At 43.8% G+C, this 576,716-nt stretch overlaps 6 protein-coding genes, 1 long non-coding RNA gene and 2 pseudogenes across 21 annotated transcripts; 5 read left to right on the top strand and 4 right to left on the bottom strand.

The window, feature by feature from the left end:
- Positions 1-189,691: 189,691 nt before the first annotated feature.
- Positions 189,692-439,691, top strand: Nxpe4 (neurexophilin and PC-esterase domain family member 4). Of its 6 annotated transcripts, none has more exons than XM_075966031.1 (10): positions 189,703-189,929; positions 419,834-419,958; positions 426,863-426,949; positions 427,555-427,657; positions 428,126-428,183; positions 428,373-428,475; positions 431,418-432,151; positions 432,587-432,648; positions 434,442-434,648; positions 436,588-439,691. In XM_075966031.1, the coding sequence occupies exons 3-10, from the start codon at positions 426,914-426,916 to the stop codon at positions 437,121-437,123; spliced, it is 1,839 nt and encodes a 612-aa protein (XP_075822146.1). In that variant the 5' UTR covers positions 189,703-189,929; positions 419,834-419,958; positions 426,863-426,913; the 3' UTR covers positions 437,124-439,691. The 6 variants fall into 6 exon arrangements, with proteins under 6 accessions (XP_075822150.1, XP_075822149.1, XP_075822146.1 ...); XM_075966032.1 differs by lacking the exon at positions 189,703-189,929 and adding an exon at positions 390,120-390,222 and having other exon boundaries at positions 426,868-426,949; XM_075966030.1 differs by lacking the exon at positions 189,703-189,929 and adding an exon at positions 390,120-390,222.
- On the bottom strand, positions 313,922-314,580 carry LOC142846766 (small ribosomal subunit protein uS5 pseudogene; annotated as a pseudogene).
- On the top strand, positions 320,635-326,093 carry LOC142847068 (uncharacterized). The gene is made up of 3 exons (XR_012910123.1): positions 320,635-321,405; positions 323,377-323,479; positions 325,711-326,093. It is a non-coding gene; the product is annotated as an uncharacterized LOC142847068 (long non-coding RNA).
- LOC142846116 (NXPE family member 2-like) lies at positions 343,062-385,414 on the bottom strand. Of its 2 annotated transcripts, none has more exons than XM_075966028.1 (8): positions 385,315-385,414; positions 384,785-384,960; positions 383,957-384,016; positions 366,131-366,239; positions 352,180-352,916; positions 348,237-348,298; positions 345,551-345,766; positions 343,062-344,933 (listed from the first exon to the last, which is right to left on the bottom strand). In XM_075966028.1, exons 2-8 carry the CDS (start codon positions 384,796-384,798, stop codon positions 344,398-344,400), a joined length of 1,734 nt encoding a protein of 577 aa, XP_075822143.1. In that variant the 5' UTR covers positions 384,799-384,960; positions 385,315-385,414; the 3' UTR covers positions 343,062-344,397. The 2 variants fall into 2 exon arrangements, with proteins under 2 accessions (XP_075822143.1, XP_075822144.1); XM_075966029.1 differs by having other exon boundaries at positions 384,785-384,863.
- Positions 439,692-446,640: 6,949 nt separating the features above from the next.
- Positions 446,641-490,187, top strand: LOC142846115 (NXPE family member 1-like). Of its 7 annotated transcripts, none has more exons than XM_075966023.1 (9): positions 446,641-446,979; positions 447,124-447,361; positions 456,080-456,238; positions 477,657-477,754; positions 478,158-478,266; positions 479,390-480,180; positions 482,118-482,179; positions 486,892-487,107; positions 487,323-490,187. In XM_075966023.1, exons 5-9 carry the CDS (start codon positions 478,168-478,170, stop codon positions 487,856-487,858), a joined length of 1,704 nt encoding a protein of 567 aa, XP_075822138.1. In that variant the 5' UTR covers positions 446,641-446,979; positions 447,124-447,361; positions 456,080-456,238; positions 477,657-477,754; positions 478,158-478,167; the 3' UTR covers positions 487,859-490,187. The 7 variants fall into 7 exon arrangements, with proteins under 7 accessions (XP_075822138.1, XP_075822137.1, XP_075822140.1 ...); XM_075966022.1 differs by having other exon boundaries at positions 456,080-456,438; XM_075966025.1 differs by lacking the exons at positions 447,124-447,361; positions 456,080-456,238 and adding an exon at positions 476,104-476,250.
- An 18,010-nt stretch (positions 490,188-508,197) lies between these two features.
- LOC142846765 (ribosomal protein eL22-like 1 pseudogene) lies at positions 508,198-511,381 on the top strand (annotated as a pseudogene).
- A 21,042-nt stretch (positions 511,382-532,423) lies between these two features.
- Rexo2 (RNA exonuclease 2) lies at positions 532,424-542,484 on the bottom strand. Its single transcript, XM_075966019.1, has 7 exons — positions 542,249-542,484; positions 541,247-541,330; positions 537,648-537,725; positions 536,885-536,996; positions 535,495-535,603; positions 533,761-533,814; positions 532,424-532,869 (listed from the first exon to the last, which is right to left on the bottom strand). Exons 1-7 carry the CDS (start codon positions 542,393-542,395, stop codon positions 532,740-532,742), a joined length of 714 nt encoding a protein of 237 aa, XP_075822134.1. The 5' UTR covers positions 542,396-542,484; the 3' UTR covers positions 532,424-532,739.
- Positions 542,485-553,446: 10,962 nt separating this feature from the next.
- Rbm7 (RNA binding motif protein 7) lies at positions 553,447-560,370 on the bottom strand. Of its 3 annotated transcripts, XM_075966015.1 has the most exons (6): positions 560,176-560,362; positions 559,081-559,197; positions 558,821-558,983; positions 557,871-557,958; positions 555,963-556,053; positions 553,447-554,712 (listed from the first exon to the last, which is right to left on the bottom strand). In XM_075966015.1, the coding sequence occupies exons 3-6, from the start codon at positions 558,879-558,881 to the stop codon at positions 554,353-554,355; spliced, it is 600 nt and encodes a 199-aa protein (XP_075822130.1). In that variant the 5' UTR covers positions 558,882-558,983; positions 559,081-559,197; positions 560,176-560,362; the 3' UTR covers positions 553,447-554,352. The 3 variants fall into 3 exon arrangements, with proteins under 3 accessions (XP_075822130.1, XP_075822129.1, XP_075822131.1); XM_075966014.1 differs by lacking the exon at positions 559,081-559,197 and having other exon boundaries at positions 560,176-560,370; XM_075966016.1 differs by lacking the exon at positions 559,081-559,197 and having other exon boundaries at positions 554,465-554,712; positions 555,959-556,053; positions 560,176-560,370.
- A 70-nt stretch (positions 560,371-560,440) lies between these two features.
- On the top strand, positions 560,441-567,450 carry C3H11orf71 (chromosome 3 C11orf71 homolog). Its single transcript, XM_075966018.1, has one exon. The coding sequence runs from the start codon at positions 560,590-560,592 to the stop codon at positions 560,935-560,937; it is 348 nt and encodes a 115-aa protein (XP_075822133.1). The 5' UTR covers positions 560,441-560,589; the 3' UTR covers positions 560,938-567,450.
- The last annotated feature ends 9,266 nt before the right edge of the window (positions 567,451-576,716 follow it).

Here is a 576,716-nt window from a genome sequence, read left to right as displayed (position 1 = left end):
AAGCTCCCAGCCTGAGGTTGGGTTGCTGATCAGTGAGCTTTATCATGTTCCCAGATGCATAGTTGTTATATGGAGCAAGTCACTGTTGCAAACAACTGAAAACGAGGCAGGGAGATGTGGGGTGTATGAGTGGGCGGACCTGTGCTTTTGGACTGGGTGATTGCAAAAGGACCCATAAGCAAGTGATCTTTGAGTTCTAGAAGTGAGAGGGAGACCCTTGAGGACTCTGGGGAAGTGGGGGGTGAAACAGGCTCCCAGGTGCCTAACCTTTCTCAGGAGACGGTGAGGGAAGTGGCAGGCAGGGACAAAGGCCAGACTGTTAGGAGGCAGGGGAAGAGCAGACACATGTTCAGCCTATGCTGGATCTCGGCTTCTACTGTGAGAGAAGCTGAGGTATTTCTGGGCAGGGCGTGTGTGGGTGCAGCTTAGAATATTAAATAGGAGGGTTCTCAGAGCAGGTTTTAGGTGTCCGTGTGTCTTTGAGCTGGGTGGCAGCCAGGAAAAAAGAGGAAGAAGCAGATCCATTCTTGGTCTACATCTAAGGAAGAGGGAAAGGGTTTCTCGAAGGATTAGGTGTAGGGCACTGCAGGAGGAGGTTAGGGTGACTGGAGTTGCCCTTATCGGATATAGGGGCTGTGCGGCGTTAAAGGAGGGAAAGATCCGCCAAGGTAACAGGGAGTTCAGTTAGAAGCTTGTTGGGTGGGGGTGGGGCTGCTAAAACACAAGCGGTGGTAGCAAGTAGCTGGTTGACTATATGAGTCTAAAGTTGAGGGAAGAGTCCTGGCCTAGACATACAACTTTTAACACACAGGTCCTTATATGTCACTGAGCGGGGCTTCTTAACCCTTTTCCATTGGCACTTCCTTTCCGCCTGAGAAATGTTTGCACAACCCTGGGTCTCTAGGTGTGTAAACTGGGCAAACAATTCAAATATTTACTTGTGCTAAACCATAAAGAAATTTATTCTAAAACTCTTTCGAATATGTATAATTTTATGATTTGTTAAAGACAAAGCAAATGTGTGGACTAATGGGAGGGACTGGCTGTTTATTTTTACATCAAGAATTTAATCTTGGCTGAACGTTCGGTCCTGCAGGATGTAGAACATCGTCAACACTTCTTAGTGTGGATCGATATTTTGATTTCATAATCATCAATGCTGAGAATGTCACTGCACATAAATACATAGTACAAAAAGGCAACTCAAACAGCAATTTTAAAAATCAAACATTCTAACACAATGTAAGCCGAAGACACGTTAATTTGATTTTTACAAAATGAAGGATGATGGCAGGAAATGTTAAAAATCTTTGTATCCCATAAGCCATTGTTTCTATAGGAACATAAAACTTTGTGTGTATGTGTGTCTGTGTGTGTGTCTGTGTGTGTTTGTGCATTCATGCATGTACATGTATACCATGGCACTTGTGAACCATGTAAGTATGTGGAGGCCAGAGGACAACCTTGAATATTGATCTTTGCCTTCTGGCTCCACCTTTTATCTTGCTGTAGAACCTGAGATTACAGATGCATGCTACCATTGCCAGCTTTATTTGGGCTCAAGGGATCTGAACTCGTGTCCTTGTGCTTGTAGGGCAAGCACTTTACTCACTGAGCTATCTCTTTGGCCCCAGAAAATTTATTAGGTGCAGTAAAAACCCAGCAACTGCTAACAAAGAATAGTCTTGAATCTGAGCTGGCCTTGCATGATTTGAAGGTGTGCACAGCAAAATGTGCATATTGTGTATTCAGAATCAAGGCTATGGTGGAATCATGTGATGTAACAGAGATAGGCCCTTCCAGAAACACGTGGTCCCCTCGGGTACTTGATTTTGAGTTTTCTCTTTGCACAATTAAAATCCTCTTACTATTGCCTTGGGGCTTTGGGACGCCCACATGCAGTCATGTGACTCACTGCAGTGACTCACAGTTTGTAAGGTGAGTTTCATAGAAATCTCCACTAATGTTCTGATTCTTCTTTCTTCCCATGGAATTTGTTGTCAGGCTTCCCTTGCCTGCTTTGATCATTTAGCCCTGACACTGACTCTTCAGCGATCCTGTTAGTTCCATCTTACAGATGAGGAAATAGAGACACGTTCCTGCTAGCCTATCTACCACTAAGCCTGCCAGAGAGGAAGTGAGGTCACAAGAAAATACATAGCCAAGAAAAAAGTGGAAACCAAATAATATAAAGACAACATATTTCGGGTCAAGTAACAACGAAGGGGTACAGTTATGCCACAATATTTGAATAAGACTTTACAGAAAAAAATAAAAATTAAAAAATAAAACTATCCCTGATCAACTCCAAAAAATCAGTTGCCTTCCTATACACTAAGGATAAGGAAGCAGAGAGGGAAATCAGAGAAGCATCACCTTTCACGATAGCCACAAATAGCATAAAATATCTTGGGGTAACTCTGACCAAGGAAGTGAAAGATCTATTTGACAAGAACTATAAGGCATTGAAGAAAGAAATTGAAGAGGGAATTGAAGAAAGCACCAGAAAATGGAAGGACCTCCCTTGCTCTTGGATTAGGAGGATCAACATAGTAAAAATGGCAATTCTACCAAAAGCAATCTATAGATTCAATGCAATCCCCATCAAAATTCTTCACAGATCTGGAGAAGACAATAATCAACTTTATATGGAAAAACAAAAAAACCCAGGATAGCCAAAACAATCTTATACAATAAAGGATTGTCTGGAGGCATTACCATCTCTGACTTCAAACTCTATTACAGAGCTACAGTATTGAAAACAGCTTGGTATTGGCAGAAAAACAGAGAGTTGACCAATGGAATTGGATAGAAGACCCTGACTTTAACCCACAAACCTATGAACACCTGATTTTCGATAAAGGAGCTAAAAGTATACAATGGAAAAAAGAGAGCATCTTTAACAAATTGTGCTGGCAAAACTGGATGTCAATCTGTAGAAGAATGAAAATAGATCCATATCTATCACCATGCACAAAACTCAAGTCCAAATGGATTAAAGACCTCAATATCAGTCCAAACACACTGAACCTGATAGAAGAGAAATTGGGAAGTACTCTACAGCACATGGGCACAGGAGACCACTTCCTACGTATAACCCCAGCAGCACAGACACTAAGGGCATCATTGAATAAATGGGACCTCCTGAGACTGAGAAGCTTCTGTAAAGCAAAGGACACCGTCACTAAGACAAAAAGGCAACCCACTTACTGGGAGAAGATCTTCACCAACCCCGCAACTGACAAAGGTCTGATCTCCAAAATATATAAAGAACTCAAGAAACTAGACCGTAAAAGGCTAATCAACCCAATTATAAAATGGGGCACTGAGCTGAACAGAGAATTCTCAACAGAAGAACTTCAAATGGCCAAAAGACACTTAAGGTCATGCTCAACTTCCTTAGCGATCAGGGAAATGCAAATCAAGACAACTTTAAGATACCATCTTACACCTGTCAGAATGGCTAAAATAAAAAACACCAATGATAGCCTTTGCTGGCGAGGTTGTGGAGAAAGGGGTACACTCACCCACTGCTGGTGGGAATGCAAACTTGTGCAACCACTCTGGAAAGCAGTGTGGCGGTTTCTCAGGAAATTTGGGATCAACCTACCCCTGAATCCAGCAATACCACTCTTGGGAATATACCCAAGAGAGGCCTTATCATACAACAAAATTATATGCTCAACTATGTTCATAGCAGCATTGTTTGTAATAGCCAGAACCTGGAAACAACCTAGATGCCCTTCAATGGAAGAATGAATGAAGTATGGAATATATACATATTAGAGTATTACTCAGCAGTAAAAAACAAGGACTTCTTGAATTTTGCATACAAATGGATGGAAATAGAAAACACTATCCTGAGTGAGGTAAGCCAGACCCAAAAAGAGGAACATGGGATGTACTCACTCATATTTGATTTTTAGCCATAAATAAAGGACATTGAGCTTATAATTCATGTTCCTAGAGAAACTAAATAAGAAGGTGAATCCAAAGACAAACACATAGGCATCCTCCTGAATATTAACCTTCATCAGGCGATGAAAGGAGACAAAGACAGAGACCCACATTGGAGCACCAGACAGAAATCTCAAGGTCCAAATCAGGAGCAGAAGGAGAGGGAGCACAAGCAAGGAACTCAGGACCGCGAGGGGTGCACCCACACACTGAGACAATGGGGATGTTCTATAGGGAACTCACCAAGGCCAGCTGGCCTGGGTCTGAAAAAGCATGGGATAAATCCGGACTAGCTGAACATAGCAGACAATGAGGACTACTGAGAACTCAAGAACAATCGCAGTGGGTTTTTGATCCTACTGCACGTACTGGCTTTGTGGGAGCCTAGGCAGTTTGGATGCTCACCTTACTAGACCTGGATAGAGGTGGGCGGTCCTTGGGCTTCCCACAGGTCAGGGAACCCTGATTGCTCTTCAAGGAGATGAGGGAGGGAGACTTGATCGGGGGAGGGGGAGGGAAATTAAAGGCGGTGGCGAGGAGGAGGCAGAAATCCTTAATAAATAAATAAATTAAAAAAATAAAAAATAAAACTATCCCTGAGCTTCTTGGCCACAGACATAGAAAGGCAAACAGCATGGACACAAGTTTGTCAGGAAACAGAGATTTTTCTTAAGTGCATAGATATTTGGTTTTTAAAATCTTTTCTCCTGGGGGCGTAAATACATTCTTGGAGGGATTATTAGGAGGCAAAATAAGCTATAGAAAAGACTGAAATTGGTTAGATTAATATCCTTCTCTCTCCCTCTTTGCTTCTCTGTTAGTAATCATTTATTAAGCAATTACATATGCGAGGCTATATATAATGGTGGTAAGAGTGTGAGAAACGCAAAGATACATGAAGCCTGGCCTTCGCCTTCAAGTATCTTATGACCTAACTTAAAGATGAAGTGCAGCCACGCACATGGAAGGCAATCCAAGCAGCAGAAAATAAATGAACTAAGGTCTGGTGCCACAGAAGGCATCTTATTTCAGACTTTATGAGAGATCTAGAGCCACACTCCCAGACTCCACTTCTAAGACTCACCCTGACAAGTGAGGTGTCCCTAAGCAGATGGCTTTAGCTCCCCATGGTCAGTTTCCTTCCCCCAAACAAATAGGGATGGCAATACCAGACTGTATTTTGAAAAATGATTGTGTGATGAAATGAATTAGTGCAACCTATGCGATCAGTCGAGAGCACAGCATGCACAGCAAATGTCACAGGCATCGTTGCCATGCTGTTTTCTAGTGCAAGGGTGCGACGGTTTGACCTCATGATGAAGCTGGCTTCCACTGTGGGAGCTGAGATTTTTAAGAGGGGACAGGGTCATTAAGAAAGAAGAGTAGTATCTTCACAGACATAAGTTAGCGGTCTCAAGAGTGAGTTGTTATAGTAGGAACTCGGTGCTAAGCTTTGTTCTACAGTTACCCATGAGCCTTTGCATTCCTATGACAACACAAAGCGTCATGAGGTCCTTGCTAGACACTGGTGCCAAGCTTTGGACTTCTCAGGCCTCTGATTTTGAGCAAAACAAATTTGTTTCCTTCAGACATTTTTTGTCCTAGAAATGCTGATAAAGCAACAGAAAACACACTAAGCTAAGACAAAGGCATCAGGAAAGCAATGGCAGAGAGAGAGAGAGAGAGAGAGAGAGAGAGAGAGAGAGAGAGAGAGAGAGAGAGAGAGAGAGAGAGAGAATGCCATTCTCTCTCAGTTGTACAGGGCCAGATTTTCATGGTAGGATTATTTGAGTGTGTTCTAAGGCCTCTGGACATGGATATGACAACCTTTTGCCCTCATAATAGGCTTGCCATCTCTAAGGTTCCCATGACTGTCACCACAGTGGCCATTTCTACTTTTCCAAGTGCATCTTTTTAGAGCAGCTTCTTGGAGTCAATAGGATATTAAAGTGAGCTTGTTATATGCCGCTAAGGGAGGTTCCTTACCAGGGTTTGAACCATTTTACAAAGATCATGGGGAGGAAAGTTGTTTACTTCTTTGAAACCTGCTCTAATCCCATCCTTCTGGGCCTGAACAATAGACAACAGAAATACATGCTGAGCCATTGTGAGATGGCCACAGTTCAAACCCCAGTGGCAGGATTCCAGACCCCGCAGTGCAGGAGGGTCCCAGGAATGCAATGCAAAGAGCTCTGACTTCTGCCTCTGGGAAGCCAAGGACCACGCATGCACACCCATCCCAAGACCGAGGCAGTCAATGTCTAAGCAGTTACTTTGCCCTAACTCAGAAAGGAATAGGCCTAAGCAAGCTCTCAAGGGGACAATGAGTGTCAGGGAGCTCAGTAGATAAGGATGAGAATAAGGCAGAGTAGTGGAGTCTGGGAGGGAAAAGGAGACGGAGGAAGAGTGAGTCTGGAAAAGCATTTTTCTGTTATGACCAAGACACTTATTATCTTTTACCATAAGATGAACCCGGAAAGCTGCACAGAGTGGCTGGGGACTGGGGTGATTGCTCAGTGCTTGCCATGTATAGTGGTTGGTTTTCTGTTACTATGATAAATTGCTGCCACCAAGGGCAGCTCAAGGAAGAGAGAGCTTATTTTGGCTTATGGCTCCAGAGGGATGAAACTTCATCATAGCGTGATGGAGGTATGGCAGCAAGTAGCAAGCTTGGAGCAGGGGCAGGAGTCTGAGATCATGTCTTTAATTGCAAGCATGAAGGCATGAAGCAGAGAGTGAACGGGAAGTTGCTGAGACTATAAGATCTCAAAGCCCACTGTGGTGGTTTGAATGTAAATGGCCCCCATAGGCCCATGGGAAGTGGGACTATTAGGGGGTGTGGTCTTGTTGGAGTAGGTGGGGCTTTGTTGGAGGAAGTGTGTCACTGGGGGTGGGCTTGATGTTTTCTGAAGCTCAAGCCAGGCCCAGTGGCTCACTCTTTTCCTGCTGCCTGTCCATCTGGATGTAGAACTCTCAGCTACCTCTTTAGTATCATGTCTGCCTGTGTGCCACAATGCTTCCTCCCATGATAATGGCCTAAGCCTCTAAACTGTAAGCCAGCCCAATGAAATGTGTTCTTATAAGAGTTGCTTGGTCATGGTGTCTCTTCACTTCAGTAGAAAACCTAAGATACCCATTCCTAGTGACTTGCTTTCTTAAGCAAGGTTACAAGTCTCTATAACCTCTACAAAGAGCACTATCAACAAATGATTAAGTATTCAAATGCCTGAGTCAATTGGGGACATCTACTGGGGACATTGGTCATTCAAACCACCACACCAGGCACGCAGAAAAACTTGAGTTCAGATCCCCAGCATATAGGTAAAGAGCTATGAGGGATGATGGGACACCTGTAATCCCAGGGCTGGGGAAGCAGAGGCAGGAGATGTCTGGGGCTTGCTGGCTAGCCATTCTAAAAAATCAGTGACCTCTGGGTCCATTGAGCATCCCTGTCTCAAAAGATAATGTGGGGAGCGATTGATGAAAGCATCAGATATCAACCTCTGGGCTCCATACACACACACACACACACACACACACACACACACACACACACACACACTCCTGCACACACTTAAGCACATACGAAGGAACATGCACACTTGTGCCCATGCACACACATGCATACACACACACAGAGACTAGAAGCGGTACCTTTGATGAAGCCCCCTGCTAGCTTACTTTGCCCCCTGCTCTGGGCACTCCCAGTATGCAGCCCTGCTGTGGTGGTAGGCTTGCCATCCAGGAAGGCCCTGCTCAGCTCTGGCCTCTGAAGCAGGAATCTTGTCTGTGGTTCATTGGAAACTGTTGCCTGCCCAGGTGGGTCCAGGCAATGGGAAATATATGGCCAGCAGCCACAGACAGACGTGTTTCCCTCAACATGGGTCCTTTTGGAGCTCATAGCTGCAGCTGCCTGCATAACGGAGGGTTAGCATGACCTTGAAAATGAGTTTGAGGGGTGTATCAGATCTCCAAACAATCAGGTCATCGTAAATGTGGAAGAATTGCAAAGGGAACCAAGAAAAAATAGGATTTTGGGTTTCTTTTCTTGGAGTAGTTTCTTTTCTTAGGGGACTCCTCTCCTACCCTTTCTTGTTTTTTAGTTGGACATCACATGCTTGAGGCTGGGGCAGGTACAGAAGGCATCAGGTCAGATGTAGCTTGGCAGGATTTGAAAGGGACAACTTTGGGAAGGTGACCCTACCCAGTTTCTCGCTTGTATGCAGCCTCCGTGTTTGATAGGTAATTGGAGCTGGATGTCAGTGGAGCAAGCAGGCTAGCATCCTCCATGGTCCCGAGTATAACAGACTGAGGTGGGAAGGGGTGCAGAGAAGAGACAAAGACCTGAAGGAGTGAGGTAAAATCAGCCCAGAGTCAAATATTAGCATAAGAGAAGAACACAGATCCAGGCCAACTCTGGAACCAAATGGACGCAACCTGGAGTGGGGTCCCTCCTCCAATAGTAATAGAGAGGGAGCAGGATTATCAGGATGTGTCTGACTTCATTTGCCCAAGCTGGACCATTGGGGCATGGTGCTGTAAAGGCATAGTAGAAATGTCCTTCTCCAGAACATCCTTAGTCATTACCCTTAGTGACCGCACATGACCCACCCAAAGCAATACCTGGCCACTAAGGATTGAGGCTGCGAAAACCTGGCCAGCTCCAGGCAGCCCGCTCCCAGCCTCTGCAATGCCGAGAGAGTCAATACGAGTTTTAATTTTATTCATGGTGCTTGTACTTGTTCAGGGCTGCAGCTCCTCAGTGAATACTAATGCAACTCCAGATTGTTTTAAGTGAAGATCTGAGCAAGACACCTCCTTTCATCTTGTCAAGAGCTGTCATTTCCAACAGAGGGGTTTGGAGTCTCCTTTCTTAAAAGACTCAATGCAAACTCCTCCCTCCAAAGAACTGTGCGTGCATTGCCGGCGCGGGGCAACTGCAAAGCAGCTTCGTGGAAAATGAAATCACCCCTGGCCACCTGCCCCCACCATGGCCACCGTCGATTGAGAATCCTCCTGTCTGAGGATGGAAGGAATGAAGGAGGAGGCAGGCAGGAGGTGGCTCAGAGGGCATCTCTTAGAAGGTACTGAGAGCTGGGACTCTCCCTTGCAAGGTTGTTTTGATCATTTGAAATGTCGTTTCCATTATTTTCATAACCATGAGGCCTTTAAGGTTTGGGAGAATAGCTTCATGGCCATTTGAACTACTTCCTTAATTCCCATTGTTCCTTGTTCCAGTCCATTTTGCATACAGCTCCTGTGATTAAAAATGTTATTCATAGCTTTAACCTACTCAGAACTCCTTAAAGGTTACAGTATCTCTCTTATTTCTTCCCTGGCTGACCCTCTGCTTCTCCTCTTTGGCTTCCATCTTTCTAATCTCTCCCATCTATCCCTTTGGCCTCCCTCCTACCTTGCCAAGCTGCCAAGCGTGAAACCACTTTCTTTTAGACTTAGCCCCATTGGGGACTCTAAACCAACGAGAGACTGATGTGAAGTTAATGGATTTGCTTTCCTACCAATGAGCACAGGCTGATCAGATTTCAATTCAGAAGCCTGGAACTATCACCCAACTACTTCCTTCCTGCCCTGCCCTCCATCATCCTTAGCCTTCTGTCCTCAAACCCTACGTGATCTGGAGAGACGTGACCCAAAGTATACAGAGGCTTCTTTGACAGACATGTCGTGTCTGGTTCAGAAACAGAACGCCTAAGAGCTAGGCTTTAGGATTTCTTTGTTATCTTGCAGTAGCTACTTAACTGGAAGTCCCTTTCACCCACTGATAAAATCAGAATAATCACAGCACCTACTCCATAAGCTTTCCTCGACTAAGAAGACGGTATGAACTAACCCCATGACACATAGATCAAGGTTAGGCAGTCAAGAGATGGAGAACCACCCACTGCTTCTCAGTTGGTGTTACTTGAACAATAAATGAGTTAGGCAAGGTTTAACATTTGGATAGCTAGATAAAGATTCACTGTGGTTAAATAATCCTTTTCCTTCCTCAGACGTACTACTTCAAGCAAATAATATTAAAAATGGTGATGATGGTGATGACTATGCGGAATCTACAGTGTTTTCTCTTCTGACCTGCCATAACACAGCAACAGCTACTGCTGGTAGAATGGCCTGCTGGCCTGCTGGAGTGATACAGCTGGTAGACTCACTCCCCTGCCTCCTCTCTCGCCTTACCCTCGGGAGTGATGCTGTAGGGGAGAGGAACATGTGCCCACGCTTTCTCCCTCTAGTTAGCCAGCTGCCCCCGTAGCCGAGCAATGGTCTGCGGCAATGAACCACAACATTACGTCTCCCCGGGGTCTCTGGCATGGGAAGGCCAGGACTGAGTGGACTGCGAATGCTCAAGGGCCCTGCTGGGTGGCTGCTGGCCAGAGTGGCCCATCTGTGAGGCTGGCCAAAAGGCAAGGCATAGGACGATGATTTCTTTGTTGAAAAAACAAAACAAAACTCTGTGTGTGTGGACTGATGTATGGGTGGCAGCGAGTGGGGTCCTCCTTTGCTGTTGGTTGTACTGTTCTGTGTTGTCAGGGGTGGTTCTGGGTGCCCTCAGAGATCTGGTCTTAGGGCTTGGGGACATAGCTCGGCCCACTAGAGTTTGTCTTGCAAACATGAAGATCTAAGTTTGATCCCCTAAATCCACATAAGGAAACTGGGTGTGGTGGTTCACACCTGTGATTCCAGCACTGGGGAGGTCAAGATAGGTGGGTCCCTGGAGCTCACTGGCCAGCCAGTCCAGTCAGTGAACCCCAAATCTCAGTGAGAAACCTCACTTCAGAAAGCAAGGTGGACAGCATCCAATCAGCCACACCCTCGGTGGTCTTCTGGCTTTCATACGTAACCCCACACTTGTGTAGGGGCACACACACACACACACACACACACACACACACACACACACACACACCACACACAGATACACACGAGTTGAGGCTGGTTCTTTTGCAGAAGTGTTGTGTCTCCACAGACCTCAGGAGTTTCATGCATCATTTAGGGAAATTTCTCTCCAGTTTTTGGGTCCCTGGTTCTGACCTTCATCTCTGCCTTTTCTGCACCACATCTAGTCTCTGCCTCCAATTCCAGATCTCTCCACTGTTAGACAAGGAACTATTTCCACTTACATCACTGCTCCCAATTGTGCGTGTGTGTGTGCGCGCGCATGCGTGCACGCGCGCGTATGCATGCTTGTACACAATTTATGAAACAATGCGTGGTTATATTTCTAGTCCAATAGAAACGGTCTAACACAATGTCTGTCGCCTGCCCTCTCACCACCCTCCACCTTTTTCTTTCCTCCAAAGCCTCCTAGTTAAGAGGTCTCTGGTGCTCACAGTTGGGTACACAGATCTATTCCACAGCCATTGAGAGCTACGTGGATGTACAAGCTTGTCTGACTTTTGTGAGCTTTGTGTCTTACTCAGTTTTTACTTCCACCAGTATGCTATTTGCATACTGTAGAGAACTCCGCTCCTTTAGGCTTACGCTGAAGTGAAACCCTCCTCCACCCACACACTCCCGCTCTCTCCATTCAGAAACAACTACTCTCAAGTCTCTTAGCTGATTCTTTTGGCAGTTTCCTATCTCCAGATGCATTTCCTTTATTATGACATTTCGGTTATAAACTACCTCACCCCCCCTCCCTGCCCCCATCTCTTGTCTCTCTTGTAACATGGGTTTTTCCATGTTCCCCAGGCTAGCATTGAACTCGGCTCAAACGATCCTGTTGCCTTCGTTTTTTGAGTATTACATGTACCCACCACCGGGTCACCGTCAGACCTATAGACTCTCCTCCCCCCAGCCACAGCACAGAAAATAAGAATTTGGCCCCTTGCACACCCACACGGGTGCTTTGCTTCCAAATATTGTGACCATTTGTAAGTCCACTCTTCCTATCTTAACGTGAAGTTAATAGTTACCTTAATTGTTTATTTTCCTATTATTAACAATAAAGCAACCTTAAGTACATTCACAACTGCGAGCAGTTTCTCTCAATTTGTTCCAGCATTTAGCTATTTAGTCTGTATGTGCTATGGACTGAATGAATGCTTGTGCCCACCTGTGAAGTGGGGGTACTGAAATCCTAAACCCCCGGAGGTTGTGCAAGGAAGAGAAGACTTTGGGATATGATTAGAGTCTAAGAACTGGACCTTCAGGAATGCAATTATTGCCCTTACTTCATGTAAGTTCTTTGAGAATCGTATAGATGCATGAATGTATTTTGATCCTATCCAGGCCTCATGTCCCGTCTCTTTCTGGGCCTCTTACCCTCACATCTCCCTCTCAAGCCAACTTAATATCTTTCCTTTATAATCCCCAAGTCTGATTAGCACCGTGTGTATGCCCCCAGATGCAGCACTGTCCAAGGAACATGGACAGTCTGTCAGGGGCCGCGCCCTTGGGGGAAACTGACTCCCTCCCCTAGCAGCTCTCAATTGCCAAAAAACTCCTCAGCTAGGAGTAGGGCCTCATGTGGCCCTACCTCATCCATGTCAGAATGCTGGGCTGGCTTGATTTGGTGCCTTTATTTAGCCCCAGAGAGCTTTCTTGCCCTGCTTCTATCCCACGGAAGACACCGGGGGAAAAAAAGCAGCCTGCAGTCTGGAAGAGGCCCCTGGCCAGGACCCAGCCATGCCCACCCTCTGAGTTTAGGCTTCCAACCTCAAAAACTGAGAACTAAAATTCTGTTGTTCAGAACCCTGCCACTCCCTCCAGGATCCTCCTGCTATTGTCTGAATGAGCTAAAAGAGGTTCATCACTTCAGTGAGTTTGGAGACGGCTCTGGGGGCAGAGGAGCTCTCTTGGCTGGCTAAGAACTTGCTTCGCAAATGTAAAAACCTGAATTTTTGAACCCATGTAAAAAAATAATCAGCGGTGCTGGTTTATAATTCCAGGTGGCTCCCTAGAGCTCACCGGCCAGCTAGCCTAGCTCAATCGCCGTGTTCCTGGCCGAATGAAAGGAGCTAGCTCCATAAACAAGGCGGACAACACTTGAGGAATGACTCCTGACTGCCACATGTACGTCCCCTCCCTGACCACTCCCATTCCACAACATCCCCTCTCACATGTCTCTCCAAGCTTATTTACCCCTCTCCCCCATATTGATCAAGCCACAAATGATTTTGAAAAACTCCAGCTGAAAGTAAATACAAGTTACTCTGATTGGTTTGGGCTTACTTTCCCTGTCATCCTGGGCGTGCCCTTTGCTTCTTTTATGTGCAACCCAATGCAGGCCCATGCTGTGTGAAGCCCCTGACTCTATGTTATTTGATTTGCTTATTGCCTGAGACCATATATACTCCAGATGTCTTTAAAGAAGGTCCACAGAGGGATGGAGAACACTTGCTGCTCCTGCAGAGGACCTGGGTTTGGTTCCCTGCACTCTTGACAGTTTAGAGCCAGCAGTAACTTCAGTTCCAAGGGATCCCAAAACCTCTTCTATCTTCTACAGGCACTGGGAATCACACGGTGTACATGCATGCATATATACATGCAGAAAAAAAGCAAGGCATATAAAATAAAAACAAATATTTTTATAAAAAAGGAAAGCTCTGTAGTATGAAGGCATTTACTAATTCATTAAAGCTCATTGAACATATACCGGGAATTCTAGGAATAAAATCTGCTGTACATGTTCGGGGTCTCTGATAGACACGCCAACCTGATATCTCTGCCTTTAAGGACCTTCTAGTCCAGCAGAGAACGTCTGATAATAAAAATAAATAAAATTAGTGAGAAAGTTACGTGGCACAATAGATAAGGAAAAATCTCATAGGAAAAAACCAAATTGATAAGGAAAAGAAGTGAGATTGCCCTGCCCCTAACTGTGGGGCTTTGGAGCAAGAGTCAGCTTGCTCCTGACAACACCCTTGACTTACTTTGTGTCTAGAACTTCCTCTGTACAGATTTAGAGCAATGTGGATAAATTCATATTGCAATGGAATTTCTTCAGCTCCCACTTGCAACCGCTGTGAATATTCAACGTTTGAATTTGTGTGGATCTTGCAACCAAAAACTGGAGTTCAAAGTGAAGTAAGGAAATGGATGCACGGTACACTAAAAGACATTATTTTCTTCTGCAAAAACTATTGCATCCATGCTCTGAGAGAGAAAGGATTTGACAAGTTAATTAATTTGACTCAAGTGTTTCTGCCGCTCAAATCCTGCCTGCACTCTCAAACAGCGTCCCTTCTTGAAGTTGGCAGGGACTCAGTCCAGAGACCTTCCAGGCATTCAGACACAGTTGCCTTACATTTCAAGGTCATGGGAAGGGAGACAGAAAGATGCATTCTCCTGGGCCAAACTGGTATCCCTGCTGAGAGAGGGCATTTACAGAGACAATGATAGGCCAGCTTATAAGGGGCAAACCCATTCAGACATTCTTCCATAGACTGTGATTGTAGAAAACCCAAGACCCCACTTAGAGGCCTCCTGTCTGGATCTTAGGAGGAAACCAGGAACACTAGGGTGGCTCATGGAAGGTGGCATGGGAGGAAAGACAAGGTGTGGGAATATTTTATATAAATGAAATGATTAGTACAAAGTCCCAAGGCACATTCATGGCTCTGCTCTAAACTGGTGATTGACAAATGACTGGACTTGGCAAGGTGAAGGTCATAGGTGTCCTTACGCAGAACAGTTTTAGAAGATCCAGGGTCTTATAGGAATATTCAGGATGAGTTAAGTGCAGGAAAACAAAGGAAGCAGACCCAAATGGCAAGATCTTTGTAACTAAAAGGAGGAAAGTGAGATGGTAACCACAGAGGCCAAACTTGCTTGCTTGCTTATTTATTTATTTGTTTATTTATTTAAGTTGACAGAGATTTAAAAAGGGTTTGAATGCTAACTAGAAAATCATACCTTGGGTTTTGAATTTTTTTCTTTAAATATTTTTTTCATGATTACTTCATGGTTTTTGTTCTCTCCTTGTGAAATTCTAGTTTAATTAGAAAGTTTTATTACTTTCCTAATTTCCTTATTTTTTCTCCTATATTTTCTATCTATTTGCTCTTTTTGCTCTGATTCCCCATTTCCCAGCATTTTTTTTTCTCCTATGGAGGCTCAATCCTTTTTCGCTGGTTTCCTTTCTTGTGGCATCCTGTTCTTGTTTCATAGGTACAACTTATTTCTCTGAGGACTTTAATGGCAACTTAAAATGGATGCTTGTTCTTTTAAAGTACTTTGGTCTCCTGAGTTTCTTTCCTTGGTATTTCTGTTTGTTTGTTTGTTTTTTATCCCTGTCACTCACAGAAAACCTTCCCTTAAGCGACAGATTGAGCTGTCTGTTCACATCTGAGATGGGGTACTTCAGACTTAAGACTAGGGCTCCTCTCGAGTTAGTGACACCTGTCTGGGCTGTCACCGTGGGCCCCTGTTGTACATTTTCTGAGCCTTTTCTTCCCTACTTTGCTTGGTAAGTGAGGGGCTGGCTGCCAGCTTCCCGGCAATTTTGGGGCTGGCGAGGACATCAGAGGTCAGCTTTCAACAGTCTGATATAAATTTTTATTTAATCTTTGGGCCTTCGCTGGGATGCTCTTACCTTCAATGTGTCTTTTTTATTCTTTCCATAGAATAATTTTCCCGTTTATAGAGAAGGGTCTGATTTACGGCCGCGGGAGTACAAAAGAGATTCTGCTTTTTGAAGACGAACTCCCGGCCGACCAGCCTCCTCCTTGAGCCATCTTCCTTTTCCTCTTCAAAACATTGCTTACGCTGCGGTTCTCCGCAGCCCCCCTTCCCCCCGGGATCTGAAGTGTAAACTGAGTTGTTTCGTGGCTTTCCCCAGGGCTGTTTATGAGTTAGAGCTCTGCCAGCTGCGCAGTCAGGTGCTATTTGTCCCCCTGCCCTCCTGCTTTTGGTGTTTTATCACAGTGTTCTCTCCAGTGCTTAGGGGTCGGAGCCATTCCTGGGCTGGGTGATAGCTCAGACGATAAGGCAGCTGCCACCCAAGCATAAAGTCTGGGGTTCAGATCCCCAACATGCATATAAGTGCTGGGTGGCAGCCCACCTGTAACCCCAGCAACCGGGGTGTGGAGACAGGGCTTTTCCCAGAGCAAGTTGACCAGCTGGGTTGGCTGACTTGACAAACTCTGGGTTCATCAAGACACTCTGCCTTAGCCAACACAGTGGGAAATGGTTAAGGGAAACTCCTGATGTCAGGGTTGGTCCTCTACACATCCCCACATACACACAGACACACCACATTCACACACACACGCACCATATATACATTCCATACACATACATACCACATACACCACACTCACTCACACACACACCATATACACATCACATACACACACCCACACTACACACACACTCATAAAAGTACACCACACACACACTCACATACACCATATACACATCACATTCACACACACACACTACACACACACACTCATAAAGGTACACCACACACACACTCACACACACCATATACACACCACACACACACTCATACACGTACACCACACACACACAAAATATACATATCACATACACATACCCACACATACTACACACACACTCACATATACACCATATACACATTACATTCACACACACACATACATACCACACACACACACACTCATACACATATACCATACACATATACCATACACTCACAATAGAGAGAGATAAAGAGTATTTTAGGGTAAAGATAAATGATAACCAAACACAGTGTCTGAATCTTGATTGGATTTGGACTGGGCTTGAAGCAAGTAGCTTTAGAGAAAATGTTTGGATCAATTAGGAATCTAACAACAGTCAGTTAAGTTAACCAGCGTGGCGACATCAATTCTAAATCCCTTGGGCACGATCATGGTGGTGTTTCATATGGAAACAATCTTATTCTCAGAAGGAAAATGATGAAAACTTAGGGATGAAGTGTCATGATATCTGCACCTTACTTGCTAATCATTAAGAAATGATAGGTGAGAAGCAGAGAGTGGATCAGAGCAAGAGAGAGAGCACAATCGATTGCAAAATGTGGCCAAATATTAGTTCTGATAAATCCAGTTCAAGTGTTAGGTACCTGATATTAGTTTGTGCTGTGATTTTTCAATAAATTTCAATTTTTCAAAATAAAAACATGGAGAGAATACAAAAATCAAGGCTGCTTACACCCTGGTAAATGCGTAAGAATCAGATTATAAATACATTTTGACATGGCTAGTATGAATAGCCTTGCAAATTCCCCTGCTATGAACAGCTGAATGGCTCACATTCACGGCAAAGAGTGATATAACTGAATGATGTTAGAAATATTATGTTTGAGCATTAAGAAAAAGTGCAGAATTTTAGCTGGGCATGGTGGTGCAAGCCTTTAATGCCAACACTCTGGAGGCTGGTGGCCATCAGTGAGTTTGAGATCAGCCTGGTTCATAGATCAGGTTTCAGCCAGAGCACATAATGAGACTTTATATCCAAATTGTGCACAATTTTAATCAAGAAAATATTGTTTCTTCATAGTTTTGATATCTTTATATCTCTGATTTCATTTTTTTAAAAAATGTTTATCATTTGGGGTTTCTCATTTAGGACTCAGGATTTGTCATGGACATTTGTCCTCCTACAGATTCCAGTTTTATTTTAGGTTTTGAAAACAGGGTAATTTGGGGAATGATTCTTCTTTCTCTCTCACTCTCTCTGTGTGTGCGCATACGTGCGAACATGCGTGAGAGTCGGGGGTCTGTGTGTGTGTGGTAGGGGGTGTGTGGTGTGTGTGGTGTATGTGGTGTATGTGTACAAGTGTATGTGTAGTGTGAGTGTGTGGTGTCTGGTGTATGTGTATGAGTGTATGTGTATGTGTGTGAGTGTGTGTGTGAATGTATGTATGGTGTGTGTGTGGAATGTGTGTTTAGTGTGTGGGTGTGTGTATGTGATGTGTGTATGGTATGTGTGTGAGTTTGTGTGTGTGTGTATGTATACCAGGGATGTCTTTTCTCAGTATCTCATTACCTGAATTTGTACCATCATTTCTTTCTGTTAGGCTTTATCTGTCTGTCTGTGTTTGTCAAGAAGCGAGGAAATGATGCTAGGGCCTCTCCTCAGTCACACCAGGAATCCCATGACAGCTTGTCGTGCCACTATGGGTGAAGCTAAACTTGAAGACTTAGACATGTAGTAGTACCCTTTAAAGGTAGCTTGTTGTCTTTTCGCCCCAGAAGTGAGCTGCAGGTGAGGGAGGTGTGACACTTTGAAGAGTGTGGATATCCTGTTCTCCAGCAATCTTCATCCCAGTGATTTTAGCATCTGCTGGTGATCCTTGCCCAAGGTAATTACCATATCCTAATTCTATCATTTTTCTGTCCCTATTAGACGACTTTCTCTAGGAATGAAGAATTTTCTTCTCTCAGTACCCCCCTCCTTTTCTCCCTCTGAGCATCAGTATGATTTTATGGATTTTTTGTTCAATATTATAGCTCATTACCTTCAGTAGTAATTTTGATGCTCAAATTGTCCAACGTTTTTCTAATTAGAGTCCTTTCAAACTGACTTCTTTGTCTTTTGGCTACATCCCTTTTCTATCTTTGAGTCGCCTTTTCTTTCCAGCAAAGAAAGTATTCTAAGCTTGCTATGTGCTTCATCGGTCTCAGATCTGGACTCGGCCATTTCTTTAGGGAGTCCTGCTTTTCTCCCGGTGAGGACAGATAATTAGAAGCTGTGCCCTGGCCATCGAGTTTGACTATGTCGCCTTTTGTGCAAGGGAGAGGAAACCACGCTTCAGAGGTGGACGTGAACCTGCTCAGTTTGCAAAAAGAAACCAGATGAGAATAAATAAGAAAGCAACGGAGATGGTTATTGATGGGTTGTGAATGGGAACGGAAAGGCGGAGTGACAGTAGACACGGAGCTTCTATGTGACACCGTTTGTTTGTGTGTCCGTGCCTATTCACCTCGGTGAGAAACCCGTTCCCCAAAGCCCCCTCTATCTGCTCATTTGCCTATTTCCTAAACACGTTTTTTTTCCCGTTTTGTGCCAACGCTCCCTCTACACTGCCAGCTAATGAAATGGAAGTGTGAGGATTCTTTGCTTTCCTTTGTTTGTAAGACTCTTCACACGCGTGCCTCATGGTGTACGATGCTGGATGTTGTGTTCGGAGGCCACTTCAAAACGTTGCTTTGTGTGGGTGCGCCTGTTACCGATTTGGTGCACTTTGGGTTCATCTGCTTTTTCTTGTGCTCAGCGTCAGCATTTTGCCTTTTCGTTTCCTGGTTGTAACTGAAGGTTTGAGTCCGTGAACGGGACAAAGCTCCGCAGTCAAAGCCATGCGGGGGCAGGAGGGGTCTCACTCTTCTCCCCACTTCTCCCGCTCCCTTGCACCCACTCTAGACGAAGACTGCTTTCCTGGTTCTCCTTTATCTTTCCACATTACTTTTTTTTTTGCAAAACCAAGCCTTTTTTCCTTAGGCAAAAATAACATTCTGCCGTCCACACACAATACGGAAGTAGAGGGTAAGAATACTGGGGATGGAAAGATTTAAGTGGCAGAAGTAGAACGATGTGGGAGAAAATAGGGGGACATGGTTAATTAAAACTGAAGGTATATGGAAAGCTTTATGAAAGTCCATGACAGTAAGTCAATTTAAAAATGAAGAAATTTGAGCCGAAGTCGCTCCAGAGAGCAGAGCTGTCGAGTCTGAGCTCACTTCCTCTTCCGCCCAGCATTCTGTTCTGTTTACTCCTCCCACCTATGTTTTAACCCATGAGGCCAAGCAGTTTCTTTATTACTTAACCAATGACCTTCCTCCATCACAGAAAGACAAACATATACTTACTTGAAAGTAGAAATTAGCTGTTAAGTAAAGGATAATCATGCTATAATCTATAGACCCAGAGAGGCTAAGTTAGAAGGGGGGCTCAAAAGGGAATGGGTGGATCTCTCTGAGAGGGGAAATAGAATAGATTCTGTGGGTGGAGAACTGTGGGGATAAAAACAAGAGGGATCAGCCAGGGGTCGGGGGAGAGATGGAGGGAAAGAGTACTTGGAGAGATGACCTGGAATGGAGGTGGTATTTGGGGGAGGGCAATGTGGAAACCTAGTGCAGTGGAAACTCCCTGGAACCTGCCAGAGTGACCCTAATGAAGACTCCTAGTAATAGGGACATGGAGCCTGAACCGGCCATCTTCTATAACTAGGCATGGCTTCCAGCAGTGGGTCTAAGACACCAACCTGGCCCCAAAATCTTCAAACTGTCCTGCCGGCAAGATTTGCTGGGATAATGATGGCTCAGAACTTGTAGAAGTAGCCAACCAAGGACTAATTCAACTTGAAGCCCATGCCACGAGAGGGAGCCAACAGTTGATGCTGCCTGAATGGCCAGGAACCAGAGACTGAACTGCCTACAAACCTAGGATATAACCAAACAAAACTGGAAGAAATTCAATGAAATGATTATTAATAATATTATGCTATACTCATAGATCAGTGCCTAGCCCAGTTGTCATCAGAGAGACTTTACCTAGCAACTGATGGGAACAGACGTGGAGATCCACAGCTGAATACTAAGCAGAGACAGAGGAACCCTGCAGAAGAAGCCAAAGAAGGATTGTAGGAGCCAGAGGGATTGAGGACACTATGAGAACAAGGCTCACAGAATCAACTAAGAAGGGCTCATAGAGAATCATAAAGATTGAAGTGGCAATCACAAACTCTCTGTGGAATGAAGCTAGGTCTTCTGCATATGTCATGGCTGTGTAGCTGGGTGTTCTTCTAGGACTCCCAACAATGGTAGTGTGGGGTGGGGTATCTCTGACTCTTTTGCCTGTACTTGGGATCCTTTTCCTCCTACTTGGTTGCCTTGTCTAGCCTTGATAAAAGGGTATGTCCCTAGTCTTATTATAACTTGCCATGCCATGTTTGGTAGATATTTTTGGAAGGCCTGATGCTTTTTTGAAGGGAAACAAAGAGGAGTGGATCTGGGGACAGGGGTGGCAGGGGGTGGGGAGCTACGAAGAGGGGAGGGAGGGAAAACTGTAGCTGAGTTGTAATATATGAGAGAATTAAAGAAAAATAGATAAAGAGTCGCAGGCTTCAGATTTTGAAGGCTCCAAGGAATCTCAAAGACAACAGAGAGCCAAATGCAAGAAGGCCAGTGGAACCTGAAGCCTAGGACAAACTACAAGCAATTAGTCATCCCCTGGATTGTCCTCATAGCTGCCCAGTAGTCACGAGTTGGTGTCATGACTTCTGCCCACAGTAAGCTGCGATCCCCTACATTACTCTGTCCTCTCCAATGTTCAGGATTGGATTTTGCCCTGACATTGATTTTTTTGATGGACCTAAGATATCTTGGTTTTGAGACTTTTTTTTTCTCACTTGTTTTCTTGTGAGAGTGAGCCCAGGCTCTATGATCTACACATGTCCAACTGGAGGTCAAGAGTTCTTTTGCATTCTGAAGCTGAATCTTAAGATGAAATCCTAGAAGAGCATTTTGTTGCGCCAAGGGTGAAATGTGTTATTTTATTCCATGTTGCTGAACCCCTCTGCTGGGTTGTACTATTTTGCACTCTTACAAGCAATGTGTGAGAATGCTGTTCTAACAGAATGTTGTCAAGCTTTTGAATTTTTGGCAGTCTGATGGTGAGAATGGTTGTCTTAATTTAGCTTTATTTTGCATTCCTCTTATTATGAGTAAAATTAGGCATTTTCTCATTTCAAAGACATTTGTAGAAATTTCCCTGTTGACTTTGTTTATACTTTTTGCTCCATTCTCCACCTTTATAAAAAAGGATTTTCTTGTTTTTCTTCACAACTGAAGATTCTATTATATACATGGATTATCCCTTTATACGTGAGATAGTTTGCATTTTTTTCTAGTTTGTCATTTGTTTACTGATTTTTCTTTTTGTTATGGCTATGCAAAAATTTCTTATGCATGTCTTTAATTTAGCTGGATTCTGAGTCATAGATAGAGATGTTTTGTTATTTGCACATTTTAAAGGAAGTCTCTCTTGTTTTCTTTCAGTGCTCAGGTAGCTTAAATTTTGATCTTCAATGCATTGAGTGTTCCACTGATTATTGTTTGTGGGATAGAGTACATTTGTGTGTGTGTGCAGATATGGATATAGATGGATACATTCATTTACAAATGATTTGTTTTGCTCGTGGATCTATGCTTTTGTTTTCTATGCTGTTGACTGAGGTTTCTGTCCCACCAGGCCCTGCAGTCATTCAATCCCAAAGAAAACACGCAGAGGTCTGCATTAATTATAAATTGATTGGCCTAGTACCTCAGGCTTCTTATTCACTCTTATAACTTATATTAGCCCATAATTCTTGAATGTGTTAGCCACATGGCTTGGCACCTTTTTTGGTGAGGCAGTCACACTTTGCTTGCTGTGTGTCTGGCTTCCTCTCTGTCTGGGTGACAACTGCAGACTGACTCCTTCTCTTCCCAGCATTCTTCTGTTCTCATTGTTCTGCCTCTACTACTGGCCAATTAGCATTTTATTAAAATACAATTGACAGGGTACAGGCCATTGCTCCACAGAACTATGCCCTTTCCACTCATGCTGTATTTCATAATATTTAGTAGTGCTTCTTTGATATGTTTCATTTTTTGATATGTCTAGTCTGCCCTCATTTTAATCACCTCTCTTTTTTTGCCCTTAGTTTATTCTTAAATTTATATATTTGGAAGACACTTCTCTAATTCAAGAAAAGAAACCAAATTATTTCATTGGAATCATATTCAATGTACACTAACCCTGGGACAAAAAAACATGTTTAAAGCATAGAGTCCTTGAATTTAAGTTAGTTTTCTGTTGCTGCTATTACAAATGACCACAGATATAGTATTTTGGGACAATCAAACTCAAGGCAGATATGGGAATGTACACCAGTAATCTCATCACTTAGGAGGTACAATCAGGAAGATGTGAGTTCAAGGACAGCCCTGGCTATATAGCAAGTTGAAACAAGCCTATTGTACCATAGGAAATCTTGTCTAATAAACCCAAAACCTGAAACTGTAAATTTCTGGCTTTTGAACTTGAAGTCATAATCTTTCACTCTTGGCACTTGGGTGTGTCAGGACAACCCATCCACATCCTTTTAGCACTAAGGGCAGAGGATCATTGACAGTGCTGAGGGTCTCATCACTTGCCCATGATTGCCATCCAAGAGACCAAAAGGGCCCCAGACGGTTGATCAGTGACATCTCCATTCAGTTTGTACATTGTTGTCATCAATTCCTCTATATTTTCCACTTAATCTTGGAAACATATTTGAAAAATTATGTCGGACTTTGTTTAATAAATCTACTATTTTTCTGGGACAATTTCCAATGATTTATGTTTTCCTTTCAACGGGCCATGTTTCCTGTTTGCTTTATGATTTGTTTTGGTTTTGCTTTTGAACCCTACATAGCTGAATCTAATAATGTGGTAATGCTGAAAATGAGATTCTTTCTCTCCCATAGGGTTTTCAGTTTCCAAAAAGTTAGCTTATTTTGTAGTTTCGATTGTTGCAATTTCTCTTTGTACCAAGAATCAGCTAAAGATGTAAATGTGCTGTCCTGTCTGGGGTTTGTGGAATCTTATTTTTCCCTGGGCAAGCATAAGCATTTGTGTGTGTGTGTGTGTGTGTGTGACTCAGGGCTGAACCTGGTACAGCACGTGCTCTGCCACTGAACTACACTCTTAGCTAACAATAACTTTAAATTTCCTTGTATGTGCACTTATTTTTTAACCTTATTGTGTCTCCCGAGAATAAAAAAGAAAAGAATAAAGAAAGGGGCAATGGGCCTGTCAACCCTTCTAGAAATCTCTTCACAAAGAGTGGAAAAGGGTTAAAGCAATGACATAGCCACTTTGTACCCCCATATTCAGAAACAGCCTTCAGCAGTGAAAGCTCAGAGCCCCAGTACCGTGAGGATACTTGTTGCCTAACATGACACCCACAAGCTCTGCATAGATTTCACTAGGGGCATGCATCTGGCTTCTTGGTGTGGTTCTGCAAGGGAGTATAGGTAGCTGCTATGGTACTAAGTGCTAAAATTGGCTGAAATTAACCCAATTTATCATCCAACTCCTCTCATGGCAGTTATGAACCCATAATGGGTCTCACAGTTCAAAAATAGTTAAAACAGGCAGATTCCACCAGTACCAACCAGATGAGGAGACAGATTCCTGGGCAGCCCATCTCCTCTCTTCCCCCTGCTTTATGCTTCATTGCTTCGATTAGGAAGTGGTTTTTCTATTACATTGATTTCTTTTCTGCGCAGCAGCGGGTCTCATTTATTTATTACTTCTACCACTTTCTATTTTACATCTCAATAATTTCTGGTTTTATCATTTTTCATTCTTTCTGAATTTTTATTAATGTATTGTTCTTCTTTGCCTTTACATTGGGAATTTCATGTATTTTCATTTCTAATTTTAAAAACATTTAACTGAAGTATGATATATAAATGTGTGTGTGTGTGTGTGTGTGTGTGTGTGTGTGTGTGTGTGTATAAAATAGACAAGTTTGTAAGACTAAAAGTGGGAAAGCCCTGGTAACAGCAAGCTCTTGCAGGCATTAAAAGTACCCTGGTACCCAATGTCCCTCTAGTTCTTCATCTACTATTGAAAGCTAGTTTTACCCACTTTTTACATAAATGGAGGGATATATACATACATATATATTATATATGTATATATCCTGCAATGTTTTCTCTTTTGGCAAAAATTATGTCTGGGAGCTGACTGCAGAGTCAGGTTCTCGGGACTCTGTCATATTCTACATTTTGAATGTATGCTATCCTTTATGTTTGAATTTATGAAAATGTATTAGTTACCTTTTCACAGTTGTGATCAGAGGACACAAGAGAACAATTTGATGGAGCAGATTTAGTTTGCTCGCATACCAGAGGGATCATATCATGGTCACTTGGACAAATCATGGCTGTGGTGGGAGAATGTGGCAGGGGAGGCTATTTGCCTTTTGACTGACCAAAAGTTAAGAATGCAGAGGGTCCTGGGCACCTCTGTGACCCCACCTCCTAAAGTTTCCTCCATCTTCCATAATAATGGCACCAGGTAGGAACCAATAACTCAATACATGAGTCTGGGGTAGGGAGACATTTCACATTCAAACTACAACAAAAGAAAAGGGCATATTTTTTTTTATCTGTCCCTCAGTTCCTGATGTCGAGGTTGCCAAAGCCTTGTGATTTCCTGATAAAGAGCATCTCTACTAGAGTCCTTAGTCTTTACAAATTTCTTGAGTAGTAGAAACATCTTTTGTTCTGAGGAGGAGATTCCTGGCTATGCCAGAATAGATTCAGGATGGGGCTGTCAGCGAGGAAACCCTCGCCATGACTGGAGCCTGAGAACTCAGCCCTACCCGCCACCCACCTCTATGGATTGGAGCAAACCTGGAGACTATTAATAATTGATTATGCCTGTGTGATAAAATCTTCGTAAAAATCCTTAAACTGCCAAGTTTGGACAGCTTTCTCGCTGAGAGCGTCCACGTGATGGAGGGTGGTTACAAACCTGCTCTTGTCCGGTTTTAACTAATACTTTGCTCCTCTTGAACACTTTGTTTTCTTAATTTTCAGCTAGCCACTCTGAAATGTATATACTGGCAGCTGCTTGCTACTCAGAATCCCTTCACATTCTTTTTTTTTCTTTTATTTAAAATAGATTTTCTCATACAATATAGTACGATGATGGTTTCCCCTTCTACTCCTTCCAGTTTCTCCCACGTCCACTCTCATCTAATCCACATTAGAAAATCTCTCATTAGAAAACACAGACATCCAAAGAACAATAAAATAAATTAAAAAATGAACAATGCAGAATATGTCAAAACAACCAAACAAGAAAAAAAGCCTAAGAAACACATATAGGCACAGAGATATGCATGTTTGCACACACAGTAATACCACAAAACTCAGAACAAGAAGCCACAATATCCATCTATTCATACATGCATATATGCATTCATACATACACATACACATGCAAAGGACCTGTAAGATTAAAAAAAATCTCTGACTTTAACATGAGACAAAAACGTTCCAAAGATGCCGTTGAGTTTGTGTTGGCCACTTACTGCCAGGCATGAGGCCGACCCTTAAGAGTGATTTGTCTCCCTGCTGAGACTCCCTTGTAGAACACTAATTTTTCATTTGTAAATGTCTATCAGTTGGAGATAGTTTATGTTTTAGGGATAGGACATGTTTCTGCTTCTTCTTTTGGCTCTAGGACACCTCCTGGTGCAGGCCCTGTACATGCCACCTCAGTCTCTGTGAGTCCGTGTGTAGCCAGCCAGCTCGGTTGTATCTAAAAGTTCTTGATTCTTTGGTGTCCTCCATCCCCTGAAGCTTATACCCTCTTTCTGCCTTCTCTTCTGCAGAGACACCTGAGTCCCATTTAAGGCTGAGTGTTCCAAGGTCTCTTATTCTCTGCATATTGTCTGACTGTGGGTCTTGTACTTGTTCACATTTGCTTCAGGGGGCATTGATCTATAAATACAGCAGAATGTCACACCTTTAATCCCAGCACTCGGGAGGCAGAGGCAGATGGATCACTATGAGTTTGAGGCCATCCTGGTCTACATGAGCTAGTTCCAGCCCAAAGCTACAGAGAAACCCTGTATTAAAAATTAAAAAAAAAAGAAAGGAAGGAAGGAAAAAGAAACTTTAGGTCTTATTCTAATATTTCTGTCTTTTTCCCTTGCAGATTATAATATTCTTTCATTGATCTGCATGTTTAGTGTTTTGATTATTGTGTGACTTGGGAAATTTCTGTTACGGTCTAATCTATTTGGTGTTCTGTATGTGACTTATATCTTGATAGGCATTTCCTTAATTTAGATTGGGAAAATTTTCTTCTATGATTTTTTTTGAAAATATTTTCTGTGGTTTTGACCTGGATTTCATCTCCTTCCTCTATTCCTATTATTTGTAGATTTGGTCTTTTCATACTGTCACAGATTTTGTGGATGCCTTTTGCCTTGATTTGTTTCTTTTCTTTTTAGATTTAACATTTCTTTGGCAGAGGCATCCATTTCTTCTATCTTGCCTTCAACGACTGAGATTCTCTCTTCTATCTCTGGTATTCTGTTGGTGAGGTTTGCCTCTGAGTTTCCTGTTTGAGTTGCTAAATTTCGCATTTCCAGTTTTCTCAGTTTGGGTTGTCTATCTTGAGTCTACTTTCCCTCCCAAGTCTAGAGTTGTTTCCTTCATTCCATTCCACTCTCATTCGTGCTATGATAGACTAAAGTATTTACTAATTTTCTCTTTAAGGCTGTTTTGAAGTCCTTGTCTTATACTTCAGCAATATTGAATTCCTCAGGCCATGCTGTCGTAGGATAGCAGGAGTCTTGAGTGGAGACATATTGTCCTGGCTGTTAATAATTGTGTTTTAAAGATGGTCTCTTATCATCTGCCTTTGGAATGATTGTAATTCTAGGTGCTGATATCTGGTCTTGTTGGGTGGGTGTTCATTACTAGATCTCTGTCTCCCTGTAGTGACATTTCAATTGTATTTTCATAAATAAAGCCTGCCTGAAGATCTGAGAGTAAAACAGTCCCGCTGCTCAGCCTTATAGACCAGGTTATGGTAACACACACCTTTAATCCCAGTAGCCACGCCAGTTGCCATAGAAATTGGGTGGTGCATGACTTTGATCCCAGCCCTAGAGAGGAATATAAGACGGGGCGAGGCAGCTCTCAGACACAGTCTCCTTTTGAGATTCCAGGAGGCAGGATCGCCCTTTCAGACTGAGATCAAGGTAAGAGCCAGCGGCTGGCTGTTTTCCTTTCTGGATCTTCAGTTTGAACCCCAGTTTCTGACCCTGAGCTTTTATTAATTGCGGTTCATCTCCCTTTCAGTTCCTTAGGAGAGTATGGTGGCTGTGGGTTGCCTGGCCAGGTGTGTCCACTGGGGTTCTGATTAGAATGTTTTTCTTGGTTTTGGAGACTTAGGGGTGGAGATGGGCTGGGAGGGACAGTTGAGAGGGTCAAAACCAAGATGTGCCATCAAGATCTGTTTAGTCCCCTGGGAATGGAGGCAGAGAGCTAGGCCAGGCCATAGCTGTTGGTCTGCTACAGAGCTGGTGATGAGACTGGGGGGGCGGGGGGTTGGATTTGGAGAAGAGGGAGAGGGAAGATCTGAGGATCACCCACCTGCTTGGGTGGTTGGTCTACTTCCTTGACTGGTATAGCAAGCAGGTTCCCAGGGAAACCTGCCTGCAGGAGTTGGAAACTGAGATAAAGGGGCAGGGTGGAGATGGGGGTACAGAGGAAGGGGAGGCCAGGACAACTAATCTGATACGGAGTTGGGGATGAGACTAGGGGATGGATTTGGAGGAGAGAAGGGAGAGTGAAGATCTGAGGATCACCCACCTGCTTCCCTGGTAGGGGGGTTCCCAGGAAACACCTGTGGGAGTTGGCAAATGAGTTAAAGGAATGGTGAATACTTTTTCTTTGTAGTTTTTGATAATAATTTTGGAGTTCAGGCAGTTTGGTTTTGTTTGTTCTAGTATTTACCTTCATATTCCTAACTTTCAGTATTCCCAGTTCTGCCTGCCCTTATATGTGCTAGTACTGATAGATCTGTAAGACTCATGTGGTACCCTTTGCTTCCTATTAGCTTATGTATGCCAAGTGATGCATTTATGCTGTTATTTGTTTCTACTTCATTAAAAACTCCATCTGGATATTTTTCTTATCAAGTTCATCTATGCCTATTAGACTGTTCACATTGCTTCACCATCTTAGACGACTTTTTCTACCACTTTTTTTTGTTTTTGTATTTCATTCTATATACTTTTTAAAAACTTGTCTTCTAACTCAGTGATTATTTTTTTCCTGACTTGGGTACAGTCTGTGGTTCATTCTGTCTCCCTTTTTGATACTATGTTTTATTTCTTTTGTCTTTGCTTGGTTCTATTTTGTAATTTCATGTTTCTAGTGTCATATTTCATCACTTCATCCATAATTTTTTGAGAAAGGTTCTCTATATTTATCCCTGGATCCAGCTATGTAGACTAGGCTGGTCTTGAACTCACAGAGATTCACTTGCCTCTACTTCTGCCTCTCAGCTGCTGGGATTAAAGGCATGTGCCACTGTGTTGGCCACTCCATAAATGTTACTTTCTTAAAAAATTTATTTATTTATTTATTTATTTATTAAAGATTTCTGCCTCCTCCCTGCCACCGCCTCCCATTTCTGTCACCCTCCCCCAATCAAGTTCCCCTCCCAAAGAGCAATCAGGGTTCCCTGCCCCGTAGGAAGTCCAAGGACCAACCACCTCCATCCAGGTCTAGTAAGGTGAGCATCCAAACTGCCTAGGCTCCCACAAAGCCAGTACATGCTGTAGGATCAAAAACCTATTGCCATTATTCTTGAGTTCTCAGTAGTCCTCATTGTCTGCTATGTTCAGCGAGTCCGGTTTTATCCCATGCTGGCCTGGGTCTGAAAAAGCATGGGATAAAACCAGACTTGTTACTTATTTTTTAAACCAGGACTTTTCTCACAAAATTTAAAAGACTGTTTGTCCTTGAGACCATCTGCACACCTGCTCCTATTGACTGTTTCCTCTCTGGACCACAAGCGTCATTTCCATTCTTTTGTGTCTGAGAGAGATTTTTCTAGAATGCAATGTAGAATTTTATTTAATTGATCTCTTAGAATATAGAATATGAAATCTGAATATGTTTTTAAATTAAAATTTAATTATATCATGTCCACCTTTCCCCCTTTCCTCCTCCGAATCCTTCTCATGCCCCCTCCCTCTTACCTTCTTGAAATCATGACCTCTTTGTCTTTAGTTGTTATTAGTATTAACACACACACACCCTTAAATGTATAAATAATAACCTGTTCAGTCCATTTACTGTTTTTTGTATGTGTATAACATCAGGGATGACTACTTGATATTATATGTGAATTTAAGATTATTTTTATTGCCTAAAAAGGAAGGACTGAAGTAAGTAATATTTGTTTCAGCAATGGGCCTCCTAGGGAAATTCTCCTTGCATTCAACCATCTTGGCACTCAAAGGTTACTAACGCCATGGTCCAAGATTTGCCCAGTCACTGCTAAAGCTAGTGGAAGACCTTGATATCTTTTGCTGAGGAGGAAATTGCTAGTTTTGAAATCTTACAGAAGTCATGAGTGGCTGGATCATGGAAGCCTCCACCCAGACTTCAAAGCAAGGCCTGAGAGCCCAGGCAAAATGTAGCAATGTAACGTTCTCTATGTAGATTCAGCCTGAGTTCTGGCCACAGCTGTGAGAACGACACCTAAGCTACAGTGGCAGCCTAAAAACTATCTGGGGTGAAGACCAAGCATTCTGTGGATTCTCCTTAGAGTTTTGATTACCATACATGGGGGTGGGGATTTCCCCTCTGTATGTGGGTTCACCAACAGTGAGAGTAGCAATAAACCTCTTCTTCCTGTTATTATTATTTCTTTGGGGTTTATTTCATTTGAGTTTTCTCTGTGCTCCCTCTCTGTTGTTTTTGAAACCCATGCTTTTGCAGACTATGTGGACAATGTTGATATCAGTTGGGCCAAGAGGGAAACTCTTGCAAAACTCTAGCTGGGAGTAGAAATCACAATTTTCTATATTTTTTGTTTCCTAGCTTTAAACATTTGTTTTCAAATATTCAAGCCAAAAAATTTCTTAGGAGACATATTAAAGTGTTTTAAATTTAGATGAAACATGGATTCCAAAATGCAGAGCGAATACATTTATTTTTTATGTAAAGTGAAAGCGATCTATAACCAATTTTAAAATCATCTCAAAGGAATAAAATGAATAGCCAATTTTAATACACATGCGTGCGTGTGCATGCGCTCAAACACACACACACACACACACACACACACACAAAACACAGAGTTGGAAGCAATAAAGATCTCAACCAATTTCTAGAAGATAGAAAACCAAAGCTATAATTGAGAAGCATTGGATAGTGGGAACTAAAGTAGAACAAACCCTACCCGAGAGGACTCTGTGAGAGGAGTGTGTCTTTGCACATTGTCCCAGAGAGTCCTTGGGGTGAGAACACGCACACAGGAGACACACTGTAGAGCTCACACATGTCCATGTGAGGGTTAGTACTGACCGCCAGTTTGACAGGATCTAGCACCACCGAGAGCCTCCAGACACACCTGTAAGGGATTATGTAGATTAGGCTAGCCTCTGGACTAGTTTGTGAAGGTTGTTCCTCATTAGGACTTATTGGGGTGGGAAGACCCACCCTAAAGGTGGGCAGCACGACTCCACGGGCTTGGACCCTAGACTGTAGAAAAAGCAGACCATGTGCCAAACACTGGTATCCTTTACTCTCTGCTTCCTGACTATGGATGCAATGTGACCAGCTGTTTCAAGCTTGTCACATCTTCACTTCCTTACCATGGCACTCTTGATCTGTCAGCCAAAATAAATCCTCCCTTCTTTGAGCTCTTATACCATGCCCTAACCTTCCATTGTTTTAAATACACCCAAAGAGAAGATGAACATACTCTTAGATGCCAGCCAAACAAGCAAGCAAACAAACAAATAAGGCCCAGGGTTCCTTTCTAAACAAACACCAGAGAGAAAGGTTATTGGTGTGTGGACCCCCTACAGCAAGATGGTTCACACTGTGGTATTTAAAGTCTCTACCGTAAGAGCCTTTGTTCAATAGTTTCTTGTTCATTCTCCTTAGAATCAAGGCTACTACCCTCATCTGCCCACCCAGAAGGCTTCCGGCTGTCACACTGCCAATATAAATGGGAAAAGGCGTTTTTCTTCTATTTCTTTCTGCTTCACAAATTATTCCAAGATGTACTTACTTCAAATAACAAGTTATGGTTATTTCCAATGGTCGTCTGACTTGCCTGGTAGGTGGTTACTTTGGTCTCACTGTGACCAAAATATCCAACAGGAACAACTTAGAGAGGGAAGAAAGGATTATTTGGGGTCAGAGTTTGAGTGTCCCAGTCTATCATGGTAGGGGAATACATGGTAGAGTTCACAGCAACAGAGCAGGAAGCAGAGGCACTGCAGGGCTCGACGGAACAGGAACTAGAGTAACCAGAATCGGGAGTGGAACGGTAACCTCCAAAGGCACAACATAGTGATTTACTTTCCTCAGTAAGGCCCCACCTCCAAAAGGTTCCACAGTCTCCCAGAGAGCACCAGCAGTTAGGGAACAAGTCTTCAGAATACAGTCCTGTGGGGGACATTTCAGACTCAAACTGACACTTGGGTGGGTCTCACAGGGGTATGAGTTGGCAGCTGGGCCTGAAGTCATCTGAAGCTCAGCTGTGCTGAGAGTCCAATAAACTCCTTGTTCAATATCTGGTGATTTACTTCTCCTGGGTCTTTCTTCCCACAGAACTCAATCTTCTTGATGAGTCTCTTGTTGCTCTGAGACTTGTTTCCAAGAGAAAGACAGCAGGCATCCTACTATTGTTTAGCTTTAACTTGGCACAGCCTAGAGCCACCTGAGAAAGGGAGTCTCAGTTGAGGGAGTGCCCAGATCTGATTGGCCCATGGCGTGACTATCTATTGAATGATGTGGGATTCCCCTCTGTATGCTGTGAATACCATTGGTTAATAAAGAAACTGTCTTGGGCCTGCGCAGAAAATAGAGGTTGGTGGGGAAAACTGAATGAATGCTGGGTGAAAGGAGGTAGAGTTAGAGAGAAACCATGTAGTCCTGTTGGAGCCAGACGGAACTTTAGCCGGTAAGCCACGGCAACATGGCGATACACAGATTAATAGAAATGGGTTAAATTAATACGTAAGGGTTAGTCAATAAGAAACTAGAGCTAATGGGCCAAGTAATGATTTAAATAATACAGTTTCTGTGTGATTATTTTGATTCTGGGCAGCCCATGCTCCCAATTTACTCAGGAGAGCTTGTCTTTTTCTACTTCCCATGTAGATTGGATCCATATATGTCTCTCTTAGAGTCCTCATTGTTGTTTAGGTTCTCTGGGATTGTGATTTGTAGGCTTGTTTTCTTTGCTTTATGTTTAAAAACACTTATGAGTGAGTACATATGATAAATGTCTTTCTAGGTCTGTGTTGCCTTGCTCAAAATGATGTTTTCTAGCTCCATCCATTTGCCTGCATATTTTAATATGTCATTATTTTTTTCTACTGTGTAGTATTCCATTGTGTAAATATACCACATTTTCCTTATCCATTCATCGGTTGAGGGGCATTTAGGTTGTTTCCAGGTTCTGGCTATGACAAACAAAGCTGCTATGAACATAGTTGAGCACATGTCCTTGTGGTACAATTGAGCATCGTTTGGGTATATATCCAAAAGTGGTCTTATTGGTTCTTGAGGAAGGTTGTTTCCTAATTTTCTGAGAAACCACCACACTGATATCCAAAGGGGCTGTACCAGTTTGCACTCCTCCCAGCAATGAAGGAGTGTTCCCTTTTCCCCATACCCTCTCTAGCATAAGTTGTCATCAGTGTTTTTGATCTTGGTCATTCTTAGAGGTATAAGATGGAATCTCAGAGTTGTTTTGATTTGCATTTCTCTGAGGCCTAAGGATGTTAAGTCTTTCATCCATTTTAGATTCCTCTGTTGAGAGTTCTCTGTTTAAGTCTGTACTCCATTTTTATTGGATTATTTTTTCTTTTGATGACCAATTTCTTGAGTTCTTTGTATATTTTGGAGATTGGCGCTCTGTCTGATGTGGAGTTAGTGAATGTCTTTTCCCATTCTGTAGGTTGTCATTTTGTCTTGTTGACCATGTCCTTTGCTTTACAGAAACTTTTCACTTTCAGGAGGTCCCAATTTATTAACTGTTTCTCTCCATGTCTGTGCCACTCGGGTTATATTTAAGAAGTGGTCTCCTGTGCCAATGTGTTCAAGTGTACTTCCCACTTTCTCTTCTATGAGTTCAGTGTGGCTGGCTTTATGTTGAGGTCTTTGATTCATTTGGACTTGAGTTTTGTGCACAGTGATAGATATGGGTCTATTTGCATTCTTCTCCTTGTCAACTTCCAGTTATGCCAGCACCATTTGCTGAAGATGCTTCCTTTTATCCACTTTATATTTTTAACTTCTTTTTAAAAAATTGGGTGTTTATAAGTGTGTGATTAATATCAGGATCTTTGATTTGATTTCAATGGTCTACCTCTCTGTTTTTATGCCAATACCAAGCTATTTTCATTACTATAACACTATAATAGAGCTTAAAGTCTGGGTTGGTGATGCCTCCAGATGTTCCTTTACTGTACAGGGTTGTTTTGGCTATTCTGGTTTTTTGTTTTGTTTTGTTTTTGTTTTTTCATGTGAAATTTAGTTTTGTGCTTTCAAGGCTGTGAAGAATTGTGCTGGGGTTTTGATGGGCATTGTGTTTAATCTATAGATTGCTTTTGTTAAGATTGTCATTCCTACCTATCCATGAGCATGTGAGATCTTTCCATTTTTTGATATCTTCTTCAATTTAATTCTTTAAAGACTTAAAGTTCTTGTCATACAGGTCTTTTACTTGTTTGGTTAGTTACCCCAAGATATTTTATGTTGTTTTTGACTATTGTGAAGAGTGATGATGCTCTGATTTCTCTCTCAGCTTGTTTATCATCTGTATATAGGAGGGCTACTGATTTTTTTTACGTTAATCTTGTATCCTGCCATATTACTGAAGGTGTTTATCAGCTGTAGGAGTTACCTGGTAGAATTTTTGGGGTCACTTATGCTATCATATCATTAGAAAATAGCAAACATTTGACTTCTTCCTTTCCAATTTGTATCTTCTTGATCTCCTTTTGTTGTCTTATTGCTCTAGCTAGGACTTTGAGTACTATACTGAATAGATATAGGAAGAGTGAACAGCCTTGTTTTGTTCCTGATTTTAGTGGAATCACTTTGCATTTCTCTCAATTTAGTTTGATGTTGGCTGCAATGATACCACAAGAACATTTACTTAACTATGTTAATAGCAACATTATTCATAATAGCTAGAACCTGGAAACAACTTAAATGTGGTATATTTACACAACGGAGTACTATTCAGCAGTAAAAAACAATGACATCTTTATACTTGCAGACAAATGGACAAAACTAGAAAATACCATCCTGAGTGAGATAACCCAGACTCAGAAAGATATAGTATGTACTTACCCATAAGTGGATACCAGACATAAAGCAAAGGATAGCCAACCCATAGTCTACCATCTTAGGGAAGCTTGAATCCTCTTCCAGAAATAGATGGAAGCAGATGCAGAGATCCACAAGTGATTACTGGGCCAAGCTCCAGGTGAAGAGAGGAACGAGTGAGAATACAAACAAAGGGGTCAAGACCATGATGTTCCCCATCCCACAGAATCAGCTAACCTGAACATCTGAAAAACCACTGACTCCAGACTGACAACCGGGGAACCTGCATAAAACTGAACTAGGCCCCCTGAATACAGGTGGCAGTGATGTGGCGTGGGCAGTATGTGGGGCCACTGGCAGTGGGACCAGAATCTAACTCTAATGCATGAACTGACTTTGTAGAGCCCATTCTCTATGGAGAGATACCTTGCTCAACCTAGGCATGGCAGGGCGGTGGAGGGACAGAGGACTTGGCCATACCTCATCATTGAGGTGATGGGACAAACTTAGTTGACTTCTCAGGGGAGGTCTTAACCTCTCTGAAGAGTGGATGGGGGAAAGGGGAAGAGGAGCAGGAAGAGAGAAGGGAGGGGGAACTGGGATTGGTATGTGCAAACAAAAAACCAAATAAAAAATATTTTTAAAAACAGAATCCTGGTCTTCGTTGCTAATTGAGGTGAGAAGAGCACCGGCTGTAAGCAGGTGGGCCTGGGGTAAGAAAGCTAGCTAGGTGCTGAGCGTGCTCCTGCTAGTGAGCGAGCGAGCAAGTGGCATTCCCCATGGTTTCTGCTTCAGTTCCTGTTTGACTTCCTGGCCACACTTCCCTCAATGATGGGAGTATAATCCAAATATTTCTTCCTGTGATGGCTTGAATGAGAACAGCCCATAGGCTCATATATTTGAATGTATGGTCCCCAGTTAGTGGAACTGTTTGGGAAGGATTGGGAAGTGAGGCCTTATTGGAGTGTGTGCAGCTTCTCTGGAGGACGTATATCACCTGGGGAAGGCTTTGATGTTTCAAAAGCATGTGCCAGGCCCAGTCTCTTTCTCTCTACCTGCAACTTGTAGATCAGATGTGAGCTCTCAGCTACTCCTCCAGCAACGTGTCTGCCTACCTACAACCATATTCACCATCCTTCATGTTTAGACTCACCCTCTGAAGCTAGTATGACCCCAATTAAATGTTCTTTTGGGTTTGTTTGTTTGCTTTGCTTTGGTTTGGTTTTTGAGACAGGGTTTCACTGTGTAGTTCTAACTGTCCTGGAACTCTCTCTGTAGACCAGGCTGGCCTTGAACTCACAGAGATCCCCCTGCTTTTGCCTCCTGGGTGCTGGAATTAAAGCTGTGTGCACCACTGTGGCCTAGCTAAATGCTTCCTTTTATAAACTGCCATGGTCATGGTGTTTCATCATAGCTATAGGACAGAAAGTAAGATGCCTCCCCAAGTGCTTTGTACTCAGAGAATTTCATCAGAGCAACAGTGAAAACTAGAACAAAAAGCCAAGCCAGAGAAGGGCTAACCCAGGAAATGGCACGTGAACACTTCTCCAGCAGACAGACTGGTTTCCCAGATTCAGAAGGACAGAGGCAGACTCCATCCACCTCCTCAGGAGAAACCAGATGACCTTGATGAAGAACGTGTGGGGTGTAAGATAATATTCTGGACACCTTTGGAGCACGTATTTAATTATTAGAAGCCCTTGAGAAAACATGTAAGACAAGAAACAGTAAGATAAGCAATTAGGAAAATAGTGTGGAGAAAATGAAGAGAATTCAAGGAGTAGAAAGCCTCTAAAAAGGAGGCAGAACAAACTAACCAAACTTCAAAATGTGTACTCCTATCTCAGAGAAATTCAAAACAATAGCGCTGCCGAATGCAGAGTGGACAGCTTCAAGAAAGGAACGATAGGAAACTAGAAAAGAACTTTTGAAATTCAAAAGAGTGAGCGGTGAGATGAAAGGCTTCATAAGGAAAGCCGGCCCCCACCCCTGCATTTGCCTGTGCGCATTGAAGAACAGTCTCCACAGAGACGAGGACGGAAGCAGCTTGCCTTATTTCTACTCGATGATTTTGTCTACTCTGGTGAGAAAGGAATAAATTTACATGTTGGCATTTATGTTAGTAGTTTAGTGTGAAACTCTTGAATTAAATGACCCTGTAGTTTCAATTTATTCTTCTTGTGTTTTAAGAATCCCTCTAGGTTGGCATTCTGGGAGGTGGGTGGCTTGGCTAGCCAAGCTCACTGCCCCCCTCCATCCCATGTGTGTGTGTGTGTGTGTGTGTGTTTCTCTTATTCTTTTACTTCCTTCCCTTTCTTTTTAAAATACATTTTCATTAATTCCTTCAGAACATCATGCAGTGTATTTTTGTATCCACTACTAACTCAATTTCTCCCTCTGGTTCTTTCCAGATCTACCCCCTCCACTCTCTCCTTCTTCCCAGTCTTGTGTCCCCTTCCTTTCCTTCAATAACCCACCAATTCTGGGGCTGGAGAGATGGCTCAGAGGTTAAGAGCATTGACTGCTCTTCCAAAGGTCCTGAGTTCAATTCCCAGCAATCACATGGTGGCTCACAACCATCTGTAATGGGGTCTAGTGCCCTCTTCTGGCCTTCAGGCATATACACAGACAGAATATTGTATACATGATAAATAAATATTTAAAAAAAAATAACCCACCAGTTCTAATTTCCAATACCCATATGCTCCTGAGTATTAGGCCATTCTTTTTAAAAAATTGTCTTTCTTTCCCCCAGAAGCCATCAACTGCCAATAGCTCTTTGGTTGTATGTGGGAGCTCAGGGGCCCTTCCTCCTCCATACTGGAATGTTGGCATTTTGTGTAGGTCCTATGCAGGTAACCACAGCTTCTGTGAATTCACGAGGGCAGCAGTCTATCATCCCTGACCTCTGGTTCTTACAGCCTTTCCATCCCATCTTTTCGAGTAGTTCATGGGCCATTCATGAATGGGAAGGAAGATATAGACATCTCATTTGTGGACGAGCGCTCCACTTATAGCTAATCTCTGCAGTTTGACCATGTTGACCACTGTCCACTGTACAAAGAAATCTTCTCTGACAGGGTCTGAGGGCTGCACTAATCTACAGGTAGAGAGATACATATTTTGAGGACAGTTTGATTACTATGTCCATTTAATGGAGTGGTAGTAGGTTTATTGCTGGGGCCTGTGGGCTCCCCAAGCATGGATTATCAACAAGATTTACTTAGTACCAGACATGTACTCCTGCAGAGAGGGCCTCAAATCTAACTGGAGAACAGTTGGTTTCCTCCATAACATTCATGTTACTACTAAAGCCATGAGCTTATCTTAACACACTAATCAATGTTATATTTCAGGGTGCCTAGCTGAGTAAGACTGTTGATGAGACACACACTCACAGAAACCTCTATAGCACCTTCTAGAACTATGAACACTAGCCAGGAGGGAGGAAGCGTAGAGGTCAATATCAACTTGATTTCTCCAAGTCCTATGACCAAAGTATAAGACATTTTCAGCAATAGAATCTTACCATCAAGTTCTGGTGGGCAGCCAAGAACAATTGCAATAGCTCGTGTTGTTGGGGGGGCATTCTTGACCACCAACTTGAAAAAAGATATTCTATATCTGGCTCTAGTATTTTATTTGTCCACCTATGTCTTCTGGGAGGAGCATTATCCCCCGTGTAAGATAGCTCTCATTAAACACACACACACACGGGGGGGGGGGGGGACAGAGAGGCAGAGAGACAGAGAAACAGAGACAGAGGCTGGTCTCAAATTTGTTATGTCGATGAACCTCGGAACAGCCCATCTCCCTCTCTCCATGGATGGATTGCAGTTGCTCATCACCATACTAGGCTTATGTAATGCTAGAGATAAAGCCTAGAGTTTCACGTGTGTTCGGCAAACAATATAACAACTGAACTACATCCCCAGCCCTTGGCTAAACTCTTATTGGAAGCTGCTTCATTCTTCTTGTTGGAAGAAGTGCCTATTGGAAGAGGAAAACCCACCCGTTAACTTCTTAGCTATTGTAGCTTTCCAATCAGGCTAAAATAAATAACAATAACACACAATTCTATATAGAGAAAAACTCCAAAATGGCAGCTGATAAACTACCTAGGCTCAAAAAATAATGGCAAGCTTAGTGGGATGGTTAACTTTAATCGCTAACTTTATACAACCAAAAATTACCTGAAAAGAGTCTCAATAAAGGATCGTCTGCAGTGGGTCAGGCTGTGGGCATGCATGCCGAGGATCATTTTGGTTAACTGGTGTGGAGAGACCCAGACGGATGTGGGCAGCCTTCCTCCCTAGGCAGGCATCCTGAAATGAGTAAGCATGGAGAATGCAAGCAGAGTACAGGTGGGCATACGTGCATTCATTTTTTCCTGCTCTTGAGTGTGAATAGGATGGACCAACTGTTTGAAGTTCCTACCTTGATTCCACGGTAATGATGGACTGTAACCTACAATTGTAAATGGAAACTAACCCCCTGCTTTTTGTCAAGGTCTTTTATCATAGCAACGTAGACCCACAGAACAAGTAGCCCAAGACTCTGACGTCAGTGGTGCCAGATCTAGCAGCTACCGGCTGATTGTGACACAGGGTTCTCAGGGAACACATGTTGGGTACATCACATTTTCGCTGTTGACACTTTCCAATCTATAATAAGTTATCACAAGATTGGTAGATTACAGCAATAGTAAATTCTATCTCAATATTCTGAAGTCCAGAAGACAAACCAAGGGCTGACTGCCTATGCTTCTCCAGCAGCCCAGAGAAGCTGCACTTGCTTTCTAGACCCCTGATGCTTGGCTTGAAGCCTTGTGTATAGCTTAAAGGCTTTTGTGTCAGAGTTCACTTTCCCATTGACTTCTGTCTCTGTCTGTCTTCTCTCTGCCTCATCCTTCCTGCTTCCTCTTAGAAGGACATTTATCATAACGTTCATAGGCATATGGCCAGCTCAGGACATCATAAGATCCTTATTTTAATTCTATTACAGAGATTCTTTTCCCAGATTAGGTAAAAATCAATCTTTTATCATATAAGGTAAGATGTACAGGTTCTGGTCATTAGGAAGTAGATGTAGTTTTGAAGTTATTATGTAACTCATTGCTTGAAGTTTGGAGTCCGAAGATTTTCCTTACCCAATTCCTGGTGATCATGTTTTGTGTGTTGCAGTGATGGTGATTATCTGGGCTTTCTGTGCTATAAAGATGAATAATTTGCTTTGGTATGGCTCTTGATTTAGTGATACAAATTTGCGGTAAATTTTGTTATACTGTATATGTATATTTATGCCCTTGATTAAGGTATTGTGTTTGTGTAGTTCATTAAAAATGTAATGTATAATTAAGAAATATAGTTAAATAGATATCAGCTATAATAGTCAAGCTTATAGTCATGTTAGTTAGATTTTCTAGATAGAGATATATTTCATTTACATAGGTACTCTTCAAATCTTTCAGAGACCTTCAGAACATGGCATTTAAAATGTTTTAAGAACTTAGGACTTTTCATGACAGTGAGACACATATGCTCCTGACAGCACCAGTCTACTTCAAGAGGTTGATGGGCATTGAAGAGGCTCCTTATAGAGTTGGTTAGCCATTTGGGTAAGAAACTGCTCTTGATGTTACGCTGTATGAACTAGACTTACAGAACCCACAGAGAAATGACTGCTGAACTTGCCTAAAGGTGAGATGATCCTTCGGGGCTCCTGCTACATGAAAGAGTCTGCCAGACACTATGCATGATACAGAAGAAAGTGACTGACAAACTGCCAAAAGGTGGAATTGTCTTTGAAATTTTCTGCTTCATGGAAAAGTCTGCCGGATACTATGGGCCTGTGGCTGAAGAGTGGATGCTCCAATGGTACAGAAGAACTTTGGGTGAATGTTCAGGCAGCAAGATGTCTCTGTCAATTCTAGAGTTTTGGAAGTTGCTTGTAATGTACTTCCTGTTTACTTATGTAATATTATATCCTTCTGGAGTCTTTGATGAAGTTGAAGAATTTATAGTGATAGTTGAGTTTTCCTTAGTTATGATAAAAGATAAAGTAGATATAAATATTGTAACAATTCTTGCTTGATACTTGGTTTGTAATATGCAATTTTATTATGTTAAAGCCTTCCTTTTTGAAGGGGAAATGGTATGGGAGGTCCTTATGTCTGTATGTTGCTTTTATTGGTTAATGAATAAAGAACTGCTTTGGACCTATAGCAAGGCAGAACTTCGGTAGGCAGGGAAAGTTGGACTGAATGCTGGGAGAAAGGGTGGAGTGGGAGACGCTATGGAGATAGACGTGCTGAAATTTTGCTGGTAGACCGATATACAGATTAGTGGAGATTGGTTAGATTAAGATATAAGAGTTAGCCAATAAGAAGCTAGAACTAATGAGCCAAGCAGTGATTAATGAATACAGTTTCTGTGTGATTATTTTGGATCTAAGCTAGCTGGGTAGCCGGGAACCCAAATGCAGCCCCTCCTTTCTACATTTCTGTACAACCTTGTGTCTATAAACTTGATCTCCTCTTCTATTCCAGAATAGCAGAGAGGGCAATCTGGTGAGGGACTAAAATGCCCAGATGAGGCCAGAAGGGCAAAGTTTCAGCATTGCCAGGTAGACAGTACTTTTCAGGGGACTGCACTCCTTCCTCATTCTGTCAGTAGAGACAGCTCAAGTTTGGCTCCCAAGGCACTCCTTAGGTGACTGAATCCGAGATGGGAAGTACTCCACTTTGCAAAGAGGATTAATGTTTCATAACAAAGGTAATTTATTCAATTGTATGCAAAAGAGGTGGTAGTCACGGCATGTACAAAGCATGCTTATTTTTGTCTATTGTGTAGTCTGTTTAATTCCTATAAAAACACCAGTAGCTCTATCAAGTACCTTTCGGAGAACTTGACCACTTACAGAATGAATTGGATTGTGTTAATTAAATACACTTGACTTTGATGAAACTGAAACCTGATAGGCTTTCAAGGAAATGAAGCTTAGCAAGCTTTAGTGAATTTTAATAGATAGTGGATAGGATTAAACGTCAGACCCAGCACTCTGGTTTTTATCAATTGGAATGGCAAGAAGAAACTAGTTACCTCTGATCATAGGACCAAGAGCTTTTATCTCTTAAAGGTTCATGACCAAGCAGGGAGTATGTTCCCATCCACCACCACCCACCTCCACTCCCCCACCCCCCCACCCCCCGCCGCATAAAGTTCTCTCTCTCTCTATTTTTTTTCCAAACCAGGAAAAGCTTGATACTCCTATGTTTAGGGAAGATAGCCAACATTGTAGATGAAAGAATTCCATTTTTAGCCATCACATCAGGGGCACAGGTCAACAGTGTGAGTCTTAGGAATTTTATTGGACTTTGAAGGTGAAGTCTCTAATTCAAAGGGCTCAACTGTCAGGCCGGGCACACTTGACTTTGCCGTGACTCATACAAAACCAGGTATTCCAAATGATCTCCACCCAAATTGTGCAAGGGTAATGGACCTACCTGAAATACTGACCTTATTTTTGTTTGTTATTTTGTTTAATTTCTGGTACTAAGATTGATTGGGCAGGCAAGCATGCTGACACTGCACTAGATATCTAGGCTGGCTTTATTTTTTATTTTGAGGCAGACTCTCACTGAATTGTCAAGAAGAACTTGAACTTTTGATTCTCCTGCTTCAGCCTCTTGAGGAGCTAGAAATGCAGGCATGATCCCCAGGCTTGGCTTGGGCTGTATTAATAGGGTAGCTTGTGCTCCGTGTGTACTCCAGCCATAGATACAACCAATGCAAATATGCCTTACTTCTTCAGTCCATATGCTTAGGAAGGGCAGCCACCACCAGAGGATACCCCCACAGAGTGGCCATCTTAGAGAAGGGCCTGGAAAACAGCTCATTAAGAGCATTTGGAAGACCTGAGCAACTGGCCTGGAAGAGCGTTGTGGCTTAGGAAGGACACAACACATATAGGGGCAGAGGAAGCCCTGGGAGGATGTAGTCCTGAGTGAATGTATACGTTGACAGGGGCACAGCCATACATACCGTGGACCTCCCAAGGCCTCGTACCCATGGGATAATTGACAAAGCCATTACCCACTTGGGCCAGGCTGAAGAGGGGTGGCAAGCTCTCCTCGGGAGTCTAAATGTGTTTATGGACGATACATCAGTGTGTGCCTAGACTAATGCCTGCAGCTTCCTTCCTGTTGTTATCTCATGAGGCAGCTCCCTACAGAGACCTCCTGCAGACACCCAGCAACCCCTCCCTCTGTGCTCTACCTAATAAATATGTCATGGTCTGGGTATCATAGCAGACCCCCACCTGGTGTCAGCTCCACTGTATGTGTCTGTCTTCATTCCCTTGCCACCCCTACTCAGGGTTCTGGGACCCAAGCCGCTCGGGACTCAGCAATAACACTTGGAACTATCTAAAGACTCACTGTGGATAATAAACTCACTGTTCTCTCTTGCTTCAGAAAGCAGATGCAAAAAAAAAAAAAATGATACCCAGACTGACTTTCTTGAGACAAAGGTGGGGACTCACTGAGAAAGTAACCAAGGAGTGACCTATTATCTGAATGTACTGATCCCCATGGACACTCACTCAATTCATCATTTCCATACCACCACCATTCTCTCCAAATTTTCAGGCTCCCATTAACCTGCACTTACGACAGTTAGGGAAAGTAATTCTTGCTCTGGCTCTCAAGTGAAGGGGAGCTCTCGTAAGGCTTGCATGCTCACCTCCTGCTTCCATTATGGTGGCAGAGGCAGTTGGCAAAGGAACTTGGATAAGCCCAAGATTCAACTCTCTGAACAGTTATTCAAAAGGATGGCTGCTACCACTGTGGCCCTTGGGTGTCTGAGAAAGGGAACACAGTCAACGGGAAGAAACAACACTGTCCACAAGGGAAGCCTTAAGAATTACGAAGGGAAGCGTTAAGAATTACCGAGGGAAGTGACAAATTCTCCCTGGCACAGAGAAATCTCTTTGTATGCTCAGTCTATGTGAGAAGAATCCATTCTAAGAGATCTCCAGGTAGCTGGTAGCCCTGTAAGTAGCCATTCATGAATCTCCAAGAGCTTAGCAAGAGAGGGTGCCACCTTGGCACAGTCCTTCTCTGTCCTATGTCTAGCCATATTGATCACTCTTTCAGCCATAAATTTTCACATCTGCGCTCTGTGCCTCTAGGGTACAATTCAGCCTCCCAGTCCGGGTAAGGTACTCAGACGGCTCTTCTTGGGAGCCTTTCAAGTGAGTCCCAACGTCTGTCCCTGCCTTATCACCTGTCAAGGGCTCCACCCCACCCTGCACATCTTCCACCTTTGTCCTCGGACCTTGGATTGGTTTCTTCACTTGCCCTGCTTTTTTAGCTTCTCTTCTCGTCGCTGTGATAAAACACCCAGCAAAAGCAACATAAGGCAATATAGGGGTTCATGGGAGTCCCCAGTTCAGGGGTACAGAACCTCGTGGCAGGGAAGGCATGGAGGCTGCAGCGTGGGGCACCTGGTCCTCTGCAGTCAGGCAGCCGAAAGAAATGGATGCAGGTGCCAGCTCATGTTCTCCTTTTTATTCTGTCCAGGACACCAGCCCATTTAGGGTGGTTCTTCTCTCCTCAATTAAACCCAATCAAGAAACTCCCTCCACGTGCCTGGATGTTTGCCTCCAAGATGATTCTAGGTCCATGCTCAGCTGGGATTCGGGGTCGGGGGAGACTCTGGAGTGCTGTTTGGGCACTCCCTCTTCTCTCAACCTTGAACCTGGACTCTGGCTGCCTCAGCCCCTCCAGACTCTAGGCTCTGTCTTCCCAACTCAGAAGCCTGCTGGGCTCTGCCTGCCCCTGCCCCTGCCCCTGCCCCTGCCCCTGCCCCTGCCCCTGCCCCTGCCCCTGCCCCATGCTATATGTTAGGGTTTCTTACACACACACACACACACACACACACACACACACACACACACACACACGGTGGCACAATCTTAAGGTTCACTGTTTTATCCCCGTGCCCATACCCCAAGAACATCATCCATTCCATTAGTTCTTTTGTTATTTTATTATACTTGGTTATTTTAAAAAAGTTTTAAATCAGGCTTGGTGGCACACGCTTGTAATTCTAGCACTCAGGAAGCTGAAGCAAGAGGTCACAAGTTCAAGAGCAGCCTTGACTGCATAATGATCCTCTCCTTCCTGATTTCCACTCGCAAACTAATTTTTTTTTTTGTCTGAAAGGGGGATAAATTCAGTACTAGCTACTCCATCTTGTAAAAATTCTGTAACTGCTGGCTAATTATTTAAAAATATTCTAGAGTCTCTGTCACTTCCAGGTTTATTAAACATCAGTGAAAGTTAAGAAAGAATTTCTCTTTTTTTTATTGCTTTTTATCACCAGTTGGCTCAAGTTATGGATCGTGGTTTCTCCAAATTGTGAAAAAAAAAAATTCTTTTCTACTAATTACTTCCCTATGTTTCCCTTATGCTTGCATCTCTCATTTTGTATGAATACATTAATAAGATTTTTTTTGAGACAGGTGTAGCCGAGGCTGCCCTTAAACTCACTTTATAGCCAAGGATGACCTTGGACTCCTCGGTGTCTGGACTTCACCTTTTCACGGGAATGCTGGGGTCACAGATTGCACCCTGGCTCCTGGGTTTACATATATGTGTCTCCTATTGAGTCATTAGGGCTGTTTTTTAAAAAAAGAACTCGAGATGGTTGTTTTCTTTAAAAAGGCTAGAGTTACACAAATAGTCTGTTTTTATCAGAATAAAAATAAAACTGTTATAGAGGCTCAAGCTGTGGGAAAATGGCCATTATCGGCTGTGAAAATTGTAATTTGTGAGGGCCAGTGTTACTTTAATGGAAAAGAAAAACAGGCTGGGGGCAGCGAGGAGTATGGAGGAGGGATGCTTTGCTTTTGGATTCTTCCTTCCTTCCCTCTCATTCTCCCTCCTATATCTTCCTCTTTTCTCCTTCTCCCCACTATTCCTCCATCCTTTTTCCCCCTCTCTCTTTTCTTTCTCCCTCCCTCTTCTCCTCTTCCTTCTTCTCTTGTTCTCTCTTCCCCTCTCTCTTTCTCTTTTCATTTCTATCTCCCTTCCTGAGCATCCATAGAGTGGGGCTAAGTGGAACTGATGTTTGAATATGCAAAGAAGTTGTATTAAAAATTGACAAATGTATTGCTAATCACTTCTCCTGCAATAAAACCGATTTCTTGTAAGGTTGTGAAACAAAATGGTTTTAAAAAAAGTGAAACTTTTAACCTCTGAATAATTTGTGCTCTACTTTGAAATAAGAGCTTGCTTTCCTGTGTAGATAAGAATCATTTGTAATTAGCACATCAATTATTTGTATGTAAATGGCTATTTCTAAAGTAACAGCAAATGCTCCATTAACTTAAACAGTCTCTTCATAAATTTGTTTTAACCTTGCTGTTACTTTTTTTTATAGACTTATAAAAGTAAATTTTAGCTAAGGCCACTGATGAATTATCATAAATCCCAAGCGAGGAAGGTCCAAATTAATGAAGCTTTACTATAAACTCATCCAAGGGCAGAGAGGGAGACTGTCCCGAGAGAGAGCAGATGCGCTGTTGACAGGAGGCCCCGAGGAATCGTATTTATCGAGGGTTTACGTGTGCCAGGCAGTCAGCTAAGTGCTCTCCATGCATGGGCTCATTTAACGCTCCCAACAACACCATGATTTAGTTGACGCTCCCCATTTCAGACACGAGCAGTGAGGCTCCAGACGGTTTGCTAATCCGGCCAAAGCTCAGTTGTAAAAGTTCCCACCTATAGACATGGACCCAGATCTGCCTCAGCTAACGTTCCTGCTCTTCGAGGAGAGGCGGCATATCTGTGACATCCAGAACCATCCCTGGCGGTCTCCACACACACCTCCATCTGCTTTTGGCTCTCCACCCTCTTGCAGGCTCTCCATCCATCTCCAGCCTCTGGGTCTTCCCGTCGTGGGACTCTTTCATGCCCGCTGCCTAAGGGAGGAACTAAATCAGTCAGGGTTATTGGCTGTTGAAGGCCACGGAAAACGACAGTTAAAACCCTAAATAACAGCAGCAGAGAATGCTGGAGACAGTTCGGGAAGGCATTTTTGTCAGCTGATTTATAACCAACTTTTGAAATGAAATTTAATAAATCTGGGAAGATATATGAACCTTCCAGAGCTTTTTATATGAATTGTTTGTAACTGGTTTGTTTTTTTTTTTAAATCTCCCCAGAGGGCCTCCCTTCAGCTTTTTCCATATGTTTCATGAATTCTTGGAAAACGAGCTCTAGGGATGCGCAATCCTTCCTAGCCTCTTCATCTCACTCGTCACTGGAAGAATGTCGATCATTTCATGTGAGGCCAGCTTCCTTTTAGGGTAGGAGAAGAGCACACTGGGACCCTGGAGACAGTAGCAGTGGTCTTCCTGTCCTGGGATGTCATTCTGGGCACATCAGATCCTTCCTAAACCTCATCACATCCCACCCATCTCCAGTCTCTGTCAGCACACATCAGGAGTGGAGGAGGTCACTTTGGCTACCCCTATCCCCTGACTGCCCACGTCTATCCTCAGCTCCTCACTCCCAGATGTTCACTGAGGGACTGCTGAGTGCCAGGCTTGCCTAGTGTTCTGGGAACAGAATCGTAAATAGGACTCTTAGATCTTCTGCTCTCCCAAAGTTTCTTCAACAGCCTGGTAAGTAGACAGATAACAGCCTAAATAAATTAGCAAGATAATTTTAGCTAGCAACAGATTGCACACGCAGAAGAGGAATGTGGATTGAGTCGATATGTGAGCAGCCACAAAACTTCCTAACCTCTTGGAAGGACCACAAGATATGGGGGATGGCTAGGGCAGAGGTCCTGAGCTAAAAACAACAACAACAACAACAACACAGCCTCTGGGTGTATTGTCCCACCATCTGAGTGTCCAGTGTGCCTCTGGGTGTGTCGTCACACCACCTGGGTGTCGAGTGTGTCTCTGGGTGTATTGTCCCACCACCAGGGTATCAGGTGTGACTCTGGGTGTGTCGTCCCACCACCTGAGGGTCAGGTGTCTAGGAGCTCTAGTTGTGCAGGATGAAGTTCTGTCTCAACAAAACAAAAGAAAAGGAAACAAAACAACCACCACCAACCAAAGGAGCCATTGTGGCTAGAGCATGATAAGCTATGGTCCATTTTATATGGAGTCACATAGGTCCTGCTTGATAGTTTTGTATTTTATTCTAAATCAGTGGTTCCCAACCTTCCTAATACAGTGATCCTTTAGTATAGTTCCTCACGTTGTGGTGAACCCTAACCATAAAATTATTTTGTTTCTACTTCATAAGTATAGTTTTGCTACTGTTATGAATCAGAACGTAAACACCTAATATGCAGGGTATCTGGTATGTGATCCCGTGGGGGTCTCGGCCCACAGGGTGAGAACCACTGTTGTAAATGCAATGGGTGTTTCAGAAGAATATACTGGCTGCTGCATGAATGAAGTTTCAAAGTAGTTGCTTCTTAACTGGGGGGAAAGTGGATGGGGTTAAAGTGTGACCAGTTGTAGGAACAACTGGACAGGGTCTGGAACTGTGTTAGAGCAACTACGGAGAGGTTTTATTGATGTATGTGGTCTGCAGAGGTAAGGAAAAGAGATGACTGGTGATTCCCACTAAAATATTCATGTGTTTGTATATGGAAGTTTCTGTGCCACCCAGTTCTGCAGCCTTTCAGTCCCAAAGAAACACACAGAGGCTTTATATTAATTATAAACGGTTTGGCCTATTAGCTCAGGCTTTTTATTAACTAGCTCTTACAACTTAAATTCACCCATAATTCTTGTCTATGTTTAGCCACATGACCTGGTACCTTTTCTCAGTGAGGCATTCTCATCTTGTTTCATCTTTGTCTAGATGGTGACTGTGTTTCTGCCTTTTCTCTTCCCAGAATTCTCCTAGTCTAGTCGCCCCGCCTATACTTCCTGCCTGACTACTGGGAATAGGAGCGACAAATCTTTACAGTGTACAAGAGCATTCTCCTACAACATGTGTAGGCAACACCAGTCAGTCAACCACAACATAACAACAGCTACAACAGACTTAGGGAAATTGTTTTCTTTCCTTTCTTAACCACATCCAGATTATGTCTTGGTTTCTTCTTCTAAGATGACTCTATCCTCACCTGTAACAGCACGTGAATCCATCCTCCTTATCCTATCACATAGTCATTGTTCTAAGGCACCTCAGCTTATCTGTATATAGAATTTATGGGTATGGGTTTGGTTCAGAGGTGGGCCAGTAAGAATAAAGCTTAGCATTCTTGTTCCAAGGTTCGCAGGTGATACTCTCTCTGTGGGTGTGATGGGTTGTGTAACTCTGATTGCTTCTGGAAGCCATCTTTGGAGCAGCCCAAGAAAGCTGCCATGTGAGGGGGGTGAAAAAGAGAACAATGGAGATTTGGAGTTGAACTTTTAAAAAAATGTTTATGAACTGTGTTGGGACAGTGTAAATTGGTATTTTATTTTTATCTACTTATATTTGAGATAGGGTTTCGTGCAACCAAATGCTGGTCACACACTATGTAGTTGAGGCTGGCCTTAAAGTCCTGATCCTCCTGTCTCTGCCTCCTGAGTTCTGAGATTACAATTATGCACCCCCACCTGGCTGTAATTTGGTCTTTTTATTGTTTTGAAATTCAGAATGTCTTGAGACGTTTGTTGCATTCACTGGAATGTAAGAATGTAATATCCTGGAAGTAAAGACAGGAGGCCACTGCAGAAGAACAAGTTTGAGTGAGAGACTTAAGTAACAATATTATGAAAGTTGTTAGCTTGACAGATTCTCAAATCATCTGAGAGAAGAACCTCTGGGCTTGCCAGCTTGGGGTTATCTTGATTGTGTTAACTGATGATGAGATCCATTTTAACTTGGCAGGATCATTCCCTACACAGGGGATCCTGACTAAATGGAGCAAAGGAGCTGAGCAACTTCATTATCCTGAGTGTGGACACCATGTGACCACTGCTTCCTGCTTCTGCTGCCATGAGTTCCCCACCATGTACTGTACCTTGAAAATGTGAATCAAAATAAAACCCGGTTTCCATTAAGATGCTTTTCTCAGTGCATTTTTTTTTTATCAGAGCAATTGAAAAGGACAAGTATGCCCCTGAAAGGAAGCATCTGAGCAAAGGGAGGATTCTAGAAATATTGAGTGTAGTAGAATCGCAATAGAAGAATCAGAACCCACCTGGGAAGCAATGAGAAGCCTAGCAGACTTGGAGGAAACGAAAACAACATGGCATTAAAGAAACTAAGGAGTCCCTTCTATAGCAGGGCCATGCTAAAGACAGTAGTGTCAATGTGGAAATAGAACAGTGATCACACACAGAGATCAAATAAATGCTTTAAAAATAGTTTAGTTTAAAAGTATTGATCATACAGTATTTAAAAACATGCCTTACAGGGCTGGAGAGATAGCTAAGCTGTTAAAAGAACTGGCTGTTCTTCCAAAAGGACCCAGGTTCAATTCCCAGTACCCACATGGAAGTTTCAACTTTCTATAATTCCAGTTCTGGGGATTTGGCATCCTCACACAGACATATGTACATGCAAAACCCCAATGTACATAACAAATAAATACAACTTTAAAAGAAAACATGTCTTACATACCTATAACATCTACAAAAGTTAGACATACTATCAGACATAATAATGATATTCTTCATTGGAAAAAAACTGCTTTAAGATGCTCCTTATTTGATTAAAATGAAACAAAAGTAAAAATTCAGGAATAGAGAATTAATTATATAAAAATATCCCATAAGCACCAAAACTATTTAAACATAATTGAAAGCTGCATCCTCTATAATTTAAATCCATGAAGAGATTTAAATTGTGATTACTTATTTTCATAACTATTCAGCATAATATACATTTATTATTTTTCCTCAGCTTTATTAAGATATAATTAAAAAAACAAGTTGGATATGTTTAAAGTGTGTCATGTGGTCTTCTCCATGTTAATCTCTTTCCCTGTCGCTGTGAGAAAACTTGAGGAACTTGAGGGAGGAATGGCTTCTTCTGGGTCCCAATCTAAGGGTACAGACCAGCTTAGCAGGAAGGTTGATGCAGCAGGAGCTTGGAACGGCTGCTCCCATCACATCCACAGTCAGATAGCCAAGAACACAGAGTGCTCAAGGCATGTGTGTGCTCAGTTCCCTTTCTCCGTTTATTTAGTCCAATATCCCACCCAGGGAGTGGTGCTGCCCATGGTGGACGGAGTGTCTCACCTCAGTTAGTGCAATGAAGACAAGCTCCCATAGACATGGCCATGTCAAGTTGACAGTTGACAGTGACCTTCACATTTGGTATATGCATATATTGTGAAGCAATGATCACAGTCATGGTAGTCTACCCATGTACCATGTTACAGGGCTTTGCCATTTTTAATTTTATCTTGAAATCACAATGCAATCTTTTGGCAAATTTTAAGTATATATTTCAGTATGATTCAGTAGGAATTACTATAGTATATTCATTAAAACCCTAGAAATTGTTGTCTTATAATTGAAAGTTTGTATCTTTAATCTACCTCTCCCATCTCTTCTACTGTCAGCCCCTGGCACCTTTCTACTGTCTGTCACTGACAAGCAGGGCTTCAGATTTGTTATGTAAGTAGGACCATAGTTTCATCCCAGCCTTTTCTGGCTCTTTTAATGACCGTGGTGCCTTCCAGATCCACTCAGGTTGTTAAGATGGAGGGCTTGCCCGCTTCTCAAAGGTTGAAAGTCTGTCATTGTGTAGCTCCTTTATCTGCATTTTTAAGTGTATTTCCTTTGTCCGTTCATTCTCCAGCTGTGTCTAGACCACTGTGAACGATGGGGCCATGAACACGAAGTGCAGGCATCACGCCAAGATATTGATTTCAGTTCTTGAATATGTACCCAGAAGCTGGGTGGGTGGACCATATGGCCATCCTAGTCTTCGTTTTTCAAAGAACGTCCAGTTTTCCATAACGGCTTCATCAGTTTCTATTCCCACCCAGAGCATCCAAGAGCTGCTCTTCTCCGTGCCTTTGCTAGCACGCAGTGATATTCATTGCGGTGTGATTTGAATTCTGTTGGTTGGTGGTATTAAGTACCTTTCTAGACTCTATTGCATCTCTTCTTTGGAAAAACATCTGTTTGACCTGTTGTGTGAAGTTTTACTCTTTTGGCTTTTGGGGGGCCCAACACCCAGCTCCCAAATACATCACACAAGGAGACCTACTCTTTGTTATGAATGCCTGGCCTTAACATGGCGTGTTTCTTGTCAGCTTCTCTTATCTTAAATTATCCCATCTACCTTTTGCCTCTGGGCTTTTTATCTTTCTCTATTTCTGTATGCCTTTCTTTACTTCTTTCTCATTGGTTGGCTGGGTGACCGGGTGGCTGGGTGGCTGGCCCCTGATGTCCTCCTCTCCTTCTTCTCTTTTTCCTCATTCTCTTCGTTCTTGGCTCTCCTTCTATTTATCCTCTCTCTGCCTGCTAGCCCACCTCTCCTTGCTTCTGCCTTGTTACTGGCCATTCATCTCTTTATTAGGACCATCAGGTGTTTTGGACAGGCAAAGAATCAAGGCTTCAAAGTTAATAAAATGAAGCATAAACAAAAGTAATACACCTGAAAATAATATTCCCCAACATAGGCCTTTTGCCTATTAAAAAGATTTGAATATTTTAGTTATATTATACAAACTATAACTTTCAGATATTGGCCCCTTATCAGAGATGTGTTTTAAAACATTTCCTTTTAGTCAGTAGGCTGTCTTCCTTAAGAAGGAGCTTTTTGCCAAGTGGTGTTTTTCTTTTGTTTTTGGTGGGTTCTTAGTAACATATTTTTTAAAAAAATATCATTCCAGAGCCAATGTTAAAGATTCTTATCATGTTTTTCCTTTAGAAATTTTGAAATATTTTGCTTTGTTTTTCTGTGAGTTATTTTCTGTAAGCAGAGCACAGCAAGGACCGTTTTCAGTTATTCTCTGAGTGGACCCAACCCTTTTAGTTATGGACAGTCAGCTTTTGAAAAGCCTATCCTTTTCTTCCTAGTTCTTAGCCAATGACAAGTGTGTGTGTGTGTGTGTGTGTGTGTGTGTGTGTGTGTGTGTGTGTGTGTGTGCATGTGTGTGTGTGTGTGTGTGTGTGTATTTACTTCTGGTCTCTCTGTTCTATTCCATTGGTCTGTGTCCCCTTTAATAATTGCTATGTTGTGTTGATTACTATAGCTTTGAAAGCAGAGTGTGATGATTCCATTTTTGTTGTTATTCAAGGTTGGTTAGCTATTTTGGGGTCTTTTGTAGTATCAAACAAATTTCAAAATTGTTATTTTTGTTTTGTTTTTGTATACACCTGGATAAGCTCATACACGGCAGGTGCATGTAGAGGCCAAATGTCAACACTGGATGTCATTCTATCCACCTTATCTTTTGGATACACTGTCTTTCATTAAACCTGAGGCTCCTCAATTGGATGGAGTGGTTAGCCAGCGAGGCCTCCAGGGTCCTAGCGTCTCCACTCCACAATTGCAGGCATTATAAGCTTTTCATGGGTACCAAGGACCTGAATTCAGATTATCACACTGCTCAACAAGCGCTTTCTCACTGAGCCATTTCCTTAGCCCAGAACTGGTTTTTGTATTTCTGGGGGAAAATGTTATTTTCATTTTCATTGGGATTGCATTGAACCCACAGATTCTTTTGTGTTGTGTAGATATTTTAACAATATTAAATCAAGCAGCCCAAGAACACAGAGCAGCTTTTCATTTTCTGCCTCTGGTTTCACGGCTTTTAGCATACATATCTTTCACATCCTTCATTACACTTATTCATAAATATTTTATTCTTTCTAATGAAATTATAAACGAGCTTGCTTTTAGAGCTCACCTTCTGATAGCTCATTGTTAGCGTACAGGGACTCAAATGATCTCTACGCTTTTACTTTTTGCCCTGCCGGTTTGCTGAACCAGTTCATCAGTGACCCTTTCTGCTTCTTTGTGTTGGGCCTTTTAGAGCAGTGGCTCTCAACCAGTGGGGCTGACCCCTTTGGGCCTCGCACATCGGATATTCTGCATATCAGATATTTACGTTGCAATTCATAACAGTAGAAAATTGCCATAATGAAGTAGCAAAGAAAACAATGTTATGGTTGTGGGGTCAGCACGACATGAGGAGCTGTATTAAAGGGCCATGGCATCAGCAAGGGTGAACACCATTGTTTTCAAGTTTTCTACATGTCATCAGCAAAGGGCACACTGTTCCTCTCCCTTCTGGACCTGGGTCTGCTTTCCTCTTTTCTTGCCAGTTGATGTGCCTAAGACTTCCAGGACCATGTTAAACAGAAGCAGGGGGAGTGTACCCCATGTTTGAGGAACACTTGCAGCTTTACAGTAAGAAACGGTGCTGGCTATGGACTTGTGTATATCGAACCTTTGCTGTATCTCAGGGGCAAACCCTTCTTGATCATGGTAAACAAGGCTCTTTTTTCTTTCTTTTTCTCCTCCTCCTCTTCCTCCTCTTCCTCTTCTTATTTTCTTTATGTTTATTGAATGTGTGTATATGTGTACACATGCCACCAAGAACATGTGAAGGTAACATGAAACTTAAGAGAACCATTTTCTTTACCCATTAGGTGTGTTCTGGAAATTGGACTCAGGCTATTGGGCTTGGCAGTGAGTGCCTTCACCTGCTGAATCCTGAATGATACTTTTTACTATTTTGTTAAATTTAGTCTGTTAGTTGGTTTTTGATTTTTTTTGTCTATGCTGGAAAATTTTGAGGCATTGTGTTAATCTCTCTTTAAATATTTGAATACTTGATAGAATTAATAAGTGGAAATATTTTGGCATAGGATTCTCTCTCTCTCTCTCTCTCTCTCTCTCTCTCTCTGTGTGTGTGTGTGTGTGTGTGTGTGTGTGTGTGTGCAAAAATTCATTTCTGTCCAACTCTCTCAGCATGGGGAATCTCATGATTGATTCCATTTTTAATTGAAATGGAATTGCATCTTTTTTCCCATCTCCCTTTCTTCCTGCTAACCCCTCCTAGGTTCCCTCCCTCCAACCCCTCCTACATCTGCCCACCTCTCAAGTTGATGACCTTATTTTCTTTGTCTATTATTGTTGTATATGTCTGACCCATTTTTGATATGTCATTTGGAAATGTCTTCTGAACACCTCAATTTATTTAAAGTTTGTAAGGCCTCCGCCAGGATTCCTACTGGAGGAAATGAAAAAGTCACTGATTTCTCTAAAACAATCAACTATGGATTTAAAAATAAAAAGAAAGATGATTATCAAATATGTGGTCATTCATAGATATTTCATTCTGAGAAGTTATGTGGGTGGCAGAAAATTGAGATGACAAAAATTTGATCCAGAAACTCAATTTCTACCCCTAAACTCTAAAGACACTGCCAACATGCAGGATGGCAGTTGTCCCTCAATAGCCTTATAAAGTGAATTAGATAGAGTTATTGATCAATTTTGATGTTCCAGGACAATTTATATAGCACAAAGATGATGTGTTTCTTCAAAGTTGAAAATATACACTGTAAAAGTCTTGTTTGAGAACCTTTATTTCTGAGAAAACAATATTTTGGTTGACTTGTTGAACAATTGAAATATATTAAACAAGTACAAAATACTCATTCTTGTCAAGCTCCAACAGAATATTCTCCAGGATAGATCACACATCAGGGCAGAAAACAAAGCTTAACAGATGCAAGTAGACTCAAATAACATCGGGCGTGTGTGTCTTCTGAACACAGGGATGTTAGACTAGAAATCAATGCAGGAAAACCGGGAAGTTCACAAGCACACTGAAATGCTACAACAGGAGCCGGTCAGTCAAAGAATCAAAACGGAAATTAAGGCTCATCTTACAAGACAAACAAAACTGGATACAATGTCCCAAAACGTATGAGCACAAAAATGGGTTTTAAAAGGGAATGTTTACATTGCGCATGCCAACTTTTGCAGAGGGAATCAGATCTCAAATCACCTAACTTTACAATCAAAGGAAGTAAAAGAAGGGTGAGCCAAACCTAGAGGCAGCAATAGAAAGAAAAGAAAACCGAAGCAGAAGGAAGTGAAATAAAGAATAGGAAAACAGTAGAAAAGGTGGAAGATGTTGATGGTTTTCCAGAGAAACCAAACTTTTGGCTGGACTGTGATGGGGAGGGGTGACTAAGACACAGCTATAAATGAGAACGAGAGCCTTGCATCCTAGGCTGCAGGGCTGTACGGGATCCCAAGAGGTCTCTAGGATCAAGTATGGACTCACAATTATATCCCAACAAATTATGGAATGAAATGAAATGGGTAAAGTCCCGGAAGGAAACGTGCTGTAGTCATGACAGCATCACAAAAAAAAAAATTCTAGTGAACCAACGATGAGTAAAGAGACTGAGTCAATAAAGATCCTTCCAATAAAGAAAATTCTAGGGACCGAGGAGATGGATCGGTTGGTAAAGAATTTGCCAGACAAGAGTAGAGACTGGCATTTAATCCACAGCTCCAGCATGAAAAGCTGGGTGTGGCCGTCATGCAAACATTGGGAAAACAGGCAGCTGGATTCTTGGGACCCACTGGCCAGCCAGCATGGCCTAAATGGTGAGTGGCAGACCAATGAGATCCCCGTCTCAGAGTCTGTGGATGATGTGCCTGAAGATGACACTTGAGGTGGCCCTCTGCCCCTCACACAGATGTGTGACTTTCTAGTTTCATTTCTGTCATTGTGATAAAATAATGTGACAAAATGTAACCTGTGGGAGAAAGGGACTTATTTCAGTTTATGGTTCCAGGTTACAGCCAATTATTGTGGGAAAGTCAAAGCCAGAACTTAAAACTGTTAGTTTTATCACTTCCTTGGTCAAGAGCAGAGAGAGATGAATACACACATGAATATACATGCTCACTTTCTTTCTTGTGCTTAGTTTGATTTCTCTACTCTTACACAGGTCAGGCCCTTCTGCATAGGGAATGGTGCACCCACAGTGGGCTGGATCTTCCTACATTAATCAACTTAGTTAAGATAATCCCCCCATTGACATGTCCACAGACCAACCCAAGATAGACAATTCCTCATGGACACTTGTATTCTAGGTGACTCTAGGTTGTGGCAAGTGGACAATTAGAGTTAAGCACAAAGATAATGTCCCATGGGGAGATACTTCACAGGAAAGAAACCACAGGAAGCCCTAAAATATTCAAGGTTTAAATTAATTGTTAATTTTCTCCCCTTTGAATTCAAACTAGTCTTTATTTCTGTCCTCCTCTCTCAACATGATGAACCTCATGATCAACACAATTTTTTTCTTCTTTTCTTAAAAAAATCAAGCAAAGTATCTTTTTTTTATTTTACATACCAATCCCAGTTCTCACTCACTCCCCTCTCCCCATTCCCTCCACCTTCCCCTCTACCCCACCCCACTCCCATCCGCTCCTCAGAGAGTGTGAGGCACATTGCTTTGGGGAAGGTACAAGGCCCTCCCTACTATATCTAGGCTGAGCAAGGTATCCATCCAAAGAGAATGGGTTCCCAAAAAGCTAGTACAAGCAGTAGAGATAAATCCTGGTACCACTGCCAGTGGCCCTGCAAATTGACACAATTTTTAAATATTTTTAATTGAAATAGAATGATGTCATTTTCTCTACTTCCCTTTCTTCTCTCCCAAGAACCCTTCCTTGACCCCCCCCATGTATCCCCAACTCCCAAGCTTATAGCCTCTTTTTTCTTGATTATTTTTCTATCCATGTGTGTATATATAGGCATGCATACACACACACACACACACACACACACACACACACACATATATATATACAAATACAGTCTGCTGAGTTTGTTGCTAGTGTGCTAGTTTCAAGACTGATCACTCTACAGTGGGCATCCCAGGAGAGGTTAATTCTCTCAACAGCTATTAGCAACCTGTTGTTCCTTATGTAGTGGTGGGACCCTATGAGATTCCCCCCTTCCACATCAACGTGTCTATTGATATTTATCATTGTTCTGGCCTTGTTAATGTAGCCATTTCTAGGAGAAGCCGTTTTACCACAGACTTTTTGGTATTCTGGCTCTTACAGACTTTCCACCCTCTCTTCTGTGATGTTGTCTGAGCTGTCCATGCAGGAGCTGTGATGTAGACATATCTGTTGTGCCGGGGGCTCCCCACAGACTGATGATGTCTGCGTTGTGTCCTGTGACAGTTTCTGTCTTTGACAAGGGGTGGGAGCTACATTTGTGCAGGAAACGTGGCTCCTGAGCATACAATTTCTTTCAACTCCGGCAAGTGCTTCTCACTGTTGCTCTGTTTAAGTACAGCATCTCAAGAGCTAATTCCAGCAGACAAGTGGGTCACAGTTGCCACAACAGGTCACCAGTGTGAAGTTAGTAGAAGAGAGAGTAGCAGGCGGGCTCCAGAGGACGACCCTGCAGTAACAGAGTGAAGCTGCTTTCTCTAGATCAAGCAACTAATTTATTTCTAGCTCATGGCCTTCTTCTGATATACTGAACTACAGTCACCAGGCTAGCCCGAATATCATGTGTTCTAGAAACTGGAAGAACTTAACGAATGGCAAAGATTATTTGCTGAAAGGTAGTCGTTTCTAACAGACCTTTAATAGCAGAACTGAGTCTTCGACTGTTTTAGGACGCTCTAATAGAGCACTCTAGACAACAGTAGACATTTCTTTGGATCTTGGTCTGGAAACTTGAAATTCTAATATTCAGGGCTCACCTATGGGGAGCACCTTCTTTCTAGCTCATATCATGAGCACGGGAGTGAGTCCCCTTTAACCAGGAACCACCTCTGCAATAATGACAAGCTATTGTTTTGTCCTTTTGTTTGTTGTTTTGGATTTTTGTTTTTGTATTTTTTCTTAAACAGGGTCTCATGTAACACAGGCTGGCTTTGAGCTGGCCATGTAGCTGAGCATGGCTTTGAACTTCGAATCCTCCTTCTTCCACTTCCTAAGTTTTCACTTCAAACTATTAAACATCTTTAATTCTCAGAAAACAAAACTAGTCATTATCTGTGTGTCCACAACTCAGATTTTAAAATGGCAAGTTTAATATATTTACTTCACTTTTTTAAACAAAAAGCATTCAAAGTTTTTTCTCTCATCTTGATTTAATCCCTTGGCTTCATTTTCAGAGAAAACATCCTTTGTGAGTTTTTTCTATGTTCTTCAAGCCCTTGTTTTTTTTATAATATATATAATACATTATAAATGTGTGTGTGTGTGGTGTAACTCAATTGTAGAGTGTTTCTTGCATGCAGAACATGCTGGGGTCAATTGCCAGCCTTATAAAAGTAGACAGACAAACAGGCAGAGAGATAGATGTTGCTTTGTGTTTTTAATATCTGTACTATTTAACATCTTTAACATTACATGTGTCTGTGTTAAATTAAGCCTTTAGCATCTGTTGACTTCAATGCATACAGATCTAACTTTTATTAGCTTTTGTTCTGTCCTCTAATGCATGTCTTTAGTCAATCTTGTATTGGTTGAACACTAGATTTTCCTTGATCTTTCACTGTCATAAGTACCCGTGGACCTGCGGCAGCATCTTCAGGGTTTATAGATAGACAATAAATTGCTTTGTTATAGAAAAGATATTTTTCAGATGCCCTAGATATTGTCACATTTCCCACACACAAAGTTGTTGTCTCAATTGGCTACCCCCAGCAGTGATCCTGCCAAGGCTCTTACTCCGCTGCCCGCCCTCAGCGGTTCACATCTCCGTTCTTGATGGGTTCTGTTGACGGAAAGCTTCTCCCACCTCATAAATTATGAGTGTACCACATTCTGTCTTGTTGCATCTTAGCTTAAAAACCTCCCTTCCAGGGAGACTTTCCAGCGAAATGATGGATTAGAAGCTTCCCTGTGTTCCCAAGTAAAAGACAAGTGAAGATTAAGAACCAATAGAATCCATTTCTTTCATGAGAAAGAACCAAAAGAAGAAAAAGAAAGCAGCCTGAGTGGGGTGGTCTCCAAGAACCACAAGGGTCTGCTGCACACACCTGATGACGCTGAGCCTGGTCAGAGCAGCAGTAGCTGCCAGGGACCTGCTCTTCCCTCTCATGTATTGACACCATGAGGATAATGAACTGCAGAGAGACAGCCTGGACTGCAGACAATGCAGCCAGCATTGCAACGGGTGCTGGAGCACAGCCGACCGTGGAGGGAGGGGCAGAGTGGTGGATTTAGGACCTGGGTCTGAGATGTTCCATGGAGGTCCTGGGTGGAGTTATCCTGAACGAAAAGGACAGAAACCTGAAAGGTGCGTTGCTGTGTGTGGCCCATGCCTGGGGATCCTAGACATAGGGGAATAGCAGCATAAAGTGGAGTTTCCACACAGAACTGCCTCTCAACAGGAAAGACATAGCAACTGGTCTGTGCTGCCATTATTGGCAGTCCCACCCCTACCCACAGGAACAGAGACTATATTATTGTTTGTTTGTTCAAGACAGGGTCTCTGTGTAGCCTCGGATGACCTAGAACTCATTACATAGACCAGGCTGATTTGGAACTCACATATCTCTGCCTGCCGCTGCCCCCAGAGTGCTAGGATTAAATGCACATACCACCATACCCAGCTTGAGACAAGATTTTGATAACTGGTCCAGTCTTGACTTTGACCTCACTCCGCCCAGCAATCTGGCTGCTTTTGCACCCTAAGTGCAAGATGCAGGCACCACCACTCCCCGCATGCTTCATACTTTTGTGCTTCCATTGTTCTCCTTCAGATCCTGTCTCACTGAGAAGGCTTTTGTGGCTCTTTGCACGTCCTCACCGATATCTTCCTGCTGTTTCTCACACCACTAAGCCATACGCTTTCCTTCTCACCCTTACTTCCACTTTTTCCAATTCTCCCTTGGTTTGCTTCTTAATTATTAATAATCTTAGCTCTAAAAGCCTATAAACTACACTTACCCCAATCAATATCTCAGTGTTTCCGTCTCCAAACCTTATCAGGGACACAAGAGAGACACACAATTGTCTTGTTAATGCAAGTTAATACTGAAACGGCTGAGAGATCATTAGGACTGCTAATGCAGGTGGCTTTCCCCTTAAACCGCAGTAGGGGACATAAATCCAAGTCTCCTAGGATTCTTATTGCCGTGATAAAAAGCACTGTGACCAAAAGCAACTTGGAGAGGAAAGGGTTTATTTCATCTCGCAGCTTATTGTCCATCATCCAGGGAATTGAGAGGAACTCAAGGAAGGAACCTGGAGGCAGGAACTGATGCAGAGACCACAGAGAAATGTTGCTTACAGGCTTACTCAGTTTGCTTTCTTCTCCACCTTAGCACTGCCCATCAGTCTTCGGGCAAAAATGCTCCAGGGTTTACCTTACACGCCAATCTTATGGAGGTGTTTTCTCAACTAAGGTTGCTCTTCTAGAATGACCCCAACCTATACCGAGTTGACAAATAGAACAGAACGATCAGGACACCAAGTGAAGACAACTCACCAGGAAGTCTGTCATAAACTAAACCAAACAACGAGAGTGGGAAAAAGAGATGTAAAAGCGAATAGACATTGCCACTGTAACAGTGTGTAAAACAGAGCTATGTGAGCCAACAAGTCCCTGTGACATCCCCACATACCAGTATTCCTCAGCACCAGAAACCAAAGACAGCAAAACAGCCAAACAGCCAACACCCTAGGGGGAAAATGACTTAAGGAATTTGCTTATAAGAAGGAATAAAGTCAGCTTGGTTTTTATGTGGGGCCCCTGGCTGATTCGATGCCTTGTTTAGCCTTAGTGCAGAGGGGAGTAGCTTGGTCCTGCCTCAACTTGATATGCCATGCTTTGTTGATTCCCAAGGGAGACCTTACCAAATGGAGATTGAGGAGTGGATGGGGGCAGGGGTGGAGTAGAAGGGAGGTGGAGGAGGGAATGGGAGGAGAGGAGGGAGGGGAAACTTGTTGGTATGTAAAATAAAATAAAGAAAAAAAACCTACTGATGTCCACGAAATGGTTAAGAATTTGAAGGAGACATTTAAAAATATGTAGTGGGGCAAATCAGACTGAAAAATAACCAGACACATGATGTAAATAAAAGAGTCAATCAATCTTTAAAAGACAAAGTAGAAAGCACTATCAAAGGACGAGACCAAGCAGAAGAATAAGTTTCAGGCTGGAGGAAGAGTCTAGGACAATAAACATTTTAAGAGACCAAATCTTAGACTGCACAGTATATCAGAAGGAACTGAGAATTAAGTCTACACCCACAACAATTATTCGAGGAAGTTATAGTGAAAGTTTTTCCAAGCCAGAGAAAGAAATGGTTGTTTACATACTAGAAGCATTTCGAATCCCAAATAGACATGGTCAGAGAGGATCGCCAGACATATCACAGTCCAAATAGAACATACAAACAAAGAAACAATGTGGAAAGCTGTAAGGTAGGAGAAGGGAGATGGCTCAGGGAGTAAAGATGCTTCTTGCCCAGCATGGCTACCTGAGATAGGTCCCAAGAACCTACACATATGGTGGAAGAGGGAAACTGCCTTCCACAAATTGTTCTCTGCTCTCCACACATGAAGTGGCATGTGTGCGTGTGCACACACACACACACACACACAAAACAAATGAGTAAATCACCTAGTTAATTAAATGCTTTTTCAAAGGCAAGCACATCATAAACATCTGTTCTCTCAGCAACTCCAACATTCAGGAAAGGAAGGCATGGAGTGATAGTTTTCAAGCCCCGAAGGTAAATGACTATCAACCGAAACTGCTATGCCCAGCAAAGTTATTTTTTAAAATAGAGAACAAAGAATTGTGTAACCCCCCCAACACAAACAATAAGACAATCCATGAGCACATAAACAACACTTCAGAAATTATTTAAAGGAACACTGTACACGGGGGATAAGAAATGTAGTCTCATTCATGAAAGCATAGAAGAGTACATTTCAAGAGAAGAATAAATGAACAAATGAGAGCCTAGAAAAAATCTATCAGATCCAACATGATAAACCATTAAGGCATGATACAAATAAAGAGGAAAGTACAGTAACTAATATAGCCAACTGACTAGAGCAACCAACAAAACCATAAAAAATAGCAAGTTTCTCTCAGTAAAAACATTAATTACAATCAGCATTCAATTCACCATTTAAAGTTCACAGGTTGGCTTTTTTTAAAAAAAGATCCAACTATCTGTGTTCTCCAAGAAATCCATCTTACTCACAAAGAAAGCCACAGATCAAGAGTCTAATTATGGAAATCAACCTACTAAGTGGATGGAGACAGCAACCAAGCAGGAGTAGCTGTTCTGACTTCTAATAAAATGAATTTAAGCTAAACTATTCAGGAGAGATAAATGAGGACACTATATATTATAAATGAGGACACTATATATTGATAAGAGAACAGTTCATCAAGGAGATATAATAATCTTTGATATTTATGCAGTAAATATTGGCATTCTCAATTACCCACAAACATACACACACATACACATGCACGCACATGCATGCACAAAGAACACAAAGTACCAGCCCAAACAGTAAGAAACCACAGTAAAAAGCATGAAAAGCCAAAGATGTCCTAATACTAGTAGTGGGAGACTTCAATATCTTGTCTTACAGTTAGAGAGTTCTTTCAACTAAAAATCAACAGAGAAGCTCTGGAACTTAATTACACCATAGATCAACTGGATTTAACAGGTAGCCATGGAACTTTCTGCTCATTGTGCTCAATATAGAATATGTATTCTTCTCAGTGGTCTTAGAAACTTCTCTGAGATTGGTCACTTTGTAAGCCTTAACAAATAACAAAGAAACCGAAATAATCCCCCATGTCTCATATTGGAATAATATGAGAAATCAACAACAAAATAAACCCCACAAATACCTGACTGAACAATGTATATTTAAAATATAAATGTGAGCCATTAACAAAATCAAGGAGTAATTTAAAAATTTCAAGAGTCAAATAAAAATGGCAAAACAACTTAGCTGATCCTCTGGCCCATGAGAAGGACAGTTCTAAGAGGCAAGTTTACAGTTGCAAAGTGCTGAATTTAAAGATTACAGAGAAGTTTGTAAAGTGACACACGTCTGTGATCCTAGCTCTTGAGAGATGGAGGCAGGAGGACTTAGAGTTCAAAACCAGCCTCAGTGACGTGTTAATATCAAAGTCAGTCATCTGAACTATCCAATACCACATCTCGAGAACAAACAAAAAACTAAAAACCATATCATACAACAGAGAGAAATCTTAAACAAATAAACTAATTTTGCATGTCAAGGTTTTAGAAAACAAAGCAAGTCAAAACCAAATGCAGTAGTTGGGAAGTAATAATAAGGGTTATGTCAGAAATGAATGAAAAAGAGACTAAAAAACAACACACAGAACTGAAGAGTAGATTCTTTGTGAAAATGAACAAGACCAACAGCTCCCTGGCCATACTAACGAAAAGAAAGTTCAGCTTAATAAAATAGAGGTGGAAAGGGAGATGATGCAACAGACTTCAGTGAAATCTGAAGGTTCATTAGAAAATAGTTTGAAAAGAAAATAGTTTGAAAAATAGTTTGAAAAATTACAGTCTAGAAAGCTAGAAAATCTAGAATAAATGGATAAATTCATAAACACATGCTATCTACCAAAATTAAACAAAGAAGATACAAGCAACTTAAACAGTAATTTAAAATATGCCTTCAAAGAAAAAGTTAGCTGAATTCTACCAAAATTTTACAGAAGTTCTAACACTGATACTTTTTAAACTGTTCTATAAAACTGAAGGGGAAGAACACTATCAACTCAATAATATGAAGCCAATATTTCCTTGACACTCAACCTGGATATGGATACAACAGCAAAATGATAGACTAATTTACTTGATGATTGTAGACACAAAGATTCTCAACAATATTTGCTAGACAAGTTCAAAAACATATTAAGATGATCATGACCAAGTTGGTTCTACATGTTCAAATCTTTAGAATATGCAATATAAATAGATTTAGTGGCAGAAATGGCATGATCATCTCAATGAAAGCAGAAAAAAAAATTGACATGGTTTAATATCCTTTTATAATAAAAAGTTTTGAAGAAATTAGAAATAGAAGGATTACTTTTCAAAAAAGAAGAGATAAACACAACAAATACACATACAACAGTTTATTAAATGGGCTTGAGAATATGTACTGAGAACAAATCCTCAAAATCTGGAGTAATAGTGTCTATTCTCTCAACTATTATTCAATATAGTGCTCAAGATCCTAGCTGTAGCAATAAGTCAAGAGAAAGGAATAAAGGACATACAATAGGAAAAGAAGAAATCAAATTATCCCTATTAGCAGTTGATATGACCCTACACTTAGAAGGCCCTATAAATTTTATAAGACAATTCATAGATATAATAAATACTTCCAGCAAAGTGACAAGATACAAAATCAGCATACAAAACAAGCAACTTTTCTATACACCAATAATAAATTTGCCAAGAAAATATTAGGAAAAATCATATTAACAACATCATCAAAAATGCCTAGGAATAGAACTAAGTAGGTGAAAGACCCATATAATAAAAACTATAAGACACTGAATAAAGAAATCGAGGAAGACATGAGAAGTTAGAAAACCTTCTATGCTCATCAATTGGTAGAGATGGCAAAAGTGCTTATATTAAAACAAGCAGTCTACCATAGATCCAATGTAATTGCCATAAAATTTCTAATGACATACTTTAGATAACCAGAAAAATAAACACTAAAATTTATATAGAAACACAAACAACTTCAAAGAATCAAAACAATACTGGAGATATCATAGTACTTGGCCTCAAATTATACTACAGAGCCATAGGGACAAAGATCGCATAGTACTGACAAAAAAGCAAATATATAGATCAATAGGATAACTCAAAAGATCTCATAAATAACCCCAAACAATAATCATCACCTAGTTTTTATGAAGTTGCCAAAAGCATACATTGGAAAAAGAAAGATGACCTGTTCAACAAATAGTGCTGGAAAAACTAGATAACCCCATGCAGAAGAGTGAAATTAAATTTATATCTCTCACCCTACACAAATCATTTCAAGATGGATCAAAGATAAGACCTGAAATCTTGAAACTTCCCAAAGGAAAACATTCAAGATATAACTAAGAACTTTCTGGAAAGGACTTCAACAGTTAATATTGTCAACACCATGAACTGAAAAATGGGATTACATGAAAATTACATGAAAAACTTTTGTGCTGCAAAGGAAATCATGAATGAAGAGGCAACATAAAGAATAGAAAACAAAGTCATGACATACGTGGAAAGATAGAAATCTCCAGAAACCATTATGTAAAGTGAAATAAGGAAGACTATGGTAGTTTAAATGTAATTGGCCCCAATAAATTCATAGGCAGTGGCACTATTAGGGTTGTGTCTTTGTTGGAATGGGTATGGCCTTGTTGGAGGAAGCGCGTCTCTGTGAGGAAGGGCTTTGAGGTTTCCTATGCTCAGGAAACCACCCGGTGTCTCAGTTGACTTCCTGTTGCCTGCAAGATGTAGAACACGTAGCTACTTCTCCAGCACCATGCCTACCTGTATGCCACCATGCTCCCCGCCATGGTGATGATGGACTGAACCTCTGAAGTAAGCCACCACCTCAATTATGTTTTCCTTTATAAAAGTTGTTGTGACCATGGTGTCTCTTCACAGCAATAGAAACCCTAACCAAGATAAAGACTAAGAAAGATATATACTGTATAGTTTCTCTCAAATACTGATTTCCTAATTTTAAGACTATCTACATAGGCATGTATGTGTACATGTGTGCCTGTGTGTATGTATGTATGAACATGGATGTGTGTGTTGGGGGTAGGTCATAAAATTAGAAATGGAGCCATGAGAAGAAAGATACAATCTTAAGAGAGGAAAAGCATAAGAAAAAAGAGAGCAATAGGATTCATCTGACAAGAAGACAGTGGATTTCATGTGAGCAGAAGAGAATACTGGAGGGAGGGAAGGGATGAGCAATGGAGCCATGTCAGAGGGACGTGGTATAGGAGTAGGGGAGGGGAACCAACGAGAACAAAGTCAGTAGGAAAATGACACAATGAGATCCATTATATTATATGCTAGCCTAAAAGTCAATTTTACAAAAAGTCTTTCGGAAGACCTTGTTGTTAAGTCCACCTGTACTTTTTAAACATTTCCTACCACAATTGCAATTCAAAAATGATTGTTTATTTGTTTAATAATCATTTTCCCAGTTAGACTCTAAACTATACAAGAGAATAACCTTTCTGCCTAATTTATATCTATATTCTCAGTATCACATGTGGTGGTTGACAGGTAGTTAGTTGTTCAAGAAATAAAAGCACACAAGCAACCTAAATCAGATCGCACCTGTCTCTCCTGGTCACCCATCAACACGGAATGTCTTTGCTGGTCAGCATACCATCAGTAGAGGGCTGTGGTTTGGAATAGGAGTTTGGGAGCCAGAAAGATTCACAAAGCTTGAGTCAAAGATTAGCAAATTTCTAAATATATCTAATACTTCCTTTAATTAGAAAACTCATTTATTGTGTGTGTGTGTGTGTGTGTGTGTGTGTGTGTGTGTAGGTCAGAGGGCAACTGTCAGGTGTTGTTTCTTTCCTTCCACAAGCATGGGCTCTGGGAACTGAACTCAGGTCATCATGCTCTGTGGAAGGCACTTTTACTGGCTGTCCTATCCACCCAGTCCCAGACTTTCTCAGTGGTAGTTTGGGCCTTAGCACAAAAGACGAGTCGACTATATTTCTCGCTTCATGGTATTGCCATGAGAATCGAATGATATGCACACAAAGCACTTAAGATGTTATCAAATAGTAAATATGAAAGAAGGGTGCTGTTTATACAGAAATGAGCAGGCAATGTAAAGAGGAAGAAGCCCTGGGGGTTAATAAGCACATGAAGAGATGTGGAAATTAATTAGAGATCAAAGAAATGCAAATCAGGCAAGCAGTGACACATTATTTTATACCTATTAGACCAGCATATTAGGAACATACCAAATCCTGGTGAGGAGTGGGGTTCACAGAGCCCTTGGGCACTGACGACAAGGCGGCCACTACAGCCATTCTGAGCTGCGTTCCACACATACGGAGGCAATCCTACAAGTAGAGCATCAGCACTGGTGCTTCCTAAATGCATCTAGGTATTTCCCCCAACAGATCCATAGATGACAAGGGGAGGTAACCATGGCAACACTGTTTGTGGTGGCAGTAGAAAGCTACCTGTGTATGTTGCAGGGAGTCGAGCAGGTACAGAGCAGTGACTCTTCTCGATGCTGTCACAGATCATCTGACAAGAGTCGTTTAATGGAGGAAGGCTTTATCCTGGCTTACACTTCAAGGGGACACACCCCATCATGGCAGAGAAAGCATGGTGGCGGAAGCTTGAGGCAGCTGGTCACATTGCATTCATGGGCAGGAAGTAATGAATAATGAATACTAGTGTTTGGCTGGCTTTCTCCTTTTTGTGCAGCCTGAGACCTAAGCCCATAGAATGATGCTAACCACATCATTTAGGAAGCACCAGTGCTAGCTTAACTTACATTTTACCTCACAGAAATACCCAAGGTTTCTCTCTTTGGGGAGTCTACATTTTCTCCAATCGATGAGATAGATAGATAGATAGATAGATAGATAGATAGATAGATAGATAGATAGATAGATAATCAAATTAACCATGGCAGGGTGGATGTGTACCAGAGAGCTACAATGTAGCATCTAAAAACAGCAAACTGGGTGTAGTAAGGAATAGCTGGCACTTCAAAACAATGCTACTTGGGGAGGGGGTAGATGATGGGATATAATGAGATGCATATAGCAAAGGCACTAAGAACAAAAAGCTGTGCAGTAAACACAATAGTCTGGTTGCCTGGGAATTTGGAACTTGATGAGAGTGAAGAATTGGAATAAAAATAGATAGATTTAAAGAAAAGATAACACAATAAAAGAGGCCTGGATGAAAAAGAGTGCAATTATGTGTCCTGGACTGAGGACCATGAGGAACTCAACCCTGTATATCTTAAGTGTTAAAAGCATTAGCAATTGTGATAGCCTAGCAGGATCACGAAATAAACATGGTCACTTGTGTCACAGAGAAGCTTCACTTCCAGTACGACACTGCCCTGGGTCCACAGGCTTACCTCCCAGCAAAGCTGGTGAGAATTATTTTGAAAATTCAATCTCTGGGGCCAGTGAAGAAACATATATTCAAGATTATCTACTCTAACTTAGTTAGACAAGCAAGTGCCTTCAGATCTGAACCAAGTCCTCTCTGCTCTCATCTAGCTGCCTGGTAAGACTGGAACCGTCCTCCAGACTTGTAGAGATGGGAAATGGGGCCTCCTTCTCCAGGAACCTACAGTTAGAGTTCCCCTCCATCCTGAAGGGCTGGTCATCAACCACTATCATCCTGTCCCCAGCAATGTATTGCCAAAGCTGAATTCTGCCTTCACAGTGCTTAAAGAACAAGAAGAACATCAGGGTCAGGACCAGTCCAGGTGCTGGAGGCAAGTGGGCAGGACAGCAGAGGCTCTGCGTTTGCGGGGGTTTACAGTCACAGATCAAGCAAGTAGATATTGAAGCAGTTCAGTATCCCACGGTGGCATATGTTCATAAAGAAAAGGAAATGTAGGGGTCAGGAAGAGGAGAAGCGGGGGAGCCGCTGCTGTAGTCAGGCTTGTCAGGGAAAGGCTCTCTGAGAAGGCCACCTCTGGGCAGCTGCCTGAATGAAGTGGGGCAGGGGGAGAGCATTTCGAACACTGGAACATACGTACCCTGTGCAGAGGCTCCCAGCAGGAGCTCTGTTAGCATGACGTGGGGACCGCCAGAAGCAGAACATACAGCTGGAACAGAGTGGGTGGTGAGTCACACAACAATAGCCTGGGGACAGAACAGTTGCAGGGCGTTTGCCATTGTCCCCACAGGTGATCACATTGACCTAGCTTGTGGCATCAATCTAAAGGAAGAGTTGACAAGATTTTCTGACAGTTGGTGGTGGGGGAAAAGGAAGGAAAGGTGGGAGTTATCAACGAAAGGCTCAAGAATAAAAAAAAAAGAAAGAAAGGAATAAAATCTGACTCCACTGGCTTTGACCTGGGAGGCTAGGGAGAGGACTGAATGAGGTGTCAGGTTGGTCCTGAAGAGAGAAGGGTGCTCAGAGTCCATGTGGATGTATCCGTCTGACGCCGGCCTGGCTCTATCCTGTTCAAGCATAGCATCTTTATGAACGTGACTTTGGCTGAGTGTGAAACGCTTATTAGCCGTTCAGCTGATGATGCAGAGACGACAGTTGGATATACAGGCCTGGAGTTCAAGGAAGAGGTCAGATCCACAAATATGCAATGCGAAGCAATCAGCATGCAGATGACAGCTAAAACCACAACACAGACAAAATTAGATGAGGTCCATGGCCTGAGTCCAGGGCTACACAGTCACTCAGGGGTCAGGGAAACAAGGAAGACCCAACAGAGATAGAGAAAAGTCAACTTATGGAGCAGAAAGAAAACCAAAACTCGTGTTGTCCTGGAAACCAAGGGTAGATATCTGAAGACAGAGGTGTGGGTCAACTCTGTCACAGCTGCTCAGAGGTCATGTGGCACAGGGGCTGAGAATTAGCCCTCAGATTTGGAAAGGCAAAGCTCAGAGTGACCTGGACCAGACAGTTTTCATAATGGAGTTGAAAGCTTGAAGAAATCATTCTCCTGTAAGGATGGAAGAGGAGGAAACGGAGACTTTGAGAAGTGGTACCTGATAGGGATGTGGGGGATAAGAGGGCTCAGGTTTCTGTTTGTTTTACTGTGAAAGAAAGTGAAGCATTTGTCTGTCATTGGAAACGATCCTTTAAAACAGGAAATGATGACGACGAAGGTGAGAGACGAGCAACCACAGGAACACAACCCTTGAGCTGGAGCGAGAGAGGTGGGCCCCAGGACTTTAGTAGTCCAGTTCATGCCCCAGCAAGAGAGGAGTGGCAGAAGGTGTGAGCACGGAGGAGGGAGGATGGTAGATGAGCTGCTAGGTGTATGTGGAGACTCTGTTTTGGTCACATCTATCTTCTCTGCAAAGTGAGTACTGAGATTCTCTGCTGAAAGTAGGAAGAAGATGTGGAGCTTTAAGGAAACCATGCAATGGTCAAGGTGTTTTTTTCATCTATGAATAGCACAGGCTCAAAACAACAGGGCCTTAGTTCAGCTAGGTGCTTGGAAATGGCCTACCGGGTGTAGATGCCGGAACCCTACTGATGAGGCTCTAGGGATGTCCTAGATTTGCTTTATATTGCCGTGATAAACACCATGGCAATGCCTAGGGAGGAAGGGGTTTAATTTCATCTTTACAGCTCATACTTCATTATGAAGAGAAGTCAGATAGGTAGACTCAAGCAGGAACATGGAGGCAGGAACAGAAAGCAGAGACCGTGTTTATTGACTTGCTCCTTCTGGCTTGCTCAGCTCGCCTTCCTATACAACCCAGGGTCATCTACCGAAGGGTGCCACTCTCCACAATAAGCTGGGCCTTCCCACACCAATCACAAACCATGAACATGAACTACTCACTGACTTGCCTACAAGCTGTTCTAATGAAAGGAATCCCTCAGTTAATGCCCTCTCTCTCCAGGTGACTGTAACTTCTGTCAAGGGACAGGAACCAACCAGCATAAAGTGTCAAGTGTTTCTCAAGCTTTCCTCTCTGTTTTTCCTAGGTCACAGACCTCACGTTCATCAGCACTCAGGAGGCAGAGGCAGGTGGATCTTTGAGTTAGAGGCCAGCCTGGTCTGTAGAGCAAGTTCCAGGACAGTCAGGACTACACAGAGAAACACTGTCTCAACAAACAAACAAACAAAAACAAAACAAGGCAAAGGTAGGGGTTTGGAGTCTGATGGAAGTCAGTACTGAAAGACTTTGTGTGTGTGTGTGTGTGTGTGTGTGTGTGTGTGTGTGTGTAAGACAGGCCATTAGTGCTACACAATATTGGCTTCCTAGGCACTGTTCCCATAGTAGTGGCAGATGTTGCACTATGAGTAGATGAAGCTCTAGGAGATTATCATATCCCTGGAGGAATTAAACAGTGGGTACATGCGTTATCTGTGTGATATGGAAACCCAGGGTGCTACAAAAAGGGTAGACAACCCAGAATAGTCCTTCAGGAGGTCATCTCAACAGATGTGTAGTTAAAACATATCACACAAAGTCAAACCTATTCCTCATTTAGATTTAGAATAGACAGATATGGCCTTAACATAAAATAATGTTTAAAAGTTTAAAAAAGCATTCTTCTTAATGTCATGAATAAGAAAAGAGTCCTCTATCATCGCCATTATCCAAATTGTTTTAGAGACAACATATGGGTTGGGGAAAAAGGCATAGAAGTAAGTAGGAAAATAACTATCTTTAGATATGAGTGTAAATCTGGAGAAACTGAAAAGCGTTTAAAAAACTATTAACTAAGAAAGAATTGAGTTTAAAAAGGTGGTTAAAAACTTCAAGAAATAAAAACCAGTAGCTACCTTTTTATTGTATAACTGGTTATACAGTAACCAGTTAGGGGATGATTTGGGAAAAACAAAAACTCTCATTTGTAGTAACAACAGATAAAATAATGCAGCCAGCGTGGCCAGAGAAGTATGCAGGGCCTCAAGAAGAAAAACTTAAAATTTTAGGGAGAATTATTGAACAATGTTTAAATAAGTAGAAAGATATATTGATCTTGAATAAGATGATTAAGCATGGTCATTTATGTCATTTAAGAAATTAATCTGGGTTCTAGTTTCATTTCTGTTGCTGTGACAAGCTGCCATGACACAAAGCAACTTAGAGGAGAAGGGTTTATTGTAGCTCATGAGAGCAGGTTATAGTGCATCATAATAGGGAAGACCAAGTAGCAGGGGCTTAAAGCAGCTGGTCACATCACATCCACAGTCATGAGCAGAGAGAAGTGTACATATGGATTCTCACTAGTTTGCTTGCTAGCTGTTGTGGTTTGAAAGAAAATGGCCTGCAAAGGGAGTGCCACTAATGGGAGGTGTGGCCTTGTAGGAGGAAGTGTGTCACTGTGGGGGTGGACTTTGAGGTCTCCTATGTTCAAGCTGCACCCAGTGAGACAGTTCACTTCCTATTGCCTGTAAGATGTAGAACTCTTAGCTACCTGTCCAGCACCAAGTCTGTCTGCATGTCACCATGTTCTGCCATGATGATAAAGGACTGAACTTCTGAACTGTAAGCCACCCAATTAAGTTTTTCTTTATTAGAGTTTCCATGGTCAAGGTGTCTCTTCACAGCAGTAGAAACCCTAACTAAGACAGTAGTTGGTGCCAAAATCTGAGGTATTGTGATAGGCTGGACCATGCTTTTGTTTGGAAGAATTTGGACTTTGGTACTTTAGGTTAGGGAAGTCACATTTTCCTTTACAAGAGTTGCTGTGGTCATAGCATCTCTGCATAGCAAGAGAAACCCTCACTAAGATACTTGCTTTCCCCACTCTTACAGGGTTCAGTTTCATGCCAAGTCTATGCTCCTCACAGTGGACTGGATCTTTCTACATTAGTTAATAATCAAAACCCTTCCCCACAGGCATGCCCACAGGTCAACCTGATCTAGATAATTTCTCATCAAGACGCTCTTCTCAGAGGAGTCTAGGTTGTCTAAAATGGACAGTTAAAACTAACTAAAGCAATCTATAAACTCACTTTGGCCCCAACCCAATTATTTGACAAAACAATGCTTGTGTTCTTCTAGAAAAAAAAATGGTGTGAAATAGCTGGGAAAGGTGAGGATGGGGACAAAATACCATGACTAGAAAGCTGGACTGCACAACACTGTCAGAAATGGGTGTATCAAGAAGCTGAAGAAATTAAATATTTAGGAGCTAGAGGAAGAACAGAAAAACAGAGTCCAAAAATAAACTCAAATGTATGGTGATATCGAATATGCTAAAAGTGGCATTTCAATGACGTCATGGTGGAATGTTTGAGAAACGAAATAGTATTGGGCTCCAGGCTAGGTGCTTTGGTGGTGGGGGGGGGGTATGGGAAAGAGAGGACACAGAACTCACCCCAGATTGGTAACCTGACTTGGCAGTGGCTTGTTTTTGCGAGCTGGCAGTAGATATGATAAATTCCCTTCTGCCTTTCAACTCTGGGAGAGTGGGCATTCACAATTGCCTTGTGTGTAGGGGCCTCAGCAAGGAGCCGCAGGAATCAAGCTATCAACCTGCAAGGTGACTGGTGCTGGGGAGAGGAAGCAGGAAGTCCAGGAGGGGCCCAGACAGGATGGAGCCTGGAGAGGAGGAGGGGGGTATGCGGAAGCAGCTCAGGGAATGAGCTGAGGAGGCAGGCGCCAGTCAGATCCATAGGGCCACAGGCCACAGCAAGGACTGTATTTTATTCTTAAGTGCATTGAGAAGGCCTTTGTGGGCAGTCAGCTGCTGCTGCTGGTGTGATTTAATCTCATTTGTATTTTTTAAAAATTATCATAAAGTGGCTAAGATGGTAATTTATGTTATTTATGTGTACTTTGCTGCAATTTTAGAAATACTGATCCGGGAGAAAAGACTGTCTGACATGAGCAAGCAGTTTGGGCCCAAGAATAATTAGCCCTTCTTGGGAACCAGTTTGCTTTGCACAACCAGCACCATGACCTTGACCCCAGAGAATCTTCTTTTCTCCTTCTCATCGTCCATCCATTGCGCTCTCCCTGGACTTTCGTATCTACACCCATTACCTTACCACAGAGTAAACCTCAGGACGCCAGCAACCCCAACGGGAACATGAAAGTTTGTTCTCACCTTGAGAGAAGCAAAGGTGATTCTAACTGTGACAAGGGCCCAGCCCCAGAAACACAGCTGTGTGGCAGAGGCTGCGGGAATCCTGCAGAGGAGCAAGAAAGGAAAAGGCAGAGAAAGTGTGGGTGGGGGGGCAGCCCGGTGACTGAGCAAGGGAGCACTGAAAACCCTGGTTGTCCTTTACTGAACTTGGACAGGGTGTCTCGCTGTGAGAAGCACTATGCACACACCACGTCGTTCATTTTTGCAAGGCTATGCTCCCAGTTAAATTTCCGTTCTGTTAAAAATAAATAAATAAGTGAACCTGAGCTCAGGGTAGTTAAGGCACTCAACTGGTAGATGCAGAAGCTGGGATTTGGTCACACGCCTCTAACTGGCTGTCTTCTCTGCTGGGGCAGACCTCTTTCCACCTGTTCTTTACCGTTCTCACCCAAAAGGAAGTGACTCTTAAAAGTTTTGCTGTGAACTCTACCGGCCTTCTGTTTCCTGCTGAACTCTGCCAAGGGGCCTTGCTGGCAGGAGGGAGAGCAAGCTGTTTACTCCCCCAGCTTCTTTCACCCTGGGTGTTTACCTGTATCTTTATGCCATTTCAAAACCCTCGCTGTTTATCTGCTCATTCTCCTCATTCATACCTTTCTTTCCCTTGTCTTTCACATCTAGTGGGCTGTGGTGGCTCACATCTTTAAGCCCAGCACTGGGGAGGCAGAGGCAGGCCAGTCTCCTGAGTTCAAGACCAGACTGGTCTACAGAGCTAGTTATAGGAGATACAGGGCTATGCAGAGAAACCCTGTCTGGGGGGGGGGGGGGGGGATCAAAAACAAACAAAGAAAACAAACAAACAAAAAAACAGACAAAAATGTCCTGGTCCCTACTGCCACTGCCTCCCCACCACCCCCATCCAGTTGGTCAATACTTCCTGTCAACTTCCAAGGCTGTCACCCTTTTATAAATAGTTTGACAACCATTTCCAAAACCCCATCCGTGGGCAGGAGCCATGGGCCTGACAATGGCAACACCTAGGTAGCAAAGACCAGGAAAGGAGCCGCTGGTAAGGGCATTTGAGGATCAGATAAAGACCCTGTTTATAGTAGGGCTGAGGAGTCCCAAGGCTTTCCTTGCTGTCAAAGAACCCAAACTAGATGACTCTGCATTGCGAGTGTGACAGGGTCCCGAGGATTACTCTGCCGTGTGTGGAATAAAGGAACCCAGCAAGGTTCATTTCGGAGTGGCAGCTCTTCTGGGGCTGAAGAGGACGGCAGGAGAAAAACTGTTTCCAATGGCTCCAGCTTGACACCGAGCCCTTTGCTTGATCCCTTTGCTTCCTGTGCATTCCCCGGACAGCTCAGCAAGCCCCCTCCCCCACCCCCCACCCCTACAGGCCCTGGCAACCTTTCCTCTCTGGCTGTAACATTCCAGAAAATCTCCGCTCAAGATTGATGGCTTCATAACCTGCCCAAAGTCCTTGTGCCGCTGTCGCCTTGTCATGAATCATAAATGCCACATCACCCGACTCCCACCAAACAGGGCCCGAAGGACACCCTTGAGCGTGGGCGGGCGATTGAATTACTCCTGCTGGCCGGACACTGGGCCTATGGCCATGAGGAGTGGCAGGCAGGGCCTTGCTGCTGTGGATGGGGACTACTTCAAGGTCTCCGTGCTCTCTGCTCTGCCTGTCTTTTCTCTGGCATTAATTTAATCGCACCAGCAACAATAACAACACTCACGATTACTGAATTTGGTGTCTAATACAACCTGTCCATGCGTGTTTCAGTTTTGTCTCTTTGGGAAGCTTGCAGACTGGCTTTTTGGCGTCGTCCGTCTCATGGTTGGGAAAAAGGAAGCCGAGTGAGCGGCGCATAGAGTAGGATGTGATTCAGATTCTGAACTCACACTGGCTGGTTGTAGTCGTGGAAGTGAACATTAGCGGAAGAGAAATCCTGTTTGTCCCGGGTTCTTTCTGTCCCTGAGGAAGGCTTTCATTGGTCCTGTGTTCCAGACACGGAATTAGTTTATTATTGGGCTGCTCTATCAGTGCACCACCAGCTGGGCTGATTAAACAGCAGAAATTGTTTGTCTTATAGTTCCAGAGTCTCAGAGTTCAAGATTAAGGGGGTGGCAGGGCCCCGCTCCCCAAAGGAACTAGGAGAGGTCAGTGTGGCCCTCTCTCCAGTGCCTGGTGGGTCCTCTGCTGCCAGAGCACCACTCCAATATTGTTGATTCAATTTCTTTCTCTCCTCTGTCTCTGTCTCTCTGTCTCTCTCTATCTCTCTCTCTGTCTCTCTGTCTCCCTCTCTGTCTCTCTCTCTTTCTCTCTCTCTCTCTCTCATGGTTAGGATTGAACATAGGACCTTGTGCACACTAGGCAAGGCCCTTAATACTGAACTGTATCCTCAACCCTCTTTTGATTTTGAATCCAGGTCTTACTAAGCTGCCTGTGCATTGAACTCACCTGTAGCCTAGGTAGGCCTTGAAAGTGTGACCTTCATGCCTCAGTTCCCGGAGGATGACAGGCCTGTGCAACCAGGCCCAGATGCAGGTCCCATTTTCGTATGGCTTTTCTCCCTGCATGCAGGCTGCTTTGTCCAGATAATGAGATGAGTCGTTGACGACTAAGGCCCCTTATGATGACTTGATCTCACTTCCAAATAAGGCCACCGTATTAGTCCCTTTCCTCACTGTTGTGACAAATAGTAGAACCAAAGAAACTTAAGGAAAGAAAGGTAGACACTTGCTCACCATTTGAGGGGTATATAGTCCTTCATAGCAGGAACAGCATCAGTCAGGAGCTTGAGCTGATTACAGGGCACCCATAGTCAGGATGCAGGCAGAGAGAAATGCCATCTTCAGCTTGCCTTCTTCTATTTCTTTCATCTGGCACCCCAGCTCATGGAATGGGATCACCCATCTTCAGGGTAGCTCTTCCCTTTTTGGTTAAGCTTTTCTGGAGACATCCTCATAGACACACCAGAGGTGGGCTTCCATGTTCATTCTAAGTCCAGTCTAGCCGGCAATGACAGCTACACCAGTAGAGTCCAATTCGCCAGTGCTGGAGTCAAGGCTTCAGTATCGCTGTGGGGAGACTCAGCTACACTTGGAATCAGCTTCCTCATAGGCTCCTCCACATATGCCTGCCCTGCCTGTAGTCTGTCTGCCATCCCTGACACCTGCCTTGCTTCCTAAGCTTGCTTCCCTGCTCACACCCCAGGCAAACGCCTACCCTGCCCTATCTGGCTTCCTTGTCTTCCTGTCCTGATGTTTAGGTGTTTTGAACTCAGTCATAGGACCTTGGGGAAGAAGGGAGGGAGTAGCCAGGAGAGGGTCTTCTTTGAGGAGTGGGGTTGGGAATGACAAAGAGGGAGGCACAACCCAAGGGCCCTTCTGCCCTTGGCTGCCCTTGAGCAGAGTCAGTATTTTAAGAGGCTCTGGGCCGCCCTGACTCCTGGCATCTCAGTTTTATGAAATGAGGTTTTGCAGGCATGAGCTCATCCAAGTGCACAGATTACTATTAGCGATAGCGCCTCACAAGCGCTCTACCTATTGTCCCGGCTCACCGAGTGCTCGACAGCCCTCCGCAGGGGAATCGGAACGCACAGCACCCAGTTCTATCAGCACGCTCTATATCTCTCTCTGCTGGAGCCAATGGCCACTCAATATCCCAGGAGATAGCGATCAATCGCAGCACCACAGAGGAAACCGATCAGTGGAGGAGGACAGTCCCTATTCAGAGATTAGCTCATCCAAGGGGAGGGAAAATTAACGGTGCTAATTCAGTCGCAATTTCAAGTCTTCTCAACAAGGAGTTTAATCTAGATCGAATGAAGTTGAATCCGTGCACCTGCCGTAACAGGACAACTTGATGAAACTCTTTCAGGAACTGGGGATCATCCTGTTTTCTTATTTTCTTCCTATCTCTCGTCCTGTAGACGACGATTGCCAAGTGGCAGAGTCTGCTGCAAAGGGCTTTGCATTTGATAACAGCACTGGATAAGATGGGAAACGTCCCTGTTTGAATTCAAATGGCAGGTTCAAGTGTACATGCCATTTGTTTATTCCCTATCCGCAATGTGCTCGGCAAACCTTTTATAAGCAACGGTTATGTGCCTGGCTTTGTGGTGGGCAGGCATGGGGTCATGGCTATGAATATGTGGCCGTTTCTCCCACTCAAGTGCTCTTAGTCGAGAAAATAGTATTGAAAACGAGAAAGCAACTGCTCGGAGCAATGAGTGCTTTGGAGACATTCGAGAGCCATGATTTTAGAAATGCAGAAGAGGGGGTAATTAATTCAGGGATTTAGATACAATATGGGTAGGGAAAGTGATGTGGGAGGTGTATTTGAAGGGCGAGCAGGATTTTCCAGAGAAACATTACTTTGGAGTGGAGGTCAGGGAGTATTCATTCCATCAGGGTTCCAAGGATCTGGGCTGCCAATGGTAGAGCCAGGCTTGAGCCCTGCCTGGACCCTGAGTGTAGAGGCAGTGCTCTCCCTGCTAACTACATTCATTTCTAGCTCTGAGATGAAGGACTCTCCATTGGGGGACAGTTAGAAGAGGTAGCACCTGGGAAAGTCTCGTCTTTAAAAAAATAAATAAATTTTAAAAAACTGCAGGGCCGGCTGTCCAGCACTGCCAAGAAAGGCTGTAAGGCTGTGACGCAGACTGCGCAGCCAGCAGCGGACTCAACCTCTGGGTGACCCTATCAGCACGTGGTGTTGAGGGACAGTCACCCTCCCAGTCCAGGCCCGGCTGTATGGCTTCCTCCAACAACTGAACTGATTAGAAGACAACTTGGACTTGATTAGAGATCATTGTCTCCATGCAGCCGTGCCTGTGAGCCTGCTCATTTTAGGGAGGAAAAGGATGCTTTGAAAATACAGCAGCAGGCATCTCATTGCCCGACTGAAAGAGAGCCTCAGCTCAGCCCCTCTCCACATCTGGTCTTTCTCTGCTTTGCTTCCAAATCAGTACTGGCCTTTCCTAGGAGGGACTGGATGGGCAGGGCAGAGTGGAGCCCCTTGCCCACATCCCTTCTACCCACAGCAGAGTACCCAAAGTGCATATACCTCAAGGGATGGCAAATGGCGGTTTCTGTTTCCTTCTGCTTTCTCAATCTGTTTCCTTGTGATTACTCCCGCCTATCTGATGAGCCTACAGACATTGCTGCAAATCTCCAGGCTCTGCTCTTCTCACATGATGGTGCAGCCATGCACTGCCATCCAGGACTGGCCTAGAGCTCAGAGAGGTAGAAGAAGCACCCGCCAGTCATGGCCGCACTTCTCTGGTCCAGCTGCCCGCCAGCCCCATGAATTCTGGCAAAGCTTTGCATCTCCAAACTCGATCTTCATTTTTCTTCCTCTTCCTGGTGGCGCTCCAGAGACAGTCAACAACTAGCTAACTAGGCCCTGAGATGGGAGTAACACAGACAGGTCTCCTGACGCTTTAATGGACTTCTAGATCTGTCACGTGACTTTCACCAACTAGCAAGCTTTGAACTTCAGTTCCCTCTTTGTGAAAATGAACAACTTCTGGTGTGCAGCAAGGATTCAGTGAGGCGATGATTAAAATGCCTAATGAAGGAGAATCTCTGGTCTCGGCTACAGCTCTTCCCCCTTCAGCTGCACTGCTCCCCCATCCACCATCTCCCCGTGGAGAAGGGCTGGCCACACTCCCAAAGCTGCTTATGAAGGTGCCCTTTTTCCCTTGTCCTCGCAAGAGACTCTGTTTTGTCCCCTCCAACCAGCTGCCTTCTCTGCCAGCCTGGCTGCCTTGCCCTGAGAGACCCCTGCTAAACAGTCCCCATGTCCAAGAGTCCAGAGCCTGGCCATGTTGGGTTTGTCCGCAACTCCTGGCAGCCAGGTCGCTGATTTATCTCCTGATGCACTCTTTGCCATCTGTTTTTATATTGCTTTCAGCACAAGATAAGTGGTTCCCATACAGCGCTGAGCTTCAGAGATTGCAAAGTTCATGAGTTTGCAGAATTTATGATAAGGCAGAGAATTGTCTTAGCACATCATTCATGGACGCAAGGTCCAGAACAAAATGCCGCTGCTTCCAGATGTTTCTTCCCTTCCTCCCATCCTCTCTCTTCAGAAGATAGGGATGATCAGCCAGTATGCCCTTCTCTTTATCCTGGACTTTGTGAAGCCTTCAGTTTCTTCTTCAGTGACACAATAGGGAGTGTCTCTTCACAGGATCAAGAAGGAACAAGGAGCTAAGCATAGAACTGTCCTCCAGGGGTAGCTGAGTGCCCATCCTGGTGCTGAGCAGAGACTGGGTGGAGTACCAGCTAACATCTTCCTTCTGGTCAAGTCTTTGTTCTAAAAATGTTCCAACATTTAGTTTGATGACCGGTATCATAAATTATAAAGGCACAATAATAGGCCCCAAATGGTTGTGTGCAGCATAGACTTCCCTATCCACTACTGTCCTTATCAGAAATGTAAAGTCGATGACATTGTATTGGATTCTCAGTCATGTCACTTGCTCAGTTTTACTGGGACATGTTGTTTAGCACATTCAAGTCACAGGCTGTTCATTTGAAAAGCAAAGTCAGTGACTACCATCTCATTAACTGAGGATTAAGTGAGACAATGTACATAATGATACATACTTCCTAGAAAGCCTTATATGTGCATGCTCATGTGTGCAATGCATGTATGTCTGTTGTATGCATGCATGCGTGTGTGTGTGTGTGTGTGTGTGTGTGTGTGTGTGTGTGTATGCCTGTGGAGCTCAGAGGTAGACATTAGGTACCTCCATCTGTTGATCTCCAACTTATTTTTTGAGTCACTTAAACTAGAGCTCACCCATTTGGCAAGACTATGTGGCCAGCTAGCAAACTCTGGGTATTCTCCTGTCTCTGTCTGCCCAGCCCTGGGATGGCAGGCAAGTGTCATTATGATTATGTGGGTGCTAGGGATTCAAACTCTAGTCCTCAGGCTTGCATGGAAAACACTTTACTGAATCATCTCCCCAGCTGTCACATAATTGGTTTTATTGTTAACTATTATTTGGTCTTGGTTTTATTTCTACATTAGATCTGTGGGGTTACAAAGTTCCAGAGCCCTGCTTTCAAGGAGTTCTGAGTAGTAGTCCTGAAGAAGCTACTTACCGCTTCTGTAGAAGAGGAGCCTACCTCGTAGGTAGAGGGTTAGGGTTTGGCTGTGGGGCTGATGGTCAGAGCAGGAATTTGTTGGATGAAGAAAGCTTGAGAATATTCTAAGAAGGAATGAAGGTGGGCACAAATTCTTAGAGACTGATAAGCCCCTGAACTCTAGAACTGCATGTGTCTTCTGAGTGTGGCAGGGGAAACGAGACCACGTGGAAGGAATGCAAAGTGAAAATTGAGTCGATGCAAAGTCGACCTGCTCAAACTTCACACATCACCATATACACAGTGAACCACTGGGCAAATTTACTTATTTATTTAACATAAGCTATCAAAAATTCACTGCCTCCTATATATGAGGTATAGAAATCAAATATACATACATTATGCTTTAATTTATATTTCACAGCCATTCTGCAAAATAGCTCTGAAGATGCTCATCATACAGATGAGGAGACCAAGACGAATCCACCCACTTGTTTAAGATGGTGCAGCAGGCAGTAGAGCTGGGATTTCTTTGCTGAGCTTTCTGATATCAAAACCTTTCACCACTATTTTGTGGTTCATCCTTGGCATGTTAATCTGCCCCTTCAAGACCATCTTAAATTGCATCTTAAAGTTAGGAGAATATGACTTGTAAGTTAGAGCAGGCCTGGAAAAGCCATGAGTTAAAAGGACTGAGATGGACCAGGCACTGGGGTGGTAAGCTTTGTCTGCTAATGTACAATGTCATGGCTTGGTAAGTAGTTGGAAGCAGCGGAAACAAGTTTGGGCTGAAGTATCAGGTGTCCAGAATATGAGTAAAGACATTTGCAGGACACTAGAGGTATTTATAGCCCTGGGGAATCAGTAGGGGTCTTTGGGGGCCAGGAACCTAAGATTCTATGAGGGTTTGACTGGAAGCCTACATCTCCCCTGAAGACCCAGCTCCTGGACTGCCTGACCCTTCTGTACCCTCCTGTCTTTCCCTTGACTCACAGCAGTGAGCTCTGCTCTTTCTCTTATAGTGCCCCCCCCTTGGAAGAATTTTCCTTGGCCCCACAGAAAATGTGTGTAACTTTTTCTCTGTTGTGACTCTGAGGTGAAATGGTCCATGAGCTCGTGTGTTTGGACATTTGCTCCACACAGACACTGCTGTTTTTAGAAAATGGTGACAATCTTTAATAGGCGCCTCAACAGAGGAAGTACGTTAGTGAGAGCAAAACTGAAGATTTTTATAGTCTGACCTCACTTCCTGTCAGTTCTGGTTCCTGGCTGCAGATTGCAAGGTGACCTAGTGCTCCTGTGACCAGGCTTTCCCTACCACGACAGACGGTATTACATCAAGCTGTAAGCCCACATGAGCCTCCATCCCCACCCCACCCAATCCCTTTAGTTTGCTTCTTGTCAGGTATTTGGTCACAGAAACAAACAAATGATAACTAATAAAGTCCCCAAGGGTCTTTGTGCATCTCCCTAGGTGTCCCCACCAGCTTGGCTTGCCCTCGGAGATACAATCAGACCAAGTCAAATGACAGACTGTGACAGAGCAACCAGAACAAGTGCAGAGAAGGAGGGAAGGATGGAGAGTGATCAGAAGAGGGGTTTGCAGACGTGGTTACGAGCAGAGTGCTGGATCTTAAATCTCAGCCCGATGATAGAAAACGTATAGAGGCATACTGGCAGCCTGGAACAGGATCTCCAGTCAGCAGGAAAGAGCGGCCTGGAGTGGGGGTGTGGCTCATAAGGGGCACAAAAGCTCTTCCATCAATGCCAAGCCCCGAAAATAACCAACTTTTGTAGAGTAAATTTACATTGTCATGAGTTTATTTTTGATTTCCTAGACTGTAGCAAATCCCTATGAGATATAACCAGGCAGGAATCCACTGTGCTGAGTTACCTTGGCCAGAGCCTTAAGAAAGCGTCCAAGTGATTCAGGCTGCATAAGGCAGGACAAAGATGGGGTCACAAGAAGGGCACAACACACCATTCAAATCCCATGCTGCCTGGCATGCTCTGCCATGCTCAGTCCTATGTAGTGCCAGGAAACAGGATTCTTGAAAGTTTCAGTCAAGGTGGCATCAACCGTAAGAGGCAGGGTCATCCCTGGGGTCAGCGGTGTCCTGTTCTGAATGTCATACTTAAATCCATGGGCTTCTGCCCAGAACCTGGTCTGAGCCACATAGCATTCTTGTGGTTATGCGAATGAAAGTGTCTCCCATAGCTCATAGGGAGCACCATTATTAGGAGGTGTGGCTTTGTTGGAGTAGGCGTGACCTTGTTGGATGAGGTTAGGGGTGGGGTTTGAGATTTCAGATGCTGAAGTGACACCCATTGTCTTTCTCTTCTTGCAGATCCAGATCCAGATGTACAGCTCTTGGCACCTTCTCCAGCACTGTCTGCCTACCCACTCCCACCGCCATGCTTTCTGCCATGGTGATAATGGACTAACCCCCTGAACCTGTGAGCCAGCACCAATGAAGCGTTTTCCTTTCTAAGAGTTGCCGTGGTCATGGCGTCTTCACCTCTTCACAGCAGTAGAAACCCCAGCTAAGACAATTCCTATTCCTAGTCGTATTTCCCTGAGGTGTTTATATTTTAATGATGAGCTCTTGAAAGGAGAAAACCCATCATAACTCAAATGGTAAAGCTTTGACTTCTTAATAGAATTTTGGGATAATGCTTTCTTCTAGAGCAGCCTAATATGTTAGCTACTGGCCACGTGTGGCTCTTGAATGCTTGAAATGTGGTTAGTCTGAACGGAGATGAGCCACAAGTCGGGAATGCAAGCCAGATTTGGAGGACTTTGCATAAAGAAATCAGGTAAAATAGCTCGTTCATAATTTTGGTAAAGACCATATGAGAAAAGACAAATAATATGGACATGATGTGTTAAGTAAGACATCTTTCTAAAATTAAATTTATCTGGTTTTCCTATATTTCTACAATGGTGGAAGAAATTTTGATTCCAAAATGTGACTCATATTTGTAGCTTCGTTTGCATTTTTAAATTTTTATTTCGTTTTGAGAATTTCATGCATGAGTACATTGTTCCTTCATCATAACTTCCCTCTAACTCTTCCATGTCCCCTCCCCATCCATGTTTCAAATTCAGATCCTCTCCTACCTACTAAGTTCAATTAGGGCTGCCCGTATGTATATAAGGCTGACCTTTAGGCATAGGAACCATCAGAGGGCTTGCTCCTGAAAAAAAAACTACCTTTCCTTTTCTTTGCAGCTATTGGCTGCCTGTACTATTCAACTAGGGGTGGGGTCTGGTGAGCCCTCCCGCTGTTCGTGCAGGTCCATTGACTGGTGTGATCTTTTGCAGGCAACCATGTTTTTGAAAACTCATGGTTGAAATATTTCTGTCTTGTCTGGAAGACACTGTTTCTCAGCAGACCCCTTGTCCTCTGGCTCTGACAATCCCTCTGTGTTTTCTGAGCCTTGGGTAGAGGAGGTGTGTCCCAAAAGTCCCATTTGGGGATGTGCACCCCACCCCCACCTATCCTCTGCAGTTCAACCGGTTGTGGGTCTCTGTAAATGGCCTTGATCTGCTGGGAAAAAAAAGGAAGGAAGGAAGGAAGGAAAAAAGGAAAGAAGGAAAGAAGGAAAGAAGGAAGGAAGGGAGGAAGGGAGGGAGGAAGGAAAGAAGGAATGAAGAGAGAAAGAAAATGGAAAGAAAAGAAAAAACCCAAACAACAGCAACAACAAAATAAATTATCTTTCTTGATGGTGAGTGAGAGCTGCACTCACCAAAAAAACCCGAGAGTGCTTGGCTTATATTATTCATAAACATATTACTCTTGACAACATTCGTATATTTCCTATTTCTTTCATTCAAAACATATTTATTAAATGTGACTACTCTTTACTAAAGATTTATTATGTTCCAGGAGCCTACATAGTTAATAGAATTGCTAATGTATCATTATACACATTTTATAGATGAATGTGAGAATCGGCCTGGTAAAACTCAATGCCCACCACCTTTGGAAAGCAAAGCACAGTGCATGAGTGCAGATATGAGCTCCAGCTTGGATTCAAATCTCACTTCTGCCATCATTGTGTAGGCTGACCTGGTGCCCATGACTTAACCTCTCCATGCCTTTATTTCCTATGACGTACCCAGATATCACAACAGAACCAGCTTAGAACACGTTAAGAGAATTTAACGATTTTCTACACATTAAATACTTTGAACAGTACCTAACGCATGAGAAGAAGTAACTGTTGGCTGTGTGCCGCCTCCCAGTGACGAGAGCCACACGCCACTCCAGCCTTCTCTGGTGCTCTCTCCACAAGTCTGGAGGCCTTGTGTCTGTCAGCTGTCCACTTTGCTTTTGCAGGTTTCAAAGCATGACTTCGAGGTAGATTTACCCTCAGATGGTGTGCAGCTCCTACAGAATGTAAGAAATTTTTGTAGAAATTACAATAAAATGGGGGTAGAGAGAGATATATCATCACCCCCAAAATGACTTCATAGGTGATGTAGAGAAAGAACTGCTCAGAAGCTAAAGGGGGTTCACCCTCAAGTACAGGCAACGAGAGGGTTGTTGGAGGAAGGGTGGTCTCTGCATGACCTTAATAGGAAGAACATTAAGCGAGGATGCACCCTAGGAGTGAAGGCTTGAGTGTGAGATGCTGAAGGCAGGCTGGGAGAGGAGTCAGGAATGTCCTGCTTGGGTGTGGATATGTGACAAGCCACATGAGAAAGGAGGTTGGTTGGTCCCAGTGGGGCTGGCTTACTGGTAGGCTAGAAATGGCAGCCTTCAGAGTTGGTCCTCCGCACGCTGCAGAATGCCGTGGATCACTAAGCAGAGAGAATCTACATAAACATGGCAGCCTGGGGAACAGATAAGGGCCGGAGCCTGAATCCATCCATCTCCCTCTCCACCAAGTTGTGTGTCTTCCACGTTAGGAAGGACACATTTTTCCTTGTCACGCCAGTTTGTCCTTTACCAGGCTCACCAACCACTGACACCACATAGCGTCCTCTGTCCCGTTCTTGGGGCTGTAGCTTCTCTCTCTAAGTTTCAGCTAAAAGGTGTCTCTCTTTAAAAAGTAAAGGGGCCAGTGAGATAACTCAGTGGATAAAGATGTTTGTTGCCAAGTCAGGTGACCTAGGTTCAACCCTTGGCACCCAATGTATTGAAAGGACAAAACCCACTCTTGCAAGTTCTTTTGGTCTCCATATGTGCTCCATGACATGAGTGTATTCACACATATACATACCTAATGCATACAAAAGGTATGAAAACTGTGAGTGAGTGAGTGAGTGAGTGAGTGAGTGAGTGAGTGAGTGAATGAATGAATGACTATTCCCTATGCAGAACTTCCTGAATAGGCATTCCCCCTGCCCTCCGATAATCATGAATGAGAGTTCTCTCCCCGGTGACACAGGCTGGCACTGCTCATGAGTCCCTGGGTGTCTCAATGTCATGGCAGTAAGAGAAGAAGGGTAATCTTCCAGGGGCCTCCATCTGAGTTTATTCTCAATGGCAATGTCTCCTGTGACCTCAGCACTCAGCTCTGCCTCCATGGAGCTGAAAGAAACATGGCGCCTCTGCTGCCACCTCCTGAGGAGCTTGGCTCTCTTAAATTGAGTTACTCACTGCTCCTAACTTTGCTGTCATCATTCCCTTCTGCAGCCTATTATAACTCTATCCCTGACTAATGTAGCTGAACATACTGCTCCCACCCTGCTCTTCTGCCAGCAGCATCTGTAAAAAAAAAAAAATCAGCTTTGTCAGGCAGCCTTCTCTCCCCCCCCCACCCTACCCCCAGCCCCGCTGGTTCCCTCTCCTCTCCTCTCAAGAGTCTATCAGTAATCATCCTCCACAAATATGCCAGAAAGCTCCCCATGCCCTTGAGCTGTCCTTAGCCCGGGATCCAGGATTCTGGCTGGCCACTTGTCTCTGGACCTGGCAGGTGGCAGGGTCCTTCTCTCAACCAGCTGCCCTCTCCATCAGCCCATATGGACAGACAATATGCTTACCATAGAAGCCCTCGTAGGTCCCACACTTCCCAGCACAGCCAATTTCCAGTCCTGCCTGCTTGTTTCTATGGGAGGCGGGAACAAATCAGACAGTCTGTTGACACGGTCAACACATGCAGTTGAGGCATGGGGTCCTGGTTGGATGTGTTTGGATGGGTGCTAAGTACGCTTTCCGTCGATAGCTTTAATTTTATGCCCTAAGTGTATAATGCACGCGCACACACACACACACACACGCATGCATGCTCACACACGCACATTTGCACACATCATGTGGCCACATCGAAACAGAGCCACTAGATTTCAAAGCGGGCAGGCAGTGGGCTTGTTCGCACGTTTGCCTCCTACACACTGCCTGTTTTCTTTGATTTCATGGAATTCTGGAGATGTTCCACCTCGATCGTGGAAGACGAGGTAAGAGGCATGTCAGGCGCAGAGGGTAGAGGGGTTTCGCAAACGCTAGCATGTAAACAGTATGAAAATATTGCTTCCTTCCTCAGAGTACTTTTTTTTTCCTTCCTTTAAAAATCCGTCTCATCTAAAGCTAGAGGCTGACTAATGTCCACAGCAGGAAATAGGAACAAGCAAATTTGTCAATTAGAATCCTGTTTGTACTTCTGAGGGTTGGGTCAATTATTTCACTAATTAGTTCATTCATTCATTCATTGATTTCTTCACTTATTTGTTCATTCAACACTGATTTATTTTTTTAAATATTTTTTTCTGGTTATAATAACAATGCCTATTTATTGCAGAATTATGGAACATTAGTTAAAATATAGAGGAGTCTATATGACTCACTTTCTTTTCTCTCCATCCAAAACTAGTGATCATCTAACATTTGGTATATCGTCTTTTATCATGAGCTCCCAGTTAAGGCTGAACCCCTTGGCCTCTGTCTTGCTATCTGCTTCTGAGCAAGAGTCTGCACTTAGTCCCCTCTGCTCCAAGCAAACCAACCTTCACCAAACAGAAGAGAAAAATGAAGATTTTACTCAAGTTTTCAGGAGGAGGTAGAGGAAAAGGAAACACACGACACACAGCAAAACTTAGTAAAATGCGTCCATTAGACATCAGGATTCACGGGCATGCCTCTAACTCCAGTAACTGCCAACTGCTTCGTGTCCTTGTCTGTAGCTTTCACTGGTCCTGACACCAGCGCCTGTGTTGTCCCCAGCTCTAGTCTCTCTCCTCATAGACACACGTGCACTCCACACGGAGAACAAGAGATCCACCTTATCATTCTTTATCCCCTTAATCCAAGAGGGGGACTTGCAAGAAATGTGGGTGTTTTCCTGGAAACAGATAATTTTGTTCTGTCTTTCAGCCCTGTATGCATGCGGGTACACATGTCTTGACACACAGGGATCAGGCGTGTATTTTATTAACATTAGGCACATTGTATTTGTCATATTTTAGAGCTAATGCTTTTTCTCCCACATATTTTCTCTGATAATTAAATGTTCTTTCAAAACACACTTTTCATAATTATTTAGTATTTCACCCGTGCAATGTTTACAACCTATTTGATTAGGACTCTGCTGTTAGAAGTCTAGCTTTTATGTGCTTCTGTGCGCTCTCTCCTTCTCTTTCTGTCTGTCTCTGACTCTCTCTATTTCTGTCTCTGGCTCTGTCTATCCCTCTGTCTCTCTCCCTTTTTCTGTCTTTGTCTCTCTCTCTCTGTGTCTATCACTCTGTCTCTCCCTCTTTCTCTCTCTCTGTCTATCACTCTGTCTCTCTCCCTCTTTCTGTCTCTGTCTGTCTCTGTCTGTCTGTCTCTCTCTCTCTCTCTCTCTCTCTCTCTCTCTCACTCACTCATCCCTACCTCACTCACCCCTGCCTATCTAGACTAGTTACATGATGGTGACAAACCCTCCACAAACCCCTAGCTATCTTTTTTTTTTTTTTTTTTTTTGGTGAGCACTTCCAGTCTTCTTTTGAGGATAAATTTCTAAACTTGGAATTTTCAACTCAAAACTCAATAAACATTTTTAAATGTGTTATAAATTGTCACCCAGAAAAGTCTTGATTTTTTATATATATACTTAAGATATAGACACAGGCAAGGACTTTCTGGAAAGGACTCCAGCGGCACAAACAAGAATCCCAGGAATCGACTAACAGGATTACATGGAATGAAAAAGCTTCCGCACTGCAGTGAAGAAACCGTGACAGGAAAAACTCTAGTTCCCAACTGCACATCAAACAGGAAGGGCGTCATCCAGAATGCACAGAGAACTGGAGAAATTAAACGACAAAAAAATTGTCTGATCAATAAATAGACCAGTGGACTGAGTAGACGAATCTCAAAAGAAGATTCACAAATAGACAATAAATGCTTGAAAAGGTGTTTGAAAACCTTAGTCATCAAGGAAATGCAAATTAAAACTACTTTCCAAGTCTACCCACATTAGGCAGAGTGGCCAGCATCAAGAAAACAAATGACAACACATGGTGACAAGAATGGGGGGATGGGAGGAATCCTTCTGTGCTGCTGGAGTGTGAACTGTGCAACCACTGTGAAAATTGGTGTGCAGATTCTTGGAAAAAAACAAAAGAATTGAAACAAGACCCTCCATAGGACCGGGCAACACCACTCCTGGGTATGCACTTAACAGCCACTAAATCAGCATGTCGCAGAGACGCTTGCACAGCCATGTTTGCTTATTCCACTCACAATAGCCAGAGAATGGAACCAGATAGAATCCCAGTAGTGGATAAAAGGATGGAGAAAATGTGGTACATGTACACAAAGAAATTTTATACAGCTGCAAAGAGGAGCGAAGAGGAGCAAAATTGTTACACTTGCAGGAAAGCAGAGGAGCTAAGCCCAACACAGGACAAGTGCTGCGTGTTTTCTCTCATCTGCCTAACCTGTATTTAAGTTTATATATAGGAGTGTGTATCTGTGTGTGCATATTTTAAGACGTTTTTAATCATTTACTCAATACCAGACATTATTAGCTAAGAATTTACAACTATTTAATATATATATATTTTTTGTTAATGGAGAACTTATTATTGAACATTTGCTTTAACTAAATTGTGGGCTCCTGCTCTACTCCCCAAATGTCTATTTGAATTTATATTTAATAATATGTTGGATGAGATACTGGCTCTGCCTCTAAATATATTTTTCAACTGCATCTATGCACATACAGAAGACCTTTCTAATTCTTGAGACAACCTCCAGCATCTCTGCTTCGTGCTAGTTTACAAAACACATAGGCATATGAAATGCTTCTATTTTTATCTTCAGTTTGTGTATTTGGAAGAAAGGGATAAGTACTTGCTTACAGATTGGAATATATATTAATTTGGTCTTAAAGGGGAAATGACCATTTTGTTCACACCCATGCTGAATCATATAGGAGATCTGCAGGACTCATCCACCTGGAGCAAGTGTTGGCTTTATCTTGGTGCTTGGGCTTTTCCGCTGCTTCTCTCTACCATCTGCTATTGTGTTCCTCTGGACACTTCTCCCACAAGATCATAAGCTAGTGCTTCTCCTGTTATTGCTTTGATTGCCGGCAAGTGTTTCTTAGCATTTGTACCGCAGTGAGACAGTGTCAGCACGGAACAAGGACCAAACATTCAAATGCTCTGATGGTCATAATAGTTTACATTGTATTTGTTTTATTTTGTAGTCTGTGGGGTCAAACCCAGGGCCTCATGCACACCAAGGAAGAGCTTTCTCACTGGCCTTTACCCCATGATTCTCTTGCATCAACCTCCCCAGTAGCTCCCCTTAAAGACCTATGCTGCCGGGTTGGCTAGATAGCTTTTGCTTTTATTTTTTACTTATTTATTTTTAGGCAGAGTCTAATGTAGTCCAGGTTGGCCTTAAATTGGCTTTGTAGTTAGGGATGATCTTGAACTCCTGATTCTTGTGTTCTAACCTTCTGAATACTGAAGATTTAAGTATGCCCCGCCATACTCAATTTTCTTCTGGGTTGGGCATTGAACCCAGGGCTGTGTGCATACTAAGCAAGCATTCTCCCACTGAGCCACACATCTGACTTCTCTGTTGCCTTTTATTTTTCTGTTTGCAGGAGCTTTGACATCTCTGACTCAATGATGCCAGCCTTGGCCATATGATAGACTCGGGTCAATGAAATGTTAATGACATTAGTTGTGTCCGAGCAGAAGCTTTAAGAGGCAGCCCTCAGCTATAAAATTTCTCTCTCTTTTTTCTTTTGCCCCTACACTAACACATCCCAGAGCTGCTATTTTACTGTGAGTCAAGGAATAAAGATGAATACAACAGTTACGCAGCTTAAGTAAGAAATAAGTTTATGGCGTGGAAGCCATTAAGGTTTTCAGCTCATCTGCTACTGCAGCGTAGTGCATCCCGAGATGACTGTCCTGTATGTACACTGAGAACAGTGTGGAGCTGCATGATATGAGTGAGGTCCCTGCTCTCTCCTTAATCCGGTTCATCCATTTACATTTGTAACACGTGACCTTACTTTCATAGTATCAGCACATTAGGTGACAATGTAATATTTGGAGGGTCAAGTAGGAGAAATGTCTTATGTCTCTTAGCCATTTTCTCTTTTTACAAACACTGAGATAGCATTTCATGATGATCATCAAAATTTTGAGCTCTAACCTCTAGTATCAACCAATTGCCAGTTAACGTCAAGAAAAAAATGCAAGAAGAAATTGTGATCTCAATTCAATTACAGAAAGAAAGAAAGAAAGAAAGAAAGAAAGAAAGAAAGAAAGAAAGAAAGAAAGAAAGAAAGAAAAATCTTAACTGTCGTGTTTCATCAGGTAATGGAGCTTTTTGCCAAGCCTGACGTCCAGAGTTTTCTTCCAAGGACCCACAGGATGGACTGAGAGACATGACTTCCCTGAGTTGTTTTCTGAGATCTATACATGGTCCTATGCTTATGTGTGTACACCAATCAATCATTCAATCAATGCAATAAAAAAAATCACATCTACCAAATCCCCTGTCTTGCAGCTGCCTGCCCTAGTTCTCTGTGGCATCATCTGCAGCTTCTTCTTTCACCCCTAGATTTTCATGCTATTTTTAACTATGTTTTTCACAGAAGAAATATCCATACTGTCATTATGCTGGTATTCTCTCTACTCGGTCTTCCCTTGAGAACAAGGGACAATATTTTGTCCAACATATAATACATATTATATCAATAAATTCATTTATTTTCCCAACCATTCATTTATTGATTCAGTGACTGTTCAGTGAGTAGCTACTATGTCAGGTAAAGTTCTCAGTCTAGGGAAGCCAATGGCAAACTAACACACATGACCTATGACCTATGACCTATGGCCTCACGGAAGAGATAGACACTAAGGGAAGCCAATGGCAAACTAACTAACACACATGACCTATGGCCTATGGCCTCACGGAAGAGATAGACACTAAGGGAAGCCAATGGCAAACTAACTAACACACATGACCTATGGCCTATGGCCTCACGGAAGAGATAGACACTAAGGGAAGCCAATGGCAAACTAACACACATGACCTATGGCCTATGGCCTCACGGAAGAGATAGACACTAAGGGAAGCCAATGGCAAACTAACTAACACACATGGCCTATGGCCTATGGCCTCACGGAAGAGATAGACACTAAGCAATCAAGAAACAGAAAAGCAAGAAAGAATTTAAATGTTACAAAGGAGAGACCCAAGCTGAAACACTCACTGATAATGGTGGATTTGTAGGTTCAGACTTAGGAAGGGTGTTAGGGAAGGACTTCTGTGAAGAGGCAAACTTTCATGCTGACTCTTAGTTTAAGAGCCAGCTTCAGGAAAAAAAAACTTCATAGCATTAAGCAAACAGAAACTAAAATTATCCAAGACCAGTAAGATTTAGATTTGTTCCTTGTTTGAGGAGCTGAAAGCCATGACATTATCATAGACAGACCCAGGGAGGAGCAGTAAAAAAGAAAGTGACTTTGGATTGCCAACAAGCAAGACTGGGACAGCAAGCATAGGGGATGGTTTAGCAACCCCGGGCTCCGCCTGGTTTGACACACACACACCGCTCTTCTAAAAGCACTTCAGCCTGTGACCCTGGCCTGCATGTGCTATGTCCCTGTCCAGATAATGCTCTTCACAACCTGTTAGGAACCTAGGACCTCACCTGCATCGAACTGCATGCACAATGGAACAGTGAACAATGGAATAGATTTCTGTTCTGCTAAACAACCTCCAGAAACATTTCCAGGATGTGTTAAGGAATGTGAAGGCCACTGATGGGACTCCCATAGGAGAACAACCAGGTCCTGTGTGTGCTTTTTATGACTGTTTTTCTTCGAGAGGATACGGATAAATTTGGAGGAGAGCAAACTGCCAGAGTCATGCACAGAAAATATGATCACAGAGCAGATGGGGGAGGTGGCAGCGACAGGGAAGGAGAGGACAGGTTTGGCTAGGTTTCAGAGCAAGCGATTCTGACATGGCTACCAGCTGAATTGGGAAAAGAGGGAAGCAAGGTGAGCTTCATGTTTCTGCCTTATGTAAATAAGCCATTTACCAATATGCAATCCACTGGGAAAGAAACAGTCTTGCAGTGGGAGGAGGCGAGAATTCTCTGTTGAATATGTTAAGGATGAAGGTTCTGGAAGATAAGAGGAAATGTTGTTGAGTGGGCAGCAAGAGACACGAGTCTGTAATGGAGAGAGGAAAAAAAAGACCTTTGGGCTTAAATTAAAAGCTAGGAGTTGTCAGCATATAGATGTTACATAAAGCCAGGGGAAAAGTGAGAAACTGTGGGGGAAGGCACCATGGAAATGAATGAGTGGATGCAAGAGAAGGCTGTGATGAAGGGAATGGATGGCTCCCTTGTGAATGCCATGATCCTGGAGCAGCTGGCTGGGCAGTGCAGACGGAGGGGAGAATGGGTGCTGCTTGGGTTTGTGAGCTGGGGACACCTGCTTCTCATCAGCCAGAGTGCCAGAAGGTGTTCTCAGATGAGAACTGAGCTGTGGGAGGATTGTAGCCCAAAAGAAGTATGTAGGGCTCTTCAGCCCCGTGGGAGGTGGAACTGTTGGGATGGATACAAAGATGGCTGGGCAGCCCACAAGGAGTGGGAGGAGAGCTGCTTGCTGACTGGGACTTGGGAGTTGAGGTGGGTGGAGGATAAGAGTCTGAGAAGGGATTAGGAAGCGATGACGGAAGATGGTTGCTATAAAGGGACAATAGAATTTGCTAGACGGAGGGAGGGATGATTTGGAAGTTCATAGACAACAAAGTCAAGGAAGCAGGAAATGAGGCTGAGGTCGTTGGCTCTGGCCAATCAAAGCTGAGTTTTCCAGGAAAAGGCTCAGACAGGCCAAAGAATACCTCCAGAAAAGTGAGAGCAGTGGGCAGAGAGGATGGTGAGGCCTCCCTGCAGGTGGGAAAGAGATAACTTGAGGAGAAAGAGGGTTGGAGAAAGATATTATGTAGACATCTTTTGACCTTGGGTGTAAAGATTATGGATAACACAATCATAGTAACTAATGTCCCCAGACCTCTGCCTAGAGAGGGAACTGACTATGTGGGAGAATACCGGGGTGTAGGACAGTTCTGGAGCAAGTGATCAAGTCACCAAATTGGTGTGAGAAGACACAGCAAAATGAGGAAACACCCAACCTGTTCTGACTAAGACACGAGGAATTCAGAGATTGAGTAAAAAGGAAGCTGGTGACCAACGAAAGGAGAGTGGGGGGGGGAGGTGTGTGGAGGGGAAGGAAGGTGTGGAGGGGAAGGAAGGTGTGGGGAGGGGTAGGTGGTGGGAAGGCTGGAAGGGCAGAGAGGCTGGGAGAGAATCCTGCTCTTTGGATGAACGTCTTCCTGGGAGAATGGGATTGTCAGTGTGCCCGGTGATGCCGCTGTCTGGCAGCTCCATTCCAGTGTAAGTTACTGTGCTTAGTGTGAATGTAGCGAAGAGGTAGATGATTATCATTGAATAACAAGGTGAGTCCCAAACTGAACGTATTCGGAAGCAACCTGGAGAAGCATTGATGCCCCTTCTACAAGTCAGGTTGGGGTGGTGGCCCAATTTCATTTGAATCTTAAAACCCCCAATGACATGAGGTTTTATGCATACTCTGTGAGACATAGTACCTTAACTAGATGTCATCTTATACACTCTTCAGGATGTCACTAACAGGTAAATGTTATATATTTGATTTGTCCCTATTTTCAGATGAGAAGTGTGAGCCTCAGAGAGGCGAGCTGACTTGTCTGATGTCACATAGCTTGTAGTAATGAAAGGGCGATTTGAACTCAGATCTCTCAGACTCCAATACTCCTTTTATTTTGCCAGTCAGATCTCACTTGTATACAGTACTCGGAGGTGGGTGATGATGGAGAGACTGAAATTATTAACGGAAGTGGGAGGAGAAGAAGTGAGAGGGGAGACAGCTCTGTCTAGAAAGTTCTTACCAGGCAAGCATGAGTTCTTCGAAAAATACCTGGGTGTGGCAGCCCACATCTAACATTCCAGCACTGGAATGTGTGGATAGAAGTAAAGCCAGGGAGCTCGCTGGCCAGCTGACCCGGATTAATCTGCTTCTTCTAGGTTCCAGGAGAAATGCTACCTCAGAAAAAATTAAAGCGGGGAGAGACTGCAGAAGACACTCAGTGTTGACCTCCGGGCTCACACGTTCACATGCCTGAACACACACTCACGCACACATACGCACATAGGCCCAGGTGTGCACATCTGAGGGAGGGAGGGAGGGAGAGGGAGGGAGGAGGGAGGGAGAGAAGAAACGGAGGAGAGGGAGGTGTTTGATGATGTGAGCTTATTTCCCTATGTCTGCCCCTCCCACTCTTTCCTTCCATCTGCTTGGGAGATTCTGAGACCAGCATGCATACTGCTGGGAGGGAGGAAGGGAGGAGAGAGAGAGAGAGAGAGAGAGAGAGAGAGAGAGATTAGCAGGTTTTCCTTCCCCTGTTTAATTTTAGATGCATAGCCCCTTTGTAGAGTAGTTACTTTCTACTTGGCCAAGCAGACACGAGCAGTGCTAATTTTATAATTGGCCTACCACCCTGGGTCCCCGATAAGCATTTTTGTGCAAAACAACATCCTTCCAACTCCAACAGCCTTCTCCTTCAAGCCACCGGTGTCGTGTGTAGGCCCTGAGGCCTGTGCATGCTTCAAATAGGCTTAAACTGTACACTTCCTGTTTCACAGAGGGAGTTGGCTATCTTAGCACTTGGTTTTCACCCAGGATCTCTGGATTATGCTCTGGCTTATTTATCCTAAGCGATGACTTCCCCAGGCCCAAATGTGAAAACAGGGCCTCGAGTCATAAGTACACAGCTCCTTGGTCCTCTCTGTAGTTGTCAGGCATCCCCACCCCCACCCCAAACCTCAGTGCAGTGTCTGAATTATTGAGTCCTCGGGGGGGGGGGCAGCACAGATTCCTGAGCAGAACTCGGGACTGTAAGTTGGAAAAACTGGCTCCTGTCGTGAGTTAAGAGCTCATGGGGACATTGGTTTTAGGTTCTCCTCTGCAGAGGGGTGGGGGCCTGAGTGAGACTGGATTGAGGAAGATGGGCACACCTCCAAAGTGAACGTCTCTATAACAGTGGCAGGGAAGGCAGGGAATTAAGAGCAAGAGGCTGGCTGGTCTCACTTCATCACAGCCAGGAAGCAGAGAGCCAGCGAGCTATCAAACCTCAAACCCTGGCCCCTAGTGAGTCACTTTCCTAAGTAAGGTTCCACTTCCTAGAGGTCTCACAACCCTCTCAAACAGCAAGACCAGCTGGGACAAGTACTCAAACACATGAGTCTCTGGGGGCAGTTCCCCTCCAAACAATACCAGCAGATATCACAAATTCACTTCCCTTCTAGAATGTTCTCAAGACAGCACTTGGCAAAATCATTGTAAATAGGTTGCATTCAGTATCATGGGATGGCTCTGCTTGGTCTGTTCAGGGAAGAAACAACCCACTTGGTGATTGGTTCAAGAAAGAGTGCTTTAAGTCTATTCCAAGATGGAGGAAGCTGTCCTGCTCTTAACTCCATACAGGATTCCATTGTGGTATTTAATGGACTTTCTGGGCATTTTACAGCCATTCCCAATGGGGAAAGTCTCTGTTAGAATGTTGGGATGCACATCTATTTCTACTTTTAGAAGGAGAGAAGAATGTTAGATTTCATACTAAAGTAAGGGAAGACCTTGGAGATCAACAATGGACTGGAGTCACTAATAGATGAGTATTGAGGCTGACTACCATTGGATATGGGTGTATTTTCTCTATTTATTTTCTAAATATTTATTTTCTCTACAATGTATTATAGATACAAAGTTTGGGTGACCAGTGACCTACGTGTGTTCAACTGTCTCACAATCCATTCTTCTGGCAAACCCTTGTGTTTCTAAGAGACTTTTCTTGGACAAACACAGAAGATAGATTACTCAGATAGGGAACCCATGGCAAGCCAAAGGAACAATTCTATTGTATTCCAACTCGGCAAACCAATAAATTTGTTGTGGTTACTTACAGGAGTGTAGGTGAGGGGTTACTTACAGGAGCAGGGATGACTCATATTCAGCTGCATCCTTGAAAAACCCACTCCAGCTTGGGTGACAGTTCATGAAAACTGCAAGCCTGGAGCTCTCTGCATGGTTTACAGGCAGCTCAATAGGTCAGAGTCTCCTCTTGGCAGCCTGCTAAAGTCTCCTGTCCTAGAGTCATTTGCTGCTTCAGTAAGCTGGGGGTAGCCCTGTGTGTCTTGTCAGTTTTAGGAACTTCTTGTGACTTGTAAGTTGTTAATTTCCTGAATATCATGAGTCTTCCCCTCATCCTTAGAAGGAATGTTTTAATTTAGAACTTACTGAGCCTTAAGGAGTCTCCCTCAAGTCTGTTTATAGCTGGCAAGAGTGAGAAGAGGCTGAGATTATGGAGGATGGAACACGACTCTCTTCTTGTATTTAAATTGCAGCTTCATCATTCACGACTTGAGGCTCGTTCTTGAATCTCAGTATGGCTTCCTTACATTTTGTATATAAAGGAAAGAATTTATATTCGTTAGAATTGAGTGTAACAATCCAAATCTCTGTAAGCTACATCAGAGGTCCAGATAATGATGTTATTACTACCGCCTTTACTGTTGCTGTCCTTATGCATTTTTTCCATACTGTCATTTTCCCAGCATACCAGTTACCACGAGGGTCCTCTGCCTATCATCCACCCCAACTTTGTCTTGTCTCCCTCATATAACCGATTCACTCAGACTTATACCTCACCAGCCTCAGAAGCTTGCTTCAAGGCCCACAGTTGGGGCAAAGCCTTTCTGTGTGTTCCCAGAGCTCTCTGCCCTCAAGTTTTCCTACAGCGTTATCATCCAATGGTCAGCTGCCACTTTATGTCATCTGAGCTGTAGGTCACCAGGGGAAGAAGACCAGCCTGGTTCCTTGTGTAAGGATACCTACAACAAAGCGCTGTGTGAGGGACGAGTGAGACATTGCTAGTGTGTCCACACTTCCTCAATACGGAGGAGTGTTCTGCTCCACCTCCACATGGAGAAGGGGTGTTCTGCTCCACCTCAATATGGAGACAGAGTGTTCGGCTTCACCTCAGTACAGAGGAGTGTTCTGCTCCATCTCAACCCGGAGGAGTGTTCTTTTCCACCTCCACATGGAGAGGGAGTGTTCTGTTTTACCTTAGTCACTCTCTCTTGAGAGCGCTCTCATCTCCTTCACTGTTCCTCCGGCCTCGATTCTAGGTCACCAACCGCCAATGAATGGCCTGCCTTTTGTCTCAGATGGAGGCTGAAGAATGGAAGTGAAGGCTTCCTTTCTTTTTCTAAGACAGTGGAGTCCTCTATAGCCTCTTGGCTTGTGAGCGCAGGCAAATCTGAAAGTTTTCCCATGATTTGTGCGCCCCTAGCCCACAGCGTGCTGGGCGTGAATGGGTTAATCACAGTGTAGAGGAAGAACCTGTTACGGGGTAGAAGAAATACAAATGGTCCTTTAAAAGGTTTTCTAATTTGCTACTAATCATTCAAAATATTAGCCTGTCCCTGCCACTCGAGCCAATCCGCTTCTCTCTTCATTAAATGTACAAGGCCAGTATCCAAATAAGAACCGGTCTTTGGTTTTACAAGGAAAAGGTGGATTCAGAGGCTGAAGGGAGCTAATCGCTTTCGATTAGTTAGTTTCAGACTTCACTGAGTTTTGTTTGGTGTAGATTATCTGAATCTTTATTAAGTGAACTGGCTTTGGCAGCAACGGCTCTAGGAACAGGTGAGGGATGCATTTACACGGCGGCAGCCCCGTGAACACCAAGACACATGTGTTCATCCATGTTCGTACTCTGTGCCCCATTGAGTCTCTGGTAGGTAGATGGGGCACGTGCCTTTGGTTTGCCCATGCGTAGGATTGACAGCAGATGGTTTTCGGAATACAAGCTCTCACAGAAGACCAACGGGCATTGCCTCAGCCTCTCCACCTCTCTCTCCTAGCCCAGCCCCTGGAAGACTCGCCTGCCTGCCGGTAATTTTATTGAATCTTGGCAATCTTCCGGGAGAGGCGTAAGTAAACAAGGATCAAGCCACTCACAACCTTAATTAGGCTACATATAAATAATGGATTGCCAGATTAGCCAAGAACATACAGGAGGGACGTGAGAGCAATAAAACCAACTCTCCTTAAGTGGTCCCTTCCTTCAAGAGGCTCCCATTTCTCCAGGCAGGTGTCTGGGTCACGTGCTGGGGAGACATCTCAGCAACTCGTCACTCATCTATTTATTCATTCGCTTATCTATTCACTGCGCAGATTCATAAGAAACCATTTAGAAATAAGATAGGATGCTAATTCGTTTCTGGAGATGGCAAAGGTGAAGACAAGAGCTCTCAGATGGTACAGTGACACGATGGGCTTTTATAGCAAAAATAAATAAATCAGCACCTTGATGAAGGTTCTCAGGAGAGAACTGTGGCAGGTTATCTTTTCTAAGGACGGCCCCAACAACAAAAGCCTCCTTCTGTACATTCCTTTTGTCCTGTCATCTTGACCCTTCTCCCACGTAGTGGCAGAGTCCATTGAACCCAGGCAGACTTTTGCGACCACACTAGTAAAGAGTGCATAGTGGAAGTGATACAGAGTGACTTATAAGGCCACGGGGAAATTCCATGTGCCTCAGTCCCTCTAAGTGCTTGTTCCTGGAAGCCAACCAGGAGCTCTATGAAGCTGAAGCCTACCTAGGCCATGTGGCTGCAGTCCCCAGCTCACCTGAGGCCCAGGCAGACAGCCAGCAACAACCACTAGCTATACCAGTGTGTATGCCTCCAGGTGATTCCCACCCCAGCCGTGGTCTCATCGAATGATCTAACCTGCTTCCTTCCTGCTGGGGCTGAGACATCACAGAGCAGAGATGAACCACCCCTGGTCTGTCTTTCTAGGTTCCTAACTCACAAACTCTCAGCCTAACATGGATGTTGGAAGTTGCTCTGTGACTATCACAGCATCTACCTGGAGAGAGAAGAGGCCCAACCACAGATGATCCCTTTAGCTAAAGGAATCCTTCACCTTTCCCGGGGTTCCCTGGGGTAGATTCTGCTCTCTGTGTTTTGTCCTTGATGCTGACTGGCTCTAGATCAACTGCCCCCTTGATCCTTTCGGCACACTCTTCAGGACACAGGTCCATTGTCCTTTAGTCTTCTCTGGGCAGCCTTCCAAATGACTGTCCACCTTTCTCGGCCCCTGGAATGGTTAGACACGTAACATTTAACTCGAGCAGCAGATCCTTCTGGGCATCTGGTTATCTCTACCATTAGACAGAAGCTGTTGGGGCAACAGTCCTAACTAACTTGGTTTTAAAGACTGTCTTTTTTAGTATAGCCATCTTCACAATATTAATTCTGCCAACCCAAAAAGCATGGAAGACCTTTCTAGCTCCTAACATCATTTTAACTTCCTTCTCCAAAGTCTTGACATTTTTATTGCTGAGGGCTTTTACCCCCCTTTGGTTAGGTATATTCTTAGATGTTTAATATTTTTTAAGCGACTGTAAATGGGATATTTGTCCTGATTTCTTTCTTTCAAAGCACATTATTGGTACATATAAAAGCTACTGGTTTTTCAAAAATCAATTTTTGTGTCTTGCGATTTTACGGTGTTTATTAGATCTAAGAGATTTTAGTAGATGCTATAGGGTCTTACAAGTATAGAATCATGTCAGCTGCGAATAGTGGCTAAAAACAGAACTATCTTCTCCATCGATGCTCCGCGCCTGACTTCCCACATGGTGCTCTGAAATGATCCAGCCTCTCTTGATAATGGTTGAAGAATATATGCGACTTCCTTTATTCCTGTTTATAAGAATACGTTCCTCTGGAGTGGTTGGCCCTAAAGCCCATCTCTATCTAAATGAGCTGGCAGAGGCTGGTGAGAAGAGGTTGCTTATTGGCTCTAGAAGTAAGTATCTCCCCACAGGACCCGCTTCAGGTGTGACCCCGGGTCCTTCTTGTTGTAGCATAAGATACTATGGAATGGTACTCAGCGAACCTCTTTTTTCATTGGGAGAGGGAGTGTGTGTCCTTCCAAAATCCCATGGGTGGGCCTTGAAGGCGGGGCCTGTGTGAGGTAGGCATGGAGAAGGTAGATTCAGGCAGGGAGGTGTCCCCAGCCATGAAAGAACTCCCTCCTGATGTCTAAAAACCATTAGGGATTCATTCATTCTTTGTCACCGATGCCTTTTTTTTTTAACCTTTCAGAGTTCTCTGTTAAAATGCAGATAGTCGTGAGGTAGGTAGGGGAAGAGACTTGAGCCTTTTGAAAACTACCACCTCAGTAAAAAGTCAATGATGGCCCGGCTGAGAGCAGTAGCCCTTAAAGAAATGGAACAAAAGCTAAGAGCAAGTCTGATGAAAAGGGAAAAAAAATATTTTTTTGCTCTGTTCACCAAATTGTATCAGCGAATCAAAAGGCGCTCTTCTTGCATTGTGTGTATCTGTGGCTGGCTGATATGCAACATAATGGGGTTAATTCCAGGCCTTAGAGCACTGGGACGGAATCGGGGTGATGGCGGGTTTATTCTCTCCTGTAATTCCTCCCTTTTTGTCTAGAAGGTAGAGGCTTCTCTCTCCCAGGACTCCAGACGTCAGAGAACGTGGAAAGCAGTGGGGAGGGGGTTTAAAAGATAACTTTTGTCTTTGAAGAAAATAAGATCTTTTTTGTAAAATTTCAACACTAGAAAATGGTATAGGAAGCGTCGGGTTTGGGGGGCAGAGAACAATGGCCGGGCAAGACGGTGAAGCTGCATGAATGGGAGGTGATTTTCCACTCCAGCTGCTCGCCCTGTTAGTTAAGAAATTGCTTTAATATCTGTGTGTTTAATTAAGAGGAGTCGCACACATAACTGGAACTCTTAGAACCAGATGGCACATTTGTAGATTGGCAGCTTTACACCCCACAGCCCCCTTCGGAGAGGGGGAGCCAGTGTCCCCTACTACTCAAGTTTGTGTAGGGACGGGCATCAGTAGACTCCCTTGTCTCCCAGCTCCAGCCCTGGGTACCACTAAGGGGATGCCAGGCTTCCTCCAGTCTTGCCATCTTAGAGTTGAGACATGGATAAGTTCTTTCCTTTCCCTGGTGTGGATGGCACGGGGAAGCAGGATGGAGACCCCTATCCCAGGAATCCTGAAGGGCTGATGTGCAGAACATAGCAGGGTCAAGTCAAGTTCCAGAAGAGCTGGAGAGTCTCAGTGACGGGGTTCACTTGATGGTGTTTTCATCTTACAGACCTACAGCAAGGAGCTGGCTACAGTAGAACTGTTTCTGGGGATGTGACAAGGCCACTTGTCCAGGCCCCTTTTAGGTCTAAGGAAACAGCAGGACCTTGGGACCACACTCCAGCCTTGTGTCAGGGGTCTCTTAGGGGACCTGGTCCACTTTGGCTTATGTTCAAGTTCTCTGCTTTATCCTCAAAGGAGTTGATTTGGGGAGCCTCCCTTCACTGATGTCTGATCCAGGGCCTGTGCCCAGTCATCTATAATTCTTTCGTTCTTTTGATGGTGGCAGCTCACCCTGACTCAGCAGCCTGTGCGGCTGTGATCGATCAGTGGTTGTCCCTGCCCTAAGGACGAGAGAACTGAACGGAATGTAGCTGTTCGCTCAAGGTCATTTTATAAACAACGAGATTGCTCTTATAAATAAATGAGAGCTCAAATCTCTCTCTCTCTCTCTCTCTCTCTCTCTCTGTGTGTGTGTGTGTGTGTGTGTGTGTGTGTGTGTGTCTACCCACTCATCTGCCCAAACTTCACGTGCTCCAAGAGCTTTTCAGAGCCGCAGTATATTTGTCGTAGGAGGCTGAGTCACAGGAGGCTGCCCCAGGACAGCAGCGACCCCATGACCACCTCACAGCTTCTTCCAGGCACACTTGGTGAACTCCTCGAGTGTCTGGCCCTCTTCATGAACAAGTGGTTAGGAATTCAACGTACTTCTGGCCATTTTTTTGGATTTGTGGGGGATGCTACAGTTCACAAAGATGTTGCCCATTCTTCCCAGTGACATCTGAGCAAGGGTTCATAGTCCTCTTAGCAACGAGAGAACTAGAACCATGGACAGGGACAGTTTCTGACACACCTTCTGAGCCCTATATTCAAGGACTCCCTTACACTATTAACAGGATGGGACATTTGATGTAACTGATGAGCCAGCTCTGACATGTCATTATCACTTAAAGCCATAGCTAATCTTAAGGCTCACTCTTGGGGTGTGCAGTCTATAGGTGTCAGCAAATGTGTGATGTGTCCACAGTTACAGTATCACATAGGATAATTTCACTCCCTGGAAGTCCTCTGTGTGGTGCTTCTACACACATGCGCACATGCGCGTGCGTGCACACACACACACACACACACCCTCACAACCACTGAGGTTTTTTTTTTACCACCTCCACAGTTTATAGGACGTCATAGAGTTGGGATCTGTAGCCTTGCCACACTGACTCTCTTTACTTAGTAATATGCCATTAGGGTTTCTCTGTGTCTGTTCATGTCTTGATAGCTCATCAACTCTCTCTCTCTCTCTCTCTCTCTCTCTCTCTCTCTCTCTCTCTCTCTCTCTGTGTGTGTGTGTGTGTGTGTGTGTGTGTGTGTGTGTGTGTGTGTGTGTGTGTGTTATGAAACCAAAGGTCAATGATGGGCGTTTTTCTCAACCAATCTCCCTCCAACTTATTTATCAAGATAAGATTTCCAATTGAACCCAGAGATCACCAATTTAGCCAGACTAGCAAGCTGAACAGGAATCTTTCTTTCTCTGTGTTCCCAAAGCTGGATTATAAGTAATAAACCATGTGGCTTCTATGTGGATCTTGGATATTCAAACTCAGTTCCTCGTGCTTGCACAGTTAGCTCTTTACTGACAGAGCCATCTGCAAAGCCCCGCTCATTGGCTTGAGTTGGTAAATAATATCTCACTCTGTAGATGTGCCACCAAAAAGTTTCCTTTTGTTTATTTGCTTTTAAAATTTTTATACTGTGAAATGGGGCTAAAGAGATTGCTAACGCATTATAAGGTTTTTGTAGAGACCAACAACTGCTACATCCCACAAACCTCAAAGCACCCAGGACCTCCATTCCCAGCCTCTCATTGTTGCTGCTCCCCCTGCTGTCTTCTTCTTCCACTCTGACTCTGGGAATCCTGGGATGTTTTCCAACATTATTCTGGAACGGACTGGGGAGTTTTCATCCTACAGTGGACAGAATGTGAGACCAGGAGCTCTGGGCTCAGGAACCGGGGATAACATCACCTGTGCAGACCTAGGTCGCATTTTTCTCTGGGTCTCTACTCAACAACCCAGAAAAGGAAAGTGTAATTGAGGTGAAGTATGAGTGTCCCCTAGAAGACCTTTGGCTGGACCGTGTCAGTCCGACATCTCTCCTGCTATTAAAACCCCACAGCCCGGTGTGCTTGCCACTGTTCCTGCTACAGGGGGGCTAATTCTGTCAATTGTCTGGTTGTCAAGTGGAAAAACATTGGTCTCGATAGGGACCTTCCAGGACAAGTGAAGTATTATTGTCTATATGTAAAATATTTATATTCAAATCTCAATTAAAAAATTGCTGGGAGAATATCAAGTTGTACAAATCCATGTCACTTGACCTCATAGGCCCGTGTGTTGAAACCTAGCAAATTGCTGGAAACCTCCGGTGGTGTGACCCAGCTGAGGGAAGTAGATCACTGGGGGAGATATTCTTCCCTGGCTTTTTCTTGTGTTCTTCCTCTGCCTCTGGGCTATCATGGCGTCAGCTTCTCTAGTCTACCACAGCTTCTCCAACATGATGGATTGAAGCCTCTGAAACAATGAGCTGAAAAGAAAGAGCTCTCCTCTCCTCAGCCTCTTCTTCCAGGCATTTGCCACAGGGATGGGAAGTCTGCCATACAGAGTCTAGGGTCTGCTGAGCAGACAGGTGATTGGCAGAGATGGCTTAATGCTTTTCTGCTTGACCTGAAGGAGTCCAAAGACTGTAAGCACTCACCCAATAGCTGAACTAAAGGGCTACAGTAATCAAGTATGAGGGTGAAACCACGGGAGTGAGTAGCATTGGATGATGGGCAGGGGGGCCTGTTTTCTCATAACTGTTCTCACACCCCACTTCCCTTCTAACGTCACTATAAGGGTCAAATGCGGAGTTTAGGGAAATGCTTTGTCACGGAAACCAAGTGAAAGTGTAATTCTCAGTACCTATTATGCATTCCTCACCATCACAGGCAAACTGCTTAGCTTTTGTAGCCTCACTTCCAGGGACACCCATGGAAGTCAGGGTGCAGGAGAGTTAATGAGATAGCCACCTTCCAAGCAGCCCCATGCTTGGTGCGTGTCTGTCATAAATGGGCATTAAATGCTCCCCGCAATTTACGGCGTCCACCTCAGGTAATGCTCTGAAGTCTGTTCCCCTCGCTCTTATGATTTTTACCATCTCCATTTTTTTAAATAAATTTCCAAATCTCAAGCTCAGGGAAATTAACAACTTGCTCCAAAATCCCTGCCTCGTTAGAGTTGTTTCCTTTCCATCTTCTAGAAAAGCCCGGCTGTAAAGCGCTACACCTCAATTGGAAAAATGCCAGGTAGCATGTCTCCCACGGAGGTCAATTTGGCTCTCTGATCCTTGGAGGTGAAGGATGGGGAGGCTGTAGTAATAATGGCAAGAAAAATGTCTCCGGTCCAGCTGATTTCACTTGGAGCTCTGCTTCTGGGCCGTGGAGAATGTATATGCATTCAGCCGAGGGCCTCCATCTATACCGAGGAGAGCAAGTCACGCTGTCTAGGAAAGGGAATGACTCAGGAGGAGCTGCCGAGACACTTGAAGTCAACCCAGTGTTGATGTATGATAACCAGGGCATGTTACTGAAAGGCATAACATAATACAGAAAGTTATTTTTCAGCCAATCTGCTGATGCAGCACCATTTTGGGTCCCTAACTGAAAATGATATATGAATTATCTCAACCCAAAGTCAGAAGTATAAATTATAGAATATATCTTTCACTGTTTTATTTGGGCTGTAAAGCGACACCTTATTATTTCTCCCTCCTGGGCTTCTTTTAATGAATCGGGATTTGAAAGTGAAATATTTATTATATTGCAGGGGAGCGATTACATCGTGCTTCAGAAACGGGGGGGAGGGGTCACATGGAAATCGGCCAGCATCTTAGAAATTGGTCTCTTTCTTGTTATGAGAAATGGCTGATGTGGGTGTTTTTCCCAAGCTCTGTGTTAGTTGCAGAAGAGAACCCCTCCAGCATGCTGAACACAGCTTGCTGAGTCAGGGACATCGTCCCACCTCCCTGTACTCACCCACACACCCTCCTCATCTGATTGGGAAAGAGAGCTACCTGGCCACGACACGTGAAAGGGGACACCATGAGCCACCTCCTCGCGTGTGACCAGGGAAAGGGAAAGAGAGGGAGGCAGAGAAAGGAACCACATCATCTCATGGGTATGTTGGGCAATAAGATTTCTTATCTGAATAACAGGGTAGTTGCCGAGACTCAGTATGGTCATGATAGACATGTTTCTTCTTATAGGTCCCAGATTAGTCCTGACAGATGACTGTAGGAGTTTAGCATGTCAGGTAACTGCTCAGGACAGGCGACCAGATTGTCTGACTGTTGACAGTAAAAGCTCTAACGATGGATACACGCGGTTCCTCATCACGCACGGAGAGAGAAGCAGGTAAGAAGCTGGACTTTTATCATCACCACCACCACCACCATCATCATCATCTATGTCCTGGCAATGCTTAAGCAAGCACAGGCAGCCCATCTATGGCAGTTCTCCAGTTGTTCCTATCCTGGGCAGTCCTAGATGCCTGTGTTATTGTCGTACACAAGGTTCCACAGTCTTCCTTTCTGCTGTCTCTCCAGTGTTGTTGGGCCTTCCTCTTTGCCTTACCCCATGCACATCATGGGACTCGCATCATGCCATAGCGTTATTACGTGGTTGAGACTGTAACTCAGACATGACAGCCTGTGTGAAAAGTGCCAAGTATTTACTCTCCATTCCTCATTTATTTCTAAATAGTATGGACGCTTATGTGAATTATGTCTCATATGCTGTAAGAAGGGACATAGGATGCATACATAGCTCTTGTGCCCAGCGAACTGTGCACCGGTGGTGAAGATAAACAAAAGGATCTGTTGTGTCAGCCATTAGGGTCTGTAAGGATGGGGTGATGGACCCCAAAGGGGGTGGCTAGCTTTTCTAGAGCAAAGCTTCAAGCCTGTGTGGGTTGATTGACAGGCAAGTGCATGTTGAATAGATTCACTTGTCATGAACAGATTCACAGAGGCAGTAGTTAACTAGGAAGGGAGAAGCATTCTAGGGCATGTTCTAGAAAGGCAAAGAGCGACAAGACAGGTGGCTATCACAGTACTGGAGGCAGAACGGTGAGTCCGGGTTCTCACAGTGGGAGGTTTGTTACAGTCCTTCACTCTGTACACACAGATCCTGCACTCTTATGAGAAATTTCTTTTGCCCTCACTGTGATCTCTTCATTATGGTTACTTTGATCTTTATATTGTACCTATGGCTCCACAATGTGTCCCTTGGTCCCAGCTCTGAATATGCACTTCAATTTATGCACTGGACTTAGTCATCAATGTGACAATGTTAAAAGGCGAAACGCTTAAGGACATTATTGTCATGAGGGCAGAGCACTTGAGAACAGACTCAGGAACCACAGAAAAAGACTTGAGAGAATGTGTTCACCCCCTTCCATCTCTTCTACTGGGGTGGGAGGGACATAGCATTTCCATTTTGGGGGCTGTTGCAACAGACACCATCTTGGGAGCAGAGGGCAATCCTGGGCAGACATTACATCTGCCACAACCTTGGTGTTGGTTTGCAGCCTCCAGAGCTACAGAAGCAAAAGTTTATTCTTTATAAATTGCCTAGTCTCAGATATTCTATTAGAGCAATACACATGATCAAATACAGTCCTCTGGCTTACACACACTGCACAGAGGTAGACAGTTTTCTCTCTAGCCCAAGAAATCCGTCCAGAAGAACAGCACCTCCTTCCCTAGCCCCGACACATTTTGGCCTTCAACATTCTGTTCCTGGCCATCTATCTACCCCTGCTGTCTGATACGGTGGCAGTCACTGATGGGAGCATATTATCTGCTTAGAGAGCCAGAGATGGGCACCTCTCTCCAAAAGCCAAAAGCCCTAAGCATTTTAGAACAAGAGGCCTGAGGCTGCTTTGTAAGCAGGAGGTGTTGGAGATGGATTTGACTGGTGCCCTGAGCCTGGGAGGCTAGAAGGGCTGAACTCCATTTGTCAGGGCAGTGTTTTTGTGTTGAATGCCATTAGACCAGGGAAGGACCACGTGGTTTGAAAGGCTGCTATACCAGCCAAGTGGCAGCAGCCTCCACCCACTGCTGAGGAGGTCAGTAGTATGGGACCCTCCAGCACAGACTCGGCAGCTCCCCTGTATTAGCAGTTCAGAAGGGGCTGGAAGCAACCTTGCGCTCTCCCCTGACAGCCAGCTCCCAGGAGCTGTGAGTTAGGCTAAGGCACCTGCCAATTGTAAAATGCCCTCCGCGTTCTGAACCACCATGGCAGCAGCATCCTGCAAGAGGAGGAAAAGGTATTGGAATGGCATAACTGGACAACTGCACCTCAGCCCCTTGCCATGGCAGTATATACATATCATGTGTGGAAACACAGAGCTGTGTGGGAACTTACACAACATCCTGTCCAAAATCTTCCTCCTGTGCCTGCACAGGGAAGTGAGATTGTCAGGGTTTGAACTCAGGATTCCCGATCACTATTATGTCCTTTGTCCTTTATTGTCACGTATCGCCATAGGAGAAACTAATTCTTGCCAACCAAATGGAGCATATTCACCAGGCTTTTAATAACTAAGCATCAACTGTTTCAAAACTAGCATACTTCTGGTTTCTGCTGCATTTTCTAAAGCGGATTCTTAGTCATGCATTCCATTTATTGGTACCAGTTACTCAGAGCAGCGTATATTTTTTCTCCCTTACCTCAGCATATATGAATTTACATTGCAGCTGGGGAGTAAAGAAAATAACAGAGGCACAGCAGCTCGGTACCAAGGCAGGCAGCAAGAGCTAGATGAACCTTGGCTGTGATTGAGCCTTAGAGGAAGCCACATGGAAGCAAAACAGGACAATGGTGTTGGCCACTAGAGGTCTCTTTCTGTCCTAGGATGAGGCCTCGAGGAGCATGAGCTCCTGCCCATCCAAGGTGGGAGTGTTAACCAACCATGGCTTACCAGGGTTACTGGGCATCAAGGGAAAGCCGAAAGTAAGCCTTGATGCTCACTTTGAAATGTCCCGTTGTGAGAGGTGTGTGTGTGGGTGCGCGTGCGTGTGCGTGCATGTGTGTATGTGTGTGTGTGTGTGTGCGCGCGCGCGCATGTGCATGTGTATGTGTGCATGTACATATGGAAGCTATAGAGTGGTGCAGAGAGGAGAGTGGATTTTCTTCCAAGCTGACTCCTCCCCTTTCCTACCAGCCTCCTTCTCCTCTTGATACCTTCTAAAGAGAATTCAGAGACCCCTCTTCTGTGCCCCACTTCCTGGGCTTAGAGGTCAACCCTGTGGTAATGAAATTGAGTGTTTCAAAGTGACCACTTCACGCCGATTGGTGGTGGTGCACACCTTTAATCCAGCACTTGGGAAGCAGAGGCAGGCAGATCTCTGTGAGTCTGAGGCCAACCTGGTCTACATGATGAGTTCCGGGACAGCCAGGACCACCCAGTGAAACCCTGTCTCGAAAACCCAAACAGAAAAAAGTGAACACTTAAGAACTTTCAAACACTAAAGGCAATGTCCTGTTTTCGATCGTTATCCTGAGAAATGTGGCACACCTTCTGTCCAATAAAGAGGTATGCCTTTGCCTGAGTGGGCCTCCAAGGTCTCCCTTACGTGCGAATCTTCACCTGTGTTACTGGCATTCACTCCTGCTTGTGCAGAACCAAGAGGAAGCTCAAAAAGGATGGTCATCAAGCAATAGCATTGGGTTGGTCACAAGCCAAGGGTGAGCCTGTAACAGTTCTAAGCCTTCGTCAGCCCATCTTTGGGACCAGAAGCATCCTTTGTCTAGTTCTGTCATTCACTGCTGCGATAAACACCTAAGGAGAGCACAGAGAAAGGAGGGTGTGGTTCTGTTGCCTCGTGTTTTCAGTTCAAGCTCAGCACCAACATGGTGGTGAGACAGAATACCATGTTGGCAAATGTGTTTAGTAGAGGATGCTCAACTTGTCACAGTCAGAAGGCATCCAGGAATGAAAGGAAGGGGCTAGGACAGGTAGACCCTTCAAAAGCAAGCCTTCAGTGCCCGCTTCATTTAGTATGCCTTCCACAGTTCAAAACCCACCAGAATGCTATTCAGATGTTGAGCCTATCACTTTCATTGGGTCGCACCCCTCAAGATCCAATTGTCTCTGGATATTCCCCCACAGACACACCCAGGTGTGTGACTTACTCCTCGATACCTCTCGGTCAATCAAGAGATCAATTGATTAACACCATACCTCGTGACGTTGACTCTTGGTGCAGTAGCTGGCATTCCCTCTTTACCATTATTCCCAATCTGTTAACAGGGACAGAGCACTAAGGGGCCTAGCTTTGACTTCCGGTTATCTATCAGATACGGGAACTTAAGGATGTCATTTGACTTCAGCAAATCTCAGCTTTCTGAGATACAGAATGTGAACAAAATATTGTTACCTTGCAGACTTGCTGTAAAAGTTAAGCAGTTGATAAAGAGCAGTGTCCAGTTCACCCAGTTCAGACAGTCGTGTCTTAATCCGAGCAGCTGCTGGTCTCGCTCTGTCTTCTCACCCCCTGGTATATCACATGCCTTGCATGACCTTTTTCTTTCCCTTTCACCAAGAAGCTACTGGGAAGAGGAAAAGAAGGAGTACAGGGTAAGGAAAGGAGTAGATATAGTCAGGCATGGCTCCACCCCACCTTAAGGACGACCCTTCACCATAATGTACCTTGCTAACCTGGAACACCCTCTGCACCATAAGATTTAGAATATTCCCTTGCCATTTTTCTCATTTTTAAGAGAGACGTTTCTTGAAGAAAGCATCCAGGACAAGAGCTGAGGCCCACACTAGAATCTGGGGGTTCAGAAGGGAATATGGCCCATTCCTTGTTATGGGGTATTTACTGTGTTCCATTCTCATTGTCTTGTTAAAGATGAGGGATAGTAGGAACTTTTGAGATGTCCTCCACTGGTCCCTGACTTCCGATACTCATATATTTGTGTAAGTGCCTCCACCTGACTGGGAGTCGGCTCTGAGGACCACTTTCTACTGAGAATATGGGAAAGTGGGTCTGGGGAGAGAGGCCACTGTACAAGCATAAGGTCCTGAGTTCAAATCCCCAGTACTGGCGTGAAGAGTCTGGCGTGGTGTTGCACATCTAATCCCAGCACCGGGGACTGTACATTAGAGACAAATGGATCTCTGGAGTTTGTTAGCCAGTTGGTATAGCCAAATCAACAAGTTCCAGGTTCGGTGAGAAACTGCTAAAAGGTGCAGAGACATGAGATTGAGGAAGACAGCCAGGGTTGACCTCTGGCTTCTCTGTTCACATGTATGTATCTGTACGCACACCTGCATGCACTTGGGCACACACATCCGCAGGAACAATTACATACATCACACATATCACACACTTACACATACTCGAACCTATGTACACATGCACGCACGCACATGACAAACTGATGGGATGTCATGGTGGATGTTAAGCTACCAGTATGACCCCGGGGGAATCCACCTGGAAGATCTTGAGCTGTACCTGCTGGTGTCTAGGGATGTGTCCAGTCAAAGGTCAGCAAGTCCCTGAAGTCCTTGGTTCAAGAGCTGGCAGTGAGTGGACTCTCGCCAATACCCACATGAGTGGACTTAGAAGAAAATCCTTCCCATGTGAAGCCTCAGTTTGAGACATCAGTTCCAGGAGACACTCCTCTGAAGTACCAATATTATCTGGGTCTAGATTCTTGAGCCATAGAGACTATAAAGTTAACAAAGCTTTCTTGATTTAACCCACTAAATTTGGGGGGCCATTTGTTACACAGCGATGGACAACTGATTCAGGACAGGTGGAGGAGGAGGAGCTGTCGCAGACATTTTATTGTGTTGTTTTCTGTGTAACACTAGGTCTCACTATGTAGGCTGGCCTCAAACTCGCAATTCTCTCTTAGCCCGCCACATATTGCTACTGCAGGCAGGAGCTACTATACCCTGCTCCACATTTTTACAGAGCACAATACTTGATCTCAAAGAGCTGTTGGGGTGTGGATTTTACCAAAACTCTCAGGCAAGCAGATGGCAGAGCCCAGGCTGATTCTTGTAAGCCCCGCTGGCCAGGCTCTCCAGGTTGGGCACTGTGTCCTTTGTCCTCACTGTCGTCCTGAGTTCTTTTCTATGTCTCCCTCCCTATGCCTGAGGTTCTCTTGCCCCACCTCAGCTCTACCAAACAACTGGAAGAAGTTCCATCAGGACCCCCCAAGGAGCCAAGTGGGTCTTACACATCAGACCCTGTGAGGTCAGGGTGCTCCTGTCTCACAGCGCATCTGTCAATACAACTCATGCGCAGTGACTCACACCCACTGGAGACAACACACCAATCTAGTGACAAAGACAGTGAGGCCTCACCAAGTTCTACTCTCGGTGTGATTTAGCCTTTTGTACCTGTAACGTGGCTGAAGCTGTAAGCTTGCCACATGCCAAGAGCCTAGACGAGGGCCCTCACTGTTCTTGTCATTCCTCACCTGGGGACAGAATTTTAAATCCAGAGTCAGCCGCTTGTGCTCTCAGAGTGTTGCCAATGTGAGGGAATCTTTCCTAGGTCGTCATCATTCCTGTAGATGGTCAAGATGGCTTCCTGCCAAGCCCTCCTAGGTTTCCCCAACCAGCCTGGAAAGGCGCAGTGATTCTCATGGTCTCGATATGCTTTGTTCCTGCAGTCTCAGTCTCTGTTCACTTATTCTTGCTTTCCCAAATCGTGCACATGCACACACACACACATACACACACACACACACATACACACACACACACACATACACGCACACACACACACACACACTTCCTCTCTCTCATTTCTCTCTGCTTCTTTCTCATCCTCTCTCCTTTCTCTCCATCTTCCCCCATCCCGATTCCTCTTGATTCTAAGTTTTCTTTTAAAACTGAGATCTATTATCCTCTCAAATAATCATCCCACCACCACCCCTCCCCAAAGTTGATTAGCATCTGTGAGAATTATTTAAAGTACTGCATGGTTCCTATTTTGAAAAGCTATTTTCCCCCTCCCTTTCATGCCCAATCCCCAATGTGGGCTCGATGCAGGGAGCAGCTCGGCATGGCTGAGAGAGGTCAGCTCTCATTAATACCGATCCCATTTATTTAAAAATAGCAATATTATGCCACTTTCAAATAGCCCGAGTGAGCTAAGCCATTAAAGGCTTGTGCGTCGCTGGCTTCGGACCTATTGTGAAGGCTTAATATTTCATAGTACAGTGACATATGGTACATAAGCCATGGAGCTGTGCTATTGGTTTGGCTGTTCTGAAACGAGGAGTAGGGAAATAATTGAAGAGAACATTTTATAGCCCAGTGCCGATCAGGGAAGGAAGCAGGAGCTTGGAAAATATTGTGAAAGCCTCCTGAAGCTAAGGGTGGGACTTGAGGTAGGGATGGGATGGCTGTGCCAATGACGTAAGTGTACATGGATATTCGGGACTAGATGGATGGATGGATCGTCCATCTCCCAGCACCTAAATTTCACGCCACAATGTGACTAGTCACTGTATATAGAAAATGGCCACACTATGTGATATTTTGGTCACATAGTGCGCTGTAAGGAAGACCTGACAATGAATTGGGGAATCCTGGGGGACTGCTGAGGACTGCTTTGAATCAACACAGAACAGTTCTTTTGTGTCTCTCTGTGTGTATGCATGTATATTCGCATGAGAATGCTTGTAGGCATACGTGTACATGTGTGTATGTGGAGGCCAGAGGTCATATTGGGTCGTCTTCCTCAATCACTCTCCATTTCATTTTTAAATTTTTATTTACGTGTCTGAATGTTTTGACTGAGCATAAGTACCTATGCATCACATGTGTTCCTGATGTCCTCGGAGATGGGTTTCCCTAGGACTGGAGTTACATAGAGTTGTGAGCCACCATGTGGGTGTTGGGTATTTCCAGGTTCGCTGGAAAAGAAGTCAGTACTCTTAAGTGTTAGGCTATTTCTCCAGCCCCTCCACCTAGTTTTTTTTTTTATGGGGCAGTGTCTGATACTGAACCTGGAGCCCCCTGATTTATCTAGACCAGCTGGCAGCAAGCTCTCAAGATCCTCCTCTCCTCCCGACATCCTAGCACTGGGATTACATGTGTGGACCACCAAGCCTCAAATTTTATGTAGGATTTTGTAGTTCAAACTCAAGTTCCCATCTTCGTGTAGCCAGCACTTTGCCTGCCAAGCCATTGCCTCGGCCCAATTCCCTAACCTCTAACAAGAGAGTAATAAGAGCTATGTCTGAGACTGTGATAAAGGGTCAATGTTAGGTGTGAGTAGACCTTGGTCTCTTTTTTCTTGCATCTTGAATTGCATGTGTTAACTCACGCCTTTCCCTAGAATCCACTATTTTCTTCTTTGTCACTAGATTGGTGTGTTGTCTCCAGTGGGTGTAAGTCACTGCACGAGAAGGTTTTGTGACTTCCAGGCTTAAGCACTGCTGTAACCAAATACCCAAGAAAAAAACAACTCAATGAGAAAAAATTCTTCTGGCGTATTAGTTCAAAGGTGGCAGTTTGTCACAGTGCAGGGCGGAGGGCATTCTGGAGCAAAGAAGTTTACATTATGGAAGCCAGAAAGAAGAGGATAGGATAAGGTGAAGTCCCTCTGGTGACTTAGTTCCTCTAGTGAGGCCCCATCTTTTCCCTGGCACCTCCTTCCAATAATGAAGGCATGGATGCGTTCATCAGGTCAGAACCCACGTGTAATGCAACATGCCTAGTCTTCTGAAGCTAACCCAGACACACTCCCGGGTGTGCTTAACTAAGGTCTTCAGCTAACCATCATATGTCATATCCCAGTCCTACCAGCTCAAACCCCAAGCCCCACACTGTTCTCTTCCGTTGGTCTTGGCCTTGGCAAGATTGTCTTATTTATAGGTGCTCATCCCACAGAGGCCAGGAAGGGACTCTCAGTAGAGATCATAATTCTGGACTCAGTGGTAGGAAGCACAGACTTCGTGGCTGGGGAAAACCTGGTTAGGTGACCGTCTAACACTTTAGGTCTCCCATGGCCTTTCCCAAGGCTCTGAGTTCCATCCACTATGGCTTCTTGCCTAGACATCTTCCTCCAGACTTCTGAAATTTTTCCTCAATGAGGGTGAGGAAACCATGAGCACACATGGACCTTGCTGACCCCTTGAGTCAGCGTGGTCCTCCTTCTTGATATTGTATGATTCTGATTTGAAAGAGAGAAGAGGTGGGTTTCTCTGTTGAGGCACACCACCCGCTGAATCAATCCACTCTCACCTTAGGAGCAGGACATCTTAAGAAGCATTTGAGACAACAAATCCTCCACCCACCCATTTCTCCCCTCTCCCACGTCGGGCACGGTACCTCGTGTCCTATGTCGGCCTTTTGTCTTCATGTTCTCCTTCTTCCTCTGACTCGCTCCCCTGCCCTCAGGTAACCACCTCCCGTTCCTTTCATTTTGTACTGATTTCTTAAAACAAAATAATAATAATAAAAAAATGTTTTCCCAAATCAAAGGTAACATGAGAGGCACTTTCTGTTTTGTTGGTCTCTTGAAGAAAATGGGCTTTGATTCTCGCCTCCTTTAACCATTGGGGGCTTCTTGGCCTTTGCCACTGCTTCTGAGCATGAGGAGTCCCCTGCCACTCCAGAGACTCTTAATTAGGCTGTGAGTGGTGGGGGTGGGCAGGGAGGGTGGGAGAGTTCATTCGCTCACCCACCTCTGCTCTAGAAGCTTCCCAGCAAGAGCTGCCTGTGGAGCTGAAGATGCAGAAGGACGCAGAATCTCCTGGGGATGTCATCCAAGTCCCAGGATCTCTCCCTATGGGGAGGGGAAAGGGACACGGGGAGACGGAATTTTCAAATATCTTAGCCCACCTCCTCCTGCTCCCTTCTGCCAGGCGGAGCGCCTGCCTCCTCCATGTCCAGGCTGAAGGATAGTTCAGAAATAAAAACATGCTTCGTGGCATTCTGGTGACCATGAGAGGTCATACAATGGCACCCCCACACTGGGGAGGGGCCGGGACAGTCCTGACATGGCTGAAGGCTGTAATGGAACAGTTTTTCTAGTACGACATTTTATTTAGCTGCTCACGTGCAGGTTTACATGGTGCCTTCATGTGTGTGGTTGTGTGTCTGTGGAGGCCAGAGGTTGATGGTAGCTGTCTTTCCCCATCACTCTTTGCTTTATCTACTGAGGTGGGAGGTCTCTGGTCCAACTCAGAACTTGCTGACTGGGTGAGGCTAGCTTGTCATCTCCCTGCAGGGACCCCTTGTTACCATCTCACAGGGCCACAACTTGCCATGCCTGCTAGACTTTTTGTGGGTGTTGGGGATCTGAATTCTGGCCTTCATTCTTGTGCGGGGAGTGCTTTGCCAGCCGAGTCACCTGCCCAGCTCCTTAGCTTCTGTCGTGAGGACCATGACTCAGGAGATTCCATGATGCTCTTTCCCCCTCATTCCTTCTTTATGAACTCCCCCCAACAAAACCAAACCAGAGCTTTAAGGTAGAGTGTGCAAAGTAGGGGGCATTTTGGAAGACACTGGACAGAAATTTTGTTCTTCTCTTCTGCCTTAAGGCCTGTCTCAGAGACCAAGCCCAGCTACGGATGACATGTGGCTCACTCGTGACTTGGCTGTGTGTTACTTGGAGACACATTGTCCCATCAAGAGTGATTGATGACTAGGCTCTGCACTTGCTTGCAGATGCCCATTTAACCTAATGGTGGCCTTGAAACATGAGTCGCCTCAAATTTCCCAGAATGCTGTGAGGAAAAAAAAAGTCCTTCTGAGCCTAGCTCCTACCATGAATTTTGGAGCCGCTCTGAAGCTGGAGTGCCCGCATCAGCTGGAAGTTCTCTGCAGTGGTGCTAGGGAAGCCGGGCCACTAGCTTTGGAATTAAAGGAGATTTTAGATGTTCTCTATCCCAGACACTCCAGAGAAAGAGTATGTGGGCAGGGAAGAGGGTGGCATTAACCTCCTATGCATTCTTGGGAGATGGTGTGGCCCAGCACTGTGTGCTGGAGAACGGTGCTACATCTTGCCTCTCCGTTTTTACTTGTTTTACAGAGTGAGTCACTGAGCGTGTCTAGGTCTCATTTTCCTAATAAATGTTGCAGACAAACACGGAGAAACACAAATAAAGCCGGTATAAGTCTGTCTTGGTTATTTTTTGTCAACTTGACACAGCTAGAGTCATTGAAGAAGAGGAAACCTCAGCTGAGCAAATTCCTCCACCAGATTGGCCTGTGTGCAAGACGGTGGGAACTCTCTTAATTGATGATGGATGTGAATGGGCCTGGTTTACTGTGGCAGGCATGGCCCTGGGCTGGGAGTTGTTTAAGAAAGCAAGCTGAGCAAGCTGTGAGGAGCAGTTCCTGCCTCCAGGTTCTGCCTTGAGTCCCTGCGCTGACTTCCTCTGATGATGAACTGTGATGTGGAAGTGTAAACCAAATAAACCCTTTTCTCCCCAAGTTGATTCTGGTCATGGTGTTTTTAATCACAGTGATGGAAACATAACTAACAGGAAAGAAAGCAAGAATTTGATGTCTCTATGATGTGTATGTGTGTGTGTGTGTGTATTACATGTTTAACATTATATATACATATATTATATAACATATATATACATATATACATATAACATTATATATACATATTATATATATTATATATACATATATATGCTCATTTATTCTTTATCATAACATGGGTAGAAGTTCTTGTGAAAACTAAAAATACTATGACTAACAAAGTAAAAAATTCAGTAGAAAACTGTAGGGTGAGGTCAGAGATACTTCTCAGGGTATAGAGAAGAAAGGAAAAAGGAGAGGGAAGAAAAGATGGAGATTGAAGAAGAAGAGAAAGAGGGCATAAGAGAAAAAGAGGAGGAGGTGGAGAAGGAAGATAAAGAAGTCACCAAAGTAGTACCCAAGAATATTTCCCAAAGTCAAAGCAAATCATGAGGCTGAAGGGGTCTGACCAGGCTCTGTCATGAAGAAGGAAGTGATCCCTCCTTGGATATAGCATGACGACCTTGGGAACCAGTGGTGATCAGGAGAGGAAAAGCAGGACACCGTGCTAACTGCTCTTTGTTTACAATGTCCATCAGACATCTTGAGTGAGCTCCCAATTTCCCCTGTTCTTTCGCCTCCCCATTCCCTCTCCTTTCTTCTCAGCTTCCCACAAATACTCTAATAGGAAGGCGGCAACAGGGGCCACTATCCTCATCTGTCCATTTGGGTCTGTGCAGAACACCTTGCTTTCATTTCCTTCTTGTACGGGGCTGTGTGAGTTCACCTCTGGCTGCTAACCAGCGGTGACTAAACTCCATCCACCCTCTCTCGGGCGCTACGAGCTTTGCCCTCTCTAAATGGCCATTCCTACCTGCTTCAAGGCTCCTTTCACCCCTCCTCCTTCTAGCTATTTCCTTGATATTCTTCACTCAATAGAACAAATGCTTTCTATGTAATAAATAATTATTGCCCTAATGATATAACAAGACATTACATTTCTCAAAAAAGTTAGTTTTAGAAAGCACTCAAGATTTACATAAAGAAATAAATGGTCCATATTTGAAGTAAATGTCTGGTCACTTTTTAAGTATAATGCTTGGCTATAGAAAAGGAAATGTTATCCAAGCCAGAGCACAAGAACGTTGTCTTCCAAGTGGTAAAGCCCTACAAGTTTTGGTTCTCTTGAAGAAACCAAGTCACTCCAACTTCCTTCTTGACTGGGGCAGGGGGGAGGAGAGAATGAATAATATTTTCATGGAAATATTTATTTAAATTACTATGTGAGTACTAATGGAGTCGATTCTAATGAGTTAGCCCCAGTTCGCATGGACTATACACTCAAGTCTACTTCTCAGTCATTCCGCCCAGCTCCAGCCGGTCTTCACAGGGCTCTCCTGTAGTTAGTCACGGTAGTCATGTAAGAGCTTGCGTGTAGAAAGCCTTGTCTCCTCTGGGCGGCACCAGTAGAGTCCTTGGCATTTTCAGCTACAGCAGCAAGAAGAGACAGATCACCCAACCTTGTGAGCTTTTCACAGGTTCAGATTGAAAATGACTCACAAGATAGCTCATATTTCACTAGCTAGCAGTGGTCATAATTCTCGCCCCACCCAACAGTGAGGACAATGACGGAGAGATGCATTTAGTGACTACCACTGCCCATTATCATTGTCTGTTGCATTTAACTTTTTACATAACTTACAAGAGGGGTTCTAGACCTGTAGCATATGCAAACTGCAAATGAGCCTGGGAGATATGACATCTATTAATATTTATATACATACATTCACTGAAAAGCCTTCAAGTTGAGCACACTGTTTTGGGAGCCCTGAAGTCTCTAGGACTCCCCTTCCTGTGACTCAGGGTCTGAGGTGACTGGGAGACACTGATAGTCTCATCCAAAACATTCATGGTTCTTGTACATAGCACAGGGAAGACCCAAAGCCACACTGTATGATGTATCTGGGTAACAAGCAGGGGAGGTGCAGTTGACAGGGTAAATGATGTAGAAAGAGAAGGAAAAGCAGGCAGGCCCATGTATTTTATGGAAATGAGATGGCCAGATAAGCTGCCTAATGTGAAGAAAACAAACAATCTCATTTACACGTGGGAGGAATTAGTCTAACTAGACGACAACGTGAAAGTGGCAAAGAAGAAAGGACATTAAGTGTGGTGCCAAGATACGTCTTTATATTTCATAGTGAATAATCAATAGATGATATCTATGGTCAATAAATCAAGAAGTGGAGGCATAAATATACTGTGCAGTGTGGGAGGAAACCACCAGAAACCCTCAAATCAGACATGGCTTAAAGTGGTTTCCTCTGGGGAATGGAATTAGAGATGGAGAGGGATGGAAGAGGCGACTGTTGATTTAATTATGAGAATGTCTGCACTGTTTGATTTTTAAAAAAGTAATATTCATGCATTGCTCTGATTAAAGCATTCTAAAATTCTTTTAAAAGAGAAATAAATAGGAATTTGCATATGGAGAGAGTCAAAATCATTTGAGAGAAGAGGATGAAGGGCAGGATGGAGTGATGGGGTGGAAATCTGGAACCAATGGGGACAGGAGGAACATGTCCTCTGTGGAGCTGTTTGGAGTCCTAAGAATGCAAATCCTCGTGGCTAGAGAGATGGCTCAGTGGTCGAGTGTACAGTTCTTACAGAAGACCTGTTTGGTTTCCAGTATCTAATGTCAAAAGACTCAATATGGCCTGTGATTCCAGCTCCCAGGGGTCTGAAACCTTTGGCCTCTTGGGACACCTGCATTCATATGTGGACACTCACACACACACACACAGCTGCACTTCCAAAGGACCTGGGTTCAATTCCCAGAACCCACATGGCAGCTCACAACGGTTTGCCACTCCAGTTCCAGGGGACCTGGCATCATCATACAGACATACATGCAGGGAAAACCCCAGTGTGCATAAAAATTAATAAATATTAAAAAATCAAATTCCTAGATTTGTGTTTTGGGGTATTAATATTAGAGCAATGTAAATTCTGTCCTTGCCCCAAACTCTGTTAAGCATTACACAGCTGGCTATATTCTTGTCTCAAACTCTGCTAACCATTATACAGTTAGCTAGATTCTGGTCCTACTTTAGAGGCAAGAGCGAGACAGACTGCAGGGCTCTGGGAAGAAGGGAATAATCAACAGCAGGATACAGGCCCTGGAAGGGTGTGGGAGACCGACCTCACAGGATCTCCGGGAAGATGTGAGGTGCCCTGGTAAATAGCAGATAGTGAGGCAGGGTCCATTTTCTAAAGCCCGAGACAGAGAGCATGTCTTTGCCTGACATTCAGGGTGCCTCTCTTGTCTAGCCTTCAAAGCAGTCTTCCAAAGTATTTCTTCATTAGTCTGAAAAGCCCCATTAAATGTTTATAGGAATCATGCTGGCATTTTTTTCCCAAGAAGATCAAATGATCATGAAGTCATATAGTGCCCAAATGTCCTCCAAATAGATGGGTCCAGTCTCTGCTCCTGCATGCAGGTCCTAGCACCGGGTCACATACGGACAGCTCTATGGAAGATCCAACGGTGCCCTGCACATCTCCTTTGAAGTTGTGATTCGAGGAGTTATCTGTTCAAGGTTAGTAGCGTGGGTTGCATGATACTTGTTTTTCAGCTGTTCAAGCAAATAAATGAAATTATCCAAAGGCCAGATCTTAGCCTAAGGTTTTTCTTCCTTTTTTTTCCATCCTCGCAGTCTGAAACCATAAATAAGCCGTGTTCTGGAGGGGATTCCAGCAACCCTGCATCGACCCAGCAAGCCAGCATCCACCCAGCAAGCCAGCATCCATCCCGTGAGCAGTGGCCACCTGCTTCTCCCCTGTCCTCCTCCCTCCTCTCTAGGCTCACTCTCACAGTTGCTCCTCCTAGCTTTCTCCTCCTCTTCCCTCTCCCCTCCCTCCCTTTCTCCCTCCAGAGGCCCCAGACTCAAACTGCTGGGAAGTCTCTTCAAACAGGATTGAAATGGCTTTAAATATTAGAGGATTAGGGGAAGACAAACAGACCGAGGAAGGTCTATGTTTGGGGATTAGGGATAGACCTCCACTGCTCTCTAAGCATAGGTGGAGGCCGTGCTGCTCACCTCCAGACACTGGCCTCTGAGCTGGGGCAGCTCCAAGTTCAATCTCCATGTAGCCCACACCCTTGAGCTGGTCCATCAGTAGCTGGGCATGTCGGACATTTTCGGGGCTGCTCTAGCCAGGCAAAAGCTGCTGCTTCTCATCCCGTGCCCTTGCTCACCAAAGAACTGCCACATTGAGCTATCCTGATGCAAACCTGATTTTCTTTCACCGACTATACCTTATCTGGTGAAGTACTCTCTGTGTACCAGCTGAGGAGACTTCTGCCAACCAGGGGAGGGTCACAGAACAAAAGAACTCCTGTAGCTGGGTCACAAGAACTAAAGACACAGCCTGAGACAAGACGAGTATGGGTATATGTGCACATGACCGTGCATAGAAACAAGATTTAATCTATTGTGACTTCCGTCATGTCTAAAGCCCCTACTGGGGGTTATAATTTCATATTAGAGGGATTTACCACTAATTAGAGTCTTGGACTCTTAAAGGCTGAGTAAACCATAGACACCCCACTGAAGTTACATCTCCCTTCTAGCATCCTTGGTGGACTGTATCAACTATGTTCTGGAAACATGCCATGCCAAGGAATAAAATTATCCAGGTTTTGTCTCTCTACTCTGAAGCATTGTAAAAATCATTGCAGTGAAAATATGCCTCTTTTCTAGCAGCAGAAGCATCCAGAAGCACCGATCCCAATCCTATAAAACAGGCTCCCTGTGTATGTGAGCACAGGCAATCTTCAATTTGAACTCAGAGTACAGGAAGAAAAATGTAATATGACAAAGTGAACCAACCACAGGTGAAAAGGCAGGTGCATGTGGTGGCATAGATATTATGATTCTCCCCGTCCGAAGACTCTGCTAAAGCATGAATATAACACATATTTTAGGGTAAGATATTTGATATACATATGTGTAACCAAGGACTTCAATTCGCCGTATGTCAGCAATTCCTCCAAGCAATGAGGCAGAAGAAAAACTGAGGGAAAAGTGATCAAGGACAGGTGACATTTTTAAACGGCCAGTGCATGTGTGAAAGGGCGTGCAACTGAAATAGTCACTAGGTGCATGCAGCGGCCAGTGCACATGTGAAAGGGCATGCAACTGAAATAGTCACTAGGTGCATGCAGCGGCCAGTGCGCATGTGAAAGGGCATGCAACTGAAATAGTCACTAGGTGCATGCAGTGGCCAGTGCGCATGTGAAAGGGCATGCAACTGAAATAGTCACTAGGTGCATGCAGCGGCCAGTGCACATGTGAAGGGGCATGCAACTGAAATAGTCACTAGGTGCATGCAGCAGCCAGTGCGCATGTGAAGGAACACACAACTCAAATAGTCACTGGGTGCATGCAGTGGCAAGTGCGCATGTGAAGGAACACACAACTCAAATAGTCACTGGGTCCATACAGCGGCCAGTGCGCATGTGAAGGAACACACAACTCAAATAGTCACTGGGTCCATACAGCGGCCAGTGCGCATGTGAAGGAACACACAACTCAAATAGTCACTGGGTGCATGCAGTGGCAAGTGCGCATGTGAAGGAACACACAACTCAAATAGTCACTGGGTGCATGCAGTGGCAAGTGCGCATGTGAAGGAACACACAACTCAAATAGTCACTGGGTCCATACAGCGGCCAGTGCGCATGTGAAGGAACACACAACTCAAATAGTCACTGGGTCCATACAGCGGCCAGTGCGCATGTGAAGGAACACACAACTCAAATAGTCACTGGGTGCATGCAGTGGCAAGTGCGCATGTGAAGGAACACACAACTCAAATAGTCACTGGGTCCATACAGCGGCCAGTGCGCATGTGAAGGAACACACAACTCAAATAGTCACTGGGTCCATACAGCGGCCAGTGCGCATGTGAAGGAACACACAACTCAAATAGTCACTGGGTCCATACAGCGGCCAGTGCGCATGTGAAGGAACACACAACTCAAATAGTCACTGGGTCCATGCAAATCAGAGCCCCGGTGAAATACCGGTCTATACCGATCACGCTGGCAGGAACCAGGACGTCTGACAGTGACAGGCATGAAAAAGATGAGTTGAGAAGTTCAGCCTCACCCTTGCTCGTCAGAATGATCGGTGTAAAAAGCGGTGTTTAGTGTCAGCCCATACGTGCAGACTCCTCTCCGGGGTGGGTGCCTAGGGTACGCAGAGGAGGCGGCTCGGAGCATCCCTGTCAGTTTAATTGCCTTGAATTGAAAACTGCTCCAATATTTACTGACATCACGTTGAATTAACAAGTTAGGGCATATTCGTACAAGGAAAAACTATACATTAATAAAAATGAGCAAACTGTAATTATGAATGAATCTTTTAAACAGCAAAGTGGTACCCACTACTCTATTTGTGGGAAATTTAAAAAACAGGCACAAATAAATCATATCATTCAGCTTACGTATTGAGATTATAGGACCGTTTATAAAATATTGCCATGGAAGACAGAGCTATGGAATTCCTGGTCCTCCCCGAGAGCAGGATGCCGAGTGTGGTATGGGAAAGACAGGGAGAGGGCAGTGTAGGAGGCACTGTTACATAACTTGACTCGGGAGATGGCTGCCTGGCTTTCTTTCTACATGTTTGGGCATAATATATGCTTGTTTTCATATTTTCTGCATGTGTGTTCTTCACAATTAAAAATGCATTTTGAATTACAACTTAACAACTACTGTGTTTCAAACTACTATGCTCACTTAAATATTCATTTTGTTTTGAGACACGGTCTCTCGATGGAGGCCAGGCTGGCCTCAGGAGGGCTGTGATTATAAACATGACCTACAACACATGGTTCAACCTTCTCTTTTCAATGCTACAAATGATTGGTTTCTTCAAAGACCCATGAGTCCCAAAGCCTGTGCTATATGGGGCGGGGGCCTTACTATTTCTATTTAGCATTCTCCCTCTTTCCCCTCTTCGCTTTCCCTCTTTCTTTCTTCTGTCATCTTCTGCTAAAACAACGGCTACTACATCGTAATGGAGCAGTTAGAAAATCAAAGGTAGACATGGACAGACCTCAAATAAGGGCAAGCACAAGTCCAATTTGTAACATTCCAATGAGGACAGATGCCATCGATAAAATAAACAAACCATTAAACAACAAACAAACCATTAGGATGAGAACAGAAGTGTCTACACATTCATAATTTCTTAATTTCGGATCCTTGATGATAATGAGTCCACTGACAGACATTAGTTGGTGTAAGCGGCAAGCAGGTGCCAGCACCGAGACAAAATCAACGGCTGGGACGCGGGCTGCAGAGAGAGCCTGCCAGGGCTGGGGGAAACGGGCCACCTCATCATCTTGCCAGATGCATCTGCTGCCTTCCTCCGAGGCTTCTACTTAGCAGCCTGGGGGGATGAGAACTGGCTCCTTGCTCAGGGGTCTGGCTCAGCCACAGGGCAGATCTCTGGTCTCAACACAAGCACTCTAGAGACTTCCCTGGCAGGCCTGCCTTAGAGACATCCAATCCCGTCCTTCCCTCCTTTCCAGGGAAATACCCCAGGGAAGGAAGAAACCTGGGGAGAAGAGAGGTCTTGCCTAGCCTCTACTGCTAATTAGCCATCGGCAGCCTCCAGTCCTCTCTGATTACCCGGTGAGAAGGAATGAAGACGCTCAGGTGAGGAGCAGCTGACAGCCCCTGGGAATGGGAGCTGGGCTGAGGCAGATTCTCCATCACCTAGCCCCACTCAGACTCTGGTGACAGACACCTGTGTCTAGTCAACCACAACATCTGTCTACCTGAAGCTTCGCTCCAGGTCCTTATTTACCATTATTACAACATCAGACCAACTAGTTTTCATGACGTAGATAGCTCACCTGGGGCCAGAAGCTCCCAGCAAGCGTGCAGTCAGATGAAGGAAAGTCTATCTGCCCTGCTCTCTAGGAGTGACCAAGTCCCTTGGCCTCTACTGTGGATCTCACCAAGTCACTGCCTCTGAGACAAACAGACCAAAGTGTCAATGGCAGGTCGGAGGATAGAATTCTGCAATGTAATGAAATGTATGGGATTTGCTCATGTTTCCTTTCAGATGAGAAGAATAAGGTGTCTCTTGGGATTAAGATGTCTTCTTTAAAAAAAAAATTAATGCTCTCTGGGAGGCTGGAGAGATGACTCAGTGGTTAAGATAATTGGCTGTTCTTCCAGAGAAGCTGGGTTCAATTTCAAGTACCCAAATAGCACAACTCTCTATAATATCTGTTTCAGGGGATCCAGCTCCCTCTTCTGGCCTCCCTGGGTACTGCATACATGTAGTGCACAAAACTGTTAGACCTGAAGTTAACCTGTAAGCCCCACCTGCCCAAGGACCAAGTAATTTCCTGGGATTTTGGGAATTGTAGTCTTTGAACGATACCATCTGCCTAAGGACCAGGTAACTTCTTAGGAGTATAGGGGTTGTATTTCCTGGGAAATAACAACAAAGCCTCATAGGAAAGAGCAGTGGCCTATTGGTTTTGGCCATAGAAGCCCTGCCAACAGCTGTCTCCATGCCACTTACCTGGAAATTTCTAGATGATGGTCCTAACCAGATTCCATCTTCAGTATTTAAAACTGTAATAAAAGCTTGCTTAAACTTGGCCAAAATGGTGTAACTGGTTTTTCTGATGAATTTCAGGAGTAACAATACATGCAGACAAACATTCAAACACATATAAAATAAAAATAAATAAAATCTCTAAAAAAATACTTTTAAAAAATCCCTTATGGTGGTCTAGTCAGCCAAAGCCTAGAGATTCAGGCCAAGGCCACTAAACATCATCAGGACCAGCCTCCTTCCTTGTGCTCTCCAACCCTTCTCCTTCCTCCTGCCATTACCCCAGTTCCTTTAAAGGACCAGGCAGATGCTACCATGGGAGGTTTCTCTGACAGTAGGTGAGTGTCTCTCAAGGTGATAGCCTGGCTTTCTGAGTCCTGAGAGTACACCAAAGGTCCTGAAATCATCATCAGGAGTAGGCCTTACTCATCCAGCCGGGTCAGGACGGGCCCAGTACCTTACGTGGGCTGTGGCTTCATCTCATTCTCTAAGCTGGTCTCATGATGATACTGTCTAATGTGTGTCAGGTTCCTTTCCATAGCGTTCTGGTGTCATAGGAGGGGAATATCTGGCAAGCTCACTTACCCTTTGTGACAAACGGGGAGCGAGTTTATAAAACACTAAGATGAACAATAACAAAATCTCATACATTTAACAGTAAGGACCTTCAAACAGTTAAAACCCAGCAAGCTCAAGGTCATTGCACGGGTAGGGCAGTAGAGGGGGGGAGCAGTCAATCTCCCGACTTCAGGCCAACCCTGTGCTCTTCAGCCTGTGACTTTCTTGGCTGCCCCCCCCCCACTTCCCTCTCATCTCCTTTTCACAGAAGGCCCCAAGCCACGCAATGAGCACCCATCAGCAGAAGGACACTCAGTTGCCTGTCCACCCACCCAGGGTTGCTGGCATCATGGCCAGGACAAATGTCTGCATTGGAGATGGGATCTGGAGACGAAGAAGAATAATAAATCGTGAGTGGAACGGGACCGAGCAGCGCACACACCTCCCCATCTGCTCTGGTACAGGCTGCTGGATTTGCCTTAGATTAGGTCTCTGTTTTCTGATCTGACAACAGATGCCGGAGCCATAAATAACTGTGTGTTTTTCCCTTGAACTTTCGCTGCCATCTCCTGATGCCTCGTGTCACATTGCATTCTGGGGAGAGGTGCAGCGGAGCATGGCGCCATCGCCTCGCCCTCCCTCCGTCCCTGTTTCTGAGTGCTGCCACCCCAAGTCCAAGGGCAAGTGCTGAGCTCTCCTGTGGAGCACACAGTCTAGGACCGGGAACCCTGGCCCCTCTCCCCAGTCACCTGGCTTGACCCCCGCTTCTCCCGGGGACTCTGAAGTTGTTGATGTGTCTGCACAGGCAGGGAGCCCCTTATGGGGAAGGCAGTTCTCTGGCCAGGCATTTAAGAGGGGAAAGGAGGGGAAAAGAAGGTTCCACAGGCTGACAGCCTAGTCCTGGAATCCCCCAGGTAATGGATGGGCATGTGGCACTGAGGTCCCCACCCCGGGAGTGACAGTAACATATTTAAGGCAGTGTCTCTTCCAGCTCTACCGGGTGTCACTAACCCACTCCATCTCTCATCCTTAATGGTGCATCATCCTGGCCCAGCCTCCTTCTCTCATTTGTTCTGACTTAGAAACCCAGAGTCACCCTTGGTACAGACCAGGACGGAACATTTTATAATCAAGAAAAGCTAAAGCCGAGTGCTCTCAGCCAGTCTTACCGACCGCCGACAAACAGAAAACAAAATAACAAGCTGTTGGCAAAATTTCAGAATGAGGACCCAATCTGCTTCCTGCAGCTCTGATTCCAGTCTTGGGCCTCCCCCTCCCCTAGCACCCTTTCCTCTCCTCCCGTACCCTCTCACTGTCCTCTCAGTACCATGACACCCCTCTCCACTGCTCTTAGAGTTTCCCTATCACTCTTGTCTCATTTTTAATTCTTTATCAGACCATCTGCCATCCCTTTAGGTGCTGTCCTAACACACTTCCTCCCTCCCACCTTCCCTCCCTCTCTCTTCATCCCTCCCCTAACCCCTGCCTCTTCTCAATGTTTCTGTCTGTAGGCACCTGCCTCTGCTTTTTCTTTTGCCTGCTGAGCTTTCAGGAGGAGGCTCCCCCTCTGGTCTTCCTCCTTGCTTTCTCTTTGGATTTTTTTTATCTGGCTCTGGACCTTCTTTTGTCTGTCTGTCTCATTGATTTCTTCCTCCCCACACTCTTTTCTTTCCTTCTATCCTGTCTTGTGATCCTCCCTCTTCCCTGGTTGCCCACATTCTATGCTTCTGCCGCCTGTATCTGTGCCTCATCCAGTCAGACAGCCAACTTTCCCCCTTGCTCCTGTGGACACCCCACTCCCCCTCTTCTGGAGTAGCAATGCTCTCTTGTCATTCGCGGCTTAGTTTTTTTCTTGCTCCTCCCCCAGCACTGCCCAACTGCTTGGAGGTTTAGCAGCTACCTTCTCTTTCGACAGCAAGCCAGAAGTGTGTTACACACCTGAGGGCTAGGTGTGACTGGTCCAGGGTAGAATAAACTCGTGAAAAACCAGAAGGAGCAATGTGAGGGGAAGCAGTGAGAAAAATATTCCTGAGAAAGATGGAGGAGTTAACAGGCCTCGAGGAGGGAAGAATGAGAGGGAACTCAATAAAGTCTGCAAATCTGAAGAGGCACCAAAAGGCACTGAAGAGGACGAGGCACACAAAGCTATTTTCCATCTTTTCCATGGAGTGTAAAACAAAGAATGAAATATTAAACTGGAGACATGAAGAAGTACCTGACTGGGAAATTCAAGAGCAATTAAAAACAGGGACCCAGGAGGCCGTGGGGCTGCTCTAAGATAGTTTTGGAGACAGGTTCACGTAGCTCACCAGAATGACTTTTTTGCTGTTATCTTTACTTGTGATAGATGATGAGGCCCCCTCCCTTTTAACTCATGGTTGTTGGTGGAGGCCACTTGTTTGTTCCCAACCACTCAAACCCAAAATAATCACACAGAAACTATATTATTTGCAATACTGTTTGGTCACTAGGTTAAGCGTATTTCTAGCTAGCTCTTATATCCCAAACTAACATATCTCCATTAATCGTTGCCTCACCACGAGGTCATGGCCTACCAGCAAAGTTTTGGCAGGCTCTGCAGAGGCATCTGTCTCCTTTGGTGGCTACATGACTTCTCACTGAGTCTGCTTTCTTTCCTCCTGTATCTGCTTGGAATTCCCGCCTTGCTCTATTCTGCTAAGCCACTGGCCAAAACAGGTTTATTCATTAACCAATAAAAGCTACACATATACAGAAGAGCTTTCCACACTGATTCCCCTTTTCTTTCTAAACGAAAGGGAAGGTTTTAACTTTAACATAGTAAAATTACATATAAAAACACAGGTATCAAGCAAGAATTACAGTTACAATATTTATATCTACTTTATCTTTTATCATAACTAAGGAAAACTATAATTAGAACTATTTATTCTTCAACTACGTCAAAGACCCCAGAAGGATATAATATTACCTAAGTTAGCAGAAAGTGCATTGTAAGGAACTTCCAAAACTCTAGAATTGACAGAGACATCTCGCTGCCTAGACAGTCACCCAAAGTTCTTCTCTAACATTCTTCTGTAACATTGGGGTACCCGTCTTCAGCCTACAGGCCCATAGTATCTGGCAGACTTTTTCACGAAGCAGGAAATTTCAAGATCTCTTATGCCTTGTACTGTACTGGCAAAAAAAAAAAATCAGTTGCTTGTTTCTGTGTACTGCAAAATGTCTGGCAGTTCTGTCATGAAACAGGAACCCCAAAGGACCATCTCACCTTTAAACAAGTTCAACAGTCATTCTTCTGTGGGTCCTGCATGTCCAGTTCATACAGCATAGCATCAAGCAGTCCATGCAAGAATAGTTTCTTGCCTGAATGGCTAACCAACTTCCTAAGGAGCTTCTTTAATGCCCATCATCCTCTTGAAGTAGACTGATGCTTCCAGGAGCATATGTGTCTCATTGTCATGAAAAGTCCTAAGTTTTTTAAAGCATTTTAAATGCCATATTCTGTAGTCTTTGAAAGGTTTGAAGAACAACTATCCATCTGAAATATATCTCAGTACATCTAGAAAACCTAACATGGCTACAAGTTTGACTATTATAAATGACTATCTATTAAGCTCTACTTTAAAATTATATATTACATTTTTAAATGAGCTGAACAAACACAATATCTTAATCAAGAGAAGAAATATACATATAACAAAATTTACATTAAATTTGTACCACTAAACCAAGATCAATACCAATGCATATCAATAGCATATCCCCCTTTAACTGTAAACAAACATTGATAAATGATCATTTAGGAAATTTGGGCGTTTTGTTTAGACTACTCACTGTTAGTCAGATCTGTCATGGGTGTCCTGTGTGATAGATCCATCTCAGCCAGCAATTCTGAAGCCCTCATGGATGTTGTACCATCTGGGCCATTGTTTCAGAGGGCCTTGTTTGATCAAACCACATTAGTCTGGAAGGAATCCACAGGTTCTCATCCTCTATGGAAACAAAAGTAGAACCTCTTTTACAAAATAACATATCCTTAGACCCAAATTTTGAAGTAAAGACACCTTTAAAATATATATGTTGGATTAGCTTAGCAGCCCGTACAATGAAATGTCTCGCTGTACTTAGCTCATTCACAATCAAAAAATTTCAAAGAAAACACAATAGTATACATAATCTAGATTCTCTGTATACATTTCATCTTTACGTGGCTTATTTTTCTGTACTCCTTTTATCTATGACTGTCTGTACTCTGTCTCTTTAAAAACTTTGTTTTATTTTTTAAAAACCATTTCTTTTCTTTTATAAATGTCTATATTCTTTTTCTTCTCTCTCTCAAGTCTTTGTACGTTTTTTAAACACAGTGTGATCCATTCAGAGGTTTATTTCTGTCTGAATCTCTCTTTATTACATATCTGTAATTATTTTTTTTTGACCAGGCATGCTTTTAAAGAAAAATGCTAAGCAGGCATGTCTAGGACCAACTCCACGGTCCTGCCTGTTGGCTCCACTCAGTCAAACATGGCAGAAGCATGTTTGCTGCCTCTGAGAACCATGCACATTGCCCCATTTTCAGTCACACCCCAGGTCTATGTTGCCATTAAGCAAGTCGTAGTACTGTATTCACAAACCCCATTAAAATGCTCATAGCCAGACCTCCCAGAAGAGTCAGAGCCATCTGTATGGGCAAAGCAGGAAACCACCATTTTTAAGGAAGCCGCACAGTTTTTAGTGCTAAAGCTGAGTCAGGATAACTCTTAGAGGAACCATGTCTCTGCTTCCTGCCAGAAAACAGAGCAAGAAGCTGCATTGAACTCTCTCTCTCTCTCTCTGTGTGTGTGTGTGTGTGTGTGTGTGTGTGTGTGTGTGTGTGTGTCTAGAATTCCTTTTCAAGCTCTCTCCGGTTTTTAACTAGATTTAGTTGACCACGTTGGCGCCAATCTGCCAGACATTCTGTAGGACACAGAAGAAAGAGAGTGGCAAACTGCTAATATAGGCAGAACTGTCTTTGAAATTTCCTGCTTCATGGAAAAGTCTATCTGATACTATGGGCTTGTAGGCTGAAGATGGATGTCCCAGTGTTACAGAAGAACTTTGGGTGACTGTCCAGGCAGCAAGATGTCTCTATCAATTCTAGAGTTTTAGAAGTTGCTTACAATGCACTTCCTGTTAACTTAGGTAATATTATATCCTTCTGGGGTCTTTGATGGTGTGTGAAGTCCATCTGTATATGTGTTCCTTTTATTGGTTAATGAATAAAGAAGCTGCTTTGGTCTGAAATAGGGCAGAATAGAGCTAGGTGGAAAAACTAAGCTGAATGCTGGGAGAAAGGAGGTGGAGTCAGTAAAAAACCATGTAGCTGCCAGAGGAAAACAATGTGAGCTGCCAACCAGAACCTTGCTGATAGGCCATGCGCCTTGTAGTAAAGTATAAAATAATAGGAATGGGCTAATTTAAGATGTAAGACATTGCTAGAAATATGCTAGAGTCATTGGCCAAGCAGTGTTTAATTAATTCAGTTTTGTGTATTATATTTCTGGTCTGAGCAGCCGGGAACGAATGAGCAGCCTCCACCAACACAGGCTCCTGACTTCCTCCTCACCACAGCAACACTCTGACTCTGCACATGGACTGCAGATGCCTCATTAGCCCCTGCAAACAGCGGTGCAGCCATGCTATGTGAGCCATTGCAGATGTGATTCATCATCCTGGCACCTGCTTGGCACAGCGACTCCCACCTCGATGCCATGTCTCCTTTCCCTTTTCTCAAGGTACTAGGTCCATCCTCAATACCACACTCCTCCCTTGCCCCCCCCCCCCCAGTGACGTGCAGGTCCTGAGGAACTTAGGATGACCAGACCTGGGTCCCACTTCCTCATTCAGGCCATCACCCCGTTTCACCTCCTTTGAAGAGTTCCTATCACCTTCTTCCTCTCTCTTCGCTCCAAGATGCACGAGCCAGCTAGTGTGATAGAAAGCAAGACTGTACAGCTGGCCAGCCAAGACCATTCTGTGCTCCCAAGTTTTGAGACAAAGTCGTCAAGGTCTGAAGACTGCCAAAGGGCATCCCATTGAGCGAGACATGCATTTTTAATAAACGATATTTGACTTCCATGATGGGCAAGTTATTAAGTCGTTTGACAGCCAATGGCATGAGGAAATGAGAGAATACCTTAGAAGTAGACATTTCTTGGCAGATAAGGGAGAAATTCAGTGAGCTGGAGGCAATAGAAAGGAAATGCAAATAGAGATGCGATGCTTTTGCCTATCTGCATACAGTGGAGAAGCCATTAATATAACAGTGAATAGTGGGATTTTTATCAGTACTTGACTTGAATGTCTTGAAAACTAGCTTAGCCTTGAAAGGATCGGTCTTTTCAGCTCCAGACCAAGCCCTGGTCCTTTGTCTCTGTGTGGAGAAGATGAATTTGTTTTCTGATGTGTTTTTCTCCTCTTTTCCACATCTTTCTGAAATGAGAACTCGGTTGGTTTTCCATCACTTTCCGGTTCAGAATTATTAAGGATAATGATAAGGAGTAAATGGGTCTTTCTTACCCAGAGGCATTTTATTGAACTGATGGATTCCCATCCAGGCTGGCAGCTCCTCTCCCACCACCACAGGTGGTCAAGTCAGTGATCTTCTTTCTAAGGGACCCCATTGAGAGGCGCTTTTCTATGGGCTTTTCTGACCAACCAAGGGTGCCACCAAACTTCCTGTTCCTCTAGAGCCTGCAAACTGCTCGTCTGTTCTGCCTGTGTGTTAGGGTTCACCGCTTTGAGAAATCATTTTCTTTGCTGCTCGAATATTTTTCAAATATTCTCCTAGGGTTTGGATGTTGTGTTTCCAATCTCTGTCTACAGACTAGCAGGAGAATAGCTAACTGCGCTCCTTTCCTTACACTTGTCGGGATGGCCACTAACTACTGTCCTTGGTACATTTAGCAAACACACTGGTGAAAGGAGAGTAGAACTCTTAGTAGCAGGGATTGAGCTATCTAGCTGGTTGGCATGACTTTGAGCAGCCAAGGGCATGCGGTTTAGAAAACATAGATCTTTGTTATTTTAGAATCTTTTCCTTTCTGCCTTGGCTCACCCAGGAATTCTGGAGAAACTAGTGTTCATAGATTATAGTATGCCATGAAGAGATTGCCTAGGCATAAGAGAGTGGATATATAATCCACAGTCATTAGTCCTTTTGTGTTGAAGATCCTGTGTGGTCATGGAGTTCCTCTGTGTCACATGCCCCTCATGGTGGACTTACCCTGAGTCCTGTGGGACTGTGATCTGTCTGTGACAGTTTCCCAGATCTTCAGCGTCATGTTACAAGAGTTCTATTGTCTTGTTGCTCTAGCTGTAACCAGCTTTTCTCTGATGGCCTGACTTCCCTCTGCAGACCACCCAAGTACTGACTCATTTCCCACCAGACTTCATGCTATGGAGTGTGCATTCCTTAGTCCCCAGTGCCACATCCAAAGTGATTCCATCTTGTCCCTAAAACTCCTCAACCCTTCAGTTCATGTGACTGTACGTCCCAGACCATTATATCATCAAATAGATGCCTGGCAGAAATCTCCTGTTCCAACATCGCTTTCAGTCGAGACCATACAGATATGGTGACCTGCGCTCCCACCCCAGACCATGGGGTTGTCAGGGCCCAGGCTGCTCCTGAGGGCCATGCCCCTCTTCACCACACTCAGGAAAGATGTCCCCACCCCTCACCACCAGGGGGGGAAAGCTGACCCTGATGATACAGGCATAGGGGAGCAGACTCGGCCCCTCACCCGGCGAGACAAGGCAGTCCCAATGGCCTGAAATGCCCAGGCCCACAGCTGGGTTTGGGGTTGACTCACCCTAACGTCTTCCCCATCTAGGACCTACTGGAGCTCATGAAAAAACCTGGCCTGTGAATAGCAACAGGGATCTCCTTGACTCAGGCAGCCACAGGATAGCCAAGAGGAATTTCAGTAAGGATCCAGTGAGGATGGTGTTCAAGAAACCAGACCAGTGACTCATTGTCATGAATATTTTTGCAAATAAAACCAATTGACCGAGAAAAGGGGTATTCGGTGCGACACACCATGTAGTCGGAGGCAGCTTGTTCGTTCCCAGCTGCCCAGACCCAAAATAATCACACAGAAACTATTTATTCAAACACTGCTTGGCCAATCACTTAGGCATATTGCTAGCTCATTCTTATATTACAAATTAGCCCATTTCTATTATTTTGTGCATCACCATGAGGCTCATCGTTTACCAGCAAGGTTCTGGCTGGCGACTCGTCTTTCTCCTACAGTGGCTACATAGCTTTTCCCTGACTCCACCTCTCTCCTCCTCTATCTGCTTGGAATTTCCACCTTGCTCTATTCTGCTAAGCCACTGGCCAAAACAGCTTCTTTATTAACCAATGGCAATAAAACGTATTCACAGCATACAAAAGAAAATCCCACATCAACACCAAGGCTCCCAATGCCACCAGGACAAATGAAGAGGTGAAGAGGCAGGAAAGATGGAGGAGCGAAGAAGACTTTTGGTGTTGTTTTGGTTTTGTTTTGTTTTTTTTGTTTACTTTTCTTTTTATTTGTTTGCTTGTTTTGTTTTGTTTTTAAATCTGGGGGCAGCCGCACGGAGGAAGGGAGGATATGAAGGAGCTTGTGGGTGAGTGGAATTGAGGTGCATGGTATAAAATCCCCCAAGATTCAATAAAGAAATTATGTTAAAAACTAAACACATTGCTTTCATTAAGTCCACAGGTCCAACCTGCTTTTCTACTGAGCCTGACTTCAGCAAATACTGCGGCCACTGACTCGGTGGCTCTCTGAGTCCCTTGCAGGTTTCCTTGACTTTTATCGTTTCTATGTCCCCATAGCCATTCATTTGAGTAAGTCCTATTGGCTTGACCATAAAGACTCTGCCTTCCCCAGTTGTTTAATTAGACCTTCCTATTGCCCTTTGCTCTAACTCTTCCTTGTGCCAGTTCTTCAGAGGCAGACGTGGGGTTCCTAAACCCCTTTATCTGTTCTTCCCAATGTGGTCATTTTAATTAATTATCCCTTTCCTGCTTTTTGCCGTTACTCATTTTTTTTTAAATCTTCAACACATGTGCCCTGGGCTGCGTTTAGAGGTCAGAGGTCAGCCTTGGGTGTCAGTCCTCACCTTCTACCTTGTGTGAGATACGGATCTTTGTTGTTCATTGATGTGGATATCAGGGAAACTGGTCCGCAAGCTTCTGGGGGGTTCTCCTATCTCTGCCTCCTACCTCACTATAGCAGTTATAGCTGCTCACCACTGTGTCTTGTACCACTGGGTCTGGTTTTCTGTGGATTCTAGGGATCTGAACTCTGGTCATTATGCTTGTGTAGTCAGTGTTTTGCCCGTGCACCATATCCTCTCCCGCATCATCTTTTGAATTGGCGATCTGGAAGAGTGGCTGAGCCCAGCCCATCCAGCTGCTGGGGCCCAGACTTCTTCACTGAGACTAGTTTCAGCAGCAATTGCAAAAACACAAACTGTTCCTTGTACCTCCTCAGCTCCAAACTCTCCAAAGACATCTCTTCCAATAAAACAAGGCCCAAAGCCCTCATGCATTCAAAGATTTTAATTGTCTCAATTCGATCACCCAGTGATCTTAGAATGCCCACAGCTTCTCTCTCACACTGCTGTGCAAGCCTACTCTCTTGCTAGGTGTTTACCAACTGTAGAAGGACTAGCTCATCTTCATCTGTGTTACCTACACTCAGGCACTTCCAGCCATGAGCTCTCCCTTCTCCTCTTACTTACTTACTTACTTTTTATCTTTTATATTCTTTCCTCTCTCAAGGTGCTCTCAAGCTCATGCCCCTCTGCCCAGCACCCTAAATATATCCTCTGTGTTCCTCTTCAGAATAAGAACTTATGACTGCCTGGCAGAATGGTATTCATGTGTTTAATTGCTCATTTTCTATCTCCCCTTCTGGACTGGATCATATTTGGGTTTTGTTGTTTGTTGGTTGGTTGGTTTTTTCACTGTTGAATTCTTAACTTCCAGACCAGGCATGCGGTTGCTTGCTGTTAAGCAAATGTTTGTTTAGTGAGGAAGGATTGAGAAATGTCATGTACAGTTCATGAAATTAGCACCAGATAGAGAAAAGGAGAGAACAAGACCCATCCAGAAGTTCCCAGAGAGGGATAGATTCAAACAGCTACTTCCCAATGAGCACAGAAAAGAGATGCAATAATAAGGGATTCAGGTTTAGATGACAAAAAAGGAAATTCCTCTTCCACTGAGCTGGACAGATCTTGGGGGAGTAAGCAAGGAAGACATTTTATAGTCAGTGCCTTGGTCTTTTGCCTCATGGATGCATGGAAGAAGTCTCAAGAGAAGGGAAATCCATACATTTTTAACCCCTGATAGAACTTCTCTGACACGACAGTGAACCTATAAATGCAATGAAGAGAGGTGTGCTCAGAACAAATAAAGCTTGTCTGGAGATCAGAGTGCAGAGCTGGCCACTAGTTAGCCATAGAGGCCAGGCAGTGGTGGCACTCAACTTTAATCCTAGCACTCTGGAGACAGAGGCAGATGGATCTCTGTGAGTTCAAGGCCACCCTGGGCTACATGAGAATGATCCAGACTAAAGGAAAACAGAGCCAGGCAGTGATGGCTCACACCTTTAATCCCAGTACTTGGGAGTTGCACGTCTTAAATCCCAGCACTGGAAAGGTAGAGACAGAAAGGGATATGGCTGGGTGGAATATGAGGCTGAAGGAGACAGGAGCTCAGGGCATTCAGTCTGAGGATTCAGCTCAGGGCATTCAGTCTGAGGATTCACAGAGACAGGATCTTGCCCTATTCAGTCAGAGAATTTGGTGGAGGTAAGAACTCTAGTGCCTGGCTGTTCTGCTTCTCTGATCTATCAGCTTTCATCCCCTAATATCTGACTCTGTATTTTTTAATATTAAGACCAATTAGAATTCACACTACAGGAGGGAACTCAGACAACCTCGGTAGTTTGCCGAACTCCTATTAATGACTAATTACTTCATGAATTTCCTTACATAGCAAATTGTCCTAATTGTCCCAGGCTTACTTATCATTTTGTACATACCTTTGACATGGGACTTTTTCCCAGAGTGAGTTTGTTTTCTGTTTACACTCCCATTCCCCTCATTTGACTGTGACAGAAACCGTCATGTTTTATTCATCTTTGCATAGTGCCTGTGGTGGTACTCAGCGAACAATGGCTCCAACAGGGCCAGCTCTCTAAAGCAAGGAGTTGTCAAACAAGGAGCTCTTGTTCCTTTCTCTCTCCTCTTCCCCAGGATGCTGAGTTGCAATGCCAAGTTTCTCCTTTGTTATCTAAAGCCCGCATTTGTGGATTCAAAGCCCATGTGCACCCTTGTCCCTTGGCTCTGGTACAGCAAAGCTTTTGCGGCAACTGAACAAACCCAGTCTTCTTGTCACCCAACTCCACCGCCTCCACTTCTGTAGTCCATCTTGTAAGCTCATCTTAGATCTTTGTCTATCCAAGATGCTTGGTCAGCAGTCAAGGTCCTTTGTTCTCTGCCCTGTCCTATTTCGGATGAGTAGCTAAGGGAACTAGAGGGGGAAAGGGGGCTGCAGGAATGATGCTAAAATAACCATTGATCCCTTAGTCACAGAAATAAGTGCTAAGCACCAGGCTCTCTAGATAGTCATATTTAATGGGGCACATAGATCAAAGAGGACAGCAAGGCAAAGCTGGCCTCTCACCTCCACTGTCTACTCTTGGTCTGTGGGAGGACTCTGCCTGGTCAGCCCCTCACAGTTGCACCTGTGAAGGGAGAAGTGAGCTGACATTTAGGCATTGTAGGAATAGACAGGATGTGTGTGGAAGGAGCTCCATGTCCCATCTTCTTGTGTTTTCCATTTCTTCTACTGTCAACTTAAAACCTATTTCTCAGAATCCATATCCTGTATGAGTCCTCATAACTCATTCACTGCTCATTGGCATGCTGACACAACACATCAAAAATGGGCCAGGTTGTGATTTATTGAAAATCTAATCATCTCCCTCTTCCCATCTCCCAAGTTTATACAATCATGAACAGAAGTTGGCTGGGGGAAAGCCCTTATACACAAATCAACTTTTCCTTCTCTCCCTTTCTGTTTGGCAAATCTCTGCAAAATGACCATGCTTGGAGGCAGCTAACTGCACCAAAGGGCTACTCTCCCTTCTCTCTACTCACACAGTCTTTCCCAGGGGAGAAGATGCAAGCGCAGAAGTCCTGCTGCTCTCTCTCTGCTGACAAAAACTTGTGATGAGCTCCTGAGGAGCTGATGGTGGTCAAGGAGTCCCTCCTCCCCTCTGGTACCTCCTCTGTGACAAGCCATCGTGTGCTGTGCCTCTTTCTTTCACCAATTTTCTCTAGTGAGGAAGCACTTAGAAGAGAAGTTGGTAGCTCTGGCTTGCCTCAGTTTGCTTTCTGATGCTATGACAGAATACCTGAGAGCAGACACTTTTTGAGGAAAAAGCTTTTCAGACCAGGAAGTTCAAGACTGGGAGATTTCCTTTCTACAAAATCGTGGAAACCAACCTCTTCATGGCTATAGTAGGAAAAGGCACCAGAGTGTAAAGATCATTAATCTGTAAGCCCAGCCTTCTGAGTTCTCAGATAAACAAGAGATGGAAGTGTGTGTGTGTGTGTGTGTGTGTGTGTGTGTGTGTGTGTGTGTGTGTTCAGGGTCCAGGATCTTCATCCACAAAGCAATGATAAGTACTTTGATGAACTCTGTGAAGTCAAAGAGGCCATCAGGCAGAAGAGAAAGCTGCAGTTCTTAATCCCTGTCTGATGGGTTAGTGGCAGTCCTCAGAAATCTGGTAAGTGGCAATACTCAGTCTCCCAGTTCACCAAAGAGAAAGCTGAGACTTCAGAGAGCTGGACACCGGTCGCAGTGAGGAGGGGTAACACAGGAGGTCATGTAGATCTTGTATCCAAGCTTAGAACGTGTGTCGTGCACACTTCAATCTTGTCTTGAACTTTTGCTTGACTGATCTGTCAAACAGAGATTGGCACCTGACTGGAGATGGCAGGTTCCTGGAGGGGCTGAGGCCACCCTGTTCTTTTCCGGTCAGTAGACAGTTGTGCTCCAACCAGGCGAGCAGAGCTCTGATCCAAAGGAGGTATGTGTTCTAGTGATTTCTGGCAGGTTAAATCAGTGGGTTGACAGTTTGTAGAGTCTTGGGCCCTGCATGAAAATTTTGATATCTTTTTGTGTGACTTTCCTGTCTTCAAGGCCTTCTTACCCGGTTACATGTGGTATTAATACTCCAGGTAAATGTTTGTGTGTAAATGTCATCAAAAACCCTCTTCCTCACTTTTCTCCTTTGTAAAATGGGAGTCACAATGCTTGTCCTGATCATTTTAATGGTCAGCGGTAAGAATTCCCTGGGGCAGCACATAGAAAGCCCTGTTAGTTTAAAGTGTATGGCAGGCCATACTTCTTGGGGTTGGTAGTATAAATCTGTTGGAATCAGAGTAGTGATTTTATAACTTGACCTCAAAAGTATCATTTTGAGTAAAACATAAGTCATGAAGTTATTTCTAGAAGGTCTCACAACACTTGTCACTTGCTTTTTCATGGTGGTGGGATAACGGGAGCCAATGTACTTGACCAGCATAACAGACTACTTACTTACCTGGCTGGTGACCAGAGTGTGTGCCATGCAAGTGTGAACTGAAGTCATATGTGGCATCCTACGATCTTTGCAGACTCAATACACCTGTGTGGATGAATAGAACAAAGAGACGCCCATTGGTATTCATTGTTCATAGCTTTGTAGCTGGACTCAGAACTCTGATGTCACCTCGCCTCCATCTCAAAACATCTCCTTGTAGTCACTTCTAGTGGTAAAGTTGAATAAAGCTTCTTCTGTCCCCTTATCTAGCTTGCTTCTGTCCCTATTTCTATCTCTGTCTCTTTGTCTCTGCCTCTCTTTCTGCCTTCTCTGTGTGTGTGTTTGTGTGTGTGTTGTGTGTGTTTTGTGTGGTGTGTGTGTGTTTTGTGTGTGTGTGTGTGTGTGTGTGTAAAGAGGTTAATACTAATTCAGCTAGACTGATTGGCCACTGGCTGGCCAGGGAGTTCCCTGGATCTGCTTGTCTCTGTTTTCCTAGTTTAGGGGCTACAGGCATACAACACCAAACTCAGCTCTTTACATGCTGGATGTGGATCCAAAGTTATGTCCCCATGGTTGTGTAGCAAGCATTTGCCTGATCAGCCATCCCTGCCCCCAGGCCCGTTTCTCACTTGTGATGACAAGGCAGGCCACTCTTTCAGAGGCTGGTCTTGCTGAAACTAAAGAAAGACTTCCTTTGCTTACAGTCTCCTTAAACAGACACAGAGTCTCTCGCTTAGAGCCGGAGAGTGCCATGGAGAAGGCTGTTGCTCCTCTCCGTGCATCTCCAGTTCTGCCACCCTTTGCATGTGTTGTTCTACATGCCCTGGGGAACTTGGGTTTTCTTTTTTTTCACTTTCTCCTCCTTCTCCAAAGAAGTCCTGCTGTCCACTTACTCCCAGCATGCAAAACTGAATTTATCTCAATGTCATTTCTTCAAGATGTGAGCTGGAACAAATCTGGAGCAGCTGCTCTGTTTCTAAGTGTCCTTTAGGGACCCCCTCGGCAGACACTTTGCAGGGTATAATGATGACATTCTAACGAGCATTAATGTACATGTTGTCATTTTTCTGTATTTACCCCTCCCACAGGAGGCATAGCTCTGAGAAGGAAACTCCGAAAGCTGGGCGATGGGGAGAAAGTTCTTCACCACCAGCACACCAGCGGGGAACATTCATGGTAAAGGAAAGAAAATCAGCAAGGGCCAGTAGGGCTGGGAAATTCTGGAAGACAAGAAGATGGAAAAGGAGAGCACGAGTGGAGAGTAGCCTCGGGGGCAGAAGAAGAAGAGGTGAGGTTAGGAATATAGGACTCAGAACAATCTTGATTGTCCTAAATACATTTTCTTCAGCATGACACTGACCACTGTATGTTGCATTAATGAATCCATTCACTCATTCATCCCTTTAACAGGAAGTGATGCAATCCTTCCTTCCCTGCAGACATTGTGCCAGGGACCGGTGGTGAAGGATAAATGGAGAGAATTTAACTGATGGTGGGTGAGTAGGGTCTCTTACCTGAAACGTCACTGAGCCACCGGCTGGCCTCCAACTGCTGAGATATATAATGGATGAAGGGCTAGGCTCGGGAAACGGGAATTTCTTGTGGGTTTCACTGTGTGCCCGGCTGTGCCAAGGCTTCCACCCAGTTCTGGCCAACGTTGGAAGATATTTTACCATCTTTCTTTGATTTGTTTGTTTGTCTGTTTTTACAGGAACATGGGAGGGAAGGAGGTAAACTAAAGTTTTGTGGTCCCAAGAACTCTGTGGGATTTTGAATATATCTTCCAAAAGCTCTCAGCCAAATATACGGAACACTAAAATCAGGATGCCCCCCTTTTCTTACTACTGCCCACTTAAGAACCTTTTCGATCCTCCCACTCACAATCCTCTCTCCTGGAAAGATTTTTTTTATGCCATTCTGATAATATAAGTTATATAAAATAGGAATATAAATCAAATATTTACTGATAATAAATCATATAAAATTATCTTAAGATACTAATTTGGGATCTGGAGAGATAACTCAATGGCTAGCAGCACTTGCTGCTCTTGCTGAGGACCGGGTTTCAGTTTCCAGCATCCACATGGATGTTCACAACTGCCTGCATCTCCAGGTTCAAAAGACCCCTCTTCTGGCCTCCATGGGCACTGCATGCATGCATGTATGTGGTACACTTATGTACATGCAGGCAAAAGTACTCACACACATAAAATAAAAATAAAGAAAATCTTTTAAAGATACTTTGCCATTTAGTAAGACTGAAAGTGCATCTGCATGCTGTTGCTGTGCCATATGTGTGCGTGGTTATTTTTACATAAAGAATAAAATCTTGGTTGATTATTTGATACCACAGAATATAGATTATCTCAGAAACTTAGAGTTGATCAATATTTTGATTTTATGATCATCAATGCTGAGAATCCCACTTTACATAAACACATAGCATAGACTTCTATGTGCAGGGTCATTTCAGAAATCATGAGAAATTCTTTACTAATTCCAGACCAACTTCATTTAATGATTTTTTTTTATGAAACTTAACTCATCAACACAAATGGTAATTTTTAAGGTCAAACATTTTAACCCAATACAACCCAGGATATACTAACTGGATATTAGTATGCTGAGTGATAATGGTAGAAAGCCTTTGTTTTCTATAATTAAGCCATTATGTTTTTGTAAGAGCACAAAACAACACATAGAGTAAAATTCGCAAGGGTTAACATAAAATAGTCTTGAATCTGATACAAGGGATTTCAGGTGCCACTGACTGACTCACTTGGGGTGACGGCATAGTGGTTCAGTGTGTGCCCTGTGTGCTTAGAACAGCAGTTCTCAGGGTCGTGATCCCTTTGCGAGGGTCTAATGACCCCTTCACAGAGCTGCATATCAGATATCCTATATATCACAAATTTACATTATGATTCATAACAGTAGTAAAATTACAGTCATGAAGTAGCAATGAAAATGATTTTATGATTGGGGGTCACCACAACGTGAAGAACTGTGTTCAAGGGTCAGCATGATGAAGGTTGATAAGCGCTGGTTCAGAACCAAGGCTGCCATGAAGTTGCATGGTGTAACACCAGTGGGTGCTGCCAGGAGCACCTCTCAGATCCAATTCATGGGTTTGGTTTTTCATTGATTTTTGATCATTGTACAGTCGGAGACCTTTCACTGTTATGGAATTTTAGAGATCTCCTTGCCACACTGAGTTAAGCAACCTCATGTGGGTTCAAGGTTTAATGCGTACGTAGCTGTGCACTTTAGACACCTACCAGCCAAGACTGGAGAAGCCTCCCTGGCTTTTCCGAGCCTCTGTTCTCCCTCCAAGTTCTGCAGACGCCTCACAGTGTCTTTCAACTAATTAATCAATCAATTCACAATTAAGTCTGCATTTATATAGTCCGTCCCCATTCTCAAAGCTTCTCTAGTCATTATCCTTGTAATAACTCCTTGAGGCGGACAAAGGAGGAGTCAGCACCCCCTGTGGCCACACCAGGGAGCAGGAGCTCAGACATTTTACTGTCCCGGAAATTATCCAGTAGGAGAATATCAAGGGCAGAACCTCGGAACTGGGACTTCCGTCTCCATTCTTCCTGAGGCCAGAAACTTCCACAGGTAGGGTCATCAGGATGTCCCTCCTCAATCTACAGAAAAGGAGGATGCTGAAGGTATTCAGTCAGTAGACAAGGACACCATCTGGCCCGTATCCATATTTTTGTCCCAAAGTGGGGCCACCTGACACGAATCTCAAATTGATCTGTATTGATGGTCTTTGTCTATAAGAGAGCAGGGCAAGGCACTCATAAAATCCTTGGAAATAATTCCAAGGTCAGACACAAGCACACAGGTAAGAGTGTGGTAGAGACCTCGGGGAAGAAAGTGACACCACAGCCAGGTCTTTGTGGGCTGAGAGCCCCTGGCCTCTAAGAGCAGCTGAGAGAGAAGGAAGGTTCCTTGAGCAAGCAGAAGGGAAGAGTCCTTACTTTTCTTTAGCCGAAGGATAAGGTCAAACTTTGTCCTCTGCTGCCCATAGATCTTATCTGGGTGGGATTGTATCAAATAAATAATGTATCAGGAGATCCGTGCCCTGTTACATCAGCCCCCTCCGCAGCCAGAGCACAGCCCGGGTGTGTGATAAGTGCTAATAAATGGCGGTGCTTGTCGGTGGAAATTTTTCTGGCAAATTTTCCGAACCAGATTAAAAAGTAAATTAGATTTCTTCTGAAGAGTTACTTTCAAGGGTTTTTATCCACTGACGTGTGTATGCAAGATTGTAGCTTTGCCAAAGGGGAAGAGAATGAAGCTGGGGAAGAATAACAAAATAAAATAAAATAAAAAAATCAGCATGCAATTATCTGTCTGAACAAGGCTATCGTTGGAAAGGCACCTAATCAGAGATGTCTCAAATTTGCTTAAAATACAGTGAGCGATATAAAATGTATTTATAATGTGCCTCTTATGCTCCAATAGAATGGTTACCAGGATCGAAAGAATAGTGGGAGGCAGGAGGTTGTAAAACAAAATGGCTAGAATCAAATCTGTTATTAATGATTGCTGAATCAAATACAGCTTTGTGGATAGGGAGGAATGTGTTGCTTTGTTGGGGTTCAGTTGCTTTGTGTGTGTGAGTGTGTGTTCACGTGCTTGTGTGAGGGGGGTGTACACATATGTACACACGTAAGGAGGCCAGAGGACAGTGGGTGTTGGTCTTCAAGCACCATGTACTTTTTTGTTTGTTTGTTTTGTTTTTTCAAAACAGGGTTTCTCTGTGTAACAGTTCTAATTGTTCTGGAACTTGCTTCATAGATGAGGCTTACCTTAAACTCACAGAGATTCGCCTGCCTCTGACTCCCGATTGCTGAGATTAAAGGTGTGTGCCATCACTGCTCGGCTCCCATCCACTTTTTAAAAAAATATTTATTGATTCATTTATTATGACATAGGAACTCTCATTGGTCTGAAACTTATCAAATAGGCAAGACTGACTGCCAGAAAGCCCCAGAAATTCACCCATCTCTGCCTCCCCAACTCTGGGACTACACCACACCTGGTTTTGTTTATGTGGGTCTTGGGGGTCAAACTCGGGTTCTCAGGCTTGCAAGGTAAGCACATGACCGACTAAGCTGTATCTCAGCCCTTAACCAGGTCCCTTAAAGGTGGCATGAGTTGAGTGCTGACAACTCTTGCCCCTTTTTGTGTTCCTTCTCTGCCCTACAGGGCTTTGCCTTCTCCTTCTTCCTCCATTCCTCCAGTCTCTTTTCAGCTCATCTGTCTACCACCTTATGGACCTTTTCCGATCTGTCTTCCCCACTAAGCTCAGAGTGACCTTCTAGTCTTCCAGCCTGGCTGCCATCTCCCAGCTTGACTGTCTTTAACTGCTCGCCATCTGTAAGACAGAGCCAAAACTCACAAGCCAGCATCATTTTGTATCCACATCACCCTGAACTCTGAGGTTTCAGGAAGACTGGCAACACCACAAATAGTTCCCAGCTTTCAACTGCTGCCCCTCACAGCCAGTGACTCTGCCAGCCATTAAGTAAAACCATGGGCAAAGAGAGGGATGCAGAAATGCGGTAGATTCGATGGGAACTTGAGCATCTCAGGACAAAGCAATCACTACAACCCTTCTCCCTCACTTGAAAAGCCATGTTTTGTGGCGTGCTTCTCGACCGGCGAGGAAGAACGACCACCACACCAAGATTCCACTCAGATCACACTTTACTGGAGTGCCCTTGATTGATGGGGAGCAGGAAATGAGGGGCAGGAAGCGGAGGGGAGAGAGAGCATGAAGCAAAGGGGGAAAAGGCACTTAGGCAGCTGCTTAAATAAGGAATTGGCACACGGGTCGCCCTGTGATTGGCTGCCACCAACAGCTGACACCAGACCGCATCGGGATAGGCTCAAGGATCCTCATCCACCGCGCATGCGGGAAGCGGGGGACACGCAGCTCTCAAAGGTATAGCCAAATATGGAGTTATTTCCAACAAGACAGGATGTCGGCGCCATCTTGTAATGGCAATCCTGTCCGGCTCACTACAATGTTTCATGGATAAACATATTCTTTTCCTTAAAACTAGTAAAGAGTCAACCATCTAGAGTCACGAAATAACAACTAAATAAGAAAACGATTAGATGAACAGAAGAGGAGAGAAGGGAAACTGTGACCAGTATGTAAAATAAATGAAAAAATTTAATAAAACAAACAAAAGAGGCAGAAGCAGGGGATTGTTGCAAACTTGAGACCACCATAGTTCTAAAAAGTAAATTTTAGGCCAGCCAGGTTACACAGTGAAGACCATGTCTACACAACAAACAAACGAATAAGTAAATGGAATTTTACTTTTTTCTCTTAATAAAAAGAAACAGATCGGTTAATTCCTTTATTTGTGAGGAGTCGTGACTCTGTCTGGATTGGGAGTTATTATAGACATTCCCTCCTCTTGTTCATATCTAGCCTTTGGTCATTTACATTCTCAGAAGCAGATGCAAGAGAGTTGAAACTCCAGCAAGCTCTTGATCTCCCCACTGAAGGAAAGACTGGGGTAGATGGTGACGCTCTCTGGTCCCCTCCCCAGTAGATCCTGTATTATATCCTGGGGACATAAATATTGTCTGTATTTGTCTTCCCAGAAGGTGGAGAACGCTGTAGAATTCTCCCTGCAGACCTGTTTTTCACCCCTCTCTACCCCAAGAGCCCTTTCAGCTAAGGTCTGGACTCCTGGCATAGCTCAGTGCAGCCACTAAGAGAGCCATCTTTGTTCTCCTACCTCAGGAATACAGATTTTCCACTCTTATCTTGGAAAACTGAAAGGAAGGAAGAGCAGCATTAGAGTCTGCTGGCGTGATCAAGGAAGTGGGGCCAAAAGCAGCATTGGAAAGGAGATTCCGGGAGCCAGAGCTAATCCACAAAAATCAAGTGGGCCTTTGGGATGACTGAACGTCCACTTCCTTTTTCCCAGCCACCAGGAGCTGTCCTTCTCTAGTGATAGTGGCTTTCAGCTCAAGGACTGTGGACCTGTGCAGTCTTTGCTGCTTTGTGCAGAGTGAGAATGATGTGAGAAAGACATAGTAGTCTCCTTCCTATGACAGCAAGAGCCCAGGGTTGTTTCTGTCCCTAGAGAGTATGAGCCGAGCAGCTAGGCATAGTGTGCCTCCGCCTGAGAATGCCTATGTGTGGATTGCCAGGCCAACACCTCTACAGAGCCTGGCTGAAACTGGGTGAGAGGTGGAGACTTTGGGAGAGTTGATGGGGTTAAATCTAGGGAAGATAGAAAACCACCAGCTGAATCCAGCTTGAGTCTGTCCGACAAAGACACTCATCAGTTTTTCCTTGCACACTCAAACATAGCTCCCTGGGGGAGGTAACAACAGGAAAGAAGGAGCAGACTGTTCCCTTGCATGGTAACAACTACCTATACGAAATAGCAGGATCTGCACTGTGGGACATGTTAAGAAGACACACATCCTCTGTCCCATAGTTTTACAGTCACCCCAACTGACAGATGCTCTGATGTGCGTAGGCACAGTGTAGGCCTAACCCTGGGGCCTTGGGAAGATCAGAAGCAGGAGGCAGCCAGCCCCTGGAGCATGGTCCTGGGTACTGAGATTCCCGGGGGGCATCTCCTGTGTTCCTCCAGTGCTCTTCACCATCAATTCCCTTCTATTCTTCTTTGCTTATCCTTACATCTTTTTCCTTTTCTTCCTTTGTTCCCTCACTCCTTTCTTCCCTCCCTCCTCATCTTCATTTCTGTCTTGTCTTCCACTTTCCTCAGTACTTGCCTCCTCCTCCCCAGCTGCCATTCTATGAACAATGGTAGGAGATGCACAGTTCAAAAGCCAGGCACACAATGAACAAGACTGAGCTCTGTTCATCACAGACAGAGAAAGGAACCCACGGCAATAAGATACTGAGACATGCCACCCAGATATGCACAGGGTCCCGGTCTAGCTGGAGAGGGCTTCAAAAACTAATCCAGTCTTGTTGACTCAACAAAGACCTCCCAAGTAGTGATAGTTGGGGATGCATGGAAGTTTTGAGACAAGAAAGCTGAAAAGCCTTCTCCCCTGAAAAACCCTAATGGCAAAGACCTAGAGGTGGAACGTTGTAGTGATGAGGCGAGCAGGCTTGCTTTTTGTCGCACCCAGCTCCCGCACAGCTAGTTTTACCCAAAATAATTACACGGAAACTGTATTCATTTTAAACACTGCCTGGCCCATTAGTTTCAGCCTCTTATTGGCTAATTCTCACATCTTGCTTTAACCCATATTTAGTAATCTGTGTAGCACCATGAGGTGATGGCTTACCGGGAAGATTCTAACCTGCGTCCATCTTGGAGAGGAGAGCTATGGCATCTGCCCCATTGCCTTCTTCCTCCCAGCATTCTGTTCTGTCTACTCCACCCACCTAAGGGCTGGCCTATCAAAAGGCCAAGGCAGTTTCTTTATTAACCAATGAAAAGTAACACATAGACAGATGACCAACCCTCTTACATCAGAATGTGAGGTATTTTGCTTGATTGTGTAGGTGTAAGGTGAGAGCTGGGACCACACTGTTTTACAGGGTTTGTGTAAGGACAGATGTTGGTTTGTCTCTTGCAGGCCATGAAGAGATGCCTCAGTGGTTAAATGTTTTTCTGTCATCCAGAGGAACTTCCCTTGAAGAAGGGGAAGGGTGTGATTCTCTTATTTGTTCCTTTCATTCAGCTAGATCACTTTCTTCCAGTGTCTTAGTCCATTCCAAGTGGCTACAACAGAACACCTGAGACTGGTAACATATAAGCAACAGGATTCTATTTGGCTCACAGTTAGAGAGCCGGGTAAGATCAGGAATGTAATGCCAGTATTTGGTGGGGTCTCCTGTTGCAATCATCTTAGTTGGGTGATGGAAGGTGAAAAGATAAGTGAGTGTGTAAGGCAGATGAGAATTGACCTCTTTCCCTTTATAATGAACCCACTCCAGAGATGGCCTTAATCTGCTTGTGAAGTTGGTACCCAATATCTAACACTCTCAGTACTGTTGCTTGGGGAATGGGGTCACTAACAGATGAGTGTCTGAGGGATGCCTTCAAGCTGAAGCACCCTAGCTTCTCTTTCTCTCTTCTCTTTCTCTCCTGGCCCTCCTCTGCTATCACTCCTGGTAGTGCCTCCCCACGCCATATTTATTCCAGCATCAGAGGAGGGAGCACATATGTGCACAGGTCTGATTTTGGGTGCAGCAGGCACAGTAGACACCTGCCTCTCTGGGCACAGTCGTCTTTCGTTTTCTGGATGCTTCTTCATGAGTCTCCCCTCCTTTATTCTCCCCAATTCCGTTGTCTGGCTCTGGAGAAACAGGAGCAGAATGAAGCAGGGCCTCTCACGATCTTTTCATGTTGAGGAACTGACCCATTTGGTGACTTTAGCCTTTAAAGCCTGAAAGACACCTTAAAGTGGTGGTTCTCAGCCTTCCTAATGCTGCGACTCTTTAATATAGTTCCTCATGTTGTGATGACCTCCAACCATAAAGTGATTTCCATTGCTACTTCATAACTGTAATTTTGCCTCTGTGATTAATCATAACGTATCAGATATGCAACCCCTTTGAAAGGGTCATTCAACCCCACTCCCAAGAGTCATGACCTACAGGTTGAAAACCACTGCCTTAATGATAACACCAATACCTGCAAGAGGCCCCCTGCTAACGTTGCTAACAATACTTCCCTAATGCCGTGCTAAGAACAAACTTTGCCTGGTGCCTTTCAGTGTTACACTCTCTCATTCGCTGCAATGCTTCATTCAAAACTCACAACTGGATCCATATGCGTAGGACACCTGTCTTTTTCTGGCAGCTATTTTGTTGGATATTTGACCTATCTGCTGACTCCTTTAATAATTACAAGAATCTCATAAAGTATGTGTTTATTATCTCTATCCCTCTACATGAGCAAACTTATGATATGGACTCAGAGGGGTTTCAGTGAGATTCAGGAAACCAGCCCCTATATACAATCCAAAGACGACACGGACACTATGGCTTTCCCCTTTCCTCATCCACTGGATGACTTCTCTCCTCCCTTTGAGCCCTTTGCCACCTCAGATTTGTGCAAGAGAGGAGATCTGGGCAGGAGAGTGGCTGTTACTGGGTAGGGTAGAGAGGAAGGACCTTTGGGTCTATCTGTCACTGTGGCATCCCTATCTCTTTCTTGATCAGTAAGCTCTCACCTCCCCCAGAGCAGCCCATTATTCTTGCCAATGCTGAGGAGATGGAGCCCAGCCTCTCCCATGCTTGAGAATGAAGACCTAGTAGAGTAGTGGTGTCCCAGTCAGCGTCCCTGGGACAGCTGGGGCAGATGGAGAGTAGCAACTGGACAGCCGTTGTTCTGAGATTGGAGCTGACTCCTCCCTGAGTAAATGCTGCAGAGAGGCAAGCTACCTAGAGAATCAATCCACAGTGTATAGACATATTAAAGGCTGAAGGTGGTGCCATGGCCAAGGAAAACCAGTACAGACCAAGTCTGGTGTTCTGAACTTTGACAACTGCCAGTGCCGGAGTGGGTTTTGGGACTGTGGCTTCAGGCTTTAGCTCCTCTTCTGGGAGATTTTGGTGATAGAAGAGAATGACAGAGATGTGGGGAGCTGTGTTTACATAGGAGCAGGAAGAATAAGAACATATTTATTTAAGAAAAACCCAGTTTCTACACAACACAGTATCAGGGCTAAAGAGATGGCTCAGCAGCCAAGAGTTTGCTACTTTGTCAAAGGATCCAAGTTCAATTCCCAGTACCCACATCTTGTGGGTTGCAACCACCCATAGCATCAGCTTCAGGGAACTCGGTGCCTTCTTCTGGCCTCCACAGAGAAATGCATACACATGTGCTTACACACAGAAACATGCACCCAGACATATAGACAAACACAAAAAAGCATTTAAAAACAAAGACATTATGACATTATAAAGAGAACATGGGGTGGGGGTTGGGAGGCTTGTGCTGCGCCCTGGTGGTGGATAAGCTGTGTGTCTTTTTTTTTTGGTCTTTGTTTTCTGTATCAGTAAAGAACAGATGCTAATGTCACCTACCTCAGAGGGATGGTGGAAGACGATGTAGGCAAAACAAACCCAGACTGTCCCTGGCTCCCTATTTTCAGCACTCTGCAAGATATAGGAAATGACTGACAGCTACATTGGTGCCGGAATCAGATGTACTTCATGTCACTGTGAATAAATGACATGCTTCTCTAGTCTCTGGGAAAGTCACTGGAAGTGGAAGAGGCCAGGCACAAAGTAGGTGCTCAATAAACAATAGCTGTCATTGGAGATCTATTGGGATAAGAGTTTGGTTGAGGTCAGCTTTGACAGAAAATGAAACACTGTTGGATTTGAGCATTCTAGACATTTCTTTTAGATTATTCTTGGCTACTGCTTTAATGAAAATGAGACATCTTACTTAAAGGCAAACGATTAGCTCTGCTAATAGAAAAGTAGAGAATCTTAATCTATGAGCCATTCATGGATCCCCATGCCCGAGGTACTGTCTGGAGTCCCACACTGCCGGAAAGATGGGTGGGTTCCCCAGAGGGCTGCTCCTCCACCTCCTCTTCACGGCTCTCAGTAGAAATCTCTGGAGCAGGGGCATGTCCCGTACCACACTCTTCAGGCAGACAACCCTCTCGTCCTGCTAGAGGGATTTGCCGATTTCAAACAGACCCCGTTATCCTCCCACCCCTCTCATTTCCTCTATACACCCCAGTCAAAGCTGTCTCTTAGAAACACAGGCCTCATCACTTCTCGCCTCTGCTTCCAAACTCTCTACCGACTTCTCAGGGCTCTTAGGATGACATCCAGACTCCTTATCAAGGCTTCCAGAGCTCTCAATGATGCCATCCTCTAAGCCTGCAGTGTCACCTCTCCTCCACCCAGCCCCCAGCCCAGGCCCTTTGTCCACCTTACTCATTACCCATCTTCCTGGAAAATCCCAGACCCCTTCCAGCTCCAGGAGTTTCTACGTCCCGCTCTCTCTGACCCAAATGCTCTCCATTTAGCTAACCCCTATTTATTCTTCAAACCTCGACTTAAATGCCCTTCCTTGAAGAAGGCTTCTCTGCTTTCCCGAACTGGCTTTTTGCTCTGATAGCATCAGTAAGTGCCAGCTCGCCCCTAATCTCTGAGAATAGAAAAGCGTGTGAGTAGCACCATACCCTTCCCTGTATCCGTGCACCGCGAAATGCAGCTGTTCCCAGCAAAAGATGGACTCATTTTGCTCACCCTTTCTTTTAGGCTAGCCGTGAGCCTGATTCTGTTCATTGACTATAGCTGCAATGATGTACCCGATCTGAACCTAGCCTTCAGGAGATACTGTCAATTTCCATTAGTTCTCCAGGAGCTCTGCCAGGTTGCCAAGGGAACAAGCACCGGCCAGTCTGCCAGGTAGGAGACAGTATTGTCTAGTCAACCCCATCTAACCGTGTTCTAGTCACACCCATCTAGCCTCCAGAAGTGCAACTTCCTAACCAACCCGCGCCTGCCTGTAGGTTCATGAATGAACCCAACCAAGACCAAAAGAGTCGTTTAGTTGAGCCCATTCCAAGTTGCATAGAAACATGAGCTAAATCCATGGTTGCAATATTTAAGCCAAAGAGATTCACATTCCAGGAGCTGATACTGGCATCTCACAGGGCAAATAGATATGTGAACATCTAGATAATCAAAGATACAGGATAAAGGGTTCTGAGTGGGCCAAGGGACACAAAGTAAAAAGAAATGAAAGTCCACTGGAGGTCTGGAATTATAGACAGTAATTAATTTATGTATGTCGTTATTTCCACTGAAGAATGGACTGTGTCTCAAAATGATTTTGTAAATTTTGCAATGCCTAGCACAGTGTAAACTAGAGCATTGAAAGGCAAGTAAGAGGGCTCTGAAGGTAAGAGCATTTGTTGTGCAAGGATAAGAACCTGTGTTCAAATCCCCAAAGCCCATGTTAAAAACCAAGCATGATCACTTACATAGCTGTAACCCCAGCACTGCGGGAAGCTGAGACAGAGGGCTTGCTGGGACTGGCTGGGTGCCAGCCTAGCTCCATGTTTAGTGAGAGATCCGGTCTTAAGGGAGTAAGATATGGAGAGCTATAGCAGGACACCCAATGTGTTCCTCTACACTTACACTGGCACATGTGTGTGTGCATGCATGCACAAGCCACACACACACACACACACACACACACACACACACACACACACTGCAAGACTCAACTTTAACAAACCCGCCAGGGAAGGAGACTCAGTTTCTTAATAGTTGGGTATGACCCCAGTAGATTGTCTATGTTCCAGGGGAATACCCCTGCCCTCATGTACATATATAGTCAGCATTGAGAATCAGTGGACACTTTTTTTAAGTTAAATTAATTAAATAAATAAAAATAAGAAGGGGGCCCAGGGTTGATGGGAAAGATGTGGAGAAGGGTCTAGGAGAGGGAGGATGGGAGTCAGAGGTGGATAAGATCAAAATACACTGCATGCATGACATTGTCAAAGAATAAACACATTTTAAAGAATATAGCTGTTGGATGATTGTTTTTAAAAGAAAGACATTCTATTGATCTTGTTCACTTTTATATTCCCAGCACCTGAATGGAATACAGAGGGATCCAGTAAATACTGGATAAACAATTGACTGGTTTTATAAAAAAAAAAAAAAGTACCCAAGTATTTCAAATTGTTTAGGCAGTGTCTGCAGATAGAACACACTAAGGAAGGCAACCAAAACCACAATGGCGTAGGGCTGATGATCTCATTGTCATCCATTCTGCCCGCGGGACCCATTCCTAAGCACTTCAGAAGCCGCGGTCACACTTGGTTCTCTTCCCACTAGTCTTCCAAGTTCTCACCGCTTTCTCTCTCTTCCCACCCCCATCTTCTCCAGCCCTTTCTTGGTTAACATCTCTGATGTACACAGTGAATCAAGTTTAAGGTGAGAACTTTGGGTTAGCAGTGGCCGCAGAGATGAGAGTGGAAGACAGAGGGACTCTGGGGAAGGTGCAGGGCATGATGGTCCTTCATCCCCACCGTCCTTTCTCTTCCTCCTCTCTGCAATGCTAAATGAGAACAAGGGCAGTGTGAGGGGTCCGTTTGACTTTGCCTGACTGTCCTTCCATAGCCACCTGGTCACCTGGCAGCTGTCTTCTGGAGGTCACAGTACTGCGTGCACCTGCACCCTCTGTGGGGGTCTTGATAAGTATATCCCCACAGGTGACTTGGATAGGTAGCTCTCCTATTTGACCCCTGGGACGCCTGGCAAATGTACACATTCTGCATTTGTCCATTCATCTTGGCTCTGTTTCAGCTCTTTCCAGGCAAGATCACTGTCTCATAGTTGGACCAGTCTCCCTGGTACCTGAGTGATGTCTTGCATTTATCCCTGCAAGCCCCAGTGCATAACCTTGCTACTCATTTGGTATTAGACATACAATAAACTACTTCTTGACAGTTCTTAGTTTTCTTTCTGCTTTCAAACAAAGAATCAGAATATAGCTCAGGTTGGCCTCAAATCCTTCTGCCTTGACCTCCTGAATGCTGGGTTTCTCTGCACGTGCCACCATGCCCAGTGAGATTTCTTGCTCTAAGTATTGCCTCCATCTGTTTCCTGCTATTGTAATGGAATATGCTGACTAGGAAGAACCAGAGTGTTTATTATGCAGCTTGCAAGCCTTGGTCAGAGTCCATCACTGAGGGCAAGCCAAGGTAGGAACTTGGAGCAGATGATCGTATCCATAGTGAAGAACACAGAGAGAATGATTACCTCCATGATGCAGCTCACTCTCTCCTGTTTATGTCATGGGTTCAGTCCAAGAGATGGTGTTGCCCACCCCATCAATGAACATAATCAGGACATCCTCCACAGACATGTCCACAGGTAGACCTAGACAATCCATCACTGAGACCCCCTTCCCAGAAGATTCTACAGGTCAACCTAGACAGTCCTTCACTGATACACCCTTACCAGGTGATTCTACAGGTCAACCTCAGATGGTCCATAATTGAGACTCCCTTCCCAGGCCGTTCTACAGGTCAACCTAGACAGTCTGTCCCTGAGACCCCTTCCCAGGCGATTCTACAGGTCAACCTAGACAGTCCTTCACTGATACACCCTTACCAGGTGATTCTACAGGTCAACCTCAGATGGTCCATAATTGAGACTCCCTTCCCAGGCCGTTCTACAGGTCAACCTAGACAGTCTGTCCCTGAGACCCCTTCCCAGGCGATTCTTTGTTGTGTCAGGTTGACAGTCAGGATGGTGCCTCATCACACCAACGAGCTCTTTGAAGGAAAGGCAGGAATTTTATTTGCATGGCTCGTAGATCCATGGACATCTGTAGACATTGAACAGGGGCTCAGACTTCATGCTCATGAGTATAGGAGTACATGGCAAACTGAGAAAGACCAGTTTGCTTTGAAGCCTTATTCCATTAAAAACTGATACTTTCCTATTTGCTAAGTTTGTTTATTTGACAGTTGAATGCACATAAATTATGTTTCCTGATTACTCAACCTACCCACTCTTATGTCCTTCCCATACATCACTAAAAGCTATTTTATAACAAGTGCTTAACTACCAGTCAGATATCGGAGTATGCACTTTAAGTGGGCTCTGAAAACTCCTTCTTCATGATGTCCCTGGAAGGTGGGCCGCGTCTCTGGTCCTGAGTTAGTAAGGTCTTAGGGGCCTAATTCCATCTAGCCAGGCTCTAGAGGAGGCGCTCACTGACCCCAGAAACTGAAGGACAACACAGACCACTCCAGCCAAGAAAGGTGCAAGGGGTGTAATTTCTCCTATATGAAAATAAATGCGGAAGGTATTATTAAATTGTTTTCCCTCATGAGAGCTCTGGGCATATCACTAAACCAGTTACTAGCTGCCTGCCATATTCTGTCTGATCCATTTCATTTTCTCAAAAGGCCCGTGACAGTTACTACATAATAATTCCAGTTGTTACCATGTGTCAGGCAGTACACTCGACACTTCACACAAACATTTCACCTAATGTGTCCAATCATGTTTAATGCCAGTGGTGTTGGTGATGGTGATGACGATGATGATGATGTTGATGGCGGCTTTTTCCCATGGGGAAATCTAAGAATCAGAGAGGTTAAGTAACTTCCCAGAACCACTAATAGGTAAAGAGTCCTAATCTCTCCTACTCAAAAAAAAAGTGTCCCATTAGCTCTAAGGTGTGAGGTTCCAAGCTTCCAAGTGCTTGGGGTTCTCGGGAGCCAGAGCCACATGAAAATCCAATTATCTAGTGGCTGTGCACGGGACTTGAGTCTTTGATCTAGTGCCGCCACACTCTGCTGATGGATAAGACTCCCTAGACCTAGAATCTACCGTCTGAGCATCCACTTAGGTGAGCCTGCTAGAGATTGCTCATAGACTGGGCGTCATGGCAACAGCTCCCTCTCCAGGTGAATGGTTTGAATCTTCTGCAGGAGACACTGGATGGTGTGTGTTTCCTCCTCTTGGCATGCAAAATGCTGGCAGCGCCCAGAGATATGTGCATGAGCTTGCCCTTTATCTTGCCATCATGGCTAGGACTTTAAACTCTCATGGCTTCTGTGTTAGGAAGTCTTTCCTTACTATTCCTGTATTGTCCTGTGTTGTGGGGGTCTCACTGAAACTCTAAAATTCTCTCTTTTTCTTAGCCCCTAAGATGTAGCCTGATTGAAATCCACAGATCTTTGCTTCTTTCTCCTTGGAACCCTTGTGGCTTATTACTGCCCTTTTCATCACTCAAGGGCCTGAAGCAAAGATGTAGACCTTCTCAACACTGACATCTTCCCTGCAAGAATCGCCCCTTGGTTGTGAGAGAGATTACTGTGGAGAATTGGCACGGAGGCATGGTAGCCCTATAATTTTCTTTTGTTCGTCACTCGCCATCTGGAAAGCACCCATAGAAAAGTTTCTTTCTTTCCAACTCAGTGAATCCAAGCAAGATTGCTGCCGCCGTCCCTGCCTGTGTGACATTGCCACAGACTTTTGGAAGTGTCCTGTTCACTCCACCACAAGCCAGCTTCTCTTATTCATACCTGTGTGTCCTCTGAGAACCAGTACAATGGGTGGTTGGTTCCCTGAGCAGGGAGGCTTCTTACAACCTGTATAATTATATGATGGCTGCCTGATGCAATGTTGAGAAGCCCTGGTTTCTTATACAGTGGAATGGGACCATGATACCTTGTTGTACAAGTTGTACAAGGCCAGGGAGAAGTCAAGCTGCCTCCAAGGGAGCCTATGTTGTTTGGATATGTGAGACCTCTGCCCTTTGTTTTTTCAGTTGTTTACAGTGCTGAAGGTTGAACTTGGGGCCTTGTGAACGCTAGACAGGATCAGGGCTCTGCCATGAAACTACATCCCCAGCCCTGTGGGAGAGCAGTCTTAATGGCAAATAATAATTCCACCCAGTGAGCAGTGCAATGGCTTTGCACGTTTTTACAGAGACAGCCAGATGTTTTGTGTACTAGAGTGGTGGTTGCGAAGTAGCTTTGGGGTGACTGGTTTAGTGTTATCTCAAGTAATTTAATTTCTTTAAAAGAGCCTTTATACCCTAAGCCCTCCTATTAGCATGCCAAAGGTGGATAACTGTGGGACCTCATTCATTGTCCCGTGATTACTGTTGTAACCATCCATCCAGATGTGTCACACCTCTGCAGACTAATAGAGGAAAACTAACACACAAAGCCGAGCTCTCAGCCTTGAGGAACCTGCAGTCTGGCGAGGGAGTCAGGAGTTCTACACACAACGTCCTGAGCTGATTTTAAACATGCACCGTGAGCGCTGAGGATCCCGATAAAGGAGAGAAGAGGCCTCAGGTCAAAGAGAAGTGAGGGAAGAAGAGAGAGGGCCACATCCTGTTTACTGGAAAGGAGTGCTCAGGGCCCAGAGGTGACTGGAGAGAAGGAGGCAGGAAGATGAAGTGAGGAGGTGATGGATTCACGCCCCCCTCATCCTCCCCCCTTGTCAGTTAAGCTTCAGAGTTGTCCGGGTTCTGCCACCTGTCAACTAAAATTTAACTGAGAGAAATCTCTCATCAAGAGGTTAATTGTGGCATCGAGTATCATTTCCGGGGCTGGGGTGACCTGGCACCTGTGCAGACTGCTTCTTCTCTGGCATCTGGAGCATACTGTCTGTTAGAAAAATGCAGATATCTTCAGTGGCATTCTTTCTGGTCTCTAGCTTCTTCTGGAACATCTTCTCTTATAGGACCACTCTCTGTATTTCGTTTCTCAGCTTTTTAGAGCTTTTCCAGATGGACCTGGAGCACCTCCATCTACCTTGGGCCCCCATCTCCCTGGCACCCCAGGCCCAAGCTGAATGTCTTCTCAAGGACAGTCTCCCCATCTTCCTGGTGGTGAAGGTAGAACTCTCAACCCAGAACCCAGAGCACAGAATGGGCACATTTCTCATCTTGTTCTCTTTGGAGTTGCAACCTCTTCCCATTTCCCTAGCTCTCCAAGGCCAGGAGCTTCCACTCCTTGTGGCCACTGTTTCAAAGGCGACTGGGGCCTTTCCTCGGCCTGCTCTCCAGCCTCTAGCTTCACTGGGCTGCTTAGTTCATCCCCGCACAGCCTCTCTTCCTCTTCCTCCTCCTCCTCCTCCTCTAAACTCTGCTTCTCTCAGCCCAACCTACCTTCAGATAATGGATGTACAGTGGGTGTCCCGTAGTCACTGAGATTCCACACAGCAAGTTGTGTAAAATAAAAAAATCTCGAAGCAGAGATGGCTTCTAAATGACTCCAAACTTAACATGGTATTTGTTTCATCTTTTTAGAGACGAGCCATGTAGATAAGTTAATGAGATCAACAGGAGCAGGTAAATCAAGGTGCGGTAAATTGTATGGAAACCTGATAGGCAGAAGCAAAGCTGGGAGTCCGCAGGTAAGATCTATTTGGTCCCTGGGGATGATGACAGACAGGTTTTGTCTTATCGCAGGTGGATCTTACCTTTGTCATTATTATGTAAGACCGAAGAGAGGTCCTCAGGAAAAGGGACACAGAATCCAAGAGAAGCCTGCCGTGGCAGCTCGAGGCAGACTGAGCAGAGACACTGGGGCTCACCTGCCGGTAGAGTAGGGACCATCTGCAGAGGCAGATGTCACTGAGTGATGAGCCTGTCAAGCCCACTCTAGGCTGCTTGTGAATTTACGGCATCCCAGAAAATCAGGGACTCTTCACCAAGACTACAGATAATGTTGACGATCTCAAACCGTGGGATCTTGTAAGTAGGGCATGCTGAGTCAGCTAAATTAAAGGGACATCTGCAGAGAAGCCTAGGCTAAAGATGAGACAGGCCAGAGCTCCACCCCAGTTCTGCATTTGCCTGCTGCACACCTCAGACTGACTACCTGACTGCTCTGAACCCACAGTCTCTTCAGATGAAGTTGGATGGTAAAGCCTGTCCCTCAGGGTTATGACTTTTCATGGGAAGACCTAGCCATGATACCTGGGAATACAGGCTTACAGGAGTACTTATCCTAGCTGTGCAGGTGTTTATGAGGCAGAGGTGTGTGTGTGAGAGAGGCAGGGGGGGGGAGGGAGAGACCAAATCTAGGCAAAACATCAGACAGGACAGGTGAAAGTATCCAGAAACTTGAAGATAACATTAATGTTATGTGATTTCAATAAATTTACTTAGTAATCATGATCATGCACTAAATGAAATTTTGGTCAACAAAATGGGTCACATGCATGAAGGCCATCTCTTTTATTTTATTATATCACCCAGGAACATCTTAATTTTATAAATCTTATGTATCTGTTATTTGTGCAAAGAGGAAGTCACACGAGGTCTCATTTTTCAGAATTAAGCAATGTGCCACTGCGCTGTGCCTTAGGCCTATACTAGTGTGGCAAACACAAACATCGGTGGTTTTATTTCCTCAGGAAATTTCAGGGCTGATGAGAGAAAGTCACAGGCAGAGTCTAGCAGCACCAGCCATTGACTCTCGTAAGAGGGATGCTCACAATATATATGGGTTTGTGGGAACTGGTGAGGGGGTAGAGAAGATAGAAAGCAACGGCGTTGGGCTGGGATTCCAAAGAATATTTGTGAGTGAGCTGTCATCTGTGGGAATGTTGAAGGACCAGGGGACAAGGCCCACAGGCCAGCGGGGAGGCTACACAGTCTACTGTCCCGGGAAGGAAAGTTAGCTCCCTAGGGCAGGCTTGCCAGCAGACAAGCCAACTCACAAGTGCTTGATGCTCACTGTTTGCTGACAGGCCATGGACAACTTCCTCATAGGAAAGGGTCAGTAGACTGAGCAATTTCTCAGCCAAAGGAGCTCTCCCAGGCTTACGCTTCCCAGTGGTTTGTGCTTCCAAATCACTTTAGCTGTGAAGACTATAGATCACCTGCAACAGAGGGGTGAATGTGCCCTGCAGGATGAGTCCAAACTAATAAGGACTGGAATGGTGAATACTGACCCAGCCCGTTCTGAGACGACAGTGGCCCTTCCTGCCTGCCCACCTTGACCATCCATAAGCCGGATGACTCAAAAGCTCTGGTAGATTGTCTGGCTTAAATGCTAATGAATCATAAGCGGTATGTCCCTTCTGTTCTAGGAAAATCCACAGGATGTTCTCCATTCTGTCATTCCTCTCCTCCTTTGGTTCTTGGTTTCTTCATCATTAGGGTAGAGACTTTGTATGACAACAATCTCTTTAGATTTGTCTGGTTCTATGTCCAGGGCTGCATGGATTTGAGTTTCTGAGCTCTGGTCCAAAAAGAACATTTCCCACAGGGAATGGCAGAGAGTAAAAAAAATGGTATGAGCCAGGATGATTTGGCCACTAGGGGAGCCACTGAGCAACACTGACTACTGCAGACACAGCCAGATGTGTCTATAGGAGTCATCTTTGGGCAAAAGATGACTGTTTAGTGGCAGCCCTTGGGAAACGGTAGCTGTCTCGCAGGAGTAGAGCGCTCCATTTGACACAGAACCTGGGACTTGATTCTTCTCTCTTGGCTCTATCTTTGGCACATAATCTTTACTCAGTAAACTCTTACAGCTGAAATGAGCAGCAGATGCTGCAGGAAGCCAGGGGGATTGACACTGAAGAAAGAGAACAATCCAGGTCCCTGTTTTATATTTCTTTATCACAAAACTAAAGGTGTCCATTATGGTTGATTCTTTCCCATTTTTCTCTCAGGGGTTAAATTTATTTCTGGTCCTCTGACCCTGCTCAACCGATTCTTCTTGGCTTGGAGTGGAGGCAATTCCTCCTCCTGGGATCATCCTCTGCCTTCTCTGGTGCAGTGGATAGGTGGGGGTGTCCACAGGGTGCTCTTATTTACTAGTTCATGCCATCTCTTTGTCGCACCAGCTCTAGTGTGGTATGGGAGAATTGTCTATATTCTGTCATCCGTGTTTAAGTAAACGCTGATTGGATAGGCAGGAAGTATAGGCGGGTCAACCAGACAGGAAGTAGAGGTGGGGTGATGAGAACAAGAGAATTCTAGGAAAGAGGAAGCCCATTCCTCGCAGTCCTGCCCAGACCACCAAAGAAACAGGATGTGACCTGCCTTGCTGAAAAAGGTACTGAGCCATGTGGCTAACATAGATAAGAATAATGGGTTAATATAAGCTACAAGAGCTAATAAGAAGCCTGAGCTAATGGGCCAATCAGTTTATAATCTTATGGAGACCTTTGTGTGATTTTCTTTGGGACTTGCCAGCTATAAGAACTGGGCAGGACAAAAACCCCGACAAACAGGCCCTCATGTTACACTAGTGGACCAGGTTCCAAAGCTGTGGGGGCTGCAGGGAGGTTGAGAAATCATTCCAAAGGTAAGACATAAGCATTTCCTAGAGGATGCTGACCTAAAGGATGGACTTTCCATTTACAGGAAGCTAGGAAATGCAGGGGTGACCTCTCCTCACAACCTCAGAAACAGAAAGCTCCCTTTTTGGTGAGTTTGGATCCAGGAGGATTTGACTGCCTCCAAGATGACAGCCTTGTCTCTTCAGCCAGGGAACTTCCATTTGGAAAATCCTGAATCTCTGTTACAATGAAGTACTTTTTGGTAAAATTTTATATAAAATATATATCAGACTATATTCTTGAAAGAAAGCCAAGTATAGTAAAAAGAAGGCTGGAATTTGAAGGCATAAATTTCATTTTTGGCTATATTGCTTCTTACCTCTGAATCTCCTTCTGTGTCAAATGGAAATATCTAACTTACAGCTATTGTGGGGATTAAAGGAGAACATATGCTTATTGATTTTAAAAATATTTGCCAAGTACCACATTTATTAATTAGGACAACACATACTACCTCCATGTGTAAACCTCTAGATCTCAGTGGTTCAACATAGAGGAAACCTGAAAATGTTGATATAAGCTAGTGGGTTCTCCTCCTGCCCACGACACAGGGATTCCGACCTCCTCAATCCCATGATAGCCCTCTTCTATCACACATCTGCCAAAGCGAGGAACGACAGAGACAGGTGAGGAACACTGTGTCTGCTGTGCCTTGGGCCAGGGGTGACACGTCGCGTCTGTCCATGTCCTAGCTGTCTAGCATTAGTCAGCTGCTTACAGTTTGGCTCCGAGGAAGGCTGGGAAATATTTCCACATCAGAATCTCAGAAGAAGACCCTCAGTAGAGAGAACAAATGGCCTCACTTCTGCCAGTGCCTTCTAGGAACTGTTCTAGATGATGAAAAACATAAGCTGAACAAGACAGGGTCACTGTGCTCAAGGACTGCACAGCACAGAAGTGACTTTCCAACTATGACAGGCTCTTAGAACAAAGGGGCTTCCCTTTTAATTCTCAAAATTTGCCCTCTCTCCTCTTGTCAGTCATTTATTTATATTCTCAACATTCTGTGTCCTTAAAACTTGATACTCTGCTTGTTGGTCTCAGGTAACTCATCCATGCCCAGGGCACTTTCTACCCACAGTCACCTGTCAGCCAGCTGTGGGATACAGTGTCCTTTTCCCATAGATAAGATAGCTGTTGAATTTGAGTTTTTTGTTTATATCTCTCTTTTTTTACATTTTTTAAAAGTTGTTCACTTAATTGCATGTGGGTAAGCATTTTGCGCGCATATATATATATATATATATATATATATATATATATATATATGCACCATATATGTGCCTACTGCCCATAGGTCAGAATGGAGTAAGGTCCCCCGGAACTGGAGTTATAAGCCCCCATGGGCGTGCTAGGAACCGAACATGTGCTCTTAACCACTGAGCCATCTCTCCAGACCAGTGTTTATTTTGTTTGTTTATTTGTTTTCTTCATTCAGTTATGCTCCTGTCTTCTCTTTGTCCGTGGCCTTGCCAATGCACCCTTCTCCTCACAGTGGACTTCTGGCTTCTCAGCCTCTTCGCTCTGGTGACACAGTGGCTCTGTGACACGGCAGGACTCGGCATTCTCCTGGGTAGAAGAGACAAGGAGACAAGCCCTTCCTTTCTTCTTTCCTCCCTGTCAGATGCCTTCTTCCAGAACTGCAGGAGCTGAGCCCCTGGAGAACTGCCTGGACTCAAGGGAGAAAGTGTCGTCCACAGAGTGGTCCAGCAGGGACACAAGAAGCTGTAAGTAAACTATCAAAGGGTGACAATAAGAAGTACAGACTGTCACTGTCGGGAGTTCTTTGACACCTCTCTGGGCGCCATTCTTCTAGGGTGGCCTCTGACGTCCCTCCTCCAACCTGCTGTCCCCTGGTCCAGGCAGGCAGCATCCAGCAGCAAGGCATACTTCACTCTCCACTCTTGATTCTCTTATCATCCCGGCAGCCAGGTCCTGCCATGTTGGAGAACAATAACAGATTCAGCCTTCCGTGTTCGTCATTACCCTGTACCTTTAATCAGGAGTGTTATCCGCAGCTCCTGCCCAGGCCTCATTTAGATTTCTTGTTTGTAGCAATAATACCCTTTTAATATGCTAAATGAGCGAGCAAATGAGCCTTCCTCCACTTGCGAGGTTTTTAAAAACATCCCTTCTTTAGTGGATGAAGGTCATTCTTTTGGCAGATTAATACTTAACTAGGAGGCACTGTTTATTGTCTGGGGTCACTTCAGAGGCTGTCACAGCATATTAAAGAGCACAGGATTGCCCCTGCCAGAACAATGCAGCGAGGTGGGGGACACAGGAGGGGTAGCCACTCACCCGGTTCCCTTCCTTGGCTCTCATTTAAACTCTGCAGCCGTTATTAATACTTTAATTTGTACTGCATTAATGAATTCTAATCCCCATTATGCGTTGAGCAAATGGGCCTTCAACAGGCTCTGTGCAACCCGAGTGGGTTCTGGCTGCAGGTTAGACAGACACGCTAATGGTATTAGTGAGGGGTGGGGCATTCTTTATAAGGGCTGGGGGTGGGCGCTGGCAGCAGAAGGAAAGTGGACAAGCAAGAAGCAATCCTGGGGGAACTGTCTGAGACCTTAGGCTATGCTAGCTCTTCCCTTGGACTTTCCAGATGCAGCAACCAATTTTACCCATTCCTGTTTTAAATTTTCCCTCAGGCAAAAAAAAGCACAATAATAATGGAGTCAACAATGTCGACTCATTGAGTGGTGTGCGTATTAAATGAAGTATTATACTTGATTTTCTTAGGGTTTGCAGAAGACAATTAAGGCTCATTGTTGCTCTCCCCCAGTTTCCCCAGCAGGATGCTGAACATAGTGGCTGCCTCTCTTGCCCATCTCCTCACTTCCTGCCTGCCTCCCTGGAGCATATCTCTGAAAGGCTTGTTTAGGAACTGACTTCTCGCCCAAAGTCAGTCCTATTAGGGCAGGAACTGTGCCAACCCCAGTCTTCTCCACTCCCAGTGTTTAACAATAGTTTCTATCCTCAAAGAAGTCGCTTTATCTAGGCTTCATAAACAGCTGAATAAATGTAGTCTGGGTGGAATCATTAGTTGTCTCATTGAGGAAGGAAGGGTTAATTTTATCTACTGCCTGAGGGCACAGCCCTTGGTGGTGGGGAAGGCATGGCAGCAGGAACATGCCACAGCTGGTCACGTTCTGGTGCTGGCAGTGAGGAAGCGGAGCAGGTGTCAACTCACTTTCTCACACAGTCAGAGACCCTAGCTCTGAAGAGAGATGCCTGTAGTTAGAGCGGATCCTCTCACTTTCATAAATCTAATCTAGGAACTCCCTCATGGACATGCGCAGAAGTTCATCTCATAGTGGCTTTAAGTCCTGTAAAGCTGACAGCTATTAGCCACCACCCTGAGCCTGGACTTGTCCCTCTGAGTTCAGTCTTTTCTCCTGTCCTCGGGACATGGACCACTGAAACAGCAAAGCCCTCTTCCTGGGGTGCCTAGATCTTCCCTTCCCTTCATGACAGCAGCAGCCCATGGTGGCCAAGGAGAACCTACAATCGATGAGAACAAGCGTTTGGGTTCTCAGCTCATGCACCTGTAACTCAGAGGTTTGGGAACATCCAAGGCCACCCAGCCACTGTGTGACGTAAGCCTCAGAGCCAAGTTCTCTTCCACCAGTCACTTCTTGGTAAGGTGTGCCAACTACTGCCCTGCTCTACTGTTAAAGGCTTCCCTGAAACCACTTGCTAAAGGTTTGGTCCCCAAACTTCCCTGTGACTAGGAATTGATAGAACTTTCTGGAGAAAGAGTCTGGTGGGAGGCAGGTAAGTCACTGGGGGTGTGCCCTTGAGGAGAATTGCAGAACCTTGGCTCAAACTCTTTATTTCCCAGAATGCCACAGGGGTGAGAAACTCCATCCGCTGCAGCGTTCTGCTTTGGCACGGGCCCAAAGCCGCAGGACCAACCAACCATGCATCAAAATCTCCGAAACTGTGAGCCTTAACAGTATTCCTTTAGCTTAGCTCAGGTATTTTACCACAGCACCCCAAAGTAACACATTCAGTCACCCAGCCAAAGCAAAGAATGGACCAGATGGGACTAGGTGCTGATGCCAGGCCCCATCTTCTGAAATGCAAGGTGAACCCCTCCTACCCTGGGACCATAAGCTGCTGAGTCAGGGCCTGGTCAGAACGGCTCTGCCCTCTGGGTTCTCAGGGGATATCTTCTGTACAACATTAATACAGTCTCAGCTCAATCTAGTAAATACCTGGAGCACTAAGGCAGAGAAAATGCTTGGTGAAAACAGAGCCCCTGATTCCAACCACATGTGGGTTCCTGAACTACGTCATGAAGAGTCAGCACAGTGTGTCCATAAGTAAACCGACCAGACTATCCTAATTCATCTATGACCGTAGGTCCCAAGGTCAAGGCTTCTCAGAGAGCCCCTTCCTTAATAAAACTGGCAGACAGTCCTATCCCTCTACCTCGTGTGTTTTTCCAAGACCCAGGATCCAGCTACTTGGAAAAGAAACAAATATTCTTGATACATTCCTTCTGCCTGATGTATCCAAACCTATCTTATGGGAAACCATGTGGAGATTTCTTTGGCTCAATGGCAGCAAAGAAATTGCTTCCATGGTCCTCTCTGTCACCCACTCCTCTCAGCACAACATATTTAATCACTTTTACTGGCAGAGATGAAAGGGATCTGAAGTTCACTGAGTCAGAAGTCAAAAGACAAAAGAGGAGACAATGATAGATTAGGGCTCCACTAAGGAAATGGGCTCTCTGGCTAAGCTGCTGCCTTGCTCTTCCAGAGGCATCCATCTGAGGTCACCTAGTCTGGCCTCCACATGCTTGAAGTGCAGTCAGACGTGATGAGCAGACTTTTCCATGAAAGAGGAAGCAGGCTCAGATTCGTGTGTGTGTATGTGTGTGTGTGAGAGAGAGAGGGGGGGGGAGGGAGGGAGAGAGAGAGGAGAGAGAGAGAGGGCACAGACAGGTGGGTACTAAAATACATGAGTTGCATTTGTAAGGGGATAGGGAATCTACATGAATGAGTCTACATAAGTAATATGTGTATTATTGAGTTCAGGTAGAAATGGTAATCATATGTGTTTGGTGTGGGGAGTTGTTGTGTAGCTTCTTCCCATAAAACATTCTAACTTAGGGAGAGGCTTACTAAGACATGAAATGTTCTTAATGGTGGTGAAACATTCCATCCTGCAACAACTCATTAGACTCAAGAGGTAAATAACTCAATAGCTTCAGGAAGTTCCTGAAACAGACCAGATTCACCAGGCTCCTCCCTCCCCTAGCCTATCTAAGGTGTAAAGACTGCTGAGAGACACTCTCAGACAAAACAAGCTTTCTAGAAGAGGCTCAGACTATGTCAACTGTCTAGAAGCTACAGAGAACAGCCAAGTGGCCTGAAAGAGAAACATTTCAATCTGCTGAGCTGCCTGCTAGTTATGGAGTGGCCTCTAGGTCCTCAGCTTTATGAGTTATCGCTCACCCTAGGGTGATGTAACTGTCTTTAAATAATTTCTGCTCCTTTTAGTAACTCCTCATTCATATACCTCTAACCTAAATAAAACTCATTAGTTCACCAAGTTGGACTTTGGTGGCATTCTTACTTTGGCCTATCATCAGTTTCCTACCTAGGAGAAGCAGACATTTGTTTAAGTTTCCCCAGAAATATAGTCACACAGCAACAGTATAGGAGTCTACGCACACTTGGACAAGTGTCTTCAGAGTGTACCTGCAACAGTTCAGAAGCCCCCGAGTGTGTCTGAACAGTGTGGATGACTTGAGATATTTTTCATGAGTGTAACTGAAGGTTGGTGTGTGTGTGTGTGTTTTCTTAAGTAGGAATTTTATGGTAATAGTTGTGGGGGTGAATAATAATGGTATAACTGGGGTATTATGCTTATATTTACAATATTGGGGTTACATGAGTTTGAAGGTATGTTTTGAACTGTATCTTTATGTTCACCTAATATAGCCATACGTGTGATACCTGTGTATGGTATGTATGGATGACTTATATCAAAAGGTGGAGAGATTTAAGTGCAAGTGAAGATGTTAGGGGAGAGAATGTTCATGAACAGGGGTTCAAGGTGAAGGTGAGGGAGCTTGGTGCAGAAAATAATCTTTGTTTAGGTGCACCTATGCTCATATATTGATAATAGTTTATATAGCATCATGTGAACCAAGTGTTAAATTTAAGAACTGTGAAAATTGGCTGTTAAACTTAGTCATATTCAGTAGACAGGATATATTTAGTTAAATAAATTATAGAACAATAAATATAATAAATCACCAAAACTCAACTCTTCCTAATTAGTTTCCAGTTTGCTCTCAGCTATTACTCCAGATAGTGTGTGTGTGTGTGTGTGTGTGTGTGTGTGTGTGTGTGTACATGTGCTATATGTGAGTATGTGCACATGAACATTGATCTCAGGGGGAGGCAGAGATCAATGTAACATGTCTCTCTCCCTCTTCATCTTACTTTTTGAGACAGGATCTCTCACTGAACCTGAGAACTTTTTGATTCCGCTAGGCTGGCTGGCTAATGAGCTCCAGGAATTTTGTCTGTCTCCCTTCTCCACCCCAGGGGTGGAGTTATAAACACAGGTAACCTAACACCCTGATTCGTTGATGTATTTTACATCCACTACATCTCCGTGGTGGAAATACGATGCTGTGTTGTACATGGCTCATCTCTTCCAGCTCTGGGCTCCATGACTTTGCACTAATAGCTTGAAAGTGGCCATGGTAGGCATCTTAACACCATGGATGCTAGCAGACTGACTCCCCCTCGCACAAAAAACTGTACAAATGACTCATAAACATTTACCAGTACATGGTTACGTGGGTACTTTTTGTGTTAGAGTGAAAGTTAGTTGGGTAGCTTTTGAAGATGGATTTAGAAACGTGTGGGTGGGTCACTGGTGAATAAGTGTTTAGAAATGTAATGAATGAAGATGCATATGCTTTATAACTATGTATTGCAGGTAAGTTAGGGCAATCATTAACCTGGGGTCCATGGGTCTCCGAGGCTCTAGAAAAAGACGAAAGAGCACCTGTGAACTTGAGCAAGTAACATTCTCTATCATGCACTGAGATATCAAGTATAAGCAACAATACACAACAGTATTAGTGGTGTCTATGAGTTTAGTGCCAATAGAAATGTCATATATTTTCATATTATTTTATAGTTCTTTCAGATATAGCAAAATATTACTTATGGTATTTACATTATTGGTCCATAAGATTCATCATTGAATATTATTTAAAGTAGGAAGCACATGTATCGCCAAACCCTAAATTTTAAAGGTATTTTGACATCAATTCATTTTCTGTCTAATCCTAGATATTTTTGTTTCTGCATTAACAACCGTTTTCAAGGGAATTCCTGGACTTTATCAGACTGCCTAAGTTGTCCAGAGCGCAAAGGAACCATTGCACAATGTTGTATGTAAATGAGACTGACAGAGCAGGGAATGGGGTTAATATGAGCATGCATATGCATGTATGTATGTCTGTATGCGTTTGAGAGCTGGGATGCAGGGATGTAAATGGCTGGCAGGCTACCGAGGGGAGTACGTGAGTGAGAATGGGGAATATTTATTGTCCAATGTTAGACAGAGCTTCCCCTTTCCACTAATAACTCCAGTGGGCCTGAATCTGCAGGGTGAGGGGGTAGGGAATTCTCCCAGCACGAGTGGGCTCTAAACTGAATTTGAAATCTCTGCCTTGCGAGGAAGGCTTGCTCTAAAGTCCTTTTTATACAATTCTTGTTAGCAGAAAATAAATTTACTTTCAGAAACCTGGCTGCCTGGCTGAGGCTGGCTGGGGAAGAGTTTCTCTCCTAACTTACACACACACTGCTCTGTCCCTGCAGATATCTTCAGACTTCTGTGGACACAGGCATTTTGGTCTCCCCATCGACCTGCTGTTTTGCTTGTCTTTCTCCGGATACTTGAAAACCCACTCTGGTAAACTGCAGCTAATCCCTCTTGGCTTAGCTAAATACTCCCTGCCTTCAGCTTGGGGCCTTGCATATGCCCTCAGGTCTTCATCCAAAGGACATCAAACCCCATTTGACTACCTCTACAGCTCTGCTTCCTGTCTGGGCACTGGCCAGTTTGGCTCAACTGAGGAACGACTTTAATGTTCTCCCAGAAAACAAGCCAAGGGGAAGAGAAGGCAAAGGTAGAAAAGAAAAGGCGGTGTGCTCTTTCAGCTTCTGGCTTTCAAGGGTTGCATGCCAGAGTGAAGACGACTGTAAGAATAATATGCTAACCTTGCCAAACAAAACAAAACAAACATCTTCATTTCTGGTACCCATTGGGATTTCTTTTCCATTGACCTCTATGGCTAAAGTAAAACTCAGGATGGATGTTTTTCCCTGGACTTGCTACACACCCTCCTCAGGGTGAGATGCTCTCCGATTCTTCCAAAGGATGATCAATGGACATCCCTGCAAGTTTCTGGCTATGATGCAGCTCTTCACCCTGTTAAAACCAGGTCTCACAGGCATTCTTCAGAAGCTGGTCTAACCCTAAATTCCCATAGCTTCAGCTTAAGCCTCCTGATCAGCTCTCAGAGGCAGGAGAAACGCTGTGTGATCTTCCAGCATCGGGAGCAGCCGTCAAGGCTCTCGGGTGCAAACCAGGACACCACGCTACCTGAGAGCAGCCGTGGGGCATGGTCTTGAAGAGGTTCTGAATGTTGAAGTGGTTTGTGCTCCTTTGGGAGTCTAAGAGGAGGAAAAGTGTTTGGCTCATAATTTGACTGCCTACTGTTGCCCCGGTGTTTGTATCCTTGGGTAAGGATGGCATACATGGCCTAAACACACAATTAAGCCTTTTGGGATTCTTGACAGCATCTTATGTAAGCCTAAGATCCAGAAATAAAACCAGAAGGAACCTCATGTGCTCTGAGGAGTATGACACCTTGCTATCTTTATTGTATCAAAACCCTGCTCACACGAGAGTTGTGTGCAAAACCCTATACATGTTTTTGAGAGAAGAACTACAGCCCTGGCTAGGAAGATGGTTCAGTCAGTAAAGTGTTTGCTATGCAAACATGAGGACCTGAGTTCAGACCCCAGCACCCATTTTAAAAAGACAGATATTGTGGTGGCTGTCCCCATCTTTAACCCCAGCACTGGAAAGACAGAGATGAGAGGATTCCTGAAGCTTGCTGACCACCGTTCTACTTCCTCCATTAGGTCCTGTTGTAAAAGTGTGAGCTTACTCACACTAATAATAATAGTGAGTAATAGTGAGAATACTTGTGGGCTATTATTTATAGAGAATTTATATTGGTATAGATTCTTGTGTGTTAATACAAATCCAAATTATATTTTTATATTAAATATGCTTTTATTTATGTGTACAATATTTGTACACCTATGCAAAGTTATTCTGTCATATTGTATACATGCATGTTTCTACCTTTGCTTAAGATATTTTGTATATTAATGCAATTTAAAATATATGTATCATATTGCACTATACATTTCTACCACTAATCAAGATACTTATATATTATTTACATTTTGAGATCATTGTCCTCATTGCTGCATATTTGCTTAAAGATTGTTTAATATTTTAATATAAAGCCTTAGTCTTTAAGCTATATAGGTATTAAGAACTGTAGGTCAAGAGTCATTTATGTTTGTCATACTTGTAGTTAGACTAATCAGGCTCTTTAAATGCATAGAGATTATACAAATTCCACATAGATAGGTTATCTTTAACCACTTCAAAGAACTATTGAATATAGCATTTAAATAACTTAGGGTTCTGTTACTATGAGACACGATTGCTCCTGGCAGCACCAATCTATTTCTAAGAGAATGTTGGGCACCAAAGATAATCCCCTTGGAACTTGTTTTCTTCATGGCAAAACTGGCCTTTGGGCAAAGAACTTCCCCTGCCTCGACCACTGACAAAATGCACATTGTCCAGACTGGACAAGCAAAATAAAAGTAAAAAGACTGCCAAGCCTTGCCAAGACAGGGTAAAATGATTTTTAAAAATTTTCCTGCCTCTGAAAATGGTCTGCCAGTTACTCTAGGCCTTAGCCAAAGTTGGTTGACCCAGTGTTGCAAATGAGACTTTGGTGATTGCCCAGGTAACCAGTTGTCTCTACCATTTCTTACACCTTTCAGAAGTTGTTTGATTGTACTTCCTGTTTACTCAAGTAATATTATTTCCCTTCTCAGGTCTTCTATGGGGTTAAAGACTAGGTAGTCATAGTTACTTTCCTCTCATGACTTAGCCAAGCCATTTCTAATATAAGACTTAGACTCCTTAGAATAAGATAACTATTGAAACATTTACCATATGCTTCTTGTTTGATATTGTTCATGCTGGTTTTAATTCTAATTTTTATTCATGATATTTGTTCTTATTGCATATAGTTTTGCATTAGGCTTAAAATTCTCTTATTTAGAAAAAAAGGGGGGGTGCTGTTGGAACTCCTCAGTCAATAGCCTTTAAGATAGTGGCTCACTTTGGGCGTGGTCTCATGTACTATAAATGCAGACATAAAGCATCTGTGGGGTTCCTTTGGATGCTGGATTTGGTCCAAGTTCCCTGCACATGCAGAGGACTGCGTATCACTGCTCTTTCTGTGAGTTTACCCCTAATAAATAAACATTTGTTATACTCCATTCTGGGCTAGTGTGGAACTCTTTGGTACGGCAACAAGTTCCTACCTCCCAAAGGTTCCATATCCTCCCAAACAGCACCCCAAGCTGGCGATCAAATGTTTAAACACATGAGGCTCTGGCAAACTTTGTGACCTCCAAATGGTAACACTTAGCTGTCACTAATAATTCCTTCATTCTCCTTAGGTACTGTTGGTTAGCGAGTCTCTGCACACCTGTGCTGGAAAAAAAAATCGATCTAATAAGCACATGAGTTCTCTGAGGAACCTGACTCAAGGCAGAACTCGTCTGACACTCGGTAGATGCTTAGAGTTCTACATCAGATAGACAGAGAAAGTAGGAAGGTTTTCAGGGAGATTAGCCTGCACAAGGCTAGCCTGGTACTCAGCCACCTGGAGTTGTGGTAGGGGAACCTGATGACTCTTTGTGTATTCTCATGACCAAGTACTTGTACATGTGTTCTCTGCGCTGGCTAAAGGAAAACACAGTCTTGAAATTTTAGTGACATTCCCCAAGCTTCCACCTATCCCTTTCCAGATCTCAGTAATCTCCCACATCTCTTAAAAAGAAGCAGCAGAGGAACTGAATCCAGATAGTTGCGGTCCTCATCTCAGAGGAGATGAAGGTCAGGCAGACACTGTGAGAACAGCATGACACCTTTCCCAACACTCATTTCTCCAGCTCCTCAAAACCTCTGTCCAGGGCTGGGATCAAGGCAGCTTCTCAGTTTCCTGCATCAAACCACAAGAGTGAATCTCTCCTCACCTCTGTGCTGCCCCTTCCTGGCTTGCATAATGGAAGCACCACTTAGTTAAGATCATAGGTCCAAGGGATTAGAGAGATGCCTCAGCAGTTAAGCATGCTTGCTGCTCTTGTAGAGGGCTCTGTTTGGTTCCCAGCACCCATATCAAGCAGCTCATAATGGTCTCTGAGTACAGTTTCAGGGGATCTTATGACATCTTCTAGCCCCAGAGGGCACCAAGTGAGCATGTGATGCATATACATATATGCAGGTATTCACACAGGCACATAAAATAAGTAAATTTAAAGAAAATAGGTCCAGAGGTTCTCAATACTGTAAGCATTACTATTTATATCACTGTGGAAAAAATCACACAAGCTTTCTAAGCTTAGCATCCTATTTTCCATAATTGGGACATTGATGAGACCTTTGTTGTACAGTTATTACAAAAATCTCAATACACCATGTGGAGCAATCTGCTCCAAGTCCAGACATCGGTACTCTTTAAGCACTGCTTGTGGTGTTATCCTTGTGTGTCTGTGCCTTAGACCTCCATCTCTTGTCCCACTGGGTTTCTACTAGGATGCTGGTGTGTCCTCCAAATGCATCTTCCTCATGTAGAAATGTATAAAAACATAAGTGGCCAGGGATAGTTCCCCAGTTGGGATTCTATATACGGAAATGCTGGCAAGCCTGGAAACCTTCATCAGCACTGGGGTTGTTTGGGAAGTTAAGCAGTGACCCTGGGCTCTGAGAATCTTCCTAAGGCTTTGATGGAGAGTTGCCAGAGCAATGGAATATGGAGTGAAGAGCCTGGGAGGCATCTGCGTAAGACAGCGTGGACAATTCATCTACAAAGATGCGGAGAACAGGCAGTTGGGGAAACTGTCTCTGGAGCAGGACCTTTGGGAGTTCCTTGAAGTCGGAGGCTGATCAGTATGCTTACAATTGTGTGGGGAATGGAAGAGCAATGACAAAGGAGAGCTGCTGGGGAGAACACATCCTACTTGAACTTGGAAACTGACAGTTTTCATTGCCCACACTCTTGCATAACCTCCCTTCAAGCATTCTTTTTTAAAGTATTTGTCTTGCTCTACCAAAGCTCCGTAATTAGGCCATCCTCTTTTGAAGCCTGTCACCGCTCTGCTTACTTTTCTCTTCTTGTAAGTGGCCCTGGGTCTCTGAGAACGACATCTCGCTGCAAACCTCTTCCAAATCTCATGAGACCATCCTGAATGCCTACAATAGGACCTGCAAAATGTCCTTGATCTTGTCAAGCACATCTTATGGTCCCACATGATATGTTTGGGGGTGAAGAAGCCCTACAGAGTTATTTCCTCTGCTGGCCTGATGGAGGTAAGGCTTAGTCCCAATTGGGGAATGGTCACAGACCCTCCCCACACACCAATGCCTTCATCTAACTCCTCCTACATAAGATATATCTATGAGATGTGTTGAGAGAGGGGCTGATTATAAGGTTTGACCCAAAGCAAAGTAGTACTCTGTCTCCATCCAATAGCTGTTGGTAAAAGAACATCTTAGAGTATTAAAAAAAAAAGGCTTGAAAACACAGAGAAATATTTCAGAATGTGAGAACTCATCACCTCCTAGAATTGAGGAGGAAAGACACCAAGGCCTCATAGCAGTGATGTTACATTAAAAGGAAGAAGTGGTATTGTACATAGCTAGAGAGGATTTTCTAGAACCTCTTGTGGGTTTGATACAAAATTCAGGGCATTTTACAAGGTCATAAAGCAGATTTGTCTTGTCATGGTTTCTGTTTTTATTTTTATTTATGTGTCTGGGTGTGTGCCTGCTTGTCTGTATGTGCACCAGGTGCATACACATGCCTTCAGAGGCCAGAAAAGGGCACTAGATCCCTTGGAACTGGAGTTGCAGGTGGTTTCTAAGCCACCCAATGTAGGTGCTGGGAACAAGAGCGGCAAGCACTTTTACCCACTGAGGCATCTCCCAGGTCTCATTTTCATAATTATGTAAGTTAGAAGCAACTGTTATTCTCATTGTGTAGATAAATCTCATCTAGATCAAGGAACATATCTAACTGAGATGTAAACTTGGGAATCAAACTTACACATCTTTCCAACTCCCAAACTTCTGGCTTTCAGACCCTTCTTCCTTGTTTTTCTATGGCCAATGAAAGTACAGTGCTTAGGTGACCTTTATAGGTTGACATCAGCTTAGAAAAACAAGACTGGTATTCATTTATTCCTGTTATCAGCATCATGTGTTCAATCCTTCTTGGGGAGTGGTAACTTCTTTAGGCACTCACGTGATTCACATGCTTAGTATGTATCCTATGCACTGCATATGACCACAGCACCGCCTTAGCTTTAGAGTCAAACCACCAGGATAGTGTCTAGCATAAGGAAATCTCAGTGTCCATGACTCATCACGGCAGTAGAAAGCGCTGGATATAAAGAAAAGACAGCCCAGGGCCCTGGGCTGGGACTTTGTTCTACTGAATTCTTTCAAATTCCATCGTTAATTTGTTTTCCAATCACTGCCTCCACCTGCTCTGGGATTCTGGTACAGTTGGCATGGCTTTTCAGAGGCTAAAGACAGCTGAATTATCTGCCCCAGTAACCTCGTGTGAACAAATAAACTCTGCCTTTTGTCTAGTGAGGAACAGGAGCAACCATGACCCTAGCCAGGCCAATAGCTCCACACTCTGGCACCCATATCCTGGCTGAACATTTCTCCAGCACCTCTCCCCCACCTTGTGAAGCCTTGTGGTTCCCCTCTGTATTGGGTCATTTGCATCAGCATCCCGCGCACACTCCAACTTCTCTCTTATTAAAGTAGCTTCCCTTGACCTCTTCCTTCCCTGCCTAACCCACTCCAGTTTGGCCTCCTCCTACCAGTGAGCCAAGCTTCTTATAGGATTACCCCGACCATACCAGTCGTTCCTCATGACTCTCACTATTTGACCTTTTAATAGCGATGTCTATACACTGGATCCCTACCCTTGTAACCATCTCCCTACCTGGCCTCTAGATGACCATATTCACTAGTTTTCCATTAAGCTTTCTGTTTTATCTAACATTGCTTTTGCTGACTCTCTCTCTCTCTCTCCTCCCCCACCCTCTCTTGGATTTTTGCTTGTTTGCTTGTTTGTTTTGTTTTGTTTTTGAGACAGGGTTTCTCTATATAACAGCTCTGGCTGTCCTGGAACTTGCTTTGTAGAACATGCTGACCTTGAACTCACAGAGATCCACCTGCCTCCTGAGTGCTGGAATAAAATGCTGTGCCACCACTGCCCAGCTGCTGATTCCTCTTTTTATACCCAGCCTCTGAACACTGGAGCCATAACAGGGTTCCGACTTTGGAGTTCTTTCTTTTTCCACCCCCACATGCATTGCCTTGAAGGACAAGCTTACCTAGTCCTGTAGCGCTAAACGCCATCCCCCTCAAGCAGTCTCCTGCCTCTGTCCCATGTCTATGTATTCATAGATACTTATGTGACATCCCACACCTGTGACAGGCATCAGGCGGCCTGTGTGTCCAAGCACAGTCCCTGACCATTCCTACCAAACCAGCCTCTCCCAGAACTCCCACCCCTCAGTTTACGGCAACTGTATTTTGTCAGTTGTTCTAACTCAGAGTCTCAGTGCTGCCCCCAACTCTGTTTTTCTCTTATTCACCATAGCTGCCTGACCTGTCAAAAATGTCCTCAAAATATACTTGCAAAATGTATTCGGCATCCAACCCCTTTCGCAGACCCCACCGCCATATTGTGGTGCCCTCCACACCTCTGGCCTTAATTCTACAACAGACTCCTGGTCATTCCCCCTAACTCTGCTCATGACCACTATGTTCTTCTGCCTTCAGCTGACCTGGCTTCCCGTTTCCACTGTGGTCTTTTCTTCTGCTGTCTACTAATTTTGCTCCAACCATGCTGTTCTCTTAAATATTTCAAGAGCATTTCTGCTCCAGGGCCTTTGCACATGCTTTTCTTTCTATGTAGAATGTTCGTCCCCAAGGAGTGCATGTGGCCAGTTCTCTCCCTGGTCATCACTCAAATGTCACTTTTGTCAGTAAGTCATTTTTCTCAGACCAGTGCCTCTAATTTTAGCCCTAACCCTTGTATCTTTCAAACTATTCCTTCTATACTTTTTTTTCAGAAATACTTTACCAGCACCCCATACTATATATTTAACTTAGTTGTCTTTTACAACACATTTATTTATCTTGTTTATGGATGTCTCTGGGCAGATAGTAAACACCAGGAGGGTAGAAATCCTTGGTGGTTCTATTGAATCCTAGGGCTTCAGCATTTGGAAGAAATATATATCACACATGCTCAAAACGCATCAGGCGAGTCTATTGAACATTGAGACAGAAGAAAAATCTAAGGCAGAGAAATTGCCTACCTAACGGCATCAGGAAAGATGTTCAAGGAACACCAAAGGATATAAAAAGCCCAAACTGTAACACTACAAAGCAACTAAGTGTTGGCTTCTGTACCTCTGAATCTTTTCCTGGAAGTGCTTAATAAAGTAAAATATTTGCTATCCTCTTCTGGGGACCAGGAGAGGAAAACTGCATGAACTGCAGAAACATCGGGTGAAGCCAATGATAAATCAACTAGGATATTGCTTACCGTGCTTCAATATCAGCAATAATAAGACACAGCGCAAGCCGTGACTCAAGCATCATCATGGGCTTTCATCAAGCTGAGGTTTTTCCGCAAGACATTTTGGGTCAGCTTCCTGGTCCATGAACACGTGCTTCGTGTGCAGATGCTAAACGCTTCTTAGCAACTTACACGGGAAGTCTGCTGAGGAGCTGCATGGTGGAGGGAAGCGAGCAACCCCGTGAGGTTGCACCCAGTGTGGGAAGTGATGTCTCTCGAGGGCGAGATTCACATCAGACATTGGGTCCACTTGTAAGGAGATCTGAGGTGTTAATTGTCAGGGCCTTACTGGGTCAGCAGCAAGGGGGATCTTCCAGCGGGAGGTAGCAGTGTAGATGGAGAGAGAAATAAACCTGAAAAAAAAAACAGGTAAATGCTTCAAGGAACAAAAGGGCCCTAACGAAAAAGGCCAGACCTTTCCTTTTAAACCATCTCCGCTCGTGCATATACCTTGTAACTGATCATCACCCCAAGCATGATGTGACTGACAGGTCCCTTGGTAGCTGTTGCTGTGCAGCTTATTTCTGGCTTCTGTCAGTATCACCTCCTGCTTTCAATCTCAACCTGTACTCGATGATCGCCCTTGTTTTCCCTGTTCCCACCTCCATACTCCTTGAGGGTCCAGGGTTAGCCTGTCTAACTTGATCTCCCAAGGTTTTTTCCCTTGATACCTTACCCTTTATATCTTCAGTTCCAGAGCCCAAATCCCCATAAGTGAGAGGAGAAGAATGGCGGGTCAGGTGAGCATCTGTTAGGATGCCTTATATGCACCTAGCCTATGGAAGCTGGGCAGCCAAAGTCACCCCATCCTACCAGCATATCCTTGTTCTTTGTCTAATTCAACAAATTCCATGGCAACACAAGGCCTGCTCAGCTTCCCTGACCCCTTCCTGACCTCCCTGTTAGCAACTCTCACTTAGCTGAATGTGTGAGAGTCTCTTTTCCCCTCTGCAGCCTTCTTTGATGTGGGCATTACATCACGGAAGTGGGATAGCCTATCCCCACTTATGGGACGATTTGGGGGAAATGAAAGAGGGAGAGGATCAAGCCTGTGACGTAGTAACAGGGTGGTCTGGAAGGTCACAGTTTCTGGAAAGCAGTGCCTGGCTGCTGAGGCTTGCATTCAACTGAGACACTGATGTCATGCATTGTTACAAGATTTAGGGCAGCTAGCACAGTGGATCAATATTTATGTCACTCACCTAACAGCTTGGTGTGAGAATACTATCTTTGTTCTTCTGATCAAGAACCCAGAGAACCTTTTAACATGTGGGTTTGCATACTTCTCTGTTGCCCAAAGTAGGTTTTCCTGAGCATAGCAAGTACACAGGATGCACCCCTGGCAAGCAGCAATCGGCCATTTCACTGGTCCACTGATGGGTCTTGATCTTTATATCCCGATCCTTTTGCTATGGCGAGGATTCTTTTTGTTGTGTTATTTTTTCTTTTATGTGTGTAGAATGATAGGCAGTTTATGAAGCATGGTCCCATACCAAGCCGTTTGACTCACAGAGTCTTATAGGGAGACAGTACAGGTATTTTCTGTGGAGTGCCCCTCTGGAGAAAGTCACACCTAGAGCCCAACGGTCATGAGGACCTTGCTTGTGCCAGGAAGTGATCCAAAGGTCTCTGGTCCCAAGTTCAACGCTTTTCCCCCAGCCCATTCTGTCTCTTTATGGTCACATCCAGAAAGGTGCAACCGGCAGAACGGGTGAGCCTGCGCCTGGGTAAGTGCCAACAGGGTGCCACGCTGTGTAGGCCATGCAATTGATGGCAAGGAGTTCTGGTGTCACCTCATCCCGACTCTTTTCTCTCAGGCCATCTTCCCTAGACAGAATCAATCTCTCAGCTTCTGTCCTCCTGCACCATGTAATCCAAACGTGTTAGGAAATCACCTGTAAGATGTAGTACAGATGGGTGAAAACGGGTGGCTGGGTTGAAACTGGACTATGACAACTGCGAGGTTAAGCAACACTACACCCCCCAGAGGCCTGCTCTGTGCTCTAGGCAGAGAAAAATCACTCTGCCTGGCGGGAAACACGCCGGGGCTCTGTTATAGGTGTGGGCACCATCCTATGATTTCCCCAGAGCCCAGGAGCTCCATGGAAAACAATCCGACGCTTTACTCTGAGTGCAGAGCTTTATTGGACACATCCAATGGACTAAAGACTGAAGTCCCCACAGAAAAGAGGCGATAATGGAAATCTGCAGAAAGACGTACCCACAAGGGAGGAACAACCCTGGCAGGGTGAGCTGGGCTCAGTCACTTGTCAGAGAAGTTCAGGACAGGGGATCCTCATTCTGAGTTGTATGGGGAAGCCCACTGCGCCTCATCACCCCCCCCTACACACACACACACACTCTCTAGAGAATCTGTGCCCCCATGCTTGAGAAAAGATGAAACAGAAGCCTGGTGTGGTATTGTGCCCCAGCCCCTCTTCTGTTAGCCCCTTGGCAGGATCTAGGCCCTAAAAGAGTGTTGTTCCTCCACCAGCTGTCCCGTGATCAGTAGTTCGGCAGGTGGAAATATTCAGGAAATTCTTAACTACACTGCTGAAGAGAGTCATCCATGTATGCACAAGAAGGATGCTGCTGAATCACTCTTCAGAGGCATCCGAGTTCCAGAGACCGATGGAGACATAGAGGCGACTCCGTGGGAGCCAACCGTCATTGGTATGGCTGTGTGTGACATACTCTAGCATTTTAGAGGCCCATATGGAGAGAGCAGAGGAAGGAAGTCTGCGACTGTCGTAGAAACAAAGAACTCCTAGAGCAGCTGAACTGAGGATTTCCAAACCGAGGTGATATTTTATGGGGTGGCCCCTCCTAAGTTCTCAGGCTCCCAAGATAGAACCAGGTCTTGTCCTCATCGTGGGGCAAGCTTAATGATGACCACAGATGTGTGTCCATGGCCTTCCTGGTCAATCTGTTTAAATTTGTCTTCTAACTTGTTGTAAAAATGTGTGTTATATAAAAATCTAATATTTTTGCTATCCCAGGAGTCAATTTCAAAAGTACAAAGTACATTCTCATGCCTATGTAACCATCCCTACCCCATCTAGCTGCAGATCTTTTTCATTTTCTCAAATTGAGACATTAACTAACTGCCTGTGTTTCTCTCTCCAGCCCCTGGAAACGACCCTTCTGCTTCTGTCTCTAGGAATTTGCCATCTCTAGGTTCGGCATCTAAGAGGAGCCAGGTAGAATTTGTTCTTTGGTGCCTGGCTTATTTGCACTGATCACAATATCCTCTAGGATCATCCCTGTTGTAGCAGGTACCAGAGCTCCCTTCTGTTTTACTGGGTGACGTGTCGTGGCATGTATGCATCGTGTTTTGTTGATCTATTCGTCTGTCAGCAAAAGGGTGGTTTGTCTAGACAAAATGTTTTGTTATTGTGAATATTGCTGTCATAATAAGGACACATAAATATCTTCCTCTATCTTGTTTCTAACGTTATTTCTCCTTCCCCCATCCCTTACCCTCTCAGTCTTCTTTAACTGTTGCCCATGTCTCTAATTTCACCTTTAAATCGATTCTTCCGGGAAGCCAACCTTGACCTACAGATCAATGTAGTTGCTTCTACTATGCACACCCAGGCCCCCACAACTCTTTGTAACATAGGCCACTTGCATTGCTTATTCATGTTTCCCGACCAGCCGTGAACTTCCTATCAAGGGACCCTTATCTTCCTAGATCATCTTTGTATTCCAAGGACCTATTAGTGCCTGAGCCATAGAAAGCCTAAAACAATTTGTGGATGTAAGAAATGTACTTGGTGGGGCTGGAGAGATGGCTCACAGGTTAAGAGCACTGGCTGCTCTTCCAGAGGTCCTGAGTTCAATTCCCAGCAACCACATGGTGGGTCAAACCATCTATGGTAAAATCTGGTGCTCTCTTCTGGTGTGCAGGCATACATGCAGGCAGAACGCTGTATACATAATAAATAAATAAATAAATACACAAATACATAAATAAATAAATAAACTTGGTAATCCAAGTGATGATGAAGTAAGTGAGTGGGTGGTGTCTACAGACATAAGCAGGAGTGAAGGTTTTTGTGATACGGTTTCTCATCTAACCATGTCCCTTCTTTTTAATTTTTCAAAACGTTTGCATGTGTTGGGGAGTATGTGTGTTTTGTGTCTGTGTGTCTGTGTGTGCATATTGAAGCCAGAGGCCAATGATAGTTGTCTTCCTCTATCAGTCCCTGTCTTTTTTGAGGCAAGATCTCTCACTGAGCCCAGAGCTCATCAATTGGCTAATCTGCCTGGCCAGGAAGGACCAGAGATTCTCCTGTCTCCATCTCACTCTACTGCCAGGGCTAGGTTTGCAGACACTTGCCATGATGCCATGCTCCAGTCCTTTCTTCGCCACATATTATTACATGTTATGCTAAAGCTCCAGGATGTGCAAAAGCTGCGCCCTGAGTTCCTGGACCATCCAGTTCAGTGCAGAAGGCGAGATCTTTAGGCATGGCATGGTGGGTGGAGGCAGAGCACACTGAAGCAGCAGTAAAAAGGGTGAGCACATGTCCCACGACAGGAGCATGCAGAGCTATGCTCGCTAGACTGAATGCCAATGATAGACCTACTACCTTAAAGCAGTTCAGGTTTCTCCTCTCTCACTTTTAGGTGTTAGTCCAAAACTATACGCATTGGTAAGTCTGTATTCCTTCTGCAGGTGTCATGGGAAAATCATGTTTCTGGCTTTATCCAGCATCTAGAAGTTTCTGCATTTGTTAGTTCAAGGTCCTTTCCTCTACCTTCAAGAACACATCATTCAATCTCAGATACTCTTGTCCCATCTCGTGTGTGCATATGTGTGTGTGCTTGTGTGTGTGCGAGTGTGTGTGTGTGTGTGTACAGGTACCCATGCCACATAAGAAGAGGTCAGCCTCCAGTACTTTCCTCTGTTACTCTTCACTTTGTTTTTATTATTTTTGATACAGGCTATCCTATTGAACTTACCTCTTACCTATTCAGTTAGACCGATTAGCCAGTGGTCCTCCGGGGATCCTCCTGTTTCATCCTCCCCAACACTAGAATGATGAGTGTATTCCACCATCCTAGATTTTATGTGGGTGCTGGGAATAGAATTCAGGTTTTCACAGATTTCACAGGAAACACGTTGCCAACTGAGCTATCTCCCCAGCCCTCTCGTCACATCTCCTCTTCACCCTGACACCTGCCATCTTCTAAGGATATTTGTGATCACATTGGACCTATCCAGGTGGCCCAAGATAATCTCCCGTTCCAGACACTTTATCTCAGCTGTGGTTCTCTTTTGTCGGGAATGCTGCCACATTCTCAGGGAATAGGATGTGGACCTTTTGGAGGGGCTGTTATTCTGACTACTACAGAGATCTGAGCCTGACTGATGAGGGCAGATGCATAGGGACAGGCTTGAGTGTCCACCTTGAACAGAATCAGGAAACTCAGTGGAAGGATGCTTCAGATGCAGAGGGCTCTGATGTAAGCCTTGGGGGGTGGGGCTAGAACATTGAGACCCCATTGGGCCAAGAGAAAAGTTTTGGTGAAGGAAATGTGGGGTGTTTGGGAGGTACTGAGTGTGCTGGTCCAGATTTCTTTGGGTTCTGACGCCAGGCAGGGCTACCAGGCAGGGCTAACTAGGTACTCTGAGAGTCATAAATATCAGCTGAGCCGTTTCTTTGGAGGAGGTCCGCACCCTCAGCCAGGTCTGCCTTGGATCACCTCCCAGCATCCCCCTTTTACATGCTTTTTAACGAGCGCTAAGATAGAAAGGGAATAAATCACACCCAATCCTTATATGAGCATTTTCATTGTCATCCCCTGCAGCTGGCAGTAACAGGGAGTACATAAAAGTGACATCTAGGAGCTGGAGGGCCTTGATTCAGAGGGGTGCTCAGCCCTGAAGTTTGGTGGCCAACGTGGGCCCTACTTCTGCAAGAAAACTGCACAGCCAGCTGCTTCTAGAGAACCCAAGAGACGACAGAAGGCGTGCTAAGTCCCCAAGGATATACCTTTTGGTTCCTGTCCCCATCAGCATGTTGGAGAACAAGACCTGGCCGGGGGCAGGGAGGGGGAGCGGAATCTTCTTTTCTCTGATTTCCTCCCCCGACCCTGTCTTACGCTGGCAGATAGGACCGGTGGGGATACAGCAGCTGTTATGAAGGTCTCAGCACTTTTTGTTGCCAGAATCCCAGGCCCTGTACCACCTGGTTTGGGGCTTTGGGGAGTATTGAAGTGGGAGCAATCTAGGCCCTGGACTAAGTCATCACTTGCCCTCTTGTGTCCCTTTCTCTCCCCCCCCCCCACTTCTCTTTAAGCAGCAGCCAGACTTCTAGGAGCTTCTCGGATCGCTGAACCCCACTTATGCTTGAGTCTGTCCACAAGGATGCCGGCATCTGATCTTTGCTGGTTAGCACCCTTGGCTCTTTCGTTGACTAGTAGTCTGAAAACAGGCGGTTAGTTAACTAATCCCAGGCCTGACCACTCCTGCCAAAGCCATTGCGTCTATCTGGTCTGGGATTAGTCTCCTAACCACACTCACTTCTCTCCCTGCCCCTTTCCAGTTAATTCTCCCATGGCACAATTAAAACACACATCAGAGCACATCTTGTCTGTGCAGACACCCAGTAGCTCGGCTTTTCCCCTAGAACAGAATCCAGCTTTCTCCGTGTAGTGGTCCAGGCTCTGCCCCACCCATCCCTTAAGTCTTACTTCCTCCTCTTCCTCCATTCCCCTTCCAAGTGTTCTTTAGCTTTCATTCGTGTTCCCACATCTGCTGGCAATAGTCTTCCCACAGATCTCAAATGGGTTCACTCCCTCCCTCCCTCAGGCCTCCTCCAGTCGGATATGTTGCCGAGGATCTCTCTAACGCCGCACCTGAAGTTCCCCTTCATTTATCTTCGGGAACCTATAGTGGTGTACCCATGTTTCTCTCTCCCGACACACACCCCATCCAGGAAGGTCAGGTCCACAGGCGTTGGTGTTCTGTTTCGTTTACCTTTATGCCCATAGTTCCTGGTCCAGGGTAGCTAGTTCATAAACTTGGTTGAATGACTAGATGAAGGGATTGTTTACATCTCAGACAATGATTAAGCCTATTATTACATGACAGGAACTGATATGTAGATAATGCTTATTCTGGGCTCCTAGAAACTCACAGCCTCCTGAACGGAGGTAAGGAAATACATATAGCTTTAGCAGACTGTGATAAGCGCTATGAATGAGGTATGCATAAAGTACCATGAGAATGCAAGTGGGAAGATGGTTTTTCCTCAAGGTCTAAGGAACTATAGAGAGACAGAGATGGATTTGAACTTGAGTTGAACTCATCAGTTGAAGGGCTCTGAGTTGCCCTTAGTGCTAATTGCTTGCTGATACATCTTCAAAATTGACTATAACCACCATGGCTAAATCTGCCTGGATTTTCAAGGATTCCCACACTTCAAAAAGCTCATGGAAAGATGTCAGAGTCTAATACTAGGTCCCAGAAACCACTGGCCTCCCCAATCCTAAACAGGACCCAAGATAGGCAGCTACTGCTCTAAAGGCCTTGTCAGAAGAAACCTCTCCAAGAGCTTCCAACTGTAGTTCCTACAAGTATTGTAGTAGCTGATGGTAACCAGGGGTTCTGGCCTCTGGATACAAAGATTTGTCCAGTTGTACCAGTATAAATGCAGAGGCTGGGATGAAGGTGCCAGAGAAGGCTCTCTTGGCTGCAACTGGCTCCATGGGACTTCTCTGGGACATCCCATGCCTCATTTGAGTTGGTTCAGTTCAAACATGTTGGTCCAAGCATGCAGGTGGTATTAGTTCTCCAGCATCAAAGACATCCCTGACAGGCAGCACTTGGACTGCTCCCTGGAAGCAGCGATGCTGCAGGGAGAGGCCTCTGCTGAGGTCCATAAGCAAAAGCCATTAGATAAAGCACCCTAGCTGCGTCTGCCTAGGAGAAAGGCTGTGCCTGTGTAGCCCTGCCTAACAGGGATGGACCCTGAAAACAGCACAAGCCCTGAACAGACGGATGCATTCACATTTACGCCTTCCATTTCCCAGGGGGTTTCACACACGTTATTTAATTTGGTTCTCACGGCGGTCCTATGAGGTGGAACAGTCATGTATTTTATTGTTTTTATTAGTATTTTTCCCATTACAGTTTATTATAGAAATTCTGGAACGCATCAGAAGGCACAATGAACACTATAAAGATCACGTGTAATCATAGCCTGTGAAGATGTATCTTTCTGCCCATCCCCCCCCAAGGCGTAAAGACATAAACAATCTATACAGCTTTCTGTCTTGGTGGTGGCAGCTAAAATTGGCTCCAATTCCTATACTATTGCCCATGTAAGTATGTCTGAAAATTTCTAGATGGGCTCATAGACTCTTTTCTATTCCATAAAGTTCCTGAGTTGCAACCCACAGAGACTCAGGCTAAAACTGAAGCTGTTGGGAAACATGGATTATCACATTGAATTGAGCAAAAGCTGCAGATACAACCTCACAAACGACAGACACCTAAGTATCATAAACCACAGACAGTAGAGAGCCTAATGTCACTTCGATTAACGAACACTTCAGGCTCCATCAATCCATTCAAGAGCCAACCCCCAGGGAGAATACCTCATCGCTCTAGAGTGTCTTACCTGTTTACAGCTTGGCCACGGATGACAGAGCACCCAACTTGACAAGGCAAGCACCGTATTCAGGGGCAGACACCATCCTTTTGGAGGTCAAATTGGATTTTAATGTATTTCCAATAATCAAGAGAACAGCAATTTGACTTCAGATTCATCTACTATCTTTTTAACCACTCAGCTGTGGGGGGAGACAACTTTTAGTAGATGTCTTTCTTTCCGTGGACTATACTAATTCTCTAAGTTCACTTGACTCGGAAAACTCCTACTGACCATTTTGCTTTCAGATCTCAGTTTTTATTTTTTTTTACTGTGAGGCATGTTCCATGGCTGCCAATCATAACAGTGCTTTCCCTCTATTTACTTAAAAAACGTCATATTTGTCTTCTTACACAAGCAGAAAATTCCCTGAGAGCTTAACTACTCTTGTTATGCAGGACCCAGCATAGGAGAGGATTTGCCTGAAGAAGGGTAAAAGGAGAACCAGAATTGGCCTCAGAGGGAAGACATATGGTGTCAGAAAACAGGGAAGGATGTAGGTACAGAAATGAGCGTGTGCCACACACCAACAAGCCCCCACCTCAGAGCCATGGGATGAAACATCGGCACACGGTACGCGTTGGCCAATATCCATACAATAGCTTCAAGCAATTATCTAAACTGCAAGCCTTTGCATTTGAGGAGGCTAGGCTATCCTGCAACCCTCAGTAAGCCTGTCCTACATCCCGTCAGAAAACAGAAGTGGAGCGTTGCCTTATATTTTCAGTCATCTGAAAAAAATCCAACAATGTGGAACGCAAAGAAGAATGCATGGACTCTGACAACCTGTGCCAAAAATAAGTGCCCCACCACGTGATGCTGTTGGATTAAATTGATTACTTTATGCCCATAGCGCTCAGGAAACTGTGTGACAGTCACCATCGGCGCGAACATGATAGGTCTTCTCAGGTAAAATGATAACAAGAGATAACATTTACAAGATGCCCCTACGTGCTAGGCACTATGTAAGCCACTTTCCATAATCAATCTCAGTTAACTTCTATGCAGCATGCTGTGGCCTGCTATGGTCAATGGCGATTGCACCCCCTCCAGGATTACTTCCTCTCCTGCAGCGGCTGGTTAAAAACTACACTTCCCAGAATGCCTTGCAGCTTATAGTCCTCGTGTGATTTTGATTCATCCATTTGGAAGTGAGAACCGGAACTCCTCACTGAGCTAAGTAGGGTGATGAGGAGTTTGAAGTGTGCTGTTCGGTTTTCTGATGCATACTCAGATGGTCTAACAGGTGGACTCTGGAGTCAGCGGTGGTAATGACAGATTCCAAATCTCTCCGTTTCCCGTGCTCTTGGATTGCTCCTGTGGTGAAGGGATCCTGCGTTCAGAAGTTTGGACAGTGGCCTCCTGTTTCCCCAGCTTTCTGACTGGCAGATGTAAGTGTCTTCCTAGTTGACTGGTAAAGTGATGGCATTTTGGAACTTCTTAATATTGGCTGAGGCTAGAGTCTGTTTTCTGTGTCTTTCAACAATTGTCTAAGTACCTGGTCCCCTCCCTATATTCAGCCCTTCTCTGCTTAAAGAACTTTACGTGTTCATGTTATCTCCAGTGAAGCCCAATGCAGCCAATTTATGGGTGGAAAAACTAAGGCAGAGAATAATTCCACGCATCCTCTAAGATTGTAGGACCAGTGTGTGTGGAAATGGGATCTGAGCGCGGGAAGTTGGCTGACTTTGCTGGGTGGTTGACACCCTTTACACTTTCATCCCTAACTTGGAATCTACACTCTCTATGTGTGATGAAATATGTTAAACTCCAGAGATGTGGAAGTTATGCACTCTTTCTTCTAGCTCTCCTGCTTTGTGATGGACCGCACGGGTAGCCACAAGTACATTTAAATTGCAGCGTGTCCTGTTACTGGTTTGCATGGGAAAGAGGCATGTAGTATTTGAAAGCGCACAATGTAAATCAAAAGCAGGTTGTAAAAGAGCTAGTGGCTAAAGGGATTCGTTTTGAAAGTTGATTGACATATGATCCAGTGGAAATATTGGTAAGAACATGGAGGGAGCTAGGAAGAAAGGAAAGAAAGAGTTAGTAAATAGGCCGACATCCTTCCCTTTCATGGACCCTCTTTGATGGGTCTCCTGGCTACCCCATAGTCCCCAGACCAGCGACTTTAAGTGACTTCGTCACATCCGTTCCCGTTTGGGACTCTAAAGAAAAAGGTAAGCCATGAGCAGGGAACTTGAAAGGAATGAGCGGCCCCACTGGAAATTCCTTTCTAGTGCTGAACAGATAGGACTTGGTGACTGGGTCACGTGAGACCTCTGATCACTGCTGACTGAGGAAGAAAGCCCTAGAGAAGCGAATGAGATTCCCAGTAGAGGTGTAATCTGTTGGCGGAAGGAAGACTCCCGAGACATGAGCTTCTGATGTAGCTACAGGAGGAGTGGGGCCAGGCCTATGCCTCAGGAAGGAATTTCAACTGCAGGTTTGTTTCAAAACTGAGAGTGACTTGAGAGAAATACCCTCAAAGTTAGGGATAAAACCGGACCCAAACAATCAATAATAATGAATAATTATGGAGACAAGCTCAAAGTTTCCTGAGGGACAAACTTTTATTTTCTTTAAAGATCCACACTTCCAGGCTACAGAAACCTCTCTTTGACGTGTAGTTATTTAATCCACAAACTAAATCTCCTTGGTACCCAGATTCACAGGCTATGTGCTTCTCCCCAAGGTGATGCAAAGGCGTTGTGCCCTAATTGCTGGCCAGGGAAAAATAAAAGCTCACATGAGCCTTGGGTTTATGAATCTGTAAATAAAACTGGTATTGACAGTACAAATTCTACAGAAAACCAACAAGAAAAATTAATAGGAAATCATTTAAAGTTTTTTATTACATTGTATATTATTTATTTTGCTTGCATGGGTATATGTGCCTTAGAAGGCGTACACATATGAAGTCAAAAGACACAACTTTTGAGAGTTGGTTCTTTTCTTCCATCACGTGGGTCCTAGGGATCAAAACTCAGGTAGTCAGGGGTTGGCAGCAGGCACCTTTACCCACTGAGCCATCCTGCTGAGCCATCTTGTCAACCTATCTAATAAGAGATCTCGAGGCAAAGGTGGTATAGTAGTCAGTGTTCCCCAGAGGAGCAGAACTAATAGAATGAATCACTTTATGAATATAAAAAGGAGATTTATTAGAGAGCCTTACAGACTGTGGTCTAGCTAGTCCAGCAGTGTCTGTCCACCAACAGAAAGACCAAGAGTCCAGTGGTTGTTCAGTCCACAAGGCGGGATGTCTCAGCTGGTCTTCAGTATATGCCATAATCTCAAAGAAATAGGCTAATGCCAGTGAAGGGATGCACTTACCAGTGAGAGGAAAAGCAAGCAGGCAAAGAGAGAGCAGGCTTCCTTCTTCCATGACCTTTATATAGGCTGCCAGCAGGAGGTGTAGCCCAGATTAAAGGTAGAAGATCCCATCTGAGAAGATCCAGATCAAAGGTGGGTACTTCCACCTAAAATGATTTAATTAAGAACAAACCCTCAAAGGTGTACTTGTACCCGGCCACTTGGGTTTAAGTTAATTCCAGAGGTAGTCAGGTTGACAACCCAGAACGGACATTACAGATGGGCTTTGAAGATGCTTAGGTGAAATACATGTCACTGGTGGTTGGCTTCATTTTGGCGGTTGGGGTGGGGGCGCTCAAGACAAGGTTTCTCTCTGTAGCCCTGGTTGTCCTGGCACTCTGTAGACCAGGCTGGCCTCAGACTCAGAGATCCTTCCACCTCTACCTCCTGAGCGCTGAGATCAACGGCAGGCGCCATCAACACCCGGCGACTCCATTTGTTTTAAGAAGCAGGGATCTGTGGTCCTCTGCTCTCTGTTCATCAGTTGACAGTTTCACACACTAGCCATGTATTAGTGAAAAGTTTCTCCTTCGATCACTCAACTCAGTCCAAACTGTAGAGACACGACGAGCCCCCGCTATCCATCCATAAGCTATGCATTCACTAATGTTCTGGGTTCTCAGGGCCACCAAGACATGCCAGTCACCTGACTGTGACAGCTAACAAAACATAAATGAAGTGCTTACAACTCTTTCTTCCCCTCTCCCGTCTGAGAGTAGAATGGCTTCTTCCTTGTCCCGCTGTAGTTAGACTCTGTGGCCGTGCGGCTGTGTGACTAGCCAGTGGAGTAGGAGAAGTCTTCCTTGTCCCGGTGTAGTTAGACTCTGTGGCCGTGCGGCTGTGTGACTAGCCAGTGGAGTAGGAGAAGTCTTCCTTGTCCCGGTGTAGTTAGACTCTGTGGCTGTGCGGCTGTGTGACTAGCCAGTGGAGTAGGAGAAGTCTTCCTTGTCCCGGTGTAGTTAGACTCTGTGGCTGTGCGGCTGTGTGACTAGCCAGTGGAGTATGAGGAGAGGTGACAGGTGTCACTTCCCTGCAGAAACTCTGAGCGCCAATTCTTGCTTTACAGCAGTCTCCCTTCCCTGTTCTATTGTGACTGGCAATGTTACAGTACCAGCTCCTTTGTCAGCCTGGTTCCTGGAGCCAGGCAATATAGAATCAGTTCCCTGAGACTTTTAGCAAGAGCGAGAAATAACCCTATGCTTCTGTCAGGAGCAATGTCTGAGGTCACTTCTTACCATGGCGTAATTGAGCCTAATCTGCCTTATACAAGGCAACCCTATAAAACTAACTTTTATTGAGGCCTAACTATATCCTGAGCATTGTGATGAGGGCTTTGTATGCATTATCTCACTGAAGTCTTGTAAAAGACCATAAGGGGTGTGTGTGTGTGTGTGTGTGTGTGTATTATTACTTCTGTTTTATAGATGTTGAACTGGGTCCCAGAGCTAAGTTCAAACCATGCTGTTATTTAATGTTAGAATGGAATTTTAGAACCTTGTTTGCCTGGATCCAGAACCTATGGACTTAACTGCTGTCTTAGTTTAGTATGTATTTCTGTAACCAAATATCTGACTCTGTGTCTAAAATTCTAGTGGCCGGACAATGTAAACCAAGTGGTGCTATGAGACCAAATGCAGTCTGGAGAGTGGTGCTAATCCCATCAGCAGGGTGGTCACGCCTAGCCATGCCTCTGTCGCCTCCTGTCCTACTCAGCTTTGACTGTCAACTTGGCAGAGCCTAGAGTCACGTGAGGTAGGGGGGTCTCCACTGAGGGACTGCCCAGATGATATTGGCCTATGGGCATGTCTGTGTGCGATTTTCTTGATTGCTAGTTGACACAGGAGGGCCTAGCCCACCGTGGGCAGCGCCATTCCTGCACCATCAGCAACCAGCGCTCCTCCATGGTTCCTGCCTCACGCCCTGCTGTGACAGGACTGTGACCTGGAAGCATAAGCCAAATGAATCCTCGCCTCTGGTAAGCTGTTTTGGCCGGAATGTTTTATCACAGCAACAGGAAGGAGATTAGACTGACTCACTCTGGGCCCTGCCTCTTAAAGGTTATCCCCACCTTGATATCGCTTCACTGGGAACCCAGCCTCTCCACACATGAATCCTTGTGCAGAAAAAAATAAAATAAAAACCATCGTTCCATATAATTTCAGGTAAAAAAAATTGAAATAGGCTGGAAGTGCTCTGAGCGTTTTAAAAGTGGAGTGTTGAGTACCCATTAGAACTTCTTGGGAAGAGATTTATGGAAAAGTGAGAATTGCAACATGGGCAGGTGGTAGAGAGGAAAAATGGAAGCTGTAATGTTCTCTGGCCTGTTTAAAATGGGAAGGGGGAGGGAAGAGGCCTCATCTGTCTGGGTGAAATAAGGCAATACAATGGCTATGCCAAACCTGGAAATTGGTTTAGTCTACCCTTAAGAGTATCACAGTCAGAAAGGGGCGATAAGGCATTTACCCAAATTACTATCATAATTCAGGCAAGCCGGAATCCTCTGTAAACGTGTTAAGATGTACCAAAGCAAGATAAAGCAGAAGCCTCTTCGCCATGGCAGAATTGGGGCATGAAGCAAGAAGCCAGCAGCAGGAGGGGGCAACACAGTGACCCAGGTGCTGGACCCCTGAGCACACAGCAGCCTCCGTCCTACTCCAGAAGGTGCTGGTAGAGAAATAACCCAGACATAACTCAACTAGATTAGTGCAAGATGGCAGGAGAAATATATCTCCTGTTGCCAACAGCAATGACCAGAAGGGCTAATGGGGTAACAAAGCCATCTCAGTACATTTTTATCTGTGACATTAGTTCCATGGGATGACGCTAAACTTCTTAGTATCCTTGGTGTGTTCAACACGTGGGACAGAGTCTCGGGATCTCTCTTATCAACTTCCCAGATTCTGTTCTTGGATGTCTGGAGTATCATCCAAAACTCTTGTTTTATTGCCCAGATCCCGTGTGCTTTCAATATTGATAATCTTTGATCCTTATTTAGAAACTGGTTCCCCAATAGCATCAAAGAAAACGTGTCTCTGGAACTTAAGGAAAGCCTGCAATAAAAGTAACAAAAGTGTAAGAAATAATGTGATGGGTTTTCTAAAATATATTCATATTCCTTTAAGAATTTAATGGTAAAAAAAACAGTAATTCCAACATGGGCAAAATAAAACTGAAGTGAGGCAGTCCGTAGACTTCTAAGATTATATGTGGACTTCTAAAACGTGTTGCTTCATTTATATCTTTGTTGGAGAAATCCAAATTTTCATTAGATTTTTCAAAGAGGTTGCAACTCAAAGTATTTAAGATCTTTGAGTGTGCTGCTGTTGGACCTTAAGGGCAGTGTGAGTGACACGAGGAGAGGGGACACCCCCAGAAGAGCGTGTGGTCCTGTGGGTTTCAGTGGGGTGCACAATACCCCCAGAGCAATGGTAGAAAACAGTGTCGGGAAAGAACAAGCTCCTACAAGGCCTTGAATGCCGCTTATTTGTAATGTAATAAGAAGCCTGTGGAGGTTTGGAGGCAGGAAAATAATGTGTGGAGTCTGTGCTTCTGGACCGTAAAACCATCAGGTGTGCAGGAGGGATGGGAGAGGAGACAGAACAGGGGAGACAGCCAGCCGCAGGCCACGATTGGTCCTAACAAGAAGGCTGAATAAGTAGAAAGCTGTAAACAGAAGCAAGGCGTGTGATACACTTGACCCTGCAGCTCTTCTGTTCCACACTCAGGCTTAACCAACCATGGACCTGGGGAAAATCGTATCAGTATTGAACAAGGGCTGGACTTAGAGTTTTCTTGTGATTATTAGGCAATCATGTATAACAACCACTTAAATAACATGTATAGTGTCTTGGGTATTTAATAAGTCATCTAGAGATTACTTATTTAAATTCCCTATCATTTTATGTGAGTGGACTAGGCATCCTTGAATTCTCACGTCCACAGGGGTTCTACACCTAACGCCTCCGTGAACAGAGGGATGACTGTAGCTGACAGTACATTGGAGTCAGGATGACAACCTGCGGTTGATTGACAGAGGGAAAGGATTTGTCATTTTCAGGAAAATTTAAGTTCGGTGTAATAGCAACTATTATTTATTGAACCAAAGCTATGATCCAGGCAGTAACAATGTGACTTCAGTGCTTTGCTCTTAAAACCTGCCCAGCATCTCTAGAAAGCAGGTAATTTTATTTTACTCTACTGTAGATGAGGAGCTAGAAACACAAAGATGCATGTCCAGGGATCACACAGCTCAGCCAGAGAGGAGTGGAGCCTGGAACTAGAGCCTATAAAAGCGTGAAAATGAGTTCAGATTTAGACTTATTTCAGTACACCATTTGAATGTCCATGGGACGATGTCTCCAGTGCATTCGGGACAGTGGAACTGGAGTTTGAAACAGTGATCAGAAAGGGGGTCAGTGGAGTATGCGTGGTGGTGAAGAGGGCCGTCGGAGTCCAGAGGTGGAGCCCAGTGACCGCTGGGGAAAGAAGGGCGGAAAGGCAAAGGCTGTGAAAATGGAGTCACAAACACAGAAGACTGCAAAATGGCACTAACATGCAAGCTAGGGAGTGGTGGACGGTAGAAGCAGAGAGGTCACCAAAGGGGAGGAGCTGAGAAGGAACCTTTGAAGTTGTCAATTAAGAAAAGTTCGGTGGAGAATAATTTGAGTTCATTATTTAACAACAGTTAGAAGGAAGATGTTCAAGGGTGACTGGGTAGTGATAAGAAAAGAGGGTGATGGCGACAGCATCTGCCATGGTTGGGAAGCAACAGCCCAGTAGGTAGTTCAAGGATGTAGCGGGATTCCAAAAGGCGATTTTCATTTGCTTTGACGTATTAGCATGTGAGAAACTGGAGCTTGTGGTAGGTTCTCGTGGCAGAGGCCGGGCAGGGGAGCTGCTGACTGTGTTAGGGGACGCGGGGAGAGGATGGCAGGAACCCAGTGAAGTGCTGGAGAATGACTAGCTGGGGGTGGGTAGCAAAATGTCCTGCTTTGTAAGAGAGAAGAGAAACTGTAGAAGCTAGAGGGACCTAGAGAGTTGGAGGGAGAGAGAAAGGAGGGCGTGGCGGTCATTGCTGACGGCCGTTCTTCCGAAGAAAAGGGAATGAATGGAGCAGAAATGAGTGGCCAGGGTTGGCAGGAACTTCGTTAAGGAGCCAGCCCTGCAGAACCTGCAAAGCTAACGCAATACACTTGGCCCTGATGCTAAGACTTCTTTGGAATTGGGAAAGAAAAGTTATATTAGCTTTGTAAAACTGTCACCATGCTGGGCATGATAACACACACCTGTAATCCCAGTACTTGGGAGGTTGAGACAGCAAGGTCAGAGGCTCAAGGTGATCCTCTGGCCACCTATAAATTGCAGGATAACCTGAACTATACTAGACCCTGTCTCAAAATTAATGAATGAATAGATAAATATAAAACTGCTATCAATATTATCATCTCTGTTAATATGTCTGTAATAATAGTCTGGAATAGTCTGCAAACAGGATTTCCATGGTTGATCCAGCCATATAACAAACACCACCACCCCACCCTCAGAAACACTCTTTCTTCTGAAAATAGATCCACGTTGTTGGGCCCTGTACTCGGGAGCATCTTTGGCTACAGAAGTCACCGAGGAGTGATTGTTGCTTCTCCTTCACAGGTGGAGGACTTGCTGGCGTCCCGAATACCTCAGAAATCTGGATGATAGAGCTGCCCCTTGGGTTTTTCACTGGGTAGCTTTACTATAAGCTTGCAGTACACGTCTTACGAAGTCTGGATGAAAAGAGGCTAATATCCCTCACTGGGGCCAATTAAATGGGGCTGGACAGATCTCCCAAAGCCGTTGTAGTCATCGGATGCTAATAGCAAAGAGGTTAAGTGACTCGTCCAAAGTCATGTAGCAGGCTGCTGAGATGGACCTTAGACCCAAATCTCCAACCAATGATTCTTTGCCTAGACCTTGAAGAGTGGCTTGTGTACAGAATGTCACTAGGAAGTTTCTTCCTACAAAGACCTTCCATGGTCCTTTCAAATAACTTACTTTGAGTTTCCCCCTGAGTGGTGTGGCATCCAGGTCCAGGTGCTGTGATGCTATGGCCCATCTTTTCTGTTGAAGTGCCCAGGTGATGGGTAAAACGCACCACTGATGTGTTTTGAAGGTTCATTTGGAAAGAATTAAGCAAGGCAGGAAGACTCATTTTGAGTACTGCTACCCACAGGGAGACAGGATGGCATCAAAGGAGGGAGAGAAGGGAGCCTGGAGCGTGTGCCATGATGTAATCTATTCAGTTCCACCACAACCCCCGCCCCCCATCATGGGTTATGACTTTAGAGTGTGTCACAGTTCTCCTCCCTCCACTTGTCCCCTTTCCTTCTAAGAACTCTTTACATTTTCATGTAGTGTGTGCGTGTGTGTGACAGTCTAAGGATAATTAGTGAGACCTGCTTCTCTCTTTGCATCATGTGGATTCTAGAGATTGGCAGCAGTGGGCAGGCTGGCATCAAGCATCTTTACTCCCTGAGCCACATCTCCAGCCTTAATTTGCCTTGCTTAGGTTTGCATTCATGGTGTAGAAAAGTCCGACCAACTCTGACAAATGTCTCTTTGATGTTTTAATCATGTAGGAGTTTCCTCTTTCAACAGGCATTAATTTCCTAGTGTTTCTACAATGTATTACCACAAATGCCGTGACTTAGAGCAGCATACATGTATTTTTCCCAGAAGGTTCCTGGTGCTGGAACTTTGAAATGACTTTCATTGAGCTTCTACCAGGGAGTCAGTAGGTCTGGCTCTCACATAGCTCAAAGAGAAGATGTGTGTCCAGTTTTCCATTGGCAGCCTTCCTAGCTACACTCCTCTCTTCCATCTTCAATGCCAGTCTCTGAGAATCTTTAAAACTTTTTTGGTCTCTGCTTCTGTCTTCTGTGTCACCCTGGCTCTCATGCTTCACTCGTGTAAGGACCCCTTTGGGTTTCAGGGAGGCCACCCCAAAGCAGCCTGGTACCATCTCATCTCTAGATCCTTCACTTAATCACATTGGCAGTGCCTGTATTGAATATGAGGATATTCTTTTCAACAGCACCGTCAAGTCCTTGAGTGAATAATGCCCCTAACTCCGAGATGTCTGCATCCTACATCCCATGGAAGAGCCATTAATCAGCCTATCACAAGAATAAGGAGCCAACAGACATCACTGTGACCATTTGTCAACAAATCGATGAGCAAGTATTTGTTGTGCATACTGTGTGTCAAGCCCTAATATGAGAAGGGTGGGAAACGTATGTCCACAGGAGACATGCTCTCTTCTCGCTCAAAAAACTCCTACTCATGAACGATTAGACTTTAAACTCTGAGGTACTTGCTTTAAGCGCCACAGGGCTGCAGAAAACATTCTCTGGAGTTGCACCGGTTGGAGCAATCTGTGAAAATTTCGTGGGGGAAAAAAAATCCATAGACTTAAAATAAATGTGTAGCATATAGATGGAGCGGGAAGGAGAGAAGCAATGAAGTGGGTTGGGTTATGAAAGCCAGAGCGCGGCCATAGGAACGGAACAAGGCTAAGAAACAGATTGCCCAGGAGCAGGGGTCACAAGCCAAATCCAGCCTTCCGTCTCTTTTTATAAATAAAAGCTTTTATTAGAACAGCCATGCTTACTTGAAATATGACTTCTTTTATGCTTTAATGACAGAGATGGACAATTCTAACTGAAATCAAATAGCCTGGAAAGTCTAAATATTTTACTGCTGGCCCTTTGTGGAAAAAAATTGGCAACCCCAGCCTACATGAAGAATGCACACCAAGGCCCTTTGTAAGAAGTACACAAGAGAAGACTTCGAGCCAAGTATACCAGTGAGGGGTGTGGTTCGCTTGAGTCCCCCTTTGTTTGGGTTAGCACAGTTTTCTGCTCTCCGTACTTCCACTGGGCACCAGAGTTTCAGACCCTTCAAAGTTTGCACTAGGTGCCTCATGTTGGGGCTACTCGTGTTGACAAAACAGCTCTCACTTCAAAGGAATAAAAGACATGCCTTATTTGGAGCCAGATACGAGTGACCATGTCTAGGAACACTGACAGGTCTCCCCAAATACCATGTTCCGGTGAGGTAGCACCAAACTTCTTATAGTGACAGAACAAAGAGCCATACATCAAGACCGTCTTTAAATACATTGATGGCGACATCAGGTAGGCTGTATGGAGAGAGCTCTGCCATAGGCCTTGGATGCCATCCGACAACACTCAGATTTTTGATTGGTGGGAAATTGGCATTTTGTTATGTTAAAACATTCCAAAAGTCCTAATCTGTTTAGCGGGATGATATTTCTGACGTGGTTGGGGGCAAGGAATGGCTATTCAGGAAACTCAAGATTGCCCAAGATCAATTATAATTTGGCTCAGAAACTTCAGTGTTCCAACCCTTCCACATAACCAGTCAGGCTTGTGGAAATAGCTTCTGTCCAGGACTACCTAATCACACTCACTAATGAAGGTGTGCTCAGGACTGTCCATTCACACTCACTAATGAAGGTGTGCTCAGGACTGCCCATTCACACTCACTAGGGAAGGTATGCTCAGGATTGCCCATTCACACTTGCTAGTGAAGGTGTGCTCAGGACTGCCCATTCACGCTCACTAGGGAAAGTATGCTCAGGATTGCCCATTCACACTTGCTAGTGAAGGTGTGCTCAGGATTGCCCATTCACACTCACTAGGGAAGGTGTGCTCAGGATTGCCCATTCACACTTGCTAGTGAAGGTGTGCTCAGGATTGCCCATTCACGCTCACTAGGGAAGGTGTGCTCAGGATTGCCCATTCACACTCGCTAGTAAAGGTGTGCTCAGTACTACCCATTCACACTTGCTAGTGAAGGTGTGCTCAGGATTGCCCATTCACACTCGTATGCTCAGGAGAAAGATCTGGGGTGGCAATGACGACATAAGCAGAGGCTTGGGTGGTTAGTTCCTGGAGCTCCTGAGCAAATCATTACCAGTTCCAAAATTCTGTCTCCTTACTCTCCTTATAGAATATACAAGGAACCATCATAGGTCTTATCTGCTAGCTGGGGCTCTTGGGAAGATCTTTATGATGACAGATGTTTTGGGTACGCTCCTTAAAGGAAGCAGCCTGTCACTGCCCTCACACACTTTCATGACCGTTTCAAGGGCACGCATGGGCTGATGTCTGCAGAGGTCACCGTGTGCTTGCTTGCCTCCTGAAAGGTTCGGACTCAGTTTTGCAGCTAGTTCACCCCATTCTGAGTTTCTGAATGAAGCTTCAGGCAGCCCCACCTTCCCCACGTCTCTTCTGTATCAAAAAGGGAGTGGTCAAGAGGAAAGGCCTGGATCGGCCACCAGAAGCTCCTAGAGCCGAGCTTGTTTTGTACATAGACGACGGAGGAAATAACAAAAACTGATCTCTGCTCTCCCAGGAGCTCAGAGCCAAGTAGAAAACCCAGCAGAGACATACGGTGTTACATAAAAAGAGATGGCAGACCCTGACGAAAGGATGGAGGAAAGAAATGGGAAGTGTGACAAGGCTTCTGGGAAGAAGGAGATGGGTGTGAGGTGCACACTCGCAGAGAAGTCTAGAGTGCCTTGGTGAACGTGGTGTTGGGTTTGGTCTTGAGAAATCAGTCTCATTTATATTGGGAGAGTGGACATGAAATACAGGTGAGGTGCAAGGGAGAGAACAGTAGAAGCTTGGCCTTGTGCTTATGAGTGTCAGTCCCGGAACTAAATGACTAGGAAATTAGAAGTCACACATCTGAAGTATGCAAAACTTCAGAGAGGCCATTACATCTGCTGTAGAGTCTCCCTATGCATGTGAGGCCAATGCATCCTATTTAAATACACACAGGATAAAAAAAAAGAGGTATGTGACAATACATGATAATTGCCAAGTGGGTCTTATAGACAGTAACGGCTGCACCTAGGTCCTTCCCAGCAGGAATGACTTCCTGCTGGAATGTTGCTTTTTTGAAGTCACTTGTATTTTGACAGGACATTACCAGATTTTGTGGGCGATCACTTCCGCTTGCTGCCATCGAAGGATGGAAGAGATGAGTGTACTACGCGTGTACTAGATCCCCAATATTTACCGCCCTGTGATCTTTCTTCCCACAGTTCTCTCTTGTCCCAACCACAGCCTCTCAGAACAGCCTCAGCTGTTCCCTTCTACTCAATTTGGGGTTTTTTACGTGGACTAGCCGCTAAGTCACTCACATGATGCAAGCCAGCGGAAAGATGAGTGCAGAGGTCTGTCCACCGTCACCCTTGACTAAGCAACACATACCCAGTGTAGAGTTGGCTTGGCAGTGCTCCAGCTTGTGGAAATGTGTGGTGGTAGACTCACTGTCTCCTGGATCCATGGCTACAGTTCTGCCATCTCAAGAGTTGGCTAAATGAACGTGTTTACTAGACCTAATGACTAGGCTCTGAGACTTAATGCTTCCCTTAGTAGAACCATCTATCTTCCCCGTGTACACCTGCTTGGTAGAGCTTAAGAATCATTATGTTTCTTCCGGCTTTCTATGGAGATTTCTAGACTTGGCCTGTCAGTACAAGCTACCTGCACCCCCGCATCCATCCTAATATTCAGCGCGCAAGCCATGGAGTTGTGAGAATTCTCTGTGGAAAAGTCAAATAGAGATATCAGGGTGAGACATATTGCTGATGCAGAGTTGAGACTGTGTCCTCGTGGGAAGCTGCCCTTCTCAGGAGTTTCCTCGGCTCTGGATTCTTTTTCGGTCTTGTGGGATACTATTTGTTTTTGCTTTTCTAGATTCTGTTTTCTGAGGATGAATGCAAGGAGGTTTGGTTACCTTAGCTCACATCCCACGCCAGTCAATACAAGGGGAATTTGTGGCACTGCCATCAAGAAATGACTAAGAGAATGCAGGGAAATTGAGGTCAGGAAAAGTCAACAGCATCTTCCTCCTCCTCTTGAAAGGCTATTTAGGGGACACTCGCACTCACATCCAAGCTGCCATGCTGTGAGGAGCCCACACCACACAGAAAGGCTACACAGAAAGGCTAGGGGTCGTGCTTGGATGGACAGCGCCCCTGTTACTGACCTCCAGGCTTGTCATTCTGCCACCTGTTGATCCCAGCCTGCAGGCAGGGCTTTCAGTTACTTCGCCCCAACAGCAGAGTCTTTCCATGAAGACCAAGTCACGTTGTACCAGACGCATGCCCGGTAGCCCTGCTCACACGCCAGCTTCACAGAACCTGTTAAAATAAAATGCTATAACATCAAGTTCAGGGTGGTTTGTCATGCAGTTAAGGGTAACTGGAACACTGGCCCAACCTTAGCTTTCAGATAAAAGCACAATCCTTCTGCCGCTTCCCTGCTCACATTAGTCTGAAGTCTCATTTCCTCTCTGTTTCCAGCACTCTCCTGGAGTAGCTTCTAGAATCGTTTTTCCTCTTTACCAGCTTTCCACTTCTGTCATGTTAGAGGTATGTGTGTATTCTTATACTCAATGTTAAGAAAGACACTAGTTAAGTGTGTGTGTGCTTGTACTTGGGCCTGGTACTCTAAGCGGCCAGAAGAGGGCACCAGATCCCCGAAGAGACCTGAAGAAGGCACGAGCTCTCCTGAAACTGGAGTTATGGACGTGAACCACCACATGGGTGCTGGGACCCACACTCAAGTCCTCTGCAAGAGCATTGAGTGATCATAACTGATGAGCCATCTCACCAGCCCCATGGTAGTCTTGTCTTAACATTCTATTTTACTCGACTTTCTCTTTTCAGTAACAACAGCTGCTAATGTTTATTGGACTCTTCATTTGTGTCTCACTCTGTACTAATGGCTTCTCATTTTCATAAGAATTTTACTACATTAGCTTCTATCACTACCCACATTTTCCAAAAGGGGAACAGAGACTATGAGACCATGCTCGACTGGCTTACAACCCTCTCAGTAGTAATTGTGATGGGGCCTCAAGTCAAGACCTGTTGACTGCAAGTCTGATAGAAAGATGTGATTGCTGATTAATCCATATTTATATTGTTATCTTTCCAAAGTCGTGTTTATATTAACATCATAATTGGGTGAGATATATGCATTAATCAAGAACTTTGCAGTCGCTTCTTGAGAAGGGATGTATTTTCGTCAACATCCACAACCCATAGACCTCATGCTAACTGCGTGGACTGGAAACACACTGCCTTAGATGGGTGGCCGGGCGGAATGTGGGAAAGAGTCTTGAATTTGCAGAATGAGTCTCTTTTCAAAACATCTTTGTTTCCATTCAGCACGTGCAAGTTGCCCTAGTATTCAGCTGAAAGGAAGGTCACAGGCGATCAGAAGGTAACTCCTTACACATGACCATAATGCAGTAAATTTTTATCGTTATTATTTAAAATTAATTCTTAAATTAATTTTGCATCCCAGAGGACATGTGGCGATGTCTGCAGATATTTGGAGTGGGGAGGACACTTGCAGCTATGGAATAGAGGCCTGGGACAGCACGCTGAGCACTCTGTAGTGCACAAAAGATGCCCTGAGCCTAGATGTCAATAATGCTGAGGTCGAAAGCCTGAACAGTGGTGCACGGTGGTTTTCAGCGGTCCCAATGCTGAATACAGGTTCCCACTGTTGCTCTCCAAGCAAACCTCAGGTCTTTAATGAGGTGTCTCATGGTCCCCAAGCTACTGGCCTCTTGGTCATCATGGTGGTTATTTAGGGTGATGGATGGTTTAATGTGAGCACTCGCTGTGTACCAGGCACTGTTCTAAGTACCGTGCACGCATCGCTCAGTCAGTGACTCTGGTGACATTTAGTAAAGTGTCATTAGCATCCTCGTTGTACAAGTGAGAAACCTGTCTAAGAAAAACCAGCAGGGGCTCCACCAAGGTGCACTCACCCTTGCCTGCATCCCGATTTCTTCCCTCTAACAGTAGGCCTGAGTGTCCACCTTGGGTATTTCCTGAGTGTCCACCTTGGGTATTTCCTGAGTGTCCACCTTGGGTATTTCCTGAGTGTCCACCTTGGGTATTTCCTGAGTGTCCACCTTGGGTATTTCCTGAGTGTCCACCTTGGGTATTTCCCGAGTGTCCACCTTGGGTATTTCCCGAGTGTCCACCTTGGGTATTTCCCGAGTGTCCACCTTGGGTATTTCCTGAGTGTCCACCTTGGGTATTTCCTGAGTGTCCACCTTGGGTATTTCCTGAGTGTCCATCTTGGGTATTTCCTGAGTGTCCACCTTGGGTATTTCCTGAGCGTCCACCTTGGGTATTTCCCGAGTGTCCACCTTGGGTATTTCCTGAGCGTCCACCTTGGGTATTTCCTGAGCGTCCACCTTGGGTATTTCCCGAGTGTCCACCTTGGGTATTTCCTGAGCGTCCACCTTGGGTATTTCCTGAACGTCCACCTTGGGTATTTCCCGAGTGTCCACCTTGGGTATTTCCTGAGCGTCCACCTTGGGTATTTCCCGAGTGTCCACCTTGGGTATTTCCCTAGAGTCCACCTTGGGTATTTCCCAAGCGTCCACCTTGGGTATTTCCTGAGTGCACAGTGAGTGGGAAAGGCTCCCATTTAACAGATGGGAACTAAAGATGTTAGTGGCAGAAGGAAGCTGGCACACTGCCCATGACCATTAAGCAGAATCACTATCGTGTAATATTCAATCTGTGGTCTTTTGTGGTTTGTAATGCTGAGTGTGGATTTGTTTCCCATTTTTGGTTGATTAACTAGTTATTGCAAACAAAGACTGCTAGGTGGATAGATGGAGAAGTCAAATGGGTGATCAAATACCAAGATGCCTTCAGGAACGGCACATTAGGGAACATATGTCTCCTTTCTGTGACTCAAACGTGACAGCAAAGCTAAGAGACAACTGAGTTGGAAGAGCCAAAGTTGAGCGAGAAGTCAGATATGTGGCTTGTCTCAGCCCCAGTACCATGGTACCTGTAGGGCCCTTATTTGTAAGCTGGAAGGGATTCATCAATTAATGTATTTATATTTTGGTTTTCTTCCTGGGCCAAGTTTTTTTGTTTGTTGTTTTGTTTTTTTTGGGGGGGGGTGTTCCTAAACTCATTATGAACATGTAGTTCTGTGTGGGGGGGGCTTTCTTATGTTCTGTAGGATATTTAACAGTCTCCTTGCCTCATGCACAATAAAAAATAGGGTATCCCACCCAATCCAAGATAATCAGCACTGTCTGAAGACACTGTCAAATGTTCCTGGAAATTCAAAACTATCCCAAGAGGATAACAACGCTTCTCTGTTGTTGTGTTGTTGTGTATCTGTCTGGCCTTGGACTCTGTGTAGTTCAGGCCTCAAACTCATAGCAATCCTCCTGCCTCTGCTTCTTGAGCATAGGACTTACAAGAGCGAGCCACAGCGCCCAGCTTTTTTTCTAGGCAGAGTCCCTGAGGTCAGAACTTGAATCTCCCCGGCGCATTGCTTATGGCAGAACTTGCAGGGGAAGGAAAGGGCATGGATGTTTATGAATTGAAGACTCACTCCTCTCTTTTGGTGAGGAAAAAATAGAATTTCAGGGAGAATCCAGGAAAGGCAAAATAGAGAAGGGGAGGGGGAGGAATGGGAAGAAGGAAGAGCAAGGAGGGGAGGAGGTTGCTCGTAGATCCCAATGACACCCACTGTGCCCACCCAGGGCTGGAGACTCAGCAGCAGGTGTGAGAAGGGCTCCCAAGCCCAGTGAGGAGCTTCAGATGACTTCACCTCTGTTTGAACCAGAAAACTCACACTGTTTCTGCATTTGTGCTCTTTAGAGGGACCAGGGTTATCTTTGTGTGCATGAATAGATGCGTGTGCGCATGTGTGTGAGTATAATTACCAATCACTGATTAATCTTCAGACTGAGTCAAGCGTTCGTTGCAAATCCTTGAAACAAACAAGTCTATTTATATTTTAATTTTTTTCTTTTGGATTTCAGGTTGATTTGTCTTTCTTCTGCATATTTATGAAGTTGTTGATCCCATGGTAACCTTTTTCTTACCTCTTGTGGATCAGAAGGAAGAGAGAGGGAGACAGAGAAACTGGCTCTGTCCCTTCTGTTCCCCAGATGCTATATCACTCCCTGTGCTTCTAGAGGACAGTGAGGACAATACAAGAACAGAGGCAGCTTTTTTCAATTAAGGTGTAATTAATTAATTGGACCCCCTGCCCATGGCTGTCATTCTTATTTAAGGTGACCTCAGCTCTCTCTGAAATTTGACTTTGGTCCTGGACTCCTTTTCCCTCCTCGTTATCACCCCCTTCAATCTTACTCTGTCATTATTAGACCCATGTTTCTCCCAAAGGCCCTAATTTCTTCTTAAGTAGTTGAGACCTTTCTATAAAATTGATCAATGCGTTTGAGTTATTGGAGAAACGTTGCAGTTTTCTTTGCTTGAGCATGTAGTTCACGGATGGGGAAAAAAAGCAAATATGAGGTCAAGGGTAACTGGTGCCAGGTTGGCAAGAAGATTTCTAGCCCCACCCCCATGTCTGTCCACTTAGCATGCATCAAAATGTGACGTGTTTAAGCTGCTGGATCCAGTAGTGTGGGTCTATGCCAGACACTGCTCAACTAATGCTTTGATCAATAGCAGATAATTTTTCCAACAAATACTGTCATCAACTGACCTCCATGCAGGAATATTCTTCCTGATCCACCAGTGTTGAATTTGGCCATGTGGCTGTTTGATTTGCCTTGGCCTTGAGGTAAAAGAAGAATGCTTTCTTGTTTCTTGCTGTGGCAAATGGGCTGTTTATCGTTGCGACGCCCATACACGCGGGATATGCCTGACCGTCACTGAGAAAAGCACATGCTTTGGGAAAGTGCTCATTGAAGATCACAAAGAGATCCTTCCTCTCTGGGCCAGACCTGCAGCCATCTCAGACAAGTCTATCCTAGATCAACAGAGTCCTAGCTGACTATCAGACCTGTAAGCAGAAGGATGAATTCTTGTGGCTTTGTGGGAGTTTATTAGGCATGTAGAATCCAAGCTTGGTGGCCTTGCTGCACTCAACTCCACCAAAAATGGCTTTATTACATGTAACTTGTTATTGGGGGCACGTAACTCTTGCATCTCCATAGCATCCGCATGCCAGCTTACCAAGGTCCTTTGCGTTATTAGGTACTGACTATTGTAACGACTGTGACCTGTTAGAGTACATCTCTATGTGGCCGAAGAACTTCAGTATGCTTTGCTTGCCTAACATGGCAAGACTATAAAGTGATATTTTCAAGCTGACTTTACGAGAAGACTGGGCCTGAGTAAGATGACAAGCCGTGGAAGGAAGCTCTTGGACCTCATTCAGATTCTGTATCACACTGAGTGATCAGAAGACAAGTAGGGCCCCAACCTTGCCCCACCCCCAGCTCTGTGGATGTGAGGCAGTTACCACACGTTTCCTCTGCTCTCTCAGTCCTTAATCCCAAATTAGGCAGCTAGGAGTGCAGCATCCTTCCATCTACCCTCCTGCCCTGCCCTGACTCCTGTCCCCCAGCATGTACTTTTCTCTCCCTCTCCATGTGTGTGTGCGTGCGCGTATGTGTGTGTGTGTGTGTGTGTGTGTGGTGTGTGTGTGTGTGTGGTGTGTGTGTGTGTGTGTAAAACCCAGTGAGTCTAGTTAATGCTGCATCTGTGTACTCTGTATGTCTGGGAGCAGGATCATAGGAAAACCACCAGTAGCTACCTCCCCCTAAAATGTGCTTCTTCCTCCCCTAGTAGCCATCCACAACCACTAGTAGCTTCCTTACAAGGTGAGGCCTTGGATGGTGGTTTGTAAGAAAATGGCCCCTAAAGGGAGTGGTACTATTGGGAGGTGTGGCTTTGTTGGGGTGTGGCCTTGTAGGAGGAAAGGAGTCACTGTGGGGGTGGGCTTTGAGGTCTCCTCTCAAGCTATGCTCAGTGTGGTAGACAGTTCACTTCCTGTTGCCTGTGGATCAAGATGTAGAACTCTCAGCCCCTTCTCCAGTAGAGTGCCTACCTGCATGTCCCCGTGTTTCCTGCCATGATTAATGAACTAAACTTCTGAAACTGTAAGCCACTCAAATTAGTTTTCCTTTACAAAAGTTGCTGTGGTCATGGTGTCTCTTCACAGCAGTTGAAACCTTAACTAAGACACCTTGTGAATATTGAGTGGTGTGGTCTGGTGCAGGAAGCTGGAGCTGTAGGAACTTCCTGGAGGCAACATTCCTGCCATATGCAGAAGACCCCAGTTTTGAGCAGCCCTCTATCCACCCCCGATCCCATGGCTCCTACAATCCTTCTACCGTCTTTTCTGAGATGTTCCAAGTCTCTACTCAGGGATCTTAGCACACACTCATCTTAGAAGATGGCAGCAGATGTTAACAGGCTTTCTCGGTGACAGGCCACCTGCTACATTTTTAGGCTTGGAGTGCCACAGCGCCTCACACACAGAGTGGTGGAGGAGCAGTTACAGACACCATGAGTGTATCAGCCAACAAAACTTTCTCCATGCAAACAGATGGTGGGTAGGGTTTAGCTGCTGGCTATAGTATGCCCACCCCTGGTTTATAGACTGATCGAGAAGAAGCTGGAACACAAATGATAGCACAATGCCTGCACCTGCTTTGTGAGGCCATGCGAAAGCTTTTCCTATCTTTGTACCCTTCTTCCCCACCCCAACCTCTTCATCCAGTCTTTCTTCCTTATTTTCTTGTCTCACTTCCTTTATAAGAAACAGATTTATTATTTTACTTATGTATATGTGTGCATGTGTCTATCATGTGTGTAGGTGCCCAGAGAAGCCAGGAGAAGGCATTGGCTCCCTTGGACCTGGAGTTACAGGCAGTAATAAGCTTTCTGATATGGGTGCTGGGATCTGAGCTAGGGTCCTCTGGAAGAGCAGCCAGCCAGTGCTCTTAACCATGGAGTCATCTCTCCAGCCCCTTACCTCCTTTAAAAAAATGAACAATTTCTTTCTTGCTCTCTTTGCAGTCTAACCAGCAAATATCAATACTTACTGAGCATCTACTTAGTGCCAGGTAGCAGGCATATGAAGGCTGGAAATCTCCTCCTCTGCCTTGAACTCCACTGGCTCCTGTTCCTTCTTTGCAAGCTCCAAGTGCCCTGGAGAAGGGGGAGGCAGTGAGGTCCTGTGGACAGAGGGTCGGGCATGCTGAGCCCCTCCACAGGAGGCAGAAAGGTATGGGCCTCCTGCACCAGAGTCTCCGTTTCGGCACTCCTTTCATCTGGAGCAAGACTCTTTAATTTGTAAACATTAATAACCATTATTATTATTAAAAAGGAAAGAAAGCGAGTAGCCCTGTAACTAATTACTTTAAGTGTTCTCAACAAGGCCCAGTTCAGCTCCTTTATAAAGCCTCCTGCTGTGAAGACCAGATTGTCATTATGATGGGCTCCTTCCTTAGACCTATTAATTTTACCCAGAATAACAGCAGAGCAGATGCAAGAAGAAGGCTAGTCTGATTAACATAATTCTTTTCAAAGACCATTTCCTCCCTAAGGGCCACCGTAGCGAGTCTTCTATCTTGTCTCAGATCTAATTACATTCAGGAGAATTCAGACACTGACGGCCGATCTCGGCAGATGTCACTTCTCCGATTTGAAGCACACTTCAGGATATGAAACCTTATCAGAAAATCAATTGAAATTAACAATCCCCCCCCTCCATCACTTCCCTCTGCGCTCTCTCTCTCTCTCTCTCTCTCTCTCTCTCTCTCTTCTTTGGCCAGATTAAAGTTGTTTCCAAACACGAACCTTTCTCAGGAAAAGAGACATTTTCTGGTATTCAGTAAACCTGTAAATTCAAATCTTTGCCTAGCTTTTGAAGTGCTTGACTGCTTCCCCCTGCCTCAGCATAATGAGAGAGAGAGAGAGAGAGAGCTTGTGTGTGTGTGTGCGCACGCGCTTGTGTGTGTGCGCGCGCTTGTGTGTGTATGTTATCAGCAGCGGTTCCTGAAGGCCTCTATAAGGTATAAAATAAGACAGAAACAGGAGAAACCAGAGTGAGGCTTCCTGCACATCGAAAGGACAGACACTGAAAAGCCCCTCTCAAGTATCTGGTCTCTGATTGAAACCAGAGCTGATTTGGATCCCTGCGTCTGATCTTTGATGGGCGAGAGCCGTGGGCTTACAATGGAGTATCTTGCTGCTTTTAATGAAGTATTTGACATTTCTCCTGCTGCTTTCAGGCGAGCTGTGGGATCTTTGGATAGCTGCTCCTGGGGGAGCAGCGAATAACTGCAGATGGGGTTTTGGTGCCCACTCCTAGGTCAAGACAGGGCAGTATGAGGGCTCCTGCCGCACCCGTGTCCTTGCTCCTTCCCCAGCCTCATCCTGGGCTCCAGTGCCCTTTGTTAGGGAGGTCTCAGAATGCAGGGAATTTGGCTTGAACTCCAGTGACCTGAAGACCTCGCACCATGGCCCTGCTGCCATGCTCAGACTCCTCTGTGATATGAAGGGTGTCATATGTGACATATGGCCTGACCATAGGGAAGTAGCCACGGGCAGGAGGATTTGAGGACAGGGCTATAGGTGGGAACCATGCACCGGACATCTATTTTACATATCCTGGGAGGACAATGAAGGAGTCCGAAAGCAGCAGCACACATGTCTGCATTATGCATTGGCTTTTTTTTGTGGCTTGCAGATGCTCTTCAGTGCCTCGCTGACACGGCGCTCAAAGCGGCCTCCGTTCCCTGAAGCGCCATTGCAACAGCTGGCCTTGGCTTGGCTGGGCCCGGCTTTGCGTCTCTGTGGTAGTGTTCCTCAGGGTGGCCAGCTGGGTGTTCTCCCCAGATAGCCTGTAGGGTTGGCAAGGCCCTCCGAGAAGCTGCCAGAGGGAGGAACACTGGAGCAGAGTTGGTCCTGGGCCCCTCTCTGCAGAAACTCTGAGAAGGCTCTGTCTGCACACCCCTGAGGCGGCGGCTAGACGGAGAAACTCCAGAATGGGGAGAAGAAGTGGAGAGAGTTATGGACTTCGGGATGTGTTTGTCATTTTCTGATTTGTATTGTACATCTTGCTTACTACCCCACTGAGAGACTGGGCGAATCTGACTTTCAAATAGTTGTCTATACTATATGACCTCCCCATGGTCTGGCCCCGAGAACCACACCAGTGTGTACATAACTAACAAGGGAGAGGCCCGGTGACTCCAAAGAGGTGGCTCTATCGCAGGCTTTACACATAGGATTTCCAAGAAGGTTTAGACTTATGCCGCAGTTAAGACAATAAAACGAGGAAACCAACCTCTGTTCTCTTCCAGAATTTTCTGAGTGAAATATCATCATTACCATTTGTTCTTGTGGGAGAGAGAGGAGGCTCATTATGGGGGAAGGCAGGCCCGTGCTGTGTCTGGGGGTCCTGAGCTGGGGGAGGTCTCCAGACCATCTGCGCTGTCACTGAGCCCTGAGGCAAACAAATACATTATGGTTGGTACCGCTGCAGTCTGGCTGAGACATTAGGTTTCTCCACTGTGCTCAGCTTGCCGTCCAGCTTCTCTGAGTGCTGCGGCTTGCATGAGGGTACCCCCCTCAAGCCCGTGTATAGAAACTTAGATACCGTGGGTTGGCATGCTGCACAGTGAGACCTGATGGAGGTTGTTAGGTGACTGGGGGCATGGGGCAGACCTTGTTGCCCACGTGAACCCTCCTGAGTTGTTAGAGAAGGAGCAAACAACCCCATGCTTGTGTGTGTGTGTGTGTGTGTGTGTGTGTGTGTGTGTGTGTGTGTGTGTGCGCGCGCGCACCTCTGTGTTCTGGATCACAATACTGTAACTGTTCGCTTCTATACAAGAGTCCAACCATGGCAGGTGGCTGCACTAGCTGTCTGCCACGGAATGAGTACCCGACCCAAACTACTCAGAAGGAGGACTTGTTTAAGCTCATGTTTCAATCTGTAGTCACTTGACTCTGGACTGAGGGAGAGCATTATGGTGAGGAATGGGTAGAGAACAATGATGCTCACATCCCGGTGGAGAGGGGGACGTAGAAGGAGCGGTTGTAGAAGAGGAGCTGCAAGAAGAAAAGGAAGAAGGGGAAAGAGAGGGAGAAGGCAAAGAAAGGAGGAAGAGAGAGAGAGAGGATGGGGGAGGCCGATTAAAGTCTCCATGTACCTTGAAAGATAAACTCCTGGATAACCTACTTCCACCAACTGGATACAGCCTCCGAAGGTTCCCAGCACACCCATACCCCCAGCACTGCCCCTGGCTGGGGATGAAGTCTTCAGCACATTAACTTCCAAGGAATATTCTAGATCCAAACTGTAATAGCATGCCTGCAGCTCACAGAGGCCAAATAACTGGGATGTGTGCTTGATCCTAAGCGTTGATTGTCTGAAAATAGGAGCTAACTAAGACTCTTTCACTTCACAAATGTACTGTGTCAGGCATTTCGCTACAATGGCAGGCAGCTGACTAACACAATGCGATGGTTTGAATGTCATTGACCCTCATAAGCTCATAGGGAGTGGTGCTATTAGGAGGCGTTGCCTTGTTGGAGGAATGTATCCCTGTGGGGGCGGGCATTGAGGGTTTGCTATGCTCACGGTACCTACCACTCAGTATGTCAGTCAACTTCCTGTTGCCTACAAGATATAGGACTCTCAGTTTCTTCACCAACACCATAGCATGCTCCCTGTCCTGATGATAATGGACTGAACCTCTGAACTGTAAGCCACCCCAATTAAATGTTTTCCTTTATAAGAGTTGCTGAGGTCATGGTGTCTTTTCCCAGCAATAGAAGCCCTAACTAAGACACATATTAAATTTAATGTGGAAAAGTGGGGTTTGTCTACCATTTCTTTGGCTAGCATAAATGGGGAAGATGTTGGTCTGTGATTATACCATCCTGAGATCTTCTGATCCGAGATTCAGAAAAAATATAATTATTGGGCATCTTTATCACATAGATGCTTTCACCTCCTCAGCGTTACCCAGCATTGACTGTGTGTAGAGCAGTGTGACAGACAGGAGGGAGAAGTGACAAGATGCATCAGAAATAGCTTACAGTGTAGGAGACACAGACACACACAGAGCTATATACACAAAACAGAAGCAGGAAACTTAATATGGAAGCCATCAGTTTCTTCAGTTTCTCCTTCCCAATACACATGTGCGCGTACACACACACACACACACAGTGGTGCTAGGGATCAAAGTCAGAGCTTCACATAAGCTAGGAAAGTACTCTACCACTGAGTGATAGCCCCAATCCCAATGTAACAGGACTTCTAAGTTATATAATGAGCAGAGGCTTCATCTTATTAATATTTTTATTTACTATTATTGTGGTTGGTGTGGGGGGATGATACACCTATGTGTGTATGATGTGCCTGTGTGTGATGTGTCCATGTGGATGCTTGTGCCACAGTGTTTTTGTGGAGGTCAGAGGATAACTTTGTGGAGCTGGTTCTCCCCCTCTACCTTTACTTGGGTGCTGGGATTCAGATTTGTATGGTAAACACCCCTACCCACTGAGCCATCTGGCCAGCCTACCTTTATTTTTAATTCACTTTTTTTTTTCTGTAAAAAGAAAATATGTTGGGGCTGGAGAGATGATTCAGCACCTAACAGTACTGACTGCATTTCCAGAGGACCTGGGTTCAATTGCCAGCACCCACATGGTAGCTCATAATTATTTCTAACTCTTGTCCCAGGGAATCTGACACCCTCTTCTGGTTTCTGTGGGCACCAGGCACACAGGTGACACACGGACATATATTCAGGAGACATATGCACATACATGCATATGCCAATATGCATAAAATAAAAATAAAAATATTTAAAGATAAAACAAAATACATACCTAGCAGTGAAAGTGTAAAAAAAGAAGTTTATCTCAATATTACCACCTCATTATTATTAGTGGCTATACTTGGGCATCTTAGCTAATTCTCAAGCATTTAAAAATTATGACTGAGCTCTAAACTTAACGTGCACATGCACACAGAGGTGTGGGGGGGAGAGGAAGATACATACATACACAAACACACAGGCTTAGGAAACACACACAGCATCCGGGATCAAACCAGCACTATCTACCATCCCCATAGCAATATCATCCATATGAATATATAAGACAGAAAGAGGGGTCATTCTGGATGATTCCCTTCCTTCTCCAGTTACAGTTATCTCAATTCCTTTTATCTAATCTAGAAAGCACAGATCCACTTAACTATGCCTGTCCTCCTTCTCGATCACATTGTAGCCCAGCCACCTTCTCACCCAGATGACTTGACAGTCATTCGACACAATTCCTGACTTCACTCTTGCCTTGTCCACCCTATTATTCATGTTATAGACTCTTAAAAAAAAAGATGAAAAACTACCAGGTGTGGTGGCCATGTCTGCAATCCCTGAACTCAGAAGGCAGAGGCCAGAGGGTCATCACAAGTTCAAGGCTAGCCTGGTCTACCTAGTAAGATGTAGGCCAGCCATAACTAAATCTGAGGGGGGGGGGGTAAATTGGATCATGTCACTCTTTTGCTTAATGATTTAGTGGCTCCCATCTGCCTTTAGAATTGACTTCTTCTCAAAATAAGGCCAGCTCAGTTGTTTGGAAAACCTTGTGCTGACAACAACTGAAAATGAGTCGTATTTTTAAATTTTTTATTTTGAAGCAGTGAATTACCAATTATATGATAAAGAACCACCAAATCAAAAGGTTAGGGAAATTAAGAATCCAAAAAGTTAAATAGTGAGTTTGACCCCTCCACCATTTCCCGAAATTGGCAAACGAATCACAGACTCATGAGGCAATGGAAACATGAACCAAATCCCCAACATGCCCTGCAGTGGGGTGCATAATGAGGTAGCCATCTCCCATAGAAAGCTGGGTTGGGGGGCAGTCAAAGGGAGGGTGTCGGATTGCCATATCAGAAGTTAGAAACATGACCTTAGCCCTATGAAGATCAGGGCATCATAAAATCGTATCTCCCCTAGAAATTGTAAGCACAAAATGGTCATTTAATTAACATATTGGATGAATTCTTTTGAACTGAAATGCCATCACTTGCTGTGTATTTGGTTGGCTGTGGCCAAGCTCTGGAAGTACACACTGGCAACTCCAAACCCAACTTGTCTTTTAGAAACTGCCTCTTGGTTTCAGGGATGTCTCAGAAGAATGTTCAAGGGAATTGAGTGAAGCACTGTGGAAAACAGCCAGGTACTAAGTGAAAATTAGCAGTAGGAATTCATTCTAAACAACAGACATCAAAAGTAGACCCACCCACTCCATGGCAATTTAACAGAAGCTTTGTGGAATGCATGCGTTTACTCAAAAGTAAGAACGATTTTAAAATATCTTCATGGGAGCTTACCAAGGAGCAACCTAAAATATTTGAGATAAATGAGATTTCTAGAAATGAAAACCAGAGTGATCATGGCTGAGCTGATGGGTTTATCAGCAGATAGGGTTAGTGAACCAGAAGCTTGCTCTGTATCTGGAACGTGCTAAAAGTGATGGAAGTATAATAGGGATTGAGAGTGCAGAAATCAAGTCTTGTCTTTGTTTGATTCAAGATCTGTATGGATAGCAGAATGAGGCCAAGACAATATATGAAGTGACAGTGACTGGGAATTTTCCAGAAATGTTTAAAGAGAGATCCAAGAGTCCTTACAATCCAAACAAAATAAGAAGAAATAAATCCACTTGGGGATGCGGCATAGTGAACTCTCAGACACCACAGATGGCAGAAATCTTAAAAGTAGAGAAAAGAAAAACACATTAGCTTCAAAGAGACACAGATACAGTGATGACTGAACTCTCAAAAATATTGCATTGAGAAGAAAAGCTTAGGTACCGGAGTAGCCCTAAAATCCTGTGTGCTCCATGTCTGGCCTGCTTTCCCCATCTTTTCCACTCGTTCCCCATCACTTGCTCTGTGTTCAGTGGGTCCTCTTCCTTTCTGTGACAGAACCTGCCCACTGCTCCATCTGCAGGTCCTCATCCATCTCCGGGCAACCCATTCCTCAGCATCTTTCAGATCTCAGCAGCTTCTTCAGGGATGCTTCCCCCAACCAACTCTTAGCATTCTTTCTCATTTCATGTGTTCCCTTTCTTCATTTGGCATTTCTTCTGCTAGGCTGTACGCTATATAAGTACGAGAACCAAGATGCTTTATGCACATCACTGCTCCTAGCATCCTGAAGAACTCATGTACAAAAACTCAGGAAATATTTGTGAAGAAAATGTTTGTTGTTCAGATGCGTCTTGTCCTTTCCTAAGTATATTACCTTATTTGGTTATACATCATTTTATGTTTTTCTTTATACAGATATAACGACATTCCATTTTCTAGGTTGTGTTTTAAATTATCCATATAGCATAAACTACTCACCATGCATATAAGCATCCTTCCATAACTTCATTTCTGATGGCTTCACGATAGTCAGTTATGAAAAATCATAATTTGTTTACCCAAACCACTATAGCTTGCTGTTTAGATTTGTCCTCTAAATCTTGGTGTAAATAAATCATCTTTCCTTGTGCCTTAGCAATTGTACCTGAGTGAAAATGCAAAGGGGAGACATATGTGTGCATGCTGAAAATATCCACCTGATATTTCTATGTCCCAGTCACTTAGCTTCCCTTCCTAAGCATAGTAATTATCTAGTTTAAGCTCTATGACCATTTGATGCACAAAAATGGCATAGATATATTCCTTCCCCAGAAAGTTTGCTCTAATAAGCCCAATATATCCATATCAGAGTTCTTGTGTGAGAGCATATATATATGTGTGTGTGTGTGTGTGTGTGTGTGTGTGTGTGTGTGTATGTGCATATGTGTAGGAGGATATAGGTGAATGTGTATATATGTGCGTGTGGAGATAAGAGTCAATGTCAGGTGTCTACTTTCCATCTTACTTTGGGAAGTACCACTGATTCAGTAGTGTGGCTGGCCAGCAAGCACCTCCCGCCCCTACCTTCCAGTACTGCTGTGTCTAGCTTCTTATGTGGGTGCTGAAGGACTGAATTCATGGTTATTGTTTGTTTCTTTTGTTGTTTTTTGTTTGTCAATTGGTTTTTAGTATTGCTTTATATCGTAACTCCATAAAGAGTAGTCACATTCTTTTAGGTGTTGTATAATATTATAAGTTAGGTTTGAATTATGACATATTTAACTAGTGCCCTGTCATTAGGAAGTTCTAAACTAAGCTCCTAGAGATGGGACAGAATTTTTACAGATAGGGTCTCATATGCCCAGACTGACCTCTAACTTACTATGTAGCCAAGGAGAACATATACCACTCCACCTGGTATTATATGTTGCTAGAAATAGAATTCAAGACTTCATATATGCACAGCTAGCACACTATTAATTGAGTTACATGCCCAGCCCTGCTGGAACTTGCATACTTAGGTTACTTCTTTTTTTTTCTTTAATTTGCAATACTGTTTGGCCAATACTTAAACATATTTTCTAGCTAGCATTTACATCCTAAACTAACCCATCTCCATTAATCTGCACATTACCATGAGGTCATAGCCTACCAGCAAAGTTTTGGGGGGCTCTGGCAGAGATGTCTGTCTCCTGCGGCTACATGGCTTCTCCCTGACTCTGCCTACTCTCTCTCTACATCACTGTTCAGATTTTCCACCTGGCTTACTCTGTTAAGCCATTGGCCAAAAGCAGCTTTATTCATCAACCAATAAAAGCAACACATATACAGAAGGACTTTCCATACCATTTCCTCTTTTCTGTTTAAATAAAAAGGAAGGTTTTAACTTTAACATAGTAAAATTACATATAACAAAACAGGTATTATCAAGCAAGAATTATAGTTACAATATTTATATCTGCTTTATCTTTTATGATAACTAAGGAAAACTTTAACTGTCTATTCTTCAACTCCATCAAAGACTCCAAAAGGATATAATATTACCTAAGTAAACAGGAAGTGTGTTGTAAGCAACTTTCAAAGCTCTAGAATTGACAGAGACATCTTGCTGCCTGGATAGTCACCAATGTTCTTCTGTAACATTGGAGCATCCATCTTCAGCATACATACCCATAGTATCCAGCAGACTTTTCCAAGAAGCAGGAAATTTCAAAGACAGTTTTTTCCTATATTGGCAGTTTGTCAGTCACTTTTTTCTGTGTCCTGCAAAATGTCTGGCTGATTCTTTCATGAAGCCTGAACCCTAAAAACTGTCTCATCTTTCTGCAATTCAGCAATCATTTTTCTGTGGGCCCTGCATGTCCAGCATAACATCAAGCAGTCCAGACAAGAGCAGTTTCTTGCCCAAATGGCTAACCAACTCCATAAGGAGCCTCTTTGATGCCCATCATCCTCTTGAAGTAATTGGTGCTGCCAGGAGCAGATGTGTCTCATGTCATGAAAAGTCTTAAGTTTTTAAAACATTTTAAATGCCATATTCTGTAGTCTTTGAAAGATCTGAAGAATATCTTTCCATCTGAAATACATCTCTGCTCTTGATCTTAAATTTGTGTCAACAAACCAAGATCTATACTAATGCAAATCTCTAGCATATCTCCCTTTAAATGTAAATAAACATTTATAAACAATATTTGGGAATTTGAGCATAGTTTTCTCCAAACTCCTTCCTGCTTTTGACTGGGTGAAGTAATTTTGGGGTTCACAGAGACCTTTCAGGGATTCTTCTTCCATCAAACCACCTTAGTCTGGAAGGAATCTACAAGTTCTCATTCTCTGTAGAAACAAAAGGAAAACCTCTTTTCCAAAGCAACATAGCCTTAGCACCAAATTTTTAAGTCAAGATATCTTTAAAGTATATATGTTGGCTTATCTTAGCAGCCCCCAGAATCAAATGTCTCTCTGCAGTCAAAAATTCAAAGAAAATACAATAATATGCATAATCCAGACTCTCTGTGTATATTCCATATTTACATAGCTGATTTCTCTTACTTCATTACTTTTTCTACAAGTTTAATATTTATTTTATTGTCTTTACTCTTTTAATCTATGACTGTCTATACTGTTTTATATTATGACTGTCTATACTCTTTTTCCCTCTCTTTCAAGCCTACAGACATTTATTCAACACTGTGACACATTTAGAGGTGTACCATGAGGGGCTGCTTGCTTGTAGGGGTTTCTGTCCTACCCAGTTCCCACAGCTGGCAAGTCCCAAGAAAATCATACAGAGAGTCTACATTAGGTTATAAACTGATTGGCCCATTAGTTCAGGCTTCTTATTAGCTCTTGTAGCTTGTATTAACCCATTATTTTTTATCTATGTTAGCCACATGGCTCAGTACCTTTTTCAGTGGGGCAGGCCACTTCCTGCTTCTTCGTTGGTCTGGACAGGACTCTGGAGAAATGGGCTTCCTTCTTCCCAGAATTCTCCTGTTCTCCTTGCACCACCTCTACTTCCTGTCTGGTTTTCCTGCCTGTACTTTCTGCCTAGCTACTGACCAATCAGCATTTATTTAAAACATAATTGACAGATATAGAATTGTTTTCTCGCACCATAGAGGTCTTTTCCATCTGAATTTGTCTTTATTGCTTGTATATCTGTAATTATTTTTTTGATCCGGAGCATTTTTTTCTTTTAAATGCTAAGTCCTAGGCATGGCTAGGACTAACTCTGTGGCTGCTTGTTCCATCCAATTCAACATGGCAGAGGCATGTTTGCTGCCTCTGAGAGTCATTCTCTCTGCCCTAGATCCAGGGTTGTAGCAAGTCTGTATCACCATTAAGCAATTTATAACATGTTGCTCATAGACCCCATTTAAGTCCTTGGCCTTTTGAAAGAGCAAGAACTGTATGTGCAACTATCATGAACCAGAAAGCCGCCATTTCTAAACCTTGCGGTTTATTTTGCTGCTACTGCTGAATCAGGAAAACCTCTCTTAAAGGAGCCATGACGCCCCTGCTCACCAGTAGGAGCCCACTGGAAAAAAAATGTTGCCGGCTACCAGGAAGCCATGACTAACTGTTCTTTTGTATCTAGAATTCCTCAGGTTTTATGTGAATGTAGTCAGCCCTACATTGGGTGCCTATCTATAGTCAGAGGCTGCTTATTTGTTTCTGACTCTCCAGACCAGAAATAATTGCACAGAAACTATATTATTTAAAACACTGCTTGACCAATCACTTATGCATATTTCTAGCTAGCTCTTATATCCTAAACTAACCCATCTCCATTACTCTGTGCATCACCACGAGGTCGTGGCCTACCGGCAAAGTTTCAGCCAATTCCAGCGGAGGCGTCTGTCTCCTGTGGTGGCTACATGGCTTCTTCCTTAGGTTACTTCTTATTGACCTTAATGTTTTAGTTACTTTTCTGGCACTCTGATAAGACACCATGACCAAGGCAACTTATGGAAGAAAGACTTTGTTTGGGCTTATAGTTCTAACTCCTGAGAGTTAGAACCCATGATGGCAGGGACAGTGTGGCAGCAGGTGGCAGGCATGGTAGCTGGAGTAGCAAGCTGAGAGCTCACACCTTGACTCCTAAGCAGAGAGGAGAGAGGGAACTGAGAGTGGCCCAAATCTTTTAACTCTGAAAGCCTGCCCCCAGTGACACTTCCTCCAGCGAGGCCACACCTTAGGTCTCTGCAAACAGTGCCACTGGGGAGCAAGTGTTCAAATGTCTTAGACTATGAGGGGGCATCATCATTTAAACAACCACACTGGGTAAATAGGAACTGCAGAAATTCTCAACATCTACATTGCATTTCTTTCATTAGCAATGGGAGCAGTGACCTTTCTGCTCCTATGAAAGCCATTTATATTTCCTTTCTTGTGGAGTGCTCTTATCCTTTCTCATTTTCTAATAGATGGCTGTTCTTGCTCTATTAATGTGTAGGCACTCTCTACATATAAGCTCTCTTTTTCCTACCCACAGTCCTCTGAAAGTTAAGAGTTTTCATAAATTCAATAGGAAACTCATGTAGTCTAGAACTTGACATGGACTAATGGGAGTTTTTAATCCATCACACTTGGTGCAGCTACTGGTCCATTTGCTGCTGCAGTAACAAAGGTTCCAGCTGTAGAATACTGCCCCAGATGCTAATATACATAATATACAATATAGTCACAGTATGCTCTTTCCAAAAACGAAATTAAAAACGCAGAGGTCTCAGATTCTTTAAAACCTGGAAAACATTGAGAAAAATTATTATTTTACTTTCTTTTTCTAAATTGCTGCTTCTCCCTGCTGTTTTCCACATATTTAGAGGCAGAATACCCAGGAAAAAGGGACAGTAAAGGTTCCTTTACTACGGTGTCCAGTCTGGAGTCTGCACCAGGGGATTACATTTATCTGGGTGTGTTTCCCTGCAGGAAGTGTTGTAAAAGACATCACGGGATCACAAAACGTCTTCCTTGCAGACACAGAGTCAGCAGATGAATCTGCTTACCGAAGTATTAGTCACAGCTCTCACCAGCTTGGGCTGTATTTCACACGATAATATTTTTGTGACTGCTTAGCACCTAATAAATCATATATTTATGGAAACAAAATTGAAGACATCTCTGGAGAAAGGCTTTCCTCGCTCTGAGATTATAACGGATTACCCCCCTGCTTTCTCACAGCGCCTTTACGGATTCCTTTGTCCTGGTTGCTTATTTGACCCACCTAGAGTTTATTTTGGTATAAGTGGTGAGATAGGGAGCCAAATGAATATTTTATCAGATGACTATCCAGTTGTCCCAGCTACATTCATTGATCATTCAGCCAAGCTTCATTAATTTGAAATGTCATCTTCATCATATACTAAATGTTTATGCTTTATGAGTTCATCTTTGGATTTTCTCACCTGTCACATTGAGTTGGTTACTTCATATTGTGACAGTATACCCTGGGGAGGTTCTGCCTCTCTATACCCCTGTGAGCAGCATATGGGTGTCTTGCCCTGGCCAGCATCCTTAGAAAGACTCTGTTCATATTTTTAAGCCCTTTTCATTTTGCAAACTAGCGTATAATTTAATAGTCATTTACCTGCATGTTTATTGCAGTCAAGCCTGACATTTGTTTCTGTAAATGTTTATCTGGTTTATTAAGCACTTTATATTTCTTCTGTTGTATGTTCGATATTGGTGTCTTTCTCCCATATGTCTAAGGGGACACTTAACTAATCCTCAATGCTAAGGCCATTTTTTAAGAATCTCTTCCAGGGGACCAGCTGATACCAGGAATATCAGAATAGGCTGGGCGGAAGGATCATCTACAGTCCTCCCTGGGAATGTGTCTACAGGCAGAGAGTCCTTCAGATGGGGAGGCAGAGGGAGACAAATAACAATACCTGGTTTGGTCTGAATATTTTTGTTTCCCCAATTTATGTGTTGAAGTTGAATACTGGAAGTAATGGTATTTGAAGTTAGGAATTTAGAAGCAATTAGGTCATGAAAAGTGAGTCTTAGAAGAAAAGACACTAACATGCTGGCTGCTTTTATCTGAACTCTCCTATATGAGAGCAAAGCACAATGAAACTACCTGTTGGCTATGAAGACTCTGTTCAACAGAACTCAGCCACTTGGGAACCTTGACCTTGGTCGTCAAGGTTCCAGAACTATGAGAAGCTTATTTTAAGACATCGTCTACCTGTAGGATTACATCACAGCAGCCCTAAATGTCTAAGACATTATCTAACGTTAGTTAATCACCCATGGGCTGGTACTTCCCATAATTCTATTCATTGTATAATCGGAATAATTTTATGAATTATCATCACTGCCTTTTCTGAGATAAGGAAACTCTAGCTTGATGGTTAAATAGTGATTTGGTACATAGATAGGACATTACAGAAACACAAGCAAAATCCAGTTCTCACTTGGGCATAATGGCACACTCCTATGACCCTAGTCTCTGGAGACTGAAGCCAGAAGATCGCAAGTTCAAGTGCAGCCTGGGCCTCATAGTGAATGCAGGGTCAGCCTGGGTACATAAAAAGGTATTGTATCTGAAACAAAATACAAATAAAATTTAAAGTCTCAAATTCCTGACACTTCGATATTCTCTTTTTGTTTGTTTGTTGTTTTTCAAGATAGGGTCTCCCTGTATCTCTTACTGTCCTAAAACTCGCTCTGTAGATCAGGCTGGCCTTGAACTCACAGAGATCCAAAGACGTGCACCACCACTGCCCAGCTAACACTTCTGTATTCTTAATGTCTCTCTGTATTGAAATTCTATTCTCCCCTGACCCCAACTAATGGAAAAGATGTATTCATACACAAAACAATGAGGCAGACAGTGTGCCTGCAACTAACCGCGTCCTTTGTCGTTCAGATGGACAGGTGTACTGTGAACTCTGCTACCTCATCAGTACCGTGCCCTGCTGTTGCCCTTGGTGATCAGAGACCTTGACCAGGGCACCCACTACTCCTGACCTCTGCTGGCACTGCCCTCAGCCCTGGACATGTCCTTGAACCTTTCCATTTTCTCTTCCTCAAAGTGTCCCTGGCCTTAGAATTAGAAGCCACCGTTTCTGCTAATTTATTCAACTAAATTGGACAGTTGTTAATAAATGCTAATAAATTATTACCTTATTCCCACAGAAGCCAGGAAGTAGACCAATGAAGGGAAAACTGAGCAGTTTTACAGCCAAGAGACAAATAATACATTTGACTTTCCAGGTCGTGTGGGGTCATCTGCCCTAGGAATCCTCCTGAGGAGAAAAGACAGCATTGGTCCTAGGCTATGCAGGAAGGGGAAGACAATGTGGGGAACTAGCTGGGCCTCAGCTGCTGTGGACACTGAGTCTCCCTAGCCCAGCTCTACAGCAGACATTGGCCTCCTCCCAGCCATAGCACACATCAAGAGCTCTGGGGACCCAGTGGTAAGGGTAGAGAAATAGGGGCAGTCCCTGGAGAAGTGGAGCTCCTTAGGGGATAGTGCTCGAAAGGCAACACAGAGTGCAGACTCAGAACCGGAGAAACTTCTCTGGTCCCTCAGAGCTTCTGCTAGCAGACCCAGGCTATGGAACGAGGGGGAGGTCTCCTTTTAGATTTGCATCACAGCTCTCAAGCCTCAAGGCAGCTCCTGCCCATGGCAGATCTAGATGTTCCTGCAGTGTTGCAATGAAAAACTCAGAAGAGACTGGAGGCAGAAGGAGGAGCACCCTTACACATCCCGTTGCAGGGAGGAGCACCCTTTACACATCCTGTTGCAGGGAGGAGCACCCTTTACACATCCCGTTGCAGAGAGGAGCACCATTACACATCCCATTGCAAGGGAGGAGCACCCTTACACATCCCATTGCAAGGGAGGAGCACCCTTACACATCCCATTGCAAGGGAGGAGCACCCTTTACACATCCCGTTGCAGGGAGGAGCACCCTTACACATCCTGTTGCAAGGAGGAGCACCCTTACACATCCTGTTGCAGGGAGGAGCACCCTTATGCATCCCGTTGCAGGTTGCAGGAACCACTCCTAGAGGCTGGAAAGATAGCTCGTCAGTTCAAAGCACAGAGTATTCTTGCAGAGAACCCAACTTTGGTTCCAGGTACCCACACTGGGCATTATAACCACTGCCAAGTCCAACCCCAGAGGAAGTGACAGCTTTTTCTGACCCTACAGACACCTGCATTCATGTGCACATACCCACACACACATCCTCAAAACGAAAAATCAAATAAATCTTAAAAGAAAGAACTCTGTTATTTTGTTGGAGGACAGGAGGGGAGCAAACAGGAGATGCTCTACAAAATTTACAATTACCATTGATAATACAATATTTCCAGAAATCATTGCTTGAGGCTACACGTTTTCTCCATTCTAGGCTTTTCCTTTGATAATGCCAGATGTGCGTGAGGAATACATGAAGCGAAGGCCTGAATCCGTCATAGCCACGGAGATACCCAGTCTGGATGGGAGGCTCTGAATGAGCCAAGCTCTGGGCCCCCTCCAGCCAAATGTTTCGTGATTGTGCCTGGCTTCATCTGGAATGATGAACTGGTCTAAGAGTGAAGAATGAGAAAGGATTCATCCCCCAACTGGATCGAATCTCTCTGAAGTGGAACCCCATCCAAGCTGCTCCTCCCTTGTTCCCCGTACTCTCCTGAGGAGTTGTGGTATTCTGAGGCCATTGGGAGGTGAAAATAATTTTGTCATGAACAAACACCTTGAGGCAGCTGAGGAAACGTAGCCTCTCTTTTCGTCATAGAGTCAGAAGCTGAGGCCTGGGGCTGCCCAGTTCTCTCTGTACCAGCGAAGCTGTTGCTAGTGTCCAAGCCGCCTGTCCCCGTAAGACTCAATCAGCTGATTACAGTGGCCTTTCCCTCTCAAGCCCCATTGGATTGGATAGATGCATTAAAAGGCTCCCCGGGAAGACAAATCCTGGCACTGACAGGTAGCTTTCCATTAATAAAGCAAAAATATAAATCCTCTTGGTGATTCTAGATCAGGGCTCGCCCCCTCCTTCCCCACCCCCACAGGAATCCACAAACACATTTTTAAATAACAAAAGAAAATTGAGTACCCCACGCAGTTAGCAGTGGCCCCATGGGGACCGAGGAGGCCAGAAAAGGAGTCTATTATTTTGCACCTGTCCTGCCCGATAGCTCATTGTGCAGCAGTATTTACTTAAAAAGCGGAGAAGGAAATCATTATTTGCTCTTAGTCCTGCGATTCCCGTGGCTATGCTCTTTGGAGGAAGTGTTTTATTTTATTTCTTATTTCTCCCCCCTCCTCTTTTCCCATGTTTGAGTTGCAAGAGGTAAAAGTGGCAGCGCCTGGTGCATACGATATGGAGAATGAGCATGGGGGCCAGAATGGAGCTTAGCAGATGTCTGCGCTGCTTCCTTTCATGTCTGGACCACGATGAAAGGAGACCAGCTCAAAAGGAGAGTTTCTCTTTCCTCTTTCTCTCTTGCCACGTACAAAAGCTGCATGTACTCTGCATATGCACACTGCCTGGGTATGCACAGCCTGAGTATACACACGTGTGTGTGCAGACAGTGTGTTACCTCTGCAGATTTCCATTGTGCTATGTAATGGAACACGCGTGACTATATTCCACCTCCCTCATCGAAATCAGAAGACTTAATGTATGCTGAGGGATGTTGGGGGGAACACACACAACCTGTCGGGAAATAAGAACAGAAAAAGGAGTCCACCCTCTTTTAAATGCTCTAAGTAGCTTCCGATTTCTAAATGCCTTTCCCTCTAAATGGCTGTGTTTGCTCCACTAGATTGGCAGCAATCAGCCTTACAAGTGTTGGGGAAAGATTTGCTTGAACAGATGAAAGAAAATTATTCCCTCCTAAAGGCTGGCGTCCACCACAGATGATGTGGCTTTCTCCTGCTTGGCAGAAGGACAGTGAATTTTGAAGAAGCTTGTTTTCTTAGAAAATATAGTCTTTGAGCCCGAAGGACAAAATCACAACCAAGCTGATAAAAATGCGACTGTTGCAAGTTATGAGGTGTTAGGAATGGTGCTTTCAAAGTGAGGGACTTTTGGTAAGCTCAAGAGCAGCTGGGCAGAGGGATATGTGGTGTTGGGGTAGAGAGTGTCGCGATGGGACTGGCTGCCTGTATTAGGCAAATGCTGTGCCCCCGAAGTCCAGGAGAACATCAGTATTGAAAGGGTCCACACCATCATCTTATCCCACTCCTGCAATCCTTACCGCAAATAGGAGAAAAAATTAGTTCATCTATATCACACTGTTGTAACAGGTGTGCTTTGACTGACCAGCCTGCCCTCCAAATGTGGGCACTTGGTATTCCATTAATAAATGCTTTTGCTGCCAATTCTGATGACCTCAGTCCAATCCCTAGGACTCACATCATGGAAGGAGAACATTGGCTCCCAAAAGTTGCCTTCTAACCTCTATAGGCACACCACACCACACACTATGTATGCCAGATAGATAGATTAGGGGGGGGGGGAATGATAGCTGTGGATGAATAGATAGATAGATAGATAGATAGATAGATAGATAGATAGATAGATAGATAGATAGTTGTAAAATTTAAAAGAAAGAATGAAAACTAGCCATTAATAGATCAGGTTTCAGTTTGCATAAGATGGCCAAGACAACAGTGGAGAGAGCTCTAAGGCCTATGAGGAAGTGAGCCATGCATCTATGTTGGCATTGCATTTCAGACAGAGGTAGCGCAAACTCAAGGGCTGCAAGGAGGGGTTATCCTTAGCATATTCGAAAAATAGCAAAGTGGCAGTGTAGGTGGAGGAGAGTGAAGAGGCGTTGGTGTCACAAAGAGAATGGAGATGGAAAGGGAACATCACATCCAGCTCAGCCTACCCCTGTCAGCCATTGTAAGATACCGTGGCTTGAAATAAGGACAGGAGAAGATGGAAGATCAGAAGTTGCCTTGTTGGGATAGGGAAGGAGAAGAATTGGGATAACAGAGAATGGACTCTATGCTGAAGAGCAAGATTGAAAAAGCATTGGAAATCACACAGAGGGTGACGGGCAGCTGGGCAGTGTGGGGAAACAGAAGGACAGATGCTGAGAGAGGAGGAGGCCCACTCCGCTGCAGCAGTGGCTCCTGAGCAATAGGAGAAGCCACCTGTTTTGTCATTCCCCAGGTCCCAAAAAGTTGCAGTTGGGTGTCATCCTGAGAAGAAATGTATTACTTAAAAGCAAGCTACCCTGGGGACCTGATAATAAGAAACAATCATGCGTCAATGGGCCTAGCATTAAACTGCCACAGACCCAGAGTGGAAAACAGCCATAAGGACCAGTCATGGAGAAGTGAGAGCCAATCGGGAACCTATCAAGAAGGTCAGGTGACAGAAGACTTGGCTTGGCCAGTGCAGACTACAGTAATGGGTCTCCCTACATTCTGAGACTAAGAAGTGAGTCCATCACCTGAGGATAATGATGGAGTCTGTTCGCACGAGGCAGAGGTCAATGAGTGGCCAGGCCTCTCATGCCTTCTACCTACTCCAAGGTTCATTGTCAATGGCATCAAGAGTTCTGAAGTCATTGGTGGTAGCTGACTTCCACAGCTTCATCCTCCAGCAGTGTTTAATGCGGAGCAGATTTTGAGAGCACAGAGACTGTCCCTCCTACCCAGACTCAGTACACACCCCAAACACACTTGGGAGATACCAGTTGTCTAGAGAACCAGCTACCCTGCCTGGTCCATGGACCACAGGGCTGAGTAAGTGTGGCCAGAAAATGCATCCGGTACTGAACGAAGGTCCTAAAAGGAAGAGAGCTGGTTGGACAATCTCATACTTGATTAGGCACAGTATCAGTCTAAACTGTAGGGAAAACAAGTAGCTCTGATGTCAGCTCACAGCCCTCCCGCATGCCTCAAAGACTCCACATTTAAAAGAGAAAGAAGCCGTTCACACTTCATCTTTTTATACTCCTGTACATTTGCTAGTATTTTTACTTTAAAACATTTTTATTACTTTTTTCATTCTTTTACTTACATTTATCTAGCTTTGATTTTTCTTTATTGTGTCACCAAGTTTCTCCATCTCTCGCTTTCCTTCTGCCCCATTCATGCCGTTCTTCGCCATTATCCCTCTTTCCCCTCCCTCTGCCTATGTACCATGTTTCTCCTTTCCATGACTCAGTCCATTATTTCACTTTGCCATGTTAAAATGTACCCTAAATAATTTTAACGTCATAATATATTCTACTTTATTTTTTTTGCCATTTCCTATTCTTGGCCACTGATGATATAGTAATAATTTTAATGCACTATAACCATAATTTCTTTTTTTTTGTTTTTGTTTTTTTTTTAACCATAATTTCTTTATCTTGTTGTCACATGCAGTGGTTTATTTTCCCCCTGAGTGATCCTGAGGATTGAGCCCTCAAAAGGAGCATTCTCACTAAGAAAATCATGAAATAAAACTACAGACAGATGACCAACTACAACATATAAACATAAGAAACATGAAAAAAAAGCATCATGGACCCCCCTCAAGACTGTATATAACCCCCCTAACTAAAGACTCCAGCAGTATTCAAATGGTTAAAACATCAGGGAAAAAAAATAAAAGTTATTCTAAATATAACCAGTGGAGCAAAGAGGAAGCAAAAAGGTGAATAAAGCAAGGGAGCCAACTCAGGACATAGTCACAAACCAATGTGGAGAAGGTCAGAAGCACAGACAAGAAGTGCAGCAAGGGGGTGGGAGGTGGGAGAACAAGTGTTGAGAACGAAAACCTGCATCAAACAAAAGTACAATCATAAGTATCACCACTAAGGGACTGGAGAGATGGCTCAGTAGTTAATAAAGCAAAACACCCAGACGACCAGAGTCTGCTTCCCAGCACCAGCAAAGGGCGGTTCTCAACTCCCTGTAACTCCAGCTCCGGATCTGATGCCCTCTTCTGGCCTCCATGAGCACCTGCGCTCACGTACACAGACATAGTTTAAAAGTAAAATCTTTAAAACCACCAATGAGCCTACAATCAGCCGCAAAAGAAAGTGGCAGTGATAGAAGAAAAGGCTAGGGAAATAGTCCAGCCAGACATCAATGAAGAAAAACAAAAAGCATGACCGTAGACTGAACAAATTACGATGTCTGCTCAAGAGACCAAACCTAGGAATCCATGGGGTAGAAGAAGGAACTGAGACAAGAAACTAACGACATAGAAAAATCAATGAAATTATAGGGCAATTTACAAAATCCAGGGGAAGAAATGCATATCCAAGAACAAAAGATGTTTAGAACCCCAAATAGACATGACCAGAGAATAACCCTGTCACAACACACTGTAGTCAAAATTCTAAGAGTATAAAACAAAGAAACAGCGTTAAAAAACTCAAGAGAGAGTGCCAACTCCTTTACAAAGGCAAACTCATCACAAGAACATTAGACATCTCGGCAGAAACCCTTACAGCTAAGAAAGCAAAGAATGATGTATTTCAAGCCTTGGAAGTAAGTAACTGCCAACGAGAATTACTGTATTCAGAAAAGTTATCTTTTTAAAACAAAATAGAAATAAAGACATTTCAAGCAATTCATGCCCACCAAGTCAGTGTTACATCCAATTCTTCACAGAATCCTACACACAAAGGAGGAAAAAGGCAATCTGAGTCGTGAGTGCAGAGAGAGGAATGAATGAACAAAGGAGAACTGAGAAACAACCCATTGTTTCCCACTCAGTAAACCTGTAAACACCTAATGGAAATGTGGGGATAAGAGAAAAGAGCCCGCAGGGGTGACAAGATGGCTTAGCTGGTAAAAGCACTTGCCATGCAAGCCTCACAACCCAAGTTTGATCCCCAGAACCTAGGACCCCTGTTTGAGGGAGAAAACCCCCGGAAAGTTTTGTCTGACCTCCACATCCGCACACTTGCCATGACACACATGTATCCACACTCAAACACAGATGTCACAAAACAGTATTAATAAATAAATCTATGTAAGCCAGGGGAGCAAGTAATAGTTGAACCAACAAGGTAAACAATAAATAATAGGAATCGGTGTACCCTTCCCAAATTTACAAAACAGACATTATAGGACATAAAGGAATATATAGGCACAGGTATAATAACATAGGTCACTTTGATACCCAATTCTCAGCAGTAGCTAGATCATTCATACAAAAATACAACAGACTTCAGAATTAATCTCTACTTTCAATCAAATAGGCTTACCAGGGTATTTCACCTGACACCTTAGAACTGTACATTCTTAGAAGCCAATGAAACATTCCCCAAAATAGATCACATTTTAGGACTCAAAGCAAGTCCTAACTAGCAGAAAAGAATCAAGATGACTTTTTATATTTGATCATACTGTAGTGGAACAAAACTGAAAATCAATAACAAGAGAAACTGCATAACTGTATAGATGCTGAATAAAACACTCTTGAATAAGCATTGGGTTGCTCATGGAAGGAATCGGGGAGGATGCCAATGTATCCCTACAGTCCAGTGAAGAGGAAAGCACAATTTACCAGAACCTTTGGGGTACAGCAAAGGTGGGCTGAAGAGGAAAGTTTACAACCAGGAGAGCTCACAGGAAATGGAGTCCAAAAGAACAATACATAGAAACCTTCAAACAAATACTTAGAACAGACAACCCCCTAACCCAGCTAACCAAAAGAAGGAGAAGACCCAAACTGACAAAATTGGAGATGGAAAGGTATCAGTAACCATAGATCCCTATGAAATACAGAGGATCAGCAGGGCATACTTTGAAATTTTATATTCAAAAAAGAAAACAAATTAGAAAGTCTAGAAGAAATGACTAGATTCCTAAATATATACAACCTAACCAGACTAAATTGAGAAGATACGAAGAACTTAAATAGATCCATAACAAGTGATAAAATTGGAGCAGCAATAAAGTCTCCCACAGAGCAAAACACAGAACCAGACAGGTTGATGGATACATTCTAACTTTAACCAAATGTTACCACCAATGCTCCTCAAGTACCCGAAAGAGAGAGAACTATTGAACTAACCTGTGAAGCCTGCATTGCTTTGATACTTACTCCATTAAGGACACAGCAACCATCATGAGTTTTCCTGTCAAACATCTCAATAAAATCTGTGCAAGCTGAATTCAGGATCACAAGTTAGTTTCATTTCAAGGAGGCAGGGACTGTCTGACACATGAATCTCAATAAATTAAAATACAGCATAGCAATAAGTACACTCGAGCAGAAATCGCAAGGTCATCTCAACAGACACAGGAAAAGCCTTTCCCAAAGTTCACATCCTTTCATGGGAAAGCTCTGAAGAACTGAGGATACAGAGAGAATAGCCCTTCTGAAGCTGCCGGGTTTTACATTAGATTTTACACTTATAGGATCTAATATATTTTTATGCACTTACTCATCACCCCAAAGCAGAAACTCCACGACAGAGTTGGAACTAGAAGAACAATTAGTTTCACGTCCTCATGCATGACTCAAATGTCATTCCCAGCACCCGGGCCTTCTCACCCCTACATCTCCCTTTATATAGTCTCTGCTTCTTACACTACAGAAATTCGTTGAGATATGTAGACTTTGGGTCTGGTTAAGTCTTGCATGTGATATTTTTCATGTGTGAGTTCTTCATAATTAAGTTTTAATGGAGAAAAGAACTGCGGTTAGGAGGATCAGGGATACCATGCAGCACAATAAAGGCTAGCTATGATATTACACTCTAATGAGGACAAACTGAAAGCATCCTCTTGACAAGCAGGAACAGCACAGGGCATTCAAAGTCTCCACTCTCCTTTAATATAGCTTGAAGTTTTAGAGCTATAAGGCAAGAGAATGAAATAAAAAGGCTACACATAGAAAACAAAAAGTAAAGTTATCCCCATTTGCACCAGAAAATGCTTAGATGTTAATCTGCTATTCAGTATACTAACATAAATAAATAAGTAAACAAACAAATAAATAGAACTAATAAGACAAGCAACGGATTTTTCTCTGCGGTGAGAGCCTGATGAGGGCTTTGACGCAGAGGTTGGCATCTGGTTTACATTTTAGTCAAACATTGCTTATGATTGTGTGGAGAATAGGCCAAAGAGGCATTATTAAATTAAAGGCAAAAGCCCGGGGGCGGGGCAGAGGGGCGGTTATGACAATAATCTACATGTGGGATGCCACTGGTTTGAACCCGGAATCTGGTAGGGAATCTGCTGAGAAACTACACTACGATCAAGGAGTAAAAATGTGAGATACGCATATGAGGCTGTGTTGACTTAATAAATTAATAGATTATTTAATCAGTTATCATATCAAAGCCAAAGGATTGTGTTTAGGGGAGGGGAAATAGCCAGCCGGTGGTGTCAAATAGACTAAATTTTCTGTTTTCTAAAACACCAAAGTCTACACAGGGGCAGTTGCAAGTGTCATATACAAATCAGCATACACAAACAGAGGTTAAGACTGGAGCGTTATCCTCTCTAAAAGCTAGCTGTTGTCGCAGTAGCCTCCTCCCATTTCTCCCTCACCTCACCATCTAAGAGCGTTTCCACGAGTCTCCTCAACGTGGGCAATTACATCAAGGGGCTCCACCAGTCTCTAAGACGCTGAGCCCTTGTCTGCGTCCTCTTACACTGCTGCTTCCTTCAAAGGTTTGAAGTCCTTTCTGGTTGTTTCCCCAGTTCCGAAACTGCAGCTGGTTAGTGCACCCTGCAGGATACTGGCGAGTGCTGATGGCTTCCATCACTGCCTCTCCAACTAACCAGACGCTCCACGTTCTTCTTCACATTCACCGGTTCTCCGCCGACTTGCTTTCTGAATCACAGACTCTGTGGGTCCTTCGGGTTCTGTGGAAGAGCATGAAGTCCCACTTCCCAATTTCCCTTTCCACTCTGTCCCCAGCACTCTCATGTGCTGTTTCCTTAGGCACCTGTGGGCACACCATACTCTTCCTTCCTCTCTGCTCTCTCAAGGACTTTTCCCTCCGCCAACTAAGACCAGCCATCCAACCGGGCACTATGACGTCCTCTCATGCCATAGACCTCCTTTGCTGCATCTGTACAATGCAAAACAATTTCAGTCACCACATGGAACTCTGGGGAGGCTGAAACATATTGAGTGCCACATGCTGGAATGGTAAATGTTTGTATTTATTAAGTAACATTTAGCATTAAAATAAATGAATTGATTTCATTAGCCCTTTTAAAAATGTAGCTACAAGAGCTGATGAGGTGGTTCGCTTGGTAGAGGTGCTTGCACACAGGCCTGGCAACCTGAGTTCGATCCCCAGATTGCACATGGTATCAGGAAAGAGTCTGAGCGATGTTTTCTGATGTACACAGGCATACACGTGTGCACACACACAAACACATCTCTGCTTCCACAGAACTGGGACTACAATTTTTTTTTAAAGTGGATTCTGAGGCTCGGACTTAGGTCCTCGTGTGAAACAAGCAAGCACTTTAACTGAATAAGCTTTTTCTCAGCCCAAACTACTAGGTTTTCCGTTGTCCTTGTGACTCAGGCATTGTATTTCCAGGCAACATTGCATATGGTACCTTTCATAATCATATCTAATTCTTCAAGTACATGTCCGTCTCCTGCAGTATAGAATGCCTTTCCCCTCTGGTCCCTACCAGGCTGGACAGTACCCCCTGAACTGTGAGCCAAAAATCCTTCCTGCCTTAAGTCGGTTCTCTTGTGTTTGGTGGCAGTGATGAGAAAATTAATCAGTGTATTAGAGAATTTGAAGCATTCAGATTTACCCATAGTTCAGGTCCTTGAAAAGGAAGCTGAGAAGGCCTTTGATGGACCATCCGTGAGGACTTGCCCACTGCCGACATGAAGAGTCTTCTGTGAGCAAAAACCATGGAAGATTGAGCAGGAAGCAGCTGCCATCCCCGTGAATAACACAGTGGTCACAAACAGCAGTGACTTGTAGAATTCCAAGCCACCATGCTGCCGCACTGTCTGCCATCTTGTACTGTTTACAGCTATGCTTCTGTTTTCTTCATCCAAATGCCCGGTGGGGGAGCGGGGTATAGCCCCGATTTTGGAATCCACAGAGCAATCCCTGCTGTTTTTTTTCATTTTCCATCTCAAATACCGAATCTCAAACCTTTCAAAACGGGGGACAGAAAACCCAACTCTTCTGAGGATCTTCCCAGTTTACTTTGCTTTTTGTCCCGGAGAGGTGATTGGACAAATTCTAGAGAATGGGGCTGAGGCCTTGCAGAGTTCTCCCAAACTGTGGCCTGAGAGCTTTCGTCTCTTTGAACACAGCGCTTTGGAAACAAGCAAGGAGTTGGCCACAGCACCCAGCTCCAGGCTTTGATCTGAGGCTCCTGGGCCCTTTGATGAGTGTGGACCCAGAGCCAGTCCTGCGGAATAATTAAGTCTCTTTTTTACATAATAAGGTCCCTTTGGCTCCTTAATTACACTTTATAGAAAAATGAACCACCTAGGCTGATGGATCAAAACTCGCATAAGACGTGCTGGGAAGAGGGAAAGAGCAGGCCTTCAATTGTGCTCTTCCGCTTTATCAGCAGATGAAAGCAGGGGACACAACAACTCAAAACCAAGTCTTTTTGAAGCCCTGTGGAGCCTCCAACACCAGGATGAGTCTGCGCTGGGAGGTATTTCAGATAGCTAGATCCCGTACTGTTATTCGGTATGCAGAAGCCTCAGAGCCAAAGGCAGGTGGCTTTCCTAGGACTTGCTTTTCACTGTATGGGGTATTAAGTGTCCCCAGACTCTTGGTAGAATTATGACATAACGGTAGTTTTTTTCCTTGCTTATCATTTGATTCCGTCATTCATTCATTCATTCATTCATTCATTCATTCATTTATTCATGCATGCATTCATCAGGGAGATTGAGAGTTCGGGACTAGATTTGGCATAAGGTCATCTTCTCAATCTCTAGAGTCTCACCGCCAGGTCTTAGCTGCCTTCTCATGGGGCCATTAGCTTTTAGACATAAGCTGAACATGATCTGGTTTGAGCTGGAGGAAAAATGTCTTCTGTGGTAATGCAGGACCATTTCAAGAAATAGGAAGGATGCCTGGGGAAAGGGTTCAATGTGGAATGTGTTGTTGAGGGAAAAGAACAATAAAACAACTTGGAGGATTCGTAGTTTAGCCACCAGGGAAATCCTAACCGTGTGAACTGTAAACGAGGTAAAGAGCCCAAGTCTCCAAGAGTCACTGGGGGAGAAACGTCTCACAATGTGTTACGTGCATCTGGAGTCACGGAGAACAAGGGTCTGAGTCCAGCCGAGCCTTGCCTGTGGAGCATATGACATTGCAGGGAGGCGGGGACAGCCAGAAGATGACTTGGGGTGGCATGTCAGTAAGCTTTTCATCTTGGTGATGAATCACCTGACCGGGGCTACATAGGAATTTGGAGAGGCTTAGTTAGCTCAGTTTGGGAGATTCAAGAGCACGACACTTGCATTGTCTCAGTTCTCAGCTGTGTCACCTCCTGGTAGATGGCCATGGTGGGACCATCTTTAAGCCCCTGATTCCTTCTTGAACCAGCAGCAAAGAAAGGGAAAGACTTAAGTGTCTGAAGTCCCCTGCATGTCCCAATGACCTAAGAACCTCCTGTAAGCTAAATTCCCCCAAACCATCACCCCGAGGACCAAGGGACCCATCACAGTAGAGTCAAGCCAAAACGGGTTCTGGGATTCATCGCTTCATGCCATAAAGGACAACTGGAATCTGTGGAGAAAGACTTGTTGTGCTCAAGCCTCTGCTTTGTAACAGGCCAAGTCATTCATTATCAGGTCAGCAACCTCATCTGTAGAAGCCATAGCAGGGGCTTCCTTCCAACTCTATCACCCATGGTGCCTGTGGTGTCCAGGCACACAACCATGCAAGGATGTTGCAAGCATATCCCTGACACTCCTAGATGGCTATGACTCTTGGCTGGTGGTAAGGGGGTAGCCCCCAGGAAGCCGCATGACTTAGTACCTTTTGCTTTTATGGGCTCCGTGCACACCTGTGCAAAGTGTGCTGTCGGGCAAAGACTCCCCTGCCACTCTGAGACCAGGAAACAGCCACTCCCCGGCCTGTACTTCTCAGTATAGCTCTGCCCTCTGCCACGGGTTTTATTACTCAGTGAGTGATGTTTGCCTGGAAACACTTTCTTTATGACTTATTAATAAAAAGCGAGAAGGGAGAAATGGAAGAAACACAAGGTAAGAGAGCGGGATTGTGTCTAAGTAAAACACTTTTCAAAGTGTCAAAAGGTCTTTGGGGAAATAGGAAAAATAAATGAGTCAAAGTGTGAAGTGAGTGAGAGGCAGGGAACTGGCTCCAGGAAATAAGTCCTCGGCCGCGCGATGTGGGCTAAAGCAAAACAGAACAAAATAAAACCTGACAAAACGAAAACTAATAATAATCATCGCCGTCTTCCTCGTTGGCGTCACCCTCACCACAGTGCCCTGTGTTGACATATTATTTGGAGACTGGGTTGATCTGAAAAATGACCAAGTCGTAAGAGGGAATAAAACAAGGTCGGCGAAAATGGCAGGTGGATCCAGGAGAAACAGAGAACAGGCCTAGCCCCCCCCCCATTCCAGTGTCTTTGCAAACGAAGGCTTTGAGTCTCAGGGGGCTGGAAGACATCCCCAGATGGAGCGGGCAGTACGTTGGATTGGACTTCACTTCAGAATATAAGGTTTCACACCTCCTCTGGTAGTATCTGCTTACCGAAGGGGAGGAAGTAGCTACCGAGACAGCAAATCCGTGGGTAAGTGCAGCAAGAGGAACGAGGCTCCTACCGGTGAAACACTGAGGACCTTCTTGAGTGGCAAAGCCCTGGGGAGTGCCTCCCAGCGACCCTGTAAAGGTCACCCCCTACACTGGTGACTTCCAGGGCAGGGCAAGGGGAGGAGAGAGTTCATGTGTGTGGGTGTGAGTGGCAGCCAGGGGTTGATACCTGGTGCTTTCCTCAGGTTTCTCCACCTTATTTTTCCAGTCAGGGTCTCTCACTGAACTTGTAGCTTCCTGATTCAGTTAAACTGACTGTCCAGCAAGCCCAGGCCCCCACCTCCGAGGTACTGAAATTATAGGTATGTAAAGAAGCGGTGTCTGGATTTTCCGTGGCTTCTGGGGATTGAACTCGGGTTCAGTGCTTGCAAGAGCAGGTGCTTTGCTGGTGAGTCATCTCCCTAGCCCCCTAAAGCTTCTGAGGGGACTTTTGTGAACTGAGAAAAGGAAAAGACACTGCCTTTACCCTTATTTCTTGAAGTGTCAAATTCTGGCTGTTTCCCCATCCAATCTCATTGGCTACTGCCCCCGACATCAAGGACACAAGCCAGTCTTTAGGGAACTTCTGTTTCACTTCGTCCTGCGATGGCCATTCTCATGGCTCTCCCCACCTTGATTCTTCTGCTATGACTCTCAGCCCCACCTTGATCCTAAATCCCATCCCCTTGAGATCTCACCCATCTCTAAGAAGCACAGCCTGTCCCTTCCAAATGGGAGCCGTTTCTCTTACTTTGCACTGCCTTTTACTGGGCACACCACGGTCATGCATAGTTTATGAATATTTATACACATTCAGGATGCATCTTTCCTGCTGGAGCAAAAACTCCCTATGAGATGGGACCTTGCCTTATTTATCTGAATGATGTTGGGTATACGAAGCCTTTGATTGCCTTGCAGGTAGGCTTATAGCTTAGCCCAGAACTCAGTGGCTTAAACCTTAATCCTCCTCTAAGGCCCATGACAAATGCCACCTTTTTTTAAAATGATTTATTTTTATTATTTTATGCGTGTGATGTTTTGCCTGTATGTATGTCTGTGTACCACATGCTTTTAGTGGCTACTCAGGGACTGGCGCTACCGTCAGACGTGAGCTGGGAATTGAACCTGGATCCTCTGGAAGAGAAGTAAGTGCTGCACTGTTAGCTACTGAGCCATCTCTCTAGCCCCTGTCACCTCGTTCTTAAAGCCTTCCTTCACACTTTTATTTGGAAGCATGCTCCCTTCCATGATTTCCTATGGAGAGCTGGTCTGCAGACATCTCCAGCTCTCCTCTGGACAAAAGGCCAGAGTGTATTTCCCCACCCCCTTGGTAGTTTATCAGGGTCATGTGACTTGCTTTGGGCATTAAAATTAAAACAGAGATGACTTGTGTCACTTCACAGTGGACACGCTAAGAGCAAGTACAGGGCCCTCGTTCTCCCGCCCTTACGATGGTGGAAGCCCAGAGAGGGAGCCTCCCTCAGGCTGCAATTCCTTTACAAGGTAGTTGTAGAGTGGATTATTTCTGCAGTCCCCTGAGAGCCGTGTGGCAGGCGTGAGAAACAAACCTTTGTGTTTTATAAGCTGCTGACTGGGACTTGGGAGCTGATCGTTACTGCAGCGTAATACAGCCTATGCAGTCTGATATGCACACCATAACACTTCCCAATATTGTATTATTTGTGCAAGTGCCATCTCCCTAATAAGTTGAGCGATTCTCCATCTGTCCGTTCATTTATGCAGTCTTCTACTTCCCCAGCATTTATAGAGCACCACCATATGTTAGGTGTTCCGTGCAACTGCGCTGGCTGCCTGAGACGGCATAATAAGCAAAGGGAGGTATCTGTCCTTCGTGGGCCTTCAGCTGGGGCGAGAGAGTGGTCAGGTGACCAGTTAGTGTCAGCGAAGCTACTGGGGAGAGTGCAGAATGTTACAGAGGCACATGGGGTAAGAACCTAACTTTTAGAAGTCTGAGGTGGGGGGCGTTGGGGAAGAATTGCTGGGGACATGTCTATCTAAGCAGAGACTTGCAACAAACGGGAAATTTTCAGCAAACAGAAGAAGGGAAGAGGACAGAAACATGGCCAGAAAAGGGGAGTGGGGTAGAGAGAGATGCATTTGTGCATCCACCCGGGCTATGCGTGTGGAGGCCAGGGACTGATGTTGGGATGTCTTCCTCAACATTTCTCTCCCTTGCTTTTAGAAATAGAATCTCTCACTGACCTTGGAGCTCACTTGAGAAGACCTGGCCAGCCCAAGCGCCTCTGGGATCCACCTGTGTTTGCTTTCAGTGCCGAGATTACAAAGTCACACATACCAGGGTTTTTACATGGATACTGGGGATCTAGCCTGGGGTCTTCACGTATGGGCAGCAAGCACTGTAGCCAGAGTCACCTCTCTAGCCCTGAGAACAGCATCTGTGAGAGGAAAATGAATAGGAAAAGATAGGAAAGACCAAAAGCACTGTGGTTCATGCAGCATTGGGGGGCGGGGACTGGAGTCTGAGATGGAGTGGAAACCTAGAGATGGAGCTGGCCAGGGAAGCTGGATTCGTGCGTGGGAGAGCCCTGCATATCAAATCAAAGACTGGATTTAAATATAAAGGTGCTAGAGAGCCATTGAAGTAGAAGTGAGAGACGAGACATCACTGTGTATGTCTTGGATCTCTGACATCCTTTGGCTTGCGGTAGGAGTCAGGGGACTGAAGTTCGGCAGCCCTGGGAGCCCTTGAGGGAGGAATCTGGGTCCAGTTTGCTCTGCTGTCTCTCCTCCTTCCCGCACACCAAGCCCCTAGAACCGCCTCAGCATTTCGGAAACAGTAACTGGGTAGAAAGACAGCAGCGGGCGTGCAAGTCCTCAGCCCTGTCAGCAACACCTCGGGGCTTGGAGCAGTCACTCCCAAACGTCAGCAGCAGGGAGTGCAGAGGCGGAGTGGTTTGAGATGCCCACGCTCTGACGGGAACAAACCTAATCAGGCCCCAGTAATGCTTCCACAATAGCAAGCCTGTGCTGGACGGTAGGAAGTGCCTCTTCCTCAAGGGAACAGGCAACATCTAGGCCTGGAACTGGAACCTTCCAAAAGGAAACTGGCCACCACACAGCTGATGGTTGTTGGAGATGGGTGCTAAATTAAGGCACTGGTCTTTGACACAGCCATTCCAATCCGGCTGCTGGTACTATCAGCTCTGTGCTCTCACAGGGTCTGCAAACTGCGGAGGCAGGTGGGACAAATGGAGGCTCAACCTTTCCCAGACTGCGGTGGAGTGGAGAGACCCAAAAGCGCCACCCTGTTCTTTCAGGCAGCAGAGTTGTGCTTTTTTTTCCCCTTCCTGGGAGCTGGGCTATAGGCCCAGCCAGGTGTTTCAGAGCAGGAGGGCTGCTCACGCTCCAAGAGCCGGACCGGCAACTCCAGAAGGCAAAACTTCAGTGTATTCCAATTTTCCAAAATAGAAAGAATAAAACAAATCAGAGCAGATGTTCCAACATGTAATTATCAACTAATCAGTTCGGACTTTTTTTTTTTTTTTTTGCAAAAAGGGAAATTTCAAAATAGCTCCCAGATTTCATCAAGGCCGTTCGTTCTGTTGGGAAGCTGGTGGGATTGGGAGGAAGTGACTGCGTCACAGGGCTGCAGGTGCCCAGGTGGCAGAGAGTGGGAGGGGCAGACACTTTGTGGGGGGGGGGGACTGGATGCTGCTGCTCCTGCTGCTGAGCTTGCTGAGTGCAGCATTGGGGAGCTGCTCCAGGTTGCAGGTGCCAGGTTGAGGCAGCTGGGCCTCAAGGCAAGCAGTTTCCCTCATAGGGATGCTTGAGCTGGGATGAGTCAGCTTTGCTTCATCTTGCCCTAGATCCTATCTCTGGCAGACACGGGGATGGCTCGCACACGTGGAATGACTCACATAGCCAAATACGAGTTGACCATTTATTCTAAATCCCAGTACCTCAGGGAGTGGGTATGGCCCCTATCTACTCTTCCCCACCCCATGACCTGCTCTGGTCTTTGAATTCAGTGAGGTACAGGGGAAACAAAACATCAAGTTTGTGGGTGATGGGAATCCTGAGTCTGTCGGTTCAGTTCTACACTTGGTTTTGAAATCTCCAGTTGCTAAATTTTTTCTTTGAATGCTACTGAGGAGCTAGCAAACTGGCTCAGGGAATAAAGGTACTTGCCAACAAGACTGTGAATCTGAGTTCACAGGTCTAGAACCTACATGGTAGAAGAAGCAACTTCTGCAAATTGTCCCTGACCTTCCTCCTTGCAAGCACTCCTGCATGCACGCACACACACACACACACACACACACACACACACACACACAAATAAATAAATAAACATGATAAAAATAATGAAGTCAAGGCTGCTGGGACCTTTAGTGGCTTCCCAGGAGCTGACAATGAGAGAAAGCAACAGAGAACAAAGAGGGAAGAGAGGAAGAGGGGAGGAAGAAAAGGAGTGGCTGAGAGGAGGGGGAAACCTCGGAAGGAGAAGAGCAGACTTCATAGATATTAATGGAGTGCTGAGGTTGGGGACATTGCTTTGGAATGAGCACAGTCTTGGTGCTGATTGGTGTGTCTGTATGTGTCGCTGGAGCATCACAGAAGCTCGGCACCTTAAGCACTTTGGACTAATGGAACAAGCGTTCTTCTTAAGTCCCTGGAAACTTTCAGGGACCGAGTGTTAATGCACACTGACAGATTTCACGGCTTCCAGCCTAGGTGCTGGACCCTGGTTTTTCTAACCTAGTGGGCAGCCTGTGCCCCTTCCTTAACACAGTGTTTACTTCCTACCCCTCTCCTAGGAGAGGAATAGACTAAGCAGTCCCCCTAAGCCGGTTTCCATAGACCGCTCAGCAGGCAAAAAGGCACAGTTGTCCCTAGTGGGATGACTTCATTGTCAGGCATCCCGGGGTCAAGCCCCAGTGGCATTCCTTACCGCCTGTGTGTCTTTGATAAGCTGTTTAACCTTAGTGACTTCTATCTCATCTGCCAAATAGGGAAAACGATTATGCTTCTTGCATAAGGTGGTCATGCGGCTCACAGGAAGTGTGCAGATGGAAGCTTCTGTGTTCCTGTAGTAGAGTGTCAGCCCCCTAAGCCCGCCACCAATGGCCTGCTGAGGAGAACCGAAACTGAGTGATGGCTGAACTAGGAGAAAATGGAGATAAACAGTCTTTAGTCCTGTATATCTGGGAGGGATTCCCTGTCCATTTTTCCTTTCTTCTTTTTCATTCTGGGAACGCCGTTTTCTGTCCCCATTTCCGCATAGCCAAAGTATATTGACTCCTTAAGGCCCAGCTCCACGCTCACCCGAACCTCAAGTCCTCGTAGGGGTTCCACCCAGAGCTGTGTCCTGCCTTGACATTCTTTCAGTACATTTCTTGGGGCCCATGTCTTTATGGACTGGTCTGAGTCTTCTGTGAACTCTCCAAAACAGAGTTCTTGCTGTCTCACCTTGATGAGCATCCTGTGCCGAGGTCAGGGTCTGCCTGCTGCATCGTGGATGATAATCTGTGGTCGTCAGTGCGAGCATGCAGGTAACTAACTCTTGACAAAGGCTGATTTGCCAGCAGTACAATGGGGAAGCCACACTGGGACCATCCCCTTAATGTCCAGTTAGTAAGAGCCTGTGATTTAAGCTAAGACAAGTGAGGTCTCAGAGGAGCCATGAGATGGTCTCTTTGCTTTTACAGTTCAGGGATTTGATGTACTAGAAAGAGAATGTCATGTTTCACCTTTTGATAGGAATAATTGCATAGACTTTGTTCATTCTCTTATTAATTTATTATTGAGAAGCAGCTTAGCAAGAGTGGTTAAAAATAAGCACTAGAGGGGTTGGAGAGATGGCTCAGAGGTTAAGAGCACTTACCACATTGCGGAGGAGCCAGGTTCCATTACTTGTGCTCACATGGTGGCTCACCACAGTCTGTAAGTCCAGTTCCAGGGATCCGGCGTTCCTTCTGACCTCCAAGGGCTCCTGCATGCACGTGGTGCAGACATACACTTTGCAAACTCACATAAAATAGATATATTTTTAAGAAAAGCACTAGAGGCCAACATGGTGGTTCTTAGGAGACAGAGATGGGGGATCAACTATTGGAGACCAACATTAACTACACAAGGAGTTCATGTCCATCCTGGACTATATTGCAAAACTCTGCCTCAAACACAAGCAAGCAACCAAAACCAAACGTCTTGGATCAGATTGCCATACATCTGCTGTGCAAATATGTAGAAAATTTTGTGTAAAAATAGTAGTATCTACCTCTTGATGTTATCATAAGGATTACCTGCAGAAGTTTGCAAAGGTACTAGGTGCCACTAAGCAAGTAACCAAACCCAGGAATCTATCTTGCAAGACATCAGGGCTAAGAAAAGAAAGCCAAGAAAGTCAGCTTCAAATGCTAGTCCTTACCTTCAAGTTCCGCAGTTGTAGTACAGGTTCTCAGCTGCCCTGAGCACCGTGCCTTGGGTTTTACATCTGTGAAATAGCCGTTGAATTTGTTGATTTCTCAAAGCTGTCTTGAAGCTCCATTTTAACGAATTTATGAGAATTTGGAAGAAGAGTCACAAACAAGTGTTAGACATGTTCCAATGGTGACCTTGCACACACACACACTTCTTTCTCTTGTTCTTAATATCCTCTGTCTTCTTCAGCCTTCCTCATATAAACTCTGATCTGTAATCTTTCTCATGTAATCTTTCTTATGTATGCTTATGAACATGTAAATACACACACAGAGGGGGCGGGACTGGTTTTTGTTTTTGTAATTTTTTGTTGCTTCTAAATCTGTTTCTTCTCTCTTGGGCACTGCCTGGGCATAGCCCTGCATTTCTCCTGAGAGTTCAGGATTATTGGGGCCCAGGCAGGATGGAGGTGGGAAGGGCCTCGCCCACTGCTCTCTGGGTTACCTGAAAAGCCGAGGCGCCTGCAGGGGATTAGCCTTTATTAGATAGATCTGTGCCCTGGCTTTCCTTGGGCTGAGCTGGCCCCGAAACATCCAGAACTCTGTGGGCTTGACAGGTAGTCAGGGCACCGGAGGAAAAATGAAAAAGGATTTTGTTTTTACTTTTTTAATAAATGATAAAGAAGGAAGAGAGAATGAATGTAGTTCAGATTCCCTCCCTCGCTCCTCGCCTGCCACGGCCTGTGCACCTCTTTGGAGGGGACGCCCTGTCCCCTGTGGGAGGCTGCTGTGTGGTTTCTGCTATCTCAGGGCTGGTTTCTGACTCACCAGCTGGGGATGGTTTTGGGAATCACTCTTCTGTCTTGGATGGCTCCCTCTTTCTGTCTCTCTATCTCACTCCATCTCTCCCGTTCTTTGGTGCTAATCTCTCTCTCTCTCTCTCTCTCTCTCTCTCTCTCTCTCTCTCTCTCTCTCTCTCTCGTCCCCACCCCAACCTAAACAGAGCTGGCTCCAGTTAAAACAGAAATGAAAGTTTGACCCCCCGTTGCTGCAGAAGTTTTCACAGTTGACAGAGATCCTTGGCTTTCCTGCCTCATGTGCTATGGAGAAGAAAAAAAGGGGAGATTTTCCTCACACCCCTTCTCATCTTCCCTTTCCTCCCCTATCCCAGCCTTCCATATTACCCTGGCTCTTCCCCAATCTAAGGCCAAATGATATCCAGACAGGTATCCCCTACCATACCCCGCTGCTGAGATGCAAGCATCACCCATGTCCCATGCAACACTTCAGTTAGTCTGAAGGAAGCCACAGAGGCGCCTGGCCTGATCTCTCACGAGTCCCATTGACCTGGCTTTGTTTTGCCACCACGGTTTCTTGAAGTGATACTCAAAGACTAACTCCTCCGAGGTGGGAGACTTACCCGGGATTTTACCTTCAAAAGAAGAAAAATAGCGGGAAACACATGTTTATGGAGCCAAAATTTCCACAAAGCCATTCTGATCCGGCTATTTATTTTTGCTGTGGACATTTCAGAAATGTAAAGCTTGCGGCTTGCACTATTAATAAGCAAGACGGGTGAAGAGGTCCAAACCTTATTTCCGAGTCCCATTCCAGCCCATACTCTATCCACGCCTAGCCTACAGCAGAATCAGTGTGTGTTTGTGACGTGCCCTCTTTCTGAGCTTCAGTCCGTGGACTGCCTCTGCCTCTAGTGCCAGTTGTTCTGGTTCCTGCAAACCCTGAGCTATCTGTATAAGATGAAGGGGAGCTTAAGCAAGACCTGAGCCATGGCTACCCATCCCGCACTTCCCCGAGCATTCCTTTTCATGACTTTAGAAAGAGGGAAAGTATCCTGGGAAACTAGCCTAGTTTTCCTGTGTTTGACTCAACTTCCTGGAAGAAAAAACCATACAGGCTTTGGGGCAGAAATCCATGCCCATCCAGTCTAGCCTTTATTAACAATATCAAACTTGGCTAAATCATTTCATTTTCATTTACTCATCCATGGAATGCAATATCTAGCCTGGCACGGGATAGACGCTTGGTTGTGGCTTCCTTAGCAGATTAATGTTGCCCTCAGATTCCTTTCCCTCCGTCTCTGTAGCTGTTCGGACAGGGCGGATCCCAGGGCTAGCTCAGTGCTGTAGTCACAGTCGGTGCCTGCCACACCTGATCGCCGCTCATCAGTAACTTCTCCATTTCCAAATCCGAACCAGCCAGTCTACACGCATTTATCATACGCCTTTCATGAGGCAAGATAGCTATTAGCATAAATTGTCAGACAAGATCCAGTGACACACGGGAGCAAAGAGAATCCAAGGCTGGGATCGCAGCGTGGCAACAGATGGGGAAGAGGATGGTGAGTCTGGGGTGTGGTGGAAGGCGGTCAAGATGGGTGCAGCGGTACAGTCGGAAGGGAGGGAGACAGAGGAAGACTTTGACTCCAATCCAAAAGCCACAGGAAGCTGCTGCAGGTTCATAGAGTAGATGGAAACTAGGTAAAAATCCTAGACGCAGTGGCAAGAGAGACGTCCTGGGATCTGAGGCAAGGACCAGTGACACTGGAGAGGATGGATGGCAAAGTGAGAGAGCGAGAATGAGGTAAAGGCATTCCAGGGTTTATAGCCTCAGGTTGCTTCTCAGGTAACAGTGACTTACAACTAATCTTCCCTACCCATAGGAGGGCGACAGTTTTATGTAGGAAGAACAGGTGGTAGGGTAGGGCATATGTTGTCAAGGAACTCACCCTTGGGCACACTGGAGTAAGGACTGAGGAGCCTTGAGGGGCTGTCGCGGGTAGTTGGAAGCCAAGCTGTAGCTGGCAGCTGGGTTGGTTGAAACAGAGCCGTAGGGAACAATGGGAAAGTGACTGCTTAGCCTGGTGTTGCCCCTCTGAAAGAGGGAGAGATGCTAGGGCTTCAAGGGGAGGTAGGCAAAGTAGGGCTCCTCAGCTCTAGCCTTGCTGGGTAGTGATCACAAGATGTAATCATTAGTGTACAATAATGGAAAACACCACACCACAAAGTCCACCATTTCCCAGGAGTGGCCAAGTTTGATATTGTTAATAAAGGCTAGACTGGATGGGCATGGATTTCTGCCCCAATGCCTGTATGGTATTTTTTTTCCAGGAAGTTGAGTCAAACACAGGAAAACTAGGCTAGTTTCCCAGGATACCTTCCCTCTTTCTAAAGTCATGAAAAGGAATGCTCGGAAAGTGGGGGATGGGTAGCCATGGCTCAGGTCTCGCTTAAGCTCCTCTTCATCTTATACAGATAGCTCAGGGTTTGCAGGAACCAGAACAACTGGCACTAGAGGCAGAGGCAGTCCGCGGACTGAAGCTCAGAAAGAGGGCATGTCACAAACACACACTGATTCTGCTGTAGGCTAGGCGTGGATAGAGTATGGGCTGGAATGGGACTCGGAAATAAGGTTTGGACCTCTTCACCCGTCTTGCTTATTAATAGTGCAAGCCGCAAGCTTTACATTTCTGAAATGTCCACAGCAAAAATAAATAGCCGGATCAGAATGGCTTTGTGGAAATTTTGGCCCCATAAACATGTGTTTCCCGCTATTTTTCTTCTTTTGAAGGTAAAATCCCGGGTAAGTCTCCCACCTCGGAGGAGTTAGTCTTTGAGTATCACTTCAAGAAACCGTGGTGGCAAAACAAAGCCATATTCTAAGACAAACCTTGTTTATTGAAACTTGCAGATCATTTGACAGATAGTCAGGCGTCCTCCCTGCGAGATACGCTGTGCCACAGCCCGCACGTGCTCCTCATCACAGATGCGCCCACGCAGGTGAGGAAGCCTCTAAGGCTGTGCGAAGAGGCCCGTGGAGGGGAGCCTTGGCTTGAGCTTCAGCTCACAGATGCCGTCAGAGGATTGGCCTGTATCCAAGGAGGCCAGCGTTTGGGAGGGTCCCAAGCTTCTGTTTGCAAACCCAGTCGGGCCCAGTCCCTCCTCCACCCCCTGGGAATACAGGGAAAAGATGAACTGCCTGATTTACTGGAGGAATCTTGAAGCAGCTACTGGGCAGGCACCCTAGAAAAACAACCCCTTGAGCGAGGGCAATGCCAGAGGGCCGTCTCCAGGCAACTCCGGACAGAACCTGTGATTACACATTTTTATTCTAACCACTGGATGGTTGTGACAGCCTGGTCTAGTGGAGTGCTGTTTTTATGGCAGGATCTCCTGTGATGAGCACAGCAATTACGGTGGATGGGGGCATAAATTCAAGATGTTCTGCTGCCCTGGGAGCTGGCATTAATAAGAAGGGGGGAGGGAGGGAGGGAGGGAGGGAGGGAGGGAGGGAGGGAGGGAGGGAGGGAGGGAGGGAGGGAGGGAGGGAGGGAGAGGGTAGTCCTGACTCCCGGGCCTCCAACAGGCACCTCTCCCAGTCCCTCTCACCAGGGCACGGCTATAGGGCCTGGAGTTTGGCTATTTATAGTCAGGCTCCGCTATCTTACGTGATTACCTTTCAGATCTCAAGTGTGCAATCTGTTTTATGAAAATAGACAGTCCAGGCTAATTGCGGATATACCATGTTGCACCTATTTTTCCCATTTCCTCTTCTCTCGTCACCTCCCACCCTGCTCCCGGTGCCGCCACTGCAGCTGGAGGGCCGCCATCTCTATTAACCCCGAGGAAAGACAATTCTCTCAAGGCACCGGAGCCTACCCAACTGGGTTCCCTTCCTGAGACGCCATTGGAGACTTCGTTTTATGTTCAGAAGCTAGCTGAATCCCAATGAAGCATGATACCTTGCCATTTCCACCTTCGAGAACACCTTGCAGGTCAGCCAGTCCATCTCCCCACGAAGGGCTTCTCTTGCCGTAGCTCTGGCCCCACCCTGTGCGAGGTCACTTCTAGAAAAGGCAGCGTACCCTTTCTGATGCCAGCCGTTCTGTGTTTAAAGTAATCCTCATTGTTAGAAAGTCCTTATTTTGAAGTGGAATCTGTCTCTTTAGGAAGAGGCTTCACAGATAAGATCGAAAACAGTCGTCCTCTCCCCCCCCCCCCCCCCGCCCACGTGTGATCCTGTAACCCATTCGTGCTCCCGGCCTCTGCAGCCCTTCATCCCCAGCTGGGGCTACTTGCTCCTTCTCCTCTGGACTCGCTTCGGCTCAGGGTGCTAGGACTAATCTCGGCCTGAAGCAAGAAGGATTGAAGGAGCTCAAAACCAACTGTATGGGATTAGAAATCAATTTCCCTTCAATGCTAATCTCACTGATACGGGGTTTTTTTTTTTTTTCGCGGTTAGGTTTTTTCTCTGATTAAACCGGCTGCGACTGTTTTTATGATCACAGCCTATCATGTTTTGAGTATCTGCTCTGTCCCAGACACCGCGCCGAGCATGTTACAGCTTAATTCTGTCTGCAGTTTTCTAAAATGGACATCACTCTCTCGGTTAACAGAAGAAGAAGCTGCAGCCCAGGGAGGTCAAGTGACTTTCTCAAGATTATGACAGTCATAAATGGAGTCAAGGATGCTGGTCCCCGTGGCTTAATGCTGCCCTCTGGACTGGCTCTATTGGTTACGTTTCTGGTCGCTACAACTTTCTGCCTGGCAGAAGCAACTCAAGGAGGCAAAAAGGTTTATTTGGACCACCGTTCAAGGATGCAGTCCATTGTGGAGGTGATGCGCAGCGGCAGGAGCATGGAACTCATGGCAGCACTCATCGGGAACCAGGGGATAGTGAACACTTAGGCTCGGCAGTAAACATTTCAGCCCTATAAAAGTGCTCAGTCAAAACTTTTTCCTAATGGCCTCCACTTTCCCATTAGGCTTCTACTCGGTTTTGTGAGCAGCACATTCAATGATGTTATCTCCATGTTGCTTTTTGCTCTTCAACTTGGAAACCTCACCTAAGGGGACTCTCTCCATTCTGTCCAAGAGTCATTGAGATCTCCAGCTGCCCCAAAGGGTCTTTCCCAGTCAATTTCAGTGATATTTTCCGTCCATCCATCCATCCATCCATCCACCGCTTACTATTTATTCTATTATTGTGACTTGCTATAAACTTAATAAACTCACTCATTCAAAAACTATGGCCATCACAGTTCACTCTCCATATAATCCAAAGCACCGGTAGCAACACTGCAGTGGTACTTATCTTTTATCCCAGAGCTAGGACCCTGCCACCTGTGTAGACACTTCCCCATCAGTGCCTGTCTATTCGTTACTTCTACCCATCCTGCATACCTGGAATTGTTTTCCAGCATTCTGTCCCACAGCCTGGTTCTAGCATTTGACATTGCATTCTTCCCTCCCCTCTTTCTCCAACCCCCCAGAGTCCCCTAAAGCCACCCAGGGTTATGTGTTATCCTGCAGGAGAGTCCTGTGAAAGTCACATTGGGTCATCACCTCGATTATCTCACACTTACAGAGACAGCTATGGAGCAAGCTCTGGTTGTGCCTGGTTCGACTTAGCGCTGTAAGAAAGATCTGTTGCTTGAGCCCCCCAGCCACACATGCTCCAGAGAAGGAAGTGGAAGCATATACTAAAAAGGCCACACTTTTTAAGGATTTCTTAGAGGACCCTGCACTTTTCAGACTTAACCAAGCATCCAGAGATCTGATCCGTTGGATCTGGGGATGAGTGTAGAGTAAGGAGATTGCCCAGCCGTGGTTCTGCCTAAGCCCTCATCTGGGTTTTCCTCTTCCACCCAGATCCCCAGGTCTGGTACATTTTCTTACAAGGACACACACTATCACACTCTTTATGCCTGAAAGAAGAGCAGCACAGAAACTCTGCCATCACCTTGTTGACCTCATTCTGAGCAGGTTCCTATTCTTCATTGTTTTTCTACTATATAGGCAATTGCTTTGTTTTTCTTATTTTAAATTTTATTGATTTTTATTGCACTCTATATTTTTCTCTGCTCCCCTCCCTGCCTCTTCCCTCCTCTCCCAAGGTCCCTATGCTCCCAATTTACTCAGGACATCTTGTCTTTTTCTACTTCCCACGTAGATTAGATCTATGTATGTCTCTCTTAGGGTCCTCATTGTTGTCTAGGTTCTCTGGGATTGTGATTTGTAGGCTGTTTTTCTTAGCTTTATGTTTAAAAACCACTTATGAGTGAGTACATATTGATGTGGGAGACCCCTCTGTGTGCTGTGATTACCATTAATGAATAAAGAAACTGCTTTGAACCTATAGCAAGGCAGAACTTAGGTAGGCAGGGAAAGCTAGGCTGAATGCTGGGAAAAAAGGGCGGAGCCAGAGAGATGCCATGGAGCCGCCCAGAGATAGACATGCTGAAACTTTGCTGGTAGGTCACAACCTTGTGGTGATATACAGATTAATAGAAATTGGTTAAATTAAGATTAAGAGTTAGCCAATAAGAAGCTAGAGCTAATGCACCAAGCAGTGTTTTAATTAATACAGTTTCAGTGTGATTATTTCAGTTCAGGGCAGCTGGGACAAACAAGTGACCTGCGCAACAACACGTGATAATTGTCTCTCTGGGTCTGGGTTACCTCACTCAAAATGATATTTTGTCGCTCCATCTATTTGCCTGCAAAATTCAAGATGTCGTTATTTTTTTTCTGCTGTGTAGTACTCCATTGTGTAAATGGATCACATTTTCCTTATCCATTTTTCAGTCAAGGGGCATTTAGGTTGTTTCCCGGTTCTGACTATGACAAACAATGCTGCTATGAACATAGTTGAGCACATGTCCTTGTGGCACAATTGAAGATCCTTTGGATATATACCCAAAAGTAGTCTTACTGGGTCTTGAGGAAGATTGTTTCCTAATTTTCTAAGAAATTGCCACACTGACATCCAAAGGGGCTATACCAGCTTGCATTCCCACTATCAATGCAGGAGTGTTCCCTTTACCCCACAACCTCTCCAGCATAAGTTGTCATCAGTGTTTTTGATCTTGGTCATTTTTACAGGTATAAGAAGGAATCTCAGAGTTGTTTTGATTTGCATTTCTCTGATGACTAAGGATGGTGAGCATGTCCTTAAGTATCTTTTAGCCATTTTAGATTCCTCTCTTGAGAGTTCTCTGTTTAGGTCTGTACTCCATTTTTTATTGGATTATTTGTTCTTTTGATGACCAATTTCTTGAGTTCTTTGTATATTTTAGAGATCAGACCTCTGTCTGATGTGGAGTTGGTGAAGATCTTTCCCCATTCTGTAGGCTGCCGTTTTGTCTTGCTGACCATGTTCTTTGCTTTACAGAAGCTTTTCAGTTTCAGGAGGTCCCATTTATTAATTGTTTCTCTCAGTGTCTGTGCTACTGGGGTTATATTTAGGAAGTGGTTTCCTGTGCCAATGAATTCAAGTGTACTTCCCACTTTCTCTTCTATGAGCTTCAGTGTGGCTGGCTTTAGGTTGAGGTCTTTGATCCATTTGGACTTGAGTTTTGTGCATGGTGATAGATATGGATCTATTTTCATTGTTCTACATGTTGACATCCAGTTAGGCCAGCACCATTTGTTAAATATGCTTTCTTTTTTCCATTTGATATTTTTTCTTCTTTGTCAAAAATCAGGTGTTCAAAGGTGTATGGATTAATATCCGGGTCTTCAATTCAGTTCCATTAGTCCTCTTGTCTGTTCTTATGTCAATACCAGGCTGTTTTCAGTACTGTAGCTCTGTTGTAAAGTTTGAAGTCAGGGATTGTGATGCCTCCAGAAATTCTTTTATTGTACAGGATTGTTTTGGCTGTCCTAGGTTTTTTGCTTTTCTATATAAAGTTGAATAGTGTTCTTTCAAGGTCTTTGAAGAATTTTGCTGGGATTTTGATGGCATTGTATTGAATCTGTAGATTGCTTTTGGTATGATTGCCATTTTTACTATGTTAATTCTACCTACCCAAGAGCATGGTGTCTTCTCCAGTTTCTTTCTTCAAAGATTTAAAGTTCTTGTCATACAAGTCTTCCACTTGTTTGGTGAGAGTTACTCTGAGATATTTTATGCTGTTTGTGGCTATTGTGAAGGGTGTTGCTTCTCTGATTTCTTTCTCAGCCCATTTATCATCTGTGTACAGGAGGGCTGCTGATTTTTTGAGTTAATCTTGTATCCCACTACATTACTGAAAGTGTTGAGTTGTAGAGGTTCCTTGGTAGAAGTTTTGGGGTCACTTATGTATACTATCATATCATCAGCAAACAGTGAGAGTTTGACTTCTTCTTTTCCAATTTGTATCCCCTTGATCTCCTTTTGTTGTCTCATTGCTCTAGCTAGAACCTCAAAAACTACATTAATAAATATGGATAGAGTGGACAACCTTGTCTTGTTCCTGATTTCAGTGGAATCGCTATGAGTTTCTCTCCATTAAGTTTGATATTGGCTGTTGGCTTGCTGTATATTGCCTTTATTATGTTTAGATATATTCCTTGTATCCCTGCTCTCTCCAAGACCTTTATCATGAAGGGATGTTGTTTTTTAGACAATTGCTTTTTAAGACAAAATATTTTAAGGGGTAAATAAAAAGTGACAGTGTAAACATGCTATCAAAAAGGAAGAAAGAAGGAAGGAAGAGTTCCTTAGAACATTTCAAACTCAAGTGGAGAAAAGACTGCCTTTTCTCTTGCATTGTTCACATGGAATTCAGAGCTGCCTGTTGTTATGTTTCCTTCAAATGGAAAAAAATTATAAAGAACACAGATAAAATATAGGTTGGGTTAAAAGGTTGATGGGGAGAGAGTGAACAGGAACCCAGGAGAAAGACGGACCTAGCGCCAATGGCACTGCAGGCCTCGAGTCCTATTGTGCCTGAGGTCAGCCTCGTTCCTTCCCAAACTGGGTTGTTTATTGGCCTAATGAATTTCCTTTTATTAGATTGTCTTCTTTTAATTGACTTCTAAATCTTGACATCCCCAAAGTTCAGACTCAAACCATTTTCTTGTCTTTATCTCTTCCCTGTCTTGGTGATCTCATCTTGTCCCACAGCTTTAAATACCATTTGTGCTGGATGTGTCGTAAATTTAGAGCTCTAGCCCTGACTTCTAAACCATATATCTGGCTGCCTGTTCAGCCGTGCCTCATAGTTGCCTGGCAGACATTCTGATCAGACATGTGCCACACAGTGCCTGCCCCTTACGTTAGCTGTCTCAAAGGGAACAAAACCAATAAGATGAATATACATGTATATCTGGGTTTATTAGACCGGAGACTGGATGGTTCAACAATGGCCATCTGCATGCTTGAGAGCCAGAAAAGTAACCTGGTAGCTCTTGGGTCTAAAAGACCGGAAGTCATGGAACAGGGACCAGGGCTGTGACTCCAGCCTGTAGCTGAGGGGTGGCCAGTGTGAGTGTGTGCTGAAAGACTGAAGATGCTGGAGTCTGGCATCCCGGGATGAGGACAAGCATCAGGGACACACTTGTCAGGAAGAACAGATGTACACGCACTGGTTGCTCTCGTCTTTTTCTGCTTTGGTTCCACTGGGGGCGCAGCCTATTGGACAGTACTGCCACGTTCAGGGAGATCCTGTCCCCATCGGTTACTGTCGTCCATGTTGATCATCTCTGGAGACACAGATATATTCAGGAGTGTCCTTTACTAACCTCTTATCTTAAAGTCCCATAGAGTAGACAGCTGAGACTCACCATCATCCCCTCCCTCACCTGGTTGACCCCAACATTCACATTGTCTGTTCAATCTCAGTTTTAGAAAATGGCACCAATTTCTTTCTTTTCTTTTCTTTTTCTTTTTTTTTTTTAAGATAGCATCTCACTATGTAACTGTGGCTGGGCTGGGCTGGCCTGGAGCTTACAGAGGGCAGCCTGCCTCTGCTTCCTGAGCACTGGGAATAAAGGTGCATGCCACCATACCTGGCACACTTTTATTTACCAGAAACCAAAGACTAACCCAGGAGCCTTGTAATGTTGCAGACTGGACATCCCATCCATCCCCAAATCCTGCTTCTTCCGCCCCTATTAATAGGCCTGTTCTCTCCATCTCCTCTTCCTCCGCCTGATCGATCACAACAGCCTCCTAACTGCTTTCCCACTAATATTTCTAAACCCCTAAAGTGTATTCCCCATCTTTGCATGGCACATTTTTAGAACCGGAGTGAGACAATATCACTCTTGTGCTTAATTTCTCACAATTGCCTCTCCAATAATTAATCAAATCCAGACTTTCTCATCATGCTCCATGAGACTTCAAGATCTGGCTCCCGTCCACCTTGCCAGCTCGTCTTCCTTGATTAAGTCTTCTTTCCTCAGAACTGTCAGGCTCGCTCTCTGCCTCAGGCCTCCACATCCGCTCGTCTGCCCAGAGAGCTTGCATGGCTGTTTTCTTTTCATCATCTGAGCGCCTCGGAAAAGCCTGCTCTGTCCCACAAATCCAAGTTCTCTCTGACTCCTTAGTAACATTCTCTACAGTGTGTTGTTTAATTTCTTATCACAGTCTGGTGTTTTCTTTTTTTATCATCCTTTATCTTTCTGTCTCTCTGTATAAGAATGTAGTACCCTAAACTCGGCACCAGGCCCTATCAGTATCATAACCTCAGTGCACAGACAGACAGACACAGAGAAACACACGCATACACACAATTTCTGACAAAGAGAAACCCTCGATATGTGTTTGCTAACTGAATAAAAGCTCTTTAGTTGGGTTCCTCTCACTTGCCAGAAAAGGAGATCCCAAGAGATTATTCCTCATAATTCTACATAAGGATCAATGATGATAAGTTTGATACTTGGATAAGTGACTAAGTTTCAGAGTTGTATCAAATGCCTCCATAAAATGGCAGCCACAGTTGTAGCGATGTTTCTTATGGTATGTTGAGTATTTGTTATAGCCTAGACAGTGGATTTTACATTAACCAAATTTAATCTTCACAGAAACTCTATATGGTGGGTGTCCTATTCTTTTTTAAAACAGTATTAGAAACTCAGGCCCTGGAAGTTTGTATAACTTGTCCAAGAGTACACAGCAAGTAAAATCAATGGGCCTTGGACTTGAAAGTTCTGATCTGTATGTCAGCGTTTACTCATGAGATCATACTATTTCTACACAAGGAACATAATTTTTTAAAGTACAAAAGGTAATGATTTAACAAAGGCAACTTTATACCAGGCATGAGGTTTTTAAAAAAGATATTTTACTAGATAGAAACTTCACTACTGTAAACAACAGTGTAAAATATGGCAAGGAAAGCCCTTTATGGGGAGACCTAAGGAAATAAGGTTGGCAAATGGTTTGAATAATGAGAGGCTGTCATGATGCTAAGGTTTATTATGAAGTCACATTTTAATATGGTGCAGCTTTACCAGAGATAAAGTATCCACCCAGGCATTTCATTGTGATATTGAAACTTTATGAAAGTTTTGAGTGAAGAAATATTGCATTATGGTCTTGTGAGGGCTATCATTTTTTCTTTTAGATTGCTTGATGCTTTATTCCAAAGGGCAAACATTAGATCATGCAAGAAGACCATGACCTTTTGGGGTAAAGATGCTCTCTGCTCTGTACTGCAAAGAGACGGCCATGGCTCCTCTTTGTAGTCTACAAACACCAAGAAATGTGTTGGCTTTAAGGCAGAGTTAAGAATACTGCTGTCTTTGTTTCTTGAGAGAATGAGAGAGTGGGTTTGGATGGAAGGAAGAACAAAACAAAGGTGGAAGCGAGATGGAAGCTGTCGGCTTTGTTTGCAGTGGGCCAGCACCCCAGATCCTCTGTCTTTGCCACATGCATAGACGCTCCCTCTAGCACCGATCCCCCTGCTCTAGGTCTGAAACTTGGTGCTGGCCTCAAGCTCCCTTACTTGGACTCAGCCTGCACAATTCTCCTCTACCTTGGGTCTGGAAGAATGGTTAGAAACAGTCACAATTCATCACTGGCTAACTTCCCTCCCACCCACTGAGCCCATTATGGGACATGGCTTCGTCAGGACTTCATATGTCTGCTTTCTCCTTGGCTCCCCCACCCTTCAAAGTATCCATCAGTTTATATATGTGTTGTGTGTCATCATCTTGTTCATCCGTGAGCCTGCCTCCTCAAGATCATATCCTCTGATGTCTTTGATGAAGTCCTTATTGTTTTTTAACATTTCTCCAAATTATTACTCAGCCAGTCTTCTTGCCAGCTGTATATTTTCCCAACAGTCTTTACTGATGCAGCCATGTTTCCCACTCCATGCCGTCTCATCTTCTCCATCACTAGGACAGATGTTTCCTTCTTATTAATTTATCACAAATACGCAAGTAAAACCTAAATACAGAGTGACTTATTTCATCTTCTCCATCAGTGGGAAGGAAAATACGCCTATCTATTCCTTCCTGTTACTAAGAAAATCCCTGGGAAGAAAAATAGAAATAAAAAAACACCGAAATTACCCCTTTATTTAATTACAAGGTACTTGCTTTCATAAGCCACATTTTCACTGCTGAGAAGATTCTGATTTGGCAACAAAAGGCAAAAGCTATTTCTACTGAGAGCGGTAAGGAGTCCGCATTAGCAACCCACTGGTGTGGAGAAGCCATGCCGGGTATCTTTCATGCCTATCCACCTTGGAGGGAGGGGCAGCCAGGAGGTGGGGACACACATAGAAGGTACAGCTATACAGAGATGAATAAAGGAAAGGCAGGAAGATCAAGGGATGGAACAAAATGTTTTGAAAGGACAGAGCAACACAAAGAAACATGCAGAGTAGAGACAGGCTGGAGGGCCAAGTAACAGATGTAGAGAGTAAACTATGGCAAGCCGTGAGGGACTGAAAAAGCAAGATGGTCAGAAGCTGGTGCTTGGAATTAGGTCATCATCACCTGACAGTAATAGTCATCTAGAGTTTTCTAAGGTGCCGTCTATCACTGAGGCTCACAGAGATCAGGCTCTTGATGAGTATGTTTGTAATGAGATTAAATCTTATTAAAATGGGAATGTATATCAGAACAGCATTCTCAGAATAAAAACAAGAGGAATAATACAAACAGCCACAAGAAGTAAAGAGGAAGCTCTGCACAGTTGCCCCCATGCCGATTTTACTTCCGCTTCAGCCGTGCCTCAGTTTAACCGCGGTTTCTGTGTCACCAGATGAAGCACTGACTTTTCAATCATTTAAGAGTAGATCTAGCAATCACCTGAAGTGACACATCAGAACTTGCGATGATAATCTGGTTGTCTGAGTATGGAAGCCTTGAAGCAGTATTATCCATAATAAGGCTCAAAGACACGAGCAGATCAGGTTGCCGGAGGAGATTTCTTCCCCTGTCTCATGCTCACTGGAAAGCTCATCATCCGCACATGACTCCTCCTGACAACCAGAGCTCATCTCCCAAACAAATGCTTCTGCACAGATAGTGTCTCCCAGAGCATGTCTGCCTAGACAGGTGTGCTGAGAGAATGTGCGAGCTTAGGAAAAGTGGTACCCAGGCTGGTGAGCCCCGTGCACCGTGAACACGGGAGGCAGCGATGAAACCACACCTGCTGGGAACCAACAGGAGATGCTTTCCCAACCCTTCTTCCAGCATCTTCTTGAGAAGCCTGCGAGGGCTTTTCTATCCTGAGGACCGAGAAGGAGTGAGGATCGAGGTGTGCTCCCAGCTGTAAGAGGCAGAGACAGACACGTCCCGGCTTCCACTAAACTCTTATTTCACCTTCCCAATTTCATGCCAGTTTATCCCATGAGCCATGGCAGAAGGTAGAGAAGAAGGGGCAATAAGTTTTGTTCATTTCCACTGACACTAATATAGTACCTACTATACGCCAGGCACTTGGGATACGGTGATTAATAGGACGTTCCCCAGCTCGCATGGAGCTCGCAGCCTAGTGAGTGGGCAGGGAGATCAGTCAAATCAAGAGTTATGCTAATACCCGGTGACTCATACAGTGGTGAATGCCAGTCTCCTACATAAAACCTTTCTGTGACCCACTGCTTCCTGCCTAAAGGTCTTCATGTGACACGGAGCCATTAACATATTCTATTCACCTCTCCAACTTCCCGTCACACTCTGGGCTTAGTCTGCACTAGTTCGTTTTCAATTTCTCAGACTAATTATCTTCCAATCCCCTCCGTGTTCTCTCTAGACTATTCCGTCGGCTTGGACCACTCTGCATCTTCCTCCCTGCCCCTGTCCTTGCTGATGCTTAAGAGAGACTTCCCCTCGCCCCCTCGCCCCCTCGCAAGTCTTATCTAACCTGGCTGGTCTGGACTAAGCAGTCTGATGGGTCCTGTATCACATGACCCATTGCTCATCTGAGCACTTGGGCCACGAGGTCACAATTGATAGGCCACATATTTCATACCATTTATACATGTTTCACCCGATGGATCATTTCTGACCGTGAGGCCAGAAATATGTGTTCTCCACGTGCTTAGCAAGCAGAAGAAAATCTGGCACAAATTAGGTTCTTACGCGTTATCCGCTATACAAATAAACCAACAGAAGTTATATACAAACGGGTGGTTCACTATGGCTTTGGTTTACTCTTGCTCTGTAAACAAGCCAACAGAAGCTCTGGGTAAGTGGGTGGGTGGTTCACGGTGGCTTTGGTTTAATGTTGTTAGATATGGAACCAGAAGGGATTCTTAAGGGACATTTGTTTTACTCTCAGAGGAAAAGGTTAACCACGTCTTCATGCCAGGAGCTTCTGAATTTTCCCAAGACTATCGCTTTAGATCTCTCTCCCATGCTTGTTTTCTGATTCTGCGCCACAAGGTGTTAGCTTATATGCATAAAATTTTACCCCTCCTTTGAGAATATGAAATGAATACTTGGTTCTGGAAGGTAAAAGTCTCCCAGGACTGAATTAATGAAGACCAACAAAAATGAGCATGTGAACATAGCTTTGGGGTTTTCGAAAAGCCTTTCATGTTATTTTTAATTGACAATATCTGTGCTTCTTCATGGGTCACGGTATTATAATTCAACACGTATATAGGAGATGTAATGATCAAATCTGGGTAATCAGCATTTCCATATCGTCAGATATTATCATTCGTATTTGTTCAGAACCCGCAGACTCACCTCCTCTAGTTATTTGAAATGCGTAATTAACTCTTGTAGACTCTAGATACCTTCTGATTACAGAACATTACAACTACTTCCCCTTTGGTTTCTACAAGAAATCAAGGCCTAGAAAGTCTGCCAGTCTGCCCAAGGTCACAAAAATAAAAAAAAAAAAAAAAAGAAGGAGCCAAGAATTAAAGATGTGGATCTTCTGAATCCAAATCCTAAATTCTGTATTTTTCATTCCTGTAGCTCCCTATGACTGGTGGAGGCCAGGCAGAACACGGGAGTATAAGAAAACCATCTTAAAACTGAAAACGTTCCTAATCACACCATGGGAACCACTTTCTCTTCTACCTGCCATGAAGCTGTTGCAGCAGAGATAATGGCAACAAACCCTCTTGATCCTCATTGGTGAGGACCTGGGCTTGGTCCTCAGCTTGCTGAGTGGGTTCTGGGGCTCTTACTTACTAGCATACTCTAAGCTGAGTCAAAGACATGCAAGGGTACAAGGTAGCAAGAGAGTAAACAGCTTACATGTCAAGGTACCAACCTAATTCAATAAGACTGGTTTTACTGAAGGACTGTGTTGAATGCCAATGTATAGTAGGTGAACGCACATCCGGGAGGATGGAGATGTGCCTAGGCATTGTGGTCCTGCAAAAGCTGAGACAAAGCTGCAGAGGTAGAAAGATATGGACATAAAGAATTAAGAGGAAGTAGGAAGCCAGCTATCCTCAGAATCTAGGACACATACAGAGGCCAGAACCAGTAAATTACAAGGCACTAAAGATTACATATGGAGCTGGGCAGTGGTCGCACATGCTTTTAATCCCAGCACCTGGGAGGCAGAGGCAAGTGGATCTCTGTGAGTTTAAGGCCAGCCTGGTCTACAAGAGCTAGTTTCAGGACAGCTAAAGCTGTAACACAGAGAAACCCTGTCTCAAAAAAACAAACAAAAAAGAAAAAAGAAAAGAAAAAAGAATTTCATATGAAAAGCAAATGAAGTTACATGGGATTGATTCCCCCAGGGCTTGAACTCTTAGAGAAAATATATGCTCCATAACCCCAATTGGGGAACTAGCTGAAGACTTGGGAGGCTGGGTCCAGCGCGAGAATAGCCGTCTCCACTGGCAAACAAGATCCTCCTCTACAGTCCTAGAATCTTCCCTATACTTCCCACAAAGCCTCAACCCAGCCTTCTCCCACTACCCATTTGCAAACAAGGAAGGCTTTCTGTTCATGCCTTCAACGACGCACTGAAGCTCGCTATTTTATCTGTCACTCAGCCTCCCGCTACCTCCAGGCAAAATTGTCATTGATTACAGTCTTACCAAATTAAAGCTTCAGGACACTTAAGTGAGCAATTATTATCAGCTACCGAATTCCGGAAATCGTTGTTAGATATCATCTTGCTCTATCTTCTGCCAGCCTCCCACGGTACTTTCCCTCGCTGCTCCGAACCAGGAGGGTGGTTCGCTCCTGTGCACTCAGATTTACTTCCGGGATTTTCGGGGTTCACGGCTGAGGAGTTGCTCTTTGGAATTCCTAGTGGTCAATTCATACAGCCCCTCCCTCAAGGAAGAATTAAATTACATCCATTAAGTCCCCAGAGGACACGGGGAAAAATAAATGATAGAGATTTCAGAATTTAAGGTTTCTCCCTAAGTGAGATTTCTGTATGTAGTTGTGGGAACACTTGAAGTCCAGCTCCGTCCTGCAGTGGTGAAATACAGAGGGAACAGATTTTGTCTATTACCTGGCCTCTTTCTGTAGTTCTCAGAGTCGAATATCTGCATCTCATTTGATTCCTACCTACTTTTCAAGCCTTTTCCCCAGCTTGGATTCGCGAAGTCCTTGATAGCTTTCCTATAGATATAAGGTCACTCCATTCCTTTCTATTGCTTCTTGACCAATGTGGTAGGTGCGTATCCATACAGGGTATGTATGGCATGCTCATGAAATGGCCCAAGATTATCTGGAAGGAGAAGGTCACCTAATTCAGCTTAGGTAGACCAAGACAGTGTCCCCAGAGACCACATCAAGCTTCTTCTTAAAGGATCTTATTGCTAGAAAAAGCACTGGGGACCAGGTACTCCATGTAGAATGAGCGCCAAACACAAGGGGTGGGAGACTATGATATAACCAAACAACTTCATGCTCACAGAGGGCATGGCTGGAAAGGAGGACATGGGGGTTCTCTTTTGCAGACGATGTGGAGCAAGTGGGAGAGAGGCTGAACAGAAAGAGCTAATTACTTGTGCTGCTATGTCTGGCAGGAGCACGGGATGAAACTAAGACAGGAGGTAGGCAGGGATCTGAGAGCATGGATCCAGGCAGGGAAGGAACAGGCTCTCCGTAGAATCTCGGCGATTGAAAGTGGGATTCAGGCAAAATAAAGAAAGGGGCTAGAATTGAAATCGACAGGAACAGAAAAGCCAGCTGGAAGTAAGTTGGAATGGTGATAGAAATTAGCATAGGTGCCCTGCAGAGAAATCCTGGGCCTGCAAAAGTGAGATATAGGTAAGGCTGGACTATAGGAAATGCCTTTAAAATAACCTCTGTCTCTCTCCCTGATTCCAGGATCACACACATGAATCCTGCAACTCTATAGTCAAGATTCCTCTGCCTCCACCCTCATCCCCATCTTTCCCTCTTCCCTCCTCCTCATGGGCCAGGTCACTGTGCACAGCCAAGCCGCTCTTTGCTTTCTGCACACACCTGTGATTTATCCCTGCAGTTTGCCATCCAGATCCCTCAGTTCTGCTGTTCCCAGGGCTTCCCACCGCCAAAGCCCAGGTTAAGCTATGAGCCTTCCCAAAGCCTCCCCTGATGGCTCCTGACAACCTTACTCCTTTTAACTGGATTTTCTATCATATCTACAGTAAGCTCCATCCAATAAACAGGGCCCTGAATGTATTACCTTGCAGTTTCTCATCTGAGAAAAATGAGTAATTTTCCCTTGTGGGCAAGGACCTTGTCTTATAAGTCTTTTGATTAGCTAATGAAGTTTATCATGAAAGTGAATAAAACTATAGGAATCCATAAAGCACAATATAATAATATGAATTTACGGTACCATTTTGAGGCCCTGGTGCCTTATAATGGCAGGCACACTGTAGTGATCAGGTATTGTCAAAAGCAGCCATATAAAGAAAAGTTGAGGTTGGGGATAATTTGCAAATTTTAAGAGCACACTAAATTGTAAACCAGCACAGTGGATAAAAATGAGGAGAGTGATGTCATTTCAGCCTCATGGGCTGCTTTCTTGAAGCCAGAACTCCAAAGGTAAATGAGATGATTTCCTAGTGATGGCCGACATCTCTGTAGAAGCTTGAAGGCCTGTGTAAGGAGAACAGTGTGGAGCTGGGGTGAAGAGGGTGGGCTTTCTTTCCTAAACCGTAAAGTGAAGGCAACAATATGTACCTCACAGAACTGGGTATCAGGAGCAAATGAGATGTCACCGGTGAAGTGTGTAGCAGGATGAATTGATGGTAAGTGTCTTATTTTGCAATCATTGATATAACTGGATTTGCATACTGAATGGGACAAGCATCAAATTCAGTAATCTTATTTATTTATTTATTTATTTATTCATTCAGTAATCTTGACAGCTCTCCTAAACCCAAATGTCTGTGAGGTTAAGGTAAGTACTTCCTGGTGAACTTGGACTTATAGAGATGGACTATCATTTAGAGAAGGCAGGTACCACATAGCTGCTGTTTCTCCTGTGAAGAACAGTGGTTCTTTTGGACCATTGAGGAAGTAAGAAAAGCATAACAAGACTGACCCTGGATCCAAAAGTGCTAGTTTAAAGGCTGTGGTGGCCCACACCTTCAATCCCAGCACTCTGGAGGAGGCAGAGGCAGGCGGATCTCTGTGAGTTGGAGGCCAGCCTGGTCTACAGAGCAAGCTCCAGGACAGCCAAGGCTACACAGAGAAACCCAATCTCAGAGAAGAGGATGAGGAGAAGGAAAGGGAAGAGGAGGAGAACTAATTTGTTGCCTAAAAATTATTAGAAGACTTATACAGGAAGGAAATTCAAAAATATAAATACCAAGTCAAAAACTCAAAGACAGGAGTAGATAAGGGAGCAGAATCTAAGCTGGCAAGAAACGTATTAGAGAGCCTCTTAGAAATGCCAATGTGCAGGAAGCCGGGTGTTAAAAGCCAGCCAATAGTGACAGCAGTGACCTTTAGGATACAAATTTCAGTGTGAGGTCGGGTTACTTCTGCAGGGATCTGGTGAAATGAGGTTCCCGTGCCTCTCTTTAAACACACTGAGGAGTTTCAAAGGGTCATTGCACCCCAGTGCTCAGCCTGCATGTGGAGTTGCTGAGCAGGGCACATCTTAGTCCCCCCACCCTTTCTCCTTCCTTCTGAGTTCACATCCATGTGATCTCTCCCCCACCAGCCTTTCTCCACATCATCCTGCGCGTCACACTGGTCTCGGCTCAGCTTTCATGCAACCGTATCCATTCTCTGACTCACACCAGTTGTGATAGATGTGGCGACCCCTCCTCAGTGCCTGAATTCGAACCTTTCCACTCCCGTTTCAGCCCTGCATCTTGAGGGGCCATAGCCTGCCATTCCGCCTACCTGCCTGCCTGCCAGCTGAAGTGGTGGTGGGCTGCAGGGAGCTAGAGAGGTACGGTGCCAGCTCAGGAGTCAGAGGCGAGCTGGAGGGGAGGGCACCACATCCTTGCACTTTTTGGCATTCCACAGTTTTGGAGTGGCCCAATTGGCTCAAGGAATTTTCCCCTGAGGAGTCTTTTTTTTCTGCTGGAAAAGTAAATTGGGCATTCGTGTTCGCTGACCATGGACCTTTCTCTCTGCACAGCTTCAAAGAGCAAAATATTTGGGCGACTACATAAGAATATATAGGAACCTGTCTTCACTCAGTGAAATGGGAACCCTGTTAATAGCCCAACGTTTAATTCCTGGCTTCTTTCACCCTTCTTAGAACTGAAATCATTCTGTTGTCAACTCTGGGGAGGGTTAGCTGTGTTTGACTGAAGTGGTAATTTGACAAGATGTGTCTTCGCTGTCATTCAAAGTGTAGAATAGAGCTCTTAGCATATTCAGGTTTCTTCTCTCTGCCACCTCCATCTCCTCCTTGTGAAACTCTGCCTTCCCTTTGGAGATAAGCCTCCTTAAAGATCAGAGAGAGAGAAAAAAAACATGCAGTGCGTGGGGTCAGGAGGGCATGCGCTAAACTCCAGTGAGTCGGAGTAGGTTCTCTAGATTCAGTGGGGGCCCTTCCAGGGCAGGAGGGGGACAAACGCCAAGGTTTAGGGCTCCTTTGGCAAGAGGTTCCTGATTATCCCCATAAATCAACCCCAATCAGTTAATTCCTCATAGAGAATGATGAATGAGAGACTCTGAGAACTGCCTGGCATGAGGTTTGGTTGGTGAGGGGCCAACATGCCTGATTTGTCCCAGTGCTTGCAGAGCAGGGTACCAAACATGGAGAAGACTCCCATGTGTACTTCTGGTCCTGATGCTGCGTGGGGCCACCAGAGACTCCAGATTCCCTTCCAGATACTCTAGGGAACTAAGGCCACCATCTGGATTTTATACTGCTGATATTTAGTGATTAAGAGGTTTGATTTTCTTTTTTCTTTTTTTTAAGGCTGGAGAGAGATGGTTCAGTTGTTAAGAGCACACCCTGCTCTTGCAGAGAACCTAGGTGCAGTTGCCAGCACTAGCGTGGTGGCTCACGACTACTCGCACCTGCCTTCACATGCACACATCCCACACTGACACACAAACACACACATAATTAAAAATAAATCTGTAGAGATAAAAGGGGATGAATTTTAGTGTAAGAGACACACGGAATTTCAACTTCTCGCCTTGGATAAAGGATGACGGATATGACTTCCCCGTCTGTAAAGGAGGTGTTAATACCTACTGGAATGCCCAGCAAATGGCAGCTGTTAGTAAGTACAGTGTGCATCTTCCTGAGGGGGTCTGTGTAGTCTGGAACAACATCAGGGTCTGCTGACCAAAAGGAACCCAGGAAACGGAAAAGAGACTGACCAGGACTTGTTATTGTAATCATTTTTAGATAATGCCCTCCTTCCTCTTTGGCCCAGTCCTTTAGGGTCCTCTGCTCCTGAGTCATGCTGAGTGCATAAGCCCCCTGGTGAGGGCTGCAGAGCCTGTGTCCACCAGAATGGGAGGAATCTTTTGAGTTGCCCTTGGAGTTCTTTGCATAGTTGTCTCTCAGAGCTTCCATCAACAAACATTTGAGCACAACCTCATACCAGGTGTCAATCGGGACAGGGGGATACAATGTGATGGTGTGCCCTCTGCCCTTGAGAAACCTATGGAGAATAATGAAGGGGAACAGACCAGTAAATAGTTAACAAGGTTGCAGCATGAAGAGGGCTATAATGGAGGAAAGAAAAGATGGGGGGGGGGGGGAGCAGAGGAAAAGGAGAAGGACACCTGAGCACAGACACCTTCTTCAGCCAACCAGGGCTCTTCTCCCATTCCACCACACCACCCATCCTTTAATGTTTTATTTTGTTTCTCTCATGTTTGTCTTGTTCTTCTGAGTGAGAAGTAAATGAAGATGAAATTGAAGGAGATGAGGCATAGTGGGTGTTCACTGGGTGCTGGATCCCTTTTATTCCTTTCCTCTCAAGTGGTAGTCACAGAGTGAGTCAAACCATATGGAACTGCCATTTCTGCAGCCCCTTCCAAAACTGCCATTTCCGTAATTGTAAACAGTTGATTATCAATGATTTCTTATGGTTTGTGCCAATATTACATATATGTGTGCTTTATGTTTTAGTCGATAAAACTATATATTTTTGACAAAATGCATGTTGTTTTGATATAGGCATAGATTTTGTGGAATGACTAACTCCAACTAATTAGGATGTGTATAGCACCACTTTTTAAAAGAAGACTTCAAATCTAAAGTATTAGCAATCTTTAAGTTCATGATTTATTGTCCTGAACGGAAGACGTGATGATGTACAATAAGATTGTTTGAATTATTCCTCCTGTTGAGTTAATATTTTGTTCATTGACCTAACATCGATTGACAGATTAATTGATTTAGCTTAGAAGGAAATAGTGTTTACTGGCAACGGCTGAGGGAAGGTGTAAGGCTTTGTACTGCATATCCAATATGTTTAGAACACCAATTGCTTGAAGCATGAACCAAAAACAGAAGGTCCCTACTTGCAAGAGTTGAAAAACCAAGGAAGACAAGAGAATTTCTGATTCATTGTCATGATTAGTGGAGCAGGTGGCCACACACTATGCAGGGACACAGGAGGAAGGGGCAATGAGTATGGTCCAAAGACAACAAGGCCACACTTGACATAGAGGTGACCTTGAGAATGAACCAGAAAGTGACAGAGACACCATGTCTTCTGAACAAATGGAACAACAGACTCAGAAAGACACGTGAGCAACACAGAATGGCTTTCAGAAACCCTCGAACCACTGTCTTCAGAACAAAGGGGAATTTGTGATTCACGAACAGCAGTAATGCCACTGATCACTGGGGATCTGTTCTCGTAATTGCACCGCTAGGAGCTTTGTCCTGTGAGAAAGCATAGAGTGTGCTTCCTCAAACCAAGATGGCTGCATGACCACTACATGACAGATACATTCTGATGAGACCACTATTATGTATGCAGTGTGTCATTAACTGAAATGTCACCATGTGGTGTGTGACTATATTCTTATAGACTCTATGAAATCCTCTATATAGAGAATTTCACAAGAACTCGGGGCTTCTAATGGGGGCATGCTGGTGGTCCTTCCTACTAGGAAAGTGAGCAAGAGTTTTTCTGTGGGGGCCTTCTCTCCAGAGCTTTCTACACAGGGTCCTAGGGTCAGGGTATCCATGGTACTTCAGCATACTCTGGGCTTTGGTTTACGGTAGTGGCCCTGCCCTTCAGTGGGCTTTGGTTTACGGTAGTGGCCCTGCCTTTTAGTGGCTGGTGTTTTTCAGGCTTCTGTAGGACAGTTCCCCCCCCCTCCTCTCCCACAAGCCCTGCTCTGACAGAAAGAGGCTGTTCTTTGTCCTTCTCGTGGCAACGCTGCAAGGCCCAAGTGGGGGCAGCTGTTTTATTGATGTTATTGATGCTTCTATGGGCAGGGGAGGCAGGGGGTTGATGTTGCTGTGTCAGACATGTGTGCTGGCTGAAGCGCTCAATATTGTTCTCAGCTTCTGTCCTCTCTTTGTCTCACCCCCGCCTCCAAGTCCCTGACTGTCCTATGAAAGTCTGGCTTCTCACTCTGAATATCTTGTGGTCAAGACGCTTCCTGAGCCGGGATTGAAGAGCCCCTAGGCAGTGCCAGGAAAGCTGGCGATGGTGACTCCATGGAGAGTGGGAAAGAGTGGGAGGGAGTGCCAAGGAGAAGGGTACCAAGCAACTGCTGAAGAACAGTGAATAACAACATGGAATCACTGAGTGAGGGGCGAGCTCTGAGTTAGGAGTCAGAATGTAACTCTTGGAATTTTTTTATTTTACTCATTTTTATCTTTTTTTAAATTTTTATTCAGTCAGTAACTTACTATGTGGGTCTAACTAACCTCAAACTCATAATCCCTCTACCTTCGCCTCCTGAATGTTGGGATTATAGTCATGTGCCACCATGCCTGGTCAGTTCTGGAATTATAGAAAGCACAGGATTAAAATAGATAGATAATAGACAATAGATGACAGAAGTGGGTGGGTAGATGATAGATAGATAGATAGATAGATAGATAGATAGATAGATAGATAGATTATAGATATACGATAGGTATGTAGGTAGATAGATAGATAATAACAAGATAGACAATAGGTGATAGATATGTGGCTAGATGATATAGATAGAGAGATGATAGATAGATAGATAGATAGATAGATAGATAGATAGATAGATAGATAGATAGATAGATAGATGATAGATAGATAGATAGATAATAAATAGATAGATAGATGATAGATGATAGATAGATAGATAGATAGATAGATAGATAGATAGATAGATAGATAGATAGATAGATAAATTATACCTATGTAATAGCATGGTAGCTATATTTCCCTAAACTTACTTTGTCAGAGGAGTTTTATAAAAACCCTGGGCAGCCCAGTGTGTCCAGCCCTTCCTCTCCCCTCCTTCCTTTCCCAGATTAATATTTCAGCAGGGTGCCTGTACTCTCAGTGAATATACCAGGATCAGTTGTTTGCTCAAATCCGTCTTAGTCAGTAATATTTTAAAGTTGATTGGATCTTAAAACTGTAAAAGGTCTCGGGTGTCGTGACTTTGCTGGCATTATCAGCTCAGCCATTTTCTTACCAAGCAACCTCCTACTGGACAAGCATGAGGCTCCCCATCCTGGAGCAAGCAGGAGGGAGCTGCTACCTGTGCCCACAGGGGACGCTCACTTACGAATCAAAGATGGTGAAGAATGAGGATGCCTCTCCAAGCTTGCCCACATGACCTTGGGAGTGTGCTAATGTGTCCTTGAAGCGGCATGGAAGGCTCCCCAGCCTTCTCTCCCTGCTCTCCCTTTTCCTTTTTTTTCTTCTTCTTTTTTTAATATGCCCACTGACAGTGCCATCTCTCAACTTGATAAACTTGTCAGAGAGTGCTCTGGGAAAGTGTGACACTGAGTTCGGAGTGATTGCTGAGTGTGCAGGGAGAAGAGGCCGGGGAGTTGTGGGAGGCACCAAGACATTAGCCTGGGGGCAGGCAGATGTTCTGGGGTGTTTGTGACTCAGGGGCAACACGCATCACCTCCACAGGGCGGGCTTCCAAGGGTTGTGGGCAGCCGTGTGATGAGCGTTATGGGAGATGTGGCTGAGGCGGTGAGGGGAATAGGCAGGGCTGGAGGTGTGCGTGAGCATTATGTAACCTGGGAAATGACGTCGCGGGCTGCTCCTCCGGCAGGCCACGTGCAGCTGGGTGGGCAGAGGACTGGACATGAAGGGTAGAGGGTTGGTGGGGCTCATGAAATAAAAAAGCATGCTAGAGAATGTGACCTAGACAGGCAGTGGTGGCGCACGACTTTAATCCCAGCACTCGGGGAGGTGGTGGCAGGTGGATCTCTGTGTGTTCAAGGCCAGCCTGGTCTACAAGAGCTAGTTCCAGGATAGCTAGGGATGTTCCACAGAGAAACACTGTCCCAAAACACAAAACCAAACCGAACAGAAAAGAAAAGAAAAAACTGTGATTTGAGCATCTCTGTCTGAATTCTTCTCTGATTTTACTTAGTTGCTTAGAATGGTGGGAATCTAGATTAACCATTCTTCTTGGAGATGGGCATGGTCATATATACCTGGAATCCCAGCACTTGGGGGTAGAAACAGGAAGACCACAACTTCAAAGTCAATCTTGGCTACACAGCATATTTGAGGCCACCATGGACTCATAAGAAAAGTAGATCTGGGATATGGCTCAGTTGGAAATCCCTGCCATTCAAGTACAAGGATCTGAATTTAATCCCCGGGATTCAAATAAAAAGGCAGGGCACCTCAGTGAGCCCCTGTAATCCCAACCCTGGGGAGGTGGAAATGGGCGGATCCCGGGGCTTGCTAACTGCCTAGCCTTGCTGAACTGATGCATTCTAGATTCAATGAGAGACCCTGGCTGAAAAACTGAGGTATAGAGCCATCGAAGAAAAGATGTGGCATTGACTTCTGGCGTCTCTGCACAAATGCATGCACACGTGCACACTTCCACACACCCGGACACAAATGCCTAAACCACACGCACATATAAGTAAATGCATTGGGGGGAGCAGACAAAAACATCTCCTTGAGCACGCATCATTTTAGCACACTGGCTGGGTGACTCAGGCATTGCTGTACCCTGAGACAGGATATGGTACTTTATGCTTCCTTACCGGTCTATTGCTACTGAGAAATCAAATGTTTCCTCAGTGAATGAACCCAGAACCCATTTTCATCTAACCTGATTTGCTGAGGCAGTGCGGGAAGTCTGCATTAAGTGGACAGGCATGTGGGGAGTCGGGACAGGAGTGGGGGGTCGGGAGGGAGGGAGATAGGAGAATCTGAATCTGACTGTTTCAACTCCTCTATCTTTTCTTTTCCTCCGTTTCCTCATCTCATTAATGGGAAGCCTGAAATGTCCTGCAGACGACCTTGTTCAGTGTTTTAGCTTCTAGAGAGAAATACGAAATGCTGTCTCAGGGATAAGACGTTTGGAAATGGCAAAGCACAACACAGACTCAGGACTGCCCTGATCTCCTAGAGGGGGACACATCCCCTTAGTAAGGATTCTCCAGCTCATGTACGTCCCCTCTCCTACGCTCGCAACCAGCCCCATCCAGCTAGAGGGAAGGGCTTTGGCAGTCTGCCAGCGGAACAGGTGTCCTCCCTCTCCCTCGTCCATCTAATAGTCTAATAATCTTCTGCCCCAGTGTCTCCGAGTGATTAGGGCACATCTCATGTCCTAGCTTCTCATCCAGAGGCGAGGCCAAGAAATCCACCTCACCTGGGAAGTGCAATAATTGCTTAATGGTGTCCTGCCTAGAGTGTGATATTTATATTATAAGATGGGATTTAAGTCTAAAAATAAAGGAAGTTGTCAGAGCTCGGGATTATTGATAGCAAGTGTAAATGACAGTCCTGACAGCTAACATGATGAGCTCTGGTTGTGTCCAGGCTTCTAAACTGGGAGGGAGGTCAAATGAATAATTAGGTCACTGACAATCCCCAGTCAAGGAGGGAGGAAACGATCCGCCTAGCTCACCGCTCACCCTTTTGGCCTTCACATAAATAGAGCTGCACGTAACTACAGATACACTAAACAGGGAGGGGTGGAACTCCTGATAGAATTAACATCTTATAAAGCCACCACCAGCTCAGTGCAATCAAATAATATGGGGAATAAAAGTAACTTGATAGCCAGGTGTGGTGGTGCACTCCTTTGACTCAGCACTTGGGAGGCAGGAGAATCTCTGTGAGTCCAAGGCCAGCCTGCTATATGGAGTGAATTCCAGGCTACATGGTGAGACCATGTCTCCAAAAGAAAAAAAAAAAGCAACTTGTTTTCCAGAGACTCTCCATGCTGAATTAGACAATAGAAACGTGGTACCCATGGCACTCTAGAGAACAGATGTGCAGATCTAGAGGGTTTGGGGTTGGGAGTCTTTTTCTCAATTCTCTATACCATCCTCGTGACTTCTGGGGCTCAGTTTCCTCATCTGCAAAAGCACGGGGTTGGACAAAAAGACTTCTGAGGTCGCCTCCAGTTTTGACGTGCTGAGGTTCGATGTGTAGTGCAGTGTCACTGGTCCCTGTTAATGTAGAAGCGGCATCTGGCCCCTGGAGTGCCCAGGTCACCATTTTGACCATCAGTGGCCTTCGTCCGGAAGAGAGGTCCTGATTAATCGAGCACAGCACAACAGACATTTCCCGGGAGCACTTTCCTCACCCCCAGCTCTTCTCTCCTTGGTGAGTTAAGTAAGACTGGTCAGTTTTGCTTGCTTTCTTTTTTATTTTTCCTTTTCTGCTTTTTATCTCCACCTCCAGCAGAGATTCAGGTTTTTTCATTTACTCCCTCTGCAGGTTTCAATCTTCCCCACCCCCAAAACAATATCCTCTACCCCACTGCACAAAATAAAAGAAAACCTACAAATTGGCTCTGCCTCCTTAAGCTTTTGGGAAACTGTTTTTGCCGTGCCTGTCTGTAGAAATCTAAATTTGGGGCCTGTGCTATTTGGTGATGTCTCTTTACCTCAGAGGAATCTTCTAGCTTTTCTCCATTTCAAAGCCCTTGGGTCCACACAAAAATGCTCTCGAAGAGAGAGCTTCCCCACACCCTTAACAAAAATTCAGGCCTGCCACCAGGAAAGGAGAGGGTTTTCTGTGGAAATCGTCCTTGTGCTGCTTATCAAAGGCACTCACATCGCAGTGTGAACTCTGCTAACACGCTCCGTTGTCTTTGTGAGTGAGAAGCGAAATCCACACAAAGGTATAAAGAGTTGATCCATATAAAGATTGCTCTCCGGATTCCACTGGGCCTCAGCTTTCTGATGACCGAATCTTTGCTGCAGACAGCTGTGCAATTGAGACCACAGCAGGGCTCCAGATGTGCTGGGGCTTGCCAGGCAACAGACTTAGAAGTTTGGCCAAATCAGCCCCAGATAATCACCAGAGAAGAAGCGTGCAGGGGGTTGGAGGGGGCATAGTTGGTCCAGAAGCTTTGTGTAACTCAGGAACCGGACTAAGCAAAGGAAGGAAGTTGGAATGGAAGGTCTTCCGGTCTTCTCACTTAGCATGAGTGTCCTTTCCTTGGCTCTAAGAACAAGGATTGAGAGTGATGACCTAGGAGGTAATATCAACTAATGGCCAGTTGTCTGGGCCCATGAACACAGTGGGAATCCCTGCCTCTAACTAGCTGTGTGACCTTGAAGACACTCTGTAAGACTTCGGCTCACAAAGCCCTGAGAACACGCTTGACACGCATCCTTGCAGCAGCTGCTTCTTTTACCAGGAGGAATTAAACAAGCAGCTAAGATACTAACCAGATGAAGATCAAACAGCTAGGAGCTAGTAGTGATTAGTGCCAACACCAGCCCACACTTCCTTCCTCTATACTCAGTGTATCTCATTATAACAATCATTTGGTTGAACGGCTCTTGAACAGAGCCTAGAATCCAAATATTAATAAAATGTCCCGGGTGACATGGGACATGGTGACTCATTCTTGTAATTCCACACTTAGGAGGCTTACTGAGAATTTGAGGTAAGCCTGGGCTACAGAGTAAGACCCTGTCTCAAACAAAAATACATAGGTACATACATACATATGTACATACATACATAAACAAATAAATAAATAAACATTTATTTATTCAGGTGAATATTAAGATGGAAAAGCTGCATTTGAGAAAAGATGCCTGTGTATTGCAGAACCTAGGATGAATTCACCCAGAGCTGGGTTCTCGCTCCTCATATATTTCTTCCGTATATACAAAATGAAAACTGTGAACCATCAAGTTTAGGACAAGATAAGAACCCCAGAGAGAGCTATCTAAAAGAAACTAATGTGTTTTTTAATATATGTGTCTATATGTGATGTGTGTTTATATGTGTGTATGATGGATGCATATGGTGTATATGGATGTATGTGGTATATATGTATGTGCATATGGTGTGTGTGATTTATATGTGTGTATATTTCAGTTTGTAAGTATAGGCATGTGTCTCGGTGCATGTGTAGAAGTCTGAAGACAGCCTTGGAGTCAGTCCTTGCCTTCCACCCTGTTTGGGAAAGGGCATCTTTGCCTTTTTGCCACTGCATACACTACAGAGCAGCTGGCTAGAGAGCTTCCGGGCATTTTCCTGTCTCTGCCCCTCTTCTCCTGGTAGGAGCACAAAGAATGCTGGCATATGCTTTACATGTTCCAGGACTCAAACTCGGGTCCTCAATTGTGTAGCAAGGGCTTTGCCCACTGAGCAACCTTGCCAGCTCCCAGTTTGATTGAACAGATTCACCAACTTTTCACAAAACTTTCGACACGGAAACCGAATCTCCACACGCTATGTCTAATAGTGATGGTTGAGAAGACCCAAAGTGTTCCTCTCCAGGGCAGGTTTTAGCAAGATCTGTCTGCTGGGGGTGGTATGGTTCGTTCTTCCTTAACCATTGTTAGAAATCAGGGAGCTATTTGAGGCTGGTACAATCTAGGGGAATCTGGAAAAAGGACCCCTTAGGTGGGAGCAGAAGAGGAGCCAATGATTAAAAATTGTTCTTGGTGTCCCTCGAACATGATTGCGCAGGAAACTTGGTTTTCACTTTGGTTTTTTTATGGTTACTTTGGGTAGCCACAAAGGATGGCACAACTGTGGCCACAGCTACGCTGGGAGAGAGAAGTGTGTGCCCTAAAGCATTTAGGTACAAAGGCAGGTGGCTTCAGATCGACTGCAGGTTACAAAATGGAAAAGCCCATTGTCGTTTTGGACTTCACAGGGAGCCAAGAGTAAATAATACTTCTCATATAGCTTTAGCCTAGTGCTATCTTAATTGCAATCTCTGGTGAGATTTGGAGTTATGCGTTTTTAACAAGCAAACCATAAAATAAGGTTTAATCTCCCCAGAGCCCTAGAGTTAATTTATCTGTCCACGGGCTAAGATCTTTTTAAAGGTTAAGAATGCTTGGGTTTTCTTTCTAGGTCTCTGGATTGGCTAGAACACCTGCAGGTGTCTCCTATGGCTGGCGGCTGGAATCTGGCTTTCATCAGTGCTAAAGACCCAACCTCAGGAAGCCCTGCAAAAAGAATCAGGTGTTGGAGCCTAGCAGTCATGAACCCTATTTTGTTCAGATGGTGAGGAACTGGTATGACCGAGGGCGGCATCTGTAGCAGCTGACGTGTCCAATTTAGCCTCAAAAGGAAAAGGATTGTCTTTCCTCTCCTGTTGGGAGGTGCAAGGGTTCGGGGAAGGAGTGCCGACCTCTCTTGCATTTCACCATCTGTAAAATGAGGTTGAAAGATTTACCTTGGGCCAGTGAGATGGCTCAGTGAGTAAGAGCACTTGGAGCTAAGCCTGAAGACCCAAGTTCCATCCCTAAGAACTGACTCGTGCAGATTGTTCTCTGACCTCCAGCTGTGCATCGTGATGCTCACATGTCCTCTAGCTAAATAAATAAGTAGACAAATATCTGTAGTAGCAAATGTAATCTATCCTGGAGACTTCATCGCCCTTCATCGTTCCGGAATCTCAATATTCTCTGAACATCAGATGCTCCATGGCTGGCTCTTGTTTTAATAGCAAAACGCAGCACAGTTATTAAGCTGACTTTCTTATCTAGGTGCTCACCCAAGTGAAATTTGCCTCATCAGAGCGCAAGGACATTCTCAGGTATTCAGAACACGTCTAAAACTCAATCTTAATGCTTGTAACTGACCGTCATAGGTTCATTGCCAAAGCGCAGAGAGTGCAGGCTATCACACAGGCCTTGCCTGCAGAAGAGCTGTGCCCGTGTGACCTCTATCATTTTGGTGGGGTCACTTCCTTTGCTGAAGCACCTTTCCTGCCTCTGTCAAGTTCAGAAGCTACTGACTAGACAGGGGGATCTCATTTTCATCCTGTGTAACTAATATCCCGAGGAAGAAGAATCAGAGGAGCCCACATACACTATAGGTAGAGAAGATGGAGGAGAAACCCCTGATTTAGATACCACACTCCAATCTTCCTTCACTGAAATTTGTAGCCCTATTGGCTAGGCCCTAATCTTCAAGTTCTACTAGAGTCTGCTTGCTTCTGCCTTCTCCCCAACATACTATATCCCTTCCCCTTGCTGGACTTGATGTCTTGGGCCTTGATGATTCTTCCTGTACTTCCTGCCAAGTCATTTTACCACCATCAATGAAATTATGACCACAAGACCACCTCGTTAGAAAACCATCCCTGAGTAACCTTGTGTTTTGCTAGCATTGCCCATGCCTTTCCAACAGTCCCCCCATCCCACTATCGGTACATTTGATCAGGTTATAATAACCCCTAGTCTCAGACAAAACCACGAGGGACAAGATGATCCTTGACTCATTCCATTCCTTGAGAATTAAAATTCTGTGCCCCGTGCTTTGTTCTCTGAGAGATTTGCAGAAATTACTCTGAGCAGCTGCAAACAAGCAAAGGCCAGCCAGGTTCAGCCGAAATGGGAAGTAGGCTCACAGTGTTGAGGCTCAAGATTCCTCCTAAGCTGCACATTGAAGTGTGTTTAAACGTTCCTTGCTTTGGGGGGGATTGTGGGTCATGTGGCACGAATAAAGGATGAGGAAGTATATGTCAAAAGGAACAGAATTGTTCCTCTAAAATACAGTTCACACCTCATAAGTCTTCCTTGGCTCCCCATGACACAAGAGAGAAAATCCATACTCAGCCAGGGAAACAAGTGCCTGTACAATAATGACCACCCATACCCTCCCCCCCACTCTCTCTCTTATGACTTACCACTACTTCCCAGTGGCAGTCAGGTGCGCCAGGCTCTACTGCTCATCAGCACCTCTCATCTCTTGTTCCTCTGCCTAGAACATTCTTCTTTTCTCTTCCCTCTCCCATGTAATCTAAGCCATGAAAAACATATCATAAAAAAAAGGAAAGCATATCATCTTCCGGGCTTTTATTGACCCTAGTCAGGATCAAGTCTGTCTACCCTATGCTCCTAGGACAGTGGTTCTGGTTCTGAACCTTCCTCATGCTGCAAGCCAGTTTCTCATGCTGTGCTGACCCACAACCGCAAAATTATTTTCTTTGCTACTATGATGAATTGTAATGTAAATATTTGATACGGAGATGGTCTTAGGTGGCCCTTGTGAAAGGGTTGTTTGATCCCCGCCTGAGGGGAGTGCAGCCCACAGGTTGAGAACCTGCTATTTTAGAAAGTAGGCTTGCTTCTTGTCCTTTCATTCGCAGGACACAGTTACCTCCAGGGCCTGTGTTCCTCTTCTCCTCCTTTTCCTTTCCTTCCTTCCTAGTTGCCTGTCTGCTGTCCAGCCCTAGTGCCGTGCAGTCAGGAGTCCTTACAGGGCCATTACGGAGTCGAAATGAAGTGACTGAATTTAGCCTCCAGGGCTTCTCCTCCTCAACTCTACCACCTTTCTTGCCCTTCTCCCCCAGTTTGTCTCCCATTTCCTCTAAGACAGGTAGCAGTCTCGCTGTCAGGGTTTCCAGGAAAGTAGGAAGCCTTGGGCGGGGGGCTATGCCTGCCCTGCCTCTCTTACCTGAGGCTGTTGGTCTTAAGCTGTTGAGGAGACAGCGAGAGAGAAAGGGTGGCGTCCCCTCCTACCACCTCTTCCACCTCCGGTGCTTCCTGGACAGTTTACTCTCTCCCAGCCTTCATCGTGAGACAGGTGGAAAGGCAGCAATAATCCAATTAAAGTGTCTGACACGATGACCAGGTGGTGCCATGGTGAAAAGGAGGTGGCCACGTGGGGGCTGTTACAGGTGGCGATTCACTGGCTGTTCATACCTACAGGGAGAACGCTTGCCATAAGATTCACACATAAAAACCAGTGGCCTCTGCTTTCTCTCCAGAGTGTTTTTATAAGAAATTGGTTTGGGCCAGGAGGAGACAAGATCCTTTCTCTTTCTTTTCCCACCTTGATGGCATTTAGAAGAGGTAGGAAGACGAACTATTCGGGGAGGGGAGAATAAATCAGAGGAGCTGATAATGTCAGAAAAGCCAAGCATGTCTCCAGCCGACCAAGTCTGCTCAGGTGAGGGGTGGCCACTCTCCCGTCCTGGACTTGCCCTCTGCCACCCTTGATACATGTCCTCACTTTCTGTCTCTTCTCATTAGATCATTGCCATTGTCCCAGCTCTGAGACTCCCAGGATGGCTTGTGAGTCCGCACAAAGGCCAGGGACCGTCCCTGGGAAGTTAGAAAGAAGGAAGGACAACTATCCTCACTCCAACTTCCGCTGAGTCTATCTACTCACAGCAAAAAGCCAGCCCATGGAGATGAGCCCTTACAGATGTGGGTGCTGCTGCACCCCCAGTCCTCCTACACAAGTATCCCAGCACCCTGGCTACCCCCAGTTCCAGCTCACTCGACCACCTTCCCATCCACAGAAGCCCTTCCACCCCTACCTGAGCAGCTGCCCCAGCCTTCCACATTGCTTATGACTGGCCCAGCAGGCTTCCCCACACTGCTCCTGGCTGACTGGACTGGACCAGACCAAGTTCTTCCCTTCGTTATCCATTAAAAGAGTGTTTGATTCGGACTGAAGTGAACAATATGAAGAAGCACTAGAGAGTCCTGGCGGAGGATGAGAAGTTCCTTCTATCCACAGAGTGGCACTTCAAAGTGGCCAGTGGAAAGGTTCCACTTTAATTAGGGGGAAGAAATTGCCATGTACTTTAATTAATATCAAATTAACTCCCCCCACCACCAAACACAAGACAGAAAGATGGAGAGAGGGCGGGGCTACTGACACAGTCTGTCTGGCTCGGTTATGGACAACACAGTGAGAGATTTGTTTTCTAGATGAGTCCTTGGGTCAGGACTGAACCCGAATGCCACAGGGTGATCTATGCCACAGCACAGGTGCACAAACATGTGTGTGTGTGTTTGCATGTGTGTGTGGTATGTGTGTATGGTGTATGCGTATGTGTGGTCTGTGTGTGTGTGGTGCATGTGTGTAGTGAGTGTGTGGTGTCTGTGTGGTGCGTGTATGGTGTCTGTATATGGGTGGTGTGTGTATGATGTGTGTGTATAGCGTGTGTGTGGCATGTATCTGTGTGGTGTATGTGCATGGTGCATGTGTGTGGTATGTGTATGTGGGGTGTGTGTATAGTGTGTGGTATGTGTATGGTGTGTGTGGTGTATGTCTGGTGTGTGTGTGTGGTATGTGTATGTGTGTGGTGTGTGAGTTGTGTGTGTGATAAGTGTGTATAGAGGGTGTATATGTATGTATGTATGTTCTTTTTCATGCTCCATGTATACATGTCACATGTGCGTAGGTGCATTTGTTGACTAAAGAACAGTTCCAGGGAGCTGTCTGTATTATTTGACCTTGTTTGTGTTTTGGTGGTTTAGGGTTTTTTTTTTGTTGTTGTTGTCAATTGTAGTTACGTTGGCCAGGTTTTTCCTTTGGTTTGGGGTTTCGCTTTTTGAGACTTGGTCTCTCTGGATCCAGGGCTCATCAATTCAGCTAGGTCACCTGACTAGCGAGCCTTGGAATCTGCTGCCTCTGTCCCCACCCCCACCCCCTCGCCCCAGCGCTAGAACTGTAAGTATACATCATTACACCCAGCGTTCTTTTTTAAAACATGTGCTGTTGAGATTAAAGCCAAGCACTCTACACACTGAGCTCCCTCTCCTGTGACCTACCTACTTTACTGGAAATATCTGCTACTTCCTCCTGCACAGTACTCCAGCAGACTTCTGGGAATCTGTCCGGATTCTCCTTCTCTCTCCATAATAAGTGCATCCCAGACGTTCTAGCTCTCAGTTCTCAAACCTGTCCTCTTCGGCCTTGTCCTCGCCCAGCTTACAAGGAGGTGCCTACCTGGCTCCTTGTTTTCTTCACTTGGACTTAGGAGCCCAGTTTCCATCTGGCTGCCAGGATGGTTCTTTGTTTGTTTGTTTTGTTGTTGTTGTTTAGACAGTCTCACTATAAATACTGGCAGGCCTTGAACTCACAGAGATCCTCCTGTCCCCACTGCCAAGGGCCGAAATTAAAGGTGTGTGCCACCAGCCCAGGTGCTGTGATCCCTTTTAAATGAAGGAAATCAAGTCCTTCCTCTGCTCAAAAGTCGTCTGGGGCTTCCCACCATGCTTGAACATTATCGGCATTTCCTGCCTGAGTGCCACCAAGACCCTGGATGATCTGGCCCCTGTCTGACTCTCCCTCCCTCCCTCCCTCCTCTCTGTTCTTGGCACTAACCAAACTATTGGAATCTTCCTCACAAGATTTCTTCTTTGGGGACACTCTGCTAGGTCTTGGCTTCTGTCACTTTTACTCATCCTTAGCGGTCTGATTTAAATATTTCTGCTCTGGTAATAATTCTAAGGTACCCAGCATGAAAATCCAGCTACATACATACATACATATATTTTTCTCTGAAACACACACCAAAATAGAACCGGGTAAGTGTTTGGCCAAATACCTGCTTAATGTGGATCTCTTCCCCTGAACTACAAGCCAGGTAGAAGCAGAGCCTGTGACGGTTTCATCATACCTGTTTGTAGGATGGTTTACTCAGAGTCACGACAAACAGTCTGCTCCCTGTACAGCGGGATTCCAACCTCACCACAAGCCATCATTTTACTAAACTCACTTTACAGAGGCGGAATCCGAAGCCAGACACTGTCCGAGGTCACACAGTGGGTAGGTGGAGACTTGGCTTAGTCTCACCGTTCCAAGTGTACAAAGGATGCACAGTACCCCGTTGCTGGGGAAGGAAGGATCCTGTGTTAATGGAGGTGGATAGTTGGAGTAGAAAGGTCCAGAGGGTACCAAACAGGATTTTCCAGCCCTTTTTTTCTATGGTTGATATGATAAGAAGCAGTACTACCAAAAATCAGTGTGAACTAGAAGGCAAAGAGACGGTGTCCAACATTAGAGAAGCTATGCAGTGCCCAACACATACACAGCCCATTGGTAAGTATGATTACTCAGGAAAGACATACAAATACTTTCTCTTTCAGTTCATGTATTTGAATGGCCTCGAACTTGTTAGCAACAGTGGTCTTTACAGAGTTGTTTGCACAGAGCTACTGTGTAAGCATGCCTGTGTGTGGTGTATGCACTTGTCCTTATTTGTGCACAGGCGTGTCCGTGTGCATTTGTGTGGCGGTCAGTGTGGGTATAGGGTGCCATCCTCCTTTGATCTCCACCTTATTTTCTTGACACAAGGTCTGTCTGTCAACTTGGAGTTCTGCTTAGCTACACACGGGCCAGCAAGCCCCAGGGTCACCCTATCTGCACTTCCACAGTGCTGGGATAAAAGGTATGCACCACCATACCAGGCTTTTAGGTGGGTTCTGGGGGATTCAACTGACGCCCCCATTCTTTTCCAGACATATAAGTTTTCTCAATTTATCTACAGAGCCATCTCTCAAGTCTCCAGACCCAGAAACATTAAAAAATGAAAAAAAAAGAGAGAGAGGGAGAGAGAGAGAAAGAAATTAAGACAGGAAGGAAGGGAGAAAGAGAGGGAGGGAGGGTGGGAGGAAGGGGAAAGGAAGGAAAGGAAGGAAGGGAAGGAGAGGGGAGGGGAGGGGAGGGGAGAGGAGAGGAGAGGAGAGGAGAGGAGAGGAGAGGAGAGGAGAGGAGAGGAGAGGAGAGGAGATGAGAGGAGACGAGAGGAGACGAGAGGAGACGAGAGGAGAGGAGAGGAAAAAGAATGTGCATCTCTCAGGGTGCCAGGCTCCCACACAGCAGCTTGTCCCCAGCTTGTGTGCACTTGCAGGGCTGACAGAAGCAGGAACACTGAGCCCCAGGCTTTGAAGGACAGGTTTGTAATTGACAGTATCTGCTGCCCTCCTAGTGCAGTGCCTCAAGCCCGAGGTCTCTCCAAAACAGCAAAGCAAAGCCTCTTAGCTCCCCGATTCGTACAAGGTCGTGTGTTATCAGCACCAGATGTGATCCTCGAAGCCACCCACTCCTGAGCGCACCGTGGAAATGGGCTTGGCAGGTGGACAAAACGCACAAGATGACAAGCGCCATCGAGTTCGCAGCCTCTGGAGAGGGCTGCGAGGCAAGAGGTCTTAGGATGCCAGCCCTGTTGGTGACACTGCTGTCAGGTGCCTCACCCTCCCAAGGCCTCTGCCGAAGCAAACTTGCGGGCCCTCTCCTAAGCCGCTTCTTGTCCTCCCATAGAGATGGGGTTCATTGCAGAGGCGTGGCTTTGTTCCACTCACTGTTTCCTTCGTGTGGGCGGGGTCAGCTGCAGGCCAGACACAGCTTTCTCACCAGGAGCAAAACTGTCCCAAACTGAGCTGGGGATGTGCAGACGGCCCTGCTCACCCCAACAGTATAAGTGAAATAAGGGGTGTGCTCACCGGCCCTCTGGAGGCCTAGGGAGCTTTGTGGTGTACAGGTCAATCCGTGTTAATTCTGTCTTCCAGAAATCATGTCACCTAGTACATTCTCTGGCTCATCCTTCCACCCCTCTTTCTCTCCTCACCCCATCTTGAGGCCTCTGAGGCTGTCTAGTAGATGGGGGCCTGTGCTATCTGAGAATCGGCGGCAGCCTGGATCTGTGCCCTGCTCGGGGTACATCCCGGGGGGAGGGGAGGGACAGGCGCCAGATGTAGGCAGTTCTCTCCCTGCACCCCTTGCCTTGGGAAGGCTTACAGCTTGGCAGCCTCCTGGAGTAGACCTTCCCAGCAGCGTGCCTTGAGCTTCTCTCAGCCAAGCTACAGACGTCTGCCACATCCTCATCCCCCAGCTGTAGGACTTACAATAATTTCATACAGTTCTGTAGGCAGATATTGAAAAGGCATCTGGGAAAATTGATAGCGTATCAAGGCAAAGATTTCATAAAAGTCATTTTTTTTAAATGTCCAGCCTTTGGTACCCACTCACAAACCTCTCGGATGCACACTCGTTTCCCCAAGGTCCTTTTTCCTGATCTTAGAGCGCCCCCTGTGGAGCTGAGTCTCCTACTGCTGCTGGGAGTGCCTGCTTCTCTCTGAGCCTGGGAGGATGAGGGCCGAGAATGGGAAAGGAAAAAAAAAGGAAGAGGAGACAACATCTTCCCATGTGAGGAGAACCACCCTTGCACCTGACATTACACCAAGTCCTCACAAATAAACCTCGGGCTCCAGTTTATTAAAAACCCAAGAAGTCAAGGAACCGCAGGCTCCACTACCAATCCACTGTTCTCTCTGGTAACTGATGCACGAAGTCTGGTTTTTTGTTTGTTTCTTTGTTGTATTTTGTATTTTTTTTCTCATCATGCTCTGCCAAATTTTCCCAATTCTCTACTGAAATCATGAGGAGGAGCCACTGTGCCCAGCAAGATTCCAGGGCTCTGGCTGGGAAAGAATGGATGCTTGTCATAATACCAAGGGACTTTGAACAGTCCTCCCTCCCTGCATTTCGGCTGGGCTTTGCTTCCTTCTTGTTTTGGTGACCATGAATGGATGTCAGGACAAGAAGAGAGCCCAACTTGCAACCAGAAACACAGTCTGACACAGCAAGAGCTTGTTGGCCTCGGCAGGATCTGACCCAGGAGGGGAGAAACTGCTGGGCTTCTGGGTTTGATGGGGACAGTTTTAAAAGCAGGGGAGGTAGGGGTTTGGTGTAATAGGGTATTCCAGAGATGCGAGACCAGTAAGGAACATTTTCTCATAAGGACTCAGCTCACACAATTTTGAAGGTTGAATGTCCCCGTGGTCTGAGTTCTGAGCTGGAGACTCAGGGAAGCTGGTATTGTATTTCGGCCTCAATCCCACATTCTAAGAACCACAGAGCTAAGACTGTAAGCCTCAGGCCTAAGTAGGAGAGAAATCAAAGCTATCCTGGTTCAAGGGCTCAAGCGGGGGAAACAGTTTTTTCTCCCCTCTAACTGTTGCTTCATGCAGACTCCCATCCAATTAGACGACACCTTGGTGAGGACAGCTTATTCAGATGCTAATCTCATCCACAAACCTGGCCACAGACTTGCACCACAGCCTTGTTCAGTTGAATATCTGGGGATCCGATGTTCCAGGCGAACAGACCTATACAAAGAAGACCTATACGGTGACTGCACAGAGTGGGGATCTTAGCCTAAAGTGCAGAGGAAAATCTAGGGTCCTCTGGAAAGAGCCTTATGGGGAGGGAGAACGGGGTCAAGTATTAGCAGAGGGAATTAGGACCACTCTTTCCAAGGACCCCTGAAGGACATCTGCGTTGAGTCAAGAGCAAAGAGGAGGTCTTGACTGGGCGTATCTTAAAGGCACAGCTGTACGGGTGGGTCTGGGGCTCCTGAGACCCAGCAGAATCCTGGGGTGCTTGGGATAGACCGGCGTATGCTGAGTGTGAGCTTGACCAGGGCTCCAAGCCACTCTACAGGGAAATCTCTTATAAGAGTAGGAGACAAAGAATCAAAGGATTCTCAGGAAATATTCCCCTGGGGCAAGGGGAAATGTGTTGAGTAGAAGAAGTCTGGCTCCCTTTTTTCTCTGGAATTAGTAAATGGAGGCTGCCTCTCCACTTCCTCTGCCTCCCCACCCCATTTCCTGCTAACCTCACATCGTTCCAATGGTGTATTTTTCTATGGAAGGTCTAGGAGAATGTCTCCATGCATAGCTTCCCAAATAAGACCTTACAGTGTTGAGAAAAGGGGGATTAAAGCAAGGTCTGACTCAGTACAGCTCCAAGGAAGGGATGGGATTGTACTGAGTTCATTCTCTGGAGTGTGTTGAAGCCATACACAGTCTTCTCAAAGGGAAAAGCCCTGTGTCCAATGGCTGATGTGAAGCCAACCGCACCAACGGGCCAAGACAGGGCAGGCAAAGTGACCACCTATGGGAACGGGGTTTGTAGGAGTCTACAGCTCTCCTCTGCTCCCAGCTTGCACTGATGGGCTGACCTGGCCAGAGTACTGTCCTGATAACTAATAGCGCTATGTTCACAATTTGAACTCTATATGGGCAGAGTAAGCCTTCAGAAATGGGAGAATTCTTCCCATAGCCCAGATACCCAGCCTCTCTCCTATCAAATGTGAGACAGTGGGCTTAAAAAAAAAAAACACTGCTAAAAGCGTTGTCTTCACCAGATGCCTCTGACGTAAGCACCGCTGGAGAAATTCAGAACTTAGGGCCCAGAATTTTCTGCCATATCTTAAGAGTAGAGGACATTTTAAAAAAAAGTGAATTTGGCCCCTTTAAAATGATTACAGCTATGGTAACATGCTTTATTGCTCTTTTTGCCTTAACTACTAGGAAGCTCCAGTAAGATTTTATGTTAATTTGAGTAAATGTTTTCAACACTATTTTGAATTAATGTATCTGTTACTATCTTTTTGGCTCAAGTTCCGTTTTCCTTTTTATTACTACTCATGCACATCCTTTGTCTAATCCCTTTAAGCCACCTTTGGAAAAAGACATTTCTAGAAGGAGACAACAGACTACTTACTGTACATTCGTGGTCACAGCTGGAAAAGCCACATGAAGGGTCCATTTTCCTGGCAGGAGCCCACATGACATCAACACTGCTTTCAGAGATAAAGGGCAGTCTTCTGTGTTTCTCCCCTGCCTCTTCCCCAAGCCACCACCCTCACAAGGACAAAGCGTCGGGGGCATTCTTTAATCTCCTCTATTTTAATTGGTGAGAGAAAGTGGTGCCACTCATCGGTGCTCTAAGTTGGATGGATTTAATTAGATCTAATGACCAGATAAATGGAGAATTCCGAATAAGGACCTTTGGGGACTGAGTGGTGTGAAGAGGATTATGTTGTTATATTTCCCTGTGTTTGTCACTGTGCTGGGAAGCGAGGCAGAGCCAGATACGGATGCTGGTGCGTGGAAGGGGTAGAAGAGAAGACCTAGGCTCATTCTGGGGGCCACAGCAGAGAAGGTACTCAGAGAAAAACTGAGGGAGTTCTCACTTGTGAGTGTCCAGAGTTTGGAGTCTACTGACTGAGTCACTGCTACTTCTGCTTAACCTTCCTTCCCAGGTCATCTGTCTCGTGGGCATTTATCCCCCCATGACCCTGGTATCTTTGTCACATTTGTGGAAAGCCACAGGCTAGTCCTAGAATGGGTAAGGCGGTTGGTTCACTTGTCAAGCTTCCCTGGAGCTGATACTGAAGACAATCTGTCCCCCTTTGACAAGTCGCCTTCATCTAGTATGAGCAAGATCATTTTGAATATCCTTGGGCTGTCACTTAGGGCCAGGAGTGTCACAGACTTCTCTCCCCTCAAAGATCATCTGTCAGAGTTAGTAGGGTATTCTAGTCCCAAAAGCCCCGAGGGAAGAGTGCAGGGGGTGCGGGGGCAGAGAGGAATCCAGGCAATAGAGTCAATCAGCAAGTTCTCCAGCTCCAGCTCATTCCTAAAGTGGGGGACAGGCAGAGTTGACCCTGGAGAAAGGTCAGCCAAAGCTGTAAGTCCTGAGAGGAGAGAGAACCTTTATTGGGCATCCACCACGTGTCTAGCATTTGGTCAAAACCGCAATATTGCTTAATTCTTATGCTCTTAGATTTTTGGTACATAATGGGTCTTCAGTATGCATTTTTTAAAAAGATGAATAATTAATTATTCTGCGAGTTATCACAGTCTTCATTGTACAGAGAAGAAACCAAGATTTAGAGGAAATAAAGTGTGCCAAAAAGAGCTAGGATTTGAACGTATATCTTTTCCAGTTTGACCCGAGGGCCTCCCAGTCTCTTTCCCAGATAGGCTGGTATTGCTCTCAGTGCATCTCAGTTTGTTCGCCTGTTGAATGGACCGACTCGAGGAACACCGCATGACGAGGGAAGCAGCTGCTGGTTTCCCCTCCACATTTCTGTGGTAATATGGCCCATCTTTCGCCTGCATCCCATCCCTGCAGGGGGGTGCATTGGAACATTTATGAAATAAATGGTAATTCTGTGTCTCTATCTACTCCCAGAGATGGATTTACAAATGAGCTGAGAATGTATCAGCGGTTCTACCTGTGATGTGCTGTTTCCCATCTCTGGATGCCGAATAGCAGCTCAGGCCGTTAAGACAGTAACACACAACACATGCATACACACATGCATGCATGTACACACACTTCAACCCCTCTGACAGCACAATACAGCAGGAGGGAGGCAGGGGGGCACAAAGGTCCTACTTCACTAATATACGTGGTCACCAACCATTTGTTCCAAACTTTGTGAGGTTCTTCTAGGTCCCGCTCATTCCCAGCTGACTTGAACTGTCTGTCTCCTCTGCTTCAGTTCACCAAAGAAAGACTTTGACAGGCTGAAATCAGGCACCTGGCTAGTCTGCGACCCCACGGTGACAGCCCATGCGATTCCTAAGCACGTCACTCCTCCTGAGAACAACAGTTATTAACTTTCCACTGACAAATGATGATGCCACCGTGTTATACACGGACAGCCTCCCATAAGTGACTCTACTCTGAATGGTTACTATGGTTACACCCATTTTACAGAGAGAACGATGAAGCTTAGGAGTTCGGTAACCTATTCAGATCTACCCAGGCAGCTGATAAATTAGCAATAAGGAAGGAGATGGAAACCTAAGCCTTCCTGAGCTGTGACACCTAGACTGGGCCATAGATGACAATGTCACGTGTGTTTCTAAGGATACGGGGCTGTTAAGAAAGTAGGAGGTGGGATAATGGATGTTTAAGAGAAAGGGACTTGACAAGTTTTCTTACATTGTCCCACTCACCATGCTGAGTAGAGTCTGCCTCAAGTCTCTTTTCTCTAAGATGAGGACAGATCAAACCCCAGTCCTCCCGATTCATTCATTCGTGACTTAAGTTAGACATATCCAGGGCTGTTCACTGAAAATACAAGACCTGGTTTCTACTCTCAGTACGCTCACCATCTGATGGGGGAGGACTTATAAATGAATTATTACCTATCCATATAATAAGTGCTCCCGGGTAGATGGAAATACCGCAAGTCGAGGGGAAGAGCATCTCAAAAGAATGAACCTGAAGAGACAGAAAGAGCTCCGAGCCAACTTTAAAAGACAACAAAAGAATCGTCTGTGATTCTTATCTCTGTAACCTTGAACCAGTTGAACTGCTTTGAGCTGTTCCGTTTTGTACAGGAAAACAGTATCAGCTGGGTAAAAGAACTGCACAGGAGATTAAATGGGTTAACGTAAGCGAAAACAGCATTGTTCATCAGCAAAATGGCGAAGCTGGAAAACACCGGCAAACCCGGTGTGCAGAGGCAGAAAGGCGAGGCAAAGATTTCTATAATGTGGGATCATGTAGCAGTGTAATAATTTAGATGTGGCTGCTACAGGAAATGGGCTGTCTTGGGACTTGGAGATCATCATGCATGCTTCAAGGGAACAAATCTCTCCATATGGTTTTGAGGAGAACGAAAAAAAATACTTTCAATCCACTTTCAGATATAATTCCTCCTTGGGTAGGAGGGGAAAAAAGATAACTGAAACTTTCTATCAGATCTCAGAAAAATCGATCGACTCCCGCGTGTCTGCCGATCCAGCCATGTGCCCATCGCTATGGTTGTTTCTATGCAGAACTCCGCACGAGGTAGCCGGAAAAGAAAGAGCCATGTACACCGAATAATTCACAGCTAAATGGTTTGTGACTCACTGGTCTTGGTGAGCTGAGGAAGCCTGAGCAAGAGAGATGCGAGATGCGTCCATGGAGGAAGTGGCAAGACCTTAAAGGAAGGCTAAGATCAAGAGGAGAGCGTGAAGATGGTGAATGAAGGGGAGAGGAGGAGCAGAGGGAGGGGTGACAAAGATGAGCAAGAAAGGTGAGGAGTGAGAATAGGAACCACACATAGATTTAATGTTGCAGGGAGAAGGACCCAAGGGGGTCTGAGCCTAGAAGGGCTGCTAGGATGCTAAACATCTGGACGCAGCCAAATTGTGGTCTAAGCTGAGGAATATGGGTCTGGTGCTTGTGTGAGTTGACCAGTGACATGGCATTGCCACAAAAGAAGGAATGCAATCTGCTCCACAGTTGGAGGGAACGATGAGCAGGAAATCGTTCCCATCAGACTACACCATCGAAATAAGCTAAAGAAGGTGTGTGGGGTAAGAATAAGGGACTCATCACTGGGAGCATTCTAAGACTTGGATATCAGAAGAGAAGATGGAGAGCAGAAAGGGAAAAGTCGAAGACTCCCACAAGGCTCGATTGGGCTAGGAACCTAGACATAAAAGGAGGCCTCTATGGTGGAAAAAATTAAATATCGGAGAAGAGGTTAGAATATGTATTCCTTGGAGGCAGTGGCAATCCCCTCAAATGGGACTGTTATAGGAACGGTTGGGATGAAACTAAATAGCAGAGGCAAGATTGAGGCTGGAGAAGTCCGTGCGAGAGCTGTGTTAGAGATCCCAGGTAAAGTGGCTAGAGGGATGGGGGAGGCAAATGCAGAGAAGTCCCTCGAGGGGTCTCACAGGTAAAATGGCAGGAGAGAACTGATACGCTGAAGGAGAAACAGCAGTCTTGGGGGACAGTAAGAGAACCCCAACAATTAGGCATATCGGAGTCAGAGATAAAATGAGGGATGGGGGGAGCATGGTCCTCAGCGTCTAGCTGCAGGGAGGAGGACCAAGAGACGAGGAACTAAGATGGCTACTCCAGAAGACGTGTCAGTATAATTGGGGAGCAAATGTCAGTTTGTGTGGAAGCTGAGATTGGCAGGTCAGGAAACGGGGAGAATCGTCAGCAAGAAAAAAGGCAAGGAGCGGGAACTTAGCAGGTTTAACAGAATCAAACAGAGGATCTTTCTGAGACAGAGAAAGTAAAATACATGGAGAGAAGAGGGCCAGCAACATAGAGGAGGAGGAACTAGACACGCATTGTGGGAACAAAATCCCAGAGGAGATAGGGGTCCAGAGTTCACGCGAAGCAGTTATCTTTAAATAAGAGGAAAGAAGCCTCTTCCTTTGAAAATAAAGGGGGGATTCCACTTCATAGACATGGCACCTTAAGAGGTGAGGACGAGGGTACTTGAGATGCTCACAAAGATGGCTTTTATCTCCTACTGATCTGAAATGGACACATAGCACAAGTGGAGAGAAGCCTTTGATGGTTTAAGTTCCTGGGATTTTCAGATTGTCACTGCAGCATAACCTAGCCCATCCTGATTGAATACAAAGAGAAAGCCACCTCCTGGTATTTGGGCATCAGGGATGAATCAAGGTTTAAGGAAAGAAAAGGAATGAAATAATAAAATGATAGCATCCAAGTGGTTCAAAAAGAGGCTTCGTCTTAAGGCATGTTTTTGAAAAGTTTGAAAGCTGCAGAAATGTTGGAAGCCAGGCTAATGACCACCCAGAGATCCTTCACCCAGATTCACCCATTGCTGGCATCTTGCGGCATCTGACCACATTATCTCTCTGTAATGTCGGGACACACACACACACACTCACTCCTGCAGCACACCTTGTTTATTTCCCTGATTTTCTTCTTTTATTCAAAAGTACCCGAAAGCAAGTTGTAGAAAGCATTCACTTCATAAATGTAAAGAATTTCTCTTACAGAATTATGATCTTATTACTATAGACAGAAAAATTAATAGTTCGGGTTGTTTAAGACTGTGCAGATCTAAAGTGTACAACACTGATATTCTTACACATAGTGAGGTCACCACTACAGCCAATCAAATTAACATGGCTGTCATCTCACGTTTCTTTATGTGGTTAAAAAAATACTGAAAATTTACGCAGTACATTCCCGGTATACAATATGATATTCTTGACTATAGTTCTCATACTGTACATTAGATCTCTAGGCATATTCATCCTACAATAATGTAAACTTCATACCCAAGCTTAATATTAATGCTACACTCTTATCTAGCATAGTCTACATGATTCAACTTTTTCTAGGCATTTTTAAATCTCCTTCATACTGTTCCCCCACCTCTGCCTGTGAGACCATTAAGAATTGAATACTGAGCTTTGGAGAGAGGGAGAAAGAAAGGAAAAGAGGAGGGTATAGAGAAAGGAGAGAGGATGGTATTAATTGATTAACTGGGAAGAATCTGGTTTTCTTATTCTTTAACAAGGCAGATTTGCATTGTGGAGAAAAAGGATAATCAAATGTATGGTGATGACCTGGCTGGAGATCATAGTCCTTTACCTGAGATGAATGATTAGCATAATCAGAAGGGGAGGAGGAGGAAAGGGGATGCATGGTATAGAATAACAAAGGAAAATGGCAATGTTCAGATAACTAATGGGCCAAAAAGAAAAGGAGAAATTGGAAATATAATTTGGCAATGTAAAAATTAATACTAATTAGACTCTTTATACCCTCCCCAAATGTTTAATTACCATGCATTAAACAATCAATCATTAAATCTATGTGAAATTAATTTGTTCTGAGATCTTTACACATATATGCTCAATTTGCAAGTGGCATGGTGAACTCCTCCCAACTTTAATTAATTAGAGCTGGCATTGGAGATGGCATATTTATTTATGGGCCAGGTGCAATTAAAGGAGAAGGTTCTGCTCCTTCTGGAGAACGACAAGCGGACTGTGGGGTGTGAGTGTTGGAGAACCCTAGTCTCTCAAAGCAGGGGTCACCTCAAGGGTCACTCCCTTCCGACTATCGCAGGGAATCTAGGAGAGCTGAGAGGAGCTCTGTGCTTTTCTCCGTATTTCCAAACCGCTAACAGAGACACTAGATTTCGTCTTGATAAGGTTGCACTGGCTAGATAAACTACCGGAGCGTTGTTTTGCCTTTGGCTGGGATTATATTCATCCTTTATGACAATGTTGGTTATCTTCTCGTGACCAGATGCCCCAATTATCAGTCCATTCTGTCTTTTCATGAAAAGAAGGAAATGATTTTATTTTAATCATCGAGTTTATTTGGTTCAAGAGATTTCTCAGAAACAAAGGGAAAGGGCGGGGTGCTGAGGGAATTGACAGTGAAAATCCTCAGATTGGAAACGAGGGGGAAAAGCACCATTCTTGTCCCAAACCGAACAAAGAGGAGATTGCCCAAGTGATACAGCCAAGTTCACGCCGTGACTTATTAAAAGCAATTAACAGAAGCCTTTCTGGTTCATCAAAGGTTACTTGAGGAATAAATTTTATGAGTTAAAAGTGGAAGATCCCTGGAGACACTAAGTCTCAAGCAAGAAAGTCATTCAGGAGGCTGGTGTGTGCCATCCAGAAGGGATGTGGCAGCTGGTGTCTATCGGGGTGGATGGAGAGATCCGCGTGCACACACCATCATGAAGTCTCAGAGGTCAGGGGGCACTGGCTTGCTCACCCACCCCACATGGTAGAGGCAGGATCAGAAATGACCTTCAGGTTTTTCAAGAGACAGTTGAGAGGTGCGGTTTGGTGAAGGAGACAACCGAAGAGAAATAGTGCCGTCATAGATATTAGGACATCGTCTCTCAGGAGACCAGGAATGACTGAGATTCTAAGAGTTACTTCTTCTGCCCCAAGGGTCTCTCCGGTTTCTGTAATGCCAAGGACAGAGAAGGACAAAGGAGCGCTCAAAGGAGCGCTCCCATCCCAGCCCCAGGCTTTGAGCCTGCAGTCGGAGGTCTCTGCCCAAGGCAGACGCCAGGGGTCAGTGCAGGCCCACCTTCCCCAGCTGGAGCGTCGCCGAGGTCTCCCGCCTTCAGCTAGTGTTCATTACGGAAAGAATTTAAGAGAACTCTAAACGGCAGATTCGTTTATGATAGCAGCATTTACAGGCAGTTGTAATTATAGTGTATGGAAAACAATTATTCCCTCCTAAAATTGCTCTTTTAATTTTCTCTTATTTGTCCCACAGTGAATGTTAAATAAGCCTCATTGCCTTGCAGACAGCCTCCGATAAGCGTACAGAGAGAAGCTCCTAAGCACACGCCACACTGTAACTTGCACACGCGCGCGCGCACTTGTTCCTAGTACACGCGACAGACAAGTTCTAAAAAGCATATGAGTCTAGCCAATGGCTTCCCACCACAGCCCCATCCCAAGTAAAGCTCAGGGATGCCGTGTGGGAAGCTCCTCCTGGTCCAACAGATCTCTCGCTGGGAGGTCCTCAGGAGTCACACTACTCAGTGAACCCTTTCCTCTCCCTCCAGAGTCCCCAGACAAGTCTTGCAGCTCCAAACCGTATTGCACCTTGTTCCTGGGCCAGACATCTTCACTTGACAAAGTTTCATCTACTCCTTTGTTTACAGACCTCTCTTTACATGTAAAATCCTCAGGCTCAAAGTGCTTGCCCTTTTAGCACCAGTGAGAAAGCTTTCTCCTGGTCCCGCTCTCTGGCTATAGGTCAGGATAGTGTTCTTCTGACGAAGGTCATGAGTTGAATCCTTTCCTAAAATGTTAGTTTGCAAAGAGCTGTGTTTCCATATTCCAGCTTCTACCGAGGAGTCTAAAAAATAAAACCACCGTCCAGAACTGAATGTGTCTTTGTGGAGACTTCAGCCACATTCTAGAACCTTGACGGAAACGTGTGGCGTTTCAAAGTGTCTTGACCTTTAGTGAGGTTTCAAAGACTTGGGGTGCAGCAGAGGTCTCTAATTATCCTTGATGAGAGAATAGATGTCTTTAGACTCAGACTGTGGGACAGATGGGTAGAAATGGAAAACAAAACACATCTTCACAGTCAAGGATCAATGACCTTTAATAAAGGGATTAGGCAGTGACATTCTATAGGTTCTCAGACCACCTTGGAGTGACTGCTGTTGGTAGATAGAGGCCAAGCTCTCTTAGGGAGGGCTGTGGAAGTCTGTCCCTTTGATTAAAAAGTTTTCATTGGAGGGGGAGATGTTTGTAATTCGGGGAAAGTGTTCTTGTTAATTGCTTGTCTTGGCCTTGATTGTTAAGTAGCTCTCTCTTTCCACAGTAGGAGAGAGAGCAGGAGGAAGGGATTTCATGTGAAGGGCAGAAAAGAACGAAAAGGATGCTGATGCCAAGTGAGCCGTCTGGTGGGTGTTTGATGCTGGCAGGCTGGACTCCTCTATTCATCCGTGTTCTCTCTGTCTTGGCTCGGATGCTTACGGGACTTCTGAATCTCTTTGTTTCCTGTTTTTACCGCAAAGGCATAAAATAGTTCTGAGGATTCCTGCCACCGCTTCATACTAAGTCTTTTTGCTCTTTCTTTCATTTTTTTTTCCTTCTTGTTTGTGCTGCTATAACAAAGTGCTATAGACTGGCTAGCTTAAGCACAATAAAAAGTTTATTTCTCACCGTTCTGGCTGCTGATAAATTTGAGATCAACTACCACACGAATTATCTTGCTCCTTAGAGACAGTGCTTTTGACTCATTCTCGCAGGGCAGAGAGAGCAGCAAGCTTCCTGGCACCTCTTTTAGAAGGATGCTGTCGACTTTCAGCCTATGCAGATCTGTCTGTGAGACCTGGGACTTGAGGACCTTACAGAATGGGGTGGATTAAGGCCTAATGCTGCAGACAGCTTCACTTCCATTTCAGTGTGCTTTTATATATGAATGTAACAAGGAAAGCAGTGATGCAAGAAAGGTCGTTTGAGCTTAGAAAAACATGTAAATACATGCCAGGAAGCACATGCTAAATATTAACAGAGCAGCCTTTTCCCAGAACTTTCTCAGGACAGGCCATTTGCCTGGGACATACTAGAGGTTATTTCTGGGAAAGCCCAAAAGCAAGGCAGAAGGCCATGTCCACACTCAGAGGACACTGAGGCCAGCACTCGGCATACCCTTTCACCAGACTGGCTTCTATAACTATGTTCCTGCAGGTACTAATCCCATTCACAGGGGTCTTCCCCTCATGACACAATCATCTTCAAATACTGTCAAATTGGTGATTAGGTTTCAATACAGGAATATGGTGGACCTGGAGCTGAGAAATTCCCAGTGTAGTAACTAATGCTCGTGGGGTTGTGTAGAAGAGGCCTGAGTTTTCCTTCCCCATCTGTCTTTAATGTCCCATGAAGAAAACCAAAGGCTAGAAGGTAGACATGACATCTTGTTAAACATTCTAGAACTTCTGTAAGCAGTGTTTCTTAGAAAAACATGTTTGTCCATTGAATTTGAGAATTGAAAAAGAACTAAAATGAATAGAAAGATAGAAAATCTAGTCCTGTATATTCTTAAATTACTTGTAAACAAATATATAAATTATGTAAATGTATTATATGCATTTACATTTTATTAAATTACTTAATAATTATTTAGGACTTCTCCCATGGCTTTGGAATGAAATACTCAAGGAAGGGTCCTGACCTGAGTTCTGTCCTCTAAGGGTAGCTTAGATCCATTTGGCCTCCTATTTCTGTTGCTAAAGGACAGACAGGGGGACATTTGGATGAAAGCTGAGGCTGTGACCCCTTCTTCAAGTAGGAAACTGGACCAGGTGATCCCACCTCACCTTCCAAAACTGTCTTTCCATTATGACTTCTTGGTAGGGTTTGAATATGGCTCGTTCTCTCCAAAGCTCATGGTGAGATTCAGTTGTCATTCTGGCAAACTTGGGACGTGGTCGTTTAATAGCTGAGGTCTAGGAGAGGGATTCATGACAGTCTCATGGGAGTGAGTTCATTATCACAAGAACAGGTTGCCATAAAGCAAGTCTGCTCTCATAATTTCCTTTTACTGTGTCATGACACAGCACGGAACCCTCATGGGAAACCAAGTAGATCATGGGACCAAGCTCTTGTACTTCCTGCTCTCCCAAACTGTGAGCCAAACATCCTTTCTGCCTTAAACATTACCCCATCTAGAACAGAAAGAGATTTAGACACTCACTTCTTTCTCTAGAGGCAAAAATTTTTGCCCAGAATGGGATTTATTTATCTAACTTCCAGTCACCTGCGAGTTCTGCCCAGGTCAGATTCCTGGAACAAGTATCTATCATTTCCTAAAATGGTAGTGCAGAAACAGGCAGGGCAAGGTCAGCAAAAGAGCACCTCTTACACGTGCAGCTGGGGAAAGCACCGAGGCAGAGCCCTGGGAGCTTAGTCCACAGAGCTGTTCTCCCTAAGGGCTGTAGTAAAGGCAGAAGTAAATGATGACCATGTTGTCTCCCATGATTTAACAATTCCCATGTACCTGGGTTTTTGCTGAGCACTTGGCACGAAGTACTGCATTGAATTCCCCCAATTTATCCTGGAAGTAAGGGCCTAACCATTGTGCTCCTGGGAGACGGTGCTGCCATAGTGGAAGCCACCTAGGAAGCAGGAGAGAGATGTAGAATAACTAAGGCTGCCTCCGAATAATTCCAAAAACACCTGGAGTCTGCCCATAACTGGTTTCCTTCTTTCAGAGATGAAAGGGACTTTCTGCCCCAATGCGGAAGGAAGATTTTGCTATTTGAGACCCTGCCCTTTATCCCAGGTTGGTCTCTAACTTGCACAGCTCAGGCTGACCTTGAACTTGTGATCCTCCTGCCTCAGCTTCCTGGAGGAGAAAACTTTTTAATAACCACCATTGTTTACCACCCAGGACAATCAAACAAAACTGCCCTCTGAGAATTCTACCATCATCATTGCTAGTAATTTTTAATCAAGAAAAGGCATCCTCATATCTTTCCCCAGCGAGTCCTGGCCTCCATCCACCCACATTAATCACTTCAAAATAGCCTGAGAATTCATTTAATGTCACTGCTTAATCACTTTATTAAATGCCACTGCTTCTTCCATGTGAGTGTTTGTTTTTAGCTCATCTCTGACATCCATCGGTGTCTAAGAACTCCAACCTCTTTTCAAAAAGACGGTGAGTTTCATGTTGTGCCTGCTTCAGGGATCCTTTGCCAGGAAGACCAATGGCCTTGAAATACCCCCATAGAAAGCCATTCTTATAGATAAGGGTAGCTCTCTCCTAGTTCCTCTCCACAAGGCTATTTGATTCTGTAAACTTTTATTTTTAATATTATTCTCAAGAGAAAATTGTGTAAACATTGTAGAAATTTCAGGAGTGGAGGGAGAGGTAACTGGGGGGGGGGAGTTAACTGTCTGAGATAAACTTTCTATTGTCAACAGGAATGATACCAAAATGGGTTTTGTCCCATTGACTAAAATCAAGACTTTTAGCAGGGGAGGGTGGTGTGTACCCATTATTTCAACACTCAGGATGTGAGGTAAAGGAATCATGAGGTTAAAGTCAACCTAAGTTGCATAGCAAGACCTATCAAAAGAAGGAAGGGGGAAAAAGTAGCAAAAAATTGACTAAGATATTGTTGACACTACTGAGGTAAGAGTTGTCTTGCCCAATCTCACTGGGTAAAGATGTGGTTGTGGGAGGATGGTAAAGGAACAACTGATACAGGAAGAACCTTCTCTGGAGGGAGATGCTTTGCACTTGAGTTGATAGCATCTTGGACAATAAAAATAAATCTGAGTTATAAATAAGTTCTCTAGGTCTTTTCAATTATTTTTTTTTTTTACCATTTTTAAGTGTGTGTGTGTAATTCCATGGAGGCTGGAGGCATTAGGTGTCCCGGTACTGGAGTTAACACACAACTGCAAACATCCCCTGTGCTGGTCCTCTGTAAGAGCAGCATGTACTCTTGACTGCTGAGCCATCTCTCCAGCCCCCCAAAAGAAAATTTTTTACCCTATTACAAAATTAAGTTGTATTTGCACACAATCACCAATTGACTTATAATGGCTAGCTGCAATATGGGCTTAAAAATGACGCTGAAGCCTTACCAGCTGGAAGGCAAGCCGTGAGGTATTCAGGATGTCTGGTGTGGACAGAGACGGGATGTGCTTTGCTGTTATACCAGTCTCTGCCCTACTGCTGTGAAGGTACACTATGACCAAGGCAACTCTTACAAGAGAAAGTATTTAATCCGAGGCTTGCTTACAGTTTCAAGGATTTAGTCCATTATCATTATGGCAGGGAGTATGGCAACAGGCAGGAAGACAGGATCTGGAGCAGTAACTGAGAGCTATATCCTGATCTATGGGCAGGTGGGCAGAGAGAGAGACTGGGGCTCACTTGGGCTTTACCCCCAATGACACACCTTCCCCAACTAGGCCACACCTCCTATCCTTCTCAAATAGTACCACTCCCTGATGACTAAGCATTCAAATATATGAGTCTATGGGGGTCATTCTTATCCAAACCACCACAACTGCCCAACCTACTAACCCCATACTAACATGCTGGTTAATCTGCCCAAGGCTGCTATTGAGCACTGAAGAACAAGGTCCTTTTCCATGTCATTTAAGCCTTCAACATTTCTTACTTGCAGGAATTTGGGACTGATGCTATTGGTTACATGTATTTAAAGTGATCTTTATGCTTCCCAAACCCCATTCTGTGCTTTGCAAAGGAGCAAAGTAAAAATAACAGGGGCCATTGACATCTCCTCCATTTAAGGTCTAGAGTTCCAATGCTACATTCCTGCAAATAGAGTTATTTCACTGCCTGTTGTAGGACATGTATCTGGGAAGATCACCAACAAGTACACAGGTTGTTACACCTTCCTATGACATTCATTCCATTGGTAAAGGCAGCATTCCATTTGGATAGAAGTACTGGCTACTGAACAACCATCCCCGTACATCAGTAGATAGAAATATGGTATGTATGGGGGTCACATTTCAGAAAGCCAAAGCTATGATGCTCAGAATGAGGGAGAAACCTTTGACTATGGGATGTGAATGAGAGCCTTTAAAGACCAAGAATATCAGTTTTCCTCTTCATTTGACTGATTTGATTTCCCATAACCACACTACTGAGGTGAGCATGAGTTTGCCCCCATTGTAGAGGAATCATGCCTCATGGAAGGAGTCATCTGTCAGGCTGGGGTCTGTATCCAGGCCAGCATGGCAGAAGTTGGGAGTCTTTTCAGAAAAACAGACAGGCTCCTAAGTAGAGGTGCAGGTAAACAGACATGGGTAAGTAGATATAGATAGGTGAAAGACAGACGACAGACACACCAAAGACAGATAAATACCAGAGCCATGCGTGGTGGTGCACGCCTTTAATCCCAGCACTTAGGAGGCAGAGGCAGGTGGATCTCTGGGAGTTTTGAGGGCAGCCTTGTCTACAGAGTGAGTTCCAGAACAGTCAAGTCTGTTACTCAGAGAAATCGTGTCTTGAAAAACCCAAAACAATAGATAGGTAGATGGATGGATGGATGGATGGATGGATGGATGGATGGATGGGTAGGTGGGTGGATGGATGGATAGATGATAGATAGATAGATAGATAGATAGATAGATAGATAGATAGATAGATAGACAAATAGATAAATAGATCTGCAAAAGCAGTGTTGTTATAGAATGGCATTTGATTTCCAGGCCATGACTTAAGATACTGAAATGTGGTTCTTCTGGCAGAGAAAGAAGCACACATCCAGGATGTGCAGACTACATGGGTACTTATTGATTTATCAAGCTGAGTTTATACTAAAAATAGAGGAAGAAGAAGAGATATCCAGAAATGAATCAAGACAGCATCTATGGCAAGAGAAGAAAAACAATGTTGTAAGGAATGTCTAGGAGATTACAGAGAGCAGTGGGAGAAAATCTGGAAATACACACAGCCTTAAACAGTCCCAACACAAGTTCCTGCTAAGGGGCAGAAACAGATTCTTATCCACATGCAAAAAACGCTGCTGTTTCTCCTATATTAAGAAAATACTCTTAATGTGGAGTATAATCCCCTATCTCCATCCTCATTTGATATCGTAGTCCATCTGTTGATCAAAACCACTTAAGAAAGTCACCAGTTCCATTCAGGCAGGCTCACAGCACCCTCAGCTTGCCAGAACACCAACAACCTCCTTGTCACGAAAGACTCTTAAGTCGGATCTCAATGTACTTAGCGTGGAGCAAACATCCAGACACATGAAATGCTACAGCCCTGCTGCTTGTTTAAAACTTAAACTGTTCATAGATGGCCACATTTCTGAATCGCCTGAGAGACCTCTCCAAACACAGCTGATGTGGGATTCCCTCTGTATGCTGTGAATACCACTGGTGAGTACAGAAACTGCCTTGGCCTGTTGATAGGGCAGAGTAGAACTAGACGGAGAAAACTATACTGAATGCTGGGAGAAAGAAGGCGGAGTCAGGAGAAGCCATGTAGCCCTGCAGGAGATAGATGCAAGAACTTTACCCAGTAAGCCACAGCCTCATGGCGATACACAGATTAATAGAGATGAGTTAAATTAAGATATAAGAGTTAGCCAGAAATATGCTTAAGATATTGGCCAAACAGTCTTGCAAATAATATGGCTTCTGAGTGGTTATTTTAGGGCTGAGCAGTTAGGAACAAACAGCCCCCTACTACACATAGCCATTTTCTGAAGTCTGTTTCCCACCTTCATATACCATATAAATTAAAGAATTAATCATGGCTGTTGCAGGCAGGCAGGGGTATGTTCCCTCTCCAGAAAGTAGGCCAGTTTTCTTTCTCATTGGTCACTGATGTGCCCGCCCAGTCCCCTGGGAAGTCACACCAGAAGAGCACCACATACAGCTCTAAAGATATTTGTTGTACCCACCTTGGAGGCTTCTCAGGTGTCCTCCATGCTCCCAGAATGCCACCAGTGCTATCATGGCTCCCCGATGTCAGTCTTAGATCCTGGTTCTAATAGACCCTAGCCTGTGTAGCCCATGTCCCTAGTGATGCTGGTATTCAAGTGAACACTTGTTTAAAGCTCATTTTCCCCCTACCCAAAGCTCTAACTTGGTGCTGCTGTGGCTGATCCCCATGTCCATTTCAGTAGCCATGTAGGACTGTAGCCTCCTTGGACTCCGAGAGGCAAAGAAAATGGGTAGCCATAGTCACGGACAGGCCTTTCGAGGCAATTTGAGATCAGGGATACCCAGATGTGTGTGACTGTCAAAAGCTGCCTCCATTTAACTGCATAGGTTCATCAAAAGCTCCAAATACCCTCCTTTTCACATGAATTAACAGGAATTTTAATAATAAAAATTAGAACGCTCAGTATATATTTTGCTCCCTATTTGATAAAAACTAATTCATTAGAACACTGTAATTAGTCTCCTCCCCATCTTTACAGACACAACCATGGGGACACAGCTAAGGAATTTAAAAGCTGGGTGTCAGAAATGAGACTAAAACTCAGTAGGGCTGCCGCACAGCCAGTTCTCCTGACCACCCCAGTACCCTGCCGCTTGCTTGGCTGGAGGGTTTATATCTACCAATTACACACGACATTCCAGACTGACTTTCCTGATTCAGTTGATAATAAAGATTCTTTAATATACAAAATCTCAGTAATATCAGAGCTAAAGGACTGGAAAAGATAGAACATTTTTAACGTAATTGCGTTTCAACAGAAGCTGAGGGAATCTGGCATCTGATAAGTATTACTGATGTAAATTTGACACCCTAAGTCATCAGTGACTGTGAAGTTAGCAGAGAATTTTTGCACGTTTGATTTTGTTCTCTTTATCATGGCATAGCTTGGACAGGGCCATCATTTAGATAGGGGTAACCCTTCAAATAAGCAATTTCTAAAGATTAGCGAGTGATTTGACTATTGCTGCAAAGATTTAATGAGTCATGTGCACCAAAGTGATGTCATGTGACATAATTAGAGTACAGCCCGCTGAGCACATGAGAAAATGAAGAGGAGCTTGGGATGTAGCTCAGTGGGCAGAGCATGTGCTAAGTATGCATGTGGCCCCAGCTTCACTCTGAGTGGTTATGTTATAGACTTTAACATACATAGAAAGAGATTATAACATAGAACATGTTATAGACTTTAACATTAGTATTTTACCATGCTGATAATGTTTTGAATATCACTTCATCTTTTACTAGAATTTGACTCAACCTTAAAAGGGTTTCAATTACTGTCAATGCACCAGTCTCTTCCCCTTCCTAGTCCACCAGTGCACCCTCTCTGGTTTTTGTTTTTGCTGTTGTTTTGTTTTATTTTGCTAGTCATTCTCCCCTCGTCTCCAAAGTGCAGTGTGTTCTAAGCTCAATACTGGGATCGCTTTTCTTTTTTATCTGATCTCTCTTGATTGTCTCATATAATACCATGGCTAAGTTCATACATACATTGGATACTTAAAAATGTGTGTCTTTGGGTTTACCTTTTTCTTTTTTTTAATTTTTCTTTTTTTAAATTTATTTATTTATTAAGGATTTCTGCCTCCTCCCCGCCACCGCCTCCCATTTCCCTCCCTCTCCCTCTCCCTTATCAGCTCCAAGAGCAATCAGGGTTCCCTGACCTGTGGGAAGTCCAAGGACCGCCCACCTCCATCCAGGTTTAGTAAGGTGAGCATCCAAACTGCCTAGGCTCCCCCAAAGCCAGTATGTGCAGTAGGATCAAAAACCCATTGCCATTGTTCTTGAGTTCTCAGTATTCCTCATTGTCCGCTATGTTCAGCAAGTCCGGTTTTATCCCATGCTTTTTCAGCTGGCCTTGGTGAATTCCTGATAGAACATCCCCATTGTCTCAGTGTGTGGGGGTTTACCTTTTTCTGGACACCAAATGAGTGTGTGTAGAAGGTTCCTATCTTCACTTAGTTGTCTTAAACTTATATTTAAAGTTTAACTTTTAAAAAGTGTGTGTGTGTGTGTGTGTGTGTATGTGTGTGTGTGTGTGTCTGAGTCTATTTATAAGCACCATGTGAGTGCAGAAGCTTTTGTGTCAGATCTCCTGGAACTGAAGTTATAGATAGTTATGGGCCATGCAACATGGATGCCTGGAACAAAACCCATGTCCTCTGCAAGAGCAATATGTTCTCGCCAACTTCTATCACTAAACTTTTGCTCTTCTCCAGACTCACACAATCTTTCTCACCTAAGAAAATGGTGTTCTCTCCATCTGGCTATTCTAACGGTAAACCTTTGAGTCATTCTGGATCCTTCCATCGCATCTCTTATCCAATCTATAAGTTAATCTCCTACAATCTGCTTTCATACTAAAATCCTGACCACTTCTTATCATCTCATCATTTTCACGTGGATTTTAGTGTTTGATTAATGCTCCCCTCTCTGCATCACTGATTCTTAAGCTCTAGCTTCTTTAAAATATGAAGCACCCCAATAAAATCTGCAAGGCAAGCTGCTTCAGTGTCTACTGTCAAACTCAAAGATATCATAGCACCCCCAGCACCTCCCAGCCACCTCCTGGCGGTCACTCCTCTCACTCCTCCCCAGAAAGGTCTCCCTCCTTCACTTGGCTTCAACTGTGCTGATACCCTTTTGCCCCATGTATATGGCAGTCACACGGCTGTCTCGGGAGCTTTCATTGTATTTCATCTGACCAATGCTGCTCCCTCATAAATCTACCTGACTCCCTCCCTCACCCCTTTAGTTCTTTGCTCAAACCTCACTTCTTCAGTTTCCCATGGCTGCTGTAACCAGACAGGCAAAGCTTTGTCTTAAAATGATGTGTATTTATTATCTTATAGTTCTGTAGCTGAGGGATTTCAGGAGTCAAACATTGAAAGAGACACTGCATTCCTTTGGTGGTCATTGCTTTGCCTTTCTAGAGGACTCTCATATTGCTTCACTCCAGGTCCTTTGCTCTGCTCCTAAAGCTGGTGCCATGACATCTTCAAATGTTCTTTTATTATCAGGTTCCACATTCACACTTCTATTTCTGAATATGACTCTGTTGTTATCCTATGTAACTACACTGGGCCCACCTGAATGGCAGATAATCCTATTTCATGGACTCTCCTCTGGCCACCTGTTCAAAGGCTCATTTTCCACGTAAGGTAACATAGTGTCTCCGTTAGGGTTCCTATTGCTGTGAAGAGACGCCATGACCATGGTAACTCTTACAAAGGGAAGCATTTAATTGGGGCTTCTTACAGTTTCAGACATTTAGTCCGTTACGGTCATGGTGGGAAGTTGTCGGAGACCGGTTTTGACAAAAATACCACTTACTAGGGTAAGGGCATGGGGATTAGAAGTAAAAAGAATGTAGACGTGAGTGAAAATAATAAAACAGAAACATAGGATAATACCAGGAAGGAGTTCCAGTGAATACTGAAATCACCCACATTTAATTTCCATTTGCTTAAAATACCCCTGACCCCAAAAGGTAGGAGTAAGATAAAAAACTCATTAACATGATACAAGGAAATGAACATACCATTACATTCTTATTACATTCTTAGTTAAAGATTTTATTGCTAGAACAAAATAAGCCATGCTTACACCCTAGACCAAAACATTCTGTAGGCAAACCACTCCCTGGGTAGAACTCATCGTTATTTCCCCCAAGTGAGTAGGAACCTAGTTGGATTCTTAGACTTTTGTTTGAGATAGAAACAGATCTAGTTCTCTATTCCTGAAATACAAGGTCTGGATATTAGCCACACCTGTTGACAATAACTCTAGGTGGAACCTTTGTTTGAGGTTGAAACAGACAATAACCCTGAAGGAATGAATAGAATTAAGTTCCAACTCTCTGACCTTCAAATAAGGTGGAAATAGGCTCACATTTTTGGGCCTCCACAGGAAGTGTGACAGCAAGCAGGCAGACATGATGCTGGAAAAGGAGCTGAGAGTTCTATATCCAGATCAGCAGGCAGCAGGAAGTGAATGACACTAGACTTCTTGAGCAGTTGAGACCTCAAAACCCACCCCCTAGTGACGCACTTTCTACAACAAAGTCACACCTACTCCAACAAGATCATACCTCCTAATAATACCACTCCCTCTGAGCGTGTGGAAGCCATTTTCTTTCAAACCACCATACATAGACAGTCACAGGTTCTAGGAATAAAGACATGTACATGTAGGGGATTGCCATTCGGCACACCACAGTGAACTAGTTAATAGGCATTTTCAAGTGAAATATTTAAGTTTATGAATCCTATTCCCTTGCCTGAATCATGTGTTTCTGCTTTAATTTTCCTTTATGACATTTATTACCATCTCACACATTACAGATCTAGAATGTATCTGTTTAAGGGTAAGTGGGCTTTTATTTACTACTATGTATAACCTGTAGCTTATAGAAGAGCAGTTAGAACATAATAAGTACTCAATAAATGTCTGTTGAATAAATAGAAAAGACACTTCATAAATAATATCATATGGTAGACTGAGACCTACAACTGGAACCTGCTAATAAAATGTTCATGGAGAGGAAGATATCATGAGAGCTTGTCAAAATCTTGTCTCCATAACTGTGCTTGAAAGACTATACTTTTAACACGTTTGTGGTTAGTTGGGATCATACAACTAATTCTGGCCACTGAAATACGGCAAAAAAGGATCCATGGTAAGTCTAATCTGCAGCAATAAAAAGACTTTTCTTTCTCCTCCACACTGAAACAACTAGGGATAGAAAATTTCAGGTGACAAGGTGGCAGATGACAACATTTTAAATATATTTCTTCATTTTATTTTATGTGTGAGTATTTTGCCTGAGTGTATATATGTGCACCATTCTAGTACTTGGTGCCCATGGAAGCCAGAAAGAGAGTATCAGATCCCATGGAACTGGAGTTACAGATAGTTGTGAGCATGTGGGTGTTGGGAATTGATCCTGGGTCACTTCAAGAGCAACAAGTATCCTACTCTTAACCACTGAGCCACCTCTCCAGTCTCAATAGCTTTTGATAGCTTGTGATAGCTTGAGTCACTAAGAGGAGTGTCTATGTAAAGGAGAGCCTTCACTCCATTCCCACCAGCAGAGCAAGACAAGAAATAAAATCAACAAATCAGCTTCTGTTGCCTTAAGGTGCTGAAAGTGGGTTGGGGGTGTACGTCAGTCAATGGAGAGCTTGCCTAGAATGCAGAGAGCCATGAATTTGACACCAAGCTCCACATAAACCAAGCAAGGCAGTGCATGCCTGTAATCCTAGCACTCAGGAGACAGAGGTGGGACAAGGGTGAATGCAATGTCATCCTCAGCTACATAGCCAGTTCGAGGCTTGTAGCTTGAACATAGACCACGATCAACTCCTGAGACACTTTCTCAGAAGCAATCAGTTGTCCACATGAGAGATAATAGATCCCAGGATGGACTCCAATACTCGTACTACAAAAGTGCACCTTTGATTTTATTGTGAAGATTAAAAAAGAAATAAGCCAATTTAAAACAAACTCTGGATTGTCTGTTATCAGAATATAACTAGTCTATTCTGATTAATGCAGCTCACATTACAAAAAATTGGATGCCCTTGCAAAACACAACCTAAAATGCATGCTGCCGACTTTGCAGATGGCCATTGGCAAGGAAACTAATATCCGAAGCTAGAAAGGTTATGATGCATGTGTCATATGGTGACCCAGTATTTAGCAAAACTGTCACTCATGTAACTTAGGAAGTAGATTGTTGTGTGAGCGAGACAAAAGCTCAAGGGAAAAACAAGATGTTAGAGGGTTTGCTTTGTGGTATTTGTCATGTTTGGCTTAGTCTTAGAAGAAATAAGCCCAGGGAAGAATTTCACAATTTCAAAGCAGAAATGAAAGGAAGTGAAGATGTGTAAGGATTGACTCTTTGCAGAACAGAAAAAGCCAATTGCTTCTATACCCCCAAATAGTAAAATTTAAGTCTGAAAGCAATTTTAAGGCAGATGCCAATAAAATCTCTCAGCAGATTATATTACCTAAGGGCAGGGATCAAATTAAGGATATATTGCACAGTAAATCTTTTTCAATTGTATGAAATTACTCATGGCAGATATTAAGGGCAAAATTTGTCTGCAGAAGTGTGGTAGCCTGGAGAAAGAAACTGTGAGACTGAAAATGCGAAGACACATACCAGATAGGAGAAATTTGTCTCAAAAAAAGCTGTGAGCCTTCTCTTTTTCTTCTCTTCCTTTCCCTTCATGGAGAGAGTAATGGTATGCCATGAGGCAGGGAGAAGGAGAATATCTGTACCTGGTACAAGAGTTGGGGAACCTCAGTGTCCCCAGAGGAAGGAGATGGAACCTAAGCTGAATCAGGAGGGCGTCTGTTTTAGACAGCTGCCTATATTCCTGCTGGGATGTGGGGAGGAGGTGGTCCATAGGATGGATGCTGAGATCCCTGGGTAAGTGATGTTAGAACCAGAGGAGGGGGAAGAGAGACTGCTCCACATGAGTGAACTAGCTGGTGGGTTGTCAGAGAAAACACACATGAAAAACACAACCCAGGATGGAAAGTCAGAGCCCATGTGTACCGAGAAGAACATCTGTGGTGAAATGGGATAGGATCTGGGCACAGGGTGTCCGAGGCTGGGAAGGATGAAGAAGCTAACCATGTGCAGGGTGCCTTATCGCAGAGCCCGGTAGATGGGCAGAAGCAGTGACTGTCACCAGGCAAGTGAGAGAGGGGTCTCACAGTGGTGGCTCATGAGCAAGAAGAGCGGAGCATCCGCAGCACACGTGCAGACTGGAGAGGAGTTTGGTTAAAGATAGCAAGGAAAGGGACTGGTAAGGTGGTCCAGCTGGTAAAGTGCTTGCCTTGCAAGCAGGAGAACCTAAATTCAAGCTCTCAGAAACAGAAGGAAGGCATGATAGAGCACACCTGCAATCCCAGAGCGAGGGAGGCAGAGGCAAGCAGATCCCTGGGGCTTCCGGGCCAGTCCGCCCAGTCTAATCGCGACTTCCTGGCCTGTGAGAGACTCTGCCTTAAAAACATCGTGGTGGATATGGTTCCTGGGGAGCAATACCAAAGACTTCTGTCCTCCACAGGCATGTTCACTCACATGTACCTGCACACAGATGGTACACACAACGAACACGAGTAGTGAGTAGGGTGGTCAGTCATGTAGAGAAGAAACAGCAGCAATGGATGGTGGTGACAGAGCTCTGTGATGCATCCATATGAACTTATGAATATATATATATATATATACTCCTTATGTATGCATATATAAACTCGATACACATACACACCTATGCACATATACATATGTGTACACTGTTCTGAGAGAGAGCCTGGGAACAGCAGTATTCAAGTAGTAATGGACATACCAAACATCTAGATCATAGCCCCTAAGTACATAATCCTAAAGTTATATGACATGTGTGTGATAAGTATGTGGAGACTAGAGGATGTCAGGTATTATTCTCAGGGTTTTTTTTTTTTTTTGGAGAGAGTGGTTTGGTGTGTGTGTAGGTATATGTATCTGTTTTTAAATTTTTATTATTCTATTTTACGTGTATGGGTGTTGTACACTACTGTGTGTGCCTGGTGTCCTCAGAGGCCAGAAGAGTGTGATCTGTCACCTGGAACTAGAGTTATAAGTTGTGAGCTTCTGGGAGCTACTAAGAATCGAACCTGGGTCCTCGAGAAGAGCAGCCAGTGCTCTAAACTGCTGAGCCCCCTCTCCAGCCCCTGTTTGCTTTAATTAAAGGTCTAGACATCCAACTCAAGTCTCCCCGCTTGCACAGCCAGTGCCTTACAGATGGAGCCATCTCTCCAGCCCTATTACCTGCTTTTCATATCTAATTTTAGAGTTATCCCTTTCCATAAAATCTAGAGGTCACAAAATTGACATTTTTAATTCATACTTACAAGATGTGAGAACTCCCCCACAGGACTGTGCAAAAAAGAAAAAAAGAAGAAGCATGGCTTACATGGAACTGCATAATTAAAATTTAAATACATTCTTAAACCTTATTTAATTTAATGTACATAGAATAAATCTATAAATAATTATGGCACAGTAATTTTATTATTCTGCTTCAAATTCTTATGAATATTTATTTGTAGAGAAAGGGTAACTTCCGAAAGCTATCCACCTAACACAATTTCTCTTCATTTTATGAAAACTGCTCATTTGTACTCATTTATTTAGCTATTTTGAACTTGTAAATTATTCTATGCATCAAGTGAACAGCTTTCATAATAATTGCTGTTCCAGTTCATAATTATAATAATAAATATTCCTTTGCATTTTTAATAGACTGAGAATTTTCATATATAAAATATGTTTAGAGAAGCAAGGTCTGGGAGCGCAGGCTTTCAATCCTAGCACTCAGGCTGAGGCAGAAGGATTGTGAGTTTGAGGCGGCTTGAGCTCCATAGTGGGTTCCAAGCCAACCTGGACTATACTCTGAGCCTGATGCAAAAACAAAACAAAACACCAACAAAATCCAACCAAACGTGCAAAGGGATCCGAGGACAAAAAGGGAAGCAGAATCATAGAAAAGTGGGGAGAGGCACCCCTTTTATTTGTTTTGGTAAATAAGATTTATGCTTGCTGAATAGAAATTTGGTCTGAAATATTTGCCCATACAGCATATTTTAAAATTAATGAGCGATAGAGGAAGGGTCATCATTGAGACCCCTCTTACAGCTGTTGCCTATTGATTTCTTCTGCCTCAATCAAGACACGTAAGCCACCTGAGCCTCATCCATGAAAGTAGGCAGTGCTGTCTACGTTAATAAATGTAAAAAGTGCATAGACATTTTACAAATTCTTGAGGTCTACACAGAACAAATTGATTTAAAATACTCTTCTTGATTAACATCTTCATTTTGACCTATTTTAATCATTCTCTCACTCTTCCATGTGGTCTGTTACTGTTTTAACCACAACGACACATGGTATTTTAAAAACTAACAGGTGTAGTTATGACCTCTGTTTCACCATCAGAACACCAAAATTCATAGTTAAGAGAGGGCAGACCTGTTTCCTTATCTAAAGAAACTTAGTGCACATACTGATAAGATCCAACTTGAGGATCGACAATTTGAGGATCCTCTAGCAGCCCTTCCCCCTCAGAAATCAGACCTCTCCCCACCCACCCCTGTTTCCTAGTTGATAAGCTAGGCTTGCTAAGAGCTTGCAGCCCTCAGAGTTGAGTCTTCCCCTTCCCTCTTGCAGCCTCCAGAGCCAAGGTAGCCTTGAGTTACACTGGTAGCTCACATGGTCCTGTCCTCTCCCCAATGGAAACTTTTAAGATTTGTTTGTTTCCCCAGAACTGATTGGAACTGAGAATCTTTCTCTCCTTCGAGACACAATCTCATAGTTGCCTACAGCTATGGTGTATTAATTCTCCAGATAACTCATGGGACCAACAGACAAGAAGTCTGTGTTTGAGGTTTATTCCATTGTAACATTAGCAAGACTGTGGGAGGAAGCCTTTCCACTGTCAGCTTGCCACAACAGCATCCATTGTAGATAAAAGCATCTTTATGGGAGTCTGGGAGGCCAGGCAAGAGCTCCAGGACACTGTTGGAGCAAAGAATCTGGCAATGAACTCACTGAAGAAACTTGAGGGGCTTTACTTCACCCATCAGCTTTTCCTCAGACAGCACAGACAGCTGAGCAATGTTTGACTAGCCCAGGGGTGTAGGTCCAAGAGGTCCGAGTCTTCCTCACCCAACACTGTGTACTGTACTGGAACAAGTGTTTGAAACAGGCTGAGAGCAGGGGAGAAGGCAACTGGGCTGGGAATCTACTTCTGTTGCAGTGTTACACCATGTTCCCCAGGGAATAGATAATGTCTATTCACATAAAAGGTTATGAGTCCTGAATTACTCAGTTAAGTCTATTTTCTTTTTCTTTTTCTCATCCAGAGAATGAAAATAAGGGTAGAAACTGCCTCCTGCATTGTTTAGCATCAGGACAGGGACCACTCACAGAGAGTGTTCAGCAGATTGACTTACCCTCTGTAACAACCAAGTGTTGAGGTCTGGGCTAATCCAAGGCTTCCCTACAACCCTTAAGTATGGAGAAGAATCATAGCTCCTTCTCAAAGGAGCATGCTTGACTGATCCACTAACAGCCTGGGGCCAGGGCCTTGGGAGCTTTTCCCTGAGGCCCTGACGGAGACGGAACACAGCTGCTTCTCAAAACCAGGTATATGCTTGACCAAGCCAGTAATGGCCTGGTGCCAGGGCCTTGGCACTGCAAACTTCAGATTATGAGAACCCAACCCTTCCCACCACATGGGGCTATGGTTAGCAGTCCCAAGCCCACTATGTAATGCTCTCTCTCGAGATACCTGTTTCCCTCTGTGCAATGTTGTTTTATTAGCTCACCGATATCACCCCATTGTATACTTTCTGCTGACCTTGGCTTGCTTCTTCTCTGAAAATACAGTACAAGGTGCTGTACTTCTTAATAAACTTGCTTGGCATATGATATGGTTTATACAAGACCTCCCAGTCTCAAATATATCTGTCTCCTTATCATCAATCTCCTGGCCCTTTTCTTTCAGGACCCTGTTACTGAAGAATGACCTGCTGGTCCAGGTTGTCTAGAATATTTATACATTGTATCTTAAACTGATCTTTAATGCCTTATTAAAACTATTTTAATCTTGGCTACAAAAATGTGTTGCAATGTTTCTTTCTCAGGTAACTCTTTCATTGTTAATACCAGTTAGTGTCCCAAAGACATTTCTACCTCATTCTCTGTGAAGGAGATCTGAAGCCTTAGTCAATATTGAAGAAGACAGGCTTAAGCAGCAGCGATGCCCGTGGAGAAGGGATTGGGGTATCACTAATATCAGTAGAGATGAGTTCAGGGTATTAGCTGATATTAGCACTGAAAGAACTGGTTTAAAGGAAAACAGAGTGCTAAAATTCTAGGGCAAAGATCGAAATTGGACTATTGTCAGAACACAGAAAATAAGAGAAATCCAATTGTATAAAGGAAGAAACAAGTTTTACAACGTGTGTGTGTGTGTATGTGTGCGTGTGTGTTCTAGGAAGGAGTGCAAAAGTCAGAGAAATCAATACTTTATAAATTGCTAGCACTCAGAGGTTGGCAGGTTATCACTTGCAGAGAAAGGACGCAGTAAGCAGGTTTTAGAAGCCTTCTGTCCAGCAGCACCACAAATTGGCCAATGGTGCCTGCCCATGGAGGAATGCTCAGCTCAAGTTTCAGTAGATAGAAACAGTGTTTCGAACAAAGGCGTTGGCCTGTGTGCTGCCTAATTTCCTCTTCTGGAAGCTCTCCCCATAAATACATGTTTTTCCACTACGTTGGGTAAAGTATTTGCCATTGTGCATGAGAATGATGATGAAAATGAGGACGATAATGACAAGGACAATAAGGAAGATGGTGGTGGTGATAATAAAGAAGTTAATGATGGTGGTGATGGTGATGATGATCACTTAATTACTGACATCCATAATATCTGCTGTTCCCCAAGTATCAACCCAAGACTTGTGCAATTGTTACCTCACCTCGGTCCTGTGTTATTGATGACCTGAGCCTCGATACTTTGCCACCGAGGGACCCATGCTCAGAGAGGTGATGTGGTCTGCCACATTCACATCACTACTAAGTAGATATGGGATACATAAACTTGACTTATGTGAGAGGAAAAAATAGTCATTGATACGATATCAGAAATTCTTCTGTAAAAAACATTGGGAGATTAAAGCTATTACTAAGGTGTAAATTTGAGAAGATCCAGCAGTAGAGAATAAAAAGATGAACCTCTTTGCTCTCAGAAATGCAAATCAGATTGGAAGACCTTTCAGAGGAGATTATTTTGAATATGCTGTATAACCTTACCCTGCATTCAGAAATACTAAGCAAAGGCCTCTAAGCACAAGAAGGGAAAGATTTTCAGTAGCTACTAGCAACTGATTGGGACAGGTGTCTTGTTTGTCAGGGAAGCCACTAAACTTACTGAATTAGATAGATCATGAGGATACAAATAACACAGGATAGATATAACTCTGTAAGCAAATTAGAGGTCATGAACTCTTATTACTACCTATTGGGAGCTATGGCTTTAAAGGGAAACAGTGTAGAAACTGGAATTTTTAATAGGTAAACAGTGTATGAGAAAGTAAATCATTAGCCACATACCTAGTGTTGGCAAAAGTCTCTAGGTCTCTGAGCCATGACCAATGACATTGCCAGAGCAAGAAAGGAAGGGTGGTGTATTGTTCAATTATAAAACCCAGAGAAGCGGAAAACCTATGCCCCTGAAAATGTCAATTATCAAACACCTTGTAGAAGTTTCCATTTCCACAATCACTTGAGGTAGGATTGCTCCACTCCTTATCTCGTCACGAGCACTTTTTAAAAATAGACCAGGAAAATTAAATAGAATAGAGACATTCTTACATAAAACAAATACATAACCAAGAAACACCTGTCACAATGGAAATTCATACACTGAACTCAACAGATTACTTAGAACAGAATTAAAAGAAAGAACAGAAAATTGGTTAGATAAGAAATGAGTACAGTATAGTGGGCAGTGCTGGCTATAAAGGTCTTACTGAGAAGCACGATTAATAAAAGTTCAGAGACAGAAATAAGGGTTCAACCTGAAGGTCAGAAAAGCAAAACATCCAGCCCACTCACTCTTACCTCTTCCTCAGTCCCAAATGCCAATCCTGCCCCCCGGCAATCTCAGAATGAGACTGCGACTGAGAGCTGTCTCTTCCCGTTGTATATTCCTCTCTAGTTCTGGGATTAAAAGCGTGCATCACTACCACCTGGTTTCTATGGCCCCCTAGTGTGGCTCCTGGGATTAAAGGTGTGTGTCATGGCCTGGTCTGTAAGGCTGGCCAGTGTGGCTGTTTTACTTTTCTGATCCTCAGGCAAGCTTTATTTATTAAAATACAAATGAAATGCCACTAACATAACTGATAGGCTTTATGTGAATGAGTTAAACCAAAGTAGCTAGCTAAGAATTTCTTGAGAGTGTAGAAACACAATTAACAGGAAAAGGGAAACGGATCTGGCTACTTTGAAATCTATCCAGTGGGAGAATCATAAAAGCAAAACAAAGATGTTACCCTTAGTTTTGTTGTTGTTGTTTCTAACAGACTTAATTCACTTTATTCTTCCTGTATGAAAACCCTTATGTGGTGGCCACATCTGGAGCCTGGGGTCAGAGGACATCACAAGATGGTCAGTGCATTCCTGATGAGACTTGGTGAACACAGTCTCTTTGCAGATTTTGGGGGTCAGGTAGCTGTAGGTCTTAGAGACTGCATCAAAGGAAGCCTTGGCAAAGTTGTCCAGGGTGGCAGTGCAGCCCCTGGCTGATGTGTAGCAGTCATCAATGGCAGCCAGCAGCAGCAGTTTCTTGGGCACAGGAGCGGAGACAATGCCAGAGCCTCTGGGGACAGGAATGAGGCAAACCAACCAGAGCCACAGTGGTGCCGTCACTGTGCATGGAACAGTGTGGGGCTTGCCAGTCTTGTTCCGCCAGGCACAATGGAAAGCTTGATGATGGCCCCTTGGATGGCAGTGGCTACCTCCTTTGAGCACTTAACACCAAGACCAATGTGACCACTGTAGTTCCCATTAGCAACGAAGGCCTTGAACCTGGCCCGCTGGTCAGCCTGTTTCTGCACTGACATGATCTTTAGAAGCTCATCCTTGGGGGATGTGCCCAGAAAAACATCAATAATCTCGGATTCCTTAATGGGCAGGGAGAACAGACAGATCTTCTCCAGGGACTTGATCTTCATGTCCTTAACCAGGCGGCCCAGCTTGGTGATGGGGATCCACCCCTTGTGGTCGGGTTTACCTCCAAGAGGGCCTCGACCACTGCTGGCCCCTAAAACAGCTGCAGAATTCTCCGAGGAAGCTGCTCCAGCCTCCTAATCCTGGGCCACCGGGTCCTCAAGTCCCTATTGCTGCCCCCACTGTCTTCCTCCATTTGGTGTTTCCCTGATGAAGAAGTACTCTTAGGTTTTTAAGAGAATATTTGCATGATTGGAGAAAGACTACTCTTCAGACTGAGCTGACACAATGAATCCTGGATGGGATAAAAGATGGGGATGAATCAAGATTAACACGCCCTGGGAGTTAGTCAGCTTTCTGTGGCTGTGACTAATGCTTGAGGTAAGATAAGGAGGAAAGATCTGTTTGGCTTACAGTTTCCGAGTCCTCGGCTGTGGTTGGTTGATCCGTTGGCCTGTGGTTGGTTGATCCGTTGGCCAGGCTTGGAGTGAAGTACAGTGTGCTGGGAGAAGCTGCTGGCCTCACTGAAGCTTGCAGGACAACATCCTTCCACCTCCTCCAAGGGTACACACGGGGTAACCTAACCTCAGTCCACTAAGCCAACCGGTAAAAGATCCTACCACTCACCAGCAGTGTCAGAAGCCTCCAGCACAGGGACCATGGGAAGACAAACTATCAAATCTTGAAACCTCGATGCTTGAAACCAAATCTAAATAGCACATCAGTGTGTGGATTAGGTTTCCAAGGTAGCACATACAGATGCGAGCGAGACTTCTTGGGAGCTTCTCCTGGAATCGATGCCGCTAAGAATGTAGGAGAAGGAGGACTGGGCAGGAAGAAAGGCTGCACGGCGGCCCCTCCAAGATGGAATCACCATTTAACAAAACTTTAAAACACACAATAGTGGTGGTATCACAAAATCTATCTTCATTGTGAGGCCGGGAACTGAGTGCTAGTGGGGTAAAGAAATACTGATTGTGGGGGCTGCCTCGTGTGGAGATTATTAGTAATGCTTTTGTCAAGATGCATTTAATTATGTAATTTCAAAGTTATTATTATGTATAAGTTGTATCTAAATAGAGTTTGCCAGAAAGAGGAGCTCTGAAAAATAATAATAGGATAAACACACGACTCGGCCTAGGAGACCTGGTCAGTTAGCAAGTGTTTCAGAGAATGAAGCGACCACGTGTTGATGGGTCTGCCATGGACCCCCTCTACCATCCCATATGCTGTTGTAGTAAATAAAACAGAGACTCCATGCATCGCTCATCCAGCCGTGGTGATATATTTTATACACAGGATCCTGACAGGGAGACAATGTACCAGTCTTAACTCCATATTTGTCCAATTTCACTTGTATGTGTTTGTGTGTGTGTGCACATGTGTATTTTCAGTTATCTAACTGAAAATGTGATTGTTTGCCTATCTACTAAAACAATCTCTTGTCTATTCTCCATTTTAATAATTTTGCCATCTCAGGAGTATTATACAGGTAAAACTATATCATTTGTGAGGTTTTAGATCTTCTGGGTTTGTTTGTTTGTTTTTTAAATCTGCATAATTCTATGGAGATTTCCCCAAGTTTCTGTGTAGTGGTAGCTAGTCTGTTTTTATTACTCAGTTCTAACCTCTGGAATGGATGTTCGGCAGTGTGGTTATCCCTTCACCCATTGAAGAACATCTACAATTCTTCCAATTAGGGGTCATTACCAATAAAGCTGATATGAACTTTCATATATAGAGTTTTGTGGGAATATAGTTTCCTTTTTCTGAGCTGAATACCCGACCATACAATTGCCAGTGTGTATGCTTAATGGAATATTTTGCTTTGCAAGAAACCTCACGGGGCTGGGGAGATGGCTCAGTTGGTATAGTGCCTTCTCCACAAGGCATGAGGACATGGTATACTATACCTCAGCACTGGAGGGGTACACAAAGAAAGAAGCTAATTGGACAGCCAACCTAGTCAAATCAATGAGCATCTGGCTCAATGAGAGACCCTGTCTCAAAACTTAAAGGTGGAGAGTGATCAAGGAAAGATGCCAGACAACATCTGGCTTCTATATGTACACACACGTGTTCATATTAGAAGTGCTAACAAGTACATACAATACACACACACACACACACATACATACATACATACACAAAAGAAAAAAGAGAAGAACAGGCCACCAAACTATTTTCCAGTTTCGATGAGTGGTGTGTAAAGCAATCCTCTCCAAAAGCCATCTCCCCCTCCGCCCCCATTTCCTCCCACTCTTCCTCTTTCTCAAGCTTCTCTTTATCAGTTTCAGCCATTCAGCCGTGCGGCGGTTTGTCCTTGCTGTTCTAACTTCCACTTCCCCACGGGCTAGCTGAGCGTCAATCCGTGGGCTTCCTTACTACTAGCTGCACACGCGTATGTCACCCATCTCTGTCCGTAGCTCTTGGGATTTTTAGTGGCATCACTTATTTTTATTTCTCTTTGTGTTTTTAGAAACAGGAAAGAGTGGATCCATTCCCACGGCAACAAAGATGTTCCCCGGGGAAAGAGTGACTCAGATATCGAGATGAGTAGATTTCAAATTATTCTGAATTATGGAAAGAAAAAGTATGCTTATAGTACATGAAATAGAAAATACCAGCACAGAAATAGAAACTGTGTTCCAAATAGAAAATTTAGAGCTTAGTTTCATTTAAAAAAAAAAGGGGGGGCACTGAACACAGGTGCCATTGGGATGACTCAGCAGGTGAAGGTGTTTGCCACCGAGCCAGACCACCTGAGTTCAAGCCCTACAGCCCACATGGTGGAAGGGGCAAACTGAGTCCTGCAAATTAGCCTCTAGCTACCACACACAAGCCATGGCTTACACACACACACACACACACACACACACACACACACACTAAATGTCTTATTTTGTTTGTTCTTTGTATGATACAGCAGTTTTATTATAGAGGTAATAGTAATTTTTAATTAAAGTGTAATTACATAATTTCTCCCCTTCCCTCTCCTCCCTCCAGAGCCCCCCATGTCCCCTGTCGTCAGTCTATACACTGTGCCTTCCATTCTCAAATTTATAGCCTTGCTTTCTTTGATTATTATTATTATTACATATATTTGAGATTCTGTCTCAAAAAACAAACATGGAGAGAAAAGAAAGGTATACAGTATGTAAATACAAGTTGCTGGTTCTGCTTTTGGGGTGTGTGTGTGTGTGTGTGTGTGTGTGTGTGTGTGTGTGTGTGGTTCAAGACTGGCCACTTTGTATTGGTTAACACTCAGGGGACTCAGCCCTGGAAGAAGCTAATTCTCTCTCCCTCAGCAGTCATTGGTTGTCTAGGTTCTTTTTCCAGGAGTGTGACCCCATGAGATTTTCCCTCTTCCACATCAGTATGTCTGCTGATATTTCCATTCTTTGGGTCTTATTTAGACAGATATTTCTGGGAGAGACTATTTGACAGCAGACTTCCTGACCCTCTGGTTCTTACACTCTTTCTGCTTTCTCTTTCTCAATGTTGCCTGAGCCATAAGTTCAGGAGCCACGATGTAGATGTCTCTACAGGGGTTGGGGTCCACAAGATCTGTTGACCTCTGCACTGTGTCAGGCTGCGGTTCCCTGCAAAGGTCTCCATTTATTGGAAAGAGAAGCTTTTGGGATGTGATAGCTGCAGCTGTCTGTGGGGATAAGGGTGAGACTTAGGATTTAGTTGGGTATTGTGCTGGTCTAGCAAAGTGACAGTAGCAGATTCTCTTCTAAGACCATGACCTTACTAGCCCCAGAAAGCTGGCTAGGTTTTTAATACCAGGCATAATTTCCCTCCTGTTCAGTGGGCCTCACGTGCAATGATAGACTGAAGATAACGGAGATTTTTTTTTAACTGATAAACTGATAGACATCAATAAAACTAGATAAAAAGAGCTCCAGAAGAGGAATAGAGAGGATAAAGGAAACATCATCAGAAACACACCTTATTGATTGGCTCAGTGGTTAAGAGCATGTAGTGTTCTTGCAGAGGACCACACTTGAGTTCCAAACATCCACATCAGACAACTCACAGCTTCCTGGAACTCCAGCTCCAGAGGACCTGTCACTCCCTTCTGGCTTCCATGGGTGCCATGTGCATGCAGACGGCTAAAAACAAATAACATAACTACCCTAGACACAGAAAAAGTCCTACATGTATAGATTTCAGAGACTTGGGGAGGATACGTTTAAAGTAAACCTCTCGTGCGTATGGTGGTACCCACGGGAAATGAGAGGGTGTGGGAAGCAGTCAGAAGAGACAGATAATGGATGTAGCCAGTGAGCGGTGATTCAAATGCCAGCTGACTTCTTTCAGTATGGGAGCTGGAGAGTAGAGTAACAAGTGGTATCTGAGAATCTTTCGAGATGTTCTTTAAAAAAAATGTATATTTCTTCCAAAAGGTATCTCTGAATGCAGTTCTCCACACAGCTAAAATGCCTGTCCATGGAGGCAAAACTTTGTCAGGTAAAAGCAGCTAGGGATTTGCTGTCAGTGGACCTACCTTGAGAGAGGCACTTGGTTGTAATTTTTATTGTTAGTTTTTTTCTAATCTGATCTTGAGGTCTTTCTGTCCAGAGTGACCATAAGCCGAGATATGGGCTCAATGGGCGAGCCTGTTGGGGGCAGAAAGAGGTGCCAATGAGCATCAGGTGAGAAGCAAGGAGGCCTTCAATTTACACAACTGACTTACTGACACATCCCAGGGAGGGTCTGGGTGCCGGTAGAGGAAACAGCTCCATCAAACAATAGGAAATGACGGGGGAAAGAAGGAAGAGTGTGTCAGACCATGGCTTTAAGGTCCACACGTGTTATCCTTTGGGTCTCCTGCTAAGGGTGTGAGTTTGTTTAAAACTTTTGTGATTGGAGGGCCTACTAACATGACCATGATGTTGAGCTTTGTTTCATCATGGCCAACAGCTGTGTGGTGTGCTTGTGCTTGGTTTGGGATTAGCAAGATGAGGAACAAATAGAGAATTCAGAGCCCTGCTGGAGGTGATAGGATATGATTGGGGATTTCAACATCTCACGTCAGGTCTAAAATGGATGATACCCTGTGACTCACTTGTTGGAAAACTCTCTATATGACTATAAAGTATGCTAAAGTTTGAAAATCATGACTCCCAATGGGAACATGGTATCATATCCCAGGTTAAAATAGACGATTCTTTGCTGCCCATTCTAACTGTAAATTTTATGATTGCATGACAGCATTGAATTCAGTAAGGAAGTCGAGCTGTCTGAGCTAGATCTCCAACATAAATAGTGAATACAATATATTTCTGTGAATCATGGGTTCAAGAAGCCTGCCGCTCTGTTAAAATACAATAAAATGGCAGAGAGCTGTAGAGACATTATACTCCCTGCTTCTCCACAAAACCTAGCACCATCGCAGGCACCCAGGGGGCCATTAGCTTTGAGAACACCAGGAAGGAAGAATTTCAGAAGACAATATTACTCAGAGGATACAATAAAGCTGTGGAGGCCACAGCAGTACCCCTCCAAGCTGCTCTGTAAGCATCACTTGTCAGTAATCATTAACCCAAAGACAAGGGTAGGCGAGGCAGAGGGTCAGAAGGCAGACAGCCACATTCACAAGTGCGCACAGAGGACAATCACAAGCAACTTTTGTTTAAGGTCAGGTGCAATGTTAGATGGAAAGTTCCAGACTAACACACCCAGGGTTGTTTAAAATATGGCAATGAGAGGGAAAAAAAACACAAAAAGACCCATATCTTCATTTGGTATGGTCCGCTGAGAGCTGGGCCTCTAGATATGACAAAGCATTGCTCAAGTGGAGGGGGCAAAAGGTAATGAAAAAGTGATGAAAATCTGACAATGCTGTGTCCGAAAACAAATACAGATAACACGCGCCCCAGGGCATGGCTCAGTGGGTACAGGTGCTTGCCTCCAAGCCTGTAACCAAGAACCCAAGCTCAAGCCCAAGCTCTGCATGGTGGAAGGAGAATCAACACAAATGATTGACGTGGTGGCTTGCAAGTAGACACGGTGCTGGAGAAGTAGCCAGGTGTCCTACTTCTTGACGTGTAGGCAACAGGAAGTAGTCTAAGACACGTGGCAGTATCTTTAGCATGTATGAGACCTCAAAGCCTGCCTCCACAGTGATACCTCCTCCAACGAAGCCACATCTACTCCAACAAACTCATACCTCTTAAGAGTGCTACTCCCTTTGGGGGCCATTTTCTTTTAAACCACCACACCATCTAAGGCTCATAAAGACAGCAGAGATACCAAACATAGTTATACAAAGGTGAACTTCACCATATGGGAGAGCTGTAGAATGGAAACTCCTCCTCTTTCCCTACAGCCACTCAGTGACTCCCTCCAGTGTCACTATGATCAATAAGTAGACGGAGGCATGGAATTGAATTTATAATGGACTAAATCAGGGACAAAGTCTGGGGTGGTAGTTGATGCCTGTAATCTAGGAGACTGCGGAAGGAGGATCAGAGAAAGTTCAAGGCCAGCCTGGGCCAGTGAGTTCAAGGCCATCGTGGGCTCTAAGTGAGACCCTGGCTCAAAACCATCAAAAGTAAAGATAGAACAGGATTGATTAGCACTTCAGAAGGCCTGGACAGACAAGGTATCCCTGCACAGTACCATTCTCCTGCATTTGAACTTATTTTTGTGATGAGGATATATCATTTACTTTATTGTAAAATAGAAATTATTTGTGACAATTTTTCTAGCCATGGATTCACGAACACAAGTTACCACGCTGCTAACTACCCGCTGCTGCGGTCACAGTTCCATTGGGAAGTCCTTCAGCTCCCCTGCGTGCACGCGTATTTCTGACCTATAGGAAAGCAGCAAAGGTGGAAAGTGACTTTGCCCCCTCCCTCCCTCCCTCCCTCCCTCCCTCCCTCCCTCCCTCCCTCCCTCCCTCCCTCCCTTCCTTCCCATGCACATGTGAACACACAGAGACTGTGTGTGGCAGCACACACAGGACTGCATAGGTCTAAGCTAGACAGGGTCCCAGTGCTGAGATGGGGAGTGGACTCGGGCTCCCATCCCTAACCAAGAAACCATCTAAAATTGATACCCATTGGCAAAGAGAAAATCCGTTTTCTCCAATGGAGTCTCTCTAGGTCTATCAACCACACTTCGGGGCAGAAACCAGTGCCCAAGAATAGCTGGCCAATACTAACAAACCCAGTGATATTTCTGTGGGACTGATTGTTTCATTTCTCTTTTGGGAGGGCATTTTCTTGTCTTATTGGCCTTCTGTTTGTTTGTTGTGATTTTCCTTTTTGTCTTTTAGGGGAGTGTTGTTTGTTTGTTTCTTGAGTTTTGCTATTTTTTATTTGATTTGAGAGCGAGAACATAAAAGTAGGTGGGCAGGGAGGTGGGAGGATCTAGGAGAAAATGAAGAAGGGAAAAACTTGATCAAAATATATCATGAAAGAATTTTGTGTAATGCCATACATACATATTTATTTATAGTATTCAACTTTTCCCAACTTTCTCCAAAACATCTTTTTAAAGTTCAAAGCAGGTCTTATTCCAGTAGCTGGATATCTCTCAAGTATCTGTTTTAACAGCTTTATTGAGTTATAACTTATATACACAAACCTGCCCGTGCTTAATGTGTACAAGTTGATGAGTTTGAATATAAGTCTGCTGACTTATATGACTTATCACCACAGTTATGATTATAAGTATATCCCTCACCTCCAGAGGTTTCCTTGTGCTTCAAAAATATCCCACATCGGACTCCGGACGGTCCCTTCCAAGCGTGAACCGGAAGTGGTGTTGTGTGCTTCTGGTTTCGGTGGCTTCGGCTCTCTCGCACCTGGGGATTGCTATTAAAAACAAAAGTCTCTGTCCAAAAAAAAAATATCCCACATCCTAAGTTTTTCTTATTCCTTTATCATGGTATTATGTAATGTTTTTCTTTACCTCCTAAGTTTCCTGTAAAATAGAAATTTAGTCTGAAAGCTGTCAAATTCCAGTTCAAAAGTTCGGATAGAAGTACTTCACTCAATCGGGTGATGGTGGCACACACCTTTAATCCCAGCACTCAGGAAAGCAAAGACAGACAGACCTCTGTGAGTTCGAGACCAGCCTGGTCTAAAGAGTGAGTTCTAGGACAGCGAGAGATACACAAAGAAACCTTGTCTTGGAAAAAACAGAGAGAGAGAGAGAGAGAGAGAGAGAGAGAGAGAGAGAGAGAGAGAGCGAGCTTCACTCCAGAAGGTACACAGTGGCAAGATGGATCCATTTCAAAGATGTCAAGTGAATCTATCAATAGGTTGTGGCAGCCTGCCTGACTCCCTTGGTATGTAGATATCCTCTCCTCTCACGGCCAGAGTAATCTATAGGTAATAGCACTCTGTGGCACGTGTAATTACTTTAGCATCTAGTAATGTCGATTATGTTGGAGTAACAACTTTGAGTTAAGGAGTTAAGAAATATACCGTGCTTTTCCTCATTCTTTTCATATTTGTTGACTGCAACATTGCTGTTAAAAGAGTTTACCTCCATTAGCAAAGTTTCATATTCCTGAGAAGTAATTGAAGAGAAAAAGGTGGTTCACACCGATATTATTGGCAGCCACATACGTGTCTCTGTCCAGTCAGGCTCCTAGCACAGAACTTAGGTGAAATGATTCACAGGAAATGCATATGGACTGCTCGCTCACAAGTCCAGAGTCTGGGCACTCCAGAGTCAAGGTCAGGCTTGGGGCCAGCTGAGAGCCTTCTTTCTGACTCATCCATGGCCATCCACCCCTGGTCCTCACAAGAACTTAAATCTGAAGGCTATCAGACTCTGCTTCAACATTTTAGATGCAGGTGTACAGTGGTGAGATGGGGCTGAGTACCACTCCTTTCATAAGGATACAGATCCCGTTCCTGAGTCCTGATGTCGTGACCAACCGTGTTCCAAAAGGTAACACATCATAATACCATCGCCTTCTGATTAGGGGTCAACTGGCCGAGCTTGGGAGCCCACAAACATTCAGACCATAAAATGTCAATACTAACTGTCTGCAACGATAAATAAGGTAGTGACGGTGCTTTACAGCTGTTGCTGCTAATCAGTGGTTTTTGGGATTCTCGATTTTAAGAGAGTATCTTGGTTTTTAACCCATGATCTCCCTTTATAAAAGAGGATTAAACATTGCACAGATAAGCATCCACGGCCTACTGAAAGGCTGAAAGCGGTCAGAACGGAGGTAAACTAAGAGATGCCTTGCAGGGGGAAAAAAGAAATGTTTATGATATTATGGACAGGAAAGGAGGGAAAGACTGCAATAAATGTCAGCTAGACACTGCAGGGATGGGGAGAGAATAAGGAAATCCAAAGCAAGCATAAAACAGCCTCAGGACCATTTTACAATGTGCACACAACTTAGGAGAGGGGTGTGTACTGCGTTCTGACACAACTATTCTGTATACTCTTTAAAAGAAAAGGAAGAAAAATACAGACAAACTGAGGGGGGAGAATAGAGGGAGAGGAAGAGGAAGGAGGATAAAGAAAAGAGCAGGGAATGAAGGAAAGAAGGAAGGGAGGGAGGGAAGGAAAGGAGGGAAAGGGGGAGGGAAGGAAGGAAGAAGAAAGGAAGGAAGGAAGAAGGGAGGGAGGGAGAGAAGGAACTCTAAATTCACTGAATTTATGAAACAGCAGTCTTTGGCTTCATTTGTATTTTTTTAATTAATTCTTTGAAAAAGAATTATTCTGCTTCTAGTGAAAATTTATACTCTCCAATGTTTTGCTAATTGAAAAAGCAATTCTCCCGTTGTGGGCCACTGTCCTCCAGGCATAACGTGGCTGTAACTATCCTAAGGGGCACCTGTGGTGTACAACCAGGAGCCTTTCACAAGATCAGGCCTGTAGATGTTTTCTCACAATGAGGACAGGGGGGAAGTCATTAGAACTTCACCAGAGATCCCAACCACTCCCTCCCTTTTGCAGCACCCCCACCCCAGCTCAGGAGCTGTTTGAATATATATATATATTCAATTATATATATATATATATATACATATATATAAAACAAGTGAAGGTTAACTGAAGGGAGGTTGCATTTATGCAGCTTTCAGGAGACAATTCCCATTGTGAGTGGGACTTTTCGATGATTCAGCTTTAGGAAGTTCACAAAGGCTCCTGTAACCCTTCACCCAGGCTCCTGTAACTAACCCCCCAGTCCGAGCTTCTATACGTAACCCCTCATCTGGGCTCCTGTAACCCCTCACTCTGGTTTATGTAACCCCTTAACCAGGATCCCTTAAATAAATCCAATAAATTCATTGGCTTCCCAAACTAAACTTGGGTGAAACATTTGTTTGCTATATCATTGGTGCTCTATCTATCTGGAGTGAATGAGCATTTGTTCCTGTCCCAGAAAAAGCAACCCAATATTCCTCCAAGACAAGAGCCACAGTCAGCCAACATCAGGTAGATTATGATGGCTGCTCATTGCTGTGGACTAATTCAGAAACAATAAGGCAGCGAACCAAAGCCATATTGGAACCGTGTTATTTAACTGTAAAAAGCAAAGCTTAACTGCAGGGTTTTATGTCAAATTTTCCATCATAAAATTGAGACTGGCCAATGCACTTATAGGAGTGTCAGAATAAGCTAATGTTTAAGGATGGGGTGAAGGCTGGTGTCTCTGCGAGAGTGTTTGCTCTCACTCCAACCACTAAAGAAAGCAAGGACTGAGTGGCCAGCACTACTTCTCACACTACCATCTCCAGGAGTCAAATAGACCCCAACCACAATACACACAGCAACCACTCAGTTCCATTACTATTACCCATCATTCTTCTTTCGTAAGATATGGGAAGTAGATAAGATTGCCGGGCAAAAACTGGGAATTTGGGGGTGAGGTGGCATGGGGCTTAGAGGAAATTGGGGGAGAAATGTGAGAAGGGGAGGATAGGGGGAGCTTGGAGGAATGGGATGGTTGGGATAAAGGAAGGGTGGATATGGGAGCAGAGAAATATATATCCTAATTAAGGGAGACATCGTAGGGTTGGCAAGAGACTTGACTCTAAAGGGGCTCGCAGGTGTCCAGGGAGATGTCCCCAGATAGTACCTTGGGCAACTGAGGAGAGGGAACCTGAAATGACCCTATCCTAAAGCCATAATGATGAATATCTTGCATATCACCTTAGAACCTTCATCTGGTGATGGATCGAGATAGAGACAGAGTCCCAAATTGGAGCACCGGACTGAGCTCCTAAGGTCCAAATGAGGAGCAGAAGGAGGGAGAACATGAGCAAGGAAGTCAGGACCGTGAGGGGTGCACCCACCCACTGAGACAGTGGAACTGATCTATTGGGAGCTCACCAAGGCCAGCTGGACTGGGACTGAATAAGCATGGGATGAGACTGGACTCTCTGAACATGGCGGACAATGAAGGCTGATGAGAAGCCAAGGACAATGGTACTAGGTTTCGATCCTAATGCATGAACTGGCTTTGTGGGAGCCTAGCCTGTTTGGATGCTCACCTTCCTGGACCTGGATAAAAGTGGGAGGACCTTGGACTTCAGGCAGGGCAGGGAATCTAGACTGCTCTTTAGTCTCGAGAGGGAGGGGGAATGGAGTGGGGGAAGAGGGAGAGGAGTGGGGAAAGGGGGAGGAGAGTGGGGGAGGGGTGATTTGTGGGAGGAGGGGGAGGGAAATGGGAAACAGGGAGGAGGCGGAATTTTTTTTTCAACAACTAAAAATAAAAATAAAAAAAAAAAACAGGTGGTGATAGGTGGAAAAAAAAAAGAGAGAAATCGAAGCATGAGATTCAGTTGCACAGATGAGCTGGCTCTGCATGGCTACGAGGCAGGGAACACTCCAGGGGCAAGGCGTGGGCATTTAGAGTCTTCATTTCTTGCACTTTCCTGCTTTTCTACTTTGTCATTTTATGATTTTCGTGGTTATTCTTTTTATGCATTCATATAATTATGCACACACTTTTTCATTATTGGTAATACTATATTTCCCCCTTCCTTGGTTTGTTTTTGCCTCCCTGTTCCTCTCCTTCCCTCACAAAAAGTAGTGCTTTGACTTTACCTTATTTTTAAATACTTGTGATTTTCTTTTTCATCCACTTTCTTTTATTTCTCTGAGTTTGTATTTCAACTTTTTTCATTATTGGGGAGCCCTTGTTTTCCACTATTTTGCTCTTTCCTTTTCCTCTCCACAGCAATCTTCCCCACTCTTTTCTCTCCTTCCTTTGTTTAACCCCACTTCTCCTCCATGTCTCCCCCCTTTCACTACTATGATTTCCACACTCACCTGCAATATTGTTTAACCCCAGAGTACCTTCTATAGTACCCCTCCCATGTGGGGTCTACGGTCACTGGTAATGGGTTAGGGAGCTATAAATGATTTTCAGTATATTTCTGGCATTGTTGCTGTTGTAGGGATTTGTTTTCTTCTAGAATGGGATTGAGAACTGAGCCTTTCGGGTTACTCAATAATACACACACACACACTTGGAAGAGATGGTCAAATCAGCAGATGAACAGATCACAAACAAACACATAAGAAACATGACAATGAGAGGCTATAAAAAACTTCTCTAGGAGGTCACCACTCCCCAACTACTGAACTCATAGATGCCAAAGAAGGTAGAGTGCCAGATGGAGATTTTTAAAGTTTTCTGATAAATATCTTCAGTGGTCCCAAACAGCATACAAATATGTGGGTGGATTCAATTCAGGCCCAAGGGGAAACTGATGGAGGCAGAGACCCACATCGAAGCACTGGACTGAGCTCCCAAAGTCCAGTTGAAGAGTGGAAGGAATGAGAATATGAGCAAGGAGGTCAAGACCATGATGGGTTCACCTACTGAAACAGTTTGCCTGAGCTAATGGGAGCTCACCAACTCCAGCCGGACTAGCAAGGAACAAACATAGGACCAAACTAGTTCCTCTGAATGTGGTTGACAGTTGTATGACTGGGGCAGACTGAGGGGCCACTGGCAGTGGCACTGGGATTTATCCCTACTGCATGTACTGGCTTTTGGGAATCCTATTCTCTTTGAATGTATACCTTTCTTGGCCTAGATATAGTAGAGAGGGCCTTGGACCTTCCATAAGGCAATGTGCCTTACCCTCTTTGAGGATTAGATGGGGGTGGGTGGGAGGGTATGTGGAGGAAATGGTAGGAGGGGAGGGAGTGGAAACTTGGATTGGTATTTTTTAAATCTAATAAATTTAAAAAAGAAGAATTCATGAGATAGAAGAAAAAGGTTGTGTGTGTATATATACATATATGTGTGTGCATATATATGTACATACATATATATGTATTATATATATAAGATATGTCATAGAGAGAATCTGTCCAATGAAATTACAGTAGAAAAAGTCCCAAATGTAGAAGAAGGCAAACACAAGAAACATTTAGAGATCCAAATGAGCCTCACCGATGAAGAATGTCCGCGTGACACAATACAGATGTCAAAACCTGAAGCTGTGGAACAATATTAAACACTGAAGGGAGAGAGCCATCGACGTACCTGCACAGGCGAACCATCAGAACTGTACCAGCTCACCTGTCATTATCCCTAAAAACCAAAAAGGCATGAAATGCTCTATCTCGATGGTAAAATAAAGAAAGAAAGCGGCTATGAACCGAGACAGTTACAGTCAGCAAGGCTGTCTTTTGAATCTGCTGGGAACACAAGGACATTCAAGACAAGCACAAACTCATGTAGTTAGATATCGTTTGGTACTATAGTATTTTTCCAACATTAATTCTGCCAATTCAGAAGCATGGGAAGCCTTCCAATCTTCTAGCAATTCTTCATTCTTTTTTCAGCATCCTGAAGTTTTCACTGTGAAAGTCTTTTGTCTCCTTGGTTAGATTTATTCCAAGGTATTATTTTTGCTATTGGGAATGGGGATTCCCCCCAACACAGCAGTTTCGTTCTCAGCAAGTTTATTTTTGGCATATAGAGAAGGGGAAGCTTGTGTAAAGCAAAATAAGCCAGAATCAGAAACACCAACTCATCCTGTTTTTCTCCAAAACAAATGGCTATGCTTAAAAATTGAATGTGTGTCTATTTACTTATTATCTAAGGTCATGAAATTAGAAAAGAGGTCATGAGAGAGAAAGAACTTGGAAGTGTGGAAAAGGGGAGGAAAATGGCGTACATAGTGAGAAAGCAGAAGTTTCAGGGGCATCTTGGGGAAGTCAGAGAGTAAGCCAGAATGACAGTAGATCCTGGGATAACAGTGTGAAGGGAAACCAAATAAGAATGACAGATATACATCTGGATCACACATCTGGAAAATGAACATCTGGAGCACAAATCTGGAATGAACATCTGGGACACACATCTGGAATAAACATCTGGAAATGAACATCTGGATCACACATCTGGAAAATAAACATCTGGAGCACAAATCTGGAATGAACATCTGGGGCACACATCTGGAAATGAACATCTGGATCACACATCTGGTATGAACATTTGGATCGCGCATCTGGAATGAACATCTGGATCGCACATCTGGAAAAATGAACATCTGTATCGAACATCTGGATCGCACATCTGGAAAGAATATCTGGATCGCACATCTGGAATGAACATCTGGATCGCACACCTGGAATGAACATCTGGATCGCACATCTGGAAAAATGAACATCTGTATCGAACATCCGGGGCACACATCTGGAATAAACAGCTGGATCACACATCTGGATCGCACATCTGGAGTGAACATCTGGATCGCACATCTGGAATGAACATCTGGATCGCACATCTGGGGTGAACATCTGGATCGCACATCTGGAAAAATGAACATCTGTATCGAACATCCGGGGCACACATCTGGAATAAACAGCTGGATCACACATCTGGATCGCACATCGGGAATGAACATCTGGATCGCACACCTGGAATGAACATCTGGATCGCACATCTGGAAAAATGAACATCTGTATCGAACATCCGGGGCACACATCAGGAAAAAACAGCTGGATCACACATCTGGATCGCACATCTGGAATGAACATCTGGATCGCACATCTGGAGTGAACATCTGTATCGCACATCTGGGGTGAACATCTGGATCGCACATCTGGAAAAATGAACATCTGTATCGAACATCCGGGGCACACATCAGGAATAAACAGCTGGATCACACATCTGGATCGCACATCTGGAGTGAACATCTGGATCGCACATCTGGAGTGAACATCTGTATCGCACATCTGGGGTGAACATCTGGATCGCACATCTGGAAAAATGAACATCTGTATCGAACATCCGGGGCACACATCAGGAATAAACAGCTGGATCACACATCTGGATCGCACATCTGGAGTGAACATCTGGATCGCACATCTGGAGTGAACATCTGTATCGCACATCTGGGGTGAACATCTGGATCGCACATCTGGAAAAATGAACATCTGTATCGAACATCCGGGGCACACATCTGGAATAAACAGCTGGATCACACATCTGGATCGCACATCTGGAATGAACATCTGGATCGCACACCTGGAATGAACATCTGGATCGCACATCTGGAAAAATGAACATCTGTATCGAACATCCGGGGCACACATCAGGAATAAACAGCTGGATCACACATCTGGATCGCACATCTGGAAAAATGAACATCTGTATCGAACATCCGGGGCACACATCTGGAATAAACAGCTGGATCACACATCTGGATCGCACATCTGGAATGAACATCTGAATCGCACAGTGGGAAATGAACATCTGGATCGCACAAAGATAAGTTTAAACACTCCAGTCTTCTGCATAAATACACCACCGACTCTGCCCTGCTACCCTGTCATGATGTCCTTTTTTTCTGCTGGGTCTTTTGGGCCTCGCTGAGCAGCCAATTATAATTACAGCAGCTGCGGGCTGTTGTGTGTTTATGTGCCCAGCAATATTATAATATATTGTTCTGTGTTGCTTTCATCCTTACTTGTCTCTCTGCTGTTCTGCAAGACTCTCACTGTCAAGAAGTTGGGATGAGTGAGCTTAAATAAAAGCAGGTCGGATCTGTAAAATAAACTTGCCTTGCTCGACAAAAAAAAAAAAAGAATGACAGATATAAAGGTGTGTGTGTGTGTGTGTGTGTGTGTATGTATGAAAAAGAAAATGTAATAATAAATCTGATACTCTATATATGCTTGTTTTGGTACTTTCCTATTGCTGTGTCAAAACAAACACCATGACCAAGGCAACTTATAATAGAAAGCATTTAACTTGGAGGCTTACCATTCCAGAAGATTGGAGTCCATGATCATCATGATGGAGAGTAGGGCAACATGCAGGCAGACATGGCAGTGGAGCAGTAGCTGAGCCCTAACACCTGGTCTACAACATGCAGGCAGACATGGCACTGGAGCAGTCGCTGAGCCCTAACACCTGGTCTACAACATGCAGGCAGACATGGCACTGGAGCAGTAGCTGAGCCCTAACACCTGGTCTACAACATGCAGGCAGACATGGTACTGGAGCAGTAGCTGAGCCCTAACACCTGATCTACAACATGCAGGCAGACATGGCACTGGAGCAGTCGCTGAGCCCTAACACCTGGTCTACAACATGCAGGCAGACATGGCACTGGAGCAGTCGCTGAGCCCTAACACCTGGTCTACAACATGCAGGCAGACATGGCACTGGAGCAGTAGCTGAGCCCTAACACCTGGTCTACAACATGCAGGCAGACATGGCACTGGAGCAGTCGCTGAGCCCTAACACCTGGTCTACAACATGCAGGCAGACATGGTACTGGAGCAGTAGCTGAGCCCTAACACCTGATCTACAACATGCAGGCAGACATGGCACTGGAGCAGTCGCTGAGCCCTAACACCTGGTCTACAACATGCAGGCAGACATGGCACTGGAGCAGTAGCTGAGCCCTAACACCTGGTCTACAACATGCAGGCAGACATGGCACTGGAGCAGTCGCTGAGCCCTAACACCTGGTCTACAACATGCAGGCAGACATGGCAGTGGAGCAGTCGCTGAGCCCTAACACCTGATCTACAACATGCAGGCAGACATGGTACTGGAGCAGTCGCTGAGCCCTAACACCTGGTCTACAACATGCAGGCAGACATGGCACTGGAGTAGTCGCTGAGCCCTAACACCTGATCTACAAGCATGAAGCAGATATCTAGAAAGTTACGGGGAAATGGCTTTGGCTTTTGAAACCTCAAAGCCAAACCCAGTGACATACCTCCTACAGCAAAGTGGCACCTCCTAATCCTTCCTAAATATTTTCATCAACTGAGGACCAAGTATTCCAATACATCAGCCTAGGGGGGCATGTTGTGGGATATTTGTACACAGTGTGAAGATACAGTGCTGTGATTGTTTTAATAAAGAGTGGCATGACCAGTAGCCAGGCAGGAGGTATAGGAGATACAGAGGGAGTCAGATATACAGAATAAGAAAAAGATTAAAAAGTCACATGGTAAAATATGGATTTATAGAAACGAGTTAAGCTGTAAGAGGTAGTTAGAAACAAGCCTAAGCTATACACAGAGATTTTATAATTAATATTAAGTCTCCATGGCATTATTTGGGAGCTGGTTAGAGGGAGAAAAAGAAGATTCATTACAGGGGATTCTCACTTAAACAACCACAATGCTAACCCCTAACTTTAATTAACTAAAGAATAGAAGTAGTTTACTGTGCTGCATCTGATATGCTAAAGCTGGGCATTCTTAGATGTTAAAATGATACTTTCATGTTGTTGCAAGATTTCTTGAAATGATGGTTGGATTAATAGATTGTACTAAGAATGTGACATGTGCTGGACATCACTGCTTACTTGATATTAATGTTGATTTTGGCGATAAAAATAGTGATAGCACATAGGACAGAGGGCTTGCCTTTTGTCAGCTTCTTTGACTAGGTAGCTTAACTTTATCCTAAGAGGCAGATACTAGCCATTCTTTAGATGGCATAGAAGTTACAAAGTTTGACAGCACAAGTCTAGCAGTGGTGGTACATGCCTTTAATTCCAACAGTCAGGAGGCAGAGGCAGGCCAGATCTCTGTGAGTTCAAGGACAGCCTGGTCTACTGAAAGAGTTCCAGGCCAGCCAGGCCAGCACAGATAAACCCTGTCACAAAAACAAAAACAAAAAGTTACAAAATTGCTCAAGGATACAAAACTGTTAAGAGGCAAAGCTGGGATTCATCCCATGATGTTCAGAATCCAGTCTCCTAGTACTATGATGCCCATGAGTGTATTAATTTATTGACTGATATATCTGATATCCACTCATTCATCCAGACATTGCTTACCAAATAGCTCTGATAGTCAAAACAATTGAGCTAGGAATTTTACCAATTAAAGAAAAACATCACATATATTTACTTCGCGCTTGTGTATGTATGTGTGTGTGCGCGTGCATGTGTGTGTGTATGTGTGTGTGTGTGTGCGCGCGCTCGCGCGTGCATGCACACACACTTGCACACATGTATATGTGTAGGTCAAAGGACAACTTTGGGGAATCACTTCATTCCTTCAACCATTTAAGTCCTGAGAAATCAAACTGAGGTTGCCAGGTTTAGGGGTAGGCTCACTTAACCATTAAACTATCTCACTAGCCCTGAGCCAGGATTTTATACACAGGAAAAAATAACTATAAAAAGTATCCCTGAAAGTGTACCTAATGAACACTTTCTCTGTGGACAACAATCTTTTATCTTCAGATCAGCTTACCCAGTTTCATCTTCTTACCACCTTGTCTTGTTTATAAGTCCCTGGCCAACTTGCTCCCATCTGAAATTATTCCTGCCACTCAGTTTTTCTGTTGAGCCCCACTCTCTACCACAGATCCAGAAGAGGGTCACAGAATACGCCTACAGTCCCAACGGATGCAGAGCAAGCTGCCTAGAAGATGGAGGAAGAGAATCAGACGCCTCCTCCAGAGGCCGGGATGTAGATGGGTGGGTGGAGTTCTTGTCTAGCATGCATTAGGCCTGGGTTTGACCACAAGCACACTGTGAACCAGGGGTGGGGGCACACACCTGTAATGACAATGTAATGACCTCGGGAGAAAGAGGCAGGAGGATTTTTTTTAAAAACCTTTAAGGTCATCCCCAACATGACTAAGTAAGTTTCAATCCAGCCTAGAATACATGAAACATTTCAAAAGATAAAATTTTGCAGCTGGAGATATGGCTCAGTGGTTAAGAGCACTTTTCCCCCCCAGAAGACTCAAGTTCAATTCTCAGCACTCATATGGCCATTAACAATTACATATAACTCAACTTTCAGTAAATCTAATTCCCTCCTATGGCCTCCTGGGCCACCAGACACACATGTGATGCCCCAATAAACATGCAAGCAAAACACGCATAAGCGGTTAATTAATTAAAGTAAAAATAAAACTTTAAAATAAAATTTCCTCCACACACACTGCTACCATGCTGGAACAGGGAAAGTAGGAAAGTGCCCGCCAGGGCCTTTATTTTAAATGTATACCTAGGTTTATTGTTTCCAAACCTTTGTACCTCAAAGGCATGCGGCATTATCTTTAGAGTCACAAATGAGAACACAAATTTATGAAAGTCAAGTGACTGGCAGTCCCCAAACTCATTGAGCAGTGCATATTGAATTTCAATTGAGGAAGATTTAACTAGTTGATAATAATATCCGCCCCACCCCCAGCCAGATGCCTCAGAACTATTATCTGGAACAACGGTGTGCAGGAGCTGCCCAGCATCAGGTCTGATCACACGCATGGCCTCCTGAGTCCACACACAGGATTTCATGGAGAATCAGCCATAAAGAGAATTTCTACTGATTGCTCTTCGAGCAGATGAGGGAGGGTGACTTGATCGGGGGAGGGGGAGGGAAATGGGAGGCGGATGAGGGGGGGAGGCAGAAATCCTTAATAAATAAAAAAAAAAAAAAGAAATTGGCACAAGCCAAAATAGGCCTTTGAAAAGTCGGCTATGGGACATTAACTTGGGAGATGGAGGGGAGCTATATACGTCGGGTTAGAAGTAACTTGGTAACTGATCGTCATGGTGAAGTCAAAAGGAGTTAGAGAGGAGTCTCCTCCAAAAAAGAGGAGAACCAGGCTGGTAGTGCCTACATTCCCTGGCCTCAAAGGGCTCGAACCAGCAGTCAGAAGTGTTGCGTATGAGCGGGCAGAGGTAATATCTAGGACTTATCCTTTTCTTCCTTTCATTTTTATGAAACTTTAAAAGGGGTTTAAAATGTATTTTTGTCTTTGTCTTGCACACTAATTTAAAAATTAACTAAAATAATACTAGTGTGTCGGATCATTGAGTATTCAGGCGCACGAGGGAGGCTAACTCTGAAATAGCCCTTTTGGGAAAAAGACAAAGTTCTCACAGTATAAAAGCATGGTCTGTGGTTGTTGATCTTACTGGAGATGTCCTGTGGTTCTCAAACAAAAACACTTCAACATTTGCTGTAAGTTTAGTTATAACATTCTTTGGTTTCTCTATAGTCTCCATAAAATCGCTTTTTTAAAGGCAGTACATAAATCACAAAGTCTGTTCCTGTTATTAATCTCGACAACTCTTGTACTGAGCTATTTTGGTCTCCATCAGCATTTTCATACAATTTTTCTGTGTAAATTTACATTGTATTAGTGACTATTATATCTCAGTAGTAAATAAATAAAAAGATTAAGAGGGGGCTGTTGAATGTAAAAGCAGCTGGCAACATAAATTCAACTCTAACTTTTAAATTCAAAGAGTATCTTTTTAAATCAACTGTTAAGTGTGGTGGTTTTGTGGAACTAAGAAAAATGAAAAAAAAAAAGTCTGAAAACAACCACAAATCCCTGATAAATAAATCTTCTTGGACACAATCTACGTGCCCCTTGGGTATTGCTTTTGTAAAACTTTACCCAGTAGCTTGGACAGAAAAAGAAAAGTATTTTGCATCTACATGCCTTTCTTCCCTTTTGGCAGTTAAATCTAGCCACAGGGTGTGCATATGGTCTAGGCTTGATAATCAAAATAATCCACCCCCCTAGCCAGTGGCCGTTGCTTCCAACATGGGCATGACCCAGACTGGGAAAGTCAGTTTTTCCCTGACTTCTTTCTATATTTAGGCATGACAAGAGAGTCCTGTCACTCTGGAATCCCAAGTCGTGGAGTTCATGCAACCCTTCTTCTGCCACAAACAACAAATCTTAATGAAAAGGGAAACCAAGGAAAACTCCAGTGCTAAGACACGCAGCAGGCAAGAAGCCTGGCCATGTCCGCTAAGCTCAGCACACGGCAGCACACGGCAGCACACATCAGCACATAGCATCCCTGGACTTCTCCGTACCCTTGCTGATGAGCTAATTCAGGGCTTGCCATCCCTTTTACGCTGGTGGGAGGCAGATCTCTATCACTGTATAAAAGTCTTATCATTCTTACAGAGGACTAAAGCTATCAATGGATTTTATATCATCGTTAGACAAACCACAGCCACTACTCTGCGAAAGCAATTTGCCTTTCTCCTGAGCAAGGACAAGATATTGTCTGCCAGTAAAAGAACGATGAATTTTATGTATCAGGTAAAATGAAAAAGGCTGCAATTACCCAAGTATTATTTGACCTTGTATTCATGACAATGGGGGAAGGATACAACTCCTCAAACCACTGGCCCACAGAATGGCAATAACACATATTCTTAATGTTACATTAGAAGGAACTCTCATAAAATCAAATGATATTGTTATACAAACATAACGTCCATAGCATATAAAGTGAATGGAAGTGTGTGGACTGTAACATATTCGCTTCATATGGTGAAAATGATTGATATTCAGTACATGAAGAAATTCCTGACTTCTGTGCAGCATGTAAGAGGTTGAAGCACTTACTGTTTTTTTTTCTTTTGGCTGTCATTGAAAACTTTTACTGTACAGGAATTTTCATGTACATCATTTTGTGATTCACGGGTTGACTGGAAAGGGACGCTGGGATTGTTCCTGCTTCCATAGCAGCTGCATGTCCAGCAAAGATGTGGACCTGGAAGCCAATGCCTGGGATCCTTTATCGTCAGGGAGCTCCTCGGGTTAAATTACCCAAAGCTAATGGGAATGGAAGGGTCAGGTCATCCACAGTCACTGAGCGACTAAAGCCATTTTATTTCAGGGGGCTAGACACACTCAATTTCTGCTACAAAGCAAAAACGAATTCTATTATTATAGTAAGAAATACAACATTAAATGTACCAGTTTAATCATTTCTACCTGCTGTCTAGTGGTGTTAACTATGTCTGCATTGTTGCAGCGATCTCTAGAACTTTCTCCTCTTACAATGCTGAAGTTCTATACCCAGAGAGTAATTACGCCCCCCCCCCAGTAATACCTTCTTCCTACTTCCTATATCCACCAGTAATGCCTTCTTCCTACTTCCTGTATCCACCAGTAATGCCTTCTTCATATCCACCAGTAATGCCTTCTTCCTACTTCCTGTATCCACCAGTAATGCCTTCTTCATATCCACCAGTAATGCCTTCTTCCTACTTCCTGTATCCACCAGTAATGCCTTCTTCCTATTTCCTGTATTCCCCCAGTAATGCCTTCTTCCTACTTCCTGTATACCCCCAGTAATGCCTTCTTCCTACTTCCTGTATACCCCCCAGTAATGCCTTCTTCCTACTTCCTGTATCCACCAGTAATGCCTTCTTCCCACTTTCTGTATACCCCCAGTAATGCCTTCTTTCTACTTCCTGTTCCTATGATTTTTGATTACTATATTTACTTCATAAGTGTGAAATCATACAATACATATTCTTGTATGTATTTGCTGAGCTTAATATGGCCAGTGTTCAACCATATATGCATTGTCCTTTTTCTTTTCGTTTCTTTTTTTTTTTTTTGAAGTGTTTTGAGTTTCTCAGTGTAGCCATAGCTGTTTTGGAACTTGCTCTGTAGATCAGGCAAGCTGGCCTCAAACTCACAAAAATTCATCGACCTCTGCCTCCTGAGTGCTAAGGTTAAAGGCATGCGCCACTACCACCCAGTGCATTGTCCTTTTTAAGGACTGTGTAATGTTCTGCAAATATACATACATATATATGTATATACACACACATACATAGCCATATATATAGCCACCAAGCAGCTGCCAAATCATGACATGAGACTTCTTATTAGTTTTGAATGCTCAGCCTTATCTTAGCTCTTATTTCTTGCTAGCTCTTATACAAATTGTTCTGTTTCTCTTAATCTACATTTTGCCTCAGGGTTTTTTCTTTCTTTCTTTCTTTCTTTCTTTCTTTCTTTCTTTCTTTCTTTCTTTTTTTCTTTCTTTCTGTATGCCTTATGTTCCTGCTTCTCATGTCTGGCTGCCTGACTTCTAGCCCCAAGTGTGTCTCTCTCTTTTCCCTCATTCTTCTCCTTCTTCTCTCTTTCTAGATTTTCCTCCTACTTAATCTCTCTGCCCACCAACCCCACTTCAGTGTTGGTGTAGGATGTTGAGAGTCTTCAGCCAGTATCACAGCTTCCAAGTAGCTCTAGGTATCAGGATTCCTCTGTCCTTGGTGGCAGCCAGCGTGACAGGCCATGTGCCAGTGTAGAACACAGGGATTCCTCAGCCCTTAACACTGGCCAGTGCTACTGCTTTTAGCCTAAAATCTGAAACCCTCGGCTCTAAAAACCTGATGGCTTTCTAATACCTTCAAGTGGCCATGGCCTGCAGTTTCTCCTCTCTGGCTCCTTGCAGCCTTTTACCCATCTTCAACCTCTTTTACCCATCTCCATGGTCCCTCTTCCTACTCTGGCCACTCATGGACGGTTCAACTACTTCCTCTTCAGCTAGCTGTCCAGTAAAGCTGTCTGCCTTGTCCCTCCCTCAAGTCTCTCTGCTAGACTCTGTCACTCTGCTGTCTCTGACACTTCTTTCTCGTTGTGCCCACACTACTGAAAGCAAGCAAGAAAAGATTACTTGAGATCTTTTATTGAGCTTGATGCTACAACACCAAGGAACGGGGTAACACTAGAGAGTGTCTCTCGGCTGACTCCATTAGAGCCCAAGCAGCCTGCTTATATCACAGCCAACCCCCTCCCTCTCCCTGCCACTTGCTTTAGACCAATCATGACCTTGTCTCTTAGAGTCTGTCACAGTCATCAAGATTAATATTTTGACCAATCACAACTTTGCCATTTTAATACCATTTATGTGACAGGGCCCATAAATATTGGTCTGTTTTACCTTGACTTAAGGTCAGAGATCTGGAAATGACTTCAGTTCTGTCGAGGTTATTGTCAACAGTTCAGACAACAGGTATGGCTAATATCCAGACATGGTATTTCAGGTATTATGAAGTAGGTTTGTTTCTACCTCAAAGAAAAGTCTAAGCATTCAACTAGGTTCCTCCTACTCCTTCAGAGAAATAACAACAGATTCTACCCAGGGAGTGGTTTGTCCACATAATGTTTTGGTCTAGTGTATGAGCGTTGTTTGTTTTGTTTTGGCAACAGCATGTTAACTGAGAATGTAGACAGTAAACCTTCAATTGATTTGTTCATTCCTTGTATCATGTGAATGCAGTTTTTTAAATTTTACTCCTACCTTTAGGGGTCAGGGTATTTAAGCAAATGGAAATTAAATGCGGACAATTTTCAGTACACACTGGAACTCCCTCCTGGTACTATCCTATGCTTCTGTTTATTATCTTCACTCAGTCTTCATTCTCCTTGTTTTTCTAATCCCCATGCCCCGACCCTGGTAAGCTGGATCCTTGTTGAAGCTGGTCTCCGACACTTATTTCCATTCCCTTTGAGGCCACGAGGGAAGATGCTCCCTTCTGATTTTGGAAATGACTATAGATCATCATAATTTCAAAGGTTAATGATATTAAAAGCCTGACATAAGTGGTTTATGATGGCCCTGACTGAGGCTGTGAATTCCAGAGCTGGGGTAAAAGCTGTGATTGTTAGGTAGTTTTCTCAACGTGTCCATAGTGTCCCAGGTATCTGGTGCTGTCTGACAACTCATTTGCTCAAGACACCAACGTCAAGATAGAAGGGTCAAATTGCCCATCCTCTAATGTTCTTGTTATTACAGGAAAATGAACATCAAAAGAAGAGTTTGTAATACATAATTTACCACGAACACTAACAATACTTTTAGCATTGCTTACCACCGCCCAGTCAGTACCAGGGAAAGGTAAGTTCCCCATACTGTCCCACAAGCACCTCTTTGAGAACTTGTGTTGGATTCTTCTGAATAGAAATGCAGACTTTGCTATATCATAAAGAAGCTTTGTGTTGATTTTTTTGAAAGAATCTCCCTTTTCTCCAATGGCTGCCCTGTTTTCCATTCCTATCAACAATGCCCAAGGGCCTCTACATCACACCCTCACAAACATCTGCTCCTTTTAGAGCAACCATCTTGATGGGTGAGAGAAGACATCTCATTGGGGTACTGACATACATTGTCCTAGTGATTAGTGATTTTGAGCATCTTTTTATATGTTTATAGTCCATTTATATGTCTTCTTTGAAAAACAATCTATTCAATTTCCTTGGTCTTTTTTTTTTAATCCAGTTGTATCTAGAATGTCCCCTAAAAGCCTGTTTATCTCCATCTTTAAAATGCAGTCCCCAGCCTGTGGCTCCCCTGAGAGGTGGTGAAACTTCTTTCAGGAGTTGGGTCCCAGTGGAGGGAAATTAGGTGACCAGGGGTATCTTGAAGGAGACCTCTGGAGCCCCTCCAGAGGGGTAGTGGCTTCCCCCACCACATACTCTTCCCCTATCATGATTCTACCTCACCAAAGGCCCAGAGAGCAATGGGCCCAAGCAGCCATTGACTGAAGCCTCTGAGGATCTCTATTCAGCCACCAAAGGAAATAGAGTCATCACTCCGTATGAGAAACGCCACAGGGCAGGTAGGATGATCACACCATTCAAGGCAGATGAGAGCAAACTGCCACCTGAGAATTTGGAGATATCTGGCATGTCTCAGATGAGACAAGTGACCACGTAGTACCCAGTCCCAACATAGCTCCTACACCTGAGGCTCAGGGAGCACTGCAGAAGAGGAGGGCAGAAAGATTATAGGAGACAGAGGACCGGGAAGTCTAATATGAGATTGTGTCTCCTAGAAATGGCAGGGAAGTGACACCCATGATACCTAAACAAGACCCAAACAGTGGTGATATTAATAAGCATGCTAACAGGAAAGGGGACATTAACAGGGTCCCACCCTTAAAATAGATTTTGTTTAACTGTATTAGTTCTTATCAGTGATTTTCAGAATGTTCAAGGTTTTCTTTCTTTCTTTTTTTTTTTGATTGATTTTTATTAAAGACCATGGATGTGCCTGATGCCTCCAGAGACCAGAAGGAGGAATCAGATCCCCTGAACTGGAGTTACAGATGGTTGTGAGCCTCCGTGTGGGTGCTTGGAATTGACCCTGGGTCCTCTGTAGGAACAGCCAGTGCTCTTTCTCACTGAGCCCCAGAACATAACTGTCTGTAGTCGTCCTTCATAGGCCTTATTTCTGTGCCATCAGTTCTAATGTATGCTTTTCCATTTCTAATTTTAGTGCTCTCTCTGCCTCCGTCTCTTTCTCCCTCCCTTCTCTCTTGCTCTCTCTCTCCTTGCAAAGGTTTTTGTTGTTGTTATTTTACATTTTCAACAAAGCAACTTATTCTATTATGTTTATCCTATAGTCTACCTCACCGTTCTCTCTCCTAAACTTTGTTTCCTTCCTCTGCCTACTTGGGTTTAGTTTTTTCTTTGTATAGGTCTTCAAAATGTGAAGTCAGGTGGTTGACTGCCACATCTCCTGCTAGGAGCCTCCCATTTGCAATCACTTTCCTTCTGCCCCATATGCTTTGACAGTGTGTGGCTTCATCTTCCTTTGTTCCCAGACAGTTTTAGAATTCCCTTGTGTTTTCCTCTTTGGCCCACTGGTTGTGTAAGGGCACACGGTTTAACTTCTACATATCATGAGATGTTTGTTCCTTCTGCTATTGATTTCTAGTTTTGTTTCACTCCATTGTGCAGAAATGGGTTTTCCAAAAAGGCTTAATAATAACAGTAAAGAATATTTCTATGAATTGAAACGACTTGCTCAAGTCATTATATGTTAACAGCATAGTCAGTATCCACTGTAACCTAAAGCTACCACATCAAGGATGGAACACTAGGAGCTATTTAGATCCCAAGATTTCTTTTAAAAGACAAGTAAGAAGCAAATGACTTTAAAGTCAGGAGTTTTCCACCAACATCTGGTAGCTTTTTTTTTAATTCAGCATAAAATATTTAAACTATCAATGTACTAATTGATTGATTGATACAGGGTCTCTTATAGCCCAGGCTGGCCTCAGGCTTGCTCTGTAGCCATGGATGACCTTTAGACTCCTGACCTTCCTGCTTCCATCTCCTGAATGCTGGGGTTACTACATGTGCCACCGTGGCCTGAATGCTGGGATACACGCATGTGCCTCCCTGGCCAGCTTATGTGGTGCTTACCATCAGACCAGGACCTCATGCCTCCCAGCTGAGCCATTTCCTCAGGTGACACTAGATTTGTATTTGGAAAACACCCAAATATTCTAACAAAACATGAAAAGTACTGTCTAAAGAAATGCTTAAGGAAACACTGCTGTGGTGCAGGGTCCCCCACCACTGTGGCTATTGATCCCTCGGAATGGGACCAGGGCTCCTGAAGAAAGATTCAGTTGAGTTTTAATTTTAACAATGACAAGTGACTATGTCTATCATGTGATCCAGCACAACTGTACAGGGAGACAAATAATAGTTATTCTGGGATAGCTTCAGTTAGAGCATGCAGGTTGTTAGGTGAGGAACAGGGTCTACAGAAAGCCAGTTGTAACTGGTTTAAGGAAGCTCCAGTGCATTTGAAGAAACAGGGCAAGGAAAATAGAAATCAAATCACATCCAAACTCTGATGATGGAACCTGAGGGGCTCTTGCTGTGTAGATTAAAAACTTAAACAACTAATGACACAATGTTTGGAAGAACCATGAAGTTTATACCGAAGCTTCCAATGGGAGATTGAGAACCAGTCAGGAGCGCAATACAAGAGTAATTTTTGAGGGATTTGGGAGATGCTTAGTTAGGAAAGCGCACGCTTTGCAAGTGTGAGGACCTGAGTTCGATTCCCCCGAACCTTTTTGTTTTAGTGATATATGTCTACAAATCCAGTGATGAGGCGGTGGTAAAGCAGAGATTGGAAGTTCAACCATATCAAAAGTAGGAAAGGGGGGGACACCTGACAAACACCCGAAGTTGCCCTTTCACACACACACACACACACACACACACACACACACACACACACAAATATACACACAAAAAAAAGGAAAGGAAAGGAAGGGAAGGGAAAGGAAAGGGACAAGACCCAGAGGACTTGAGTTTAGTTTCTAGCCTCATATCAGGCAGCTCACACCTGCCTTTAAGTAATTTCAGATCCAGGGGATCTAACACCCTCTTCTGGTTTCCTTGGCTCTTGCATTCATATGCACACACCCATACCCACCCACCCACCCAATTAAAAATAAAATCAACCTGAAAGAGAGATTGGATTTTCATGTTTTTATTGTGAGTTGCTTAGAGGCAGGTCCACAGGTATATGACCCGACAGTTATAATAACTCTGCAATATTATTGTTTCACTTCTTTTCACTCACAAACACAAGCCAAATTGGGAATTATTCTTGATAAAAAAAAATACACCAAGTCTTGAGAAGTAGATAGTTGTGTTTTCTGAAGTCTTGTGAGGTCCCTGGAGGGACTCTCACACACACTTCCTGGGGCAGCTAGAATCAGAATTGTCGGTTTAATTTACTCAGGGAGTCTGAATGCAGGCTTTGGAGTATGGCTGCTAAATCGCCTTGGAATCCAAGCAACAACTGGTTATCAAACCTTAACGAATTTTTCTAAGCAAGACAACTGCTATTGTGGTCCTGAAATTTTTCCTTCTATGCGTTACATTCTTTCTGAACAGATCAGTTGAGCTATGTGTTTCTGGGCTGCACATTCCTGTAAATCAAGGATAACGGTGGCTGGAGGGGTCCCACTCTTTCAGAGGACCAGAGTTTGATTCCCAGCACCGGCATCCAGCAAGTCACAACCTGTAACTCCAGTTCCAGAGGATCGGAATCCCTCTCTGACCTCTGCAGGCATCCCCGAACACATCTGACATTCACTAGCAGACACACTCACAAGTACACATAAATAATAAAAGAGCATTCAAAAAATAAGGAATGGATAGTGATGACTGACTACTTAGACAGCAAACTTAGAAGTGAAAGCAAGCCTTCAAGTGTGCATCCCCTCTTCACAGCCTTGCGATATGCGATGCCCAGAAGACAAAGACAAACTAAAAGTTCATCAAGAAATAAACAGGAAAGCACAGTGCAGTGCATACATAGAAAGACATGATATTCCCTCTTTAAAAAGGAGGGCATTCTCGTAAATTTGACATGAGTGAGCCTTATAGACATTGTGCTAAGTAATAAAGCCAGACACAAATTCACATGAACTTTATTATTTCATTTACATGATATGTCTAAAACAGTAAATTTATAGAAGCAGAAAGTATAGTTGTAGATGCCCAGGGCTGTAGTCCAGGGCAAGTGGTGAGTGGTTATTTAATAAATAGGTTTTGCTGTTTCTATTTGGGATGAAGAAAATGGATTTAATGATGATAGTGTGACATAGGACTTCATTTAGCACCATTGAATTGTAGGATTAAAAATGTTTTGAATGGTAAATTTTCTGCCACATACCTTTAACTACAATTCTCAATATTCATTTCTTCATAAGTTAGATTGCATTATCTATGCAGTACATATGAGATTGGAGAGACAGAGGCATAGGGAGAACCAGAGATGTTTTCTGCACCTTAAGACCGTCTAGCAAATGTAGTTCAAGAACATGGCAACCTGACTTTCAATCACGCTGGTAGATGGATGAACATCCTCACAGTGATATGCAATCGTCATGTCCCAAGCGTCAATAATGCCCACATTAAGGTCCCTGAAAATGTTCCTTAAAATAAGATTCTGAATGTTGCCATGGAAGTCACTGAATATCTCTGCATTCTCATTTACTTCTCTGATATTCTCAGTCTTAATTATCACCTTGGTCTCCGGGCTTCGTAAGAACAGTCTCTCTATGGCCTTCCTGATGTTGATGGCCCTACGGATGAAAATGTTGATGGGAAAGGGTCTGAAGTGTTGGCCTAAGGTAATGACAATCGCTGTGCGGCTGTCTCCCGCCACCTGGTCGATTTCCCGTGGGATATAGTTGTCGTCTTTCACAGAGAACAGCTTTTTAGTAACAAAGGGATGGCCGTGTTTTTTCCACTGTACCAAAATATGTCGTTTAACATCCAGGAGGACATGAGTTTTAAACATCCCGGTTCCATGGTGATCAAAGAATGTTAGGGCTGATGGGAAACAAATCAACAAATCTCTTAACAAAAAGAAGTAGCATAATTTTGAAATGTGCTCAATCTGTAAAACTCTGACCACGGGGACTTCTGAACTAGCAACTGCTACTTTTAACAAGGCAGAGAACTTTTGTCAGATACCTTAAAACGTTTACAAAATTTTGAAGTTCGTATCAAAATACATCAATAGAAAAGATGGTGCTAGTATCTGTGATTAAATAGCTAAAATATAACTTTTATTAAAACTTAAAGCCTGGGACTAGAGAGATGGCTCAGCAATGAAGAGTGCTGGCTGTTCTTCCAGAGGATCCAGGTTAGATTCCCAGCACCCACGTGGTCATTCATAACCATCTGGAACTCCAGTTGTGGGGAATCTGACGACCTCTTCTGGCATATAATACACAGGCATAATATATATGCAAAACATCCATAGATATATAAAGAAAAAGAATTAATAAACCCTTTGTAAAAATGAAGCCAACTTAAAGCCAGAAGTTTGCCAAATTGAAAGCAATAATAAAATAAAGATCAGAGGAAAACAAAGAATTCTGATTATGATTATTTTAAAAAACTCCTTAACAGTTGACCAGTTTCAAACTAAAACTAAGACATACTTTTCACAACGTTGCTTAAGTAGTACACCCATTGGCGCAGCGTGGAATCACCCATGAGGTAAATCAGTTTTCTGGTCAAGCAGTTATTTATGTCGTTTATGTTACTGAACTCCTTCTGTTCACAAAATGTCGAGATCCACCTCCCTTGGAAAGTATAGCCACTGGGGAAAGGAGTCTTCATTCCGATTTGACATTTCTTTTTCTTCGTTTCATTCCCTAGCAATAAAAAACAAAAATCCCAGACTCAGTCATTTTTATTACCACAAAATATTTTAGATATTTAAAATACGCCCCTCAACCTCTTTCTCTTCTATCTTTGCTTTATACTCTGTCTGCCTCCCTTGCGTCCACAAATATTTATTTAATGAAATCATCGTCAAGGGATGAATAAAAAGTTCTCACTAGGTACTTGCTCTTAGAGCAGGAATCTGTTTTTCCCGAGTCTTTGCAGTGTTTCCTTGGCATCTACCTCGTCCCCAGAGCCTTTCGGAGGTGAGACAACAAACCGAAGTTGGGAAGAAAGTGTAAGTGGGGCTCAATGGTCCAGATGGATATTTTAACAATGACATTGGCCTAGGTGAAACTTCAAGCCTCCTTATTCTGAAGATGTTCACTTATGAAAGAGTTTAGACACACTTGGGAAATGAGAGCCCTACACTGTCTGTGTCCAAATTCCGTTCTCTGGTTAAAAGTAATAACATTTTAAACATTCCATTGTGTCTAAACTAAACATAATATTCCCACTGAGGTCTGTCTTCTGCAAACAGGGCCATGGTCTCCTTGTTCTTCACACTCCACTACTGACATAGCTGAGGCCGTCCTCCTCAACTTATACTAAATGTTCCGCCCAGGTAGGTGCACTGCTTAGCTTTGACTGCCAACTTGACACAGAATAAAATCGCCTGAGAAGGGGAATCTCAACTAAGGAGTCATTGGGATCATCTTGGCCTGTGGGCATGTCTGTCTAGGACTGCCTTGATTATTAAGTGATGTAGGAGGGACCAGCGCGTGGGTGCCACCATTCCCTGGACAGATGGCCCTGGGCTGTAGAAGAAAGCTAGCTGAACAGAAGCCTGTGTCCAAGCAAGCAAGCAGATTTCTCCACAGTTCTTGCTGTACCTCTTTGGTTGAGAACTGAGTTCTTTAGCCGGGGGGTAATTCTTTGTGAAATATTAAGCAGCTCTGATTCCTGGTTTCTGCTTGAGTTCCTACCCTCGCTCAAAGATGGGCTGGAACTTAGAGGTCTAAGCCAGATGAACTTCCTCCCCTAAGTTGCTCTTGGTCATAGCATCTGTCACAGCAGTAGGTGAAACTAGAATAGGCAGCTTTATACTCACACCTAAAACGCCCATTTTCATCATCTGCTTCCATCTTTGGGGCAGAGGGATAAGTTAGGGACTTATGTTTATTCACACTGGATTACATATAGCAGATATGTTAGTGACTCTAATCATCACTAATGCGATGATGATGATAATGCCAACAAACATAGCCTGGCGTTATTTTGTGAGAAACTTGCTGATTTTAGTAGAATCTCAGTCTAGGCAAGAAATGTGATGTGATCTCCTCTACGGTGACAACTGGAGTTGCCTCAAAAGTCTTAGGACTTTCTTTCATACAAAAATTGGTTAGAGCTAGTGGTACCCAAGTAGAGACCGTAGTAGCAGATCTGGACCCATGGTTTATTCCCATCTATGCTCTCCCCTGGGTTTAGCACAGTTAATTCTAAACTGTAAGTCCTTCCTTGGTGAACCTTTGCTGAACACATGAAAAGGGGGTAATGGGTCAAAGTCTATCTGTTGACTGGTATGGAAGTCATTAACTTTACTGAAATTCACATAAATTCCAGGGCAACAGCAACACTTTATAAGTTAACTTTGTACGAGCCACAGATGTCCATGTGTTAGACAGGTGAGCCATAGAAATTGCTAGCTCATAGAATCTTAAGGGGGCATGATTTGACTAAAAGGAAATCTAGAATTCAAGGGAGAAATGGCCTGAAGTTTTCCAGTTCTTTGGAAATATTTTAGCACAGTACCAGAACCCAACTGTTGACTTTGGAGGATAGCCCTCATGGCAAATACATAGAGTCTGGACATTTTGAGTGGGGCAGCTACAATTCACTAGATTTATATATCTTATTCATGATGAAAACTGCTATGAAAATATTTTAAGTGGTTGAGGACATTTGATTCTTTTGCAGAAGACATGGGTTCAATTCCAACAACCACAAGACATCTTCCAGTTCCAAAAGATCCAATGTCCTCTTCTGATTTCTTCTGGTATTGCACACACTTGATACGCATGCATATATGCAGGGAAAACACACAAAATAGGACTGGAGAAATGGCTCAGTGTTCAAGAGCACTGCCAGCTCTTCCAGAGGACATGGATTCAACTCCTAGCACCCACATGACAGTTTACAACTACTTACACAGACACACATGCAGGTGAGATACCAGTGCACATAACACAAAAATAAATCTCAACTAATAAAACACATACAGTAAAACAAATCTATTTAGAAATTTAAAAAGTATTTTTCAAGCATAAAATCCAGGGTAGCTCATTTGTCCCAGAAAATCAGAGCTCAAAGTGTTTAAGGGAGAACAAAGGTTTCACAAAGTAAGGCAGTTGTTTCCGTTAGCAAGTTGTGAATACAGTGTCAAGAGCACACAGGACTTACTGTTGTTTCCCGGCAAGACTGTGATGCTCAAACTCTTCACCATTTCAACCGCCATGTTGACCCTTCAAGAAATGGGAGAATAAGTTAGCCTAACATCTGTCCAGATCTAGAAGAGTCAGTCTTAAAGCATTCTTAATTCTCAATGAGAGGTTGTTGTTGTTATTTTGATACACTTAAGATGTTCTGATGAAATTGATGGACAAATATTTTAGAAAATGGTTTCTTTGCTAATAGTGGGAAAATCTGCAAATCCATGGTGTCACTTAGGTATTTGCAATCAACCAAATTTATCTATGTATGTATGTATGTATGTATGTATCTATCTATCTATCTATCTCTCTGTCTGTGTAATCAGCCTCTAACTTTAGCCCTCACGCATGACCCACCTGATGTTTCATGAATCCCAAGATAGAAACATGGCCCAACATATTTGTAGACCACAACACGTGTCACACTGTCCCAGGGTTGGGCACTCCTGTATGATCATCTAATGCCAGCTATCTTCTTTCCCTTTGCCACCTCTAGTAATCCAGGGCCTCACCAACCTTTTTCTGGAATAGTGTTTCTCCAACTGAAGAGCCTCACTCTCAGAATTTCTAATTCAGTTGACGAGCTTGTTTCTTTTACTTCTTGGGTGAAGCTCAAGCTTCTGGTCCAAGGACATCACTTTGACAACACTAACCTAGGCTGTTATATCACTGTATTGGTCCTTTGGTTAAGCCCAGTCTATTTCATTACCCTATACAAAACCTCTATATGACTTTCCCTCAATGGTCTATAGAATAAAGATCAGGCCACATAGAGCCTCCTAAACATATCTACCCCTCTGGCTTTACTCTCACCTCCTCTTCACCTTCTCAACTCCACTGGGAATCTGCTTTCCATGGTCTGATAGCTCCTTGAGAATAGAAATGAAGTCACTCTGCTTTGCCCCAGTATTTCAGATGTCTAGCCTAATAAACACCACCTCCAAGTATCAATTCTAAAACTTCAGCTGGTGACTGCATCTCATGAATTAAATTCATTTGATAAAGGATGAATTCTAGCTGGTGGAGGGTGGCACTGTCCAGAGCCAGAGCAGAGGGAAGGCAGGAATTGCAGAAGCTGTGCTGCAGAAACCTCCAAGGAAGACAAAGGGGACTTTGTCCAACACTGAGAGAGGATTGCTCAGATCCTAAGAAAGGGGTTTTTGGGTCAAGTGAGAATAATGCATATTACAATCTAGCATTTATTATCTTTCATCTAACCCAAGTAACGTCAAATATAATAAGGAAAAGTAAGAGAACAAGACCTGGACACTTTGTCAATTTGGTTCCGAAGGTCAAATTTGACCGAGTCTTAAAATTAGTGTTAAAATATATGATGTTTGTATAAATGTATTCATTTCAATATGTCTTTTTAAATAATTATCTGTGCAAGCATTACATTAAAAAATGCCTCTAATGTTGCATACAGGTTTGCAGCCACTTGGGAACTTTGGATATTCTGAGACATAAGCAGGAGGCTGTGCCAGGATGGGTCTTCCTATCCAGGCCTAATGAAGTCTGCCTTAAGAGAAGTGGAGATAAAGCCAGTGAGACAGACAGGAATTATATACAAATGACTTGACTCTGAGAATAAGAGATGGTTCTGAGACAGTCAAAACAAAAAAAGACCTAGTCCTATGTTTTTTCCTTTTTCATTTTCTGTTTGTAATTTTAATTTTTATTTATTTTAAAGTGTGTGGCTGTTTTGCCTACATCTATATCTGTGTCTATGGAGGCCAAAAGATAACATTGGATCCCTGGATCTGGAGTTCTAGATGGTGGTGAGCCACCATGTGGGTGCTGAGATGTGAACCCAGATCCTCTGAAGAGCATGAAGCGCTCTTAACCACTAAGCCATCTCTCCAGTCCCATCTCTTTTTTTTTTCAAATTAAAAAAAATGTTTGAGAGCATTTAATCCCAGAACTTAGGAGGGAGAGGCAGGCAGATCTCTGTAGGTTCAAGGCCAGCCTGGTCTATAGAGTGAATTCCAGGACAGGCTCCAAAGCTACAGAGAAACCCTATCTCAAAAAACCAAAATAAACAAATAAATGAACAAAAACTTACAAAGGCCCTGTCACTCAGAAGATAAAGGTGTGGGTTCCCCATGCATTTGAGGAAAAAGCAAGTGAAGGTGAGGGAAGGGTAAGGAGTCTTGAAAAGAGAAAGAGTTCATTTTCACATGTGAATGTGAATTTCCAGAGCTCTAGCCTATCCAGTTCACTCTGCTGGAGAGGTATGAAAACCAGGCCTTCCGACAGCAGCAGTTCCCAGAATGTGGACCTGCAGGTTCTGAAAATGAGTCACCAGCTCAGCCTGGGAACTATTCGGACCTGGCTTAAGGGACAAACATTCACTTTCCTGAGGAGAGGGTGGAGATCTATTCTGTCATTTTCAGGTTGCATATGACTTGCTCTTTTATTCAGTCAGCACAGTCACTGAGACCCTCTTAATGTCACTGAACTAGGCCTGTGGCTCACAGATGACTTCTGAGGCTTTGCCTGCCGTGTCGACAGTTCCTGAAGCCCTCAGCATGCTCTTGCCCCGGACTGCCTCCCCCCTTGACAATCGTATTTCCCCCATGCCCACATGACTCAACCCTTTACTTCCTTTGGGTTGCTGCTCTAGACAGGCCTTATTTTATTACTTATTAGTAAATTTTTTATTTGGAAACAACCTCTTTGACAAAAATAATTAGATAAAGGGATTTGATTTTTTTAGACCTTGATGAGAAAAACAAGTTGAAGGTGAAGCAGAGGTTTCAAGAAGAGGTTGAAGAGGAAACATAATCACAGAGAGAAAGTGAGATGGGGGTAGTGTCTGGCCCGATTAGTATTTAAAATAGTGTCAGTGCCACCTTTGGGTGTCCTGCTACAGATTCACTTATTTGTTCCTGTCTTGCGAGAATGACCATACCCTAGAACTCTGCGTGGAACATAGAAAGTGCTACTTACGGAGTGACTGAACGAATGATGCTCGGGCATGGCAAGCATACGCTCACAATTCTTGCTTCTCAGAAGGTGAATGGTATGATGCTATGCTATGTTGGGAAAGAAGAGCATGCAACGGGAACACAGGCCTAGTCCTTCTCCCTGTGACACGGAGCACTTCCTGGAGACAGCAGCAGCTGACCCAAGGCTTGGAAATGCAATGGTGAAATAAATGTTCGCGTTGGTTGGCAGAGAGGAAACCAGCATGGAAGCGAAAGAAGTAGCCTGGGAACAGCTTAGAGTCTGAGCTCATCTTCAGAGCTGTGCAGCCTCACAGTGCTCTTAGGCAAAGAAGAGTTCATCGATATTAGTATATTATATATTATATTATATATTATTAACATAATAATATATGTAATACATACATATATATGTGCGTTTTAGAAACACGAGTGAGAATCCAGAGAGCAGCCCCTGAGATCCCTGACACAGTCTGACTGAAATCTGAGGAGAGCTCATCCGAGAGAGAGGCAACAGGGACGGACAGACATGAGTAGGCTTCAGGACACAGTTCAGGGGTACAATTTATAGGATCTGATGGTTGGTTGGATTAAAGGGCAGAGTAAACCAAGTAATGATCCTACTCATCTAATTAATAGTACGTGGGACAATATTTTATGAATACATTATAGACAACACTGGTGCATCAGAAAGAATTGTTGAATTTGGAATTGTCATGCACCGTGGAAAGCGAGATGGACGCACGGTGAAAGGCACGTTATGGCTGTGTTCCTTTCAGCCAAGGGTACCAGAGGTAACCCAGAGAGGCAGCTGAGCTACCTCTGGAGGATGAACCTAACAGTAACTTACACAACACAGACATGACAATTTGATTAGTCAAAGTTAATGTACTCAATGGTTTGGTCAGATTCAAAGTCTACCTTTGAATTCAAATTAATTCAAATTAATGAATTTGAAGCCCTGTTTACCTCCGGAAAAGGAACTGTTCCTGAAGGCTGAGGTAGGAGACATTATTATTATTGGTTTTCATATGGGTCAGGGCCTCACAGGGAACGTGTGGAGGCTTCAAGCAGTAGAAGGCTTCATGATCCCGTGCATCCAGGTACTGACACTGCTCAGCATTTGTGTTTAAGGTCAGGCCGCATTTAGTGAAGACAGGGGCAGTGCCATTAAGAAACTGGCCAGTGAAGATTATCCTATCATAGCCTTGGTTCCGTGCCCTCCAGAGAGCTGACACCCCTTCACTGGGATGCATGAGAAGAATAGACAGGGAGACGGGGCCCTCCCAGAACAGAGTGAAGCTGACCAGGTAGGTGCCATTGTTGAAGTCTGTCACCTTTCCAGAAGCTCCTGCCTTCAGGGCTGGGGAGAATATCCTGGCCCTCAGGAAGTCCCCACCATATTCCTTCCTGCGACCAGAGTAGTCCTTGGCTAGCAGCAGGACATCCAGTTGGTCGCCTACAGAGTATGTGTCTCGGGGGTTGAAGATGGTGACGGTGCTCTCTTTGGCGCTGGTGGTGGTGCTGAGGTCGGTGAAGGGTCTGGGTGGGATCTGTTGGTTTAACTTCTCCAGGATCTCCAGGACCATCAGCTCTGCCTCTGCTGATGATGAGGTTGATGCGTTCTGAAGCCCTTCCGGGGGGAAGAACCCCTTGAAGATGTGCCATCGTCTCAGAGTGATGGGGTTGTTAAAGTGAAACAAAAACTGAAGTATTGAAAAGGACACATTTACTAACCGCAGTTAAGAAAGGGTGCTTGCAATATAAATTAGTATGACCCGTTTTATGCCTTTCAGTATGATGAGATTACCGGCTCGAAATCAATTCTAATTCGCTTTCAGTTAGGGAACGAGAGGAATTGATTTCCACATAGTGTGTCTACTGCTGCTGGCAGAGGCTTTCCTTCGGAATCATTCATTGGCTTAAAACTAAGTAGGTATAATAAATATGGGTTTCACTGTTGGACCTAGGATTTTTCACCTTGCCATCCTTTCATCTATCTCGTCCTTATGAAAATCATCTCACCATATTATACAAAGTCTGGAAAACAAAGCAAATATTTAAAATTATATTCTCGCTTCAATTTTATTTTACAGTACTGCATCTCTTACCGCTCGTTCGCATTTTTACCAAGTTGCAATTTTACCAAATAGAGTTCTAGCAGCTTTTGCAATTATACTATATACTATAACTTCTAAAGCTTGCTAAATAATTTTTGTGATCTTTATTTTTATTGAGTTTGTTGTACCCCATCAAGAAAGCACCTTGGGCCATGGGCCCTATGACATTAAACAGTCGGAATATATTGACTTATTATGACTTTATACCACACTTGGACATTCTCCAGTTTTTCATATACAGCATTACGTCCTTTATGGTGTGTTCCTGGGAATGAGACTGTACAATCACGTCACTGAAGTTAAGTACCAACCAGTCAAAGAAGGTGACATTTTTGACTGCCAAATATGTTCCTTCTTTTTACTGAGGCAGGGTTTCTCTGTGTATCCCTGGCTGTCCTGGTACTCACTTTGTAGACTAGACTGGCCTCTAATGCACAGAGATCTACTTGCCTTTCTCCAGGATAAAGGTGTGAGTCACCATGCCCAGTTGTCAAGTATGTCCTATGGAATTTTAAATTGTCACCCGCAACATATAAGGCTAACTTTCATGTTCTACCTGTCTCACTGGTCGTCATAGCAAACAATTAGAAGGGTTATAGTGAATGACCCTTTCTAGAAGGTCAAGAGAAAGAGTTAGTTGAGTGAAACATTTACTTACCAGTCAATAAATGCTGCTGTAAGCATCTGAATGATGAATTAATGGAAAGAAAACACGATTCCAAGTTCTGATCCTTTCAGGTCTTGGGAGACTCCCCTGCTTACAGAGGGTCTTGGGCCAGGGTCAGAAAGCTACTGTTTTTGTCCACTGGATCATTTGAATTCTGCTTTTTAGTAGTCTCAACGTGTTAGTTAATCTGTTTTCAAATAGTTGTGGTACAAAGCAATTGTGTAAAAGATAATTGTATGGCATCACGTATATCACTGAATTAGACAGCTGTCCAGTTGAAAGAACCAGGCAGTCTCCATCTTTGATGATTTTGGATGGCTGCGTGCTCAGCCAGCGAAGGGGCTTATCCTCACATGTCTCAGAAGACTAAACCTCCCTCCCCAAATCCATCAGTTTAAATATTTTTGGTTAATTGTGGAGTGTTGTCAACACAACTACTTGAAGATTTAACAAATGAAGTAAGTTGGAATTTTGCTACTGTACAAAATGATACTTCTAACTAATATCATCATGTTTCAAATTCATTTTTATTTAAATGCTGTTTTACTGATCTGTTTTCTCTTTTAAATTGTCTATTTTCTTCATCTAATTTTTTCATTTAAATTTTAATTTTTTATTTCTCGGTTGATATAAGATTGTCATATGATAGCCATTTTAACATGCAGTCCCTTCGGGTTTTGGGTTTGGGTGGGGTTGTCATTTTAAAGATAGTATAATCGTGTGTGTATGAGAAGTGATTGAGGCACAGGGCATGTGGTGCTCAGAAGACAACTCTGTGGGGTCTGTTCCCTCATTCCTCTTTCAAGCATATTTCAGGGATTGAACTCGGGTGGTCCAGTTTGTGGGTCCTTTTCCCACTCTCTTGCCAATGGCAGTCTCTCAGTCTCTCAGTTTTATAGAAAATATTGTTCTTGTCTAAAGTTGCTTGACATTTTTAGAAAAATGTAATATTCATATTTGAAGCCTTGAACAATTCTTTTGTGATTTGTTTCTAACCTTTGACGGTTCCTTCATAGTTTCATTTTCTAAATACTAAATTCTATTTTAAAATACATTATTCTTTTGGTCATTTAGATTCGCTCATGGGTATCTTGGAACTAACAAGATGGCTCAGCAGATGAAGGCATTTGCTCCCAAGCCTGACAGCTGAGTTTAATCCCCACAACCTAATGTGGAGGGGAGAACTGCCTCCCACAAGCTGGTCTCTGACCTCCACATGCGTGCTGTGGCATGCACAAATGCACTAAATTTTAAAAGGCAAAAAGCAATTTTTAAAATGTTTACCAAAATAGGTTTACTATACTGGCTGTTATAATAAAGATAATGTACTATTTCAATTGATCTAGATAGTAATGCAACTAATTATTGCCAATACATTACAAAAGAAAGATACCAACACGTTGTTTACAACAATTTCACAGCAAACCAAATGCATAGAAAATAACTAACACATGAACTTACCTCATCGGACACAAGTTAGCAAATATGCAAAGACCCATGGGTGCAGAAAAGAGATTGAAACAAACCTGCCTGCGACAGTAAGAATGGTTTCATAGAGAAAGAAAGATGAGGATTGATTGCTTTAAGTTTACTAAGATAGCAAAAACACTTCAAAAATAATTGTCTTTAATTGAGGAAAGGCATGTGTATGTTGATAATGTATAAGGTGATGTTTTGACATATGTGTATGTTGAGAGATAATAAATCAGGCTAACCATCCATCATCTTACATTTATCTTTCTTGTGAGAACATTTAAAATCTTTCTTAACAATTTCAGTTACACAGCGTGGTATTGTTATCAGTCACCTGCTAGACAACTGACTCTGTGGAATGTATTTGTGGTGCCCTCTGGCCACCATCTCCTCACACACATTCGCATGCTGGCTGTAGTCCCTGCTCACAGCCATTCCACTTTCTACATCTAAGTTCAGGGTTTCGCTTACAAGTGAGATAAGGCAGCACTTGTCTTTCTGGATCTGGCTTGTTATACTTAGCATGTCTTTTATTTTTAACGGTGTGTGTGTGTGTGTGTGTGTGTGTGTGTGTGTGTGTGTGTGTGTGAAATATATAGCATATATTTTTTGTTCATTCATTCCTTAAGGGATATGTAGGCTGATGGATGTTTAGGCTGACCTTGGCTGCTATGAAATTACCTAATGTAAAATTGCTGAATCACATAGTAATTCTATTTTTAATTTTGAAAGGTGTATTTTATTTCTAAGTATGTGTATGTACACATGATTACAGGTGCCTCTGAATGCCAGAAGTGTTGAATCCCTTGGAGCTTGAGTTAACTGACTGCATTGCCTCCTGTAAGTGATGGGAGCCTAGTTCAGGTCCTCTGCAAGAGCAGCAAATACCCTTAACCATCGTGACGCCTCTCTACCCCCTATTTTAAGTTTTTAAGGAATCTTCATACTGTCTCCCATAATGCATGAGCTAACTTATGTTCTCACTAACAGTACACAAGGCCTTTTGTGCCTCATCCTCGCCATCCCCTGCCTTTAGACTTTGTATAATAGCCAGTTTAAGAGACACAAGGCTATATCTCATAGTTTTAATTGATGTCTCTCTGATGATTACTTGTGTTGAGGGTTTATATTTTTTTCCTTTGAAAGATAACTATTCCAGTCATCTTCATTTTCTATAGCATGACTTATTTTGTTGCCTTTGAGTTTTGAGTTCCTCACACATATAATTATTAACCCTTTTATCCAATGTACATCTTACAAATATTTTATCTACTTTGTACACTACTCTGTATTCTGGGGATTGTTTCCATGGCTGCATAGATTTAGGCTTCAATCCCATTTGTCTTAGCTTTGCTCTGATTTCATATATCCCTTTGGAGTTCTATACAAAAATATTTGCCAATAACAATATCAAGAAACTACCCCTGCTTGCTTCTAGTGTTCTATAGCTTCAAATCTTGCCTTTAAGTCTTTGCTTCACTGTGCATGAATCTTGCGCATGATGCTAAGAGGGGCACTTACATTCTTATGCAAGGACTTCCAGGTTCCCCAGCACAATTTATTAGGCTGTACTTCTTCCACTGCATGTTCTTGGCATTTTGATAAAAGAACAATTGACAATAATTGCATGGATTTGTTCCTGGCTCCCTATTCTATTTTGATGACGATATTTTGATGTACAATTTGAGAATAGATGCTTAAATGTTTCCAATTTTGTTATTTTGGATGGTTGTGAGATTTTAATGATACTTCCAAATTTTTATAGATTTTCATATGTCTCTTAAAGTGTCTTTGGAATTCTGATAGATACTGCATTGGGTCTCAGGTCATACGGAAACTTAAGCATCCATTCTGACCTATGAGTGACTCTATCTTTCTACTCCCTTCAGTTTCCTCAGTTTCTTTCATTAATGTTTTAGAATTCTTGGTGTACTAGTCTTTTATCTGTGTAGTTTAATATATCCCTAAATATGTTATTGTTTCGATACTTTTACTCATGAGATTATTGTTCTGGTTTCTTTACTGAAGAGTTTGTGGTCATACATAGCAACGTTGCTGGTTCTTGAATGTTGATGTGTACCTTTTGTTTCAAAGATCCGAAATTGTTTCATGCTCCTCAATACATCTGACTTAATAAGACCAGTCACTATGTAATCCTCCCCCTCTCTTTTATTTTCTTACCCTGTTTTATATTAGTTAATCAGTTTTGAAAAACTTGCTTCCTAATCTTCATCACTAAAGGTTCGGATATTCTCCAGGTAGATAGTTAGTAGCCACGGCTGTAGATCCTTCAGTGCCTAAATGTCTTTGTGTCTTCCCCTTTTAGATCTATAGCAATGTTCCAACTGGAAATCCACTTCTATTCTCTACCCTAACTGTACATTTAAAGTACATACAACTGTACATTTTCTTTTCTACTTATACTTCCTTCTAGTATATCACTTCCTTGGTATTTAAATCTCTCCAAGTATCTCTATTACATTTGTTTATTTGGGAGGAGGGCACGTACCACAGCATATACTAGGAGGTCAGAAGACAACTTTCGGGAATCCGTTCTCTCCTCCCTCCATATGGGTTTTAGGGATGGAGCTCATATCATCAGAATTGGCAACAAGCCCCTTTACACTGCCTGAACCATCCCACTGGCCTCAAGTATCGCCAGTACGTGAACACCTTCTTCTCCTTTAAGTCGAGCGTCTTGAGAGTTCCCTTCCCCAGTGGTGGCTTCTCTGTCACCACGCATTATCTGACTTCGTGCTCACTTTTTACCTCATTCTTAACAACACTTCATTGTCACTCTACAGCTTCCCGATGTCCCCAAACTGTCCTTAGAGTCTAATCCTTAATAAATCCTTAATAAATCATTTTTTTAAAAATCATGCATTTCTCAACTGCAGACTTGTCTATTCAATTGTGTATCAAAGAAACATCTCTACTTAGGTGACTTTAAAAGGCCCTAAGGGTAAACATTTATATCTAAATTTATCCTTTGTCCTCCAATATTATTCCTCCGACTTTACCACAATAAATGATATCACCATCCATGAAGCTCTACAAACCTCATATGCAGTGCCTGATTAGCCCCAAATCTTCACTTCCCATAGTCAATAAAATTTTCTATCATTTCATTAATTGCTCAATGAGCTGGCCCTTTTTGAAGCTACAGCCCCATTAAAAGATAATGAATACCTATGCCTTCAAAGCTGTTCTTTCTTTCCTTTATTCCCCCAACTAAACCATATCAGGAAAAGACAGCGCACTAGCTAAAGTCACCAAGTTACTCTTGACTCGTTTGTGTGTGTGTGCACGTGCGTGCGTGCGTGTGTGTGTGTGTGTGTGTGTGTGTGTGTGTGTGTAAATATTCTGCATATGTTCATGTATGCCTACATATGTAGAAGCAGGTACACGTGAAGGGCAGAAGGCAATGCCACCGATCTTCCTCAATTGCTCTTCACCTTATTCTTTGAAACAGTCTTTCTATCTGCCTGACACACCTAAACTGGTTGGCCAGAAAGCCTTAGGCATCCTCCTGTCTTCTCCAGCTCTGGGGTTACAAAAGCATGTTGCCACACCCTGCTTCTTTTTTTTTATTTTATTATTAATGCATTTTGAGGAACCAAACCCAGGTCCTCATGTTTGTGTGACAAGCACTTTACTAACCACATCATCTCCCTCGCTCTCTGACCTTCAAGGGAGCCTTAAACTAAGCGTGGCAACACATGCTCATCCCCTCCCTTTTCTTTCTGCACACGTGATATCTGACTTTACACTGAACAAGCTCAGAAATATGCCAGCCTCGCCTATGCTTTCCTACAGGAATGTGTATAGGGCTCCCATATAAAATCTTTATGCCTTTTTTGAGAGAGAGCAATTGCTTTGCAACAAGCCCAGTGCTGTCCTTGTCTGCTGCAAATGAATCTTTATTTACTCTCTTATTTCTTTATGGCTTTGTACTCACCAACATGCAAATCCACTACCTTTGACTATAAAATTAATGACCCAGATAGGATCATTTGCTCGAAGGCCCTTGGACTTTTGCTGCTGGGTTCCTGCTAGGAGGGGCTGTGACAATGACACTCTATTTTAGGTATGCTTTTCTCCTTGCTGGAAACAGATGCTGAACCTATAAGGGAAAGCCCTGTCTTTGAGACTAATTCACTAGCTTTACAATTGCTAGGATTCTGGAAAATCCTTTAGCCACTCTGAAACTTGCTCAAGAGTTTCTTTGAACCACCAAGTAGTGTTGGAACCAGTAATCTATCAGTGGAGCCATTGATAACTGGAGAAGGACTAGGTGGGTAAAAATGTGTGCAAAGGTTATTAGCAGGTCTAGCAAATCGCAACAACATGTAGGGAACTGGGGGGACCGCGAGAAAACTCTGTCCCAATAATGGTTTGCTCGGAGACACCTGGCACAGGAAGCATCAGAGCAGATCTGGGAAATCAGAAAGAATCTGTCTTGGTTGCTTGAAGTTTCAGGGTGACAGAAAGACATTTCCATCCTTAAGACCTGACCAAGGTAAAGGGACACCAAGGAGAATATGGTGATTTCTGTGTATTTTTCAAGTTTGTTTTTTTTTAATTATGCTAGAGGCAGTGGCATCATTTTACAGTTTAAATATTCTGAAATCCTCTAGCAATGGATCAAATCTAAACTTGATACCAAGAAAAGAGCTGTAAAACTTATATTTAGACAAGCAAATTTTCAGCCTGAATATGGGAGGACTCCCTCTTGAGAAGCCCATGCCCACACTGGGCTGTGTGCTATTCCCCTCTTTCTAGTCATTTCTGGGCTGAAGCACCATTCTGCTTCACACTGGCTCATCTCAAAACTCATTTCTGCTGTAAAGTCAAGAATTCTGACTGTCTCTGAACAGAGGTCTCTGAAAAAAAAGCAACCCAATCTGTAGGAGGCAACAGGTTGGGGCTGTGACTCATGCTCCCAGCATCTTTCCGAGTGACCCTCACAAGCTCAAAGTCTAAAGCATGCTAGTGAGGTCCTTCGACTCCCTCTACGCTCTGCTCTGCATCGCACTTTGGGTTTGCATCTTATCTTGCTTCTTTTACTTCTGTTTTCTGAAGCTAGGACTCCCTTGAGAGCTATCTTCAAGAACCCGTGGGGGGGGCGGACCTAGAATGAGTAAAGTCCTGATGGAATGGGCATTTTGACATGGGCTTAGTCTGGCCTGCAGAGGACTCTAGAACTAATTGGCCTATGGTAATTGGTAAAGTCATTACCTGTATGGACCAAGCTCAGGAGGGATGACAAAGGTTTCCTTGGGAGTCTGAGTGTTTATGAATGACTGAGGAGTGTGTACAAAAACTAACAACCACAGCTTCCTCTGCCTGGATGCTTGCAGAACTGACCCACAGAGACCGCCTACAAAGACGAGCTACCCCTCCTCCATGCTTTACCTACTAAACATGCTGAGGTTCCAGGCTGCGCTCTGGTGGTAGGAATAGCAGTAAGAGTACTGGTAATGCAAGCAGTTAGAGAGGCCCACCGGATCCCATCTTCTTTGTATGGTGTCTGTATGTGTGTCCTTTCTTCATTCCCACACCGCCCCTAGCCAACATCCCAGGACCCATGGCACATGGAATGTGGCAAGAACTGATCCCTAACATTCTAAGCAGCTCTCTTGCATGCATGATTGATTGCTCCCCAAGAATTTGTCACGGTGTTTAGCTCTGGGGTGATACCCAGGTGAGCAAACCTAACCAGGCAGCACGGTCGGAAATTAAAACACTTTAGGAAGGGCTACTTTGTGTTTGACTTTCTCCAGCCTCTCTCTTGACCTTCAACACTTTTTCTTGCTTCTCGAGTTTTGTCCTCTTCCTGGATACCAGATTTTCACCCCACTTTTTCTTGCCTTGTGGACCCAAGTGAAGGGTCAATACCCTTTCCTAAAGGCGGTTGGTTTCTAAGGCCTGTTTCAAGTGAACTTAAATCCCTAGCAAATAATTCATCAAAATCTGTTCTCAAGAGAACAGAACTTCCTCCAAACCACTATTGTATTTTACCAACCCTTAGATATTTAAGACACAATACTCATGCCTTCTGTGTTTCAGCTTCCTGTGTTTTCATCAGAATATAAAGTTAAATTTTATTAAAACCATTTTCTCAGTTCTGTAACAAAAAAAGTTTAGAAAGATCAAAAAGGGACCACAGAATTTTAAAAAAAGATATATAAAAAGTTATAGGTATGAAATATATTTTCCTGTATAATTGCATTTAGATTAAAGAGTTTGAGGTAGCAAACTAGTTTTGTTCTAGAATAAAGGATTGCTCCAAAAGGAAACAGAAGGAATTAAGAACAAAACCAGAAATCTCAAGCATACTGCAGAAGGTCCCAAAAAGTTGCCAAAAAAGATACATGAGAGCTAAGATTTAAAGCATACTTGTGTGCATAATTAAGTTGCTATAAATAAATGTTATTTTAAAAAGCTGCCAAGTTGGGTTTTACCAATACTTAATACATATCATCAGTCGGACCACCCTGACATTGAGAAAAAGATACAAAAGCAAACACATACATTCAGGTAGTTGACTTTTCATTTTGGCTTTTGCCATTTTCAACGTAGAGATTAAAATAAAGACAGTCCAAACAGCCCACAGCAAGTGATTACAGGCAAGAGAAGAACGCCAGCTGACAAGCTTGGCCCTGGGGAGGAGCACACTTCTCTAGGCTGGTAAGAACTAGGCGGGGAAATGAGAGATGTAGAAAATAACCACCCTCAGTGAAGTAGGAGGGTGGGGCTTGATTCTAGCATATTCTGAAGACCAGCTGAGACATCCAGCCTGATGAACTGACAACTAACAAATTCTTGGATCTTCCATTGGTAAACAGCCATTGTTGGACTAGCTGGGCCACAGCCTAATAAGTAAGTCTATAAGCCATTCTAACAAATCCCATAGATAGACAGACAGACAGATTCTATAAGTTCTGTTTCTCTAGAGAAACCTGACTAATGCTTCAAGGGACCATTTTGTTCTTTTGTTTTGAGATAAGGTTTTGCTATGTACCCCAATCTGATACCAAATTTACTATGTAGCTGTGTGGTTTGAAAGAATATGGTCTAAAGGGAGTGGCACAATTATGAGGTGTGACTTTGTTGTAGTAGGTATGGTCTTATTAGAGGAAGTGTGTCACTGTGGGGCAGTTCTCCTATGCTCAAGCTACTCTGAATGTCACAGTTTACTTCCTGTTGCCTTCTGATCAAGCTGTTTCCAGCACTGTGTCTGCCTGTACACTGCCATGCTCCCTACCATGATGATAATGGACTGAACTGCGAGCTACCACCTCAACAAACTGTTTTCCTTTATAAGAGTTTCCATGGTTATGGTGTCTCTTCACAGCAATATAAACCCTAAGACAAACGTTGGTGTCAGGAACTGGAGTACTGATGTGATAGGTCTGACCATGTTTTTGTTTGGAGGAATTGGGACTTTGGGACTTTGGGTTAGGAAAACAATGGAATGCTTTAAGCACTGCTTAAATGGCCTACTAGTGGGAGCTAGGACGACAGTGGTGCTAAGTTATTTGAACTGTCAGGGACTGGCTCAAGAGCTTTTATCAGAGAAGAATTTTAGTATGTTGCCTAGAGATCATTTTGTGAAGACTGTTTTCTGCCTTTGTCTGAAGAGTCTACCTGAGGCTAAAGAGAAGAGAGTTGGATTAATTCTACTGAGAGCTGCTAACAGAGAGTGGAACCATCCCAAGAGAAAGAAGTGGGTTGTAGTCAACAAAGCTTAACTTAGTTGGAGATCTGAAGAGACTTTTGCCATAAGATGGAGATGTGGAGTTTGGAGTTTGTCCAGCTGGTTTTCAGTCCTTTTTTGTCCAGTATTTCCTTACTATGCTACCTTCCCTATGTTTTGGAATGGTAATATATACTGTGCCGTTATATGTTGGAAGTATGTGATCTGCTTTTTGATTTTAATTTTACAAGGGATTACAGTTAAGAGATTGCCATTTGTCTCCCAAGAGACTTTGGACTTTGAAACAAGTTCGAGGCTATTATAGACTATAGAAACTTTAAAGTTGAACTGAATGTGTTTTTGCATTATAATATGGCTACAAATCTTTGGGGTCCAGGGAGTGGAATGTGGTGGTTTGAAAGAAAATGGCCCCCAAAGGGAGTGACACTATTAGGAGGTAGGGCTTTGTTGGAGTGGGGCTGTGGGAGCTCCTTCACCTATAGCCTTTAAGATACCAGCCCACTTGGGCGTGGTCTCTTATACTACACATGCAGCTATAAAGCCTGTGCTCGTTCTTTTGCTTCCTCTGTGTTGACTATGGACTGACTCTTTCCTCTTCCCAGAATTCTCTTATTCTCATCACCCCACCTCTACTTCCTGCCTGGCTACTGGCCAATCAGCATTTTATTAAAGCAATACAACTGATTAATATTTTCAGGGTACAAGATCCTTGTCACTTATATTGTATTGATTCAATAAAATGCTGATTGGGTAGTAGCCAGGCAGGAAGTAGAGGTGGGGTAACCAGGCAAGAAGTAGAAGCAGGGTGACAAGAACAGGAGAATTCTGGGAAGAGGAAAGAGTCAGTCTGCAGTTGTTACTCAAATGCAGAGGACACAAGATGAGAATGCCTCACTGATAAAAGGTACCAAGCCACGTGGCTAACATAGACAAGAATTGTGGGCTAATTTAAGATGTAAGAGATAATAAGAAGCCTGAGCTAATAGGCCAACCAGTTTATAATTAACATAGACCTCTGTGTGTTTCTTTGGGTCTGAATAGCTGCAGGACTGGGCAGGACAGAAACCTCAGCCAACAGAGTGGGTATGGCCTCGTTGTAGGAAGTGTGTCACTGTGGGGGCAGGCTTTAAGTTAGTCTATATTCAAGCTACTTCCAGTATTACAGTTCAGTTCCTGTTGTCTTCTGATCAAGATATTTCCAGCACCATGTCTACCTGCAAACCATCATGCTCTCCACCATGGTGATGATGGTAAACCACCACCTCAATTAATTGTTTATCAGAGTTGCCATGGCAATGAAAAATAGAAACCATAACTAAGACAGTAGCCAAGGCTGGTCTCAGATTTATTATGTAGCTCAGACTAGTCTCAAGGAAATGATTTTGCCTTGGTCTCCTGAGTGTTGGAATCACAAGTTTGTTCCACATCACTCAGTAGGAGGAGGCACCATTAGAACTCCTCTGCTTACAGAGGAGAAAAAGTCCTCCCTAAAAAAATAAAAAATAAAAGGGGCTGTGTGAGACTGAGTTCAATTCCCAACAGCAACGTGGTGGCTCACAACCATCTATAATGAGATTTGGTGTCCTCTTCTGGCCTGCAGGCGTACATGCAGGCAGAACTCTATATACATAATAAGTGGATAAATCTTTCTTTTTTTAAAAAAAAAAAAGGCTGTATGTACCTGCAGAGTTGTTTATTTCCATGTCAGCTAGAACACCTTGTCGATGCTCAAGAGGAATCAACCAGGGTCACCAAGTCAATCTGACTCTTTCTTAAAGGCAATGTGGAGTAAATATGGCTTATTGCAATGCTAAACTGGGAAAGCCCAAAAGTGTTCATGTCCACCATATTTCCTTTTTGAACACACGATCTAGGACTGTACACTGAACATGCTCAGGAGTTTCCATCTTAAAACTGGGCAATCCAAGAATATGCCTGCTTCTGCACAGACTTTTCTGTTTAACTAAGTATACATTTCCCGAATAAGATCCTCACATGCTCTTCATTCAGAAAGAACATTGTTTTGCAAATGATGCCAGCGTCCTCCTTGATTGCAGCAGGTATACCTTTCTCCACCCTTTTATGGTTGGCTTGTACTTTTGGACTCTATAATTTCCAAGATGTAAACCCCTGGCATTTGATTACAAATTCTGTCTTAAATTGGGTGACTTTCCTTCCTCCTCATTACTAGCGTCTTCTCTCAAGTCACTGTTAATTCTCTCCTGTGTCAGATTACTGAAAAATCTATCTTTGCTTTGTTACTGGCAAGTTATTTATTAGCATCTGATATGTGTCTGGCTTGGGATTGTGGCAACAAATAAGTACATACCAAAATCCTTATTGTCCTAAAGGCTAGCGTATGGTGGTGAAGATAAACAGCAATCAATGGATGTAATGAATTTTTGATCAATTCTACGGTAGAGCAGCAAGGGGAAAGTACAGCAAAAAAAAATCAAGAAGAGCAAGAGAAATGCAAAGAGGTGGAGTTCGGTCAGCAATCATCTGCACCAAACACCGCATTTGGGTCCAGAAGAGCTGGCAGATAAAGATGATTAGGGAGAGGAGACATGGGGAATCAAATGAAATAAACTGCAGAAAGGGGAAATCTGAGCAGCACTAAGTGGACTCTGAAAAAAAATAGCAATACCTCCGTGACGGAGGGAAAGTACTGAAACAGGGATAGTTGAAGAGATAATCTTGAGGCAGATGGCAAAGCCGAGCAGCAAAAAGAGGCACAGATCCGCCTGCCACTGAAGAAGGAGCACTCATCTATGTACACACATTGTAGAAGGGAATAGAGAGCAGAGACCTTTCTTACACTGCCTAGCCTTGCCAGAGTGACATGCTTTTCACGTTTACTTCTTGTATTTTCAGAGTAGCATTGGAGCAAAGACGCTCCAACACTCCCTGGGAGATTATGTAATAGGAAACCATTCTTACCTCTGTGTGGTCCTTTGAAGCCATGAAGACCACCCAGAAAACAAAGATAAAAAGCACCAGCAGGAGCAGCTTCCGGGCTGAAGCTTTTGGAAACAGAGGGAGCAGTGTCCTAGGAGTGAGGAGGACGGGAGAAGTCATCACACGTGAAATGAAAGCCAGAAGGGAATCCGCTGAGAGTTTCGCTTGCTCCTCAGTTTTTTCCAGAGTGGGGATTTTGCTAAGTCACCAGAGGTAATCAGATAGGTAGATTTTCCCTGGGGCAGGGAACAAAACAGAGACTGGGAGTTTCTGACTCTGGAAAGGTCTTAGTGCTGTGTGAGAACCGGTCTGGAAACTTTTCTCATTTCCAAGTTAAGCCAGCAATCATTTGTGCCTAGAACCTCCTCCCCCCAAATTCTTTCATACTCATGCTGATCGGATGAGGGTCTTTCTCCCATGTCCAGCAAGAAATAGATTTCTTATTTAGTTATCCAACTTGCTAAGGCAGCTTCCTTCTACCTCAGATTTTACTTTATTTTTTATTTTTTAGCTTACTTATTTATTTGTTGGTTTTTCGAGATAGGGTTTCCCTGTGTCGCTCTGGTTGTCCTAGAACTCACTCTGTAGACCAGGCTGGACTTGAACTTACAGAGATTCGTATGCCTCTACCTCTCTAGTGCTGAGATTAAAGGCGTGTGCCATCACTGCCTGGCAAGGTTTTTTTCTTTTTATATCACAATAGTTAATCAACAATTCTTCCCCCAAGAATAAACATTTCTGAAAAACTCAGTGTTGAGTTGCCAAAGTTTTCGTCTTACCTTTTATTTTGTAACAAATAAATAAGTGAAATAAAAATCCAGAATCCTGAAAGTATGAGGCAAAGCGCTAAATTCCGACAGTGGTCCTCAAACATGTTTTATTAGCATCACGGTGGGCAGAGGACCTCAACCCAGCATATCTCCATGTATGTACACATACTAGCCACATAGAGTTGACACGAATCAACATTCTTCCTTACTCTACACGAAGCAGTGGTATTTCCTAGCTCTTCTATCTGGCTCTGCGCCATTCTTTCCCACTTTAAGGCTTGTTCATACCCTTATCACATGATTTCACACTCCCTTGCAGCAAAGCCCCGGCTAGTCTGCAGTCCTTCCATTTGCCCCCCGTCTTCAAGCCAAACAGAAAGACTGGAAAATACACACCTATGGCTGAGCACCCTCTTCATGGTCTCATATTCTCCTACGCCGTTTAGAGCTACCCAGAGACTTCTCGGTGCACGGGCTCTTTACATTTCTTTCAGCGTTGGAGTTTCTATATAAAGCTTCAGTGATCAAAAGCTGACCTCCGATTTGTAGGCACAGTGCCATAACTGCCAATTGCAGCAACTTATTCACTACAGATGGAGAGGACTCTCTGAGGTTTGCTCTTAAAGAGAGGTCATGATGACAGGGTACCACTGGCTGTCACTTTTTCTTCCTTTCCAACTGGGCTTTGCATGTTTACAGCAGGCTGAGCTTGCCTCACCTCAGGCTTCGTTCGGCTGTCCAGGCTGTCTATAGTCCCTCACCTCCCTGTAGCAAAGGTATCTGAAACTTTGGGAAGACGGAAAAGCAATCCTTGTACCGCAGGTCTGCCTAAGGTTTATATGGCTGGTTCTTGGCAGTATTTCAGGAGCTTGTAAATTTCTCTCCTTACTTCTAAACTATTGTTAATATCAAACACTCCAACAATTTCAATAACGCTTGGGACCACAAGTAGAGTAGCTACAGATCTCAATCCTACTGTAACCTGCATGGGGCAAAAGAGGTGAGGGGCATAGGTGGCATGCACCACAGGGCACGGGACTGAATATGGGTGTACACTTTGCTCTTCAGAAGGGTAATTTGTAGGTGAATTTTTCTTTGGACCACCAGCTCATAAAAAATTGACACAGAAATTTATTATTAACTATAAAAGCTCAGCCTATAGCTTAAGCTTGTCCCATTAGATCTTATAATTTTAAATTAACCCATTTCTATTTGTGTCCACATTGCCATTTGACTCATGGCTTTTACCTTTCCCACATGTCTTGTTCCCTCTATAGCACAACTTTTTTCCCTCTCTGAGTCTTCTCTGTCCCCCAGAAGTCCTGCCTAACATCTTCCAGACTGTTATTGACCATTTAGCTCTTTATTAAACCAAGCATAGTGACACATCATCACACAGTGTAAAGGAAGCGTCCATAACATTTTCCCCTTTTTGTTTAAATAGAAAGGGAATTTTTTAACTCTAACACAGTAAAACTATGCACAATAGAAACATTTATCAGGTATTGTCCAAATAAAAAGGAAAAGTTTTAACTTCAACAAAGCAAAACTATATGCAATAAGAACAATTTTCAAGTAATTCTTTTCTGAATTTGGTAACGAAGAAAATTATAACTGTAACTATCTTGTCTTCAACCCCATCAGAGACCTGAGAAGAATATAATATTATCTGAATAAACAGGAAGTGCAGAGGAAACAACTTTTGAAACTATAGAAATGCAAAGGAAACAACTTCCAAAACTATAGAAATGACAGAAACAGTTGGCTGCCTGGAGACTCACCCAAGGCTCATCTGTAATATTACAGTGTCCATCACTGGCTTAGAGGCCTAAAATATCTGACAGACTTTTCAGTGAAGCAGGAATTTTTAAAGGACTCCCTACCTTGTCTTGTCAAAGTTTGGCAGTTGTCTTTTTTTTGTGTTCTGTTTGTCCAATTTGGAGAGCATTTTGTCAGCAATTGAGGCAAGGGCAATTTCTTTGCCCAGTGTCTAACATTGACACAAATGAAAGCAAACTCTATGTGGAAGTCCGTTGATGCCTGTCATCCTCTTTTAAACAAATTGGTACTGTCAGGAGCAGACATGTCTCACTGTCATGAAAAGCTTTGTTATTAAATCATTTTAAATTCCATGTTCTGTAAGTCTTTGAAGTGTTTGAAGACCACCTGTCTATCTAAAATATATCTCTATTTGACCTTCAAAAACATACTTAACTTGACTACACATTTGATTGTTGTAGGTGTCTAAATGCTAATCTGCATTTCTTTATTATCCCAAATAGTTTGTAATAATAATTTTCAAAGACTGAAAATTTACATTACATTGTTAAATGAGCTGCATGGGTACAATATCTTAAACAAGAGTAGAAACATATGTACAGTATAACAAAAATAAATTTGTGTCAGTATACAAAATATCATACCAATGTAAATATTTGATATTAGTGGTTGTTCAAAAGTAGTCTCAGAAATACACCCTTTATCTAATCATTTTTATACTATATCCCCCTTTTTCCCTTCAGAAAGAGATACCTGAACCTAATCTCCTTTGTTTAGCCTTTTCCATGGCCATGACCAATAACAACCTGTGACCAAGCCCCTAAATTCTGACAAATATCCCTAACCCATCAAATGACCAAAAAGCACCCACCCCATCTCTTGGGAAAATGAGTGCTGTGTTCTGTAGACTGCTTCTTGTTGTCTGGTGGTGGTGGCATCTTTGGGGGGCCCTGAGAAAATTAGGATAATGGTCAAGTCCTGGGAGAGCTAGCTGCAACATTTGTTGGCCAGGCTCTGTGTGATGGGAAAGCACAAGGTTTTTCTGAAGTTCTGGCTAGAATAGTCTGTGAAGTTGGACTATCTCAGCCAACAGCCTTGAAGCTGTTTTGGATGTATAACTCTGAGGAAACTGCAGCAGAGGCACTCTGAGAGACTCGATCACCTGGGCCACTTATTTTCACTGGTGTCTGGTCACCTTGCTCTGAAAACATACAAACTTTCAAAGGTAACAAACACATCTGCATTAACACAAGTATGTACTGTGAATTGTACACAAGCCAGCCAAAAATGATCTTTTGTTTTACATTTAAGCATGTAAAATATATATCACCTGTCTTGAGGTTTTTTTTTCTAGATTTATTTCTTTATGTCTATAGCCAGAATTTTCAAGGTCTCCCCAACCAAACTTGATTTCTATCTACCTTGAAGAAACCCACCGCCTTTTTTTTTCCCTATAGAAACAAAAGCAAAATAAATATTTTGCCTCTTCCCCGAGGCAATATATCTTCTGATTTCCATTTTAAAGTTAAGGCATTCTTAAAGTATGTAGGCTGGTATAATTCAGCAGTTCCTCTTATAACCCCATAATCTCTTAGCAGCTGTCATTCGATCATCAGAAATACAAATATTCAAAGTCAATAAGACACCATATTGTATCTGGACACCCTGTGTATTTTTTATCTTTATGTGACTTATCATTTTATATTATTTTATCCTCTCTTTAAAGACTTTATAAACTACTTTTTATGATTTGTCTATACCCATTTTCTTCTTTTTTAAACACACTGTAACTTGTTTGGAGGTTTGTCTTTACTGAACACCTGCAGCATCTCTGACCATGTGAGACAAATCGTAAACTGCATGTCAGCTGCGGTGTGGCTCAGCTTAGCACATGGTGCTGGCACAAGGCACTGGCGACTGGCTCCAACCCGTAGGCAGCACCAGTTGCCATGTCTCTGTATGCTGCTGAGCACCAGACCACCTGAGAGACTGCAGGATGAGGAAGCTGTATCCGGCTTCTTGCTCAGAACATTTCTTAGCTTTCTCAGATCCTATGTTTAGATATTTGACCTCCACCTTGGGTGCCATATGTAGACAAATTTTTCTAAGTTGCCAGCTCACAAAAAATAATACAGAGACTTATTGTGAATTATAAAAGCTCACCCTATAGCTTAGGCTTGTCCCACTGGCTCTTATAATTTAAACTAATGCATTTCTATTCATCTACATGTTGCCATGTGACTCATGGATTTTTACCTCTCCTCCTCCATGTCTTACTACCTCTATATCTGTCTGGTGACCCCAATTTTTTTCCTCTCTTAGCCTTCTCTGTCCCCAGAAGTTCCACATAACCTCTTTTTTCCTAGCTATTGGCCATTCTGCTCTTTATTAGACCAATCACAGTGACACATCTTCAAACAGTGTAAAGGAATATTCTACATCAGTAATCCATATCTATATCTCCTTGTATAAAGATATATATTTAGATTTAGATATATACATAATACATATATTTAACTTATATGTACAGATATACATGCATATAGTATTTGTTTATTCACATCTATGCCAGTTCTTCCAAGCATACATATTTCCACTGGAAATATGTAGAGGTTCAGAAGATACTTTGGGAAAATGAAGAAAAGCCATCATTCCTGCCAGTCCTCCCCACCATGGGGACAAGCTGCTCACCATGTACTGACCCACTGTCACATGCTGTATAAAATATGAGAACTACAGCCACACACCACATTCCAGGCAACAACGGCCAGCTCCTAGTGATGGTCTTGTAAGATAATGTCGTCTGGCAATGCCATATCTGTCTTAGTTTGTATAAGCACATGTTCACACAGGGACAGAATCACCCAGCTTCCTACTTCTCAGAACCACACTCCATGTTTAAGTGGAGTATGACTCTAAGATGGTGCGCCCAGGGCTCTTTTTGCCAGCCTCACTAGAGTACAGTTGACAAAGACATTTTACATTTACAGCACACTTGACATTGTGCAAGGTGATATTATGACACATATATACATGATTAACTGAGCATTAAGAGAAAATTAAAATATGCTCATAGTTCATTTCATCAATGTGATAAGTGCATTTAAGATTTATTTTCATGGGTTCAGGCTTCACAGTATTCATAGTACAGTACTCAGCTAGCATGCACAGAGCCCTGGCTTCAATCCCTAATACTGGAAAAAAAATTACAGATCTATTGTGCTTGCTAGTAATGCTCAAGTATACAATATATCATTATTAACTATAGTCCCCTGTTATACAGTAGGTCTCTAGAATTCATTCGCCCTGTCTTGTTGAAATCCTGTGTCTTCTGACCACCGTCAACACTTGGCAATCACCATCTTCTTCTTTGTGTCCATGAATCTGATGTTTTTAGAGTCCACATATACTTAAGAGCAGGTAGTCTATCTTTCTGGGCTTGGCCCACTCCACTCAGCACATTGCCAGCCAGGTTCATTCAAGTTATTACAAATGATACGATGTGCTTCCTTTTGGAGGGTAAACATGCACCACCACGTGTATGTGTCAATTTGTTAGTTCATTGGCGAGCTCTTAAGTGAATTCCACATCGTTACTCTGTTGAACATGTCTTCTGGTGTACTGTCTGTCTCTGAATATCTAGCAAGCAACAGAATTGCTGGGCCTTTAGCTAGTTGCTTTTCATTTTTTGTGGAACTGTCATACTGCTTTCTTACCGGTGATTGCATGAATTCTCCTTCTTCCCTGACTGCGACAGCTACCTTCTGTCTTTCTTACAGAGGCCATTGAGACAGTGTCAACAGTTAGTCATACCTCTTTACCAGATGTTTGACATTATTTCTTGTCTAATGTTTGGCAGATTTCATCAATGAATCCATAGAGTCCTGGCCTTTTATTTGTTGATTTTTTTTAAATTTGTTTTTTATGTATATGAGTGTTTTGTCTGTGTGTATGTCTATGTTCCACACATGTACAGTGACCACAGAGGCCAGAAGAGGAGATCATATCCCTGGAACCAGAGTTATAAATGGATATGAGTCACTATGTGGGTATCGGGACTCGAACCAGGGTCTCTGGAAGAGCAGTCAGTGTTATTAACCCTTGAATCATCTCTCCAGCCCCTGCTGGGAGGTTTTTGATTGCTATTTAAGCTCCTAGCCTAGTGCAGCTTTATTCAGATTTTCTCCTATTCTGTAATTCGGTTCTGGTAGTTGGTGTCTTTCCAGAACTTCGTCCATCTCTTAGACAATGCCAAACTTGCTGACATGTTATGGTTCCCACTAATCACTCCTATGGTATTTCTACTTTATCTGTTGAAGTGCCTCTTTTTCTTTTGTGATTAGATAATTAAATTATGATTCTTGAACACATGTCCTTTCTCTGCATTTCACTATTACCTGTCTCTGTGATTGGTCTGTTTGGGATGGGTGGCCAGGCTTAAGCTGCTGGACCTTCCCGGGCTTTGACCCTAAGGTCTTCAGTGGTGTTAGAATATTGGCTTTCACCAGCAAGAACAGGAAGGAGATTGACAAGAGAAGTTCATTCCTCTCTTTCAGCCTGAAGTCTCACTGCAATGCTCATAAGGATAGATTCTAATGAAAACAAACAAAAAAAAAAACAAAACAGATAAAGTCCTCACAGTCCCTGCTCCAAGATCACAAAGGCAGATGATAACTTGGTATGAAGGGGAATAGCTTCATAACAGCGATGCTGTCTACCTGCTTGGATTCACTCAGGATTTGTTTGTTTGTTTATTTATATGTGAAGTCTATAGACTGAACTTAGAGCCTTGCTGGGAAAATATTCTATCACCAAGTTACACTCCCCCACCCTCCCCATTCCCTACCCTCATCATCATTTTGGGGGGGGTGCATGTGTGGGTAATATGTGTGCACCTGTATATATGTGTTTGAATGTGTGTATACACAGGTATGGAGGCCTGAGGTTCACATTGGGCATCTTCCTTGGTTGTTCTCCACTTTATTTATTGAGGCAGAATCTCTCAGGGACCTCACGGGCTTGATTAATCTAGCTACCCATCTTGCCCCAAGGTTACCTGGCCGCTGCCTTCCCTGAGTGCTGGGATCACAGGCAGCTGCCACGCCTATGTGGTTTTGCAGGGGTTGTGGGAGTCAAATTTCAGTCTTCATGCTTACATGGCACGTGCTTTACCCATTGGACCATCTCCCCAGCCCTTGGCTATCATTTCTAAGAAGTTTCCCAGAATCCTCTACTCTCTGATTCAAACTGGGGATTTTTCCCCCAAGAATCTATCTTAATTTCCATTATATCACCACAGTTCTCATGCTCATCTCTTCTTGTATATGTATCTCTAAAGCAGGAACTGTAGGTTAGCAAGAGGTTCAGGATGATTCAGACCTTCCCCAAGCTGTGTGAACACCTTTACAACAGCATAGTGGGCTTCCACCAAAGTGAACAACCCAGGATCAAAGCCAGGGGACACTGCGGCTCTTCCTAGGACCAACCCATACACTTCAGCCCCATCAGATTACACTGGTTAGAAGCTGTATTCAAAACGAGAGACATTCAACTGTAGAGGAGTTCAGAGAATTACGAACAGTTTTTTTGTAACATGTTTTAATTAAGAGATGACACCAACTGAACTGCTATTTGGAAGTATACTATATCAGAATTAAAGTTCAAATAATTGTTTTAGAGGAAATGTATCCAGTTATTAAATATGACCATATTATAAAACCCCTATTTATATGTACTGTGTTACTCTTGCGGTTTTTTTTTCCAGTAACAATAAATTAGAAAAGTTCAGAAAGGTTTCTTCAGGTTCCTAAAAAGAAAAACGTTGTCCCAACACTCTCTGTCAGTCACAGTCTAGCATCATGTAAATAATTTTTGATATTTAAATACATCACTGGACCATATGGTCATCAAAGCACTTGCAAAGTTGGGTAATACCAGGCATATAATAAAGGCTCAATAAAAGTGTGTTGGACAAATACAAGAATAAAGAAAGAATACACTTAAGAGCTCAGCTGTTCTTTATTACTCTGTCTGAAGACTGTCAGTAAGGGTTGACCTTTGTGAAGTTGTGAAGTGTAAAAGGGTGTGCCTTATGTACTTGTGCTTCATACAGAGGTACAAAATGAATGAAATGTAATTTGTACTTTGGTGCTCTTGCCAATTATGATTTAAATAAGAATTTAGTTCCACCTGAGGTTTAAATATAAGAAGAAAACATAAGTACAGTAAGAGCAACTCGAGATAAGTTGTTGTGATCCTAAATTCTTGTGGAATTTTTAGGTACATATGTCAGCAATGTTAGTCTTCTCCAAGACCACCTCAGAAACTAACTGCTTAGATCTTGGTTGAGCTTTCATCTCTGGAGACCCAAGTGTAAAGTGTTCCTACAATGTCGGGGCCTCGTTATAATCCAAATACTAATACAGACTTTTGTTTGTTAATGTTCTCTTAATGGAATAAAGTCTTGGCTGCTGGTGCTAGACTTTCAGAAATGATTGGGTCATAAGGGTTCTGATCTTATCAGGTGGTTGAACTATGAATGAATTCATATTTTGGTGCCATTATTGAGACAAAGAGCCTATTTGGAGGTAGTAGGTCACATGAGACTTGTCTGGAAGGGTGTATCTTGCCACTAGAGTTTGGAGAACTCACTCCTGCTTATCCTCATTCACAATCTCTCCCCTTCCTCCCTTCATCCTCCCTCCACCACACAGCTGTGTTGAGGTGATCCATCATAAGGTGCTCCCACCATGATGCTCTTTCTTCCTCACCATATTGGAAAAGCAACAGGGCCAGGCAAACATGGGCAGAAGCCATGAGCCAAAATAAGCCTGTTGATTTTCTTCTTCAGGTTATAAGTCATAAAACTGAAAAAAGTTGATGGACACAGTCATATAAATCTTTTTAAAAGGGGTGCAGTACAGTGGACTTCACTTGTAGGGATCTCACATTATGAGGGGAGACCTTTTGTTTGAAACGTCACAGATAATATTTTAAAACACATCCGTCTAATCTATAGATCCAAATTTTGGTAATGATCACATTGAATTATCCTGAGAAGAAGGAGGAGGAGGAGGAGGAGGAGGAGGAGGAGGAGGAGGAGGAAGAAGAAGAAGAAGAAGAAGAAGAAGAAGAAGAAGAAGAAGAAGAAGAAGAAGAAGAAGAAGAAGAAGAAGACTCACTACAAAAATAAGAGCAATTACAGGGACTTACTGTTGGAGGGGAGGAGCATAGCTCAGTTTAGCAAGAAGCATTGTACAGATGAGGATGCTTCTGTGTCCAGAAAAATGATGTTGTATAAAGGAATGACTTTACTGTAAGAGAGTGGAGATATATAGGTTGTAAAAAGCAAAGTAGGCTGGCAAGATGGCTAGTGGATAAAGGCACTTTCTACCAAGACTAAAGACCTGACTTTTGGTTCCTGGAGGAACCTACAGGATAAAAGACAGAACCTTCTTTGATTTGTCCTCTGATCTACATATGCTGCTGTGACATGCACACACATGTGTGTTACACACACACATACACACACACATAAAACTGATGGCAAAATGGAACACTATGTCAAGACCCAGAGAAGGAGAAGGGTCCCTTGGGAAGAGTGGAATGGCTATCTGAAGAGGTGGAGAGAACTCCAAAAGTCTGGAAAATGCTCTCTAGAGCTAAAGATTCCAAGAAGCAAGATAGTGTGCCTAAGACAAAGGCATGAGAATGAGGAAGTTCTGAGTTCCTCTCCTGACCCTGACCCTTGCTCAGTTTTCTTGCTTGTAAAATAGAAGTCATAGCGTGAGTCTGCAGGTTTGTCACATTCATAAATGTTTTCGTACAAGCCAAGGTCAAAGTACATAGTACAGGTTCAATAAATGGTAGTTTGACCTAGTTCAGGGCCTGTGTTATAGAAGGGGCCCTTTCCAGTGAGGAACTTCTATCCTCCACAGCCCAACTCTCTGTCTGAGTTTCTGGATTTTGACCTCCCCTTCATCTCTGGATGTTTGCCACCTACACACTGTGTCCAAGTGACTCCAGTTATGAAACCTCCAGGTATAATCTATTACCCTGTCTCCCACCTACGCTGGCTCTTCATGTCCCGTCCTCCCGATACCTGATGTCACCTGTGTGGGCTTCAGAGAAGCTGCAGAAGTCATTCTCAAAGTACACGTCTCTCTCAGGCTGTCAGATCTTCACATTTTTTGGAGTTTTTCATTTTTAAATTTCATTTATTTATTTATTTCTATGTCTATGCACCACTTGTGTGCCTGCTGTCCTTGGAAGCCAAGAGAGGACATTGGATCCCCTGGAACTAGAGTTACTGGTGGTTGGGAGCTGCCGCCATCTTGGTGCTAAGAGTTAAACCCAAATCTTCTGGAGGAGCAGCCAGTGCTGTTAGTGAAATTACCTGTGCGAGTGAGAAGGAGACATGGAACACCAACAAACCCGCTTAGGAGTTTATTAGAGGGGAGTGTGTACAGGCCTGGTGATCAATGTGCAGAGAGAGAGAGAGCAAAAGATGACGCATCCTGCTTTTAAAAGCTGCCTAGCACATGCGCTCAGGGGATTGGGCTTGACTACATCACGGGCAACTCATACATGTGTGCAAGGGTTTAGCTAAGTCATACATGGATGTAACTACACATGCGTGCACATGGGTCACGCAGGGCCCTTTGTGCCCGAGGGCCTGTTCTCACGTGCCTGCCATTAGAACTGGGAAGTGCAGCCTTATCTATGGCTGAATAAATACAGTTAGCCACTGAGCCATCTCTCCAGCTCTCTGATTGCCGCCTTAATCAGTATTTGACAAGCAATCTGCTGGAAGGATAGAAAAAACAAGCATTTTGAACTTTGGACAATTTCTGGATGTACAACATTGTTAATAGACTAAGAATAAACAATTGGAGACACTGTTCAAGGAAATTGGCATTTCGATCCTTGTGGGTTTTGTTGACTTTTTTTTTTTTTTTTTTTTTTTTTGGTTTTGGTTTTTCGAGACAGGGTTTTTCTGTAGCTTTTGGAGCCTGTCCTGGAACTATCTGTTGTAGACCAGGCTGGCCTCAAACTCACAGAGATATGCCTGCCTCTGCCTTCCGAGTGCTGGGTTTAAAGGCGTGCGCCACCACTGCCTGGCAATCCTTGTGGTTTTTAATCTTTAACTGTGCATTTATTCTGAGTGCCATTGTGTGTGTGTGGCGGTGAGAAGACAACTTATGGGAGTCAGTTCTCTCCTTCTACCTTGTGGGTCCCAGGGATCAAACTCAGCTTGTCAGGCTGGACAGCAAGAACCTTTCCCCACTGAGCAATTTCCCCAGCCCCGTTTTGTTCTTTGAGATGGAATCTCATGTAGCCCAGGCTGCTCACACTTGCTTTGTGGTGAAGGCTGCCCTGATCCTCCTGCCTCCAGTGCCTCAGTGCTGGGGTTAAAAGTAACCGCAATCATGCTTGGTTCAAACAGTTCATCATATAATTGAACAAGAGAATATTTTAGAGATGTGCAGATAATGTTTAAATTTTATCACAAATAGACATTTTCTATATCTTCCAAGATGATGTCATGATAATTAAAAAAACATAGTAGCAAAGCTATTCTATGGATCTGTTATGAAACCTTAGTTTACGCTCTTGTTTGCCAGACAGGAATAAAGATGACAGACGATGTCATGAGTTGAAGAGCGTACATAGTGTGGGTGTCATTCTAAGGAATCTGTGCTTCTTGAGTCCTTGTCCTCGCTATTTTCCAAATAGGCTCACAGGGTGCAGGTATAGAAAGTGACACTGTGTCCAGGTTTTTTTTTTAAGTCAAAAAAATTGAGGCGCAATTTATAGGAAGCAAAATTTGACATTTCATTATAGTTTCATGACTTTTTGACAAGAATGCAGCCACCACCACAGTTAAAGACATGGCACAATCTGTCACTCACCACGGGGTGGCAAGCCCTTGTCCCTACCCCCAGCTCCTCCAACCCCTCGCTGATTTTTCTATTTTCTATTTTAGTTTATGTTCTTTTTCTTAGCATCTGCTGACTGAGATCCCTACTGTTAATTACTTGTCTATATTTTTACCACTTATTATTTCTTCCTCTGGGTGTGGCCAGGTGTTTCCCCCTTTGGAGGAATTTGGAATTGTCTGTTGTTTTGAGGCAATTGCACTTAAGTCCTGGTAGCATTCATGTGTGTCTCTTAGACTACTGTGTGCAAAGTCTATTTTCACACCATTTACACCACAAGAAATTCAAATCTTCTCAGAGTCTCTGTGCCTGTTCCCCCATCTCTCTCTCTCTCTCTCTCTCTCTCTCAGCACTCTTCCCCAGCTCTTGGTTCTCTGAGACAGATTCTCCATATGCACCCCAGGCTGGCTTCACACTTACAAACCTTCTGCCTCTGCCTTTTGGGAGCTGGGATTAAAGATTTATGCCAGTGAGCAGGCTGGGAGCTAATATTCTAATAGGTAGATAATCTCACTGTGACTCCCCTATCCCTAATGAAGCTAATGACACTGAACATCTTTTGATGTCAGTTGTTAATATTCTAAATAAGATTCCATTATTTCATTTATAAATACATGTACATACATTAACCCTTCAACTACTCCCTCTTATCCCTCTCCTTTTCAAACTGGTCTCCTTCCATACCCATTTCATGCCCAAATAGTTTCTCCTTCTGTTTTGGGTGGGGTGTATGTGTGCACATTCTGAAAGACCCCCGGAGTGGGGAGACTCTCACTCAAGTCTCGGGATAACACGACCCCCCAGGAACTAATGAGAGACTGTCCTTGCTGCAATCCCACGAGGTTTATTAACAGGACAGGAACCAGTGCACTGGGGCGGAAACTTATTTCCCACACAGGGGTAGAGGAGTTCAACCCTGAGTAGCTGGGAGAAGGGGTATTTTATTTAAGGGAAGAAACCATAACCCAATAACCCAAAGGGGGTACGGAAGCCATTATTGGATAATTCCAAAAATACCAGTGATAATCACAAAGGGGGTAACTCCCTGTTTTTCAAGATTATTCTCAAGATTATAATCTAACTTTATGGTCAGCTAGTTCCTGAATTTTTGGTTCTTCTCTCCCTGCTAGATTTTTTTTGACTCTACTCTTTCTACTAGAGAAGTCTGAATTTATCCGGGTCTTTCAGTTCCACATATGAAAGAAAAGATGGAATGATGTTCCTTCTCTTTCTTCTCCTTTTATTCCTCCCCATCTCTAGATCTTTCTCTCTCCCTTCATAGTCCTCCTCCCTTCCATTTTGCTATTCTCATTATTATGTCCTGTATCCTATTACTACGCATATCTTCTTCGATGAAATATTTTTAAATATCTCCATTTTTTCAAACTTGGGTCATTTCCTTTTTGTTGAGTGGGAGTGTACACATCTTCAAGACTTGGAGAAAATACTGTGTGTATTCTTGGCAGTCAGTAATTTTAAAAAGTAAATTTTAATTGGTTTTTGTTATTGAAAGAGCCTCAAGTATCCCAGTCTGGCCCTGAACTTCTGATATTCCTGCTTCCATCTCCCAAGCACTGGGATGCACCATCCCTCCCATATTATTATTCAATGCTGAGACTTGAACACAGCACTTCATACATATTAGGCAAGCTTTTTACCAGCTGAGTTACATTCCCAACCCCAAAGCTTTTACTGCTGTTAAGGTTCAAGTTATCAACTTTTTTAGTACTAATAGTGTCATATCAAAGAAATTATTACATAATCCAATATCACAAAGATTTTCTTCCAGGCTTGCTACTAGATTTTTTTATTTTGCATTTAAGTTTATGATACATTTTGAGTTAATTTTTCTGTATGGATAAGCATGGGTCAAGATTAATTTCTTTTATATGTAAATGCCCAATTTTCCAGCATATTTTCTTGAAAAGACAAATTTTCTGCATTTAACTATATTTCTACTATTATCAAGAACCTGTTGACCATACACACGTGCATGAGTCTCTATTCGTTGTATTGATTCATGTCTGTCTCTCCACTGATACCATATTTGTCCTAGTTCCTGTGGGGGCCAGCCATGATAAGCTAAGTATGGGCAGGTTACCCAAAGGAAATTCTTTATTTCCAACCATTATCAACTGCCAGAGTAGAACGAGGCCCTCGATAAATTTAATAAGAGGTCTGAGTTTCAGTAGTTTACTCTGAAGCAATACCTGGTAGCAGGAAAGCTGAGATAACCCGACCCCCACCCATTCAAAGGAAATGCCTAGCATTCCAACTGCTGTAGATAGGATCACCAGCCAGCACACCTCACCAGGACACCACTAGACAAATGTCAGCCAATCAGGAGTCCTGAACCTCAGAGACCCCCCCACCCCCACCTTTACAACTATAAAAACCCAATTCTAATTGAACTCAGAGCTCTCCGGTTATTCCAATACATTGCACATGCAGAGAGACCGAGTTTGCAAACTTGATTAAAGTAAAGGCTCTTTGCTTTTACATACAGGACTAGGTTTCCTTGTTGGCTTTTGCGGGGACTTCACGGATTTGGGCATAACAGTTACTATAGCTATACTGTGGAGAGTCCCAAGATTAACTACTGTGAGCCTGTAAAGAGGGTCCCTGAAGGGCCTTAGCTAATCCATACTGTCCAAATCCTGCTCGGTTCTAGAACAACATGCATTCAGAACATGGCTTGAGTAGGAAGAAAGGTATGAATGGTTCAAGATACATCCCTTCTGGAGTCAAGTTACACTCAATGACCCAACCTGTGCTAAGAAACAAAAGCCAGGGTGAAGGGCTTTGGAAGTCCCTCAGTTGTGATGAGACAGGAATGTGCCTGCTCCAGTAGCTTTTCAGAGTGACTCCTTGCGGATCCTGGGCTCACTGCCTGTCTGGGAGACAAAGTCGCTTTGTCTGGCTTAGTGCCTATCTTCAGTCTCACACCCTGGAGGCAGAGACCTTTGCAGAGTCTACCGGCTTTGCTCTTCTGTCTCAAAACTGGCCTTCTATTTTCCCTGCCTTTCTACCTGAATCTCAGAACCGGACTATTTATTTCTGTAACAAAGCACCTTGCTGAGTTTAGAATTGAATTCTACTGAGTCTGTAGGTTAATCTGGGCAGAACATTGTCACTAACATGGAACCTCCCCACTCCTAAGCATGTCCTGTTTGTTTCTGCCGCCTGTGACGGCTTTAGCCAGGATTTGCGCGCGTGTGGGTGTGGATGCAGAGCTTGGATGTTTCCTTGGTCTTGGCTTTTGCTGCCAGTCTGAGTCATTCTGTACTTTTCACTTCAATCTTAAACTGATGATTGGCAGCACAGAAGTAAAACATTATACCAACTTGAGTCTTGTTGACAGTAAATAGTTCTGATAGTTAGGTTTCATTTTGTTTGGTTGTCTTCTTTGTTTTTAATGAATTCTCGGGTTTTTATGTCAACAGTGATGTTGTCTGTGAAAGGAAACAGTTGTCTCTCTTTTCCCCTCAGTTTGTCTTTTATTTCATTTCATTTTTTAAGTCTTTTATTTGTACCTTATACATTACATCCCAACTGCAGTCTCCCCTCCCTCCACTCCTCCTAATCACCCCCATCAACCCTCCCCTCTTCCCCCAGACCCACCCCCTCCTCCATTTCCCTTCAAAAATGGCCAGGCCTCCCAGGGATATCAACCAAACATGACATAGCAAGTTGTAATAAGACTAAACACTTCCCCTCATATTAAGGCTGGACAAGGCAATCCAGTAAGAAGAAAACGGTTCCAAAAGCAGGCAAAAGAGTCAGAGATAGCCCCCATTCCAACTGTTAGGAGCCCCATAAGAAGACCAAGTTATACAACCACATCATATATGCAGGGGACCTAGCTCAGACTCATACAGGCTCCCTGATTGTCAGTTCAGTCTCTGTGAGGCCCCATTGAGCCCTGGTTAGTTGATTATGTGAATTTTCTTGAGGTGCCTTTGACCTCCCTAGCTCCTATAATTCTTCCTTGCTCTCTTCTGCTGGATTCCCTGAGCTCCACCTAATGTTCATCTGTGGGTCTCTGCATCTGCTCCTTATTTCATTTCTTAACAAGACTCTGAATAAGATATTGGCTAAAAGAAGCCAAAGCAACACTGCTGACTTTGTCCTAGTCTTAGTGGAACAGGTTCAGTCTTTCACCCAGGTCCATGTGGCATTTAAAACAAGCTTTCTTAATTCACTTATAAAGCTACGAACATTCTTTTCTATTCCTAGTATATCTCAAGCTTTTAACACGAGAAATATTAAATTGTGTCAAAGAATATTTTATATCTACTGAGCTTGTTCTATGGGGTATGGAGATTTCACCAACTCATTTTCTAATGCTGAACGAGACGTGATTCTAGGAAGAGCCACACTCCAGTAACTTTTTGTGTTGCTGTGACAGCATTCCTGACAAAAACCATGCCCGGGAGGAAGGTTTCCAAGGCCTCGTAGTCGAGAAGGAGCATAGTCCATCATGGTGGGGAGGGCATGACGGCAGGAGCGGGAGACAACTGGCCACATTGCGTCCACTGTCAGGAAACAATGAGCACCAAAGGCTGCTACCCAACTTGCTTCCTCCTTTTGATTTAGTCCAGAACCCAAACCCATGACCGCTATACCGCTAGCATTCTGAGCAAGTCTTCCCTTTTCAGCTAAATCTTTCTGGAAACCTTCCTGTAGAGGTGTGTTTCCACGGTGGATTCTAAATACAATCATGATTGTCTAACTGTTCCATACATTTTTGAATTCCATTCACTAATCTAATCTTGAGATTTAATTTTAATTACTTTTCCATTCATGTGACCAAATTCGTGGTAAGAGCAACTTAAATAAAGGAAGTTAAGATTTATTTTAACTCATGGTTTTATTGGGTCTCATCCAAGCCGCTTGGCTTTATACAGCTGGGTTTACGGCGAGGGAGAATATCAAAGAAGCAGGAGTGTGTGCAGATGAGAAGGTTACTTATCTCACAACAGACAAGAACAGAAGACAGAGGGGAATACAAGAAGAGGCCAGATCATGATACCCATGATAATCATCAGTGATCTTCCCCACTCCGATTGGCTCCAGTGCCTAGCTCTCACCACCCCTCAGCAATCTATTATATTATGAATCTTATTAATCCAGTACAGGATTGATCCATTGATAAGGTCAGAGTCCTCAGAATTCAGTAAGTTGACCTCCTGTCTTATTTCTCTAAGTCAGGAAGGGAAGAAACTCATCCTCTCTCAACACTCTCCTGCATTCTGAAAATCATTGCCAACAACAGAGAACTCAAGCACAGAAAGTTCTCCCAAACCCTCCCATCTAATGACCTGAGTAGTCTTCTCCGGTAGAGCTCCATCAGCTTCAGAATCCTCAACAGTGTCCGGGAGCTGTCATGAATCAGAAGATTGGCATCTGCTGAGTACCATCAGTGGTGACTCCTCACCTCTCCAATCATCCATCCCTCCTCTCCAGTCAGCAAACACCAAATCAGTAATGCAAATACACCCGAGGTGTGGTCACATGGGCGTGTTATAAAGTTTAATTGCCGTAATGGGCGGCACTTGTCGCAGGTCCCCCACTAGACATCCCTCTCTTGTCAATAACCCAGAACATCTGTTGTCCACCCTTCCCTTTGAAGCTTCCACCCAGGAGGTCTCCAGAGCTGCTCTGCAGTAAGCACTTGCTTTCCCTCCTAAACCCAAGTTTCCTTTGCTGGCCTTCTGTATCAGTCTATATAAATGCCTCTCATCTCTCCAGGGTCGTGTCCAAATGAAATTCAGGACAAAAAGGCTAATTGTGGTGCCTATTAGCATGCTGGCCTCCAAGTGCACTCAGCAGCGCCTTCTCGGCGCTTCTCCCTTGTTGTCTCCCCTAAACTTCCCAGCTTCTCATTCCTACAAACACATCCCTGGCAGTTTTGCATTCACTCTCTTGCCAACCTTCCACACACACACACACACACACCCTGCCCTTGGTCCTCTCTTTTGTCTTCCCCGTTTTCTCTGCCTCCCTCACTCTCCTCCACTCTTTCTCATCTATCTCATGGCCAAATTTGGCCTCCTAACTTCTTTCCCTGCTCTGGACTCTTCCAGATGCCCCGGCTGTAGACTCCCTCATCTCTAGAATTTGAAAACCTTCCCCTCCACCGACCATACCTTAGAGCAGCCATGTCTTCACTTTGAACATCTAGCAGACCTCCAGTATATCACCGCGGTCATGTTTTGCATCTGACTCCTTGTGGACATTTGCAGGTTTCCAGCATTAGTAAGTTTCCATCTGGCTCGACTCAAGTCAGTTTCCTGCCTCTTCCCCAGCCTGGCTTCCTGTATGTCTTCAAGGCAATTGCAGATCTTTTTCTTCTACACTTCCCCAACCACAATGACTTGAGAGTCTTAGTGTTTGCTGCCAGCTCCCCCCACCACCCTACCTCACCGTGCTTTTGCCCCCTGAACTAGCATAAATGCTTCCTCTTAGGCCAAAGGGTCCAGGGAGGACCTGGTGTTTTTCTCCTCAAGCCAGCCCCTTCGCTCCCCAAGGTCTGCGCCACAGCAAGAAGCTCTCTCCCCTCCCTTGCTCCACTGCAGGCTCTCCTGAGTGGAGGTGGCACGGAAGAGGCTGTAAGTAGGTACAGTACCTCTATCACAAAGTCTCACAAATTCCCACACCCGAATGAGCCCCACCTAACCTTTAATGGTTCCTTTTAAAACGTTAGTTCCAAGGAGAGGGCTACTGATAGGGACGCACGACCTGGAAGATGTCAAGTAAGCTTAACGGGCATGACAAGATGCTCCATGGAGGGCTATGCGAGAATTCTGAGGCTGTTTGTGGGTTGAATAGAAAAGCGTTACCTGATCTGCATGCATGGTGAGTGCAGATAAGAAAATGTAGGCTGATTACATGTGTTATAAACACAGCGCATGTGGGGCAAGTAAAGCAAGAAAACCTAGCCTGATTATTCTTATCCGCTCGCACGGCAGTTTCATTTTTTTCCTGTCCTCCTCAGCCCTGAGTCAGTTTCATGTTCCAGCTGTCCTTGCTTCTCAGCGTTTCAAGTTCCAGAGTCAGCCTATGACACTGGTTTCTGGGAGGTCAGGCAAAACTGCCAGCCTATAGGCTCTCCAGATGTTTTACATTACTACGGGAATGGCGATGTTTGGGGCAGCTAGACCTAGGCCTTTGGGGTTCATTTCAAATGAAACAAAATGTGTCAGAAGACAGGATCCCTGGGTAGATAATACATTTTTTATTCTTCTCTCATAAATTACATCCTGACCTTGATTACCCTCCCTCCACTCCTCCCAGTCCCTTCTTCCATCTTCCCCTCCCCCATGATCCACTCCTCTTTTGTTTCCTTTAAAAAAAAAAGCAAGCAGGCCCCCCAGGGATATCAAACTAACCCAGCATAACAATATATGAGAAGACTAGGCACAAAGTCTTATACTCTCATATCAAGGCTGAATGAGGAAAAGGGTCCCAAGTGTAAGCAAAAGAGTCAGAAACAGATCTCTGTGAGTTCGAGACCAGCCTGGTCTACAGAGCTAGTTCCAGGACAGGCTCCAAAACCACAGAGAAACCCTGTCTCGAAAAAAAAAAAAAAAAACCAAAAAAAAGAGTCAGAAACAGCCCCTGTTCCTACTGTTAGGGGTTATACAAGAATACCAAGAAATGAGTCAGAAACAGCCCCTGTTCCTACTGTTAAGGATTATACAAGAATACCAAGCTACACAACCATAACATATATTCAGAGGACTTAGCTCATACCCATACAAACTCCATGATTGCTGCTTCTGTTTCTGCGAGGCCCTATGAGCCCTGGTTAGTTGATTCTATGGGTTTTCTTGTGGTGTCCTTGACCCCTCTAGCTCCTGAAATCCTTCCCCCACCCCTCTTCTGTGGGAATCCCCTGGCTTCGCCTAGTGTTGACCGTGGATCTCTGTATCCGCTCCCATCAATTGTCAGATGATAGCTCTCTGATGACAATTGGGCTAGGCACTGACCTATGAGTGTAGCAGAATATCATTAGGAATTATTTCATTGACTTTTTTGCAGTTGTGGTGTTTGGTTCTATTCTGGGTCTCTAGGCTGTCCAGCCTCTGATTCCTGGTCCCCAAGCAATGTCAGACATGGGCTCTCTCTCGTGGTTTGGGCCTCAAGTTGGACCAGTTATTGGTTGGTGACTCCAAGTTCTGCACCACAATTACCCTAACACATCTTGCAGGCAGGACAGATAGTAGGTCGAACGTTTTTGTGGATGGGTTGATGTTCCAGTCGCTCAGTTGGAAGCTTTGCCTAGTTACAGAAGATAGCCAGCTCTGTATTCTCTGTTATTAGGAGACTTTGCTAGGGTCACCCTCATAGATTCCGGGGAGCTTACACTACACTAGGTTTCTCCATTGCCCCTCAAGCGCCCCCCAAGTCCATTAGTCTCTCCCATCCTCTACCCCGCCCCCACCCCCACTTGATCCCTCTGGCTCCCATCCCCACCCATCCCCAGGAATTTCAAATGGCTGAGAAACACTTAAAAGAAATCTTCAGCATCCTTAGCCATCAGGTTAATGCAAATCAAAATGACAGAGATTCCATCTTACACCCATCAGAAGGGCTAAGATCAAAAACACAAGTGACAGCTCATGCTGGTGAGGATGTGGAGCAAGGGGAACACTCCTCCACTGCTGATGGGAGTGCTAACTTGTACAGACACTTTGGAAATCAATAAGGCAGTTTCTCAGAAAATTGGGAATTGATCTACCTCAAGACCCAACTATATCACTCCTGGGCATATACCCAAAGGGTGTTTCATCCTACCACAAGGACGCTGGCTTAACTATTTTCATAGAAGCTTTGTTCATAATAGCCAGAAACTGAGAAACAACCTAGATGTCCCTCAACCAAAGAATGAATAAAGAGAATGTGGTTCATCTACACAGTGGAACATTACTCAGCCAGTGACATCATGAAATTTGAAGGAAAATGGATGGAACTAGAAAAAAAATCATCCTAAGTTAACCCAGACTCAAAGAGACAAACATGATATGCACTCACTCATAAGTAGATATTAGCTGTAAAGAATAACCATGCTACACTCTGCAGGCTAAGTAACAAGGAGGGCTCAGGGGAAGCTGCGTGGATCTCCCTGAGAAAGAAAATAGAATATATTTTGTAGAAAATAAAACTTTATTTATTTATTTATTTTTGCCATTCAAAAATTTACACTTCCTCCCCTCCTCCCATTCCCCTCCAGCTCCCCCACTCATCTTCCCTTCCCCTCCCTCCTTAAGAGAGGGCAGGGAGCCCTGCCCTGTGGGAAGTTCCCCCCCCCCCCCCGCCCTTACATTCAGACCTAGGAAGCTTTGTATCCAAATAGACTAGGGCCCCAGAAAGCCAGTACATGCAGTAGAAACAAGTCCCAGTGCCTTTATCAATGGCTTCTTAGTCAGCCCCCATTGTCAGCCACATTCAGAGAGTCCAGTTTGATCGCATGCTCATTCAGTCCTGGTCCAGCTGGATTTGGTGAGCTCCCATTAGAACAGGCACACTGTCTCAGTGGCTGGACCAACCGCTTGCAGTCCTGACTTCCTTGCTCATCTTCTCCCTCCTTCTGCTCTTCAACTGAACCTTGGGAGCTTAGTCCGTTGCTCTGATGAGGGTCTCTGTCTCTCTCTCCATCTGTCAGCCGGACGAAGATTCTATAGTGATATTCGAGATAATCATCAGTGTGATAGTGGGGCAAGGACAGTTCAGGCACCCTCTCCACTGCTGCCCAAGGATCTAGCTGGGGACATCCCCGTGGACACCTGGAATCCCCTCTAGAGCCAAATCTTGCCAACCCTAAAATGGCTCCCTTAATGTAGATATCTTCTTCCCTGCTCCTATATCTGCCCTTCCTCCATCTCCACCCTCCCACTCCCTCAAGCTCTCTCCAGTCTTTCCTTTCTCCCTTCTCTCTCTACCTCTCCCCTTCCCCCATCCCCACCTCCACCTCTATCCCCACCCCCATGCTCCCAACTTTTTCCCGGTGATCTTGTTTGCTTCCACTTCCAGGAAGATCTATATATGTTTTTCTTTGGGTTCACCTTGTTATTTGGCTTCTCTAGGCTTGTGAACTATATAGGCTTAATGTCCTTTGTTTATGGCTAGAGTCCACTAATGAGTGAGTACATTACATATTCATCTTTTTGTGTCTGGGTTATCTCACTCAGGATAGTGTTTTCTATTTCCATCCATTTACATACAAAATTAAAGATGTCATTGTTTTTTACCGCTGAGTAGTACTCTAATGTGTATATATTCCACACTTTCTTTATCCATTCTTCACCCCAGCAGCACAGACAACAAGTGCAACATTGAATAAATGGGACCTCATGGAACTGAGATGCTTCTATAAAGCCAAGGACAATGTCATTAAGACAAAAAGGCATCCTACTGAATGGGAGAAGATCTTCACCAGCCCCGCATCAGACAAAGGTCTGATCGAAACTGGACATTAAAATTCTAATTAACCCAATTAAAAAAAATGGGGGACTTAACTGAAAAGAGAATTCTCATCAGACAAAATTCAAATGTCCAGAAGACACTTAAGGTCGTGTTCAACCTCCTTAGCGATCAGGGAAATGCAAATCAAAACAACTTTGAGATACCATCTTACACCTGTCAGAACAGCTAAAATCAAAAACACCAATGATAGCCTACGCTGGAGAGGATGTGGAGGAACAGGAACACTCATCCATTGCTGGTTGGAATGCAAACTTGTACAACCACTTTGGAAATCAGTGTGGCGGTTTCTCAGGAATTTGGGAATCAATCTACTCAGGATCCAGCAATACCACTCTTGGGAATATACCCAAGAGATGCCCAATCATACTACAAAAGCATTTGTTCAACTATGTTCATAGCAGCATTATTTGTAATAGCCAGAACCTGGAAACAACCTAGATGCCCCTCAATGGAAGAAAATAAAACTTTAAAGGAAGTACATGTTGGGGCTGGAGAGATGGCTTAGCAGTAGATAGCATTTGCTGTTTTTGAAAGAGGACCCTGGTTCAGTTTCTAATAGCCACATGACAGTTTACAGCTGTCTGTAACTCCAGTTCCAGGGGAACCAAAACTCTCTTCTGGCCTCTGTGGGTACCAGATACACACACGGTACATGTAGGCATGTAGGCAAACACTCATACACTTCAAAGCAATTGAAAAGAAAAGGAAAACATGTGTTTTTTTGAAGGTAACCCACTCTGTAGAATAGTCTACAGCTAAAACTATGGTGGTCTGCTCTACTTCTGCCTGAGAACAAGATTTAAATGAGAAAAAAAAATTATTTCAGCTGTAAATTTGGGGCCAGGGCTTAACTTGTAAATGGGAACCTGATGGAGGAAGGTCATTGGTTAAAATAAAAGAAGCTGCTTGGCTCTCATTGGTTAGGAGATAGGTGGGAGGAGTAAACAGAACAAAACGCTGGGAGGAAGAGGAAGTGAGGTCAGACTCCACAGCTCTCTTCTCCGGAGCAGACGCAAGAGAGACGCCATGCTACCTGCTCCAGGGAAGACGCACGCTATGAAGCTCCAACCCAGGATGGACTTAGGCTAGAATCTTCCCGGTAAGCGCACCTAGGGGCGCTACACAGATGATTAGAAATGGGCTAAATTAATATGTGAGAATTAGCCAGTAAGGGCTAGAGCTAAGGGCCAAAGCAGTGTTTAAATGAATACAGTGTCTGTGTAATTATTTCGGGGCATAAGCTAGCCGAGCCGAGCCGGGCGGCTGGGGTGTTTGGGGACGCAACCCCGCCGCCGTCCATATTACTACAGGAACCTTCTATTTATCGCAATTAGTAGAAAGATATGGTGGATACTAAACCAGAGGACTTGAATGTTCTGTGGATTTGGTACATGGAGTTCTTTTGTGACCTGTGGACCCCTTCTCCCCACAAACAGTGTTCTTAAATGTATAAAGTAAAATGTAAGGGCTTACAAAAGGAAGTAATTACATTGAGCTAGAATTTTCAATGTATTTTACTTACGGTCACAGAAACTCCTGCCTTGGCTGTTTGCAATGTTGCATAGTAATATCTAGAGGTGTGTCTACTTACTGTGCTTTCAAAGTAGCGGTGAGAGTAAACGGCTTTTGAGGGGTGGAGGAGGGAACTCAAGACAAGGCCTCACTCTGAAGCCTGTGCCAGTCTTGAATTCATGGAAACCCCCCGCCACACACACACCCTTCCCACCCAGCTCAGCTTCCTGAGGTTACAGGCATGCCCATCACACCCAGCTGTGATCGCATTTGTGAAACCCCCAACGGTTGCAACATGATGCGGAGTACTGTGGTTTCTTTTGGGGGGGCAGGGAGTCTGTGTATATGGTCGTGAAGTTACACCAGCATCTGTACCCATAATATGTATGTATGTGTGGGGGTACACAGTTAAGCTATCACATGAACACACATGTGTGCAGTTATATCAGCACATATGTATATAAATGGAGGTGCTTATATGTACACAGTTTCAACAACACATGTGCGTGTGTGTTGTGCCCATGAGAAGACCAAAGGAGGATGCCAATGCCCTACTCTCCCTCTCTCATTGTCTTATTCCCTTGAGGCAGAGTCTGTCACTAATCTTGGGCTAGGCAGTAAGCCCAGGCAATCCCCCTGTCTCTATCCTCCAAAGTGTTGGGGTTACAGGTAAGTCATGACTGGATTTTGTTGTTGTTGTTGTTTTTTAATGTGTATACTGAGGGTTCAAACTTAGGTCTTCATGCTTGCACAGCCAATGCTCTGAGCTGCTGAGCTACCCTCCCAGCCCCCAGTCCTCACATCTCCTTCAGGTAATATACCTTCAGTTGGGAACCCAAGGAGGTCTTTGGGATCCAAGGATTTTGAACAACTTTCCAAACATTATTACCGCCTTCTCCGCAGGGCTTACCAGACATCTAGTGAGTGCCTGAGACCAGGGCAAGTACCTCCTCCTTGTATACGAGCAGCCCCTGACACCGTGATTCCTCCTAATAATTGTAGATGTTATGATAACGGGAAGCAATTCAGAGGAAACCATGCTTTGAATTTGGAACTATTTTCCAGACCGCACCCGGTAGAATATTCCCTTGGGAGGCAGCGTGCTCACACTCACAGGGGAGACCTGGGCCAGTGAGATGGCTCTGTCAGTAAAAGGACTTGCTGAACAAGCCTGGGGAGCTGACGTGGAGCCACAGAACCTACAGTGGAAGGGAATGGACGGCTCTGGAAAGTTGTCATCTGACCGTCACACACATGCCATGGCACGCATGCGCCTGCAACCTACACTGACACACATGCCATGGCACACATGCGCCTACAACCTACACTGACACACATGCCATGGCACGCATGCGCCTACAACCTACGCTGACACACATGCCATGGCACGCATGCGCTTACAACCTACACTGACACACATGCCATGGCACGCATGCGCCTACAACCTACACTGGCACACATGCCACGGCACGCATGCGCCTACAACCTACACTGGCACACATGCCATGGCACGCATGCGCCTGCAACCTACACTGACACACATGCCATGGCATGCATGCGCCTGCAACCTACACTGATACACATGCCATGGCACGCATGCGCCTACAACCTACACTGACACACATGCCATGGCACGCATGCGCCTGCAACCTACACTGACACACATGCCATGGCACGCATGCGCCTGCAACCTACACTGACACACATGCCATGGCACGCATGCGCCTGCAACCTACGCTGACACACATGCCATGGCACGCATGCGCTTACAACCTACACTGACACACATGCCATGGCACGCATGCGCCTACAACCTACACTGGCACACATGCCACGGCACGCATGCGCCTACAACCTACACTGGCACACATGCCATGGCACGCATGCGCCTGCAACCTACACTGACACACATGCCATGGCATGCATGCGCCTGCAACCTACACTGATACACATGCCATGGCACGCATGCGCCTACAACCTACACTGACACACATGCCATGGCACGCATGCGCCTGCAACCTACACTGACACACATGCCATGGCACGCATGCGCCTGCAACCTACACTGACACACATGCCATGGCATGCATGCGCCTGCAACCTACACTGATACACATGCCATGGCACGCATGCGCCTACAACCTACACTGGCACACATGCCATGGCACGCATGCGCCTACAACCTACACTGCCATGCCATGGCACACTTGCACCTGATTTTTTTTTTAAAAAAAGGCTCAACACTTGGAAAGCACAGGCAGATTGATCTCTGTAGGTTAAAGGTGAACCTCCTCTATGTGAGTTCCAGGCCTGCCAGGGCTACGCAGTGAGACCCTGTCTCAAACAACCAAACAAAAAACAAAACAAAACAGAAAAAAAGAAAGGAGAGAGGGTATGGAGAGATGACTCGCTAGTTAAACGTGTGTTCTGCTCTGACAGAGGACCAGAGTTTGAACCCCAGGCCCACCTCAGGCATTTTACAACCGCCTGTTACTCCAGATCCAGGGGACTTCCATGTCTCTGGCCTCCACGGCCGCTCATGCATCACATACAAACACACACATACATAGACAAATACTTTTTCAAAAGAAGAAAAAGGAGGGACAGAGCTAATGTTCTACAGTGCACCGTGCTGCTAAGCTTGGACACTTGATAAGTTAGTTGTAATCAATACATTTATGCCTCATAATATTTCCAATTTACAGTGGGTTTATTGAGACTTAAACCCACCATAAGTTAAGGTGCACCTGCACCTACTATTTGTTTTCATATGCATGCATTTATAACCATATTGAAGTCCATTTTATAAACCAGACACAGTATCATTTGGACACTGCTAATAATATACTGTAATTAAAATTAAAATGATATAAATGTAATCTCTCTCTCACTACCTCAATATATCTTACTGTGGTGATGGGGAGGACACAATGCTGCAGTTGACCATAGGTCATGAGGATCCCTGGAACCTTACCCACTGATGGGGGTGGGGGAGCGGCGCCGTGCATAGTAGACCACATATTTTAACTAAGGTGTGTCTCCTCAAAACTGGTGACCAGTGTGAGCTGTGTCTTTATCTGTGTAGGAGGCAGGTGCCTCAGGCCAGAAACGCTTAGGATAAAGAGTGGAGAGTGACCGTGGAGTCAGTGTAAGATCGACTGTCCAGCTTCAAATGCCGCCTCTGCGAGTACATAGCCTGGTGCCACCTTCATGACCCTGGCGCAGCCTGATCTCCGTGGTCTTTCTGCTCTGCACCTGCTCCATCTCCTCCTTCTCCTGCTCACTGGAGCACGTCCTTCAAGACGTTCAGAGATTGTCCCTGATTCACAAGTATGTGAGCTACTCTTTGTTTAGGAAAAGTGGAGTCCTGAGCTTTCTAGAAGCAGATAGAAAGAACAGACAAGAACACCACCACCAACAAAGGGATGGAATTGGAATGCAATACAAACAGCAAATACTGTGAATTTTTTATTGTCTAAAATACAAGACTGTTGAGTTTACTGGGAGAATAAAAATGCCATGTGCAGATGGATGGACACTGGCTTCCATGGACAATCCTGCCCCCGGGGGTTTGGCCCAGTAAATCTGTTTATAATATTTACTTAGGGTTCCTTCTCAGCTCTGATCTTAAATTGTTAAATTGAGAATGAGAGGCTTTACACTTTAGAAATCTCATCCTCCAAATACTTTTATAAGTTTGAAAGTTATCAATCCAGTCAGTTTGTCAACCTGGGAGTCTTAGAAACCCATGTATTGAGAATCCACGTGCCCAATCAATAAAACAATACAGAATATTAAGTGTGGTGGTTTGAATAAGAATGGACCCATAGGCTCATATAGGTGTGGCCTTGCTGGAGTTGTTACGGCCTTGTTGGGGAAAGTGTGTCACCAGATGTAGGCTTTGAAGTTTCAAAAGCCCATGCCGCACAGCCTATCCCTCTCTCCCTCTCTCCTTCTCTCTCCCTTTCTCTCTTTCTCTCTCCCTCTTTTCCCCTCCTTCCCTCCCTCCTTCCTGTCCCCTCCCTTTCCCCTAACCTGTGAATCAGGATGTTAAGCTCTCAGCCACTCCTCCAGCACATGAATACCACCATGCTCCCTGCCTTGATGATAATGGGCTAAGTCTCTGAAACTGTAAGCAAGCCCCCAATTAAATGTTTTCTTTTCTAAGAGTTTCCTTGGCCGTGGTGCCTCTTTAAAGCCATAGAACAGTGACTAAGAAAGACACTAGCCAGGCGGTGGTGGCACACGCCTTTAATCCCAGCTGCCCGGAGTGGAAGAATCAGCCTTCTCTAGGACAGAGGCCCTGAGAGGTTATCCAGTCCTAAGTGGTCAACACATACACATAGGAGCAAGACTAAACAGACTCAGCAGGCTGTGTGTGTGTGTGTGTGTGTGTGTGTGTGTGTGTGTGTGTGTGTAAATAGTAGTTAAGTAAGAGGTCATGAACAGGAGACGGAAAGGGGGGCTACATGGGAGGAGTTGGAGAGGAGAAAGGAAGAGGTGAAAATGATATAAATGTGGTACTCACATACGAAATCCTCAAAATAAAATAAAATAAAATCCATCCTCAGAGCATCTGACAGCCTCTTCTGGTTTCCATGGGGACTGCATGCATGTAGTACACGGATATACATGCAGGCAAAATCACCCATACATGAGACTCTATGTCAATAATAAAAGAAAAGATAGATAGTGGCGGGGAGAAAGGAATGAGAACACAGACAACCCCCACCAGTCAGAAAGATGTTTTTAAAAAGCCGAAAAGGAACAGACAGAGTGGAGGTTTTCTTCTGACACCAAACGTCTGTCATTCACCCGAAGTCACTGACACTAAGTGGATCTCCAGGAGGTCCTCTGAACGGTGACTCTGGCAATTACTCAGCATAGACCCTCCACCCCAGCCTTGTCCCCAGGTCACAAGATCGCCAACACTTTTCACGGCTGCAAATGCACAAGGCCATCGAATGTGTCTGGCCTCCCTGCTGGACACTGAGATACCCACACTTTCTCTCTTCCTATTAGTGTGAACCAAAGTTTCCGGGGGTGGCAGAGGGCACAGCCACATGTATGTCTAAAGATTCTACCAGGCTGATTGACTGACTGGAATTCCATGCTTGTGATGAGTTGGAACATGGCCAATCAGAGCCAAAATGATCTTAGACTGGCTTAAGTCCCCTTAATACTCACTTAATACTTAAAACACACTCACTGCCCGCCTGTGTCTGACTTAATGATCTTTTAGTTACCAGGTAAAACTTCCCTGAACTGTATTAACTTAGCAGATCCCTCACTTCCATTAACCCAAGACTAAGAATTTCTCATGGGAGAGCATCTGAGAGTGGAAAAAGGGAGTTTGCTGCTTTGCTGCCACTCTTCTACTCAGCGTTTCTTCTGAGGTAGTTGAGAACACTTGGATTTGTGGCTTGCTCTTGTTCTGTAACTATAAAAACCTTTACGAAACCTTTCCCACATTGGAACACAGTATTCAGAACAGCCTGAATCTATGTCCCCGGGGCACCGTCACTCCTAGGTAGCTCAGGCGTGCACAGTCTCCTGCTCCCTTTGAAGTGAGAGCTGTGTTTTGCGTCACGTGACAGTTTCGCTGGCCACCTCACGGCACTCAGGTAAGCACCCTGGCTCCTATTAGGGTTTATCATAAATGACTCAAAGATGGACAACCAAATGCAAGTGACGGGGGAAGGGGGGAGAAGGATGAGGAGGAGGGTCGCCCACACCTCCTGTGACTCTTCTAGAACTGTAAGGACATGGAGAATTTTAAGGAACTTTTTGCTTGCTTAGGAGCTGGTTAGGGCATTGGGTTCAAATGCAAGACGTCTAGGAACGGTTGCAAACAGGATATCTAACTAGAACGCTGAGCTCAAAGCACAGACCACAAAGCATTCCTGGCAGTGGGCCACCTGTTAACACCTAGCTCTTGACCTATCAGGAAGCAGGAAAATCAACCGCTTTGGGGAGGGCTTTGGGGACAGGGACCTGCTAGACATAACCACTTTGAGGAAGGGGCATGTTAGAGATAAGACATACCTGCTGTTATGTAAGACCAACTCGCTTGACCCAAAATGAACCTAGCTTGAGGTTTTTGCCTATATAATGTCAACCCCAAATGATGAGGAGGCTCTTTCCTACTGCCCTGGATGTTGAGTAGTAGTCGAGTCCCCAGCCTGGCTGGATAGCGCTGAATAAACCTTGCTTTTGCATTCTGGACTTGACTGAATCCTAGTGGTCTCTCTGGGGGTCACTACATGGGTACAACAGAACATAAAGGCGTTAACCAACCTGTTCAATCCTGTGCTTCACTGTTGCAGAGTTTTTATCATTTTGTCTTCATGACTCTTCCTTCCCCTGGAGTGTGACAGAATGTTCTTGCTTTCTAATCATACCTTTGGCAGTGTTGAGGCCCTATACTAGGCCAGTCTTAAGTATAAACTTAAATATAACCAAACGGTTCCCTGTGAATAACAAAGCACCCCTCATGTCTTACCCTTAGGAGCACTGAGTTGGGAATCAAGGACAAAAACCAGTTGTGCTTTGTACGGAAGTGGTTGGCAAATCTGAAATTAGATTCTCTGGAAAAAAAAATTGAAATGAAACTCTCTTAAGAACTGATTGAAGAAGAGAAAGGTGGGAATGGAGGAAGGCCCAGGCAGAAGCTGCATGGGACGGAGGGGGAGAGGAATATTATAGACACATTAACCAGCAATTTTTCTTTTTTTTTCTTTTTTTTTAAATTTATTTATTTATTAAGGATTTCTGCCTCCTCCCCGCCACCGCCTCCCATTTCCCTCCCCCTCCCCCGATCAAGTCCCCCTCCCTCATCTGCTCGAAGAGCAATCAGGGTTCCCTGACCTGTGGGAAGCCCAAGGACCGCCCACCTCTATCCAGGTCTCATAAGGTGAGCATCCAAACTGCCTAGGCTCCCCCAAAGCCAGTACGTGCAGTAGGATCAAAAACCCACTGCGATTGTTCTTGAGTTGTCAGTATTCCTCATTGTCCGCTATGTTCAGCTAGTCCAAATTTATCCCATGCTTTTTCAGACCCAGGCCAGCTGGCCTTGGTGAGTTCCTGATAGAACATCCCCATTGTCTCAGTGTGTGGGTGCACCCCTCACGGTCCTGAGTTCCTTGCTCGTGCTCCCTCTCCTTCTGCTCCTGATTTGGACCTTGAGATTTATGTTCGGTGCTCCAATGTGGGTCTTTGTCTTTGTCTCCTTTCATTGCCTGATGAAGGTTAATATTCAGGAGGATGCCTATGTGTTTGCCTTTGGATTCACCTTCTTATTTAGCTTCTCTAGGAACATGAATTATAAGCTCAATGTCCTTTATTTATGGCTAGAAACCAAATATGAGTGAGTACATCCCATGTTCCTCTTTTTGGGTCTGGCTTACCTCACTCAGGATAGTGTTTTCTATTTCCATCCATTTGTATGCAAAATTCAAGAAGTCCTTGTCTTTTACTGCTGAGTAATACTCTAATATGTATATATTCCATACTTTCTTCGTCCATTCTTCTGTTGAAGGGCATCTAGGTTGTTTCCAGGTTCTGGCTATTACAAACAATGCTGCTATGAACATAGTTGAGCATATACTTTTGTTGTATGATAGGGCCTCTCTTGGGTATATTCCCAAGAGTGGTATTGCTGGGTCCAGGGGTAGGTTGATCCCAAATTTCCTGAGAAACCGCCACACTGCTTTCCAGAGTGGTTGCACTAGTTAGCATTCCCACCAGCAGTGGGTGAGTGTACCCCTTTCTCCACAACCTCTCCAGCAAAGGCTATCATTGGTGTTTTTGATTTTAGCCATTCTGACAGGTGTAAGATGGTATCTTAAAGTTGTCTTGATTTGCATTTCCCTGATCGCTAAGGAAGTTGAGCATGATCTTAAGTGTCTTTTGGCCATTTGAAGTTCTTCTGTTGAGAATTCTCTGTTCAGCTCAGTGCCCCATTTTATAATTGGGTTGATTAGCCTTTTGCGGTCTAGTTTCTTGAGTTCTTTATATATTTTGGAGATCAGACCTTTGTCAGTTGCAGGGTTGGTGAAGATCTTCTCCCAGTAAGTGGGTTGCCTTTTTGTCTTAGTGACAGTGTCCTTTGCTTTACAGAAGCTTCTCAGTCTCAGGAGGTCCCATTTATTCAATGATGCCCTTAGTGTCTGTGCTGAACCAGCAAATTTTAAACAAGTAGAACAAGACAACTATCTACAAAGTAATAGACAATGCCCAAATTGGCTTTTAGGGAGAAATAAACAGCCTCACATAGAGTGGCAGATATTAAAGAAATAGGAATGGTTAAAAGGAAAAAATATATGAAAGAAAGAAAGAAAGAAAAGAAAAAGAAAGAAAAGAAGGCATAAAGCCCTTGCTTTTCCTTAACTAAGTGTGAACTTTAGATAATTTTGTCAGCAGTCAGAGGTCAGAAACACAGCTCCACACTGCCACACACTGGGGAGTGCCCATAGACATTTAGGGATCTTGACTCAGGCCAAACTGGAACTCAAAACTTCAATGCTGAAAAGAACCTCAGGGCTAAAAGACCAAGTGAAGCAGGGCTGGGTATGTTACTGAAGAGATTTTAATACAGGCTTCAGGTTTGAGAAAAAAAGAAAGACCCATCCAAATGACAGTACATGCTTCCCAGGGGAGCTCAGGGGAAAATAAAGCACATCCAAGTGTGGTCGCGGCTCCTTTAGTGCCTCTCAGTATTAGCTGTAGGTACTATTTTGGTGACTCTCCAGTTGCATCTCAAGAAGTTGCTAAGAAACCTGCCCTCCACCGCTGGCTCTGTGAGAGATACAGAGGCGGTTCTGGGGATGCATTGGGTCGGATTACAGTTTGACAAGGTGGAAACAAGTACCACTAGTCTGGCCTAAGTCATTTCCCTGCAGACAGGAGTTCTGGGGAGATTCCTAGAAAATTATGGTTTTGTGGCTGGGAAAGGCCCTGAGTAGTGGTTGGTAGATCTGGAATTCACACTTCCTGATGGAGGAAGGTCATTGGTTAAAAAATAAAAAAAACTGCTTGGCCCTCATAGGTTAGAACATAGGTGGGTTGAGTAAACAGAACAGAATGCTGGGAGAAAGAGGAAGTGAGGTAAGATGCCTCAGATAGACGCCATTTCCTCTGCTCTCTGGGGCAGACACGATGAAGCTCCGACCCAGGGTGGATGTAGGCTAGAATCTTCCCGGTAAGTGCACCTCGGTGCTACACACATTAATAGAGATGGGCCAAGCAGTGTTTAAATGAATATAATTTGTGTGTTGTTATTTCGGGGCATAAGCTAGTCAGGCACCTGGGAGCCGGGTGGAACACAGCCCACAGCTCATACTACAACTTCCTCTGCTCAAGGGAAACTTCTTGAACTGGGGCCATGGAGGAGGACATAAAGAAATGGTGATAATTAGGTAGATTAAAATGTTTAGCTTTAGAGCAACAAATGATAACATGAGACACTAGTGGGAGCCCTTTTGTAGTGTTGGGGATTTCTGTCCCGCCTGGTCCCTGCAGTCATTAAGTCCCAAAGAAATCACACAGAAGTCTATATTAGTTAAAAACTGATTGGCCCAGTATCTCAGGCTTCTTATTAACTCTTACAACTTACACTAGCCCATTATGTTTATCTGTGATAGCCATGTGGGTCAGTACCTTATTCAGTGGACAGTCACATCTTGCTTCTTCTGTGGCTGGGACAGGACTGCAGACCAGGACTTCCTTCTTCCCAGAATTCTCCTGTTCTCGTTGACCCACCTCTACTTCCTGTCTGGTTGTCCCACCTATATTTCCTGCCTGGCTTCTGGCCAGTCAGCGTTTATTTATAATATAATTGACAGAATACAGACCATTGTCCCACAGCACTTTCCCCTCTTTTTTTAACAAGAACTCTGACTCTAATATCCTTTGTTTAGCTTTTCTCCTGACCATTATCCATAACCATTTATAACCAACATTCTAAACAAAGGAAAATATATATAGTCCATTTTTTGGGAAAGTGGGCATAGTTTTCCAGGCTACTTCCTGGAGAGACATTCTATCAATCAATCTGTCTTACCCCTTTGACAGAGTCTGAATAATACATACACTCAACAGTGCAAATTCTCTCAAAATAATGTTTCAGCACCACTGTCATTGATTGGGTTTTATGTGCCAAATCAGCTGTTTCCTTCTCCAGATTGCTAAATCGTCCTTTAAGTAAATTATTATCAGTCTGTACCATTTCCAAAAGTATCTCAGTTGACCAAGTTTTGTTAGTTAAATTGATTGTATCCTTCTTCAGATTTCCAACCTCTTTCCTGAGAAGTGTGGCTTCAGTCTGAAAAGACTGTACCATTTCTAATAATGCCTCATTCTTACCCCTATTGTCAAACCATATTTTTAAGAAAAAAATTGAGTACAAGACTAATCCCCAAAAACAAAAATAGTGATGTAGAAGGAACATCACATAAGTCTTGTAAAAACTCGCACATGGTGTAAGTAAAGAGGCTATTGAAACCTTGGACAGTTAGATTGTCTGACATATTGTCCTTTTAAATTAGCAATTTATGATCTATAATTAGGATATTAAATCTTACCTGTGGATTAATTAGCTGGATTAGGTACAATAACCATAACCTACCAGTAGGTGTTGCAGGCCACCTACAAAACTAACGCAGCGGGGCGTAGCAGTGCACATGAATTCACCCATGATAGGTCTGAAATCTGAGTTTAGAGCAAAATGCTGAAAGATAATCGCAGACTGTGTGTCTGCGGATGTCTCTAGAGTAGTGGAATAGGCAAGTGCAAACAAATCATCAGAAAGAAAATGGAACAGCTGACTCAGACCAGGGAATCCCACATCTCACCCAAATATCTGTAGTGCGCCCTGGCAGGAGGCAAACAGTAAGGTGTATGAGAACTTAAAGCCATTCTGAGGTGTGTAAAGAGAAAATACAAGGAACTGTGGCTGATCCATAATAAGAAAGGCCACTGTGAGAGATTCTATATTGAACTACTGGCTCCACACACAGGCAGCTGCCAGCTCAGGAAAGCTGGCAGCAGGCAGCAGAGCCAGGGGATTCTAAAACCAAACATTGGGCGCCAATTGATGTTGGGGGTTTCTGTCCTGCCTGGTCCCCGCAGTCATTAGGTCCCCAAAAAAATCACACAGAAGTCTACATTAGTTATAAACTGATTGGCCCAGTATCTCAGACTTATTAACTCTTACAACTCTATTAGCCAGTAGGTGTCACGGGCCACCTACAAACTTATATTAGCCCATTATTCTTATCTGTGTCCTGCCTATACTTCCTGCTTGGCTACTAGCCAATCAGCGTTTATTTATAGTATAATTGACATAATACAGACCATTGTCCCACAGCACTTTTGAATTATGTTTCCATCACTGTGATGAGGAAGGACTTGAGTCTGCTCATAGGTTCAGAGATCTGAATCTATCGTGGCAGAGTATGGCAGAGCAGAACAATTCCCATTATGGTAATCGAGAAGCACAAAGGGGAAGATCCACCCCACAGGCGCATCCCTTCCCCTTCTGATGACTTCTTTTGAAAAGCTTTGGTTGGATGTTATATGCTGGCTGTCCCTGGAGGGATTTGTCTAGCGTTCTTCTCTTCATTAGCCCGGTGTGTTCGGAGAGAGAACACAGAGAAGCAAAGTTTTCATCACATCCTACTGTGAGGCAAATCACTGCTGTTTAATCCTCTGACAACTGTCAGGGGTACCAAGAGCAGGAACTGGACACACAGTGCCACACTGAGGAATTTTCAGAGACCCGTACTAGGTGAAGACCACATTCTTGAATCTGCCACAGAAAATAACTCAGTCACTATGAAGCAGACCTGAAGTTATTAAGATAGGACCTTCAGAAGCCGGAGAGATGACTTAGGGGCAAACACTACCTGATCTTGCAGAGCAACCTAGTTTGATTTCTGGCACCCAGGACGGGTGGTTCACAACCATCCCTAACTCCAACTCCACAGGGATCTGAAGCCTTTACCTTCTTAAGGCGCCAGCACACAGGGCACATGGCCACACAGAGATACACATAGCGCACATAACTACAAACAAAATAACCCTGTAAAAAGATTTTAACACAGACCTAAGCATGATTATTAACAGAAAGATAGGAGCTTAGTGTGCACCTGGGTGTGAGTGTCCTAAGAGCACCCATGTATATGATTTTGATGGCTAGTGAGTTTTAAGAGATTTTTCTTCCTTGTTTTTTGCTCAATGAGATCATAGGGTGGCTTGTTGGATATGATTATTGAAATGGTAAGAAACGAGCTGCATGAGATGGCACAGACATTTTCATTGTAAACCAATTTTTTAAAAAAAATCCCAGTAAATTGAAGTTGTACATCTAGGGAAGGAGTAAGGCATCCTTGAAGATTCTTAAGCATGGTTTATCGCTATCTATAAACATTTGTATTTGACACATTGTTCTACAAAAGGCATATTGTCTCTGTGCAACCTCACAGTAGACTGTGTTCACCGTGTTGCAATCCTTTGGTTTTCATGATTTAAAACATTTTTTCCTCACATAGCATATTCTAATTATGATTTTCCTTCCCTCTACAACTCCCAGTTCCTCCCCCACCTCCCTTCCCATCCGGATCCATCACATTTCTCTCTCTCATTAGAAAACAAATAAGTTTTTTATTGGTTTTTATTGAGCTCTACATTTTTCTTTGCTCCCCTCCATGCTTCTCTCCTCCCCCCTTCAACCCTCCCCCAAGGTCCCCATGCTAGCAATTTACTCAGGAGATCTTGTGCTTTTCTACTTTCTACTTCCCATGTAGATTAGATCTATGTAAGTCTCTCTTAGTGTCCGCATTGCTGTCTAAGTTCTCTGGGATTGTGATTTGTAGGCTGGGTTTCTTTGCTTTATTTTTTAAAGCCACCTATGAATGAGTATATGTGATAACTGCCTTTCTGAGTCTGAGTTACCTCACTCAAAATAGTGTTTTCTTGCTCCACCCATTTTCCTGCAAAATTCAAGCTGTCGTTATTTTTTTCTGCTGTATATTACTCCGTTGTGTAAATGTACCACATATTTCTCATTCATTCTTCTGTTGAGGAGCATTTAGGTTTTTTCCAGGTTCTGGCTATGACAAACAAAGCTGCTATGAACATAGTTGAACATGTGTCCTTGTGGCACAATTAAGCATCCTTTGGATATATACCCAAAAGTGGTATTACAGGGTCTTGAGGAAGGTTGTTTCCTAATTTTCTGAGAAATCACCACACCGACATCCAAAGGGGTTGTACCAGCTTACATTCCCACCAGCAATGCAGAAGTGTTCCCTTTACCCCACAACCTCTCCAGCATAAGTTGTCATCAGTGTTTTTGATCTGGGCCATTCTTACAGGTGTAAGATGGAATCTCAGAGTTGTTTTGATTTGCATTTCTCTGATGAATAAGGATGTTGAACATTTCCTTAAGTGTCTTTCAGCCATTTTATATTCCTCTGTTGAGTTCTCTGTTTAGGTCTGTACTCCATTTTTTTTGTTGGATTATGTGTTCTTTTGGTGTTCAATTTCTTGAGTTCTTTGTATATTCTGGAGATCAGACCTCTGTCTGATGTGGGGTTGATGAAGATCTTTTCCCATTCTGTAGGCTGTCATTTTGTCTTGTTGGCTGTGTCCTTTGCTTTACAGAAGCTTTTCAGTTTCAGGAGGTCCCATTTATTAATTGTTTTTCTCAGTGTCTGTGATACCGGGGTTATATTTAGGAAGTGGTCTCCTGTGCCAATGTGTTCAAGTATACTTCCCACTTTCTCTTCTATAAGGTTCAGTGTGGATGGCTTTATGTTGAGGTCTTTGATCCATTTGGACTTGAGTTTTGTGCATGGTGATAGATATGGGTCTTTTTTCATTCTTCTACATATTGATATCCATGTATGCTAGCACTACTTGTTAAATACGCTTTCTTTTTTCCATTTGATATTTTTTGCTTCTTTGTCAAAAATTATATGCTTGAAGATGTGTGGATTGATATCCGGGTCTTCTATTCAGTTCCATTGGTCCTCCTGTCTGTTTTCATGTCAATACCAGGCTGTTTTCAGTACTGTAGCTCTGTAGTAGAGTTTGAAATCAGGGATTGTGTTGCCTCCTGAAGTTCTTTTATTGTACAGAATTGTTCTGGCTATCCTGGGTTTCGTGCTTTTCCATATGAAGTTGAATACCATTCTTTTGAGTTCTTTGAAGAATTTTGCTGGGATTTTGCTGGGCAATGCATTGAATCTGTAGATTGCATTAGATAGGATTGCCATTTTTACTATATTAATTCTACCTACCCAAGAGCATGGGAAATCTTTCTACTCTCTGGTGTTTTCTTCAATTTCTTTCTTCAAAGATTTAAAGTTTTTGTCATACAAGTCTTCCACTTGTTTGGTTAGAGTTACTCCGAGATATTTTGTGGCTATTGTGAAGGGTGTTGATTCTCTGATTTCTTCCCCAGCCCTTTTATCATCTGTGTACAGGAGGGTGACTGATTTTTTTTTTTTTAGTTAATCTTGCATTCTGCTACATTGCTGAAAGTGTTTGAGTTGCAGAAGTTCCCTGGTAGAATTTTTGGGATTGCTTATGTAAACTAGCATATCATCAGCAAACAGTGAGAGTTTGACTTCTTCTTTTCCAATTTGTATGCCCTTGATCTCCTTTTGTTGTCTTATTGTTCTAGCTAGGACCTCAAGAACTATATTGAACAGATATGAAGAGAGTGGACAATCTTGTCTTGTTCCTGATTTCATTGGAATCGCTGGGAGTTTCTCTCCATTTAGTTTGATGTTGGCTGTTGGCTTGCTGTATATTGCCTTTATTATGTTTAGGTATGTACCTTGTATCCCTGCTCTTTCCAAGACCTTTATCATGAAGGGATGTTTTATTTTGTCAAAAGTTTTTTCGGCATCTAATGAGATGATCATGCAGTTTTTATTTTTCAGCTTGTTTATATGGTGGATTGCGTTGACAAATTTTCGTATTGAACCATCCCTGCATCTGTGGGATGAAACCGACTTGATCATGGTGGATGATGGTTCTGATATGTTCTTGGAATCGATTTGCCAGTATTTTATTTAGTATTTTTGCATCAATGTTCATGAGTGAGACTGATCTGTAATTCTCTTAGTAAATTCTTTCTGTGATTTGGGTATCAGGGTAATTGTAGCCTCATAAAAAGAGTTTGGCAATGTTCCTTCTGTTTCTATTGTGTAGAATAATTTGAGGAATGTTGGTATTAGTTCTTTTTTGAAAGTCTTATAGTATTCTGAGCTGAAATCATCTGGTTCTGGGCTGTTTTTTGATTGGGGGACTTTTGATGACTGTTCCTATTTCTTCAGCTTCAACAGTTATAGGTCTTTTTAATTTGCTTACCTTGTCTTGATTTAATTTTGATAAGTGATATTTATCCAGAAAGTTGTTCATTTCCTTTAAGTTTTCCAATTTTGTGGATTACAGGTTTTCAAAATATGACCTGATGATTCTCTGTATTTCTACCATGTCTGTTGCTATGTCCTCCTTTTCATTTCTGATGTTGTTAATTTGGATATTATCTCTCTGCCTTTTGATTAGTGTGGATAAAGGTTTGTCTATTTTGTTGATTTCCTTGAAGAACCAACTCTCTGTCTCATTCTTTGTATTGTTTTCTTTGTTTCTATTTTGTTGATTTCAGCACTCACTCTGATTATTTCCTGCTGTCTAGTTCTCTTAGGTGAGTTTGCTTCTTTTTGTTCTAAAGTTTTTAAATGTTCTGTTAATTCACTAGTGTGGGATTTTTCCAGCTTCTTTTTTTTTATTAAATAATTTTAATAACAAATTTCCATTTCCTCCCAGCCTCCTATTTCCCTCCCCCTCCTCCCACTCTTCTCCCCCTCCTCCCACTCTTCTCCTCCTCCTCCCACCCCTCTCCCCTTCGCCCCACTCTTCTCCCCCTCCCTCTCCAGTCCAAAGAGCAGTCAGGGTTCCCTGCCCTGTGGTAAGTCCTAGGTCCTCCCCCCTCCGTCCATATCGAGGAAGGTGAACATCCAAACTGGCTAGGCTCCCACCAAGCCAGCACATTAAGTAGGATCAAAACCCCGTGCCGTTGTCCTTGGTGTCTCATCAGCCCTCATTGTTCGCCATGTTCAGAGAGTCCAGTTTTATCCCATGCTTTTTCGGTAACAGTCCAGCTGGTCTTGGTGAGCTCCCAGTAGATCAGCTCCACTGTCTCAGTGGGTGGGTGCACCCCTCGTGGTCCCGACTTCTTTGCTCATGTTCTCCCTCCTTCTGCTCCTCATTGGGACCTTGGGAGCTCAGTCCAGTGCTCCAGTGTGGGTCTCTGTCTCTATCTCCATCCATCACCAGATGAAGGTTCTATGATGATATGCAAGATATTCGTCAGTATTGCTCTAGGATAAGGTCATTTCAGGTTCCCTATCCTCAGCTGACCAAGGAACTAACTGGGGACCTCAGCTTGGGCACCTGGGAGCCCCTCTAGGGTCAAGTCTCTTGCCCACCCTAAAGTGGCTCCCTTAACTAAGAATTGTGGTTCAGTGCTCCCCATCCAACCTTCCTTTATCCAGATCCTCCTGTTTCCCCAAGTCCCCCCCCTCCTTCCCTTCTACCTTTTCTCTCCCCATCTCCCCTTACCCCCATCCCACTCCACCCCCAAGATCCCAATTTTCTCCCCGGCAATTTTGTCTACTTCCCTTAGCCAAGAGGATAACTATATGTTTTTCCTTGGGTTCACCTTCTTACTTAGCTTCTTTAGGTTCACCTATTGTAGACTCCGTGACCCCTATTTATGGCTAGAAACCAATTATGAGTGAGTACATCCCATGTTCATCTTTTTGGGTCTGGGATACCTCACTCAGGATAGTGTTTTCTATTTCCATCCATTTGCATGCAAAATTCGAGAAGTCATTGTTTTTTACCACAGCGTAGTACTCTAGTGTGTATATATTCCATTCTTTCTTCATCCATTCTTCCATTGAAGGGCATCTAGGTTGTTTCCAGGTTCTGCTTATTACAAATAATACTGCTATGAACATAGTTGAACAAATGCTTTTGTCATATGATAGAGCATCTCTTGGGTATATTCCCAAGAGTGGTATTGCTGGGTCCAGGGGTAGGTTGATCCCGAATTTCCTGAGAAACCGAAACACTGACTTCCACAGTGGTTGCACAAGATTGCATTCCCACCAGCAATGGATGAGGGTACCCCTTCCTCCGCAGCCTCTCCAGCAAAGGCTATCCTTGGTGTTTTTGACTTTAGCCATTCTGACAGGTGTAAGATGATATCTCAAAGTTGTTTTGATTTGCATTTCCCTGATTGCTAAGGAAATTGAGCACGACCTTAAGTGTCTTTTGGCCATTTGAACTTCTTTATATAGGCACTTGTGCTATGAACTTTCCTTTTAACACTGATTTCATTGTGTCCCATAAATTTGGGTATGTTGTGTGGACATTAACATTAAATATTAGGAAGTCTTTAATTTCTCCCTTTATTTCTTCCTTGACCCATTGATGATTCAGGTGAGAACTGTTTCATTTCCATGTGCTTGTGGGTTTTCTGGAATTAGTATTGCTTTTGACATCTAGTTTTATATCATGGTGATCTGATAAGGTACATTGAGTTATTCCAATTTTTTGTATTTGTTGAGGTTTGTTTTGTTACCGAGTATGTGGTCAGTTTTTTAGAAGGTTCCCTGAGGTGCTGAGAAGAAAGTATATTCTTTTCTGTTTGGATGGAATATTCTATAGATGTCTCTTAAGTCCATTTGAGTTATAACATCTGTTAGTTCTCTTATTTCTCTGTTCATTTTTTGTATGACTGGCCTGTCCAGTGGTGAGAGGGGAGTGTTGAAGTCTCCCACTATTAATGTGTGGGGTTTAGTGTATGATTTAAGCTTTAGAAGAGTTTCTTTTACATATGAGGGTGTCCTTGTATTTGGGGCATAGATGTTCAGTATTGAAATTTCCTCATGACGTATTTTTCCTGTGACGGATGTGAAATAACAAATAAGTTTCTAAAGGATAATAATAAAATAAGATAAACAAAAGCTAATACATTGGAATAGGGCAAAACAATCCAACAGAAGGAAGGGGAACTAAGAAAGGCAGAAGAAACAGATACAGACACAGAGATCCACTTGTATGCATACTCAGGAATCCCATAAGAACACTAGCCTGGAATCCATAATATACATGCAAAGACCGGTGAGGAAAACAGACAAAAAAATGATATATATAAATAATATTAAAATTAAAAAGCCTTGACACATTATGAAAAGAGACTTCATAGCTCCTGGATGAGAGGCCCTCCCCCTACTTCCCTTTAGCTGTCTCCCACCCCCATCTTTCTCTCCCTTTCCTGCAATGCCAGACTTGGTCATGTGTCAACTGTAGAAGTTACACACTCTCTTTTTCTGTGGCTGCACTCTGGTAGGAGCTCACCATGCATAGAATAATTAACTGTTGTTGGTTTTTTTAAAAAAAAATTGGTCCTTTTTATTTTTCCTCCAATCAATGTTGCAGTGAATATGTCTCAAAAATAAATCCTCCTTGTCAGACTTTGAAAATGGTTGACATAAAGATTTTCCAAATTTCTCTCATGACTGAGAAAGAAATCTTCTGCTATCATGCATGGCAGACCCTTCTTTACACCCCAATTATTTGGATAATAATTTGACTTTCAACTTTACTTGAAAATATTCCTCACTTTATTTATTTTTCTCCAAGAATCAGTTTGTATTCTATTGACCATATTTATTGTTCCTTCTTATTTTTTATTGTTTTATTGAGCTATATATTTTTATTAGCGTTTCTTATTATCTTTACCTGTAATTACCATCTTGTCCTGTTCACAACCCCTTCATTTTCACTCTTTTTGGGTTCACTGTGTTGTTTTCAGCCTTTACTTGGGTAACAAGTTTTATTTAGTCTTTTTTCTTGCAGGAAGGCCATGTAAATCTTGTCTCATTCCCATTTTAGTATATGCGCTGCCATTTATTCTTTTTCTCATTGCTACTTAATAACAGCATTTACATATATGTATTTCTTTCTGACTATAACCTGGTGGCATGGACAAGAATCAATATAAATGCTTTCATCATTATTCATTATCAAATATTTTGCATTTTTACTTTTATTTACATTTGAATAAGGAATTTGCAAGTTGTCCAGATTTTCTTTGTGACTTAGCATGCAAGCTACTTTCCACCTTCATGTATACTTAAAATAATGAATTATTCTTTTTATTTCTTTGAGGTTTTATTCCCCTTACTAAGCCAGGATTTGCACTAAATATAGATATTGAGGGCTGGGGAGATGGATTTGCTGTTTAAAGCTCTTGTAGAGGACCTGGGTTTAATTCTCAGCTTTCACATCGTGATTTACTAGTATCTGTAACCCCAGTTCAAACAGACACAATGGCCTCTGCAGGTACTGTACACACAAAGCACACATACATACATGTAAGCAAACAGTCATATACCAAAAATATAAATAATCTTTTTAAAGTATATATAAGTAGATACAGATTGGTTTTTTTTTTTATTCCTCTATTCTATACCTTTTAGCTAGCCTTTCATATTTTCTCAACTCTACTCTCATGGATTCTTGAAGAGCTATTCAATCTGAACTTCTAGCTCCCTAATTGACTTTCAGATTAAGACTCCTCTACTAGTTTTTCCCTCTGAGGATATAGTTCAATGGTAGAATGCTTGTTTAACATTTATGAGGGCCTGGGTTTAACTCCCAATACTGAAAAGTAAGTGTTATGCTTTAAAAGTAATGAAATAAATCTCAGTTGTGTGACACTTATTGACAGAAAACAGAATATAGATAAAACATGTTGGAATTATCTGCTCTTGTCTCAACCCTCCCATTCCAGACCCCACCCCTCAGAAAGCCCTCCAAGGGACAGCTCCTCCCCCACAGAGCAGCTAATGACTATGCCTACAGGGTATTTAAGACCTGGTCACAAGACTTGCCTGCTGATTTCTCTCCTGCCTTTCTGACAGTCACCCAGGAGTTGCCTTGCTCTGTTTATGAAATCTGGTTTTGTTAATTCAGTTTGATTTGGCTTACTGCGTCAGTGGAGGAGCCCAATAACCAGGGCTCCAATACTTAGCAAAGCAGAATGAAAAGCTTAAAGTTAAAGTCATAGTGTTATATACACAGATAGACTCATGGGATCATATCCACAAATCAGTGGGAATTTGAAGTGATGGCAACATACCAGTGTGTGTGTGGAAATGGTGGGATGTTTGTGGACTATTTGGTAAAGGATGTGACAAGTTGAATCATTTTGTGGAGAGTTATTTTTTTTATTTGGTAAGGTCTTACACATTTTAACATTCAAATGACTATATTAACTGGCTTTCTGTCACTATTGAAAAATATCTGAGGCAATTAGCTTACAAAAAAAAAGATTCCTTTGGACCAATGGTTAGGAGATTCTACTCAATGATCAGAGGAACCCGTTGCCTTTGGCCTCTGGTGGGGACAAGGTGGCATCAGCAGAGCATGTGACATGATGAATCACTCACCTTATGGTCAGCAAGCAAACCAAAAAAAAAAAAAAAAAAAAAAAAAAAAAAAAAAAAAAAACAAGAAGAGACTGGGGTCTCAGTTTCCTTAAATAGTGTTCCTCCAATGATCCACAGACCTAGAAGGCCTGTTATTATTTGAATACAAAGCTCATGGATTAAATGCTTGTGTCAGATGGTGGCCTTTGGGAAAGTGATTGGATCATGAGGGCTCTGCCTTCATCTGTGGATTGGACCTTATTAGAAAGTGGGGTCGATGAGAAAGCAGAGAATATTTAGAGCAAGTAGGAAAGTGAGACACGGTTTCAAAGGTATGCCCTGACCCCTTCTCTCACTTTTTTTTTCTGTATCTTGGCTACCATGATGTAAACAGGTTCCCCTACTGCACCATCTTGCTTTTATGATGCTCTCCCTCATCCTTGTTCTCACATCAATGGAACAAACCAATCTTGGTCTGAAACCATGAACACAAGTAAATATTTTCATTTTTATTCTTTCTTTCTTTTAATGCATGCATGCATGACAGCACATTTTTGTGAGAGCACACATTCGACCACCAAGGTTGTCTGTAATATTTCTCAGTTGCTTGCCCAGCTTATTCACGGTGGCAGAGTCTCTCAGTCAAATCCAGAGCCCACTGATATGGCTACTTTGACTAGGCAGCTTGCTCTAAAGATTCCCTGTGTCTGCTTTCTGAGCCTGAAGTTACAGATGTGCCACCACACCCACCCAGCATTTACATGGGTCCTGAGGATTTGAACTGTAGTTTTGACATTTGTATGACAAATACCTTAACCACTGAACCATTTCCTTTGCCCAATATACATGTTAAAGTTATTATTTTTTGTCACAACAATAATAACCCAAGACTCCCCGTCTCAAGTGGTGTGAGAGGTCCTTCTATCTGTGTGTTGCTTTTATTGGTTAATGAATAATGAACTGACTTGGCTTATAGCATGGGAAAAAGAAGGGTGGAATCAGCGAGATGCCATAGAACCGCCACCACCAGAGATAGATGTGCTGAAACTTTGCTGGTAGGCCACAACCTCATGGTGATACACAGATTAATAGAAATGGGTTAAATTAATATGTAAGAGTTAGCCAATAAGAAGCTAGAGCTAATGATCCAAGCAGTGATTTAATTAATACAGTTTCTGTGTGATTACTTCAGGTCTAAGCTGGCCGGGCAGCTGGGAACCAACAAGCAGCTCGGTCCCTCCTTCTAACACTCAAGGGCTTTTATTAATTACTAGTCACACCATTTTGGGGACCAAACATTTAACAGATATGTCTTGGGGACATTCACCATCCAAATGATTGCATGGTTTAAGAATTCCAGAAAATCTGCCAAGTTAGTACATAGAACTCTCACACATCATATGGTTTTGGACAGAAGTAGCAACTGTATGCCCATCTGTACCACAATGTCTAAAATCAAGAAAATAATATTAATGTATTAGTGGCTATCAACTAAATTTGGATTTCATAAGCTTTTTTTTCTTACCAATGTCTCTTTTAAATCTTCAAAACCAATCTTTGATTGCACATTGCATTTTTTAATAGTTGTTATGTTTCCTTCCCCTCTTTTTTCTGTGACAGTCACTTGTCATGATTATTTTTCATGATAATATGTTTTGGAAGATGGCCCATAAGATGGATCAATGAGTAAAAGTGCTTGCCACCAGGCCGGATGACCTGAGTTTGCTATCCATGGTGGAAGGAGAGAACTTACTCTTGCAAGTTTTCCTCTAGCCAATATAGGCACACCATGTACATACCCATATCCCTACAAAATAAATGTAATAAAATTGTTAAGGGTGAGGCATATTAGTAATTGCTCATACATTTTGGAAGATGCCAGCAGCTGTTTTGTAAAATGCATCTCAAATTTATTCTAACTCAAATCCCCCTGAGTACACTGAGGCAATATATTTTTCTAAAGAATATCACAGAAGTAGTGTACCCTTCTCATTTCAGCATGCATGAAACTAGATATGTCCTAGTACTGATGAAGTTAGCCTTGATCAGTTAGCCATGAGAAGATCTGTTGATTTTCTCCACTGTAAAATTTTATTTTTCTATCTTAAAAATCAAAAACATGTTGGTAGAGAGATGTTGTTCTGTATTCTCAAACTTTGGCTCACTAATTTTAGGATTCATCATGATCACTTCTGTAATGGATTAATAAAAAATGCTGTGGATCCCCAGATCCCTGGCAGCTGCAGAGGTAGAAATGCTGTAGGTCCCCAAGTGGGGCAGCCAGTCCTGGGCAGGGATTGGCTCAGGTCCTCGAGCTGCAGCAGTGGGCCATGTGGCAGCAGACAGTGAACAGTGGGCCCTGAGAACAGCCAGTCCCAGGCAGGGATGGTTACAGTTCCCTGAGTAGCTTCAGCAGGCCATTAGGAGAGACAGACAGATGGGCATACCATGAGACCATGCCACAAGTCTCTGAAGGCAGCTGGTCCTGAGCAGGGAGCCACATGGTGGTGGGCGAGAGACAGAGACACAGGGATAGGCATGCCATGCAGAGGTTGGATATTTATTTAGTGGGTTATGAAGAAGGAAGGAGGGCAGAGAGCAGAAAGGCAGAGAGAGGGGGGGGGAGAAAGAGAGAGAGAGAGAGAGAGAGAGAGAGAGAGAGAGAGAGAGAGAGAGAGAGAAGATGGAAGCTGCCTCTTTGAGAGAGACAGAAAGGGAAGGAACTCAGGCTGGAAACTGAAGATCAGCCTGCCTCAGCGGATGAAAGAAGGAGTAGTTGTTGCTTGTCTCTTAAAGAGACAGACAGACCATTACATTCCCATATCTTTTTTATAATAAAAAGACAGGAGGTGAGGCACCACAGATTAAAGGAATTGGAGCCATGGATTGTCAAGACTTTTTCCTGCTTATTTGTGGGCATCTTCTTTGCAGGGAACCTGAGAAGGCTGGGTACTGGTCATATCCTGGCATAGCTGGTCTGTTTGTTCCTGTCCAGTGTTTGTTGTATGGAAATTCTGGTGTCTCTTACACCTGTTTAAGATGGATCTTTCAATTCGGCTCCCTGGAACTCACAAGAATTCTTTGGGTTTGTGAAAACAGAAGTTTTAGACTTATACATTATATAAACAGTAGCATATTTATGTCAGAATGACTGTGACAGATATTTTTGCACAATTAAAAGTATTTTTAAGACTATGGAAGGCAGCATAACAGAGAAATTTGATAACTTGTACTTGTTCTCACATCTTTATAACTTGCAGGTCTTGTATTTGTAATATTTGTAATTTACTGAAATTTGTTTGGTAAGGTTGACCTTTTCAACTAACAAAACCTCTCAACTGTCAAACTGCATCAGAGATCTTTGGGAAGGATAAAATTTTACTTGAGTTACTGATTAAAAAACAACAGAGAACTTACTTGGTTGGCACCTAGAGCTACTTCTCAGAGTTCTCCATGGCTGCTGAAGGTCCTATTTGGCTTTTGCTATTTAGTGCAGGGCCTTCCAGGCTCCAAAAGATCCTATGGGCTAATAAATCTGTAAGAAGACAATCCTACCTTGACCTGAGCAGCTAGGCTGTCAATTCCAGTGTTTCTGTCCATGTCTGGAGATCTTGTTTAGATGAAAGGCAGTTGAAGGGAATTGCCAATGGACGTTGTTCTGTGCCCATTTGTCTTTTGTCTTCTTTGGAGGAAGTAGAGTGCTGCTGCTAGGAGCCAACCTGTCTTTTTTTTGTTATGAAAAGTTTTTAATAATTAAATATTTAAATGCCATATTCCCCAGGTCTCTGAGCAGTTGAGGGCTATTTATCAGGTAAAACTATAGTATAGAATCTGCCTGGAGAGCTGGGTGGTGAGCTTGACTCGTAAAAAGACAGAAAGAAGAAAAAACTGCTTGCAATAGAAAGTTAATGGAAGAACTGACAATAGTATAGAACAGCTTAATATATTTTAAATCAGGGTTGGATTAAATATACCGTTTTGTTGTAAGAGGCTTAAAAGTACATACCAGTTTAAAACATGAAACTTATTGTTTCGTAGTCTGGAGTGAGATACAATAAACAGACAATTATAACATTTAACAGTAAACATAGGTACATTTAAGTTACATGTACGAACATATACACAGAGTGAACAGGAATTGGGGAAAGTGGATGCTCTTGGAGGGCCCTACCAAAGGCATGCCACGGCACAAAACACACATGTAACAGAGTCAACAAGAGGAATTTAGAGACAAAAATGTAAGCAAAATGGGGGACCAGGCAGGGTATACTTTAGTAAAGATGGCAGGACTTGGTCACCTGACCTGGCTATCAGTTAAGATGGTGGTGAAGATACCTAACCTCAGTTAAGATGGTGGTGAAGTCACCTGAACTCAGTCAAAATGGCAGCAGTCACATGTTGTATAGAAAAGTCAAAATTCTTGAGCTGCAGGGATTTTAAGCTAATAATAAGAGAGACCTAGAGGCATGATCCAACCTGTGGCTAAGCTGCCATGCCACAAGTCACAGAGGGGAGCAAAAGGCTGGGATTGAAAGCAGATGCCTCATGGATCTGACCAATCTTGTTGGCAGCAGTAGCAGTGACAGGGACAGTTTGAAGAAACTTTCCATTTGCCTGTGCACTGAAAGTAGTTAGAACGCTCCCATGAAAGTGGAGCTGGCAGGACATTGGTGGAGTGAGGGTAGGAGCTGAAGAAGTAAGGCATTAAGGCCCGTGCTTTCAGGGCCTCTAAAAGGCATCCACCCCAGGTGTGGGGGATGGACATGGATGGCTTGCTACCCATAGCTGAAACCATGAAAACCTGCGAAAAATGGCAACACCACAAAGCCTATAACAAGATGTATAACAAGACACCCTAGAGGCAGGGTGTATATCAGTGTGAACACTGCAGGACCAATGGGAAGACATCCCCTGACCCTGGGTTGGGTGCTATGGTCTGGCAAGGAGAAAAAGAGAGAGAGAAACTGCGGAACCCTGGGCCTCCAGTTGAATGCATCACACAGAGTATGCAGTGCTAGTGTAGGAGGACTGACCCTGGGTCAGTCTGGTGAGGATTTCAGCTAAGGGGAGCAATCCAGAGATGAATGTCAGTGACAGGTTCAGTCAGCAAAGGGCTCAACTGTTCATCATTGGGGGCTATCCCACTGCTTCTAGGAACACCAGAGGATTTCCGGGAGCTCACCAGTCAATTCCTCAAGTTCAGGGAAACGGTTAAGCTGACCATAATGGGGGAAACTCACCAACTGAAGCCAGTAGTGTGTGTAGAAATCACACTGTAGAAATCACATTCAGGCATATGGAACACGTGATTGTTGTGGGAAAAATTTATCCGGTTCCAGATCCTAACCCCATGAGAGGGGCTCAGGGTGGGAGAGCCTCCCGAATCTCATGGCACCAATGTAATGAAAAATTAAAAATGCTGCAGATCCCGAGTGGCTGCAGCAGGCAATGGGTCAAAGAGACCACACCACGGGTCCCCAAGCAGGGACAGGCAGTGGGCCCCAGAACAGCCAGTCCTAGGCAGGGACAGTGCATGAGACCATGCCACAGGTCTCCAAAGGTAGTTGGTCCCATCCCAGGCAGCAAGCCATGCAGCGGGTGAGAGACAGCTGGATAGGCATGCCATGAAGAGTGAGGTTATTTATTTAGTGGGTTATGGAGGGGAAAGGGAGAAGGGGAGAAGAGAAGAGAGGCATAGAGAAAAAGTGAGAGAGAGAGAGAGAGAGAGAGAGAGAGAGAGAGAGAGAGAGAGAGAGAGAGGTGAAAATGGAAGCTGCCTCTTCCAGAGGGAGACGGAAAAGAGGAAGAGACTTAGGCTGCAAGCAAGAAGGAAGAAGATCTTCCTGCAAGAAGGAAGAAGATCTTCCTGCCTCAGTGGATGGGGGAGAGAGTGGGTGTGGCTTGTCTCTTAAAGAGACAGGACAGACCATTACAACTTCTTTTAAAGATTTTCTTTCTCAAGCATGTGCCTCTATATGTGCCTGTGTGTGGATGTGTGCATAGGAGTGCAAATGCCCATGGAAGCTAGAAAAGGGTATTGGGTTTCCCGGACCTGGAGTTACCGGCAGATTTGAACCACTCAACATGGGTTCTGAGAGCCAAACTTGGATCCTCTTCAAGTGTGGTGCATGCACCTAACTGCTGAAGCAGCCGCAGAGTCCTCAGATCTTAACCACAGCGACTCTACTACCCTGCCATTCTGCATTGTCTTTATTCTTACAGCCACTTGGAATTCATCTGCAGGCGACAGCTATTTCATCTCTCTCACTTACAGTGTATTTGTTTATTTTCCTCAGATCCAGCTGACAGGTTTTAAAAATTATTTTGGCTGTTCCTAAAACCAAATGTCCCCTCCCTTGGTAACTTGTACTGTTTCAGCTTTTGAAGTTGGGATTCTCCCAGCTTAGGTTTTTATACCATTTTCACCTGACCTCTGGTTCTTGTTTTGTTGTTGTTGTTGCTGTTGCTTTTGTTTGTTTGTTTGTTTGTTTGTTTGTTTGTTTTTTAAGTATCACCTAAGTCTTGTGTAGTGTCCCAGGCTATTATGTCCCATCTCAAAGTCCTGGAATCAATCAAATGCTTCTCCCAGGAACTCTGATTTCCTTTATTGAGAGTTTGCAAATCAAGGTCTGGGAACTTATTAGTATTAGTATTATTGTAAAGCAACTTAGAGTCAGAGCTTCAGGATGCATCTGTGTACAGACACTTGTGTAGGTACAAATATAAGTCTGTGGATCTATTTTGAAGACAAGAGCCTATATTGACAGCTCTAATTCAAATCAATTTCCACAAGGTTCTTTTGAATAGAAGATCCATTTTCTTTCTTGTTACTTCTTCATTCTAAAATATGTTTGATCTGACTTTTTCAAGGACAAGCTTGTCCCTTTGTGGATTTAGACACTCAGATCTCAGGTCACTGCTATTCTGCTATTCCTGTTTTTGGATTGATGTTTGAGACCTGAAGAGTCACTTCCTGTGCTTCATTTCCTTCCCTTGGCTGTGTCTTTTTCTTCTTTCTACTGGGATACTTGAACATTTTTATTTTTATTATTTCATTTAATCTCCATAATGCATTGTTATCATTTCTTCTTTTCAAAAGTAATATTAATGGTTCCCACTAAGGATTTGTAAGGAAAATAAGTCTTGCAGTGGTTTGAATAAGAATGTCCTCATGGGCTCAGATATTTGAATACTTGGTCCGCAGTTGGCAACACCGATTGGGGAAGTTGAAAAGACACAGCCTGGCGAGAGGAAGTGACTCACTTGGGAATGGCTTTGAGCTCTCTCTCTCTCTCTCTCTCTCTCTCTCTCTCTCTCTCACTCTCTCTCTCGACTTCACACTTGGGGTTGAGGATGTTTTCTCTCAACTTTCCACTGCTGACGCCATGTCTGTGGTATGCCGCCATTCCTTCCTCCTACAATGGCCTTTTAGGCCTCTGAATCCCTAACTAAAATAAACTTTTTTACATGAGTTGATTTTGTGGTGTGGGCTTTTTTAAGAAGCATGATTCTCTGCTTCAGCTACTGGAAAAGAATGAAGGTTCTGGGTTACATCACATTTCAACATTTCAGAAGAGACAGAACCTGGCTTCATGGTGCAGGACTATAATCTCAAGTACTTAGGAGACTGAGGCGAGAGGATCACAAAATCAAAGTGAGCCTGGACTATATAGAAAGTTAATTCAAAGCCAACGTAAGCAATGCAGCATTGTATGAAAACAAATAGGCCACTTGCCCAGCACGTACAAGGCTCTGTGCTTAATCCCTAACATTGAATCAAAGCAGAAAAAAAAAAGAGAGAAATTGGTAGAAGACAGAAAGGAAAGGAGGCAAGCTAGGGGGAGGCAGGGCAGGGAGGGCAGGGAGGGCAGGGAGGGCAGGGAGAGCAGGGCAGGGCATGGAAGGAGAAGCAAGGTAGGGAGGGCAAGGAGGGCAGGGAGGGGCATGGAGGGAGAGGCAGGGCAGGGTGCAGAGGGCAGGGCAGAGAGGGCAGGGTGGGAGGAAATCCATCTTCTGAACAATCCGTACATGAAAACTAAATCTGATCATTGCATAGTTGCCATTGATCAGGAAGATTCTGTCTTTGTAAACCCATGCCCAGGATCATTGCTGATGTATCCGGTCCCAGACTCGAGAGTACAGCTAGACACTGGCTGCCTAGGGCCATGGAAAAGCAGCCTGACGTCCATCAGAAGAGACTAGAAAGCTGCTAAGTATACTATATATATAATATACTATACTCAGCACATCACTTCCAGCCTCCTCTGCTTATAAAGGACATAAAAAAGCAAGGCAGATGAACACAGGTGTACTGAACATCGGGGGCACCTGAACCTTGGCTGCTGACCAAGAAAGAGCTCTGAGAACCCAGCATATGTATGCCAACAGTCCTGCATGCCACAGTCACAAAAGCATCAGGCATAAAGAACACATCGTCTACCACATAACACTTTACATATGCAGCCACACAGCTGGTCATCAGCTCAGTTCTGTTCTCGGCCCTAGGAAAGATACCATTTCCTTTGAAAGAGCACGGTGTAATACTGCCATCTGCCACCTCCGAGCCACAACTTCAGGAAGGTGCTGGAGCTGTTCCAGGGTGACCTGCTAGCCTGTGGTTCTGGGTTTGTTTGGTTTTTTTTAATGAACATGTGACTCACAGCTGATTCTTGTATTTCCTGACAGGTGAGAAGACGTGGCAGTTGGCAGTTAGGTGAGGAACCAACAGAAATCCACAGCATCTGGAGCTTCTAGGGCATGGTTCTGAAGTGGGTGTCCTTGCTGAATGTCATCAGGTGCACTGCAGTGTGGTAAGTGGAATGTGACCATGAACTCTGCCATGTCAGCTCATACCTGGTTGATGCCACGATGTGACCTCATTGAATGAGTCACAGAACTCCCGTAGACCACAAATGCAAAAAGCTTCATGGGTAACTCCCGGAAGGATCTGGTCCAAGGTCCAGAGGGTACATCTGGGGAAGACTTTGTTGTTGGCAGCACAGAACATCACTTGGTAAGAGACAAGTACAATATTTTTCTTGATTAGTGAGCATTTAAATAATATGCTACTTCCTAGGTGACATAAGGTTTTCAAGGTAGTTTTCTTGACTGGCCCTGTTGCATTCTCTGGGCCTTTGCTGTTATGCATTTGACTTTCATATGCGCTCAGTGCACTGGGCAGCATCCGCCGTATTTGCTGGATAAAACTGTTTATCTTGTGGAGGAATTGAAAATGCAGGGCGGTCAATTCTACTTCACTTCCATAATCACATTTCTTTGTACAGAATTAAGTTGACTGCTGGTTTCATATTCCTTCATGATAAAGAACTCCTGGTAAAGAATTATGTCTTTGCTTATCTTAAAAAGAAAACATTTTGGGCTAGAGAGATGGCTCAGCCGTTAAAAGCAAGACTCACAACCAAAAATATAAGGAAACATTATTACTCAATTTTTAAAATATTATTAGCAATTTTAAAAGTCATATTGCTAAGGGTCTGAATCTCAGTGGTTTTTTTTTTAAGTTTTGTAAGAATTGTGTCTGTTAGCATGGTTCCTGGCAGTCTGTCATAATTTTTATTATAACTAATTTGACCTTCTTCTCTGGTTGTCTTTGGGAATTGCCTCTTTGTCTTTGATTTTCAATAGTTTGCATGTTCACCTTTCTGCAATTTTTTTTGAAATGAGGTTTCTCTGTGTAGCCCTGGCTATCCTGGAACTTGCAACATAGGCCATACTAGCCACAAACTCAGAGATCCACCTGACTCAGCCTCCCAAGTGCCTGAATTAAAAGTATGTGCTTACCGTGCACAGCCAGTCTATTTTTTTTTTTTGCTATGGACTTTGCCATATAATAATAGAAATTTTTGAAAGTTTTCCTGTTGGAAAATTCCCATATCCATGCCATCTATGAACTTGCCATATGCCCCACCCCATATAAATGTATCATTTTGTCCTCTACCTTTCAACAGGCTTCATTTTTTTTGATTGAAATTGTATATTTTGGACATAATAGTACAGATTTGAGTAAGTTACTACTTTGTGATCATAGAGCATTCTTCCTCTCTCTTTTTCTCTCTCTGTTTCCTTCCTTCCTTGGCTTCTTCCTTCTGGCCCGTCACCATGCCATCTTGTAGTACCTTATCCCTCCTGCTCTGATTTTTAGCTACCCTCATCACAAAGCTTGGTACATTTTTGTGTGTGCACGCATGTGCACATGTGTACACCCATTCATACATATGTGCACAGTGCATGTGTAAAGGTCAGAGGGCAACATTTAGGAGCTGGTTCTCCCTTCCATCTGGGGATTGAATGAGGGTTGGCAGCCTTGGTCACAGGTGCTTTACAGGCAGATCTCTATGAGTTCAAGGCCAGCCTGGTTTACAAGAGATAGTTCCAGGACAGTCAAAAAAAATCCTGTCTCAAAAAACTATAAAAAAGAAGAAAGAGTTGCCATGGTCATGGCGTCACTTCACAGCAATAAACCATAAGACAAAGGTCATTCATTTTCAATGCCAGAAAACCTCTGACTGTACAGATAGAGCAAAAGTCACCAGGCTAGAGAGCATGTCCTTTCCAGCCTTCTGACAATTTCATCCTCCTAGAGGAATGAACCAGCTGGTCAGTGGTGGCACACACCTTTAATCCCAGTACTCAGGAGGTAGAAGAAGGAGGAGTTTGAGGCCAACCTAGACTACAGAATGAGATGCAGAACAGCCCCAGCTAAACAAAGAAACCCTGTGTTGGGGGGGGGGGGAGAAGAACCATGTGTGCTTAAAATTCCAGGTTCCCCTAGTGCATGTGTATGAGCACAAAGATCTCCAAGCCTCCTACAGAGATCTACCAGCCAAATGCTAGGATTACCCAGCTTTTGCTTGCTGTTTTATTTTGTTTTGTTTTGTTGTTTTAGGTTATAGTTGCTAATAAGAGTCTTTGACTATCAGTCCAAGGTATCAGGAAGAAATTATAAAGTAAAAAATAATTCTACAGCTCTATTAACCTTTACACTTGACGACTCAGAGCCCAAACTGTGTTTTTACTTGGACCTTCCTGGACACAGCTTATCCTTCAACAAGAAGCAGTGTTTAAGAATCTCCTTGCCTCATGCTCTGGTCAAAGTGATGCCCATGGTTCCATCTCCAAAACCTAGGGCCTTCTGACCTACTTAGCTTTGTCACCTCAACACAGCCTGGAGTCATCTTAGAGAAAAGTTCCCAATGAGAGATTGATATTAGATCAACAGATCAGATTGTAGGCATGTCTATGGGGTAATTGTGTTATTAACTGATATTGGAGGGCCCAGTCTACTTTGGGGCACCCATCTCTAGGCAGGAGGTCCTGGGAAGTATAAGAAAGCAACCTAAGAAGAGAAGAACGGAGCCAGAGAGTGAGCCCATAAGCAGTGTTCTTCAACGATTCCTGTCTCCAGGCTTCTTCCTTGAGTTTCTTTGATGAGTTTCCTCTGTGGTGAACTGTGACCTACAAGTATAAGGGGAAACAGTCCCTGCCCTATCCAGGATTGCTTTCAATTGGAGCATTTTATAATAGCAACAGTATAAAACTAGAATACCCTCCAAGTTCTTAGATCTTGCCTAGAATAGAGTGTAGACAGAGGCTGTTTATTTGTTCCTGGCTGCCTAGACAAAACATAATCACACAGAAACTCTGTTAATTGCAACACTGCATGCCCAATGACTCTAGTGTGTTCCTAGCTAGCTCTTACATCTTGAATTAACACATTTCTATTATTTTATATTTTACCACAAGGCTCGTGGTTTACCGGTAAGGTTCCAGGGCATCTGTCTCCTTCAGCAGCTACATGGCATCTCTCTAACTCTGCCTTCTTTTCTCCTTTATCTCTGCTCAGAATTCCAGCTTTGCCCTATTCTGCACTGCCCAAAGAAGATTCTTAGATTCTTTATTAACTAATGGCAATAAAACACATTCACAGCATACAGAAGGGAATTCCACATCAATAGAGGTCTTTCTAGAATATGACAACAGAGGATATTTCCTTTAGATAAAGTCTACACCCCATAAATAGGGGTTAGATTGCATCAGGGCTTCAAAAAGACGGTTACACAATAATTCGTCATCAGTACTTTCCAAGACAGTGTTGGCCCTATTGCAAACAACACAAGTCTCTGACATCAACAGCCCAGCCCCAGACAGGGTGGATAAGCCTAACCCATGGGTCTTTATAGTCTGCAATATCCAGAGCTGCCTGGGCAGTCAGGCCTGCATTTCTTCTTTCTGCTAGGTGAATCTTCAAGTCTAATCATCCATGAGCAGCCACCTAAACAGTAAGAGAACGCCCCCCCCTTCAGGGTTCTTTGAAGGGCAGCAGTAATAATTTGCACAAGAGAAAAGATTCAAGTCCACATTGAGAATCAGACAAGATTGCCTCCAGAGAAGTAATAAGTCCAGTGGGGGATGCTTGTCGCTAATGTCTGCACCCAAGAGATTCCACGTCACCTATAGTTTCTTCAAGCAAAGAAGCTTGCATTTACTTTGTCACTAGAAGATCCTTGGGGACGGAAGAGTTCCAGTCATTTCCCCAAGGACAAGACTTCTTAGAAATTCTAAAACTAAATCCCTCCTCTTCTATCTTGGGGATAAAAATCACAGTTGGACAAACCTGTGCACATAAAGTTTGAGCCAAAGTTGACCAGATGGGTAGGTGCTCCTATTCACCTCCTGTGGTGCAGAATCCATTAGAGATGTTTAAGACATCAACCACATCTCTATCTGAATGAACAGATCTGTCTACCTGACTAGAAGGTAAAGAGCCCTTTCCAAAATAAGAGAAAACACAGGACACATGCTGCTAGTGTTGGAATTTCCGAAGTTCAGTGAGTTCAAATAAAAGGCACATAGACATCTGTCTTCATGCCTCATTTTCATGGGTATAGATGGAGACTGGTCATTGTTTTCCCAGATGCCCAGACCCGAATAATCACACAGAAACTATATTAATTATAACACTGTTTGGCCAGTGACTCAGGCATATTTCTTATATCATGAATTAACCCATTTCTATTAATCTATGTATCACCACAAGGCTGTGACCTAATGGTAAAGTTTCTGGGTGTCTTTCTCCTCCGGCAGCCACATAGTGTCTCCTTGATTCCACCTACTCTCTCTCTCTCTATCTCTGTTCTGATTTTCTGTCTGGCTTTACTCTGTTAAGCTATTGGCCCAAACAGCTTTATTCATCAACCAATAAAAATGACACATATACAGAAGGATATCCCACATCATCTTCCCTTAGTAAAATTACAAATGCAAAAAAGTTATCAAGCAAGAATTATAGTTATAATATTTAGTCCATTTACATTTGGCAAATTAAGGAAAATACTCTATCATCCAGTCTTTGTAAATCTAAAGTTTTATATCTAGTTTATCCTTTATCATAACTAAGGAAAGCTATAACTGTCTTCAACTCTTCAAAGACCCCAGAAGGATATACCTAAGTAAACAGGAAGTGTATTATGAACAACTTACAAAGCTCTAAAATTGACAATGCGACCATGGGGAGGGGAGTGGGGGGAGACCACAAAGGGACGTTCTGGGGAGCAGTTTAAATAGACTGGAGAAGTTGCCCTGATCTCCTTTGGAGAAGGGTCAAGGTTTGGCAGGCTGACTTGACCCTCCTCGGGGGAGGAGTCAAGGTTTGATGGGCACAGGGGCGGGGCCTCTAAAGATGGAGGCCAGAGACCGGGATTTACATAAATGACTATTAATCTGTAATTTTTAATTATACATTACATTTTTAAATGAGCTACACAAACACAATATCTTAAATAAGAGCAGAAATATATATACACAGTGTAACAAAATCAACCTTAAATTTGTATCAATAAACCAAGATTCATACCAATACTAAGTATTTATATTACATCCTTCTTATTTCTTTAAGAAATTGACTGTGACCATTATTATAAACAACCCTTTTAAAATGAAAATAAACATTTATAAACAATCATTTTGGGAACTGGTCATAGTTTTCTCCAAACTGCTTTCTGGTGTTTGTTGGGTGAAGTATTTTTAGAGGTTCACAGAGACTTTTTGGGGAATCTTGTTCTATCAAACCACATTAGCCTGGAAGGAATTCACAGGTTCCCATGCTCTGTGGAAACAAAAGCAGAACCTCTTTTCCAAAGCAGCATAGCCTTAGTAGACTCAAATTTTGAAGTCAAATTACCTTTAAAATATATATGTTGGTTTAGCTTAGAAACCTCCAAAAACAAATGTCTCTCTGTAGTCAAAAATTTCAAAGAAAATGCACTAATATGCATAATCTAGACTCTGTTTGTGTTTTCCGTCTTTATGCGGCTTATTTTTTCTTTACTCCTTTAATCTATGACTGTCTGTACTCTGTAAAATTACTTTTACTGTCTCTTTAAAGAATTTACTTCTTTTTATGGGGGGGGGGGATTTTTCGAGATAGGGTTTCTCCGTAGTTTTTGGTTCCTGTCCTGGAACTAGCTCTTGTAGACCAGGCTGGCCTCGAACTCACAGAGATCCGCCTGCCTCTGCCTCCCGAGTGCTGGGATTAAAGGCGTGTGCCACCACCGCCCGGCTGAATTTACTTCTTTTTATAACTGTCTATACTCTTTCTTCTCTCTCCCAAGCCTGTGTACATTTTTTTTAACACACTGTGTCTCATTTAGAGGTCTTTTATGTCTGAGTCTGTCCTATTGTGTATCTGAAATCCTTTTCTGACAAGAAGCATTATAAAATGGTAAGCAGTGTGTTTGCAGATGGTTTTGTATAATTTTGAGCTTTACACATTTGAAAATCTGCCCAAGATCTGTGAAAGACAGTAACAAGCCTTCTCCCTAGACTCCCAGCATCTCTGTATTAGCTATTTTGGTTGTTGCTGCTGTGACAAGATGCCTGACTCCAACAACTCAAAGGATGAAAGGTGTCTTTTAGCATATTGGTTCATGTTCACATGGCTCCATATATGAGGCATGAAGGCAGAGGAGTTTCTTCATGGCTTACAGGAAGCAGAGAAAAGGAGGGTTTACATGGGAGGAGCTAGGGCAAGACATAGTCATAAGGATGCAGAGATAGAGAGACTTTTAAGCATAATGGCAGTTACTAAGCAGTTCCTCAGAGCTACCTGAACTTGGCCACGTCACATACATTTGAATGTAGAAAATATTCTGATAGTCAGAGACCATGAAAACAGGAACCTGGGCCTCACCCTGTTTTAGACCTCACTGGGTGACCTTGGTAAATGATTTAAACTCACTCTTTACCCTCACTTCACACTTCACAAAGCCAGGAAGATCTAGTTTGAATGTTTCATGAAAAGATGCCAATTCACATAAAGTATCAATGTCTACATGGAGAGAGCTCATTAAAATCTTTAAATCTATTGACTCAGAGAGGCTATAATCTTGGGAAGTTGCTGCCACCTGCATTCCCAGAGACCGCTAAACCAAATCTATCCCAAATATTTTTCTCACCCAAGACACTCGATTAGAACAATTCTTATAGACTCCAATTGAGTGATCCAGACCCAGTCACATAAAGTTAGAACAGTTTTTCTCAAAAGCCATGGTATGGAAACAAAGTATTACTATGACCAGTTTGATAGAACCTGACTAACAATGCTAAAAAGTCAGGATTTTCTTCCTGAAAGAGGATTTGAGTCTAACTTGTCTGCTTTTATGTTTTTGTTTGTTTGTTGCTGCTGTTGTTTTTAAGATTAGATGGTGAAAGCAAGAAGATCTGGAGTCTGAGGCTATCCAGGGCTACATGAAAGTCTATGAAAAACAGCAAGAAGATGGAAAGGTTGGTGATGTATTCAGACACACATAAACTCTTAGAAAGGACAACGTAAACAAGACTTGTGAAGAGGACCCCAAGGGTCCAACTGCTGTTTCCTGTGGGCTCAATGCATGTATCTGAGGCACCTACTCTTTCTGGTCCTGTTTCTATCAGAACAAGAACACAAATCCCAAGTGGCTTCAAACCTGTGACTCTCATCCTGTTAGTCTGAGATACTGTAATCCTTATTAATGTTCTTCCCTTAGCCACATCCAAGGTGGTTTCCCTTCAGTTCCCGTTTTAAGCAGTGTACTGTCCACAGAGGAATGTGCATCTTAATCTCAGTTACTGGGTCTTCACAGCAAGGCTCAGATAGAAACTCACAAGTCAGTCCCCATGGGAGTACTTACCGTCTGCTTGTCAGACTTAGACTTCCAGTGTCCCCCTCCATTACAATCATATTTCTGTACTATGCAAAGTATTCTGTCCCTCATTTCAACCTCTGCTTGACCTGGTCACTGCTGTTTTATCATCCAGACTCCTCCTTAGGGCGAAGGGCTTGAATCCCACTGAAAAGTAGTTTCTACCCTATGCCCCACAGCTTGTATCTGTGATGTGTTTTGGTGCAGGAAGGCCGCACAGTGGTAGCACCCTACTGGCCACAGAAGGAACCTGCCCATCAAGCTCACCCACTTCTTAGAAATGAGACTAAACCGGGCCTTTATATTAAAGGTATGAAAACCAAGAGTAGAGGGGTAACATTATTTGTTCTCGGGTGCTAAATCCTTTTGTGTATGAACTATGAATCCAGAGCAAAGAGTGGTTCTAAGAAGTTTTGAGGGGTATAAAGTTTTATAAGGGTGGTGTTCAAACAAGATGATTTGTCTTTTCTTACATTCATGAGCTAATGTCCAGGATCTCTACTATTAAACAGTAACTCCGCCCAGGTAATCTAACCAGAAAAAGATAGCTCAGGCTTCAGGTCAAAGATGAATGTTCAGATTAACAGAAGGAAACAATGGCTAAGGCTTCAGGATTTCTTTTTAAGTATATAGATGTGAGTTTTAAAGTAATTCTTTTTATACTTGAGAGGTGCTACAAGAAAAGGACCACATGAAAGTTGGTGGAACAACGTCTATTAGACGTTCTCATGGTTCTTAGAGGCCATTGTTTGCGAAGTGTTTTGCCTGCTCTTTGTAGTTAAGAGGAAAGGAAAGAGAACCTGCGAGGTGGCACAGCCTGGAGGAGTCACGCAGATGTAAGTGTCCTGCCTACTTCAGGTTCTCAGTGCTGCTGGTGGGCTCCAAGCTGAGAGCTAAGGGCATGACAGCAGCCGGGGGAGAACTGATATCTTAACCCAGGGTGCTACGGTGAACAGGCTACACCTTCGTGTGCTTGCCTTTCTCTTTCGCTTTGTGATGCTTGCTTTCCTCTGATTGTCTCGTAGGATTCGAACCATGAAAACGATGACCAGTCGTAAGTCACTGTGGGTGCTGCTGTTGATAGTTATCTTCTGGGTCTCTTTTACAGTTTTCAGAAACCCATCGAAGGTAGGATTTTCTCTCCTTTCCTGTTTTACTGGATACTATGTGCCTAGGAAAATGTAAGCTGCAAAGACCCACGAATTGCAATGGAGATGGGGGTGTGCTCAATATGGCTTACCATGCAGTGTTAGTGAACCGATGTAGCTGACAATTGTTAAACATGGCAACAAGTGAAGAATGTGCCCAAACCTTTCACAGATAAGCTGGGACCCAGAGCAGAGGGTGATTCTCAGAGATAGGAAAATCACAAGGGATGGCAAGCTTTATGTTCACACATATGCTTACACACAGACTTCATTCTGTACTGCTTGCGGTTAAGTGCAGCTATTGTTGTGCCTGGCCTGCAGCCTGTGCTTGCACCTGCCTTAAGGGAGCATCTGTAGGAGAGATGCATTCATGTCTATGCACTGAAATTCATGAATACATTCATGTCTATGCACTGAAACGGACCTGCCTTTTAAAAACCATGGACCATGTCGAATGGAAACCATTTCCCTCCTCCAGTACCAAGCTGTCTAAATAGCTATTCAAACTTTTCAATGTTGTTTCTGTCGCTGCAGATTTTAAGGCTTCCGTTTTATTTTGTTGGCGTTGGCTTGTCCTTGTTTGTTTTCTCTGTTCCATTGGTGGCTTTTCTGCTTTGGAGTGGGGCTTTTGGTGGTGCTGGTGGTGATGAGGATTAGTTGCCTTTAAGTGTTTGCTAGAATTCTGTTTTTGTGATTTCGATACACAGTTTCACTCTGTAGCACAGGTTAGCCCTTCTCTTAATATACAGTTCAGGCTCGGGTTCAAACTAGCAGCTGCCTTGATTTGGGTTTCACTGCTCTTAGAGAGCTGTTTTTATTATTATTATTATTATTATTATTATTATTATTATCTACATAAGGATTGGGTTCGTGCAAGCCGCTTTGCCTTTGCTAAAAATTCTAATTAGTGATTGAGAGCAGCGATCCATCTTACTGTCACTTTATTTGATGTGTTAGGATATTTTCAAACATCTTTTCAAGTAATAGAAATAGTCCCACCTGCCTTGTGTCCCGTGCCTTTCCAATGTTTCCCATGTGTCCAAGTTAGGGTTTCTATGGCTGGGATGAAACACCATGACCAAAAGCAACTTAGGGAGGAAAGGTTTGTTTGGCTTACACTCCACATTGAAGGAAGTCAGAACGGAACTCAAACAGAGCAGGAACCTGGAAGCAGATTCAGAAGCCACAGAGGGGTGCTGCTCCCTGGCTTCCTCCTCGTGGCTTGCTTGCTCAGCCTGCTTCCTTATAGCACCCAGGGCCACTGTCCAGGGATGGCACCACCCACATTGGCCTGGGCCCTTGCACATCAATCACTAATTAAGAAAATGCCCTACTGATGCATGTTCAGCCCAATCTTATGGAGGCAATTTTCTCAATTGAGATATCGCTGACAACTATAGCTTGTGTCAAGCTGACATAAAATTAGTCAGCATACCATGTTATTCCATAATCCTCACAATAACCATTCAAGAAGCATGATTATGACCTGATAGGCAGTTGCTAAAACTGATTTACAGTTATGTGCATGCAGAACCCATAGTGGCCAGAAGATGGTGTCGGATCTCCTAGAGCTGGAGTTACAGGTGGTTGTTTGCCACTGGCAACTGAACTCGGGTTCTCTTTAGGAGCAGCAAACACTGTTAACTACTCAGCCTTCTCTCCACCCCCATATCACCGCCATGATTGTCCTAGCTCTGGCTAATTGAGGATGAATGAGTTTCCCAAAAAGAAGCCATTGAACTCCCAATAGATCAGCCCCACTGTCTCAGTGGGTGGGTGCACCCCTTGCGGTCCTGACTTCCTTGCTCATGTTCTCCCTCCTTCTGCTCTTCATCTGGACCTTGGGAGCTCTGTTCAGTGCTCCAATGTGGGTCTCTGTCTTTGTCTCCATCTATCGCCAGATGAAGGTTCTATGGTGATATGCAAGATATTCATCAGTATGGCTATAGGGTAGGGCCATTTCAGGTTTCCTCTCCTCAGCTGCCCAAGGAACTAACTGGGGACATCTATTGGGAGCTCACCAAGGCCAGCTGGACTGGGACTGAAAAAGCATGGGATAAAACCAGACTCTCTGAACATGGCGGACAATGAGGGCTGATGAGAAGCCAAGGACAATGGCACTGGGCTTTGATCCTACTGCATGTACTGGCTTTGTGGGAGCCTAGCCTGTTTGGATGCTCACCTCCCTAGACCTGGATGGAGTGGGGAGGACCTTGGACTTCCCACAGGGCAGGGAACCCTGACAGCTCTTCAGACCTGAGAGGGAGGGAGAGAGGAGTGGGGGAGGAGGGGGGAATGGGAGGCAGGGAGGAGGCAGAAATTTTTTCAATTAAAAAAATATATCTAGGAAGGTGAACATCCAGACTAGCCAGTCTGGATGTTCACCTTCCTAGATATGGATGGAGGGGGGAGGACCTAGGACGTACCACAGGGCAGGGAACCCTGACAGCTCTTTGGACTGGAAAGGGAGGGGGAGAGGAGTGGGGGGAAGGGGAGAGGGGTGGGAGGAGGGGGAGAAGAGTGGGAGGAGGGGGAGAAGAGTGGGAGGAGGGGGAGGGAAATGGGAGGCTGGTGGGAGGAGGTGGAAATTTGTTTTTTTTTCTTTTCTTTATCCTACTTTTATCAATAAAAAAAATCAAAAAAAAAAAAAAAAAAAAAAAAAGATATGAAAATTAAAAAAAAAAAAAAAAAAAAAAAAAATATATCAAAAAAAAGAAGCCATTGAAAACTAGAGTTATACAGACAGTTTAAACCAAGATGTCTGTGTGTTAAACACAAGTGACCACAAAAATCTAAGAGTAACATGATTTCTATGTCTCTCATTGTTCTAAAAAAAAAGACAAAAGTGGCTAACCTGCCAAAACTCCTTACATTAAAGAACATCTTTTTCTTTCTTCTCTACTCTATTTCTTGCCCATTCAGATATGGGCTCCGTTCAAGTTGCCTGTGTCCTTCAGTGGCTGGAACTTGGTCATGAAATCCTCGTGTCCTGCAGTGCTTCCGAACCCACCAGTCTCACCGAAAGAGACAGAGCTGAGAGTCCAGGAGGTCCTGGAGAAGCTAGATCAGCAGATCCCTCCCAGACCCTTCACCCACCTCAACACCACCACCAGCGCCACACACAGCACAGCCACCATCCTCAACCCTCGAGACACATACTGCACGGGGGACAAACTGGATGTGCTGCTGGAAGCTAGGGACTACCTGGGACGCAGGAAGGAGTATGGAGGGGACTTCCTGAGGGCCAGGATATCCTCCCCAGCCCTGAAGGCAGGAGCTTCTGGAAAGGTGACAGACTTCAACAATGGCACCTACCTGGTCAGCTTCACTCTGTTCTGGGAGGGTCAGGTGGCCCTGTCTATTCTGCTCATCCATCCCAGTGAAGGGGTGTCAGCCCTCTGGAGGGCACGGAAACAGGGCTACGACAGAATCGTCTTCACTGGTCTGTTCGTCAGTGGAACCTCTCAGGTCCGCACCGATTGTGCCTTGGTTCTAAACTCAAGTGCCGAGTTGTGCCAATATCTGGATGCCCAGGACCAAGAAGCTTTCTACTGTGAGAAGCCTCCGAATGTTCCCTGTGCTGCCCTCACCCACATGCATTCAAAGAACAAGGAAGTTTCCTATCTTAGGCAGCAAGAGAGGCGCCTCTTTGAACGGTAAATAATTATTGTTTCACACGTCCAGGGGAAGGTTGGTAATCTAGCCTGCAGGATGGATTCTAAGCACATTAACTCACAGGCTACAAGAAGAGTCCTTTGAGAAGGGACCTATGAATTCTTTTGAGGATAGTGTTCATTGTCCAGGATAAGTAATCCTTATCAATGAACCCCAAAAAACACAGATTGAGTAAAAACTGAAAGAATGAAATATATGTATGTGTATTCTAATACATTTTTTTTCTGGGTCTCAATACACATACCTTCTCAGTTCCTGTCTCGCATGGACTAGGAAACAAATAGATGGAAAATAAATTCTAGCCAGGGAAATGAAATTCTCAATGAGAACTAACAGAAGGACTTGTCAGTCTGAGTTCTGGGACTTTGCTGAAGTCGAGACCACTGCAGATTAATTTCTGTATCTGTCTCTTTAAGGTCAAATATAGGTGTGGAGATAATGGGAAAACCCAATGTGATTAGTGTCTCCAAATGCAACAGTAAGTGGTTCTGTGTTTGGTGGGTGGTGCTTAACCCTGGACCCATTTAAAGGTCCTGCTCTGTTTGCTGGACTTGGCTGCTGTCTTGGATTTTTAAAGCGGGCCAAGGCACAAAGTCCATGAGTGAATGAATGGTTGTAATCACTGGGATCTTACATGCGTGCTCTGGCGACCACATATCTCACTAATCTAATCTACTTCTCAGGTAGAAGGTCTCCTGTTCATCTTACACAAAAACCTACAAAGGTCAAAACTTTCTCCCGCGTTTCTGCCTACCTCTCCTCCCATCCTCACAGCCTCCCTAGAATTCTCACTTACAAATCTCCACTATGTCATCTAGGAGTCAATTTACTACAATTCTTCTCTCTTGGTTTTTGGAACCTTTTTTTTTTTTTTTACAAAGAACTTCCACATACACATTCACTAATGTTTTTTTGTTTTTCTTTTTTTATTGGTTTTATTGAGCTATACATTTTTCTCTGCTCCCCTCTTTTCCTCTCCTCTCCCCTTCAACCCTCTCCCATGGTCCCCATGGTCCCCATTTACTCAGGAGATCTTGTCTTTTTCTACTTCCCACGTAGATTAGATCCATGTATGTCTCTCTTGGGATTCTCATTGTTGTCTAGGTTCTCTGGGATTGGCATTCACTAGTTTTTCTCTCTCTTTCTTTCCTTTAAAAAAAAAAAAAAGAAGCTCTGAACAGCTAGCTCACAAACACCACCTAAAACAGTATCTTTGCCTTTCTGAATGCACCACAAAAAGCTTGCTAGCTGCTAAGACAGTTTCCTGCATAGAAGGAAAACCACGTTTCTGATTGCAGATGTGATATGTTGTGCTTCCGAAGCAGGCACAGAGCCCTAGGCTTGACCCCCAGCACCACAAAAATACACAACCATGATTTCCAAACTCTGGGAATAGAGGCAGGAAGATGAGGAGTTTACGGCCATCCTCAGCTACACAGCAAGTGGAAGGCAAGCCTAGGCTACCTTAGACCCTGTCTCAAAGACAGAAACAGACTTAGAGCGGAAGAGGGGGAGAAATAGTATTTCTTTGGCCCCATATATATACACAAGTAACTTTATGGTATCTGTAAAAATATTAATTTACCCTTTTGGGGTGGTGAGTAACTGTGACCCCAAACCTGCTGTCTCACCACCCCAGCTTACCTCCAGGTCTCCTCCTTACCCAGAGACTAAGGTTGAACATCTGGCTTATCTTGGACCTCCAGGCCTCTCTCAATACAAACTGGCCAATTTCTAAGCCAAGTTCACCCTGACTTTATCTCAAAGAGTTCATACTTTAATGGTGACATTGAAGACACTGTGAGAGCATGTGACAAGCTCAGGAGCCAAGTGGCTTGAAACAGTCAGATGAAAGAGCTCTTGCCCTTTATAAGAACTGATGAGGCTGGTCTCACGGCAAGGCTAACAAATAGTCACATTTTACTTGAAGGCCTTTTTTATTTTAAAAAATAAAAATATTATTTTAAAAATATATTTTAAACATTTAAAAATATTTTAAAATATATTTAAAAATATTATTATTTTTAAAAAAAACCCAAGTGGAAAATCCCAAAGTTTTTTCATAATAACCACTAGTAGGCATCACTTAGGAAACTCACACCAGAGTAAAGTTTTACTGAGAACACGTGTCCCATTATAAAGATACTTTAATAAGCGTCTTTTTATTGTCACCCCACCTACACGCCTGTCTAGAGGGTTCTTTGGGAACGATGGAAGGCTCTTAAACACGGGTCAGTAGAATGCTGTTGTATCTCGCTGATTCCTTGGCAGAAGAAGCTGTTCCAGCAAAAGAGAGGTGCAAGCTCGGGATGGTACCTGCAATCCCCAGTGGGCATGTCTGGAAAAACACATGGAATCCAGCTTCCTGTAGTTTGGCTCCAATCAAAATGAAAGACTGCCTGAGAGGAAAATTCATCCATCTGATGGGTGATTCCACAATCCGCCAGTGGATGGAATACTTCAAAAGCAAAATCAACAGTATGTCTCAGTATACGCTAGTCACGTCTCTTTCGGAAACTGTGTTTTCATTTCAAGGAAGAAGAGTACAAGAAATTCCTTCCTCCTCTACCATAGTTCTATAGTTCCTAATTCCAAACCCCCAGCGTTATTCACAAAATGTTACTAGCAGTCCCTAGAACTGTGGTTCTCAACCTGTGGGTCATGACCCCTTTGAGGTTGGAAAACCTTGCCCTGGGGGCCACTTATTTGCATTATGACTCATAGCAGTAGCAAAATTACGTTTATGAAGTAGCAACGAAAACAACCTTATGAATGGGGGCCATCACAACATGAGGGACTGTACTAAGGGGTCGCAGCATTAGAAACGTAGAGAACCACATGATCTAGAACAATGTCCATTATCCCTAGCATTTATTTTGAATGAAATAAAGTAAGCAATGACAAGTATTTATCACACTACAAGGCACACCGACACACAGGAAGTACTCAGAAAGCAACGGCAATGGGAACTATTATCAGAATTGGGGCTAGAATCTATCTGTAAGAAGCCTAGTTCATCGCCATAGTACTGGTGACCTGTACTATGTCAGATTCTAGTATTCCATCTGAGCTAAACTACATTCTAAACCATCACTTTCTGCTCTTCTACGTCCTTGGGCCCTGGATCTTGTCACTGAAGACAAAGTTGAGGCTATGGCTCCATACTGTGAGACCAATCTCGCGGTCTCCAATCTTAAAGCAACTGATCCTCTCAACGAAGAGGCTGAAATTGGTAAGGCCTGGACTCTAAGTTATAACAAAGTCAATAGAGAGGACACGTTAGATCCAGACTTCTGGTAAACAATCGGCCCCTCGTAACTTTGTCTCTCTCGGCTTCAAAGTCGAGAGTCTAGGGACAACTTTACCATCACACAGTTGGACGTTGCTGTTTTCTTAGGTCATGCAGCATCCTGGGGTTTTGAGTGACGCTCCCCTCTTAGTGTGTAAGTTATAGTGAGGTGACATCATTGTGTATTTTATGCAAAGTTAAATTCTGGAGCCAGAATGTGCTTTGGAAAAGAGAACTGGAGTGAGTTGGAAGCAAGGGAGACCCTTGTCCCCAGAACGTCCCCAGCATCTCTTTTGCAGCCTTACTCTCTGGCTTAAGACTTCTAAATCAGCCCTTCTCAACAAAGACATCCACAAGGCATCCATGATCTCTGAGCACATCTTTTCTCAGAAGCTGTAGCCATAAAGCAACTCACCTTGATATTTTGATAAGAATCTAATTGGCTCAATGAGACATGGTGGACTGTGTCTTGTTCTATTCTTTTCAGCAGTGTCTAGATATAAGAGATTATCTTTCTTAAAAGTTAGAGGAGATTTTAAGGCTCTTTTGGTCACAAACTGTAATCTTGGGTATTTGACATCCTGTTTTGACTTTCTTTTCTACAACATGATAAATGGGGGGGGGGGGGTGGCTATCACTGAGGTGAGTGGCTGCATCTGTCTAGAGAAATTCTATAAAGGGATCACAAATGAGCAGTCATATTACTGCTGATCATGTAGACGAGACACTTGGTGCCATTCCACTCATGAGGAAAGAACATCGAATATCGTTTTAGATTCCTGGAGTCATTCCGAGATATGCTTGGTTTCTTTTTACATGCAAGCCTCCCTTATCTATCCTCATATAAGGTCAGGGTATAGTTAACATGTCTTATGAGAACAACACGTACACTAATCGTATCATCTTCCTGTAAGGCTGAGTTCAAAGCCAAAGCCATGCCCTGCACAACTCAACTCAATCTGAATGATCTTAGAAGAAGGGAAAGTCGCTTATCAGAAAGCATTTTCAACTGTTTGAGTAGTTTTCAAAACCACTATATAACACCATGTCTTTTCTCCTATGTGTGTGGCTCGTTGATCTCTGTAACTGTGTTCTCCTTCTGTTTTGGGATTGCCTGTTTGCGGTCAGCACTGAGGTCTGTGGATCTGCATGAGACTGGAAAACTGCAACACCAACTCGCCGTGGACCTGGATGAAAAAATCAACATCCAGTGGCAAAAACATGGTTACCCCCTTATTGGCTCATTGGTCTACTCTGTCAAAGAGATAGAGAACATCGCACGGATAATTGACAGAACTGGAGGAGAGAAAAATACGGTCATCGTCATTTCTCTGGGTCAGCATTTCAGACCTTTCCCTATTGACGTTTTTATCCGAAGGGCCCTCAATGTCCACAAAGCTCTTCAGCGTCTTCTCCTGAGAAGCCCAGACACGATGGTTGTCCTCAAAACAGAAAACACCAGGGAGATGACCAGCGACGTGGAAAGACTTAGTGACTTCCATGGTTACACCCAGTATCTCGCCTTAAAGGATATTTTCCAGGGTCTCAATGTGGGTGTCATTGATGCCTGGGATATGACCATTGCATATGGCACAAATGACGTCCATCCACCACAGTATGTGGTTGGAAGTCAAATTAATATATTCTTAAACTATATTTGCTAGGAAGCACATAACTCTGAAAGTCACTCATTGAAGCTCGAAGATATGGTGAATCCTGCTGGCATGCCAGCTACCAGGATGTCCCAGTTAGTCCAAGGAGGTAGTCTGGGGCCCATGCAATCCACCCCGTTTAGCCTAACAAGGCCCTAGACTGGGCTTCTGCTTCAGCTGAAGCTAAAAAGAACCAATGAAAGGTCCAGAGCCCTGCTGCTCTTCCTCAATTGGAAGTTAGGGTTCCTGTGGGTGAGACCTTCTCCCTGCTCCTACAAGTTCAGAAAAATGAAGCAATTTTGTATACAATTTTTTAAAGGTCTTTGATTCCATCTGTAAATATTTTTGTGGAGAATTTTTACATCCATGTTCATCAGGGAAATTGATCTGTGCTTTTTTCTGGGTCGTGTCTCAGAGTTTGACATCAGGGTGACACAGACTTCATAGAATGACTTCAGTAGCATTCCCTCTGTCTGTGATTTGTGGAAGGTCTAAGAAGTGTTGGTTAGGTTTCTTTAATAGTTTCATAGTATTCAGTAGTGAACCTGTCCAGGCCTGGACTTTTCTTTGGAGACCTTTAATTACTGCTTCAATTTCATGGCTTTTTATGGATCTGCTTAAATTGTTTCTATTTTCTAGACTTACATTTTGATAGGCCATATACGTTTAGAAATTTGTCTCTCTTCTAGTCTTTACAGTTTTTTGGAATATAAGATTTTGGATCAACCAAAACAAAATACACACGGAAACACTACCGTGAAACCTAATTTTTGTATGCTGATTTTAGAATAACTAAAAAATAAATAAAATTTTAAAATGGAGAACACATTAAAGTAGGAATGAATAATAGAAAATATTTCAGTGACTTTTTTATTCTTATATATTAAATACAAAATTATAGCTTGCTTTTTCATAAATACATTATAAATTATATATTTTTGTTTGTCTTTTGGTTTCTTTGAGACAGGGTTTCTCTGTGTAGCCCTGACTATCTGGAACTCAATCTATAGGCCCAGGCTGGCCTTGAACTCAGAGATCTGCCTGCCTTTGCCTCATGAGTGCTGGAATTAAAGGAGTGTGTCACCACTGCCCAGCTTTATCTTTAGAATTTCTGTATTATCTTCATTTATTTGTAGGGGGCTATATGCCACTGTGCACGTATGGGGGTCAGAGAACTAGGTTTAGGCTTCATTTCTTCTCCTTCCGCCCTGTGGGTCCCAATGATTGAACTCAGGTTATCAGACTTGGTAGCAAGTGCCTTTACCCACCCAGCCACCTCACTGATGCTAAAGTATAGCTTTTGAAAAGAATAGAGGTGGTTAAAGAGATGTCTCAGAGGTTCTGAGCACTTACTGCTCTCCCAAGGGACCCAAGTTTGATTCCCAACACACACATGGCGAGCCACATTTCCGGGAGACTTGACGCTCTCTTCTGGCTTCCACAAGCACCAAGCATGCATGTGATACATGGACATATATACAGGCAAAACACCAATACACATTTAAAAAATATATTGGATTTTTTTATTATTATTAATTAGATTTGTTCATCTATTTTACATCTCGATTTAGTTTCCCCTCCCTCTTCTCCTCCCATCCCCTTCTGCCACCTCCCCACATCCATTCCTCCTCTATTTGTGTTCAGAAAGGGACAGGCCTCCCATGGGTGTCAACAAGCATGGCATATCAAGTTACAATAGGACTAAGCTCCTCCCCTTGCCTTAAGGCTGGGCAAGGCAACCCAGTAAGAGGAATAGGTTCCTGGAAGCCAGACAGAGCATTAAAGAGAGACCCTGTTCCCACCACTAGGGTCCCACGAGTAAATCAAGCTACACAACTGTCACACAAACAGAGGGCCTAGGCCAGTCCCATGTAGGTTCCCTAGGTGTTAATCCAGAGCCTCTGAGCGCCTATGAGCCTGGATTAGTTGGATCTGTGGGTTCCCTTATGATGACCTTGACCTTCCTGGCTTGTAAATCTTTCCTCCCCCTCTCTCCAACAGGATTCCCCAAGCTCCGCCCAGTGCTTGGCTATGGATCTCTGCATCTGTTTCCATCAGTCACTGGATGAAGGCTCTCTGATGATAATTTGGGGTAGTTACCGATCTGATTACAGGAGAGGGCCAGTTCAGGCACCCTCTCCACGATTGCTAGGAGTCTTAGCTGGGGTCATCCTTGTAGATTCATGGGAGTTTCTCTTGTACCAGGTTTTCACCTGATACCCAAAATACTCTCCCCACCAAGATATCTCTTTCATTACTCTCTCCCTCCACCCACTCCCGCAACCCAATCCCTCACGTTCCCATCCCTGCAGGGCCCCCAATCTACCCTGAGAATCTCTTCTATTTCCCCTTCCTAGGGAAATTCCTAAGTCTCTGATTTGGGCCCTCCTGGTTACCTAGCCTCTCTGGGTCTGTGAATTGTAGCATGGTTATTTTAAAAATCAAACTATTTTGCTTGCGTTCAGCAGTTCCAGCAAGATGTCATACCAACTTGCTGCTGTACTTACTAAACAATTCTTTGAATAAAGAGTCTCGTTTCCTTTTCTATGACCAACTATCGCCCTGGGTGATTTTTACGTGATAGGCTCTCCCCACCCCTCCACACCCTCCCATCCTCTCACTCCATCCCCACCCTCCCACCTCATCCCCACCCCGCACAGTCATAGAATAGCAGAATACCAAGTGAGGCTCCAGGCTCTCAAAAGTCCTTTGACTGTACTCTCCCATAGGACCCCTCTCTGTGGGATTTCAGCTGAATCTATAACCTCATCATCCAGGAGCAGGAGGTAACAGAGTGTGACACAGTGGGCGGGAGCTCAAAGACTTCGGTCCTGTTACAAGCCATAATTTTAAGACTGCATAAGTCAGGTCACCTTCTTAGACTGTGATTTTCCAAATGAAGGGATGAGTGTAAGAGTCCCAAGCACAAAACTTTGTTCTTTGTAGCTCTGGGTGGTCCTGGGGACACTGTTTAGAGACACAGGAGTCAGGGGAGGTGTCTGGGAGGCTGAGTACAGGCTCCACCGTGCCTCCTCAACCAAAGTATCAGCCACTTTTACCTGAGTGTGTCAGTCTTCCGGGTGGGCCTTGTTTGGAAAGGGTAGTTCTCTACCTTGATATGTTTTGAGAGCTATTTTGATTGCTTGGTTAGCATCCCCTACATGTCTGCATTCACATTTCAACAGTTTGTTTGAGTAGCTGAATAAGACAATGAAATTTTCATCAAAAAATTTCTTCAAAAAAAAAAAACCTAAAAATGTTTTCCTTCAGTACAATATTCTTCTTTAACTCTCCACTATTCACTGAACCTCACTGACCGTAGGACCCTGACTTACTGCACCTGGAAGGAAACAAGCCCAGCGGAACATTGTAAATCTGTAGCCTGGGTCCTTAGGTCAGGAGATAATATGTCCTCTGTACATCTGCCAGCAGCTCATTGTTCACAGTCCAGCGCCCAGTGTACATTCCCAGTACAGCGCCCAGGGTCAGAAACACTTATTAGGGCACTATCATGTTCCAGACTCTGTTCTAAACTTAAAGCTAGTGTGAGGGCTGGAGATAGCTCAGCAGTTAACAGTGCTAACTGCCCTTGCAGAAGACCTGGTTCAGCTCCCCAAGCCCACATCGGGCACCTCAAAACTGCCTGAAACTCAAGTTCTAGGTGATCTGACACCCTCTTCTAAGGACACCCGCACACCCATGGCGCACATAAACTCATGTAGATGCACACACCTACAAATAAAATGTTTTTACTTGTTAGGAAAAAAAAACACCCGAAATATCTCCTGTTAAGTCTTTACCAGTTACGGTAGGGTCAGGGTGATTAATAAAAAAATATAAAACGTTATGTAATGATTAAAAGCAAAGATCTATGTCATCTATGTTTGACGCTACACTGTTGATATCTGACCAGCATAAATTGGACTCAGTGAGTTTAAAAAAAAAAAAAGCATGAAGCTGAGGAAGGGAGGGGTCAGTGGATCGGGGAGGAGTTGGTCCTGAATATGATCAGAACACATGTATTCATGTATAAATTATTAAAAACAGTACCTTGTCAAAGTATATTGTGGACTAGTGTGATAGAATGTTTATGGCACTGACTAACGAGTTAGAGCAATGTCTCAGAAAAGATTTCAAGTAGTCTGGCAAAGAGGCAGCCATTAGAGAAAGGGTAAAGAGAGACCCGAGGGAAGGAAGCCCTCCAAAACCCGACTTTTGCAGGAACTGCCCAGGCTACTGGGGGAAATTTGTCACTAGTACTTCTACTTGACTGATGACTCCTCTGCCACACTCTCAACCTGCCAGATAAGAACTGTCCTCTGGTGTAATCCTGGCATGACTCATGGGCACCACAAACAGCTCACCCAGACCCGCTCCCCAGGAGGAACTTCTTTTTTTTTTTAATTGAAAAAAATTTCCACCTCCTCCCAGCCTCCCACTCCTCTCCCCCTCCTCCCACTTTTCTCCCCCTCCCCCCACTCCTCCACCCTCTCTCTCCAGTCTGAAGAGCAGTTAGGGTTAACCTGCCCTGTGGAAAGTCCGAAGTCCTCCCCCCTCCATCCTGGCCTAGGGAGGTGAACATCCAAACTGGCTAGCCTCCCAAAAGCCAGAACATGAAGTAGGATCAAAACCCATTGCCATTGTCCTTGGCTTCTCATCAGCCCTCATTGTGCACCATATTCAGAGAGTCCGGTTTTATCCCATGCTTTTTCAGTCCCAGTCCAGCTGGCCTTGGTGAGCTCCCAATAGATCAGCCCCACTGTCTCAGTGGGTGGGTGCACCCCTTGTGGTCCTGACTTCTTTGCTCATGTTCTCCCTCCTTCTGCTCCTCATTGGGACATTGGGAGCTCAGTCCGGTGCTCCATTGTGGGTCTCTGTCTCTGTCTCCATCCATCGCCAGATGAAGGTTCTATGGTGATATGCAAGATATTCATCAGTATGGCTATAGGATAGGGTCATTTCAGGTTCCCTATCCTCAGCTGCCCCAGGAACTAACTGGGGACATCGCCCTGGGCACCTGGGAGCCCCTCTAGGTCCAAGTCTCTTGCCAACCCTAAGATGGCTCCCTTAATTAAGATATGTGCTTCCCTGCTCCCCTATCCAACCTTCCTTTATCCCAATCATCCCATTTCCCCAAGTTCCCCCCATCCTCCCCTTCTCACTTTTCTCTCCCCATCTCCCCTTATCCCCCTCCCACCCCACCCCCAAGATCCCAATTTTTTGCCCGGCAATCTTGTCTACTTCCCATAACCAGGAGGATAGCTATATGGATTTCTTTGGGTTTACCTTCTTATTTAGCTTCTTTAGGATATCAAATTATAGACTCAATGACCTTTATTTATGGCTAGAAACCAATTATGAGTGAGTACATCCCATGTTCATCTTTTTGGGTCTGGGTTACCTCACTCAGGATAGTGTTTTCTATTTCCATCCATTTGCATGCAAAATTCGAGAAGTCATTGTTTTTTACCGCTGAGTAGTACTCCAATGTGTATATATTCCACACTTTCTTCATCCATTCTTCCATTGAAGGACATCTAGGTTGTTTCCAGGTTCTGATGCAGGGAGCCAAGGCAAAAACCTGTGGCTGGGGAGAGCAGGGGCCTCCGTGATGAGGAACAAAGAGGCTCTGTGGCATCCTCTCAATCTCCTTCATCTTCAGGGTCCTAACTGGAGGTTTAAGTTTAAACAGAGGGCAGAAAGCCAAGCAGTCCCAGTCGAGGTAAGATTCCACCCATCATTATTTGGCTTCAGTGTCCCTTACAAGTGGCTTGATCAGTTGTCAGAACTGAGTGATATATTTTAATAGAAGACACTGTCTTCCTCTGAATGACACCATCTTTCCTTATCCTAGCATAAGGTTTCTGGAAAACTCCAATTTCTTAGGAACATCTGTTCCAATAGTCTTATAGCTAAAAGGGGAGGCACAAGAATCTCTTTAAGATGCCTGCATTCCTGCCAGCATCCTTTCAAAGTCATCTTCTAAAATGCTGTTCGTACCCGTAGATTGCTAGTGCCATCAGCCTACAGCAGCAGCAGAAGGAAACCTCACCTCTGGAGAGGGTACTGGTTACTGCAGACACTCCCCCAGGCACACTGGTTGTGACTGGTGACTGTTAATGTGGTCCACCACTCAGTTGTAAATGGAAGAAAATAATCAGAAATCTATGTCACCACCTCCAAGACCTAAGAAACATTGCAGAAGAGGAATGGACTAGAGTCACTGGGCCTGGAGGTCCTTCTGCCAACCATCTGTAGCAGAACAAACTGGAAGACAGAAGTCGATGGGGAGGGTGGTTTCATTCGAGTTCAACTGAGGCAACAAGGTAGTAAAATATCTGTCTTCCAGAACAGATTCAAGACTGCTGCCTGAGATGATCAAGCCTCACAAGGATACTCTAGTCATGACTTGATCATAATTTAAATTTTCTTTAGGTCCCCATAAGGTTATCAGTGCCCCCAAATCATCAGGAAGTAGTCTGGAAAACTATGCCCACATTCCAAAAAAAAAAAAATGGATTGTGGATGTTTGCCTTTGTTTAGACTGTTGACTACAAGTTGTTATGGATAACGGTCAGGAGAAAAGCTAAACAAAGGGGAGTTGATTCTGAGTTCTTGTTTAAAAATAAGAGGGGAGGAAATGCTATGGGACAAGGGTTTGTGTCCTGTCAATTATATTTTAATAAAATGCTGGCCAGTAGCCAGGCAGGAAATAGAAGCAGAGCAACAAGAATTCTGGGAAGAGGAAAGTTTGAGTCTGCAGTCATGACCCAGCTGCAGAGGAATCAAGTTGTAACTCCCTCTCCAAAAAAGGCACCAAGCCACGTGGCTTAACACAGACAAGAATTATGGGCTAATTTAAGTTATTAGTTAATAAGAAGCCTGCACTAATGGGCCAGCTTATAATTAATGTTAAAAAAAAGAAAAAGAAGTTTTCTGCCTTGCAGAAAAGTGTTTCCTGTTTTCAAACAGGGACATCATCTCGGGAGTATTAAAGGGATGGTGGGAGGGAGACTCCTGCACTTGGAGAAGTTGAGTCCTTGCTTTGAGAAGTTCTTTTTAATTTTTAAGATAATAATTGCATGTTTCTCCCTTCCTTTCCTGTCTCCAGCCCTGCCCATATATCCTTTTTTCAAATTCAAGGCTTTACTTTCCATTGAGTGCTATTATATATTCCTAAACATAGCCTGCTTAGACTGTACAATATTATATATTGTATTTCAAGACAGTCTATGCAATGCTGCATGTGCGTATTTTCAGGACTGACCATTTGGTATTGGATAACCAATTGGCTGATCTTCCCTAAGGACGACCATTTTTTCCACTCCCAGCATTTTTTAGTGGCTTAGGTTTCTTTCTGTAGGGTTGAGGCCTCGTGGACTCAACATGCCATCCACTGTGCTGTGTCCATCGGTGTCCTTCCTTGTTCAGTTCATATTTGGACAGCTATGTTGATAAGATTTTATGAGTGTAAGTTTTGACATTACTAGGAGACACAGTCTCAGAGTGGACTCCCTGATCCTCTGACTCTTAAAATCTTTCTAAATATCTCCACTCTTCTAGAATGTTCACTGAGCCTTTGTTAGGGGGAGCTGTGCTGTAGATGTATCCCCTGGGACTGGGCTCCACAACTCTGCATTTTGATTGGTTGTGGTTTTCTGTAATGGTCTCCATCTGATGCACAGAGAAGTTTCTTTGATGAGGAGTGAAGACTACCCTTAACCTGTGTGAGTAAGGACAAGCATTTACAGGTTGTTGTTAGAGATGATGCTGGTTAGTAAAGTAGTGGTTGTAGGTTCTCTTCATCAGCACTGAGTAATTGGCTAAGTTTCCAGTACCAAACATGGCTTCCTTCTTGTTGAGTGGGCTCTTCCAAACAGTTAGAGTTGTTGGTTGCTGCCAAGGTATGTGAGCCACTACTGTACCCTTAGGGTTACAGTGCCAGCCTGGTTGTTGTGGTAGTTCATGGACATCAATGGGGCAGGACCATTGGTTGTTTGCATCCTTTAGAAGCCAACGAAGCTTCTTCTGGGACTAGAAAAGCTGTTCCTCTAGGAGGTCAGTCCCTGCTCAGGGGCCTCTGGGCCTGTTTCTGAAATGCATGGTGTCTTCAGCAGTGGGGATTTATCTTCTTCCTCTGGGGAGTAACCAAGGACAACAGCAGTAGAGTGTGTGTTTTGGGAGTCTCTTCGACAGTCCTGGCCAACAACTCAAAAGAGAGCTCCTCATGTCTGGTGTTGGGGTTTTTGTTAGGTGGTCTTTGGCTCTTGGAGGGAGCGTTGTCAGTCGAAATGAGAAAAATTAATTTCAACAATGTATGTATATTTATATACAAAATTATGTGTATTATAGGGTTTTTTAAGATAGATCGTTAATAGTGTGATTTCTTATGACTTGCTCAGATCTCTTTATTGTTACTTCACTTTCCCCTCCTTCTTTTGTACTTACTTGTTGGAATCCAGATGTTTACTATGCAAGCAGTTCATTACTCAAGCACAAATTCTGACCTAGCTATGGCATGGTGACTGAAGAAAAAAAAGCAAACAAAAATCAATGGGTAGCTGTAAAGTTCAGGGGAATGCCCTTGGGACAAAACTGAGCCCTTTGTGTGCAGCAAAGTGCGGAAGGAAGAACTCAGGAAAGGGGGTTAAAGGCACCGCTTGCTCAAGTTCTGCTGCTAGTGCTCTCCCTAGTAGCTGCCAAAGCGATATATAAGCAGCAATGGAACAAATAAAAAGCTATTCATTCTTCAAGCGAACCTGGAATCTTACATCTCTGTCTACTATTGCCTGTGGTGCTCAAGGCTGCACTGGCCAGGGAATTTTCCCCTCTACCCCTTCCCTAAAGTCCTCCCCACGCTGTTTTCCATTTCCTGGATCAGATTCTTCCAGCAGTCCTTTGAATGATATATAGGACAGGAATTTTTGCTGAAATTCTCCTTCAAGCCAGACCTTCTCCGCGTCCCTGTGGGGGACAGGGAGTAGGTTAGACCCTCACCAGGCGGTCAGGATGGATACCAAGAACTCTATAGGCTTCACTGCTGAGGTGACAGCTTGCTTCTTGGTGACAAGTGCTGCCGGTTAGCATGTGACTTCGTTTTATCCACAAACTGAAGAATTAAAAGAGTTCAGAGCAAGCAACAGTTAACTTCATTACAAGCATTACAGACACCACCCCAACCCCAAGGGAGATGAAGGACTGCAGAGCTAGAAGACTCTCGGAAGCGGGGCTGAGCTTTTATGTATATTTAGTACACCCCCCCCCCAGTTTGGTAGCCCTTCCTACTGTCATTCATACTGAACTTAAGGCTTTCAAGGGTCTCTTTTGGTGTAGCTATTAGGTTCCTTGCTTCTGTCCACAAACATTGCTAGCATCTGTCACCAAGTCAAGGTGGATCTCTAGCCTCCCCTTTCCCATTTTGAGCGTTGTAATGACTTGAGAAAGAAAAGACCTTAAAAAGTAAAACCAAACTTAATACAGAAAAAGGGAAATGGTGAGTCATCCCCTTCCTGTCTTTCTTTCCCTCTGCTCTTATGTGCTCTGATCTTGCTCTGCTCCCTTGTCTGTGCTCTCCCGCTCTCTCTCCTTCCCTCTCCCCCTCCCTGTTTCCCTCTCTCTCTTCCTTCTCTCTCCCTCTCTCTCCTCCCTCTCCCTCTCCCTTTTCTTCCCCCGCCCTTGCTCTTCTTTCCCCTTTGTTCAATAAGCTTTTCCCACATTGCACAAATACAAAGCTCTCATTGCTAACTACATTAATTTTGCAAGTTCAAACAGGACAAAGAAGAAGAGAGTACCACACCTCTCCGCCAGGACAACTAAATCACTAAGTGGAAAAGGAAACAGCTATTACAGATGGGTGCAAGGGAGGAAGGTGAGTTTGACAAAGCTTCGTTCCAAAGAACGGCTGCTTCCTCCACGTGCTTTATTTTCACTTTATTTTTTCTACAATATTTGAGTTGTTCTGCTACAAAGTGTCGTGCATCTATTTCCTTCACATTAAAACCTTCCTTCCTAGAAGGGAGTTCCTAGGACTCGGGACCAGAATCTTAAAATGTTCTAGAACCTCAGAAAAGCTGCAAGACTGCAGGCTCCTCCCAGAAGTTATAAAAAGCAATAAACAACTGATGACCCAGTGGAACTGCCTGCAGATTGGGCCAGAGAGCTCCTGGGACTCACTGTAAGCGAGTCATCACGCATGCTGCGGTGGGCTTCCCAGTGATGCGGCTGTCTTTGAGCCACCCATGTTCTTTCCTGTAAGTAACCCACTTAGGATACGGGTTCACTTGGAGTTGGGAGGGGCTGTGTCTTTGACTGCTCTCCATGCAGTATCTGGCATGAGCAGATGTTTATCACATCTATCGGGGAAAGTCCCACGATAAATATCAGTACTATTTCTCTGCAGTTGGTCCTATGGCTTAGTTCGGGTTTTCTCAGTAGTATCATCCTGATGGGGTATGTGTGAGTACGCCGTGGGACCTTGGGATGTGAGAAAGCTCAGTGTGGTCTCGGATCGTTCTGAAAACCTTTCTAAAAGGAGGGAGTCGTCCTGCTGGACTAGAAGGTTGTCTTCTTGAGTCAGAAAAGCGGTGGCATCTTTTTAAAGGTTGTCTTTGGATGTTTTGCTTTGTGAGTGTGTTTAATACACACGAAGAACTGTGGGGAAGATGTACCGTGCTGTTACTTCCTCCGCTAGACCCTCTCGCCTTGGTCGAGAGCCTGATGTGGAGGGAGTGATCTGAATGCTAGATTAACTATATTTTAACTAGTAATTCATATTAATGTCCATGTTATTCAGATACAGAATTACATAGTCAACTGAAATAAAATTTTATCAGGGATTTTTTTATGGGATTAAGTGAGAGATCTTTTGTTATCTACACACGATGAATTACCTGGACCTAGGGTTCAAGTAGATACAGTTTAAAACAGAGTGGACAACAAGAGAGAGACGTGTGCTTCCGAAAATGACTGCATTAATTTATATTCTCACTAACAATAGGGTGGGTCGTATTGAAATTGTGACTTATGTTATGGCTTGGTTGAATTGCAGACAGCAGTGGTAATATGATTTGACTTTAGAAAATACATTAGTATAATCCATCACATGAATCAGAAAAGACCTTTCAAGGTAGCTCAACTTCTAGCAGCGTTAAAAACAGAAAACTGTTTCTTTTAGAGCACCTCCTTCATCAAATAGAACATACGGAAAGAGCAAATACTGCATATTAGACACCACGCATGTGTTCGTGCACATCTGGTGAAGGTGAGACAGATGTGCTATTCAATAAGTCACTCAGATCATCTCTGCTCTCTGAAGGCTGCTGCTGGGAAATCCTACAAAAATAAACCACAGGTTCTGTATATCAGCCACAAGGATTTATTTTAAAATTATATATATTGAGAGAGAGAGAGAGAGAGAGAGAGAGAGAGAGAGAGAGAGAGAGAGAGGAGAGAGCCAATCATTATCAACTGGCAATAGGGAGGTGTCACTAGCTCACATCACTAGCTGGAGAGCTGCTGGGAGAAGGAGATATTGAGATATTGTTTACTCTAGGGTGTGGTCTAAGAATCTCTGAGATGGTCCCACACCCATGAGTTTGTGGGTGGTATTTCACTCAGAGGGTCACAAAAAAAAATTAAAAACAGGACATGAAGTTGGAAGAGGAATCAGGGTGGATCTGAAAGGAGTGTGGTGATGTAATGTGAGAGCGACTAAGATAAAAATATGTGCACAATGAAATTCTCAGCAAATTAAGAGATGCATGGATTTTTAATTAGTTGCGAATTATATATTATTATATTGTATGTAAATATAATGTATAATTATCTGTGTGTGTGTATATATATGTGTGTGTGTATATATATATAGAGAGAGATATATAAATATATATTCAGAAAAGTGGCTCGCTGATTAAGAACACTTGTCCCAGGGTTCAATTCCCAGCATCCACATGGTGGCTCACCACCATCTGCAATTCCAGTTCTAAGCAAACTGATATCTCCTTAGGCACCATGCAAGCAAGTGGTATACAAATACACATGCAGGAAAAATACTTATACACATAAAACTAAAAATTATATATATATATACATATATATATATACTGAATGAACATATATACCCAAATAAACATACATACATATGTGTATATAGTATATACCTACACATGTAGGATTTATGTTTCCAAAACTCTTAAACTAATTTATAACTTCCTCATAAAAACAAATGAAAAAAACTGAATAAATTTTTTTTCAATCAGACAGAAGCATCAGAGAACAACCAAGATAGTGGAGACCAGAGACATCTAGATTCTAGAAAAAAAAACAGACAAAAACATAGTAATTAGGGTTTTAAAAGGAAAATGAAATAACACCTTTAAAGAACCAATACACTTTAAATATGTCAAATACTTGACAATACAGAATTACACTCAGCAAAAATAACACTCAATATAAAAATAAAATAAATTGGTAAGACTATGTCACCAAAAGTTTTAAAATTAAATTTAAATTTTAAGATGTAGGTAGATGTTAAGTAGAAGAAAAATTATCCCTAAATGATAAAACAGAAATGTAAGAAAGAATGAAAAATGAGAAGCTGAATGAGTAAGCATTGTGGTGATATTTGTGTGTGTGTGTGTGTGTGTGTGTGTGTGTGTGTGTGTGTGTGTGTGATCTAACAAATAAAACTCACCTGAAGATCAGAGTGCAGAGCTAAGGCACTTGTTAGCCATAGAGGCCAGGCAGTGGTGGCTCACACCTTTAATCCCAGAACTCGGGAGACAGAGGCAGAGGGACATTTGTGAGTTCAAAGCCACCCTGGGCTACATGGGATTGAATCATTCTAAAAGAGAAACAGAGCTCACACCTTTGATCCCAGCACTTGGAATCACATGCCTTTAATCCCAGCACTAGGGAGGTAGAGACAGGAGTGATATGGCTGGGCAGAGAGAGGAATATAAGGCAGGAGGACACAGGAGCTCAGATGCAGTCTGAAGATTCAGTCTGAGATGCAGTCTGAGGTTTCATGGAGACAGCAGCAGTCTGAGGATTTTAGAGCCAGGATCGCTCATTCAGTTGGAGAACTGGCAAAGGAAAGAACTGTAGTGGTTAGCTGCTCTGCTTCTCTGATCTTCATCATTAACCCTTAGATCTGACTCTAGGTTTTTATCATTTAGGCCAATTAGAATTCATGCTACAAAGCATTCTACAAAAATAACAATTTATAGCATATAAATAATAATAACTTTAAGATTCAAATACCTGGCAATGCTAACAACAACTAACATGGGAGATAATTCAATGCAAAGGGAGTATAATTTTATAGGCTCCTTCACTTCCTGAGAAGTCTTTAAGTGTGAATTTATTTTTGAAACTAAGGGCTAGCGAGATGGCTCAGGAGGTAAAGCCATTTGCTTCTGAGCCCGATGCCCTGAGTTCCATTCCTGGAACCAACATTAAAAGGAAAGAACTGACTCTCCTGCAGATTGTCTTCTGGGAGGCTAAGAGGTGGCTCAGTGGTTAAGAGCACTGGCTGTTCTTCCAGGAGTCTGGGTTCAATCTTCAGCACCCACATGACAGCTCACAGCTGTCTGTAGCTCCAGTTCCAGGGGATCTGACCCCCTCACACAGACATTCATGCAGGCAAAACACCAAAGCACATAAAGTAACAGTAAATTATTTCTAAAAAAACAAAGATATCTTCTGTCCTCTACATGCACAGTGGCATGAGAGCTCCCATGTGTGCACACGCATCACATACAAAAACATACACAGAGACGGGGAGGAGAGAGAGAGAGAGAGACTAAAAAAGTGAAGTCTAAGGAGCATGTTGTAATCTCTCAAACAAACTAGAAATTACTTAAGCATTCTGGCAATCCAAATCATTTGGGAAAATAGAATAATTTTAAACCCTGAGTAACAGAGAAAAGTCAAGAAGGGAGAAAGGAATACAGACAGAGAGGACAAATAAATCCAAATAGGAAGACAAAGGGATGCAGGTGGGTTGATAAAATGCGAGAAACTCAGAAAGCTCCCGGTGGGAAAAACGAGCTGTTTGTGTGGGACTAATGTGTCCCATAGAAAACATTTGAAAACATAGATTAAAATTTTTAAATTGCTTTGAATACATTTAAAGATGGTAAAAAATAAATAAATTAAAATTAAAACTTAGCAGACCCTGGAGGAAGCTGGGTCCCTGAAGAAGGAATTCATGCTGGTGGGAGCTACATGATTTTCCCCCTTACCAACTCACCAGTGTCCATCAGTCATGGTCCCTTGAATTCATCCACAACTGTAGAAAAGTGTGACCATGAAGGTATCACATGATAAGAATTGAAGGCAGTTGGAGCCGTAGGAAAGTAGGTTTGGGGGTTATCTCAGAAAAAAAAATGAAGAAGGAAGAGCCAGGAGACCTGCAGGAAGACGGTTGGACTTATCTCCTGACTGGGTGCTCAGTTGTTTGTGCTCAGGGACACCCCAGGGCCTCACAGGGGAATCGGCCTACGTGACAGGTCAGGGATGTCATCTGTGGACTGCTGCAAGGAACCATTTTGCAGTTTATAGTCAAAGAAAACTGAGACTCGGCCATAGCCAGACTAGCACCAGTGCCACCCACTCCTCCCGCTTTGTCCCCTTCAAGTACCTGTGGCCAAGGAAGATTCGTGTTCAAAATAAGAACAACCATACAAAACCATCAGGGGCATAGACTCGAGTCTATACAGGTTCAGACAAGGCGGAGGACTTAGTGTTTGCTACTAGAGACATTGTTACAGATACACAGCAATAAAGTCTAGCAGGCTTTTTGCAGATGTCTCAAAAGTAAAATATCCAACCACTCCAGTATTTATGAAAACCTTTGCCTGTGTAGAGAACTGTTTCTGCATAGCCACAGAAGCCTTCCCATGCTTGAAATAATTCTTATGTTCACAAAATGATGTAAAGGTTGAAATGGAGAGTGTGGGGTTGCAGAAATGGCTCAGCTGGTAAAGTGCTCACCATACAAGTAACATAAGACGCACATGCATCCCAGAACCCATGTAAAAATCCCAGCATGGTAGCACACACCTTAAAGCCAAGTCCTGGGGAGGATGAGACAAGAGGAACCCTGATTCTTCCTGGCCAGTCAGGCTAGCCAAGAAGACAAGCTCCAGGTTTAGTGAGAGACCTTGTCCAAAAAATAAAACAGAGATCGGAGAAAGAAACCAAACATTGACTTCTGGTATCCACATGTACAAGCAGATGCACATGAATACACACACACACAGACACAGACACAGACACACACACACACACAGAGAGAGAGAGAGAGAGAGAGAGAGAAATAATTTGTAGGATATATTCATAAAACGAAGCCCTGTTCAGTAATGAAAAGGAACAGAGAACAGGCAAATGCCACAATGATGACAGATTCTCAAACGCAGTCCACTAAAGAGTATTTCACAAGCTGAGTGTTTGGGCACACTCTTAATTTTATCGCTTAGGTGGCAAAGGCAGATGAATCTCTGTAGGTTTGAGGTCAGCCTGGTCTACATAGCAAGTTCCACGCTAACCAGTACTATATAGTGAGACTGTTTGTCTTACAACACAAACAAAAAGGGTCTGGAGAGATGGTTCATAGTTAAGAGCACTGACTGATCTCCCAGAGAACCCAGGTTTGTATCTCAGAACCCAGGAAGTAGCTATCTGTAACTCCAATTCCAGAGGATCCAACACATAGCTCTGGGCTCTATGACTACTGCATACACATGGTACCCAGACTACCAGGGACACACACACACCACACACACAAGTATATCATGCTAGTGTTGAGTGCAGTAGCTACGCAGATGAAAACGCTTCTCAGCATTCTTAGAACTGTGTATTTGACGCATGTATGTTTATTATATGTCAATTACACCCTACTGAAATGTTATAGCTTTTTTAACCAGGGCAGTGGGTAAACAGTAAGTTGGAAATACCGCTTTACCAGGCAGCAATAGTAACAGCAGGAAAAGGAGCACTAATAAAAAAAAAAAGACACTGACCTCCAGATAAAGACAAACAGCCTTCACTACCAGGTGTAGCAAGAGGAAGTGGGTAGCCAAACAGCAGCAATTGCAACAAGAAAATACAGTTTCTCCTCTTGTAACTATCCACTTAGATTCTCCCCTTGAGCGCATGTGGACCCTCCCCTGAAATGAGCAGACAGAGTGAATCTCTCTTTTCACTAAGCCTCTTAAGTGATGTCCAACTATGTCTCCAATTATGAATACCTACAAGAAATCATAGAAGACCACTAGAACATTCCTTTAAGCCATTAGAACATCTTTATTAACTGGTCGGCTACTACACTGGGTGTTTGGGATCCCGCTGTAGCCCCAAGCCTTTCTCAGGGTGAGCTTTTAGCACAAAAGCATATCCAGGGATGATATACTTCAGTCAATAAGAACAGCTATTTAAATACCCAAGTAGTATCAAAGTATAGTTAGAGACTTTCCCAGAAATATAGACTTCAATAAATTAAGTCTTTGTTTTAGTTTTGCCAGCTGATGCTGTTTACTTGCTGAGTTTGGTGGCCAGAAAGGTACTTCTGGTGTGGGGTATTCACCAGAGAAGACTGTTCAGACACGGGTTTCAACCAATAGAAAGTGTTTACTAGCTGGCTGGCAACTACGTTGGGTGTTCAGGATCCCAGTGTAGCACTGAGCCTTTCTCAGGGTGAGCTTTTAAACACACACACACACACACACACACACACACACACACACACACGTGCACAAATGTCCTGGGTTGACATTTCAGTTAACAAGAACAGTTAGCCAGAAGCAGAGCTACAGAAGCTAAAAAGCAGGGTTAGTACATTTTGGCACTTTCCCAAACTATATAGATTTTGATGGATTAGGTCTCTGTTTTCATTTTTGCTGGTAATACTTTCTCTTTTTTTTTTTGGTTTTTCGAGACAGGGTTTCTCTGTGGTTTTGGAGCCTGTCCTGGAACTAGCTCTTGCAGACCAGGCTGGCCTCTAACTCACAGAGATCCACCTGCCTCTGCCTCCTGAGTGCTGGGATTAAAGGCGTGCGCCACCACCGCCCGGCCTGGTAATACTTTCTATATGCTGAGTTTTATAGCCTGAATGGCACTTCCATCATGGAGTCAGTTGGGCTAAGGTCTGGGGCCCTGTTACATTCCTTCCCCTCTGGTCTTTGCGAATGAGTCAAACCATGGATTCATTCTCTTGTAGTTTAAGATGCAGGGCTCGCTGTTAATTGAATTAGAATGAGAATTAGAGCCCCTGTCAGTGCTGACAGCAGAGCAGTTAGCCAGGGTGATCAAGAAAACAGATTGATTCCGATTATCTGACTTAGTCTCTGTCTCTTTCTCTTCTTGAGTTTCTTTTGCTAACCGTGGCATGTAGTGATATCTCATTTGTATTTTAATAAATAAAGCTTGCCCAAAGATCAGAGAGTAAAACAGCCGCCCTGGTCAGCGTTACAGACCAGGCAGTGGTAGCACACACCTTTAACCCCAGTAGCCACATTAGTTTGCCATAGAAACTGGGCAGTAGTGGTGTACACCTTTAATCCCAGCACTAGAAAGAAATAAAAAATAGGAGGAGACAGCTCTCACCCACAGTCTCATACTGAGGCCCAATAAAACCTAATTTCAATGGATCCGTAGTCCAGAAGAAAGTCCATTTGACAGCAGTGTCTGTGGCTACCACCTAGGCATGGTAAATCCATGGTGCAATGTCAGCTACCTTCATCACCATGACCATGGGAGTAGAGAGAATTGCCTTGGAGGGTCCTCTTCAGATTAGTTCCAGTGCCCTTTTAGCTACTCACTTGGCCCCGACAGTATCATTAGACTGGAACAAGGGAAGACTTGTGGTGGATTTGGAGGTCAGCGGGGTCTTTCCCAGACACTTTATGAAGTACTGGGGGGCCTGTAGGGACTTGAGAGAAAAATGGTTAAAAAGTTCTGCCAAGTGATCTTCTCTGAGCCTGGAAAGCAGTGGGGGAGCTCTTCCAAACATAATTTCACAGGGGGTAAATGCCTCCTACATGGAGGAGCGCAGTGGGCCAAAGCAAAGAAAGGAGGCCTACCCATCCTTTGTTGGACTCCAATGAGAGTTTGAGTTTTGTTGAGGTCTTGTTTATTCTTTTTACCCGAACAGAACTCTGAAGTCTATTTACACAATGAAGTTGTTAATCTATGTCTAATACTTTAGCTATTACCTGAGAGATTTGGGCTATGGGAGCCAAGTCATTGTCAGACCCCATTGCTAAGGGAAAGCCAAATCAGGGAACCAGTTCCTGAAGGAACCTTTAGGTTACTATAGGAGCAGTTTCAGACTGGGTAGGGAATGCTTCTTCCCACATGAAAAGGGTATCTTTAAAAACGAGCAAGTTCATTTATCCTCCCCCAGAAGGCCATTTTTTCCAGTCAGTTTTCCTAGAGTTCACTGAAATACTGGTCTCTCATTCTGAAGCTTTCCTGGGTAAGAGCTGTCTGTTTTGGATTTACTAGAGCACAAACCTAGCATCTGGCTGAGACATCCCATGCCAGGCTGTCCAGTCTAGGTATAACATACCTTGGTCCGAGCAACTCAGAAAGCTTTGTGGACCCCAGAGGAGTATCCTGGTGAAGGTCAGTTACCAGAGTCCTGCCAGTTGTTTCTGGAAGAACAATCTTTCTCTTTGGTGTCCTCCATCAACTTGTGGGTTTGAGCTGTCCTTCCTTTCTTCCTTCCTTCATTTCTTCCTTCCTTCCTTCCTTCATTCATTCATTTATTCATTTATTTATTTATTTTACCTTGACCATAGAGTCTCAGGTAGTACCGGGTCAAGGTGTGTCATGAAAATATCAATGGGCTCCATTGGCCATTTGTCAGGCAATCAGGTCAGCAGCTAGCAGTGGAGGCTAGCAAATTCTAGAGGAAGCCAAATAGTCTCTAGGAGAGCCGAGAGTTTTCAATGTTCTTTCCTCAACAGTGAGAAACCTCTTCCTATGGATCACATCGTGGACACAGCAGGCAGTAAAAGCACGTCTATGCTGGTGGACTTTCCTCTTCCCCATCTGAGAGCCTGAGCCAGATCAATCAGTTCTACTCTCTGGACTGAGATACCTGGCTTGGGCTCAAATCGCTTCGGGTAAAGTATCTATTGCAGCTCCCAAGCACCAGTTTCATTTTTCACCTCACGACTGTCATGGATGAGCACCCGGGTCATCAGGCAAAAGCGCGGCTGAATTGACAGTGGTGGGTTTCTCAAACCAAGCTCGAGGGTAGTCAGTAGACAGCCAGCATTCGGATGCTCCTCGGAAAAGGACCTCAGCCACATCGTGGGGTGCTGTGAGTATAAGATCTTGACCTAGAGTTCAATTTCATTAAACTAGCTGTTGCCTCCATAGATCTTAGACAGGTGAGCCATCCTGTGGTGACAGGGTCCAGTAGTTTGGACAGGTATTTCATAGGGCATTTCCATGGCCTCAAAGTTTGGGTTAAAACCTCTTTTGTCTTTTGTTTAGTCTCAGTCCAGATTAAGGGCTTAGTTGTCCCCTCCCCCGCCCCCTCATCCTCCTGTGCTGGTGTGTGGAGAGGCCTTTGCTGGTTCCACAAACTCTGGCTTTCTGAGGCAATGCTATCCAGCTGCACTTAGGAACTCTGACCCTGTCTCTTCTCCTTTGGGGTTGGGATCTGAAGGATGGCAGCAATCCTACTCTGGGACAACCTCTTTGCCTGCTGCAGCTGGTAGCCAAGATAGGCAGCCTCTGATGTACAAAGTTGGGCTTTCTTAGTTGGCATTCGGTAGTCCAAGGTCTCCAGCTCTGGCAGCATTCCCTCAGTGGCCTTTTTATAATTTCTTTTCCCAGAAAATCTCCGACAGAAGGGCCAGAAGTCTGCATTTAGTGCATTTAAATCCTGAGGCAACCTGATCCAGGAATATTGCTCACTGTAACCTCCTTCTGGGTCTGTCCATTTAAAAGCAAAGATGGGTTGACTCTGTCAATGGGAGACTGGAAAAAGCATTTTTCAGGTCCAAGACAGTGTACACCTGTTTCTCTGGAAGAATCAGACTCATAAGGATCAGAGGTCCCTTTACAGGCAGAAGAGGTAAATTCCAGGGTGACTGGGATTCTCCAAATCAGGGAATATGGACTGCAATTTCCCTTCTTGTTTTCAGGGTCATTGGGTATTGTTTAACCTGGATGGGGGTAATTGAACTGGTTAGTTGAACAAACATAGGTGTTTGCTGTTGGGCCAGTCTTGGAAGGTTGGCTTCTACCCATACCCCATGCTAATCTTCGCTGTCAATCTGAGAGATGGTCCAAGTGTATGTTTTGATTGGAGGCAGAGCTTTCAGCTAGGAGATATTCTTCTGACAGAGTGCAAGACCCCAGAATTCATCTGTAAGTCTAACTTTGTCTCATCATCAGAGAAGGCGATGGTGGCTTTCCATTTATGCAAAAGGTCTGTCCCAACACCCTTTGAGCTACTTCCAACAACTGGAATTTAAATTTTTTAATTTTTAAAACTTTTTCTAATATCTGGGGCTGATTGGGAGACAAAAGAAATATTTTTAGTAGCTGTCTTTAATCTTTCTTTAAAAGTAAATAGTTTAAAGTCTCCTCGGTCAGTATGGCACAGAAGGGAAAATCTATTCTGTCCAGGCTGTGTTGCCTGGAAGCAATCCCCCTTTTTTACCATCTGCTTTGGCCCAAAATCTTCTCCGAAGTACATTGGTACTGCCAGAAGCAGGCATATCTCATTGTTATTTTTTTTAAAAAAAGAATCTATGTTATTAAAACATCTTAAATGCCATATTCTGTATATCTCTAAAGAATTTGAAAATGACCTGTCTATCTAAACGATATATGGTTTTATGTTGAAAACATACTTAATATAATTATAAATTTGATTGTAATGTTGGACTCTAGCGTCGAAACACCGAGGAGGAGTCACCCCCAGAGACCACCTCATACACCACAGCCGATGCAAAAGCATGAGGATTTTATTAATTCTGTCATGACAGGGTCCCTCAGCATTCGGGAAGCCGAGAGACCTCAAATAGCTGGTACAGTCTACTTTTAAAGGGGCCACAGAAGCAAGGGGGGTTGTTCTTTGACTATTCTGATTGGCTTATTTGAAAGGGCTATTACCAATAATTGACTGGAGAGCTGTTGTCAGATCAGATGAGGTAAGAGGTCATTTTGACCCCGTTTCCCAGGGGACTGAATCAAAACATACGTATATGGGTAATTGTTCAGGAACTGAGTACGTGCGAGTGTAGCTGTTAGGTCCTTGGTTCCCAGGGGAGGAGGGGAAGCACTGTGGCACAAAGGCTGAGAGGATTCAGAATTGTCAAAAATGGCTTCAGGATTGTCTTAAAGTCTTACATTCCCTCCTCTTATTTGGTCAAATATCTCAATCTTGAGATATTAGTAAATTTGGAGGACCAATTGGATCTGTACACAGAAATTAACAAACCAGTGTTGTAGGCCCATCATAGATCAATAAACTGCCAGATGAGTCTATTCCCTCATATTAGGGAGATCCTGCTGACAAGCATAGCCAACAAGATTGTGTCAAGCTGGGGTCAGTACTATTTAGCAAAGAAAAGGCTCCCATTATCAGATTAAACAGTCGCTGGCCTGTATTAGAGCTTGCCAGCAGTGAAGCAGGGGTTGCAGAAGGGTGTTTAGCACTAGGAGTGGGGCCTAAGGCCCTGGCAAGGGGGGCTACCTCGGCAGGGGCTAGCTGGCCCTGGTCAGGTAATACCAAGTTGGGCCCTAGTACTATGGTCATTGGAGGTGTTACAACAACTCACAGAGTGGACAGAATTCCTATGTTTTTTCTTCCTGGATCATACAACCATAAACCCCAAGTATTGCCTGTTAACTGGTTAGCTCTCTCTCTTTTTTATTTTTTTATAGTGAAAGTGATTGTGGTTTTAGATTTTTTTTTTTCTGGTGTGGTACAGGTGAAAGAGACTAAGTCCTTTTTGTTAACTCTCAACCAGGAGACATTGACATTGGTTTTATATCCCCAGGCAGCACAATAAAATATTTTAGCCCCCCCCCATACTGCTTTTCCCCCCGAACAAATATATTATTCAGAATATTTGTATACAGGATAAAAGTTTCCGGGGGTTTGTTCAGTATCCTCCCAAGAGTCATTTGCTAAAACACACGGGCATCCAGGGGATGAACTGCAGTGGCTAGCCTTAAGGCTGGCCCAGTCTCAAAGTTAGTCAGGGTCCAGGTTAAGTCCTGAGGTATAAACATCAGGGCAAAGATCAGCAAGCCTGGCAGAATCAGGCCTCCTTGAGAGGATTTTGGGTATGCTGAAGCTTTCATTTGGATGGTCCTGGGTCATCCTGTGGAGGTGCAGGCTTGACGTAAGACTCATGGATCTAGGCTGTAATACCGTCCACTTTGAGGGCAGTAGGTGTAGGGTCCCTTCCAGAGAGGTTTAAGGTTCTGGGACCGGTGTCTCCGAACGTACACAGAATCTCCAACCTGGAACAGGTGTGAGATTTCCGGGTGCCCGGGCTGGTATTCGGAGGTGCCAGCAGAGAAGCAGGGAGAGTAGCTTAGTCAGTGGGCAGGAGCAGGGATAGCTAGAGCCCCTTTAGGGAGGGTCTAGTCCAGCCGGCAGCAGCAGGCTCTGGTCAGATAGTATTTGGTTTTTTAAATACCATCTCATACTCCAAGTCCTTCCCGACATCCCGCTGCTCGCCCCTGGGAGACAAGAGGACCCCCGCACCCAAATTTCCTCTAGGGGAAAATCTTTTGTCAGCCTCCAGGGGCAGCTGTGGGGGATATGTATCTTGGATATCCCAGGAGGCTAACCCTGCTACTAGTTGACAGGCATCAGGGGTGAGGGCAGGAGTATCAAAGCAAGGGCTTGAGGAGGTGTGGATTGCAGGTATGAGCGGGCAGCTGCTGTTCTGGCTGTGGGGTGCTGCAGCTTTCCTCATGTCCCTCGGGATATACCCCAGGTGTCAATTTTGGAACGAATGTGAGATTTTCGGGTGTCAGGGTGGCCAGGGGTCTCTATGCCTGGGCTCGGAGATCTGGAGAGCCTTCAACCGCGCCTGCAGATAGGATTTATGAGCAAATGGGTCATGAGGGGCCTTAGGAAACTAAGAGGGGGGTCCCCCATATTGGATCTCATAGGGGGTTAATCCAAGCTGAGACTGGGTGTTTCACACACAGAACAGGACTAGGGGAAGGAGCTGTACCCAGTCTCTAGTGCCAGATTCCAAAGGCTAATTTGGTAAGGGTCTTTATTTATCCTTTTCACCTGTCCTGAACTCTGGGGTCTGTATGCACAATGTAATTTTCCCCAGTCTTACCTATGCCCTGACTTTTCTGGGCAATAAGGCAGTTTTACCATTAACCTCAATTACCTTGGGCAGTCCAAACCTCAAGAAGATTTTTTCTTTGACCTCCTTAGTCCTGGTAAGAGAAAGCTTCTCTGCCATCCGGCCGATGTCCCTTTAAGTAGGCTGCTCAGGTCATTCACCATTGCTGCCCTGCCTTCTTACCAGCATGCGCCACCAAAACCGGCTCTCCTTGGCATTGCTGAACCCCAAGCTTCCCACAGCTGCGGTCTGGGAGCTGGGGACAGTTGTTCTCTGTGAAACTTGCAAGCAGCTTGGGAAGGCTGTTTGGAATTGGGCTCCGGCATCTCCCAGCTCCTCCTCGCTTCAGTCAGTCGCTACCTGCCGGGGCAGGTGGCTGTAAGCAGAGTTCCCAGGCTTGGGCTGTGACCAAGGCAGCTGGGAGGAGGATTCGCGGCCGGCAGTGGCTGCAAAGCCTTCCTCAGCGAGGTGGGCATGGCGAAGGCAGAGAGCAGCCTGCTTTTCTTTACAGCCCTGGAGAACAGTAGGGGAAGTCAAAGTCTCCAACAGGTCTTTTTGTAATAAAAGTGTGGGACACTCAGGAATAATCAGCCATCCTTGTGTCCATAGTCAAATGCTTTAAACATAGCGAGAGGGAACCCCTCCCCCTTTTCCCGTACACCCCAGAATCGGACACCTGGGTGCACAGCGTAAGCAAGGGGGGGATTTCAGTACTGTCACGGTGGCCGTTGGCCGCTGCGCAGGCCTTTCAGGTGGGCAGAGCGCTGCTTCAGTAGCCGGCTGTGCTCCGACCCGCTTCTGCTCAGCAGCTGCTTTGGGAAGTGTCTCGAGCCCAAAGTCCTGTAGGGCCACTCCTCAGCACTAAAGTCCGTATTCGGCCACTCAGGGGCTGCTCTGTCTGAGGTGCGCAGTCTCTGCAGCTGTCGTCTTCTGTTGCCTCCCTATCTGTCTAATTTTTTTCCTTTACTAAGTCCTGGAGGGAGCATCTCTGCAGTCCCTCCATTCTCTGCAACTTGCTGTCTGATGCTGACTGGCCTATAAAAGACATCATTACATTGGCTTGGTGATCTGCTGCCATGGGATCAAAATGGGTTTACATCCTGTACCCCTCTAATAGTCTTTCTAAAAATCCTGTAGGAGTACTATCAGACCTTTGTACTATTGCTCTTACCTTAGCCAAATTAGCAAGTTAGTGGGGTGCTTTGCAGCCCCCCACTTTTTTTTAGACACACCAATTGGGAATCTGGCAATAAAGACAGAGCTGCTACCTACAAGCTGGAGTACTGAAGTCCCATTCAGGTCAAGTCAAAGGGAAGGTGTCCCATCCTCTATCTCATTCAGTGATTGGGTTGGCCTGCTGTCAGCTCCTGGGACATAGTCCAAGCTGAGACGGGGTGTTTCATACACAGAACAGGGCTAGGGGAAATGTTTGGGAAGTCACTCTCATCCTTCCCCTGTCCCAGCGTAGATGCTGAGTACTGAAGTTTTCAGGGCTAGGGTCCGACCAACAGAGCTCCTCAGGAATGAAGTGCTTCCTCCGGGGGAGGAGGAGGGAGAAGTCTGCCATGCTCGGCTGGATATCAGGAAGAACCAGAGGTGCCTGGATTCTGGGTTTCTTGCACTCCTGTACAGGAAAGAGAGAAGACAAAAGGCTTGGGAATGGGCAGCCATCACCTCCTCCAGCAGAGGGGGTGCTTTCGGAATCAGGGGAACTGATGATGGCGAGAGGGCCGGTGCCAGGTTCTGAATTCCTACAGGTGGATTTTAACAAAGACAAACCGACATACAAAAACAAAAATACAAAGAGACAGACATAAACTCAAAACCAGAAGCTGGTGCTCTCACCACCATTCTGATGTAGAACTGAAAATACACAAGAACAAAAAGACAGACATAGACTCAAAATCAGAAGCCGTGCGGCAGTAGATCCAAAAATACAGATGGAGGATCATATCTCCCCTGGAGATTAGGGCGACCTGGTCACCCCTCCCTCTCATAAATGCCCATGAAACGTCTTTCAGGGTTAGGGCAAGGGATCTCAGGACACGTCTGCCTCCTCCCTTATCCCCGTTTCAATACAGACCCTGCGCAAATACAATTCTCAAATTACTGATCTACAATTACACAGAAACAGAAACATAATACGCAAACAGACAGACATATAAATGAGCTCGTTTCTTTACACCTCCAACTGGGTTTAGAGTGTGTCTAGGAGCGACTTGTTTCCTGGTCAGGGAACCAAATGTTGGACTCTAGCGTCCAAACACCGAGGAGGAGTCACCCCCAGAGACCACCTCAGACACCACAGCCGATGCAAAAGCATGAGGATTTTATTAATTCTGTCATGACAGGGTCCCTCAGCATTCGGGAAGCCGAGAGACCTCGAATAGCTGGTACAGTCTACTTTTAAAGGGGCCACAGAAGCAAGGGAGGTTGTTCTTTGACTATTCTTGATTGGCTTATTTGAAAGGGCTATTACCAATAATTGACTGGAGAGCTGTTGTCAGATCAAATGAGGTAAGAGGTCATTTTGACCCCATTTTCCAGGGGACTGAATCAAAACATACATATATGGGTAATTGTTCAGGAACTGAGTGCGTGCATGTGTGGCTGTTAGGTCCTTGGTTTCCAGGGGAGGAGGGGAAGCACTATGGCACAGAGGCTGAGAGGATTCAGAATTGTCAAAAATGGCTTCAGGATTGTCTTAAAGTCTTACAGTAATTGGTGACTAATTAATAATCTGCATTTTCTTACTATCTTAAATGTTGAAATAATAACTTTCAAGGACTAGAAGTTTGTCTAATGGCATTGTTAATTGTTAAATGAGCTGTATAGGTACAATACCGTGAACAAAATTAGTAATATATGTATAGTATGTTCTAACAAATCTTAAATTTGTGTCAATATACAAAATCCATATCAATATAAAATATTGAAAACTAATAGTTGCTTTTTGGGGATAAAAGTAGATTCAATAATCTACCTTTTATCAGTAGGCAAATTTATTCTTGGGGTATTTTTTCTGGATGATTTGTCCTTTTTCTTCAGATGTCTCATTTGTCCAGTGGTCTTCAGACTCCCTAGCTGGATGCCTTTATTCTCCTGAAAACACAGAAACAAAACCCTTTCCCAACCCTAATTTTGGGGAGATTCCCTTTTTGATAAGCTATATCTGATCAAATGAAAGACACTTGTTAGTTTTGTAGGTTAGTTTAGATTGAACAACCATGCTGTTTGATTAACTATCATTTCTTCTAATTAAGAGGTCTCTATTGTTCAAATCAATTCTTTATCAGCTTTGATTTATAGGTTTTTTCTGAAATTTTTGTTTTCTTTTCTAAAACTGTTTTATCATCAGGAACAGTATGGCTTTTATTGTTTTGTTTTGTTTTGTTTACAATAGGCATTAAGTTCTTTAATTGTTCTGGGAAGGAGTTTCCTCTATGACAGGAAACAACTGAACTGAATTTGTCAAGGTGTTTCCAAATGGCAAAGGGTTACCTTGACTGACCCTTGTTGATCTACACTCATTAGTCCAATGCCTGCTCTTGTCACACTTTCTGCATAATCCAGAAGGGAGGGACATTCTGTTTGGATTATGCCTAGAACAAACATTGTTACTCGGAATGCCCTGTTTACAATTCCTTTTTAGGTGACCTTGCTTACCAAAATTGAAATATTAGATATTGTGATTTTTCTTCAAACCTCTGGAAATCACCTCTCCTATCCAAGCATTAGCATGGTCATTAGATTTAATGTTGATTATATCTTGTATCCATTCCTCTAAGGGTGCTAATCTTGCATTTAACAGCCTAATTACACTTTTTCATTGTTCCTTAGCATTTTCAAAAGCCAGAGATTTGATTATTATTTGTCTAGTTTCTGAATTTGGTATCATCATTCTATTTATTGCTGGAGTCAATCTTTCTAAGACATCAGTGAAGGTTCTTTTGGTCCCTGTATTATTTTAGAAAATGACTCAATTTTCTTTCCTACTTCTTCAACCCTGTCTCAAACATCCAAAGCTATTGCATGGCATAAAGCCATTGTGTGGTTCATCATCTAGAGATTGCCTTTCTACATTAGCACAATTTCTGTCTTCAAGAAATTGATCTCAGGAAATTTCATACCTGTAGCCCTAATTTATTGCTCAGTGGTCATAAAGTCATCTTTCCACCAAGTCCTCCATTGAGGACCAGGCTCTAAGACTGCTGTAACCAAGTCTCTTCAGCCTCTAGGAATTAAACATCTACCTCACGAAAGGTGAATGCATGTCATATGAGACTATTGCTTCCTTGAATCTCCTTAAATCTACTATCTCCACATGATTTCAGTGACTACTTAAACAGTCTTAGGGATCTCTGTCATTTGGCAGTTCTTGTAAAATAACTGTAATAATTAAGGATGGTTGTTTGAAAACCTTAGGCTGTTCCTCTCTAACTTATAAAGCAATGTTGAAATTGGTTCTCCTTTAAATTCCTCCATCTAGATCTGAATATCTTTATGATCTGTTTGAATAAGTGTTTCTAAGCCCTATATCTTGGCACTCGTATCAGCCAACATTTTTAGCGATAAGCCAAGAATTATAAAACCAACGATAAAGGTTATCAAAATGATAATTAACATATGTCAATCCCGGTTGATTATCCCTTCGTTTAATTGTTCCATTTTGAAACCATGCATTGAGTAATCATACAAAGGCCTAACTCTCTCCACAATAATAATGTTTCCCACTTTTTAAGATGGGAAAAAAAGCTCTCTGTTTTAACTAATTCCTCCCTTTAAGGATTCCCAGTTGTCTCACTAAATCTGCTGCTGATGGCAATGAAGGCATGAGGCTGATTGCAGGTTTCAAGGCAGCTACCTAGTTTGGCAGCAACCCAAGAAGGGAATTCAGGAAAAGCCCATAACCCACTGGGAGAGAAGAAAGGAAAACCTAACCCCAGGGCAGTGACTCCAGCTATGTGTAGCTCTAGCCTGTGCCATTGGCTGCAAACTCACAGGCAAGTGGCTTTTTCGTGAATTTGTAGCCCAAAAGTTGGACACCAGATGAAGCATGAATTGTAATTGGTCTTGCCAGGGGATTAAAGCTAAAAGATCAGAGAAGCAGAGCAGCCAATCACTAGAGTTCTTACCTCTACGAAATCCTCAGACCAAAAGGGTCTATAGAGGACTTTTTTAGACCATTGCCAATTGTATTGTTAGAGGTGTAAACATTCGCTTTTTTGTTGTTTTTTTTTTTTTTTTTTTTTTTTTTTTTTTTTTAAACATTTTTTATTGATAAAAGAATAAAGAAAAAAAAAACAAATTTCCACCTCCTCCCAGCCTCCCCTTTCCCTCCCCCTCCTCCCACTCTTCTCCCTCTCCTCCCTTTTTTGTTGTTTTTAAGTGGGTTTTTTTCTATGAAACCTTGGCTCTGGGGATTGTAAGGAATCCTTGTGTGGTGGATAATCTTTCATTGTGTGTAGAAGGCCTTGAATTGGGAACTGGTATAAAGGTGGAGCCATTATTAGTTTTTATTTTTATTTATTTATTTATTAAAATTTCCACCTTTTCCCATTTCCCTTCCACTCCTTCCCCTCCCCCTCCCGCTCCAGTCCTAAGAGAAGACAGAGTGCCCTGCCCTGTGGGGAGTCCAAGGCCCTCCCCCCTCCATCCAGGTCTAGGAAGATGTGCATCCAGACAGACTAGGCTCCCAAAAAGCCAGTACATGCAGTAGAATCAAAACCCAGTGCCATTATCATTGGCTTCTCAGTCAGCCCTCGTTGTCAGCCACATTCAGAGAATCCGGTCTGATCACATGCTTGTTCAGTCCCAGTCCAGCTGGCCTTGATGAGCTCCCATTAGATCAGTCACACCGTCTCAGTGGGTGGACGCACCCCTCGCAGTCCTGACTTCCTTGCTCATGTTCTCCCTCCTTCTGCTCTTCATCTGGACCTTGGGAGCTCAGTCCAGTGCTCCAGTGTGGGTCTCTGTCTCTATCTCCATCCATCGCCGGACGAAGGTTCCGTCTGGATGGATCTCTTTTAAGTGTATATGAGCTATACCCTGTCAGGTAAGAGCTAAGGCACAGTGGGAGAACCTGGCACTCAGGTCCAATTTTTATATGTTAAACAGGCACCTCGGCCTCTTGTCTTAGATTTGAAACAGATATTTATTAAGGACAGCAGGTGAAGTTAAAAATTAGCTTTTATTAAAATTTTAAATATTGACCAAGGTAGAATCTTGTCAGAGCCATCATCTGGAAACTTTTTAGTTGTGTGCTTTGATACTTGTGTTGTTGGGGCTTATATGGACAAAACCCATATACCACTGAATCTTTTCATAAGGCTGTGTTGTTATACATTAAGAAGTTCAACTCCCAGAGTACTGGGAGATTACCTGGTCTTTGGGCAGGTGTTATCTTTTAAGAACTACAACTTCCAGAGTGCTAGGAAGTTACCTGGTCCCAGGGCAGGCACTATCTTTTAAGAACTATTTTAATTAATGAATCTACCTATTGATAAATTTGAGTCCATCTTTGTATGTCAGTTGGCATTATAGGTAGCTACTTTGTTCCTTTCTGTTAGCAAGTTTTCTTTTGACTTAGCCTGTCTGTCAACGTCTAGTGTGTTGGGGTCCCTGGGTAAGGGTCTCATGCAAATCGGGACACAGGGGATACAGAGTATGAACAACTGCATAACAAACTTTATTTTGTATGGCTTTTTATACAGACTAAAAAGCATTACTTCAGCTCTGGAAACCCCTTTACTCACGTACATGATCATGAGAAGCTCTTACCTCACCTTGCAAGAAACAATATCTCAATGAATAACAGTAATAAAAATAAAAAGAAGTGTAAAGAAACAAGGCAAAAAAGTATACAGACGCAGATCACTTCCTTAATCTATATGCGGTAGAGCGTGAAGAACTGAGCTCAAAGCCCACTTCCTTATCCAGGATACAGATTCTGAGAGAACATTTGAGAAATGGGCAAAGAAAGTTTGCTTTCATCTATGCTTGGTTTGCCAAGAAACCGTTTCCTAGCTTCATCTCATCTGTCCCAGGAGGAGCCTGCACTCTAAGCCAGCTCTGTGTTGCCACACCTGTCTAGCAAGTGTTATGGGGACAGTGCCTTTCTTAGCTGCTTCCTGCTGAACTGAGGCATGGCTTGTCAGGGCCCAGGAAGGCTGAAAGGTTTAGACAAAGGCTTGTGTATCAGAAGTATTGGTAGTTTGTCATTTGTATGTGCTTCCTGGGTGGCGATTGTCAGCCAGTTGAAGATCTGTGAAGATATAGGCTGGGCAGAAGTTAAAGTGCAGGGGCTTCAGAGAGTTCAGAAAATCTTACTTCTGGAACCTTTTGGATTGATGTGTTGCTCCAAGTCTTATGAATTTGATTCCTTGAAATTTGTATGAATTTTAGTTTACCAGAGGAAATAAAAGTTGTATAATATATTAGCATTACCAGTCTACTGAAATCCACATTGTAGAAAAAGGCAGTTAACTGGTGTCTGTAAAACAGCTGGAACAGATTTACATCTTGGGGGCTATGACTTCGGATTAAAAAACACGCACATTTTATGTCCAGAGAGTCAGATAGAGATTAAACAGTCCAATGAGAAGAATTTTGATGTTTATAGTTAGAGATCAATCAAAGGAAACTTAAACATCTTGAGCTTGTAACTAAACAGTAAGTAACCAGTGTTTGTTTCTAGTGCTAGATTAGTAGCTCGCCAGAACTCCATTTCTTAATGCTAAAACTTTGAGCTTTTAAAGTCTTAGTATAATGTTGGCATAATGGGGGAAATAAATTCCAATTGTAGCTTCTGGAAGAAGAGTGTTGGTAAGCGCGGAAGTGCTTTGCGTCTAGTAGCAGCCTGTTGCCTGTTTGGGAAGGGAGGGTGTTAGGAAAGAAGGAGGGATCCCCTGGGGAACAAAGGCAAAGCCAGCTGTGCCCACCAGTTTGAAATTTCCTGGCGGATTTTGGGGAGAGCACAATGGTCCCCAGTATCCAGCAAGCAGTGCTGTCTGGAGAGTTGTAACAACTGAGCTGCCGCTGGCCTCTTCCACATGTCTGTACCATCTCGTGCCTGTCTGTGCCGGAGCTCCTGCCACAGGGCAGCAGCGGTGGGATGTGGGGAGGGGACTGACATGAACCGGAGCAGAAACCATCTGCAGCTGGCTGGGTAGACTCCTCCGGGTAGACGGCACACGTTCCATCCCCAGGCCCTACTCACTGAGATGAGCACACTTAGCCACGCATGATGGCCTGCAGCTGTGTGTGGTGGAGACAAAAAGCTCCTGCCCCTCGTGCAGGCTGTCTACAAGGGGTGGCTGGCGCGTGGGCTCAGTGTGGCTAAAGGCTCCTGCACCCACTCGCCCTGCAGGGTGGCCAGGAGACAGGCTCTGTCCCTGCGCTCACATGGCAGCTAAGACAGGCTGCATTCCGCGCCCCATGCATGCTCCTGTGAAGAGCAGCTGGTGAGAAGCAGAATTCCCATTATAGAAAAGAGAGGAAACGCTGTCAGAGCTCTTCAATATTCCCGAGGCAATTTAGCCACCTGGGGGGATTGAAAGTCCTAACAAGCATAAACCTGTTCATTGATTTAAGAGACTGGCAACCACCCTAGTGGCATTTAATTGGCCATTGTATTTCCAGATTTTATTTTCTTTTATTTCAGAGAGAGAGAGGGAGAGAGAGAGCGAAAAGTTTTTTTGCCCATGCCTGGTTGGGCGGTCATGGTTCGAAAACGGGCTGAAAAAATGTTTAGTCAATTCCAGAGAATTGCCCTGGCCAAGAAGCCTCCATTGTCCTCCAACCGTATTTGGCCCCATGCAAAGGTGAAAACCAGAGGTAGAACAAAGAAGACTGCTGATCCTCAAGTTGGGACAGCCAGGCTAAAAAGGCTGCTTCTCTCGGGCAGGGGGTGCTCACCAACTCCCTATTTACAAGCAGCATCTGTGGGGGTGTTCTTTCCCTCTCAGCCTGTGGGTCACCAGGGCAAGAGGGCAAGAGGCAGTAGCAGTGACAAAAAGCTTTGTAACAGAGACAGCTGTCCAGGAGACAGAGTTCAGTGAATCATCCCAAGTTTATTCCAGCATGTAATGAATATAAGCACTAGGGAGCCTGGGGACAAACCCTAGTTTGCATTAAGTGGCCGTCTCCTATCATAAGGCTTTGCATGTGACAAGAGGGTCCTATCAAAATGGCTAGAGCACTGGCCTAGATTACCATGTGGGTCAACAGGGGAAGAACATTTGCAGGTATCTGTGTCAAGGGTCACTCCTGAGATAAGTCAAGCATCCTGGGCCTAGAGACATCCTCCAGGTAAGTCTGGGTAGAGAGCGGGGAGCTTTCGCTGAGGAGAAGGAGTCCTCCATGTTGATGAGCTTACAGAAGTCTGCCAGGCTATGCAGACTGCACCCTCTGATCAGCAGGGCCTTCCAACGCTGCCAGGCTATGCAGACTGCACCCCCTGATCAGCAGGGCCTTCCAACGCTGCCAGGCTATGCAGACTGCACCCCCTGATCAGCAGAGCCTTCCAACACTGCCAGGCTATGCAGACTGCACCCTCTGATCAGTAGTAGGGCCTTCCAACGCTGCCAGGCTATGCAGACTGCACCCTCTGATCAGCAGGGCCTTCCAACGCTGGTGTCTCCAAGACTGGTGTCTGGGATCTGAGTGGGACCTCCAGAAATGTTGTGGAGTATTCACCAGCGAAGCCTGCTCAGACATGGGTTTAAGCCAATAGAAAGCCTTTACTAGCGGACCAGCAACTACACTGTGTGTTCAGGATCCCAGTGTAGCATGGAACTATTCTCAGGTGAGATTTTAAGCATAAAAACCCTGAGTTAGCATACTTCAATTAACAAGAACAGATAGCCAGAAGCAGAATCACAGAAGCTCAAATGCAAGGTTAGTACATTTTGAGACTTTCCTAGAACTATGGACCTTGACGGATTAGGTCTTTGTTTTGGCTAGTAGTGCTATCTACCTGCTGAGTTTTATAGCCTGGATGGCACTTTTGATACCTCTAGGTCCTGATCAACCTTTCTACTTAGTTTTTAAAGTTTTGATCTCTCATGATAAAGGCTGATGTATGTATGGCCGATACTGGCTCCAACTAGGCCTGAAATGAGGGCAGGCCAAGCTCTTTTATAATAGTACAGGATCCATATTAAAATGTACTTTTCTCCCTCTTCCCCTTTATATGGGTATAAAGCAGAATCTGGAGCAGAATGTGTGCTAAGATGCATAAAAGGGGGTTCTCGGTTGGAAAGCATCAGACAGGCACATTTAGTCCACCCATTAGTACATACCCACCAAGTAATCTCAGAGGCCCAGTAATATTGCTCTTGCCCAGATGAGTTAACCCATAAGCAGAATAGCAGGCATCAGAATAAGGGTAAGTGCCTAGGGTAAAGGTTTTGGATGTTAGACAAGTTTCAGCCCCTTGTATGTCCTTAGTCACAGTGAGTTTCATCAGTCAATGGGCTGACAGCCTGGTTTGTTTCTATCCCTATGTAGTACAGGGGCTGAGGGGTTAAGCATAACCAGAAGTCCTGGCCAACTTCGGGCTGGGAATGATTAACTAAGTGGTGAACCTTGTCAAGAGTGAAAAACAGGAGTCGGGATCCCTCAGCTTCCAGGATATCAAGAGGTAGTTAACTAGTTATTAGGTGTGTTAAGTACTTCGGAGGGAAAAGTTGGTCGAGATCTTAGCATGGGTTGGATCTCGAGGGCTGGTTTAAATCTACCCCTAGGTACCCTTCCTGTGATACAGAGTCTGATTCCCCGGGTTTTTCCTGTTTCCTCTGGCCAGAATTATTTTTAAAAAATTTTCCAGGAAGCCTCTGTTTCACAACCCCAGTTTTTGCAATGGAAATTCCCTTGTTCTTGGCAACCAGGAGGGCCGGCTGCAAGGAATGCAGAAAATTGCAAACTTTGTATTTTTATCTCAAAAAAAATCAATTCTCATATCTTTCCTTTTTCCAGTACTACCGGACATTTAAAGTGGGCATCAGTGAGCAAAGATCAAGATGGAATATAGATTGTTGGTCTGTAGTTATGCTAACTATAATTTCCCTGTCTTCCTCAGTTCCCAGGTCCAGGCTTGAGGGTGGTGGGGATTGAACCATGATCCTATTATATTTATATCCGCAGGGTAAAACATAGGCTCAGCAGGAGGCATAAGGGCAGGAAGTGGAAGGGTCCAGGGCACGATAAAACATTAATTTTAATGTTCAGAGACAGTCCATTTGGCAGTGGTAACCGTAGCTCCTGCCTTATTGACTTGGGTGTGATGACTCCATGGTGTGATGCCAGTTACCTTCATGGCTCTAGGAGTGGAGAGAGTCACTATGTAGGGTCCTTTCCAAGTTGGTTCCAGCACCATTTTGACCACCTGCTTGACCCAGACAGTATTACCAAACTCAAACAAGAGCAAACCAGTTGTAGATTCAGAGGTCAGCTGTTTCTCTCAGCTAGTCTGATGGACTGGAGCATCTGTAGTGACTTGAGAAAGGAATGGTTAAAGAGTTCTACCAACTTCTGGGTTCTGAGCTTGGGAAGCAGTGGTGGTGATCTTCCAGAATATCCTCATAGAGGGTAAATCCCTGCCTATACAGGGTGTAGGGGGCAGCAGGCCCGAAGTAAAACAAGGGGGAGGAGGTCTATCTCACCGTGGTTCATCAGACTCTAATGAGTTTTAGTAAAGTCCGTTCTAACCCATTCTTTCTACCTGCCTAATGCACAATAAAGTTTTCAATCTATGTCTAAGTTTTATGTATTAATTAAGAGGTCTTGGCTATGAAAGCCAGGCCCTTGTTGGACCCCATTGCTAAGGGAAGGGGCACAATTCAGGGGACCAGTTCCTGGTAAAGCTTTTAAGCTAATATATGAGCAGTTTCAGTCTGGGTGGGGAACGTTCCTACCCACCAGAAATGGTATCTATGAAAACAGCAAGTACTTGTATCTTTTCCTGGCAGGCTGAATCTTGAAGTCAGTTTCCCAGAGTTCACTGGGGTGTTGACCTCTCATACAAACCCCTTTCTGGATAGAGGCTCTCTGTTTTGAATTTACTGGAGCACAAACCTGGCATCTGGCTAAGACATCCCATGCCACACTCTCCAATCTAGGTATAACATACCTTGGTCCGAGCAACTCAGAAAGTTTTGTGGACCCCAGAGGAGTATCCTGGTGAAGGTCAGTTACCAGAGTCCTGCCCGTTATTTCTAGGAGAATGATCTTTCCCTTGGTGTCCTCCATCAACTTGTGAGTTCCAGCTGTTCCCACACACACACACCTTTTTTCATCCTCTATTTCCTCTTAGTTGTACTATGGAGTCTCAGGCAACACCTTGTCAGGATGTGCCCTCAGACTATCAATAGGCCCCGCTGGTCTTAGGGTCATCAGTCAGATAGCCAGGTCAGTGGTCGGGTTACTTCTTGCTTCGGGGAGTATCTTTTTGATGTTCTCAGCAGTGGAAGATAGCAATTCACAGAGGAAGCAAAACATCCTCTAAGAGGGCCGAGATTATCTCTGTCTTTAATGCTCTTTCCCTTGGTAATGAGAAGCCCTCTTTCTCTATAGAATATGCTGTGGACTGCGCAGTAGTAAATGCATAGAGACTGCTCGTGTGTACAGTGGTGGACTTTTTCTTTTCCCCCGGCTGAGAGCCTGGGTCAGGGCGATCAGTTCTGCTCCTTGGATGGACATACATATGACCTGGTCCCCAGTCCTTTCAGCTGAAGTAACTACTGCAGCTCCTGCATCCCTGGTTTTACCTTTCCTCTTGTGACAGTCGTGGATAAGCCCCTGCTGGTTGTCATTATGCCAGAGGGCAGCAGAATTGACAGGGGTGGGTATCTCAAACTGGACTTAAGGATGGTCCAAAAGTAGAGCCTGATTCTGGGTTACGTACAGCCAGCATTCTGGTATTCCTCAGAGGAGGGTCTCTGGCCAGGGGCTGTAAGTATAAGGTCATGAGGTCTAAGCACAATAGCAGGAAGTGCTGGAAGTAGAAGATCCTAACCCAGAGTTAACTGCTTGTTCGTTTCGCTAAACTAGCAGCAGCCACCCCAGCTCTTAGGCAGGTGGGCTCTCCTATGGGGGCCTAATCATTTGAACAGGTATGCCACAGTGTGTGTCCATGGCTCCAAAGTTTGGGTTAAAAATCCTATTGTCTTTTGTTTTGTGGATGAAAAGTTTTGAGACATCTGGGTAGGAAGCAGAACTGCTTTTAAAGCCTCTAATAACCTTTGTTTAGTCTCAGTCTAGATTAGGGACTCAGTACCCATACACCACACCCATATACACTGTGTGCTGTGTATACAGGCAGGCCTTGTTGTTTCTATAAACTCTGGAATCCAGAGCCAGCAATACCTCGCCACATCTAGGAATTCTCGAACCTGTCTCTTGGTCTTCGGAGTTGGGACCTGAAGGATAGCAGCAATTGTACAGTGAGACAGGTTCCTTTTGTCTCCGCTCAGCTGGTAGCCTCTGATGTACAATGCTGGGCTGTCATAGCCAATATCCTCCAGGACATTCTTGCAATGGTCCCTCATTGGCCTTCTTATAAGTTATTTTAGTTTTGAGGATTAGGAGGTCATCTCCATAAAGTAAGAGTGTGGTCCCAGGAAACTTCTGATGGAAGAGCAAGAAGTCAACATTTGGTGTCTCATCACACATGATTGGAGAATTCTTAAATCATTGAGGCAACCTGGTCCTGGAATGTTGCCTGCTGAAACCTCCCTCTGGGTCTGTTCATTTCGAAGCAAAGATGGGTTGACTCACCTATGCCAATGGGAGGCTGAAGAATGCATCTTTCATGTCCAAGACAGTGTACACCTGTTTCTCTGGAAGAATCAGACTCTTGAGAATCAGAGGTCCCAAGTTTCTTCACAGGCAGAAGATGTGTATTCCGGGATGACTGGCCAGGCACCAGCTTGCCCATCTCTCCAAGCCAGGGAATATGGATTGCAATATTCCTTTTTGTTTCCAGGGTCATGGGTATTGTTTGATCGGGATGGGGGAACTGGATAGTTGAACAATTATAGAGACTGGGTGTTGGACGAGTCTCACACACATGTGGTACACTGACATACATGCAGACAAAACCCCCGAGTACATACAGATTAAAAAAATAAAATAAAAAAAGAGACTTGAAATACCACCCATGCTTGTAAATCCTTTGATATTATTATGAGCATAATACCTGCTTGCTGATGGGACACTGATGTGTGACCAAATAAGAACCTCGGTTGTTTAAAGTGTTAATTGCTGTACTTTGCTATAGTTGAGTTTGGCTGTAATTCTCTATATTTTACTTTATATGTTTGAAAATGTCATTTATGAAAGAGGTCCCTAGGCTCCATTAGACAACCAAAGTGGGCCCTGTTTTGGAACACATAAGACTAAGGACCTTTATGCTCCAAGATACCCCCATCATATTGTACAATCAAAATGAGGCTGCTGCTGAAGCCAGTGTGCCATAGCTTAACACAAAGAAAGGCTGTAAGAGACATGCTACCCTAGTTATATCACTTCAGAGAACGAATATTTTGGCTATGCACAAACACGCTAGAGACCAGGAATTTTAGTGTGACTGGGATGCCACATGCCAGACCTAAGTTTGTGTCACTGGTCATAGGAGAGACAACATCTCCAGTCTGCACATGGGTGCTATAGTGACTGAGGAGGACCAGACTCTAGGAGCAGAGTCAAGAAGAAAGATCATGTTTCTGATAGGTGACATCATTCACAAGGACAGGGGGAGGAACTGGCAGGCAGTGACAACAGAGAATTGGCTAACCGGACAGGCTGATCTTGGCGATTCCTGTGAGCAGGGTAAACTCCGATCTGTTTAGTTCTGGGTTGTAAATGTAGCCACAGTGGAAGGGTCTCAGCCTAGAGGCAATGTATACAGTGTTTCTTATTGGTTAGCATACCGCAGGTTAAGCAATGTATACAGTGTTTCTTATTGGTTAGCATACCGCAGGTTAAGCACACCTCTTGCCCTTGTGCATCTCCATTGGAGACAGCCTGGAGACATTTGAATAGGAAAAACTCAATCTGAGGTGTAGGAGCTAGTGAGGTATCTCGTAGGAATACCTGAGATCGCCCAGCTCTAAGCCTCTAAAGAAGAACTGTGGTGAGGAATCTGCTCTGGAATGTCCGTTGACATCATCGAGGAACGTCACAAAGGAGCATCCTGCAGCATACACTGGCAAAGTATGCTCGTGAGATGAAAGGGAGCTCAGAGGGAAGAAAACCCAGTATTTAAGCTCAATATTGAACAAAGTTTTCCGGATTTACCGTAGAGCACGGTGGGTTCTGGAAAATGTCCATCCAGGTGGGATGAAAGCAAGAGGCTATGGACAATGGTGGGGACACACAGAAGAAGAAGGCATATTCCAGGGCTGACGGGGATGTGGTGTTCCTGCTTCTGGCATCTAACGTTCATAAACAGTTTCTTCATCGGCCTTGTTGACATACTTCATCTTCTGGACACATATGGGATAAATATTTGATATTTATTTTTACATTCACAAATAAGCAAAATAAGCAGAAATTTAATGAAACACTGGTTGGAAATCTAGAAGTCATAAAAATGCAATGATTTTTTTTTCAGGATTGGTAAAATTCCGTCTGTGTTCACTACTTTCTAGGTAGAAGAGCACAGGTCAGAACAGATACTGGTAACTCAAGCATTATGAAATTCATCCAATCGGGCATGATGGCACATGCCTTCAATCCCAGCACTTGGAAGGCAGAGGCAGGTGGATCTCTGAGTTTGAGGCCATCATGGTCTAAAAGTGAGTTAGTTCCAGGACAGCCAGGGCTATTACACAGAGAAACCCTGTCTTGAAAAACAAAAAACAAAACAAACCAAACCAAAAAACTCACCTAAAAGTTAGAAAATCTGGGTAAGTCTTAGGGTAGAGAGGCCTTTGAATGACATGTTGCCTTACTAGACATGCTTTCTTAGAAAGCACAAATTTAAGTAGGTAGAAATTTTTGGAAGTTGCTTTTTAGAAGTTTTTGGAAGTTGCTTTTTTTTTTTTTTTTTGACTCATTCCACAAACATTATGCTTGCCAGTGACACAATGGGTACAATGCTTACAATGCGGAGACAGACCTGACTCCAAGGCTTTATTAATTGGCAGGTTCTGGTTCTCAGGAAGTAGTTTAATATCAAGTACAATGAATGACACAGATTAAATCAGCTGTGTTCTCTTTCCTTCCGAATCCATTCATTTCCTCTCCACAACATCCAGACACAGAATTCAATCCTTCTAGAAGTTCCTTCAAGCACCATGTTTTCATAATTGGCAAGTCACAGCTGGATAACTAGACAGTGATTTAGGATGAGCTGCAACTGACCATCACATCTTGCTTAAAACAGTTAGCTACCTCTAACGTGACTTTTTTTTCCTCTAGACTCTTGTTACTAAAGTCACAGTCTGTACCCCAAGAATCCAAGTTCAGCCACCCATCCTTGAGACATCAATGCAAATAGTCAAAAGAATAGCAATAAGCAGCAGAGGGAGATGCAGAGATATTAAAAAGAGGGGCAGAGACATCCAGTGACAGCACAGATATCTATCATCAAGGTCCTGAAGGATGCTAAAGTTAGAGTGTTATGGACCTGTATACTACAGTCAGGTCAAGGTGTGGCCCTGCCCACCGTTGACACGTCGTCGTTGTTGCTGTAAGACTGTGTCTTTTTTAGAGAGAAGAGTCCTCTGCTCCTACTGTCCCAGGCTTTTCTTCTCATGGCATAAGAATTTCCAATTTCTGAAGGTCTGTTTTCCTAGTCTGATAGCTAAAGTTTCTCTTTAGAATATAATCATTTCTTCCAAGTCAATTATCTTTGGATTTCTGCATGAGTATTACCTGGTTTTGCTCTGTACCAATAAGATGCAAACGGAATCTGTTTAGAACCTATCAGGTTAAGTCACCCATCCAAAATTGTCAGTCAGCCCAAAAAATATTAATAAGAAACAGAGAGGGGGCAATGTGCACATTGCATCTGGCGAGTATTGTTTCCATGCTCCATGAAATGGACGTGATCAGAAGGAGCGGGTAGCTGTTACTATCAGTTAGTTCCCTCTGCATCCATGCTTTACCCCCTCAACACCCCCTCCTGCCTCCTCTCCTTGAAAGGAAAGGAAAATTCCTCAAGCAATACATAACCTTGCTGAATTTGTCTTTTATACAGAGTAATTCAGACTCCTTCCCCCAAAAGAATTCCCACTTCATGATTCATACTTGGTGCTCAGCAAAACAAGAATCACGACAGATCAACTTTGTTTAAAGGTATTTTGTAGATTACTTTTGTAACATAAGCATAATCTTAGGGTCCCATCAGTTAGCTTCTGTTTCACCTCTCCCCGCACCCTGCCTGCTGCAAAGAACCTGCTGGCTGATTAATTCTTCTGCTTCTCATTGAGACTATGGTGAGGGAATGTGGGGTGTTTCCGTAGAAGACAAACAGGGAGAGTGCATACAGTGAGCCTCTGGCTTCCATTCCAGGAGTGCGGAGAAGTCTGAGTAAGAAACAATCAGTAGGGGAGACAAAGGAGTTGTTCATTAAGACAGAAGGAAAAAGAAGGCAGTTGGTGGCAGATGGTCAAGTCTCAAAAACGCAAGTCACAGGGAAACAGTAAGTGTAAACGGACTCCCTCCTCACCTCGATGTCTTCTCTTGTGCTCTTTCCTAGGGTACTGACCATGTTCTCAAACGTACTGCATCAGAAAATGCTGCTAACATTCATGTCAGTTTTAATAATTATCTGGATGATTTTTGAAATTTCTCAAAATCCCACAAAGGTAGGAACGCAGTCTCCCACTTTGACCAGAAACTGCTACCTGTGTGAGCTCACTCCTCAGATCCTTTCATTAAGTCTCTCGTTCCCACTCAGCTCCCTTCTCCTCAGATCTATTCATGGGGTGTCAGAGGGAGACGACACTGCCTGTCACTACTTCTTCACTTTTTGTTCATCCTTAGTGCCTTTTAACCTGTCTTGTCCCTCCTTCAGGCACCCGAAATGGCTCTTGCTAAGGCCACCAACTGCCATATCACTAAATAACGACTTGGCACTAAATCTGAGGGTGTATGCTTGGTTTTCTAAGCCCAGCCTGCTACTGCCTTTATCCATGTGATAGCTATTTTAGTATTTTAATGCCTTATAGTTTTTCGATATTAAGCGATAAGTAGGAAAGGCTTACCACTGAAAGTTTATTTAGGAATTCAGCCATGTTTTGTCGTGGTTTTCTTGTAGCATTCCTGCACTGAAATATCAGGTACATGTAATCCCATCACTCAGGAGACAGAAACAGGAGGACTGTGAGTTTGAGGCCACCCTAAACTGTATAACAAAATCCTTGTCGCAAAAATAAAAAACATTGACAACTGCAATTCCAATCAGATAAGTTAAAGCACAATGAGGATTTTGTCTTTAATTCATTAAAACATAAATTATATTGATATATTTTTCCCTTCTGGATCCATGTTTATACACATTTATATAAACATTATATATAAACATTATATATATACATATATATATGTATATATATATAGTATTTTGGAGAGAAAGAATTTAAAAGCCATGTTCACGGGTAGGAAAAGTCTTCACCTTCCCTATATTGTACTAATCAAGTTATAGAATAAAATGTATCATAAAACCAACTGGACAGTTTTCTTCATTATGTACGTTAGCAATAACTGCACCAGTGGAGAAGCATCCAGCCATCTGTCCAGTGGAGGAGCAGCAAAGAGCAGTGACTGACTGCAAGGTGCATAGGCTAGGGAAGAGCGAGCTCACCTCTGTCAGCCTCTTACTCCCTGAGCTCTTGTTTCCAAATTAACATTCCTGGAAAACTCCTTGTGAGTGAAAATGGCTGGGAGTCGGTGGGTGTTCACAGAGCTTTACACGTCTTGTCGTTTCAGCTTCAGGCCGTTCTGAATGCAAGCTTCTCCTTCCATTCCTGGAACACCTCCATGAAGTCCTCGTGTCGGGAAATGCCAGCGAATCAGTCAAGGTTACCAACAGAGATGAAGCTGAGAGAGGAGAGCCCTAAAATGACGGCACCGGTCAAGTCACCGACAAAGAAAGAGCTGAGAATCAGGGCGATCCTGGAGAAGCTAGATCAGCAGATCCCTCCCAGACCCTTCACCCACCTCAACACCACCACCAGCGCCACACACAGCACAGCCACCATCCTCAACCCTCGAGACACATACTGCACGGGGGACAAACTGGATGTGCTGCTGGAAGCTAGGGACTACCTGGGACGCAGGAAGGAGTATGGAGGGGACTTCCTGAGGGCCAGGATATCCTCCCCAGCCCTGAAGGCAGGAGCTTCTGGAAAGGTGACAGACTTCAACAATGGCACCTACCTGGTCAGCTTCACTCTGTTCTGGGAGGGTCAGGTGGCCCTGTCTATCCTGCTCATCCATCCCAGTGAAGGGGTGTCAGCCCTCTGGAGGGCCCGGAACCAAGGCTATGATAGAATTGCCTTCAAGGGTAAATTTGTTAATGGCACCTCCCAGGTCTTAGTTAAATGTGGCCTGACCCTAAACTCAAGCACTGAACTCTGCAAATACCTGTACAGTGGCGGTGAAGAAGTCTTCTACTGTCTGAAGCCTCAACACATGCCCTGTGAGGCTCTGACCCATGTGTGCACCAATCAGCAAGGTGTTTCTTTTCTTACTGACAAAGAGAAAGATCTTTTCCAGAAGTGAGTATATTCTCAGTACAATGAGAGGTTCCCCCAGGCAGAGCTATCCTGCCCACCTCAATACTGAGCAAGACCTAAGATGCTTCCATCACTCAGGATTCTGGTAAGACCTATGTTGTCTTTACTGGGCCCCCTATTCAGCCACAGTTTTCCTTCCTATTGCTGTGCTCAGTAAAAGGGACTGCCCAATAAAAGGGAACCAAATGAAGTTTATTCTCCGCTACAACCAGCAATGACCTGTTCGATCGTGTTATTTTACTACAGAGCTGGGTTTAACAAAATATCTTCCATATGAAACTGTTCTGCTGTGACTCATAGTTGTCCCACCTCCCCCCAAATGATGCCTTGATAGCGTCATGATCCTCCACCTCCTTCATCTCATCTCGTACAGTTTGCTTCTTTAAATCTTTTGTTCATCCATTTATCTCCGTGTCTTGTGTTACCATGCCAGTTCAGATTGCTCTGTAGATAACTCATCTCACCTCCCCTAGTGTGACAGCTAGCGGGTGGGACTCTCTTGCCTTTCTCAGCCTCCCTCTCTCCCTCCCTCCCTCCTTCCTTCCCTCCCTCCCTCCCTCCCTCCCACTTTTCCTCCTTTGCATACCATAGCAGACTTTTTCATTTATTCGGCCAACGTAGTCTCCCTTTGTTCACAAACAGACACTTAACTTCCTGACCTCCTTGCTCTCCATGGAGGTGGAACATGCCTCATTGCTGAAAATAAACAATCGTGGTTTCTTCTTGAAGACTTGCGAAGGTGACTGTCGCTGCACCCCTCAGAACAGTGGCACCAAGCCCTGAGCCACCCTTTCAGCTGGAATCCTTTTCTGTTTCCATTTAGGCAAAATCTACAGCCTCCCCACATGGTTCTTCTCCCCTACTGCAGCCTACTTTGCAGCAGGCACACACACACACGTGCATGTGCACATTTCTTTTTCCTTTGCTTTGCAATAAAGTAAAATGCTTGTTTCTCAGCTACTCCTTTCCTAGTTTTCAAAGTCAAGTTTAGAATCTTTTCTCCTTAAGCTTTCAAACACAAATGATTGGTGGAAGTAAGAGTAAACACCAAATATGGAAAAATTACACACTGCAGAATCTTGCCTAGGCATCCAAACGAGCTCTTGGTATGTAGTCCCCCGCACCCCTTCTGAGTGAGTGAGAACCCAGCTGGGTTTCTATTCCTTTGCTTTATTTCTGATTATGCAACTCACTCATCTTTTCCTACCCACTAACTACCCTGTGTCTACAGCAGGCAACTAATTCAAGCACCATACTGAACTCTACTTTCTACCAATTGTTGAGATAGGAATTAAGGATGCAGAGAGGTCGAAAAGATGGCCTACCTTCCTTCAGATGACTTTCACCTGTCATAAAACAAGTCTTTTGGCTTAAAAAATAAATTCAAAGTGAACTAGCAGAAAACATGACTAAAAGTAGAAGCAGGGGCTGCAATAAGAGGTCTGTGTGGTACCAGAAGGACTCCAGACTCCTCAGTAAATGACGGGAGAGCGATTGACTTTCAATGAGAGCACGTGAGCGTCTGCAGGGAGAAGATGCTGTGTCCGTCATATTGAAAAATTTAGGTGATCTTAAGCTGACACAAGGAGGCTCATTGTGATTGAAGGACAAGATTATATGAGCTTGAGTAGCTGATGCGGAAGCAAATCTTTAAAAATGCGGATTTTGTGGTTATTTTAAAAATCTAAAGCTTCTAGACATACACTGACTGCGTGTGGCAAATAACTCCAGTGCTCACCAGGAACTCTCGGCAGGGTAGAAAGTCTTCCCAAATCCTAATTCATTATTCTGAAATAATAGTTTCAGTCATATTATCAGAAGTTCAAAACGGACGCTTGCTTCCCTAACAAGCAGGTGATCCATGTTGCCCGTGTGCTACAACAGACAACAGGCTAATTTGTCATTTTGTTTTTTTCAAGGTCCAACATAGGAGTTGAAATGATGAAGAACCCTAAGTTTATTAGTGTCTCTCGATGCAACAGTAAGTCTCTTCTACCCTGTGGTCGCTGCTTCTGTTTCCTTTCTAGTTTCTTGGTTTTTTCAGATAGGGTCTAACTGTATAGACCAGGCTAACCTCAAACTCACAAAGATCTGCCTGCCTCTGCCTTCTGCGTGCTAAGGGTAGAGGCATGCTCCACCATACCCAGCGGTAGGTACTTCTTGAAGTTTGTCTCTTGCAGGGGAAAAGTTTTTCAGTATTAATTGTAATTTTCTAGATTACAATTCCTAATAAGTATCTATGATACTTAACAGGCTGGATGTTGCAGATCGAAACCAATTCAAATAAGTTATTTAATATTCTTTTGATAACTTACATTGCCTCTGCCTAGATTCATCCGAGTATTTCAAATATCAATCCTAGCCATTCATACTTTCACCTAGGAAGTCATATCCTAATGCCCTAGCTACTGTGCAGATGTCTTTGGTGGATAATGGTAGCTTCAGCATTGTAGGTTTAGCTTCTTATATGGGCCATCTCTCCAGCCCATGTAGATTTAGTTCCTAAATCTCCATTAGCATTGTCTCTAACATCTAGCTGTACCACTTACCAATTTTATATGGTATTTGGATCGTATTAAATGTTCAATGGCAAAACAAAGCAACATGACATAGGAAAGAATATTGACACTGCCTAAATCTCCAGAGCAACTTCCCCCAAAGCCAACTTTAGCTTATCAATAACACCCATATACTTGGCAACATGTCAGGATTTATTGCCAATATTCATTCATTTGTTCAGCATATACTTATTGAGGGTCTGGTGGATAATGAGGCACTGTGGGAAGATGGAGAAAAAATAAAGGCTTAGAAAGCTGGTCTTATAAAAACCGTTCAGTCTACTGACTCTGTGAAGAAGCCATATGCAGAGCTCCCTTTCCAATGAGCATTTGGCTTGCCCCAGAATGATACCTGCAGTCAGGAAATGAGGGAAAAATAGAAAAATAGATCTCATTAAGCCCATAGGGGAATTGACAGATGTAAGTAATAATCATGCACGGAGTCGGTTACATTTGAGTAACTCAGATTGTCTCTGTAGCTGTTAATTGAGATGTAGGAAGAGGACCACCCTGCGATGCTCTCTAACAAAGCGCTCTTCGTCAGAGTGGCTGAGATTCACTACGTCATCCTGCACTTTCCCACCAATGGCTTTCGATCAGATAAACTCTAGTGATGGGCGAAATTGTCGTGAGTAACTTTAATAGGCCAGTCTGGTAGACATAGTGGAGACTATAACCAAGGATAAGGCTAGAAAACAGCAAGGCTCTAAACCGCTGTCATCCTTAAACATCATATTAGAGAGTTTGGTGGCATTTCTCAGAGTTTTAAAGCCACGGTCCAAACAAGGAAGAAAGTGCTTCAAAGAGTGATGCTCGTTCACAACAGAAGAACTGAGTGTGACCTAGAGGAGGATCCTTATAGGTGTCACCAAGGGACATGATGTATGAAATAAAAGAAAATGTGCGGCTTCCAGATAGAATGACTTCACATTGAAAGGACGGCGGTTTCTCTGCATTTGCTTCTTACCGCCACTGTGACCAGTGCTGTAAAATGAGGGGAAGACATACTGTTTCAGCTTGATGTTTCAGGTGCTTAACATCAGTCTCCCTGTTGTAGGGTTTCTATTGCTGGGAAGAGGCACCATGACCATGGCAACTCTTATCAAGGAAAACATTTAATTGGGTGTGGCTTATAGTTCAGAGGTTTAGTGCATTGTTGTCATGGTGGGACGTGGTGGCATGCAGGCAGACATGGTGCCTGAGAAGGAGCTGCGAGTTCTACATCTTGCACATATGAGACCTCAAAGCCTGACCCACAGTGACACTCTTCCTCCAACAAAGCCACACCTCCTAATAGTGCCACTCCCTGTGGACCAAGCATTCAAACACATGAGTCTCTGGGGGCCATTCCATTCAAACCACCACACTTAACTGCCCTCAGTCAAGGCACAGCTGACTGCATTGTCTTCCTGGCTCAAAAGAAGAGTGTTGTTACACCTTCTGCAGTTTCTAGAGGCTGCCCACATCCCTTGTAGCCTACCCTCAGTCTTCAGAGCCACAACCATGTCAAATATTCATGCTCTCTTGTCCATCCTGCTGCCTCCATCTTCAACTGATGAGCTGGGGTTGGCCTTTCACCCAGATAACAGAACCATCTCCATCACAAGCCCAAATACTCAGTTATATCTAGAAAATTTCTTCTGCCATAGAAAGCAACAAAGTCCAAGTTTGAAGATTTGGGGGGGGGGGGTAGACATACACACAGACAGAATATTGTATACATAATAAATAAATGAATGAATGAATAAATAAATAAATATTTTTAAAAAGAAATTATGCTTAAAAAAGAAAAAAAACAATGCCCCCAAGGGGTGGCACACACCTTTAATCCCAGCACTCAGGAGGCAGAGGCAGGAGGATTTCTGTAAGCTCGAGGACAGCCTGGTCTACAGGGTGAGTTCCAGGACAGCCAGGGCTACATAGAGAAACCCCATCTTGAAAACCAAAGTCAGACAGTGGTGGCGCACACCTTTAATTCCAGCACTTGGGAGGTAGAGACAAGCAGATCTTAGTGAGTTCAAGGCCAGCCTGATCTACAAAGCAAGTTCCAGAACAACCAGGATTGTTACACAGAGAAACCCTGTCTTGAAAAACAAAAACAAAACAAATAAAAACCAAAACATAAAAAGAAAAAGAAAAAAGAAAGAAAACAATGCCCTGGCATACAAGTTTATACATGATATGTTTTAGAGAAAAATTGCAGGGTCTGTCTGTTTATAGTGGGTTATCATCCAAATAAATTTATAGATTATCTAATCAGTTAATTCTCAAAGCAGAAAATATTTAGTGATGATGGGCCGGAAGGTTTTATACTCAGTGTTCGACTGTTCACTGTACCATGCTGCCAAGTCTTCTAGAAGCCCAACTGTGTCACAGCAAAATGGAAACATAATTAATGGAATTGAAGGAAATACCACTTGGCAACTAAATTACTAGAATTTGAGGGTTTATTCTAGGCGTATTTTCTAATTCTGTCACCAGCACCATGTTGTTACTTTGTCCATAGGTTACAAATAACAGCTGCCCCTGGGGCATTGGTTTCAGGACCCACTTTGGATACCTAAATATGTAGATGTTCAAATTCCTTACATAAAATGGCCTATCATTTGCATATAACCTTATAACCTCTGCACAACTTCTTACGGACTTTAGAGTACTCTAGAGTATTCCTAATACCTGCTGGAGGGCAAATGCTGAGTAAGTAATTATAATTCAATGCTACGGAGAAAGCACTGATGAGGAAGAAAAGTATTTACGTGTTCAGTACAGAAGAATGTTTTTCCTGAATACCTTTCATGCATGATTCTTTTGGTTCATGGATACAGCACCTATGGATACAGTAGGCCAAGCAGGGGCCAGCAAGATGGCTTAGCAGGGAAAGACATTTGTCACCAACCCTAGCCACAGGACTTTGATCCCTAGGACCAATACAATAGAAGGAAAGAATTGACCCATGCATGTTGTCCACTGACCTCTAGAGGCATAGTACATCATGGCACACACGCACACACACACACACGTGTGTGTGTGTGTATCATACATATCGTGTGTGTGTGTGTGTGTGTGTGTGTATCATACATATCGTGTGTGTGTGTATGTGTGTGTGTGTGTGTATCATACATATCGTGTGTGTGTGTGTGTGTGTGTGTGTGTGTGTGTGTGTGTGTGTGTGTGTAGTATACCAGCATGGAGAGAATGGCAAAAAAAGCATGATGTAAACAGCCATGCTCCGTTATGATAAAACTCCAGGTGCCCTGCCTCCAGGATGCCCAGGAAGGCGGACCGTGACACAGCTGTCATGGAAGAGGGACTTGAGAAAGCAGCTCAGATTATTGTTAGTTTATGTCAGGTGCAACTCACCACTTTTAGCAAAGCCCTACTAAGACACCACTGGGCTGGGCATTTCATCCTAAAGGGCCTAAAGGGAATCCTACTACTCAGTTTGAGTATCAAGCCTTTGTCAATTAATCTCTGATGAAACAGAGGTAAGGGTAAGATCTGCTGGTCAGGATGCCAGCTGGCGGGCTACTGCAACACTGCTCAGGTTAGAGACACTGTCACCCAAGAGCCAATGGGAAAGACAAAAAAAGGAAAAATACCTCTCTGAGCTCGTGAGCAGATTTAGAAGAAAATGAACAGAGAAAAGTTGAGATGACCCAAAACCATTCAAAAGACTGAGCAAGGGAAGCAAAAGAATTTTCAGAGCACAGTATTTTTTTCACAGCTTGTTTGTAAGAATAAATAATTTTTGCTATATTTTTATTATTACAAAAAAATAAGAGGATCCTGGTACGGTGGTGCACATCTTTAATCCTAACACTCAAGAGCAAAGGCAGGTGGATCTCTGCGTTCAAAACTAGGCTGGTCTACAGAGTGAGCTCCAGGCCGGCCAAGGCAATGTAGTGAGACCCTGCCTGAACGAGAGAGAGAGAGAGAGAGAGAGAGAGAGAGAGAGAGAGAGAGAGAGAATTGGGATACCTAAACCATAACTAATAATCAAAAATAAAGTAACAGGGAAAAAAGTTTAAGTAGTTAGAAAAAGAAAAAGACAAAGAAAGTGGGAGGGGAACCAAGGGAGGAGACTGGCTGCTTGACTCATGCCATCAAAACCACTTTCCCCAATATCTGTTACCAGAGAGAGAAGAAAACGGGGGAAAGAAATGTCAGATCGGAACGGAGATTCCCACACCTAGTGGTTACACTTTTCAAGGAAGATGGGTAACAGCCCAGTGCAAGCAGAGTCTGCTGAACTCCAGTCAGATAAATGACTGCTTGAAAAGGAAACTCATTTACTTCCTGGGAGACTCGACGCTGCGCCAATGGATCGAATACTTGCCCAAAGTTGCGAAAAGTATGTAATTGTTTTGATATTCTTTCAGGAATCAAAGCACCTTACAGTGCTTTGAGGGTGGTCTCCCTCCTCTCTGCCAAGTTTTTTTTTAATCTTATTTTACCTTCTAGGTTTGAATCTTTAAATATATTTTTTAATCTACCACTCAAACATATTGCTCTTTTGACACTTATTCATCATCTTCTAGTGAAAGATCTTTTCTGTTTTCTTGTCAGAATTGAAGCCTTTTGATCTTCATGGGACTGGAATATATAAGAAACATGTGCTCCTGGATGCTGAAGGGCACACTCTGGTTGAATGGAAGAAGCACAGCCATCCTTTCATTACGGTCAATCTCTACTCTGTGATAGATGACGGTTATATTCCTCAGGAAATTGACCGCTTACTAGGTGACAAAGATACTGCCATCGCCATTACCCTGGGCCAGCACTTCAGACCCTTCCCCATGGAACTTTTCATTCGGAGAACCATCAGTATCCGAAACGCTATTGAACGACTCTTCCTCAGAGCCCCGGACACTAAAGTCATCATTAAGACAGAGAACATCAGAGAGATGTACATAGATACAGAGAAATTCGGAGACTTCCACGGTTATATTCAGTATCTAACCTTGAAGGACATTTTCAAAGACCTTCGTGTGGGTATCATTGATGCCTGGGACATGACCATAGCATGTCACAGTAATATTCTCCACCCGCCTGAGCAAGTGATTGGGAATCAGATTGCCATGTTTTTAAACTATATCTGCTAAAGCGCCATCCCTTGGAGCCGGTGTCCACTGGCCGTGCCGTGTGATTCATCAGTAAAGATTTATTCAGTTTAGGGTCTAAGAAAAATCAAATTTCAAAGAATCAGTCTTGGAATAGAGACGCAGCTCAGTTGAAAGGGTGCTTGCTTGGCATGCATGAAGCCCTGGGTTCTTCTTTCAGCACCACACAAGCAGGGCAATGTGGCACTTGCTTGTAATTCCAGCACTCAGGAGGACAGAAGTTCAAGGTTATCCTTAATTACCTAGTCAGGTGGAGGGGGCTGAGCTATGCGGAAAGCTTCCTTGATTAAAAACAGGAGTCATAATCTCGAAAGAATACAAACTTAAGAACAATGGCTATGGAAATGGGATATTAAGCCAAGAAAACTAGGCGTGAAGGACAATCCCAGAATACACTACGTTTATCTCTATGTCAATAAATAAGAGGGCACCAGATCTCATTTCAGGTGGTTGTGAACCAACATGTGGTTGCTGGGAATTGAACTCAGGACCTTTGGAAAAGTAGGCAGTGCTTTTAACCACTGAGCCATCTTTCTAGCTCAATATCTTTATTCTTTAAATATAGTTTGAGTCATGATTTCTGTTACTTTTGGCTGAACCAAGTAACAGGGCGAGTTAAAGGGAGAAGACATGACATTGCCATTATGTTCCAAGATTTAAAAAAAAAAATTACCTCTTTTTCTGCAAAAGAACAGAGAGTAAGTATTTTAAGTTTGGGAGACTATGCCATCTCTGCACTTCTGCCACCAAAGCACAAAACAAGACAAACATGTAAGCAAATACAAATGTTTGCGTTTAAAAAAAATAACCTAGTAATGAACACTAAAAATTGGTTTGGGTTGTGGGGTTTCAAGGCAGGGTTTCTCTGTGTAACAGTGTTGGTTGTCCTGAAACTCTCTTTATAGGCCAGGTTGGCCTCGAACTCACAGAGATCTGCCTGCCTCTGCCTTTCCCCAACTAATTTTTAAAAATCAGAAACCATTTTTAGACCACAAGAACTAAAATAAATAAACAAATTTATTGTGTGTGTGTGTGAAATCATTCTAAATTTTCCTAGGGAATTTAGGGACCCCCCAAAAAATCAGATATTGTTGAAAAATAATAGGGTTAAAAAAGTTCTTTTCCAAACATCAAGATTTGTTTTAAAGCTATCAAATCGTGAGAGTGACAGAATAGAAGGGCAGGGACAGCCCTGACATAGAGTCACTTACGTGTGATAAACAGGGTACTGATGAGCAACGAGGAAGATTGTTTTCTGACTTAGAAGTCCGGGTAAGATGCTGGGGAGAGACCTGTCAGTAAAGAGCTTGCTATGCAAGCGTAAGAACCTGAACTCAGAACCCACATCAAAAGCCAGACGCAGCAGTGCACATCTGCAACCCCAGTGCTAAAGAAGAAGAGACAGGGAGATCCCTGGAGTTCACTGGCCAGCCAACCTAACAAAATCAGTGATCTACAGAGAGACACTCCTACCTCAAAAAATAAGATGGAGAGAGATTGAGAAAGATACCTGATGTCGACTTCTAACCTCCACATGCACCCTCACACACATGTATGCACACACACACACACACACACACACACACATACACACCCTGCATGCATCCATAAATAAACTCCTAAAAATGAATAAATAAAAGTTCTGGGAAAGCAGGACATAAGAAAGTTTCCTACATTCTACTATTCTCCAGAAATAAAATAAATATCGGGGGGAGGGGGAATAAAGCTGTAATTATGAAAAACAAAGCAGGGAAGCCTACTCAACTCTGTCTCATCCCATGCGTGGCCAAGAGCTTCCTTTTTAAAAATACATAATTGTTCAAGAATCTAAGTTTCACCCCACTGCACATGGCAGCTATACAACCCCAGTCACTGTGACTTTCCACAGGACCCTGACAGCATCCAAACCATCTGCCTCACCCTGCCAAGCCACAGCAATGCCACATGTTGGTCCTGAAATCTTCAAGGACTGGCAAACACCAGTCGGCAGACGCACACAGGTCCTTGAACAACAAGAAACAATTCTCAGCTGGTTAAAGACTAAACAGTCCAGTGTCTCCGTGGCCTTAAAGCAGATTCTCTTAGCTTTGGTCCCCAAAAGGGAAAATACTGATTGGTTTGAGTATTAAATTCGGAACTGCTTATTAAAAAGAGCAAAACATAGCTGAAAGTGGTGGTGCATGCCTGTAATCCCAGCACTCAGGAGACAGAGGCAGGTGGATCTCTGTGAGCTCGAGGCCAGCCTGGTCTACAGAGTTCCAGGACAGCCAGAGCTACACAGAGATATCCTGTCTCAAGAAACCAAAAAGAAGGAGAGGAGGAGAAGGACACTAAACTGGAAAGGAAGAAGAGAGATTTGTAGATCACAGAATAGAGGACTTGCTTCCTATTTCCAGACTTTCAACATGAAATTCAGATTGTTAAATTGGTGTGCACAGCTTTAAAACAGTATATGGCCTCCAGAAAAACTACAAGCAACCAGAAGGTAAATGACAAGTGGGGCAGGAGGCCCTTGTAACTTATATCCTTAAAAAGAAGCAAATACACCTGCCATTTAGAGATCTCTTAAGAAGTAAAGAGAAATAGATCCAGAGAGAAAAATTAGCCATACAGTAAATGTGTGTTCATCCTGTATGTGTATAATTCAAAAATTAAAATGGCCTTTTTGCACAGAAAAAGAAATACATATTTTTTTTAAAAAAGGAATGCACATTAAAGTTGAGCTGAGAGATTTCTCATCTATCAGAGTGGCAGAAATCCAGATCTGAATATACGCTGTGCTGATGGGCCTGTGGAGAAGCTGGCGCTCTCAAGCATTGCTGATGAAAACAGAGAACGGCGTGGTGCCTGTGGAGGGAAATTTGGGAACGTGAAGAAAAATTACATATGTATTTGTTTACCTATTGGCCCAGCATTTGGAAAGCTACTAGAAAAAAAAACACAAAATGACTATGTGCAAGATTATCCATCGGAGTGTGATTAGTGATCGCAAAAAAATGGGAAAACGAATCAAACGTGCATCTGATAGAGGACCAGTGAAATGAATTATGATGCATCTTTCAGAACAATACAGTGCAGCATAAAAAGAGAATAGGAAACTCTATAAACTGTAACAATGAAACCTCCAGGATAAGCAGGGGAAAGAATGTTGCAGGGTGTACTGCGCAACCTCTTGGGTAATAAAAATGGAAGGACACAATTAAATGTATTTGTTTATACCAAGGACAAGAAAGCAATGGGAAATAAGCAAGAAATGGGTAAAATGTAGTTTGCAAACACTTGGAGAATTTGTGACTAGAAATAAGACTCCTTTAGTGCACACTGGTACACAGTTTTCATTCTGAATCACATGACTTACATAGTCAATAAATTCAATCAAGAAAATTTAAAAAAATAGAAGACTGGTTTGATGTCTGACTCACACGATAGAGAGTGAGAACCAACTTCCCTGAGTTCTGCTCTGACCTCCACCCATGCACCATGGTGCCCCCCAACACACACACAATACGTAAAAATGTAATGCATTATTATTTTTTAAAGGAAAAAATAAATTTTGAAATATAAATGCAACCACTATTTAACCACAGGCTGACACTCTAAAACATGTTTTCTGGGGCACTTGTGTTACACAAACATCAGAGCGTGCTTAGAGAAATCAATGTTGCTCTAGCTCAGTCCATCAACATGGCCTCTCATGCAAGGTGTTTCTTCATGAAACACCTGAGGCCAGTGTTGGTACGACACATGTTTTGCTTTATAAGAAACTGTATTTCTCATAAGTGCAAGGAAACACTGTCAAACAACAGCATATTAACTACATGAGCAAGAACATACTAAGTACTATCATCACAAGTTATATCTGGGCTTAACTGCTAGACTTTTGGAGGACCCGCGGCAGAGTATGTTCATAAGGGCATCCATCACCACAGATACAAAGAGTATCTGTGTGCAACAGTGCCAATATCAGCAGCAATAGGAAATGTCCAGCCCCGTTAGGAGCTGGTGGGACCATGTTATGTGCCGTGTAATTATAAGTCCAACACAGATTAGTGTGACGACACAAAGCACTTCGTCTGTTTTGTCTCTGGGATTAACACATTTAAGAATGACACTTTGACAATACTTCCTCCAGGGAAATATATTTTCAGAATAACTAGAACTTGGAGCTAGAGAAATCCTAAGAGCACTTCTTGCTCTTTCAGAGGACTAGAATTCGGTTCCCAGAACCCATGTTAGGCATCTCACAACCTCCTGTAACTACATATTTAGGTGATCTGGCACCCTTTTCTGGCTTCCATTGTCTCTTCCATACACACACACACACACACACACACACACACACATTTTTAAAAATAGAACAGAAAATACCAACACTTCATAGTAATCTTTTTATTAGAAGTAATATTGCTAGTTCTACTGAATTGTATTTTGATAGTTCTCATTACATTGCGCCTTTGAATCATAGACACCTTTGAATATTACAGAGCACAGAAAGGCTTTTTATAAGATTCTTCAAATGGGGGTGAGTGGACCGAGGAAGGTTCAAAATCTCTAATACTACTGACTGTTGAGTTTCTTGGTTTTGATCTTTTTCTTTTTTAAGGTCTTTGTACTTAAGAGGTCACATTCTTAGTACTGTGGCATATGGAATGGTTCAACAGACTTTTTACTAAATATGATTAGTCTCTACTTTCTAACAGTTATGAGCTGAAATTAATTTTGTTAATGTTTGATATGATCTCAATATATACACAATTTTTGCCCATCCAATAATCAAATATATACAGCATATGTAAAAAAGAAGTAATAGTGCTGTTATTTTGCAACTGTTTTTATATTTTGTTGGATAACATAAAATATTATCTTCATGACATTAAGGAAACTAGATTTTTAGTGTAAAAAGATGCAAGTTAAAAGGTTTCTAATTTATTTTTGAAATTAAAATATAATTGCGTTGTTTCCACACACACACACCCCTTTCCTCCCTCCTTTCTATGCACCTCTCCCTTGTTCTCTCTCAAATCCATGGTCTCTTTTTCTCTAATTGTTGTTGTTGTTTTGTGTGTGTGCATACTCCTCAACATACAAACACAACCTGCTCAGTAACTTGCATGTGTATGATTTCAGAGCGACCACGTGTGGGTTTATTGTCGGCTCCGCTCAAGTTCCCTGGGAGGATGACAGCCCTAAGTTCTCAGGACAGAGTGAGCCTAGAGAGTGAAGGTGACCCAAATCCTAGCTAGGGAGCGATGCACAGTTCCAGCAAGGTTTAAATCCCGTTAGGAAGCAGGGAAGGAAGAAAGGAGTTATAGAGTATAGACATCCTTTTTCACAAGACAAACACTGCGGGACATGGAGAGTCAGTCCCCATTCCAGTGTCACTGACTGCACTCTCGCAAATAGCTGGGCCATGTGAGTACACGAAGTCAGCCAAGAAACTCCTTACAGATCTCTGTTGTAGATCAAGTCGACATAACGAATATGTACAGAATACTCCACCCAACAACAGAATAACATAGTCTTGTCATCATCATGGGGACTTTTTTTCAAAACAAACCATGTTTTAAGCCATATGGCAAGTCTTAACAAATACAGAAAAAACTTAGAGAAAAAATCTTTCTTATCTACTTATGATAGAATGAAACTAGAAATCAAGAGGGAAGAAAATTTACAGAACTATTAAAATGCAGAGAGATTGAACACTACATTGTTGAACAGTGGGTCATTGCAGAAATCAAGAAAAACTTTCTTGCATTACATGTATGTATGGGGGTGGGGCAAGGAGAGCCTGTGTGTACCATGGTGCATGTGCAGCGTTCAAAACTCAATGGGTTGGTGACGGTTCTCTCCTTCCGCTATGTAGATCTCTGGGATCAAACCTAGATCATCGAGCTTGGTGCCATGACATGCATCCCCACATACTTATCAGACATACACACAACAATAATAAATAAAAAATAATAAATAGTGCAGGGACTCAGCACATTTTACAAAGAACTAAAAACAGAGTAACAATACACACACCTAAGAACTGGGAACAAAGTTCTGTGTTTATAATGAGAATGATCATTTGAACCACTTCTTAAATTTTTATGTATTAACATAAGTAGGGAGAGAGAGAGAGAGAGAGAGAGAGAGAGAGAGAGAGAGATTGAGTTTGGACATGGCCACATGTAGCTCATCTGTGGAGGTCAGAGGACAGTTCTGTGGAGTTTGCTCTTTCCACTTCCGCATGGGTTGGGGTTGCAGTGCTCAAACTCAGGTCATTGGACTTGCAGAGCAAGCACTGAAGCATCTCGCCAGTCCAGGAAGTTCTTTCATGCTCTGATTTCTGAGGAAGATAGAGGGACAGAGGTTGACTTTACAGTGTAAGGAATGAGATGTTAGCTAAGGACCAGGAAGCTTGAGAGTTCCACGCAATATCCAATCACCCTGACTATGCTAAGGATCCATGCTGAGAGGCAGAGATGCCTTGGCGGAGGAGACACTGAAGCAGCTGTGAAGAAGGTGAGGCTCTGTTCTGAGACACATTCATTCACTGAACTTACTTAATCAACAGCTATTACCTAGGAGGCCATGAGATGCACAGGGCTCAACAAACAGACATGGTCCCTCCCCTCATTTTCTGCGTATCTAGACAGAATACAGGTAAGCAGTGAGCTACTGCAATATTGTGTAACACCTGTCACAGAAGGATGCCAGGGGACCTAGGAGTCACCTGCTTTCAGTCAGGGATACAGAGAATCTTCCTAGAGGAAGTGATACCTACAGAGTTCAAGGGGGCAAATGCAGAGGCTGAAGAACAGCCCAGGGAGAAGGAATATTCCAGAATAAATTACATGGTCCAAAGGAGTCCTGTGTCCTTGTGACCTGGCACACACACCCTTCTTCGTGTGCTGTCTCATATTCAAATGGCTCATGCAGTGGCTCGTAGAATATTGCTGGCACTTCTACTAGAGTTAACTGTATGTCTCACTTTCACAATTACCAGGAGCCCACAAAGCTTATAAGAAAAACGTCTGCTTTCTTCATTTGCTCAGTGGAAGCCATCACAGTTTAATCTGCTCCAGGGCAGACTTACACTGCCTGGGGATATATTGTGTGTGGAAACATTTTTCCTTAAAGTTAGGAAAGATGCAATATTCTGATAGTTTAACCACAGCTTTATAACTTGAGACGTGAATCTGAGTGAAATGTACAGAGTTCAAATGACTATGTCTGTGTTTCCTAATGAATTACAAAAAGAAACAACATTTAGTGCGCGTGTGTGTGTGTGTGTGTGTGTGTGTGTGTGTGTGTGTGTGTGCTCGCGCGCACTCAATAAGGGGCTTGAGTGGGGCTTCTCTCTTTCCACCATGTAGGACTTTGGGATCAAATCTGGGTCGGCATGCTTGGCAGCAAGCTCCTTTACCCATGGAGCCGTCATCTCACCAGCCCTCCTACTAAACGTTAAGTGACTTTTAGTTTTGACCTTGAATGCCTTATTATGGGTAAAGCGTTCCTGGACTTGAAGAGCCGGCTCCATGATTAAGAGCACTTGTTGCTCTTACAGAAGACTTGAGTTCCATTCTCAGCAGAACTGGGTGAGCAACGCTAGGTGACTGATAACCACCTGCCATTCCAGACCCAAAAGATCCAGTGCATTCTTCTGGCTTCCTTGGATGCTGGCACACAGGAGCCAAACACACACACACACACACACACAATTTTTAAAAACTGCTTCTTATGAGATGACATGTATACAGGAAGCAGTGATCAACCAAAATTATCAAGTACCCAGATTCAGACCACGATGTCAGGAGGTACAAGAATGCCAGGTGGGGCGATGTGAAGTAACTGCACATTAAGGATGTGGATGGACATATTAATAATTAAGACACATCAAAGCCAGGATGATTAAAGAATCATCGCTTGCTGTTTTTCAAGGAGACAGGAAGAGAGGATGGCTGTTTGCAAATGTTCCAAATATAATTGATGCAATGACAAATATGTCCTCCAGCCCAAACGGATAAGTGTGTTATAGATGCCTCTGCTTAAAGGATGAGCTTCTTAGACTTATTTTCAAAAAAGTGGGACAGCGGGCTGGAGAGATGGCTCAGTGGTTAAGAGCATTGCCTGCTCTTCCAAAGGTCCTGAGTTCAATTCCCAGCAACCACATGGTGGCTCACAACCATCTGTAATGAGTTCTGGTGCCCTCTTCTGGCCTGAAGGCATACACACAGACAGAACATTGTATACATAATAAATAAATATTTTTTAAAAAAATGGGACGGCTTAGCAGGTAAAGGAACTCGTGATCCGAGTTTGATCCTCAGGACCCACATGGTGGAGGGAAAGAACTATATCCCACAGGTGGGTCCTCTGACTTCCAGGAGCACATGGGCACACTCCTCTTGCCCTTCTCCACATCCCTAAATGAATAAAGGCATTAAAAATTTGCTTCTTGAGTGCTGAGTAACACCTAGACTTCAAAGACAGCTGCAGGGACTTGACCCAGCCTTGAAAATACAATCGTGCCAACGCCGATGTCTTGAGTGTGGGGCCTAACATCAGCCACGGTTTGGAGAGATGGCTGCATTCATCTCTGCCTCCGCAGTGAAGAGAGCACACCAGTGTCAATCTGAGTGTCTGCGGCGGGTGTGTGTAGAGACCACACAGACACGGAAGACAGGTTTACTCATCTCCACTTCCACTCGACCTTGCGTGGCTACTGATACGGCACAAGTGCCCAGTAAGTGAGCACCTGACAGCCATTAGTCAGTAAGGGACACAAAAGGGTCACCATCTGCCAGCTTCCTCCTCTGTATCAAGGAAGGAGAAGAAGATAGTTGATGCTTTTGAAAACTGCTGCATACAGAAAGGGCAATATTATAATACTACACTGCTGAACACGGCTTACGTGGAGGTTTTTGGTTGTTTGGCTTTTAGTGGTTTTTTGTTTCTTTTTTTTTTGGTTTGGGTTAATTGGGTAAGTGGGTGGGGAGTGGGGGGGGTTGGTTGGTTGGTTGGTTGGTTGGTTAATTGATTGGGGAGGGTAGCATTAAAGAGAAAAAGCAAATAAAAATGCAATATTGAGATAAAGTCCTTAGCCCCCAGCAATTATTCTTTGGAAAGGACACAGATTTCTGAAATTTGCAAACAGACTGAACTAAATACCATCAATGATTCTATTAAAGGAACTTTCACTTACTTACCTTGAGGGAGATTTCTTCTTTCAGGGTGGATTTACTGCCTCCCGAAGCTGTTAAAAGTACATTTCTCCTATGTTCATTTTAAATTTTAAGTTCAGTTCTCTGGAAGTCATTAAATGGGATCTTTCTATGTTGTCAGTGTTATTCATCTTTTAGATTTGTGTTTCATTATTATAAAATATTCACGTCGCCTGTCACCAAAACATATTAAAAATATAAATCCTCCTTACGTGCCCTTCTGGAAACTCTGCCATTACACTCTTACTCCCTGGAAGCTGGTGGCCACTGCACCACCAGCTCTAAATTGAATTGTCTTGTATCTCCATATCTTTGATTATTTGCCCTTCATTTATTTTGGGGTGGAGTGGGTGTGGACACACATGTGACAATCAGAGGACAATTTGGGGGGCAGCAGTTCCCTCCTGTCACCTTCCAGATTCCAGGTTGGAACTCAGCTCACCAGGCTTGGCAGAAAACTCCTTTCGTCACCGAAACATCTCAACAGCGGGTTATCACATGCTTCAAAACTTCAACACTTTTTAAATCTGTGCCAGGCTTTCTTCCAGAGCCTTTAAACAAAATGTTGGGAATCTTCGAACACTAAAATTCAGAGATCAGTCCGGGGCCTCTACTATCTCTCCTTCCAAGAAACACTACAGCAATAACAGAGACAATCATTGGAATGTTCAGCCTTTTGTCACCAAGTGTAAGATCTTCATCCTATTATGCACATGGTTTGGAGTCTGGGGAACATTCACCGGGATTTGGGGATTCTTGGAGCCTGAAACAAAGACTTGGACCAGGATAATGGATGACAGCAGGAATAGAGGCAGCTTATTAAAGAAGAAAAGCACTTCTGAGATTGGACACGGGCCAGAAAGCTAGGTGGACAATCAATGGTCTTAGGTGAAAGAGTTAGGATGCTTTGTAGGCCATTTACATGGTGCCTGCCTTGCTCACATGTATGTGTCAGGGACTTTGCTGCAGCTTGTGCTTTACGTGTAGCGGTAAGAGAGTTAGTATTCCTTTCTTTTTGTTACTATGGTTTTTTTCTCTTAAGTAGATCTCTATGTGCAGGGGTTGTGTGGGTTCCTGTGTGCCTCTGTGTGTGTGTGTGTGTGTATGTGCATGTGCACGAATAGCCATGCACAATGCCCAGAAGCCAATGTTGAGTGTCTTCTTAAATCTCTCTCCCTGTTATTTTGGTTTTTTTTTTTTCAGTCTCTCACTGAGCTTGGAGATAGCTTACCAGTTCAGCTACACTGTTGTCTGGCAAGTCAGAGGGATCTGCCTGTCTCTGCCTCCAGTACTGAGGTTGCAGTCATGTACAGCCAGTGCTGGAATGTTCTGAGTTCTGAACATGCTCTGGCCCTCACTGCTAGCCCAACAAGTGCTTTCCCCACCCAGCCATCTTCCCAGTCCTCAGTCCTTAATCTGTGCTCTCTCTCTCTTTCCCAGCACATCCTCACCGCTGTACCCAGCCTAGAGCTCACTTGCACTGAGCCATGGAACCCGAATTCTAAGGACACAAACAGCACAGGGGATCTGATTCCTTTTCCTCATATTCATCCCCAGTGACAGAAATAAATTGGTCTTGGTGAATCTAATCATAATTCTAGTTACTAATCTTGTTTGAGGCGGGTCCCTCTCTGTCTTCTAATTGAAACATTAAAACAGGGAGCAGCCGTCATTGCCAGAGAGCGATTTCCCAGCAGAACCTCACAAATCTTGCTTATTCTTTCCCCTTGTTGTAACAAACATAATTAGTTTTCTTTACAGAGGATATCGTTCATAAGGAACTTAAATTTTAAGAATCATAATTGGCAATTTATTTTGGTCATAGCAAGTATAGAGGCTAAAGAGTAGATTTCAGACCCATTAAGGGTATCTAATAAAGGTCCTCAACCACAATAAAGTGACTACTGAGGCCACTGGGTCACTGTGTTGATGAGGATTCTATCAGCGGCAGATAACAAATGTTTATGTAAGCCATTAGGCCTACATCAGAATGGGTATTACCACCTCGACTCAGATGACAGTTATACAAGCTGGGGGTGTGGCCCAGTGGTAGAGGGCTTGTCTCATGCATGCAAGGTTCCTAACGCCACAAATACTTTATCTGGTCATTTATACTTATAAAAACAGCATTAGGGAGCCAGACACGGGGTGAGCACAAGTTCTAGTCTATCCCTGGCTACATCGCAAGATCAACTTAAAGTCAAAATGACAGTTGGACTCACCCCTTGCCTGGCATCATCCGAGGTCCCACTTGGTTTATCGTTGTGGGCCTCCTTTGTTTTGTTTCCCTCTTTCAAAAGCCATCCTCACACACCAGGAAAGTGGATGTGCATCTGTCTAGATGGGTGTGTTAGTCAAGCTTCTCTAGAGCAGTAGAACTTATAGAATACATACATGCATGCATACATACATAATCATAAAAATTTATTAGAATGACTTATAGGCTGTGGTCCAGCTAGTCTAATGATGGCTACTTATGTAAAGAAGGTCTAAGAATCCAGAAGTTTATCAGTCCATGAGGCTGGATGTCTTAACTGGTCTGCAGTATATGCTGAAATCTTGAAGAAGTAGACTTTAATGCCATTAAAGGAATGGACTTGCATGGAGCGGGGAAGGAAGCAGGCAAAAAGAGAGAGCTTCTCTCTTCCATGTCCTTTATATAGGCTTCCAGAAGAAGTAACCCTGATTAAAGGTGAATCTTCCCAGCTCAAAGATCTGGATTAGAAATGGATCTTCCTGCTTCAAATGATCTAACTGAGAAAAAAGAAACCAGGTGGTGGTGGTGCACACCTTTAATCCCAGTGCTTGGAAGGCAGAGACAGGTGAATCTCTGTGAGTTCTAGGTGAGCCGGGTCTACAAAACAAGTTTCATGACAGGCTCCAAAGCTACAGAGAAACCTTGTCTCAAAAAATAAAATTATAAAAAAAAAAGAAAGATAAATTTGGGCTGAAGCTCAGCTGTTACAGGCTAGGTTCACAACCAAAAATATAAGAGAAAAGAGAAAATCCCGCCCAGCCATTTTTGGGTTTTTAGTTAATTTCAGTTGTAGTCAAGTTAACAAGCAAGAATAGCCATCACAATACGGATCCTAGGCTAGCAACATGGAGCAGGGAGCTCTTCACTATCTGTCAGAATGTAGGCCTGTCTCTTTAAGACAGTGGTCACTCTGAGACCAAACCTTCCCCATGCAGAGAATTAAAAGGCTGTGGTGTGGTGTGGCTCTGCCCCCTGCTCCTGATGTATAGGGTCCTACCTGGCACCTGGCTCCTCCGTGCTCTTTAGCCACCTGTGCTACCCCAAACTAAATCACCCAGTGTAAAACTTACTTCCCACTCCTGAAAACGAAAACAAACAAACAGACAAAGCCAGATGTTTTCCTTTAGGGAATTTCTCTGAAGGCTTGTTCCCCACACCCAGCCCTATACTCCATCCTGCTCATGAAGGCTCCCTCTTAATAAAGCTCCTGTCAAGGTTTTAAAGGAAAACCTCACTTAGAATAATTGTACTGTTCTTGTATAATGCTCTCAAGCCTTGATTCCCTTTCTCGTAATAAAGATAACTCCTGAAGGGGACTTCTGTGTCAGCTCCCTTCCAAAGACAACTGCCACCATTCCGTTCTTAAATTCAGCCCCATTCTCCGTTGTAGGAAGGAGTCTGCTTGAGTTGCTTGCCCGCCTCTGACCCAGTCACTTGTCCGCAACCCCTGTGGTGGCTCACAGGCCATCAGATCTGACAAGGTGATAACTAAACAGAAGGGATGAGAAGGACTGGGCCCTAAGGTTGGGAAGCTGCTCGGGCAGTTTAGTGACTCACTTTACTCTTTAAATATTTGATTCAATTTTAATTATGTGCATAGTGAGGGCCTGTGTGTCTGTACATGTATCACATGCATGCCGGGTGCTAACAGAGGCCAGAGGAGAGAGTTAGATTCCCCAAAACTGGAGGAAAGAAAGGAGGAAAGAAAGAAAGAAAGAAAGAAAGAAAGAAAGAAAGAAAGAAAGAAAGAAAGAAAGAAAGAAAGAAAGAATATGGACCTTGTGAATTAGAAAAGCAGTTGACCACTTAATGGGCCATACTATTAGGGAGGAACATGGAAGACAGTGGAACAAAGAGATTTTTGAATTGTGAGGGGCTTGCTCAAGAGGTTTCAGAGGAGAAAAATTTTGGTATGTTGCCTAGAAATCATTCTTGTGATATTTTGGTGAAGATGTGACTGCCTGTTGTCCTTGTCCAAAAAGTCTGCCTGAGCCTAAAGTGAAGATTTTGGACTCATTCTTATGGCAGAGGAAATCTCAAAACAGCCTAGTATAGACTCTGCCGTGTGGATATTAGTGTTAACTCTGATGAATATTTATAATGAAAAGGAACAGGCTGAGCAAGTGGAAATACAAACTGTACCAACTGAGAGAAGGGGTAGCAGGAAGTGAAACAGAGCTAAATCTTGTATTCAAGGAGATAAACAGATTAAGAAACTGTACAAAGGGAGTGATGACCTCAGGGCAAGACCCACCCTACCCAGCTAAGTTTCCAACTTGTGAGAAGGAATTAAAGAAAAGCTTAGAGCTCGGTGTAGGGTGCACGCCTTTAATCCCAGCACTCAGAAGACAGAGGCTGGTGGATCTGAGTTTGAGGTCAGTCTGGTCTACAGAGGAAGTTGCCAAGCTTGGGCAGCAAAGGTAACAATCAAGAACAGAAAGTTGGTGAAGATGTAATTGAATGAGGCAGCCATATTACAGCTCCAGCAAGCAGTAGAATTTGGCAGCTTTGGCCACATGGTTCTGGCCGTAGAGTTAAAGATAGAAGAAACAGGCTATAGAATTTGCCTCTGCACCAAAAGAAAGCATCGAGGCCAGGCATATGTCAGGGGTGAACCAGAATGGAGGCCTAGAGAAGCCATTTGGTGAAGCTGCAAAGCTGAAGCCTGGATTGCCATAGAGAATCTTAAAATGTTAGAGACGCTGGAGCTGTGGGATACCTGCTGAGGAGAGCTGTTAACAGGGAGTGGAACCAGTCCAAGAGAAAAATGTGTTGTAGTCAACAAAGCTGAATGGAGTTGGAGTTCTGAAGAGTACTTTGACATCAGACATGGAGATGCAGAGTTTGGGGTTTGCCCAGCTGGTTTTTGGTCTTGCTCTGGTCCATGTTTCCTCACTATCTTCCCTAGTCTGTTTTGGAACAGTAATGTATATCCTGAGCAATTATATGTTGGAAGTATGTGATCTGCTTTTTTACTTTTATTTTATCAGTGATTACAGTTAGGAGATTGCATGGATCTCAGAAGATACATTGAACTTTATACTTTTAAATAAGTTTGAAACTGTTATAGACTATGGAGACTTTTAAGATTGGACTGAATGTATTTTACAATATGATATGGCTACAAACCTTTGGGGGCCAGGGAGTGGAATGTGATGGTTTGATAAAAAAAAAAATGACCCCCAAAGGGAGCCTCTATTAGGAGGTGTGGCCTTATTGGAGTAAGGTGGTCTTATTGGAGGAAGAGTGTCACTATGGGGGCAGGCTTTGAGGTCTCATGTATGCTCAAGCCAGGCCCAGTGAGACAGTCTACTTCCTGTTGCCTGTATATCAACATGTAGCAGCTACCTCTCCAGAACCATGTTGCTTGCATGCTGCCTTCCTGCCATGATGATAGTGGACTGAACCTCTGAACTGTAAGCTGCCACCTCAATTATGTGCTTTCTTTGTAAGAGTTGCCATGGTCATGGTGTCTCTTCAGAGCAATAGAAACCCTAAGACATCATGTTACTGAATTACATTTAAAACTGTGTCCTCAAGGTGTGGGGGAAGGGGATCGCTTCAGTGGAGAGGATAGGGACTCCCATTCAGCATTCTGAAACATATATCAATGAAAAAATGGACAAAACCCCCTAAGAAATAGACCTAGTAAGCACAAAGCAGCCCAGTCACTTCTGTCACTCTTTTCTATGGAGGTTTTGGAGCATAGAATGGAAAAGATGTTAATTGCACCTCCCAAAGAGAGTAAAGATCATCATCAGATTCCTTGATCAAATTATGGAATCTTCATTTTCTGTTAGAGATATGTCCCTCAAGCAGATTTTAAGAAAATAGCACAGGAGACAGTGGGGCTTATATAACAAAAAAAAAAACAAAACCTGCAAGGCTACGGGTTTTCCAGGGGGTTTTGGTTATAGGGGAACTTGGTAGAACATTTCAAAATTATTTAGCAGAACATCTTATCAGTGTACAGTCAAGGTGTGAGTCAAATTCCATAGGGTAGGGAGCATGTCAAATTCCAGAAACAGGTTAAAACGCGGTCAGGCTTGAATTTTGCAGCAAACAGAAATGAACTTTGTAGTAAAATGGCTTCCATCCTTAAGATGGAGTCAGGGCATCAAGGCCACTGCACATGTACTTCTAGAAAGTCCAGATACCACTGTGAGATGACAGACACGAGAGGTATGTAGTTGCCAGCACAGTTCTGGTGACTTTCATAGCTATACCAGCTTCCTCATCCCAAAGGACATTTCTAAACATCTCAGCAATAAGTCACTAAGAACAGCCAGTCACCAGAACACATGACTGGAAATGAGAAGTAAATATATTGAACCTACTTTTGCTAAATTGTGCATACAGAAAATCCCCAGGTCTCCACAGACATCCACAAATAAATATAACACACTCTCTTGAGTTCATCACTTCCTTCCCTCCTCCTGCTCTGTATCCCAGGCTGATAGCCAAGGATGACTGATGTGAGATAGCCTTCTGTTTGCTGAGAATTTGTGTTGCTTTTATTGGTTGATGAATAAAGTTGCTTTGTAGGGTTAAGCCCCGCCCTTTGGGGGCGGGTTCGCCTGGGGCTAATGTTTACCTATAAATCTGCCGGGCCTGCGCCCAACCTTCCATTCTGCTTCCTATTCTCTGCAGGAACTGTGGTACTGTAAGTCTTTTTCTCCATTAAAGCTGTATATATTTCTTACAATCTGTCTGCATTCATTTACGCCACTAGGGCAGAATATAGCTAGGCAGGAAAGTCAAACTGAATACAAGGAAAAAGAAGGCAGGATAGATAGAGATGTCAGCAGCCACAGGAGCAGCAAGATGTACTAAGAACAGGTAATGCCACAAAGTCACAATAGATTCATTTAAATGTAAGAGCTAGAGAAGCTAAATAAGGAGAACCCAAAGAAAAACATTTAGGCATCCTCCTGAAGATTAACCTTCATCAGGCGATAAAAGGAGACAGAGATAGAGACCCACTTTGGAGCACCGGACAGAAATCTCAAGGTCCAAACAAGGAGCAGAAGGAGAGAGAGTACGAGCATGGAACTCAGGACCACGAGGGGTGCAACCACACATTGAGACAATGGGGATGTTCCATCAGGAACTCACCAAGGCCAGCTGGCCTGGGTCTGAAAAAACCTGGGATAAAACTGGACTCGCTGAACATAGCGGACAATGAGGACTACTGAGAACTCAAGAACAATGGCAATGGGTTTTTGATCCTACTGCACGTAGTGGCTTTGTGGGAGCCTAGGCAATTTGGATGCTCACCTTACTAGACCTGGATGGAGGTGGGTGGTCCTTGGACTTCCCACAGGGCAGGTAACCCTGATAGCTCTATGGGCTGACAAAGGAGGGGAACTTGATTGGGGGAGGGGGAGGGAAATGGGAGGCAGTAGCGGGGAAGAGACAGAAATCTTTAATAAATAAATAAATGGAAAAAAAGGGAAAAAAGAGCTAGCCAGTAATAAACCTGAACCACTAACTGAACAATTATATTAATTTCAATCCTCTGAGTGATTATTTTGGAAGTGGCTGTGGGACCAGGTGGAATACAAAAAAGCTTCTGGCTACCTTTGTTGTCCAACATGAGCTGCTCAAGTCTCCACATAAGACCTGAAAAAAACTTTTTAAAAAGAGGGCTCTGGAATACATAGACAAAGCCAAGGAGGGCTTCCCAGTTGTGTCTTTCATGCAGGACATGGTGCAGAGATGCGGCAGCCTGGCAGGCTTGTGCACAGCATGGCAGATTCCTATCATGGTACAGAGAGACGTCTCCAAGCAGCACCCCATGGCAGATTTAGCTTTTACCCATACAGACAAAAAAACAGTTTATGGGCCGCATGCTATCCATAGCGTGGTGGTAGAGACCAGAGCTGGAGATGAATGTCCCTCCACCACATTGAAAAGTTGAACTGGACAGGGCAACAGCCAAAGTTTTTGCTTTGGTCCTAGTCATGCTCACTTATCAGTTTAAAACAATGATCAAAAGATGGTTACAGATAGGATATAAAGACAGATTCAGACAAAAAGAAACCTCTAACAGGTCACAGTGTATTTCAAAAATATACACAGGCAGGGCTGGAGAGATGGCTCAGTGGTTAAGAGCATTGCCTGCTCTTCCAAAGGTTCTGAGTTCAATTCCCAGCAACCACATGGTGGCTTACAACCATCTGTAATGAGGTCTGGTGCCCTCTTCTGGCTTGCAGGCATACACATAGACAGAATATTGTATACCTAATAAATAAATTATATATATATATATATATATATATGCTTAAAAAAGAAAGAAAATGGGTATAGGCAGTTATAAAAAACATAAATAGTTTTAAAAAATAAAACAAAGTCTTTAAAAAAACAGTAAAAGTATTATTTTATAAACCACATAAAGATGAAAATACCCAGAGAGTCTGAATTATGTGTCATTGTATTTTCTCTATATTTTTTGATTGTTAATGAGCTAGCTTCTAAGAGATATTTGATTATAGAGGCTAGTAAGTTAAGCCAACATATATATTTTAAAGGTATCTTGACTTCAAATTAAGTCTAAGAAAAAAGGTTCTGCTTTTGTTTCCACAGAAGATGAGAAGCTATAGATTTCTTCCAGGTTAATATAGTTTGATCAAGTAAGAACCTGAGAGGTCTCCAATGGGAGCAATGCCCAGGTAATCCAACATCCAGAACAGCTTCAAGACAACTGGCTGAGACAATGCAGCCTCATAGACTACCACAGCCAAGATTTACCCATGTTTCTAACTTTCTCAGGATCCCCTTAAGATTACCAGTACCCTAATCAGCAGGAAGCAATACAGAAAACTACTCCCAAATTCCCAAAATATTGTTTATAAATATTTGTTTTCATTTAAAGGGTGTTGGTTATAAATGATTAGTGATAATAGTCGATCTCTATGTAAAGAAAAAGGGGAGATATGCTATAGAAATGATGAAGTTTATGCTGTGCTCATGCTATGCAAGCATTTGGCCATCTGGTCTTCTTCCTCTGCCTATCAGACTATGTTCTGACATTGCTCCAATGTGCTGGGCCTTCTTCTTTTTTTAAAAAAAAATTTATTTATTTATTATGTATACAACATTCCTTCTATGTATGCTTGCATGCCAGAAGAGGGCACCAGATTTTATTATAGATGACTGTGAGCCACCATGTGGTTGCTGGGAATTGAACTAAGGACCTCTGGAAGAGCAGTCAGTGCTCTTAACCTCTGAGCCATCTCTCTAGCCCCTGTGCTGGGCCTTTTTGCCTTCACCATCTATACCACCTTCTTTGTGTGACATCATCCATTTCCACTTGGTTACCATTCCCCTCGCTGCCTCCTCTCAAATCTACATCTCAAACCCAGATCTCTCTCCTTAGCTTTACACTGCTGTGTCTCATTTACTACTAAACATCTCCACATGCCTGTCTCTGACTGGCTTGATGGCTCCTTTTCCCCTCCCCTCCAGTAGCTCTTCCTCTGGTGTTTTTGGGTTTTTTGTTGTTGATGTTGTTGTTATTGTTGTTGTTGTTGTTATTGTTTCATTTCTCATTGTTTTTGTTTTATCTTCTGCAACCACTTATCCGATTGTTCAAATCTGAAACCAGGAAGGCACCCTTAATCCCTTCTTCTCTCTCATACACTTCCTTCACTTCCAGGAATTCCCAAGTCCTATTCTACTTGCCGGATATCCATCATGTGTTCAATGTATGGATGGGCTCTGTCACTTATGCATTAGTTCCCTGACCACCCTACCCTCTACAAACCTATCCAATTGCACCGCTCTGTGGCTTTGAATCTTTTAATTGCCTTGTAGCTGGGACTGTCTCAATGGATGTGTTGAGAATAACTGCAGTAGAGTCCTATAGCACACTGTTAAAATGTTGGCTCCTGCGTACCACCAAAACCAAAGAGTTAAAAACTCTGTGAATAGACACAAGACATTGAATATTTAACTTCACAGTGGTGCCCGAGGCCACACATTCTTTTCTGCAAATGTAAGTGTCAAAGGTCAAATGAGCCATTAGTTCCCAATCTGAGCATAGGTCCCAGGAGGACTGACTACATGCCTTCCTGGTTACTCAGTATCTCCAGTATCATGGACAAGACAAAGGTGTTTTGTTCCAACATCTGTATCTTGTGCTCCTAGTTAGCCCTTCCATTCTCTCTCAGAATCATTCCAGTGGGGCTACTGCTCACACTCCTTCATCAAGAACCTGTCAGTCACCAGTCACTTCCCACTAGCTTAACCGAGAGCTGTGACAAGTAGTGGCCTTAGCATTCAGTTCAATGTCACACTGCTCCGGTTTCTTCCTGCTTTATAGGCTCCCTTGTCACCAGTTTTTCGACTTTCTTCCTCTTCCTCTGCCTCTCACTGACATCTAAATGTCAGAGGGGCCCTGTGCTGCAGCCCTTGAGTCTCCTCTGACCAGCCACTACCTTAGGGACCACGCCCCATCTCAAGTTCAAAAGCCATACATGAATGACTCCTAAGCTAACATCTCCCACTCCCCCTTTTCCTGAAATCCAAAGGCAGGTGTTCAGCTGCCTAGCTCACAGCTCACCCTACATGGCACTGCAGGTTGGATGCTGAATAGTTCCACAAAGCCCATGTGGTTAAGACTCAGTCCCAGATGGCATTTTGAAGGGTGGTGGAGGCTTTAAAGCCCCAGCCTACCGGGAGGTCTTTGGGTCATCAGTGGCATACCCTAAGGAGATGTGAGACCCCAGGTCTGCTTCTTCCTCTCTTTCTTTGCTTCCTGGTGACAAGACGGGCAGTTTTGCTCTGTCCTGCCTTCCAGCATCATGAAGTGCCTCGCCACAGCTCCAGACAAAGGCTCAACTCCTTCATCGTAGATGGCCACCTCTAAAGCTGTGAGTCGGGATAGACCTTTTTAATGAGATAACTGGCTCAGGTTTTTCCTCCTAGTGTGGAAAGCTGACTAATGGAGATGATCAATGTGATGGCTAGAGAGGAGAAATAAGCACAGTGCAGAAGCTTGTATATAGGTAAAAATCATTCTTTGTTTATTATAAAACCACTCAGAGAGGATTTGGAATCTTCCCAACACAGAGAAACCATCAGTGTTGAGGTGATGCTTATACTAATTTCCCTGGCTTAATCATATATTCTATAGCTGTACCAAAATATCATAGTATGTTGTAAATAGGAGCGCAGGCTGATTTTCGTCCTGGCTAGCTTTACACCAGAAATAATTACACGGAAACTGTTTTTATTTAAATACTGTCTGGCCCATTATTTCTAGCCTCATATTGTACAAATATGTATGATTATGGCATAACCAAAAGTTAATTTTTTGAAACACTTTTGAAGAGTGTACAGAAGTTATCTGAAAATAGATTTGAAAGGAAACAAATAAAACAAAGAGAGAAAGGCCCTTCTCTGAGTTCCAGAACAAGTAAGGCGGCTATAACAGGGTGACAGCATGGGCCAAGGGAAGAGGAAGTCTTTAATGCTCTGACAGATGTCTACCACTAGTTGGTGCTCTGGAGTCTTGGATTGGTGCCCTTAAGAGCTACACGGACACTGGCACACCTACCCTTCTACCATCTGGAAATGCAGCAAGAAGGCTTATCTGCCACCCAGAAAGTGAGTCGTCTCAAGGCACCAAATCAGACAGCACCTTGATTTGGAATCAAATGTAAGCGATAGAGGCCGGAGAGGTAGCTCAGCAGGTAAGATCACCAGCTGCTCTTCCAGAGGAGCCAGGTTTGATTCCCAGCTCCAACATGGTGGCTAACAATCTTTAGTGACTCCAGTTCTATAGGATCTGACATGCTTTTCTGACCTTTGTGGATACCACAGGTGTATACACACGTGTGCAAAACATTCATAAACACAAAATAGAAATAAAACTAAAAGAATTTTAAAAAGAAATATGAGCAATGCACAGGCCATGCAGTCTACACTGTTTTGTGGTAGTACCACAAAAATTAAAACATGTCTCCAAGTATTCTTGAAATCCTTAAATTCTAGAAATCCCTAGACAAGCCAGGCAGTGGTGGCACATGCCTTTAATCCCAACATTCAAAAGGCAGGGGCAGGTGGACCTCTGAGTTTGAAGCCAACCTCATCTACAGAGAAAGTTCCAGAACAGTCAAGGCTACATAGAGAAACCCTGTCTCAAAAAACAGAAGAAGAAGAAGAAGAAGAAGAAGAAGAAGAAGAAGAAGAAGAAGAAGAAGAAGAAGAAGAAGAAGAAGAAGAAGAAGAAGAAGAAGAAGAAAAAGAAGAAATCCCTAGACAATAAAAAGTGAAGAGTGAAGAACTCTATCTTTGCTTGATAGGACCACAAAATACAACCCTGGAGTTTATGGAGGGCCAACAGCATCCTGCCTTAGGGGCAAATGGAAAGGTGTGGAGTGGCCTGTGCTCTCAGTCAGTGTATTATCAGCACAGAGATGAAGGTGCCCCTTGTCATTTGCCCTGCTGGAAGAAGCTATGGGGCTAGAAGCTGAATAACACTACGCATTGATGATTACTGGGAATCAAAGTCTATCAACATCATGACTAGTTGCTCTCTTGGTATCATGAAGTGTTTAAAGGATGGAGTTTAGAACCAAAGCTAGAAGCCAGGGTCGGGGAATAACCTATAATCCGGCACACACAAGGGAGGCTGAGGCAGGAAGATCAGTGAGTTTGAGGCCAGTCTGATTTGCGAAGACCAGAAAGTGAAGTTACCCCTGATTTTTGATTTCCCAGATTCCACAAATGAAAGCAACACATTTGTGTTTATAGGAGCTGGAGAGATGACTTATGTCAGCCAGGATTCTCTAGAACAGAATTTATAGAATGAATTTCCCCACCCATCCCTTTATCTATTTATCTGTCATCTATCTATCTATCTATCTACATATAAAATGGAATTTTTACAGACTGCAGTACAGCAAATCCAGCAGTGGCTGACTGTGAACACAAAGTCCAAGAACCCAGTAGTTTCTCAATCCACAAGACTGGGTGTCTCATCTAGTCTTCTCTATCTGCTGGAATCCCAAAGAAGTAGACTCCAGTGCCAGGGAAGAAATGGATGTGCTAGCAAGTTAAGGGCAAAGCTTCCTTCTTCCACATCCTTATATAGACTTCCAGAAGAAGATGTAGCCCAGATTAAAGGTGTGTCTTCCTACCCCAAGATTGAGACCAAAGGCATAGGTCTGGACTAGAAGTGGGTTCACTCACTCAAACCAAGCAAAAAAATATCTCACAGGTGTACCCTCCATTTCTGAATTGTAGTTCATTCCCTGTGTAGTCAAGTTGACAACCAATAAGAGCCATTACGTGGCTCAATGGTTAAGAGTGAGTACTGCTTTTGCAGCAGACAGGTGTTTGATTCCCAGAACCCATATCTGATGGCTAACCACCACCTAAGTTCTGGGAGAGCCCTCTTCTGGCTTCCATAGGACACATACACACACACACACACACACACACACACACACACACACACACACATTCCTGCCTCCCCCACACTCCCACACATATATATAAAGACAAATAAAATATACATCTCTTCTAAAATTACGTTTCAGCTTACTCAGTTTACAGCATTTTGCTGCAACACAACTCAACAGAAAAAACACATCTCCAAGCAATCTTCAAAGTGTCCAAGAGCCTTCCCACGGCCACAGGACAATATGGCGCCAAAAGACAACCTGGAGGTTTCATTTGAACCTCACTCATCCAGTAGAAGATGAAATTTTTGATTCTGGAAACTTTGAACCATTTATCCAGGAGGTTAAAGTCAATGAGAAAACTGGAAATCTTGGAAATGTTGTTCACATTGAACACTTGAAGAATAAAATCACAGTTGTTTCTGAGAAACAGTTTTCTAAAAGGTATTTGAAATATCTTACCAAGAAATACCTAAGAAGAATAATCTCCATGATTGGCTTCGTGTGGTTGCATCTGACAAGGAAACCTACGAACTCCGCTATTTCCAGATTAGTCAGGATGAAGATGGGTCAGAGTCTGAAGACTAGTTGGCCTTTGTATGCTTTTAAGAAAAACTAAAATTGGACTTTTTTGGCAAATAAAGACAGAAAGTACACTGCAGGGGGCTCATTTGCTCTTGGGTTTTGCTTTTGTGATATTCAGTTCCTAGGGAGAATGAACTTTCTTCAAGGTCATCAGGCCCCCGTGATTCAGAAAACACATTTTATAGCCTAAATCATGTAAGTGTTTACTGAGCCTGGCACTATTTACTCTTTGGAGCCAAGCTGGTGAGATGGCTCAGCAAATAAATGTGTCTGTCACAAGAGGCTGACAACCTGAGCTCCATCCCCGAAACCATGTAAAAAGGCTGCGTTAATCACAGACTCCTAGATGGGAGGCGGAAACAGGAGAACTCTGCGGGATCTTTCTGCCGGCTACTCTACTGGGCAGAAATAAGAGAGATCCAACTTCAACAGGAGTGACAAGACAATCAAGTTGTCCTCTGACCCTCACCCAAGCACCATGGCACACGCTCTGCCCTACCTCCTCAACACACACAATGTTGGGAACAAAAAGAATGAGGTCAATAAAAGCCAGCTTGTGATGGTTCCTCTTACATATCCACTCTGTTAAGTCATAGAATCTGTGTATGTTGCCATGAAGCTACTTTTGAGATACTATTAACTTTTGAAATCAATAGATTTTCAGTAAAGCAGATTGTTCCATAATTTGAGTGTGTTCATCCAGTGAGCTGAAGACCTCAAAGAGCAAGTTCCCCAAAGATGAAGGAAGCAGCCTGTGCACCAGTTCCTGGCCCAGCATGACCAGATATTCTGTACACTATAGACCTGCCAACCTCCAACCATAGGAGCCAATTCCTTAAATAAGTGACTATCTCTCTGCCTGCCTCTCTCTCTCTCTCTCTCTCTCTCTCTCTCTCTCTCTCTCTCTCTCTCTCTCTCTCTCTGTGTGTGTGTGTGTGTGTGTGTATGTCCTTTCTACAGTTACTTCTCTGTCTCCTTGGAGAACCTGGCTAACATAGAAGCCAATTTTTTAAACAGACAACAGATCTGGGCAGATAGCAAAGATCTGCGGACAGCAAATAGGTATCTGGGATCATCCTTAGCATCGTTTGTCATTTGCATCCAGAAAATAGGAACAGAAGCTGCAATGCAGTCGCTGGAGTGAGGAGCTACGTGCCAAGGAAACTGGAGGTGCAATGGTTTTCAGAAAAGATTATTGACCAAGAATTGGAGGACAAGTGGGGAAGATGAATTAGAAATAGTCATGAAGGAACTTCTAGAATGTAGGGCATGTTCTTTATGCTGACTGTGGCAATATTTTTACAGGCACAGACTTAGGAAGTTACAGAATTTCATCCCTTAAGTTACTGACGTTTATTATACATAGACTGTGAAAAGAAAAGTACTGACTCAGACCAAGTACTGACTCAGAACCCCTAGACCAAGTTCTCAGCACAAAGATTTATCGGCCCCAGAGGGACAGAGGGCAGGGACTAAGGACAAAGACAGGAGATGGAGGATTCGGGAGAAAGTGGGGAGAACAAGAGAAAGAGGGCAGTTGTACTTGTTCCAGAGTAGAACAAAGGAGAACCTCTGGTTACAGAGGAGACAGACATGGCCCATAGGAAAATGGCAGTTTATAAAGGCAAAATGAGAAACCCCATGTTTGGATGTGTTTAATTTTAATTGGGCGTGTTAATAAAGTGAGACAACGGCTTTTGATTGCTGGACTTCAATACATTGATAACTAGACCTTGGCTGTCGGCCTCAGGAGGAGGAAGTGGCCAAATAGACCTTGGCAGCTAGCTTTAGGAATGTAATTTAGCAGTTTTTGAGCAAGGCAGGAAATGGGAGAGGAGGATAAGGCCCGCCACAGCCATGCCTGCCATGCTCAAGCTGGCCAGAGTCCCTTTAGATTGTTCTTAAAGCCTTTCTAAAAATACTACTATATTTCAATTATTCATTACATGTCTAGTGGTTTGTGTTTGCGTATTAATTAGTACCTAAAGTTCATCATGAACTGTACCTGTCTGTTGAAACGACTATGTTCTCTGAAAACTCATTCTGCCTTAATTTGCATCATCATGGCAGCTCCTGACTTGCTTGAGAGGCTGCTGGCCTGCTCTCTCCACTAAATGTGCGACCTTTCACAAGTCACATTCTTCACCTGAAACATGAGACGCTCTCAACACAGCTGCTATGATGATTAAATGAGCTAATGTCTGTTCAACATTTAAAACAAGGGCCAGCAAGATGGCTCAGTGGATAAAGGTGCTTGCTGCTAAGCCTTATATCCTGAGTTCGCTCTCTGAGACCCACTTGGTAAATGGAGAGAAGCAACGGCAGTAAGTTGTTCTCTGATCTCAACACATGCTCTCTCTCTCTCTCTCTCTCACACACACACACACACACACATACACACACACACACACATACACACACACAAACACAAAATAAAACAAATAAAATATAATACATTTATATTAAAATATAAAATAAAACCAGGTCTCACATTCTTGCCATTACTTACAATTGGGGATTGACATTTTTCGGGGTGGGGGACGGAGTAGCATCTGCATTTTAAAGTCTTTGGCAGAATCCCTTGCCCATAACCCACTACATGTTGGCTATAGCCCCTTCTTAGCTGTGCCAACCAAAACAATCTCCAAACATGCTCAAATACCCCCTAGAGGACAGACCAGTCAGAAATGATGACCCACATCTGTTTACTATCAGGCTATGAGACCCTTCCTCCCTTCTGCACCCCTGTGGCCACTGTGCCATACAAAAGCCACGCAAACTACTTCCCTCCTTATAGAACACCACATGGTTTGGCTGGACTTACCCTTGGGCTCAGGTCAACCCCTCCAGATGCTACTCCACCACAACACTTCCTGACCAGCCTTTACCTATGGTTCTCACACCTCAAATGAACAGGCTATCTTCACATCAGCAGGGTTTCCCACAGTGCCCCCTAAGAAGGGGACAGTCTTTCCAAGAGACACAAGAAGGCCATCACCAATGTCTCAACGTGGTTCTGCCTGTGTTTTGTTTGTAAATGGCTTCTAGCGTTGTCCCCCACTCACAGGCTCTGTCTCTAGTCTCAGAACCCTGGGACAGTTGGTTCCTTTGGGATCATGTTAAGCAGGTGAGGAACTTGGAGATGCCTGTGCTGACTGAACACTTCATGGTAAGTATTAGAATAGATTTCCTCAACAACAGAAATTTCTTCCCAAAATAAAACATTTAGTTTTGGTGAGCAAAAGGGGAAAAAAAAACAAACAGATTGGATTTAGTTGAAAAACTAATATACTAAGTGTGGTGGATTGAATAAAAGCAACCTCAATAGGGAGTGGCACTCCGAGGAGGTGTGGTCTTGTTAAAGAAAGTGTGACCTTATTGGAGGAAGAATGTCACTTGGGGTGGGCTTTGATGTTTCAGAAGCCCAAGCCACGCCTAGTGGCTCATTCTTCCTTCCTGCTGCCTGTGGATCCAGATGTAGAACTCTCAGTCCCTGTCCAGCACCATGTCTGTCTGCACACCACCATGCTTCCTGCCATGACAGTAATGGGCTAGACCTCTGAACTGTAAGCCAGACCCCAGTTAAATGTTTTCCCTTATTAGAGTTACCATGGTCTGGGTGTCTCTTCACAGCAATAGAAACCCTAACTAAGACACTTAGAAACTTGGTAGCAACTAAAACATTTTTTCTTTTTTCTTTTTTTTTTTTGGTTTTTCGAGACAGGGTTTCTCCGTAGCTTTGGAGCCTGTCCTGGAACTAGCTCTGTAGACCACGCTGGTCTCGAACTCACAGATATCCGCCTGCCTCTGCCTCCCGAGTGCTGGGATTAAAGGCGTGCGCCACCATCGCCCGGCTTAAGACATTTTTTTAATCCTGGAATTTTTTTTTTTTTACAATATAAAAAGCCTAGCAGTCTGTATATCCACTGAAGCTCTGACCTTTGACAAATGTCAATGTTAACTTCTCACTTATAGATAAATGTTTCCCCAGATGTCTTTGGATAAAGTTTCATGGCATGTATTGAAGTCACCTGAGATCAGATTTTCACACTGAGTCTGAAGGTTGCGTTTTCTTGATCTATATAAACTTGGGGGTCACCACTGCATCTTAAGAATGAGCCTACTCCAGAGTCACCTCTCATTCCAAAGTTGTCTGATCAGATGGGATGTTTCAAGCCTCCAACTCAATTCTACAATCTGTGTTGACCACCACTGAAAAGATCATCTTTGTAATAAAGGAAGACTCAACATGAAATGAGAAAAGCAGGGGACTTTTGCTGTTGACAGTAAGACAGAAAGATGGGGGTGGCAAGAGGACTAAGTTAGGGGGCTGGAGAGTTGGCTCAGCAGTGAAGAGCACTCACTGCTTCCCAGCATCTGTGGTCAGGTCAGGCAGTTCACAACCACCTGTAATTTCATCTCTAGGGGATCCTTCTCAGGCACCTGAACACACATAAGCATACACTCACACAGGCACACATCACACGGAAGTGAAAAATAAACCTTCAAAATGTAAAGGAAAAGACTAAGTTACAATTAAAAGGCAGATGTTGCACTGGGGATGGGTTTGTAAGAAGGAAAGGTGGTATCCTAAACATACAGATAGATTTTGTATTCTTTAAAAAGCGATGTTGCCTCTATAACAGAAAATAAAGACTAAACATTCACGAAGAATGACAATTGTACAATAAGCGTATAAAAAGCTAAAAACCTGGTTTATAAGTAAAGAAGTAGGTATAATTGAAAAACATGTATCGCCTCTTAAGTTGCCAAAAATTATCTTTGCATATCTTCTAGTATTGTTCACTGAACGACAAGGAAATGGGTTGCTTTGCACACCGTCAGTGGTAGTCTAAATTAACACCAAATAACACATATAAACACAAAATCATAGCCTAGGATCCCAGGATGATTCTAGTACCAGGGAGCCTGGGGCTTTCGAAACTAGAGACACTAAAATCAAGACTATAATAGGAAAGGGGAGGAATAGAATAGAGTTTCAAATTGCAGTTTTACAATTATTTTCACTGCAGGGATTTCGATAAAGGTACTTTTTACTCATCTAAGTACATTTTGTTGTTTCAAGCAATAAATAACAAATTTATTCAATAACTGTCATAAAAAATTACCTGCATAACGACTGTGTGTGGGGAGGCTAATGCATCTCTATTATAAGAAAAAGAGAGAGAAAATAGATTGAGCAATTCTATACACACGAACACTAAAATACAATCTACTAAATAATATTGTTTTAAGGGGAATTTTCAAGAGTTCAAACAAAATGAAACACTACTGGAAAATTTTTAAGTGTGCCCAAAAATATAAATATATATTTTGTGTGTTTGTGTGTGTAATGTGTATATGTGTGGTTATGCACATACATGTGTACAGGTGCACACACTCATGAATCCATGTGCACAGGCCAAAAGACGATGTTGTCTTGGATCCTGTTCTACCACTCTGCCTTGTTTCCAGGAGGCAGGGTCTCTCACTGAACCTACACCTAGGCTGTTAGTCAGCAAGTCCCAAGGATCATGCCCCCGCCCCCATGTCATTTTACATAACAATTTCAGTTCCCCCTTCCTCCCTTTGCTCCACCCTTCCCTCCCCTCAACCCCCCCCCCCCCCATCCACTCCTCAGAAGGGTAAGGCCTCCCTTGGGGTGTCACCAAAGTCTGGCATAACAAGTTGAGGCAGGACCAAGTCGCTTCCGCCTGAATTAAGGGTGAGCAAGGTGTCCCACCACAGGGAATGGATTCCAAAATGTCAGTTCACGCACCCAGAATAAGTCCTAGTCCCACTACCAGGGCTCCCTTCAACAGATCAAGCCATGTAAGTGTTATCAGCATGCAGAGGGTCTAGTTGGATCCCATGCAGGTTCCCAGCTGTCAGAGAGCTCTCACTAGTTCCGTTCAGTTGTCTCTGTGGGCTCCCCATCATGATCTTAACCCCATGCTCATAAGATCCTCTTCAACTGAACTCCAGATCAGCCCAGTGCTTGGCTGTGGATCACTACATCTGCTTCCATCAGTTACTAGATGTAGGTTCTATGGTGACAATTAGGGTAGTCACTAATCTGATTATAGAAGAAGGCCAGTTCAGGCTCTCTCTCCACTATTGCTAGGAGTCTTAGCTGGGGTCATCCTTGTTGAATCCAGGTAATTTACCTACCTACCTAGGTTTCTCCCTAACCCCATAATGGCTCCCTCTATCAAGATATCTCTTTCATTGCTCTCCCTCTTTGTTCCTCTCACAATTCGGGCACCTTGAACCCTCATGTTCCCATCCCACATCCTCTCCCTTCTACCCCGCTACTTTACCCAAAAGATCTTTAACTATTTCGCCTTCCTGGGACCCTCCATGTGTGTCCCCTCTTAGGATCCTCCTTTCTACCAGCTTCTCTGGAGTTGTCGATTGTATGCTGATTATCCTATGCACTATGTCTAATATCCACTTATGAGTGATACATACTGTGTTTTCCTTTCTGGGTCTGGCTTACCTCACTCAGGATCGTTTTTTTCCCCTAGTTCCATTCATTTGCCTGCAAATTTCATGATGTCATTGTTTTTTACTGCTGAGTAATACTCCACTGTGTAAAGGTACCACATTTTCTTTATTCATTCTTCGGTTGAAGGGCATCTAGGTTGTTTCCAGGTTCTGGCTATTACAAATAATGTTGCTTTGAACATAGTTGAGCAAATGTCCTTGTGGTATGAGTCTGCATCCTTTGAGTATATGCCCAAGAGTGGTATTTTGGGATCTTGAGGTAGATTGAATCCCAATTTCCTAAGAAAACACCATATTGATTTCCACGGTGGCTGTGAAAGTTTGCCCTCCCAGCAGCAATGGAGAAGTGTTTCCCTTACTCCACATCTTCTCCAGCATAAGTTGTCATCAGTGTTTTTGATCTTAGCCATTCTGACAGGTATGAGATGGTATCTCAGTAGTTTTGATTTGCAGTTCCCCGATAGCTAAGAATGTTAAACAATTCCTTAAATGTCTTTTAGCCATTTGAGATTCTTCTGTTGAGAATTCTCTGTTTAGATTTGCACCCCATTTTTTAATTGGATTATTAGGTATTTTGATGTCATTTCTTGAGTTCTTTATATATTTTAAAGATCAGCCCTCTGTCAGATGTGGGGTTGGTGAAGATATTTTTCCCATTCTGTAGGCTGCTGTTTTGTCTTATTGACAATGTCCTTTGCCTTAACGAAGTTTCTCCATTTCAGGAGGTCCCATTATATATTGTTGCTCTCAGTGTCTGTGCTACTTGTGTTATATTTAGGAAGTGGTCTCCTGGGCCATGTTCTCAAGGCTACTTCCCACTTTCTCCTCTTCTTCTTCTTCTTCTTCTTCTTTTTTTTTTGGTTTTTTTGAGACAAGGTTTCTCTGTAGCTTTGGTGCTACAGAGTCCAGTCCAGTCCCACTTTCGCTTCTATGAGGTTCAGTGTAAGTGGATTTATGTTGATGTCTTTGATCCGTTTGGTCTAGAGTTTTGGGCATGGTGATAGATATGATCTATTTGCATTATTCTATGTATCGACATCTATTTGTTGAAGATGCTTCCTTTTTTGCATTGTATAGTTTTGGCTTTTTTGTCAAAAATCAGGTGTTCATGGGTGTGTCAATTAATGTCAAGGTCTTCAATTTGATTCCATTGATCTCCATGTGTCTGTTTTTATGACAATACCAAGTTGTTTTCATTACTACAGCTCTATAGGAAGTCAGGGATTGTGATGCCTCTGGAAGTTCCTTTATTATATATGATTGTTTTGACTATCTTGGGTTGGGTGTTTTGTTTTTCCATATGAAATTAAATATTGTTCTTTCAAGGTCTGTGAAGAATTGTGCTGGGGTTTTGATGGGGATTGCATTGACTCTGTAGATTGCCTTTGTGAGATTGCTGTGTTTACTATGATCATCCTGCCTATCCAAGAGCATGGGAGATCTTTCCATTTTCTGATATCTTCAGTTTCTTTCTTCAAAGACTTAAAATTCTTGTCATGAATGTCTTTCACTTGTTTAGAGTTACGCCAAGATATTTCATGTTTTTTGTGACTATTGTTAAGCATGATCTATGATTTCTTTCTCAGCCTGTTTATCATTTATATATAGAAGGGCTACTGATCTTTTTTTTAATTAACCTTGTTTATTTACTGAAGGTGTTGATCAGTTGTAGGAGCTCCTTGGAAGAACTTTTGGGATCACTTATGTATACTATCATACCATCTGCAAATAGTGAAAGTCTGACTTCTTCCTTTCCTAAATCTTTCCTTGATCTCCTTTTGTTGTCTTATTGCTCTAGCTAGAACTTTGAGTACTATATTGAATAGATATGGAGAGAGTGGACAGCCTTGTCTTGTTCCTGATCTTAGTGGAATCACTTTGCGGTTCTCTACATTTAATTTGATGTTGATTATTGGCTTGCTGTATATTACCTTTATTATGCTTAGGTATGTTCCTTATATCCCTGATCTCTCCAAGACCTTTATTATGAAGGGGTGTTGAAATCTGTCTAAGGCTTTTTCAGCATCTACTGAGATGTGGTTTTTTTTCTTTCTGTTTATTTATATGGTAGATTATACTGCTCTGGGAAAATGTTAACTTGGTCATGGTGAATGATATTTTTAAATGTGTTTTGGGATTTGGTTTGCCAGTATTTTATTGAGTATTTTTGCATCAATGTTCATGAGGAAGATAATTCTTTCTTAGTTATTTCTTTGTTTGATTTGGGTATCAGGGTAACTGTAGCCTTGTAAAAAGAGTTTCGCAATGTTTCTTCTGTTTCTATTGCGTGGAACAATTTGAGGAATATTGGTATTAGTTCTTATTTGAAATTCTGATAGAATTCTGCACTGAAACCATCTGGCCCTGGGGTTTTTTTTGGGGGGGGATACTTTTGATGATTGCTTCTATTTTCTTAAGGGTTATAGGTTGAATTAAATTGTTTATATGGTCTTGACTTAATTTTGGTATGTGGTACCTATCCGGAAAATTGTCTGTTTCTTTTACATTTTCTAATTTTGTGGAGTACAGGTTTTCAAAGTATGACCTGATGGTTCTCTGTATTTCCTCCTTGTCTGTTGTTATGTCCCCCTTTTCATTTCTGATTTCGTTAATTTGGATATTCTCTCTGCCTTTTGGTTAGTTTGGATAAGGGTTTGTCTATCTTGTTGATTTCTCTCGAAGAACCAACTCTTTGATTCACTGGTTCTTTATATTGTTCTCTTTGTTTCTATTTTATTGATTTAGTCCTCAATTTGATTATTTCCTGTAGTCTACTCCTCTTGGGTGAGCTTGCTTCCTTTTGTTCTAGGGCCTCTATCATCTTCATAAATTTATCTTTAAGTTGTTTTCTTCTGCTTTATCTGAGTTGGGATGTTCAGAACTTGCTGTTGTAGAACCAGTAGTTTCTGGTGTTGCCATATTGCTCTTTATGTTGTTGAATGCATTCTTACACTGCCGTCTATCCATCTCCTCCTTCAACCGGTGCAGGTGGTGCCTGTGGCCCTGGTGGCAGCTGATGCAGCAGCGGGGAATATTTGGAGGGGCAGGGAGGAGGATGCTGCCTGGTCACTGGGGCTGCACTAGGTGGGGGAAGGCCCCCCTCCAAGGGCTAGGGCCTAGAGAACAGGGCTCTCCAGCCAGGAGCTCAGACACTCACCTTTTCTTCCAGGTACAGGTGGCATATTTTAAAATTTTAAATAAATAATCTCTCCTCTATAAATGAAAGACCGAGTCTAAAAAATAACAATAGTAAAACCCATGAGTAGATGTTACATACCTGATGATATTTTTAATTTTTAAAAATCAAGCCTTTTCTTGCACTAAAGGAAACCAAATCTCCCTGACATTTTCACTTTTAGCTGTGGCAGAGTTTCCTGCTGACTTGATGCAAGTAAGCAAGCAACTCCCATTAGCCATAACTCCCGATGGGCCATACCTGGCCTAGCTCCGGAGTTAGCACCCAGCTCTAATCCATCCTTTGTGTTACAAATACCTTTTGTTGCCCTATGTGAATCTTGTCTAAGAGTTTCCCATGGATACAAAGCCTATGCAAAACTTGGTTAGGGGGCAACCCAGAAAACCATGGTGTCTCCTGAATCAAGTATTTGCACTTGGTACTGTATTTTTGGAAGCTTCATTCATGTTGTTTTGAGATATGGAAATCTACTGGCTGAAGTGTAAATATAATGAAAATAAAAAATGCAATGGGCTAAGGGAAAGTGCTTCAGTCCACTGAGGCTGGGACCCCTGCATCTGCTAAGGCTGAGTTCATTTTTTTTTAATTTATTAATTATTTATTAAATATTTTTGCCTCCTCCCCGTCAGCGCCTCCCATTTCCTTCCCCCTCCCCCGGTCAAGTTCCCCTCCCTCATCAGCCCAAAGAGCAATCAGGGCTCCCTGCCCTGTGGGAAGTCCAAGGGCCACCCACCTCCATCCAGGTCTAGTAAGGTGAGCATCCAAACTGCCTAGGCTCCCCCAAAGCCAGTACGTGCAGTAGGATCAAAAACCCATTGCCATTGTTCTTGAGTTCTCAGTAGTCCTCATTGTCTGCTATGTTCAGCTAGTCCGGATTTATCCCACGCTTTTTCAGACCCAGGCCAGAAATCTCAAGGTCCAAATCAGGAGCAGAAGGAGACGGAGCACGAGCAAGGAACTCAGGAACGCGAGGGGTGCACCCACACACTGAGACAATGGGGATGTTCTATCGGGAACTCACCAAGGCCAGCTGGCCCGGGTCTGAAAAAGCATGGGATAAAACCGGACTCGCTGAACATAGCGGACAATGAGGCTGAGTTCATTCTTAAGGTGTCTCTGAGTGTTCATTTCACGGATCCGCATAAACCCATACATCCACACCGTGACATAAACAAGAGTTAGCATCTTCCATCAATGACTGCTGGACTACAGCTGCTGAGAACCACTGTCCACCCTGTCACGACAGCTGTCCAGGCCCCACTTCAGCCTTTCTGCTAGTTAATATAAGGCTAGGTAGCAAGCGTTTCATATTCTAAGTAAAAGCCATAAACGGCAATGCACAAAAGAGCCAACTTAAACATTTCACTGTTCAGCCTCACCCTGGAGCTCACTGGCCACTGTCCCCTGCCCCCACCCCACCCCCACCCTCTTTCCCTTTATATTCTCCTGAAAACCCGCTCAGATCTGAGTCTTCTCCATCTTCACCCTGTATTAGATCTGAGGAGATTGTTCCATCAGGAAAGAAGGATGTGTGAGAGAGAGTCCTGGAGAGCACAGGAGAGGTGGCTCAATGCTGTGCACCTGTAATCCACTACTGGGAAGACAGAGACAAACGGGTCTTTGTGGCTCCCTGGGCAGCCAGCCTAGACAAATCCAGGTTCAAGGCGAGACCTTGTCAGCACATTAAGTGGAGAGCAATTGAGGAAGACGGCTGATGTCAACCGCTGAAGTCTACGGTCCTGTGTACATATACACCAACCCACACTCTCACACACCCATCCACACCCACCCACACCTACTCACACCCACCCACACTCACACCACACACACACACACACACGGAAATTCCCAATGTAAACTAATAAGCATCCTAAATCACACATCAGGGTCCTGTGTATTTGGCTAGAATAAGATCCCCCCTAAAGGAGAACTTTGGGCCTCTAACAGGGAACCTAAGGTCTGAACACCCACTGAGATACTTTAGGGCTTCAGTTGACCAGATGGCCCCTCATCCCCTTGCTCATCATCATTCACATGAACAGAACTGAAGCAAAACTCATTTGCTTCAACAGAATTCTTCAGTAGAAGCTGAAGTCTCCTTTCCCTCATTTATTAGGCTCCACCAATTGACTTCCTGAGAGTCTCCAGAATATACTACATTCCTTGCTATCTTCAGACCACTTCACAGTTTTCTGAATCAGACTGACATGCCTCCTAGGGGAAACCCACACTCGCTGTCCTGAAGAGGCCCCTGATCTTACTCAGCCCACTACCAGGTGCCGTCATCTCTGCTCCTCTGTGTGCTCACACTGCCCTCTAGAATACAAAGTCGATGGATGCTCTGCTGTGTGCACACACTGCCCACTAGAACACAAAGTCGATGGATGCTCTGCTGTGTGCACACACTGCCCTCTAGAATACAAAGTCGGTGGATGCTCTGCTGTGTGCACACACTGCCCACTAGAACACAAAGTCGACGGATGCTCTGCTGTGTGCACACACTGCCCACTAGAACACAAAGTCGACGGATGCTCTGCTGTGTGCACACACTGCCCACTAGAACACAAAGTCGACGGATGCTCTGCTGTGTGCACACACTGCCCACTAGAACACAAAGTCGATGGATGCTCTGCTGTGTGCTCACACTGCCCACTAGAACACAAAGTCGACGGATGCTCTGCTGTGTGCACACACTGCCCACTAGAACACAAAGTCGATGGATGCTCCGCTGTGTGCACACACTGCCCTCTAGAATACAAAGTCGATGGATGCTCCGCTGTGTGCACACACTGCCCTCTAGAATACAAAGTCAACAGATGCTCCGCTGTGTGCACACACTGCCCACTAGAACACAAAGTCGATGGATGCTCCATTGTGTGCACACACTGCCCACTAGAACACAAAGTCGACGGATGCTCCGCTGTGTGCACACACTGCCCTCTAGAATACAAAGTCAACAGATGCTCCGCTGTGTGCACACACTGCCCACTAGAACACAAAGTCAACAGATGCTCCGCTGTGTGCACACACTGCCCACTAGAACACAAAGTCGATGGATGCTCCGTTGTGTGCACACACTGCCCACTAGAACACAAAGTCGACGGATGCTCCGCTGTGTGCACACACTGCCCACTAGAACACAAAGTCAACAGATGCTCCTCTGTGTGCACACACTGCCCTCTAGAACACAAAGTCAACAGATGCTCCTCTGTGTGCACACACTGCCCACTAGAACACAAAGTCGACGGATGCTCCGTTGTGTGCACACACTGCCCACTAGAACACAAAGTCAACAGATGCTCCTCTGTGTGCACACACTGCCCACTAGAACACAAAGTCGACGGATGCTCCGTTGTGTGCACACACTGCCCTCTAGAACACAAAGTCAACAGATGCTCCACTGTGTGCACAACTGCCCTCTAGAACACAAAGTCAACGGATGCTCCTCTGTGTGCACACACTGCCCACTAGAACACAAAGTCAACAGATGCTCCGTTGTGTGCACACACTGCCCACTAGAACACAAAGTCAACAGATGCTCCGCTGTGTGCACACACTGCCCACTAGAACACAAAGTCAACTGATGCTCCTCTGTGTGCACACACTGCCCTCTAGAACACAAAGTCAACAGATGCTCCTCTGTGTGCACACACTGCCCACTAGAACACAAAGTCAACAGATGCTCCGTTGTGTGCACACACTGCCCACTAGAACACAAAGTCAACAGATGCTCCGCTGTGTGCACACACTGCCCACTAGAATACAAAGTCAACAGATGCTCCGCTGTGTGCACACACTGCCCACTAGAACACAAAGTCGATGGATGCTCCATTGTGTGCACACACTGCCCACTAGAACACAAAGTCAATGGATGCTCCGTTGTGTGCACACACTGCCCTCTAGAATACAAAGTCAACAGATGCTCCGCTGTGTGCACACACTGCCCACTAGAATACAAAGTCGACGGATGCTCCGTTGTGTGCACACACTGCCCTCTAGAATACAAAGTCAACAGATGCTCCTCTGTGTGCACACACTGCCCACTAGAACACAAAGTCGATGGATGCTCTGCTGTGTGCACACACTGCCCACTAGAACACAAAGTCAACAGATGCTCCGCTGTGTGCACACACTGCCCACTAGAACACAAAGTCAACAGATGCTCCGCTGTGTGCACACACTGCCCACTAGAACACAAAGTCGATGGATGCTCCATTGTGTGCACACACTGCCCACTAGAACACAAAGTCAATGGATGCTCCGTTGTGTGCACACACTGCCCTCTAGAATACAAAGTCAACAGATGCTCCGCTGTGTGCACACACTGCCCACTAGAATACAAAGTCGACGGATGCTCCGTTGTGTGCACACACTGCCCTCTAGAATACAAAGTCAACAGATGCTCCGTTGTGTGCACACACTGCCCACTAGAACACAAAGTCGATGGATGCTCTGCTGTGTGCTCACACTGCCCACTAGAATACAAAGTCGATGGATGCTCCGTTGTGTGCACACACTGCCCACTAGAACACAAAGTCAACAGATGCTCCGTTGTGTGCACACACTGCCCACTAGAACACAAAGTCAACAGATGCTCCATTGTGTGCACACACTGCCCACTAGAATACAAAGTCGACGGATGCTCCGCTGTGTGCACACACTGCCCACTAGAACACAAAGTCAACAGATGCTCCGTTGTGTGCACACACTGCCCACTAGAACACAAAGTCGACGGATGCTCCGTTGTGTGCACACACTGCCCACTAGAATACAAAGTCGACGGATGCTCCAATTTGCCACACTCCTGGAAAGACCGATGCGAGGAAGACACTTGCTTCCCAGGTCATTGCCACACCCATCGTGCTTCAACTAGACTCCCATGGAGATGTTTTCCAAGCCTCCTTTCACTCTGAAGTGTGCAAGAACCATGTTGAGCAATTTGCCTGGTGAGACGACGGCAATGTGTGGACATGGCGCAGCCATTGCACCAACTCGCAGCCGCTGTGATGACCTTCAGAAAACCTGCACATGATATACATTCAATATTCCAGCATAAACGAGGGAGGAGGAGCCATTTGTATTTAATTCTGTAGCCACTGGTATCTTGTTCATGCTACAGTAAATCCCCCATGTATGCTCATGAGAGCAGCCGAATTAAATTCGGTGGGTTACGGAATAACAAACAACAGAGATACGAAAGTAGGTGGGGGACTTGTTGGGAAGAGGGGGTTCATTGGGTGTGGGAGAGTAATGAGTGAGGGTAATAGGGGTGAAAATGACCAAAATATATTATATATACACGTGAAATTGTCAAAGAAGAAAATGATTTTTAAAATAGCTGGGTGTGGTGGTGCACACTTTTAATTCTAGCACTCAGGAGGTAAAGGTGTAGGAGGCAGCCATGATACGCTAAATAGAAACAGACCGCCCAAAGGAAGTGCTTCACTTCCAGCCATTATCACCTGCCAGAGTAGGACTCAGCCATCGATAAGTTTAATGGAGGCCTGAGTCTCAATAATTTACCCTGAAACAATACCTGGTTGCAGGAAGAACCACAAACTGAGATTACCCAAGCATTACCCAAGAACAGACCATCCAAAGGAAATGCCTAACGTTCCAACTATTGTAGATAGGATCAGCTGCCAGCACACTCACCAGGACACCCCTAGACAAATGTCAGCCAGTCAGGGGTCCTGAACCTCAGAAACCCCTCACCCCCACCTTTACTAGTATAAAAACCCAACTCTAACTGAGCTCGGGGCTCTCCGTTTATTCCAATACGTTCGACATGCAGAGAGACTGAATTTGCAAACTTGCATAAAATAAAGGCTCTCTGCTTTTACATACAGGACTCTCCTTGTTGGTTTTTGGGGGACTTCGCGGATTTGGGCATAACAAAAGGTAAGCAATCTCTCTAAGTTCCAGACCAGACAGGGCTACACAGTTGAAATCCTGTCAATTATAATAATAATAACAATAATAATGATAAGTAATGATAATAGTAAAAATATAATGATGATGATACAGCATACAGCTACTTTCCTATGACAGGGCTTTAGACAGACATCCCAGACATAAACACACCCTTAAGTCCCAAACTCCAAACTGGGGACTGACAGGTACACATTACATCTGTATTTTTTTTTTAGTTAGTTTAAAGTACAATGAACAAAAAGGGCACAATGGGAATTTTCACAAAATCACATTCATCCCATTTAAAGTACCTGTTCTTCCTTTCTGAACTTCCATCCGCACTCTGGGTTTGAAAATTCATCTGTGAAACAGTGGTGACAGCAGATGGTGTTTGTACAGCCTTCTTTGGCAAAGTAGAGGCTGCAAATATTATTCAAATGCTGTACAGTTTTTACCTCCGAGAAAATCCAAAGCTGCATAAAGCAAATGCTGAAGAGGAATGAGGTTTTCTAGGAAGCAGTAACCCTGGGGCAGTAACAGAAGGGCACCTACATCTCTGGAAACTTGCAGCTTCCTGGTTTGCTCAGGTGCCCTTCGATGCCACTACCTGTGTTTCCCAGCTTCCATGTCTGCTGGTTCTGAATTATGCACACAAAAATGATTGACCATCACATGACCCCATTTCACAGAGCTTAAAAACAGGAAAATACAGACTTAGACAACTAAGTATGTTTGAACCTCTAAGATAAAATGGAATACATAGAAGAAAGATTGAACGGAATACTACTGACAGAGGGGAAAGTGTAAGACATGGAGATGGAAAAGGGCTTAGTGGGTCGGAGTGCTTACTGTGTATGCAAGAGTGTGGCCCTATGAGCGACTGCCATCACCACTGGGAGGGGGACAAACAGGAAGATCTCTGGGACATGGCTGACTGCCAGGTTCGTTGATAGATCCTGTATCAAGGGAAGAAGGCAGAGAGTGATTGATAAAGCAGGGCGGTGGCTGACTTCCACAGGCCTCTGCACATATTCATGGGGCACCAGCACACACAAGTGTGCATGCACCACACACACACACACACATTTTAAAAGATATCTCACATTACACATGTCCGTAACTAGATAATTCCACATAATTTTTTTATTTTATTTTATTTTGCTTTTGTTTTGTTTTTGAGACAGGGTGTTTCTCTATGCAATAGTCCTAGCTGTCCTGGAACTTGCTCTGTAGACCAGGCTGGCCTCAAACTCACAGAGATCCACCTGCCTCTGCCTCCCAAGCGCTGGGATTAAAGGTATGTGCCACCACTGTCTGGCTATACCATATGATTTGTAAATTACGTAAATGGAATTCATCTAGACTCTCCAATACACACAACTCAGAATCATCTCCTTTTCCACTTCACTAGGTGAAGAGGTTGGACCCTCTTGAAAAATGGGGTTCTGCTAACCAACCCTCATCTTGTTAACAAAAATATCCTTAGACCACTTTGGCAATGACAGAAAAGCAAGCACCCTCGTCCCAAGTTGCCTGCTTCTTGCTCCTGATGAAGAGCCAAGAGGATGCACTTTTCCTAAGCACACAGGCTAGGGTACCCATGGTGAGCTCCCACAAGCTGCTTCTGCTACATACTGGTCCGAAGATAGGATCAGTCTGAAAACGATTCATAATGAATTATGCATGTTGGATGTGAGCAAGTGTGATAAAATTGCTGATCCACAACAATAAAAACATATTCAGAGGGTTATACAACCCAAGTCATGTTTTGTGTCCTGGATCCCTAAGAATCCTGGTGGGCTGCTCAGGGGAGTTTGTTCATTTGCACAAGGACACTATTTCTGCTCCATGCTCAAGTTGCTTATTTTCTAGCACGTGTTCCCCTAGAGACGCCCTGTTACTGTATCCTAAATTATCAACCCATGTGCAAAACTAAGCTCACTAACCTACCCTGACAACTAAGCCATGTCTTGTGTCCTCCATGTTCAATCTGCCATGCTGAATCAGCCTCTCTTCTAGTGGGATGCAGACAAACCCTTACCTCTACAGGGCTTTGCGTGCTGACCACCCTTTACTTGACAGCAGATGCTCAAACAGAGAGGATCTCTTAGCTTACATTTTTACCAGGCTCTCTTTGTTTTCAAATGGGACACGCACACACACACAAACAACAACAAATAAAAAACCGGATAGGTTTTGCTTAAAAATCTGCAATTCAATCTTCATAACAGATGCTCAGCCCATAGCAATAAATACATAGTCTAATTGCCTTTGCCCTCATCATCAGATACGGAACATAATGGCTTTTGCCATCATCAATCTGCTGCATATGGCTTAATGTAGCAGCAACCAATTTTCTACTGTCTCTACTGCTTTTTAACTTTCCAAAACGCAAAGCTATGTGGGTGAGCCTGGGACACTCAAGCACAACCACAAGGCGATCAATGCTTTTGGTTTGACTAGTTATTACTTTTGTCCTTTACAGCGCACATATATAAGAAGTTCGGTTTTGTTGGGCCTGGTGACTGACCTACACCTTTAACCCCAGCACTTGGGAGGTAGACAAAGGCAGATCTCTGTGAGTTCAAGGCCAGACTGGTCTACATGGTAAGTTTCAAGACAGCCAAGGCCATATAGCAAAACCCTGTCTTAAAAAACAAAACAAAACAAAGATTAGTTTATGTCTGCATTTGTCAGATTTTTGTCTGGTTGGTTTTGTTTCTGAACAGATGTACTATTTTGTAAAAGAGAGCGCTTGGGCATCTTCTTTCTATGAAGACACTGTTGAGAAAAAGGGGGTCTTTCTTGCCACACAGTACAGTGGCTGGAATGCTAAAGGAGACTATCACTCGGTGCGGTCACCCCCCGATTCTTCTGCTGGGGACGTACACCTAGTCACCCCAGGAATATGGCTTGCAGGATAATCACCGTTCAGGCAGAACTACCACTGAGAGGCCCCAAGAGGAGCAGTCTCTGCGAGGCATACATGCTGATGGGCTTTTGAGCTGACGCTATGTTTAAACCAATTTGTGCTGCAGTTCATGTTACAGAAATTACTTCACAGCTTCAGGAATCCCCTAAGAGACCCAAAGTGCTAGAGCTATCCATAGAACTCCTTAGTTTCTAGGCAGAGTGAAAGATAATGACATAGTCATGGAGCCGTCACGTCTCCACGCGGACTCGCGCCAGACCAGCATGCCAGCCATTCATTCCACTGGATGTCATAGGGGCAGGCCTCATTTCAGGATGACCGTGAAGATACAGAACAGGAGACTAGGTCAGGAAGGCACCCATTTGTGTGACAAAGACTTAATGCCGGGAGGGTTTTATCTTTGCTTTTAACTTAACGTTATAGCTCAAACAGTTAAAACTGATGGGATACCAGTCGGTCACTGCGGGTGGAGAAACCCCGTTTGCATCAGTAGTGTCTGGTTCCTGGCATCCTGGCACTTACTCTTGCATTAGAATCTGTGGCGTTTCTGAGGAATAAAGTAACAGCAGAGACCATGTGGCAAACTTTAGGTGGAAACATGAAGACTCCCGCATCAGTACCAAGGAGCTGTCCTTATGGGCACTTAGTGTATCACAGGCACAGAGCATTGATGGAGGAGGGTCATCTTTCTATCTGTTGTTTCATTGGTTAAGTGATAAAGAAACTGCTTGGCCCTAATAGGACAAAAAATTAGGTAGGCGGAGTAAACAGAACAGAATGCTGGGAGAAAGAAGCAGATTAAGGGAGTCGCCATGATTCTCCCACTCCAGACAGATGCAAGTTAAGATCTTCCCTGGTAAGCCACTTCGTGGACTACACAGATTATTAAAAATGAGTTAGATCAAATTGTAAGAGCTAGCCAATAAGAGGCTGAAACTAATAGGCCAGACAGTGTTTAAAAAAATACAGTTTCCGTGTAATTATTTCTGGTAAAGCTAGCCGGGTGACGGGAAGCAGCCTGCTGCTCCATATTACAACAGAGCATGACCCTCCTGCCACAGCATTCAGCTTCAGTCTAACAACTCATGAGTCACGTGTCATTATCACGTGACATCACCCTCCCTCTACAGACACGGAAACTGAGGTTTGGGTACCTGAACTTGCCGGTACAGCACTTGAAAAGACAGAAGCCCTATTCCTAACCATATTACCTGATCTGGCCTTCCAAAGCATGGATGTTGGCCTATGCCATGTTAGGGAACAGAAATGACACAGGTCACTTACAGCTGTGGACTTTTCATCTAGTCCAGTGGTTCTCAACCTTCCTAATGCTGTGACCCTGTAATACAGTTCCTCCTGTTGTGGTGACCCCCAACCACAAAATTATTTCCACTGCTACTTCATAACTGTAATTTTGTTACTGTTATGAATTGTAATATACATATCTGATATGCAGGATATCTGATATGCCACCGCTGTGAAAGGCTCCTTCAACCCCCAAAAGGGGTCACAACACACAGGTTGAGAACTGTTGATCTAGTCAAATTTTCACGTGTGTCTATGTACAGTGACCTCAGAATCCAGAAAAGAGCACTGGATTCCATGGAGCTGGATTTACTGGTGGTTGTGAGCTACCAAACAAGAGTGTTAGAAGCCAAACTCAGGTCCTCTGCAAGGAAAGAGTGCATTGTTCATTGCTGAGCCATGTCTCAAGCCCCTTTCTCGATTCAAACATTTTTCTATTTTTAGATTTATGTGTGTGCTTGCCTGAATGCGTATCTGTGCCTCACATGCATCCTGTACCCACGGGGGCTAGAAAAGGGTGTCAGATTCCTTGCCCTCGGAGTTAGAAATGGTTGTGAGCCACCATACGCGTGCTGGGAATCAAGCCAGATCCTCTAGAAGAGCAGCCAATGCTCTTAACCACTGATCCATCTCTCCAGCCCTTCAAACTTGTATTAGATATGAGACCATCATAAAAGTCTCTCTTTCCAATGGTTCTCAGTGGGAGGCAGGGCACTTGTAGGCCTTTAGGAACTGTTTGTCAGAAGGAAGTGCCCAAAGAAACTAGGCCACTTCTTCAGGTACCCCTACTGCCCCCACTAGCAAAAGCCATTCCAGTCCTGTGGTCCTGACAAGCTAAATTGGGAAATTAACATATTTACACTGGAATCCCCCCTTGGCTGCTAACCTAAGGCCACAGGCTAGCTTTGGTCTACAGACGTGACAGGGTGACTATCTTGTACGTATTTTCTAGCCCATAAAGTCTCAGGACTGCTACAGAACCCTGCGTGCTTACCTGGATTTCTTAACATAGTGGAGAGCAATCTGTCCCAGATAATGACGAGCCCAAATCCTCTCACAACCCAGCCCCTCACCCAACTCTTGATGTGTAAAGCATCAGAGAGTACGTTCACTTCCTGTTTGAAACACACAACTTAATCCAGCCGCGTTTTGAGATTTATGCCTTAGCCATACTACTTAAAAAAACATCTTTCCCCATGACCAAATTACTAAAGAATAGATGGTACAGAAAGGGCTGCATTTCAATAGAACTAGCTTTATTTATTATTCATTTCTCAAACAAAAAGAATGGCCTATAAGCAAAGGCAGATGTGGACTGAGGGGGTGGGTGTGGCCTGAAGCTTACAAAGGAGTTGCTGTGTCATAATGGGAACAGCAGGTTAGAAGAAAGAAATCGTGATGTCTTGTCTGCTTGAGGCTTCTGGAAATTCAAAGTTAACTGGAAACATGTGTTTTTCTTTAGAAAAGGTGCTCTGCCGAGTCATCAGCAGGAGAGAGACACGAAGGGGGCTTCTGGAGAACTAGGTGGGCCGCGCAGCTGGGGAGCTGGCATCAACTCACAGTCTTCTCGTTTTCCCCATTTTCTATAATTTTTCTCTTCTTTTCGTCTGTCTTTCTCTTGAAGATGTTATTCCGGTAAAACTGAAGCTCTTTGATGCTTTCGCTAATGTCATCAAGTGCCCTACGAGCAAACACACCACACTGAAAAAAAAAGTCCCAAGCCCTAGAGATGAAAATCATGGCTTCTTAGGAGCAACCTTAGAACCACTTAGTGTGTGCGCCACAGCGGGTACGAAAAGGAGCAGAAAGAAGCACCACCTTGGCGGTACCAAGCCACCAGTGCTGGCGTTGGCTTTATTTTATGTTTTACATGTAGCACACACACAAGTAACGTAAAAAGAAAACCAGGAAGATCTGAAAAAGTCTAAACTCCAAAAATTCCAAACCTCCATTGTTTCTGATAAAGTATCTGAGACCTGACGCAGTACACTATCATTTGGGGACGTCCCCTGTGAACACAATAGAAGGCCATTCTAGCTCAGGGGCTGGCCTTTCTGGGATGCCACAAACTATACACCAGACCAGTATACAATGTTATCGAGTAAGTAAATCAGTAAACCAAATGCTTCCTTTGTCCTCACCAGTCAGCTTTTCTTTCTAAATGGCTCCAAAATGTAAAAGAAACAGTGTGGGCCTGAGGTTGCAAGCACAGATACACAATGGCCTGATACAAAGTTACAGTGTCCTGACTTCAGATGGCCACACACCTGCATCCTCTGGAAGAAGAGAGCTAACAGTGCTAGCTTCTACAAAGGTCACAAATTGTGTCCTCTTACTTCCAAACCAAGTCTTAAGACTGTAACAGATTATATGGCTCAAAACAACGCCCCCTCCAAAACAAAACCCTGCCAAAGAACAACCATGCTGAGAACAGATTCTTGGGACTACTACTGTAGAAAAGCTATCTTACCACAATGCTATTTTGCCCAATAAAGAATAGAAAAGAGAGGTTATTATTTAAGTCAGAACTGGGGTTAAGTGTGTGCCAGCCCTCAGAAAGTCCCAATCTTACCTGTGCGAAGCAGCCTTCTTCGGGGCAAATTCATAATCCTCTGGATACCAGCGTCTATACACAGTAAAAATTATAAACTCTCAAAGGAAGCCATCTCAAGCACACTGAGCAATCACCTTCAAGTCATCTGTCTACTGACTTTTGTTTGTCTGAGACAGGGTCTCAGGTAGCCCAGGCTGCCCTCCTGGTCCTCCTGACTCCACCTCCAGAGGACCACGATCACAGGCACCTCACTTGGTTTGAGGTGCTAGGGATTCAAACCCAGGGCTTCCCACGGACTAAGGAAGGCTCTACCAACTGAGCTATACCCCAAACCTCTTCAAGTCATTAACACTGGAAAAAGGCTTCTCCTCTCTTTACACTAGAAACTCTTTAAACAAGTCTGTCAATATAGGGGACTCCTAAGTCTCTAGACATCAACCCAGCCCTCGCCACAACTTCTGTCCTACGTATCTAACTGCCTGCTGGGCATCTCCACCTGACCCACCAGACACTTGTAATTTAATACACAGAAGACCACACATCCTCCCCTCCCACCCTCAAATGCAGCCCTTACTCTTAGTCGCTCCTCTTAGGAACAGCTCCACCATCCACCTAAGCTGCTTCAGCCAGAAATGTTAACCCCTTTCTCTGGCTTCTCTTTCCTCACTCCTCATCCAAGAACCAAGCATCACGTCTGCTGATCCTGGCAAATGTTTTACCCCTTCTCAGTACCCAATAGCCATTTCCCTCACTTGTTTTTCAGTCCCTGAGATGATACCCGGGCCCTTTCTTCCCACCGCTTTCCTTGCCACTTTTTAAGCGGCACAATTCGATTTTTCTCACCCTTCGGTTAATGCTTTCTCGAAGGAACTGCGTTCCTTATTAGATGAAATCAAACATCTTGAGCAGGCCCACAAGGCCTTTATGGTCCAGCCTTGGTCTCACCTCACTCTCGCCAATCTCAAGCTTTCCACTTCAACATTAACAAATAATCTGTAATTTTTTTTTAACATACATCTTCTTTCTTTCTTTCTTTCTTTCTTTCTTTCTTTCTTTCTTTTTTAAGAGACAGGATCTCATGTAGCCCAGGCTGGCTTCCTGATTTCCTGATCCCCCTGCCTCCATCTTCCCCAGGAATTATAGGTGTGCACTAAAACATTCCTGTGTATGCACTGCTGGGGGCTCCAAGCCAGAACTTCCTGCACATTAGGCAAAGGTTCTAACTGCATTACATCCCAGCATCCCTGTGCCTTCAATTCCTTAGCATCCTCCTATCTCTGCTTGCATTCAGGAATGCTCTCTTCTCATTCAAACCTCTGTCAGTCTCACTGAAAAGGCTGTGTACTGGATAAAACTTTCTGACTCCCCCCTTTCCTCCAACACACTGAGCTCTCCCTGGCCCCCATATTCTGCATGCACACTCCCGTTGCACAAGTCACCAGGCAGTTTATTTTTAGGGTGTTTTTTACACCTCTGTCAACTCACTAGACTGAGCGACTCGAGGGCTTTTCATCTCTATGTTCCCAGTGGGGAGGCCAATGACAAAGGTTTAATGACAGCTGTGTGGAAGGCTTCCGACATTTCTCCCACGCCTCACCACTCCGAATAAATAAGAACCCATACAAATGAGACTGGGACGAGGAAGACACACACCCACTCAGCACCCTCGAGTCCATTCAACTATTTCGTACAAATTCTCCATTAAAACATGCTACAGGAGGCAATGGAACAGATCCTAAACAGGGCCCTTACCTGCACAGCTCTTTAACAGTGCTCACATCAATTATCCTATAATGAAGATGTTTCATGAACTGGGGCATGTATTTGTCAAGAAACTTCTTATCTGCATGAACTGAATTCCCTAGAAAGACACGAAGCATACCGCATCTGCGCGTTTCTAACAGCGTACAGCATGACATAAACATTCATAGATCACATTTAAGATAGAAGTTAATTTTTTTTTTCAAACAGTTCCTAAAAACTGATGTCGCCATCAAATCTGAGTACTTCCGATTAGGTTACAAATATGGATTCCCCGGCAGATCATCAGTCTAGCTCACAATAAACCTCCTGGGCAGAATGACTGCCTAACATTCCAGGAACTTGAAGCATTTAAATCTGTCACTTTTCAAGTTCATCCCGGATGTGCAAACTTGTTCCCAGTGTCACAAAATCCACACTACTAACACTAAAAATTTAACTGAATCATATGGTAGAGATAAACCTTTATTTTACATTCCAATATTTTTGACAAATCATATCCATATTCATGTTTTCATACAGTGATTTATATTATAAACACTGGATTTTAAATGAGAACTTTAAAATAGACATCAGCCGCATCGGCTAAGGGGAAAAAAATGATACAATATATGATCTCACATATACTTTTCTTTGTATTTCAAGTGTTAAGTTACCGTCTCAGTCTACATACACAAGTGCAAACGCCCTCCCAGAACATTCCCTTTCCTCTGACAATCAACCCTTTAAAAGGCCTCGCATAACAGACCTGGTCTCTTTAAAGTCAATGTCACAGGGGTGAGGCAGGGGTGGGGGAGATAGGTCAATGACTTTAGACTAGAGACAAAACAGCCAAATAAAATATATATGAGCAGTGACTAAATCTCGGTTCAAAAACAGACACTTTAGGGTACTTCAAATGTAGGCTGGGTACCACGGATATCCTTAAATGGTGCTAATAATTTCCAATGCAACAATAATACCTTGTTACATGAGAAAATGTCCTTACTCTTAGGAGCTGCTTGAGGGGGACTCTGGGAAGGAAGTATCACAAAGCCTGCAGTTTATTTTCAAATGTCCAAAAGCAGCAAAAAAAAAAAAATATATATATATAGGAAAACCAATGTGACAAAGGTTAACCATGACAATATCCAACTTTTCTGTACATTTGGAAGTTTTTTCCAGAATAAAAATATGGGGGGAGTTTTGGCTGAGTTCGTCTGTGTTTCTCACAGCTCAGGTCAAGCTCCAACACACAAAAGTGAGACGTGTACTCCAAACCAGGGTGGGTGGAAGGCAAGGAAGGCCTCAGCTGGGCTCTCCGGAACTCTGGAGCTCCCTGGCCTCTTGAACCACTATGATAGAGGACTATCTACAAGACAGACATAGGACTGGATTTTACCTGCAAGTGGACAGAGCCCCGGAGGAGTCTGCTGTCGTACAAAGGACAGAAACTCATATTCTGCCTGCTGCAATGTAATTGTACTCTCCTTCACTGCCTTGGTAAGACCAGACTGCAAGAGAGAATCCCCAGCCCCACCAGAAACATATAAAGTCAGTTTTCAAAAGCATCCGGAAATGAAACTTCACTTCTAAAAATGGGCAGATATAACCACAGCTGGACCGGTTTGGGGAGGAGGGGGCTCAAGATTGAACTGAAACTGCCATATTTACACAGTGCTGTTTCTTAAAGACTCCAAACCAAATTAAGGTGTGTTCCTGATTGCCAATATCACTCCCACACAGTCAGAAAAGATGGCGCTCAGAGTCCAAGGCTGGATTCTCTGACAGCTAAGAGAGCAGCAAAGATGGCGCTCAGAGTCCAAGGCTGGATTCTCTGACAGCTAAGAGAGCAGCAGTCCCCTTCTCTGTGGGTCGAGGTCTAACCTTATCCATAAGACTGACTTGAGTAACACTTGAAATTCCGCAATGCGTTCGCGACAGACTGAATGTAGAAGAGAGAAAAAGAGGACATTCAGGAGAAGGTGATCTCGAGAGGTCCCAAAGATGAAAAGTGAACGAGCAAGCAGCTGCCCGGGTTTGTCAAGCCATCTTCCTCTAACCCTTTCATAACACCATCCACCAAGGGCACAGGACTCAGATGTGGGAGCAACAAGCTTGCGACCGATCCCCAAAGCAGCACTCTTGTTATTTGGTAATGTTACCTTCCCATGATGCTCCTTGCACCAATCTGACATGCTGTCCAGCAACTCATCCGGCTGTTTGATAATCAGGTTGGGACCCTGTGGGTGGGAAAAGCCATTAGTCATCAGGAAAGTCAACAGAGGCTGGGCATGGTGATGCACACCTTTAATCACTACACTGGGGAGGCTGAGACAGAAACGGATGTCCTTGACTTTGAGGCCGCTGGGTCTACAGGACAGGTTCTAAGCCTGCCAGAGCTACGAAAGAATCACAGAAATAACCCTACTTACAAATTGTATTTATTTATGGGTGTATTAGGGAGAGGGGTGTATATGCACAAGCATGTGGGGTCAGAGGGGAATCTTGGGTGTGGTTCCTCAGGAGCCATCCACTGAGGGACCTGTGGCTTGCCAATTATTTCCACCTCCCTGGAACTGGGATTACAAATGTGCACCACCAGGCTGGCTTCTTACATAGGGGTGAGAACCTAACTCAGGGTACTCTGCTTTTGCAGGAAGCACTTTCCTGACTAAGCTGTTACCCTGACAACATCCTTTCATTTTTAAATACATATTGATAATCTGCATACAAAATATGAAGAAAATACAAACACTTTGGAGAGGACAGAACTGAGGAAGAGAATCAAATAGACAACAGATTGCTATATATGTACTGGGAATCAAGTTATATTCTGTAGTTCTAGTTTGATATTTAAAAAGCTAATGTTTTTAAAAACATAACTAATATCTGAAGAAAAAATGGTCCTCAACTTCTCAGTTCCATTTACAAATTTCTTTAAATTAAAAAAGTCTTTAAAGATCTCGTTTTAGTTATGTACATGTGTGCTGGTGTCTTTGGAGGCCAGAGAGCACGGCGCCCCTGGAGCTGGAGTTATAAGCTGTGAGCTGCCCAACAGGGATGCTGGGAACTGAACTCAGGTCCTCTGTAAGACCAGTACATTGCTTTAACTGCTGAGCTATCTCTCTGGCCCTTAAATTTTATCTGCACACCAAACACACACACACACTTGTGACAGAATCATCTTGGAGGTCAAAGAACAACTTGTGGGAGACAGTTCTTTCCTTCTACCAGTTGAGTTCTGAAATCAAATTCAGGTCATCAGTCTTGGTCACAAGCGCCTTTACTCACTGAGCCAGCTTGCCAGCCCTCCAGTGCACTCCAGAGTCTAACAGGGAGCCTGACCAGTAGAACTAAGCTACTCACTCCTCAAAAGACAAAGGTCATAAGAAAGTCTAGCTTTCCTCATCAGGTCCTAACAGAATGCAAGAAATTACAGGCAACTCATGTGAACTCTGCAGAAGACTGTCTGCTACTTAATGCAAGGAATTATGACCAGTAAGATGGTAAAAATGGATTTCAATTGTTTTGAGGAATTCAAGTTTAATCAACACAGCTTATCTCCTTTTTAAAAACTTTTATTGAGTTTTTATTTATTTCTAGGCAAGAATATAAGTGTGTGTGTGCGTGCGTGTGTGTGTGTGTGTGTGTGTGTGTGTGTGTGTGTGCGTGTGTATAAGTCTGAGGACAGGAGTTGGTCCTCTCCTTCCACCATGTGGTTCCTAAGGATTAAACTCAGGTCATTAGGGCCGGCAGCAAAGGCCCCGCTGAGCTTCTATAGCTGAAATTCAACAGCTAGTCTAAAATAGGCCTACTGTCTGAAACTAAATTGTAGCCAAATGCAAAAACAGATGTTGATAATCTTGGTGGAGAAACAAAACATATATTTTAAAAAACTAAAGTACAGAAAAGACATACTACAAATCTACTGACTTCTTCTAGACTGCCCTTTGGCAACCTAAGACATTCAATTAAGTTTGCAAAACAGGATGCTTCTAGCAGCAAAAACAAAAAACAAAACAAAACCAAAAAACCAAAAAAAAAAAGAAAAAAAAATGTTCCTCAGACCCTCACATGGGAATAAAACACACATACACTTTCCACACAACTGGCATCTCTTAAGTATTTTCCTTATCCTCATCTGACTTAAGCCACTAAACAAATCCTCTATTCATGAGCAACTGTATGGACACACACCCGAAGTTCCCCCAGGGTACAGATCAACCAACTGATCCATTAAATCATATTTTGGGTCGTCAAAGAATCTAAAAGAAAAATTACTTCTTTGGCCAAGGCTAAGCAAAGCTGGTAAAATAACAACACTTGACTGTTTATCATCGGTCAGCTGCAAGCCAGAAAGATAAGCAAGCCAACCTACAGGTCAGTGCTTGATTCAATAACTTCTAAATTTTAAAGAAGTTGTTGTAAGAAACAATCTCGGGTTCTCTTCCACATGTTAGATAGGTCATTTCCAATGTCCCTTTTTCGTTCTTTTTTGTGTTGAGACAGTCTCCCTGGCTGACCTGACACTCACTCTGTATAAGAGCCTGACCACAAACTCACAGAGATCCGCCTGCTTCTGCCTTGCGAAGTGTGTGGCATCATGCCCAGCTAAGAACGCCTTACCTCCTCTGCCTACCCAGGGAATAAAAAGTCCTAACTAGGTTTAGGAGATGTCTACTGCTCCAGCATCCATCCAGTCTATCCTCTGAGAATGTGGTATTAATAAGACTCCCCTTTCCTCTATGGGTTTGGTTGTTGTTCTGTTTGTTGTTCATTTTTATCCTATATGTATGTATGTGTCTGGTGGGAGTAACCATGGAGGCCAGAAAAGGGCTGTTAAGTCCTTTGGAGCTGGAGTTATGGGTGCTTGTGAGACACCTGATATAGGAAGGTACTGGGACACAAATTCAGAAGTGTCTAGAAGTGCATCAACAATGATCTAGGACCCTAACACAGACATGCAGGAAGCATACATCCAGCTGAAAAGGCAACCAGCCATCTGGAACAATGGATGTTGTCTGTGAATATTCAGCCAACTCAGACCTAACGTCATCTGTCTGTAAGGAACGTATATGGGTTTTTTTCCCCCCGATTCCTAGTGTAAAAACTACTTACATGTACAGACATTGCATAGGCATTCTACAGGAAGAATGACAACAGGCAATCTAGAGGTGATTCAAAGTACTCATTAGGCAAAGGATGTAGGCACATGAGACTTTGGTTCCCACAGAGGGATTCTGGAACCGAGCCCCTATGGAGTAGGGATGACTATATATGGAATTAAAGTCAAAGCTATGATATAAAGATGGAAAACTCTGGAAAAGGTCACCAAACCTGACAGGACCACAGCTGGCTGGACTATTGGTTAGGTGCACTTGAGAATGCCTGGATTTAGAGAGCAGTTTAACCAGTTTAACCCCCAAAATTCTGTAACCCAATGTCTTCGGGTATAAAATGAGTATCGTTAACAGAACCTACTGATAGCCATAAGAACCTTCAGGACTATTTAGCCCTCAGAAGAAAAAGATAGCTTTGTTTCTATGAATTTCAACTGAAAAATTAATCCAGTTATGAGGGAGATTGGTTCTACGTCAATGTTGGTCCAAGTACCAATTCTAACATGTCCTAGCATGTTACGGCAGACCTTAATCTACATAGACCTCAATCCACTAAATTTTTCAATCGGAGTGGATGAAGCCATCTTTAGATTCCCAATACCCTTTAAGTGATGTGAATGTATTTACACAGCATCACCTACTTCAGCCAAAATGTTAAGATCAGAGTCGGTTATCAGACAGGCCATCTCAATAATCTGATCCTTCTCAATGTCCAATCCTGTCATCTGCAAAAAAATAAATAAATAAGAAATAAAATAAAAGCATATAACACATGAAGTCATTTTTTTTAAACCTCTCCTGCCCAAGTTTAATAGAGGTTCCTTTGTGCGAATCCCGCTTACATTCTAGGATCAGCAATGACTGATCCCTGGGCAGTATGGAGGTAGTAAGTTCTGAGCGCTCTGAAACTGCAACAGACACTCTAAACAGTGAGCTAGAGCTATTGGCAAACGTGTGTTTGTCCTGGGAACAGCCGCAAGGTAAACAAGATAGACACAACGGTCGATTACAAAAAAGTGAGCTCACTAACACTACCTATCTGAAGTTTATGGAAGTTTCCTATTTGTTCCAACATCTGATCTTTTATCATAATCTAACGTAAAAAGTTAACAACTACACTTTTTGTAAGGAGAAAAGTGGGACTCGAGGCAGGCCCAGGTGTGAATGTGTTAAAACTAAAAAGGGTTCTGTTCCCAGTGCACTTTGAGTAACTTGAATCTTCAACTGGGGCCTCAATTTTCTCTTTTATGGAATGAGGGGTAGGGCTGAGTCATCTCCTGAGTACCAACTAGCTTAAGCAACCTAGTTTTTTAAGGCTGGGAAGTGGGGGCGGGGGGCGCTCAGAGTCACTGTCCTCACCCCTACCCTTGATCCTGAGCCCAGAGACACTAGAGCTTTAGGCAAATTCACACCTGGGTGGAGGTCGAGGCTGTGGAGAGGGAAGACACACGGGTGGCTCCACCCAGATGGAAAGAAACCTCACAGTTCAACACAGTCCCAGAACCGCGCAAAACTCCTGGCTCGGGCTCCCGGTGCTGTGCTCACCTGCCTCACCTGACTCCCGGACCCCCGCCGCCTCCTGGAACAGGTGGGTCCTTCGGTCCCTGGCTCGCCTCCCCGCACCCCCAGCCGGACTCGCTCACCTCCAGGTCCACCCAGACCATCCGCTGAGCCATGCTCTCCCCTGCCGCCATGGCTGCGCCACCTTCGCTGACACCTCGAGCCTCGAACTGCCCGTGCCTGCCACCCACACCCCGCAACAGCCTGGAGCCCAGGGATACGCCTAGCATCACCCGGCACGAGCCGCCACGGCCCCAGCCCCGCCGGCCCAACGCGCGCAGGCGCCACAGTCGCTAAACGTCGCAAACCCACGGGGAGGTGCCGGGAGAAGACTACAAACTCCGACGTGCCGTGCGCTGACTTGCCCTCCACAGCTATGCTTGGCTGCCGAAAGGGCTGGTGGGAGTGGAAGTCCTCGGTCCAGCCGCCAGCTCCCCTCCCCCGCCACGTGTTTTCGGATGTTACGGGACTCGCTTGTATTTCATTACCAAAGTTTGACTGTTTCCAGGAGTTATCACTCCTTAGTTTTTATTAGTTCTGAGCCGCGGAGTTGAAACGGTTTTACTTGGAAAAAGAATCTGATTATCTGTTTAAGAATTTTTTAAAATGCATCTTCCCCTTATTGCTACCTCCCCCCCCCATTTTACCTGCCCCTCCCTTCCACGTATTGACTATATTTCTTATTTACTTGGAATCCGAGAGTGACGTGCTATTTTGAGCTACAAAGCCAAATCCGCCATCATCGTTTAGAAGTCCTTAAATGGGCTCTTGTCTGAAAGATGACTTTGCACATATCAGGTGTTCCATAAATGTTCCTTTCCCGTCATTGGCAGAAGCCTTGTCTCATATTCCAGGTTGCCGAAACGTGTGGGCTGTGTTTTGGTTATTAGAGCCTATACTACTCTACCTTTAAACTTCTCAAATTATGCCCTTGTATGATTTTTGCAGCCGACTGAAATAGCTCTGCCTGATCTGTCCACTCTGATTCTGTCATCCGTTCTGGTTTTGGTCTAAAGGTTCTTAATCTCCCACTATAGCTGCGGTTTTCACCAACTCCGCTGGAAAGGGCCTCTGTCGGGATCGCTTACATTTTAGCTTAGTAGCAAACACCTCCGCAAAGGGCAGTTTTGTCACGAACGTGCTGAGTCTTGAATCACATACTCTTGTGTCTTTTTCTGAAAGTTGGGTTGCCAGTAATTACAGAGCTTGTGGTTGGTGGCGTAGTAATTCCTACCTGGTGAGCTGGTTCTGTGAGACAAACACTGTTGCCTAATCAGAGCTGTAGAGATGCTGCAACCTACTAGTGGATTTCAGCTGCTCAACCTGCCAAGCTTGGCCAGAGATACGGAAAGATCTTGGAAACGTGTGGGAGATGTACAATTTCTCCCCAGCTAGAGACGTATGTTATAACAGCATTGCCTAGTGAAGCATACTGTTACACTGTTTGTAGTTTGTAATCATTTGTGACCCTATTCATATGAAGGAGAACTCCATTAACTTATAGAAACTTGTTTTGGGGTTTGGTTTTGTTGGCTTTTTTGGTTTGTTTTTTGTTTGTTTGGGTTTTTTGGGGGGGGGGGTCTGTTTTGTTTTGTTTTGAGACAGATTCACTAGAGAACTCTAGGTAGCCTGGGACTTTGCCTCCTAAGTGCTGGTATTAAAGGTGTCCACCACCATGCCTGGCCATATAGAAACTTATATCAGCTGGGCTTATTTCCACTCTAAGGTACCTATTTCTTTACATTTTGAAAAAATACCTATGTTTGGCACATTTTTAGGCTGGAGAGATGGCTAAAGGGTTAAGAGCACTTGACTGCTCTTGCAGAGAAGGTAACCCCAATTCCATGGGATATGTTGTCCTCTTCAGGCCTCCATGGGCACCAGTAAACACACATCACCACCACAAATAAAATAGTTCGTTTTTAAAAAATGAATCTTCGCTGGTTGTATTTATCAGCCATGCCCATGATTTTTTCTTAGAACAATGAATGGTTGAAAGTACAGCTATGTAAATAGATCACAGGAAACCCTGTCTCAAAAGTCAACATGAATGATGTGTGGGCTTTTTTAAAATGTCCATGTTTATTCAGCTATAGTAATATGCTCCTGATTCAAGGGTAAGTACAGATTAATGTTGTTACCATAAATAAAACACTCATTTCCCCTAAATTCTGAAGAAATCATAAAACAGAAAATGGTAAAGGAAAGTGGGTTTGGATTTATACACAGTTTCATCTAACTAGAGATACTGGATAGGTGTGCTAATTTCTTCCCTCGCATGTCTGTGGCCACTTCGGGAATTTGTACAAATCCATGTGACAAAGGCTAAAATACAGTGAATTTAGCTGTGAGACAGGGTCTCTCCTGAGAGGAAGGGGACGTGGCTTAGAAGTTGCATGCACTGTCCCTGTTTTTTGCTATAGAAAAAGGGTTTTGTCTATTTGTTTAATTTTTGTTTGAAAGAGGGTCTCATTCATTATATAGTCTCGACTGGCTTCAAATTTATGACAGCCTTCCTGCCTCCCACGTTCAGGGGTTACAATCATGAATTAACATCTTTGGCTCCAGAAATGTTTATGATTCATATCTCCTCCACATTCATTATTAAAAATAAAATAAACTGAGTGGACCTTGTATACAATGGCCACTCTGTTTTTTATTAGATCTGAAGTTCATTTTATGTCAATTCAGTTTAACAAACACATGCTAAGTACCTAATACGTATGGCACAGTGGACTGCAAAGCTGTTGGAATTTGGATCTGGATGTCTGTCAAAGGCCAGAATGTTAAAGCCTTGGTTCAGCATCATGTGGAGAGCTTGTGAAAACTTTGAAAGGTCATGATAGACCTTCCAGTCATTGGAAGTATGACCTTGACAGGAATAGTGAGACTCCACTGCATGCTCCCCGCTACCATGCACCACCCTACCACAGGCCCAAAAGCAGTGAGTGACTCCACCTGACCCTGAACTTAAACCTCTGAAACTGTGTGCCAAAGCAAATCATTCTTTTTCCTCAGCTGCCATCTCAGGTACTTTGTCACTCTCATGGAAAGCCAACGCAAATGCCAAAGAATCCACTTATGAAGTTAGCTGATGTTCATTACAACTTATTAAAGTAGGGGTCTGTGTATTTATTTCTTTATTGTTGGTTGGTTTAAGAATTGGGGGAATTGTGTTGGGGGAGAGTATGTCAGCTCACAGTTTGGTAATACAGTCTTTCATGGCATGGAGGCCCTGGCATCAGGAGCTTGAGAAAGCTGCTCAAGTTGAATCCATACTCAGGAAGCACAGAGGTAAATCTAAGACAGTTTTAATTTCTAAAATTAGGGTACTTTATTTTTGATCTGGAGCTATTTCTTTGGTAAGTAAGGAAGTGACTACTTTCCTATCTGTGAGATGTTCCAAGACGATGGTACAAATGGGAAAAAAAAGCCTTTGTCCTTGTCTCCAGGAGCTAGGTCACCCTCTTATTTCTCAGGCAAAGAAATATTAATAACATTTAGAAAATTATACTTATTGTTTGTTTTTCTAAAGAAAAGTATAATGTACACTGATGTCAAAATAAAGCAAGATAATAAGGCTTGTAAAGATGTTTTAATTATGCAAATTTGCTGAAGAGCATTCTTTACTAGATACACAAAAATTGCATCCAAATAATCACAAGTCAAGATATCTGGATTATACTGTTAAGCACAAAAACAACCAAGTACAACGAGAGAGGCGAAATGAAAACAAAGACTGGAACGACACTCAACTAACAAACTGATTACTTGCTGGCAAATGGGAAGGAGCAGTTAGAAGCAGCAAGAGTGGGGTGATATTTCTCAACATACACATTTTTTTTTGTTTTGAGTCATATATATTATTTGTTCCAAGGGTTTAAAAACTTTAAAAAGAATACAAGTAGTTATGCTTTAAAATGGATTATCAATACATCTTTGTATATCGAAATCAGAAATAACAAAAATATTACAATGGCGCCAATTTTGCCTTTCATTTATTGGGGCACAATCTATATAGTTGCATAAGTAGTTAGTCACCTTTCCTATTATCATTTAGAGAAAAAATATTGAAATTACAAAATCAAACAGCCTCAAATTTTTTTATTTGGTGTATTGGTCTGTTGCTGCTGTTAGTGTCCATATACACGTATGTGGGGAAAGGCACACGCGTACACCACAGCGTCTGCAAGTCAGAGGACAATTTTCAGGAATCAGTTCTCTCCTTCCACCTTGTTTAAAGACACAGTCTCTCTTACTGTTTCTGCCTTGCTCTGTATTCCAGACAAACTGACCTTTAATCCTTCAGTCAACTCTCCTGTCTCTGCCTTCCATTTCACTGAAGGAATGCTGGGATTGCAGATGCATGCCACCACATACAGCTTGGGCAGGGGGGTGTTTGAGACAGGGTTTCTGTGTGTAGCCCTGGCTGCCCTGGAGCTCACTCTGTAGACCAGGCTGGCCTGGAACTCAGAGACCCACCTACCTCTGCCCCTCTCTGCCTAAAGAATGCTGGGATTACAGGTGTGTGTGTGCCCTACAACACATTCTGCTTTTTAAATGTGGATTCTAAGTAGGCTTATGAAGCAAGTGCTTTTACCCACTGAACCATCTTGCTGGCCCACAATTTCTTATTTTACAAAAGTAAACCATGAGTGGTGGCTCTCTCTTGGGAAATGGAAACAGGAGATTTGTGAGTTCAAGGCCATCCATGGCCATATAGGGAGTTCAAGACCAGCCTAGGATATATGAGACCCTATCTCAAAGGAAAAAGCAAGTTTCAATATCAGGCCATAACATCAACTGCTGTTGGGTGATACTTTTACATTGTTTGAAGATGTGTTGCTGTAATTGGTTTAATAAAGAGCTGAATGGCCAATAGCTAGGCAGGATTTCCTGGGAAAGGAAAAGAAGGAGTAATCTAGATGCACAGATTATGCCAGATAGATGCCAGGGAGATGACAAGAGATGAACAAGTCAGAGTTACAGAATGAAAAAGATAATTAAAAAAAGAAAAAAGAGGTAATGTATTTGGGTGTTTCCATTCTGCAGCAGCTCCTAAAAACTCATTTAGAGACTTAATATTAATTACAAAATGTTTGGCCAACTAGCTCAGGCTTATTACTAACTAGCTCTTACCTTTGACTTATTTCTATTAATCTCTGTTTGCCACATGTCTCATGGCTTTATCTGTGCTCTAATACATCTTGCTCCTCCGATGGCTGGCTGGCATCTGCTGACTCCACCCCTCCTCATCTGAGGTCTCAGTTTGATTGTTCTGCCTAATCTTATCCTGCCTGGCTATTGGTCAAACAGCTTTTATTATTAACCAATGAGAGAAATATACATTCACAGTATACAGAAAGATCATTCCACAGCAAGCCATGCTCATGGCAAGATGTAGATTAATAAAAATGGATTAATTTAAATTATAAGAACTGGTTAGGGGGAAGTAGGAAAAGACAAGATCTCCTGAGTAAATTGAGAGCATGGGGACCTTGGGAGAGGGTTGAAGGGAAGGGGAGAGGCAGGGAGGGGAGCAAAGAAAAATGTAGAGCTCAATAAAAATCAATTAAAAAAGAAAACATACACACGTATGTGCATATATACATATATATGCAAAATGAATATCAAAAAAGAACTAGTTAGGAACAAGCCTAAGCTATAGGATGAGCTTTCATAATAAATAATAAGTCTCTGTGTCATTTTTTAAGAGCTAGCTGGCAGGACTGAGAAAGACTTGCTACAAATACATATCCCCTTATTCTGTCACACCTAATTCAAGTAAGCAGGGAAGCAAAGAACCTGGTTTCTAAAATGAGACTGATTAGCTATGAACTTGGCTCCACTCAGTATATAATCTTTGGAATTTCTCTTCTATAAAACCATTTAAAGTGGTTAAGCATGCAGTAATAAAACCAGTTTCATAAAAAAGAAATTCACATTTACACATTAATGTACCAACACTCAAGCTAAATATGACAGCATAATTTTATATTTGCCAACTGTTTCTCCTTATTGATATGAAAATTTATAAAAATTAAATACATCTGTATAATGCTATTAAAAAGTGATATGATAAAGCTTTCTTTGGTCTTAATGTCAAAAGCTGAAGGAAAAATTGACTATTAGATAATTAAAGACACAGGATATAAAGAACACTGAACAATGCAAACAGCAAAACATAATTAAACCTCAAAAATTGTGTATATGTTCAGATATTTACTGAGAAACAAAAGAGAAGGAATGACTTATTTTTTAAGTTTTGTCTTGCTTTTGACAAATAGAAGCATCTATTGCTGTATTGTCCTGTTTTGATATATGTATATATTACAGGATGGATGATCAAATCCACTGTCTTCACCTCAAATACTATTGACTTGCAATGAAATAATTTTGAAATATACATTAATGATACTCATCACACTAGCAAAAGATCAATAAGATTTATTCCTCTATTTGAAACTTCCTGCCCTGTGATGATTAAGGTCTCGGGGATTTTGCTTTGAAGATTTTTTTTTGTTTACATATGTATGTGTGTGCCTAATCTATGTGGAAACCCATAGAGGCCAGAAGAGGTTGTCCACCCCTCAAGTGCTGGAGTTACAGAGGTTGTCAGCTGCCCAACACAGTTTGCTGAGAAGCAAACTGTGCTCCTCTGGAAGAGACACACATGCTCTTTAACAACTGAGTCATCTCTCTAGCCCACAGTTTAGTTTTGTCAACTTGGCACAATCTAGAATCACTTCAGAAGGAAATCTCAGTTAAGGATTGTCTAGATCAGGTTAGGCCATGGAATTGTTTTTAACATATTATCTTGATTACATTAAGTGAGAAGACCTGCCCACTGTGGGTGGCACCATACCCTTGGCAAGAAAGTCATAGCCCCCTGCTCTTACCTGTGTATTTAACTGTTTCAAAACTCCCGCTGCGCTGACTTCCTCACAAAGGTGAACTGTAGCCTGGGATTGTAAACTAAAACTTTTCTCCTTGAAGTGACTTTTGTCCAAGCATCTTATCACAGCCAAGAGGAACTAAATTACAACACATTCTTTAAGCGGTACCTCCCCTTTCCCCGTAAACTCTCTACCCCGGTTTCTTATAGCCCACACCCTACTTCGATGGGTTCAGCTTTTTGAAGTAAGAGTAGGGTAATCTATTTGTAGCACTTGAAAGCTAAAGTTCAAGAGATAGAAGTAACAGCACGGAGGGGAGTCTGTATGCTAGTGGTGGGGCAGAGAGGTAACAACAAGCAGGAAAGCTGCCTAGTAGTATTTTTTCTTTTTGTTTTCTTTTTCCTTTCTTTTTTTTGGGGGGTGGGTGAGTGGTTCTTTTTCTTGGGGGAGGACGGTTTTTCGAGTCAGGGTTTCTCTGTGTAACAGCCCTGGCTGTCCTGGAACTCAACTCTGTATACCAGGCTGGCCTCGAACTCACAGAGACATCAACCTGACTCTCAGCCTCCTGAGTTCTGGGATTAAAGGCATTCGCCGCCGCCACCTGTCTCCAGTATTTTCTTGATAGGGTAAGGGAGAAATGATGGTACCATGTAGCTTTGTGCTCTGTCAGCTTAGCTAAGGTAGAATGATGATGGTTTCCAGAATGTCTCTCCTATTGTCGTTAGGTATTGAATAGTAAAGAACTTGGGGCTTTGTTCCTAACTCTGGGAGAAAACCTAGATTCTTGGAATTTCTCAAGTTGTACCAGTATTTTCATTACTGTTTTCAAATGGTGAGCCCTGAAAGTTTATGCTCCTGAGGAGAACCAAGGTGGAGCCTTCAGGCTGGGACCAGGGCAGCATGCAAAGGTCAACCATGTGATTACAGGGTTGGGGCTCTAAGCTGCATATTAGCCTGAACCTCCTGGGAGAGAAGCAAGATTGGGTTCAGTGACATAGCCAAAAACTCAGCTCTGATGGCTACTTTATGGAACTTCAACACAAACTGGAAAACATACAAACTTTATTAGTGTATGCTTCAGTGTGTTGGCGTCATGACACCGTGGGGAGGTGGGGAAAAATCCTTGTGCATTTTCGCCTTGGGAATAAGACCCTGTTTGTCAGCAAGTGCCGTTATCTGCTGAGCCATCTTGTCCGCCTGCCCATAAAAATTCTGAATGGACAATAAAGCTCAGACATGTTTCCTGGCTGACCATGATGTTTTGCTTTGCTAGGAAGGTGATCCAACCTGAGGCCAAGGGGAGAAGACACAGAAGCATCACTGTTCTTTTCCTCTGCATCTCCTTTGGGAACTGCTTTTCATTTTGACCTTTTGCTATAATAAAATTGTGTATAGTTTTTTTCCTGAATTCTGAGTCTTTGTGGTAAAATGTCAACACTTAAGGTATAATGGAAACCCCTGAACTTTGTAGCCAATCAGTCAGAACTCTGGGTGGCCTGGGAGTTTCTGCTCTTCCAGCTCATGTCGGAATTGAGGGTGGTCTCGAGAAGACTCTTCACCAGAACTTTGGCCCAACTCTAGGAACTTACTCAGAATATCGATGCTGTTGATCAAACAGAAATGTGTATGAGAACGGGAGACAGAAACTGGTCAGGTATGGTAGGGCCCCCAAAGCGGCACTTCTCAGAATGCCCTCCCTGAGGCCAAGAACACCAGAACGGAGACATGGCTTCTATTCCTCCCAAATGAGCACCTTTGCCAAAAGGCCAGAATGTGGATGAAACCAGGCATCCAGGTGGGCACCTGCTACTTTGTTCTCTCCAGGCTTGCCAGCCCCGCCGTCGTCACATTCCTTTAAAAAGGGGCACTTTTTAAAGGACAGCTTGGTTGCTGTGGAATAATCCTTCTGTACACTGTGAATATGCATTACTTTCATTAGTTAATAAAGAAGCTGATTTGGCTAATAGCAAAGCAAGGCAGGATGGCACAATCAAACTGAGAATGACGGAATGAGGAGAGGTGGTGTCAGAAGAGTCGCCAGTCAGAGAACGAGCTGGAGATGGAAAACGAGTTGGACACACAAAATGGAACTGAGAACATGAGCCACAGGGCAGCAGAGATTACTAGAAATGGGTTAAGTTTTAAGAGCTAGTTAGTAATAAGCCTGACCTACTGGCCAAGCATTTATAATTTATATTAAGCTTCCAAGTCAATTATTTGGGAAGCCAATGCTGGGTATTTGGGAACAAGCAATTGGGACAGGAAAACTCGGTCTACACTTTATACTTTTTTTCTGGGACACCTTCTGCTATCCAGGAGCACTGTTTTATATCCCTGACTAAAGCTCCCACCTATCATTCTGTAATAAACTTGTAAAATTTGCCCTCTTGGACCTGAGTTTCATCCTCTGAATTCCTGATTCAGGAGCCTGAGAGCTACTGACTGAGAGCAGCTTAGGTGGCTACTGAGTTTCTGAGACTCCGCCATTCTCGAAGACCTGATTTCTGTTATCAACAGATACTGAAGTTAAGACATATAACTTAAGAGCCGCATAGGTTAGAGTGTTTGGACTGATCTCTAGCCAGTGGCACTGTTGGGGTTATGATCCTTTAGAGGGTAGTCTAGCTGAAAGAAGTAGGCCCCTGAGGAGCCGGGGGTTCTGGAAGTTATGAAGCAAACAAACAGCTGTCACACACTCCTGCTTGGACCTATCCTACCATGAAACCAAGTTGCCTGACTAGCTATATGCCTTCTCTTCTATGGCAGTTGAAAATTCTCCTAGAAATGTACACGAAAATAAAACTTCCTCCTTTATTTCCGCCATGTATTTTGCCCACAGCTACAAACTAAGGTAACAAAAATAAAATTGAAGTAGCAGGCCTGGCTCTTAAGAGTCTGGAAGACATCGCAGGCTAACAGGCACTGTGGCCTTCCTGCATCGTTTCTGGCTGGCTGGCTGGGCGTGGTGTGGGCAGCTTTAAGACTGTGTAGTTCCCATCACATGGAGCACAGAACTTCACAGCTCTACATCTAAGACTGAGACAGATGAAATCTCAGTTTAGTTTCTTCCTGTTCAGTTCTGCTCTTCAGTTGTCCCTGTCAACTGACAACCTCACTGACCCATGGTGACTTCAGACCCAACACCAGATATCGGCCAGCATATAAACTTATCAGCAATCAAAACTGTGTAAGTTTGCATGGCTATAATAAATCTCTCCTTCTACATCACTTAGTTTTGCTATGCTAATTTTATTGTGACAGATACAGATCATCCATTGACTTAAAAATAAACAAAAAACCCACTGGAAATTAAACAGGAATGCTATGGCTCTACGGTTCCCCTGACCCTGCTGCACATTATTTTTAAGAACACTGACACTAATAGCCCCACCACTGAGAATTTAGGGTACACCCTAGACACTAAGTATATATATTAATTCTTTCTAAAAGAGGTTTCTGGGTTATAGTAACAGAGCTTTCGACTGTTGTCTATATTGAATCCTGAGGCTCTCTTGCCCTGTTTACAAAGTAGAGATATTTAGTTTATTAGTTCAACTGGGTAAAACTGAAGGAAAATAATCACTGGATCTTCCAAGGCTAGCCCCCGAGAAGCCATTAAGCCAAGATTATTCTGATCACCTGTGGATCAACATGACTTAATTTAAACTAGATAAATGCCAATAAAGTACTACATTTCCATGTAGATACCTAGAAATATCAGGCTTTTAAGAAATAAAACTGCTTACGCAAACTAAACAAAACTTAACCTATGCTATAGCATTATTTCATTTGTATTCTAATAAAGCTTTCCTGAAGATCAAAGAGTAAAACAGCCGCCCTGGTTAGCCTCACAGAAACCATGCAGTGGTGACACACACCTTTAATCCCAATAGCCACACTAGCCTGTCATAGAAACCAGGTAGTATATGCCTTTAATTCCAGTGATGCACACTTTTTGTAGGAATACAAAACGGGAGGAGACAGTTCACAGACACGGTCTCATTCTGAGATTCCTGGAAGCAAGATAGCCATTTCAGACTGAGGTAGAGGTAAAAGCCAGTGGCTGGCTGTTTTGCTTTTCTGACCTTCAGGTTGAACCCCAATTTCTGTCTCTGGGTTTTATTAATCTGGCTACACTATGCCAAGTGGGGACACAGAGCCTGGACACTTAGAACATCTCGCTGTAGAGAGCAGATAAAGGAATGTTCATAGCACTATACACCATAACCTATGTTGACAAAGTCTAGCCGTGCATCAAGGCAAATCTACAGAAGATACCGTAAGATGAACAATCTTACCAACCAAAGTGTGAAACCGACATGATTGAAAGTTCACTACTAACTTACTGGATACCTCTGACACCAGTGTTGCCAATAAAGACACAGTCTCTTTTTATGTATTTAATATATTAAAAAGGAACATAGTATAAATGCTGGTATAAAGAGGATCCACATTTTTCACAGAATTCTTAAAAACGATTTTACAGTGAACAAGCATCTTGAAACATGGAAGTATTATTAAACAAAATTTCAAAACTATAATCCTTGCAGTGAAACATTTTGCCATTTTATCTATCAACATTACTGTCTTCTAAAAAGAATTTATCAACACTGTCTTCTTATGTAAAAATATACATGTAGATATTTAACTTCCTGAGTGACAAGTCATACATCAAATATAATTTAATGAAAGGATTTTAAAGTTCTTAGAATGAACTAGTATAGATTTATAATGTATACTTGTGATAAAATTCAAGAGCATACCACAGAATTTGTACTTAAATTCTGAATTAGAAAATGATTTATCCCCAAACAAAACCAATAAACTGTTTTAAATAAAGTGTTAATAAAACGGATTACTGAGTTCCATTTTCTCATTTATTAACAAAATGCAGATAGTCATTTCAGACTACCAACTTGGATACTTCCTACTATATACACCAAAATGATTTCATTACCAAGAAAATCTTTGCAACACAAAAGGGTGAGATAATTCAAATATTTGCTTTATAATACAACCAATCTATACAGTTCATCTTCCCTAGACTGAAGTGACTGGAATGGTGGGACATTCTTTTGTGTGGAATCCTCCCTCTTCAGAAGCCCTGAGGTACAAATGTGGAGCTCAGTCCTGCCTTCTGTAGGAAACTGATGCTAGGCTTAAAGTCGTCTCTTTTTCAAAGACAGGTGGAAAACTGTGGGGCTACTCTATACAGTTTTAGAAATATTTCCAGAACAACTTAATGAAAAGGGCCTAAAATGGCCCTGTAAAAACTGTCCTTGGAATGCTTGCTAGTGTCGAGATGAGGACCACTTCCCACTTCTACTACCGTCCCTTCTGCTATCATAGTCATGGTTCCAGCCATCATGGTTCCTGTCGTCATAGTAGAAATCCTCTCGGCCTCCTCTGTAATAATAGTCGGGCCCATGATCAGAGTAGCGCTGCTCACGACTATAGTGTCTATCTGACAGGTAGGGGTGAGAATTCTGTCTTTTACGCTGTAGTGACAATGTATCTTGGCGCCACTGGGAGCTGGAAGACTGGTTAAAGGGATGACCATGTGATTGACCTGATGGCGAAAATCCTGACTGATCTGCATGTGGAGAACCAAATTTCCCAGCATATGACATCTGTCTGAAAACGTTGTTCATCTGAGAGAGAAAAAAAATTGAAGCATTAATTGTAAGTACTTCTTTTTTTTTAAATATTTATTTATTATGTATACAATATTCTGTTGGCGTGTATGCCTAAAGGCCAGAAGAGGGCACCAGACCTCATTACAGCTGGTTGTGAACCACCATGTGGTTGCTGGGAATTGAACTCAGGACCTTTGGAAGAGCAGGCAATGCTCTTAACCACTGAGCCATCTCTCCAGCCCCCTGTAAGTACTTCTTAACAGCAAAGCCAATGGATTAGTCAGTCAACAATACATAGAATAAAGAAAAATCAAAATCACCCTTGCCCAGATGTATCCCAAGCGAAATGTGATGAATGACATGTGGTCTAATACCAAAGTTTCAGACATACTACTTATTTCCAAGACTATCCTAAGCCATCACTCAAAATGACTATACTATGAATCACTATAACAAACACAGGAAACACTAGACACTCACCAGCACTAGGAAAATCTCTGTGAAGGTGGCATACAATCTGAGTGTTAAGAAAATAAACTGAACAAAAAGAAATCTTTACAAGGGAGAAGCACACAGCAGATCCAGAATGGATTCTGAGAAAGACAGCTACAGTAGCAGAAATAGGTCCTGCATCTTAGAAGCTGTTAAGGGTTGATGACAAAAGCTAGGCATAATGGCGCATGCCTTTAAACCCAGCAGTCTGGAGGCAGCAACAGGCAGATCTCTGTGAGTTCAAGGGTAGCCTGGAATACAGAGCTCCAGGACAGCAGAGCTACATAGTGAGACTGCCACAAAAAAGAAAAGAAACATCGTAAGACAGCTGATTTGAGTTTTAAGGTAGGTCTCATATTACAAAAACCACTTCAGATAAGCTGGTCTAGAAGATACGTGTTAAATTATTAAAACTGTAATGATTATGGTAGCCTAAATATTCAACAAAGTAGTAAGAATTAAACAGTTACTTGCCGGGCGGTGGTGGTGCACGCCTTTAATCCCAGCACTTGGGAGGCAGAGGCAGGCAGATCTCTGTGAGTTCGATACCAGCCTGGTCTACAAGACCTAGTTCCAGGACAGGCTCCAAAGCCACAGAGAAACCCTGTCTCGAAAAACCAAAAAATAAAAAAATAAAATAAACAGTTACTTATGCTGAAAGGACATAAGTAATAAAACTGACTGAGAAGTGATAACTTGTCTGATGTAACAGGAATACTTTAGCCAAAGTAATACTTTGTCTTAGCAACTCAATTGGGAAAAAAACTGCCTACCACTGCTTGCCGCTGATAATCTTCTGGAGAAGAGAAGGACCTCTGGACCATCTGTGCTGAAGGAGTCATGTTACCCACTGTCCTTTCATAGCTGCAAAGAGAAAACAGGAATGATGAGTGGTCATCATTCAACAAACACTCAACACCAGTAAGTTATGAGCAAGACAGTTCTCAATGATGAAACTGATTAAGACAAGGACAGTTCCTGTGTGTTAGGGGATTGGAATAGCTGGAGATCAGGACAGCCTTTCTGAAAAGGACATATTTAAAGTTCTGTAACATCATGTTTTCTGGGAACACTGTTTTCCTCTTGTGTTACCTATTATCTTTACCAATACAATGACAGATACAAAGACAACAGGGCTAGTATTAACTACTTGACTCTACAGAACAAAAACGTATTGGTCCTCAAGCCAATGACATCGTTCAGACTGAGATTTTTTGTCTAGCTACAAATGAAGGAAATAGTAAAGAAACTAAATTTGACTTTAACTTGAGCAATTAGGGAGGTAGGTATCACTGAGACATTAAAGCGAAAAGGTTTGGATAACATTTGTTTCCTCATTTTAGTGCTGATTTAGACTCGGTGGAGGTAGGGAGGAAAAAGGGGGCTCTCTTTTACTTTCTCTGGGGTATTGTGCAGGGGGGGGGCTCAGAGCAGATCATGTGTCCAGATTCTAAGAGAGTCAAAAATTACAGCTTACTTTATGCCAGAGTATTAAAATAATCCACCCTAGCCTATGATTAAAGTTAAAAGAAGTGGCTAGCATACTTACTCAACCCTCTCAAGAAATTCTAACAGGAAGATCTTTGCTCCATTTAGGATACCTTTGACTGTTATATCAAAGTAGCTAAAGAGTGTCAACTGATTAAGTGTTTAAACACCACTAACTGATTTTGGCTGGCAAAAAAAGAACACAGGGAAAGCAATGTTTTTGTACTAATGCTTTTTATAATTCCTCCTTCCAACATTTCTCTCCAGCTTTGGCAATGCCTTAATCCAAACCAACTCTGATCCAACAGTCCCACAAGGTCACTTGCCCATAGCTTTCTAATTGGTATTTCTTTCACTAATGTCTTTTCTAACACATTCTTCTCCCACTGCAACCAAGTAACTCGTTAAACTTCTAACTTCGTATCATCATTTGACTTAAAAATATTTTAATGCTTTCTTCCTGTTCAGAATAAATCCTCCAAAACTTGACTGTAGCTCTATGAGACACTTACTCAGTCTTTATGTACTTCATCAAAATTCCCTACTGCCTTCATTGCACTGGCTTCTTTCAGTTCCTCATCCATCTGCATGATCTCCTGCTGTTAAAACTCCCTCAAAGCATTTTCTACTTCTCGAGAGAACTAATTACAGTAATTAAACAGGTAGCCACGAAGTACATGTGCTCATCTAAATTTGAAGTTCCACTTGGCAGTGTATCATCCTGTGGCTTCATCAGACCAACCAGGTTTGTCTCCACACACTGCTTAAATCTGGGCAAGTTAACCTCCATTCCATACTTTCTGCACCAAAAGGAGAGAGAGAAATCCTATTTCATGGTTGCTTCGAGAAGTAACCGAGATCATACACAGAAAGGATTTGGTGAGGCGCTCGATAGGTAACAGGTATGTGCTCAATTCTTCAAAGAAAGCCCTTTATGAATAATCATTATGACAAGTATTTTTTGTCTCAATTCCATCTGTTTATGTGGGTAGGACGTGTCTTTACAAACACACGTGACTATAGTTGCATTTCATTTAGTGCAAATAACCACACAATCTATCTGCATCCAGCCTCCTTAGAAAACAGAGGCATGACATTGATCCAGCAGAGCCAGTGGCAAAACAGCTGGAGCATTCTGAAGGAAATCATTCCCTCAGAAACTGTCTGACAAATGACTTAGTGAGAAACAGTACCTGTTAGGAGATGTGGAGGTAGGGCTTAAATTTCCGACATGATGCTGGGGATATGACACATTGGCATCCTGAGAGGCGTGACTACTTCCTAAAACATAATTTAAAATTTCTAATTGAAAACCAAAAAGCCCAACAACAATCTGAAATGTCTCATCCAGTCTAAATTACCCCAAAAGAGATAAACAGTTTAAAAGCAGCACCAACCGCCCTCAAACTAAAACAAAACAAAGAAAACCATCACTCAAATTGCTATAGACTACCTCACGGGTTTTTAAGTAGGTAATACCAGAAAAAGAAAGCATTCCAAACAAGATACTACCTAATGTAGAAACAGCCAATCTGGCCATGCTATTTTGATCTCCACACTGTACTGCGGGACTGCATGGATGGAAAGCCTTAGCCCATCTTCACAAAACAGCAGCAAAGCCAGGCGGTGGTGGCACACACCTTTAATCCCAGCACTCGGGAGACAGAGGCAGGCGGATCTCTGTGAGTTTGAGGCCAGCCTGGTCTACAAGAGGTAGTTCCAGGGCAGGCTCCAAAGCTACAGAGAAACCCTGTCTCAAAAACAAAACAAAACAAAACAAACAAACAAAAAAACCCCAGCAGCAACAAAATCACTGTTTGTAAATCACAAAGTACCCTGGGAAATAGCAAAATCTAAAGTATTTCCATCATTAGCTCCCTAATCCAATCTTTAAAATAGAAGTCTGGTCAGGCATCAACCGGTACAATCCAACACTTGGGAGTACAATCCCAACACTTGGGAGATCAAAGCAGGAGGATCAAGAGTTCAAGGCCAGACTTGGCTACACAGTGAGTTTGAAGCTAGCCTAAAATACCTGTCTTCAGAACAAAAAACAAGCAAACCAAAAACCCCTGGAATAGTAGTAGTGAAAGCAAAAGAAAGCAAATGCCTCTCTTTATTACCACTATACCTGAGTCATTACCTGATCTAAACTGAATTTTGATGGGCTTCCCAAAAAGTTTGATTCCATTGAGAAGATTCATGGCGTAAGGAACAGATACTTCGTGTTTGAAATTCACAAATGCAAACTGTTTCAACTTGCCATCTTTATCTTTTGGAATTTTCACCTTTATTACTGGCCCAGCCTACAAAGAAAAGGATTCAGAACTTAAACAAGGCAGTTTCAGGAAAACACGGAAAGTTCAGAATTAAACAATAATGCAAGCACACGGTGGCACATGCCTGTATTGTCAGTAGTCAGGAGGTGCAGGCAGGAGGATTGGTTCAAAGTCAGCCTCGGAGTCCCAGGCTACCAAGGCTACATACAGAGACTGTCTCTCTCTCTCTCTCTCTCAAATACTACAAAGAGAACACAAAGTTTTAAACAATAGTATGTAATCAATGAAAAGTTTCTGCACCCTGATAAGCCTCTTCGCCAATGCAGCAATCCAAATCAGACCAAATCAAACCGAATTAGAAAAAAGTCCAAGTTTAAGGGATAAAACGCTCCAGGATGATTTTCCAGCGCCCCAAAGAGGAGACAGGAAAAAGAGATCAGAAAACCATGTCTGTTTTTTTTTTTGGGGGGGGGGCAGTTTAAATACCCTCTGGGGGAGCCCTCATCATTTGGCAGGCCGAGATATGGCAGGGTTTGGAGAGAGATGGGGGAAGAGGCTTGGGGTGGAACTTTCACCAGGACATTTCAGACCCTTTGGGTACAAAGATGCCAGGAGCTGGGGTGAAGCTTCCACCAGAACAACCAAGATCTCATTAAAAGCCAGGCGGTGGTGGCGCACGCGGGAGGCAGAGGCAGGCGGATCTCTGTGAGTTCGAGACCAGCCTGGCCTACGAGAGCTAGTTCCAGGGCAGGTTCCAAAGCTACAGAGAAACCCTGTCTCTCGAAAAGTTAAAAAAAAAATTGATTTCCACATCGATCAACTATAACCAGAGATTGAGTCATAAAGCAGGGCAGGATGGGTCTAACTTTTCGGACTTTTTGTATAAACATGCCAATACTGTTTTCCTACGTTAAGTTTATAGAGTTTTAGAAACACTTCAATGTCTGCAATTTCATATGCAAGTTAAGCGAACAGAGAAGCGGAAACGTGTGAGACGAAGCAAAGCCCAATAAACTCAAAGAGAAGGCGAGGTACACAGGAAAGGGAAAGCAATGCTGCGGTTCGGTCCCTGGACCTTCACCGGGACGAAGACGCCGACACCCACATCATCAGACGTCACTTTTGGCCCGAACGCCCCAGGGTTCCGGCCTGGCGCGCTCCGCTCCTGACTTGGGCCCCTGACCGCCCCAGCCGCCCTAGGACCGTGCCCGCGCCTTACCTGGTGGAAGAGCTCGAAGAGGAGCTCCTCGGTCACCTTCGTCTCCAGGTTACCCACGAACAGAGTGCGGTCGGCCTCCGCGGCCGCCGCCCCCATCTCCGCCGGGCTTCCAGACTCGGGCCTAGTCGGACTGCTCGCGGGCGACCGGCCGATCGTACTACGCTCTCTGAGACACCCGCGTCCTCTCGTTCTGACGTCACGACGTAAACGCCCGTCGCGCGCGAGCGCAGGGCCGCTACGCATGCGCGCGGGAGGAGCCCGTTTCCGGCGGCGGCTCCTTCCGCCGTTGCGTTGGAAATGGCGGCTGGGGTCACTAATGGTTGCCTCCGTCGCGGGCTGGAGTGATCTGCGGCGCTGCCGAAGGCCCAGTTTGGTCGACGTGCGTCAAGCAAACACTGCGGGCGGTGTTTGAAGATGGCTCAGAACTCGGCGTCTCTGTCGGCCGGCGATCAAGCCAACAGGGTGGCCTACGGGTCCTCCCAGGGAGATCTCAACCAGCCTACCACGGCTTGGGCGATGGTCTCCGGAGACAGCTTCCTGGTGACTAGTCTTGAACCGAATCAGGCAGGACCTCGCCCGCCAGCGCGACCCAGCGTTCGGACCGACAGACGTCGAATGTCCGTCAGTGGCCGCAGCCGAAGTCGCCAAGGCAGATTCTCGCCTTACCCGATCCCTGGCGTCAAGCTCGACCTCTTAAGAAGTGTGCTGCAGCAGCGTCTGGTTGCCATGGGAACTGCCCTGGCAGCCCGCATCTCGGCGTAGAACTAATGCCTCCTCTCCCGTAGCTTGCAAACAAGGCCTCTCTGAAATCATTTGTTGCTGTAACGACAGTTTTATTTTTACTGGTGTATTTTCACCGAGGTTGGCGGTTAATATAGCCTATCAAAGTAGAGTTTGGCTGGGCTTAGTGACACACGTTTTTAATCTCAGGAGACGGGCTCTGAGTTCCAGGCCAACCTGTTTTAGCTAGTTTGCGGGCGTCTTAATAGCGATTCTTATTGGGCCAAGAAGGATGTAGGAGGGATTTTCTAAATGACTGAATGTAGTCTCTTGTCCAGACTGGTCGAGACTTGCCATGTATTAAGGATGGTCTTGAAATCGTTCCTTCTGCCTGCCGGTGCCTTGTAGGTGCTGAGGTTTACAGGCGAGAGCCACACACCCAGCTTGAGTGACAGTTACTCAATACAGCTGTATCTGATTTCCACAACCCTCCCTGAACTCAAGCTTTCTTAACTACCTTCCTCTTTACCTTTGACTGCCCTTCAATTTGTATTAGGGAAAACAAATTATCACACTGCTTTATCCTTAACATCTTTCCTCACCACCTCACAGGGTCCCCATAGCTCTCCTCCCCGCTCCCCCCATGTGCTCCGTTTTTTACTAATGTCTACAGACTTCATTTTTTCCCCCCTCAGGGTGTCACTCTGTAGCCCTGGCTGTTCTGGACCAACAAACTTGTTTCTGCCTCCCAAGTACTGGGATTAGAGGTGTGCCCCACCAGATCTGGACAGACACGCAAAACACAAGTACTATTTCAAGTTAAGCCAATGTGCATACTCTTCTAAAGACTTCAAATGGGTTGTTATATGAGTCATGTCATTAACTCCAAGTTTTTGTTTGTTTGTTTGTTGTTGTTGGTTTTAGTTTGTGTATTTGTTTTTCGAGACAGGCTTTCTCTGTGTAGCTTTGAAGCCTGTCCTAGCACTAGCTCTTGTATACCAGGCTGGCCTCAAACAAAGATCCACCTGCCTCTGTCTCCCAAGTGCTGGGATTAAAGGCATGCGCCAACCACCACCCAGTGTGTCACGTCATTAACTTCCAAGTTTAATATGAATGCTGGTACAAAATACACTAGTGGGGCCTAAGTTGTGTCCCAGCCACTCCTTATTTTTCTGCTCACTATGATCACCTGAAGTCTTTTGTCTTTACTCTTGAGTCCTGGAACTTAGGGCCTTCCTGTACTGCCCAGGTTGGTCTAGAACTGGAAATCCTACCTAAGCATCCCTAGTGATAGGTGTGTACCTAGCAGTAGGTCAGCTTCACACATCCCTGCCCTCAAGAGCCATGAGTGCATTCTGAATGGAGAAGATAATAGGAAATGGCCATACTGAACTGTTCACTAAATGTAATAATGCCATTTGGTATTGGCTGTGATTGCTTCCCATGATACTTGTTACTATGGTTATCTTAGGTGGCTGATCGTTCCTATGCTGTTCCCCAGAGTAGTACTGGGAGAAAGTTTGTGGGATTTTTGTTTCATTCTCAGACCCTTGTCTATTCAGACTCACTTAATTGAGATACAGCAAAATCACCATATACTACACAGTGATAGAACCACATCTTAAGTGAGAATTTCAGTAGAGTGATTGGTACAGGGAAAAGATCGGAAATTGTTCTAAAGGAAGGATGCTGGCAGAATATTATTAGCTATTTTTCATTGAGTGTGTGGCATTGTGTTAGAGGCAGGTGCAGCTGATTGAATTATTCTGTACATGCTGTTGTCTGCATCAGGCACTTAGAATGAAGTAGTGAACAAGATACATCTGTGGCTTTGCTCTTATTGGCTCTTTATAGTATGTAAGAAGGATATTTATGTTGCTGGGGTAGTCCAAGGTCATCCAGCTGAGATAGAACTTGTGGCCTTTCAGCCAAGGTCCTGAACCATGCAACACAGACACAGCTTGGGGTAGTTACTTTGACAGTTTTTCTGAAGATTATTTATTTGAAACAGAGATTCTTTGTTTAATTTTGGAGCCTGTCCTGAAACTCTCTCTGTAGACCAGGCTGGCCTCGAACTTATCTTCCTGCTTCTGCCTCCTGAGTATTGGGGTTAAAGACGTTCACCACCACTGCCTGGCTAAGGATAATTTATAACAAAACTATTGCAGATACCTGAAAGGAAACTAGCTGAGCTTTAATCAGAAGTCATAATTGAGAAAATTCCACTTATATGCCATGGGTTTTAGACTGGAGAGGGATAGTAAAATGAAGCTTGAAGAAATAGCGCAGTCCCAAAAGTTAGAGATGTCTCGTGTTGGACAATACCACCTCCAAAGGCAGGAAGTTAGCTACCAGAGAGTTCAGAAGAGGCTGAATCCTGAGTTTATCAAATGCTTTGAGTGCAAAGTAGGGCTAAAGGACTTGTCTTGCCCATTTGTCTAATTCTCTACTAAGAAGACATTCTGTTGAAGTTAAACATTGGAAAGCAGGGATTAAGAAATTTTATGATTAAAAAGGGTAGCACCTCAGCAAATGAGGGTACTATATAGTATGAAAGAGGGTGCCAATTAAAGATAATGACAGGCTAAGTACTCTTCACCTTGGAGGTGGCTTGGCATTAAATTGTTTATGGAATGTATCCTACCTGAGATTTGTAAATGAAGAAACAAAACCCGTCATGAATACCTAAAAGTGCACTTGGGCAAAGGAGGACCTGGAGGAAGTTGTCTTCATTTCTGTTCTGGTGTTTATATGGTCATCAGGAGTCTGGATTTGGTTGGGTAATACTGTAACAAGGTTTATTGTGTTTCCTTGGGAAGGAAGAGAGCCTTCACATAAACTCTTGTTATTTATGTGAGAGTCAATGGATGCCAAATCCTTGTCCTTAGTATGTGGAGAAGTGTGGAAGCTAGTGTGTCACAATGACTACACCGTGAAAGCAGGAACCAACAGAAACCTTTGAAGTTAGCTGAAATGGATAAGTCAGTGCTGCCAAAAACAGACTGTCATTAGGCTCATGCACAGAGTGAGTGGCCTTGGAGTGCTGGCATTGCACAGGCTGACCTATGACATGAGTTCTAAGAATAGTCTGGAAAGTTAGCATGTCTTTATAAGCACCTGGGGTTAAGTAGCTGTATGGCTGTGTTGAAGTGGGCTCCTTTTAGAATGCTTTCTGTATAGAATTAAAATACTAAAATGACCAGTGGGCCATTGAGAGAAGGTAGAAGCTTGTGGAAAGCCTGAAGGACCTGAGTTTCATTCCTGGATCCCACAATGAACGGAGGGAACCTGCTCCCTACAATTGTCCTCTGATCCCTACGCAACAGCACATGTGCATACACACATGCAGGTACAAAATAATAAATGAATACTAATTTTTTTAAATGAGACCATTGAAGGAACTAGTAACAAAAGGAGACCAATGAGCTTTCCCCTTAGTATTAGATGGTATTTACAAGAGTGAGTGTAGAAGGAAAGGCAGGGGAAGAAAGGAAGTAAATACAAGAAAGAAGAGTGATCATCTGAAGACCCCAGTGTCTTTCTAGCCAAGTCCCACACAGTTCATTTTTCCAGACCCCATTAAGATACATCTTTGGAACTGAGCTGTGGTGGCCCAGGTCTTTAATCCCAGAGATCAGGAGGCAGAAACAGGAAGATCTCTTGAGTTCAAAGCCAGCGTAGTCTACAGAGCAAATTCCAGGTCAGCCAGGACTACACACAGAAACCCTGTCTTGAAACACAAGATGCATCTTTGGCCTTTCCAGTTTCTGTAAAAACTGTTTTCTTTTTGTTTGTAAAAAATGCAGAACTTTGAATATGGCTCCGATGCCCTGACCTTTCTACCTCTCCCTGTTCATTTACAAGGTCTTTCTTCCTCAGCTAATAGCCATGTCATTCCTCAAGTAGTTGAATGTTTCGTCCCTGTGATGGCTTCCACTCCCCGACCTGTATGTAGCTCGACACACTCTCTTCTTACACTCTTCCCTTTCCCTCCCTCCCCTTGTCACAACCACTCAGTGTTTCTCGGTCTGTTCTCAAGTCCTTCACTAGATATAAAAGCTACAACTTTGGAAATGATGCAAGGACAGTGAATTTGGCAAGTGATAAATGTTTTATGACCGTAGGTCACCCTATGTGTGACGCATGTTTAAAGTTCAAATAGCTTCTTCAGAGGAAGGCACCACTTTGCATTATTTGAAGCAGTGTTTGACAGCTCTGTACATTTAATTTTTGCATATTTCATTCCCAGAGAGATACTCTTCTGCAAGAATAACTGGAGATACTGCTAATATTTTAGCGGGATACATTTTCTCATATATTGTAAATTATACAGTGGGGAAGATTTCAATAAGTTTTCAGAGTGTTCTTGGGCAAAGAGTTTGGTCATCAAGGTACAGAAACCTAAGCTGTTCTGCACAGGATTGACCTGTACCTGTCAATGTCCTGTTGGGCAGGTACGGGCGGGGGGACAAACACACAACTGCAGATCCCCAGACACAGGATGGAGACTGATGTTAATAATGACAATGTCTCTTCATGTAGACAGGTAAGCACAGTTATTTCTTGGGGATACTATGATTATTTTTTTAAAAAAAGATGATTTAGTTGGACTTTTACCCTGGAATATCTGAGGGCAGCGCTCCTTTAGTCAGCACATCTAAATCAGAAAAATATTTTGCCTTTGGGTTCTCAATCACCTCAAAGTCCCTAGTACATAGTGACTAAGAACCATTCAACATATATATATATATATATATATATATATATATATATATATATATATCTCACAAATCTACATTGTCAGGTCCTGTAGTCCTCTGGGTGGCTCTTCACTTCTGCCACACACCTAGCTTCCCTCATCCCCTAACTAGGTCACCCTTTGTCTCCCTGTTAAACTTAATAATTGAATCTACAATGGAAAACCTAATTTTAACCAGGCTAAACTGGAAGTATACGAAACTGAAGAGTTGGGCAAGTGTGATAAGTATTTGATACTGTGCCTTCCTAGCAACTCCTTACCCTCCATCTTTGGTTTTCCTGTCTTGGAGCCCACCCTTTGTTCATGTTATAATGCTTCACACCCAAATTCAGGGACAGATGCGCTATGTTCTGTTTCATCTAATGTAAATTTTCTGGAGACATTCAACATGCCTACTTTTTTTATGCCTATAAAGTCTGCCCTATCACAGGAGACCACTTCCTACGTATAACCCCAGCAGCACAGACATTAAGGACCTCATTGAATAAATGGGACCTCCTGAGACTGAGAAGCTTCTGTAAAGCAAAGGACACTGTCGCTAAGACAAAAAGGCAACCCACTGACTGGGAGAAGATCTTCACCAACCACGCAACTGACAAAGGTCTGATCTCCAAAATATATAAAGATCTCAAGAAACTAGACCGTAAAAGGCTAATCAACCCAATTATAAAATGGGGCACTGAGCTGAACAGAGAATTCTCAACAGAAGAAGTTCAAATGGCCAAAAGACACTTAAGGTCATGCTCAACTTCCTTAGCGATCAGGGAAATGCAAATCAAGACAACTTTAAGATACCATCTTACGCCTGTCAGAATGGCTAAAATCAAAAACACCAATGATAGCCTTTGCTGGAGAGGTTGTGGAAAAAGGGGTACACTCATCCATTGCTGGTGGGAATGCAAACTTGTGCAACCACTCTGGAAAGCAGTGTGGCGGTTTCTCAGGAAATTCGGGATCAACTTACCTCTGGACCCAGCAATACCACTCTTGGGAATATACCCAAGAGAGGCCTTATTATACAACAAAAGTATATGCTCTACGATGTTCATAGCAGCATTGTTTGTAATAGCCAGAACCTGGAAACAACCTAGATGCCCTTCAATGGAAGAATGGATGAAGAAAGTATGGAATATATACATATTAGAGTACTACTCAGCAGTAAAAAACAAGGGCTTCTTGAATTTTGCATGCAAATGGATGGAAATAGAAAACACTATCCTGAGTGAGGTAAGCCAGACCCAAAAAGAGGAGCATGGGATGTACTCACTCATATTTGGTTTCTAGCCATAAACAAAGGACATTGAGCCTATAATTAGTGATCCTAGAGAAGCTAAATAAGGAGAACCCAAAGAAAAACATTTAGGCATCCTCCTGAATATTAACCCTCATCAGGCGATGAAAGGAGACAGAGACAGAGACCCACATTGGAGCACCAGACATAAATCTCAAGGTCCAAATCAAGAGCAGAAGGAGAGAGAGCACGAGCAAGGAACTCAGGACCGCAAAGGGTGCACCCACACACTGAGACAATGGGGATGTTCCATCAGGAACTCACCAAGGCCAGCTGGCCTGGGTCTGAAAACGCCTGGGATAAAACCGGACTCTCTGAACATAGCGGACAATGAGGACTACTGAGAACTCAAGAACAATGGCAATGGGTTTCTGATCCTACTGCACGTACTGGCTTTGTGGGCGCCTAGGCAGTTTGGATGCTCAACTTAACTAGACCTGGAGGGAGGTGGGGGTTCCTTGGACTTCCCACAGGGCAGGGAACCCTGATTGCTCTTTGGGCTGAGGAGCGGGGGAGATTTAATTGGGGGAGGGGGAGGGAAATGGGAGGCGGTGGCGGGGAAGAGACAGAAATCTTTAATAAATAAATTTTAAAAAAAAGGAAAAAAATAAAACCAGACAGAGCAAATTAAAAAAAAAAGTCTGCCCTAGGAAATAGTGCTTCTTTAGTGAATGAATGAATAGACTTTATAGACCAGCTGGGCGTGTGGCAGCGCACGTCTTCAATCCCAGCACTCTGTAGGGAGAGGCAGGTGGACTCTGTGAGTTCAAGGTCAGTCTGGTCTATTAGAGCTAGTTCCAGAACAGCTAAGACTTACACAGAGAAACCCTGTCTCAAAAAAACCAAAAGAAAGGAAAAAAATCATAGGCTATTTCTCCTTAGAATCAAAACTGAAGAAGGATTCCAAGAAGGCAAGGGCAGTATTTTTTCATTTTAATTTGGCATGTGTATGCAACACTTCATGGCAGCTGTGTGGAGGTCAGAGGCCATCCAAGTCAATTCTGTCATACCACATGCGTTCCAGAGATGGGACTGGTACCAACTACCTCTTGCCTGTCAAACCATCTTGCTAGCCACGAGGATAGTATTTGTTAGCACTTTGGTATAAGATGATCTTACTGGAGTAGATGTGTGTAACATTAAAGCAAATTATGCTTTAAAGTTTGCTTCAATTTTCAACCAAACTGTCTCTGAGACTGTAATAAAAAGTTAGATCCTAACCCAAGATTTCGGCTGGCACTTATGCATGTGAATATTTACAACATTTAGCATTTTTGTTATTTATAAATAAGAAAAGTGGAGGCATGGAGAACATGCCCAGAGTAGACTATTAGTAAAGAATGTGGGTACTCCTCCATTCTGTATTGTTGCGAGCCACTTCACAGAGGTTGCTCTAGCCATTCATCACAATCATACTGTGATGGGTTAGCAATTTTTTTTTTTTTTTGTTTATCGAGACAGGGTTTCTCTGTGGCTTTGGAGCCTGTCCTGGAACTAGCTCTTGTAGACCAGGCTGGTATAGAACTCACAGAGATCCGCCTGCCTCTGCCTCCCAAGTGCTGGGATTAAAGGCGTGCACCACCATCGCCCGGCAGCAATTTTTTTGTAAAGAGCCAGTTAGGAAATATTTCAAATACTGTGAGCCAAGAGACAAAGTTAGGGCCTGTATAGGTATAGAATCAAAATGGCTAAACATAACAAATATCACCAGTCTTTAACAATTAGGCTATGGTGCTTAGAGCTATCCCCAGTGACTTGTAATGCCTTGTACAAATACCCAGATCCTAACTTCCCATGGTTGGTCTCAGGAAGGACAGATGGTGCTGCAGAGTTTTTTTGCTTAACAAGATAGTGATATGCCAACTTCTTACCTGTCCAGATAGTGTCCACACAACAAGGTCAAATAACTGTTACAATAGGGTTCCCATTTTATTTCAAGGTGTTCCCTCTTCTCTCTCCCTTAGAATTTTGCCTGTTTCTGTCTCTCACAGTATATGTTCCTTTTTTTTTTTTTTTTTTTTTTTTTTTTGGTTTTTCGAGACAGGGTTTCTCTGTGGTTTTGGAGCCTGTCCTGGAACTTGCTCTGTAGACCAGGCTGGTCTCGAACTCACAGAGATCCACCTGCCTCTGCCTCCCGAGTGCTGGGATATATGTTCCTTATTAACACTTTCTTTCATATTGTCTCTGATCTGATGAGTTTACACCCCACACTTTTAGTTCATTATTCCTAGTACAACAATGGGAACTTACATAATTTATTTTAATTAAATATAAGAGTAATTGGTGGGCTGAAGAGATAGTGCAATGGTTTTATGTGCAGACATGAGGAGCTGAGTTCAAGTCCCTAGCGCTGACATCAAACTGAGCATGACTACATGGGGCTGTAAACCCAGCAAAGACAGGCTGATCACAGGATCACAGGAGCATGCTAACCAGCCAACCTAGCTAAAATCCAGCTTCAGGTCCAGTGAGAGGCTCTGTCATGCGGGAATCATGGAGATAGCAATGAAGGAAGACACATGACATCGTCCTATGGCTCCCACAGCACACATAAGAAGAATTGAATACAACTTATTGTAATTCTAAGGAGAAGATGAAATTCTGGGCTGAGGTAGGAGGTAGCGAATAGCATTTCCCTTACCTGGAGTTCAAAGTTGTGTTCCTTATCAAATCAGCAGCAACTGCTCATCTGTTAACAGAGTTTTAATGAGGCTTTATGTATTTCATCTTTGAAAATGTCTTTTCATACAGATAGATACTGCCAAATACTGATAAGAATCTCTGAGCATATGGTTTAATTGAGTATATTCATTGCTTGGAAGGCACTTAGACAATACTATTAAACCCCTCTCTTGATATTTGCCTTTCAGCCTGTCATTACATTGCAGATTAATTGCTTCCAATTGACATTTAGGTGGAAGCTTCTCAATTGCACAGTTAAATGACTTTTGAAATATGAAAAAATTGCACTTTCATCCTATTCCATAAGATGCTGTTAGGTTCTAGTTAGAGCACAGAAAATAAATCTACTGAATATCGGTGTGGCTACAGAGGCTGTGACTTGTTCTGACGGCACAAGAAGTATCTGGAACAGTTTGAGGTTGTCCTGATCATTTAGGTTGTAAGCTGGTGGTTTTGTTTGTGTTTTGATGTTAATATCTGTGTGCCTGTCTGCAGTTACACACACCATGTGCATGCAGAAACCAGCAGCAGCCAGAAGACCGTGTCAGATACCCTGCACCTGGAATTCGACGCAGTTGTGAGCACCATTTGGGTGCTGGGAAGCAAACTATGAGCCTTCTCTCCAGCCCCTTAGACTATTTAGTCGATGTTGAAATAACTAGACCGTCTTCTCAGTTTGATATGAAAGTGCTTCACCGCTTAGCTTTAGCAGAGACTCATGGAGTCCTGTAGCAAAGACTGCTTTCTAAAGCCAGTCACAGCTCCAGGGCAATGGTCGAGGGTAGTTTTCTTTACCACTTAAAATGTGCAAACTATTCTTAGCTGGAGGGCTGTTTAAACTGGCAGAGGGCAGTATTTAACCTTTGGATCTTGGTTAGCAGAGAATGTTAGTAATTCTTTGCTAACCTGCCCCAAGGCACAAAACTATTTAGAGGTAGAGCAGGGGGTGAAATTTGATCAGGCAGCCTAACCTCTAAGCTAATTCCCTTGGTCATTGTGTTTATTGTCCCAGGGTAGCCAGTAGCCAAATCCTCAGGCTGTTTCTCTCCTAACACTCTCTTTTCTTAAAAAGATGAATTATACATTATTTGCTGCATGTAAAAGAAGATGTGTGTACTGCCCAGCTTTGGGTCAACTTGACACTACCTAGAGTCATCAGAAAGGAAAGAGCCTCAGTTGAGGAAATCCCTTCATGATATTTAGTAGTAAGGCATTTTTTTCAATTAGTGATGGATAGGGAAAAACATAGCACACTGTGGGTGTGCCCATCCCTGGGCTGGTGGTCCTGGGTTTTATAAGAAGACAGGCTGAGCTTATCAGGGGATGTTAACCCGCAAGCAGCACTCTTCCATGACTTCTGCATCAGCTCCTGCCTCTAGGATCCTACTCTGTTTGAGTTCCTGTCCTGACTCCTTCAATAGTGAATAGCAATATGAAAATGTAAGCCCCTCCAAAAGCATTTTCTCCCCAACTTTTTTTGAGACAGGGTTTCTCTGTAGGTTTGGACCCTGTCCTGGAACTCCCTCTGTAGACCAGGCTGGTCTCAAACTCACAGAGATCCGCCTGCCTCTGCCTCCTGAGTGCTGGGATTAAAGGCGTGAACCACCACTGCCAGGCTCCCCAACTTTGTTGCAGCAATAGACACGCTAAGACAATGAGTAAAAAGCAATCAGAGTCCATGCACTTACTTTATCCCTCAATTAAAAGAAAATGTTTTAGGTTCCCCTCTTTAGCTCCTTGGGATGACCAGCTCACATCTCCTCCAGATACTATGCAAATTTTTTTGCATTCCTTTGCTTAATTATTTTAACTTACTTTTGCTTTATGAATATCTTTCATGTATAATATAAAGCATCTCACCTGCTTTATAACAACATAAGTGATGTTATTCTGCACGTATTCTGTGAATAGCTTATTTTCTTGATGCCATTTTGCCAGCTTGTAGTTAAAACTAAAACATTTGAATGACTTTTGATAGGACAGGAATTTTCTCTTTTTTTCCTCTTCTTTCTTTCTTTCTTTCTTTCTTTCTTTCTTTCTTTCTTCCTTTTCTTTTTTTGGACAGGAATTTTCAATTACCATTCCGTACAACTACCACACATTTCAGTTCCCCGCCTGACTAATCAAGTCATCTGAGTTTGCAACCCCTCATTTGCCATTCCATGTAGACGTTCACATGTTTCTGCACATTTCTTTGGTCATGGGCATTCCATCAGTGTTTTTGTTACACATAATTAATAACTGAATATGAAACTTTGTTAGTCATATTACCTTATCTACATATCTGCATTGGCAAATGCCAATCTATGATTGCTTGAGGGTGGAGACTGAGTGGTAAAGGACACAAAATAATTTTATAAAGAATGATGAGAACATGCTTCATTGGATTGTGACGATTATTACATGAGCATATGCCACAGTTAAAACACCATCAAACCATAACTTGGAATAAATGCATTTGTTATAAATAAGTTACATTTAAATAAAGTTAAAAGGTAGACATCATTTAACTTGTGCATAGGGAGTCTTAGCCACACAAACCTGACAAATGAGATCCCTTGGCTTTTAAAGCCATAGTTGTCTGCACTTCAGAGTTCCCCTGGGAATTTCAAATGAGCAGAATTCTGCCTTTTGCACCAGATTCTTGTTTGGCATGAAAGTGTTCCAAAGAATCTGATCACATTTGCAAGTTCTTAAACAGTTCCTTAACACAGGAAGCTTAAGGATTACATTCTGGAGCATAGTGTGCTGAATGATGACCTATGCCATACACTCTTACTAGGTTATCCCCTAATTGAGCATCTCTTAGGACATGCTCCCTTCACATCTGCTGCTTTTTCAACTCATTAACAGGCCTGCTGTGGCCCAAGTCAAGAGTTGGCAATCATAGGATAGGCAACAATTTAAATATTTTCTAATAAACTCCTTTCTTCCTCTCTGGTAGCTGTATAACTAAGCTGATAATCTAAATGTTTTCTAATAAATTCCTTTCATCCTCTCTGGTAACTGTATAACTAAGCATAGTGAAACTCTTCTTGTGAGTTATCTAGTCAGATCTGGTCTCTAACGATATTTCACATATCAATTATTACCCACAGTCCACTCCACTTTAGACAAAGTGGAAGATGCTGCCGCCTCACACAGGCTTTCAAGATTGTTTTTGTGTAGTTTGTTCTGGAAAATCTGCCAAATTAGAACATACTAGCAATTTTGAAAAGAATCCAGTACGTTGATGTGGGAAGACTGTGCATATAAATTCTTTAATTATCTCTCCTTTGGCTTAATTTTAGCTTTGTGGAGTGAGAACAGATCTGCACTTGCTCCGTTGCCATCAAATATTATGGCAGTTCCAACTTGGCTCTTTTCTCGGACTGAGCTCAGAGCAATACAACAGTACTGTGATGTGGACACAGTTTCTCTGCTAAAGCCATCCATTTTAATAAAGTAAAGGTCTAACCCATTGAGCCTGGTTGAATACAGCTGTTGCATTGATCTCTTCTGGCGCTACAGCTTCTGAGTTCATTTCCTTAATCACATTTTCCATACGGGTAAAAGCATGAAGCTGCTATCTTCCAGCGTGCATGCATTCTAATTTCAGAATTTAATCAAATGGAACTGGCTTCCTGACAGAGTAAACAGAGCAAACTACTGTATCCAGACCAGCTGCCAAGCTAGCAGCCTGAATTTATTTCCCCTTGCTTTGCAAAATGCATCTTGAATTTTTGAAAATGTAGTTCAGGTTTAAAAAAATTTAGCATTTCTGGATCAAGACAAGTCACCTCTAATATTCCACCATAAATACATCCATTAAATTGCAAAAGTCAGGTAGCCAAGCTAATCCTTTCTCCCATGCCCATGGCTGCAGAAGAAATCACACTCCTTTCCCCCCATTGATCACAGCGGTTGTGTACATAGGCCCTTGCCATTTGAACTAATCTAATCCCCAGAAGGGCAATGGTAACAAACCAAGAGGGAAGAGATAAAATTTCTAGGGAAAATGTACATAATCCCATGAACACAAAACTTAGTGAGTAATTTCAGGGAGTTTGGGCATCTCAAAGACTTCTATCCCAAACACTGAAGCCCCTCTTTCCCTCAGCATCAAATTCAAACATTTGTTTGAATGAACTGTAGGTCTTATGACCATTTGGTTTTTGCTTTATAGGCCATTTGATAAAACTTGGTCTTTCCACAAGTATGCATTCTAAAGATACAGATTTGTTGTTGCTATTTTGTTGCTTTTTATGTTTCTGAGATTAGGATCTATGGTGGTTTGAATAGGAAATGGCTCTCTAATCTTACCAAAAGTTATCTACAGCTTCAGTGCAATCCCCATCAAAATCCCAACACAATTCTTCACGGACTTCAAAAAAACAATACTCAACTTCATATTGAAAACCAAAAAACTTAGGATATCTAAAACAATCCTGTACAATAAAGGAACTTCCAGAGTTTTCAGCATCCTTGACTTCAAGCTCAACTATAGAGCTATAGTAGTAAAAACAACTTGGTATTGGCATAAAAACAGACATGTGGATTAATGAAATCTAATCAAAGACCCTGACATAAATCCACACACTTATGAACATATGATTTTTGACAAAGAAGCAAAAACTATACAATGGAAAAAAAAAGAAAGCATCTTCAACAAATGGTGCTGGCATAACTGGATGGTGGCATATAGAGGAATGCATATAGATCCATATCTATCACCCTGTATAAAACTCAAGTCCAAGTGAGTCAAAGACTTCAACATAAATTCAGTTACACTGAATCTGATAGAAGAGAAAGTGGGAAGTAACCTTGAACACACTGGTACAGGAGACGACTTCCTAAATATAATACCAGAAGCACAGACACTAAGATCAACGCTTAATAAATAGGACCCCCTGAAACTAGAAAGCTTCTTTAAAGCAAAGGACATTTTCAATAAAACAAAACAGCATCCTACATACAGAATGGAAAAAGATCTTTACCAACCTCACATTTGGCAGAGGGCTGAACTCCAAAATACATAAAGAACTCAAGAAACTTGACATCAAAATGCCAAATAATTCAATCAAAAATGGGGTACAAAGTTAAACTGAGAATTTTCAACAGAAGACTCTCAAATGGCTGAGATACACTAAAAGAACTGTTCAACATCCTTAGCTATAAGGGAAATGCAAATCAAGATACACTGAGATACCATCTTACATGTGTCAGAAAGGTAAGATAAAAATGCTAATGACAGCTTATGTTGGAGAGAATGTAGAGTAAGGGGAACATTCCTCCACTGCTGATAGGAGTGCAAACTTGTACAGCTACTATGGAAATCAGTAAGGCAGGTTCTCAGAAAATTGGGCATCAATATACCTCAAGACCCAGCAATACCACTCTTGAGCATATATTCAAAAAATGCTCAATCACACCACAAGGAAACTTGCTCAACTATGTTTATAACAGCATTATTTATAATAATCAGAACCTGGAAACAACCTAGATGTCCCTCTACTGAAGAATGGATAAAGAAAATGTGGTATATTTATACAGTGGAGTATTACTCAGCAGTAAAAATAAAATCACATCATGAAATTTACAGGCAAATGGATGTAAGTAGAAAAAAATCATCCTGAGTGAGGTAACTCAGACCCAGAAATACAAATAACAAACATGGTATGTACTTACTCATAAGTGGATATTAGATGTAAAGCAAAGGATAACCAGGTACATTCCATAGTCCCAGAGAAGCTAGGTAACAAGGAGAACCCTCAGAGTGATACATGTATCACCCTTGGAAGGGGAAATAGATGAGATCCCTTGAGTAAACTGGAGGTCTGGGGGTAGAGGGGAGTAGATGGGTGGTGTGGGAGAATTATCTGTATTCTGTCAATCATATTTTAAATAAATGCTGATTGGCCAGGCAGGAAGTATAGGCGGGTCAACCAGACAGGAAGCAGAGGCAGGGCCATGAGAACAGGAGAATGCTGGGAAGGAGGAAGCCCATTCCTCCAGAGTCCTGCACAGATCACGGAAGAAGCAAGATGTGACCTGCTCTGCTGAGAAAAGGTAAAAAAAAGAAAAAAAAAAGAAAAAAAAGCCGGGCGGTGGTGGCGCACGCCTTTAATCCCAGCACTCTGAAGGCAGAGGCAGGCGGATCTCTGTGAGTTTGAGGCCAGCCTGGTCTACAAGAGCTAGTGCCAGGACAGGCTCCAAAGCTACAGAGAAACTCTGTCTCGAAAAAAAAAAAAAGAAAAGGTACTGAGCCATGTGGTTAACCTAACTAGGAATGATGAGTTGATATAAGTTATAAGACCTAATAAGAAGCCTGAGCTAATGGGCCAATCAGTTTATAATCATATGGAGATCTCTGTGTGATTTTCTTTGGGGCTTGCTGGCTGTGGGGTACCAGGCAGGACAGAAACCCCAACAATCAGGCCCTCGTGTTATAGATGGGGGGATGGAAACATTCAGGATGGTCAAGTTGGGGGAAGGGATGGAGAGGGAGAGCAATGAAAAAGATACCTTGATAGAGGGGGCCATTGTGGGGTTAGGGAGAAACATGGTGCCAGGGAAGCTCCCAGGAATCCGCAAGGATGACCCCAGCTAAGACTCTTAGCAATAGTGGAGAGGATGCCTGAACTGGCTGGCTTTCTCCTGTAATCAGATTGGTGACTATGCTAATTGTCATCATAGACCCTTCAGTCATTAACTGATGGAAGCAGATGCAGTGATCCACAGCCATGCACTGGGCCAAGATATAGGAGTTCAATTGAAGAAAGGGAGGAGGGATCACATGAACAAGGTGGCAGGTTCAAGACCATCATGGGGAAACCCACAGAGACAACTGACCTCAGTCACACCCAGGACTCATGGGAGCTCACAGACTCTAGGCAGGCAGTTAGGGAGCAAGCATGTGAATGACAGTTGTGTACCTTGGTCAGTTTGTGGGATCCCCTAGCAGTGGCACCAAGACCTGTCCCTGATGCATGAGGTGGCTTATTGGAACATCTTTCCTATGGTTGGATGCCTTGATACAGAAGGGAGGAACTTGGTACTGCCTTAACTTGATATGCCATGCTTTATTGACTCTCATAGGAGGCTTTACCC

Source organism: Microtus pennsylvanicus, chromosome 3 (genome assembly GCF_037038515.1).
Source record: "Microtus pennsylvanicus isolate mMicPen1 chromosome 3, mMicPen1.hap1, whole genome shotgun sequence".
NCBI lineage: Eukaryota > Metazoa > Chordata > Mammalia > Rodentia > Cricetidae > Microtus > Microtus pennsylvanicus.
This window is presented reverse-complemented; position numbering and strand designations above follow the sequence as displayed.

What these genes read in the sequence shown, in the direction of transcription:
- Rexo2 (XM_075966019.1), bottom strand. Translation starts at nt 542,395, where the DNA reads ATGCTAGGCGTATCCCTGGGCTCCAGGCTGTTGCGGGGTGTGGGTGGC. An exon ending in ACTGTTAAAGAGCTGTGCAG is followed by an intron (nt 533,815 to 535,494) that starts GTAAGGGCCCTG and finishes TACTGTGTATAG; the next exon opens with ACGCTGGTATCCAGAGGATT. An exon ending in AAGAAGGCTGCTTCGCACAG is followed by an intron (nt 532,870 to 533,760) that starts GTAAGATTGGGA and finishes GTTTGCTCGTAG; the next exon opens with GGCACTTGATGACATTAGCG.
- Nxpe4 (XM_075966031.1), top strand. Translation starts at nt 426,914, where the DNA reads ATGAAAGTCTATGAAAAACAGCAAGAAGATGGAAAG. An exon ending in ACCGGGCCTTTATATTAAAG is followed by an intron (nt 427,658 to 428,125) that starts GTATGAAAACCA and finishes TGCTCTTTGTAG; the next exon opens with TTAAGAGGAAAGGAAAGAGA. An exon ending in TAGTGTCTCCAAATGCAACA is followed by an intron (nt 432,649 to 434,441) that starts GTAAGTGGTTCT and finishes ATTCCTTGGCAG; the next exon opens with AAGAAGCTGTTCCAGCAAAA.
- C3H11orf71 (XM_075966018.1), top strand. Translation starts at nt 560,590, where the DNA reads ATGGCTCAGAACTCGGCGTCTCTGTCGGCCGGCGATCAAGCCAACAGG.
- LOC142846115 (XM_075966020.1), top strand. Translation starts at nt 447,327, where the DNA reads ATGCGGCTGTCTTTGAGCCACCCATGTTCTTTCCT. An exon ending in AGCCACCCATGTTCTTTCCT is followed by an intron (nt 447,362 to 478,157) that starts GTAAGTAACCCA and finishes GCTCTTTCCTAG; the next exon opens with GGTACTGACCATGTTCTCAA. An exon ending in TAGTGTCTCTCGATGCAACA is followed by an intron (nt 482,180 to 486,891) that starts GTAAGTCTCTTC and finishes ATCTGTTACCAG; the next exon opens with AGAGAGAAGAAAACGGGGGA.
- LOC142846116 (XM_075966028.1), bottom strand. An exon ending in GAACAGTTCCTTTTCCGGAG is followed by an intron (nt 348,299 to 352,179) that starts GTAAACAGGGCT and finishes CATTTCTTGAAG; the next exon opens with GGTCAACATGGCGGTTGAAA. An exon ending in AGTCTTGCCGGGAAACAACA is followed by an intron (nt 345,767 to 348,236) that starts GTAAGTCCTGTG and finishes TTTTATTGCTAG; the next exon opens with GGAATGAAACGAAGAAAAAG.
- Rbm7 (XM_075966014.1), bottom strand. Translation starts at nt 560,271, where the DNA reads ATGGGGGCGGCGGCCGCGGAGGCCGACCGCACTCTGTTCGTGGGTAAC. An exon ending in TCTTCGAGCTCTTCCACCAG is followed by an intron (nt 558,984 to 560,175) that starts GTAAGGCGCGGG and finishes TTTTCTTTGTAG; the next exon opens with GCTGGGCCAGTAATAAAGGT. An exon ending in ACCTCCACATCTCCTAACAG is followed by an intron (nt 556,054 to 557,870) that starts GTACTGTTTCTC and finishes TTCTCTTTGCAG; the next exon opens with CTATGAAAGGACAGTGGGTA.